At 40.2% G+C, this 487,587-nt stretch overlaps 1 protein-coding gene, 1 long non-coding RNA gene, 1 other non-coding gene and 2 pseudogenes across 13 annotated transcripts; 1 reads left to right on the top strand and 4 right to left on the bottom strand.

Moving 5' to 3' along the window:
* Window positions 1-117,616: 117,616 nt before the first annotated feature.
* On the bottom strand, window positions 117,617-117,688 carry TRNAS-GGA (transfer RNA serine (anticodon GGA)). Its single transcript has one exon. It is a non-coding gene; the product is annotated as a tRNA-Ser (tRNA).
* Window positions 117,689-219,298: 101,610 nt separating this feature from the next.
* Window positions 219,299-219,914, bottom strand: LOC138930717 (high mobility group protein B3 pseudogene; annotated as a pseudogene).
* Window positions 219,915-243,148: 23,234 nt separating this feature from the next.
* HUWE1 (HECT, UBA and WWE domain containing E3 ubiquitin protein ligase 1) lies at window positions 243,149-401,349 on the top strand. Of its 11 annotated transcripts, XM_070291620.1 has the most exons (87): window positions 245,556-245,928; window positions 246,040-246,136; window positions 247,469-247,527; window positions 249,545-249,669; window positions 249,776-249,912; window positions 281,711-281,779; window positions 288,129-288,227; window positions 288,902-289,108; window positions 290,720-290,872; window positions 308,370-308,432; window positions 310,232-310,309; window positions 313,224-313,271; window positions 313,353-313,421; window positions 313,861-313,960; window positions 314,908-315,008; window positions 315,179-315,329; window positions 315,468-315,595; window positions 316,157-316,297; window positions 316,498-316,603; window positions 318,453-318,578; window positions 319,097-319,198; window positions 319,660-319,740; window positions 325,261-325,367; window positions 325,890-326,067; window positions 326,890-326,981; window positions 327,790-328,001; window positions 334,394-334,451; window positions 335,438-335,614; window positions 339,031-339,276; window positions 340,364-340,497; window positions 341,479-341,573; window positions 343,759-343,950; window positions 346,440-346,656; window positions 347,059-347,181; window positions 347,983-348,220; window positions 348,604-348,834; window positions 350,069-350,191; window positions 350,636-350,731; window positions 351,313-351,582; window positions 352,629-352,781; window positions 354,333-354,460; window positions 354,689-354,770; window positions 355,465-355,641; window positions 356,116-356,275; window positions 356,562-356,920; window positions 359,285-359,480; window positions 361,629-361,796; window positions 363,290-363,435; window positions 363,858-363,924; window positions 365,869-366,083; window positions 369,193-369,404; window positions 369,859-370,041; window positions 372,576-372,748; window positions 373,099-373,247; window positions 374,002-374,077; window positions 374,896-374,994; window positions 375,584-375,717; window positions 375,904-376,072; window positions 377,373-377,601; window positions 378,479-378,657; window positions 378,922-379,011; window positions 379,172-379,326; window positions 380,436-380,481; window positions 381,960-382,247; window positions 383,332-383,587; window positions 383,785-383,915; window positions 384,420-384,634; window positions 384,713-385,001; window positions 385,142-385,244; window positions 386,081-386,627; window positions 387,309-387,909; window positions 388,809-388,936; window positions 389,076-389,232; window positions 390,443-390,575; window positions 390,842-391,044; window positions 391,634-391,761; window positions 392,873-392,969; window positions 394,836-394,991; window positions 395,375-395,620; window positions 395,883-396,000; window positions 396,814-396,954; window positions 397,936-398,223; window positions 398,341-398,446; window positions 399,063-399,180; window positions 399,476-399,657; window positions 399,939-400,129; window positions 400,722-401,349. In XM_070291620.1, the coding sequence occupies exons 6-87, from the start codon at window positions 281,735-281,737 to the stop codon at window positions 400,822-400,824; spliced, it is 13,257 nt and encodes a 4,418-aa protein (XP_070147721.1). In that variant the 5' UTR covers window positions 245,556-245,928; window positions 246,040-246,136; window positions 247,469-247,527; window positions 249,545-249,669; window positions 249,776-249,912; window positions 281,711-281,734; the 3' UTR covers window positions 400,825-401,349. The 11 variants fall into 11 exon arrangements, with proteins under 11 accessions (XP_070147719.1, XP_070147725.1, XP_070147724.1 ...); XM_070291618.1 differs by lacking the exons at window positions 245,556-245,928; window positions 246,040-246,136; window positions 247,469-247,527; window positions 249,545-249,669 and adding exons at window positions 243,149-243,273; window positions 243,470-243,570; XM_070291624.1 differs by lacking the exons at window positions 245,556-245,928; window positions 246,040-246,136; window positions 247,469-247,527; window positions 249,545-249,669 and adding exons at window positions 243,149-243,273; window positions 243,470-243,570 and having other exon boundaries at window positions 391,634-391,716.
* A 2,126-nt stretch (window positions 401,350-403,475) lies between these two features.
* Window positions 403,476-486,585, bottom strand: LOC138931013 (uncharacterized). The gene is made up of 3 exons (XR_011446324.1): window positions 485,894-486,585; window positions 484,844-484,921; window positions 403,476-404,692 (listed from the first exon to the last, which is right to left on the bottom strand). It is a non-coding gene; the product is annotated as an uncharacterized lncRNA (long non-coding RNA).
* On the bottom strand, window positions 426,554-428,314 carry LOC138930230 (chromobox protein homolog 1 pseudogene; annotated as a pseudogene).
* Window positions 486,586-487,587: the final 1,002 nt, after the last annotated feature.

Consider the following 487,587-nt stretch of genomic DNA (forward strand, 5'->3'; position numbering starts at 1 on the left):
GGTATTGATCACTCCCTCCTGTATAATGTTACAAATCTCCATCTATAGTTCTTCAGGCGCTCTATCAGACCTAATGCCTTGAATCTATTTGTCACTTCCACTATATAATCATAAGTGATTTAATTTTGGTCATACCTGAATGGTCTAGTGGTTTTCCCTACTTTCTTCAATTTAAGTCTGAATTTTGCAGTAAGGAGTTCATGATCTGAGCCACAGTCAGCTCCTGGTCTTGTTTTTGCTGACTGTATAGAGCTATTTTTTCTTCCTTATTTATCTGTAAATGCTTCAATAAATCTCCATCTCTAAGCTAAGTGTGTCTGTTCTTTGTAATCTAAAAGAAGTTAACACTGTGGTGTGCACTTTTGATGGGTACAGAATAGGACAGAAGGTCTTACAGGTAGGTTTGAACCAAAACACGAGTGGGAATTCACTCATTCTTCTCTCGCCCTCACTGGCACAGGCACTTTTCATTCACTTATTGGCTTATTTTTCCTCATTCATTCAGCCAGTCATTCATTTACTCACTTATTTCTGGATGACTCATTCATTCACTTATTAACTAATCATTCATGCAGTAATATAAGCATTTTCTCATTTGTTCTTTCTAGTATTCACTTGGTCAGCAAGCATACATTGAGCTCCTGCTGCATGTCAGGCCCTGTGCTTGATTCTGGAGATATGATATACTCCCTAAACCCCAGGAATTCACAGTTTACCTGGGGGCTCACATAAGTAAGCAGATAAGTAAACCAACTGTGACAAATGATCTAACAAGGGTAGATGAAGCAGAGGAGAGAAAATAAGGCCATTAGATGATTTTTCCTGGGATGGGGTGGAATGGAGGGAGTATTCAGGAAAGTCTTAATAGAGAAAGTGAAAGTGAAGTCGCTCAGTCGTGTCCAACTCTTTGCGACCCCGTGGACCGTAGCCCCCCAGACTCCTCCGTCCATAGGATTCTCCAGGTAAGAATACTGGAGTGGGTTGCCATTTCCTTCTCCAAGGGATCTTCCGACCCAGGGACCGAACCCAGGTCTCCCGCATTGCAGGCAGACGCTTTAACCTCTGAGCCACCGAGAAGGGGGCACAAAATCTTGAAGGAAGAGTTTCTGTTTACTATGTTGAAAAAGGGGGAAAGAATATTGCTAGCAGAAGAACTGCCTAAACAAAGATATATAGTGTGAAAGCACATAGATTTTTGGCAGGGAGCAGTGGAAGAAGTGTGGAAGCCAGGCAATCAAGCTTAGGTTTGATTTTGTGGGCAAGAGGAAACCATAGAAGGGTTTGAAGCAAGGAAGTGACAGAGTCAGATTGGCATTTTAGGAAGATAACTCTGATAGCAGGTGTGAAGGATGGTTGGGGGCATGAAACACTGACCTAAACATTGAAGAAAGAACATGTAAGTGTCATAATTAGAGGCATGAATGTAGACTCAGGAGTCACTGAGAAGGGAGGAAGTTCTACCAGTGGACTAAAGAAGACTTTTTGGAGGAGGTGGAATTTGAGCTAAGCCTTGAACAATAGAGAAAATCCCAACTCATGGAGATAAGGAGTAATATTTTTTCCAAGCAAGGAGATGAGTGTAAGTATGGGAAGTTTGGGTTAACAAATATTCCAGTTTGACTGCAGTAGAGCTGTATTTAAGGGAGAGGTAGGAAGGGAGACTGCAAGGTTTCTCAAAGATTTTTATATTCTACTGCCATTAGGTCTGCAGAAACAAAGGGACTTGGAGGGAGGGAGTAAGTGGTGGGCAGGAATGTCCTTTTTCTGTTTTTTAAAAATTAATTTTAAATACATGTTCATTTTAAAATAAAAGTGATACATACACATTGTTCAGAAAACAAACAAATAAACTCAAAACAGTATAAAAAGAAATGAAAAGAGTACTGACCCATAGGCCTCCATCCCTATTCTACCATCTTTTAATTATTGGCAATCACTTTTAGTTATTTCTTCTGATTGTTATCTCCACTTCTAAATAATATGCCATATGATGTGTCTTTTATGTCCTGCTATGACAGATGAGGATTTAGATAATTTACACCAAATTCATCTCTTGTCCTTCCTGCTTCTAATATAATTTAGTTTCTCTATTAGATAACTTTCTGAATTTAAGCAACACTGTGATTCCTTGTTCCATGATCTAGAGACAATTTTTCTGGACCAGAATTTTGTTAGATGATACTTTGCTTTTTACCTTCTTCCCCACCGTTCAACCTCCCAGATTCTGTCATCTGGTCCTTTATGTCAAAGTTGGTAACATTTAATTCTGTTCTGTAATCATGATTAAGGCTTTTCCTGTGTGTTTTGCCTATAGTTTGATCCTAAAAGTTTAAAAGCAATAAAGTTATTACATTAATATGACTATAAATATTATTCATTACAAAGCCAAACAATGTACTTTTATCATTTTTTCCTTGTAGCAGTTTTTTCATTTATTTCTGAGGTTTCTAATTCTGTTTCTATTTCACTGTTTTATATTTTCATATATTCCATTTTCTCTTTTCAAAAATCTCTATTACATTAGGTACATCAGCCTACCACCGCCCAAACAAAAAAGACCTTCTTCTTGGAGCCCTCCATCCCTTTCTCAAATCTGAACTAGTTGATCTCCAGGCCTGATGCATGATTATCATTTTGGGACTTTACTTCACAGCTTTCCTTGATTATATGACTACTTACTTGTGGTTCCTAGGGTTTCTGTTGTGTCTGTTTTTTCCATTGTTTTGATAGTGTACATCCTCAAGTAACTTTCTCAGAAAGGTTATGTAGGAGGTAGATTTATTGGTCTTTGCATATCTGAAAATGCTGTATTCCATTCTTATAGCTGCTGCTGCTGCTGCTGCTGCTAAGTCGCTTCAGTCGTGTCTGACTCTACGTGACCCCATAGACGGCAGCCCACCAGGCTCCCCAATTCCTGGGATTCTCCAGGCAAGAACACTGGAGTGGGTTGCCATTTCCTTCTCCAATGCATGAAAGTGAAAAATGAAAGTGAAGTCGCTCAGTCGTATCCAACTCTTAGCGACCCCATGGACTGCAGCCTACCAGGCTCTTCCGTCTATGGGATTTTCCAGGCAAGAGTACTGGAGTGGGGTGCCATTGCCTTCTCCATTCTTATACTTGGCTATAAAATTTGATTCCTTTTGGGTTTTTTTTGTTTGTTTGTTTTTTGTGGGGTTTTTTTGGCCATACCTTGAGGCATGGGCAGAATATTAGTTCCCTGAACAGGGATGTAACTCATGCCCCCTGCAGTGGAAACATAGAGTCTTAACCACTGGAGAGCCAGGAATGTCCCCTAAAGTTTGAAATTCAGCATCATTTTCCCACAGAACTTTGAAGTCTCACCGCTTTTTTGTTAATTTACCCATCTATTCCTTCTCTCTGGGATCTAAATGACATGAATGTTAGATTTTTCTTTATAATGTCATAGGTCCCTGAAGCTCTGTTCACTTTTTTCCTGGTCTATTTTCTCTGTTTTCCAGTTTGGGCAATCTCTATTGTTCTATACTCCAATTAACTGATTATTTCCTTTGTCCCCTCCTTTTTGCTGTTAGCTCATCCATTGAGGTTTTTGTTTGGGTTATTGTATTTTTCAGTTCTAAAATTTCCATTTGATTCTTCTTTATATCTTCTATTTCTTTACAGACAGTTTGCATTTTTTCACTTGTTTTAGGCATATTCTTAATTGTGCATTGAGGCATTTTAATGATGAAATACCAGACCACCTGACCTGCCTCTTGCGAAACCTATATGCAGGTCAGGAAGCAACAGTTAGAACTGGACATGGAACAACAGATTGGTTCCAAATAGGAAAAGGAGTACGTCAATAGGAAAAGGCTGTATATTGTCACCCTGCTTATTTAACTTATATGCAGAGTACATCATGAGAAACGCTGGGCTGGAAGAAGCACAAGCTGGAATCCAGATTGCTGGGAGAAATATCAATAACCTCAGATATGCAGATGACACCACCCTTATGGCAGAAAGTGAAGAGGAACTAAAAAGCCTCTTGATGAAAGTGAAAGAGGAGAGTGAAAACGTTGGCTTAAAGCTCCACATTCAGAAAACGAAGGTCATGGCATCTGGTCCCATCACTTCATGGGAAATAGATGCAGAAACAGTGTCAGACTTTATTTTTGGGGCTCCAAAATCACTGCAGATGGTGATTGCAGCCATGAAATTAAAAGACGCTTACTCCTTGGAAGGAACGTTATGACCAACCTAGATAGCATATTGAAAAGCAGAGACATTACTTTGCCAACAAAGGTCCGTCTAGTCAAGGCCATGGTTTTTCCAGAGGTCATGCATGGATGTGAAAGTTGGACTATGAAGAAAGCTGAGCACCAAAGAATTGATGCTTTTGAACTGTGGTGCTGGAGAAGACTCTTGAGAGTCCCTTGGACTGCAAGGAGATCCAACCAGTCCATTCTAAAGGAGATCAGTCCTAGGTGTTCTTTGGAAGAAATGATGCTAAAGCTGAAACTCCAATACTTTGGCCACCTCATGCAAGAGTTGACTCATTGGAAAAGACTCTGATGCTGGGAGGGATTGGGGGCAGGAGGAAGAGGGGACGACAGAGGATGAGATGGCTGGGTGGTATCACTGACTCAGTGGATGTGGGTTTGGGTGAACTCCGGAGGTTGGTGATGGACAGGGAGGCCTGGCGTGCTACAATTCATGGGGTCTCAAAAAGTCGGACACAACTGAGTGACTGAACTGAACTGAACTGAACTGAATGATGAAAATGAAAGTTGCTCAGTTATGTCGGATTCTCTGTGACCCCATGGACTGTAGCCCACCAGGTTCCTCTGTCCATGGAATTCTCCAGACAAGAATAGTGGAGTGGGCAGTCATTCCCTTCTCCAGGGTGTCTTCCCAATCTAGAATAGAACCCAGGTCTCTGGCACTGCAAGAGGATTTTTTACTGTCTGAGCTGATGGGGATCCTTAAAAAACCCTTGTCAGATGGTTTTTAACATCACTCTCATCATGGTGTTGGAAGTCTATTGAGTGTCTTTTTTCATTCAAATTGAGATTTTTTTGGTTCTTGGTATGATGATTGATTTTCTGTTGAAACCTGGGGGTTTTAGGTATTGTGTTAAATATGAAAGTGAAAGTGAAGTCACTCAATTGTGTCCAACTCTTTGCGATCCCATGGACTGTAGCCTACCAAGCTCCTCTGTCCATGGGATTTTCCAGGCAATAGTACTGGAGTGGAATGCCATTTCCTTCTCCAGAGGACTTTCCCAACCCAAGGATAGAACCCGGGTCTCCTGCATTGTAGACAGACACTTTACCATCTGAGCCACCAGGGAAGTCCTGTGTTAAATATGAAGATTATTTAAATATCTTGTTTTACCTTGCCTCCTCAGACACTGTTCCAGCAGTGAAAGAGGAGACACTTGTTACTATCAGATGAGCATGGAAGTCCAGGATCCCCACACAGTGTCTGTTCACACCCCAGAGGGAGGGTTTCCTCATTATTCTTGGGTGAGGGTGGGAGTTCTGGTTCCCTACTCAGCCTTCTCTAACACTACCCCGGTGAGGAGCAGAAGAGTTACTCTTTATAGCCAGCAAAGGTAGAAGTCTAAACTCCCTGCTTGGCCTTTGCTGGTAGAACCACAGTTTTTCCTGTGGTGTTTGGCTGGAGTAAAGTGGTTATTATCTAATTGCCATCTTATCCAGCACCAAGTCTAAGATATGAGAGGCAAAAAAGAAACCAAGGGAAATCACCACCATGTCACTCTTCTGCTACTGAGGTCCTCAGCAGGTTTGCCTTCTTTTCTCCACCTCTCAGTCTTCTTATGATTATATGTAATGTCCCAAGGTTTTAGCTATCCTTGAGGAGAGGAATAGGGAAAAGTACTTCTACTCCATTCACTACCCCCCCTTTAAACAGTTATTTATTGAAAACTGTATTCATGGTACTTTAAAATTTCCTAAATTATGTGTTTGAGTTTGGGGATTTGTCATTCATTGCATTGGTCATTGGTTAGGCCTCTTCATTTTGAAGTTCTTTAATTCTGAGAAATTCTCTTATATTATTTCTTTGATATGTTCCTCTTTTCTGTTTTCATATTGTTCTCTTCTGGAACTCATTAAAGTGGAATGTTAGACCTTCTGAATTGTTCTTTTGTATTTTTATCTGTTCTCTCCACTGCTGCCATACTTCTTAACTCCGTCCCTCCCCTTCTTAGTTTTCTCTCTCCCTTTGTTTTTGTTTACTTTCTGGAAGAAGATTTAACTTTATTTTCCAACTCTTCTCTTCATTTCTTTTCTTTCCTTCTTCCTTACTTCCTTTCTTCTTTTCTTTCTCTCTTTCTTCTGTCTTTTGCTGAGTCTTTTTTGTCCCACATGGGCTTCCTCTAGTTGTTGGGAATTGGGCCTGCTCTCTAGCTGCCATGTGCAGGCTTCTCTAGGCACGTGGGCTTCAGTAGTTGTGGCTCTAAAGTGCAGACTTAGCAATTTTGGCACATAGGCTTAGTTGCCACGTGGCATGTGGGATCTTCCTGGACTAGGGATGGAACCCATGTCCCTTGCATTGGCAGGCAGATTCTTAACAACTGGGCCACCAGGAAAACCCTACATTTCTCCTCATTTTGCCAATCACATTTTAAAATTTCCAAATATCCATTCATGTTATCTTTTCCTTTCTTATAGCATCCTGTACTTGTTTCATGGATACACTATTAACTTGAATCTTTCTGGGAATAATAGAGGTATTTTTATATTTCATTGTGTTCTTTGAAGTATTTATTTCCTTTGGGATTTGTTTTTCCCTCATTTGCTTATTTTGGTCTCTTTCAATTTGTAGTCTTTTCTCAAATGCCTGGTAATCTATAGTTGTTTGCTCAACTATAGATTAAGTTTATGAATTCAGATATAAAATTGGATTCAAAGCTCTGTGTATGGGGTACAGGGCTAGGTGACTGATGGCTTACCTTTATAATGATTGGAAATTAGCTGACTGCTATGCTGCACCAAAATGCAAAGATCTTTCTCTGAGTTTGTTCAGTTTCCTTAGATAAGAAATGTCTGGTTTTGCCTGATGGGTAGACATCTGGCTGCTGTGAATTGTACAGAGGCGTGGGTTAACAGTTCAATATACAGCTTCCCAATTTATCTCCCTGTTTTCAGACCCACATCTCACTCATACTTTATATCATATCTGGTATTGTTAAGGCCCAAGACACTCCAGGCTGCTGCACAGACAGATCAACTCCTCCTCAGTGGCACCACCTCCATGCATACTCCAGGCTGTGGCTTCCTCCACTATGTTTCATCAGTCATCATTCCTCCATTTACTTCCTATCTTCCAGACATTTATTTTTTTTTTTTTCACTTTCTTTTTTTTTATTTTATTTTATTTTTTTTTTAGTTTTTTATTTTTTACATTTTAAAATCTTTAATTCTTACATGCATTCCCAAACATGAACCCCCCTCCCACCTCCCTCCCCATAACATCTTTCTGGGTCATCCCCATGCACCAGCCCCAAGCATGCTGCATCCTGCGTCAGACATAGACTGGCTATTCTAACATGTATACTATCATGTGAATTGAATAGCCAGACATTTATTTTAACCTCTCTTTCACTAATGGATCTGCTTCTGATGGACATTTTCTTCATCACTGTGTTTTTGTACTTTTAAAAATTCCGTTACTATCATTTTAGCAAGTTTTCAGGTGGGAGTGGAGATAAACGTGGTAGATCTGCCATCTTGTCCTAAAAATCTACTGGTCTACTTTTAATTGTTTGTTTTTTACTTTTCTGATAGAAATCTTCATATCTTTAAATATTTATCAACTTATCACTTTTAGACATTATCTGTTGATTTCCTGTTATTAATACAACCCAATTGCCCTCCTCTCATGCCCCCAATATATAAACATATCATTAATTATATGTCCTCTGTTTCTTACCTTTATACCTTTAAGTAACAGACTTACACTCCCTCTTTCAATCTCTCAACTTTTGTCACTTATACTTTTATATTAACAAAGTTATTAATATTTGCATTCTGTTCTATAACCAAAATTAAATCATCCATACTCTGCAAAAAGGTCATTCTAAAAGTTTAAAGTCAGAGGTGGTCCTAAGATGGCAGAGGAATAGGACGGGGGGACCACTTTCTCCCCCACAAATTCATCAAAAGAACATTTAAACGCTGAGTAAATGCTACAAAACAACTTCTGAATGCCAGCAGAGGACATCAGGCACCCAGAAAAGCAGCCCATTGTCTTCGAAAAGAGGTAGGCAAAAAAAAAAAAAAAGAATGGCTAACAAACACATGAAAAGATGCTCAACATCATTCATTATTAGAGAAATGCAAATCAAAACCACAATGAGGTACCACTTCACACCAGTCAGAATGTCTGCAATCCAAAAATCTGCAAGCAATAAATGCTGGAGAGGGTGTGGAGAAAAGGGAACCCTCTTACACTGTTGGTGGGAATGCAAACTAGTACAGCCACTATGGAGAACAGTGTGGAAATTCCTTTAAAAATTGCAAATAGGACTACCTTATGACCCAGCAATCCCACTGTTGGGCATACACACCGAGGAAACCAGAATTGAAAGAGACACATGTACCCCAATGTTCATTGCAGCACTGTTTATAATAGCCAGGACATGGAAGGAACCTAGATGTCCATCAGCAGACGAATGGATAAGAAAGCTGTGGTACATATACACAATGGAGTATTACTCAGCTGTTAAAAAGAATACATTTGAATCAGTTCTGATGAGATGGATGAAACTGGAGCCGATTATACAGAGTGAAGTAAGCCAGAAAGAAAAACACCAATACAGTATACTAACACATATATATGGAATTTAGAAAGATGGCAATGACGACGCTGTATGCAAGACAGCAAAAAAGACACAGATATGTATACCGGACTTTTGGACTCAGAGGGAGAGGGAGAGGGTGGGATGATTTGGGAGAATGGCATTCTAACATGTATACTATCACGTAAGAATCGAATCGCCAGTCTATATCCGACGCAGGATACAGCATGCTTGGGGCTGGTGCACGGTGATGACCCAGAGAGATGTTATGGGGAGGAAGGTGGGGGGGGGGTTCATGTTTGGGAACGCATGTACACCCGTGGTGGATTCATGTCAATGTATGGCAAAACCAATACAGTATTGTAAAGTAAAATAAAGTAAAAAAAAAAAATTAAACAAAACAAAACAAACAAACAAAAAAAAAAAAAACAAAAAAAAGAAACAAAAGAGGTAGGGACGGAGCTCCGTCCCAGGAAGGGAGTCTAAAAAAGAGAAGTTTCCAAACACCAGGAAACACTCTCATTCCCAAGTCTGTGGCGAGCCTTGGAAGCACAGAGGGCAACATAATAGGGAGGAAAAATAAATAAATAATTAAAACCCACAGATTATGAGCCCAATGATAACTCCCCAAGCGGAGAAGCAGCACAGATGCCTGCATCCACCACTAGCAAGCAGGGGCTGGGCAGGGAGGCACGGGCTGCATTGCTTAGAGTGAAGATCGGGCCCAAATGCCCCGAGTGTAATCAGAGGGAACTAACTTGGGCTAGCAAACCAGACTGTGGGATAGCTACCACGCAAAAAGCTCTAACATAAGACACCTCCAAGACTGTGCACAGAACAAAGGGTGGAACAGAATTAGCCAGCTGCAGACCATCCCCCTCCGGTGACAGGCAGCCAGAGCTGGAAGGGCCGGAATGGGGCAATCACAGCCGCAGAGAGACATTATCTACCAAATGGCAAGCAGGCTCCTTTGCTAACTAAGACTTCTTGGGGTTCTGGACAGTCATCATCCGCCTGAGAAGGTGCACCAGTTGTACACCCAGAAAACTGAGCAGCAGGGACAGGAGAGGCAATAAGTCGCAGCGACCGCACTCGCCAAACACCTGAGCTACTAGACCTGGGAAGGGCACAAAATGCAGGCCCAACCGAGTCTGCACCTCTGAGGACTACCTGAATGCCTGAACCTGAGAGGCTTAGACTTGGGAGGTGCATGCAGCCCAGCGCTGGCCTCGGATGGTTCCCGGTGGAGCAACCTAGAGCCTGAGCTGTGTGCACCCCGAGCAGGGGCAGGCCCAGTGTGGCTGAGACACTGCGAGCACATGCCAGTGTTATTTGTTTGCAGTGTCCCTCCCTCCCCACAGCACGACTGAACAAGTGAGCCTAAAAAAAGTGTCCACCACCGCCCCACTTGTGTCAGGGTGAAAATCAGACACTGAAGAGACCAGCAAACAGAAGAAGCTAAAACAGAGGGAACTGCCTTGGAAGTGACAGGTGCAATAGATTACAACCCTGTCATTAGTACGGACTACATAAGAAGGGGCCTATAGATCTTGAGAAATATAAGCTAGACCAAGGAACTATTCGAAAATGAACTGACCCCACACTGCCCACAACAACATTAGAGAAAGTCCTAGATATATCTTTACTATTTTTATGATCATTCTTTTTTTATTCTTCTTCTTTTTTTAAACTTTTTTTAATTTTTAAGTCCTCTATTACTCCTTTAATTTTCATCTTTATAACCTACTATTACTTTTTCAAAAAAAAGATCCTATTTTTAAAGCAAACTTCATATATTTTAAAAAATAATTTTTGTGACTTTTTTTTTCTTCTTCTTTTCTTTAAGATTGTATTTTTGAAAATCAAACCTCTACTCTAGATTTTCAATCTTTGCTTTTTGGTAGTTGTTATTAATTTTGTACCTTTAAAAACCCAATCTTCAGTACCCAGTTTTACTTGGGAGCGAGATTACTGGCTAGACTGCTCTCTCCTCCTTTGGACTCTCCTTTTTCTCCACCAGGTTGCTTCTGTCTCCTCTCTCCCCCTTCTCTTCTCTACCCAACTCTGTGAATCTCCGTGTGTTCCAGATGGTGGAGAACACTTAGGGAACAGATTACTGGCTGGATCTGTCTCTCTCCATTTCATTTCCCCCTTTTATCCTCCTGGCCATCCTGTTTCCTTCCTCCCTCTTCTTTTCTCTGTAACATCTCTGAGCGGTCCAGATTATGGAGAGCACATAAGGAAATGATTACTGGCTAGCTTGCTCTCTCCTCTTTTGATTCCACCTCATCTCATTCAGGTCACTTCTAACTCCCTCCTCCCTCTTCTTTTCTCCATGTAACTCTGTGAACCTCTCTAAGTGTCCCTCACTGTGGAAAAGCTTTTCATCTTTAACCTAGATGTTTTCTCAACAGTGCTGTATAGAAGGAGAAGTCTTGAGACTACTGTAAAACCAGAAGCAGGAGGCTTAAGTCCAAATCCTGAGAACATCAGAGAACTCCTGACTCCAGGGAACATAAATCAATAGGAGCTCATCAAACGCCTCCATACCTACACTGAAACCAAGCACCACCCAAGGGCCAACAAGTTCCAGAGCAAGACATACTATGCAACTTCTCCAGCAACACAGGAACACAGCCCTGAGCTTCAATATACAGGCTGACCAAAGTTACCCCAAAACCATTGACATCTCATAACTCATTACTGGACACTTCATTGCACTCCAGAGAGAAGAAATCCAGCTCCACCCACCAGAACACCGACACAAGCTTCCCTAACCAAGAAACTTGACAAGCCACTGATACAACCTCACCCACAGTGAGGAAACTCCACAATAAAGAGAACTCCACAAACTGCCAGAATACAGAAAGGCCACCCCAAATGCAGCAATATAAACAAGATGAAGAAACAGAGAATACCCAACAGGTAAAGAAACAGGATAAATGCCCACCAAAACCAAACAAAAGAGGAAGAGATAGGGAATCTACCTGATAAAGAATTCTGAATAATGATAGTGAAAATGATGCAAAATCTTGAAATCAAAATGGAATCACGGATAAATAGCCTGGAGAAGATGCAAGAAAGGTTTAACAAGGACCTAGAAGAAATAAAAAAGAATCAATATGTAATGAATAATGCAATAAATGAGATTTAAAAAAACACTCTGGAGGCAACAAATAGTAGAACTATGGAGGCAGAAGATAGGATTAATGAAGTAGAAGATAGAATGGTAGAAATAAATGAATCAGAGAGGAAAAAAGAAAAACGAAATAAAAGAAATGAGGACAATCTCAGAGACCTCCAGGACAATATTAAATGCTCCAATATTCGAATCATAGGAGTCCCAGAAGAAGACAAAAAGAAAGACCATGAGAAAGTCGTTGAGATAGTAGTTGAAAACTTCCCTAAAATCTGGAAAGAAATAATCACCCAAGTCCAAGAAACCCAGAGAGTCCCAAACAGGATAAACCTAAGGCGAAACACCCCAAGAAACATATTAATCAAATTAACAAAGATCAAATACAAAGAACAAATATTAAAAGCAACAAGGGAAAAACAACAAATAACACACAAGGGGATTCCCATAAGGATAACAGCTGATCTTTCAATAGAAACTCTTCAGGCTAGGAGGGAATGGTAAGACATACTTAAAGTGATGAAAGAAAATAACCTACAGCCCAGATGACTGTATCCAGCAAGGATCTCATTCAAATATAAAGGAGAAATTAAAAGCTTTACAGACAAGCAAAAGCTGAGAGAATTCAGCACCACCAAACCAGCTCTTCAACAAATGCTAAAGGATACTCTCTAGACAGGAAACACCAAAAGGGTGTATAAACCTGAACCCAAGACAATAAAGTAAATGGCAACGGGATCATACTTATCCATAATTACCTTAAACGTAAATGGGTTGAATGCCCCAACCAAAGGACAAAGACTGGCTGAATGGATACAAAAACAAGACCCCTATATATGTTGTCTACAAGAGACCCACCTCAAAACAAGGGACACATACAGACTGAAAGTGAAGGGCTGGAAAAAGATATTCCACGCAAATAGAGACCAAAAGAAACCAGAGGTAGCAATACTCATATCCGATAAAATAGACTTTAAAACAAAGGCTGTGAAAAGAGACAAAGAAGGCCACTCATAATAATCAAAGGATCAATCCAAGAAGGAGATATAACAATTATAAATATATATGCACCCAACATAGGAGCACTGCAATATGTAAGACAAATGCTAACAAGTATGAAAGGGGAAATTAATAATAACACAATAATAGTGGGAGACTTTAATACCCCACTCACACCTATGGACAGATCAACTAAACAGAAAATTAACAAAGAAACACAAACTTTAAATGATACAATAGACCAGTTAGACCTAACTGATATCTATAGGACATTTCATCCCAAAACAATGAATTTCACCTTTTTCTCAAGTGCTCACGGAACCTTCTCCAGGATAGATCACATCCTGGGCCATAAATCTAGCTTTATTAAATTCAAAAAAATTTAAATCATTCCAAGCATCTTTTCTGACCATAATGCATTAAGATTAGATCTCAATTAGGGGAGAAAAACTATTAAAAATTCCAACATATGGAGGCTGAACAACACACTTCTGAATAACCAACAAATCACAGAAGAAATCAAAAAAGAAATAAAAATATGCATAGAAACGAATGAAAATGAAAACACAACAACCCAATACCAGTGGGACACTGTAAAAGCAGTGCTAAGGGGAAAGTTCATAGCAATACAGGCATACCTCAAGAAACAAGAACAAAGTCAAATAAATAACCTAACTCTACACCTAAAGAAACTAGAAAAGGAAGAAATGGACAACCCCAGGGTTAGTAGAAGGAAAGAAATCTTAAAAATTAGGGCAGAAATAAATGCAAAAGAAAAAAAAGTGACCACAGCAAAAATCAACAAAGCCAAAAGCTGGTTCTTTGAAAGCATAAATAAAATTGACAAACCATTAGCCAGACGCATCAAGAAACAAAGGGAGAAAAATCAAATCAATAAAATTAGAAATGAAAATGGAGATATCACAACAGACAACACAGAAATACAAAGGATCATAAGAGACTACTATCAGCAATTATAAGCCAATAAAATGGACAATGTGGAAGAAATGGACAAATTCTTAGAAAAGTACAACTTACCAAAACTGAACCAGGAAGAAATAGAAAATCTTATCAGACCCATCACAAGCACGGAAATTGAAACTGCAATCAGAAATCTTCCAGCAAACAGGTCCAGCAAAGCCCAGGTCCAGACGGCTTCACAGCTGAATTCTACCAAAAATTTAGAGAAGAGCTAACATCTATCCTACTCAAACTCTTCCAGAAAATTGCAGAGGAATGTAAACTTCCAAACTCATTCTATGAGGCCACCATCACCCTAATACCAAAACTTGACAAAGATGCCACAAAACAAGAAATCTATAGGCCAATATCACTGACGAACATAGATGCAAAAATCCTTCACAAAATTCTAGCAATCAGAATCCAACACACATTAAAAAGATCATACACCATGATCAAGTGGGCTTTATCCCAGGGTTGCAAGGATTCTTCAATATCTGCAAATCAATCAATGTAATACACCACATTAACAAATTGAAAGATAAAATCCATGTGATTATCGCAATAGATGCAGAGAAAGCCTTTGACAAAATTCAACAACCATTTATGATAAAAACTCTCCAGAAAGCAAGAATAGAAGGAACATACCTCAACATTATAAAAGCTATATATGACAAACCCACAGCAAACATTATCCTCAATGGTGAAAATTTGAAAGCATTTCCCCTAAAGTCAGGGAGAAGACAAGAGTGCCCACTCTCACCACTACTATTCAGCATAGTTCTGGAAGTTTTGGCCACAGCAATCAGAGCAGAAAAAGAAATAAAAGGAATCCAAATTGGAAAAGAAGAAGTAAAACTCTCACTGTTTGCAGATGACATGATCCTCTACCTAGAAAACCTAAAGACTCCACCAGAAAATTACTAGAGCTAATCAATCAATATAGTAAAGTTGCAGAATATAAAATCAACAACAGAAATCCCTATACACTAATAATGAGAAAATAGAAAAAGAAATTATGGAAAAAATTCCATTCACCATTGCAATGAAAAGAATAAAATACTTAGGAATATACCTACCTAAAGAAATGAAAGACCTCTATATAGAAAACTATAAAACACTGGTGAAAGAAATCAAAAAGGACACTAATAGATGAAGAAATATACCATGTTCATGGATCAGAAGAATTAATATAGTGAAAATGAGTATACCACACAAAGCAATCTATGGATTCATTGCAATCCCTATCAAGCTACCAGCAGTACTTTTCACAGAGCTAGAACAAATAATTTCACAATTTGTACGGAAATGCAACAAACCTCGAATAGCCAAAGCAATCTTGAGAATGAAGAATGGAACTGGAGGAATCAACCTGCCTGACTTCAGGCTCTACTACAAAGCTACAGGCATCAAGACAGTATGGTACTGACACAAAGACAGAAATATAGATCAATGGAACAAAATAGAAAGCCCAGAGATAAATCCACACACCTATGGACACCTTATCTTCGACAAAGGAGGCAAGAATATACAATGGATTAAAGACAATCTCTTTAACAAGTGGTGCTGGGAAAACTGGTCAACCACTTGTAAAAGAATGAAATTAGAATACTTTCTAACACCATTCACAAAAGTAAACTCAAAATAGATTGAAGATCTAAACGTAAGATCAGAAACTATAAAACTCCTAGAGGAGAACATAGGCAAAACACTCTCCGACATAAATCACAGCAGGATCCTCTATGACCCACCTCCCAGAATATTGGAAATAAAAGCAAAGATAAACAAATGGGACCTAATTAAACTTAAAAGCTTTTGCACAACAAAGGAAACTATAAGCAAGGTGAAAAGACAGCCTTCAGAATGGGAGAAAATAATAGCAAATGAAGCAACTGACAAACAACTAATCTCAAAAATATACAAGCAACTTATGCAGCTCAATTTCAGAAAAATAAATGACCCAATGAATAAATGGGCCAAAGAACTAAACAGACATTTCTCCAAAGAAGACATACAGATGGCTAACAAACACATGAAAAGATGCTCAACATCACTCATTATCAGAGAAATGCAAATCAAAACCATAATGAGGTACCATTTCACACCAGTCAGAATGGCTGCGATCCAAAGGTCTACAAGCAATAAATGTTGGAGAGGGTGTGGAGAAAAGGGAACCCTCTTACACTGTTGGTGGGAATGCAAACGAGTATAGCCACTATGGAGAACTATGTGGAGATTCCTTAAAAACCTGGAAATAGAACTGCCTTATGACCCAGCAATCCCACTGCTGGGCATACACACTGAGGAAACCAGAATTGAAAGAGACACATGTACCCCAATTTTCACCGCAGCACTGTTTGCAATAGCCAGGACTTGGAAGCAACCTAGATGTCCATCATCAGATGAATAGATAAGAAAGCCGTGGTACATATACACAATGGAGTATTACTCAGCTATTAAAAAGAATACATTTGAACCAGTTCTAATGAGGTGGATGAAGCTGGAACCTGTTATACAGAGTGAAGTAAGCCAGAAAGAAAAACAGCAACAGTATACTAATGCATATTTATGGAATTTAGAAAGATGGTAACGATAACCCTGTATGCGAGACAGCAAAAGAGACACAGATGTATAGAACAGGCCTTTGGAGAGGGAGAGAGTGGGATGATTTGGGATGATTGGGGAGAATGGCATTGAAACATGTATAATATCATAAGAAATGAATCACCAGTCTAGGTTTGATGCAGGGTGCAGGATGCTTGGGGCTGGTGTACTGGCATGACCCAGAGGGATGTTGTGTCGGGGGGAGGCTGGAGGGGGTTTAGGATTGGGAACATGTGTACACCCGTTGATGTTGATGTGTGGCAAAACCAATGCAATATTGTAAAGTAAAAAAAATAATAATTTAAATAAAATAAAATAAAAGTTTAAAGTCAATAAAGTGTTTATGTTGTTATGATTATGTAAATGTTGTTCTTAATGCTCCAATCAGTGTCCTAGGATTACATTTCTTTTCTCATACAGTTTTTTGTTTTTTTCCTGGAGTTTCTAATTGCCTTTCTATTTTCCTTGTGTTGCCTTACTTTATCTCCTTCTTAAGTTGTTACAAATTCTTAAACAAATTATAAAATGGTTTGAATCCCCTTTTTCTCAGATACTTCCCTCCTGGAAGCCCTCTGTCTTCCTGCTCCAATTTGGACTGATTGCTCTGCAGGCCCCTGGCACAACTGTCATCCTGGACATTCCTTCATTACTCTTCTGGGTTGGACCCAATCTTTCCTGGATCCCGTGTTTTCCTCTTTCTTAGTATACTCCTTTGTAGTGACCTTTGTAGTTATTCTCCGACATCAATTCCTTTCCTCCCCTACTATATAATGACTATGCAATTTGAGTGGAATTACCAACTCTAGGTATAGAACTTTATTCATATAAACCAATCTGAGTAATCCCCCCTCTTTGCCACAATGATGATTGGTTCAGAGATAATCCAATCTCTAAAGGTTTTGTTCAGATTTTTAAAAACTTTTTAAAAAATGAAACAAAGATGAATATTTTTAATGATAAAAGGTACAATTCACAAAGAAGATAGATATCACAAACCATTAGACACCTAACAACAAAGAAACAAAGGTACATAAAACAAAAATCAAAAAAATACAAGGGAAAAAACATACATAATCATAGTGAGGCATATTAACATTTTTTGAGAATATTTTGTCAAGTGCAGAAAAAATAAGAATAAAAGCATCTTGAATTATGTTATCAATAATTTAAATATAATAGATTAATATCTATATGAATTTATATTAATCTTGTATCTTACACAAATATATTTAAAATTTTCTGTCTCATACATTGCTATTAGATGTGCAAAGGACATTTAGAAAAACTGGCAAAAAGATAAACATTACTAAATTTCAAAAAGTAAAATTGTTTTTCTTGTGTGATTCAGTTATACATATACACATATATTATTTTTGAAATTATTTTCCATTATAGGTTATTATAAGACATTGACTGTAGTTCCCTGTGCTATATAGTAAACCTTTGTTGCTTGTTGCAAATCTATTTTTTTGTATTAGAAATCTAGCATTCTATTCATAGTAAGTCAAACAAGTAGAATTTGAATAAAAATGTCATAAACTTTTTAGTTAGGGAAAAATTCATGCTTTCTAAAATATATATATATTATACATATTATTTATATATGTGTATACAAAGTCTTTTCTGCCATACTTAATAAGGGCTTGAGAAAGAATATTTTTGAAGAAGAAGAGATGGAGAAATTGGAAAACATTCCCTGGTAGCTCAGCTGGTAAAGAATCCGCCTGCAGTGCAGGAGACTCCAGTTTAATTCCTGGGTGAGGAAGATTCCCTGGAGAACAGATAGGCTACCCATTCCAGTATTCTTGGGCTTCCCTGGTGGCTCAGATGGTAGACAATCCACCTGCACTTTGGGAGACCTGGGTTTGATCCCTGGGTTGGGAAGATCACCTGGAGGAGGGCATGGAAACCTACTCCAATATTCTCGCCTGGAGAATCTCCATGGACAGAGGAGCAGTCCATGGGGCCCCAAAGAACTGGGCACGACTGAGTGACTAAGCACAAACTAAATGAAATGGGAGCACTGAATATGAAATAAAAAGTGAAACAAACTAGATAAAAGTTAAAGATCCTCATATAGTCCAGTTGTTTTTAATCATGGCTCCTCATTAGAAATATATCTGGAGCTCTAGGGGGAAAAAGCAATACCTGGGCATTTGTATTTTTCAAAGAAATCCAGCATAATTCTGATATGCATCTGGATTTTAAAAGGCAATTACAAGTTTTTCTATCGAATCGTAGTTGTGGTGATATAGAATTCTATTATTGAATGGTAGTTCTGGCGATATAGAATTCTATTGTTTTTCTGTTGACTAATCATGATACAATGGTATTGAGTAATAGTTACATAATCACAATAGTAAAAGATGTTTATCAGTTTTCATGGTCAATAACTAGACAAAAAAAAGATAATTATAATTACAAGCCATAATAGGAACATGGTTAACCTAACAATATAAAATAATTACATACAATTGGGGGGGGTCAAGCCGAGTGATGTGGTAAGTGGAAGTGCATACATGCACATGTTTTCATCTGCTCAGCCAGTCTGTCTTTTGGTTGGTGCATTTAATCTATCTACATTTAAGGTAATTATCTATATGTGCAATCCTATTACAATTTTCTTAAGTGTTTGGGCTTTACTTTCTGTGGGATTTGCTGGTGGCTCAGATGGTAAAGAATACACCTGCAATGTGAGAGACACAGGTTCAGTTCCTGAGTTGGGAAGATCCCTTGGAGAAGGAAATGGCTACCCACTCCAATATTCTGGCCTGGAGAATTCCATGGACTGTATAGTCCATGGGGTAACAAAGAGTTGTACATGACTGAGCTACTTTCGCTTTATTTTCTATAGTAGGTCTTTTCTTTCTCATGTTTCCTGCCTAGAGAAGTTCCTTTAGCATTTGTTGTAAAGCTAATTTGATGGTGCTGAATTCTCTTAATTTTTGCTTGTCTGGAAAGTTTTTTATTTCTCCATCAATTCTGAAGGAGAGTCTTGCTGGGTAGAATGTTCTTGGTTGTAGGTTCTTCCCTTTAATCACTTAAAATATATCATGCCATTCCCTTCTGGCTTGTAGAGTCTCTGTTGAGAAATCAGCTGATAGCCTGATGGGAGTTCCCTGGTATTTTATTTGTCGTTTTTCCTTTCTTGCTTTTAATATTTTATCTCTGTCTTTAATTTTTGTCAGTTTGATTACTATGTATCTCAATGTGTTCTTCCTTGGGTTTATCCTGCCTGGGACTCTCTGTGCTTCCTGGACTTGGTCAACTATTTCCTTTACCATGTTAGGGAAGTTTTTAGCTATTATTTCTTCGAATATTTTCTCAGGTCCTTTCTCTCTCTCTTCTCCTGGGACCCCTATAATGTGAATGTTGGTGCATTTACTGTTGTCCCAGAGGTCTCTTAGGCTGTCTTCATTTCTTTTTATTCTTTTTTCTATATTCTGTTCTGTGGCAATGATTTCCACCATTCTGTCTTCCAGGTCATTTATCCGTTCTTCTGCCTCAGTTATTCTATCAATTCCTTCCAATGTATTATTCATCTCTGTTTGTCCTTTAGTTCTTATACATCTTTGGTAAACATTTCTTGCATCTTCTCAATCTTTGCCTCCATTATTTTTCTGAGATGCTGAATCATCTTCACTATCATTTTTCTGAAATTTTTTTCTGGAATGTTGCCTATCTCCATTTCATTTAGTTGTTTTTCTGGGGTATTATCTTGTCCCTTCTTATGGGACATAACTTTCTGCTTTTTCATGCTGATTAATTTTCTGTAATGTGTTTTTTGTTTTGGTCACTGTGGGACTGTGGTTCTTCTTGCTTCTTCTATTTGCCCTCTGATAGTGGAAGCTAGCTTTTGTTCAGATTTTAAAGGAAGAGGTAGCCTGTCTTCCTTTGAACATGAACAAGGAAGCATGTAGCCTGATCATTGCTATTAGCCATCTTGTGAACATGTGGAAAGTCTACCTGAGAATGGGGCTGACAAATGGAGAAGGCAGAGCCAAGAGAACTACAGAGAAATGAATCATACTCCTGATCATACCAGGCCTGAAATCTTCCCTGCCTATGGACTTGTCAGTTAAGTGAGCCAATAAATTGCATTTATTATTTAAGCCAGTTTGAGTTGGGTTTTATATTGCTTGAGCATGAAAGCACTATAAGTTATACTTGTTGCTGTCTCTTTAGAGAAGGCCTGAGTGCACCTTTTTGTTATATGTGAAAGCTTATTTTTAGAATAAGTCTGGGAAGAAGGGTATATGTGGATCTTGGACAACCAAAAGAGTGAACTCTATTGGCTACCTAGTATCTAAATCCTATTTGGGAGGATTTCCCTTCATGTGAGTCTCAATGAGATACAGGACCCCACTTCCTCTATGGTAACTGAAGATGGTCAGACTTCCTTTCCCTGTCCACCAGGCAGCAAGGGCTGAATACTCTGTTCATGGTTTTGAATCCAGAGTGAGCAACACAAAGAAGACAGGATTATACAAGATTAACAGGTAGATGACAGATTAGGAGAAGATATTTGTAATGTGCAAGACTGATGAAAGATTAATAAGTAAAAAAAAGTAAATCCAGTAGGAAAATGGGAAAAGGAAATGAAGAGTAATTAACAGAAGGAAAAGCTTGAATTAACACAAGAGGAAACTTGAATACATTAAAAGATTTTCAATTCTGCAAATAATTAGAGAAATGAAAATTAAAATAACATTGAGAAATCTATATAAGAATAGCAACATGGGGAAAGTCAGATATCATCAAAGTACTGATGATGATGAGAGGAAAAGAAAACTGTGGGTGGAGTGTAAAATGGTACAGGGGACCTGTGTCTCCTGTGTCTCCTGCATTGCAGGCTAATTCTTTACCACTGAGCCATCAGGGAAGCCAGCATTGTTTGTGGTAGTGAAGAACTGGAAGCATGCTTATCCACCATGGGACTGAATGATCAAACTGTGACACATTTATAGGATGGAATACATAAAATGATTAGAAAAAAATAGCTGCATGGGGATGATCCAGAGAGATGATATGGGGTGGGAGGTGGGAGGGGGGTTCAAGATTGGGAACTCATGTATACCCATGGTGGATTCATGTCAATGTATGGCAAAACCAATACAGTATTGTAAAGTAAAATAAAGTAAAAATAAAAATTAAAAAAAATAGCTGAATTTATGTTTAGCCACATAGATAGGTCTCCAAAACCTAGAGTTGAATGGAAAAGGTAAAAAAAAGAGAATGAGATTTAAAGCACAAATTTACCATTTTTGTAAATGTAAAACAACATTATAATATCATGGATGTGCCTGTATGTAAATAGATCTATGGAAGATGGGTTGGAAGTGTGTATACATGGCATACACTAGAGTCACTCACTGAGGTGGGCAGGAAAGTGGGGCTTGGGGTGGAAACTGACAGGGAAAAATAATGAAATCAAGCAAAAGAGAGGCCTTGAATGGACTGATGAAAATAATATACCATGAACTGAAGAACATGATTAACACAGTCCTGAAGTTGACCACAAGTAAGTGAGAATAGACAGAAAGATGATTAGAGTTTGTCTTCAGTGGCACATGATGGTAGGATGATGTCCAACGGTCAGAGTAGCTGGGCTCACAGTGCCCATAGCAGCATTCAGACCCAACTGTCCCCACAGTGTGGCCTTAGCTGTGGCTTCTCCTGCCCAATTCTCCAGACTTTTGTGAGCTACAAAAGTGACCTTGCAGTAAGTCCCTCTTCTGCTTAAGTTAACTAGAGTCAGTTTCTGTCACTTGCACCCAACAATCCTGACTGATATGTCACATATTTTCTTGGAGGACATTCTCAAGTTATTTCTTAATAAAGGTAAATTTTTGTACTTAAAAATGTAGCATTATTTGACATATATTTAAATGATAGTTTGACTCTAAAATTCTATATTAATTTTTTTCTCTAAATTATGAAAATCTGTGCTTGCTGTTTTAAAATGTTACAATGATCAGCCCAGAAGTGTGGTGTTTTATCCCCCATCTGTTTTGCTAGACATTTGGTGAATAGACCCTTTTAATCTGAAGGTTCACATTCCTCTACTCTGAGAAATCAGGGTTTTATTTATTAATTTCCTCCCCTCCATTTTCTCTATTCTCTCTCCTCTAGAATTCCTATTATTTGGATGTATTTCCTAGATGATTATCTTTTTATTTTTGCTAGTTTACACAGTTTTATTTCATATAATTTTATATATTTACAATAGTTTTAGTTTAGTGAAATATGCAATTTTGTAAGCATTGTTAAACTGTTAAACATTGAACCCTATTGCTATTCTCATTGAACCCTATTGCTATTCTCCCATCTGGTGAGAAGAGCTAGCCCAAATAGGATTCACATTGTCTATACTGTCTCAGTTATCTTTTTTTTTTTTAATTTTTTTCCTGTTTATTTATTTTACTTTACAATATTGTATTGGTTTTGCCATACATCAACATGAATCTGCCATGGGTGTACATGTGTTCCTCATTCTGAACCCCCCTCCCATCTCCCTCCCCATCTGATCCCTCTGGGTCATCCCAGTGCACCAGCCCCAGGCACCCTGTAACATTCACCGAACCTGGACTGGCAATTCATTTCACATATGATAATTCACATGTTTCAATGCCCTTCTCCCATATCATCCTGCCCTTGTGCTCTCCCACAGAGTCCAAAAGACTGTTCAATACATCTGTGTCTCTTTTGCCCATTACCATCTTTCTAAATTTCATGTATACGCTTTAGTATACTGTATTGGTGTTTTTCTTTCTGGCTTACTTCACTCTGTATACTAGATGATTATCTTTGTATTTTATTTTCTCTCATATTTTCCATGTTTCTGTGGGGTTTTAAAAGTTTTTTTGATTGAGGTAATTATAGATTCACATTCAGTTTTTAGAAATAATATATTTTGCCTGGTCTCCTCAATGATAATATTTTACAAAACCTTAATATGATATCAAAACTAGAATATTTTAAAAATTACTGTATTTTATTTTGAAAGCAGTTTTATGTTTACAAAAAGTTGAGTGAAAAGTACACAGAGTTCTCATATACCTCCTCAACCTTCCCCCAATTTTCCTTATTACTAACACTTTGCATTCCTGTGGTCCATTTGCTACAATTCATGAGTGGATATTGATGTATTATTATTAACTAAAATTCATATTTACATTAGATTTTGACAAGTTGTATAATGACATATGCTCACCACTACAGTATTATGTGACAATATACAGCTTTGACGTACTCCTTTTCCTATTTGGAACCAGTCTGCTGCTCCATGTCCAGTTCTAACTGCTGCTTCCTTACCTGCATACAGATTTCTCAAGAGGCAGGTCAGGTGGTCTGGTATTCCCATCTCTTTCAGAATTTTCCACAGTTTATTGTGATCCACACAGTCAAAGGCTTTGGCATAATCAATAAAGCAGAAGTAGATGTTTTTCTGGAACTCTCTTGCTTTTTCCATGATCCAGCAGATGTTGGCAATTTGATCTCTGGTTCCTCTGCCTTTTCTAAAACCTGCTTGAACATCAGGAAGTTCATGGCTCATGTATTGCTGAAGCCTGGCTTAGAGAATTTTGAGCATTACTTTACTAGCATGTGAGATGAGTGCAATTGTGCGGTAGTTTGAGCATTCTTTGGCATTGCCTTTCTTTGGAGTTGTAATGAAAACTGACCTTTTCCAGTCCTGTGGCCACTGCTGAGTTTTCCAAATTTGCTGGCATACTGAGTGCAGCACTCTCACAGCATCATCTTTCAGGATTTGAAATAGCTCAACTGGAATTCCATCACTTCCACTAGCTTTGTTCATAGCGATGCTTTCCAAGGCCCACTTGACTTCACATTCCAGGATGTCTGGCTCTAGGTGAGTGATCACATCATCCTGATTATCTGGGTCATGAAGATCTTTTTTGTACAGTTCTTCTGTGTATTCTTGCCACCTCTTCTTAATATCTTCTGCTTCTGTTAGGTCCATACCACTTCTGTCCTTCATCCTTTGTCCTTTGCATGAAATGTTCCCTTGGTATCTCTAATTTTCTTGAAGAGATCTCTGGTCTTTCCCATTCTGTTCTTTTCCTCTATTTGTTTGCATTGATGGCTGAGGAAGGCTTTCTCATCTCTTTTGCTATTCTCTGGAACTCTGCATTCTGATGCTTATATCTTTCATTTTCTCCTTTGCTTTTCACCTCTCTTCTTCTCACAGCTATTTGTAAGGCCTCCCCAGACAGCCATTTTCTTTTTTGCATTTCTTTCCATGCGCATGGTCTCGATCCCTGTCTCCTGTACAATATCACGAAACTCAGTCCATAGTTCATCAGGCACTCTATCTTTCAGATCTCATACCTTAAATCTATTTCTCACTTCCACTGTATAATCATAAGGGATTTAATTTAGGTCATACCTGAATGGTCTAGCAGTTTTCCCTACTTTCTTCAACTTGAGTCTGAATTTGGTAATAAGGAGTTCACGATCTGAGCCACAGTCAGCTTCTGGTCTTGTTTTTGTTGACTGTATAGAGCTTTTCCATCTTTGGCTGCAAAGAATATAATCACTCTGATTTCGGTGTTGACCATCTGGTGATGTCCATGTGCAGAGTCTTCTCTTGTGTTGTTGGAAGAGGGTGTTTGCTATGACCAGTGCATTTTCTTGGCAAAACTCTATTAGTCTTTGCCCTGCTTCATTCTGCATTCCAAGGCCAAATTTGCCTGTTACTCCAGGTGTTTCTTGACTTCCTACTTTTGCATTCCAGTCCCCTATAATGAAAAGGACATCTTTTTTGGGTGTTAGTTCCAAAAGGTCTTGTAGGTCTTCATAGAACCATTCAACTTCCACTTCTGCAGCATTACTATTTGGGGCATAAACTTGGATTATGGTGATATTGAATGGTTTGCCTTGGAGATGAACAGAGATCTATCTGTCATTTTTGAGATTGCATCCAAGTACTGCATTTTGGACTCTTTTGTTGACCATGATGGCTACTCCATTTCTTCTGAGGGATTCCTGCCCACAGTAGTAGATATAATGGTCATCTGAGTTAAATTCATCCATTCCAGTCCATTTTAGTTCACTGATTCCTAGAATGTCAACGTTCACTCTTGCCATCTCTTGTTTGACCACTTCCAATTTGCCTTGATTCATGGACCTGACATTCCAGGTTCCTATGCAATATTGCTCATTACAGCATCAGACCTTGCTTCTATCACCAGTCACATCCACAGCTGGGTATTGTTTTTGCTTTGGCTCCATCCCTTCATTCTTTCTGGAGTTATTTCTCCACTGATCTCCAGTAGCATATTGGGCACCTACTGACCTGGGGAGTTCCTCTTTCAGTATCCTATCATTTTGCCTTTTCATACTGTTCATGGGGTTCTCAAGGCAAGAATACTGAAGTTGAATAGTGGTTCTAAATAGGAAAAGGAGCACGTCAAGGCTGTATATTATCACCCTGCTTATTTAGCTTCTATGCAGAGTACATCATGAGAAATGCTGGACTGGAAGAAACACAAGCTGGAATCAAGATTGCTGGGAGAAATATCAATTACCTCAGATATGCAGATGACACCACCCTTATGGCAGAAAGTGAAGAGGAACTAAAAAGCCTCTTGATGAAAGTGAAAGAGGAGACTGAAAAAGTTAGCCTAAAGCTCAACATTCAGAAAACAAAGATCATGGCATCCAGTCCCATCACTGCATGGGAAATATGTGGGGAAACAGTGGAAACAGTGTCAGACTTTATTTTTTGTGGCTCCAAAATCACTGCAGATGGTGATTGCAGCCATGAAATTAAAAGACGCTTATTCCTTGGAAGAAAAGTTATGACCAGCCTAGATAGTATATTCAAAAGCAGAGACATTACTTTGCCAACAAAGATCCGTCTAGTCAAGGCTATGGTTTTTCCAGTGGTCATGTATGCATGTGAGAGTTGGACTGTGAAGAAGGCTGAGCACCGAGGAATTGATGCTTTTGAACTCTGGTGTTGGAGAAGACTCTTGAGAGTCCCTCGGACTGCAAGGAGATCCAACCAGTCCATTTTAAAGGAGATCGATCCTGGGATTTCTTTGGAAGGAATGATGCTAAAGCTGAAACTCCAGCACTTTGGCCACCTCATGTGAAGAGTTGACTCATTGGAAAAGACTCTGATGCTGGGAGGGATTGGGGGCAGGAGGAGAAGGGGACGACAGAGGATGAGATGGCTGGATGGCATCACTGACTTGATGGACGTGAGTCTGAGTGAACTCTGGGAGTTGGTGATGGACAGGGAGGCCTGGCGTGCTGCAATTCATGGGGTCACAAAGAGTCAGACACGACTGAGCGACTGAACTCAACTGAACTGATAGTATTATGTGATTTGTTGCTACCCTAAAAATTTCCTTTGCTACACTTCCCTTCCTCCTTCCCAAATACCTTTTGACCACCAATTTTTTTTTAATTGTCTACATACTTTGGGCCTTTTAATATGTGGCAAAATACACATAACCTGATACTTACACTTCAACCATTTTTTTTTTCATTTTAACCATTTGTAAGTGTACAGTCCTATAGCATTAAGAATATTCACATTGTTGTGCAACCAGTCTCAAGAAGTTTTCCATCTTGCAAAATTGAATATCTATACTTGTTAAACAACAGTACCCATTTTCCCTTACCCTCAGCTCCTGACAACTACCATTGTGCTTTCTATATCTATGAATTTGATTACTCAAGGTACCTCATATAAGTTAGAATCATATTTATCTTTTTGTGATTGGCTCATTTCTCTTAGCATAATGTCCTCCAGATCTATGCATGTTGCAACATGTATAAGAATTTCCTTCATTTTTAAGGACAAATAATATTCCATTGTATGTATATGTCACATTTTGTTTATTTACTCATCTGTTGATGGACACTAGTGTTAATTCCACCTCTAGGTTATTTTGATTAATGCAGCTGTGAACAAGATAAAACTATCTCTTTAAGACCTTGTTTTCAATTCTTTTGAGTGTATACTCAAAGTGAAATTGTTGGATTATATGGTAATTCTAATTTTAGCTTTCTGGGCGGCTGTGACTGGTGCCCTAGCATGGGCGGCTGCGACCAGCACACTAAGCACGGCCAAGAGGAGCTACCCCACGTCCGAGGTCAGGGGCAGAAGCCGGGAGGACCCCATGCCTGAAGGGCAGCGGCCAAGAGGAGTTACCCCACAACCGAGGTCAGGGGCAGCGGCCGAGATTGCCAGGCTGTGACGGTGCAGGAATGGCCGAGAGGAGCTACCTAAGTCCGAGGTCAGGGGTGGCAGTTGAGAGGAGTAACCTCGCGGCTGAGAGGAGCCACCCCGTGTCTGAGGCCAGGGGCGGCAGCCAGCTGGAGCCTCCCCACATCCAAGGAGTGGTGGCTGCGTGGGCGCAGGAGGGCCTAGGGGACCTCTCCCACGTTGAAGGTCAGGAAGAGTGGTGGTGAGGAGATACTCCTCTACCAAGGTAAAGAGCAGCAGCTGTGCTTTGCTGGAGCTGCCGTGAGGAGATATCCCACACCCAAGATAAGAGAAACCCAAGTAAGATGGTAGGTGTTGCAAGAGGGCATCAGAGGGCAGACACACTGAAACCATACTCACAGAAATCTATTCAATCTAATCACAGGACCAGAGCCTTGTCTAACTCAGTGAAACTAAGCCATGCCCTGTGGGGCAACCCAAGATGGGCGGGTCATGGTGGAAAGGTCTGACAGAATGTGGTCCACTGGAGAAAGTAATGGCAAACCACTTCAGTCTTCTTGCCTTGAGAACCCCATGAACAGTATGAAAAGGCAAAATGATAGGATACTGAAAAAGGAACTCCCCAGGTCAGTAGGTGCCCAATATGCTACTGGAGATCAGTGGAGAAATAACTCCAGAAAGAATGAAGGGATGGAGCCAAAGCAAAAACAATACCCAGCTGTGGATGTGACTGGTGACAGAAGCAAGGTCTGATGCTGTAATGAGCAATATTGCATAGGAACCTGGAATGTCAGGTCCATGAATCAAGGCAAATTGGAAGTGGTCAAACAAGAGATGGCAAGAGTGAACGTTGACATTCTAGGAATCAGTGAACTAAAATGGACTGGAATGGATGAATTTAACTCAGATGACCATTATATCTACTACTGCGAGCAGGAATCCCTCAGAAGAAATGGAGTAGCCATCATGGTCAACAAAAGAGTCTGAAATGCAGTACTTGGATGCAATCTCAAAAACGACAGAATGATCTCTGTTCGTTTCCAAGGCAAACCATTCAATATCACCTCAATCCAAGTCTATGCCCCAACAGTAACGCTGCAGAAGTGGAAGTTGAATGGTTCTATGAAGACCTACAAGACCTTTTGGAACTAACACCCAAAAAAGATGTCCTTTTCATTATAGGGGACTGGAATGCAAAAGTAGGAAGTCAAGAAACACCTGGAGTAACAGGCAAATTTGGCCTTGGAATGCAGAATGAAGCAGGGCAAAGACTAATAGAGTTTTGCCAAGAAAATGCACTGGTCATAGCAAACACCCTCTTCCAACAACACAAGAGAAGACTCTGCACATGGACATCACCAGATGGTCAACACCGAAATCAGATTGATTATATTCTATGCAGGCAAAGATGGGAAAGCTCTACACAGTAAACAAAAACAAGACCAGGAGCTGACTGTGGCTCAGATCATGAACTCTTTATTGCCAAATTCAGACTCAAATTGAAGAAAGTAGGGAAAACTGCTAGACCATTCAGGTATGACCTAAATCAAATCCCTTATGATTATACAGTGGAAGTGAGAAATAGATTTAAGCGCCTAGATCTGATAGATAGAGTGCCTGATGAACTATGGACGGAGGTTCGTGACATTGTACATGAGACAAGGATCAAGACCATCCCCCCATGGAAAAGAAATGCAAAAAAGCAAAATGGCTGTCTGGGGAGGCCTTACAAATAGCTGTGAAAAGAAGAGAAGCAAAAAGCAAAGGAGAAAAGGAAAGATATATGCATCAGAATGCAGAGTTCCAAAGAATAGTAAGGAGAGATAAGAAAGCCTTCCTCAACCATCAATGCAAATAAATAGAGGAGAAGAACAGAATGGGAAAGACCAGAGATCTCTTCAAGAAAATTAGAGATACCAAGGGGACATTTCCTGCAAAGATGGGCTCGATAAAGGACAGAAATGGTATGGACCTAACAGAAGCAGAAGATATTAAGAAGAGGTGGCAAGAATACACAGAAGAACTGTACAAAAAAGATCTTCATGACCCAGATAATCAAGATGATGTGATCACTCACCTAGAGCCAGACATCCTGGAATGTGAAGTCAAGTGGGCCTTGGAAAGCATCGCTATGAACAAAGCTAGTGGAAGTGATGGAATTCCAGTTGAGCTATTTCAAATCCTGAAAGATGATGCTGTGAGAGTGCTGCGCTCAGTATGCCAGCAAATTTGGAAAACTCAGCAGTGGCCACAGGAAAAGGTCCGTTTTCATTCCAACTCCATAGAAAGGCAATGCCAAAGAATGCCCAAACTACGGCACAATTGCACTCATCTCACATGCTAGTAAAGTAATGCTCAAAATTCTCCAAGCCAGGCTTCAGCAATACATGAGCCATGAACTTCCTGATGTTCAAGCAGGTTTTAGAAAAGGCAGAGGAACCAGAGATCAAATTGCCAACATCTGCTGGATCATGGAAAAAGCAAGAGAGTTCCAGAAAAACATCTACTTCTGCTTTATTGATTATGCCAAAGCCTTTGACTGTGTGGATCACAATAAACTGTGGAAAATTCTGAAAGAGATGGGAATACCAGACCACCTGAACTGCCTCTTGAGAAACCTATATGCAGGTCAGGAAGCAACAGTTAGAACTGGACATGGAACAACAGACTGGTTCCAAATAGGGAAAGGAGTACATCAAGGCTATATATTGTCACCCTGCTTATTTAACTTCTATGCAGAGTACATCATGAGAAACGCTGGACTGGAAGAAGCACAAGCTGGAATCAAGATTGCCGGAAGAAATATCAATAACCTCAGATATGCAAATAACATCACCCTTATGGCAGAAAGTGAAGAAGAACTAAAGAGCCTCTTGATGAAAGTGAAAGAGGAGAGTGAAAAAGTTGGCTTAAAACTCAACATTCAGAAAACGAAGATCATGGCATCTGGTCCCATCACTTGATGGCAAATAGATGGGGAAACAATGGAAACAGTGACAGACTATATTTTTTAGGCTATAAAATCACTGCAGATGGTGACTGCAGCCATGAAATGAAAAGATGCTTGCTCCTTGGAAGGACAGTTATGACCAACCTAGACAGCATATTAAAAAGCAGAGACATTTCTTTGCCAACAAAGGTCCATCTAGTCAAGGCTATGGTTTTTCCACTAGTCATCTATGGATGTGAGAGTTGGACTATAAAGAAAGCTGAGCACCAAAGAATTGATGCTTTTGAACTGTGATGTTGGAGAAGACTCTTGCGAGTCCTTTGGACTGCAAGGAGATCCAACCAGTTCATCCTAAAGGAAATCAGTCCTGAATATTCGTAGGAAAGGCTGATGCTGAAGCTGAAGCTGCAATACTTTGGCCACCTGATGCGAAGAACTGACTCATTGGAAAAGACCCTGATGCTGGGCAAGATTGAAGGCAGGAGGAGAAGGGGATGACAGAGGATGAGATGATCGGATGGCATCACCAACTCAATGGACATGAATTTGAGTAAACTCTGAGAGTTGGTGATGGACAGGGAGGCCTGGCATGCTGCAGTCTATGGGGTCACAAAGAGTCGGACACAACTGAGCAACTGAACTGAACTGATAATGTCCCCACTTTCATTTCTGATTTTAATTATTTGAAACTTCTCTTATTTCTTAGTATATCTTAAAATTTTATCAATTTTGTAGATCTATCAAAGACCCAATATTTTGGCTTTGTAAATTTTCTCTATTGTTTTTCTATTCTCTATTTCATTTATCTCTGCTCTAATCTTTATTATTATCTCCCACATGCTACCTTGAGCTTAGTTTTTTCTTTTTCTTTTTTATGAGCATATCCAATTTATTTTAACACCATGTCACTTTCAATGTGTTTAAAAATCTCGTAACTTAGCTGGATCTCAAGTTCCGTGGGACAGCATGCCAGAGGTACAAAGTGATCACCTTTCTCTCCAAACTCCTAGTAGTTCATCCAATTCAGGTCGATAGTTTCAGAAAGCCAGGAATTTTAACTCTTCAATCACTCTTCTCCTCTGGTTCCAGGTCTTTCTTTCAAGGAGGGGAAGTCAAAATACTTCAAACAGGGGACATGTTCTTTTTCTAATTGTTTAACATGTAAGCCTAGATTGTTGATTTGGGGCAATTTTTTAGTATAGTTGACATACAATCTTATATTAGTTTCAGGTGTACAATATAGTGATTTTACAGTGAAATACATTAAGAAATGATCACCACAATAAGACTAGCCATCTACCACCATACAAAATTATCACAGTATAATTGACCACATTCCTTATGACATTCCTATATTACATTCTCATGACATTTATTTTACAAGTGGAAGTTTATACCTCTTCATCTCCTTTACCTATTTTGCCTAACCGCCCCATTGCCCCTCTGGCAACCATTAGTTTGCTCCCTGTATGTATTAAGTATATTTCAGTTTTGTTTTGTTGTTTGGTTTGTCTTGCTTTTTAGATCTCCCATATAACTCAGGTCATACAGTATTTTTTCTTTCCTTGTCTAACTTATTCACTTAGATAACACTTTCTAGATCCATCCATGTTGTCACATGGCAAGATTTCATCCAATTTCATGGCTGAGTATTATTCCATTGTATTTAAGCCACATCTTCTTTACCCATTCATCTATTGATGTACATTTAGGTTGCTTCCATATTTGGTTGTTGTAAATATGGCTGCAATTAACATAGGGTTGTTATAGCTTTATATGTCTTAAAAATAAGGAATTTACTTATGTAATTATGGAGGCTGAGAAGTTCCACAGTCTAGAAGTCAGAGACCCAGGAAAACCAGTGATACAGTTCCAATATAAGTCTGAAGGCCTGAGAACCAGGAGCATTAATGGTATGTAAATTCCAGTCTGTGGGGAGAAGACCAATGTCTCAGCTCAATAGTCAGTTACAGAGAAAAAGTTTCTCATCCTCTGCCCTTTTATTCTATTCAGATGTTCAGTTGATTGGATGAGACCCACTCACATTGAGAAGGGCAATCTACTTTATTCAGTCTATCAATTCAAATGCTGATTTCCCAGAAACATTTTCACAAATTCAACCAGAAATAATGTTTAAGAAAACGTGTGACAATTTATGACTCAGTCAAGTTGACACATAAAATTAATCATCACAGTATCTTTCAGGACCCACATTTCTGTTTGATTCTTTTTTTTTTAATCTGTATTTTTATTGGTATTCTCATTTTGTTCATACATCATTTTCCTGATTTCATTTAGTGGTCTGTCCATGTTCTATTTTACCTCATTGAGCATCTTTGGGACAGAGATGTTTCAAATTCTTAGGAAGAACAGAGGCCTGAATTTCTTTCAGGTTGATTTCTGAATAGTTTTTCCTTGGAATGGGTTGTGTTTCTCTGTTTCTTTGAGCACCTTTTGAAGTTTTGTTGAAAGTTAGACATTGGAAAAAATAGCCAGGTGTCCCAGTCTTTGCAACTGTCTTCACTAGGGGACTTCCTTGTAGCTTAGATGGTAAAGAAATCTGCCTGCAATGAAGGAGACATGGGTTTGGTTCCTGGGGTGGGAAGATCCTCTGGAGAAGGAAATGGCAACCCATTCCAGTGTTCTTGTCTGGAGAACCCCATGAACAGAGGAGCCTAGAACGTTACAGTCTATGGACACAACTGAGCAAGTTGGATACAACTGAGCAACTAAAACTATTCATCAGAGGAAATCCTTCACTAATTCAGCATGTAAAGGCTTTGTGTCCTTTCAAATTTATTCTGGAAATGCATCTTCCCTGGGCCTCTGTGTATGCTTTTATTCCAGCTCCCAGTATACACGGGTGCTTTTAAATGTCTTAGTTTCCCTAAGAGTCTCACCCCTGCTTTTCCTCAGAAACCTTGGATTTCTATAGTATTCTTCACCTCTAGACCCCAGGTGTTTAGAGTTCTGCAGATCTCCTGCAGAACAAAGCTAACACACCAGAGCCACTACCTCTGTTTTCAGTGGCTTTGATTCTTATATCCAAACTATGTAACCTTTTGCATCAGTGCTCCAAGTTAGACAAGACAAAAACCAGTTAAGACAAAAGCAAATCAGAATATTTCAAGCAAATTTCTATTCCTTTTCTTCCTTGAGAGAATAGCTATAAGTGGGTGCCCCCCTCTGACCACAATGCATTGCACTGGAGAGGAAGTACATTATGGGTGAGCAGCTTCTTAACTGATTCTAGAGTTCTCACAAAGTTATTTAGGTCCATATATTGTAGCAAACACCTTCTTCCAACAACACAAGAGAAAATCCTACACATGAACATCACCAGATGGTCAACACCAAAATCAGATTGATTATATTCTTTGCAGCCAAAGATGGAGAAGCTCTATACAATCAGCAAAAACAAGACCGGGAGCTGACTGTGGCTCAGATCATGAACTCTTTATTGCCAAATTCAGACTTAAATTGAAAAAAGTAGGGAAAACAATTAGACCGTTCAAGTATGACCTAAATCAAGTCCCTTATGATTATACAGTAGAAGTGAGAAATAGATTTAAGGGACTAGATCTGATAGAGTGCCTGATGAACTATGGACGGAGGTTTGTGCCATTGTACAGGAGATAAGGAAAAGCCCATCCCCATAGAAAAGAAATGCAAAAAAGTAAAATGGCTGTCTGAGGAGGCCTTAAAAATAGCTGTGAAAACAAGAGAAGTGAAAAGCAAAGGAGAAGAGGAAAGATGTAAGCATCTGAATGCAGAGTTCCAAAGAATAGTAAGGAGAGATAAGAAAGCCTTCCTCAGCAATCAGTGCAAAGAAATAGAGGAAAAGAACAGAATGGGAAACACTAGAGATCTCTTCAAGAAAATTAGAGATACCAAAGGAACATTGATGGGCTCAATAAAGGACAGAAATGGTAGGTACCTAACAGAAGCAGAAGATATTAAGAAGAGGTGGCAAGAATACACAGAAGAACTGTCCAAAAAAGATCTTCAAGACCAAGATAATCATGACGGTGTGATCACTCACCTAGAGCCAGACATCCTGGAATGTGAAGTCAAGTGGGCCTTAGAAAGCATCACTAGGAACAAAGCTAGTGGAGGTGATGGAATTCCAGTGGAGCTATTTCAAATCCTAAAAGATGATGCTATGAAAGTGCTGCACTCAATATGCCAGCAAATTTGGAAAACTCAGCAGAGGTCCCGACTGGAAAAGGGCAGTTTTCATTCAAATTCCAGAGAAAGGCGATGCTAAAGAATGCTCAAAGTACTGCACAATTGCACTCATCTCACATGCTAGGAAAGTAATGCTCAAAATTCTCCAAGCCAGGCTTCAGCAATGCATGAACTGTGAACTTCCAGATGTTCAAGCTGGTTTTAGAAAAGGCAGAGGAACCAGAAATCAAATTGCCAACATCCCCAGGATCATTGATAAAGCAACAGAGTTCCAGAAAAACATCTATTTCTGCTTTATTGACTATGTCAAAGCCTTTGACTGTGTGGATCACAAAAAACTGTGGAAAATTCTGAAAGAGATGGGAATACCAGACCACCTGACCTGCCTCTTGAGAAACCTATATGCAGGTCAGGAAGCAACAGAACTGGGCGTGGAACAACAGACTGGTTCCAAATAGGAAAAGGAGTACATCAAGGCTGTATATTGTCACCCTGTTTATTTAACTTATATGCAGAGTACATCATGAGAAACACTGGGCTTGAAGAAGCACAAGCTGGAATCAAGATTGCCGGGAGAAATGTCAATAACCTCAGATATGCAGATAACACCACCCTTATGGCAGAAAGTGAAGAGGAACTAAAGAGCCTCTTGATGAAAGTGAAAGAGGAGAGTGAAAAAGTTGGCTTAAAGCTCAACATTCAGAAAACGAAGATCATGGCATCTGGTCCCATCACTTCATGGGAAATAGATGGGGAAACACTGGAAACAGTGTCAGACTATTTTTGGGGGCTCCAAAATCACTGCAGATGGTGACTGCAGCCATGAAATTAAAAGATGCTTACTCCTTGGAAGAGAAGTTATGACCAACCTAGATAGCATATTCCAAAGCATAGACATTCCTTTGTCAACAAAGGTCTGTCTAGTCCAGGCTATGGTTTTTCCAGTTGTTCTGTATGGATTTGAGAGTTGGACTGTGAAGAAAGCTGAGCACCGAAGAATTGATGCTTTCGAACTGTGGTGCTGGAGACGACTCTTGAGAGTCCCTTGGACTGCAAGGAGATCCAACCAGTCCATTCTAAAGGAGATCAGTCCTGGGTGTTCATTGGAAGGACTGATGCTAAAGCTAAAACTCCAATACTTTGGCCACCTCATGCGAAAAGTTGACTCATTGGAAAAGACTCTTGCTGGGAGGGATTCGGGGTAGGAGGGGAAGGGGACAACAGAGGATGAGGTGGCTGGATGGCATCACTGACTCAATGGACATGAGCTGAATGAACTCCGGAAGTTTTTGATGGACAGGGAGGCCTCGCGTGCTGCAATTCACGGGGTCACAAAGAGTTGGACATGACTGAGCGACTGAACTGAACTGAGCTGATTGTTCTATATTCAGTGTCTCCACGAGGGATTTAGGGCCTAGAATTATTCAGTTCAGTATTTTGCTGATGTCACTCCATTTGGCCATTTGTTAAATTGAAGCATAGCTGATGTACAATTTTTCCTTAGTTTCAGGTGTGCAACAAAGTGATTCAGTTATATATGCATATATTTTTCAGATTGTTTTCCATTATAGGTATTACAAAATATTGAATATAGCTCCCTATGCTACACTGTGAACCCTTCTAACTTATCTATTTTATGTAGAGTAGTGTGTATCTATTAATCCCAACCTCCTATTTTATCCCTCCCCAATCCCTTTCCCTTTGGGTAAGCATAAGTTTGTTTTCTATAGCTGTGAGTCTATCTTTGTTTGTATATAGATTCATTTGTATTATTCTTAGATTCCACTTAAAAGTTATATAATATTTGTCTTTGTCTAATTTGCTTCATCGAGTATGAAAACCTCTAGGTGTATTCATGTTGCTGCAAATGGTAATATATCATTTTTTTCATGGGTGAAAAATATTCCATTCCCCTTCATGGGAGAACCATGGAGGCATGACCAAAATCATCCCCAAGAAAAAGAAATGAAACAAGGCAAATTGATTGTCTGAGGAGGCCTTACAACTAGTTGAGAAAATAAGGGAAAAGCAAAGGAGAAAGGGAAAGATATACCCACCTGAATGCAGAGTTCCAGAGAATAGCAAGGAGAGCTAAGAAGGCTTTCTTAAATGAACAATGCAAAGAAATAAGAGGAAAACAATAGAATAGGAAAGACTAGAGATCTCTTCAATAAAATTGGAGATATCAAGGATGGACACAAAAGGACAGAAGAGGTAAGTGTTAGGACCCTATGTCTGTCAAGGACAGAAATGGTAAGGACCCAAAAGAAGCAGGAGAGATTAAGAAGAGGTAGCAAGAATATACAAAAGAACTATACAAGAAAGATTTCAACAACTAAGATAACCCTGATGGTATGGTCACTCATCTAGAGCTAGACAACCTGGAGTCTGAAGTCAAGTGGGCCTTAGGAAGCATCACTACGAACAAAGCTAGTGCAGGTGATGGAAATGCAGCTGAGTTATTTAAAATCTTTAATGATGCTGGTAAGTGCTGCACTCAATATTTCAGCAAATTTTGAAAACTCAGCAGTGGCCACAGGACCAGAAAAGGTTAGTTTTCATTCCAATCTCAAAGAAGGCAATACCAAAGAATGTTTAGACTACCATATAATTGAGCTCATTTCACATGCTAGTAAGGTTATGCTCAAAATCCTTCAAACTAGGCTTCAGCAGTGCATGACCAAAAACTCCCAGATGTACAAGTTGTATTTCAAAGAAGCAGAGGAATCAGAGATCAAATTGCCAACATTCATTGGATCATAGAGAAAGCAAGGGAATTCCATGAAAATATCTACGTCTGATTCATTTACAACACTAAAGCCTTTGTGTGGATTGCAGCAAGCTGTGGGAAATTTTTTAAGAGATGGGAGTATGAGACTTACCTGTCTCCTGAGAAATTTATACATGGGTCAAGAAGCAACAGTTAGAACTGGACACGGAACAATGGACTAGGTCAAAGTTGGGAAAGGAGAATGACAAAGCTGTATATTGTCACCCTGCCTATTTAATTTATATGCAGAGCACATTATGTGAAATTCCAGGCTGAATAAAGCTCAAGCTGGAATCAAGATTGCCAGGAGAAATATCAGTAACCTCAGATATGCAGATGATACCTCCTTAATGGCAGAAAGTGAAGAGGAACTAAAGAGCCTCTTGATGGAGGTGAAAGAGGAGGGTGAAAATGTTGGCTTAAAACTCAGCATTCAAAAACTAAGATCATGGCATCCAGTCCCATCACTTTATGGCAAATAAAAGGGGGAAAAGTGAGAGCAGTGACAGATTTTATTTTCTTGGGCTTCAAAATCACCTTCCAAAATTTCATGGACAGTGACTGCAGCCATGAAATAAACAGACACTTGTTCTTTGGAAGAACAGCTATGCAAACCTAGGCAGCACTATTCAAAAGCAGAGGCATTACTTTACTAACAAAGGTCCAGATAGTCACAGTTATGATTTTTCCAGTAGTCATGCAAAGATGTGAGAGTTAATCCATAAAGAAAGCTGAATGCTGAAAAATTGATGCTTTTGAATTGTGGTGTTTGAGAAGACTCTTGAGAGGACTTTGTATGAAGGAGATCAAACCAGTCAATCCTAAAGGAAATCAACCCTGAAAATTCATTGGAAGGACTGATATCGACACAAGCTCCAATACTTTGGCACCTGATGTGAAGAGACACTTCACTGGAAAAGATCTTGATGCTGAGAAAGATTGAAGGCAAAAGGAGAAAGGGATGGAAGAGGATGAGATTGTTAGATAGCATCACCAATTCAATGAATATGAATTAGAGCAAACTCTGGGAGATAGTGAAAGATAGGGGAGCCTGGCGTGCTGCAGTGTATGGGGTCACAAAGAGTAGGACACGACTTAGTGACTGAGCAACAAAGACAATAACAACAAACATTCCATTGTATATATGTGCTTCATCTTCTTTATCCACTCTTCTGTTGATGGACATTTAGGTTGTTTCTGTGATGGTGGGACTGTAAATTGATACAGCTGTGATGGAGAACAGTATGGAGGTTCCTTAAAGAAACTAAAAATAGGGCTACCAGATGACTTAGCAATCCATCCCTTTACTTTTTAGGAAAAAATTTTAAATTTTGTATTGGGGTATAGCTGATTAACAATTTTATGATAGTTTCAGGTGAACAGTGAAGGGACTCAACCATACATATACATGTATCCATTCTCCCCCAAACTCTCTTCACATCAGGCTGAAAGAGACAAAGAAGAACACTAAATAATGATCAAGGGATCTCTCCAAGAAGAAGATATAACAATTATAAATATATATATATACACCCAATATAGGAGCAACTAAATATGCAAGCCAAATACTAAAAACCATAAAGGGGAAAATCAACAGTAAAGCAATAATTGTGGGGAGATTTAACACTCTACATTCATCAATGGACAAATCATTCAGACAGAAAATTAATAAGAAAACACAGGCCTTAAATGACACTTTAGATCAGTTTGATTTAATATGTATAGCAGTCCACCCAAACTCCACAGACTACACATTCTTCTCAAGTGCACATGGACATTCTCTAGGGTTGACCACATGCTGGGCCACAAGGCGAGCCTTGGTAAATTTAAGAAAGTTGAAATCATATCAAACATCTTTTCTGATCACAATGCTATGAGATTAGATATATACTACAAGAAGAAAAAAATATAAGAAACACAAACACACGGCTGCTAAACAATATGTTATTAAACAACCAATAGACCACTGAAGAAATCAAAGAGGAAATCAAAATATACCTAAAGACAAGTGAAAACAAAAGCACAAAGGTCCAAAACCTATGGGATGTAGCAAAAGTAGTTTTAAGAGGGAATTTTATAGCAGTGCAATCTTACCTCAAGAAACAAGAAAATCTCAAGTAAAAAAACCTAATCTTACACCTAAAACAACTAGGGGAAGAACAAACAAAACCTAAAGTTAGTAGAAGGAAAGAAATCATAAAGATCAGGGAAGAAAAATGAAATAGAGACAAAGAAAACAATTGCAAAGATCAATGAGACTAAAAGCTGGTTCTTTGAAAAGATAAACAAAATTGATAAGCCCTTAGCCACACTCATCAAAAAAAATGAGAGGACACAAATCAATAAAATTAGAGATGAAAAAGAAGTTACAACTGACTCCACAGAAATACAAAGGATCATAGAGACTGCTATGAGCAACTATATGCCAATAAAATGGACCACCTGGAAGAAATGACCAGACATGGTCATTTCTATCTGTGTCTTTATAATTAAACTGGTTTTCTTGTAATTAACTGTTATGTCCTGGTTTTGGTCCACATTTGGAATCTGTTTTTTTAACCGGTAAATTTAAAAGATTCAGGTTTAATTATTGATATAAGTGTATTAATAACTACTGTGTTACTGTTTTCTGTTCTAGTTCATGTGCTTTTTTTCTTTTTTATTGTCCTCATTTTTATGAATTCCCTGGTTTTGAGATTTTTATGATTCCATCTTTTTCTCCTCTCAGAATGTCAATTATACTTCTTTTCTAAAAGATTTTTTAAATTTAAATTTATTTATTTTAATTGGAGGCTAATTGCTTTACAATATTGTATTGGTTTTGCCATACATCAACATGAATCCACCACGGGTGTACACATGTTCCCCATCCTGAACCCCCCTCCCACCTCCCTCCCCATACCATCCCTCTGGGTCATCCAAGTGCACCAGCCCCAAGCATCCTGTATCCTGCATTGAACCTGGACTGGTGATTCGTTCCTTATATGATATTATACATGTTTCAATGCCATTCTCCCAAATCATCCCACCTTCGCCCTCCCCCACAGAGTCCAAAAGACTGTTCTATACATCTGTGTCTCTTTTGCTGTCTCACATACAGGGTTATCATTACCATATTTCTAAATTCCATATATATGCGTATACTGCATTGGTGTTTTTCTTTCTGGCTTACTTCACTCTGTATAATAGGCTCCAGTTTCATCCACCTCATTAGAACTGGTTCAAATGTATTCTTTTTAATGGCTGAGTAATACTCCATTGTGTATATGTACCACGGCTTTCTTATCCATTCATCTGCTGATGGACATCTAGGTTGTTTCCATGTCCTGCCTATTATAAACAGTGCTGCGATGAACATTGTGGTACATGTGTCTCTTTCAATTCTGGTTACCTCGGTGTATATGCCCAGCAGTGGGATTGCTGGGTCATATGGCAGGTCTATTTGCAATTTTTTAAGGAATCTCCACACTGTTCTCCATAGTGGCTATACTAGTTTGCATTCCCACCAACAGTGGAAGAAGGTCCCCTTTTCTCCACACCCTCTCTAGCATTTATTGCTTGTAAAGTTTTGGATAGCAGCCATTCTGACTGGAGTGAAATGGTACTTCACTGTGGTTTTGATTTGCATTTCTCTGATAATGAGTGATGTTGAGCATCTTTCCATGTGTTTGTTAGCCATCTGTATGTCTTCTTTGGAGAAATGTCTAGCTCTTTGGCCCATTTTTTGATTGGGTCGTTTATTTTTCTGGAATTGAGCTACAGACATTGCCTAAAGCAACTAGAAAAGGAAGAAATGAAGAACCCCAGGGTTAGTAGAAGAAAAGAAATCTTTAAAATTAGGGCAGAAATAAATGCAAAAGAAAAAAAAAGAGACCATAGCAAAAATCAACAAAGCCAAAAGCTGGTTCTTTGAAAGGATAAATAAAAGTGACAAACCGTTAGCCAGACGCATCAAGAAACAAAGGGAGAAAAATCAAATCAATAAAATTAGAAATGAAAATGGAGAGATCACAACGGACAGCACAGAAATACAAAGGATCATAAGGGACTACTATCAGCAATTATATGCTAATAAAATGGACAACGTGGAAGAAATGGACAAATTCTTAGAAAAGTACAACTTTCCAAAACTGAACCAGGAAGACATAGAAAATCTTAGCAAACCCTTCAGAAGCATGGAAATTGAAACTGCAATCAGAAATCTTCCAGCAAATAAAAGCCCAGGTCCAGAAGGCTTCACAGCTGAATTCTACCAAAAATTTAGAGAAGAGCTAACATCTATCCTACTCAAACTCTTCCAGAAAATTGCAGAGGAAGGTAAACTTCCAAACTCATTCTATGGGGCCACCATCACCCTAATACCAAAACCTGACAAAGATGTCACACACAAAAAAAAAAAAAGAGAGAGAGAGAGAGAGAGAACTACAGGCCAATATCACTGATGAACATAGATGTAAAAATCTGTTACAAAATTCTAGTAATCAGAATCCAACAACACATTAAAAAGATCATACACCATGACCAAGTGGGCTTTATCCCAGGGATGCAAGGATTCTTTAATATCCACAAATCAATCAATGTAATACACCACATTAACAAATTGAAAAATAAAAGCCATATGATTATCTCAATAGATGCAGAGAAAGCCTTTGACAAAATTCAACATCCATTTATGATTAAAAAAAAGAACAAACCAGAAAGCAGGACTAGAAGGAACATACCTCAACATAATAAAAGCTATATATGACAAACCCACAGCAAACATTATCCTCAGTGGTGAAAAATTGAAAGCATTTCCCCTAAAGTCAGGAACAAGACAAGGGTGCCCACTCTCACCACTACTATTCAACATAGTTCTGGAAGTTTTGGCCACAGCAATCAGAGCAGAAAAAGAAATAAAAGGAATCTAAATTGGAAAAGAAGAAGTAAAATTCTAAAAGATTTTTAAAGTGATTACCCTTGGGTATGCTCAATCGCTCAATTGTGTCTGACTCAAGGTTGTAGCCTTCCAGGCTCCTCCATCCATGAGATTTTCCAGGCAAGAATACTGGAGTGGGTTTCCATTTCTTCCTTCAGGGGATCTTCTCAACCCAGGGATCGAACTTGCACGTCCTGAATCTCCTGCATCTCCTGCATTAGCAAGTGGATCCCTAATCAGCTATTTCCCAATACAAAATAAAACTTAAAAAACAAAACTACAATCAGGAATCACCCAAGAATGGCCATCATCAGAAAGTCTACAAAAGGAAATTGGTTCAAGTTGGTGGAGTAGAAGGATGTGTGCTCACCTTCTCCTGCAAGAAAACAAAAATCACAACTGCTGAACAGCTGTTGATAGGAGGACACTGGAACCCACCAAAAGTGATACCCCATGTCCAAAGATAAAGGAGAAGTCATAACAAGACAGTAGGAGAACTGCAGCCATGATAAAATCAAATCCCATCCCTGCCAGGTGAAGGACCCACAAACTGGAGAACAACTATTCCCCAGAGGTTCTCCCACTGTTGTGATGGTTCTAAGCCCCACATTAGGCTTCCCAGTCTGGAAAATTTGGCTGAGGGAGTAGGAATCCCCAGGGAATTTGACTTTGAAGGACAGTGAGATTTGATTGCAGGATTTCCACAGGACATGGGGAAAAAGAGACTGCACTCTTGGAGGACACACACAAAATCTTGTGTGCACCAGGTCCCAGGGGAAAGGAGCAAACCCACAGAAAACTGAACTAGGCCTGCTTGTTAGTGTTGGAGGATCCCCTGTAGATGTGTGGGTCGGCAGTGGCTCACTGCAGGGACAAAGGCACTGGCAGCACCAGTCCTAGAAAGCACCTGAGTTCTCTTGGAAGTTGTTACCATTAGCCCTACCATAGAGCCTAGAGAATCCAGAGCTGGGTTGCCTCAAGTGAAACAACTAACAGGGAGGGAGCACAGCCCAACTCATCAGCGAACAAGTGGATTAAAGTTTTACTGGCCACAGCCCTACCCACCACCAGACCCTTCCATCAGGAAGTACAAGCTCTTAGATAGGCTCATCCACCAAAGGGCAGACAGCAGAAGCAAGAAGAACTACATTCCTGCGGCCTCCAATACAAAAACCACAATTACAGAAAGTTAATCAAAGTGAAAAGGCAGAGTATTATGTCTCAGTTGAAGGAAAAAGATAAAACCCCAGAAAAACAACTAAATGAAGTGGTAATAGGCAATCTACCAGAAAAAAGATTCAAGATAATGATAATGAAGCTGATCCAAAATCTTGGAGAAAGAATGGAGGCAAAGATGGAGAAGATGGAAGAGATGTTTAACAAAGACTTAGAAGAATGAAAAAAAAACAAACAGAAATGAACAATACAATAACTGAAATGAAAAAATACACTAGAAGGAATCAATAGCAGAATAATTGAGGCAGAAGAATGAATAAGTGACCTGGAAGATAAAAAGGTAGATTTCACTGCTGCAAAATAGAATAAAGAAAAAAGAATGAAAAGAAATGAAAACAGTGTAAAGAGACAACATTAAATGCACCAACATCCGCATTATAGAGGGTCCAGGAGAAGAGAGAGACAAAGGGCTTGAGAATATATTTGAAGAGATAATAGCTGAAGACTTCCCTAACATGGGAAAGGAAACACTCAACCAAGTCCAGGAAGTTCAGAAAGTCCCAAGCAAGATAAACCCAAGGAAGAACCTGCCAAGACACATAGTAATAAACTGACAAAAATTAAAGAGAAAGAAAAATTATTGAAAGCAACAAGGGAAAAACAACAAATAATGTACAAGGGAACTCCCAAAAGGTTATCAGCTGATTTCTCAGCAGAAAATCTGCAAGCTAGAAGGGAATGGCACAACATATTTAAAGTGATGAAAGAGAAGAAACTACAACCAAGAATGCTCTATGCATCAAGGCTCTCATTCAGATTTGCTGGAGAAGTCAAAAGCTTTATAGACAAGCAAAGGTTAAGAGAATTCAGCACCACCAAACAAGCCTTGGGCTTCCCTCATGGCTCTGAGGGTAAAAGCATCTGCCTGCAATGCGGGAGACCTGGGTTCAATCCCTGGATTGGGACGATCCCCCTGGAGAAGGAAATGGCAACCCACCCCAGTACTCTTGCCTGGAAAATTCCATGGACAGAGGAGCCTGGGAAGCTACAGTCCATGGGATCACAAAGAGTCGGACACAACTGAGCAACCTCACTTCACTTCACTTCACTTCATTCACTTCACTTCACTTCACTTCACTTCAAACAAGCTTTTTGATAATTGCTAAAGAACTTCTCTAGGCAGGAAACACAAGAGAAGGAAAAGACATGCAAAAACAAACACAAACAATTAGGAAAATAGTAATAGAAACATTCATATTGATAATTACCTTTAAAGGAAATAAATAAAATGCACCAACCAAAAGAAATAGACTGTCTGGATGGCTGCAAAACAAAGCTGTACGTATGCTATCTACAGGAAACCCACCTCAGTCCTAGGAACACATACAGATTAAAAGTGAGGGGATGCATGCACGCATGCTAAGTTACTTCAGTCATGTCTGACTTTTTGCAACTCAATAGACTCTAGCCCTCCAGGCTCCTCCGTCCATGGGATTCTCCAGGCAAGAATACTGGCATGGGTTGCCATGCCGTTCTCCAAAAGTGAGGGGATAGAAGAAGGTATTTCATACAAATGAAAATCAAAAGAAAGCCATAGTAGCAATACTCATATCTGACAAAATAGACTTTAAAATAAAGACTAAGTGACAAAGTAGGACACTACATAATGATCAAGGGATCAATCAAAGAAGAATATATAGCAATTGTAAATATATATATATATATATATATATATATACACACACACATACCCAATATAGGAACTACTAAATATGTAAGGAATACTAACAGCCATAAAGGCAGAAATCAACAGTAACATGATAATAGTGGGAGATTTTAACATCTCACATTCATCAATGGACTGCTCATTCAGACAGAATACTAATAAGAAAACGCAGGCCTTATATGACACTTTAGACCAGATGGACTTAATTGATATTTATAGAGCATTCCATCCAAAAGCATCAGGCAACATCTTCTTCTTAAATGCACATGAAACATTCTTCAGAATTGACCACCTGCTGGGTCACAAAGAAACCTTTGGTAAATTTAAGAAAATTGAAATCATATCAAGCACTTTTTTGATTACAGTATGAGTTTAAAAATAAACTACAAGAGAAAACTATAAAAAAACACAAACATAGCAGCTAAACAATATGCTACTAAACAACCAATGGATCACTGAAGAAATCAAAGAGGATATCAAAAAATACCTAGAGACAAATTAAAATAAAAGAACAATGATCCAAAACCTATGAGATGCAATAAAGCAGTTTTAATAGGGAAGTTTATAGCAATACAATCTTACCTCAGGAAACAAGAAAAATCACAACTAAAAACCTAGCCTTACGCCTAAGACAACTAAAAGAAGAAGAACAAACAAAACCTAAAGTTAGTAGAAGTAAAGAAATCATAAAGAACTGAGCAGAAATAAATGAAATACAAAAACAATAGCAAAGATCAATTAAACTAAAATTTGTTTCTTTGTAATGATTTAAAAAATGATAAACCTTTTAACCAGACACATCAAGAAAAAAGGCAGAGGACTCAAACCAATAAAATTAGAAATGAAAAAGGAGAAATTACAACTGACACCACAGAAATACAAATGATCATAAGAGATCACTACAAGCAACTGTATGCCAATAAAATGGACATCCTAGAAGAAATAGACAAATTCTTAGAAAGGTATAATCTCCCAAGACTTAACCAGAAAGAAATAGAAAATATGAACAGACCAATAACAAGCACTGAAATTGAGACTGTGATCTAAAAATTTCAAACAAACAAAAAGTTCAGGATCTGATGGCTTAACAGGCAAATTCTATCAAACATTTAGAGAAAAGCTAAAACACCTATCCTTGTGAAACTCTTCCCAAAAACTGCAAAAGAAGGGATACTCTCAAACTCATTCTATGAGGCCAACATTACCTTGATACCACAACCAGACAAAGATACTACAAAAAAAGAAAATTATAGGCCCATATCACTGATGAACATAGACACAAAATTCTCAACAAAATACTAGAAGTTAGAATCCAACAGTATGTTAAAATGATTACACGCCATGATTAATTGGGATTTATCCCAGGGATGCAAGGATTTTTCAATAACAACAAATCAATCAGTGTGATACACCACATCAACAAATTGAAGAACAAAAATCATATGATCATCTCAATGTATGCAGAAAAATATTTTGGTGAAATTCAACACCAATTTATGATTTAAAAAAAAAAAACCTCTTCAGAAAGTGGACATAGAGGGAATATACTTCAACATAATAAAGGCCATATATGGCAAACCTACAGCTAACATCATACTCAATGATGAAAAGCTGAAAATATTTCCTCTAAGATCAGGAACAAGACAAGGATGTCCACTCTCATCACTTTTATTCAACACAGTTTTGGAAGTCCTAGCTACAGCAATCAGAGAAGAAAAAAAAAATGGGGAATCCAAATTGGAGAGTGAAAGTGTTAGTAGCTCAGTCGTGTCTGACTCTTTGCGACCCTATGGACTGTAGCCCACCAGGCTTCTCTGTCCATGGACTTCTTCAGGCAAGAATACTGGAGTGGATTGCCATTCCCTTCTCCAGGGGATCTTCCTGACACAAGGATCAAATTCATGTCTCGTGCATTGCAGGCAGTTTCTGCAATGGAAAAGAAGACTGGGAAAACTGGAAAAGAAGTTAAATTGTCACTGCTTGCAGATGACATGATACTATACTAGAAGATCCTAAAGATGCTACCAGTAAACTAGTAGAGCTCATCAATGAATTTGGTAAAGTTGCAGGTTACAAAATTAACACCCAGAAATCGGTTACATTCTTATACACTTACAACACAAGATCAGAAATAGAAATTCAAGAAACAATTCCATTTATCATTGCATCAAAAAAAAAGGAATAAATCTACCTAAGGAGACAAAGGTGGCATTAATGATAAAGACTCCGCCTACCAATGCTGGAGACTTAAGAGATGTGGGATCAGTCCCGGGGTCTGGAAGATCCCCTGGAGGAGGAAATGGCAAACCACTCCAGTATTCTTGGCTGGAGAATACCATGGACAGAGTAATATAGCAGGCTACAGTCCAAGGGTCATGAGGAACTGGACATGACTGAAGCAACTTAGCACAGCAAGGAGACAAAAGACCGTACTCTGAAAACTATAAGACACTGATGAAAAATCAAAGAAGACACAAAAAGATGGAAAGACATACTATGTTCACGGATCAGAAGAATCAATATTGTCAAAATGACAATATTATTCAAGGCAGTCTACATATTCCATGGAATCTCTATCAAACTACCAAGTGCATTTTCACAGAACTAAAACAAAAAATCTTATTAATAAAATTTGTTTGGAGACACAAAATACCCCGAATAATGAAAGTAATCTTGAGAAAGAAAAATGGAGCTGGAGGAATCAGACCCCTTGACTTCAGACTGTACTACAAAGCTATAGTCATCAAAATAGTATGCTACTTGAACAAAAATAGAAACATAGATCAATAGAACAGGATAGAAATCCCAGAAATAATAATCCCATTCAACTATGGTCAAACTATGACAAAGGAGGCAAGACTACACAATGTTGCAAAGACAGTTTTTTCAACAAATAGTCCTGGTAAAACTAGACAGCTACATGTAAAAAAAAAATTATATTAGATCATTTTTTAACACTATGCACAAAAATAAACCCAAATGAATTAAAAATCTAAATGTGAGACCAGACACTATAAAACTCCTAGAGGAAAATATAGGCAGAACACTCTTTGACATAAATTGCAGTGATATATTTTTTTATTTATCTCCTAGAATAATGGATATAAAAAGAAAAATAAACAAATGGGGCATACTTAAACTCAAAAGCTTTACAGCAAGGAAACAATAAACAAAACTAAAAGACAACCCACACACTGGGAGAATATATTTGCAAATGATGTGACCAAAAAGGGGTTATTCTACAAAATCTACAAACAGCTCATGAAGCTCAACATCATCAAAACAAAAACCCAGTCCACAACTGAGCAGAAAGCTGAAGTAGATTTTTATTCAAGGAAGACATACAGAAGGCTAAGAGGCACATGAAAAGTTGTTCCACATCTGTAATTACAAGAGAAATGCAAATCAAAACTACAATGAGATATCACTTCACACCAGTCAAAATGGCTATCATCAAAAAATTCACAAACAATAAATGGTGGAGAGAAGGGAACCCTCTTACACTGTTGGTGGATGGAAATGTACGTTGATATAGCCACTATAGAGCGCAATATGGATGTTCCTTAAAAAACTGAAAATAAAACTATGTGTAAACTTGCAATGCCACTTCTGGGCATATATCCAGAGGAAAATAGGCCCGAAAGGATACATGCACCTCAGTGATCACTGTAGTACTGTTTATAATAGCCACAACACAGAAGCAACCTAAATGTCCATCAACGGAGAAATAAAGAAGATGGACCCATGGACCTAGACATTGTCATACTGAGTGAAGTAAGTCAGACAGAGGAGCAGAAACATCATATGACATCCCTTATATGCGAAATCTAAAAGACATGATACAAATGAACTTATTTACAAAACAGAAACAAACTCACAGACTTAGAGAATGAACTCTTGGTTGCTGCAGGGAAGCATGGTGAGAAAGAACAGTTAGGGAGTTTGGGATAGACAGGTACACACTGCTGTATTTAAAATATAACCAACAAAGGGCTACTCTATAGCACAGGGAATTCTGCTAAATATTATGTGGAAGTCTGGTTGGGAGGGTATTTGGGGGAGAATCTTCACTGTTCACCTGAAACTATCACAACATTGTTAATTGGCTATACTCCAATACAAAATTAAAAGTTTAATTTGAAAAGTCTACAATCAATAAATTCTGGAGAAGGTGTGGAGAAAAGGGAGTCATCCTACACTATTGTTGGGAATGTAAATTTCTGCCACCAGCATGGAGAATAGTATGAAATTTCCTTAAAACACTAAACATAGAACTACTATATGATTCAGCAATACTACATAAGAGAAAATAAAAATTTGAATGGATACATGCACCCCATTGTTCAAAACAGCACTATTTACAGTATTGAAGAAATGGAAGCAACCTAGATGACCATGACAGATGAACAGATAAAATGTACTTATCTACAACGAAATGTTGTTGTTGCTGATGGTATTCAGTTGCTAAGTAATGTCTGACTCTTTGTGATCCCATAGACTGTGGCACACCAGGCTCCTTTGTCTCCACTATCTACCAGAGTTTGCTCAAATTCATGTCCATTGAGTTGGTGATGCTATCTAACCATCTCACCCTCTGCTACCCCATTCTCCTTATGCCTTCAATCTTTCCCAGGATCAGGGGCTTTTCCAATGAGGCAGTTCTTCACAAAACCTAACCAAAGTATTGGAGCTTCAGCTTCAGCATCAATCCTTCCAATGAATATTCAGGGTTGATTTCTTTTAGGATTGACTGGTTTGATCTCCTTGTAGTCCAGAGGACTCTCAAGAGTCTTCTCCAGCACCACAGTTTGAAAGCATCAGTTCTTCAGGGTTGGTCTTCTTTATGGTCCAACTCTCACATCCACACATGACTACTGGAAAAACCATAGCTTTGACTATACAGACCTTGTTGGCAAAATGATGTCTATGCTTTTTAATACACTTTCTATGTTTGTCATAACTTTCCTTCCAAAGAGCAAGTGTCTTTTAATTCCATGGCTGTAGTCACTGTCTGCAGTGATTTTGGAGCCAAAGAAAATAAAATCTATCATGCTTCCACTTTCCCTCTTTCTATTTGCCATGAAGCAATGGGATTGGATGCCATGATCTGAATTTTTTTTTTTGATGTTGAGTTTCAAGCCAGCTTTCTCAAAAGAAGGTAAGTATCATTAGCAAAATATTAATTAAATATTACTGAGCCATAAAAAATGAAATAACACCATTTGTAGCAACATGAATGGACCTAGATATTGTCATACTGATGAAGAAGTCAGACAGAGAGAGACAAATATCATATGATATCGCTCACATGTGGATTCTAAAAAAATGGTACAAATGAACTTATTTGCAAAACATAAATAGAATCACAGATATAAAAAAACATACATGTGATTATCTGGGGGCAAGTGGAGGAATACATTGGGATATTGGAGTTGACATATACACACTACTATATATAAAATGGATAACTAATAAGGACCTACTCTATAGCACATCCCCTCAATACTCTGCAATATGCCTATATGGGAAGACAATCTTTTTTTTTAAAAAAAAGATTGGATATATGTGTAACTGATTCACTTTTCTGTACAACAGAAACTAACACAAGATTGAAAATCAACTGTATTTCAACTTAAAAAAGAAGAGAGTAGATACATATTTCTCCAGAATTCATAGGCACAGAGAAGGTTAAATAAAATGAAAAGGCAGAGGAACTACTCCCAGTTAAAAGATCAAGAAAAATCTCCTGAAAGAGGAAATAATGAAACAGAGCTCACCAGAATACCAGATTTTAAGTTCTAAAACTGGTAATAAAAAAGATAACTGAACTAGAAAAGATTACCAATAGAAATGCATATTACCATAACAAGAAACTTCAAAATATAAAGACAAACCAATAAAAAACTGATAACAATTGCTGAAGTAAATCCACAAGATGCAAAATTCATAAGCAGAAATCTGAAGATAAGAAAGAGAAATTCAAGAAACAATCCCATTTACCATCATATCAAAAAAATAAAATACCTAGGAATAAACCTACAAAAGATCTGTACTCTGAAAACTATAAGACACTGATGAAAGAAATCAAAGAAGTCACAAAACAGATGGAAAGACATACCATGTTCTTTAATTGGAAGAGTCAGTATTGCTAAAATGACTATACTATCCAAGGAAATCTACATATTCAATGCAACCCCTATCAAATTACCAAGGTCATTTTTCACCAAACTAGATCAAAAAATCTTAAAGCTTGTGTGGAGAAATAGAAGACCCCAAATAACCAAAGTAATCTTGAGAAAGGAAAACGGAGCTGAAGGAATCACGGTTCCTGACTTACGGCTATACTTCAAAGCTACAGTCATCAAAACAGCATGGTACTGGCACAAAAACAGAAATATAGATCAATGGAACAGGATAGAAAGCCCAGAAAAAACCCACACACCTATGGTCAATTTGTCTACAACAAAAGAGGGAAGACTATGCAATGGAAAAAAGACAGTATCTTCAACAAAGGGTGTTTGGAAAACTGGACAACTACATGTAAAAAATGAAACTAGAACATTCTTTAACACCTAACACAAAATAAACTCAAAATGGATTAAAGTTCCAAATGTAAGACTGGTACCATAAAAACTCTTAACAGAAAGTATAGGCAGAAGACACTTTGACATAAATCATGGCAGTATCTTTTTAATTTTTCTCCTAGAGTAAAGGAAATAAAAACAAAAATGAAGAAATGGGACCTAATTAAACTCAAAAGTTTTGCACAAAAAGGAAGCAACAAACAAAACTAAAAGATGACCTACAGAGTGGGAGAAATATTATATTCTCAAATGATGTGGCTGACAATTAGTGTCCAAAGTTTATAAACAGCTCATGTGGCTTAATATCCAAAATACACAAACAGCCCAATTAATAAATAGGCAGAAGATATAAATAGACATTGCTCCAAAGAAGACAAACAAATGGACAAGAGGCACATGAAAAGATACTCGACATCACTAATTATTAGAGAAACGCAAATCAAAACTACAATGAGATATCACCTCACACCATTTAGAATGGCCATCATCAAAAAATCTACAAATGATAAACTCTGGAGAGGGTGTTGAGAAAAGGAAACCCTCCCCTACACAATGGCAATGTAAATTGTTACAGCCACATTGGAGAACAGTATACAGATTCCCTAAAAAAACTAAAAATAGAGCTACTATGTGGTCCAGCAATCACACTCCTGGGCATATATCTGGAGAAAACCATAATTGAAAAAGACACATGTGCCTCAATGTTTGTTACAGCAACATTTACAGTAGCTAGGACATGGAAGCAACTCAGATGCTCATTGACAGATGAAAGGATAAAGAAACTGTGGAACAACTATACAATAAACTCAACCATAAAAAAGAACACATTTGAGTTAGTTGTAGTGAGGTGGATCAACCTAGAGCCTGTCATACAGAGTGAAGTAAGTCAGAAAGAGATAAATTTCATATATTAACACATATATATGGAATCTAGGAAAATGCTACAGATAAACCTATTTGCAGGCCAGGAATAGAGACACAGATGTAGAGAATAGACTTCTGGACATTGCAGGAGAAGGAGAGGGTGGAACGAATTGAGAGAGTAGCATTGACATATATACACCACCATGTGTAAAATAGATAGCTAGTGGGAAGCTGTCGGAGAAGGCAATGGCACCCCACTCCAGTACTCTTGCCTGGAAAATCTCATGGACGGAGGAGCCTGGTAGGCTGCAGTCCATGGGGTCGCTAAGAGTCCGGCACGACTGGGCGACTTCACTTTCACTTTTCACTTTCATGCATTGGAGAAGGAAATGGCAACCCACTCTAGTGTTTTTGCCTTGAGAATCCCAGGGACGGGGGAGCCTGGTGGGCTGCGTCTATGGGGTCGCACTGGAGTGACTTAGCAGTGGCAGCAGCAGCAGTGGGAAGCTGCTTTATAACACAGGGAGCTCAACCCCATGGTCTCTGATCATCTAGAGGGTGGAAAGGGGGTGGAAGGGAGGCTCAAGAAGGAAGGAATATACATGTATATACACATACATTTAGCTGATTCACTTTGTTTTACAGCAGAATTCAATACAACATAGTAAAGAAATTATACTCCAATAATAACATTTTAAAAAGAAAGTTAAAAAATAATAAATAAAAATTTAAAAAGAATGAAATAATGTTATTTGCAGTAAAGTGGATGGACCTGGAGATAACCATACTAAACAAAGAAAGTCAGAGAAAGACAAATGATACTGCTTATATGTGGAATCAAAAAGATGATATAAATGAACTTATTTACAAAATAAACAGACTCACAGACTTAGAGAAGGAATTTATGGTTACCGGGGGTGGGAGGAAGAGATAGATTGGGGGTTTGGGATTTACATGTGCACATAACCAACAAGAATATACTTTAAAAATATTTTTAGAAAATAAAGAGGACTTTAACAGTGGTGTGCATACAGGAAAAGCTCAATAGGTACTTAGTGAATTAAAAATCACATCTACATCAAGTATTAAATGTAAGAAAAATATTAAAAGTTTCAGTAAAAAAATGTCACTCCAATAATAACACATCTGTTATATCTGATTCTGGTTCTGATGTTTGCTCTGCCTCTTCAAAATGTGTTTTTTTCTCTTAGTATGCCTTTTAATTTTTATGTCTGAAAGCCAGACATAATGTACTGTGTAAAATTAACTGAGATACATAAGCCTTTAATGTGAGGCATTGTGTTTATCTGGCTAGAATTAAACTATGCTTATAGGGTTTCCTGTAGCTATACATGTCAAAAGCTAAAATTTCCTCTACAGTCCTTATTTTTGTCTCCCATTTTGTCTTTGGGTTTCCCTTGAGATCTCTTGTTAAAATACATCTGATATACACCATTCTTTCTGTTTTATTCCTCTGTTATTATATAGAAGCCCTGCTGGGCTAAGGTGTCAGGGGAGAAGAATTGTTCTATAGTCCTATAATGAAACCTCTATGTTGGTCAACTGAGGCCCTAGACTGTGAACTTGAAACGTGCTTCTCAGTTTTTCCCCCTATTAGGTGATAGAGGAGGGCTAGAAAATCCTGAAAGTGGGTATTTTTATTCCTCCAGTTCAGTTACTGTCTGATAAAACTCTAGTCACTTAGACTGTGGTAAAATGGTTCACTTTAAGAGCAGACCTTGTTTTTTGTTTTCATGTGTGGAGCTGGAGTTGGTTATGCTATACAGCATGCAAGATCTTAGTTCTCCCACCAGGGGTAGAACCCACACCCCCTGCAGTGGAAGCATAGTGTCTTAACCACTGGACTGCTAGGGAAGTCTTGGGAGGTTGGGATTGATATATGTACACCACTATATATAAAATGGATAACTAATGAGAACTTACAGTATAGCACAGAAGACTACTCAATATTCTGTGACCTAAATGATAAGTAAATCTAAAAGAGAGTGTGTACACACACACACACACACACACACACACACACACACACACGTATATATATATATAACTGATTCACTTTGCTGCACAGTAGAAATTAATACAACATTGTAAAGCAACTATACTCCAATTAAAAATTTTAAATTAAGAAAAGCAGGCCTTATTTAGGGGAACACAACACTTTGGGCTTATTTTAAATGACCATTAATCCACTCTCCCTACCAGATGCTGGAGAGGATTTTCCCTCAATTTTCACTATGAGAATCTGGTAGAGTGCCTGGAAGTGAAACTCAGGAAAGTGCTGGAGACCACTAACTATAGACTTCCTTGGAACTTTTAATTTTCAAATTTTTCCACTCTAAACCTCTAGTAATTCATCAATTACTCTTTGGGTTTTCCCACTCTGGCACTATTTCTTATGGAGATTTTTGCTCCTGGCTTGTGCTACAGTAAGCTGTGATTTTCTTTACTTGTTGGGGTATCTCCTCAATTTGGGAGGTAGACATTTTCCCTATGGCCACAGTTCTCTTATAGATCTAAAAAGAGTTGTTAATTTTCACTTTCTTCAGCCATTTTCTTGTATGGAGTGACAACTTTCAATCTCCTTATATGCCAGACCAGAAACTGAAAGTATGCCATTTTTTGTTTGCTTTTTATTATACTTTCTGAAACATTTTCTTGACATTACCCTCTATTAAGTTCATTATTTTAGGAATTGTTTTAAATTTCTAAGCACCCTTCTTTATTCTCCAAAGGTACTTTTTCCATAGCATGCTTTTGTTCTCTGTATGTGAGCTTAACAAAACTTTACTGGAACTTTAAGGATAACAGAAGAAAATTACCAGGCCAGAAAGAAAAATTTTAAATGGATACCAGATACCGTCCACAAGAATGTCAGCCATGTTCCTCTGAAGAGGCCCACTTACTGGCTATCACTCTCTTTAGCCCTCTAGTCTGGTATCATGTGTGGCAAAAACTATTATTATCCACCAACTGGATGGTTTTTGGCCATATGCTCCCTAGCTGGAGTCCAGATCTCCAGCTCTCACCTTGATATCAGAAAGGAGGTCATTGTTCTTTTCCCCACTCCCAGGTGAACTGTACTTCCTGCACCAGCATAGCACTCCCCATATCCTTTTTCTTTCTGGAACATTCTCACACTTACTTCCCACAGTGGTGACCTGATCCACATGGCCTACACAAGGCAATTGCAGTAATCAGCAGCACATTTCACAGGGTGGATTGTTTTTAATGTTAAATAACAATATATGTTGTTGTTGTTGTTGTTCAGTCACTAAGTTGTGTCCGACTCTTTGTGATCCCATGGACTGCAGCACACCAGGCCTCCCTGTCCTTTATTATCTCCCTGAGTTTGCCCAAACTCATATCCATTGAATGGATGCCATCTAACCATCTCATCCTCTGTCCTCCCATTCTCCTCCTGCCCTGAATCTTTCCCAGAATCAGGGGCTTTTCCAATGAGTCGACTCTTTGCATCAGGAGGCCAAACTGTTGGAACTTCAGCTTCAGCATCAGTACTTCCAATGAATATTCAGGGTTGATTTCCTTTAGGATTGACTATTTTGACCTCCTTGCTATCCAAGAGACTCTCATGAGTCTTCTCCAGCACCACAGATAAACATCAATTCTTTGACACTCAGCGTTCTTTCTGATGTAACTCTCACATTTGTACATGACTACTGGAAAAACCATAGCTTTGACTATACAGACCTTTGTCAACAAGGTGATATCTCTGCTTTTTAATATGTTGTCTAAGTTTGTCATTGCTTTTCTTTCAAGGAGGAAGCATCTTTTAATTTCATGGCTGCAGTCACCATCTGCAGTGATTTTGGAGCCCCCCAAAATAAAGTCTGTCACTGTTTCCAGGGTTTCCCCATTGATTTGCCATGAAGTGATGGGACCAGATGCCGTGATTTTAGTTTTCTGAATGCTGAGTTTTAAGCCAGCTTTTTCACTCTTCTCTTTCACCTTCATCAAGAGACTCTTTAGTTCCTCTTCACTTTCTGTCATTAGGGTAATATCATCTGCATATCTGAGGTTGTTGATATTTCTCCTAGTAGTCTTGATTCCAGCTTGTGATTCATCCAGCCCAGCATTTTGTATGATATACTCTGCATATCAGTCAAATAAGCAGGGTGACAATATACAGCCCTGACTACTCCTTTCCCAATTTGGAATCTGTTGTTTCATGTCTGGTTCTAACTGCTGCTTCTTGACTTGCATACAGATTTCTCAAGAGGCATGTCAGGTGGTCTGGTATTCCCATCTCTTTAAGAATTTCCCACAGTTTGTTGTGATCCACACAGTTAAAGGCTTTAGTGTAGTCAAAGAAGCAGAAGTAATGTTTTCCTGAAATTCCCTTGCTTTTTCTATGATCCAGCAGATGTTGGCAATTTGATCTCTGGTTCCTCTGCCTTTGCTAAATCCAACTTGCACATCTGGAAGTTCTTAGTAGTGGAAATAATAATCCAGATTAGTTCCTTTTTGCCATCTTTCTTCCAACAGGAGCCAGCAGCAATCCAAACCTGAACATTTCTTGGTGGTTCATACTAGATATCTTCTGTGAGCAAAGGCTATGCACACACATCTCTCAGGAACAAATAATAATTTTCAGGGACAGTCCAGTCGAAGCCCATGAATACGATGAAAACTAACTCAGTAGAAGTATAATACTGTTAAAATACACCCAAATTATGTCACTGCTCAGAAAGTTTAACATTTGTATCACAGCAGATAACATTTGCCAAGTGCTTACTTGGTACCAGGCCCTTGAGTTACCTTCATTTCATAAAGAACGAAAGTGAGGTTCCTAGGTGTCTATTGCACAGGGTCACAAAGCTAATAAATGGCAGATAAGAAATTGCACCACGATTGTCTAACCACAGTCAACCCATGTAACTGCTGCACAGTGCTGTATTGGTTTCCAGCAGTCCCATTTAGGTTAACAGTGATGGCACAATTTTCTGTCAGATCAGTGGGTGGACACCCAAGATACCTTAGTCCAATAAAGAGCCAATTCTGGTTAGTTAGCTTCTAAGGCTAATTGATGTCCTTTTCTCTGGAGACAGCAACTACCAGCTTTTTTCAAAAGTTTTTCTTTCATAGAAGCCATAACATTTTATTTCTAAGTTTTTATTTTCATCAAAGTAATATTAATACTTTGCATAGTTAAAAAATAATGCTAAAGATCTCATAACAAACCCCAATGATATCCTGTCCCACTCCTTCTTACTGCTTTCTAGAGGCAACTGCTTTATTTTACCATTCTTTGGCTTTTTCTTCTGGCATTTACTACTCCAAACCCCCCCTTCTCCCTTGTCATCTCCCTTTCTGAAGCTGAAGAACCAGATACTTTCTTGGCCTCGCTTGCATCTAGAGAGATGGCCATGTGTTCCAGGTATGGCCATGATATATTTGCTGGTGGCCTTTTGAAAGGCTTTGTTTTCCTAAGACACACAATGTCACCTTCCTTCTTTTTTCTGCCTTAAATATAATTCTACTGCTTGGAGCTGTGACAGCAATCTTGTGATCATGAAGGAATGAACATGAGGATGTAGACACCACACATTAAGGAAGAAAATGTTAGAAAAGAACCTACATCCTTGATGGCATCATTGAGCAGCTGAACTGTGGCATGGCACTTCTGTTAATAATAAACTGACTTCTTGTAAAATAAATAAATAGGGACTTTCCCTGGTGGTTCAGTGGCTAAAACTCTGCACTCCCAATGCAGGGGGGCCTGGCCCAGAAACTAGATATGTCTCAACTAAGAGTTCACATGCCATAGCTAAAGATCCCACATGCTGCAAGGAAGATCAAAGATCCCACAGGTCACAACTAAGATGCAGCACAACCAAATAAATAAATGAAAATATAAAAAATAAATAAATAATGCTGCATTTGTTTAAGCCACTATCAGTTGGGTTTTTTGTTACTTGTAGCTGAAAGGATTTTTAACTGAATGAACATGTTTCTAAATAATGTACTTACACTACTTCTATTTGAAAAAATTTTATGGAGGTGGTCATAAGATGGTGGAGGAATATGATGGGGAGACCACTTTCTCCCCCACAAATTCATCAAAAGAACATTTGAACGCTGAGTAAATTTCACAAAACAACTTCTGAATGTCGGCAGAAGACATCAGGCACCCAGAAAAGCAGCCCATTGTCTTCAAAAGGAGGTAGGAAAAAATATAAAAGATAAAAAGAGAGACAAAAGAGGTAGGGATGGAGATCGATCCCGGGAAGGGAGTCTTTGGTGGGAATGCAAACTAGTACAGCCACTATGGAGAACAGTGTGGAGATTCCTTTAAAAATTGCAAATAGAACTGCCTTATGACCCAGCAATCCCACTGCTGGGCATACGCACTGAGGAAACCAGAATTGAAAGAGACACATGTACCCCAATGTTCATCGCAGCACTGTTTATAATAGCCAGGACATGGAAACAACCTAGATGTCCATCAGCAGATGAATGGATAAGAAAGCTGTGGTACATATACACAATGGAATATTACTCAGCCATTAAAAAGAATACATTTGAATCACTTCTAATGAGATGGATGAAACTGGAGCCGATTATACAGAGTGAAGTAAGCCAGAAAGAAAAACACCAATACAGTATACTAACACATATATATGGAATTTAGAAAGATGGCAATGATGACCCTGTATGCAAGACAGCAAAAGAGACACAGATGTGTAGAGCGGACTTTTAGACTCAGAGGGAGAGGGAGAGGGTGGGATGATTTGGGAGAATGGCATTGAAACATCTATACTATCATGTAAGAAATGAATCGCCAGTCTATGTCTGATGCAGGATACAGCATGCTTGGGGCTGGTGCACGGGGATGACCCAGAGAGATGTTATGGGGGGGGAGGTGGGAGGGGGTTCATGTTTGGGAACACATGTACACCCGTGGTGGATTCATGTCAATGTATAGCAAAACCAATACAGTATTGTAAAGTAAAATAGAGTAAAAATAAAAATTTAAAAATAAAAAAAAAAAAAGAGAGAGAAGTTTCCAAACACCAGAAAACACTCTCACTGGCAAGTCTGTGGTGAGCCTTGGAATCTCAGAGGGCAACATAACTGGGAAGAAAAATAAATAACTAATTAAAAGCCACAGATTACGTGCCCAATGGTAACTCCCAGTGGACAAGCAGTGCAGACGCCCACCACTAGCAAGCAGGGACTGGGCAGGGAGGTACAGGCTGCATTGCTTGGAGTGAGGGCCGAGCCTGAATACCCTGAGGGCAATCTGAGGGAACTAACTTGAGATAGCAAACCAGACTGTGGGATAGCTATCCTGAGAAAAGCCCTAACCTAAGACACTGCAAGGCCCTCTCACAGAACAAAAGACTGAGCAGAACTAGCTGGCTGCAGACCAGCCCATCCCCCACTGGAGACAGGCAGATGAGGGCAGCCAGAGCTGGAAGGGGACAATCGCGGCCCCAGAGAGGCATCATATACCAAACTGCAAGCAGGCTTCATTGCTAACCAAGACTTCTTGGGATTCTGGACAGTAGACATCTGCCAGCAGGGTCACAGCCAGATATCAGCTCCCCAGAAGAGACACACGGCACACCTGAGAAGGTGCGCCAGTTGTACACCCAGAAAACCAAATGATAGGGACGGGGGAGGCAACAAGTCACAGTGACCGCACTAGCCAAGCACCTGGTCACCTGAGCTGCTCAGATCTGGGAAGGGCACAAAACGCAGGCCTAACAGAGTCTGCACCTTTGTGGAGTACGCAATACCTGAACCTGAGCGACTTGTACCTGGGAAGTGCAGACAACCCAGGGCTGGCCTCAGACAGTTCCTGGTAGAGCAACTTAGAGCCTAAGCAGTGTAGACAGGGAAAGCACACACCCCGTGAGTGGGGGCAAACCCAGTGTGGCCAAGAGACTGTGAGCACATGCCACTGCTATTTGTTTGCAGTGTTCCTCCCTCCCCACAGCACAACTGAACAAGTGAGCCTAAAAAAGTGTCCACCACTGCCCCCTTGTGACAGGGCAGAAATTAGACACCAGCAAACAGAAGAAGCTAAAGCAGAGGGAACCACCTTGGAAGTGACAGGTGCAATAGATTAAAACCTTGTAGTTAGCACTGACTACATAGGAAGGGGCCTATAGATCTTTAGAAGTATAAGCCAGATCAAGGAACTATCTGAAAATGAACTGACCCCACACTGTCCACAACAACACCAGAGAAAGTCCTAGATATATTTTTACTATTATCATTTTTTTAATTAAAAATTTTTTATTTTAAGTCCTCTATTACTCCTTTTTCATTTCTATAACCTATTACTTTACAAAAAAAGACCCTACTTTTTAAAGCAAACTTTATATATATACTTTTTTTAATTTTTGTGACTTTGTTTTTTTCTTTAATATTGTATTTTTGAGAATCCAACCTCTACTCTCGATTTTTAATCCTTGCTTTTTGGTATTTGTTATCAATTTTGTACCTTTAAGAACCCAATCTTCAGTACACATTTTTACTTGGGAGTGAGATTACTGCCTTGACTGCTCTCTCCCCCTTTGGACTCTCCTTTTTCTCCACCAGGTCACCTCTATATCCACCTTTCTCCTTCTCTTCTCTACCCAACTCTGCGTATCTCTTTGTGTGTTCCAGACTGTGGAAAACACTTAGGGAACTGATTACTGGCTGGATATGCCTCTTTCCTTTTGATTTCCCCCTTTATCCTCCTGGCCACCTTTGTCTCCTTCCTCCCTCTTCTCTTCTCTGTATAACTCTGTGAACATCTCTGAGCGGTCCAGACTGTGGAGAGCACATAAGGAAGTGATTACTGGTTAGCTTGTGCTCTTCTCTTTTGATTCCCCCTCTTCTCCTCCTGGCCACCTCTATCTCCCTCCTCCCTCTTCTCTTCTCCATGTAACTCTGTGAACCTCTCTGGGTGTCCCTCACTGTGGAGAAACTTTTCATCTTTAACCTAGATGTTTTATCATTGGTGCTGTATAGATGGAGAAGTCTTGAGGCTACTGTAAAAATAAGACTGAAAACCAGACGCAGGGGGCTTAAGTCCAAATCCTGAGAATACCTGAGAACTCCTAACTCCAGGGAATATTAATTGATAAGAGCTCATCAAATGCCTCCATACCTACACTGAAACAAAGCACCACACAAGGGCCAAAAAATTCCAGAGCAAGACATACCACACAAATTCTCCAGCAACACGGGAACATAGCCCTGAGCTTCAATATATAGGCTGCCCAAAGTAACTCCAAACCCACTGACATCTCATAACTCATTACTGGACATGTCATTGCACTCCAGAGAGAAGAAATCCAGCTCCACCCACCAGAACACCGACACAAACTTCCCTAACCAGGAAACCTTAACAAGCCACCCTTCCTACCCCACTCACAGTGAGGAACCTTCACAATAAAGAGGAACCACAAACTGCGAGAATATGGAAAGGCCACCCCAAACACAGCAATGTAAACAAGATGAAAAGGCAGAGAAATAACCAGCAGGTAAAGGAACAGGATAAATGCCCACCAAACCAAAAAAAAGAGGAAGAGATAGGGAACATACCTGATAAAGAATTCTGAATAATGATAGTGAAAATGATCCAAAATCTTGAAAACAAAATGGAGTTACAGATAAATATCCTGGAGACGAAGAATGAGAGGATGCAAGAAATGTTTAACAAGGACCTAGAAGAAATAAAAAAGAGTCAATACATAATGAATAATGCAATAAATGAGATTAAAAACACTCTGGAGGGAACCAACAGTAGAATAACCAAAGCAGAAGATAGATAGGACAAGTGAGGTAGAAGATAGAATGGTAGAAATAAATGAAACAGAGAGGAAAAAAGAAAAACGAATTAAAAGAAATGAGGACAACCTCAGAGACCTGTGGGACAATGTTAAACACCCCAACATTCGAATCATAGGAGTTCCAGAAGAAGAAGACAAAAAGAAAGGCCATGAGAAAATACTTGAGATAATAGTTAAAAACTTCCCTAAAATGGGGAAAGAAATAATCACCCAAGTTCAAGAAACCCAGAGAGTTCCCAAAAGGATAAACCCAAGGCGAAACACCCCAAGACACATATTAATCAAATTAACAAAGATCAAACACAAAGAACAAATATTAAAAGCAGCAAAGGAAAATCAACTAACAACACACAAGGGGATTCCCATAAGGATAATAGCTGATCTTTCAAAAGAAACTCTTCAGGCCAGAAGGGAATGGCAGGACATACTTACAGTGATGAAGAGAAAAACCTATAACCCAGATCACACTACCAAGCAAGGATCTCATTCAAATATGAAGGAGAAATCAAAAGCTTTACAGGCAAGCAAAAGCTGAGAGAATTCAGCACCACCAAACCAGTTCTCCAACAAATGCTAAAGGAGCTTCTCTAGACAGAAAACACAGAAAAGGTTTTCTCGAAACCAAAACAACAAAGTAAATGGCAATGGGATCATCAGTTCAGTTCAGTTCAGTTCAGTCACTCAGTCGTGTCTGACTCTTTGCGACCCCATGAATTGCAGCACACCAGGCCTCCCTGTCCATCACCAACTCCCGGAGTTCACTCAGACTCACATCCATCGAGTCGGTGATGCCATCCAGCCATTTCATCCTCTGTCATCCCCTTCTCCTCCTGCCTCCAATCCCTCCCAGAATCAGAGTCTTTTCCAATTAATCAACTCTTTGCATGAGGTGGCCAAAGTACTGGAGTTTCAGCTTTAGCATCATTCCTTCCAAAGAACACCCACTTATCAATGATTACCTTAAATGTAAATGGGTTGAGTGCCCCAACCAAAAGACAAAGACTGGCTGAATGGATACAAAAACAAGACCCCTATATATGTTGTCTACAAGAGACCCACCTCAAAACAAGGGACACATACAGACTGAAAGTGAAGGGCTGGCAAAGGATATTCCACGCAAATAGAGATCAAAAGAAAGCAGGAGTAGCAATATTCATATCAGATAAAATAGACTTAGAAATGAAGGCCCTGAAAAGAGACAAAGAAGGACATTACATAATGATCAAAAGATCAATCCAAGAAGAAGATATAACAATTATAAATATATATGCACCCAACATAGGAACACCACAATATGTCAGGCAAATGCTTACAAGAATAAAAGGGGAAATTAACAATAACATAATAATAGTGGGAGACTTTAATACCCCACTCACACCTATGGATAGATCAACTAAACAGAAAATTAGCAAGGAAATACAAACTTTAAAAGATATAATGGACCAGTTAGACCTAGTTGATATCTATAGGATATTTCACTCCAAAACAATGAATTTCACCTTTTTCTCAAATACACATGGAACATTATCCAGGATAGATCACATCCTGGGCCATAAACCTAGCTTTGGTAAATTCAAAAAAATAATTGAAATCATTCCAAGCATCTTTTCTGACCACAGTGTGGTAAGATTAGATGTCAACTACAGGAAAAAAAATTTTAAACACAAATATATGGAGGCTAAACAACATGCAGTTGAATAACAAACAGATCATAGAAGAAATCAAAATATATGTAGAAACAAATGAAAATGAAAACACAACAACCCAATACCTGTGGGACACTGTAAAAGCAGTGCTAAGGGGAAGGTTCATAGCAATACAGGCATACCCCAAGAAACAAGAAAAAAAGTCAAGTAATTAACCTAACTCTACACCTAAAGCAACTAGAAAAGGAAGAACCCCAGGGTTAGTAGAAGGAAAGAAATCTTAAAAATTAGGGCAGAAATAAATGCAAAAGACAAAAGAGACCATAGCAAAAATCAACAAGGCAAAAAGCTGGTTCTTTGAGAAGATAAATAAAATTGACAAACCATTAGCCAGATTCATCAAGAAACAAAGGGAGAAAAATCCAATCAATAAAATTAGAAATGAAAATGGAGATATCACAACAGACAACACAGAAATATAAAAGATCATAACAGACTACTATCAGCAACTCTATGCCAATAAAATGGACAACGTGGAAGAAATGGACAAATTCTTAGAAAAGTACAACTTACCAAAACTGAACCAGGAAGAAACAGAAAACCTTAACAGACCCATCACAAGCATGGAAACTGAAACTGTAATCAGAAATCTTCCAGCAAACAAAAGCCCAGGACCAGATGGCTTCACAGTTGAATTGTATCAAAAATTTAGAGAAGAGCTAACACCTATCCTACTCAAACTCTTCCAGAAAATTGCAGAGGAAGGTAAACTTCCAAACTCATTCTATGAGGCCACCATCACCCTAATACCAAAACCTGACAAAGGTGCCACAAAAAAAGAAAACTACAGGCCAATATCATTGATGAACATAGATGTAAAAATCCTTAACAAAATTCTGGCAATCAGAATCCAACAACACATTAAAAAGATTATACATCATGACCAAGTGGGCTTTATCCCAGGGATGCAAGGATTCTTCAACATTTGCAAATCAATCAATGTAATACACCACATTAACAAATTGAAAGATAAAATCCATATGATTATCTCAATAGATGGAGAAGAAGCCTTTGACAAAATGCAACATCTACTTAGGATTAAAAAAAAAAAAAACTCTCCAGAAAGCAGGACTAGAAGAAACATACCTCAACATAATAAAAGCTATATCTGACAAACCCACAGCAAACATTATCCTCAATGGTGAAAAATTGAAAGCACTTCCCCTAAAGTCAGGAACAAGACAAGGGTGCCCACTCTCACCACTACTATTCAACATAGTTCTGGAAGTTTTGGCCACAGCAGTCAGAACAGAAAAAGAAATAAAAGGAATCCAGATTGGAAAAGAAGAAGTAAAACTCTCACTGTTTGCAGATGACATGGTCCTCTTCACAGAAAACCCTAAAGGCTCCACCAGAAAATTACTAGAGCTAAACAATGAATACAGTAAAGTTGCAGGATATAAAATCAACACACAGAAATCCCTTGTATTCCTATACACTAACAATGAGAAAACAGAAAGAGAAATTAAGGAAACAATTCCATTCACCATTGCAACAAAAAGAATAAAATACTTAGGAATGTATCTACCTAAAGAAACAAAAGACCTATATATAGAAAACTACAAAACACTGGTGAAAGAAATCATAGAGGACACAAATAGATGGAAAAATACGTATTCATGGATTGGGAGAATCACTATACTGAAAATGAGTATACCACCCAAAGCCATCTATAGATTCGATGCAATCCCTCTCAAGCTGCCAACGGTAATTTTCAGAGAACTAGAACAAATAATTTCACAATTTATATGGAAATACCAAAAACCCCAAATAGCCAAAGCAATCTTGAGAAAGAAGAATGGAACTGGAGGAATCAACTTGCCTGACTTCAGGCTCTAATACAAAGCTACAGTCATCAAGACAGTATGGTACTGGCACAAAGACAGAAATATAGATCAATGGAACAAAATAGAAAGCCCAGAGATAAATCCACACACCTATGGACACCTTATCTTCGACAAAGGAGGCAAGAATATACAATGGATTAAAGACAATCTCTTTAACAAGTGGTGCTGGGAAAACTGGTCAACCACTTGTAAAAGAATGAAACTAGAACACTTTCTAACACCATACACAAAAATAATCTCAAAATGGATTGAAGATCTAAGGGTAAGACCAGAAACTATAAAACTCCTAGAGGAAAACATAGGCAAAACACTCTCTGGCATAAATCACAGCAGGATCCTCTATGACCCACCTCCCAGATATTGGAAATAAAAGCAAAAATAAAGAAAATGGGACCTAATTAAAATTAAAAGCTTCTGCACAACAAAGGAAACTATAAGCAAGGTGAAAAGACAGCCTTCAGAATGGGAGAAAATAATAGAAAATGAAGCAACTGACAAAGAATTAATCTCCAAAATGTACAAGCAACTCCTGCAGCTCAATTCCAGAAAAATAAATGACCCAATAAAAAAATGGGCCAAAGAACTAAATAGACATTTCTCCAAAAAAGACATACAGATGGCTAACAAACACATGAAAAGATGCTCAACATCACTCATTATCAGAGAAATGCAAATCAAAACCACAATGAGGTACCATTTCACACCAGTCAGAATGGCTGCAATCCAAAGGTCTACAGGCAATAAATGCTGGAGAGGGTGTGGAGAAAAGGGAACCCTCTTACACTGTTGGTGGGAATGCAAACTAGTACAGCCACTATAGAGAACAGTGTGGAGATTCCTTAAAAAACTGGAAATAGAACTGCCATATGACCCAGCAATCCCACTGCTGGGCATACACACTGAGGTAACCAGAATTGAAAGAGACACATGTACCACAATGTTCATCGCAGCACTATTTATAATAGGAGGGACATGGAAGCAACCTAGATGTCCATCAGCAGATGAATGGATAAGAAAGCTGTGGTACATATACACAATGGAGTATTACTCAGCCATTAAAAAAATACATTTGAATCAGTTTTAATGAGGTGGATGTAACTGGAGCCTGTTATACAGAGTGAAGTAAGCCAGAATGGAAAACACCAATACAGTATACTAATGCATATATACGGAATTTAGAAAGATGGTAACGATAACCCTGTATGCGAGATAGCAAAAGAGACACAGATGTATAGAACAGTCTTTTAGACTCTGTGGGGGAGGGCGAGGGTGGGATGATTTGGGAGAATGGCATTGAAATATGTATATTATCATGTGTGAAACAAATTGCCAGTCCAGGTTCAATGCATGATACAGGATGCTCGGGGCTGGTGCACTGGGATGACCCAGAGGGATGGTAAGGGGAGTGAAGTGGGAGGGGGGTTCAGGATGGTGAACATATGTATACCCGTGGGGGATTCATGTCAATGCGTGGCAAAACCAATACAATATTGTAAATTAATTAGCCTCCAATTAAAATAAATAAATTTATATTAAAGAAATTTAACGGGAGGATAATTGATTTACAATGTTGTGCTGGTTTCTGCCATTAGACACTCAAATCAACCATAATTATATGTATATCCCCTCCCTTTTCAGCCTCCCTCGCCATCCCACCCCTTTAGGTCATACAGAGCACCAGCCCCGAGCATTCTTGTATTATATATTAATAGCAACTTCCTACTAGATATCTGTTTTACATATGGTAATGTATATATTTCAATGCAACTCTCTCAATTCATCCCACCCTCTCCTTCCCCCTGTGTTCAGAGTCTATTCTCTATGTCCACATCCATTTTTCTAGATTCTGTATATAAACATTAATATATGATATTTGTTTTTCTCTTTTTGACTTATTTCACTCAGTATAACAGGTTCTGTTTTCTGTGCTTAGTTGCTCAGTCGCATCCGACTCTTTGTGACCCCAAGGACTATAGCCTGCCAGGCTCCTCTGTCCATGGGATTCTCTAGGTAAGATTACTGGAATGCATTGGCATGCCCTCCTACAGGGGATCTTCCCAACCCAGGGATCAAACCCAGGTCTCTAACAATACAGGAGGATTCTTGACCATCTGAGCCACCAGGGAAGCCCAAGAATATTGGAGTGGGTAGCCTATCCCTCTCTAGGGGGTCTTCTCAACCCAGGAATCGAACTGGGGTCTCCTGCATTGTAGGTGGATTGTTTACCAGTGAGCTACCAGGGAAGCCCATAATGGGTTCTAGATTCATCCAACTCAATTTAATTGATGCTAATTTGTTCTTTCTTATGGCTGAGTAATAATCCATTGTATATATGTACCACAATTTCTTTATGCATTCATCTTTTGATAGGCATCTAGATTGCTTCCATGTCCTGGCTATTGTAAATAGTGCTGCAATTAACATCAAGGCACATGTGTCTTTTTCATTTATGGTTTTCTCAGGGTATGTGCCCAGTAGTGGGGTTGCTGAATTATATGGTAGTTTTATTCCTAGTTTTTTAAGGAGTCTCCATACTGTTCTCCATAATGGCTGTATCAGTTTACATTCCCACCAACAGTGCAAGGGGGTTCCCTTTTCTCCACACCCTCTCCAGCATTTATTGTTTGTAGATTTTTTGATGATGGCCATTCTGACTGGTATGAGGTGTTAACCTCATTGTAGTTTTGACTTGCATTTCTCTAATAAAGTGCTACTATTTCTTAGCAATTTGAGACATTACCTCCTGACATCTCATTATGGTAGAAGAGGATTTTATCCCTCTCTGCACATACATTCCTACTTTTCCTTCCTTTCAATATGTTTATATCCCAATTTCTAGTAAATCCATAGTTGCTACAGAGCCAAGAAATGTACTTTAATTACCTGGATTTTTTTGGCCTTTTTTGTGTTTCCTGTATTTAATAATTGCTTAGGGTTTTTTATTCACTTGAAAAGTTCCCAACCTTAATTTTTGCCATCTGCTACATCAGTTCATTCATAAATCTATTAGCATATTTCCCCCAAGCCTCTCAGCCGGTAGATTTAAGATGAAACCAATAAAATGATTGGTTGGGAGCCCGTGGAAGGCTAGGGTTTTGTCAAGTCTGCTATTAAATTTCCCCTTAAGGTGACTAGGTGGGAACCAACACAACTTGCTGGAGAATCTTTATATTCAGAAAGTGGAGGTTTTGCTCTGGGACTGTTTGATTTCTTTGGGGGACTCTCTGTATTCTGCTTGAGAATACATGTTTGGCTCTTGTGCCTTCTACCCAAGAGCACAGGGAAGGTTAGAGGGAGAGTGGGGAAGTCAACTGTTCCAACACATACTTTCAATTCTCCCCTTAATGGGACCTCTGCACCTCACTTGCACTGTCAGGATACCTTTTCTTCACCAGAGCCTCACCAGAATTTTGCAGGTTAGATCAACACTCTCTTTGTGGATACCCTCCCACGTGTGGATTTTGCTTCACCTCTGCCTGCCCTGCTTTCTCACTATCACCTGTCCAGCCCCTTTCTGCTTGCCACAAACTTGTTACAATATCTCCCTGATTGATGGAAAATTCTCGTTTTCCTTGAAGATGTGGGTTTATACTCTTGATTCATTTACTCTTATTTTATGAAGTCTTGCTGCGGGGAGGAAGCCAATTCTGACTCCCTTTTGGAACTGTTTCTTTGACTTGCCTTTCATTGCTTTTGTTATAATCATACAGAATGGTTTGCCTCAGAGAATCCTGCCCCTCTGCCTGTTAAACTAAAGTGCCTTTGTTCAGAACCCTGTCCACCTGTGGATGGCCGGAAGGAAGAAATTAACACATCCCCTGCCTGGGGCTTGCCATTCTAGGAGATATTTGCAAGAGAATGGCCTTTTTACTTTGCTTCCTCACCTCCCCTCATCTCTAACCTATAAAAGAACCTGGCATCCGGACCCCAATAAGATGGTTATTTTGAGGTGCTAGCCTGCCATCTTCTCGGTCCTCTGGCTGTCCGAGTAAAGTCTCTTCCTTGCCTAAACACCTCGACATAGATTCATTGGCCTGTCGTGCGGCAACCAGAGCTTGGACTCTGTAACAGTTTCAGGAGTTAGAGGAGACAGATGTGTTCCACCTTCTTGAATGGAAGTTAGAATTGGAATTTTTAAAACTGTCTCAGATTATCTGAATATGCCCCTCAAGTGTGTAGATCAACGTTTGTGACCACTGGCAATGAGAAAAGCCCAGGTCTGGAAATCTGGTGGATCTGAATATGAATTCTGACTCGCTGACCTCCTTACTCATCATATTCGTGAGCTTCAATTTTCTCCTCTATAAAGTAGGAATAATAATGTTTATCTGATAGAATTCTGGGAAGATTTTCTTAGCTACAGTATGTAAAGCATCCAACACAGGGATTAGCAGGCAGAGAGTAGGTCCTCAAAAAATGAGAGTGACCCCTTTATAATGGGAGCAAGTGGGAAATGTAATTGGAAGGACTTGAATCAGGTTCCAGGAGGGCCTCAAGATGCGAGGACTTAATCCTGTGACACTAAGGAACATTGGCAGGCTCATGAGCAGGTGAGTAATTTGATCACAAAGAATTTATCAGATTGTTACCACAGTCTGATGTGGGGAGAGAGGAAGAAGCCACTGGCCCAGCAGTTCCTGGGTTAAAATCTTTGTCTGCATCTGAGTTATTTGTAACCCGTTGTCATAGAAACAAGTTTGGCAAGCGAGCCAGTGCTGTAAGCTCCTGACAGTAGGAAGGGGAGGGCAGTGGGAGAAGACGGAAGATTTGGAAGAGGGGGTCGTCTGCCGGGAGCCACCATGGGAGATCCCACCCATGACAAGGTCATGTGGAAGAGAACTGTTAAGCAAGGCTTCAGAACTCAACTGGCTCCCTAGGCTTTCTCGAACATCTACCCCCAAACCAGAATCTGTCTGTTTTACTATTTCATGACTTTCACCAACTCCTCTGACATTAACAGGGGGCTATTCCTGACCACCTTTCTCTGGAGAAAATCAACTTAGGGCTATAGCTAATAAGTCTCCTGGACATGAGAAGAATATTTCCAATCAAAACCCCTCTGTTAGCATTTTAGCTTGCTTGGCAGGTATATCCAGACCCTTGCAGCTATGCATATGATTATTTACAGCCTCCCAACTGTGAGAGGCACAGAAAGCCTAAAACATAGAGCCTTTCAAAGAGTTAAAAGTTATTAGAGTAGTGCTAATGTAGGGTTTCATTATTGGGCCAATGCTTGTTGCTAAGTTCCCATATCTCTTATCCACTGTGCACCTGGGAGTGCATTAGTTAACATAGTTGGAAAGTAAGAAAAACAAGTGTAGCCTTGAAATTAACCACATCAGACTTTTGAGCTAATTGGTTCTTTCTTGTAATTCACTGCACCTTTGCTTCGTGAGAATGTAACTCTGTTTAATACTTTTTGAGGCTGACATAGATTAGAAATATAAGAAAAAACATTTCAAGGGAAAATAAGTTTTCTGGTTGAGAAACCTTTATCAAAAGAGGGTCATAAAATGTTCGCAGGCCTCCAAGGCCAGAAGATAATGTACACAATATTGTTTAAGGAAAAGGTTTGCAGAAAAATCCTGGTTTCAATAAAGACAAAACAGATATAATGTTTGGGCTGACTCTGTATGACTTTGCATCTTTCATTTCCCTCTATGTACAAGTAAAGGTATAAAAGACCCTTTTAAAAATAAAAACCATGGGCCTCGCTTGAAGAAGCTTGGTCACCCCGTGTTTTTCTTTTTTCTCTTTTTATTCTCTCTTACTTTCTTTTTCAGGCTGATCTCTTGGAGCATAGAGGCTCCCTGTGTTCACTTATCTGCCCGGGTTTCTAAGACCTGGACGGGAATACGTTCTGCGTCTTCACTCCCTCGGGAGACCGGGAAGGCACCTGTGGCCTCCGTGAACAGGGCAAACTTCTTGTCTCGAGGTTTCATTGGCTTTCTATGTAAACCAAGGAATATCAGCCTTTTTTCTCTCCTCTATTTTCTTATCTACAATATTCTTTCCTTATCTCTCTCTAAATCATCCACCGACGCCGTTTTTCCTTCAGGTTCCCCTGGATCCTGCAGGGACTGGACCCTGGCAGTCGTCTGTGACCAGAGCCTCGCTTTCCTCTGATTTGTCTGAAGTGTTCAGCTGGAGAAGATAATGAGCATTCTCCAGGGAGAATCATTGGATGTTAGAGACTCTCTTACCCAATCTCCTGATATTCCAGATGTGAAAATAGGCCCAGAGAGGTCCAGGAGCTGGCTCAAGGCCACACAGTAAGTCAGTAATGGAGACAAGGCTAGATTTTTTTAAAAAAGGATTCAGGGTCATAGAACTGAAGCATAACAAACCTGGACAAGACTTTTGAACACATTCCATCCACCTCTCCACCAACACACATATGCTTTTGTTATTGTTCATGTGGGAAACCTGGAAAAGTGGGTTAGAACTGACTTGGGGTTATACTCAGGTGACAACTTGAGATCAGAACCCAGAGGCCTCTATTTAAGTATTTCCTGAGGAAGTGGCATTCTGGAGTTCACTGTTTAGAGAAGTCCCTCACTCCTGACTATCAAGATATGGCCTCCCAGGGTAAGAGTGACTTGACTGCCTTGGTTTTTTGTTTTGTTTTGTTTTGTTTTTTGGCCAAAGCACGTGGCATGTGGGATCTTAGTTCCCCAACCAGGGATCAAACCCATGCCCCCTGCAGTAGATACAGTGAAAGCACAGAGTCCTAACCATTGGACCACCAGGAAAGTCTCTGCCTTGTCTTTTGATGCCCTCAAATCCAACACACATGTGTTCAGGTCACACATCTCCCCATATACCTTCTGTAAATAGGTGTTTCCCCCTGCCAATGGCAGTGATGTCACACGAATGGTAGTCCAGCCCCACCTCACCCTGAAGCAAGCACACCAGCCTAACTAAAATAAATGGGATCATACAGTATGTGGCCTTCTGAAACTAACATCTTTCACTTAGCATAATGTTTTCAAGGTTCATTGAGGTTGTATATTATCAATGCTTCATTCCTTTTTTAAAAAAAATGTATGTATTTGTCTGCATTGAGTCTTAGTTGTGGCACGTTGGATCTTCATCGTGTCATGCGGATTGTTGCTGATGAACAGACTCTCTAGTTGTGGCGTGCAGGCTTAGAAGTTGTGGTGTGTGGGCTTTGTTGCCCTGGGGCATGCAGGGTCTTAATTCACTGACCAGAAATCAAACCCATGTCCCATGCATTACAAGGGACATGCATTTTTAATCACCAGGGAAGATTCTATAATCTTTTTCCCTGTATAGATTTTGCATTTTTTTAAACAATTTTAGGGTTTATTTATTTATGGCTGGGCTGGGTCTTCATTGTTGCATGTGGGCTTCCTCTTGTAGTGAGCAGAGACTAGAGGACAGGCTCAGCAATTGTGGCCCATGGGGTTAGTTGCCCTGCACCATGTGGATCTTCCCAGATCAGGGATCAAACCCTCCTTCCCTGCAATGCAAGGCAGATTCTTAATCACTGGACCACAAAGGAAGTCCCAGTTTTAGGTTTACACAAGAATTGGATGGAAACTGCAAGAGAGTTTCCAAAAAGAGCCTCATTGAATTCAGTCTCCTTTATTAATAATGTCTAGCATTCAGTTCCGGAGAAGGCAATGGCACCCCACTCCAGTACTCTTGCCTGGAAAATCCCATGGATGGAGGAGCCTGGTGGGCTGCAGTCCATGGGGTCTCAAAGAGTCGGACATGACTGAGCAACTTCACTTTCACTTTTCACTTTCATGCATTGGAGAAGGGAATGGCAGCCCACTCCAGTATTCTTGCCTGGAGAATCTCAGGGACGGGGGAGCCTGGTGGACTGCCGTCTATGGGGTCACACAGAGTTGGACATGACTGAAGCAACTTAACAGCAGCAGCATTCAGTTCAGTTCAGTTCAGTTCAGTCACTCAGTTGTGTCTGACTCTTTGTGAACTCATGAACCGCAGCACGCCAGACCTCCCTGTACATCACCAACTCCCAGAGTTCACTCAGACTCACGTCCATCGAGTCGGTGATGCCATCCAGCCATTTCATCCTCTGTCATCCCCTTCTCCTTCTGCCCTCAATCCCTCCCAGCATCAGAGTATTTTCCAATGAGTCAGCTCTTCCCATGAGGTGGCCAGAGTACTGGAGTTTCAGCTTTAACATCATTCCTTCCAAAGAGCACCCAGGACTGATCTCTTTTAGAATGGACTGGTTGGATCTCCTTGCAGTCCAAGGGACTCTCAAGAGTCTTTTCCAATACCACAGTTCGAAAGCATCAATTCTTCAGTGCTCAGCTTTCTTCACAGTCCAACTCTCACATCCACACATGACTACTGGAAAAACCATAGCCTTGACTAGACGGACCTTTGTTGGCAAAGTAATGTCTCTGCTTTTCAATATGCTGTTTAGGTTGGTCATAACTTTCCTTCCAAGGAGTAAGTATCTGTTAATTTCATGGCTTCAGTCACCATCTGCAGTGATTTTGGAGCCCCCAAAAATAAAGTCTGACACTGTTTCCACTGTTTCCCCATCTATTTCCCATGAAGTGATGGGACCGGATGCCATGATCTTCGTTTTCGGAATGTTGAGCTTTAAGCCAACTTTTTCACTCTCCTCTTTCACTTTCATCAAGAGGCTCTTTAGGTCTTCTTCACTTTCTGCCATAAGGGTGATGTCATCTACATATCTGAGGTTATTGATATTTCTCCCGGCAATCTTGATTCCAGCTTGTGCTTCTTCCAGCCCAGCATTTCTCATCATGTACTCTGCATAGAAGTTAAATAAGCAGGGTGACAATATACAGCCTTGACGTACTCCTTTTCCTATTTGGAACCAGTCTGTTGTTCCATGTCCAGTTCTAACTGTTGTTTCTTGACCTGCATATAGGTTTCTCAAGAGGCAGGTCAGGTGGTCTGGTGTTCCCATCTCTTTCAGAATTTTCCACAGTTTATTGTGATCCACACAGTCAAAGGCTTTGGCATAGTCAATAAAGCAGAAATAGATGTTTTTCTGGAACTCTGTTGCTTTTTTGATGATCCAGCAGATGTTGGCAATTTGATCTCTGGTTCCTCTGTCTTTTCTAAAACCAGCTTGAACATCTGGAAGTTCATGATTCACCTATTGCTTAAGACTGAGTGCGGTACATTTGTTACAATTGATAAACAAATAACAATATTTTTTTTCTTTTTTTCCAGCTTTTTTGAGATACAATTGACTGATACATTGTTATGAACTAAGGTCCATTGTTGTTTTTCAGTCACTAAGTTGTGTCCAACTCTTTGCAACCCCATGAACTGCAGCATGCCAAGCTTCTCTCTCTTTCACAATCTCCCAGAGTCTGATCAAATTCACGTCCATTGAGTCAGTGATGCCATCCAACCATCTCATCCTCTGTCATCCCCTTTTCCTCTTGCACTCAGTCTTTCCCAACATCACAATCTTTTCCAATAAATCAGCTTTTCACATAAGGTGGCCAAATCATTGGAGCTTCACCGTCAGCACCAGTCTTTACAATGAATGTTTAGGGATGATTTCCTTCATGATTGACTGGTTTGATCTCCTTGCTGTGCAAGGGACTCTCAAGAGTCTTCTCCAGCACCACAGTTTGAAAGCATCTGTTTTTTGGCACTTAGTCCTCTTTATAGTCCAACTCTCACATCCCTAAATGACTAGTGGGAAAACCATAGCTTTGACTATATGGACCTTTGTCAGCAAAGTGAGGACTCTACTTTTTAATACCCTATCTTGGTTTGTCATAGTTTTTCTTGCAAGGAGCAAGCGTCTATGAATTTCATGGCTGCAGTCACCGTCCTCAATTGTTTTGGAGCCCAAGCAAACAAAATCTGTCTGTTTCCACTTTTTCCCCATCTATTTGCCACGAAGTGATGGGACCAGATGCCGTGATCTTAGTTTCTTGACTGTTGAGTTTTAAGCCAGCTTTTTCACTGTCCTCTTTCATCCTCATCAAGAGGCTCTTTAGTTCCTCTTCACTCTCTGCCATTAAAGAGGTATCATCTGCATATCTGAGGTTATTGATTTTCCCCAGGCAACCTTAATTCCAGCTTGTGATTCATCCATCCTGGTATTTCACATTGTTAGGTAGTTAGAATAGGGGAAAGGACTCCAGAATGGTGGTGCCTATAGATAAAGAAGAGATAAGCCCACGAAAATAGAACAAATGAAGGTCTGAGGACCAGAGTGAGGACCTCAGGTAGAATAAACAACACTCCTGGCTAACCCAATTTACATAGAGCAGGCCCAGGGGAAAAAGAAAAACATACAAAAAAATGAGCCAAAGGGCTCTCTCTCTCTCTCTCCCGCGTGCTGGGGCGCTCTTCTCTTTGCATCTTTGGTCGACATGCCCTCACGCCTCAAGGATGGATTTTCCTGCTATTATATAAATAAAATAGAGCTGTAACATGGAGCTGTAACACTGATTTGTCTAAGAGCTATAACACGGTCCATTTGAGGCCTGAGAGCTATAACACGGTCTGTCCAAGACCCATGAGCTGTGACACGCCAAGGGCTTTAATGTCCGTCACTCCAAATCTTTGTTGTAGATGAGACAGAACTGAGGAGCATACACTCATGTGACATCTATGGTGCCATGACTCGGGTTTAACCTGGCTGTAACAGCCTCGGGGTGGCCCCCGCAAGGAGGAGGCCAAACAGAGCAGGAGCCCAATTGAATGAAGCTCCTGCTTTAGAAGCAGAATGCAAAGAAAACCCAGCGCAGGAGAAGTGACAAGAGGCCCATCATGCTGGAAACCAGGACAGAGAAAAACGAACTCAACAGAAAGCTCACACGGCTCAGTCTCAGATTCCAGAAAACCTCCAATTAAGGTAGGAGATCCTCGCTCTTATGGCTGGAGGGACATATGCCTAACAAAATTTTAATTCCTTTACAATCTCTTGTTTCTTGTCTCCTTGAACCTCCCGTGAACAGGTGGGCAGCAGTGGGCACAACTGAGGAACTCTGGAAAGGCTACTTCTCAGCATGTCCCAAAGGCGCTATCTGTTGAGCCCGAGTAGCTGTTACCCAAGCCTGTGGGGGTTCTTCTGTCCTTACTCTTCTTTGTACCAAGGATCAGACCAATGAAAACTGTGAGCACCAGTCAGATATTTAGCAAACTTTTTGGCAGGCTGTGAAGGGGATTCCTTGGCACGCTTTTCCCACTGCTTTTTCCTCCTGTCCTTCAGCTCTCTCTCCCGGGACTTGAGCCCAACCAAAACCTAGGATGCCCGACTTCAGGACCTAATGAAGTTCAGGCTCTGATGTCTCATTGCAAAAATTCAGTGAGAGACAAAGCAATAAGTGAGAAGTGGATTTGTTAAGATTCAAAGAGAAGTGCTCCACTCTGCAGGGTACAGGCCAAGGAATGTGGCCTGGCTACCTTTGGCTAGCAGGGTGAATTCATATGCTAATGAGTAGGAGGATCATCCCAGCCATTGGGGAACCACCCACTCCTCTGTCTTTTGATAGTGCCTTAAGCAGTTCAAGCTGATTTTAGAAAAGGCAAAGGAACCAGAATCAAATTGCCAACATCCTCTGGATCATAAAAAGAGCAAGACAGTTCCAGAAAAACATCTATTTCTGCCTTATTGACTATGCCAAAGCCTTTGACTGTGTGGATCACAATAAACTGTGGAAAATTCTGAAAGAGATGGGAATACCAGACCACCTGACCTGCCTCTTGAGAAACCTATATGCAGGTCAGGAAGCAAGAGTTAGAACTGGACATGGAACAACAGACTGGTTCCAAATTGGAAAAGGAGTACGTCAAGGCTGTATATTGTCATCCTGCTTATTTAACTTCTATGCAGAGTACATGATGAGAAATGTTGGGCTGGAAGAAGCACAAGCTGGAATCAAGATTGCCGGGAGAAATATCAATAACCTCAGATATGTAGATGACACCACTCTTATGGCAGAAAGTGAAGAGGAACTAAAAAGCCTCTTGATGAAAGTGAAAGAGGAGAGTGAAAAAGTTGGCTTAAAGCTCAACATTCCGAAAACGAAGATCATGGCATCCGGTCCCATCACTTCATGGGAAATAGATGGGGAAACAGTGGAAACAGTGTCAGACTTTATTTTTGGGGGCTCCAAAATCACTGCAGTTGGTGACTGCAGCCATGAAATTAAAAGATGCTTACTACTTGAAAAAAAAGTTATGACCAAAGAAGAAAGCTGAGCACCAAAGAATTTATGCTTTTGAACTGTGGTGTTGGAGAAAACTCTTGAGAGTCCCTTGGACTGCAAGGAGATCCAACCAGTCCATTCTAAAGGAGATCAGTCCTGGGTGTTCTTTGGAAGGAATGATGCTAAAGCTGAAACTCCAATACTTTGGCCACCTCATGGGAAGAGCTGACTCATTGGAAAAGACTCTGATGCTGGGAGGGATTGGCGGCAGGAGGAGAAGGGCACGACAGAGGATGAGATGGCTGGATGGCATCACCGACTCGATGGACGTGAGTCTGAGTGAACTCTGGGAGTTGGTGATGGACAGGGAGGCCTGGCGTGCTGCAACTCATGGGGTCGCAAAGAGTCAGACACGACTGGGCGACTGAACTGAACTAGAGCTGTTTTGCCACCTCTGGGTGTGTCTTTTGGCTTACAGATGGGAGATTAAGGTTTGCTTGAATTTGACTTGTCATCTTGGACCCAGTTGATTTTAATCAGTTTACATTATGCCCTTGTGCTATGTCATTCTTTCAAAGGTTGTGCTCTGCCCCCTTCCCTCCTGTTTCATGCTCTTTTCCTCAGCCCCATCTGGGCCCACAATGTTGCCTTTACAATCTTCTGGAAAGACAACTAGAAAATAGCTGGCCCTTGGGAGGGAAATACTATATAATATCCAACCCCTCTAGATATTCAGGCTCTCATCTTCCATGTTTCCCTCAACATGTACAACATCAACATCTCTCAGTGAACCCACTAAGGTGGCTGACAGGCATGTTGCAGGAAGGGGGACCCCTTCCAGGGCCTGAAACTGGGCTCTTGACTAGCACTAGAAAATGAATTGTCCGAGGAGACACATGTACTGACAAAGCAAGAGACTTTATTGGGAAAGGTAACCCAGGTGGAGAGCAGTAGGATAAGGGAACCCAGGAGAACTGCTCTGCCACGTGGCTCACAATCTCGGGTTTTATGGTGATGGGATTAGTTTCTGGGTGGTCTTTGGCCAATCATTCTAATTCAGAGTCTTTCGTGGTGAGAGTATGCATTGCTCAGCCAAGATAGATGCTAGAAAGAGGGATTCTGGGAAGTGGATGGACACCGGCGTCTTCTTTCGACCTTTCCTGAACTCTTCCGGTTCACTTCAGTTCAGTCGCTCAGTTGTGTCCGACTCCTTGCAACACGCCAGGCCTCCCTGTGCATCACCATCTCCCAGAGTTCACTCAGACTCACGTCCATCGAGTCAGTGATGCCATCCAGCCATCTCATCCTCTGTCGTGCCCTTCTCCTCCTGCCGCCAATCCCTCCCAGCATCAGAGTCTTTTCCAATGAGTCAGCTCTTCCCATGAGGTGGCCAAAGTATTGGAGTTTCAGCTTTAGCATCATTCCTTCCAAAGAACACCCAGGACTGATCTCCTTTAGAATGGACTGGTTGGATCTCCTTGCAGTCCAAGGGACTCTCAAGAGTTTTCTCCAACACCACAGTTCAAAAGCATCAATTCTTCAGTGCTTGGCTTTCACCACAGTCCAACTCTCACATCCATACATGACTACTAGAAAAACCATAGCCTTGACTAGACGGACCTTTGTTGGCAAAGTAATGTCTCTGCTTTTGAATATACTATCTAGGATGGTCATAACTTTTCTTTCAAGGCTTAAGCATCTTTTAATTTCATGGCTGCAATCACCATCTGCAGTGATTTTGGAGCCCCCAAAAATAAAGTCTGACACTGTTTCCACTGTTTCCCCATCTATTTCCCATGAAGTGATGGGACCGGATGCCATGATCTTCGTTTTCAGAATGTTGAGCTTTAAGCCAACTTTTTCACTCTCCTCTTTCACTTTCAAGAGGCTCTTTAGTTCCTCTTCACTTTCTGCCATAAGGGTGGTGTCACCTGCATATCTGAGGTTATTGATATTTCTCCCGGCAATCTGGATTCCAGCTTGTGCCTCTCCCAGCCCAGAGTTTCTCATGATGTAGTCTGCATAGAAGTTAAATAATCAGGGTGACAACATACAGCCTTGACGTACTCCTTTTCCTATTTGGAACCAGTCTGTTGTTCCATGTCCAGTTCTAACTCTTGCTTCCTGACCTGCATACAGATTTCTCAAGAGGCAGGTCAGGTGGTCTGGTATTCCCATCTCTTTCAGAATTTTCCACAGTTTATTGTGATCCACACAGTCAAGGCTTTGGCATAGTCAATAAGGCAGAAATAGATGTTTTTCTGGAACTGTCTTGCTCTTTTTATGATCCAGCGGATGTTGGCAATTTGATCTCTGGTTCCTCTGCCTTTTTAAAACCAGCTTGAACATCTGGAAATTCATGGTTCATGTATTGCTGAAGCCTGGCTTGGAGAATTTTGAGCATTACTTTACTAGCATGTGAGATGAGTACAACTGTGTGGTACTTTGAGCATTCTTTGGCATTGCCTTTCTTTGGAATTGGAATGAAAACTGACCTTTATCAGTCCTGTGACCTCTGCTAAGTTTTCCAAATTTGCCGGCATATTGAGTGCAGCACTTTCACAGCATCATCTTTCAGGATTGAAATAGCTCAACTGGAATTCCATCACCTCCACTAGCTTTGTTCATAGTGATGTTTTCTAAGGCCCACTTGACTTCACATCCAGGATGTCTGGCTCTAGGTGAGTGATTACACCATCATGATTACCTTGGTCTTGAAGATTTTTTTGTACAGTTCTTCTGTGTATCCTTGCCACCTCTTCTTAATATCTTCTGCTTCTGTTAGGTACCTACCATTTCTGTTCTTTATTGTACCCATCTTTGCATGAAATGTTCCCTTGGTATCTCTAATTTTCTTGAAGAGATCTCTAGTTTTAGTCTTTCCCATTCTGTTCTTTTCCTCTATTTCTTTGCGTTGATCGCTAAGGAAGGCTTTCATATCTCTTCTTGCTATTCTTTGGAACTCTGCATTCAGATGCTTACATCTTTCCTTTTCTCCTTTGCTTTTCGCTTCTCTTCTTTTCACAGCTATTTGTAAGGCCTCCCCAGACAGCCATTTTCTTTTTTGCATTTCTTTTCCATGGGGATGGTCTTGATCCCTGTCTCCTGTACAATGTCACAAACCTCTGTCCATAGTTCATCAGGCACTCTATCTATCAGATCTAGGCCCTGAAATCTATTTCTCACTTCCACTGTATAATCATAAGGGATTTGATTTAGATCATACCTGAATAGTCTAGTGGTTTTCCATACTTTCTTCAATATAAGTCTGAATTTGGCAATAAGGAGTTCATGATCTGAGCCACAGTCAGCTCCCGGTCTTGTTTTTGTTGACTGTATAGAGCTTTTCCATCTTTGGCTGCAAAGAATATATCAATCTGATTTCGGTGTTGACCATCTGGTGATGTCCATGTGTAGGGACTTCTCTTGTGTTGTTGGAAGAGGGTGTTTGCTATGACCAGTGCATTTTCTTGGCAAAACTCTATTAGCCTTTGCCCTGCTTCATTCTGTATTCCAAGGCCAAATTTGCCTGCTACTCCAGGTGTTTCTTGACTTCCTACTTTTGCATTCCAGTCCCCTATAATGAAAAGGACATCTTTTTTGGATGTTAGTTCTAAAAGGTCTTGTAGGTCTTCATAGAACCGTTCAACTTCTGCTTTTTCAGCATTTCTGGTTCGGGCATAGACTTGGATTACTGTGATATTGAATGGTTTGCCTTGGAGACGAACAGAGATTATTCTGTCATTTTTGAGATTGCATCCAAGCAGTGCATTTCAGACTCTTGTTGACCATGATGGCCACTCCATTTCTTCTGAGGGATTCCTGTCCACAGTAATAGATATAATGGTCATCTGAGTTAAATTCACCCATTCCAGTCCAGTTTAGTTCCCTGCTTCCTAGAATGTCAATGTTCACTCTTGCTTGTTTGACCACTTCCAATTTGCCTTGATTCATGGACCTGACATTCCAGGTTCCTATGCAATATTGCAATTTACAGCATTGGACCTAGCTTCTATCACCAGTCACATCCTCAACTGAGTATTGTTTTTGCTTTGGCTCCATCCCTTCATTCTTTCTGGAGTTATTTCTCCACTGATCTCCAGTAGCATATTGGGCACCTACTGACCTGGGGAGTTCCTCTTTCAGTATCTTATCATTTTGCCTTTCATACTGTTCATGGGGTTCTCAAGGCAAGAAGACTGAAGTGGTTTGTTATTCCCTTCTCCAGTGGACCGCATTCTGTCAGACCTCTCCACCATGACCCACCCATCTTGGGTGGCCCCACGGGCATGGCTTAGTTTCATTGAGTTAGACAAGGCTGTGGTCCTAGTGTGATTAGATTGACTAGTTTTCTGTGATTATGATTTCAGTGTGTCTGCCTTGATGCCCTCTTGCAACACCTACCATCTTACTTGTGTTTCTCTTACTTTGAACGTGGGGTATCTCTTCATGGCTGCTCCAGCAAAGCGCAGCTGCAGCTCCTTACCTTGGATGAGGGGTATCTCCTCACTGCCGCCCCTCTTGACCTTGCACGTGGAGTAGCTCCTTTAGGCCCTCCTGCACCCTCTTCTGGTTGGTGGTGTTTTATTAGTTCTGTATTCCTTATCGTGATCTCCTGTCATGAAACAACTCATGCAAATAGTTACTATGGTGCCTGGCCAGGGTGGGTGGTTTCAATCAGTGTGCTTCCCCTAACAGGCACACAATGCCTACTAGAAGTTCATCAGTTGGCATCCCTTCAAAGGCAACTGGGCTTCCAGGGATAATGTTTGCCACTTTGAGAGTTAGCCCTGCATGCTGTTTGGGCCCAAACCCTTACCACCCTTCTCCTAAAGTTAAAAACATATCCTTGGATCAAATCTCCACTCCACTTTTATGGAACATTTGGTCGGTTGTCTCTTGGAAATTTGTTCTTGAGCCAATTACTAACTCGTACAATCAGGACCCTTCCCCCTTGTAGGCAACATTTCTCCACCCAGCCTACTATTAAAATACCTTAATGTCCCTAACTGGGCCAGATAACCCACTCCTTTGTCACTATTTCTGTTATTACCTAAAGTGGGTCTATGACAACGAAGTCTTTATCATTGGAGACACTCTAACCTGCTCTTATGGAGGACTAGGGAAAGAAATCGGTGACTTAAAATCCCTTAGAGTAAGAGAATAAGACTTATGACTGTTACACTGTTTCCCAGTTTCAGGGCACAGGCTTGGATTGCTTTACATCATGATATCTATTCCCATCCATGGTGGACAAACCAGCAGAGTTAAGATTACAACCCCTTAATCCTTGGAAGGAAAGTTATGACCAACCTAGATAGCATATTGAAAAGCAGAGACATTACTTTGCCAACAAAGTTCTGTCTAGTCAAGTCTATGGTTTTTCCAGTGGTCATGTATGGATGTGAGACTTGGACTGTGAAGAAAGCTGAGCGCCAAAGAATTGATGCTTTTAAACTGTGGTGTTGGAGAAGACTCTTGAGAGTCCTTTGGACTGCAAGGAGATCCAACCAGTCCATGCTAAAGGAGATCAGTCCTGGGTGTTCTTTGGAAGGAATGATGCTAAAGCTGAAACTCCAATACTTTGGCCACCTCATGGGAAGAGCTGACTCATTGGAAAAGACTCTGATATGGGAGGGACTGGGAGCAGGAGGAGAAGGGCACGACAGAGGATGAGATGGCTGGATGGCATCATCGACTCGACGGACGTGAGTTTGAGTGAACTCTGAGAGTTGGTGATGTACAGAGAGGTTTGGCGTGCTGCAATTCATGGGGTCACAAAGAGTCAGACACGACTGAGTGACTGAAATGAACTCAACTGAATCCTACCCAACACTGGTCACACTGGAGATCTTGGGGATGCCCAACTCCAGTCCGGGGGTCCCAGGAGGTCAACCTGCCTTGACCTGCCTAGAGATCTGGTCCTTGAAAGGTTGTCACGCCTCAACCTGCTCCAGGATCCACAAGTCCAGGGGTCCCAGGAGGTCGTCATGCCTCGACCTGCCCAGGGATCCAATTCTCAGGAGGTCGTCATGCCTCGACCTGCCCAGGGACCCAATTCTCAGGAGGCTGTCATGCCTCAGCCTGCCTGGGGATTCGATCTCCAGGAGGCTGCCACACCTCAGCTTGCCTAGGGATCTTCACCATGACCCAGGGATGCCTGGCTCTCAGGTTGCAACAGTACTGGATAGGAAAATCTTCAAACAGACTCACCCCTAAGGAAATCCACCCATGGAAATAAAAGGAGGCCTATTAGTTTTTTTCTTTTTCCTTTCCTCCCTGTCATGACTGTCTTTCAGATGGGAAATAACCAAGCCACTTTCCGATAGACGCCCTTGAGATGCATCCTTGATAACTTGAAGCTGATCGATCCTCTAACTTTAAGGAAAAGTTGCTTAAAATTCTTTTGTGCCACTGCGTGGCCACAATATCCACTGGGGGAGGAGGAACACTGGTCTGAGGATGGGAGTTTAAATTACAATACCATCCTGCAATTAGAATTATTCTGCAAAAGACAAGGGAAATGGACAGAGATCCCCTATGTTCAAATTTTCTTTCGACTGAGAGATATAAAGGAACTCTGTCTTAAGTATGAGATTGTTTTATGCCCTAAAAGTGAGCCCACTAGGCAAATGGTGTTAGGCACAGGCAAACAAGAAAAGGACCCCCCTCCCCCATGAAGGCTCACCTCCCACAGCTCCCGAGTTGCCTGGTGTTCCTTCCTTGTAGCCAAACGAGCCACCATATCCGGGAGCACCCCCTCCACAAAAGCCAGTTTGAGTATGTCCCTTAGTCGAAACTGGAGGAGAATTCGGACCAACCCAGGTCCATAAGCCCTTCTCCCTCTTAGAACTAAGACAGATCCAACAAGACCTGGGAAGCTATACAGATGACCCAGGCAAATATACAGATACATTCCAACATATTACCTTGGCCTTTGACTTGACATGGAAATACATCATGGTCATATTTAGTCAAACTTTATCTGACCCTGAATATACTAGGATCTTAAAGGAAGCCTGAAGGTATGCAACAGGGCTTCACATGTCAAGTGATAGATATCCAGTAGGGGAAACTGCAGTCCTTTCCTCCAATCCTAATTGGAATTATTATAATGACCCTGAGCACATCTGGGAAAGGGATCATTTTCTAATCTGTGTGAAGGCAGGACTGAAAGCAGCCCAACACAAAGTAATTAGCTATGCCTGGGTCTCAGCAATAACTCAGGAGCCCAGTGAGAACACCATTGCTTTTCTGGAAAGGCTAAAAGAGGCCCTCCAAAAGTTTACCAATCTGGACTTAGACTCTTATGAGGGACAGGTGACTTTAAAGGACAAATTCCTGTCCTAATGTGCATCAGATATCAGAATTAAGTTACAACAATTACAGCAGCAGGACCCTGCTGCCTCTTTAGATGAGATGATCAAGACAGCCACCAATACCTTTTATAACAGAGAACAGGAGAAGGAGGCCAAGGCCCAGGAGAGGGAGAGAAGGAAAGAGACAAGGCATACCCAGATGCTGGCTGCCCTCCAGAGAAGCCCTATGGCAAACCCCGAGTCCTTGAAGGACAAGGCACTAGGCAAATGCCTAATCTGTAGACAGGTGGGGCATTGGGCCAAAGAGTGTCCAAACCATGACAAGTCTCCTAGAATGGCTTGCTACAAATGCCATCAACTGGGACATTGGGTGGCACTCTGCCCTCGGGACCCAAGAGCCTCAAGGTCAGGTGCCAAGCCTTCCCTCATGATGGTTCAAGAGGACTGAAGTAGCCTGCTCCAGCCAGCCCACCTGTCACAGATAACCATCACGGGGCTGAAGCCAAGGGTGCAACTGGATGTGGCAGGTAGGTCCGAGAATTTCTTGGTTGACATGGGGCTACCTACTCTGTCTTGATCTCCTACTCCAGAGCCTTCTTCTCCCAAACCTGTACCATTTGGGGTGCTACAGGAAAAACAACTACTAAAAGATTCACCCAAGCACATCTTCGTTGCTGGGATGGACAAATATTTTCCCACCAGTTTCTGGCGGTTCCTGTGTCCTACTCCCTTAATGGGAAGAGACATACTCACTAAACTGGGGACCACCCTTGTGATGGGAAGCTTTTCAGCCCCTAGAGCCCTACAGCTCCTGGTTACTACTGAAGAACCCATTACACCCTCTCCAATAGAGAGGGACCAAAAACTATGGGAGGACAAAATTAACCCCTAGGTGGGGACCAAAGAATTCCTAGAAAAGCCCACCAAGCTGAACTGGTCATCATTGTCCTCCTAGATCCCACTCGGTTTCCTAACTGGAAACAATATCCCCTCAAAAGAGAGGCTTGGGAGGGACTACAGCCTTTAATAAATTCCTTGCTTGTGGGCTATTGGTCCCCACCAATTTGCCATGTAACACCGCAATCCTCTCAGTAAAGAAAAAGGATGGAACCTGTCGAATGGTTCAAGATCTCTGGATCATAAATGAAGCTGTAGTACCCCTCCATCCCACAGTACCCAATCCCTATGTAATCTTGGGAGAAACCCCACCCAGTGCCAAGTGGTTTACAGTCTTGGATCTCAAAGATGCATTTTTTTGCATACCACTGGCTAAAAAATCCCAATATCTTTTTGCCTTTGAGTGGGAGACCCCAGGAGAAAAACACTAACAGATGACTTGGACAGTATTACCTCAAGGATTCAGAGATAGTCCCCACCTGTTTGGACAGGCCCTTAGCCGGGATCTCCTAGATCTGGACCTGGGACCTAATAGAAAAATATTACAATATGTAGATGACCTACTAATCTGCTCTCCAGGTGAGAAAAATGTCAAGCAACATGCAATTAAGGTTCTAAACTTTTTGGCAGAAAGGGGATATAAAGTCTCCCATGCTAAGGCACAGATGATCAAGACAAAGGTCACCTACCTGGGAGTTCAGATTACACACGGGTCCAGGAGTCTGTCTTCTGATCAGGTACAAGGAATCCTCCAGTTGCCCTCCCCCATGACTCGAAAACGATTGCGGGCTCTCCTGGGGCTAACTGGGTATTATAGAATCTGGATACTCAACTATGGCCTAATTGCCCAGCCCTTGTATGAAAGCTTAAAGAGACGGGATGATTCAATCCCACTGATGTGGGGAACTCCTCAAAAGAAGGCAGAGGCTACACTAAAACAGGCCTTAACTCAGGCACCTGCCTTGAGGTTGCCAGACCCAGAAAAAGCATTCCAATTTTATGTCCGTGAAAGAGAGGGAATAGCCTTGGAAATGTTAAGTCAAAGGTTGGGATCCGAGCCCCAGCCTGTAGCTTAATTATCCAAGAGGCTCGATCCAACTGCCTGAGGCTGGGCCTCCTGCCTTTGAAATCTTGCAGCTATTGCAATCATGATAGAAGATGCTTTGAAACTCTCCTTTGGGAACAAATTAACTATTTTTACCAGCCACCAAGTAAAACAACTCCTAAATGGGAGAGGCCATTTATGGATGTCTGGTCAAAGAATCCTCAGATATCAAGTAATACCAAATGAAAATCCAGGCCGCACTATATCCCCTTGTGAGGTTCTGAACCCAGCCACCCTCCTGCCTACCCCCAAGGGCTCTCTCCCCTTTTACTCTTGTCTAAAAACCTTGGACCACTGGACAAAACCTTGAGAGGGATTGTCAGAAGATCCTCTGACCAATCCTGAGGAAATCTGGTACACTGATGGAAGCAGCTTTGTCTTGGATGGAAAAAGAAGAGCCGGATATGTAGCAGTCTCCAATTTTGAGATCATAGAGACTAAGCCTCTGTCACCAGGTACTTCACCCCAATTAGCTGAGCTCATAGCCCTGACTCAAGCTTTAGAGCTGGGAAACGGGAAAAGATAGCCATTTGCACTGACTCCAAGTATGCCTTTCTGGTGTTACATGCACATGCTGCTATTTGGAAAGAAAGGGGCCACTTGACCACCCAAGGGTCCCCAATCAAATATGGTGATCAAATTCTTAGACTATTGGAGGCAGTCCATCGCCCACTGAGGTTTCAGCCTCCCACTGTAAAGGACATGAAATAGAGAGCACTGAAGTGGCACAAGGAAACCAAGCAGCGGATTAGGCAACTAAGAGAGCAGCATTAAAGAACAATGACCTAATAGGGGTTGCCACCCTAGTTCCACCGACTAATTTGCCAAAAACTCCTTCATATACTGAAGGTGAGACTCTTAAAGCTAAGAGTGAGGGCTTTCAAGAAGATCATATGGGGTGGTTCCAAAAGGAGGGACTCCTTTTTCTGCCTGGGAACCTCCAATGGAAGTTGGTTAACTCCTTACATGCCACCACTCATTTAGGGGAAAGGATCCTCCAAAGATTACTAGAAAGGTCCTTCAGAGGAACAGGCTTCCAAACAACTATAAGACAAGTGGTTTCCTCTTGTCCCACTTGTCAATTAAACAACCCCTAAGGAGCTCAAAGACCCCAGCTGGCCCAGCCAGTCCAACGACATGGGGCCTACCCAGGAGAGGATTGGCAGATGGACTTCACCCAGATACCAGTTTCTCAAGGGCATAAATACCTATTAGTCATGATAGATACATTCATAGGATGGATTGAAGGCTTTCCCACCTGGACTGAGAAGGCTGAGGAGGTGGTTAAAAAAAAAAAACTGCTCCATGAAATCATTCCAAGATTTGGTCTGCCCAGGTCATTATAAAGTGACAATGGGACATCATTTACTTCTAAGCTCACCCAAGGGGTCTCTAAAGCACTTGGCATTACTCACTATCTCCATTGTGCCTAGAAGCCTCAGTCTTCAGGAAAAGTAGAAATAGCCAACCAATTCTTAAAATCAGTGATAAAAAAAATATAACCCAGGAGACCTTCCTGGGATGGAAGGAGGCTTGACCAATAGCTCTCCTCTGCACCTGTATTGCCCCTAAGGAACAGGTTGGTCTTAGTCCTTATGAGATGCTACGTGGGAGACCTTTGGTTTATGTCAATGACCTCTTCCTAGATCCAGAGGTTCAGACCCTCCAGTCTTATACCATGGCCACTGGGCAATTCCAACAGAATATGCACTTGTGGTATGTCAACCAGGACCCAAAAGAGTCTAAGGAATCACCACTATATGCTCCAGGGACTCAAGTCCTAATTAAAGTCTGGAAAGATGGGTCCCCAAAGGCTCAACTCCAGCCCACATGGAAGGGCCCCTACACTATAATACTTTCTACCCTCACAGCAGTCAAGGTACCAGGACATGACTGCTGGATTCACTACTCACGAGTCAAGCCATGGAAAAAAACAGAAGAGGACACTCAATACACCTGTGAGCCCCTGGGAGATCTCAGATACTTATTCAAAACTACAAATGAGTGCAATTCTAATGAACAACCCCAAAATCTGGTCTCTGGGGATAAGATTTCTCAGGATAACTCTAAAGAGCCAACACAGCTTGGCAGGAATAGTACTCCAAAACAGACAGGAGATAAATCTTCTGATCGCTAAACAAGGACGGACTTGAGCCATCCTGGCGATGTGAATTTGGAATTGGCTAATGCCCCTACTAGTCCTTGTTATGCCATATTGACGATACTTATCATTGTTCCATGTACTATCAGTTGACTAACCTGTTTGTCTCTGCCCAGGTCAACAAGCTACAACATGCAATTCCAGTTCAGCAAAGATATAAAACTACAGCCGACCTTGAAAAATATCACTCACCCTTAGATGGACACCGCTATAAGGACTTTGAGGCCTGAGACTAGCAAGAAGGGGAGGCCCAATACCCCTCGCTGTCCCAGTTCAACAGGAAGTAGCCAGAAAGACCTCAACACCCCTATTCCCAAAGAATTGGGCCTCCCATCTCTTGAGGGGGGAATGTTAGGTAGTTAGAATAGCGGGAAAGAGTCCACAATGGTGGTGGCTAAAAGATAAGGAAGAGAAAAGCCCACAAAAATAGAACAAAGGAAGGTCCGAGGACCGGAGTGAGGACCTCAGGTAGAACAAACAACACTCCTGGCTAACCCAATTTACATAGGGCAGGCCCGGGGTGGGGGTGGGGGGGGGGAGAAAAACATATAAAAAGAGGAGCCAAAGGGCTCTCTCTCTCCTGCGTGCTGGGTCACTCTTCTCTTTGCATCTCTGGGTTGACATGCCCTCACGCCTCACAGATGGATTTTCCTGTTATTATCTAAATAAGATAGAGCTGTAACATGGAGCTGTAACACTGATTTGTCTAAGAGCTATCAGTTCAGTTCAGTTCAGTCACTCAGTCGTGTCCGACTCTTTGTGATCCCATGAATCGCAGCACACCAGGCCTCCCTGTCCATCACCAACTCCCGGAGTTCACTCAGACTCGCGTTCATCAAGTCAGTGATGCCATCCAGCCATCTCATCCTCGGTCGTCCCCTTCTCCTCCTGCCCCCAATCCCTCCCAGCATCAGAGTCTTTTCCAATGAGTCAACTCTTCACATGAGGTGGCCAAAGGACTGGAGTTTCAGCTTTAGCATCATTCCTTCCAAAGAAATCCCAAGGCTGATCTCCTTCAGAATGGACTGGTTGAATCTCCTTGCAGTCCCAGGGACTCTCAAGAGTCTTCTCCAACAGCACAGTTCAAAAGCATCAATTCTTCGGTGCTCAGCCTTCTTCACAGTCCAACTGTCACATCCATACATGACTACTGGAAAAGCCATAGCCTTGACTAGACGGACCTTAGTCTGCAAAGTAATGTTTCTGCTTTTCAATATGCCATATAGGTTGGTCATAACTTTTCTTCCAAGGAGTAAGAGTCTTTTCATTTCATGGCTGCAATCACCATCTGCAGTGATTTTGGAGCCCCCCACAAAAAAGTCTGACACTGTTTCCACTGTTTCTCCATCTATTTCCCATGAAGTGATGGGACTGGATGCCATAATCTTCATTTTCTGAATGTTGAGCTTTAAGCCAACTTTTTCACTCTCCTCTTTCACTTTCATCAAGAGGCTTTTTAGTTCCTCTTCACTTTCTGCCATAAGGGTGGTGTCATCTACATATCTGAGGTTATTGATATTTCTCCCGGCAATCTGGATTCCAGCTTGTGCTTCTCCCAGCCCAGCGTTTATCATGATGTACTCTGCATAGAAGTTAAATAAGCAGGGTGACAATATACAGCCTTGACGTACTCCTTTTCCAATTTGGAACCAGTCTGTGGTTCCATGTCCAGTTCTAACTGTTGCTTCCTGACCTGCATACAGATTTCTCAAGAGGCAGGTTAGGTGGTCTGGTATTCTGATCTCTTTCAGAATTTTCCACAGTTTATTGTGATCCACACAGTCAAAGGCTTTGGCATAGTCAATAAAGCAGAAGTAGATGTTTTTCTGGAACTCTCTTGCTTTTTCCATGACCCAGCGGATGTTGGCAATTTGATCTCTGGTTCCTCTGCCTTTTCTAAAACCAGCTTGAACATCAGGAAGTTCACAGTTCACGTTTTGCTGAAGCCTGGCTTGGAGAATTTTGAGCATTACTTTACTAGCATATGAGATGAGTGCAATTGTGCTGTAGTTTGAGCATTCTTTGGCATTGCCTTTCTTTGGGATTGGAGTGAAAACTGACCTTTTCCAGTCCTGTGGCCACTGCTGAGTTTTCCAAATTTGCTGGCATATTGAGTGCAGCACTTTCACAGCACCATATTTCAGGATTCACGGTCTATTTGAGACCTGAGAGCTATAACACAGTCTGTCCAATACCCGAGAGCTGTGACACGCTGAGGGCTTTAATGTCCGTCACTCCAAATCTTTGTTGTGGATGAGAAAGAACCGAGGAGCATACACTTGTGTGACAACATGATGTATTCTGCATATAAGTTAAATAAGCATGGTGATAATAAACAACCTTGATGTACTCCTTTTCCAATTTGAACCAGTTCGTTGTTCCATATTGGCTCTAACTGTTGCTTCTTGTCATGCATACTCCTCTTGAGAAGGAGACAAGTAAAGTGGTCAAGTATTCCCATCACTTTAAGAATTTTCAACAGTTTATTGAGATCCACACAGTCAAAGGCTTTAGTGTAGTCAATGAAGCAGAAGTAGGCGTTTTTCTGGAATTCTCTTGCTTTTTCTATGATCCAATGGATGTTGGCAATTTGATCCCTGCTTCCTCTGCCTTTTCTAAATCCAGCACGTCCATCTGGAATTTCTCAGTTCACATACTGCTGAAGCCTAGCTTTCAGAATTTTGAGCATAATCTTGCTAGCATGTGAAATGAGTGCAATTGTGTGATATTTTGAACAGTCTTTGGTATTGACTTTCTTGGGGACTGGAATGAAAATTGACCTTTTCTAGTCCTGTGGCCACTGATGAGTTTTCCAAATTTGCTGGCATATTAAGTGCAGCACTTTCACAGCAACATCTTTTAGGACTTGAAAGAGCTCAGCTGGAATTCCATCACCTCCACCAGCTTTGTTTGTAGCAATGCTTCCTAAGGCCCACTTGACTTTACAGTCTGGATATCTGGCTCTAGGTGAGTGACCACACCATCATGGTTATCCAAGACATTAAGATCTTTTTGTATAGTTCTTCTGTGTGTTCTTGCCAGCTCTTCTTAAGCCCTTCTGCTTCTGTGAGGTCTTTGTAATTTATGTCCTTTATTGTGCCCATATTTGCCTGAAATGTTCCCTTTGTATCTCCAATTTTCTTAAAGAGTCATTCCCCTTCTATTTTTTTCCTCTACTTCTTTTCATTGTTCACTTTGGAAGGCTTTCTCTCTCCTTGCTGTTCTCTGGAACTCTGCATTCAGTTGGGTATATCTTTCTCTTTCTCCCTTGCTTTTTGCTTCTTTTCTTTCCTCAACTATTTGTAAAAGCCTCCTCAGATAAGCATTTACCTTGTTGCATTTCTTTTTCTTGGGCATGGTCTTGATCACTGTCTGCTGTACAATGTTATGAACCTCTGTCCATAGTTCTTCAGGCACTCTGTCTATCATATCTAATCCATTGAATGTACTTGTCATCTCCACTGTATAATCATAAGGGATTTGATTTAGGTCACACCTGAATGGCCTAGTGATTTTCCCTATTTTCTTGAATTTAAGCCTGTATTTTGCAATAAGCAGGTGATGATTTGAACCACAGTCAGCCTTAGGTCTTGTTTTTGCTGACTGTATATTCTTTGGCTGCAAAGAATATAATCAATCTGATTTTGATATTGACCATCTGGTGATGTCCATGTGTAGAGTTGTCTCTTGTGGTGTTGGAAGAGGGTGTTTGCTATGACCAGCACGTTATATTGGCAAAACTCTATTAGCCTTTGCCTTGCTTCATTTTTTATTCCAAAGTCCATAGTTTACATTAAGGTTCACTTTTTTTGTTTTACATTCTATGGGTTTTGGCAAATATATAATGACATGTATCCACCACTACAATATCATACAGAGTAGTTTCACTGCTCTGAAATTCCCCTCTTCCAATCATTTACTCCTTCCTTCTTTTCCCTGAACCCCTGATTTCTTTATTGTCTTCATTCTTTTGCCTTTTCAGAATGTCATATAGTTGGAATGATACAATGTATAGTCTTTTCAGATTGGCTTTTTTCCCTTAGTAATATGCATTTAAGGTTTCTCTGTGTCTTTTCATGGCTTAATAGCCCTTTTTTTTTTAAATCACTGAATGATATTTTATATAATGTTATGAACCTCTGTCCATAGTTCTTCAGGCACTCTGTCTACCAGATCTAATCCATTGAATCTGCTTGTCATCTCCACTGTATAATCATAACGGATTTAATTTAGGTCACACCTGAAGAAATTAAGAAGAGGTGTCAAGAATACACAGAAGAACTATACAGAAAAGATCTTCATGACCCAGATAATCACAATGGTGTGATCACTCACCTTGAGCCAGACATCCTGGAATGTGAAGTCAAGTGGGTCTTAAGAACCATCACTACGAACAAAGCTAGTGGAGGTGATGGAATTCCAGTTGAGCTATTTCAAATCCTAAAAGATGATGCTCTGAAAGTACTGCACTCAAAATGCCAGCAAATTTTGAAAACTCAGGAGTGGCCACAGGACTTTCAAAGGGCAGTTTTCATTCCAATTCCAAAGAAAGGCAATGCCAAAGAATGCTCAAACTACCACACAATTGCACTCATCTCACATGCCAATAAAGCAATGCTCAAAATTCTCCAAGCCAGGCCTCAACAGTACATGAACTGTGAACTTCCAGATGTTCAAGGTGGATTTAGAAAAGGCAGAGGAAGCAGAGATAAAATTGGCAACATCTGCTAGATCATCAAAAAAGCAAGAGAGTTACAGAAAAAAACATCTACTTCTGCTTTATTGACTATGCTGAAGCCTTTGACTGCATCGATCACAACAAACTGTGGAAAATTCTTAAAGAGATGGGAATACCAGATCACCTGATCTGCCTGCTGAGAAATCTGTATACAGGTCAAGAAGCAACAGTTAGAACTGGACATGGAATAACAGACTGATTCCAAACCGGGAAAGGAGTACATGAAGGCTGTATATTTTCACCCTGCTTATTTAACTCATATGCAGAGTACATCATGAAAAATGCTGGACTGGATGAAGCACAACTGGAATCAAGATTTCTGGGAGAAATATCAATAACCTCAGATATGGTGATGATACCACACTTAAGGCAGAAAGCAAAGAAGAACTAAACAGCCTCCTGATGAAAGTGAAAAAGGAGAGTGAAAAAGTTGGCTTGAAACTCAACATTCAGAAAACCAAAATCATGGCATCTGGTCCCATCACTTCATGGCAAATAGATGACAGCTTTTATTTTTTTTTGGGGGGGGGGGCTCCCAAATCACTGCAGATGGTGACTGCAGCCATGAAATTAAAAGATGTTTGCTCCTTGGAAGAAAAGCTATGACCGACGTAGACAGCATACTAAAAAGCAGAGACAAACAAAGGTCTGTCTAGTCAAAACTATGGTTTTTTCAGCAGTCATATTTAGATGTGAGAGCTGGACTGTAAAGAAAGCTGAGTGCCAAAGAATTGATGCTTTTGAAGTGTGATGTTGGAGAAGACTCTTGAGAGTCCCTTGGACAGCAAGGAGATCAACCAGTCCATCCTAAAGGAAATCAGTCCTGAATATTCATTGGAAGGACTGATGCTGAAGCTGAAACTCCAATACTTTGGCCACCTGATTCGAAGAACTGACTGATTTGAAAAGACCCTGATGCTGGGAAAGATTGAAGGCGGGAGGAGAAGGGAACGACAGAGGATGAGATGGTTAGATGGCATCACCAACTCAATGGACATGAGTTTGAGTAAATTCCAGGAGTTAGTGATGAACAGGGAGTCCTGGTGTGCTGCAGTCCATGGGGCTGCAAAGTCAGACACAACTGAGCAACTGAACTGAACTGATATTTTATTGTCTGGATGTGCCACAGTTTATTTATTCAATCACATACTAAAGGATATTTTTGTTGCTTCCAAGTTTTCTCAGGTATGATAAATAAATTTGCCATAAACATATATGTGCCAGTTTTTATGTGGACACAAGTTTTCAGTTCATTTGGGTAAATACCAAGGAGTACAGTTGCTGGATTGTATTGAGGCAGTGGACAGATGAGCTCCACCCCACCCCAGGGTAAAGTAATAAGAGATTTCATTGCTTGGACTGAAACTCCAAGAGAAGAATAGCAGGACAATTAAGACAGAAGACTGGGCCCTGCCCAGACCATATGTTTCTCATTCTCAAAGTCAGGAGACCTCCCCAACCAGACATGTGCAGACAGGCTCCTTGGAGGTCAAAGGGAGTGATGCTAAGTGATGCCAAGCTACCCATTGGCCTCTTTAGTGGAATCCATCTTGATTAAGAGATGCGTGCACACACATGGGAGGACCCTGAGATATACCTAATAGGGACTATGAACCAGGCAAATCAAAATGATTGTCCAAAGGAAACCTGAAAGTTATGCCCCATAAGACTAATTCAAACAGCCATGAGGGCTTGACTCAGGGACTCTACCTCTGAGTTTCCCATATGTCTATCCACACGCACTGTACTCTTTATCCTCCTAATAAACAGTTTGCTTATTTTATTACTTTCTGTCTTTGTGGGAATTCTTTTCTGCAGAGCTGCGGGGCCAGGGCCAGGTCACTGACCACTGGTCTAGTGGCTAGGATTTGATGCCCTCACCACCATGACCTGGCCTCAATCTCTGGCTGGGGAATTGAAGTCCTGCTTCAAGCTGCTGCAGACCGAGCCCACCTGAGATTAGTATGGTAAAAGTATATTTAGTTTTGCAAAAAAAACTGGGAAACTGTCTTCCAAAGTGACTGTTATTTCACATTCCCACCTGTGATGAATGAGCATTCCTGTCATGCTACCTCCTCGCCAGCAGTTGGTGGTGGTGTTATTTCAGATTCTAGCTGTTCTCATAAGTCTATTTGTTGTTGTTGTTCACTAGCTAAGTCGTGTCTGACTCTTTGTGACCCAATGAACTGCCGCACACCAGGCTTTCCATCCTTTACTATTTCCATGTGTTTGCCCAAACTCATGTCCATTGAGTCAGTGATGTCATACGTATATCTTATTTTTTTAAATTTTCATTTCCCTAATGACATAGATGGATCTTCTTTGTGAGGTGTCTATTGAGATCTTTTGCCCATTTGTAAATTGGATTATTTTTCTTTTCTTTATTTTTCTGAGTCTCAAGAGTTCTTTGTATATTCTGATTACCTGCTTTTTATCAAATATGTGGATTTTTAAATTTTATTTTTCATCCATGCTGAGTCTTTGTTGCTATGTGGGCCTTTCATTTTGGTGAGTGAAGTCTACCCTTCATTATGGTGCATGGACTCCCCATTGTGTTGGCTTCTCTTGTTGCTGAGCACAGGCTCTAGGGTGCTTGGGCTTTGGTAGTTGCAGTTTCCGGGCTCTAGAGCACAGGCTCAATAGTTGTGGTAAACGGGCTTGGTTGCTCTGCAGCATGTGGGATCTTCCTGACCAAGGGTCGAACCCATGTCTCCTGCATTGGAAGGGAGATTCATCATCACTGAGTCACCAGGGGAGCTCCCACATGTGTTTTGCAAACATTTTCATCTATTCTCTGGCTTGTCTTTTCATTCTTTGTGTCTTCCACTGATAATGAAGCTCAATTTATTGAATTTTTCTTCCATGAGTTGTGTTTTTGGTGTTGTTTTTAGTCATTGCCAAACTCAAAGTTACATAGATTTCCCCTCTGTTATCTTCTAAGAATTTCAGTTTTACATCTTACATGTAAGCCTATAATCCATTTTGAGTTTATTTTTATAAAGGGTTTAAAGTATTTTTGTCTAGATTACTGTTTTTGCATGTGGATATCCAGTTGTTTCAGCACTATTTGTTGAAAAGACTATCTTTTCTCCATTGAATTGCCTTTACTCCTTTGTCAAAAATTAGTTGACTTGGGACTTCCCTGGTGGTTCAAAGGCTAAGACTCTGTGCTCCCAATGTAGGGTGTCCAGGTTTGATCTCTGCTCAGGAAACTCGATCCCACATGCCACAACAGAAAAAGATCCCGCAAGTCGTAACCAAGACCCAACACAGCCAAAGAAATTAAATAAATAAATAAATATTTTTAAAGAGATTGGTTGGCTGTATTTGTGTGGATCTATTTCTGGGCTCTCTATTCTATTCCATTTATCTATTTGTCTATTGGGCTTCCCTGGTGGCTCCGATGTTAAAGCGTCTGCCTACAATGCAGGAGACCCAGGTTCTATCCCTGGGTCGGGAAGATTCCCTGAAGAAGGAAATGGTAACCCACTCCAGTATTCTTGCCTGGAGAATCCCATGGACGGAGGAGCCTGGTAGGCTGCAGTCCACGGGGTCGCAAAGAGTCGAACATGACTGAGCGACTTCACTTTCTTTCTTTCTTTCTATTATTTCACCAGTACCATATTGTCTCAATTACTGTAGCTTTATATCAAGAGAAAGTCTCCAAGTCCAGTAGTGTCAGTCCTCAGACTTTCTTTTTTCTCTTTCAATATTGTGTTGGCTATTCTGAGTCTTTTGCATTTACAGATGAACTTTAGAATTAGTTTGTCAATATCCACAAAATAAACTGGTGGGATTTTGCTTGATATTGCATTGAATCTATAGATTAATTTAGGAAGAACTGACATATTGATAAAATTGTCTTCCTATCCATGTACATGGACTATGTCTCCATTTATCATCTTTGATTTCTTTTATCAGAGTTTTATAAATTTCTTTATATAGATCTTGTACATATTTTGTTAAGTTTATACCTAGGTATTATTTTATGAAGCTTTATGGTGCTAACATATGTGGTATTTTGCTTTTTATTTAAAATTCCAGTTGTTCATTACTGGCACATAAGAAAGCAATTGGCTTTTGTACATTAACCTTGTAACTTACAAACTTGCTGTAATAGTTTATTAGTTCTAGCTATCTTTTTGTTGGCTCTTTATGATTTTTTACATAGACAGTTATACCATCTGTGAACAATGACAGTTTTATTTCTTCCTTCCCAATCAGTATACCTTTTATTTCTTTCTCCTGCCTATAGCATTAGCAAGGACTCCCAGTGTGATGTTAAGAAGGAGTAATGAAAGCAGACATCCTTGCCTTGTTCTTGATCTTAGTAGAAAAAAAAATCTAGTTTCTCACCATTGAGTGTAATACTAGCTCTAGTTTTTTGTAAATATTTTTTAACTATGTTTTTTAAGCTAGAATTTTTTTCTCTTAGATTTTTGTTCAGATAATTTCAGTCTTAAAAGAATTCCAAGAATAGTACAAAGAAAACTGTCTTATACTCTTAATCCAGATTCCTCAAATGTTAACATTTTACTACACTTATCTTACATATATATACATATATCAGGTTTCCCTGGTGGCTCAGATGGTAAAGAATCTGCCTGAAAAGCAAGAGACCAAGGTTCAATCCCTGGGTCTGGAAGAGTCCCTGGAAAAGGGAATGGCTACCCACTCCAGTATTCTTGCCTGGGAAATCCCATGGACAGAAAGCCTGGCAGCTATAGTCTGTGAGGTTGCAAAAAAGCCGAACATGACTGGAGATATATATATGTGTATGTGTGTGCTTGATCTCAAGCTTTCACCCACCAGTTTTAGCATTCACCAATGACTCTTGAGGCTGCTAAATGGTAACTGTCCAATGCCATCATTCTTTGGACTTGTATCAGTTGGCTCTCCAGTGTAAAGCAGAGCTTTCCCTTCTCCTACATTTATGTATCTATATCCTCATGGACCTGTGGTTGTCTATCATATTCAGTGGGTTAGTACTATTCTTTATTTTGAATCTCAAAATATTTCATGTTTGGCCAGCAGGAAGATGACTCCTGTGCCCTTTTGATAGGTCTCCATCTTTGCTTGAGCACTTTTGTTTTCTGACTCTGCAAGATGCTCATCTTGTATTTTCTCTGCCTCGGTCCTGAAATCAGCTACGTTTTCCAAGAAGACTTAGTCCTTTTTAGTTGAGAATGGCATTTAGGAACCAAGATCTGAGCATTAGGTATTATATCTATATTTTAAAAGTTTGGTTTTTTATTTAGGGGGAAAGAAGGCTGAAGCTACACCACTGTCAACCAGATACTTTTTGTTGGAAGTGTTCGTATATGGGCAATGACTGCCTGTAAAAGTTGTTGAGTATTGGGAAGGGAGATGGGAGGAAGGTATGGGAGGGAGGGGACAAGGGTGTACCTATGGCTGATACTTGTTGATGTTTGACAGAAAGCCGCAAAATTCTGTAAAGCAATTATCCTTCAACTAAGGAAATTAAGTGGCAAAAAAAGTTGTTGAGTATTGATGTCTTTTGAAAGCAATTTGTTCCTTGAGATGTGGTACTACAGAGATTCATGGGAAAGAGCAGAATTGAAGATGAATGGCAATGAGACTGGCTTGGAAGAGCTGAAAAAATAGTAGCAGTTAATAGCTTCCATTTAGGGAGAACTTATTGTGTGCCAGGCAGTGGCACAGCATTACCTCTGATCCCCACAGTAATTATTGAAGGTACAGCAAGTTTGACTGACTGGCTAATAATAACTGAGCCACAATAAGAACCTAGAGAAGGAGGAAGATGGTAGGAGAGGCTTTTGAAGAGGAAAAACAGGATATCTTTGTGTATTTAGAGAAAGCATTCTGTTGTAACAGGTTAGGAATTTGTATACTGGAGCTCTAGTCTCAGCTCCACCACCCATTGACTGAATAAAGATTGTTGTGCTTATTTGTTGCTCAGCAATAGAAAACTTAATACAGTAACCATCTTTTTTACAAGCTCATTTAATCATGTGTTATTACCTTACATGGAACATAGAACTTTTGCAGATGTGATTAAGTAAATGATGTTGACCTTCTAAAATTCTTCCAAAAAATTTAAGAGGGAATACTCCCAATTCATTTTACAAAGCCAGCATTACCACCATACCAAAGCCAGATATGACACTACAATAAAGAAAATACAAGCCAATATCCCTGATGAATTTTAAATGCAAGCATCCTCAACAAAATACCAGTAAATCAAATTCAACAGCACATTGAAAGGATCATACACTATGATCAAGTGGAAGTTATCTTTGGGATACAACGATGGTTCAACATATGTAAATCAATAAATGTGATAGAACACATTAAGAGAATGAAAGATAAATTCGTATGATCATCTGAAGTGAAGGACAAAAAGCAATTGACAAAATACAACATTTCATGATAAAAATTACTCCAAAAGTGGTATATAAGAAACATATCTCAACATAATAAGGACCTCATATGACAGCCCACAGATAACATCATACTCAAGAGTGAAAAGTTAAAAGTTTTTTCTCTAAGAACAAAAGCAAGATAGACAGGAACAACATGGAGGAGGAGCAGTTGGACATGGAGTACATCTCTTTCCATGGATACATTAGGAATACACCTACAGAGACAGAAGTGCTTGCAGAACACCAGCCAAGAGCAGCAGAAGTACCTGACCACCAGAAAAGAATATATAGAACCACACAAAACTCAGTAGCATGAAGGAACAAGAGGGAAAAACAAGAGAGTTAGTAGACTGGACCTGCCCTCAGCAGGTGGGGGAATTGAAGCAAGGGTCCAATCCCCACATCTGGGCAATTGTTTGGGTCAGGGGAGAAACATTTGAGGCTGAGAGTGAAGCAGCTGATCAGTGACAGCATAAATGGAATGAGAATCACACAGACAATCCTTGCCACAGTCATACATACCCCGGACAGGGACACAGGTCCCTAGAAGGCGCAGTGGCTGGGAGCTGGAGCATAGGGATTGTGGGGCAATCACAGGGCGAGATTTGCTGTTGACTGCAGGGAAACGGCCAGAGGGGATGTGAGGGAGGAGATTGTGGCAGGAAATGCCTGTTGGAGAAAAGCCAGGCAGCCATGGAAGCAAGGTGATACTTCTGAGTCATGCATAGGGGATGAAGCCATCACCATAGCCTCTCTCCCCACACACCAACACCAGCAGCTGAACAATAGAGAGGCTGGCCTTTCAAGCGCCTGACACATGGAAAAACAGAGAAGGATCCCACCCACAGTGCCCCTTTAAGTGCCTGATGCACCAAACACCAGAGTAGGACCCATGGCGGGGTGGGGGGGCAGTGCTTTATGTGCCTGATGTGCACTGAGCAACAGAGAAGGACCCCAGGCAAGGGAGCCCTCTAAGTGTCTGAATGGGTGGCACAATGGAAAAGAACTAGCCAAAGAGGCTTTCTGATTGCCAGTTGCTAGTTGCCAAAAGCTAGAAAAAGACTCTGATAGTGCCATAGCTCCTGCAGCTGAGGCAACCCAAGGTCCCGCACATTTGGTGCCACCAGGGCCCCCATGACCCAAGCAGCTGTGCCACCTTCACGCAAATTCTCACTGGGGTTTAGTTCAGTTCAGTTGTTCAGTTGTGTCCAATTCTGCAGACCCCATGGACTGCAGCATGCTAGGTTTCCCTGTCCATCACCAACTCATGGAGCTTGCTCAAACTCATGTCCATCAAGTCGGTGATGACATCCAACCATCTCACCCACTGTCATCACTTCTCCTGGCGTCACTCTTTCCCAGTATCAGTCTTTTCCAATGAGTCATTTCTTCTCATCAGGTGGCCAAAGTATTGGAGCTTCACCTTCAGCATCAGTCTTTCCAATGGATATTCAGGACTGATTTCCTTGAAGATTGGCTGGTTTGATCTCCTTGCAGTCCAAGGGACTCTCAAGTATCCTCTCCAATACCACAGTTCAAAAGCATCAAATCTTCGGCACTCAGCTTTCTTTATGGTCCATCTCTTACATCCATATATGACTACTGGAAAAACCATAGCTTTAGATATACAGACCTTTGTTGGCAAAGTAATGTCTCTGCTTTTTAATATTCTGTCTAGGTTGGTCATAGATTTTCTTTCAAGGAGTAAGTGTTTTTTAATTTCATGGCTGCAGTCACCATCTGCAGTGATTTTGGGGCCCAAGAAAATAAAGGCTCTCATTGTTTCCCCATCTATTTGCCATGAAGTGATGGGACCGGATGCCATGATCTTTGTTTTTTTTAAAATTTGAGTTTTAAGCCAGCTTTTTCACTTTCCTCTTTCACTTTCATCAAGAGGCTCTTCAGTTCTTCTTTGCTTTCTGCCATAAGGGTGGTGTCATCTGCATACCTGAGGTTATTGTTATTTCTCCCAGCAATCTCGATTGCAGCTTGTGCTTCACCGAGCCTGGCATTTCACATGATGTACTCTGCATATAAGTTAAATAAGCAGGGTGACAATATACAGCCTTGATGTACACCTTTCCTGATTTGGAACCAGTCCATTGTTCCATGTCTGGATCTAACTGTTGCTTCTTGACCTGCATAGAGATTTCTCAGGAGGCAGGTAAGGTGGTCTGGTATTTCCATCTCTTTAAGAATGTTCCAGAGTTTGTTGTGATCCATGCCGTCAAAGGCTTTGGCATAATCAAGGCAGAAGTAGATGTTTACCTGGAACTCTTGGTTTTTCTATGATCCAGTGGAAGTTGGCAATTTGATCTCTGTTTCCTCTGCCTTTTCAAAATCCAGCTTGAACATCTGTAAGCTCACGATTCACATACTGTTGAGGCCTGGCTTGGAGAATTTTGAGCATTACTTTGCTAGTGTGTGAGATGAGTGCAATTGTGTGGTAGTTTGAGCATTCTTTGGCATTGCCTTTCTTTGGGATTGGAATGAAAACTGCCCTTTGAAAGTCCTGTGGCCACTGCTGAGTATTCCAAATTTGCTGGCATATTGAGTGCAGCATTTTCACACCATCATCTTTTAGGACTTGAAATAGCTCAGCTTGAATTCCATCACCCACACTAGCTTTGGCTTTGTTCCTAGTGATAATTCCTAACACCCACTTGACTTCGCAATCCAGGATGTCTGGCTCTAGGTGAGTGATCACACCACCGTAGTTATCTGGGTCATGAAGATCTTTTCTGTATAGTTCTTCTGTGTATTCTTCCCACCTCTTCTTAATATCTTCTGCTTCTGTTAAGTCCATACTGTTTCTGTCCTTTATTGTGACCATCTTTGCATGAAATGTTCTGGTATTTCTAACTTTCTTGAAGAGGTCTCGAGTCATTCCCCTTCTATTTTTTCCCTCAATTTCTTTGCATTGATCATGGAGGAAGGCTTTTTTTTTTTATCTCTCCTTGCTATACCTTGGAACTCTGCATTCAGATGGGTATATCTTTCCTTTTCTCCTTTGCCTTTCACTTCTCATCTTTTCTCAGCTATTTGTAAGGCTTTGCCAGACAACCATTTTATATTTTTGTATTTCTTTTTCTTGGGGATGATCTTGATCACTGTTTCCTGTACAATGTCATGAACCTCTGTCCATAGATCTTTAGGCACTCTGTCTATCAGATCTAATCTCTTGAATCTATTTGTAACTTCCACTGTATAATTCTAAGGAATTTAATTTAGGTCATACCTGAATGGCCTAGTGGTTTTCCCTATTTTCTTCCATTTAAGTCTGAATTTGCAATAAAGAGCTCATGATCTGAGCCACAGCCAATTCCCAGTCTTCTTTTTGCTGACTGTATGGAGCTTCTCCTGGAGAAGGAAAGAAAATCCACTCCAGTATTCTTGCCTAGAGAATCCTGTGGACAGCGGAGCCTGGTGGGCTACTGTCCATAGGGTCACATGGAGTTGGACACGACTGAAGCGACTTAGCCTGCATGCATGCATTGGAGAAGGAAATGGCAACCCATTCCAATATTCTTGCCTGGAGAATCCCAGGGACAAAGGAGCCCGGTGGGCTGCTGTCTATGTGGTCTCACAGAGTCATACACGACTGAAGCGACTTAGCAGTAGCAGCAGCAGAGCTTCTCCATCTTTGGCTGCAAAGAATATAATCAATCTGATTTCAATATTGACTGTCTGGTGATGTCCATGTGTAGAGTCATCTCTTGTGTTGCCAGAAGAGGGTGTTTGTTATGACCAGTGTGTTCTCTTGGCAAAATTCTGTTAACCTTTGCCCTGCTTCAATTTGTACTCCAAGGACAAACTTGCCTGTTACTCCAGGTATCTCTTGACTTCCTACTTTTGCATTCCTGTCCCCTATGATGAAAAGGACCTTTTTTCTTGGTGTTAGTTCTAGAAGGTATTGTAGGTCATCATAGAACTGTTCAACTTCAGCTTCTTCAGCATTAATGGTTGGGGCATAGACTTTGATTTCTGTGATATTGAATGGTTTGTCTTGGATATGAACAGAGATCAGTCATTTTTGAGATTTCACTCACTGGGGTAGAGCTTCCATAGGCTAGAAAAATTCCTGTGCACGTGCGGTCACTTTGGTCATATCCAACTCCTTGCAACCCTGTGGTCTGTGACCTGCCAGGCTTCCCTGTCTGGGGGATTTTCCAGACAAAAATGCTGAAGTGGATTGTCATACCCTTCTAGGGCACCATATTTCCTGCTGCCTTAGCCACCAACTCCCCTGAGTACTTGGTGCTGCCAGGGCCCCTGCACCCCAAGCAGCTGCACCACCTCCACACCTGGAACTCACTGGAGCAGACCTAAGTCCTCCAGGACAGCCTCTGGAGCAAACCCCTGTGATGACCAACAGGCAGAGGCGGAGATCAAATCACAATTGAAACGAGGGGCAATGTGCTAAAGAAGAGGACACAAAACCTTCCCACTAGCTGCAGATTAAATCCACATGATCAACTAGGCAGAGTCTGTGTCTGTGAAATATATAAAAGGACATTGTGAATTCTCACAAAATAAAATGCACTAGCTCTGATAGCTGTGGACATTGGAGGCAAGAACACAGAGAAGAAGCAGAACAAGATTAGAGTCTGAATTGCCTGCACAGCAGGCTCAGAGACCAGCCCAGTATTGGAAGGCATCCTAGGGAGGCGAGGTGGACTGTGACTCCCAGCAAGGAAAAAGATGCTGACAGCAGAGACTCAAGAAAAACATTTGTTATTTCTTATATTTTGACTTGTTCTGTAGTTTCTCCTGGATTTTTTTTTTCAATTTTTCTCCCTTTTTAAAAACTTTCTTGTTGTAGCTGTCAATTTTATTTGTGCTATTAAATCTGTTTAAGCTTTTGAGAATTTTTTTCATCACGCTTTTTATTCTATTATAAACTTCTGCCCCTATGTCGGCTTTTTGCAGTTGTGTGGAGTTTTCCATTTTTTTTTCTTTCTCTTTACTCTTAATTTAAATTTTTAAAATTTATTATCATTTTTTCTACATTTATTCTTTTGTTTGCTTTTCCTAGGTTCTTTTCCCCTTGCAGTTAATCTTTAATATTATAAATCTTCTATTTACCTCTATTTAACTTTGTATTTCTATTCTTTCTTTCCTTTCTTTTTCTCACCATATTTGTTTGCTTCGTTTTCGTTGCTTTATTCCTCAGTTGGCACCTTGCTTTACTTTGTTTTCCAGTTTGTGCTTCAGTTAGCTTTGTTTTTAAGTGGTGGATATCATTTTTGGTTTCCATTGTTTGCCAGGTCAATCTATTGCACTTTATTTATTTATTTTTTGGGGGGGGGGGCTTCTTTGATTTTGTTTATGGGTGTATATGTATGTGTGTATATTTCATTATTTTAGTTATTATGTGCCTGATTTTGTAATTGCCATTTCTTTTGTTTCTCTTTTTTTGGGTATTTGTTTTAATCCCATTTACTGCCATAACAAATCACCTGTGGAATCTCCATTCATGACCAGAGATCAAGCCCTGAGCCTCTGAGTGAGAGTGCTGACTCCAAGACCCTAGACTACCAGAGGACTCTTAACCCTAGGGAGTATCAAATACTGAGAACACCCACAAAGGCAACCACTTGTATACAAGACCTGGCATCACCCAACTTCCAGTAGGACCTTGTACAGGACTCCTCATACAAACAACAAACAAGACAAAAATGCAGACACAATCATCAGCAGACGAGTTTACCACCTCACTCAGCCCTGCCCATCAGAGGAAAAGAAAACTCACTTCCTCCCACCAGGACAGAAGCACAAGTCACACCCTACACAAAGCTAACACAAACCTCTGGACCAAACTTAGGAGGGCAGAGACTAAAAGAAAGAAAGGATTCAACCTTGAAGCCTGAGAAAAGGAGACCTCAAACACAATAAGTTTAAATAAAGATAATGAAAAGGCAGAGAAATACAGCAAAAATGAAGGAACAACCTAGAAACACACAAGTCCAAATAAATGAAGGGGAAATAGGCAAACTAACTGAAAAAGAATTCAGAATAATGATAGTAAAGATGATGTACAATCTTGAAAACAGAATGGAGAAAATGCAAGAATCAGTTAAGAAAGACCTAGAAGAATTAAAGAATAAGTATACAGAGACAAACAATACAATTACTGAAATTAAAGATACTCTAGAAGGAATCAATAGGAGAATATCTGAAGCAGAAGAACGAATCAGTGAGCTGGAAGATAGAATGGTAGAAATAATTGCTGAAGAGCAGAATAAAGTAAAAAGAGTAAAAATAACAAATGAGAGTCTCAGAGACCTCTGGAACCATATTAAACACACCAACATTTGAATTATAGGGGTCCCAGAAGAAGAGGAGACAAGGAAAGGGTATAAGAAAATTTTTGAAGAGATTGTAGATGAAACTTTCCCCAACATGGAAAAGGAAATAGTCAATCAAGTCCAAGAAGCTCAGAGTCCCATATAGGATAAACCCAAGGAGAAACACACCAAGACATACACTAACCAAACTAACAAAGATTAAACACAAAGAAAGAATATTAAAAGCAACAAGGAAAAAGCAACAAGTAACATACAAGGGAAACCCCATAGAGTTAACAACTGATCTTTCAGTGGAAACTCTGCAGGCCACAGGGGAATGACAGGATATATTTAAAGTACTGAAAGGGAAAAATCTACAACAAAGATTACTCTACTCAGCAAGGATTTCACTCAAAATTGATGGAGAAATCAAAAGCTTTACAGACAAGCAAAACTTAAGAGAATATAGTACCACAAAACCAGCTTTATAACAAATGTGAAAGGGACTTATATAGTCAGGAAATACAAGAGAAGACAAAGATCTACAAAAACAAACCCCAAACAATTAAGAAAATGACAATCATTTCAGTTCAGTTCAGTCGCTCAGTCGTGTCCGACTCTTTGTGACCCCATGAATCGCACGCAGCATGCCAGGCCTCCCTGTCCATCACCAACTCCTGGAGTTCACTCAGACTCAGGTCCATTGAGTCAGTGATGCCATCCATCTATCTCATCCTCTGTCATCCCCTTCTTCTCCTGCCCCCAATCCCTCCCAGCATCAGAGTCTTTTCCAATGAATCAACTCTTCCCATGAGGTGGCCAAAGTACTGGAGTTTCAGCTTTAACAATAGGAACATATATATCAATAATTACTTTAAATGTAAGTGGATTAAATGCTCCAAACAAAAGACACAGACTCGCTGAATGGATACAAAAACAAGACCATATATATGCTATCTACAAGAAACCCACCTCAGACCTTAACACACATGTAGACTGAAAGTGAGAGGATGGAAAAATATATTCCATGCAAATGGAAATCAAAAGAAAGCTGGAGTAGCAATCTTCATATCAGACAAAATAGACCTTAGAATAAAGATTACAAGAGATAAGGAAGGACACTACATAATGATCAAGGAATCAATCCAAAAGGAAGACATCACAATTGTAAATATCAATGCACCCAACATGCAAGTACCTAAATACATAAGACAAACACTAACAGACATAAAAGCAGAAATTGGCAGTAACATAATGATAGCAGGAGATTTTAACACTCACTTACACCAATGGACAGGTCATCAAAAGAGAAAGTTAATAAGGAAACACAAGTCTTAGATGACATATCAGACCAGATGGATCTCATGGATATCTTTAGGACATTCTATCTAAATGCAGAAGACTATACCTTCTTCTCAAGTGCACATGGAACATTCTTCAGGATAGACCACATCTTGGGTCACAAATCAAACCTCAGTACATTTTAAAAATTGAAATCATATCAAACATCTTTTCTGACCACATCACTGAAACTAGATACCAATTAAAAGAAAAAAACTGTTAAAAAAGAACACAAACACCTGGAGATTAAACAATACATTTCTTTTTACTTTATTTATTTATTTTAATTGGAGGCTAATTACTTTATGATATTGTAGTGGTTTTTGCCATACATTCACATGAATCAGCCATGGGTGTACATGTGTTCCCCATCCTGAACCTTCCTGCCACCTCCCTCCCCATTCCATCCCTCAGAGTCATCCCAGTACACCAGCCCTGAGCACCCTGTCTCACACATCAAACCTGGACTGGCGATCTATTTCACATATGATAACATACATGTTTCAATGCTTTTCTGTCAAATCATCCCACTCTCGCCTTCTCCCACGGAGTCCAAAAGTCTGTTTTTTACATCTGTGTCTCTTTCACTCTCTTGCAATAGGGTCATTGTTACCATCTTTCTAAATTCCATATATACGTGTTAATATACTGTATTGGTATTTTTCTTTCTGACTTACTTCACTCTGCATAATAAGCTCCAGTTTCATCCACCTCATTAGAGCTGATTCAAATGCATTCATTTTAATAGCTGAGTAATATTCCATTGTGTATATGTACCACAGTTTTCTTATCCACTTATATTTATAAATAACAAGCAGGTTACTGAAGAAATCAAAAGGGAAATTTAAAATTTCTAGAAACAAATCACAATGAAAACACAACAACTAAAAAACCTATGGGATGCACCAAAAGCATTTCTAAGAGGGAAGTTTATAGCAATACAATCCTACCTCAAGAAACAAGAAAAATATTGAATAGAGAAACTAACTACACCTAAAACAAAAAGCCCAAAGTTAGCAGGATAGAAATCATGAAGATCAGAGCAGAAATAAATGAAAAGGAAATGAGAGAAATAATAGTCAAGATTAAGAAAACTAAAAGTTGGTTCTTTGAGATGAACAAAATTGACAAACCTTTAGCCAGACTCATCAAGGAAAAAAGAGAAAAGAGTCAAATCAAAAAAAAATAGAAATGAAAAAGGAGAAGTTACAACAGACAATGCAGAAATACAAAAGGATCATAAAAGACTATTATGAGCAACTATATGGCAATAAAATGGATAACCTGGAAGAAATGGACAGATTCTTAGAAAAGTTCAATCTTCTAAGACTGAACCTGAAGAAAAAGAAATTATGAACAACCTAATCACAAGCACAGAAATCAAAACTGTGATCAAAATCTCCCAAAAAACAAAAGCCCAGACAAGATGGCTTCACAGGAGAATTCTATCAAACATTTAGAGAAGAGCTAATGCCTAGCCTTCTGAAACTCCTTCAAAAAATTGCAAAGAAAGGAATACTTCCAAATTCATTCTATGAGGCCACCATCACCCTGAAACCAAAGCCAGACAAAGACAACACAAAAAAAGAAAATTGCAGGCCAATATCACTGATGAACATAGATGCAAAAATCCTTGAAAGGTAAAAACCATATGATCATCCCAATAGATGCAAAAAAAGCCTTTGACAAAACTCGGCACCCATTTATGATTAAAACTCTTCAAAAAATGGGCATAAAAGGAAATTACCTCAACATAGTAAAGTCCATATATGATAAGCCCACAGCAAACATTCTCAATGGTGAAAAACTGAAAGAATTCCCTCAAAGATCAGGAGCAAGACAAGAGTGTCCTCTCTCACCACTACTATTCAAATAGTTTGGGGAGTCCTAGTTATAGCAATCAGGGAAGAACAAGAACTAAATGGAATCCAGATCAGAAAAGAAGTAAATTTCTCACTGATTGCAGATGACATGATACTATACATGGAAAACCCTAAAGATAGTGTCAGAATATTACTAGAGCTAATCAGTGAATTTAGCAAAGTTGCAGGATACAAAATCAATACACAGAAATCACTTGCATTCCTGTATATTAACAATGAAAAATCAGAAAGAGAAATTAAAGAGTCAATCCCATTCAGCATTACAACAAAAAGAATAAAATATCTAGGAATAAGTCTACCTAAGGAGACAAAAAGAATTGTACACAGAAAAGTATAAGATACTGATTTAAAAAGTCAAAGATGGCATAAGTAGATGGAGAGATATTTCATGCTCCTGGGTACAAAAGATCAATATTGTGAAAATGACTATACTGCAACATGCAATCTACAGATTTAATGCAATCCCTATCAAATTACCAATGGCATTTTTCACAGAACTAGAACAAAAAATTTCACAATTCATATGGAAGCAGAAAGACCCCAAATAACTAAACCAGTCTTGAAAAAGAAGAGTGGAGCTGGAGGAATCAAACTTCCTGACTTCAGATTATATAGCAAAGCTACAGTCATCAAGGCAGTATGGTACTGGCACAAAAACAGAAATAGAAACCAATGGAATGAGACAGAGAGCCCAGAAATAAACCCATGCATCTATGAATACCTTATTTTTGACAAAGGAGGCAAGACTATACATGGGGAAAAGACAGCTTCTTCAGTATGTGGTACTAGGAAAACTGGACAACTACGTGTAAAAGAATGAAATTAGAACACTTTCTAAGACCACACACAAAGATAAACTCAAAATGGGTTAGAGACCTAAATGTAAGACCAGAAACTATAAAACGCTTCAAGGAAAATGTAGGCAGAACACTCAATGACATAAATCAAAGCAAGATCCTCTATGACCCACCTCCTAGAGTAATGGAAATAAAAGAAAAATAAACAACTGGGACCTAATTAAACTTAGAAGCTTTTGCACAGCAAAGGGAACTATAAGCAAGGTGAAAAGGCAAACCTCAGAATGGGAGAAAATAATAACAAATGAGACAAATGACAAAGGATTAATTTCCAAAACATACAAGCAGCTCATACAACTCAATACCAGAAAAACAAAAAACCCTATTAAAGAGAGGGGAAAAGACCTAAATAGACTTCTTCTCCAAAGAAGACATATCAGTCAGTTTGGTTGCTCAGTCATGCCTGACTCTTTGCGATGCCATGAACTGGAGCACGCCAGGCCTCCCTGTCCATCACCAACTCCCAGAGTTTACCCAAACTCATGTCCATTGAGTCGATGATGTCATCCAACCATCTCATCCTCTGTTGTCCCCTTCTCCTCCTGCCTTCAATCTTTCCCAGCATCAGGGTCTTTTCAAATGAGTCAGCTCTTCATATCAGATGGCCAAAATATTGAGCTTCATTCTCAACATCAGTCTTTCCAATGAACACCCAAGACAGATCTCCCTCAGGGTGGACTGGCTGGATCTCTTTACAGTCCAAAGGACTCTCAAGAGTCTTCTCCAACACCACAGTTCAAATGAAACAAATGACACTTCTTCGGCACTCAGCTTTCTTTATAGTCCAACTCTCACAACCATACATGACTACTCGAAAAACCACAGCCTTGACTAGATGGACTTTTGTTGGAAAAGTAATATCTCTGGCTTTTTAATATGCTGTCCAGGTTGGTCAAAACTTTCCTTCCGAGGGGTAAACATCTTTTAATTTCATGGCTGCAGTCACCAGCTGCAGTGATTTTGGAGCCCCAAAAAATAAAGTCTGCCACTGTTTCCACTGTTTCCCCATCTATCTGCATGAAGTGATGGGACTGGATGCCATGATCTTAGTTTTCTGAATGTTGAGTTTTAAGCCAACATTTTCACTCTCCTCTTTCACTTTTATCAAGAGGCTTTTTAGTTCCTCTTCACTTTCTGCCATAAAGGTGGTGTCATCTGCATATCTGAGGTTATTGATACTTCTCCCGGAAATCTGGATTCCAGCTTGTGCTTCTTCCAGCCCACCGTTGCTCATGATGTACTCTGCATATAAGTTAAATAAACAGGGTGACAATATACATCCTTGACGTACTCCTTTTCCTATTTGGAACCAGTCTGCTGTTCCATCTCCTGTTCTAACTGTTGCTTCCTGACCTGCATACATATTTCTCAAGAGGTAGGTCAGGTGGTTTGGTATTCCCATCTCTTTCAGAATTTTCCAGTTTACTGTGATCCACACAAAGGCTTTGGCATAGTCAATGAAAAGGCAAAAAGGTAGGACACTGAAAGATGAACTACTCGGGTCGGTAGATGCCCAATATGCTACTGGAGATCAGTGGAGAAATAACTCCAGAAAGAATGAAAGGATGGCACTAAAGCAAAAACAACACCCAGTTGTGGATGTGACTGGTGATAGAAGCAAGGTCCGATGCTCAGTGGAGAAATAACTCCAGAAAGAATGAAAGGATGGCACTAAAGCAAAAACAACACCCAGTTGTGGATGTGACTGGTGATAGAAGCAAGGTCCGATGCTATAAAGAGCAATATTGCATAGGTTCCTGGAATGTTAGGTCCATGAATCAAGGCAAATTGGAAGTGGTCAAACAGGAGATGGCAAGAGTGAACATCAACATTCTAGGAATCAGTGAACTAAAATGGACTGGAATGGGTGAATTTAACTCAGATGACCATATTATCTACTACCGTGGGCAGGAATCCCTTAGAAAAAATGGAGTAGCCATCATGGTCAACAAGAGTCTGAAATGCACTGCTTGGATGCAATCTCAAAAATGATAGAATGATCTCTGTTCGTTTCCAAGGCAAACCATTCAATATCACAGTAATCCAAGTCTATGCCCTGACCAGTAATGCTGAAGAAGCTGAAGTTGAATGGTTCTATGAAGACCTACAAGACCTTTTAGAACTAACACTCCAAAAAGATGTCCTTTTCATTATAGGGGACTGGAATGCAAAAGGAGGAAATCAAGAAACACCTGGAGTAACAGGCAAATTTGGCCTTGGAATACAGAATGAAGCAGGGCAAAGGCTAATAGAGTTTTGCCAAGAGAATGCACTGGTCATAGCAAACACCTTCTTCCAACAGCATGGACTCTACACATGGACATCACCAGATGGTCAACACCAAAATCAGATTGATTATATTCTCTGCAGCCAAAGATGGAGAAGCTCTATACAGTCAGCAGAAACAAGACTAGGAGCTGACTGTGGCTCAGATCATGAACTCCTTATTGCTAAATTCAGACTTAAATTGAAGAAAGTGGGGGAAACTACTAGACCATTCAGGTATGACCTAAATCAAATCCCTTATGACTATACAGTGGAAGTGAGAGATAGATTTAAGGGACTAGATCTGATAGACAGAGTGCCTGATGAACTATGGACCGAGGTTCATGACATTGTACAGGAGACAGGGATCAAGACCATCCCCAAGAAAAAGAAATGCAAAAAAGCAAAATGGCTGTCTGAGGAGGACTTTCAAATAGCTGTGAAAAGAAGAGAAGCAAAAAGCAAAGGAGCAAATAAAATATATATCCATTTGAGTGCAGAGTTCCAAAGAATAGCAAGAAGACATATAGATGGCTAACAAATACATCAAAAGATGCTCAACATCACTCATTATTCGAGAAATACAAACCAAAACTACAATGAGATATCACCTCACACCAATTCTAATGGCCATCATCAAAGAGTCTACAAACAATAAATGCTGGAGAGGGTGTGGAGAAAAGAGAATGCTCTTGCACTGTTGATGGAATTGATACAGCCACTATGGAAGACGGTATCATTCAGTCAGTTCAGTCACTCACTCATGTCCGACTCTTGTGACCCCCTGGACTTCCTGGCTTCCCTGTCCAACACTAACTCCCAGAGCCTACTCAAACTCATGTCCATCACTATGGAAGACAGTATGGAGATTCCTTTAAAGACTAGGAATAAAAGCACCATATGACCCAACAATCCTACTTCTAGTCATATATCCTGAGGAACCAAAACTGAAATAGACATATGTATCCCAATGTTCATTGCAGCACTATTGCAATAACTAGAACATGGAAGCAGCCTACATGTCCATTGACAGATGAATGGATAAAGAAGCTGTAGTATGTATATACAATGGAATATTACTCAGCCATAAAAAGGAACACATTTGAGTTAATTCTAAATAGGTGGATGAACCTAGAGCCTATTATAGAGTGAAGTATGTCAGAAAGAGAAAGCTAAATGTCGTACACTAATGCATATATATGGAATCTAGAAAGATGGTGCCGATGTATTTATTTGCAGGGCAACAATGGAGAAACAGACATAGAGAACAGCCTTATAAACATGAGGGTAGGTAGAGGAGAGGGTGAAATGTGTGGAGAGAGTAACATGGAAACTTACATCACCATATGTCAAATAGATAGCCAATGGGAACTTGCTGTATGACTCAGAGAACTCAAACAGGGGCTCTGTATCAACCTAGAGGGGTGGGATTGGAAGGGAGGTTCAAGAGTGAGGGGACATATGCATATATATGGCTGATTCATGTTGATGTTTGACAGAAAACAACAAAATTCTGTAAAGCAATTATCCTTCAACTAAAAATAAATGAATTTAAAAGAAACAAAAAGACAAGATAAAGGTGCTCACTTTTCAATTTCTATTCAACTTTATACTGATGTCCTAGCCAGAGAAATTAGACGAGAAAAATTTAAAAAAAGTATCCAAATCAGAAGGGAAATAGTAAAACTGTCACTTGAAGATGATATAGTACTTTATACAAAAAACCCTAAGGACACCACCAAAAAATTGTTAAAACAATAAACAAATTCAGTAAAGTTGTAGAAAACAAAACCAACACACAGAAATTAGTTGAATTTCTATACATTATCAATGAACCACCTCAGAAAGAAATAGTAAAAGGCACATTTACAGCAGTATCAAAAGGAATCCATAGTTAGGAATAAACCTAACAAGGGAGATGATAGCTCTATACATTGGAAACTCTAACAGTCTGATGAAAGTAATTGAAGGATGACATAAGTGGAAAGGTATTTCATGCTCATAGATTGGATAAATAATATTAAAATGTCCATACTGTCCAAAGCAATCTACAAACTGAATGCAATCCTTATCAAATGAAAGTGGCATTTTTTCATAGAAATAAGAAAAACAATTCTAAAATTTGTGCAGAACCAGAAATACTGTTTCTAGTCTCTCCAAATAGTAAAAGCAATATTAGTAAATAACAAATCTGGAGGAATCACACTCCCTGATTCCAAACTATATTACAAAACCATATCCTCAAGGACCATCCAATGTTAATAATAAAAACAGAATGATATTGACATAAAACAGATACATAGTTCAGTGAAACTAAACAGAGCCCAGAAATAAACCAAAGGTACACTATCAACTAATCTGACAAGAATGTCAAGAATACACAATAGAGAAAAGGTTGTTGTTGTTCAGTCACTAAGTTATGTCTAACTCTTTGCAACTCCATGAACTGCAGCACGCCAGGCTTTCCTGTCCTTCATTATCTCCCTGAGTTTGCTCAAACTCATCTCCATAGTGTCAATGAGGTCATCCAGCTCTCTCATCCTCTGTCGCCCTCTTCTCCTCTTGCCCTCAATCTTTGCCAACATCAGGGTCTTTTCCAATGAGTCAGCTCTTCTCATCAGATGGCCAAAGTATTGGACCTTCAGCTTCAGCACCAATCCTTCCAAAGTATATTCAAGGTTGATTACCTTCAGGATTGACTAGCTTGATCCACCTTCAGTCCAAGGGACTCTCAAGAGTCTTCTCCAGCACTACAGTTCAAAAGCATCAATTTTTCAGTGCTCAGCCTTCTTTATGGTCCAACTCTCACATGCATACATGACTAATGGAAAATACTAGATGAGTTTTGTCAGCAAAGTAATGTCTCTGCTTTTTAATACACAGTCTAAATTTGTCATAGCTTTCCTTCCAGGGAGCAAGTATCTTTTAATTTCATGGCTCAAGTCTGCAGTGATTTTGGAGCCCAAGAAAATTAAATCTGACACTGTTTCTAGTCTCTCCAATAAATGGTGTTGGGAAGACTATATATCTATATGCACAAGAAAGAAACTAGACACCTATCTTACACCACTCACAAAGTTAACTCAAAATGGGTTAAAGACTTAAACTTAAGACCCAAAACCATAAAACTCCTTAAAAAAATATAGGGGAAAACCTCCTTGGCATTCATCTTGGCAATGATTTCAAGAATATGACACCAAAAGTACAGGCAATAAAAGTTAAACAGGTTGAACCACATCAAACTAAAAGGCTCTGAACAGAAAAGAAACAATCAACAAAATGATAAAGCAAGCTTTGAAATGGGAGCAAGCTATCTATCTGATAAGAAGTCAATATCCAAAATATACATATAAAAAACCCATATAATTCAATAGCAAAATAATAACCCAATTTTTTGAGTGGACAAAGGACCTGAATAAACATTTTTCCAATGAAGACATAAATGGCCAACAGGTATATGAAAAGCTGTTCTACGTAGCTAATCATCAGGGTAATGAAAATCAAAACCACAGTGAGATAACACCTCACACATGTATGAATGACTATTACCAAAAACACAAGAGAGAACAAGTGTTGGAGAGGGTGTAGGGAAAAGCAAACCATTATATACTGTTCATGGAAATGTAAATTGATGCATCCATTATGGAAAATAATATGGAAGCTTCTCAACAAACTAAAAGTTGAATTACTGTATGACCCAACAATCCCACTACTGAGTATACATACAAAAGATACGAAAAAAAATGAAATCATTATTTCAATGAGACATCTACACTCATATGTTCATTGTAGCATTATTTATCAAATGTGATATATATGTGGGTGAAAGTGAAAGTGAAGTCACTCAGTCGTGTCCGACTCTTTGTGACCCCATGGACTGTAGCCTACCAGGCTCCTCCCTCCATGGGATTCTCCAGGCAAGAGTACTGGAGTGGGTTGCCATTTCCTTCTCCAGGGGATCTTCCCAACCCAGGGATCGAACCGGGGTCTCCTGCATTCCAGGCAGACGCTTTAACCTCTGAGCCACCAGGGAAGCCCATATGTGGGTATACATATGTAAATACATACATATAAATTGTATGTTATTTAGCCTTATAAAAGAAGAAAATCTTGCCCTTGTTACAACATTGGTGACTTGGAGGATATTATAAAATATCTTAAATGAAATAAGCCAGAGACAGAAAAACAAATACTGCATGACTTCACTTATATGCGGACTCTAAAACCATAGAACACACAGAATCAGACAGTAGAACACTTATTTCCAGGGACTGGGGGGTGGGGAGATGGGGAGATGCTGGTCAAAGATTACAAACATTCAGTTATAAGATTAGTAATTTCTAGAGATCTAACATACAATATGGTGACAATGATGATATTTAATAATTATTGTTTTAGGCACTAAGTCACGTCTGACTCTTTTGTGACCCCATGGGCTGTAGCTCACCAGGCTCCTCTGTCTGTGGGATTTCCCAGGCAAGAACAGTGGAGTGGGTTCCCTTTTCCTTCTCCAGGGGACCTTCCCAATGCAGGGATCAAATCGGAATCTCCCACATTGACAAGCGAATTCTTTACCACAGAGCCAACTGGGAAGCCCTATATTTAATAATACTTGATTGTATACTTGAAATTTGCTGAGAGAGTAGACCTAAATTATTGTCACTACACACACACAAAAAAATGGTAACTAAAAGAAAACAAGTTTAAAAGATGTTGAGATGGGGGGCGATCCTAAGATAGTGGAGGAATAGAATGGGGAGACCACTTTCTCCCCCCACAAATTCATCGAAAGATCATTTGAACACTGAGCAAATTCCACAAAACAACTTCTGAATGCTGGCAAAGGATACCAGGCACCCAGAAAGGCAGCCCATTCTCTTCGAAAGGAGGTATGGCAAAATATAAAAGATAAAAAGAGAGACAAAGGAGTTAAGGATGGAGACCCATCCTGGGGAGGGAGTCATGAAGGAGGAGAAATTTCCAAACACCAGGAAATCCTCTCACCGGTGGGTCTGTGGGGAGTTTTGGAATCTTGGAGGGCAACATAACTGGGAGGAGAAAAAAAGAACCCATAGATTACACGCCTAGCCACGACTCCCAGTGGAGAGGCAGCCCAGAAGCTCGCATCCACCAGCAGCAAGGGAGGGCTGAACAGGGAGGCACGGGCTGGATGCATAGGGTGGGGAACAGGCCTGAATGCCCTGAGAACAACCTGAGGGAGCTAACGTGAGACAGCAACCCAAACTGTGGGAATAACCAGAGACGAAAAAAAGAGAGAGAGAAGAAGAAGAAAAAAAAAACTTTCCCGCAAAAAGCTCTGAGGCGCAGCCTGGCCCGCTCACAGAACAAAGGACTGAGCGAATACCAGAGGAGAGCTAGCCAGCTGTGGACAGGCCCCTCCCCTCGCCGGAGGCAGAGAGGCAGACAGCTACAGCCAAAGCCAGAAGGCAAGGGCAATCTCAGCCGCAGAGATGGCCTCCTCCACCAATCTGTGAGTAGGCTCCCAATTACTAACGAAGTCTTCCTGGGATCCTGGATGGTTGGCATCCACCAGGAGGGTCGCAGTCAGAGATCAGCTCCCCAGAGGAGACACACGGCACACCTGAGATGACGCTCTTGTGGTGCACCCAGGAAACCGAGCGGCTGGGACTGGGGAGGTGATAAGATGCACCGCCCAGCTGGGAGAGTGCGCTCGACAAGCACCTGGTCACCTGAGCTGCTTGGACCTGGGAAGGGCACAAAATGCAGGCCCAACCAAGTCTGTGTCTTTGTGGAGTACTCGAGAACCTGAACCTGAGTGGCTTAGACCTGGGAAGTGCATGCAACCCAGAGCCTGCTTTAGACAGTTCCCCTGCAGAGCAACCTGGAGCCTGAGCAGTATAGCCAGGGAAAGCACACACGCAGTGAGCAGGGGCAAACCCAGTGTGGCCCAGACACCGCAAGCACTCCCCACACACGCCAGTGCTATTTGTTTGCAGTGTTCCTCCCCACCCCCCCCACCCCGCCCCACCACAGCACAATTGAACAAGTTAGCCTAAATAAGTGATCACCTTCGCCCCTTGTGTTAGGGTGGAAATTAGACACTGAAGAGACTTGCAAACAGAGGAAGCCAAAATAAACAAAGAAGAGGGAACTGCTCTGGAAGTGACAGGTGCAACAGATTAAAACCCTGTAGTTAGCACTGACTACACTGGAAGGGGCCTATAGACCTTGAGAAGAAGTATAAGCTGGAACAAGGAACTATCTGAAACTGAACTGACCCCACACTGCCCTCAACGGCTTCAGAGAAATTCCTAGATATATTTTACTATTAACATTTTTTTATTTTTTATTTTTAAGTTCCTTATTACTCCTTTAATTTTCATTTTTACAACCTACTATTACCTTGAAAAAAATACCTTATTTTTAAAGCAAATTTCACATATATATATTTTATAATTTTTGTGTTTTTTTTTTAATTGTATTTTCGAGAGTCTAACCTGTCCTCTAGATTTTTCATCTTTGTTTTTGATTTTTGTTATCAATTTTGTACCTTTAAGAATCCAGTCTTCAGTACCCATTTTTACTTAGTGTGATTACTGGCTTGATTGCTCTTTCCCCTTTTTGACTCGTTTTTCTCCTCCAGGTCACCTCTATCTCCTTCCTCTCCCTTTTCTTCTTTACCCAACTCTGTGAATTTTGGGGGGTGCTCCAGGCTGTTGAGAACACTTAGGGAACTGATTGCTGGCTAGATTTGCCTCTCTCCTTTTGACCTCCCATCTTCTCCTCCTGGTCACCTCTATCTCCTTCCTCCCTCTTCTCTTCCCTATGTAACTCCATGAACCTCTCTGAGGGGTCCAGACTGTGGAGATCACATAGGGAATTGATTACTGGCTAGATTGCTCTCTCCCCTTTTGATTCCCCCTCTTCTCCTCCTGTTCACCTCTATCTCCTTCTTCCCTCTTCTCTTCTCCATGTAACTCTGTGAACCTCTCTGGGTGTCCCTCACGTGGAGAATCTTCTCACCATTAACCTAGATGTTTTATCATTGGTGCTGTATGGATGGAGAAGTCTCGAGGCTACTGTAAAAATAAGACTGAAAGCCAGAGGCAGGAGGCTCAAATCCAAAACTTGTGAACACCAGAAAACTTTTGACTCCAGGGAAATTAATCAACAAGAGCTCATTCAAAAAGCCTCCATACCTACACTGAAACCAAGCTCCACCCAACAAGTTTCGGAGCAAGACCCACAAAGCTAATTGGAACATAACCCTGAGCATTAAAATACAGGCTACCAAAAGTCACACCAAACCCACAGACACCTCAAAATTCACTACCGGACACTTTATTGCACTCCAGAGAGAGGAAATCCAGCTCCACCCATCAGAACACTGACACAAGCTTCCCTAACCAGGCAACCTTGGTAAGCCACTCATCCAACCCCACCCACAGGGAGGAAAATCCACAATAAAGGGGAACCACAAACTGCCAGCATACAGAAAGACCACCCCAAACACAGCAATCTAAACAAGATCAAAAGGCAGAGAAATATTCATCAGGTAAAGGAACATGACAAATGCCCACCAAGCCAAACAAAAGAGGAGGAGATAGGGAGTCTACCTCAAAAAGAAATCAGAATAATGATAGTAAAAGTGACCCAAAACTTTGAAAACAAATGGAGTTACAGATAAATAGTCTGGAGTCAAGGTTTGAGAAGATGCAAGAAATGTTTAACAAGGACCTAGAAGAAATAAAAAAGAATCAGTCAATAATGAATAATGCAATAACTGAGATCAAAAACACTCTGGAGGAAACCAACTGTAGAATAACTGAGGCAGAAGATAGGATAAGTGAGGTGGAAGATAGAATGGTGGAAATAAATGAAGCAGAGTGGAAAAAAGAAAAAAAGAATTAAAAGAAATGAGGACAACCTCAGAGACCTCTGGGACAATGTCAAACACCCCAACATTTGAATCATAGGAGTCCCAGAAGAAGAAGACAAAAAGAAAGGCCATGAGAAAATACTTGAGGAGATAATAGTTGAAAACCTCCCTAAAACGGGGAAGGAAATTGCCACCCAAGTCCAAGAAACCCAGAGAGTCCCAAAAAAGGTAAAACCAAGGTGAAACACTCCAAGACACATATTAATCAAAATAATCAAGATTAAACACAAAGAACAAATATTAAAAATAGCAAAGGAAAAACAACAAATAACACACAAGGGGATTCCCATAAGGATAATAGCTGATCTTTCTATAGAAACTCTTCAGGTCAGAAGGGAATGGCAGGACATACTTAAAGTGATGAAAGAGAAAAACCTACAACACAGATTATGCTACCCAGCAAGGATCTCATTCAAATATGAAGGAGAAATCAAAAGCATTACAGGCAAGCAAAAACTGAGAGAATTCACCACCACAAAACCAGCTCTTCAACAAATGCTAAAGGAGCTTCTCTAGACAGAAAACACAGAAAAGGTTTATAAACTCAAACCCAAAACAACAAAGTAAATGGCAACAGGATCATACTTATCAATAATTACCTTAAATGTAAATGGGTTGAATGTTCCAACCAAAAGACAAAGACTGGCTGATTGGATACAAAAACAAGACCCCTATATATGTTGTCTACAAGAGACCCACCTAAAAACAAGGGACACATACAGACTGAAAGTGAAGGGCTGGAAAAAGATATTTCATGCAAATAGAGATCAAAAGAAAGAAGGAGTAGCAATACTCATATACGATAAAATACACTTTGAAATAAAGGCCCTAAAAAGAGACAAAGAAGGAAATTACATAATGATCAAAGGATCAATCCAAAAAGAAGATATAGCAATTATAAATATATATGCACCCAACATAGGAGCACTACAATATGTAAGGCAAATGCTAATAAGTATGAAAAGGGAAATTAACAATAACATAATAGTGGAAGACTTTAATACCCCACTCACACCTATGGATAGATCAACTAAACAAAAAATTAACAAGGAAACACAAACTTTAAATGATACAATGGACCAGTTAGACCTAGTTGATATCTATAGGATATTTCACCCCAAAACAATGAATTTCACCTTTTTCTCAAGTGTACCCAGAAACTTCTCCAGGATAGATCACATCCTGGGGCTAAATCTAGCCTTAGTGAATTTTAAAAAATTGAAATCATTCCAAGCATCTTTTCTGATCACAGTGTGGTAAGATTAGATGTCAACTACAGGAAAAAACATTTAAAACACAAACATATGGAGGCTGAACAACACGCTGCTGAATAACCAACAAATCACAGAAGAAATCAAAAAAGAAATCAAAATATGCATAGAAACGAAGGAAAATGAAACCACAAAAAAACAAAACCTATGGGATTCAGTAAAAGAAGTGCTAAGGGGAAGGTTCATAGCAATACAATCTTACCTCAAGAAACAAGAGAAAAATTATATAAATAACCTAACCTTCCCCTAAAGCAACTAGAAAAAGAAGAAATGAAGAACCTCAGGGTTAGTAGAAGGAATGAAATCATAAAAAGCAAGGCAGAAGTAAATGAAAAAACAAACAAAGGAGACCATAGCAAAAATCAACAAAGTTAAAAGCTGGTTCTTTGAGAAGATAAATAAAACAGACAAATCATTAGGCAGACTAATCAGGAAAAAAAGGAACAAGAATGAAATCAACAAAATTAGAAATAAAAATGAAGAAATCACAGCACACAACACAGAAATACAAAGGATCATAAGTGACTACTTATCAGCAACTATATGCCAATAAAATGCACAACTTGGAAGAAATGGCCAAATTCTTAGAAAAGTATGACTTTCCAAAACTGAACCAGGAAGAAATAAAAAACCTTAACAGACCCATCACAAACATGGAAAACAAAAGTATAATAAAAAATCTTCCAACAAGCAAAAGTCCAGGACCAGAGAGCTTCATAGCTGAATTCTATCAAAAATTTCAAGAAGAGCTAATACCTATCCTACTCAAACTCTTCCAGAAAGTTGCAGAGGAAGGTAAACTTCCAAACTCATTCTATGAGGCCACCATCACCCTAATACCAAAATCTGACAAAGATGCCACAAAAAAAGAAAACTACAGGCCATTATCACTGATGAACATAGATGCAAAAATCCTTAACAAAATTCTAGCAAACAGAATCCAACAACACATTAAAAAGATCATGACACATCATGACCAAAAGGGCTTTATTCCAGGGATGCAAGGATTCTTCAACATTTGTAAATCAATCAATGTGATACACCACATTAACAAATTGAAAGATAAAAAACATATTATTATCTCAATAGATGCAGAGAAAGCCTTTGACAAAATTCAACATCCATTTATGATAAAAAAAAAAAAGCCCTCCAGAAAGCAGGACTAGAAGAAACATACCTCAACATAATACATGCTATATCTGACACCCCACAGCAAACATTATCCTCAAGGGTGAAAAATTGAAAGCATTTCCCCTAGAGTCAGGAACAAGACAAGGGTGCCCACTCTCATCACTACTATTCAACATAGTTTTGGAAGTTTTGGCCACAGCAATCAGAGCAGAAAAAGAGATAAAAGGAATCCAGATTGGAAAAGAAGAAGTAAAACTCTCACTGTTTGCAGATGACATGATCCTCTACATAGAAAACCCTAAAGGCTCCACCAGAAAATTACTGGAGCTAATCAATGAATATAGTAAAGTTGCAGGATATAAAATCAACACACAGAAATCCCTTGCATTCCTATACCCTAACAATGAGAAAACAGAAAGAGAAATTAAGGAAACAATTCCATTCACCATGGCAATGAAAAGAATTAAACACTTAGAAATATATCTGCCTAATGAAACAAAAGACCTATATATAGAAAACTATAAAATACTGATGAAAGAAATCAAAGAGGACACAAATAGATGGAGAAATATACCATATTCATGGATTGGGAAAATCAATATAGTGAAAATGAGTATACTACCCAAAGCCATCTATAGCTTCAATGCAATCCCTATCAAGCTACCAATGGTATTTTTCACAGAACTAGAACAAATAATTTCACAATTTGCATGGAAATACAAAAAACCTCGAATAGCCAAAGCAATCCTCAGAAAGAAGAATGCAACTGGAGGCATCAACCTGCCTGACTTTAGGCTATACTACAAAGCTACAGTCATCAAGACACTATGGTACTGGCACAAAGACAGAAAAATAGATCAATGGAACAAAATAGAAAGCCCAGAGATAAATCCATGCACCTATGGACATCTTATCTTTGACAAAGGAGGCAAGAATATAGAATGGAGAAAAGACAATCGCTTTAACAAGTGGTACTGGGGAAATGCAAAAGAATGTTCAACCTACCGCACAATTGCACTCATCTCACATGCTAGTAAAGCAATGCTCAAAATTCTCCAAGCCAGGCTTCAGGAATACGTGAACCGAGAACTTCCTGATGTTCAAGCTGGTTTTAGAAAAGGCAGAGGAACCAGAGATCAAATTGCCAACATCCGCTGGATCATGGAAAAAGCAAGAGAGTTCCAGAAAAACATCTATTTCTGCTTTATTGACTATGCCAAAGCCTTTGACTGTGTGGATCACAATAAACTGTGGAAAATTCTGAAAGAGATGGGAATACCAGACCACCTGACCTGCCTCTTGAGAAATCTGTATGCAGGTCAGGAAGCAACAGTTAGAACTGGCCATGGAACAACAGACTGGTTCCAAATAGGAAAAGGAGTATGTCAAGGCTGTATATTGTCACCCTGCTTATTGAACTTATATGCAGAGTACATCATGAGAAACGCTGGACTGGAAGAAACACAAGCTGGAATCCAGATTGCTGGGAGAAATATCAATAACCTCAGATATGCAGATGACCACCACCCTTATGGCATAAAGTGAAGAGGAGTTAAAAAGCCTCTTGATGAAAGTGAAAGAGGAGAGTGAAAAAGTTGGCTTAAAGCTCAACATTCAGAAAACGAAGATCATGGCATTCGGTCCCATCACTTCAAGGGAAATAGGTGGGGAAACAGTGGAAACAGTGTTAGACTTTATTTTCTTGGGCTCCCAAATCACTGCAGATGGTGACTGCAGCTATGAAATTAAAAGACGCTTACTCCTTGGAAGAAAAGTTATGAGCAACCTAGATAGTATATTCAAAAGCAGAGACATTACTTTGCCAACTAAGGTCCGTCTAGTCAAGGCTATGGTTTTTTCCAGTGGTCATGTATGCATGTGAGAGTTGGACTGTGAAAAAGGCTGAGTGCTGAAGAATTCATGCTTTTGAACTGTGGTGTTGGAGAAGACTCTTGAGAGTCCCTTGGACTGCAAGGAGATCCAACCAGTCCATTCTGAAGGAGATCAGCCCTGGGATTTCTTTGGAAGGAATGATGCTAAAGCTGAAACTCCAGTACTTTGGCCACCTCATGCGAAGAGTTGACTCATTGGGAAAGACTCTGATGCTGGGAGGGATTGGGGGCAGGAGGAGAAGGGGACAACCAAGGATGAGATGGCTGGATGGCATCACCGACTCGATGGACGTGAGTCTGAATGAACTCTGGGAGATGGTGATGAACAGAGAGGCCTGGCGTGCTGCAATTCATGGGGTCACAAAGAGTCAGACACGACTGAGCAACTGAACTGACTAACTGACTGGGAAAACTGGTCAACCACTTGTAAAAGAATGAAACTAGAACACTTTCTAACACCATGCTGCTGCTGCTGCTAAGTCGCTTCAGTCGTGTCTGACTCTGTGCGACCCCATAGACGGCAGCCCACCAGGCTCCCCCATCCTAGGGATTCTCCAGGCAAGAACACTGGAGTGGGTTACCCACTCCACTGTAGCCCACCAGGCTCCTCCATCCATGGAATTTTCCAGGCAAAGGTACTGGAGTGGGGTGCCATTGCCCTCTCTGACACGATACACAAAAATAAACTCAAAATGGATTAAAGATCTAAATGTAAGATCAGAAACTATAAAACTCCTAGAGGAAAACATAGGCAAAACACTCTCTGGCATGAATCACAGCAGGATCCTCTTTGATCCACCTCCCAGAGTAATGGAAATAAAAGCAAAAATAAACAAATGGGACCTATTTAAACTTAAAAGCTCTAGCACAATGAAGGAAACTCTAAGCAAGGTGAAAAGACAGCCTTCAGAATGGGAGAAAATAATAGCAAATGAAGAAACTGACAAAGAAGTAATCTCAAAAATATACAAGCAACACCTGCAGCTCAATTCCAGAAAAATAAACGAGCCAATCAAAGAACTAAACAGACATTTCTCCAAAGAAGACATACAGATGGCTAACAAACACATGAAAAGATGCTCAACATCACTCATTTTCAGAGAAATGCAAACAAATATCACATTGAGGTACCATCTCATGGAGGTCAGAATGGCTGCTATCAAAAAGTTTACAAACAATAAATGCTAGAGAGGGTGTGGAGAAAAGGGAGAACCCTCTTACACTGTTGGTGGGAATGCAAACTAGTACAGCCATTATGGATAACAGTGTGGTGATTCCTTAAAAAACTGGAAATAGAACTGCCATATGGCCCAGCAATCCCACTGCTGGACATACACACCGAGAAAACCAGAATTGAAAGAGAGACATGTACCCCCATGTTCATCACAGCACTGTTTACAATAGCCAGGACATGGAAGCAACCTAGATGTCTATTGGCAGATGAATGGATAAGAAAGCTGTGATACATATACACAGTGGATTATTACTCAGCTATTAAAAACAATGCATTTGAATCAGTTCTAATGAGGTGGATGAAACTGGAGCCTATTATACAGAGTGAAGTAAGTCAGAAAGAAAAACATCAATACAGTATATTAGCGCATACAGATGGAATTTAGAAAGATGATAATGATGACCCTATATGTAAGATAGCAAAAGAGACAGAGATGTAAAGAACAAACTGTTGGACTCTGTGGGAGAAGGCAAGGGTGGGATGATTTGACAGAAAAGCATTGAAACATTTATATTATATGTGAAGTAGATCACCAGTCCAGGTTGTGTCCTGCATATCTGAGGTTATTGATATTTCTCCCGGCAATCTGGATTCCAGCTTGTGTTTCTTCCAGTCCAGCGTTTCTCATGATGTACTCTGCATATAAGTTCAATAAGCAGGGTGACAATATACAGCCTTGACATACTCCTTTTCCTATTTGGAACCAGTCTGTTGTTCCATGGCCAGTTCTAACTGTTGCTTCCTGACCTGCATACAGATTTCTCAAGAGGCAGGTCAGGTGGTCTGGTATTCCCATCTCTTTCAGAATTTCCCACAGTTTATTGTGATCCACACAGTCAAAGGCTTTGGCATAGTCAATAAAGCAGAAATAGATGTTTTTCTGGAACTCTCTTGCTTTTTCCATGATCCAGCAGATGTTGGCAATTTGATCTCTGGTTCCTCTGCCTTTTCTAAAACCAGCTTGAACATCAGGAAGTTCGGGGTTCACATATTGCTGAAGCCTGGCTTGGAGAATTTTGAGCATTACTTTACTAGCATGTGAGATGAGTACAACTGTGTGGTACTTTGAGCATTCTTTAGCATCGCCTTTCTTTGGAATTGGAGTGAAAACTGACCTTTTCCAGTCCTGTGGCCACTGCTGAGTTTTCCAAATTTGCTGGCATATTGAGTGCAGCACTTTCACAGCATCATCTTTCAGGATCTGAAACAGCTCACCTGGAATTCCATCACCTCCACTAGCTTTGTTCGTAGTGATGCTTTCTAAGGCCCACTTGACTTCACATTCCAGGATGTCTGGCTCTAGATGAGTGATCACATCATCATGATTATCTGGGTCGTGAAGATCTTTTTTGTACAGTTCTTCTGTGTATTCTTGCCACCTCTTCTTAATATCTTCTGCTTCTGTTAGGTCCATACCATTTCTGTCCTTTATTGAGCCCATCTTTGCAGGAAATGTTCCCTTGGTATCTCTAATTTTCTTGAAGAGATCTCTAGTCTTTCCCATTCTGTTGTTTTCCTCTATTTCTTTGCATTGATTGCTGAAGAAGGCTTTCATATCTCTTCTTGCTATTCTTTGGAACTCTGCATTCAGATGCTTACATCTTTCCTTTCCTCCTTTGCTTTTTGCTTCTCTTCTTTTCACAGCTATTTGTAAGGCCTCCCCAGACAGCCATTTTGCTTTCTTGCATTTCTTTTCCATGGGGATGGTCTTGATCCCTGTCTCCTGTACAATGTCACGAACCTCATTCTATAGTTCATCAGGCACTCTATCTATCAGATCTAGGCCCTGAAATCTATTTCTCACTTCCACGGTATAATCATAAGGGATTTGATTTAGGTCATACCTGAATGGTCTAGCAGTTTTCCCTATTTTCTTTAATTTGAGTCTGAATTTGGTAATAAGGAATTCATGATCTGAGCCACAGTCAGCTCCTGGTCTTGTTTTTGTTGACTGTATAGAGCTTCTCCATCTTTGGCTGCAAAGAATATAATCAGTCTGATTTCGGTGTTGACCATCTGGTGATGTCCATGTGTAGAGTCTCCTCTTGTGTTGTTGGAAGAAGGTTTGCTATGACCAGTGCATTTTCTTGGCAAAACTCTATTAGTCTTTGCCCTGCTTCATTCCGCATTCCAAGGCCAAATTTTGCCCAGCCTTTGATTTTAGCACCTTAAAACCCATCAGACTTCTGTCTTCCAGAACTGTAAGATAATAATTTGTGTAATTATTTGATAGTAATTTACTATAGTAGCAATAGAAAACTAATACATTATAGTTTGATATAAATATATAAAATGCCTATAAATATTTTATAGAGTAAATTTATATACAATATATAAAGATGTACACTGAGAAGTATCACCCACACCCTGACACCATCCACTCATTTCAACTTAAGCCCTATAAATAACTTTTTTTACTAATTTCTTGTTCATTCCTCCAGTGTTCCTTTAAGTAAATATGAGTATTTATCCCAATTACCTCCTTCATTACACAAATGCAACGTACTATACATACTGTACCAAACTTAACTTTTTTTCAATGAATGACATAAACATAGATAAGTAAATTAACTGTAGTAATAATCCAGTGTACGTTAGTCACGCGATCATTTCTTTTTTTTAGTATAAATTTATTTATTTTAATTGAAGGCTAATTACCTTACAATATTTAGTGGTTTTGCCATTTCTGACTCTTTGCAACCCCATGGACTGTAGCCCACCAGGCTCCTCTGTCCATGGAATTTTCCAGGCAAGAATACTGGAGTGGTTTGCCATTTTCTCCTCCAGGAGATCTTCCCGACCCAGGGATTGAACCCACATCTCTTGCATCTCCTGCACTGGCAGGTAGATTTTTTACCACTAGTGCCACCTGGGAAGCCTATACAGAAGAATAATGTATATCAAACTATTCATAATAGTTATTTGGGTATTTTATAAAACTACCATAATAGTTATTTGGCGGTTTGTGATTATGAGGGACTTTCTATATTAAATTCTTATGTAGTATTCAAATTTTTATAATATGAATATCACTGTAATCAGGAGAAAATTAAAGATGTATATTTTAAAATATTCTAACCCCCATATATTTTACTAGTCATGGTTCTTGAATAGAAACATTAGGGTTGACTCTGGTTAACTGTAGCAGAAATTAAATCACTAGATGTGGCAGAGTCATTTACTGTTTGCTGAATATCCATGAGCTCACCCATATTTCCAGTTCTTTTAGAGTTATATGGGGCCATGTACTTAGTTCTGGCCAATGGGCTGTACATTGAAGAAGTGGTGCTCAACTTCCTGCTCTCTCTTCTTCTGCTATGGCAACCAGGGGCTAGAGGACACAGCCACAAGATGTCAGCCTGTACCCCTGAGTTAACTCTTGGAAAGGAGCTGTCTTAAAAAGCCACTGGACTTGAAACAGATTTTGCACGTGCAAAAAATAAACTTGTGTGTATTAAGTCATTGAGATTTGGGGGTTATTTATTATCAAAGCATAAGCCACCCTACCACAATGAGTACTAGAAATGAGCATTAGGTAATCAATCCACAGCTTCCATGAGAGGCCTGGAGAACCAGGCAAGATCAGGAACCAAGAGTGGCATAACATGACACAGTAAAGATTTTGCTGCAGGAATGGTCTGGTAGAATGATGTTACTGCTCCCATTGTCAGCTAACACTTGCCATTATGGATTAATCCTGTTGTCCCTTGACTATTACTGACTTATGTTTCACCTCCTTGACTTAATTGAAGCTTTCTTCACCCCTGAAAAGTGGAAATCTGCTCAATCTGCTCTTCTCTAGCCAATAATATCCTCAATCATATGCCTTGTCATCCTTCTATCACAGCCCGAACCCTGAATGAATATAATTATCCACTGGCCCACTCAGATAGAGCCACTAAAATGTCATGGACCCCACCCTCTCTATGCTGTGTGGCAATTCTGTTTCCCTGCCAGATGGGCAGCTTTGACAAATCCCCATTTTCTCAGCCCTTCTGCATTTTCTCCCTCCCTTTCCCCATCACTTCACCTCCTACTGCACTGTAAATAGAAACCCCCAAACGGCAATGTTCTCAACTCTTTGCCACAAGCTACCTGCAAACTCGTGAGCACCCCCACCTGACCAGTTCTTGCTCTTTCTCTACTGTCACAGTAGAAGAGGTGCCCTTTCTCTTGTCTTTCCACTGGAATTCTGTGCCCCATTCCCTTCTTCCTCCTCAGGAAACTTGATCCCTCATATGTCTTCAGTCTTTCCCTTTCTTTGACTTGGCCTTTAAACATAATCAAGTCTTTTGAATTTGAAAAAAACAAAAACAAAAATCTGCTTCTCACCATGTTGCCCAGCAATTCTACTCTTAGGTATCTACCCAAGAGAAATGAAAACGTATCCACACAAAGACTTGTACTTAGATGCTCACAGCAATATTATTCAGAATACCGAAAGTTGGAAACAACTCAAATGTCATTCAACTGGAGAATGCATTTAAATAAAATATGAGATATAAATTTAATGAAATGCAATTCAATAATAAAAAGCAACAAAGTACTGATACATGATACACCAAGAACAAATCTCAAAAATATTATGTTCAGAGAAAGAAGCGAAATGCAAAAGAACACATATTGTATGGTGCCATTTACACAAAACTACTCCCCCAAAAGGCAAATCTAGATGAAGAGAAAATCGTGTTTTTCTGTAACTTGAGTGTAAATGGACACAAGGGATCTTTTGGGGGTGATGGAAGTATTTTAAAAGTGGACTATAGTGACGTTTGTGCAACTCCATTAGCAAGCTAAAATTCATGAAATTGTAAATTCAAGGCAGATGACTTTTATGCTGTGCAATTATACCTCAATAAAGATGCTTTAAAAAAAAAACATTCACTCAACCACTCATCACCATTCTTTAGCTTCTGCCCTATATCTCTACTCTCTATCATGGGCAAACAGCTTGGAAGGTGGTTTGCACTCCTGTCCATATTTCCTGTTTATTATTTTCATTTTTATCTTTTTTTCTCTGATCACCTCTTAACCCATTACATTTTGTCTTCCAGTCCTTCCTTCTTAGCCCATTGTAATTTGTCATCCACCTCTATCACTCCATGTTCTCTGCAAGACTATCAGTGATCTTATTGCTAAATCTAGCGGTTGGTTTTCAGGCTTTGTTTTGTGTAGTATTTGGAATGTTGACCACTCCTTCTATTTGGAAGATGACTTGCACTTGGTTTCTGTGAAACCACGCTCTCCTGGTTCTGCTCTTTAATCCTAGGCCACTACTTCTCAATTCCTTTTGTGGGCCCCTTTTCCTGTGCCTTTTTAAAGAAATGTTGGTGTCTGATAAGTTTATGTCTAAGGCTGAGAATAGATCTTAAAAGTCCTAATTGCAAGAGAAAAAAATGTTTAACAGTGTGTGATGATGAATTTTAACTAGACTATTGTGGTGATAATTTCACAATATATAAAAATGTTGAACCATTATGTTGTATACCTGAAGCCAACATAATGCTATATGGCAATTATATCTAAATTTAAAAAAGGAAAAAAATCTATTAGCATTTAACTTTATAATTCTTTGTTGAGCAACTTTAAATGTGATTTATTAACATTGCAATGTGTTAAATTATATATGAAATTATCAATTAATGTAACTGTGATGGTAATAGTATAATCAAATTTCTAAAAATATTTTTAAAAAGCTTATTTTTCACTAAAAATAAGCAATTGAAAATTTCATTTAATTTCTTAAAAATTATGCTTAGGAGACTTGACTTTTGTTTTGTTTGATGTGAGAAATAACTTAACTAACTGCTTGATATTCATTCAGGTATTTTCAATATTTTTTCTTTTCATTACTTGACATAATTAATGATGAAATAAATAACTTTTAATTAAATAAAGTCCATTTTTATTAAACTCTCAAAACCCAAACTACATACAAAGGCACTGAGGATTAAACATAAAGGCAATCGATGACAGTCAATAGGCACAAGCATGTCACTTCTCATGATGTGTCTGCGAGAATAAGCAGTGGTTTGAAAGTCTTCAAATCACAGTCATTTATTCTCTGTGGTTTATAGCACTGATCTTGCATACACTTTGTATACCTTCTATGACTTCAGCATTATTATTACTCATGACCCAAGAAAACTCAGTAAGAAAAATTAAAAGCTAAAGAATAAGATTTTGTCAGGTAGAGGACTTGCCTGGTGGTGGGTTGGATAAGAATCCACCTGCCAGTGCAGGGACATGGGTTTGATCCCTGGTTCGGGAAGATTCCACATGCCATGGAATAACTAAGCCTGTTTACCACAACTACTGACCCCACACTCTAGAGCCTGCATGCTGCAACTACTGAGCCTAAGTCTTGCAAGCCTGTGCACCTATAGCCTGTGCTCTGCAACAAGAGAAGCCACCACAATGATGACCACACACCACAAGGAAGAGTAGCCCCCTGTTTGCCACAACTAGGGGACACCTACACATAGCAATGAAGACCCAGCAGAATAAAAAATGAAATTAATTAATTAATTTTTTAAAAGATCTTGTCAGAGTTGAGCCCCCAAGGACCACAAACTATCATAATAACTGGTTTTTTGCCCCTCGATTACTAATTTTCACACCCTTAGGGGATGATTACCTACCACTGCATCAACTCTCCACTCACACATTGAGAATGCAAGCCCTACAGAAATATTTCACTTGTAATGAATAAAACAAGGTAGAATGGATGCTGGGTAGCCAGGAAAGAGACAAAGACAGAGGCAGGGTGCAGGAACAAGAATTATCTACTAAGCAGATCCACACTAAAATAGATAAACAAGGACCTATTGTATAGCACAAAAAATTATACTCAATATCTTTTAATAACCTGTAATGGAAAATAATCTAAATATACTAGGCTTCCCTGGTGGTTCAGTGATAAAGAATATAACAGGCTTCTCTGGTGGCTCAGCAATAAAGAGTCCACCTGCCAATGCAGGAGACACGGTTCAATCCTGGGTTGGGAAGATACCTTGGAGAAAGAAATGGCAACCTACTCCAGTATTCTTGCCTGTGAAATCCCATAGACAGGGAACCTGGTGGGCTACCAGTCCTCGGGGTCACAAAAGAGTTGGATACAACTTAGTGACTAAACAACATATACATACACACACACACACACACACACACACATATATACACACACATATACATATACATATATATATACATATACATATATATATACATATACATATACATACATACATTCCCTTCATGGATCAAAGCCTTATTGTTGAAAAGGGACTTGCAAAACTCAATGAAGCCATGCCATGCAGGACTACCCAAGACGGGCGGGGTCATAGTGAAAAGTTCTAACAAAAGGTGGTCCACTGCAGGAGGGAATGGCAAACCGTCCAGCGTTCTCGCCATGAGAACCCCATGAACACTATGAAAAGGCAAAAAGATACGACAAAGTATACGATGACTATACTTTGACTGTGTGGTTAAAACAAACACTATCTCCAACTCCAAGAGCTTTGGGATGATATCCTTTCATTTTCCATCTACCTTGCAACCCCTTCTAGAAATGCCACAAGCTCTGAACTAGACTGTGCATTGAATAACCATTCACATACTGTATTCTACAAAGGGGGTGAAGATGAATAAAGAGGTGGGAGATAAACTACACAGACACAGAACATGGAAGGAAATGAGGAAAACTGTTATAGTCCTTGTTGCTGAAACTAGTCCAGAGACCACAGCTGGGGTTTCTGACTTCCCTTCCTCTGTTTTGAATTCATGTGGGCCCCTAACTTTTAATGAGAACCTTAGTTGTTTATGGTTATTTGTTTGGTAGTGTGGTGGTCCTGCATGTGTATCACTACTGTATTCTTTGGATAATCTTTATCACTAGAGATGATGGGGATGAAAGTACCAAGGGGATTTCCTGGGACTTATATACTCATGTATAGAAAATATATTAAGCCCTTCTCCAGTGGGTCCACCAATCTTGAGCTGCAAGTTGTGTTTTATGCTCCCAAGACCCTAGAGTTGATTCCACAATGACTGTATGAAATCTGAACCCTTGGAAGTCCTTTGCATTGGCTTGCTGTAAACTGCACTGACTTTTCCCCTGAATACGGCAGTGCTAGAGTCACACAGCAAAACTGCTGGGTTCTAGACATGCTCTTCCTTACCCCATTGTGTAGCTAATAGACTCCCTATTTCCCCTTGGTAGTTGGGATCACTCATCCCAGTCACACAATAAACACTTCCCCTCTTCTTTTACCTATTGGTTCAATCATTGGTGGTGTTTTTCAGTCACTAAACCATGACCAACTGTTAGCAATCCCATGGGCTGTAGCAGGCCAGGCTCCGCAGTCCTTCACTATCTCCCAGAGTTTGCTCAAATTCAAGTCTATTGAGTTGGTGATGCTATCTAACCATTTCATCCTTTGCCACCCCCTTCTCCTTTTGCCTTCAGTCTTTCCCAGCATCAAGATCTTTTCCAATGAGTGTGCCCTTCACATTAGGTGGCCAAAGTATTGGAGCTTCAGCTTCAGCATCAGTCCTTCCAATGAAAATTCAAGGTTGATTTTCTTTAAGATTGACTGGTTTGAACTCCTTACAGTGCAAGGAACTCCAAATAACTAGATGGAAGTCTCACTTTCTGTGAGTCAAATTTTTGCAAGTTTAACTAAGTGAAGTGATGAGAAGTGTCATTCCCACTTCCACCCTTTAGTTTCTAGACCTATGTATTCTGTTTATGGGAGAAAGAGTGTCATATATTGGTTGCTGATTCACAGAATACATTAAATTCTGAATACACTAATAACACATCAGAGTGTTATTTCCTGTCACCAGATCGAAATTTTTCATAGGCCATCCCACCCTTCTGCAAAGGCAGTTGCTTATGGGTGATGATGTAGGTGATAAGCACAGGTAAGCCCATTGTCGTTAGACCATTTGTCTTACCTCTTTCATTGTGAAATGTGTTTCTTGACCAGAAGAAATATTGTATGGGATATTTCAAAGATGTACAAAGTATATAAAGTAATCAGAAAATCCAAGGATGATGGTTCTGGTAAAAGCACCAGGGGAGGCAAATCCATTCCAGAATATGTGATTATTTCCATAAAGACAAATTGATGCCCAGTCCCTGATAGAAAAGGTCCAATGTAATCCCTCTGTCATCCAAGGACTTGTTGGTCTCCTAGGAAACAGTGACACATTGGGGTTTCTACTGTTGAGAAATTGGGCACTCAACAGTGTTGGTAGCCAAGTCAATCTATGTGAAGGTAAATCCACATCAAAACCCTGAATAACATCCATCCCTTCTACTATAGCAGTTTCATTCATTGGCTCATCTAACAAGCACTGGAATGTCTAGAGAAAGAGGTTGACGTATTCCCACAGGCTGGGTCATCATGCTCCCAGTAGTAAGCATTCACGTGCAACACAAATATTCTCACACTCAGCCCATTCCAAAAGATCCATTCACTTATTCCTCATATAGATGTAGGCAAAGAAACTAGACTGTGCCTTACAAGCACTCTCCACGTATTTTGCTGCCTCCTTGTTATTGCTACCAGTTCTCTAATCTTGTTCCTTCCCAGTATTTGACCATATGACAAGACTATTAATTGGTATTGATCAAAGCTGCAGGTAGGACACTTTCTGAATTAAGAGATCAACCGGATGCACAGCTCCTAGTTATGTCTCCTCCCTTCCTTACCTCCCATCAGGGTCACATCTCAGTAGGACTGTTAACTTTCCGTTAGTTCCTACTTAACAGACAGTGTCATCTGCTAACCATGCTCCTGGGTTTGTTTGTTTGTTTCCTTCAGTAAACTGGTTATTGGGACTCACCACATGGACCTAGGGGTGAGTGATGTGGCAAGAGTAGGGACTACATGAGTGTGTGCCCTAACTAGTTTTGCTTTCAGGACCTGCTCCAGAGACACAGGACCTACTCTCAAGACACAGCCCATCTGGTGACGGAAACAGTGACAGCACCAAAAGGAACTACTTAGGTTTGCATGAGTGCAGATGAGCAACTGATTCACTCTTCTTCTGCAGATAGGCATGTTTTTAATCACAGATGATGTGTGAGGTACATCTGCACAAATGTACAGTCACAAGCACACATTTTTATATACAAGTATAGGCATTGTAATGCTTAAAATTCTCCAAGCCAGGCTTCAACAGTGCTTGAACCATGAATTTCCAGATGTTCAAACTGTATTTAGAAAAGGCAGAGAAACCAGAGATCAAATTGCCAACATCCATTAGACCATTAAAAAAAGCAAGAAAGTTCCAGAAAAATATCTACTTCTGCTTTATTGACTATGCCAAAGCCTTTGACTGTGTGGATCACAACAAACTGTGGAAGATTCTGAAAGAGATGGAAATACTGTACCACCTTACCTGTCTCCTGAGAAATCTGTGTGCAGATCAAGAAGCAACAGTTAGAACTGGATATAGAACAACAGACTGGTTCCAAATTGGGAAAAGAGTACGTCGAGGCTATATATTGTCACCCTGCTTATTTAGCTTATATGCAGAATACTTCAAGCTCAGTTGGTAAAAAATCCTCCTGCAATTCAGGAGACCTCAGTTCGATTCCTGGGTCAGGAAGATCTGCTGAAGAAGGAATAGGCTATCCACTCCAGTATTCCTGGGGTTCCCTTGTGGCTCAGCTCGTAAAGAATCTGCCTGCAATGTGGGAGACCTGGGTTCGATCTCTGGGTTTGGAAGATACCCTGGAGAAGGGAAAGGCTACCCACTCCAGCATTCTGGCCTGGAGAATTCCCTGGACTGTATAGTCCATAGGTTGGCAAAGAGTTGGACACAACTGAGCGACTTTCACTGCATGATGCAAAATGCCGGGCTGGATGAAGCACAAGCTGGAATGAAGTTTCTGGGAGAAATATCAATAACCACAGATATGCAGATGACACCACCCTTATGGCATAAAGCGAAGAACTAAAGAGCCTCTTGATGAAATTGAAAGAGGAGAGTGAAAATTTTGGCTTAAAACTCAAGATTCAGAAAACAAAGATCATGGCATCTGGTCCCATCATTACATGGTAAATAGACGGGGAAACAATGGAAACAGTGACAGACTTTATTTTGGGGGGGCTCCAAAATCACTGCAGATGGTGACTGCAGCCTTGAAATTAAAAGATGCTTGCTCCTTGGAAGAAAAGCTATGACCAACCTAGACAGCATATTAAAAAGCGGAGACATTACTTTGCCAACAGAAATCCATCTAGTCAAAACTATGTTTTCCCAGTAGTCATGACTGGAATGGGAGAGTTGGCCTATAAAGAAAGCTGAGCACCAAAGAATTGATGTCTTTGAACTGTGGTATTGGAGAAGACTCTTGAGAGTCCAGAAGCAAGGAGATCCAACCAATCAATCCTGAAGGAAATCAGTCCTGAATATTCTTGAAAGGACTAATGCTAAAGCTGAAACTCCAATACTTTGGCCACCTGATGGGAAGAAGTGACTCATTGGAAAAGACCCTGATGCTGGGAAAGATTGAACATGGGAGGAGAAGGGGACAACAGAGGATGAGATGGTTGGATGACATCACTGATTCAATGGACATGATTTTGAGCAAGCTCTGGGAGTTGGTGATGGACAGGGAGGCTGGGTATGCTGCAGTCCACGGAGTCACAAAGAGACAGACACAACTGAGTAACTGAACTGAATTGATAGGCATTATGTCCATACATTCTAATTATGAATTATGAGTCAGCAGTCACTGTGCTCTGGTGGAAGGAATCCTGACTGGGAGACAAGTGATGGGGTTTAATCTACCCTGGCTCCCTCACAGGGTCCCCTTGTGGCCTGGGGCATGTCCTGGACCATGTCTGGCCTCATATACCCTGCAGGTAACATGAAAACATTAGCTCACCCAACCTAGTCTCTGTTAGTGTCATGTTAGATAGTGGATGGGGAGCACCCAGAGTACTTTGTGTCCCAGGAGACTTAAGTCTTCACTAATTTGTCTTCAGTTTACCCACTAGGTGAGCCATCTGTTTTTTGATAGCATTCTAATTGATGAAGAGAGTATATGTGAGAGACAAGGGAAGTGGGTGAATGTGAGTAAAGGAAAGAGTGAGTGATTGTAAAATGAGTAAATGCATGAATGAATCAGTATATAAGTGTAAATGAGGGAATCATTGAATGAGTTGATCAGTCACCTTTTCCTATATATTTTGCTAAGAGATGCAGAGGCTGCACTTGCTTTACTCTGGAATTACCACTGAGAATGGAAGGCAATGGGATGACAGTGTGAAAGACAGCCTACCTTAGAGGATATCTCAGGGCCTGTAGGCCAGGGAGACATCCAGGCTGCCAGCTTTGCTTCAAACTTCATCTTGAAGCATTTGAAAGCCACACTTGCTACAACAGAATCGCTATGTGAGCTGTCTGAATACAGATTCCTAGGCTTCACCCTCCTGGAGTCTGCCTTAGTAAATTGTAGAGGGGCCCAGGAATCTATGTTTTTAACCCATTTGTGAATGAACTTGATGTCCAGTCAGATTGGAGAATCTGTGATCTGGCCTAGAGAACTCTTCTGAGGGACAAGTAGACAGGCACAGAGAAATCATCCATGCCATGTGGTCACTCTCACTAAACTGTTTAGCTTCTGATGTCCTGCCTAATTTGACCCTGCTGACCCAGAGAGACAGTATGGAATACCAAGACAGACACAGACCTGGGTTCAAATCCTAGCTTTGACTTCTGCAGCAGGCAAATCACTCACTGGCTCTGCTTCACTTTCCCCATCTGTGCAATGGACATGAGCAATCTACAGTCCAGGACCACTCTGAGAATTTGAGAAAATTCCTCTCTGCAAATCACTGATACTGAGTAATGAAGATCTGATGATAATTGTAATCCTTAGGATTATCAAGCACTTACTGAGATCCAAGTATGGTTCCAAATGCTTTACATAAATGATCTCATTGAATTCACACAAACTTTGTCTATGAAAGAAGAGCATCCTTCCTATGCTACAGATGAGGAGCCTGAGGTGTAGAGAGTGTGAATAACTTGTCCAGGGGCCCAAAGGCAGCATTTGAGTCCTCGGAGCCTGCACCCTTAAACCTTAAGCTATAAATGGCAGCTCCCTCCCCTACCCCTTCTCTTTAAAGGTTAAAACAGAGGGGAGAGCCAATCCTGTGGGGATAAAACAGAACAAAGACCTCTGAAAAGAAGGAAGTCAAGGGAATGTATGTAAGCAGGCACCTCATAGAGTATGGGGGCTCAGTTTGCCCCTAAGCATCCTGACAGCTGTACCAGGAAAGGGGGGTGAGGAGCAGAATTCTCTAGTTTCCATTTTCTGGATAAAAGGAACCACACAGACATGTCTAAATGGCCATTTGTCTTGGACTAAATTCCAGAGGAGTTAATCTTGTAGCTAACTCAGCAAACATACAGGGCCAGAAATTTATCTGTGATTTTATGAGACATTAAGACATTTATACACGCGATTCTGAGCATCTCCTGAAGGCAGAGGGATACATGAAATTCTATCCCAATCTCCACAGCAGTTTTGTCAAACCCCACTCTCCTCAGGCCTCTCACACCTATACCTAACTTTTCCCTCACTTTCTACTGCTTTGACAATAGAAGACACCAGACAAGATGACCAGTGCAAGTTCGATGCATGAAGCAGGACACTTAAAGCTGGTACTCTGGGACAACCCAGAGGGATGGTGTGGGGAGGGAAGTGGGAGGAGGGTTCAGGATGGTGGGACACATGTACACCCGTGGCTGATTCATGTCGATGTATGGCAAAAACCACCACAATATTGTAATTAGCCTCCAATTAAAATTAATTAATGGAAAAAGAAGACACCAGACAGCAATGTCTTCACTTCCTTGCCATAAATTACCTACAAACTCATGAGCACCCCTACCTGTCCTCTCCTCACTTCTTCCCCAAGTAACAATGAAAGAGTCACCCTTTTTCCTACTGACTAATGCTTCAGCAAGTGTTCTGTGTCCTATTCACTGCTATCTCATCAGGAACCTTGCTCAGTCAGTTGCCTCTCTCCCTTCTGTAACTTCAGTTTCTAATTTTTCTCCTGACTCAGCCTTTAAATGCATTCAAATTTCTTACATCTTAAAAAAGCATTGCCAATATATACAACAAAATTGGTGAAAATTAAAAAAAAAAAAACTTTCAAAATCTCTAGAAATTGTCCTAAGGTCGTACACCAAAGGAAGCATTTGTTCAAGAAAATCTAGGATTTCTCTGGCAGTCCAGTGTTTAAGACTCTGCACTTCCAGTACAGGGGACGTGAATTCCATCCCTTGTCTGAGAATGCAAGATCCCAGGCCACACAGTGTGGCAAAAGAAAGAAAGAAGGGACACAGGTACACCCATGGCTGATTCATGTCAATGTATGGCAAAAAACACTACAATATTGTAAAGTAATTAGCCTCCAATTAAAATAAATGAATTACACATTGCAGTGAACATTGCCTCAAATGCTGATTTATCACTAGGCACAAATCTAAACTCAGCAATAGGTTCAATGTCATCATCACTATCTTCCTCCTCTTCATCAGCAACCGATTCTTTTGATTCTTCTCCAAATTTGGCATTCACCATAACATACAGATGCTCTCGCGGATAGGCGTTTAGGTCCCTGGATACTGCATGCAAACTAATGGTGGGGTATTCCAGAGAGAATCCTAATCCAGAGCCATCTAACCAAGACAGGCGGCTTTCAGCGATGTAAAGGGTGCCCGTGCCGAGGCCCTTCCCGTTCAGCACAGCCTCGGTGTCTGGTTGCTGCTGCCGTAGGCCCTCAGCCGACCCGGGTGGCGGGAAACTTCTGAGGAAGCTCATTACTGCGAGGAGCGCTAGATTCAGATGATTACGATGGAGACGAATATGATGTGGAAGCCCATGAACAAGGGCAGGGGGACATCCCTACATTTTATACCTATGAAGAAGGATTATCCCATTTAACAGCAGAAGGCCAAGCCACACTGGAGAGATTGGAAGGAATGCTTTCTCAGTCTGTGAGCAGCCAGTATAACATGGCTGGAGTCCGGACAGAAGATTCAATAAGAGATTATGAAGATGGGATGGAGGTAGATACTACACCAACAGTTGCTGGACAGTTTGAGGATGCAGATGTTGATCACTGAAAATGATGGATGCTGCTTTAGGATTCTGCTCATAACTGTAGGAGAGAACTTGGTGCCTCTTCCACTGTGGAGTGGGTGTTGATGAAAGTCTTTTTCTTTCTCCAAAACTTAGCTGAACCAGTTCTTTCTTGAGACAGAGTATACTGAGACAAGAAGCTGTCACCAGCACAAGAAACTATGACCTTTATTAACAAAGGTGAATTAACTTAACCAGAAGGGTATTTGTAGTTTATGATTTACCCCAAACTATTGTGTCTAGGTGTACTCTCTGAGTAGGCCTATGATTCCCACCTTCTCTATATGCATCCTCAAAACCTAGCAGGATTAAGTGGTGGAAATGCACTGGCGTTTGAAGGTGTAGGTAGACTGTGTGGGAAAGAGAGGCTGAATCTAAGCTATACTCCTTAGGGCCTACAGATACCCTTAACTCCTTAAAAAAGAAAAACAGAGGTCTCAGAGAAATCCTAATCTCTGCAATTTCCATAAGGATAAAGATCTTTTTACTAACTGGGGACACAGGTCAGTTAACTCTAGGGAGCCTCTTCAGAAACAGCCCAGCCACACGTACTACCACTAACACAAGTGCTCCTGCCTAGCCTTTGCTCCTTTCACCAAGTTTCATCAGTCTGTTCTGTTATAACCGCTTAGGTTGTATCCTTTCATTGCCAGCCTCTCAGGTCAGTTTCTGTTAAAGAACAAGCAGAATTGGGATGAAGTTCTCAAAGTATTTCAGATAATTGTTTTGTCTTTGTGATAGCTTAACAAATAAATTTAGGTTTTCTATATTAAAAAAAATAAAATAAATGAATTAATTTTTAAAAAAAGAAAGAGAGAGAAGGAAAGAAAGAAAAGAAAATCTATTAAAGCTTGGTAAGAAAAATGAGAGTCTGTGGCTTTCAAGCCCTGACCCACTCTCTCCTTCCCCTACCTCTTCCCTTACTCAACTTGAAGGAAGCTCCACTGTGGGTGGATGAGGCCAAAAAGATGAGGCCCTCACTCGCCTCAGCATCTAGCCAACAATCACTATATCTCACCTGGAGAGGCAAGCCACCAGCATTTCTCATTCTTTCCAATTCTGAGTTGAAGAAGTGAGTGTAGTCAAGAAGCAGGGGGTTCCCTTCCACTACCTAACTCTCTTCTCATAGAGCAGAGGTTCTATCTTAGGCATGACATGCCAGGAATACAAGTGGCCCAATAACATTACCCAAACTCATGCATAGGGCAAAGGTTCCATACTGAGAGAGGCAAGTTGAGAAGACAAAAGTCTACTGCCTTGTTCAGCACTCAGATCAGTGGCCCAAAGATTTTTTTCCCCCAGGGGAGTGGCTGTCCATATGAAAAGAGTTCCAGAGCTATCCCCAAAAGAACTGACTTTATTTGAAACAAAGTATTTGGGAAAGATGAAGCCTAAGAACACTCTTGAAAGAGTAGTTTCTCTTAATTAATTTAGCAATAAGTTAAACCATAAGGCAGCTAGTTAACCAAACAGGACTAGGGAACTACATCAGTAAGAATCTTGGCTGGAAACAAAAGCCCATGACCAGAGAGCTTCACAGCTGAATTCTATCAAAAATTTCGAGAAGAGCTAATACCTATCCTACTCAAACTCTTCCAGAAAATTGCAGAGGAAGGTAAACTTCCAAACTCATTCTGTGAGGCCACCATCATCCTAATACCAAACCAGACAAAGATGCCACAAAAAAAGAAAACTACAGGCCATTATCACTGATGAACATAGATGCAAAAATCCTTAACAAAATTCTAGCAAACAGAATCCAACAACATATTTAAAAGATCATACATCATGACCAATTGGGTTTTATTCCAAGGATGCAAGGATTCTTCAACATTTGTAAATCAATCAATGTGATACACCACATTAACAAATTGAAAGATAAAATCCATATGATTATCTCAATAGATGCAGAGAAAGCCTTTGACAAAATTCAACATCCATTTATGGTAAAAACCCTCCAGAAAGCAGGACTAGAAGAAACATACCTCAACATAATACATGCTATATATGACAAACCCACAGCAAACATTATCCTCAAGGGTGAAAAATTGAAAGCATTTCCCCTAGAGTCAGGAACAAGACAAGGGTGCCCACTCTCACCACTACTATTCAACATAGTTTTGGAAGTTTTGGCCAAGCAATCAGAGCAGAAAAAGAGATAAAAGGAATCCAGATTGGAAAAGAAGAAGTAAAACTCTCACTGTTTGCAGATGACATGATCCTCTACATAGAAAACCCTAAAGGCTCCACCAGAAAATTACTAGAGCTAATCAATGAATATAGTAAAGTTGCAGGATATAAAATTAACACACAGAAATCCCTTGCATTCTTATACCCTAACAATGAGAAAATAGAAAGAGAAATTAAGGAAACAATTCCATTCACCATTGCAATGAAAAGAATTAAATACTTAGGAATATGTCTACCTAAGGAAACAAAAAACCTATACATAGAAAACTATAAAACACTGATGAAAGAAATCAAAGAGGACACTAATAGATGGAGAAATATAACATGTTCATGGATCAGAAGAATCAATATAGTGAAAATGAGTATACTACCCAAAGCCATCTATAGATTCAATGCAATCCCTATCAAGCTACCAACGGTATTTTTCAGAGAACTAGAACAAATAGTTTCACAATTTGTATGGAAATACAAAAAAAAACTCAAATAGCCAAAGCAATCTTGAGAAAGAAGAATGGAACTGGAGGAATCAACCTGCCTGACTTCAGGCTATACTACAAAACTACAGTCATCAAGACACTATGGTACTTTCACAAAGACAGAAAAATAGATCAATGGAACAAAATAGAATGCCCAGAGATAAATCCATGCACCTATGGACACCTTATCTTTGACAAAGGAGACAAGAATATACAATGGAGAAAAGACAATCCCTTTAACAAGTGGTACTGGGAAAACTGGTCAACCATTTGCAAAAGAATGAAACTGGAACACTTTCTAACACCATACACAAAAATAAACTCAAAATGGATTAAAGATCTAAATGTAAGATCAGAAACTATAAAACTCCTAGAGGAGAACATAGGCAAAACATTCTCTGACATAAATCACAGCAGAATCCTCTATGACCCACGTCCCAAAGTAATGGAAATAAAAGCCAAAATAAACAAATGGGACCTATTTAAACTTAAAAGCTTTTGCACGATGAAGGAAACTCTAAGCAGGAAAGACAGCCTTCAGAATGGGAGAAAATAATAGCAAATGAAGCAACTGACAAAGAAGTAATCTCAAAAATATATAAGCAACTCTTGCAGCTCAATTCCAGAAAAATAAATGACCCAATCGAACAGTGGGCCAAAGAACTAAGCAGACATTTCTCCAACGAAGACATACAGACGGCTAACAAACACATCAAAAGATGCTCAACATCACTCATTATCAGAGAAATGCAAATCAAAACACAATGAGGTATCATCTCACACTGGTCAGAATGGCTGCTATCAAAAAATCTACAAACAATAAATGCTGGAGAGGGTGTGGAGAAAAGGGAACCCTCTTACACTGTTGGTAGGAATGCAAACTAGTACAGCCAGAATGGAGAACAGTGTGGGGATTACTTAGAAATCTGTAAATAGAACTGCCATATGACCCAGCAATCCCACTTCTGGGCATACACACTGAGGAAACCAGAATTGACAGAGACACATGTACCTCAATGTTCATCGCAGCACTGTTTATAATAGCCAGGGCATGGAAGCAACCTAGATGTCCATCAGCAGATGAGTGGATAAGAAAGCTGTGGTACATATACACAATGGAATATTACTCAGCCGTTAAACAGAATAGATTTAAATCAGTTCTAATGAGGTGGATGAAACTGGAGCCTATTATACAGAGTGAAGTAAGTCAGAAAGAAAAACACCAATACAGTATACTAACACATATATATGGAATTTAGAAAGATGGTAACGATGACCCTATACATGAGATAGCAAAAGAGACACAGATGTATATGGACTCTGTGGGAGAAGGCGAGGGTGGGATTATATGAGAGAATAGCATTGAAACATGAATATTATCGTATGTGATATAGATCACCAGTCCAGGTTTGATATATGAGACAGGGTATACTCAGGGCTGGTGCACTGGGATGACCCAGAGGGATGGGATGGAGAGGGAAGTGGGAAGGGGCTTCAGGATGGGGAACACACATATACCCATGGCTGATTCATGTCAATGTATGGCAAAAACCACCAGAATATTGTAAAGTAATTAGCCTGCAATTAAAATAAATTTTAAAAGAATAAAATAAAACAGAGAAAAAAATAATCTTTGCTGGGATCTTGACAAACCTCAAAGTTTGACCTCAAATATTACCCCTACACAAAACTGACTAGATCAGATTGTGGAGCAAATTATGTCCCAGACCATTGTAAAGACAATAGAACAATCAGCCAATAACTAATAAAGACTGACAGTTGTATGTGAAATCAAATGAGATAGTTTAACAGAAAGACCAGGGAAAGAGGTAGTCAAAATGAACCCTGCCAAAATTACTGTCATCCCATGGTGGTGGTACCAAAGGCTGAGAACCCAACACCACAGTTTCACACTATGGGGAAATAGCCTTTGCTAAAGTAGTTTAGCCAAGTCACTAAAAATAAATAAATGAATAAACAACAACAAAAACAAGCACTAGCAAAAAGAGAGGGGAGTCAGTATCCACAGTTACTACAATATATTACTAAAATGTCCAATTTTCAATAAAAACATAGTGAAACATACAAAGAAACAAGAAAATGTGACCATACAAAGAAAAAATTCAGACAACAGAAACTGCATATGAGAAGGGTCAGATGTCAGGTTAAACATGGCAGGACTTCAAAGTAGCCATTATACGTATGTTTGAAGAACTAAAGGATGCTTTGCTTGAGGAAGGGAACATTCAAAAGCAGCCTTATTTTTTTTTTTTAATTTTATTTTTTTTTGTTGTCCTTTTATTTTTTTTATTATTATTATTTTTTTTTAATTTTAAAATCTTTAATTCTTACATGCGTTCCCAAACATGACCCCCCCTCCCACCTCCCTCCCCACAACATCTCTCTGGGTCATCCCCATGTACCAGCCCCAAGCATGCTGCACCCTACGTCAGACATGGACTGGCGATTCAATTCTTACATGATAGTATACATGTTAGAATTCCCATTCTCCCAAATCATCCCACCCTCTCCCTCTCCCTCTGAGACCAAAAGTCCGTTATACCCATCTGTGTCTTTTTTCCTGACTTGCATACAGGGTCGTCATTGCCATCTTCCTAAATTCCATATATATGTGTTAGTATACTGCATTGGTGTTTTTCTTTCTGGCTTACTTCACTCTGTATAATTGGCTCCAGTTTCATCCATCTCATCAGAACTGATTCAAATGAATTCTTTTTAACGGCTGAGTAATACTCCATTGTGTATATGTACCACAGCTTTCTTATCCATTCATCTGCTGATGGACATCTAGGTTGTTTCCATGTCCTGGCTATTATAAACAGTGCTGCGATGAACATTGGGGTACATGTGTCTCTTTCAATTCTGGTTTCCTCGGTGTGTATGCCCAGAAGTGGGATTGCTGGGTCATAAGGGAGTTCTATTTGCAATTTTTTAAGGAATCTCCACACTGTTCTCCATAGTGGCTGTACTAGTTTGCATTCCCACCAACAGTGTAGGAGGGTTCCCTTTTCTCCACACCCTCTCCAGCATTTATTGCTTGCAGATTTTTGGATCGCAGCCATTCTGACTGGTGTGAAGTGGTACCTCATTGTGGTTTTGATTTGCATTTCTCTAATAATGAGTGATGTTGAGCATCTTTTCATGTGTTTGTTAGCCATCCGTATGTCTTCTTTGGAGAAATGTCTATTTAGTTCTTTGGCCCATTTTTTGATTGGGTCGTTTATTTTTCTGGAGTTGAGCTGCATAAGTTGCTTGTATATTTTTGAGATTAGTTGTTTGTCAGTTGCTTCATTTGCTATTATTTTCTCCCATTCAGAAGGCTGTCTTTTCACCTTGCTTATATTTTCCTTTGTTGTGCAGAAGCTTTTAATTTTAATTAGATCCCATTTGTTTATTTTTGCTTTTATTTCCAGAATTCTGGGAGGTGGATCATAGAGGATCCTGCTGTGATTTATTTCTGAGAGTGTTTTGCCTATATTCTCCTCTAGGAGTTTTATAGTTTCTGATCTTACATTTAGATCTTTAATCCATTTTGAGTTTATTTTTGTGTACGGTGTTAGAAAGTGATCTAGTTTCATTCTTTTACAAGTGGTTGACCAGTTTTCCCAGCACCACTTGTTAAAGAGATTGTCTTTACTCCATTGTATATTCTTGCCTCCTTTGTCAAAGATAAGGTGTCCATATGTGTGTGGATTTATCTCTGGGCATTCTATTTTGTTCCATTGATCTATATGTCTGTCTTTGTGCCAGTACCATACTGTCTTGATGACTGTGGCTTTGTAGTAGAGCCTGAAGTCAGGCAAGTTGATTCCTCCCGTTCCATTCTTCTTTCTCAAGATTGCTTTGGCTATTCGAGGCTTTTTGTATTTCCATACAAATCTTGAAATTATTTGTTCTAGTTCTGTGAAAAATGTGGCTGGTAGCTTGACAGGGATTGCATTGAATTTGTAAATTGCTTTGGGTAGTATACTCATTTTCACTATATTGATTCTTCCGATCCATGAACATGGTATATTTCTCCATCTATTAGTGTCCTCTTTGATTTCTTTCATCAGTGTTTTATAGTTTTCTATATATAGGTCTTTAGTTTCTTTAGGTAGATATATTCCTAAGTATTTTATTCTTTTCGTTGCAATGGTAAATGGAATTGTTTTCTTAATTTCTTTTTCTACTTTCTCATTATTCGTGTATAGGAATGCAAGGGATTTCTGTGTGTTGATTTTATATCCTGCAACTTTACTATATTCATTGATGATCTCTAGTAATTTTCTGGTGGAGTCTTTAGGGTTTTCCATGTAGAGGATCATGTCATCTGCAAACAGTGATAGTTTTACTTCTTCTTTTCCAATTTGGATTCCTTTTATTTCTTTTTCTGCTCTGATTGCTGTGGCCAAAACTTCCAGAACTATGTTGAATAGTAGCGGTGAAACAAAAGCAGCCTTATATATGCAGAATTTAGAAAGTCACACACATGCTCAGTCTTGCTGACAAATGACCTGAGAGAACCTTAAGCTTTCACCTCAGGTGATACCTAGGTTCAGAGCAGGCCTATCAAATCTATAAGCACTACACCAGCAAAAAGTCAGTCTGGAAAGATTGCAGAAGTGGTTAATCTTTTTTGTTTGACCATGTCTACTTCTGAAATTCAAGGAAATTTCTATACAAAAATTAGCTGAACAAAAGGTAGAGGGACAGAGATATCACTGAGCATATTCAACAAGGAAGAGTCTTCAAAAAATTAGTATGCTGCTGCTGCTGCTATGTCACTTCAGTCGTGTCCAACTCTGTGCAACCCCATAGATGGCAGCCCACCAGGCTCCCCTGTCCCTGGGATTCTCCAGGCAAGAACACTGGAGTGGGTTGCCATTTCCTTCTCCAATGGATGAAAGAGAAAAGTGAAAGTGAAGTCGCTTAGTCATGTCCGACTCTTAGCGACTCCATGGATTGCAGCCTACCAGCCTTCTCCATCCATGGGATTTTCCAGGCAAGAGTACTGGAGTGGGGTGCCATTGCCTTCTCTGGAAAAATTAGTATAGTAAGGTCTAAAAGCAAACAGGGAGAATCTGATTTCCAAAGTTATGACATTGCAAATGTCCGACCTTATATGTTGAAATCCTAAACCCCAGTACCTCTGAATGTAACTGTATTTGGAGATAAGGTCCTTAAAGAGGTAATTAAGGTTAAATGTAGAGTAGAAAATGGCAACCCACTCCAGTATTCTTGCCTGGATAATCATTTAACTTTGCTTGCATGCATACTCAGTTACTCAGTTGTTAAGTTAAATGAAGGTGGGTCATAAAATCAATATGATTGGTGTCCTTACAAGAAGAGGAAATTGGGATACAGACAAATGCAAAGGTAAGACCATGTGACAAGAAAGGGAGAGACTGTCATACAGAGTGAAGTTAAGTTGGGAAGAGTACAACAAATATCGTATAATATTGTTTATATGTGAAATTAGAAAATGGTACAGATGAACTTATTTACAAAGCAGAGATAGAATAACAAATGTAGACAACAAACTTACAGTTATCAAGGGGAAAGGGAGGTTGGGATGAACTGGGAGACTGAAACTGACATATATGCACCACTATGTATGAAATGGATAACTAATGAGAACCTACTGTAGCGCTCAGGAAACCCTATTCCATGCTCTGTGGTAACCTAAATGGGAAGAAAATCTAAAAAAGAGTGGAGATATATGTGTGTGTGTGTGTGTGTGTGTGTGTGTGTGTGTATAATTGATTCACTTTGCTGGACAGCAGAAACTAACACAACATTAGAAAGCAACTATACTCCAATAACAATTAATTTGAAAAAAGAAAGGAAGAAATGGTCATCTACAAGCCAAGGAAAGAGAGACCTCAAAAAGAAATGAAACTTGCTGACGCCTTGATCTTGGACTTCTAAGACTCCGGAATTGCAAGGAAGTTTATTTTTGCTGTTTAAGTTACCCAGTCTTTGATACTTTGTTATGGCAACCATAGGAAATTGATGTAGGGATTAATACCTAGAATATACCCAAAATAACACCTACAACTCAACAGTAACAAAACCAAGCAACCTGATTCGAAAATGGACAGAGAACTTCAATAGATATTTCTCCAAAGAAGAATCAGATGCTCAACATCTCCAATGGTTGCTACTGCTAAGTCACTTCAGTCATGCCCGACTTTGTGCGACCCCATAGATGGCAGCCTACCAGGCTGCCCTGTCCCTGGGATTCTCCAGGCAAGAACACTGGAGTGAGTTGCCATTTCCCTCTCCAATGGATGAAAGAGAAAAGTGAAAGTGAAGTCGCTCAATCGTGTCTGACTCTTAGCGACCCCATGGACCGCAGACTACCAGGCTCCTCCGTCCATGGGATTTTCCAGGCAAGAACACTGGAGTGGGTTGCCATTTCCCTCTCCAACTCCAATGGTTAGGGAAATGCAAGTCAAAACCACAGTGAGATGCTATCTCATATCCAAGAGGATGGTTATTTTCAAAAAATAAGTTCTTGCAAGGATGTGAAGAAATTTAGCACTTATACGTTATTGAAGGGAATATATAAAATGGTGTGACTGCTAAGGAAAATAGCATAGTATTTCCTCAAAAAATGAAACAGAGTTATGATCTATTTAATTCTGCAATTCCACATCTAGTTATATAACCCAAATAATTGAAAGCAGGGACTTGAAATACTCATAGTAGCATTATTCAAAATAGCCAAAAGATGTGAGCATCCTAAATGTCCATCAAGAGATGAATGGATAAATGGATTAAAATGTGGTACATACATACAATGGAATATTATTCAGCTTTAAGAATGAATGAGATTCTGATAAAAACTACAATATGGATGAATCTTGAAAATATTAAGTGAAATAAGCCAGACACAATAAAACAAATATTGTATGATTCCACTTATATGAGATACTTAGAGCAGTCAAATTCACAAAACAGAAAGCAGAAAGGTGGTTACCAGAGTCTGAGGGGGAAGGGAAGCAGATAGTTGTCTAATGGGTACAGAATTTTGGTTTGGAATGACAGAAAGTTCTGGAGTTGGATGATGTTTGCATAACAATGTAAATGTACTTAATGCCACTGAATTATACATTTAAAATTATACATTTAAATGGTAAGGTTTAGGTTATGTACTATATTTTTCCACAATTTTTTAAATGGGCAAAGGATTTGGATAGGCATTTCTCCAAAAGAGATATACAAATGATGAATAAGCACATAAAAGGATGCTCAACGATCATTAATCATCAGGAGAATACAATTTTGTAGTAAGTTTTGAAATATGGGAGTGTTAAGTCCTCCAAATTTATTCTTTTGCAAATGCTTTGATTATTCTGTGTCCTTTGTATTTCCATAAAAATTTTCTAATAATTTTGTCATTTTTGTTTTAAAAAAAAGGCATCTGGGATTTTGGTAGATTACATTGAATCTGTAATGGATTGGGGGAGTATCTCCATCTTAACAATCTTCAATCTTCTAATCCATAAACATGGGATGACTTTCCATTTGTTAGATCTTCTTTTTAATTTTTCTCAACAACATTTTATAAATTTCATTATACAAGCCTTGCACATTTTTGTTAACTTTGTTCCAAAGTATTTTATTTTTTTGTATTCTGTTGTAAATGAAATTCTTCTTAATTTCATTTTTGAATTGTTCATTGTTAGTGAATAAGATATATAATTCATTTTTGTATATTGATCTTGTATTTGCAACCATGCTGAAATGTATTATCTTTAATAATTTTTGCTGATTCTTTAGGATTTTCTATATGTCAGACCGTATCTTTTGTGAATAGACATAAACTTATTTCTTCCTTTTCAGTTGGATGCTTTTCATTACTTTTGCTTGCCTAATTGCCCTGGATAGAACCACCAGCACTATGTTAAACAAAAGTGGCAAGGGAGGGCATCTTCTTCCTTATCTCAAGAAGAAAGTATTTAGTCTTTGAAAGTGAAAGTCATTCAGTCATGTCCAACTCTTTGCGACCCCATGGACTGTAGCCTGCCAGACTTTTCTGTCCATGGAATTCTCCAGGCAAGAATACTGGAGTGGGTCACCATTTCCTTCTCCAAGGGATCTTCTTGACCGAGGGGTCAAACCATGGTCTCCTGCTTTGCGGGCATACTCTTTACCAACTGAGCTACATGGGAAGCCTTATTTACTCTTTAACCACTAAGCCTGATATTTCCTCTGAGATTTTTGTAGATGGCCTTTATCAGATTGAGGAAATCTGTATTAATAAAGTTGCAGTTCAGTTCAGTTCCGTTGCTCAGTTGTGTCTGACTCTTTGCGATCCCAAGAAACGAAGCATGCCAGGCCTCCCTGTCCATCACCAACTCCTGGAGTTCACTCAAACTCACGTCCATTGAGTCGGTGATAATATCCAGCCATCTCATCCTCTGTTGTCCCCATCTCCTCCTGCCCTCAATCCCTCCCAAAATCAGAGTCTTTTCCAATGAGTCAACTCTTCCCATGAGGTGGCCAAAGTACTGAAGTTTCAGCTTTAGCATCATTCCTTCCAAAGAGCACCCAGGACTGATCACCTTTAGAATGGACTGGTTGGATCCCCTTGCAGTCCAAGGGACTCTCAAGAGTCTTCTCCAACACCATGGTTCAAAAGCATCAATTCTTCTGTGCTCAGCCTTCTTCACAGTCCAACTGTCACATCCATACATGACTACTGGGAAAACTATAGCCTTGACTAGACGGACCTTTGTTGGCAAAGTAATGTCTCTGCTTTTCAATATTCTATCTAGGTTGCTCATAACTTTCCTTCCAAGGAGTAAGCATCTTTTAATTTCATGGCTGCAATCACCATCTGCAGTGATTTTGGAGCCTAAAAAAATGAAGTCCGACACTGTTTCCACTGTTTCCCCATCTATTTCCCATGAAGTGATGAGACCGGATGCCATGATCTTCGTTTTCTGAATGTTGAGCTTTAAGCCAACGTTTTTACTCTCCTCTTTCACTTTCATCAAGAGGCTTTTTAGTTCCTCTTCACTTTCTGCCATAAGGGTGGTGTCATCTGCATATCTGAGGTTTTTGATATTTCTCCTGGCAATCTTGATTCCAGCTTGTGCTTCTTCCACCCAGGGTTTCTCATGATGTACTCTGCATAGAAGTTAAATAAGCAGGGTGACAATATACAGCCTTGACGTACTCCTTTTCCTATTTGGAACCAGTCTGTTGTTTCATGTCCAGTTCTAACTGTTGCTTCCTGACCTGCATACAGATTTCTCAAGAGGCAGGTCAGGGGGTCTGGGATTCCCATCTCTTTCAGAATTTTCCACAGTTTATTGTGATCCACACAGTCAAAGGTTTTGGCATAGTCAATAAAGCAGAAGTAGATGTTTTTCTGGAACTCTCTTGCTTTTTTCCATGATCCAGCGGATGTTGGCAATTTGATCTCTGGTTCCTCTGCCTCTTCTAAAACCAGCTTGAACATCAGGAACTTCACAGTTCATGTATTACAGAGAACCAAACTAAGTTCCCTGTGCTATGCAGCAGCTTCCCATCAGCTATCTATTTTATACATGGTAGTGTGTATATATGTCTCTCAATTTGTCCCACCCTCTCCTTCCCCTGCTGTCCACAAGTCCATTCTCTACATCTATGTCTAAACCTGCCTTGCAAATAGTTTCATCAGTACCATTTTTTCTAGATTCCATATATATGCATTAATATAAGACACTTGTCTTTCTCTGTCCGACTTACTTCACTCTGTATAACAAGCTCTAGGTTCACCCATCTCACTTCAACTGACTCAAATTCATTCCTTTTTATGGCTGAATAACATTCCATTTTATCTATGTACCACAACTTCTTTTTCCATTCATCTATCAATGGGCATTTAGATTGTTTCCATGTCTTAGCTGTTGTAAATAGTACTGCTACATATATATTCAGTTCAGTTCAGTTCAGTCACTCAGTGGTGTCCAACTCTTTGTGACCCCATGAATCGCAGAATGCCAGGCCTCCTTGTCCATCACCATCTCCCGGAGTTCACTCAGATTCACATCCATCGAGTCTGTGATGCCATCCAGCATTCTCATCCTCTGCCATCCCCTTCTCCTCCTGCCTGCAATCCCTCCCAGCATCAGAGTCTTTTCCAATGAGTTAACTCTTCCCATGAGGTGGCCAAAGTGATGGAGCTTCAGCTTTAGCATCATTCCTTCTGAAGAAATCCCTGGGTTGATCTCCTTCAGAATGGACTGATTGGATCTCCTTGCAGTCCAAGGGACTCTCAAGAGTCTTCTCCAACACCACGGTTCAAAAGCATCAATTCTTCAGCACTCAGCCTTCTTCACAGTCCAACTTTCACATCCATACATGACTACTGGAAAAACCACAGCCTTGACTAGACGGGACTTTAGTCGGCAAAGTAATGTCTCTGCTTTTCAATATGCTATCTAGGTTGCTCATAACTTTCCTTCCAAGGAGTAAGCGTCTTTTAATTTCATGGCTGCAGTCACCAACTGCAGTGATTTTGGAGCCCCCAAAAATAAAGTCTGACATGGTTTCTACTGTTTCCCCATCTATTTCCCATGAAGTGATGGGACAGGATGCCATGATCTTCGTTTTCTGAATGTTGAGCTTTAAGCCAACTTTTTCACTCTCCTCTTTCACTTTCATCTAGAGGCTTTTTAGTTCCTCTTCACTTTCTGCCATAAGGGTGGTGTCATCTACATATCTGAGGTTATTGATATTTCTCCCGGCAATCTGGATTCCAGCTTGTGCTTCTTCCACCCAGTGTTTCTCATGATGTACTCTGCATAGAAGTTAAGTAAGCAGGGTGACAATATACAGCCTTGACGTACTCCTTTTCCTATTTGGAACCAGTCTGTTGTTTCATGTCCAGTTCTAACTGCTGCTTCCTGACCTGCATACAGATTTCTCAAGAGGCAGGTCAGGTGGTCTGGTATTCCCATCTCTTTCAGAATTTCCCACAGTTTATTGTGATCCACACAGTCAAAGGCTTTGGCATAGTCAATAAAGCAGAAATAGATGCTTTTCTGGAACTCTCTTGCCTTTTCCATGATCCAGCGGATGTTGGCAATTTGATCTCTGGTTCCTCTGCCTTTTCTAAAACCAGCTTGAACTTCAGGGAGTTCATGGTTCAAGTATTGCTGAAGCCTGGCTTGGAGAATTTTAAGCAGTACTTTACTAGCATGTGAGATGAGTGCAATTGTGCGGTAGTTTTACATTGCCTTTCTTTGGGATTGGAATGAAAACTGAACTTTTCCAGTCCTGTGGCCACTGCTGAGTATTCCAAATTTGCTGGCATATTGAGTGCAGCACTTTGACAGCATCATCTTTTGGGATTTGAAACAGCTCAACTGGAATTCCATCACCTCCACTAGTTTTGTTCGTAGTGATGCTTTCTGAGGTCCACTTAACTTCACATTCCAGGATGTCTGGCTCTAGATGAGTGACCACATCATCATGATTATCTGGGTCGTGAAGATCTTTTTTGTTCAGATATTCCATGTATTATTGCCGCCTCTTCTTAATATCTTCTGCTTCTGTTAGGTCCATACCATTTCTGTCCTTTATCAAGCCCATCTTTGCATGAAATGTTCCCTTGGTTATCTCTGTGAGTATGAAACCATACTCACAGAAAACTAGCCAATTTAATCACACTAGGACCACAGCCTTCTCTAACTAAGTGAAACCAAGCCATGCCTGCTGGGCAACCCAAGACAGGTGGGTCATGGTTGAGAGGTCTGACAGAATGTGGTCCACTGGAGAAGAGAATGGCAAGCCACTTCAGTATTCTTGCCTTTAGAACCCCATGAACAGTATGAAAAGGCAAAATGATAGGATACAAAAAGAGGAACTCCCCAGGTCATTAGGTGTCCAGTATGCTACTGGAGATTAGTGGAGAAACAACTCCAGAAAGAATGAAGGGATGGAGCCAAAGCAAAAACAATACCCAGTTGTGGATGTGACTGGTGATAGAAGCAAGATCTGATGCTCTAAAGAGCAATATCGCATAGGAACATGGAATGTCAGGTCCATGAATCAAGGCAAATTGAAAGTGGTCAAACAAGAGATGGCAATGGTGAACGTCGACTTTCTAGGAATCAGCGACCTAAAATGGACTGGAATGGGGAAATTAACTCAGATGACCAATATCTACTACTGTGGGCAGGAATCCCTCAGAAGAAATGGAGTAGCCATCATGGTCAACAAAAGAGTCTGAAATGCAGTACTTGGATGCAATCTCAAAAATGACAGAATGATCTCTGTTCGTCTCCAACGCAAACCATTTAATATCACAGTTATCCAAGCCTATGCCCCAACCAGTAATGCTGAAGAAGCTGAAGTTGAACGGTTTTATGAAGCCCTACAAGACCTTTTAGAACTAACACCCAAAAGAGATGTCCTTTTCATTATAGGGGACTGGAATGCAAAAGGAGGAAGTCAGGAAACACCTGGAGTAACAGGCAAATTTGGCCTTGGAATGTGGAATGAAGCAGGGCAAAGACTAATAGAGTTTTGCCAAGAAAATGCACTGGTCATAGCAAATACCCTCTTCCAACAACACAAGAGAAGACTCTACACATGGACATCACCAGATGGTCAACACCAAAATCAGATTGATTATATTCTTTGCAGCCAAAGATGGAGAAGCTCTATATAGTCAACAAAAACAAGACCAGGAGCTGACTGTGGCTCAGATCATGAACTCCTTATTACCAAATTCAGACTCAAATTGAAGAAAGTAAGGAAAACTGCTAGACCATTCAGGTATGACATAAATCCCTTATGATTATACACCGGAAGTGAGAAATAGATTTCAGGGCCTAGATCTGATAGATAGAGTGCCTGATGAACTATGGAATGAGGTTTGTGACATTGTACAGGAGACAGGGACCAAGACCATCCCCATGGAAAAGAAATGCAAGAAAGCAAAATGGCTGTCTGGGGAGGCCTTACACATAGCTGTGAAAAGAAGAGAGACGAAAAGCAAAGGAGAAAAGGAAAGATATAAGCATCTGAATGCAGAGTTTCAAAGAATAGCAAGAAGAGATAAGAAAGCCTTCTTCAGCGGTCAATGCAAAGAAATAGAGGGAAACAACAGAATGGGAAAGACTAGAGATCTCTTCAAGAAATTTAGAGATACCAAGGGAACATATATATTAGGGTATATGTATTTTTATGGATTATGGTTTTCTCTGGATATATGCCCAGTAATGAGATTGCTGGGTCATATGGTAGTTTTATTTCTAGTTTTTTTAAAAGGAATCTCCATACTGTTTTCCATAATTGCTGTATCAATTCACATTCCCACCAACAGTGCAAGAGGGTTCCCTTTTCTTCACATCCTCTCCAGCATTTATTGTTTGTAGATTTTTTGGTGATGGCCAATCTGACTGCTGTGAGGGATATCTCATTGTTGTTTTGATTTGCATTTCCCCAATAATGAGTGGTGTTGAGCATCTTTTCATTTATTTGTTTGGCCACCTGTATGCCTTCTTTGGAGAAACGTCTGTTTAGGTTTTCTACCCATTTTTTGATTGGGTTGTTTCTTTTCTGATATTGAGGTTCTTGTATATTTTGGAGATGAATGCTTTGTTAGATGCTTTGTTTGCAATTATTTTCTTCCATTCTGAGGGTCATCTTTTCATCTTGTTTATAGTTTTCTTTTCTACATAAAAGCTTTTCAACTAAATTGGGTCCTATTTGCTTATTTTTATTTTTATTACTCTAACAGCTGGATCAAAGAGGATCTTGCTGTGATTTATGTCAAAGAATTTTCTGCCTGTGTTTTCCTCTAAGAGTTTTACAGTGTCTGACCTTACATTTAGATCTTTAATCCATTTTGAGTTTGTGTGTTCAGTGTTAGGAAGTGTTCTAATTTTATTCTTTTACATGTAGCTGTCCAGCTTTCCCAGAACTACTTATTGAAGAGGCTCTCTTTCCTCCATTGTATATTCTTGTCTCCTTTGTCAAAGATAAGTTGCCCAGAGGTGTGTGGATTTATCTCTGGGCTTTCTATCTTGTTCCATTGACCTATATTTCTGTTTTTGTGCCAGTACCATTCTGTCTTGATGACTGTAGCTTTGTAGTATAGTCTGAAGTCGGGAAAGTTGGTTCCTCCAGTTCCTTTTTTTCTTCCTCAAGATTGCTTTGGCTATTAGGGATCTTTTGGGTCTCCACACAAATTGTAATTTATGTTCTAGTTCTGGTGAAAAATGCCATTGGTAATTTGATAGGGATTGCATTGAATCTGTAGATTGCTTTGGGTAGTATAGTCATTTTCATGATGTTGATTCTTCCAATCCATGAGCATGGAATATCTTTCTATTTATTTGCGTCTTCAATTTCTTTCATCAATACTTCATAATTTTTAGTGTACAAATCTTCTACCTTCTTGGTTAAGTTTATCCATGAGTATTTATTATTTTTGATACTATTGTAAATGGAATTGTTTTATTTCTTTTTCAAGTATTTTGTTTCTTCTGTATAGAAATGCAACTGATTATTGTATGTTGATTTTTGTATTCTACAACTTTGCTGAATTCATTTATTAGTCCTAACCGTTTTTTGGTGCAGTCTTTAGGGTTTTCTACATATAAGATCATATTATCTGCAGCAGAGACTATTTTACTTCTTCCTTTCTGATTTGTATGTCTTTTATTTCTTCTTGCCCAATTGCTCTTTTAGGACATCCAGTAATATGTGAGTAGGAGTGGTTAGAGTGGGCACCTTTGTCTTATTCATGACCTTAGAGGAAAAGCTTTCAACCTTTCAACATTGACTATTACATAAGCTCTGAGTTTCTCATATGTGGTCTTTTGTATTATGTGGTACATTCCTTCTATATCCAAATTTTTGAGAGTTTTCATCATGAAATCATGCTATATTCTGTCAAACGCTTTTACTTCATCTATTGACATGATCATATAATTTTTATATTTCATTTTATTAAGTAGTATATGACATATATTGATTTGCATATGTTGAACTATACTTGCATCCTAAGGATAAGTCCTACTTTATCATGGTGTATGGTCCTTTTAATGTACTGTGTAATTCAGTTTGTTGGTATTTGGCTGAGGATATTTATATCTATGTTTATCAGGGATATTAACCTGTGGTGTTCTTTTCTTGCAGTGTCCTTATCTGACTTTGGTATCAGGGTAATGTAGACATCATAAGTTGGATTTGGGAGTGTTCTCTTAAATTTTTTCAAAGAGCTTGAGAAGAATTGGCCTTGATTTTTCTGTAAATGCTTGGTAGATTTCACCAGTGAAGCCATCTGGTCCTGAGTTTTTCTTTGTTGGGAGATTTATGATTACTGATTCAATTTCTTTACTCATTACTGGTCTGTTCAGATTTTCTATTTTTTTATGATTTAGTCTTGATAATTTCTATGTATCTAAAAATTTATCCATTTCTTTTAGATTTACCAAATTTTTGGCATGCAATTGTTCATGATCTTACATATTTCTGTGATATCAGCTGTAATGGCTCTTTCTTCATTTCTGATTTTATTATTTGAGACTTTTTTTTCAGTCTAGCTTCACGTTTGCCAGTTTTGGGGTTTTCTTTTAGAAAAACCTGCTCACAATTTTGTTAATCTTTCAGATTGTTGTTCTGTTCTCTAGGTTTTTTTAAATTTCTGTTTTAATCTTTATTTCCTTCCTCCTACTAACTTTGGACTTAGTTTGTTCTTTTCCTAATTATTCAAGGGACAAGGTTATGTTGTTTTTTTCCTTAAATCCTTGTTTTTTCTTAATATAAATAGTCATTGCTATAAAATTTCTTCTTAGAACTGCTTTTGCTGCATTTCATGAGGTTTTCTATGTTGTTTCCATTATCATTTGTTTCAATATATTTTTTATTTCCCTTTTGGTTTCCTTGGATCCATTATGTGATAAAGAATGTGCTTAATTTCCATGCATTTGTGAACTTTCCAGTTTTCCTCCTGCTGTTAGTCTCTAGTTTCATACCATTGTGATCAGAAAAGACAAGTAGTATGATTTAAGTCTTCTTAAATTTGTTAAAGCTTGTTTTGTTAACTAATATATAATTATAGTGTTGGATTTTTTTCTTTTCCTTTTTTATAATGCAACTGCCTGACTTAAGCTTTGAGAGCCAAGGTATCCACTTCAGAGGCATCCACTTCAAGGATGGCGATCTCAAATAAATACAATTGCCAACCACATGACTGAAAAATCAGGCTGCTTCCCCCACTGAGGGTGAAAGAGGAGAATGAAAAATCTGGCTTAAAATTCAGCATTCAAAGAACTAAGATCATGGCATCTGGTCCCATTACTTCATGACAAATGGGGGAAAAGTGGAAACAGTGACAAACTTTATTTTCTTGGGCTCCAAAATCAGTGCAGATGGTGACTGCAGCCATGAAATTAAAAGACGCTTGCTCCTTGAAAGAAAAGCTATGACAAACCTAGACAGCATATTAAAAAGCAGAGATATCACTGCCGACAAAAGTCTGTCTAGTCAAAGCTATGGTTTTTCCAGTAGTCATGTATGGATGTGAGAGTTGGACCATAAAGAAAGCTGAGCACCAAAGAATTGATGCTTTTGAACTGTGGTGTAGGAGAAAACTCTTGACAGTCCTTTGGACTGCAAGGAGATCCAACCAGTCAGTCTTAAAGAAAATCAATCCTGAATATTCATTGGTAGGACTGATGCTGCAGCTGAAGCTCCAATACTTGGCCACCTGATGTGAAGGGCTGATTCATTAGAAAAGGCACCAATGCTGTGAAAGATTGAAGGCAGGAGGAGAAGAGCATGACAGACGATGAGATGGTTGGATAGCCTTACCGACTCGATGGACATGAGTTTGAGCAAACTCCAAGAGCTGGTGATGGACAGGGAAGCCTGGCATGCTGCAGTCCATGGGTTTCAAAGAGTTGAACATGATTGAGTGACTGAACGGAACTGAACTGATAGGTATGTTAGTATTTAATATATTTAGATGCTCCAATTTTGGGTTCATATATATCTACAATTGTTATATCTTTTTGATGAATTGACTACTTCATAATTACATAATGATGTTTTCTCTTGTTACAGCTTTTGCATTTAAAGTCTGTTTTGTTTGATGTAAGTATAGCTACCCTATGCTCTCTTGATTACTTTTTGCATGAAATATCTTTTTCCATTTCTTCACTTTAAGACTATGTGTGTCCGTAAAGCTGAAGTGAGTCTCCTGTTGGCATCATAGTGTTTGTTCTTGCTTTTTTTCTTTTTAAATCTATTCAGGTATACTGCCTTTTGATTGGAGAATTTAATCCATTTAAATTTAAAGTAATTATTGATAGGTAACGTTTAGTAATGACATCTTATTATTTTCCAGCTATTTTGTAGTTTCCTTGCTCCTTTCTTCCTCTCTTGCTGTCGTCTTTTGTGAATTGATGATTTCTATAGTGGTATGCTTTGATTCTCTTTTATCATTTGTATTATATATCTTCTGTGGGTTTTTACTTTGTGATTACCATAAGGCTTACATAAAACATAGTTATAACAGTGGGTTTTTAGCTGATAACAGCTTAACTTCAATCATATATAAGAATTGCTGTGGTTGTTAAGTTGCTCAGTCATGTCTGACTCTTTAGTGACCCTATGGGCTGAAGCCCACGAGGCTCCACTGTCCATGGGATTTCCCAGGCAAGAATGCTGGGGTGGGTTGCCATTTTCTCCTCCAAGGTATATTCTCTACCCAGGGATCCAACCAACATCTCCTGCAAGTCTCTTACATTGCAGGCAGATTCTTTACCACTGAGCCACTGGGGAAGCCCCCATATATAAGAATGCTACCTTTTTAGTCTTCCCTCTTGTGTTTTTTGTTTTTGAGGCCATGACTTTCCTATCTTTATATTGTGTACTTATTAACAAATTATTATGCATGCTAATTCGCTTGTTGTGTCTAACTCTTTGTGATGCTGTGAACTGTAGCTCGCCAGGCTCCTCTCTCCAAGGGATTCTCCAGGCAAGAACACTGGAGGGGTTGCCCTGTCCTCCTCCAGGGAATCTTCTTCCTGTCCCAGGGATCAAACCCATATCTCTTATGTCTCCTGCATTGTTGGGTGGGTTCTTTACCACTAGTGCCACCTGGGAAGCCCAGCAAATTATTATAACTATAGTTATTTTTAATACTTTTGTCCTTTAATCTTTATACTAGAGTGAAACGACATCACCATATTCAATATTAAAATATTCTCAATTTGACTATATTTATCTTTTACCAGTGTTACTAATATTTCCATATGAAAAATAGATATTTTCATGTTAATAATTAGTATCCTTTCATTTCAGCTTGAAGAACGCCTTCTAGTATTTCTTGTAAGACAGGTCTAGTGGTGATGAACTCTCTCAGCTTTTGTTTATTTGGGAAAGTATTTATTTCTCCCTTAGTTCTGAAGGACAGCTTTGTCAGGGAAAGTATTCTTGGTTGGTAGTTTTTGTTTTTTTTTTCTTTAAGCACTTCAAATATACTATCCCACTCTCCTGGCGATCAAGCTTTATCCTGAGAAATCCAGTGATAGCCTTGTAGGGATACTCTTGTATGTGAGGAATTTTTTCCCTTGCTTCTTTTAACATTCTCTCTTTAATTTTAGACAGCTTTATTTTAATATGTCTTTTTAAAATAAATTTATTCATTTTAATTGGACTCTAATTACTTTACAATATTGTAGTGGTTTTGCAATACATTGCCATGAATCAGTCATGGGTGTACATGTGTTCCCCATCCTGAACCCCCCTCCCTCTTCCCCCCCATCCCATCCCTCTGGGTCATCTCAGTGCACCAGCCCCAAGCACCCTGTCCCATGCATCGAACCTGGACTGGTGATCTGTTTCACATATGATAATATACATGTCTCAATGCCATTCTCCCAAATCATCCCCCCCTCTCCCTCTCCCACAGAGTCCAGAGATTGTTCTATACATCTGAGTCTCTCTTGCTATCTCACATATAGGGTTATCATTACCATCTTTCTAAATTCCATCTGTTTGCCTTAGTATACTGTATTGGTGTTTTTCTTTCTGGCTTACTTCACTCTGTATAATAGGCTCCAGTTTCATCAACCTCATTAGAAATGATTCAAATGTATTCTTTTTAATGGTTGAGTAATATTTCATTGTGTATATGTACCACAGCTTTCTTATCCATTCGTTTGCTGATGGACATCTAGGTTGCTTCCATGTCCTGGCTATTATACACAGTGCTGTGATGAACATTGGGGTACATGGGTCTCTTTCAATTCTGGTTCCCTCGGTGTGTATGCCTAGCAATGGGATTGCTGGGTAGTATGGCAGTACTATTTCCAGTTTTTTAAGGAATCTCCACACTGTTCTCCATTCTGGTTGTACTAGTTTGCATTTCCACCAACAGTGTAAGAGGGTTCCCTTTTCTCCACACCCTCTCTAGCATTTATTGTTTGTAGACTTTTGGATAGCAGCCATTCTGCCTGGCATGATGGTACATCATTGTGGTTTTGATTTGCATTTCTCTGATAATGAGTGATGTTGAGCATCTTTCAATGTGTTTGTTAGCTATCTGTATGTCTTCTTTGGAGAAATGTCTGTTTAGCTCTTTGGCCCATTTTTTGATTGGGTCGTTTATTTTTCTGGAATTGAGCTGCAGGAGCTGCTTGTATATTTTTGAGATTAGTTCTTTGTCAGTTTCTTCATTTGCTATTATTTTCTCCCATTCTGAAGGCTGTCTTTTCACCTTGCTTAGAGTTTCCTTCATTGTGCAAAAGCTTTTAAGTTTAATTAGGTCCCATTTTCAGAGAAGGCGATGGCACCCCACTCCAGTACTCTTGCCTGGAAAACCCCATGGATGGAGGAGCCTGGTAGTCTGCAGTCCATGAGGTCGTGAAGAGTCAGACACAACTGAGCTACTTCACTTTCACTTTTCACTTTCATGCATTGGAGAAGGAAATAGCAACCAACTCCAGTGTTCTTCCCTGGAGAATCCCAGGAACGGGGGAGCCTGGTGGGTTGCTGTCTATGGGGTCGCACAGAGTCGGACACGACTGAAGTGACTTAGCAGCAGCAGCAGCAGCAGGTCCCATTTGTTTATTTTTGCTTTTATTTTCATACTCTGGGAGATGGGTCATAGAGGATCCTGCTGTGATTTATGTCAGAGAGTGTTTTGCCTATGTTTTCCTCTAGGAGTTTTATGGTTTCTGGTCTTACATTTAGATCTTTAATCCATTTTTAGTTTATTTTTGTGTATGCTGTTAGAAAGTGTTCTAGTTTCATTCTTTTATAAGTGGTTGACCAGTTTTCCCAGTACCACTTGTTAAAGAGATTGCGTTTTCTCCATTCTATATTCTTACCTCTTTTGTCAAAGATAAGGTGTCCATAGGTGCATGGATTTATCTCTGGGCATTCTATTTTGTTCCATTGATCTATTTTTCTGTCTTTGTGCCAGTACCATAGTGTCTTGATGACTGTAGCTTTGTAGTATAGCCTAAAGTCAGGCAGGTTGATGCCTCCAGTTGCATTCTTCTTTCTGAGGATTGCTTTGGCTATTCGAGGTTTTTTGTATTTCCATGCAAATTGTGAAATTATTTGTTCTAGTTCTGTGAAAAATACCATTGGTAGCTTGATAGGGATTGCATTGAAGCTATAGATGGCTTTGGGTAGTATACTCATTTTCACTATATTGATTTTCCCAATCCATGAATATGGTATATTTCTCCATCTATTTGTGTCCTCTTTGATTTCTTTCATCAGTATTTTATAGTTTTCTATATATAGGTCTTTTGTTTCATTAGGCAGATATATTTCTAAGTGTTTAATTCTTTTCATTGCCATGGTGAATGGAATTGTTTCCTTAATTTCTCTTTCTGTTTTCTCATTGTTAGGGTATAGGAATGCAAGGGATTTCTGTGTGTTGATTTTATATCCTGCAACTTTACTATATTCATTGATTAGCTCCAGTAATTTTCTGGTGGAGCCTTTAGGGTTTTCTATGTAGAGGATCATGTCATCTGCAAACAGTGAGAGTTTTACTTCTTCTTTTCCAATCTGGATTCCTTTTATCTCTTTTTCTGCTCTGATTGCTGTGGCCAAAGCTTCCAAAACTATGTTGAATAGTAGTGGTGAGAGTGGGCACCCTTGTCTTGTTCCTGACTCTAGGGGAAATGCTTTCAATTTTTCACCCTTGAGGATAATGTTTGCTGTGGGTTTGTCAGATATAGCTTTTATTATGTTGAGGTATGTTCCTTCTAGTCCTGCTTTCTGGAGGGTTTTTTTTTTTATCATAAATGGATGTTGAATTTTGTCAAAGGCTTTCTCTGCATCTATTGAGATAATCATATGGTTGTTATCTTTCAATTTGTTAATGTGGTGTATTACTTTGATTTGCGGGTATTAAAGAATCCTTGCATCCCTGGGATAAAGCCCACTTGGTCATGATGTATGATCTTTTAAATATGTTGTTGGATTCTGTTTGCTAGAATTTTGTTAAGGATTTTTGCATCTATGTTCATCAGTGATATTGGCCTGTAGTTTTAATTTTTTGTGGCATCTTTGTCTGGTTTGGTATTAGGGTGATGGTGGCCTCATAGAATGAGTTTGGAAGTTTACCTTCCTCTGCAATTTTCTGGAAGAGTTTGAGTAGGATAGGTGTTAGCTCTTCTCTAAATTTTTGGTAGAATTCAGCTGTGAAGCCGTCTGGACCTGGGCTTTTGTTTGCTGGAAGATTTCTGATTACAGTTTCAATTTCCATGCTTTTGATGGGACTGTTAAGATAGAAGATCTTTCTGAGTTGAAATTTTGGAGGGACCTATGAACTACATGATTTAGATTACCAAATCTCTTTTCAGTCTTGGAATGTTCAGTTTTAATAAGCTGTCTGTACCTTTCTGCCTCTCTTTTTGTGGGACTCCAAATATATAATAGATTTTTTTTCCCTTAATGTTATCCTGTAGTCCACATAATTCTCATTTTTATTCTTTTGTGTCTCATTCTCCTCCTACTGGCTAATTTCTTATGGCTTTGTCTTATACTTCACAGATTCTTTCATCTGCTTGTTGATGCTCTCTTTTACATTTTCCATTTCATTTGTTGTATTCTTTAGCTCCAGAATTTCTGTTTGGTTCTTTTCTATGATTTCTACCTCTCTGTTAAGTGTTATACTTTGTTCATATATTGTTGTCCTGATTTCATTGACTTGTCTGTCTGTGTTTTCTTGTAGCTCACTGAACTTCTTTAAAACAACTATTTTGAATTTTTATTTGGAAACTCACAGATCTCCATTTCCTTGGGATGTTTCCAATACTGGAAGCGTATTGTTCTTTTTATGGTATCATGTTTCCTTTGTTTTTCATGTTCCTTGAAATCTTGTGCTGTCTCTTTGTATTTAAAGAAGCAGAACCACCTTTATCCTTTAGTGATTTGCTTCCAAAATGCAATACTGTTCATCAGACCTGTTAGGAATTCCTAAACTTTTTCAGACCTATTCTACAGATATGCCTACTCTACATTTCTCATTCCCTCTTGGGGAAGGGAACAAGAAGGCATAAGATTCTATGCCTTCTCTTAGGCCTGAAAAATCAGTATGAGAGTGGAGAGCCTCCCATTTGCTCCCCCTGATGCAGTGTTGAATGCTCAAGCTTGTGTGCTTTCTCCCAATCCTGTAGGGTAAGGCCAGCTTTCTGCTCATGCTAACTATTTGTCTGAAAAGGCTCACTTTGGTACCCACAGAAGTGTGCACAGGGAGCTGGATTCAGAGTGAGGAAGTATGTAAGCAAGGTATATGGAACACTGGAGAGTGCCTCTGGCCAGTTTTGGGGATCCACAAGTGAGGGATCCCCAGCAACTCATGGGCAGGCTTACTGATGTCATCCACTACATGGTTTATAGTATCTCTGTCCCTCTGATGCTCTCTGAGGGCCCTAGCTGCTGTTTTCTCAGCTGCTCCCTGACCTCAGTCATGACGCAGGACTTCAGTATTCTGGATGGGGTAAGAAAGAAAGCTTACCCTTCTTCAGTATTCAGAATACTTCAGTATTCAGAAATCAGTATTCTGGATGGGGTAAGAGCTTCCCTGGTAGCTCAGCTGGTAAAGAATCTGCCTGCAATGCAGGACACCCCAGTTTGATCCCTGGGTTGGGAAGATCCTCTGGAGAAAGGCATGGCAACCCACTTTGGTTTTCTTGCCTGGAGAATCCCCATGGACAGAGGAGCCTGGCAGGCTATAGTCCATGGGGTCACAAAATGTCAGACACGACTGAATGACTAAGCACAGCACAGCACAAGAAATGAACTTTCCAACTATCCTACACCATTCAGGAAGCCAGACACTCACTCACATGCTCTCACTTTCCCCATAGGAGAATTCACAACCAAGAAGATGTCTCTTGGCACTGAACTGTGCCACCTTGGGGAAGAGATGAGGTGGGCAAAGTGAAACTCTTTTTCTTACTCTCTTTAATGCATCCAGTCTTTGACTTTTTTTTACTCCAGTGATGTGCTGGGACTTCTCCACTTGACTCCAGACTTCCACAAAGGCTTCACCCATGGGTGATTGTCAAAATTGGTGTTCTTTGAGGGGAAGATGGTAGAAAATATCTATTTTGCCAATTTTTTTTTATGTCACTGCTTTCTGTTAATTCTTCTTTAAACATTGGATGGAATGCACCAGTGATGTTATCTGGTCCTGGGCTTTTCTTGGTGGGAAGTTTTTTTAATCAATAATTTCTTTACTTGTTACAGGTTTATTCATATTCTATCTCTATTCTTGAGTGAGTTTCAGCAGTTTGTGTTTTTCTATATATTTACCCATTTACACAGATTTTTTAATTTGTTGGCATGTTTTCATAGTATTAATCTATAATCCTTTTTATTTTATGTAAGGTCCCCTCTTTCATTCTTGATATTAGTAATTTAAGTCTTCTCTCTTTATCAGTCTAGCTAAAAATTTGTCAATATTGTGGATCTTTACAATGAACAAATTTTTTGTTTTGTTGTCATTCTGTATTGTTTTTCTAGTCTCTATTTCATTTATCTCCACTCTAGTTTTATTATATTCTTTCTCTACTTGTTTTGGGTTTAGTTTGTCTTTCTTTACTTAGTTTCTTAAGTTGGAAGTTTAGGTTATTGCTTTGAGATCTTTCTTCATTTTTAATATAAGTGTTCACAGTTACAAATTTCCATGTAAGCACTACTTCAGCCATATCCTATATGTTTTGCTATGTTTTGTTTGTAATCTCAAAGTGTGCTCTAATTTCCCTTTTGATTATCCCTCTGTTATTTATATGTGCATGTTTAATTTCCACATATTTGTGAATTTCACTAATTTCCTTCTGTTGTTGTTTTCTAATTTCATTCTTTATGATCAGAGAACATATGTTGTATGATTTTAATCCTTTTATATCTATTGAGGCTTGTTTTATGGCCTGATGTATGGTCTATCCTGAAGAATGTTCAATGTGCATCTGAAAAGTATACCTATTTTGCCATTGTTCTGGAGAGTGTTCTACAGAAGTGCCGTTAGATTTAGTTAATTTAAAGCTTTACTTAATTTAGTTAATTTGTTCAAGTGTTCTATTTCCTTTTTGATCTTCAGCCAAGTAGTTCTCTCCATTACTGAATGAGCAGTATTAAATTCTCCAATTATTCTTTTCCAATTGTTTCTTTCCCCTTCAATCCTGTGATTTTTTTTTATCTCATTAATTTTGGGATTCTGTTGTTAAGTGTATATATATTTATAATTGTTTGAGCTTTCTGATTGAACTTTTTCTTCATTATGAAATGTCTTTATCTCTAGTAATAATATATGTCTTAAAGGCTATTTTGTCTGATAATTGGATAGCCACTCTCAATATTTATATGGTGGTTGGTACACTTGATGGTTTTCCACAGACCCGTGAGTCTGTATTCATTTTTCTCTATTCTTTTTTTCTCTTCTTCACAGTAGATAATCTCAATAGACCTATCTTCAAATATGCCAATTTGTTCTCTTGCCAGCACGAATTTTTTTATTAAGTCTGTAGTGAATTTTTCAGGCTTCCCAAGAGGATCAGTGCTAAAGAATCTGCTGGCCAATGTAGGAGATGGGGGTTCAATCCCTGGTTCAGAAAGATCCCCTGGAGGGGGAAATGGCAACACACTCAAGTATTCTTGCTAGGAAAATCTCATGGACAGAGGAGCCTGGCGGGCTACAGTCCATGGGGTCACAAAGAGTCAGACATGACTGAGTGACTGAATATGCACACGCAAATCAATTTTTCATTTTTAGTTATTGGTGCCATTAAAACGTGAGAATTTCTGCATGGTTCTTTTTTTTAATAATATCTACCTTTTCTCTCTAATTGATGAGATGTCATTTAGATAATTTTCATACTTTTCTTTAATTCTCTAGGCAAGTTTACTTTAGTTCTTTGAACATATTTATATTACTGTCTCAAAATCTTTGTCTTATAAGGCCAATATCTGGGATTCCTTGGGTTGATGACTTTTCTTAACCTGTGATAGGCCATATTTTCCTGTTTCTTTATGTGTCCCATAATTTTTATTTTAAACTGAATACCTTAAATAATATGGCAATTCAGATATCCCCCTCCTCAGAGTTTGTTGCTGTTGTTGCTGCTGTTTTTGCTACTTTTTGTCTGTTTAGTGACTTTTCTGGACTAATTCTGTAAAGTCTGCATTCTTTGTTATGTGTAGCCACTGAACTCTCTTCTCATTTAGCTTAGTGGTCAGCTAATGATTGGAAAGAGATTTTATTAAACACATTGAACAATTAAATGTTCTATGATTTGCCAAGAGGATTTGTATATCTTGGAGCATGCTTTAAACAATCTGGCAGCTTAAAACTATGACTTAGCTTTCACTTCTTTCTTCTGCAGATTCTCAAGGCCAGCAGGAGTTGATCAACAATGGCTTTCTCAGATATTTCCTGGAAATGCTCACAGTCTTGGACATGAAGCTTACCTTCTAGATTCCTAGGAGTATGTTGGCACTTTTCAAAGCCTTGTATGACATTTAATTAAATTTTTATTGCAAGATTTTTGGCTAGCCCCTTATTTGCTGTAACTGGTAACTCATTCTTAGGTGTCTACAATATTAAACAATTGTCACTGATTATTGTCTAGAAAGGACCTCAGAATAGAGCTTTCCTCAATGAGTGAGTGAGATAAAAACAAGATAAATCCTGAAAAGAAGGCTTTCCCAGGAAGCTGCTAAAAGGATCGAATAGTGACAGTTTTGTCAAAATAGGGCTTTGAATGCATGAGGAAACCTGCTGAGGGGCAAAAATGTTCTAAAACTAATATATGGTGATGGTTGCAAACTCAGTAAAATTACTAAAAATCATTAAATTGTAAATTGAAATAGGTGAATTTTATAAAATATAGCTCAATAAAAATGTTTAAAGTAGTCTAGATTAGCCTTTAGAAGCAAAGACGAGTGTATAACTTCCAATATTAGAAGTAAAATGGAATATCAAATGAAAAAAATCTTTTTAACAAGGCAAACAACAATAGAAAAAAAATCATTTAAAAGTTCAGTTTCAAATGGAGGGAGAGGCTATGATATCTTTAGGTGTAAAAAAGTAAGGACTTACTCCTAAAATGATGGTGAGATGTTGAAAGGACCCAAGAGCAAGCTTGAAGGAGCTCCCAATGTCCAAATCAGGGATAATTTGGGGGGTAGGGATGGGACAAATAATTATGTGTAAATTTTGCCATGGGCTTCCCTGGTGGCTCAAAGACTCGGCCTTTAATGAGAGAGACCCAGGTTCGATCCCTGGGTCAGGAAGATCTCCTGGAGAAGGAAATGGCTACTCACTCTAGTATTCTTGCCTGGAGAATTCCATGGACAGAGTGGGCTATCATTCATGGTGCCACAAAGAGTTGGACATGATTGAAGTGACTTAGCAAGCACTCAATCTTGCCATAAATAATTTAATAAACAAAGAAACAAGGTGGAAAGGAAAGCTCTTCCTTACAATAGAATTCCAGTTATTAATGAAGGCACAATAATAGAAATAAAAGCTCACCACTTGCCAAATATCACAGAAACAATTGTTTCAGGCAAACACACCAGTTGACCTCAGTGGATGCTAAAATTAATGGGCTTATGATGAGAAATAAGATATTTAGATAGTCTCAAATTATCTTTACACAAAATATTTATTAATTACAAAGGGAAACTTTTCAGGAGAAAATCCTGTCTGACACTGACTTTAACCAAGTAGTCAAGATAATTAGCTATATGGAAAGCATGCATCCCTTTATAGTGATGTACTGAGAAGGGCATAACATCACTGCTATCACACTCTTGCCAACCATATATAAGTTGGATTTAATCATGAGGAAATATCAGACAAACCCAAATTGAGGGACAGTCCACAAAATAATTGGCCAATACTTGTCAAAAGTATCAAAGTCATGAACTACAAAGAGAGACTAAAGAACTGTTAAAAAGCAGAAGACATGGACATTTAGGTTGCTTCCATGTCCTAGCTATTGCAAATAGTGCTGCAGTAAACACTGGAGTGCATGTATCTTTTCAAATAATGGTTTTCTCTGGATTTATGCCCAGGGGTGGGATTGCTGGCTCATATTGTAGCTCTATTTTTAGTTTTTTAAGGACCCTCCATACTGTTCTCCATAGTGGCTGTGCCAATTTACATTCCCACCAACAGTGTAGGAGAGTTCCCTCTTCTCCACACACTCTCCAACATTTATTGTTTGTAGATTCAACAGAAGAATGGATAAGGAAGATGTAGTACATACATACAAAAGGTATTAATAATATTACTCAGCCATAAAAAGAACAAAATCATGCCATTTGCAGCAACATGGATGGACATAGAGATTGTCATACTGAGTGAAGTAAGTCAGACAAAGACAAATATATGATGTTGTTTATATGTGAAATACAAAAAAAAAGGGAGTTACAAATGAACTTATCTATAAAACAGAAATACAGTTACAAATGTATAAAAGAAATTTATGTTTACCAGGGAGTGAGCTGGACGAGGGATAAATTGGGAGATTGGGAGTAACATATACACACTACTATAAATAAAATAGATGACTAATAAGTCCTGGGTGTTCACTGGAAGGACTGATGTTGAAGCTGAAACTCCAATACTTTGGCCACCTGATGCAAAGAACGGACTCATTTGAAAGACCCTGATGCTGGGAAAGATTGAGGGCAGGAGGAGAAGGGAACGACAGAGGATGAGATGGTTGGATGGCATCACTGACTTGATGGACATGGGTTTAAGTGGACTCCGGGAGTTGGTGATGGACAGAGAGGGCTGGAGTGCTGCTGTTCATGGGGTCGCAAAGCGTTGGACATGACAGCGACTGAACTGAACTGAATAAGGACCTACTGTGTAGCACAAGGAACTTTACTCAATACTCTGTAATGGCTTACATGGGGAAAGACTCTAAAAAGGAGTAGACATATATATGTGTGTGTGTATAACTGACTCACTTTGCTATACACTGGAAAGAAACACAACATTGTAAATCAACTATACTCCAATAAAAAAATTTTTAAATAAAAGTTAAAAAGCCAGAAGACATTAAGAAGACAATACTAACAAAATATGGAATCCTGGACCTCACATTAGTGGGACAATTGACAAAATTTGGATAAGGTCTACAGATTAGTTAATGATATTGTATCAATGCTAATTTCCTGTTTTCCAGAGTTGCACTGTGTTTATGTTAAGACATTAACATTTAGGAAAGCTGGATAAAATGTATTCACAAATTCTTTGTACTAAATTTGTAACTTTTTCCCATATCAAAAATTATTTCAGAATGAACATTTAATGTTTTAATTAAAAATGAAGTAATGGGCTTACACTTGTAGTATAATAAGTAAGTAGGAGCTCTGAGAGGCCCTCTGCAAAAACTACACTCCAGATACGGTACACTGTGCCTCTAACAAAAGGTAAAGGAGCTTCCCAGAAATACTCCCACACTGCCACAACCAAGCAATATAAGCTATGCATGGGGCACAATTAGGAAATGTGTAGTCTTGGTGGCAATGCTCTGAAGTAATGGTAATATTCAGGAGTCATCCACTAAGGGACAAAGCCTCAGGGGCAAAGAGTTTGGCAAGGGCAAGAAGTCCAACATCTGTAGAGCCAGAGTGACAGGAACTAGGGAGGGGTTGATTTCCATGAAGTCCAAGTCCTCCAGCAATCATTGGTGTGGATAATGATTACTAAAATAACAAGGAAATGGGAATCTGAGTCTCAGACTCCAGCTCAGAGCCAAACCTTGAAGAGAGCAACTGTGGTGATCATTTGTTCTGGGAAGAAAGTTTTCTCCACGTTAGGCCTTACACAGATTAAATGGAGCATGATCTCACAAAGATTACCAAATACCAAACCTCATCCATTAGTAAAAACCAGTAGGAATAAATCAAAAGAGAAACACCTATAAATCCTCAAGACGATAAATGTTTGAACAATTGAACATGTAATAGTTATGTATGAAATGTTTAAAGAAATAAAGGATACAATTACAAAGATAAGAATACAATAAAAATCAATAATAAGTGAAGAGACCTGAAGAAAATAAGTTGAACTTTGAGCAATGAAAAATATAATAACTAAAATTTAAAAACAATGCATAGAAAATGAGTCCAGTTTTTTGCAACCCCATGGGCTCCAGCATACCAGGCTTCCCTGTCCTTCACTATCTCCTGGAGTTTGCTCAAACTCATGTCCACTGAGTCAGTGATGCCATTCAACCATCTCACCCTCTGCCACCTCCTCTCCTTCTGCTTCCTATCTTTCCCAGCATCAGGGTCTTTTCCAATGAGTCCACTCCTCGCATCAGGTGGCCAAAGTATTGGAGCTTCAGTTTCAGCATCAGTCCTTCCAATGAATATTCAGGTTGATATCCTTTAGGATTGATTGCTTTGCTCTCTTTGCAATCCAAGGGACTCTTTAGGTCTTCTCCAGCACCACAATTCAAAAGCATCAATTCTTCAGCACTCAGCCTTCTTTATGGTCCAACTCTCACATCCATACATGACCACTGGAAGAACCATATCTCTGACTATACGTTGTGCCTTTGTCAGCAAACTGATGACTCTGCTTTTTAATATGCTGTCTAGGTTTCTCATAGCTTTCCTTCCAAGGAGCAAACATCTTTTAATTTCATCTATACTTAGTTCAAAATAATTTCTTTAATAAACAAATCAGGTTGTTTACAAGTCAAGTTGACCTTCCCTGTAACACTAATTGCTGAAAGACAATACATCTATTAATATATCTGTAGTTTTGAATGGAAATGTTTGTAACCCAAGAATTTTATACTTAAGCAAGTTGCCTTTCAACACATGAAGGAAATATAAATACGTGTTCAACTTCACTCATTTGTTCTAAAAGCTATTTTGAGCTCAAGACTTGCCTGATGGTCTAATGGTTAAGAATCCACCTTCCAATGCTGGGTACACAGGTTCATTCCCTGGTGGGGAAACCTAAGATCCCAGATGGTGAGAGGCAACTGAGCCCTCCAGCTGCAATTACTGAGCCGTGCACTCTAGATTCTATACATGCCACACTAGAGAGAAACCCATGTGCCACAACTAAGACCTGACACAGCTAAATAAATAAAATTTTTAAAAGATATTTTGAGCTCCTATTTTTAACAGGCAAAGTTCTATGTGCTGAAGATTAAATAGTGAAAATAAAGATATGTTTCTTGCCCACATGAAGTCCCCTAAAAGTACTGTGCAGTAGGGTCAGAATAAATAAGCGAAGAAATACTTTAAAAATCAGATAAATTCCATAAAGGAAAAAAATAGAGTGCCATGATTCAGAATAACATCAGTCCAGTTCGGTTCTCAGTCATGTCTGACTCATTGTAACCCCATGGATTGCATCATGTCAAGCTTCCCTGTCCATCACCAACTCCCAAAGCTTGCTCAAACTAATGTCCATCAAGTCAGTGATGCCATCCAACCATCTTATCCTCTGTTTTCCCCTTCTCCTCCTGATGTCAATCTTTCCCAGCATCAGGGTCTTTCCTAATGAGTCAAACAGGGGCTAAGCATCAACCTAGAGGGGTGGGATGGGGAGGAAGATGGGAGGGAAGTTGAAAAGGGAGGGGATATATGTATATCTGTGGCTGATTCATGTTGAGGTTTGACAGAAAACGGAAAAATTCTATAATGCAATTTTCCTTCAATTAAAGAAAAAGACTAACTGCAAGGGGAAAAGAACAGTAGGAAAAGCAAACAAAGGAATAAATATATAAAAATATTAATAAGTTTTAAAATTAAAATCAAAAAAGAGAAAAGAAAAAAAAGGTAAATTCCACAGAACTGCAAAAGCCAAACATAGAGGCAGAAGATTATAACAATAAAAAGTGTGAGTGGAAAAAAAAAGTGTGACTGGATATACACATATACATATATACTCATAAGCAAAATCAAAACAGTCCAACAAAAATAAAGTACAACAGACTGACCCAGCAAATCAAGGAAACCAAACATTATATCTACCAGTTAAGAAAAAACTCACTAAAGTACAAACTGGAAAACAAAACTAAAGCAAGGTGCCAAGTGGGGAATAGAGCAATGAAAATAAAACTAACAAATATGTTGAGAAGAAAGGAAAGAAAGAAAAGAAAGAAAGAATAGATATGCAAAGTTAAATAGAGGTAAAGAAGATTTATATACATTAAAGATTAACTGCAAGGAGAAAAGTATAGTTGGAAAAGCAAACAAAGGAATAAATGTAGAAAAGAATAATAGGTTTAAAAATTTAAATTACAAAAGAGAGGAAAAAAAAAAAGGAAAACTCCATAGAACTGCAAAAGCCCAAACGTAGGAGTTAAAGGTTTATAGCAATAAAAAAAATGTGACTGAGGAAAGAAAACTCAAAAGCTTAATTAGATTTAATAGTGCCAATAAAATCGACAACTACAACGGGGAGGTGGGAGGGAAAAAATCCAAAAGAATCTACAGAACAAGTCAAAACATAAGAATAATAAATGTTTTTCTTGACTCACTGCTGTCAGAATCCTTTCCCTCATTGGGAGTCACAGTCCAGCTCACCTGCCTAGGATGCCCTCCAACACTGTGCTGATCTCTGGACCTGCTGTGGGGGCAGATCAGATTCTAATCTGGTCCTACACCTGTGTGCTCTTACCTTCAATGTCCACAGCTATGAAACCTAGTCGTTTTGTTTTGTGGGTGCTCTCAATGTCCTTTTATGTATTCCATAGACACAGAGTCTGCATAGTTGATTGTGTGGATTTAATCTGCAGCTTGTATAGCTGGTGAGAAGGTTTTGGGTCTTCTTCCTTAACCACACTGCCCCTGGGTTTCAATTGTGGTTTTATTTCCATCTCTGCATGTGGGTCATCCATGGGGGTTTGCTCCTGAGGCTGCCTTTGAGGACTTGGGTTTGCCCTGTGAGGGCCAGGTGTAGAGGTGGTGCAGTTGCTTGGGTCACAGGGGTTCTGGCAGCACCAGGTACTCAGAGGAGTTAGCAGCTAGGGCAGCAGGAAATATAGTGCTCTAGAAGGGTATGGCAACCAGTATTGGCCCATATGCTCCAGTATTCTTGCCTGCAGAAAACCCCCTGACAGAGAAGCCTTGCAGGCCACAGTCTACAGGGTCGCAAAGTGTTGGACATGACTGAACCGACCCTGTGTATATAGATGCAATTTTTTTTTTTTTTGCCTGTGGCAGGTCTGCCCCAGTGAGAGTTGAGCATGAAGGTGGTGCAGCTGTTTGGCTTGTGGAGACCCTGGCAGTGCCAGGTGTCCAAGGACACAGACTGCCTCTGCCGCAGAAGTTACGGCCCTATCAGAGTCTTTTTGTGAGCCTCTTGTAGCTGGCGATCAGAAGGCCTCTTTGGCCAGTCTTTCTCTGTAGCTTTGCCTGTTCAGGGACATAGAGGGGCCCCCTGCTGGGGTCCTACTCTGTAGATCAGTGTGTCAGGCACTTAAAGGGGCACTGAACTACGCACTCTGTATGTAGTGCGACTCGTACTCCACCCCGTACTTGCGACTCAGCAGTATCGCCTTGCTTCCATGGCTGCCCGGCTTTCCTCCATAGGCATTTGCCACCACAGTCTCCTCCCTCACATGCCCTCGATCCATCTCTCCACAGTCAACAGCAGCCCTCACCCTGGGATTGCTCCACAGTCCCTAAATTCCAGCCCAGGGTCACACAGGATCGGACATGACTGAAGCAACTTAGCAACAGCAGCAGCTGCTGCTGCACCTTGCAGGGAACCTGTGTCCCTGTCCGGGATGTGTATGGCTGTGACCAGGATTGTCTGATTCTCATTCCATTTAGGCTGCCACAGATCAGCTGTTTCAGACTTAAATGTTTCTCTTGTGATTCAGACAATCGCCCGGATGTGGGAATCAGACCCCTGCTTCAGTTCCCCCACCCACAGAGGGCAGATCCAGTCCTTCTAACATTTCTGTTTTCCCCCTAGTTCCTTCGTCCTATTGAGTTTTGCATGGTTCTATATATTCTTTTCCACTGGTCAGGTACTCCTGTCCACTCTCAGCTAGTGTTCTGCATGCACTTCTATGTCTGAAGGTGTATTCCTGACGTATCCATAGAGAGAGATGTACTCCTCATCCACTTATTCCTCCGGCATCTTGTTCTCTCCCTGTATTACTTTTTGATGCACTTCAAAGTAAGCTAGAGACATCAATATACTTTAGCACAAAGTACTTCACTATGCATAAAAGATAATGATTTCAGCACATGCATTTAAGACTTTTTTCATAATTTCATTGAAACAACCCAAGAACTATAAAAATAGGAAGAAGTCTTTATGAATTATTAATAACAGTGAATAAATAAAAAACTTTTAAAAACAGCTACAAGACAGTTCAATAAGTGAGTAACCTACAATTCAATTCAGGCGAAGTAGTAAGAAGTAAGATAGATATTCCCCAAAAGAGCCTTGGAAAGGTCCAAAGTCAGCAGCAGGGACTAGGAACAGAGACAGGCCATAGGACAGATGCCAGGGAGAAAAGCCAAAGGAATGATGTAGCTGTTCCAGCATCCCACATGTGAACGAACAGGTTGAAGTCAGACCCCAGCCTTCATTTGCTGCAGATGGCAAGCAAAATGGAAGGCATCACCATAGCAAGATTCTAAAATAGGTAGTTGAACCAGTTAGAAAAGGGCTGTTGTGCCCCAACTAGCTTCAGGCTATCATGATAAGCATTGGCACACCAGGAACGTTCCTTGTTGTACTTTAGGTTCCCTATTTTATATGGGCAATTAGACTTATGACCAGTCACAGGTGTCCCAAATCTCAGAAAGCAGGAGCCTGAAGTGAGGGGAAAGAAAGCTCAGGCTAGGGAGAAATTTCAAGTCATGAGAGACATTAGAACATTGTGCTGGCACGTGGAATGGTTAGGGAGAAAACTGATCATTTTACAAAACAGTTTACTTCCTTGGTATATAATCACCTTTTGGTAGCTCGTGTCCCATTTGAATTCCCCCCAATATAACAAAATAAAATTACAAGAAATATAAACTTTCTCGTTTCCCCTTGGTCTAGGGAATCTATCTGTAATGTCAAGAATAGACAAATATGGGCCCTCTCTTCAGAATAAGCAGTCAGAGACAAGGAATGAGCTTACAAAAAGATTCAACAATTTAAGAGAGGTAAACATTTTAAGGAATTGTTTATCTTTGCTTCAGTTCAGTCACTCAGTCCTGTCGACTCTTTGCAACCCCATGAACTGCAGCACGCCAGGCCTCCCTGTCCATCATCAACTCCCAGCGTCCACCCAAACCCATGTTCATTGAGTCGGTGATGCCATCCAACCATCTCATCCTCTGTCGTCCCCTTCTCCTCCTGCCCTCAATCTTTCCCAGCATCAGGGTCTTTTCAACTGAGTCAGCTCTCCCCATCAGGTGGCCAAAGTATTGGAGTTTCAGCTTCAACATCAGTCCCTCCAATAAACACCCAGGACTGATCGCCTTTAGGATGGACTGGTTGAATCTTCTTGCAGTCCAACGGACTCTCAAGAGTCTTCTCCAACACCACGGTTTGAAAGCATCAATTCTTCAGCACTCAGCTTTCTTCACAGTCCAACTCTCACATCCATACATGACTACTGGAAAAACTATAGCCTTGACTAGACGGACCTTTGTTGGCAAAGTAATGCCTCTGCTTTTTTTTTTTTTTTTTTTTTTTTGTCTCTGCTTTTTAATATGCTATCTAGGTTGGTCATAACTTTCCTTCCAAGGAGCAAGCATCTTTTCATTTCATGGCTGCAATCACCATCTGCAGTGATTTTGGAGCCCAAAAAAATAAAGTCTGACACTATTTCCACTGTTTCCCCATCTATTTCCCATGAAGTGATGGGACCAGATGTCATGATCTCCATTTTCTGAATGTTGAGTTTTAAGCCAACATTTTTACTCTCCACTTTCACTTTCATCAGGAGGCTCTTTAGCTCCTCTTCACTTTCTGCCATAAGGGTGGTGTGATCTGCATATCTGAGGTTATTGATACTTCTCCCAGCAATCTGGATTCCAGCTTGTGCTTCTCCCAGCCCAGCGTTTCTCATGATGTACTCTACATATAAGTTAAATAAGCAGGGTAACAATATACAGCCTTGATATACTCCTTTTCCTATTTGGAACCAGTCTGTTGTTCCATGTCCAGTTCTAACTGTTGCTTCCTCACCTGTATACAGGTTTCTCAAGAGGCAGGTCAGGTGGTCAGGTATTCTCATCTCTTTCAGAATTTTCCACAGTTTATTGTGATCCACACAGTCAAAGACTTTGGCATAGTCAATAAAGCAGAAATAGATGTTTTTATGGAACTCTCTTGCTTTTTCGATGATCCAGCAGATGTTGGCAACTTGATCTCTGGTTCCTCTGCCTTTTCTAAAACCAGCTTGAACATCAGGAAGTTCACGACTCACGTATTGCTGAAGCCTGGCTTGGAGAATGTTGAGCATTACTTTACTAGCGTGTGAGATGATTGCAATTGTGTGGTAGTCTGAGCATTCTTTGGCATTGCCTTTCTTTGGAATTGGAATGAAAACTGACCTTTTCCAGTCCTATGGCCACTGCTGAGTTTTCCAAATTTGCTGGCATATTGAGTGCACCACTTTCACAGCATCATATTTTAGGGTTTGAAATAGCTGAACTTGGATTCCATCACCTCCACTAGCTTTGTTTGTAGTGATGCTTCCTAAGGCCCACCTGACTTCACATTCCAGGATGTCCAGCTCTAGGTGAGTGTGAGTGATCATACCTTCATGATTATCTGGGTTGTGAAGGTCTTTTTTGTATAGTTCTTCTGTGTATTCTTGCCACTTCTTCTTCATATCTTCTGCTTCTGTTAGGTCCTTACTATTTCAGTCCTTTATTGAGCCCATCTTTGCATGAAATGTTCCCTTGGTATCTCTAATTTTCTTGAAGAGATCTCTAGTCTTTCCCATTCTATTTGTTTCCTCTGTTTCTTTGCATTGATCCCTGAGGAAGGCTTTCTTATCTCTCCTTGCTATTCTTTGGAACTCTGCATTCAAATGGGTATATCTTTCCTTTTCTCCTTTGCTTTTTGCTTCTCTTCTTTTCACAGCTATTTGTAAGGCCTCCTCAGACAGCCATTTTGCTTGCATTTCTTTTTCTTGGGGATGGTCTTGATCCCTGTCTTCTGTACAATGTCACGAACCTCTGTCCATAGTTCATCAGGTACTCTATCTATCAGATCTAGGCCCTGAAATCTATTTCTCACTCCCACTGTATAGTCATAAGGGATTTGATTTAGGTCATACTTGAATGGTCTAGTGGTTTTCCCCACTTTCTTCAATTTAAGAGTGAATTTGGCAATAAGCAGTTCATGATCTGAGCCACAGTCCACTCTCAGTCTTGTTTTTGCTGACTGTATAGATCTTCTCTATCTTTGGCTGCAAAAGATATAATCAATCTGATTTCGATGTTGACCATCTGGTGATGTCCATGTGTAGAGTCTTCTCTTGTGTTGTTGGAAGAGGATGTTTGCTATGACCAGTGTGTTCTCTTAGCAGACAAACAGGTGACAACATCAGAAAATGCAAAAAATATTCTCAATGAGATTTGAGAGGACATTTCAAAACCAAGTCAAGCTTACTTTCAAATGAAAAAAAGTAATCATCAAATTTGAAAACACAATGGAGATAATGAACAGTACATTGGATTTGCTGCAAACCAAGTCAGTTATTGAGAATAAAGACCAAACAAATTCTTCTATAACCTAAAAGAATGAGAAGATGACAATAATGAGTAAAAAGAAAAGCAGTATGAAAGCATTTCATGAGTAAGGAAAGAAATCTTGTAAGAATCCAGAAAGAAAAAAGCAAGCCAACCACAAAGGGGGGAATATCAGGTCACCCTCAGATTTTCTTTCACATCACAAAATATGACAGGACAATTGAGCAATACCTATGGAATTTTAGGGGAAACCAAGGTTGTGACACCAGAATTCTATAACCCACCAAGTTATCACTCACATATGAGGGCAGAGAAAGAGACATTCCTAGATATGCAGGGACTCAGAAGGGACACATTCACTTCCTCTAGGCCCAATCCTGCTTTGTCAGAAACTGCCCTGTGCGCATCATGGAAAGTGGCCCCAAATGACTGGCCATAGCTCTTTGGACCAGTGCTGGACACATGCCCAAAACTGAGCCAATCAGGTTATTCTAAGAGCTGGAAATGAGACCCTGAGGTCAGAGAGACAACTCTAGGCATTTGAATCAAAAGGTCATTTAGAGTCAGGGTGGGAGTCACCAGCATTGTAAACCTGCAAGTTGAAGCTCCCATACTTTGGTCACCTGATGTGAAGAGCCAACTCATTAGAAAAGACACTGATGCTGGGAAAGACTGAGGGCAAGAGAAGAAGGGAGCGACAGAGGATGAAATGGTTGAATGGCATCACCAACTCACTGGATATGAGTTTGAGCAAACTCCAGGAGATAGTGAAGGACAGGGAAGCCTGGCATGCTGCAGTCCACAGAGTTGCAAAGAGTTGGACACGACTTAGCAACTTAACAAGTTGAAATTACGGTGGAGCAGTGGGGATCTGAGAGGGAGGAAGACTCTGACTTGCAGAAGGAAAAAGAATGGAGTGGACTCAAAGAGAAAAAGGAAAGAGAAACCATGATTTATTTTCCTGTCCTTGATTAAAGAGGCTAGCTGTTGTTTTTGTTTTATAAAATACCTTATGTTTTATTTCTGTAGTAATGTCCTTTTGGTTGCAAGTAACAGAAACAAATTCAATTTAGCCTATAAAGATACTACAGTGGCTAGAGAAATAAAAAGACAGAAAGAAACTGGGCCTCAGTAAGGAATCAAAGTCTCAAACACCCAGGAAGTCCTCTCTTTCCATCTCTAATCTCTGTTAATATATATTTGTTTCATTCTCTTTTTTTAACTGGAGTATAATTGCTTTACAATGTTGTATTGGTTTCTGCTGTACCACAACGTGAGTCAGCTATGAATCCCTCTTGAGCCTCCCTCCCATCCCCCATCCTACCCTTCTAAGTTGTCACAGAGCACAGAGCACAGAGATAGTTGAGCTTCCTGTGCTTTACAGTGGCCTCCCACTAGCTATCTATTTCACATATGGTAGTGTATACATGTCAATGCTACTCAATTCATCCCACCCTCTCCTTCCCCACTCTGTGTACACAAGTCTGTTCTCTACATCTGTGTCTGTATTCCTTCCCTGAGAATAGGTTCATCTGTACCATTTTTCTAGATTCCATATATATGTGTTAATATATGATATTTATTTTTCTCTTTCTGACTTACTTCACTCTGCATGACAGACTCTAGGTTCATCCATATCATTACAGATGACCCAATTTCATTCCCTTTTATGCCTGAGTAATATTCCATTGTATATATGTACCACAACTTCATTATACATTCATCTGTTGGTGGATATTTAGGTTACTTCCATGCCTTGGCTATTGTAAATAGTGCTGCAATAAACACTGGGGTACATGTGTCTTTTTGAATTATGGTTTTCTCAGGGTATATACCCAGGAATAGGATTTCTGGACCAAATGGTAGTTTTATTCCGAGTTTCTTAAGCAATCTCCCTACTGTACTCCATAGTGGTTGTATCAGTTTGCATTTCACCCAACAAACTGAGATAGTTTCCTTTTGCTTGATTCTTCTCTTTCTTACTGCCAATTGATTCTCACTGCTTCCCAGTCCACAAGGAAGGAGATTATTACCAACAGTTTCAGAGTTTCCATCTCCTCCACTGTTTAAGAGAGTTATCAAACTGAGACTGGGACCTCTTAGTCTCAATTCCAAGGGCCCTACAGAAAGGGCTTATTGATTCTGTTTGGATCAGATGCCTACTCCCAGTCCAATCCTCTGTGGCCAGAAAATAGGGCCATGTTTATAAACTTGGTGTCTGAAAGCCCACACCTGTGTATCTAGGGTGGTTCCCAAAGTCCTTCTTGGAGTCGTCCACTGTAGATTATTTAAATAACAAAAATGAATACGTTGGACAGTAACAAATGCTGGTGAGGGGTGGAGAAATCAGAACCCTCATACATTGCTGGTGGGAATGTAAATGGTGCAACTGCTTCGGGAAATTGTTTGGCAGCTCCTCAAATAGTGAAACAGAATCACCATATCACCCAGAGATTCCACTTCTAGGTATATACTCAAAAGAATTGAGAATGTATGTCCACATGAATGCTTGTACAGAAATGTTCATAGGAACATTATTTGTAATAGCCCCAAAGTAGAAACAACTCGAATATCTATTGATTGATGAATAGACAGACAAAATGTGGTATATTCTTACAATTTAATATTATTCAACCTTAAAAATTGAAGTGCTAATACATGTGACAACGTGGAAAACTGCTGAAAATATGCTGCTGCTGCTGCTGCTAAGTCACTTCAGTCGTGTCCGACTCTGTGCAACCCCACAGACGGCAGCCCACCAGGCTCCCCCATCCCTGGGATTCTCCAGGCAAGAACACTGGAGTGGGTTGCCATTTCCTTCTCTGCTGAAAACATGCTAAATAAAAGAAATTAACATAAAAAGCCACATGTTGTATAATTGCTTTTATATGAGATGTCTAGAAAAGGCAAATCTATAGAGAGTAGAAGTGGTTGCCTGGGGGAAGGAGAAATGGGGCATGACTGCTAAGGAGCATAGAGTTTCTTCATGGGATGAAGAAAATATTCTAGAACATTCAATACTTAGAATTAGATACTAGTGATGATTATACAACCTTGTGAATACATCAAAAATCATTAAATTGTACACTTTAAAGTAATGAATTTTTGATATGTGAATAATTCAACAAGATCATTTTATGAGAAAAAAATAATGAAAGAAACCTTTAAAAAAACAAATACCTCTTTTAAAAAATCTAAATAATAAATAATTCCACAATGTAAAAAAGTATAAGTAGTTTCCTGATCACCTCTAAGGAATAACCACTGTCAATTGGCTGCTGTATATTTTTCCAGATCCGTTGTTTCGTTTTTGTTTTTTTGACTGCCACCCCACAGCATGTAGAATCTTAGTTTCCCAACCAGAAATCGAACCTGTGCCTCTGTTTTGTTAGCACTGAGTCTTAACCACTGGATCACCAGGGAATTTCCCAGACCCTTTGTCGTGCACATAAAATGTATATATATTTAATATTCTCCATAAATAGGTTTGATGAGTTTTTTCCCTTTTCACAATGATCAAATAGATGTAATCATATTATATGTTGATTTCAAATTTTCTCTGAATCTTGCATGAGTGCTACATTGTGTTAACCAGAGCCTGCACTCAGTGTTGGAGAAAGGGTCAGGGTCCTGCAGGACAGAGTTCACTCCTAGGTAGCCTTCTGGAGGTAGGAGAATTTCTTGCCTGCTAAGGGACATCAGCTGTCTGGATACTGCCTTACCTCTGCTGCCTAAATGCTTCTCCTCATACAGCTGTCCTTGTTTCATCTTTCAAGCAAATGCCCTTGACTCTCTTCTGCTACACGTTTCCATTACCTCTAAGCTTGGAACATCTTCTCTTATAAGATGTCCCCATCTTTTGCAGCAATTTTTGCCTATTTTTGTGACTCAAGGGTTTAGTTTCCTTTATCTTTCCAATCACATTTTCCTTCCATCTTCCACAGATTCCTCACAATTCTGGGTCTACTGGGAGTACCTCTTTCAGTTTTCAAACACAATGTGTGTGTTAGTCACTTGGTCATGTCTGACTCTTTGCAAACCCATGGACTATAACCTGCCAGGCTCCTCTATTCATAGGATTCTCCAGCCAAGAATACTGGAGGGGATACCCATTCCCATTTCCAGGGTTCAAGCACAATACTTCCTTTAAAAATATATCATTTCTGTCCTTTCCAATTACTTAGAATAGAAGCAGGATACTAGAGTGTGTGTTTAGTCCTCCATCTTGATCTACTCTCCTTCATAGTACTTTATGACTTGCTTTTTTCACTCAGCAATATATACTGGAATATTAGTTAAGGTTCCTTGATTGCAAGCAACCAAAGCTAATTCATTCTAACAAAAGAACCAAAGGAATTTACTGGAAGAAGAATGAGATAACTCATAGAATTAATTGAAAAATCCCAACAACTGAATCTCAAGAAGGACAAGAATCAGGACAACTCCTAGGATCTAGGTAGTCAGTTCTAAATGACAAAGCGCCATTGTCAAGATAGATCTACTCCAATGATGTGTTTTCCTATCTTTGTATTATTACACAAAGGTTTAAGTTCCTGAGAGAGTCTTACTGGCCTAAACTAAGTCACTTGCTCACCCCTTTTCCATAGGAAATAAGAGGACTTAAATGGTAGTTTTGTCAAGAATGTATGTAGATATATATACACAATAGGATATACATATACAATGGGATATTACTCCTTATTACCATAAAGAGGAATGAAATTATGCCATTTACAGCAACATGAATGGACCTAGAAGTTATACTAAGTAAAATAAGTCAGCAAAAGAAAGACAAATACCATAAGAGTGTGTGTAATTATTGGAGTGGGATAGTTCCCATAGGAAAAAGGAGGAGTTATTACGAAAAGAAGGATGCTGCACAGGCAAAAGCAATTGCTGTCCACCACAGGCCACTCCTTGTCCACCCAATAGCCATTTCCTATAACTATAATTTCAAAATTTGCATAATGTAACCCCTTACATAATGGAACTATTCCATGTACAACTGAAAGTATACTTACTCTTTCCTCATAGACAATCAACAAAGGTCTCACTAGTTATTACATTCAGATCCAAGTTCAGGATCTCTACGTGATGTCTTTCCTTCTCCAATTCCATCCTGATCTTAATAGTCTGTAACCTATGGACTAAATGATGAAGCTCACCATCACACCCATCATATCTACATACAGCAATGGATGAGAATGAAAGAAAAATAATTTAAAAACATATATAAATATGTACACATATGTGTAACCTTAAAGATATTCAAATGGAAATATTCACCTCTATAACTGGTCAGGAGCTTGTGGCTGATATTTATGACTTCCCTTCCCAAATATCCATCCTAAATTCTTAGCCCTTGGTGGTCCTGCCTATATCGAGTTGCTTTAGTCTTCCACTAGCTTTTATTTCTGGACATGGTAGTAGCAGGAAATGCTCCAGAAGAACCTCTTCAGGTGCCATCAATACTCATCTTTACCCCATTTATTAGTAGCAGCCTTATTTCCCCTTGACAGTGTCAATAATTCCAACCTAATCAGTAACTCCCTCTCTTTTTTCTGGCCTGCTTTCCAAATGGCATGAGAAGTTTGAAAATGACAAGGTGGCTATTGTCAAATATACCTCAGGGGAAGCATTCTTCTCCTCAGTATTAAAACCTATTAACTGGGAAAGTTCAGAGTAACAGAGATAGGAAGCAAACATTTTATAATTCATGAAGTGTAATAATGATAGAGATCACCACTCTCTTCAGTCTTTGATTGCTGAATCCATGTATTCTGGCTATAAGAAATAAGCACCATATATTTATCAGTTACTGTAGAATGGCACACCAACCTAACAAGGTGCTGCCTCCCAACTAGCGCCATAACTTCCCTTCCCACTCTATAAGGCCAGTTGCTTTGGGGTGATGGGATATGTGGTTAAGACCAGTGAACATCAGTTCATTGCCCGGCTTTTCTGCTATAAGATGAATTCCTTGGCCAGAACAATGTTTTATATAATATCATAATGGTGAATGAAGTATTCAGTACACCCATGGATAGTGAGAATTGCAGATGTACCGTGGGCAAGAAAAGTAAATTCGTTTCCAGAATAATTTGACATTTCAGAGACAACAAATCACTGCCTGCTGCATAAGGTAAGGAGTCTAGTATAATCAACATGCCACTGTGTGGCTGGTTTGTCCTCACTAGCCATAATTGCTCATTGGAAGCTCATGGCAAGCAATCAGGATTAACAAAATAGTAACTCAGCAAAGACAAGTCCAGGTTTATGAGGAGAAGTTGGCCTTTGATCATGAGTATGTTGAGCAGGCGTGGGTTTTTGCGAAGAGAGGTTGACCAGTGTTCACAGGATGGGTCATATTGTATGATCTTTGAGAGCCTCTTCTGTAGCTAGGGGCTTTGGTATTATCAAGTTATATATACAGTCCTAAATTCTGGGACCATTTAGAGGGTTCATTTAGAGGTGGGCATGCTTCTTCCCCAGGTCTTTATGCCATTATACTTCTAATCTTGTTCCTTTCCAGTTCCCAAGCCTCCAACCAAACCATTTGAAATTGTCTATGATTTAGTGTACGTCTCACACCTTTATCTCTCCTTCCTGGCAATTAAACAACCACTGATAAATTGTTCCCTCACCACTGTCTTTAAAGGCCATCAGTTATTGGAACTGCAACACTGTAGCAGTCTACTTCCAACTAGCAACAGCAAACTTCACATGGGACAATCTGTAAACTATGCCAAATAGTTTTTTATTCTTCTATAATCTGGCCATAGATAATTCTTATTGATCTCATTGGTGTGGGATCCAAGAAATATGAAACAGCATTTATGCAACTTGCAACCATGTAACTTACTTCTGTCTATAGGATCTGCTTGGATGCAATCTTGTATTTACTTCACTTTCATTTTGGAATACTTGTAGGAATGCCATATGCTATCATTTAGTAGATTAGAAGAAAATTCATGATAGACAACTTAAGTTGTATGCCTAGGTGTATTGTATGCCTAGGGTCAAGGCATTCAGTCTCCACCAGAGTAAACCAAAACATATTACTCAAAAAAAGATCAGTGCTTGAGGAAAGGGGCACAGATTACAAACCCCGAGAGATCTTGATTATGATTCAACTAAAAGGGCCTTCCATGGTATCTCTACATGCTACAGATTAAGTTCTTTGTTCTGTAAAGTAGACATGGGCAAGAGTCTGGGTGGGTTTTGGACATGGCAGAGGCTGCTGTTCCACTCCCCTAGCCAGTACCACAAAAGGAAAGAGAGGAGAAAGGGAACTTATGATTCTCTCCATTCTATTGTAAGAACCCGGGGTGGAGGGATTCCTGGAGGAAAATGCAGCAAGAAGTTGAGACTGCTGCTGTCACTACAGCTCCTAAGAGATCCATACTATCACACTAGCTCACACACCAGCAATTGCCTCCAGCAATTCATCAAAATTTTTAGTTCAATGTTCTTACTGGCTTCAGTTCAGTGCAGTCGCTCAGTCGTGTCCAACTCTTTGCGACCCCATGAATCGCAGCACACCAGGCCTCCCTGTCCATCAACAACTCCCAGAGTTGACTCAGGCTCACGTCCATCGAGTCAGTGATGCCATCCAGCCATCTCATCCTCGGTCGTCCCCTTCTCCTCCTGCCCCCAATCCCTCCCAGCATCAGATTCTTTTCCAATGAGTCAACTCTTCGCATGAGGTGGCCAAAGTACTGGAGTTTCAGCTTTAGCATAATTCCTTCCAAAGAAATCCCCGGGTTGATCTCCTTCAGAGTGGACTGGTTGGATCTCCTTGCAGTCCAAGGGACTCTCAAGAGTCTTCTCCAACACCACAGTTCAAAAGCATCAATTCTTCGGCGCTCAGCCTTCTTCACAGTCCAACTCTCAAGTCCATACATAACCACTGGAAAAACCATAGCCTTGACTAGACGGACATTAGTCGGCAAAGTAATGTCTCTGCTTTTCAATATGCTATCTAGGTTGGTCATAACTTTCCTTCCAAGGTGTAAGTGTCTTTTAATTTCATGGCTGCAGTCACCAACTGCAGTGATTTTGGAGCCACAAAAAATAAAGTCTGACACTGTTTCCACTGTTTCCCCATCTATTTCCCGTGGAGGGATGGGACCGGATGCCATGATCTTCGTTTTCTGAATGTTGAGCTTTAAGCCAACTTTTTCACTCTCCTCTTTTACTTTCATCAAGAGGCTTTTTAGTTCCTCTTCACTTTCTGCCATAAGGGTGGTGTCATCTGCATATCTGAGGTTATTGATATTTCTCCAAGCAATCTTGATTCCAGCTTGTGTTTCTTCCAGTCCAGCGTTTCTCATGATATACTCTGCATGTAAGTACATGACATCAAGTAATGTCTGCCCCAGGGAAGAAAACATTTTGGTCCTGTGTCTTCCTGCAGGGGCCCCTGTCTCTCCATTTTGACTTATTGCCTCAGTTCTCTGAGGGGTTCATGAAGAGCCATTAATTTGCAATCTGCCCAACTTTTTTTCTTATTAGGGTAAGAGTGACATCTTTCCAGCTGTCTACATTTCCAAGTTGAAACTAAGTTTGTTGGACACTGAAATTTGAATTTCATATAATTTTCACATGATACAAAATATTATTCTTCCTTTCACTTTTTCATCCCTTTAAAAATGTAAAAACCATTATTAGCTCACAGACCATATAAAAGTAGGCAGCAGGCCGTATTTGACCCACTAGTGGTAGTTTGCAAATCCCTGATCTAAGGGAGTTTATGCTAGTTTATGGACAGTCATGTGATATGAGGAAAGATCTGTCAGGGGGTTTCCCAGAAATTTTTCTCACTCTGAGAGACACATAGGAAAGACAGTCCAGATTCTTTCTTTTGATGTTACCTGTTTGTATGGGATACACAGAACTTTAGCAGCCACTTGAGAACTATGAGGAGACCAGCCTGAAGATTAAAGCCAGGAGGCTAAGGATGGCAGAGCAAAATGATGAAAGGAATCCTTGATGACATTGTTGAGTAGCTATATTAGCAAACACCAGAGCCATCCTAGCTCAGAACTTATTATATGAGATAAAACAGTGTTCTTATCTTTACTGTTTTATTATTGAGTTACATTTGCTGTTACGAATTCTTTATTTAAAAAACACACACATCATTTTGAATTCTGTAACTTTTTTTTAAAAAAAATGTATTTGGCTGTGCAGGATCTTAGTTGCAGCACGTGGGATCTTTTGGTTGCAGCACGTGGGATCTAGTTCCCTGATAAGAGATAAACCCAGGCCCCCTGCATTGGAAGCTCGGAGTCTTAGCCACTGGACCACCAGGGAAGTCTCTCTGTTAGGAATTCTAACTAAAATAATGAATCAAAAATTCTTTATTTTTAACCTTATCAAAATAAAAAATTCTGCTCATCAAATGACACTGTTAAGAGAATGAATACACAGTCACAGAATGGGAGCAAATATTTGTAAATCATGTATCTGATAAATGACTTGAATCCAGAAGCTAAAACAAGATCTCAAGAATAAAAAAATTTTTAATTAAAAACAGGGAAAATATTTGACTAGACGCTACTACAGAAGATATATGGATGGCGATAATCACATTAAAAGACACTCAACACCGTTAGTCATTAGGGAAAGGAAAACTAAAGCCACAGTGAGATACTACTACCTTACAAATGGCTAAAATTAAAAAAAAAAAAAAACAATTGTTGGAGTATGTGGAGGAACTAGAACTCTCTTACACTGCTAGCAGAATATAAAATGATCCAGCCACTGTGAACAGTATGGCAGTTTTTTAAAAAGTTATCTATGTATCTACCATATGATTCAACCATTCTCCTAGGAATTTATCCAAAGGAAATGAAATTATATTTTCACACAAATACTTATACAAGAGTGTTTATAGCCACTTTGTATTTAAGTCTCCAACCAGAAACAATCCAAAGCTCCATTAAAAGGTGAATTGAATAAACAAATTGTGGTACATCTATATAATGGAATTCTACTCAGCAATAAAAATAAGTGAACTATAATACAACAGCTTCCCAGGTGGCACTAGTGATAAAGAAACTGCCTGCCAATGCAGGAAACATGAGACGCAGGTTCAATACCTGGGTCAGGAAGTTCTCCTGGAGGAGGCCATGGCAACCCACTCCAGTATTCTTGCCTGGAGAATCCCATGGACGGAAGAGCCTGGTGGGCTACAGTCCATAGGGTCACAAAGAGTTAGACACGACTGAAGTGACTTAGAATACACGCACAATACAACAGCACAGGCAAATCTCAAAGTGTGCTGAGTAAAATAAGCCAGAAAAAAAAGACTACATACTGCATGACTCCATTTATATAAAAGTCTAGAAATTACAGCTAATTTATAGTGACAGAAAGCAGAGCAGCGGTTGCCTCAGTGGAGGGGAGGAAGGCAAGGGTTGGTAAAAGGAATTACAACTGGCATAGGGAAATGTGGGATGGTGATGGATATATTCATTGTATTAACTTTAGTGATGGTTTCCCATATATATACATATTTAAAAACTTATCACAATTAATTATGCACCTTAAGTGTATTTATTACATATTGATTAAATCTTAATAAAAATATTAAAATAAAAAAAATTTGTCTGCTCACACAAGTTTATATAGGTTTTCTATCATTTTTAACTAAAATACTTTTCAATTAGTTATAACTTTTATTATTCAGATATTTGTTAAAATTTTTAACTGATACAATTATCATAGTTATGCAAAGTAAAAGTGAAAGTGGCTCAGTTGTGTCCAACTCCTTGTGACCCCATGGTCTATACAGTCCATGGAATTCTCCAGGCCAGAATACTGGAGTGGGTAGCGTTTCCTTTCTCCAGGGGATCTTCCCAACCCAGGTCTCCTGCATTGCAGGTGGATTCTTCACCAGCTGAGCCACAAGAGGAGCCCAAGAATGCTGGAGTTAGCCTATCCCTTCTCCAGTGGATATTCCCGACCCAGGAATTGAACCGGGGTCTCCTGCATTGCAGGCGGATTCTTTACCAACTGAGCTGTCAGGGAAGCCCTGATATGCAAATTATGTCTAAATAATACATTTAAGCAACCTCTAATATACCCAGTTCAGAGAAGGCAATGGCACCCCACTCCCGTACTCTTGCCTGGAAAATCCCATGGATGGAGTAGCCTGATAGGCTGCAGTCCATGGGGTCGCTAAGAGTCGGACACGACTTAGCGAATTCACTTTCACTTTTCACTTTCATGCATTGGAGAAGGAAACGCCAACCCACTCCAGTGTTCTTGCCTGGAGAATCCCAGGGACGGGGGAGCCTGGTGGGCTGCCGTCTATGGGGTCGCACAGAGTCGGACAGACTGAAGTGACTTAGCAGCAGCAATATACCCAGTTGCACAATGGTGGAAGGAAAACCAGATAACTGAAATTAAAATTTGCATTTGGAAAAGAAAAAAGGAAACAGTACATACTCTACTGGGATAGCAAAGGTTCTCTTCCTCTGACAGTAGACTGCATCCCTTGATGAACCAATATGCTCCCACCTCTGGGTCTGTCTTAGGAAAATTTCTCCAACCTATTGTCTCCCTTGGCCCCATAGAAGAGGGTTATTGGGGAGAATTCCTCTTCTTGGGGCTGTATCACTTCAGTGGCCCACTTCTGGTTCACAGAGTCAGTGTTTCTGAAAGTACAATCCTTAATGTGTCTGAATCAGAATCACCTGTTCGAAATACAGGTTTCTGGGTCTCACCCCTGAACTACTGAATCAGAATTGCTGGGAGCCTAGGAATCTACATTGCACTCAGCATTCTAGGTAATTCTTAGGTACACTGTAGTTAAGGAACATTGGATTAAGCCTTGAATTGTCACTCTCATGTAACACAAAGAAAACTCCAATTTAGGCTTAAATATTATTTCTTCCCATATTGATAATTCCTTCTGAGACTGTCTGAATTTAATATTTCTCAAACTAAGGTCCATGGCCCGTCAGAGAGTCCAAATGTATATTCTCAGTTGTCCACAAATTCTTCATAAAATATTTTAATTTTGTCTTTCTTATTATAATAATCTAATTACAATAATTATGATTATAGATTTAGATGAGTGTCTTACAGTCAAGTCCAACTACATAATTTTTTAAATTTATTTATTTTTTAATTGAAGTATAATTGCTTTACAGAATTTTGTTGTTTTCTGTCAAACATCAACATTAATCAGCCATAGGTAAACGTATGTCTCCTCCCTCTTGAACCTCCCTCCCATCTCCTTCCCCATCCCACCCCTCCAGGTTGTCACAGAGCCCCTGTTTTGAGTTCCCTATAACATACTGTAAATTCTCACTGACTATCTATTTTACATATGGTAATGTAAGTTTCCATGTTACTCCCTCCATACATCTCACCCTCTCACTCCTCCCCTCCCCATGCCTCATGTCCATAAGTCTGTTCTATGTCTGTTTCTCCATTGCTGCCCTGCAAATAAATTCATCAGTACCATCTTTCTAGATTCCACATATATGCATTAGTATAAGATTTATCTTTCTCTTTCTGACTTACTTCACTCTATATAAAGGTTCTAGCTTCGTCCACCCATTAGAACTGACTCAGATGCATTCCTTTTTATGGCTCAGTAATATTCCATTGCATACATGTACCACAGCTTTTTTATCCATTCATCTGTCTACAGACATCTAGGTTGCTTGCATGTTCTAGCTATTGTAAATAGTGCTGCAATGAACATTGGGGTACATATGTCTTTTTCAGTTTTGGTTTCCTCAGGGTACATGGCCAGTAGTGGAATTGCTGGGTCATATGGTAATTTTATTCCTATTATTTTAAGGAATTCCCATACTGTTCTCCACAGTGGCTATATCAATTGGCATTCCTACCAGCAATGCAAGAGGGTTCCCCTTTCTCCACACCCTCTCTAGTATTTATTGCTTGTAGACTTTTTGATAATGGCCATTCTGACCGGTGTGAGGTGATATCTCATTGCAGTTTTGATTTGCATTTCTCTGATAATGAGAGAGTAACAGTTAGAACTGGACATGGAACAACAGACTGGTTCCAAACAGGAAAAGGAGTACGTCAAGGCTGTATATTGTCACCCTGCTTATTTAACTTATATGCAGAGTACATCATGAGAAATGCTGGACTGGAAGAAGCACAAGCTGGAATCAAGATTGCCAGGAGAAATATCAATAACCTCAGATAAGCAGATGACACCAGCCTTATGGCAGAAAGTGAAGAGGGACTAAAAAGCCTCTTGATGAAAGTGAAAGAGGAGACTGAAAAAGTTGGCTTAAAGCTCAACATCCAGAAAACGAAGATCATGGCATCTGGTCCCATCACTTCATGGGAAATAGATGGGGAAACAGTGGAAACAGTGTCAGACTTTATTTTTTGTGGCTCCAAAATCATTGCAGTTGGTGACTGCAGCCATGAAATTAAAAGATGCTTACTCCTTGGAAGAAAAGTTATGACCAATCTAGATAGCATATTGAAGGGCAGAGACATTACTTTGCCAACAAACGTCCATCTAGTCAGGGCTATGGTTTTTCCAGTGATCATGTATGGATGTGAGAGTTGGACTGTGAAGAAGGCTGAGCGCCGAAGAATTGATGCTTTTGAACTGTGGTGTTGGAGAAGACTTTGAGAGTCCCTTGGGCTGCAAGGAGATCCAACCAGTTCATTCTAAAGGAGATCAGCCCTGGGATTTCTTTGGAAGGAATTATGCTAAAGCTGAAACTCCAGTACTTTGGCCACCTCATGTGAAGAGTTGACTCATTGGAAAAGACTCTGATGCCGGGAGGGATTGGGGGCAGGAGGAGAAGGGGACAACAGATAGCTGGATGGCATCACTGACTCGATGGACATGAGTCTGAGTGAACTCCGGGCGTTGGTGATGGACAGGGAGGCCTGGCATGCTGTGATTCATGGGGTCACAAAGAGTTGGACACAACTGAGTGACTGAACTGAACTGAACTGATAATGAGAGATGTTGAACAACTTTTCATGTGTTTGTTAGCCATCTATATGTCTTCTTTGGAGAAATATCTGTTTAGGTCTTTTTCACACTTTTTGATTGGGTTGTTTGTTTTTTTGGTATTGAGTTATATGAGCTGCTTGTATATTTTGGAAATTAATCCTTTGTCAATTGTTTCCTTTGCTATTATTTTCTCCCATTATGAGGGTTGTCTTTTCACCTTGTTTGTAGTTTCCTTTGCTGTGCAAAAGCTTTTAAGTTTAATTAGATCCCACTTCCTTATTTTTGTTTTTATTTCCATTACTCTAGGAGGTGGATCATAGAGGATCTTGCTTTGATCTTGCTTGTCATACCTATGTTTTCCTCTAAGAGTTTTATAGTTTCTGGTCTTATCTTTAGGTCTTTAATCCATTTTGAGTTTATCTTTGTCTATCAACCATATAATTTTAATACCTATGTAACCACTGTTTTTGATACTGAGGATGATACTAAAACATGTTATTTCAGTTGTCAGGTGTATAACAATATCTTTGACCCTCTGTCCATAGCTAGTGATATAGTAACATGCCCCAGTTCTTGTTTTAAAATGCAGATATGAGAGCTCCTCTATGACACCTGCAGATGTCCAGAAAGCACCCCTTCAAGTGCCATGGCTAAGGATCCTCACACATTGGCTAGATGATTTTGGCACAACGTCTTAAGGCACAGACAGTATCTTGTTTCCATTCATGTAATAAGAAGGCAGTAAGAAGGTGAGTCGTGGAGTTACAGGCGTGGCAACTGTTCGTTTATGCAGATGCTCAGGTGGCAAGATGTCAAAACACAAATGAGGTGATGTTTCCATTCATGGGATGGATACTCTTAAGACTTTAGCCCCTGGCCATGGTTCTGGGTTTGGTTCTCTGGTCCAAGTTTCTCATGGCAATATGCCTCATCTAATGACCTGGTCCTTCTCGGCCACTGACCAGTTATGTAACTATACCCAGTAGCTGGTCTACATTACCTTAAAAGACAGGTAAATATTTTTATTTTTTCATGATCTCAGCCTACCCCCCACCCAAAGACTTCTTGACACAATGTGTGAATCATGATTTGAACTCTCATAACCTACTACACCATGCTCTCAAAGAAAATCTTTATGCCTCTGTGAAGAAGACTTACTCCACATCCCACATCCCTCTTTATGAGAAAAAGGAATGGGTCATTTTCTAAAACTGGTTCAAAAATTCCTGGATGGTAGTTTCAGGGTTGATAGAGTTAGTAATCAAATGCCATCATCAAAGACACAGGGGCTTTCATTCTTTTTTTCTCTGCTTTCCTCTACTGACAGCAGATCTTTCCTCCTGGTTGTAAGATGGCTGTAGGAGTTCCAGCATTGCGTGTAGACATAGCAATATTGTGTTTAAAAAGAGGGGAGTTTCCTCCTATACATTTCCTTTCACTTCTGAGGAAACCATTCCCAAAAGTCCCCCAGCAGACTTTCCCTCAGGTTCTAGGACTGGGTCATGTTCCCACACCTAAACCAATCACTGGCAAGGAGAATCAGGCCACCAGTAATTAGCATTGACTATTCAAGATTCCATCACCACCTCAACATGGTGCTAGGGTACATCCCTAGGCACATGACCACTTCAGGACCATGCCAGCAAGGAGGAATATGGAGAAATGGATTTGGGCAAATGATTGGCCTTATCTGTTATCTATGTCCAGATTTCCCACATATGGACTGTTTTGGTTCAAAGAGTGCTGCACAGGATTCTCTAAGGCTGTAGGTGGGTGGGCAGCTTGATAGGTGACTGTCTCCTTATCCCCACTTGAATTTACCATCCAACTTTCTCATTCTCTGATGGTTAAGGTGCTGTTTCCTTCAATTTAGTACAAAGCTGGAATCCTCAAAGCATTGTTCTTGCCTTCTCTTCTGGGTATGGACAGATTGTTACCTGTCTATACTAGTGTATGGGTGGGGGGGATTTCCTAACCAGTTCCTTTATAAGCAATACGTTATTTTGGTAGATCACTTTATCTGGACTTGCCCCACTTTCTGACTACACTTTGTACACAGTAAAGGGATTCAAGTTTCCTTATCACATGCTAGGAATTTGCTGCTCACAGGGCAGCCCCAAGTTTCACAGCAGCACCCAGGCCCCCTATCCTGTAGTTTCCCTTGCCTTTTCCTCTTTTGAATGATAAGAGGCAGCAAGTGACTGGCCTACCAGCCACTACTAACAATACTAAGGGCAGTTGAACAATCACTGAAGTTCCCTACAGTCTTGCCTCCCTCACCCATTCCAAATCAGAGATCCATGAACAGCCAAGTGTATTTTCCAAACACCAAAAAGCAACAGAAAAACCTAATGCATTAATTCTTCCTGGTGGCATTCCAGATGTGTGCCAAGAATGCCTCATACTGGTTTCTCTGCATTTTCTAATCAAGCCTGAGCATCTCAAATATATTTACTAAAATTTAGTTAAGCCCCTCTAGTTGTGGGTCTCCCCAGGCACAATGGGGCTCATCCTGAACCTCTGTACCCTAGTTAATTGAAGTGCTGTTGTCAGAAAATGTAAATCTAGGGAAGAGTTCATACACTGATAATTTTAGAGCAGGAACTTCCTAAAGCTGTTGCACATAAACCTCTTAGCTTTGGAACCAAATGACTATAGTCAGAAAATATATTGCGGGTGTCTGATTTTGTCCCCCGATATGTTCAGGTGCATCTCATCAAGGGATCAAAGGCAACGACTTGCTGAGAAAAGTACTCTAAATTCTCTCCCACTACCCACCACCACCACCCACTCGCTTCCAGATCACCCAAGTCATCATGCCACAGTCTTTAGACAAGGATGATTACACTGATTGCTTTCTCTGCCTTGTACAGGGCACTGAAGCTCCAGATAAAGCCCCCACCTCCAACAATTAGGCAGTTCTCATTCCCTCTAAACTTGCAAGAAATTAGTAAGGCCCTGAGGGAAACAGAGCCCTTGTTTCTTTCTTTGACCACCTTCCTCAGCTCAGGGTCAGCCCATGCTGTCTTCCTCTACACTGCCCCTGAATGAAGAAGCAGTAACTAACTTGGTGCCACGTGATACCAAGCAGCCCCCAACCGTTGGCCTGGGCTGGATCTTTCGCTACTCTTTTTGGGTATGCATTTGAACCCACTTCCTCTGGTTAGGGACTTCCCCATCTTATGATTCTTGGAAGGAAGCAGAGCCTGCCTCCCCCTACAGACTTGAGAATGCCTCATTTACTCTCTTTCACAACTAGGGTGTTGGCGCAAACCTAAACCAGTTACCTTAGATTTTGTCCTAAGAGTTAGAGACAAAGAATCAGGGAGACAGGCAGTCTCACAGGCAGCCCTGGCATTCAGAGAAAGAGAGAGCTCCTTGCAGGGTGACAGTGGTGAAAGCTGCAGACTCAGTGCTCAGAGGTGCTGCAGTGGGCTCCTCACCAGACCACTCCTGCAGCAAGGTTCAAGTGTTTGTTCTGTCTGAAACCTACTTCTTCAGCCCACCTGCTGATTCTGGGAGCTGCCCAACATCCTTTCGATGAGTGCTTTTCCTGCTTAAATCATCTAGAGTCAAATTCTGTTACTTACAATCAAAGATCTGGACTGATACACAGCTATATCTCCTTCAGGAACTTGTCCTACTTCTGAGAAGTCCCCAAGGGCTCTTTTTTTTTTTTTTTTTTTTTTTGGTCCCCAGGGAGAGTTGAAGGGGATTCTTTGTAGCTGCCCATTTTCTTATGAAGGCTAAAATTAGAAACAGTAAATCTACCACCATTGTCCCACACTATCTAGCTTAGTATCAGTGAGCACATATGTTATGAGCAATGTTGGAAAGCCCCTTTTAAAGACATTTTGCCTCAGCAAAAAACTTTATAATCCTTCTTGAAGTAGTTTCATGACATCCTTTATATAGTAGACCTGATCTCTGTGAATACATTATTTTGAAATGGGAATTTAATATGTGCTTTGGCAGGAGCTAAATATTCAAATATAATGAGCTTAATTGATTATAAGAATGTTTCCTTTGAGATGATGCAATAACTGCCTGGTATTGAGTCTGCTGCTCCAGTGTGTGGTGGCAAGAAGGTTTTCAAAGTTTACCTTGATACATTTGAAATGTGGTAAGCCATTGGTTCTCTCTCTAAGTTCTGGTACAGAATCTAGCCGTAAATCATAAGGCACTAACATTGTCCTAAACCCTGACCAAAACAGGGCCACACCTTGCTAAAACTTTGAATTCCAGTCATGTGGATCTATCTGGGAAAGCTATGGGGTCATCTCCCCTCTTATAATTATCAGGACTCACCTTTCATATTTATCTTCACTTGATGTGCTCACTTTAGGATGGTCAAAAATGGACTGAACTGGATGTTGTGCCAAAATTGTCCATAGAGGCTCTAAGTATCTGGAGCTTAGAGGAATGCATACCAAGTATATATGTGCTGGTGAAGGAATTTCAGAAGTGAAAGAACTGTTCCATACCTTCATTATACTGGTGATTATATGACTCTAAAAGCTCTGTCTAAACTCACAGAACTGTACACTAATAAGAGTAAATTTTATTGTGTGTAGATTAAAATTTTCTGCTTTGTTGACTATGCCAAAGCCCTTGACTGTGTGGATCACAATAAACTGTGGAAAATTCTGAAAGAGATGGAAATACCAGACCACCTGACCTGCCTCTTGAGAAACCTATATACAGGTCAGGAAGCAAAAGCTAGAACTGGACATGGAACAACAGACTGGTTCCAAATAGGAAAAGGAGTATGTCAAGGCTGTATATTGTAATCTTGCTTATTTAACTTATATGCAGAGTACATCATGAGAAACCCTGGGCTGGAAGAAGCACAAGCTGGAATCAAGATTGCCAGGAGAAATATCAATAACCTCAGATATGCAGATCACACCACCCTTATGGCAGAAAGTGAAGAAGAACTAAAGAGCCTCTTGATGAAAGTGAAAGAGGAGAGTGAAAAAGTTGGCTTAAAGCTCAACATTCAGAAAACTGAGATCATGGCATCTGGTCCCATCACTTCGTGGCAGATAGATGGGGAAACAGTGGCTGACTTTATTTTTGGGGTCTCCAAAATCACTGCAGATGGTGATTGCAGCCATGAAATTAAAAGACGCTTACTCCTTGGAAGGAAAGTTATGCCCAATCTAGACAGTATATTAAAAACCAGAGACATTATTTTGCCAACAAAGGTCCGTCTAGTCAAGGCTATGGTTTTTTCAGTAGTCATGTATGGATATGAGAGTTGAACTATAAAGAAAGCTGAGTGCCAAAGAATTGATGCTTTTGAACTGTGGTGTTGGAGAACACCCTTGAGAGTCCCTTGGACTGCAAGGAAATCCAACCAGTCCATCCTAAAGGAGATCAGTCCTGGGTGTTCACTGGAAGGACTGGTGTTGAAGCTGAAACTCCAATACTTTGGCCACCTGATGTGATAGAGCTGACTCATTTGAAAAGATCCTGATGCTGGGAAAGATTGCGGGCAGGAGGAGAAGGGGATGACAGAGGATGAGATGGTTGGATGGCATCATCGACTCAATGGACATGGGTTTGGGTGGACTCCGGGGGTTGGTGATGGACAGGGAGGCCTGGCGTGCTGCAGTTCATGGGGTCACAAAGAGTCGGACATGACTGAGTGACTGAACTGAACTGAACTAAGATTAAAAATGAATTTTAAAAATTTAAAGAATATGAGTGCTCTAATAACTAATTTCCATGTGTGAATTATGGCTGTGCATTGGTGCAGCATGCAGGCACATGACCACAGAGGAGGACAGTGTCTCCAGCTAATCTGAAAGTACTATGTGCCTATTAGTTCATACTCCAATAGCCACCTCAGACATGAAATTATGAGACTTGTGAGTGACTGCCCTTTTCAGGGCCAAGAATTCAAATTTGTAAAGAGGGTACTGGGCATGACTTTTTTTCAGGCTCCTGCTGAATCTATTCCCCTAGGTATTTCTATAATACTATTTATTCTTAAACCCTAAAAACTGACATCTATGGGCATAATAAAAGGCCTAGTAGAGTTATGAATGCTGGGAAAGCAATTTGCACTGAACAACAAATTCCCAGTAATATGGTCCAAATTCCCAGCAATAGGACCAACTTTCCCTAAAATGTGTATGAGGTAGCTGGATTGCTACCATTCTGTTGATTTGTTGGTAAAGCCTTGGTTTCATTTATTTCCAGTTGCTGTGCACATAACTCTTGGTTGACCTCCTATCCTAACAGTTCTCAAACACTTAACATTTTAGAATTACCTTATACCCAGGATACCACCCAGACTAATTGGATAAGAATCTCTGTGGTTTGGAGCCCAAATAGCAGTACTTTTAAAAAATACCTCAGGTAGTTCTGAAAGGGGGCAAGTTTCTATATCATGGACAAACAGGAACACAGGAAAAAGAATTATTAGTCTGATTAGTCTGCCATAACAAAGTACAATAGACTGGGTGATTTAAACAGAAATTTATTTCTCACAGTTCTGGAGGCTGGAAGTCCAAGATCAAGGTGCCAGCAGGGTTGATTTCTCCTGAGGTCTTTCTTTGGCTTACACGTGAACATGCTCTTTCTGCCTCTCTGCTCACTTACTACTGCTATCTTTGTGTGTCCTAATCTCTTCTATTTATAAGAAAACTGTAAGATTAGATTAACACGCACCTTAACAGCCTTTTCTTTCCACAGCTATTTTTAAGGCCTCCACAGACAGCCATTTTGCTTTTTTGCATTTCTTTTCCATGGGGATGGTCTTGATCCCTGTCTCCTGTAAAATGCCATGAGCTTCAGTCCATAGTTCATCAGCCACTCTGTCTAGTAGATCTAGTCCCTTAAATCTATTTCTCACTTCCACTGCATAATCATAAGGGATTTGATATAGGTCATACCTGAATGGTCTATTGGTTTTCCCTCAGTTCAGGTCAGTTCAGTCGCTTAGTCCTGTCCGACTCTTTGCAACTCCATGAACTGCAGCACGCCAGGCCTCCCTGTCCATCAACAACTCCCAGAGTTCACTCAGACTCACGTCCATTGAGTCAGTGATGCCATCCAGCCATCTCATCCTCTGTCGTCCCCTTCTCCTCCTGCCCCCAACCCTCCCAGCATCAGAGTCTTTTCCAATGAGTCAGCTCCTTGCATGATGTGGCCAAAGTACTGGAGTTTCAGCTTTAGCATCATTCCTTCCAAAGAAATCCCAGGGCTGATCTCCTTCAGAATGGACTGGTTGGATCTCCTTGCAGTCCAAGGGACTCTCAAGAGTCTTCTCCAACACCACAGTTCAAAAGCATCAATTCTTCAGTGCTCAGCTTTCTTCACAGTCCAACTCTCACATCCATACATGACCACTGGAAAAACCATAGCCTTGACTAGACGGACATTTGTGGCAAAGTAATGTCTCTGCTTTTGAATATGCTATCTAGGCTGGTCATAACCTTTCTTCCAAGGAGTAAGCGTCTTTTAATGTCATGGCTGCAGTCACCATCTGCAGTGATTTTGGAGCCACAAAAAGTAAAGTCTGACACTGTTTCCACTGTTTCCCCGACTATTTCCCATGAAGTGATGGGACCAGATGCCATGACCTTCGTTTTCTGAATGTTGAGCTTTAAGCCAACGTTTTCACTCTCCTCTTTCACTTTCATCAAGAGGCTTTTTAGTTCCTCTTCACTTTCTGCCATAAGGCTGGTGTCATCTGCTTATCTGAGGTTATTGATATTTCTCCTGGCAATCTTGATTCCAGCTTGTGCTTCTTCCAGCCCAGGGTTTCTCATGATGTACTCTGCATCTAAGTTAAATAAGCAGGGTGACAATATACAGCATTGACATACCCCTTTTCCTATTTGGAACCAGTCTGTTCCATGTCCAGTTCTAACTGTTGCTTCCTGACCTGCATATAGGTTTCTCAAGAGGCAGGTCAGGTGGTCTGGTATTTCCATCTCTTTCAGAATTTTCCACAGTTTATTGTGATCCACACAGTCAAAGGCTTTGGCATAGTCAATAAAGCAGAAATAGATGTTTTTCTGGAACTCTCTTGCTTTTTCCATGATCCAGCAGATGTTGGCAATTGATCTCTGGTTCCTCTGCCTTTTCTAAAACCAGCTTGAACATCTGGAAGTTGATGGTTAACGTATTGCTGAAGCCTGGCTTGGAGAATTTTGAGCATTACTTTACTAGTGTGTGAGATGAGTGCAACTGTGTGGTGGTTTTCTTCAATTTAAGTCTGAATTTGGCAATAAGGAGCTCATGATTTGAGCCACAGTCAGCTCCTGGTCTTGCTTTTGCTGACTGTATAGAGCTTCTCCATCTTTGGCTACAAAGAATATAATCAATCTGATTATGGTGTTGACCATCTGGTGATGTCCATGTGTAGGGTCTTCTCTTGTCTTGTTGGAAGAGGGTGTTTGCTGAGACCAGTGCGTTCTCTTAGCAAAACTCTATTAGCCTTTGCCCTGCTTCATTCCGCATTCCAAGGCCAAATTTGCCTGTTACTCCAGGTGTTTCTTGACTTTCTACTTTCGCATTCCAGTCCCCTATAATGAAAAGGACATCTTTTGGGGGTGTTAGTTCTAAAAGGTCTTGTAGGTCTTCATAGAACCATTCAACTTCAGCTTCTTCAGCATTACTGGTTGGGGCATAGACTTGGATTACTGTGATATTGAATGGTTTGCCTTGGAAACGAACAGAGATCATTCTGTTGTTTTTGAGATTGCATCCAAGTATTGCATTTTGGATTCTTTTGTTGACCATGATGGCTACTCCATTTCTTCTGAGGGATTCCTGCCCACAGTAGTAGATATAATGGTCATCTGAGTTAAATTCACCCATTCCAGTCCATTTTGGAGAAGGCAAAGGCACCCCACTCCAGTACTCTTGTCTGGAAAATCCTATGGACGGAGGAGCCTGGTAGGCTGCAGTCCATGGGGTCACTAAGAGTCAGATAAGACTGAGGGACTTCACTTTCACTTTTCACTTTCATGCATTGGAGAAGGAAATGCAACCCTCTCCAGTGTTCTTGCCTGGAGAATCCCAGGGACGGGGGAGCCTGGTGGGCTGCCGTCCATGGGGTCGCACAGAGTCGGACACGACTGAAGTGACTTAGCAGTCCATTTTAGTTCGCTGACTCCTAGAATGTCGACGTTCACTCTTGCCTTCTCCTGTTTGACCACTTCCAATTTGCCTTGATTCATGGAACTAACATTCCAGGTTCCTATGCAATATTGCTCTTTACAGCATCGGACCTTGCTTATATCACCAGTCACATCCACAACTGGGTATTGTTTTTGCTTTGGCTCCCTCCCTTCATTCTTTCTGGAGTTATTTCTCCACTGATCTCCAGTAGCATATTGGGCACCTACTGACCTGGGGGGTTCCCCTTTTAGTATCCTATCCCATTTTGCCTGTTCATACTGTTCATGGGGTTCTCAAGGCAAGAATAAGGAAAGGAGAAAAGGAAAGATATAAGCATCTGAATGCAGAGTACCAAAGAATAGCAAGGAGAGATAGCAAAGCCTTCCTCAGTGATCAATGCAAACAAATAGAGGAAAACAACAGAATGAGAAAGACTAGAGATCTCTTCAAGAAAATTAGAGATACCAAGGGAACATTTCCTGCAAAGATGAGCTCAATAAAGGACAGAAATGGTATGGACCTAACAGAAGCAGAAGATATTAAGAAGAGGTGGCAAGAATACACAGAACTGTACAAAGAAGAGCTTCATGACCAAGATAATCATGATGGTGTGATCACTCACCTAGAGCCAGACATCCTGGAATGTGATGCCACATGGGCCTTAGAAAGCATCACTACGAACAAAGCTAGTGGAGGTGATGGAATTCCAGTTGGGCTATTTCAAATCCTGAAAGATGATGCTGTGAAAGTGCTGCACTCAATATGCCAGCAAATTTGGAAAACTCAGCAGTGGCCACAGGACTGGAAAAGGTCAGTTTTCATTCCAATTCCAAAGAAAGGCAATGCAAAAGAATGCTCAAACTACCACACAATTGCACTCATCTCACACGCTAGTAAAGTAATGCTCAAAATTCTCCAAGCCAGGCTTCAGCAATATGTGAACCGTCCACTTCCAGATGTTCGAGCTGGTTTTAGAAAAGGCAGAGGAACCAGAGATCAAATTGCCATCATCCGCTGGATCATGGAAAAAGCAAGAGAGTTCCAGAAAAACATCTGTTCCTGCTTTATTGACTATGCCAAAGCCTTTGACTGTGTGGATCACAATAAACTGTGGGAAATTCTGAAAGAGATGGGAATACCAGACCACCTGACCTGCGTCTTGAGAAACCTATATGCAGGTCAGGAAGCAACAGTTAGAACTGGACATGGAACAACAGACTGGTTCCAAATAGGAAAAGGAGTATGTCAAGGCTGTATATTGTTACCCTGCTTATTTAACTTAGATGCAGAGTACATCATGAGAAACCCTGGGCTGGAAGAAGCACAAGCTGGAATCAAGATTGCCAGGAGAAATATCAATAACCTCAGATATGCAGATGACACCAGCCTTATGGCAGAAAGTGAAGAGGAACTAAAAAGCCTCTTGATGAAAGTGAAAGAGGAGAGTGAAAACGTTGGCTTAAAGCTCAACATTCAGAAAACGAAGGTCATGGCATCTGGTCCCATCACTTTATGGGAAATAGATGGGAAACAGTGGAAACAGTGTCAGACTTTACTTTTTGTGGCTCCAAAATCACTGCAGTTGGTGACTGCAGCCATGAAATTAAAAGATGCTTACTCCTTGGAAGAATAGTTATGACCAACCTAGATAGCATATTGAAGGGCAGAGGCATTACTTTGCCAACAAAGGTCCGTCTAGTCAAGGCTATGGTTTTTCCAGTGGTCATGTATGGATGTGAGAGTTGGACTGTGAAGAAGGCTGAGCATCGAAGAATTGATGCTTTTGAACTGTGGTGTTGGAGAAGACTCTTGAGAGTCCCTTGGACTGCAAGGAGATCCAACCAGTCCACTCTAAAGGAGATCAGCCCTGGGATTTCTTTGGAAGGAATGATGCTAAAGCTGAAACTCCAGTACTTTGGCCACCTCATGAGAAGTGTTAACTCACTGGAAAAGACTCTGATGCTGGGAGGGATTGGGGGCAGGTGAGTAGGGGACGACAGAGGATGAGATGGCTGGATGGCATCACCAACTCGATGGACGTGAGTTTGAGTGAACCCTGCGAGTTGGTGATGGACAGGGAGGCCTGGCGTGCTGCAGTTCATGGGGTTGCAATGAGTCGGACACGACTGAGTGACTGAACTGAACTGAACTGAACTAACAGCCTTATTTTAATTGAATTTTCTCTTTAAATGCCCTATTTCCAAATATAGACACATTCTGAGGTACTGGGGGTTAAGGCTTCAACATATGAAATGATGAGGGGTATAATTTAGCCGTTCACAAAGGATATGTTCGTGTAAGACTTCTCAGCATTTTTGTTTTCTTAATCTCTTGGGTTTAATAGTCAAACTGATGATTCTTTTGGAATGTGGCTGCTATCATCAGGGGTAGGAGAGTAGAGTTAAATAGGGCAGTCTGGGTTTCACCTTCATGACACCATTCTCCCAGTACTAACTCCTGCTCCTCCTAGGACCAATGTAGAACATTTCTGCTTTGTCTCCAGAAGGCTCTGAAGTGGATTATAATAGGACATTAATCAAATTAACTCCAAGTTCCCCACAGCATAATAGGCTGTAAAGTCTATCCCTGTTGTATTTTCCTATCTTAAATTAAGTCCAGCAACATGTCCAATATTGTTTACCAGAAGTCACACATTCAGCCCAAGTGATAGCATTAAAATATCCCAAATAATATATAAGTGTCGTAGATTTGAACAGGGAAGGCAATGGCACCCCACTCCTGTACTCTTGCCTGGAAAATCCCATGGATGGAGGAGCCTGGTAGGCTGCAGTCCATGGGGTCACTAAGAGTCAGACATGACTGAGTGACTTCACTTTCACTTTTCACTTTCATGCATTGGAGAAGGAAATGGCAACCTACTCCAGTGTTCTTGCCTGGAGAATCCCAGGGACGGGGGAGCCTGGTGGGTTGCCGTCTATGGGGTCACACAGAGTTGGACACGACTGAAGTGACTTAGCAGTAGCAACAGATTTGAACAGTGTGAGTTCTTTCCTCTAATGAAATTCTTGGAAAGAAAAGAAATTCCAAAATTACAAAGAAATTTAACTCCAAAGTCATTTCCTCTCCAATTTCTGTCTCTGCCCACTTTCAGCTAGAAGGGTCTCACTCTGAGGTGTGAGGAGAGTGGAAGTTCCATTGGCAATTGCAAAGTGGGCTGTTGTCCACTGGAATAGGTGATGTTCACATAGGACCTCCAAAAAGAATTAATCCAACTCCAAGATTCACATGTCTAAGAGTTCAAAAAGTTAATCAGACATGTAAGATTTTTCCCTGCACTAATGCCACATGTACAAACTTCAGAAGAAAATAATGCAAGGAAGCAATCAGACAAACCCAGTAAGTGGAACATTCTGCAGAATCATTGGTATCATCAGCAAATTAGGATCATTAAAATACATAGAGAACATTAAAATACATAGAGGACAGACTTATGGACAAGGGCATGGGGGAGAAAGGAGAGGGTGAGATAAATGGCAAGAATAGCATGGAAGCATATACACTACTCTATGTAAAATAGATAGTCAATGGGAATTTGCTGTATAACTCAGGGAACTCAAAATGGAGCTCTGTAACAACTTAGAGGGATGGCAGCTGGCATGGAGATTAAAGAGGAAGGGGACATATGTATACCTATGACTAATTCATGTTGACGTATGGCAAAAATCGACACAAGACTGTAAACCAATTATCCTTCAATTAAAAATAAATAAATAAATGAATTTTTTTTAAATTTATCTTAAATATTTATTTTTGAGATGTTAAGTAGACCTCACTCTGTGTGCCTCATACTTCTCTTTTATTCAATGCAATTTTATCTTTTTCTTGTCAACTCTTCATTCTGAGTGAATATTTTATTTTATTTATTTATTTTTTTAGTTTTTTATTTTTTAAATTTTAAAATCTTTAATTCTTACATGCATTCCCAAACATGAACCCCCCTCCCACCTCCCTCCCCATAACATCTTTCTGGGTCATCCCCATGCACCAGCCCCAAGCATGCTGCATCCTGTGTCAGACATAGACTGGCGATTCAATTCACATGATAGTATACATGTTAGAATACCATTCTCCCAAATCATCCCACCCTCTCCCTCTCCCTCTGAGTCCAAAAGTCCGTTATACACATCTGTGTCTCTTTCCCTGTCTTGCATACAGGGTCGTCATTGCCATCTTCCTAAATTCCATATATATGTGTTAGTATACTGTATTGGTGTTTTTCTTTCTGGCTTACTTCACTCTGTATAATCGGCTCCAGTTTCATCCATCTCATCAGAACTGATTCAAATGAATTCTTTTTAACAGCTGAGTAATACTCCATTGTGTATATGTACCACAGCTTTCTTATCCATTCATCTGCTGATGGACATCTAGGTTGTTTCCATGTCCTGGCTATTATAAACAGTGCTGCGATGAACATTGGGGTACATGTGTCTCTTTCAATTCTGGTTTCCTCGGTGTGTATGCCCAGCAGTGGGATTGCTGGGTCATAAGGGAGTTCTATTTGCAATTTTTTAAGGAATCTCCACACTGTTCTCCATAGTGGCTGTACTAGTTTGCATTCCCACCAACAGTGTAGGAGGGTTCCCTTTTCTCCACACCCTCTCCAGCATTTATTGCTTGTAGATTTTTGGATTGCAGCCATTCTGACTGGTGTGAAGTGGTACCTCATTGTGGTTTTGATTTGCATTTCTCTAATAATGAGTGATGTTGAGCATCTTTTCATGTGTTTGTTAGCCATCCGTATGTCTTCTTTGGAGAAATGTCTATTTAGTTCTTTGGCCCATTTTTTGATTGGGTCGTTTATTTTTCTGGAGTTGAGCTGCATAAATGGTGTCTGTGCTAGATTAAAAGAGATTAAGGGACATAAGGACCAGATGCAATGCATGGTCTGGATTTGGTACTGCTTTGGATGAAGTAGCTATAAGGGATATTTTTAGGACATTTGGAGAAATACAAATATGATCCAAATGTTAGATAAGTTTAAAATTTACTAAAGTAGCAAAACAAAGGTTGACAACTGAAAAACAGTGGGCTATAGAACAATATGTGTAGTGAGATCTCAGTTTGGTAATAAAATAAGAGCATGTCTAGACACACACACACACACACACACACACACACACACACACACACACAGAGTGGGGTGAGGGATGGATCCTGCAGGTTATGCCAAGGGTCTTACTTACCTAGGTGGTGATTTCTGGGTAGTGGAAATTTTACTTATTTAATTATTTATTATATTTTCGTTTGTCTATTTGTCTAATTTTCTAAACTCCATCTGCACTTCATCTGTATTAATAGTTGTTTAAAAGAAAAATTCTTAGCTACAAACAAAACTCAGTTCTTGAAGTAGCTATCCCAAGCAAAATTATGTGGTTAGAACCTAGTACATAACAGTGTCCAGACCCACACTGTTGTCAGAAAGCAAAGCATAAATCCAAGACAGTGATATCTGGAGGAAAAAAAAGGGTAACCATAGAAAACGTGAAAAAAGAGGTAATCATGTTGCTTTCATCCTCAACAGGAGGCAACTTAGAGTGTGTTAGTTGTCTAAGCTAGGGTCCAAAATCCCTCAATTTAAACTGTCCTGTTAATTAATTATCAAGAGATTAACAATGGTGCTGTTTGCCATACAGGGGAGAGTGGAGCTCCATGCATTTTTACTGTTTTCTCTCTTGGAGAGTGACATTTGGCACAAACCTGTCATCTTGAAAAGTTAAGAGATTTTCTGGGATGACACCCCTAGTTCTCAGGTCATCCTTAGTTCTATTTGAAACCACTTATATCTATGTTTTGAAACCCATGCTTCTGCCATCCCAACATTATTGCCATGAGGATGGACTTGGTGTGATGACCCAGCCTTCACACTCTTGTGAGCAGCCACCTCCCTCCTAAAGTAAGCATGGCTCTGAGCTTGGTTCAAAATCTTGCTGAAGGAGTTTCCTATTGCTGCCAAAACAAATTACCACAAACTTAGCAGATTAAAATACACGTGTGCTCTTTTACAGGTCTGGAGGTGAGATGTCCCACACAGGTCTTGTTGCTGTTGTTCAGTTGCTCAGTCGTGTCCGACTCTTTGATACTCCATGGACTGCAGCACACCAGGCTTACCTGTCTTTCACTATCTCCCGAAGTTTGCTCACTTTTGTGTCCGTTGGGTCAATGATGCCTTTCAACCATCTCATCCTCTGACACCTCCTTCTGCTTTTGCCTTCAGTCTTTACCAGCATGAGGGTCTTTTCCAATGAGTTGGCTCTTTCCACCAGGTAGCCAAAGTATTGGAGCTTCAGCACCAGCCCTTCCAATGAATATTCAGGGATGATTTCCTTTAGGGTTGACTGGTTTGATCTCCTTTCTGTCCAAGGGACTCTCTAGAGTCTTCTTTAGCACCACAGTTTGAAAGCATCAATTCTTTGGCATTCAGCTTTCTTTATGGTCCAACTCTCACATCCATACATGACTACTGGAAAAACCATAGCTTTGACTACAAACCTTTGTTGGTAAAGTAATGTCTCTTTTTTAATATGCTGTCTAGGTTTGTCATAGCTTTCCTTCTAAGGAGCAACCGTCTCTGAATTTCATGGTTGCAGTTACCATCTGTAGTGATTTTGGAGACCGAGAAAATAAAATCTGTCACTGTTTCCAGTTTTTCCTCATCTATTTGCCATGAAGTGATGGGACAAGATACTATGATCTTCGTTTTTTTAATGTTGAGTTTGTTTCAAGCTAGTTTTTTGACGCTCCTCTTTCACCCTCATCAAGAAGCTCTTTAGTTTGTCTTCACTTTCTGCCATTAGGGTGGTATCATTTGCATATCTGAGGTTGTTGATATTTCTCCCAGCAATCTTGATTCCAGCTTGTGATTCATCCAGCCTGGCATTTCACATGATGTACTCTGCATATAAGTTAAATAAGCAGGGTGACAATATACAGCCTTGATGTACTCCTTCCACAATTTTGAAGAAGTCTGTTCTTCCATGTCTGGTTCTTACTGTTGCTTCTTGACTAGCATACAGGTTTCTCAGGAGGCAGGTAAGGTGGTCTGGTATTCCTATCTCTTTAAGAATTTTCCACAGTTTGTTGTGACTCAGAACTTACTAGCAGATAAAAATCAAGTGTTACCAGGCTTGTTCCTGTCTATTGGCTCCAGGGCAGAATCTGTTTGGTGCTCATTTGAGCTGTTGGCAGAATTCAATTCCTTGCCATTGTTGGACTGAGGTCCCCAGTTTCTTGCTGGCTGTAAACTGAAGCTAACTACATTCCTTGGTTTATGGCCCCTCCTCTGCTTTCAAAGTCAGCAACATGGGTCAGGTCCTTCTCACAACATATCTCTCTGACCTACTCTTCTTCACTTCAAAAACAAAATTAATTAAATTAATTAATTAATTTTAATTGGAGACTAATTACTTTACAATACTGTAGCGGTTTTTGCCATATTGACATGAATCAGCCAAGGGTGTACATGTGTCCCCCCATCCCAAACTCCCCTTCCACCTCCCTCACCATTCCATCCCTCTGGGTTGTCCCAGTGCACTGGCTTCAAGTGCCCTGTTTCATGCATCAAACTTGGACTGGTCATCCATTTCACGTATAGTAATATACATGTTTCACAGCTCTTCTCTCAAATCATCCTGCCCTCCCCTTCTCCCATAGAATCCAAAAGTCTGTTCTTTACATCTGTGTCTCTTTTGCTGTTTGGCATATAGTGTCATCATGGCCATTTTTCTAAATTCCATACATAGGCATTAAATACTGTATTGGTGTTTTTCTTTCTGGCTTACTTCATTCTGTATAATAGGCTTCAGTTTCATCCACCTCATTAGAACTGATTCAAATGCATTCTTTTTAATAGCTCAGTAATAATCCATTGTATATATGTACGACAGCTTTCTTATCCATTCATCTGCTGATGGACATCTAGGTTGCTTCCATGTCCTAGCAATTGTAAACAGTGCTGCGATAAACATTGGGGTACATGTGTCTCTTTCAATTCTGGTTTCCTTGGTGTGTATGCCCAGAAGTGGGATTGCTAGGTCATAAGGCAGTTCTATTTCCAGTTTTTTAAGGAATCCCCACACTGTTCTCCATAATGGCTGTACTAGTTTGCATTCCCACCAACAGTGTAAGAGGGTTCCCTTTTCTCCACACCCTCTCCAGCATTTATTGTTTGTAGATTTTTGGAGAGCAGCCATTCTGACCAGCATGAGATGGTACCTCACTGAGTTTTTGATTTGCATTTCTCTGATAATCAGTGATGTTGAGCATCTTTCCATGTGTTAGCCAACTGTATGTCTTCTTTGGAGAAAAACCTGCTTAGTTCTTTGGCCCATATTTTGATTGGGTAGTTTATTTTTGTGGTATTGAGCTGCACGAGCTGATTGCCTATTTTTGAGATTAATTCTTTGCCAGTTGCTTCATTTGCTATTATTTTCTCCCATTCTGAAGACTGTCTCTTCACCTTGCTTATAGTTTTCCTCGTTGTGCAAAAGTTTTTAAGTTTAGGTCCCATTTGTCTATTTTTGCTTTTATTTCCATTACTCTGGGAGGTAGGTCATAGAGGATCCTGCTGTGATTTATGTCAGAGGGTGTTTTGCCTATGTTTTCCTCTAGGAGTTTTATAGTTCCTGGTCTTACATTTAGATCTTTAATCCATTTTGAGTTTATTTTTGTGTATGGTGTTAAAAAGTGTTCTAGTTTCATTCTTTTAGAAGTGGTTGACCAGTTTTCCCAGCACCACTTGTTAAAGAGATTGTTTTTAATCCATTGTATATTCTTGCCTCCTTTGTCGAAGATAAGGTGTCCATAGGTGCATGGATTTATCTCTGGGCTTTCTACTTTGTTCCATTGATCTATATTTCTGTCTTTGTGCCAGTACTATACTGTCTTGATGACTGTTGCTTTGTAGTAGAGCCTGAAGTCAGGCAGGTTGACTCCTCCAGTTCCATTCTTCTTTCTCAAGATTGCTTTGGCTATTCAAGGTTTTTTGTATTTCCATACAAATTGTGAAATTATTTGTTCTAGTTCTTTGAAAAATACCATTTGTAGCTTGATACGAATTGCACTGAATCTATAGATTGCTTTGGGTAGTATACTCATTTTCACTATATTGATTCTTCCAATCCATGAACACGGTAAATTTCTCCATCTATTTGTGTCATCTTTGATTTCTTTCATCAGTGTTTTATAGTTTTCCTTATATAGGTCTTTTGTTTCTTTAGGTAAATTTATTCCTAAGTATTTTATTCTTTTCGTTGCAATGATGAATGGGATTGTTTCCTCAATTTCTCTGTTTCCTCATTGTTAGTGTATAGAAATGCAATGTTAGTGTATAGGGACTTCTGTGTGTTAATTTTATATCCTGCAACTTTACCATATTCACTGATTAGCTCTAATAACTTTCTGGTGGTATCTTTAGGGTTTTCTATTTAGAGGATCATGTTATCTGCAAATAGTGAAAGTTTTACTTCTTTTCCTGCCTGAATTCCTTTTATTTCTTTTTCTTCTCTGATTGCTGTGGCTAAAACTTCCAAAACTATGTTGAACAGTTATGGTAAGAGTAAGTACTCTTGTCTTGTTCCTGACTTTAGAGGAAATGCTTTCAATTTTTCACCATTGAGAATAATGTTTGCTGTGGGTTTATCATATATGGCTTTTATTATGTTGAGATATGTTCCTTCTATGCCTGCTTTCTGGAGAGTTTTAATCATATATGGGTGTTGAATTTAGTCAAAGGTTTTCTCCACATCTATTGAGATAATCTTGTGGTTCTTATTTTTAAATTTGTTAATGTGATGTATCACATTGATTAATTTGCAAATATTGAAGAATCCTTGCACCCCTGGGATAAAGCCCACTTGGTTATGTTGTATGATCTTTCTAATATGTTGTTGGATTCTGTTTGCTAGGATTTTATTGAGCATTTTTGCATCTATGTTCATCAGTTATGTTAGCCTGTAGTTTTCTTTTTTGTGGAATCTTTATCTGGTTTTGGTATTAGGGCAATGGTGGCCTCATAGAATGAGTTTGGCAGTTTACCTTCCCCTGCAATTTTCTGGAAGAGTTTGAGTAGGATAGGTGTTAGCTCTTCTCTAAATTTTTGGTATAATTCACTTGTTAAGCCATCTGGTCCTGGGCTTTTGTTTATTGGAAGATTTTTTATTATGGTTTCAATTTCTGTGCTTGTGATGGGTCTGTTCAGATCTTCTATTTCTTCCTGGTTCAGTTTTGGAAGGTTATACTTTTCTAAGAATTTGTCCATTTCTTCCAAGTTGTCCATTTTATTGGCATATAGTTGCTCATAGTAGTCTCTTATGATCCCTTCTTTGTATTTTTTGTGTTGTCTGTTGTGATTTCTCCATTTTCATTCCTAATTTTACTGATTTGATTCTTCTCTTCTTTTTTCTTGATGAGTCTGGCTAATGGTTTGTCTATTTTATTTATATTCTCAAAGAACCAGCTTTTACTTTTATTTTTGCTATAGTGTTCCTTTTTTCTTTTTCAATTTTTCTCCTCTGATTTTTATGATTTCTTTTTCTCCTAACTTTGGGATTAATTTCGTCTTTTTCTAGTTGCTTTAGCTCTAAAGTTAAGTTATTTATTTGATGTTTCTCTTGTTTCTTGAGGTAAGCTTGTATTGCTATGAACCTTCCTCTTAGCACTGATTTTCTTGAATCCCATGGTTTTTGGGTTGCTGTGTTTTCATTTTCATTTGTTTAAAGACTCATGTGATTGTGATTAGACTGGGCTCTCGCTGTTGCTGATCCCTGCGGAGCTCCTTTTTTTGTTGTTGTCAGTTTTCAAGCTCAGCTGTCCATTTTCTCTAACTTCAAAACTATTTTATAAAAATGTGGAACAAATGTTTCAAATCAAACACACTAAAGAGACCACAACATACAATACAGGAAATTGACTGGCTCCTGGCTTTAAAAATGAAAAAAAAAGATATTTGGGGGACAACTAGGGAAATCTTAATATGGCTTGGATGATATTATTAGAAGATATTAAAGTTTTATTATAAGAATATTATTGTTCATTTCCTTAGGTGTGATAAAAGTGTTATGTCAGTTATGCCTCAATAAAACCAGGCAGGGGGAAAAAAGAAATTCTGGTTCTGAAAAAGCAGATCAATAATCCACAGTTCAATGATTCTTATTCACTTTCACCTCCAAGAATTGGATAATTCCACCATTAAAATCAATGTCTACTCTAGGCTTAACTCAATCTATTACTGTCTGACCCCATTCTCTTGTTATATGTCTCATCTTCCCTGCTTCTTTCTCTTGGTGTCCTAAATCCATACATGTTCTGAACTTCTGCCCATGAGAACATGTTCACACATAATTTTGTTGCCTTGAAACTCATCTAAAATGCTTGAAATAAAGATCTCTATAAATGTATAAAATTTTAATAAATATTTTATATTGCTTCCTAAAAAATAAAATGCTTGAAGTACTTTATGATATTCTTGTCTCCCTTTCATAAATCTGTTTAAATGTTTTATATCCACTTAATATTATGGCATATAATATTTTTCTATTGCTGTTGTAACAAATTATCACAGATTTCAAGATTTAGTGATACAAATTTGTTATCTCACTGTTCTATAGGTCAGCAGTCTGGATTGGCTCAACTGGTTTCTCTGCTCTGAGTTTCACAAGGCTGTAATCAAGGTATTGGCCAGCTGGGCTCTTATCAGAGGCTCTGGAATCTGTTTCCAAGCTCATTCAGGTTGTTGTTAAAATCTAGTTCTGTACTCTGGTAGACTTGAGGACTGTGACTCCTTGTCAGCTATCATCTGACAGGCTAAGGTAGCCCTTAGCTCCTAAAGGGCTCTTTCCAGTTCTTGCACATGGACCCCTACATCCTACCCTTGGAATCCCTCTGACTTCTGCCATTTCTCTCTTGCTGACAGCCAGGATAGGTTTGCTGCTTTTAAAGGGCTCATGTTATTAGATTGGACCTACCCAGAAAAACGTGAATAATCTTCCCATCTTGAAGTCTGTACCCTTATTTACATCTGCATAGTCCCTTTTATCATGTAATATATTCACAAGTTCTAGGAATTAGAGTGTGAACATTTTTGGGGAGGGCACATTTTGCCTATATTATGTGGATTTTCCCCCAGTTGCTCTAAATATAGACAGTCTAGGGTCAGCTTTTGGAGAACAGTTTTCTATGGGAATACCTGCTCAGAGCATTGTAGATATGGACTCTTGTGGTTAGAGTAATTTCAGTGCATTTTTTTCTTCTCTCCCTATCTCTTCTTGGTTTCTTTGGGACACAAACAACCTCTCTGACTTAGTAATAATTAATATATCCTTGTTTCCTAGTTACATCTTTAAGAAGCTTTAGATTCTTAAGTGTATCTTCTATTTCCCTTTCATCTCTGTGTAGTTTGTTCTCAAGATCACATTTTCCTAAGAAAATCCTTGTTTTTCCACCTTAAATAGTGTATTTTCTTAGATCTTTTTCTTTCACTCTGTCACTGATCTTGTTCTGACAGGAAAACCAAAGCTTTATTTTTTTAATGTTTTATTATGGAAAATTTCAAACATACACAAAATTAGAGAGAACACTATAACAAATACCTATGAATAATAATGAATCACTCAGTGAATTACCAACACTTTGCCAATTTTAATTCATCTATTAATACATTTTCCCTGTACATATTACTATACTGTGTTGTCACTAAATTGTGTCCAACTCTTTGCAATCTTATGGACTGCATCACACCGGGCTCCTCTGTCCTTCACTATCTCCCAGAGTTTGCTCAAGTTCATGTCCATCGAGTCAGTGGTGCTAGTTAACATTTCATTCTCTGTCACCTCCTCCTTTTGCCTTCAATCTTTCCCAGCATCAGGGACTTTTCCAATAAGTCAGCTCTTTGCATCAGGTGGCCAAAGTATTGTATATTCAGCTTCAGAGTCAGTCCTTCTGATGAATGTTCAGGTTGATTTCCTTTAGGATTTATTGGTTTGATCTCTTTGTGATCCAAGGGACTCTGCAGAATCTTCTCCAGCACCACAATTCAAAAGCATCAATTCTTCAATGCTCAGCCTTCTTTATGGTTCAACTCTCACATTCATACATCACTACTGGAAAAATGATAGCTTTGACTGTATGCACCTTTGTCTGCAAAGTGATATCTCTGCTTTTTAATATGTTGTCTAGGTTTGTCATAGCTTTCCTTCCAGGGAGTATGCATCTTTTAAATGTAATAGTGTTTATTTAACTTCAAAAACATTTCAGCATTCTAAACATACAAAAAAAAAAAATAACAGAACGTTGTAGATTGTGTTTAGTACAGAAGGTTCTTGAACTTTCACTGGTGCAGTGGCTCTTGGCTTTGCTGACAGTGAAGAGTTCTATGGCTTGTTTAAAAAAAATGCTTAAAACAACCACACTTCAACTAAAAAGGATCCAGACACTTCTCATGCTAGGTGACCCCCCTCCTTTTCCACAGCTAAGAATGGCAGTGGGATGCTATGTCACTATATACAAAAACATGACAACCTGAAGCTAAATGGATGCCCCACAGTGCACGCTCTGAGCTATGGCCCCTCCAGAAGGCATCACCCCCACAGCCTCCACACCAAGCAAGGAGCATCAAGAGTGTGTCGTGTGTCTTGGTTGCTTTGTTCTTTTTTTTTTTTTTTTTTTTTTTTTACAAACTATAGGTATGTAATAAGTTGAGAACTCGGGATTTCTAGCCAATGACCATAGAGTTAACATGCTGCCTTCCAAATTAAAAAAAAAGTCAGAAATATTTTTAAATGCCTTGTCACACCAACAGCAAAGTGCACTGAGGAGAAGATGAGAGCCATTTCATTTTAAAAATGTTTGGAAATATGTATAACTTTGATACAGTTTCCAGGTGCTCCATACACCCATGGCCACTTCATGTAAACCACTGCTAATTGCTAGAGCACTTTGAGAGACTACGATATGATCATGATCCAGTTGGGTAATTAAACCTAGTGAGGGCAACAGACATGTCTTCGGTGAGAGGTGTGTCAATCATGGTGCTCCCTAGTCTAAGGTTTTCAGAAGGAGACAGATCAACAGTTTTTTTTTTTTAAATTCATCCTCATCCTCTTCTTCCTCCTCCTCCTCTTCCTCTTCCACCTTTTTCCAGGCAACTTTAGCAGGACCCTTGGTGCCATCAAACTCCCCTTTATAGTCTACAACATCTTTCTCATACTTCTCTTTTAGCTTTGCGGCCTTGTTGGTATATAGCTGCTTCTCACTGTCACTTAAGTTATTCCACACCTCACCCAGCTTCTTTGCCACATCTCCAATAGAGATGCCAGGGTTTGTAGACTTGATCTTGGAGCAGAATTCAGAGCAGAATAGGAAAAATCCAGACAGTGGTCTCTTGGGGGCATTAGGGTCCTTCTTCTTGCCTCCCTTAGCTGATCCATAATCCTTCATTTCCTGATTATAGTGCACTTTATCTGCCTTTGCCATTTCATCAAATGTAGACTTCTCTTTCCCAGACATGGTCTTCCATCTCTCATTTCTTGGAAAATTCAGCAAAATTGACAGGGACTTTGGGGTTTTTCTTATGTTCCTCTCTGCACATCTGTACAAAGAAGGCATAAGCAGATATCTTGCCCTTTGGTTTCTCAGGATCACCTTTAGCCATCTTGACTGTATTATTCACTAGTCTGGGCAGCCCAGGGCATGATGCACAGCTCAGTACTCCACATCCTCGTGTAGCTGCACCCACAAGAGTTGCCTTCAAGGAGCAAGCATCTTTTAATTTCATGGCTGCAGTCACTGTCTGCATTGATTTTGGAGCCCAAGAAAATAAAATCTGTCACTTCTTCCACTTTTTCTCCTTCTATTTTCCATGAAGTGATGGGACCGAATGCCATGATCTTAGTTTTTTTAAGTGTTAGTTTCAAGCCAGCTTTTTCATGCTCCTCTTTCACCCTCATCAAGAGGCTCTTTAGTTCCTCTTCACTTGCTGCCATTAGGGTGGTATCATCTGCATATATGAGGTTGTTGATATTTCTCCCGGCAATTTTGATTCCAGCTTGTGATTCATCCAACCTGGCATTTCACACGATGTACTCTGCATATAAATTAAATACGTAAGGTGACAATATATAGCCTTGTTGTAGTCCTTTCCCAGTTTTGAACCAGTCTGTTGTTCCATGTCTGGTTCTTACTGTTGCTTCTTGACCTGCATACAGGTTTCTCAGGAAACAGGTAAGATGGTCTGGTATTCCCATCTCTTTATTTAAAAATTTTCCACGGTTTGTTGTGATCCACACAGTCAAAGGCTTTAGCACAGTCAATGAAGCAGATGCTTTTCTGGTATTCCCTTACTTTCTCTATGATCCAACAAATGACATATCCTTGCCGCTTTCAGTCTGTGTCTAATAGCCCTGAAGTGAGTCTCTTGTAGGCAAGATATTGAAGGGTGTTGTTTTTATCCAATCAACCACCTTAAGTCTTTTGATCAGAGCATTTATTCTGTTGACATTTAAAGTAATTGTTGATAATTATGTACTTATTTTCATTTTTCTTCTGTTTCACAGTGGTTCTGGTAATTATTCTCTGTTCATTTCTTCATTCTGTTTCTACATATGGTTTGATGACTTTATTTAGCAGTATGTTTTTGTGTCTTTCTTTTTGGTTTTTGTGTATCTATTGTATTAACAGGTCTTTGATTTGTGGTTACAGTGGGGTTCATATATGTGTAAAAAGTGTGAAAGTGTTAGTTGCTCAGTCATGTCTGATTCTTTGCAACCCCATGGACTTTAGCCTGCCAAGCTCCTCTGTCCGTGGGATTCTCCAGGCAAGAATACTGCAGTGGGTAGTCATTCCCTTCTCCAGGGGAATCTTCCTAACCCAGGGATCAAACCCAGGTCTCCTGCATTGCAGGCGGATTGTATACTGTCTGAGCCACTATACAATGTGGCCTGGAATATTAAACTAGTCTCAAACATCATGTCATATCACAAACGTCATACTCACAAATATGTTAGTATGAAACATTATTCTGAAAGAAACCCAGTACCTTGATTTTGTGAGCAAACCATATTCTTTGAGAAGGCAGTCTTTAAAGTATTATTGCTTAGTGTTTGGAATTTTAATAAATTTAAGACATGTTTCTCTACCTTAATACAAGAAGATGCCTATATATGGTAAGGACTCTCATTTCTCTAGCTGTTCAGTTCAGTTCAGTTCAGTCGCTCAGTCGTGTCCGACTCTTTGCAACCCCATGAACCCCAGCACGCCAGGCCTCCCTGTTCATCACCATCTCCCGGAGTTCACTCAGACTCACGTCCATCGAGTCGGTGATGCCATCCAGCCATCTCATCCTCTGTCGTCCCCTTCTCCTCCTGCCCCCAATCCCTCCCAGCATCAGAGTCTTTTCCAATGAGTCAGCTCCTTGCATGATGTGGCCAAAGTACTGGAGCTTCAGCTTTAGCATCATTCCTTCCAAAGAAATCCCAAGGTTGATCTCCTTCAGAATGGACTGGTTGGATCTCCTTGCAGTCCAAGGGACTCTCAAGAGTCTTCTCCAACACCACAGTTCAAATGCATCAATTCTTCGCCACTCAGCCTTCTTCACAGTCCAACTCTCACATGACCACTTGAAAAACCATAGCCTTGACTAGACGGACCTTAGTCGGCAAAGTAATGTCTCTGCTTTTGAATATACTATCTAGGTTGCTCGTAACTTTTCTTCCAAGGAGTAAGCGTCTTTTAATTTCATGGCTGCAGTCACCAACTGCAGTCATTTTGGAGCCACAAAAAATAAAGTCTGACACTGTTTTCACTGTTTCCCCATCTATTTCCCATGAAGTGATGGGACCAGATGCCATGATCTTCGTTTTCTGAATGTTGAGCTTTAAGCCAACTTTTCACTCTCCTCTTTCACTTTCATCAAGCGGCTTTTTAGTTCCTCTTCACTTTCTGCCATAAGGGTGGTGTCATCTGCACATCTGAGATTATTGATATTTCTCCCGGCAATCTGGATTCCAGCTTGTGTTTGTTCTAGTTCAGCGTTTCTCATGATGTACTCTGCCTAGAAGTTAAATAAGCAGGGTGACAATATACAGCCTTGACGTACTCCTTTTCCTATTTGGAACCAGTCTGTTGTTCCATGTCCAGTTCTAACTGTTGCTTCCTCACCTGCATACAGATTTCTCAAGAGGCAGGTCAGGTGGTCTGGTATTCCCATCTCTTGAAGAATTTTCCACAGTTTATTGTGATCCACACAGTCAAAGGCTTTGGCATAGTCAATAAAGCAGAAATAGATGTTTTTCTGGAACTCTCTTCCTTTTTCCATGATCCAGCGGATGTTGGCAATTTGATCTCTGGTTCCTCTGCCTTTTCTAAAACCAGCTTGAATATCAGGGAGTTCACGGTTCACGTATTGCTGAAGCCTGGCTTGGAGAATTTTGAGCATTACTTTACTAGCATGTGAGATGAGTGCAATTGTGCTGTAGTTTGAGCATTCTTTTGCATTTCCTTTCTTTGGGATTGGAATGAAAACTGACCTTTTCCAGTCCTGTGGTCACTGCTGAGTTTTCCAAATTTGCTGGCATAGTCTGGGTCTTTAAAATCCAAAGTCATGGTCGTGGTTTATGTTATTAGTTAATCAAAAGCCAGCCTGAGACCATGTGGAGATGGTATATGTGTGGTGGTCTAGGAGTCTGTGGAAGTGCCGTAAAAATTTAAAAAGGCAGCTCCTCCAGAGTTTTCCCTTGCCTCTGGGGTAGGATGCAATTCAAATCAAGATAACAGTGCTGATCAAATTCCATCTACTGAATGTAAAGATATAATCTGACTTCTTAGTACTGACCTGGAACTTAGCTACTTTTGCAGTTAAAAGCCCCAGGCTATGGTCCTGGCTAAGAATTAAGAAAAAGGGAGTAAAAAATTTTCAGTCCTCTGATGCTGCTTTGAAGCTGTTTTGAGGTAAACCTTAACAAGTACCAAAATATTCTTTTCCTGATATCCTAATCCCTGTTTCCACCACAAAAGCATGCACAGTCTGTTTTTACTAGGACCCACTTGGGCCCACCTGCTTTTAGACACTAGCCACAGTTGTAAGGTCAAAAACCTATGAGGCTTATGCTTTCTAAAGTTGCCATCTATTAGAAGCAGTTGTACGCCTGCAGACGCCAATTATAATATAAACTTCTGTAAATTCCCATAGTCAATGATATGCATGGCCAGTGCTTTCTAAGATGCCTACTCTTATGAAAAAAAAAAAAAAAAGCAGTTGCAACACCTATGCATGCCAGCCACCATACTCCCACAAGGAGAACTGCCTCCCTCGGATGTTACTCTAGATCTCAAATGCCAGTCCTTGTAACCATTTCCAAAGTTTTTTTTTACCCATGGGATCTCTCCAAAGGTCCTATAATCACCTCATTATCTCCCTTTGAATTTCAAACTAATGGATAAAGTTACTGTTGACAAGACTGGCTTGGAGAATGGGTCTGTGGCCTTGCAGTCTGAATCAGGTTTTCAACTTTTTCATCCCAAGCCTAGACTACAACTTACCGAGGGAATAGGTGGGTCTGTATAGCAGACTCTCACCCTGCTGAGGTCACCCAAGTGGGGCTGACTACATGGATGGGCAGAGAGGAGGACACAAGCATGATATGAACAAGGGAGCTCTGAAAAATAGAGAGCATAATGCTCAACAGGGGCTGAGCAATAAGCCTGCAATGACATTTTGGAATCTCATCCATCAGTCACTGTGGGAAAGAGGTGGGTAAACGCAGGAGTAGGACAGTGGGTGCTAAGTTCTCTTCCCAATACTTCTGAAAGGGCAAAAGCTTCTACTTCAGGTACAGATGGGAATACTTGGAAGGGAAATAATAAGTATGGTCAAAGCAAAAGCACCAAGAGAAGGGCTCCCTCCCCAAGATATCAAGCTTTCTCCAGTGGCCAGCCTTACATCCTCACTACATGACTGGAACAAATAAGAACACAGTGATATGTAGAAATGGGTGCTATAGTACTCAGTAAAAACAGTGGAACCTACAGCTTTCACTCCATGAACACCTCTTAAAAGTCTTACCTGATTACTGTGGCCATCTGGGAGAGAGAAATTTAAAGTCAATTTAAGCCCAGTTATTGGTGGCGGTTTTTCTTCTTTTGCCCTAGATGGCAGAAGACTTCAAGTCCAAATGCAAGATAGAGGATAGAGGAGAGCTTAGAACAGAGCTTGCAAACTGATAGCCTGCTAAACAAATCCAGTCTACAGATGTGTTTGATTTGGCCCATATTTTTAAATTATTTGTCAGCATATAAAAATTGGTAGAGTTCATGTAAAAACTCAGATTTTATGGCTTTTCTGGAAAAGTCAGGAGATTCTGGCCATATGGATGTGCATTTCTGTATGGCAAAATCAGCTGGACAGAAAAGGCCTTGTTCCTCTTAGGAAGAGGCACAGTGTCCATGTAAGCTTTTGTGTGACCTACCTAGCCCTTGTCTATATTTGAGCTTGTGATCTCTGATTTAAACTGACCAGCATTAAGATATTGTTTGTGATCTGAAAGACATGCAAATCATCCATATCCAAAAGTGTTTAATCATGTCAGGGCAAGTATTTGGCAATATGGAGGGTACCAGCGAGGGGTGTGCCAAGAATCTGACCATGTATCAGGAGGGGGAAGGATAAGCAGATATCTGTCTGTGTAACAAGGATGGGAGGATTGTTATGAAAGGCAGAAAAAAAGGGGGCCATAGCCTGCAGTGTGGAGAAGCAGGCTAGGCAGGTAACAGCGGGAGTCAATTACAGTCAAATGTTGCTAGGGCAACTCAGGCTCCATGAACAGCCTGGAGAGCCTCTGGCCTTCTTACTGCAAAGGCAGGTGATTTAGGAAGTCAGAGCTCTGAGGTCAGCGAAGCTTATGAGGAAAAAGATAAGGCTGTAGAAGCACTGTCTTGGTGTTAGGGCTCAAGTGTTGGTACAGATGCAGATGGAGCCACAACATTGCACACAGCGCCACTGGTAGCCACAAAGGCCTCTGTAATTGAAAACCATTACATCTCCCCACTTAAGGGCTTTTTTTTAGGTTGTAACACATTGGTGGGCAGTGACATTGATTTAGTGGGATGGAGATCATAATTTTTTAATGAAAAAAAGTACAATTTTTTTTAAAAGAGTTGTATTACACACAGTAAATACTGTGATACACACAGTAAATACGCTGATTTCAGGTATGTGTTTGTGCATATGTATGCAGGTACATGTATACTGAGTTGTGATGTTAAATATATATATCTTACTCTGTGAATTGAGCTCAGAAAAGTTTGAGAGCCCCTGTCACAGGCTACAGAGTGAGTCATCATGGCCAGCTGACTGTATGTACCTAATTTGGCATGTCTAGTGGATTTTTTTCCCTTTTGCTTTTGTTTTTGCTGTTGTGAGTAAGAATGGCAGATGTAGGCCAATTATAGCCTTCTAAGGAGAACTTTCTGGTATTACAAAAAACACAGGTAATGTTGCCAGCTGGGAAAACAGGTTTTGGGGTGTGGCTTTCTATGAGAGGCACAACTCCACCTGGCTGTTCAAGACTCTCTCGCCTGAGAGTGGTAGCACCACAGGTAAACATACAAGTGAAGCCAAAAGAAGAGACTGCTCTGCAGCACTGGACCCCAAATCTGTTCTTGTCTGGGATTTTCCAGGGTTTCTAGGAGCAACATCATTCCCATAAATTTTTTTGCTTGGCCCACACTGTTGGTACCCTACCCAACGGACATACTTCACTTTTTTCCTTCATAATATAGTCCCCACTTTTGTGAATGTTTAGAGCAATCCTGTGCATCTTGGGAGCTGGGATTCTCAAGTGAAGACCTACCTACAAATTGCCAGCCCCCAATTTTTATTATATTCAGAAGACATAACAACTACTTAGTCAACTCGTTATTAAAGTTTTTAAACAACAGACATAGAAAACAAAGGGGCAAAGGGGAAGGGATAAATCAACAGTCTGGGATTAACAAATACACACTACTCTATATAAAATAAATAACCAACAAGAACCTACTGTATAACACAGGGAAGTATATTCAACATCTTAAAATTATCTATAATGGAAAAGAATCTAAAAATATACATAACTGAAATATATATAACTGAGTCACTTTGCTCTACACCGGAAACTAACACAACATTGTTAATCTACTATATTTCAATTTTTTAGAAGTTTCTGAATGTATAATCTCAATTTCTAAACCTAGTTGGTAACTAACAGTTGCAGACTAGTACCAGTCCAGGGGTCATAATGCAAGTGGCACTCGTCTGAAGCAACTAATCATGGTAATTCTATTTACCTTGCCAAATTGTGGGCTTCAGCATAGGCATGAGACATGATTTTTGGCCATTGAGCTAAGGGGGGGTGGCTCATGGGAAAAGTTTCTCTTAGTCATAATAAGGGATACATGGCAGTTAGCCTCTTGACGTTGGTATAAGACTATATGATGACTGAGTAGTTGTGGCCATCTCAGGATCATAAGGTGAAGGACCATAGGCTGAGGATCGTGAAACAGGATGGAAGTAAGTCAGTACTTAATGATGTTGCTGAGCTGTTGAATCATCTACTCTTGAATACTTCCATCTATGTATATGGAGCTTCCCAGGTGCTCAGTGGTAAAGAATCTGCCTGCCAATGCGGGAGATGCAAGAAACATGGGTTCGATCCCTGGGTTGGGAAGATCCACTGGAGTAGGAAATTCCAGTATTCTTGCCTGGGAAAATACATAGACAGAGAAGCCTGGCGGGCTACTGTACATGGGGTTGCAAAGAGTCAGACACGACTAAGCGACTGAGCACGTGTATATATGGGAGATAATGAAATGGCCTTACTGGTTGATTCACTTTGTGTTGGCTTTGCCATTACTTGCAACTGAAAGAATTCTAACTGATGTACTTGCAGGACATGACAGGGTTAACTAGCTTGAGTACAGAGGCCTATCTGTACCTAGGATATTTTATAGTGAGCTTAGAATTTTCAGAAGAAATTGTTCAAATTAAAACAGTTAAACAAAGCTGCGGTTGTGTACCGACCCAAAAGACATAGCACGTGTCATTCTAATTCTAGCATCTTTTTTTGTATTTTATTTTTAATTAACAGACAGGAAATTTGATTTCTGTGTATACAGTTCCATTTTAACACACACATAGATTTGTGTAACTGCCACTGTAAACAGGATAGAACAGTTCCATTGCCCCAGAAAACTCACTTATGCTATTGCTTTGAAGTCACAGCCTCCTCCCATTCCTAACCACTGATTTATTCTCCATCACTATATTTTTATCCTTTTAAAGATGTCATATAAATTAAAGTATACAGTACGTAATGTTTTAAGATCATCTTCTTTCACTCAGCACAATACCTTTCAGATTGATTCAAGTTGTTGCGTGTTCTTTCCTTTTTATCATTGAGTAATATTCCACTGGATGAATATACCACAGTTTTGTTTATCCATTCATTCCACAAAGGATATTTGTTGTTATCTAGATGTTGGTGATTATGAAAGGACACTTTAAGTTTTCGTGTACAGTATCTGTGTGAACATAAGTTTTTATTTCTCCAGTGTAAATACCTAGGATTGGGATTATTGGGCCATTAACTTCCCAGGTGGTGCTAGTGGTAAAGAACCCGCCTGCCAATGCAGGAGACGTAAGAGATGCAGGTTCGATCCCTGGGTCTGGAAGATCCCCTGGAGGAGGACACAGCAACCAGCTCCAATATTCTTGCCTGGAAAATCCCATGGACAGAGGAGTCTGGCGGGCTACAGTCCATGGGGTTGCAAAGAGTTGGACATGACTGAAACAAAGTAGCACACACTAGCATACAGGCATGTTAAGTGTATATTTAACTTTATATGAAACTACCTAATTCTTTTCCAGGGTGGCTGTACTATTTTGCATGCCTACTAGCAATATAAAAGTTCCAGATGTTTGTCTATGTTTTCTTCCAAAAATTTTATAGTTTTATTATTGACATTCAGATCTATGATCCACTTTGAGTTAATTTTTATACAAGATGTGAGGTTTTGGTCAAGGTTCATTTCTTACACATGGATATCCAATCATTCCAATATCACACATATCATTTGTTGAAAAGACTGTCATCTCTCCATTGAGTTCTTTGCATCTTGTCAAAAAATCAATTGACCATATTTATGTAGGTCTATTTCTGTATTCTCTATTCTGTTGCATTGCTCTACATGTCTGTCACTTCTCTAATACCACACTGTCTTGATTGCTGAGCTGTACAGTAAGCTTTAAAATCAGATAGTGTGATTCCTCCACCTTTATCAATATTTTCAACATAATTTTGGTTATTCTACTTCCTTTGCCTCTCCACATAAATTTCAGAGTCAACTCATCCCGTCCATAAACATGGTATATTTCTCCAGTTATTTAGGTCTTTCGAGATTTCTTTCATCAACATTTTGCAGTTCTAGCATATAAATCCTGTTCATGTTTTGTTAGGTTTTACCTATTTCATTTTTTGGAGCTATTATAAGTAGTATTGTTTATTGCTAGAATATAGAAATGTGATTGGTTTCTGTGTGCTGATCTGGTATTCCTGAACCTTGCTAAATTCATTTATTAGTTCCAGGAAAATGAATGTGTGTGTGTGTGCATGCACACACATGTTTATTTGTGACTGTCTGGGTAGACAATCCCATCATCTGTTAATAGGGACAGTTTTGCTCCTCTCCCTTCTTTCCTCTTCTCCCCATCCCTAACTGCTTAGAATTAAGATGCCTAATGTGGATGAAATATAAGAGTGGAGGATAAGTAGAGTCACCACAGGTCATCTGCAAATTATTCAAGCTTCTAGCAGTCTGGACTTCATCAATGGCTCAGCAGGTAAAGAATCCAGCTGCAACACAGGAGACGCAGGAAACATGGATTTGATACCTGGAATGGGAAGATCCCCTGGAGGAGGGCAACCCACTCCAGTCTTTTTGCCGGGAAAATCTCATGGACAGAGGAGCCTGTCAGACTATGGTCCATCAGGTTGCAAAGAGTCAGACACAACTGAAGCAACTGAGCACACACAGGATTCATTCTATGAGATAATAGAAATATCATATGCAGATGATGTTATCATGTACTATGAAAAATGATAATAAAAATTTTAATCATAAACATTATAAAAATATCAGTGCTCCCTATGTGCCAGGGACCACTCTAATAATTGTACATAAATGAAACTTATCTAGTAATCACAACTCTAAGACATGGGTACTATTTTCCCCATTTTACAGATACAGAAACCGTAAGTAGCAGGGCTGGGTACAAACCCAGGTAGTCTGGCTTCAGCACTTACGCACTTTATTATTACACAATAGAACGTTAGATTCTAGAAATGGACTCTAAAATCTCGGACATATAGCATTTAATAAAGGAGCATTTCAAATGAATGAGTAAAATGGCAACTGTTTAGTTTAATTTAACATAATTATGTAGGAACAATTGGGTAGCCATTGGGAAGAATTAAAGCTGGAAATCTACATTTGTTTTGTACCTCAAAATAAAACCTATATGCTACAAGTATTCAAAAGTAAAACTTAAAAACATAAAAGTGCTAGGAGAAAACATGGAGAAAGAATTTTAAAATCTTGAGGGAAGGAAAGCTCTTCAAAGTATAGTACATTTACCAGCTATTATAAATGAAATGAATAATAATTTGATTTAAATAAAGAAAATATTTTAAATTTGTATATTCCAAGAAAAAATTTACAAGGTTAAAGACAAATAACAAACTCAGGAAAATATTAGAAACAGGAAGACAAAGGGTTATTATCCACACTATTAAAAGATCTATTCCATTTTAAAACCTAGTTGTTTGGGGTTTTGTTGTTGTTGGGTTGTATGAATTCTTTATATATTATGGATATTAGCACCTTATTGGCTATATGATTTGCAAATATCTTCTCCCTTTGAGTAGGTTGTCTTTTCATTTTGTTGATGATTTCTTTTGCTATGCAAAGCTTTTTAGTTTGATGTAGTCCCATTTGTTTATTTTTGCTTTGGTTTCCCTTGCCTGAGGAAATATATCTAGAAAGATATTGCTAAGATCTGTGTCAATGAGCATACTGCCTCTGTTTTCTTCAAGGAGTTTTATGGTTTCAGGCTTTACATTCAAGTCTTTAACCCATTTTTGAGTTTATTTTTGTGTACGGTATGAGATAATAGTCTAATTTCTTTTTTCTTTTCTTTTTCTTATATGTGGCCATCCAGTTTTAATAACACCATTTAGTGAAGAGACTAAACTTTCTCCATTGTAAATTCTTTGCTACTTTGCTGTAAATTAATTTTTCTTATATGTATGGGTTTATTTTGGGGCTTTCAACTATGTTCCATTGATCTAGATATCTTATTTTTCTTCCAATACCATGCTGTTTTGATTACTATAGCTTTGTAACATAGCTTGAAATCAGGCAGTGTGATACCTCCAGCTTTGTTCTTTCTTCTAAGGACTACTTTGGCTATTTGAAGTCTTTGTGCTTCCATTAAAATTTTCTGTTCTATTTCTGTGAAAAATTTCCTTGAGGTTTTGATAGGGATTTCATTGAATCTGTAGACTGTGGTAGGTAATATGGACATGTCAACAATGTTAGTTCTTCCAATCCATGGGCATAAAATATCTGTCCATTTATTTGTGCTGCTATGGAAAACAGTATGGAGATTTCTCAAAAAATTAAGAACTACCATATGATCTAGTTATTACACTTTTTGGTATTTATCCAGAGAACACAAAAATACCAATTTGAAAAGATATGTGTACCCCTATGTTCATCACAGCATTATTTACAGTAGCCAACATATGGAAAAAACCTAAGTGCCCATCAACAGATGAATGGATAAAGAGGATGGTATAGACTACTCAGTCATAATAAAGATGAAGTCTTGCCTTTTATGACAACATGAGTGGATAATAAGGGTATTTTGCTAAGTGAAATAGACACATACTGTATGATGCCACTCATATGTGGGATACAAACAAACAATAAAAGATAAATGAATAAACCAAAACAAAACAAACATGTATATATGGGACAGAGTAGTGGTTACCAAGGAGAAGCAGCAGGGGGGAATGCACATTGGGGAAAGGGGGCCAAGTGAATAATGATAAATGGGAAATAAATTTTTGGTGGTGAGCATGCTGGTGTGCATTCAGAAGTAGAAATATAATGTGGTATATATGAAACATATAATGTTATAAGTCAATGTCACCTCAATAAAAATTATTATAATAAAAAATTTTAAAAGAGAACTATTCATAACTGGCAAGAAAATACTAAATTCAATGAAAACATGGGCAAACAACACAAACAAGCTGCACATTTGAAAAAGGAAGGATGCAAATGGCTAAGAAACAAAAGGTGCTCAATTTTACTAAAAATAAAAAATAATGAAAGTAATGACATATCACTTTACACATATCAGACTAGCAAAGAAAACATGAATGAAAATGCACAGCTTTGGCAAGGATATGGGGGGAAATCACTCTCATACTCTGGTCCAATGAATCTAAACTTCCATAATTTCTTTTAGAGGGCAAGTTGGCACTAGCTATCCAATTATAAAAAGTGCATACCCACTGGAGCAATTCCATTTCCAGCATTTGTTTTAAGGAGAGCATACATGTACAAAGCTATTTACAAGGATGTTCATTTTAGCATTCTATAAAAATAAAAAAATCAGTTAACAATCCAAAGGAGCACCCACCTTATGCAACTAATTTTTTAAAGGTAAAACTTTAAGTATTGACCCCATGGACTATAACCTGCCAGGGTACTCTCTCCATGGAATTCTCCAGGCAAGAATAAGGGAGTAGATTACCATTCCCTTCTCCAGGGGATCATCCCAACCCAGGGATCAAATCTGGTCTCCCACATTGTAGGCAGATTATTTACTATCTGAACCACCAGTGACCCCAATTGAAATATTATGAAACCTATAATCTACTGTTACCTTATCCATTTATTTCTGAGGATTCTCAGAGGATTCTTAAAGGGTGACGATTACTTAAACGAGCACACCTTTGCAACCCATCAGTTCAGTTCAGTCACTCAGTTGTGTCCAACTCTTTGCAACCCCATGAACTGCAGCACGCCAGGCCTCCCTGTCCATCACCAACTGCCAAAGTCCACCCAAATCCATGTCCATAGAGTTGGTGATGACATTCAACCATCTCATCCTCTGTCGTCCCCTTCTCCTCCTGCCCCCAATCCCTCCCAGCATCAGAGTCTTTTCCAATGAGTCAGCTCCTTGCATGATGTGGCCAAAGTACTGGAGCTTCAGCTTTAGCATCATTCCTTCCAAAGAAATCCCAGGGTTGATCTCCTTCAGAATGGACTGGTTGGATCTCCTTGCAGTCCAAGAGACTCTCAAGAGTCTTCTCGAACACCACAGTTCAAATGCATCAATTCTTCGGCACTCAGCCTTCTTCACAGTCCAACTCTCACATCCATACATGACCACTGGAAAAACTATAGCCTTGACTAGACGTAACTTTATTGGCAAAATAATGTCTCTGCATTTTAATATGCTGTCTAGGTTGGGCATAACTTTCCTTCCAAGGAGTAAGCGTCTTTCAGTTTCATGGCTACAATCACCATCTGCAGTGATTTTGGAGCCCCGAAAAATAAAGTCAGCCGCTGTTTCCACTGTTTCCCCATCTATTTCCCATGAGGTGATAGGACCGGATGCCATGATCTTCGTTTTCTGAATGTTGAGCTTTAAGCCAACTTTTTCACTCTCCTCTTTTACTTTCATCAAGAGGCTCTTCAGTTCTTCTTCACTTTCTGCCATAAGGGTGGTGTCATCTGCATATCTGAGGTTATTGATATTTCTCCCGGCAATCTGGATTCCAGCTTGGGCTTCCTCCAGCCCAGTGTTTCTTGTGATGTACTCTGCATATAAGTTAAATAAGCAGGGTCACAATATACAGCCTTGACGTACTCCTTTTCCTATTTGGAACCAGTCTGTTGTTCCATATCCAATTCTAACTCTTGCTTCCTGACCTGCATATAGGTTTCTCAAGAGGCAGGTCAGGTGGTCTGGTATTCCCATCTCTCTCAGAATTTTCCACAGTTTATTGTGATCCACACAGTCAAAGGCTTTGGCATAGTCAATAAAGCAGAAATTGCTGTTTTTCTGGAACTCTCTTGCTTTTTGGATGATCCAGCAGATGTTGGCAATCTGATCTCTGGTTCCTCTGCCTTTTCTAAAACCAACTTGAACATCTGGAAGTTCACAGTTCATGCATTGCTGACACCTGGCTTGGAGAATTTTGAGCATTACTTTCCTAGTGTGTGAGATGAGTGCAATTGTGCTGTAGTTTGAGCATTCTTTGGCATTGCCTTTCTTTGGAAATGGAATGAAAACTGACCTTTTCCAGTCCTGTGGCCACTGCTGAGTTTTCCAAATTTGCTGGCATATTGAGTGCAGCACTTTCACAGCATCATTTTTCGGGATTTGAAATAGCTGAACTGGGATTCCATCACCTCCACTAGCTTTGTTCGCAGTGATGCTTCCTAAGGTACACTTGACCTCACATTCCAGGATGTCTGGCTCTAGGTGAGTGATCACACCATCGTGATTATCTTGGTTGTGAAGCTCTTTTTTGTACAGTTCTCCTGTGTATTCTTGCCACCTCTTCTTAATATCTTCTGCTTCTGTTAGGTCCCTACCATTTCTGTCCTTTATTGAGCCCATCTTTGCATGAAATGTTCCCTTGGTATCTCTAATTTTCTTGAAGAGATCTCTAGTCTTTCCCATTCTGTTGTTTTCCTCTATTTCTTTGCAATGATCACTGAGGAAGGCTTTCTTATCTCTCCTTGCTATTCTTTGGAACTCTGCATTCAAATGGGTATATCTTTCCTTTTCTCCTTTGCTTTTTGCTTCTCTTCTTTTCACAGCTGTTTGTAAGGCCTCCTGAGACAGCCATTTTGCTTTTCTGCATTTCTTTTTCTTGGGGATGGTCTTGATTCCTGTCTCCTGTACAATGTCACAATGTCCATAGTTCATCAGGCACTCTGTCTATCAGATCTAGTCCCTTAAATCTATTTCTCACTTCCACTGTATAGTCATAAGGGATTTGATTTGGGTATAGCTGAATGGTCTAGTGGTTTTCTCCACTTTCTTTAATTTCAGTCTGAATTTGGCAATAAGGAGTTCATGATCTGAGCCACAGTCAGCTCCTGGTCTTATTTTTGTTGACTGTATAGAGCTTCTCCATCTTTGGCTGCAAAGAACATAATCAATCTAATTTTGGTGTCATCTATCTGGTGATGTCCATGTATAGAGTCTTCTCTTGTGTTGTTGGAAGAGGGTGTTTGCTATGACCAGTGCCTTCTCTTGGCAGAACTCTATTAGCCTTTGCCCTGCTTCATTCTGTATTCCAAGGCCAAATGGGCATAATTGTAATACTTGCCTCATAGGATTGTTTATTATTCATTCCTTCAAAAATATTTATTGAATAGGTAAAATTTTCAGGCACTGTGCTTGGTGTTTATATTTATATTGTACAAACATAAGCAAAACAGACATGGTACCTGCTCTCTAGATGCTTACTCTCCACTATAAGGTGTGTGTTTAGGGTGTATGTATGTCTGTATGTGGTGGAGGGAACAGACATTAATCAGACAACTGTACAACTGTCTTTGGTGCCTATGGAGTAAAATAGTAGAGTATCACGAAAGTGTATCATAGGCCGCCTTGGTCTAGTTTTGGAGGGTAGGGTGAGGGAAGGGTTCTGGTGAAGTTATATTTTAATTTAAAAAAAGATAGTGATGGGCCAGGCACTTTGCATAAATGTTCACTCCAGAGACCAGATAAAAAGAATAAGTAAGGTAGATGTATATACAGTGATATAGAAAGCATGTCAAGAATACATTGTCAATAAAGCAATTTGTAAAACAGATATAGCATGATTCTCTCCCTTTTCATGGTTTAAAAAAATCTATATTATAATACACATATCTATCAATGTATAGATAGAAAAAGATCTGGAAGATTATATACCATACTAACAATTGTTAACTCTATTTGAATAATTTGTCTGACATTCTCTAATCAAAAAAGAAACAATAAAGACATGTATGAAAGTGAAAGTGTTAGTCACTCATTCATGCCTGGCTCTTTGTGACCCAAAGGACTGTAGCCTGCCAGGCTCCTTTGTCCATGGGATTCTTCAGACAAGAATATTGGAGTAGGTAGCCATGCCCTCCTCCAGGGGATCTTCCTAACCCAGAGATCGAACCCATGTCTCCTGCATTGCAGGCATCTCAGACGGTAAATAATTCTTGCTTGGATAAACCCATGGACAGAGGAGCCTGGCGGGCTATAGTCCAGTAGGGTCACAAAGAGTCTGAAATATATATATACACACACACACAAATATATAAGCAACTGCATTAACATTAGAAATAGTAGTATTAAGGCAAAAAAGTTTTAAATAGGGTAAAAGAGATACTGATAAAAGATACTATCTACCAAGAATATCTTAGTGTCATAAGCATATATACAAATGACATTCCATTAAAATATATAAAGAAATCACAAAAGCAAATAAGTTACAAAAGAAAGCACAATACATTTCCAATAGTAGGAATCATGAAAGTCATGCTATTGTACCACAGTGTGATACAACTAACTTCTAAGCACGAAAACAGCATCCCCAAAAGCTGTCACTTTGAAAATCAAATAATACTTATAAATAACTAATGGTCAAAGAGGAAATCAAAACCAAAATTATAGACTAGAAATTAATGAGGATGAAAGCATTATATATTAATGTCAAGTAGAAAAAAAGTATCATCTTAAATTATTTTAGAAATAAGTAAGGAAGACTGAAAACAAATAAGCCATATATTTAACATAAGCCATTTCAAACAATACAGCAAATCAAACTTAGAAATAGAGGAATATATTAATAAATATAAAAGCTAAAAATAATTCATTAAGTAGAGAATAGCATAAGGGGAAAGTGGTAGAATGGGAAAATAAATCCAAGAAATATGGTTTAATTGATGGATAGACAGATGATAACTATGTGATAAAGTATAACAAAATATTATTGATAAAATTTATGCCGTGCATTTATAAGTGTTCACTGTAAAACTCCTTCAGCTTTGCTCTATGTTTGAAATATTCATAATTAAATAGATTAAAAACCTATTATTACCCAGAACATGAGTTTGGGAAACACTGTACTAGAAGTTTCACTAAACCAGGAGAAAAACAAAGATGTCCACTGTTGCCTTTACTATTTAACCATTTTTTGTTGAAGTTCGATAAAACATAATATATATCAAGTAAATGCATATAGGAATTATAAATATGATAAGGAGGGGAAATCATTATCTACCTGGAAAACCAAGGAAAATGAATAGAAAAACTATTAGAACTGATAAGGAAGGTAAGTTATAATAACAAGGAAGGTAAGTAGGATGCCCAGTTACAAAAATATGTCCCATTATGCACAAAAAATATATAAAAGGCTATTTCTAAATAGAGGTAGTAGTGAAGGGGAAAGGTGGTGAAACATGCTTTTCATGTTTTGCTTCGTGTACAGTACTTCCATAATGGCTGAATCTTTTACAACCAGAATGATTCATGTAGTTTTTTGGGGGGAAAATAAATCTATAGTAGTAGGCAGAATCCTAGAATGCCTCACCTTAATTTCCCTAGATTTCCCACCTTAATTTCTGGATTTTGAATATGATGAGATATGATGCCGGTGATTATGTTAACATCACCTGTGAAACAGATTTTGCAGGTTTAACGTTCCCCTTAAAATAGGGAGATTATTTTGTATTATTCCCCAATCACATTAATCTAATTACATAATTTTTTTAAATCACATAAATCTTTTAAAAGCAGAGTTTTCTCAGGCTAGTGATAGAATGGAGAGTCAGAGAGATTCCAAACAAAAAAAGGATTCAGTGTGCCAGAGCTGGTTTGAAGATGGAAGGGGACACATAAGGAAAAATGTGAGCAGCCTCTAGAAGCTGGGAGCATGGGATCTCAGTCCTGCAACAGTAAGGAACTAAATCCTGACAACAACCTGAATGAATTTGGAGTGGATTCTTCCCCCAGATAACTCCAGATAAAAGCCAATTCTGGGGACACCTTGATTTTGGCATTGTATAATCCTAAACAAAGAACTCAACCAAGCCCACCAAGATGTCCTATCTACAAAACTGAGACAATAAGGTGTTATTTAAAATGGCTAAGTTTGTGGTAATTTATGATGCAACAATAGAAAAATACAAAATACATAACATCAACAGAACAATGATGTATGGTAGTGGTGGTTTAGTCACTAAGTTGTATCTGACTCTTGCAACCCCATGGACTGTAGCCTGCCAGGCTCCTCTGTCCATGGGATTCTCCAGGCAAGAATACTGCAGTGGGTTGCCATTTCCTTCTCCAGGGGATCTTCCCAACCCAGGAATCAAACCTTGGTTCTATCAAATTTTCAAAAGTTCAAAATCCATTAATGGCCCAGTCATGGAGCAGGATAGGGAGATGACACCCATCCACCTCGTGGAAATGTATTAATAAATTGGCAAAATCTTTCTCAAAGTATACTGAGCAATGCCTATCAACCTCTCCCAAAATGTGGATATGCTGTGCCTTGCTAAAATTTATTGAAGTTAAATAATTATAGTGGTAAGGAAAGATTTTTCTAAATGTCCTTTATAGAATTGCTTATTCAGTTCAGTTCAGTTCAGTTCAGTCGCTCAGTCATGCTCGACTCTTTGCAACCCCATGAATCACAGCACGCCAGGCCTCCCTGTCCATCACCAACTCCCAGAGTTCACTCAGACGCACATCCATTGAGTCAGTGATGACATCCAGTCATCTCATCCTCTGTCGTCCCCTTCTCCTCCTGCCCTCAATCCCTCCCAGCATCAGAGTCTTTTCCAATGAGTCACCTCTTCACATGAGGTGGCCAAAGTACTAGAGTTTCAGCTTTAACATCATTCCTTCTGAAGAAATCCCAGGGCTGATCTCCTTCAGAATGGATTGGTTGGATCTCCTTGCAGTCCAAGGGACGCTCAAGAGTCTTCTCCCACACCACAGTTCAAATGCATCAATTCTTCGGCACTCAGCCTTCTTCACAGTCCAACTCTCACATCCATACACGACCACTGGAAAAACCATAGCCTTGACTAGACGGACCTTAGTCGGCAAAGTAATGTCTCTGCTTTTGAATATACTATCTAGGTTGCTCATAACTTTTCTTCCAAGGAGTAAGCGTCTTTTAATTTCATGGCTGCAGTCACCATCTGCAGTGATTTTGGAGCCCCCCAAAATAAAGTCTGATACTGTTTCCACTGTTTTCTCATCTATTTCCCATGAAGTGATAGGACCGGACGCCATGATCTTCATTTTCTGAATTGCTTATTAACAGTGGACAATTAGAAACAACGTGAGTATCTGATAACAGAATACTGGTTTGTCAAATATAATATCCTACGCCCATTTGATGAAATAATTTTTTTCAATATAAAGCCCAAAAGGAATTCTTATAGAATTTTACCAGTTAATTTAAAAAGAAAATGCACTAGAATAGCCAAGAAATCTATGGGGAAAAAAAGACAGAGGAGCTTGCCCTAGCAGAGATGAAATAATAATTTAAAGCTCAAATTTTTTTAAAAAAGTATGGTATTGATACTGGTATAGATTTTAGGACTATTGAAATGATGATTTACATTCAAAACTATATATATCCTTAGAAATTGGTTTTTGATAGAAAGAATGAATCTGTTCAATCAATGCTTTTAGGGCCCTATGAAAAAATACTAATAAGTAATGATACCAATAAGTAATGATATTCACCTATGAAGCATACACAAGTAAGTAATGATATTCACCCATGAAGTGTACCATTGTTAGAACATATAACTGAGAAAAATATTTACCAAAAAAATCTCCCCAAATTAGAGTTAAATCTATAAAATTCTAAAATATTACAAGGAAATATAGAAACAATGTTTCTAATCTTGGAGTAGAAAAGTATTCTTATGCAAGATTTAAAATGCAAAAGCCATAAAAGAAACGATTGATAAATTTGAACACACCAACGTTTAAAACATCTATACCCTAAAAGACCCCAAAAGCAAAGTTTAAAAATAAGGAAAGTCTGCAAAAAAATTTCCAGCACCGTGGGTTGGGGGTTGGGTAGGAGGGAGATTCAAGAGGGAGGGGAAGTATGTATGGCTGACTTACATTTTTGTACAGCAGAAACCAACACAACATTGAAAAGCAATTATCCTCTAATTAAAAAAAAACTTCCAACACTTGTAACAAATACTCATATCCAAACTACATAATTTAATAATAAGTCAAACAATCAAATTGGAAAACAGATAAATGATATGAATAGGCAAAGTCACAAAATGACATAAGCAAATAGCCAACAAACATATGAAAATACTCCTTAACTTCTATAATAATCAGGGAAATGCAAATAAGGATACATTTTTCAACCATCACATTGGTACAACATTGAAATGATTAATACCAGCATGGATAAAAATTTAGGGAAATAGTTATTTTTATTCACTGCTGGTGGAGGTATAAACTGGGTCTTTTGGAATGGTATTTTGGCATTACCTATTAAAATTCCAAAATGTGCTGTTTGAGCCACCTATTTTACTTCTTCATATTTATCTTATAGAAATACTTTAGCATATGCACAAAAAAGCATGTACACATTTTTAATTGCAGCACTATTTAAAAAAAAGTACTGTAACAGTATAAGATTGAAAACAATTTATATCTATCAATAGGTGTGGTGATGGTGGTTTAGTTGCCAAGTTGTATCCAACTTTTGCAACCCATGGACTGTAGCCTGCCAGGCTACTCTGTCTATGGGATTCACCAGGCAAAAATACTGGAGTGAGCTGCTATTTCCTTCTTCAGGGAATCTTCCCGCTCAGGGAATGAATCCGGGTTACTGTATTGCAGGCTGTCTCCCGCATTGCGGCGCCGGCGGGGGGCGGGGGGGGGCGGGGGGGGGTGCCGGGATTCTTTACTGACTGAGCCATCAGGGACTTACCAATAACTCTAGTACATTCATTCGATGGAGTTCTGTGCAGTATGTCAGAGAAGGCAATGGCAACCCACTCCATACTCTTGCCTGGAAAATCCCATGGATGGAGGAGCCTTGTAGGCTGCAGTCCATGGGGTCACGAAGAGTCGGACAAGACTGAACTACTTCACTTTCACTTTTCACTTTCATACATTTGAGAAGGAAATGGCAACCCACTCCAGTGTTCTTGCTTGGAGAATCCCAGGGGCGGCGGAGCCTAGTGGGCTGCCGTCTATGGGTCGCACAGAGTCGGACACGACTGAACGACTTAGCAGCAGCAGCAGCAGTGCAGTATGTAAAAGAATGAGGTAGATTTATACATACTGACATGGAAAGATTTTGAGACATAGTAAGCGAATGCAGCAATTAAAATGATACATAAAATAGAACATCATTCATATTTTTAAAACGTAAAAAATGAAACAATATTTCTATATGTGTATATAAGAGGAACTTTACATTTTTCTGTTTTGAGTGTTTGGCAACAATGTATTCATTCATGTGTAACCAGGCAAACATTTTTAAAATGAAAAAAGAACAAAAAGTTAATTACACATTAAAGAAAGGAATGCTTCATGTTGCCATTAAAATTATGTTACAGACAAACATTTCATGACATGGCAAATATTCACTAGGTTATCAAATAACATGCTATGATATTTTTTATTAGAATATATATATATATATAATGCATAGGGGCTTCCCAGGTGGCTAGGTGGTAAGAATCCGCCTGCCAATGCTAGAGACGCAGGAGATGTGGGTTCAGTCCCTGGGTTGGATCTTTTTTATGCTTTCATATAATTTCTGAATAGTCTACAATTTAAAAAATAGAAACAACAGGTGTATATGTGTGTCTGTAGATGTTAGTTGAAATTAGGACTGTAAAAGGAGTGGAGTTGGCAAGAGAACTAAAGGGGGCTCCAGACTAGAATTAAAACTAAAGTTGTTAGGTATGTGGGATTTTAGAATTAGTAGTTGGGGAACTAGACTTTGTGGGGCCTAGGAATTGACAATAGAAATGTAAGGGTTAGAATCAAGAGTAGAGATGATGGATTATCAGAATTAATGTAGATGCTGTGAGAGATTGGAATTAAAATCAAAGTCCCTGGCTTGAAAAATTCCACTGACAGAGGAGCTTAGCCAGCTATAGTGCATGGGGTCACGGAGTTGGATCCAACTGAGAGCGACAGAGCAGGAGCACACAGGGTGGCTCAGTGGAAAAGAATCTGCCTGCCAATGCAGGGGACACAGATTCAGCCCCTGGTCTGGGAAGATTCCATATACCAAGGAGCAACTAAGCCCATCCTCTAGAGCCTGGGAGACAGAACTATTGAAGCCCGGAGTGCCTAGAGCCTGTGCTCCACAGCAAGAGAAGCCACCACAATAAGAAGCCTATGCCCTGTAATGAGTAGCTCTGGCTTGTCTCAACTAGAGAAAGCCGGTGCATAAGACCCAACACAGCCAAAAATAAATAAATTAATAAATAATTAAAATCAACGTCCCTATTAAATGGCTTTTTGAAAACTATAACGGCAATATTGGTGAGAGTATGGGAATATTTGAATAAACTGGAATTCTCATATATTTCTGGTGGGATTCTAACTACATTTCTACAAATCTCTCCTTAAGAAAAGTCTCAGAAATATGCAAATATTTAGTTACATCAAATTTCATGTTTGTATTTCTTACAATTAAAAAAGCCACAAACATTGAGTCTTGCTTAAATAAATAATTAGCATTACAATGGAATAACAGCCACCCATTAAAATAGCATTGTAAGTATATTTAATAGGTCAGTCTATCTCAAAAGGGCCTCCATAATGCTGAGATTATACACAAAAGTTTATGTCTAAATATATATATTTGGCAGGCAGTGGATACATTCATCAGATTCTCAGTTTGGAGCATGAACCACTGCTCTGGAGGGTTGGAATTGAACAAGAGGGTAAAATTACAGTTTTTATTTCCTCTATGTCTCAAGAATACTTGTAGAGGGGGTGGGAGGAAGGCAAGAGGGAAGGGATATATGTCTACTTACCGTGGATTCGTGTTGTACAGCAGAAACCAACACAACATTGTTAAGCAATTATACTCCAATTAAAAATAAATTTTAAATTTTAAAAAGAATACCTCAGATAGTGCTTTTGTCTCTATACTTTAAAGTACTGAGTTAATACATGCTTTTAGTTAAAAATTCAAACCTTACAGGAGTATCTAGAGTTTCGAGTCAAAGCTCCCTTCTCTCTTTTCAATTTTATTCTGCACCCCAGAAAAAGCACGGTTAATAGAGGTAACTCCTACCTGATCCTTTTTATTGCTATGCATTCACAGATGCAGATCCTCTATAAGCTCTTTGCCAATCGCACTCTCACAAATAACACCAAGGAGAAATAGAGAATTTTTTTTGAGGACTCACTACGTTCCTGAAGTAAGTGTTCTAAGGGTTTACTACCCGTGTAAACTCGCTGTGGTAGGCGCCCTCCACACTGTGTCCCCTCTTACCCTCTCGCCCCCCGTTCTTCGCTAGGCAGCTGGAGAGATTAATTTTTAAACGTTAGTCAAATCAAATCACGTCACCCTTCAGTGGTTTCCATCGTACCTCGAATCAAATCCAAATTCCTTAGCGACCCTACTATTCTTTATGGTTGGGTTTGCAGCGCCTGGAACAGCTCAGGCGCGATCGCCACCAAGGCACCCGGTTTCACCGCTGAGGGAGCGCCTTCCCAAGGGGCAGAGGCGGGGTTTCTCGAGCTGGGGGAGGAGCCTCAGACCTAGTGTGAGGAGAGGCGGAGGGGGAGGTTTTCCGCGGAGGGTAAGCGAGGGGAGCAGGTCTGAAACAGGGCCGCGGACTCGGCACGCTCCTGCGGGCCCCGCGGAGCTAGTGCCGCGGAGGTGAGCATCTTCCTCCGGGTTGGGGGGCGGGATCTGCTCTCGCGGCAGTGCTCGGCTTCTCGCTGGGGTTGTTCCCACGGGACCCTGCGCCGAAGAGCGGAGGTGGCGGCCTCGGGGAGCCTGGGAGAGGCTGGTGTAGGGGCCCGGCGGCCTGGCTCAGCCCTCCCTCAACCCCGCCTTCTCTCCCCTCCCCCAGGCCTCGGCCGGCGCCAGTGGTGAGAGCTCGCCGCATCCTCGGGGGCAGCCCGGCAGTGGCCGGCAGTGCAAGGAGAGAGTGGCCGACAGTGGGGATGCGAGGTACCGGCATTAGTCATGGCCAAGTGGCCCTAGAGAGGGAGTAAAGACCGGGTCTTCGGCATTTCTCAGGGGTTCGAGGAACTCGGCCTCAGAGGAGGGGGAAGGTGAGGGGCTGGCAGGCAGGCTTCGCGGGTAACTACTAGGCGTCGTACATGTAGGTTTTGGTGTCTAAATGGCACTACACACACACACATATTCATTTCGGGTAATTGCTTCTTAAAAACTTAACAATATGTCTTGTAGATCTTCCTATATCGGGAAATTTAAATTTACCTCATTTATAAACAGCTGCATTGTATGATTGTACTACAGTTTATTTAACCATTTCCGATTGATGTACATTGGCTTGTTTCCCTTTGGGGGGAGGGAAGGGGCTATTACAAGCAATGCTATAATGAATGGGCTTGTGTGTGTGTGTGTGTGTGTGTGTGTACATATATTTCATGTATGAATATTTTTGTAGGAGAAATTCTTAGAAGAGTAATCGCTGGGTCAAAATGTATGTGCGTTTTGAATTTTAATAGATTCGTCCAAATTGTCTCTTTCTAAAAGGCTATACTAATTTACACTGTTCAATGTTATGCGAGAGTGCCCATTTTTCCACAGTTGTGCCAACACGAATTATCATCAATCTTTGTAATTTTGGTTAATTTAAAGGGCAAAAAATGTTATGTCATTGTTTTATTTGCATTTCCCTGATTACTAGTGAAGTTGAACGTATTTTTATTTATCCGATTACAAAACTAAATATCAATAGTCTATAAGCAGTAAGCATTTTGGAAATTTAATACGGCCCATTCGCAATAGCAAGAAAAACGAGCAAAAATACCTAGAAGTAAACTACAAAACTTTATTGAGGAATGTAATAAAAGAACATTTGCATACATGGAAAAGGGGATACCATGCTTCTGGATAAGAAGGCTCAGTTTTGTAGTTTTGTCCTTTTTTCCTGTGTTGATTTATACGATTCATGCAATTTCAATAAATATACGAAGTGTTTGGAATTTAATATGATTCTAAAGTTCATCCGGAAAAAAAGATGGCTAAGAATAACCGAGAAAATATTTTAAAGATAAGGATGGGGTGTTTGTACTACCAGCTGTTAAAATGTATTCTAAAGAAACAATGTATAAGTTAGAATAGACAGAATAATATATTACAATAGGAAAGCCCACAAATCGAGCCAAATTGGATTCCAAGATTTATTGGAGAAACATTGTTGGCTAGACGTGGAAAAACTGCCATATTAAAAGCTTCAAGCACGCACTCCCCCCCCCCACACACACACACTCCCCGCCAACTCCCCCTTGGAAGCTTGAATTTTCCAAAGAGGGCAGACCTCTTTGTTTGGAGAAAAGCACTTTATTGGATCTTTTGGCTTTGCCAAGGTAAAGCCTCTGGAGTTAAAATTTGTGGCTTTGGAGCTAGAACTAACGATATGAGCTTTTAGTTAGATTAAGATGGATTCAGTAGCCTGCAGTGCGGCGAGGGAAAGAGTCTGAATATTATCTGTCTTTAATTTTCTTTTTCTTATCTAATGGGCCAAAAATGTTATGTCATTGTTTGCATTTGCATTTGCGTGCTTATTGTGAGATTGAACGTCTTTTATGTTAGTCCAAAATAATAGGTGATTCGTGGAGGCAGGTAACAATAGATCTATTGCTCCTCTTCCAGAATGGAGTTGGTAATTGGTACAGCTCTGCTCGGAAGTGTGAGAATAAACAGGTTGACTTTTTAAATTTTCCTCAAGCACTAGGCTCTAGACACCTTAGATCGGGGGCGGAGGCAGTTTTCAGGACATGGCCGAGATTTGGCGCTGAGCTGTGTCATCGCGAGGTTTGGCAGCCAGCTCCGCAGTGGGTCGGAAACCTCGTGGTAGGCGAGATCCCTGCAGGACGGGAGGTTCCTCCCTTCCCCTGAAAACTCTCAGTCATTTTCATGGAGCTCCGCCTCTCTCCTTTTTAGGAGCGTTCCCTAAGTCTCGCGAGATCTCGTGTTTCCTAAAGGCGAGGCGCGGGCAGCATCCTGCGGTGAATTCGAAGGTCTCGCAGAGACAGAAACGTACTATCGCGATAGTTCTTAAGACGCATGCGGGAGACGGTGGCGGCAGGTTGGCTCCGCCCCTTCGGTTCTTCGTGAGGTTGTGCGTCATTTGCTTTTTGCTTCGCGTAGGGTTAGAGTGGAGCCGTAGCGATTTCGGTTTTGGTGGGAGGAGGGGTCTGGGAAGGGCTGGGCTCAGGCTGTTCCCGTCGGGTCGAGGTTATCGCGGGATCGCGCGGAGGCGGCCGCAGTTAGGCTACAGACTGCAGTAGCTGCGGAGGCGGCGGCAGCGTCTTCGGCTCGTGCTGTACCTAGCTGGTGAGTTCTCGCGGGAGCGCGGTTACGTCCTCGTGGGATCCGTTGGCGGTGCTGGAGGTGGCTCTGGGGGGGGGGGGGGCAGTGACTAGGGTCGGTCTGCTTGCTGTTAAGATGGCGGCGGAAGCTGATGTCTGTCCGGCCAGGACCCGGGAGTGAGGAGTTGGCTCTCGGCGTTTGTGACGCTTCTCAGGTTCCCGACGTTAAGCAGGTGACGATTGGCGAAAAGACGAGGTGCCAATAAGCCGAACCTGAGGCGAAGACCACCCCCTCTCTAGTAGGTTGAGGCGTCACCATTTCCCGGGCCTCAGCCTCGTGTGGGCCCGCCTTTACCCCACCAATCGGTCAACGCCTCCGTTGTCGCCGCTGCAGTGGGCGGGTTGGGAATGATGGGGGGCAGGAGTCCTAGAGTTCGTTGGGGACTAAGGTTGGGAGTTAGATTGGGCACTGGGGGAGAGGGAACCATCCAACGACTATTGGTTTCCTCCCACTACCTTTTTGTGGGCCCGATTTTCCGCTCCTTCGGAAAAGAGGACAAATGAATCCTCTAGTTTTACTTGAGGTAGGCTCTACTTCCTCAACCCCCATGGTCTTTGAACTAAGGTATAGGAGGTCAAGCTTTGATGCCTCTGACATTCCTTCCCCATTCCCCCCTAGTTCCACCGTCCCATTGAATTTTTCTCTACTACATGGATATTTGAGGCTCGTGTTTAAGAGGGAAAGTCAAAGCTTTTCCCTGTCACCCCCTCCCCGGTCCTGCTAAGGCAGGGCTTAGCCCAGGTCCCGTAACCTGTCCTGTTCTCCCCCTTCCATCGGTCCCCTTGACACATATGTTGACCAGAGACCCTTTCCTGTTCCCTGTGTTCCATCTTTGTGGATAGAGTCATAGTAGCTTTCACGTTTGTATGACCCTGATTGGAGCACAGGGCACTCATTTCTCCCAACTCTGCTGCTCAACCATTCTTAGGTGGAACAGTGAATTGGGTTGATGGTTGAATCATTGCTGTCTTCATGATCTCTTAGTCTTCGGGGCCGTTAGACAACCCCCCCTCCCCATCATAACACTCACTCCCCTCAAAAAAGGGAAAAGAAAACTTTTTTTAAAGAGACTGTAGAAAATAACCCTCCAGTAAGCCAACTTTTTGCCCTTTCTCACCTGCCATCCCCTTTGCAAACTTGGGAATCACCTCTTTTCCCTGCCTTGCTCTTGAGTTCTTGTGGCCTTCTGGTCTGGACATCTCTTTGCTGCTAACCACCTCTTACATGTTTCTCCTGTAATCATTAAGGATTTCTTAATCCTTCTATTTCCACACCCCACCCCATGCTGTTTTCCTGGGAGCTGAATCCCCTAGAGAGAAAGTAGCCTCTTAGGCTCCACAGCATTTACCCACCTCCATGTGCTAGAAAATAAAATAGCTTTGATAGATTATCTCTTGACAATCATTGCCCCATTCTACTCCCATCCCAGTCCACAGTTACTGTAAACAGTTCCCTATCATTTGTTTCCTTTTTAGATTACATGTCCAACATTGTTTTCTTTTAGCCCCAGTGTTGCCTGTATTGAGGAGATAGCAACATTCTCCACTCAAGGGAAGCAGCCTGGTATGGTAGAAACACTGTATGCTTTGGGTTCACACCAAACTTTGTGACCTTGGGGAAATTACTTTTCAGATTCTCAGTTTTTCATGTGTATAATGGGGATAGTAGCTCTTAATAGTTGCTAGAAGTAAACAACTTACAAAGTGCCTAGATTATGATAGGTATATAGTAAATTGTGGTTACTTTTTCTTGGTGTAAGAATACATTGGCAGATGCATCTGTTTCATATGGTAGTTTTATGACCTGGGAAAGAAGAGGCTTTTGTCTAAAGAAACAGTTAACTGTTAATTTAGTATATTTCTAGAACTGTTAATTTTTGGTATATTGGTAGGCCAGTCCTATCATTTTTGTGTTTTTTTCCCTCCTTGTAGGCCAAGCTTTTTATCTCCAATGGTTTATTATGTTTGAATGTGATTCCCACTTATGTTGACCTTCTAGTCTAGGAATTTTAGTGCAGAATCACCATCCTGGAGTGACCATCAGCCATAATGTTCCTGTCAAGAACCACACCCAGGTGTTCTACCTTTTGAAAGGGATGTTTCATCCCTTGCCTACTCCCTTCTTGCACTCCTTCAAAGGTAGTCTGTCCTGTCATTCACCCTATGAAAGTAATGAAATTTGGTGCTGTACTTTTCACAGTAACAGAACTTCTGCTAGCTAGTTTTTAAGTGTTCAAATGCTTTTCCTCTACCTCCTTTCTTTGGTCCCTCAGATCAGAGTGGTGGTGGTGGTTTAGTCACTAAGTCGTGTCCTACTCTTGTGACCCCGTGGACTGTAGCCTGCCAGGCTCCTTTGTCCATGGGATTCTCCAGGCAAGAATACTGGAGTGGGTTGCCATTCCCTTATCAGAGTAGGGATCTCTTATTTGACCTTACTTGAGCAGGATAATTCCTATCTGAGAGGGTTTAGAAAAGTTTGGGGTACCAAGCTTCTTTTCCAAAGTGAATTGCTGGCAGTTCTTTAATACACTACCTCCTTTTGTGTGTTTGCTGGATTATATTTTTCAACACTAAATAGAAGTGACTATATTCAATTTGGATGTAGTTTTCCTTACTGTTAATATTTTAATTAGGCCAGTATTTAAATGAGTGCTTTTTACTAATTACCTTGGATGGATAATGGGGTTTGAAATATGATGGTGAAAAGTTTACATAGTATTAAAATTTTACCATAGGTAACCATCTAGTAATTAACTATACACAGACACTGGTTTTGTGCTTTAGTGGGTGCTTTATTTAGTTTGAAGTGCTTTGGAAGTCATTTAATTTTCCCCCTTTTTCATTGGAGGACAAGAATGTGAAGAACAATTGGGTCTGAGGCTTCCCTGATAGCTCAGTTGGTAAAGAATCCACCTGCCATGTAGGAGACCCCTGTTCGGTTCCTGAATGGGGAAGATCCACTGGAGAAGGGATAGGCTACCCACTCCAGTATCCTTGGGCTTCCCTTGTGGCTCAGCTGGTAAAGAACCTGCGTGCAATGTGGGAGACCTGGGTTCGATCCCTGGGTTGGGAAGATCCCCTGGAGAAGGGAAAAGCTACCCACTCCAGTATTCTGGCTTGGAGAATTCCATGGGCTGTATGTATAGTTCATGGGGTCACAAAGAGTTGGATACAACTGAGCAACTTTCACACACAAGACGGTCTAGCAGTGATCAGAAATTAAACCTCACTTTTACTTTTGTCATTTAGAACTAGAATAAATAATGGGAATGATAATCTAGGTGTGACCTAAAAGGTTTAATTTATTCTAGGTTGATCTCTGAGAAGAGAGGAAGGAGTGGCAATACCAGTTAAAAACTTTGTTTAACATTCAGGGACAAAGTTCAACCTGAGTTTCCAGGGTGTTTACCATTTGTCTCCCAGTATGGCCAAAAAGCATGTATGAAGGTGAAAAATAATTTGTGTGTGCAATGTTTTTCACAAAAAGTTTAAAATTGTCTTAATGTCAGTTCTCAGCAAAGACAGAAAATTGTCTGTAAAATAATCAGTATCCCCTGTGCTTTCATTTGGATTGAGAGCAGAGTTTTCAGGAGTGCCGTCTAAATGCCAGATTAGAAGAATTGCTTTAACTTTGGTTCTGAATTGTTGCTCCTCAAAGCAGTTCCTAAAAAATGCAACTTGATGTGTGAGAGCTGTTGCTTAAGAGGTAATAACTGTGATTATGTTTGAACATTGATATAATGGTTAGCTCCCCCACACCCTAATAAATGTTGTGTATCTCTCCCTCTGTTTTTGTTTTTGTTTTTTTATAGGTCCTCCGGTAGTCTGACCTGAGTGGGTTAGCACTCCAGAGGAACCAGCAGACCAACTTGGTCAGGAAGGTTCAGGAAGCTGTTGGAGCAGTGTTGGGATTTCCCACCAGGATGAGTATGATTGGCTGTGATTTTAGGTTAGTTTTTGTGGATCTTTGTGGGTAATGTTTGTGTTTTATTTCCTGGAATGGAGATAGTTGGGGTGTATGTGTTTCCATTCTGTAATTGAGCTACTTTGGTTTCTTCCATTGTCTGGATCTGATGTGGTACTACTGGGTGTTCTTGTGTTTAAGCGGAGCTCATTACTAAATTAAAATTTAAATGAATTCTATCTGTAAATGATTTTTTTAAGTCACTCTAAGCATCATTCAAAAGTAAAATTGCAGGTTATTACATCTAACCAATTCTTTTTGGAATTTTTCGAACATAGCAAAACTGGATAATATAATGATCCCCCTCTGTACCCATTACTGGCTTTAACAGTTAACATCTTGCAGCCATTCTTTTTCATCTCTACTTCTGCCCACTGCAGCCCCTTACTGCCTATCCCCTAGATTACTTTGAAATAAATCCCTACTGTTGTTTTCTTTTTATTTGCAAAATATTTGTGTTTAAGGGCTTCACTGATAGCTCAGTTGGTAGCAACCAATGACCACCCCCCCACCCCCCTTCAATTCTTGGGTTGGGAAGATCCACTACAGAAGGGATCGGGCTACCCACTCCAGTATTCTTGGGCTTCCCTTGTGGCTCAGCTGGTAAAGAACCTGCGTGCAATGTGGGAGACCTGGGTTCAATCCTTGGGTTGGGAAGATCCCCTGGAGAAGGGAAAGACTACCCATTCCAGTATTCTGGCCTGGAGACGTCCATGAACTGTATTTAAAACATAAAAGGCTCTTTTAAACCTAACTTCAAAAGCATTACCACAACTCAGAAAGTTACCTGATTTTCTAAAATGTCAAATAGGAAGCTAGTGTTCAAATTTCAGTTTGTTTGAATCCAGATCCAAAGAAAGTCCTTTTGTCACTAAGGATGATTGATATATCTCTTAAATCTATTTTAGTCTGCATGTTCCCTTCTTTTTCTTTTCCTTCCTATTTATTTGTTGAAGAAATGGTCCTGTAGAGTTTCCCACCACATTTGGTGATTACATCCTCGGTGGTATCTGACCCATTCTTACTAGGTTAAAGACTCTGGAGGACCCCATTATAATGGAACAATGGCAGTAATCTCCTGTATCCCAGTTGGAGTTGATACTGCTGGCCTAGGCACTCTCCCAAAATAACTAGTCATGGATTCCTTTTTCTGTGGCAGAGTCTGATTTAATTGATATCTGACTTCAGTAGTTCCATGTCTTGGCCCTGCTTCTGCTCCGTGTGAAAAGTAGGCCTCCTTGTGGAAGGAGCTAATGTTTCCTAGATAATGACCTGATTGTGCCTTTAGGGTTTTTCATCATGGTTTCAATTTCTTTAGGTGGTTTAGTTATCTGTATACTATCTTACAATGTTGCTTCTTATTACTTTGATGTTAGTATCTTAGCTGCTCTGACCCAAAGCTTCTAAGCTATTAAGACTTAGTAATTAGTTTCTCTGGCTGTAATAGTGTTTGAAGTGGCAATACTAAAGGAGTTTTGAGAGCTTCCACTAACATCCTGATTTTTCAGCTATCATACACAGCTGTAGTTTTCCTGTTTTGTTTTTTTTTTTTTTTCATTTTATTCCCTCTGGAAATGCTGTTCTCCCAGCATAGAGGCCTTTAAACTGTTCATAGAGGCCTTTAAACTGTCTTTCCTTGTTCTGCATTGGCCATCATAAAATCTACCAAATGTCCCTTCCATGGTCAAAACCTGAAAATGGAACTTGGAATGCTCCAGCCAGCCTTTGACTTAAGCACATGTCGGGGAAGAGCAAGGCCACTTGTGCTTACCTTTAAAATGAGTACAGTTACAAGTTGAAGAAACAGAAAAGGTTTTCTGAGATGTTGAGATGAAGTATAATTGTGAATCACTGGTGCTGTGGTTCCTGAGTTCAGGCTTTTTGGTTCTTTGTTCATTAATGGAGAAATCAGATCCTTAGCTGTAAAGTGACTAAGTATCAAAGAAGTGATTTTTGGGGAATTACAGTGAAATCCATTTGTTCAACAAAATAATTTGAGCACATTGTATATAGTGATTAAATATTTACCCTTGTTCTGAGTTTTCTGTAGCTAGAAAGTTTGAACAATATCCCTTAAACCTTCTAATCCTGAGTTTGTGAAACTAGAATAACTAGATTTTGTGGACAGAGCTTTGCACACAGTAGGCATTTAGATATTTGAATTGTTTCCAGAGTTAAAAGTTTACAATAGAAATTCTGTTTCTTTTACCTCCTTTTGTTGGGTGTTTTCAACCATGGATTCAAAGTATTTCTGAAATGCTAAAATCGGTTGCTTTGAAAACATTTGCCCTTCACATTACATGTTACCTCTCTTGGCAGTTTGATTAAATTGTTAAAATCTGATGTGTAACTGTAACAATATTTGGCTACTTTACAACGATCTCACTCTCTGTAAAGTTGATAGTCACAAGCAGTTGGGTGTTTTGCTATATTGTTCTCGGACTCGTTTCCTCAATGACTGGTTGCCAGATGTTTCTATGTTAATGTCTGGGATAACTCAGCTCAGAAGATTCTTTGGAAGCCCTCTCATTTGATGTGTCATAGAGGTTGAGTTGCTAAAACTTGATGTACTTGTTGACCAGCTTGGTTATAGAAACACTTTTAGTTAGTGAAGGAGTGGTTCTCTCTGAGTGAAAAACAACTGTAGGTTTTCTTTGGGCTGTTAACGCAAGTATTTTCAACTTTAGTTCTCCTGAAAAGTTGGCAGTGGTGACATAGGTTGGTTCTAGAATGTGATTTTACAGAAAATTGGAATTTCTTTCAGCTTCTTATTAATGTCTCTTTAAATGGAGATTGATATTGTAGATTGATTTATTTTGGATTGCTGACTGGACTAAGTAAATATGAAAATTGTTTTTCAGCTCGAAGATTCTGATTGTATCATCTTAGATGATGAAAGGAAGCAGTTTCTCCTTTTCATTAATCTTCAAGTAGTGACTAAAAGAATCTAGGAGTAGAGATGCAAATTATTCTGGAATGACTTTTTAGTATAATTTAGATTTTGAAGACTGGTAAGTGTGAACATATTGCCATGAATTTATGTACCATCTTTAGCATTTCATAGATTTTAAGTCCTTGTAATTAGGTACCAGAGATAATTGCCCTGGAAATACTTGGGTATATTGTAGTTTGTGGCTGCTTATATTTTGGAACACGTATGATTACCTTATTTGCTACAATTGTTTTCTTGTTTTCCTGTCTATAGAGGTGTATGACTCCTGGTTTTGTGTTGTTTTTTTTTTTTTCCTGGCCACACCACAAGGCTCACAGGATCTTAGTTCCCTAGCCAGTAGTGGGCCCTTGGTAGTGAAAGCAGAGTCATAACCATTGGACCACCAGGAAATTCCCATCTTCTGGTCTTTGCCTTTTTTTTTTTTAAACTTCCACTACTAATTCTTTATTACTGCATTCTGCTGATTGAGTTCTAATAGGTGGAAAGATCTTTCAGCACAGTGATTAGGAACCCAGACTCCCGGATTCAAGTTCTCACTCCATTTCATACTAGCTGAAGTTTAGCTAAGTTACTGCATATAAAGTTCATAGAACAGTGGTTCAGAATCACCTAGAGGGCTTGCTAAAACACGATTGCTGGGCCCCACCCCCAGAGTTTTTAATTCTGTAGGTCTGGGGGTAGGGGGCAATATTTTACATTTCAGACAAGTTCCCAAGAAGATGGTGGTATTGATGGTCAGTGAACAAACAGAATAGAACAGTACTTGGCAACAGGTGTTAACTTTTTCTTCAGAACTGCTTTCCCAGTCCCTGAGTAAAACACTTGACTCTTCAATGCTGATTAGTATTGCCTTCAGCTTAGAGCAGATTTGGAATCCTTCATTGCAGAGGTTCTCAAAATGTGGTCCCCAGATCAATATCACCATCTGGGAACTTGTCAGAAATGCAGACTCTCAGGCTCCAGCCCAGGTTTGTTTTAAAAGTGTGTTTTGACTTAATTGAGGTGTCTTACACTTTTATTAATAGCTTTATTGAGATATAATTTACATACCATATAATTCATCCATTTAAAGTATGTTGTTGTTTAGTCACTAAGTCATGTCCGACTCTGCAATGCCATGGACAGCAGCCCACCAGGCTCCCCTTCCTTAGCAACCACTAATCTATTTTATGTCTCTAGATTTGCCTATTCTGGGCACTCATACAAAATGGAATCATAGCATATGTAAGAAGCTTTAATGTGATTAAAGTCTTTTCCCTTTATTGTGAAAAATAGAAAACAAATATGGAAAACCACCTCAAAACAAATTTATGTACATAAATTATCTTAAAGTGCTTTTGTTACTACCACCCAAGTCAAGAAATAACATTTTGCCTTTCACCCATAGAAGCCCCTCCACGTGCCCATCCCCATCACAGCATCCTTCCTCAGTCTGGAAAATAACTGCTATTCTGACTTCATAGTAGTCACTTCTTTGCATTCTTTTATAGTTTTAATCATACAGGTGTGTGTCCCTGGACAGTGTGATTTACTTTGTCCATTTTTTAAAACTCAAGTTTGTCTTGTCAAGAAGTATTTGTATCTTCTCTTTCTCCTTTTTCTTTATGCTTTCTATTGAAGAACTCAGGCCATTTGACCTGTAGAATTTCCAACAGACTGAAATTTGTTGACTGCATACTTAGTATATAGTTCAGCATGTTCTGTCCTCTGTATTTCATGTTAACAGCCACTGCTGCCCAAAGCTTAGATTCTTTGTTAATTCATTGGGAGTTGCAAAATGGTGTTTTTAACTCTCTCATTTTGTTTTCATATGTTGGCTGGAATAATTTATAGTTTATATAAGAAAGGCAAAATAAATGCTCGGTTTTTAAATGTTTTTCTGGCAATTTAACTATTTCTGTCTCTTTGGACAAGTTAACTTAGTAACCTATCAGTTGCTCCATCTGGGGAAAATATCTTATTTGTGAATTTTAAATGTGAAAATACAAGGTGTATTTATTTATTTAACATACTATTTCACTTAATTCCTCTAACAACTCAAAGATGTGCAGTCATGGTGGTGAACTCATGGTCAGTAAGCAAAGCCTGTCTGGATCCTTCAGGCCTGTGGTTAAGGAGGAATGGTATTTGTTCTTTGAACATTTGGAGGCTAAGACTCTGGTCAGTGATAACTGAATTTTCCATCAGAGTCGTTTTTCACATTGTCAAGCGTTTGGGGTCACATTCGTACCCTCTGGAGGGTCTTACCCAGTTCTGTGGTGATGTGCAATACATTGATTGCCTTCATCTCCCACCCTCCGGCTACACAGCCCCCTACTGTTTTGGTTTGTTCGAGGTTCTGCTGTAACCTTAGTAACTCACGAGTCTTCCTAATGGTCATCACTGTTAACATAGTTGAGTAGCACTTTTACCATTTCATACATTATATAGAAAACAGCATATGGCACATAGTAAGTGCTCAATAAACTAGAAACCATTGTTGATTTCTTTGTTGTTATTGTTGTTAATATTATACCTTCTTTTTCTCTCTCACATCTTAACCTCTCTTCAGTTCAACAAACATTCACTAAGTGTTTCTAAGTACAAGGAGCTGGGAACATAAGATGAATGAGAGTTAATCTCTGCCCTTGAGAAACTTACAGTCCAGTTTAGGACTGTATGTGAAATCATGTTTAAAGTTCTTAGGGTTTTCCTTTGTGTTATCATTTCTTTGCTTTATCTGTGAATGTCTATTGTTTTTCAAAACCCTCCTTACCTCTGTATCCCTTCCCAGCCTTTGAAACTGCTGATAGGTGAGAAAGCCTACAATTGTATTCTATGAATACAGGCTAATATCAAGAAAACCTTTGGACCAAGATTAGATTTCAAAAGTGACATATGTGTTTGATACAACGATATCAGTTTATGGTCTTTAGATGAACCTACACCAGCATCTGTCTTACTGCTTTAACTATCTTCATTTTGCCTTCTCCCTTCTGCTTCCCTTCCCTGTGCCACCCCCAAGATGTTTGCTGCATAAAGAAAGAGGCTCCTATACACAGTTAGTGATCTATCAAGTATGTAAACAGACAGCTTCATATAAACTAAGTTTTGAGTGGGCCTAGGGTTTATCACTAAATTTTCATATATATAAAATAGTATTCATAAAGCCTGCCTCGTAGATTGCTGTGAGCATTAAAGTGAGATGCTGTATTTTTTTTTCTTTTTTTAATTTTTATTTATTTATTTTTATTTTTACTTTATTTTACTTTACAGTACTGTATTGGTTTTGCCATACATTGACATGAATCCACCACGGGTGTACATGCGTTCCCAAACATGAACCCCCCTCCCACCTCCCTCCCCATAACATCTCTCTGGGTCATCCCCGTGCATCAGCCCCAAGCATCCTGTAACCTGCAGAGATGATGTATTTTAAAATGTTTTATATAGAGTACCCTACAAAGGTAAAGCCATTATAATTTATGTAAATACTTAATACCTATGTTACTTGGGGCAAATTACATCATCACTGAGCTAATTTCCTCACCCTTTACATCCTTTACATTCACTCAACAAATATTTGAGAACATACTCAGTAGTGCCAGGTACTAGGAATACAGAGATGAGCAACTGGAGAATGGAGGGCAGCATGGTCTATAGGGGAAGGAGACTTATAAATCATACTCAAAGGAATCTGTATAATAACATGAGTGAACTGTGCTATAACAGTTTATAGGAAGGCATCAGAAAATATCACACAGAATTTTGTTAGTGTTAAGATACATGAAAAGTGTATCAACTCAAAAATGCTATACAAATGAAATTAGTTAAGTGTATTCCAAATGAACCAATACCCTCAACCATTATTTCATTTTCTCATTACTTGTACTTTAGATGTATTTATTTTTTTGAGCTAGATTTTATGTGCTCTTTTAAAAATATATATTTACTTATTTATTTATTTGGTTGTGCTGGGTCTTAGTTGACGCCATGTGGGATCTAGCTTTCCCTAACCAGAAATGGAACCCGGGCCCCCTGCATTGGGAGCTTGGAGTCTTAGCCACTGGAGCACCAGGGAAGCCCATTTATGAACTCTTCCAAGATGTTATATACTCCTATAGTAGAGTACCCTGAAAGTAATACTTTCCTCTAAAAGAATTTTTTCTTACCCTCTTTATCATTTTCTAGTTTCTATTGCTAAATTAATTTAGGAAAAACTGGAAAATGTGTTCTTATTTTGGGAAAAGATTCCTATTCCCACAGTGATACTCAGTCACCTTAATATTTTGGTTGGTTTGTTCCCATCTTAATAATAAAATAACATTTAAAAAATAAACCCACTAGAAAACTGTTGTTGTTTGCTTACTAAGTCATGTATGACTCTTTGCTATCCCCTGGACTGCAGCACGTCAGACACCTCTATCCTTCATTATCTCCTGGGATTTGCTCAGATTCATGTGCATTGAATCTGTGATGCTATCTAACCATCTCATTCTTTGCTGCCCTCTTCTCCTGCCTTCAGTCTTTCCCAGCATCAAGATCTTTTCCGCTTAGTTGGCTCTTCGTATCAGGTGGCCAAAGTATTGGACCTTCAGTTTCAGCATCAGTCCTTCCAATGAATATTCAGGGTTGATTTCCTTTAGGATTGATTGGTTTGATCTCCTTGCAGTCCAGCTGACTCTCAGGAGTCTTCTTCAGCACCACAGTTGGAAAGCATCAATTCTTTGCCACTCAGCCTTCTTTATGATCCAACTCTTAACTTCATATATGACTACTGGAAAAACCATAGCTTAGTTACAGGCTTTTCCTAGAGTAAGAGCTAAAAATGTCTAGTAACAAGAAAGGATATTCAAACTAAATGTCAGAAATACAAAGTAAAATAGTATCTTTTTTAAACCATTAGATTGGCAAAAAAATAATTTGGTAATATCAAATCATGGCAAAAACATAGGGATGAATCTGGTCTGAAATACTACCCACAAGTGGTCCAAATTAATACAACTATTTTGGAAATAAATTTGAGCAAAGGGCTTCCCTGGTGGCTCAGATGGTAGAGAATCTGCCTGCAATGCTAGAGACCCGGGTTCAATCCCTGGGTCAAGAAAAGAATGGCTACCCACTCTTACTATTCTTCCCTAAAGAATTCCATGGGTGGAGGAGCCTGGTGGGCTATATATATATAGTTCATGGAGTCACAAAGAGTGGGACACAACTGAGCAACTAACACTTTCACGTGACTTCATATATTGTGTGATGCTGTTTAGTATATATATAAAACTAGAGTAAGTTGATGAGTTTATTTGGGAGAAATGATCAAGGAACTTCAGCTTTTTTTGGTTTGTTTTGTAATGTTCACATTCCTGTTTATAAGAAACTGTAAATATCCTAAACAGTATCAAGAATAATTTGGCAAAAACTTTTTCCCACCTTCTCCCTCCCAAATTGATCACTTTTAACATTTATTTTTGCTTCAAGTCTTTGGGGGCAGGTGGTAATGATACTTCATTTAACCCAGCATTCTACTTCTCCTTGCAGTTATTACCGTGAATTGCTTGATGTTTTTAATACTGTGAGAGTGGTATAAATTATTGATGTAAGTGGAAGTTTCAAAAACTATGTGGTGTCCACCCAACAATCTGTTATTGTTTGTATAATAAATTAGCATGCTGCTTTAGAGTTACAAAAATGATTTACTAAGAATTCTTTGGGAATGAAACTTTAGTTATTTTTGAATAATGTTCTTCATGATTATAGAAGTATACATGGCTTATTGTTGGAAAGTACGGATAAATACAGAAATCTCCCCAAATCCTACCATTCAGAGAGAAATATTATTAACATGTTGTACACAGTTCATTTTTCCAAGGCTTTTCTTTATGCCTGTGTAACGTGCCCATGTGTTTTTTTCAAAATCGGTCTTTTAAGAAATTATTACCTTCCTTCCAACTTTTCATTATGGGTTTCAAACATAAAAATGCTGAAAGAAGAACACAATGAGCATTTGTGTATCACCAGCTATATCCAACAGTTGTTAAGAATTTGCCATATTTGATTCATATGTACCTAAACATGTTTTAATTTTTCTGAAGCATATGAAGTAAGAATGACACGTCATCCTTAAGTCCTTCAGCATGCATGTCTTAAGAATAAGTACCTACAAACCACATAGCTGTTATCACACCTAGGGAATTTGTTCTTTTTGTTAATGTTATCTCATATTCAGTCCATATTCAAATTTCCTCAGTTCCCAAATTTTTTTGGCTGTTTCTCCAAACCACTATAGACATGGTATTTAAAATTTTGATTTCCACCTAATAAATTGATCACTGTTCCCTGTCATTTTATACTACTATAATTTTTAAAAATATTTATTTATTTATGTGACTATATTGGGTCTTAGTTGTACTATGTGGGATCTAGTGCCCTAACAAGGGATGGAAGCTGGGCCCCCTGGGTTAGGAGTGTGGAGTCTTAGCCTGGACCACCAGGGAAGTCTCTTCTATAATGTGTTTAATGGCTACATTGTATTCTACTGAATGTGTGATCTATAATTTTATAACCAATTCCCTATGTTCAAACCTATAAGTCCTAGTTTTTCACAATATCAGTGCTTTCTGGCACACAGTAGGCATTTGGCAAATAGGTATTGAAGGAAAAAAGGAAGCATAGCATCCTAAAGAGAAATCTTTGTGACATACATGTTTATTTCTCAAGAAATTTCTAAAACTGGAATGCAAAAGTGTAACAAGACTTCTGATACTTGTTGCCAAATTGCCCTTTAGAAATACTGTCTTGCTTTATTCACTGTGGTATGTTTAGCATATAATACATGTTGATTTACAATATTACAACACCTCAGGGTAAGCCTTGATATGTTAGTCTAAGAGAAGAACATAAACCTGGATATATCCAGTATCATTGCTATAGATGCCTCTCTCCCTATATCTATGTGTGTGTGTTAGTCACTGAGTCATGTCCAACTCTTTGCGACCCCATGGACTGTAGCCTGCCAGGCTCCTCTGTCCATGAAATTCTCCAGGCAAGAATACTGCAGTGGGTAGCCATTTCCTTCTCCAGGGGATCTTCCTAATCCAGGGATCAAACCCAGGTCTCTCATATTGCAGGCATATTCTTTATTGTCTGAACTATCAGAGAAGCCCCCCACCTTGTACCTATATAACTGCTGCCATATTTTGCAGAGGCTAGTTTGACTACTCCAGCTTAGAGTGCCTATTCCATCTTAGAGTGCCTTGCAGTCTGTTGACCTAATCTGGGGTTCCAATTCCCTGCCTCTTAAATTTTGTTGCCTATCTCCATGAGGGCAACCTTAAAAGGAAATATAATCTGGAGAAGTACAGATGTCACTTGAATACACCCCTGTTACATAAAGCATTTTGGGCTTCCCTGGTGGCTTAGACCGTAAAGCGTCTGCCTGCAATGCGGGAGACCCGGGTTCGATTCCTGGGTCGGGAAGATCCCCTGGAGAAGGAAATGGCAATCCACTCCAGTACTCTTGCCTGAAAAATCCCATGGACGGAGGAGCCTGATAGGCTACAGTATGTGGGGTCGCAAAGAGTCTGACATGACTGAGCGACTTCACTTTCACGTAAAGCATTTTAGATTTTTGCTTTTTAAAAGTAAAGCTAGGCTGTCTGCATGGGTGAACCCAGATATCTACCTCTAGCAGAACAAATTACTAGTGGCTTTTAAAATGGTAGTCTTCTCCATGTCCAACAGAAGATTTGGATAAGACCCTAATATTTGATATTATCCTTATCAAACTCCTTATTTTACAGCCACAGATTTGGGGGAGAAGACTTGCCCAAGGTAATATGGCTGCTTAGTGGTAGAGTTGGTCATTGAACCCAAGCTATCTTGTCTGATCTGTTTCCACTGTGCTATATCTTTCCTTAAAACTGAATTTATCTCTGTTTCTAAATACACCAACAGGTGTCATCCACAGAAGTGCAAAACAAGTGGCCCCATTCCTATAAGAAAGTTAACCCCCAAATTGGGAGAAATTTAAGGGAGTAGAAAAGTAAATGAGAAAGTCAACAGTCCAAACAAAGTTCTGTTTCTTTTGCCCTTTGCCTATGGTTGTTACTTTTCTTTTTCATGAATCAATTCAGTTTGGTTGCATATTTATTTGATGATTTCATGCATATTTATTCATGCTGTAAATCTATAGTGTGACTAAATTTTCTGCTTGTAAAACTTTCAAATTAAAGTGGTCTTCTACGCTCATCTTTTTCCCTTCCATTTCAGCAGTTTTAAATTAGAAAATTAATTTGTTTGCTGTTTTAAAAAGATTCAAACAGAATAAACATTTCAGTTAAAAATTAGTACCCCCCCACAAATGAGTCTCCTTTATATTTGTTACAATATGTATGTATATATTATTTCATACCTCTTAACATTTACATACTATGTCCATTTACGTACTATGCATATTTTTATATGTTAGAACATATGGCTAGACTCCATTTCTTTTTCATGGTTGCATTGCATCCCACAACATTATTCTGCTATAATTTCATCATTTCCTATTGTTGAGCCTTGAAAATAGATTCATTCTGGGTTAAAGGGTGGTACTCATTAATTTTTTTGATAGGTACTGCCAAAATGACCTCCAGAAAGGCTCTATTGAATTGCCTTTTCCACTGAAGTGTTTGTGAGTGTCCTTTTCTCCACCTACATTTGCCAAAACAAGATATTATTGGTTTTTTAAATTTTAACCAGTTTTTAAGTGAAAAATTACATGTCCTTGCTTTGATTAGCATTATTGTAGTTACTAATAAGGATAAGCAAATGGTTATAATCTCTGCAATTGCAAGTTCCCTTTTGCTTGGTTTTCAGATTATTTGTCTTAGTGAGTTTTGAGAGTTCTTTGTATATTAGAAGTATTAACCCTTTTCCTGTTGCAGAAAATATGTTTATGGTTTAGAATTTTTATATAGTCAAATTCTTTTCTTTATGATTTCTAGGTTGCACCTCTTGGGAGATCATTTCTTTGCCAGGATTACAGGAATATTTCCCTGCATTATCTAATACTTTTTATTTATTTATTTATTTTTCTTTACAATAGTCTGTTTTAATATAAACAATTGTTGGAATCAATCAATGTCCATTTCAGGAAGCTTCTTGTCTGAATCCAAAGGCACAGCTGTGTCTGTACCCTGCTCAGCAGCCTGAGGGCCCGGGTTGTCTCCTTGTCCATCCACTGGTCCATTCTGCTCTGCATTTTTTTGCTCCTCTTTTGGAGGTTCCACTTTGGGTTTGGGCTTTTATATAATACTTTTTAATTTGACAATTTAATTTGACCAAGTAGAAAACTGAGTTAGTTGCTTTTTGCTCTTTAGCTTTTGAGAATAATTCAGGTTGTTCATCTTTAATACTTGTAACATTTGTCTTGAACTTAAGACATAGTATTATAAATAATTTGTTCTTTTAAGCATGTAAAAGAATCTTTGTTCCTTCTAAATTCATTTAAAGTAATTCAAAATAGTTGAGATACACTTAAAATTGCTGATTCTTAAGTGGCATGGCTCCAACATCAATAGACTATTTAACCTTTGGAAAACTATAACTAACTTGAGAATGAGACCTGGAGCTTCCTAATCTTGTCATCAAAGTTGGGTTTATGCTCGTACTTAAGGCTAACAATATGGAGATTAATAAATAATTTCTGTTCTTCATATACAGATAACATGTACAAAGCCTAAGGAAAAAACACTCTTTTTGGCTGTTGATCCTCTGTGTGTGTAATATCAAGCATAAGATCGCTGTCCCTAGATTAATCTGGAGCTAAAAGAAAAAGAAGATATAAAAATACAGTTTACTCTTTGCCAGGCACTATCCTATATTAAAAAGCAGAGACATTACTTTGCCAACAAAGGTCCGTCTAGTCAAGGTTATGGTTTTTCCAATAGTCATATGGATGTGAGAGTTGGACTATAAAGAAAGCTGAGTGCCGAAGAATTGATGCTTTTGAACTGGGGTATTGGGGAAGACTCTTGAGAGTCCCTTGGACTGCAAGGAGACCCAACCAGTCTATCCTAAAGAAGATCAGTTCTGGGTGTTCTTTGGAAGGAATAATGAATGTTAAAGCTGAAACTCCAGTACTTTGGCCACCTCATGCGAAGAGTTCACTCATTGGAAAAGACTCTGATGCTGGGAGGGATTTGGGGGCAGGAGGAGACAGGGACGGCAGAGGATGAGATGGCTGGATGACATCACTGACCCGATGGACGTGAGTCTGAGTGAACTCTGGGAGTTGGTGATGGACAGGGAGGCCTGGCGTGCTGCAATTCATGGGATCGCAAAGAGTCGGACACGACTGAGTGACTGAACTGAACTGAATCCTATAATATAGACTGTGTTGTTTATTTTACAGACTTAAAGAGTTAGTGACTTGTCTGAAATTATATAGCTAGTAAATGGAATTTAAACCCAGCCTGACTCCCAGGCCTTTCCATTCTGTGTTGTCCTCTATTTCATTTTTACTTTCTTCCAGTAAGAAATCATAATCCACATATATTGTTGTTGTTGTTTAGTCACTCAGTTGTGTCCAACGCTTTGCGACCCCATGGACTGAAGCACACCAGGCTTCCCTGTCCTTCACAATTGCCTGGAGTTTGCTCAAACTGAAGTCCATTGAGTTGTTGATGCCACCCGACCATCATCCTTTGTCTCCCCCTTCTCCCGCCCTCAATCTTTCCCAGCATCAGAATCTTTATTCTAATGAGTCAGCCCTTCGCATCAGGTGGCCAAAGTATTGGAGCTTCAGCTTCAGTCTTCCAATGAATATTCAGGACTGATTTCCTTTCAGATTGATTGGTTTGATCTCCTTGCTGTCCAAGGGACTCTAAAGAGCCTTCTCCAACACCACAGTTCAAAAGTATGAATTCTTCAGCAATCAGCTTCATGGTCCAAATCTCACATCCATACATGACTACTGGAAAAACCATAGCTTTGATTAGATGGACCTTTGTTGGCAAAGTTATGTTTCTGCTTTTTAATATGCTGTCTAGGTTTGTCACAGTTTTTTGTTTTTTTTTTTTTCCCCAAGGAGTAAGCATCTTTTAATTTCATGGCTGCAGTCACCATCTGGAGTGATTTTAGAGCCCAAGAAAATAAAGTCTCTCAATGTTTCCATTGTTTCCCCATCTATTTGCCATGAAGGGATGGGACCGGATGCCATGATCTTCATTGTTTGAATGTTGAGTTTTAAGCCAGCTTTTTCACTCTCCTCTTTCACTTTCATTAAGAGGCTCTTCAGTTCCTCTTCACTTTTCTGCCATAAGGATGATGTCATCTGCATATCTGAGGTTATTGATATTTCTCCTGGCAGTCTTGATTCCAAGCTTGTGTTTTATTCAACCTGGTGTTTCGCATGATGTACTCTGCATATAAGTTAAATAAGCAGGGTGATACTATACAGCCTTGATTCACTCCTTTCCCGATTTAGAACCAGTCCATTGTTCGATGTCTGGTTCTAACTGTTGCTTATTGACCTGCATAGATTTCTCAGGAGGCAGGTAAGGTGGTCTGGTATTCCTGTCTCTTTAAGAATTTTCTGCAGTTTATTGTGATCCACACAGTCAAAGGCTCCGGCATAGTCAATAAAGCAGAAGTAGGTGTTTTTCTGGAATTCTCTTGCTTTTTCAATGATCTAATGGATTTTGGCAATTTGATCTCTGGTTTTTCTGCTTTTTCTAAATCCAGTTTGAACATCTGGAAGTTCTTAGTTCACATACTGTTGAAGCCTGGCTTGGAGAATTTTGAGCATTACTTTGCTAGTGTGTGAGATGAGTGCAATTGTGCGGTAGTTTGAGCGTACTTTGGCATTGCTGTTCTTTGGGATTGGAATGAAAACTGATCTTTTCCAGTCCTGTGGCCCACTTGACCTCGCATTCCAGCATGTCTGGCTCTAGGTGAGTGATCACACAGCATACAGTAGCAGATAGATACATTACTAAGTTCTCTCCCCCTTATATACATATCTTTTTTCAGAATATTTTAAAGCCTTAAAACCTAGCTTTTATTTTTATTAAGCAAAAGAAATATGCTTAATCTTGCTCTGGTGGACTGGGGCATGCTCAGTAAATCTTTAATCCAGTTGTCTGCTGATGGGGGGGACTGTGCTCCCTTGCTGTTAGTTGTTTGGCCTTAGGTAACCCAGTCTTGGAAAGTCTACAGGCTCAACGTTAGAGCTACTGGAAACCTCCAAAAAAGACTTATGCCAACCCAGGCTTCCCAGGATTCCTACTGCCAGGGCCCCTGTCCATGTGGAAGGACACTTCCAATCCACGCCTCCTGGGGAAACTGTCAAAACACTCACAGGCAGGTCTGGATCAGTCTCTTGAGGTGTCACTGTAGTCAGCAAAAACAAGACCTGGAGCTGACTGTGGCTCAGATCATGAGCTCCTTATTGCTTAAGGAGCAAAATTTAGGCTTAAATTGAAGAAAGTAGGGAAAATCACTATACCATTCAGTTATGACCTAAATCAAATCCCTTATGGTTATACAGTGGAGGTGACAAATAGATTTCAGTGGATTAGATCTGGTAGACAGACTGAAAAACTATGGATGGAGGTTCATAATGTTGTGAGGAGGCTGTGACCAAAACCATCACCAAGAAAAAGAAATGCAACAAGGCAAAGTGGTTGTCTGAGAAGGCCTTACAGATATCTGAGGAGAGAAGTGAAAAGCAAAGGAGAAAGGGAAAGATATATGCACCTGAATTCAGAGTTTCAGAGAATAGCAAGGAGAGATAAGAAGACCTTCTTAAATGAACAACGCAAAGAAATAGAAGAAAACAATAGAATGGGAAAGACTAGAGCTTTCTTCAAGAATATTGGAGATACCAATGGAACATTTCATGGAAAGATGGGTACAGTAAAGGACAGAAATGGTAAGGACCTGACAGAAACTGAAGAGACTAAGAAGAGGTGGAAAGAATACACAGAAGAACTATACAAAAAAGTTATTAATGACCAGGATAATCACAGTGGTGTGATCACTCCCCTAGAGCCAGACATCCTAGAGTGTGAAGTCAAGTGGGCCTTAGGAAGCATTCCGATGAACAAAGCTAGTGGAGGTGATGGAGTTCCAACTGAGCTATTTAAAATCCTAAAAGATGATGCTGTTAAAGTGCTGCATCAAATTTGGAAAATTCAGCAGTGGCTACAGGACTGGAAAAGGTCAATTTTCATTCTAATCCAAAAGAAAGGTAATGCCAAAGAATGTTCAAACTACTGCACAATTGCACTCATGTCACATGTTAGCAAGGTAATGCTTAAAATCCTTCAAGCTAGACTGAGCAGTACATGAACTGAGAACTTCCAGATGTATAATCTGGATTTAGAAAAGGCAGAGGAAACAGAGGTCAAATTGTCAACATCCGTTGGGTCATAGCAAAAGCAAGGAAATTCCAAAAAAATATCTGTTTCATTGACCATCACAACAAACTCTGGAAAATTCTTAAAGAGTTGGAAATTCTGGACCACCTTACCTGCCTCCTGAGAAACCTGTATTCAGGTCAAGAAGCATGTTAGAACCAGACATGGAACAACAGACTGGTTCAGAATTGGGAGAGGAGTACTTCAAGGCTGTATGTTATTACCCTGCTTATTTAACTTCTATGCAGCGTACATCATGCAAAATGCCAGGCTGGATGAAGCAAAAGCTGGAATCAAGATTGCCGGGAGAAATGTCAACCTCAGATATGCAGCTGATACTCTCTTGGCAGAATGCGAAGAGGAACTAAAGAGCCTCTTGATAAAGGTGAAAGAGAAGAGTGAAAAAGCTGGCTTAAAATTCAACATTTAAAAAATGAAGATCATGGCATCTGGTCTTATTATGTCATGGCAAATAGATGGGGAAAAAGTGGAAACAGTGACAGATTTTATTTTCATGGGCTCCAAAATCACTGTGAACCTTGACTGCAGCCACAGAATTTTAAAAAGACGCATGCTCCTTTGAAGAATAACTGTGACAAACCTAGACAGTGTATTAAAAAGCAGAGACATCACTTTGCTGACAAAGGTTCATCTAGTCAAAGCTGTGGTTCTTCTAGTAGTCATGTAGATATATGAGAATTGGACCATCAAGAAGGCTGAGCACCGAAGAATTGATGCTTTTGAATTGTGGTGCTGGAGAAGACTCTTGAGAGTCCTTTGGACAGCAAGGAGATCAAACCAGTCAATTCTAAAGAGAACCCTGAATTTTCATTGGAAGGACTGATGCTAAAGCCAAAGCTCCAATACTTTGCCACCTGATGTGAAGAGCCAACTCATTGAGTTGTATAAATTAGTTATCTTAGTTGCAAATGTCACAAAAAGAGTTTAAACTGATTTGAATTTTTTAAGCTTCATTTAACATTTACTGGGTAGTCATTCATTTGTTTATTAATCTACTAAGTGACAGGTCCTATGCTGGCAACAGGAATGCAAAAATGAATACACAAAGTCCCACTGATGCAAAACTCACTCTAGTGGGGAAGTCTGTTCCACAATTTGCTGTTGATTAGTTAAGTCGTGTCTGACTCTTTTGTGACTCCACAGACAGTAGCCCACCAGGATTCTCTTATCTATGGGATGTCCCAGGCAAGAATACTGGAGTGGGTTGCCATTTCTTTCTCCAGGAGATCTTCCCGACCTAGGGATTGAACACATGTCTCCTGCATTGGCAGGTGGATTCTTTACCACTGAGCCACCAGGGAAGCCCAACCCTAGTGGGGAAACTGGCATGTAAATAGAGGTTTGTTGATTGAGGGTATGTGCAGGATACAATGGGGACACAAAGGAGATTAATTAGTTTTACTCTGGGGAAGGGCATCTGAAAAGGCTTGGCAAAGAAGGTGACATTTAAGCTAAGCTTTAGGAGTATACGTAGGGAGCAGCCATTTTAGCAGAGAGAACAATTTGAGTCAAGGTATCAAAAGTCTTGAATAGTGGCCAAACTGTAAAAACTTGACATGGTTAAAGCATGTGGGGAGCCAAGAGGAATATTATGTAATGTCATGGCCCTGATAAGAGGTAAGCAGGGTCCTAGAGGTCTTAGATACTGGTCAGGTAAGGAGTTTACACTTGATGATGTAGGTAGATTTTGAGTTTGAGGAAGATTGCCCTGGGAGCAATCTGGAGGATGGAATGGGAGGATATAGCAGGATAAAGTCTTAATTTAAAATATTTCTGATTTATGGGATTTTCAAACATATACAAAAGTTTCAAAACAGTATAAAATCCCCATGTACCTGATACTGAGCTTCAACAGTTCTCAGTACATGACTGTACTTATTTGTATCCTGCTCCCTATTATTTTAAAAGCAAATTCCTAAGTGAATTACAGATTAGAAAAGCATAATTAATAATACATAACAAAGTGAATAAAGGGCTCTTAAATCTGGCTATGTGGCCAGATTGTGTACAAAGCTTGAAAAACAAAGTTCCTACATCATATTTGTTGAGTCAGATTATGTGTATGGGCAGACATTTCTAGTTTTACTAAATAAGTGTCAGTAGATATTGTACAGCTAGGGTTGAGAACTACAGATTTTAAGATATTTTTAAATTAGCTTTGACTTCTGATGGATGTCTTTTCCTGAATTCACTGAATGCTGCCTGTGGTTCTTCTGGGTGAAGTTCATCTATTAGATAGTGGCAGGCTTTGTGTGTTTTAAGTTGTTAACAATTCAGTAGAGAGTATTAGTATAAAGGCTGATGTCTTAATTTTTTATTAAAGGTAGGACAGGCTGAAAAAGTACTTCCATCTTTGAATGTGATGAGATAGGGGATAATCAGTCGTCGTTATAATTGATCTTCTGTACCAAAATCAGCCACAAGTAAGGAAGGGAATGGGAGACTGAGTCTCCTCCTTTCCTCCTTAATAAGCATAACTTTTATTCAGGCGGTGCTGTTTTGCTTTTTTTCCCTCTAGGAATGCTAGGAAGGGAGGGCTCCTTGGCATGCTGCCACTTCCTCTCTACTGGCAAAACTGATTTACAACTTTGGCAGACCCTGTTTTCTTGCCTAAATACTTTTGATGCCAGTCTATCTTTTTTCTGAGTAATTAGGACTAATCACCAGAAGGATAACTCTTGGATCTGTACCTTCCCAGGACTATTAAGGTAGAGGATGTTTAGGGGATGCCTTCTCAGACATTATTCTCATCTCCAAAGTCAACTTTGGAGGTGTCAGATTCCTCCTTCTTGGTATCCCTGTCCTTATCTTGAGTATCAGTTCAGTTGCTCATCGTGTCCAACTTCTTTTCAACACCATTGACTGCAGCACGCCAGGCTTCCCTCTCCATCACCAATTCCCAGAGCTTACTCAAACTCATGTCCATCGAGTCAGTGATGACACCCAACTGTCCCATCCTCTATCATCCCCTGCTCCTGCGTTCGATCTTTCCCAGCATCAGAATCTTTATTCTAATGAGTCTGCCCTTTGCATCAGGTGGTCAACGTATTGGAACTTCAGCTTCAACATCAGTCCTTCCAATAAATATTCAGGATTGATTTCCTTTAGGATTGACTGGTTTGATCTCCTTGCAGTCGAAGAGACTCTCTAGAGTCTTCTCCAACACCACAGTTCAAAAGCATCAATTCTTTGGCGCTCAGCTTTCTTTATGGTCCAACTCTCACATCCATACAGGACTACTGGAAAAACCATAGCTTTGACTAGACTGACCTTTGTCGGCAGAGTGATGCCTCTGCTTTTTTAATATGCTGTCTAGGTTGGTCATAGCTTTTCTTCCACAGAGCAAGTATCTTTTAATTTCTTAACTGCAATGATTTTGGAACCCCCCCCCCCAAAATAAAGTCTGTCACTGTTTCCATTGTTTCCCCATCTATTTGCCATGAAGGGATGGGACCAGATGCCATGATCTTCATTGTTTGAATGTTGAGTTTTAAGCCAGCTTTTTCACTCTCTCTTTCACCTTCATCAAGAGGCTTTTTAGTTCCTCTTCACTTTCTGCCACGAGGATGGTGTCATCTGCATATCTGAGGTTATTGATATTTCTCCTGGTAATCTTGATTCCAGCTTGTGCTTTATCCAGCCTGGCATTTCACATGATGTACTCTGCATAAAAGTTAAATAAGCAAGGTGACAATATACAGCCTTGATGTACTCCTTTCCCAATTTGGAACCAGTCTGCTGTTCAATGTGTGGTTCTAACTGTTGCTTCTTAATCTGCATACAGGTTTCGCAGGAGGTAGGTAAAATGGTCTGGTATTCCCATCTCTTTAAGAATTTTTCACAGTTTGCTGTGATACACACAAAGGCTTTAACATAGTCCGTGAAGCAGAAATAGGTATTTTTCTGTAGAAAAGCACCAGGATCAAGCATGAAAGCATATCTGAGCTATACTGTTTTCAGAGTTTGAGGGAGGGACTCTGTCGAAATATTTCTACACATAATTTCAAGTTGTGTCTTGAGTGAGCAAAGGCTGTACCTTAATTTCTTTATTATTACATCTTACTGTCAATGTCCAGTAAAATATAGGTCAACAGTCCTCAGGGTCATGTTTAATGTGGCCAATAATAGGAGTATAAAAGTGAAGAGGAACTAAAAAGCCTTTTGATGAAAGTGAAAGTGGAGAGTGACAAAGTTGGCTTAAAGCTCAACATTCAGAAAACGAAGATCATGGCATCCGGTCCCATCACTTCATGGGAAATAGATGGGGAAACAGTGTCAGACTTTATTTTTGGAGGCTCCAAAATCACTGCAGATGGTGACTGCAGCCATGAAATTAAAAGACACTTACTCCTTGGAAGAAAACTTATGAGCAACCTAGATAGCATATTCAAAAGCAGAGACATTACTTTGCCTATTAAGGTCCGTCTAGTCAAGGCTATGGTTTTTCCAGTGGTCATGTATGGACGTGAGAGTTGGACTGTGAAGAAGGCTGAGCACTGAAGAATTGATGCTTTTGAACTGTGGTGTTGGAGAAGAGTCTTGAAGAGTCCCTTGGAGTCCCTTGGACTGCAAGGAGATCCAACCAATCCATTCTAAAGATCAGCCCTGGGATTACTTTGGAAGGAATGATGCTAAAGCTGAAACTCCAGTACTTTGGCCACCTCATGCGAAGAGTTCACTCATTGGAAAAGACTCTGATGCTGGGAGGGATTGGGGGCAGGAAGAGAAGGGGACGGCAGAGGATGAGATGGCTGGATGGCATCACTGACTCGATGGACGTGAGTCTGAGTGAACTCTGGGAGTTGGTGATGAACAGGGAAGCCTGTCATGCTGCGACTCATGGGGTCACAAAAAGTTGGACATGACTGAGCGACTGAACTGAACTGAATGTAAATAATCCAAGACTAAACTGGATGAAAAAGCCTGGTAATCAATTGGTATTCCCTTTTGCTAGTCAGGTAATGTGATGATTCTGCTTCTAATCAAATGGTGAATAGCAGGCTGGGTTTCAGGATTCAGCTTACTATTTCCTGACACTGTGAATGATCTGGGCATTTCTCACCCGAATTTACTTTCAGAGACTACAGAGAGGCAAAAGGAAAATATTATCAAGTATTTTGCTTTATAGGACATCACAGTTTAGTTTTATCTAAAGCATTGCTTAAAAACCACCATAGTACTTTACCATGATTTCAGTGGAAATTTTAGGTTGACTTTTGTTTTGTCTTCCTGTTTTTCATTTAATTAATCAATATTTTTTATTTCCTATAAGAGCTAAGTGTACAGCAGTGAATAGAACAATCTAACAGGAAATATGCTCACAGCTTCATGGAGCTTACATCCCCATGGGTAGGCTGACATTGATTAATCCACACTCCCATACATGTGTGCAGCATTTCTTAACCTACCAATAATAAACCAAATTAATATTGAGTGCTCACCATGTGCCAGGATTAAAAAACAAGAAGTATGGAAAAGAAGTTCCAAGAGAAGATAGCAGCCAATCCAAGGCATTTGTTTAGATAATATTTTTCTTAATTTGATGCAGCCCTTTGCCTCAGGGGCCACTTTTTCTCTCTTAAGAAAAACTGTACACAAGAAAAATTCTCATTACAAGTGGATGCATAATTATAGAAAATTTGGAGGCTCTGAAAAGTATAAATAAAGCTGTGTTATCCTGCCACCTACAGGGAGCCACTCATAATGTTGTATACTCTTTTCCCAGGGTTGGTTGGTTGGTTTTCCTCCTCACTCTGTGATAGATACAGACACATTAATGTCAGGAAGTGATAGGTACAGGGTACAGTGTGAGTACATAGGAGGGACACTCAGTCAAGTTTTAAGAGATTAAGAAGAGGATTGTCCCGGTTCTGATTAATACTGTTTCTGCTGTTCAAAACCCAAATAAATGTTCACTCTATAAGGTGAAACAGAGGCTAAATAGTCCCCTTCCCTCAACTCTCTTATTTTCTTTCCATTATTTCCTTCCCCTCTCCCGTACACTCTTTCAGTGAGACCGCCATAATTCTCTGCTTTCATTTACAGACAGTCTTTTCAAAAAAGTATTCTACACATGTAATCTATATTGCCTCACTTCCTAGTGATTCATTGATTAATTCCAGTCTGGCTTTCTTTCCAACCACCCTACTGAAACTAATGCTTGACAAGTTATCTCTATTGCCAGTTTCAACAAACATTTTTCTGGACATACCTCGTTTTGACATTTGATCCAGGTGCCATCTTTTGCCTTTCATGATACTGTGATGAACTAGTTTTGCTTCTACCTCACCAGCCTCTCCTTTGCTGGATTCTCCTCCTTTGCCTTCCCTTTATTATTTTTTTTGTTTTAAATTTATTTATTTATTTTAATTGGAGGCTAATTAATTTACAATATTGTAGTGGTTTTTGCTGTACATTGACATGAATCAGCCATGGGTGTACATGTGTTCCCCATCCTGAACCGCCCCCCCCCCACCTCCTTCCCCATCCCATCCCTCAGGGTCATCCCGGTGCACCAGCCCTGAGCACCCTGTCTCATGCATCGTACTGGACTGGTGATCTATTTCACATATGATAATATACATGTTTCAGTGCTATTCTCTCAAATCATCCCACCCTCGCCTTGTCCCACAGCATCCAAAAGTCTGTTCTTTACATCTGTGTCTCTTTTGCTCTCATATATAGGATCATCATTACCATCTTTCTAAATTCCATCTACATGCATTAATATACTATATTAGTGTTTTCTTTCTGGCTTACTTCACTCTGTATAATAGGCTCCAGTTTCATCCACCTCATTAGAACTGATTCAAATGCATTCTTTTTAATAGCTGAGTAATATTCCAGTGTGTATATGTACCACAGCTTACTTATCGATTCATCTGCCGATGGACATCTAGATTGCTTCCATGGCCTGGCTATTATAAACAGTGCTGTGATGAACATTGGGGTACAAGTGTTTCTTTCAGTTCTGGTTTCCTCAGTGTGTATCCCCAGCAGTGGGATTGCTGGGCCATATGGCAGTTCTATTTCCAGTTTTTTTAAGGAATCTCCACACTGTTCTCCATAGTGGCTGTACTAGTTTGCATTCGCACCAACAGTGGAAGAGGGTTCCCTTGTCTCCACACCCTCTCCAGCATTTGTTGTTTGTAAACTTTTTGATAGCAGCCATTCTGACTGGCGTGAGATGGTACCTCATTGTGGTTTTGATTTGCATTTCTCTGATAATGAGTGATGTTGAGCATCTTTTGATGTGTTTGTTAGCCATCTGTATGTCTTTGGAGAAATGTCTGTTTAGCTCTTTGGCCCATTTTTTGATTGGGTCGTTTATTTTTCTGGAATTGAGCTGTAGGAGCTGCTTGTATATTTTTAAGATTAATTCTTTGTCAGTTGCTTCATTTACTATTATTTTCTCCCATTCTGAAGGCTGTCTTTTCACCTTGCTTATAGTTTCCTTCATTGTGCAAAAGCTTTTAAGTTTAATTAGGTCTCATTTGTTTATTTTTGGTTTTATTTCCACTACTCTGGGAGGTAGGTCATAGAGGATCTTGCTGTGATTTATGTCAGAGAATATTCTGCCAATGTATTCCTCCAGGAGTTTTATAGTTTCTGGTCTTTTTTATAGTTTCTGGTCTTACATTTAGATCTTTAATCCATTTTGAATTTATTTTTGTGTATGGTGTTAGAAAGTGTTCTAGTTTCATTGTTTTACAAGTGGTTGATCAGTTTTCCCAGCACTACTTGTTAAAAGAGATTGTCTTTTCTCCATTGTATATTCTTCCCTCCCTTGTCAAAGATTTATCTCTGCTTTTGCCTTCCGTTTAAATGTTAGAGCAAATAAGAACTCAGTTCTGTGTCTCTTTCCTTCCTTCTCTGTAAGTGATCATCTCCAGACCCATGGCTTCAAGTTCTGTCTATATGCTTGCAATCAGAGATTTTATTCTCAGTGCATACTTCTTTCCTGAACTCAATTGTACAAATATTTACATACCTACCACATGAAGGATGCTGTATGAGATGCTGAGAAATTAACATTGGAGACAGTCAAACCAGTTATTAGTATATGTGCTGCTGAAGCGAGCACTCAAACCAGTTATTAATTGATATTTTCTATGAGAGAAATAAGCAGAGCACTGTTATTAAAAAATAGCAGTTAGACCAGCTTTAGGTGGATTGCCTTGGGAAGCCATTTTAGGTCTTAATTTAAAGTCAGATCCTGAAGTAGAGGTAGCTGTGGGAAGAATGAGTGTGGAGCAGTAGCAATAGCACCTGTAAAGGTCTAGAGGCCAGAAAGAATTCAGAATAGTCCAGAAACTAAACAGAAAGACTGATGTGTGTAGAGAGGAGATTGGAGAGAGGTCCAGGAGCCAAATCATGCCAGGGCTCTTTGGGTCATGGTTAGAATTTAGAAATAATTCTAGGGAAACTGTTGTAAGGTTTTAAACAAGGAAGGTAACTTGAGCTGATTTATGTTTCAAGAAGATTACTTTTGCTGTTCTCTGGAGAACGGATTGGATGAAAGTGAGTATGGAAGTAGGGAGATTGGTTATCCATATTTCACAGGTGAGGAAACAGAAGTGCACATCACACGATTTGTCCATATGCTCATATAGTACATAATATAGCAGGGATTCTAATCTGGGTTTCCTGATTTGGAGCCTATGTTATGATCTGGTGCTTCTCAACTTCAATATGTGAATCACTAGAAGATCATCTTAAAATATAGATCGATTCTTCAGGTCTAGGTGGGGCCTAAGATTTTGCATTTTTAATAACTCCCCAAGTGATCTCCGTGCCTCTGATCCTTCAACCATACTTTGAATAATAAGGCCAGTCTACCAATATACTCAACTGCTGTTGACCCAGGTTTGGAACTACAGGTGTCCTCTGCCCTTAAGCTGATTTCAATATTGAAAGTATTTCTAAAATTGATAAACTGGAGGTGATTACTACAGAGTGAGTTATCCTTTGAAGAATGACTTTGCTTGGTGTATTTTAATTGTGCACTCTTGTCTTGATATAAAACCTACAAAACCAAGATTCAGACTTCAAAGATAAGTGAAACTGGCAGCGGCAGTGGGGGGAGGAGGGGTTGGTGAAGAAGTGAAAAAATGGTTAATTTAATAGAAGTATTTAAGTTTAAAGATAATTGGTACCATTACCATGGTGGTGTGGTTCATAATAATTCATTAGTTTTCTGCAAGTTGATTTTTCTAACCTAAGTTTAGAAAGAAATATTTTTTATGTATAGAGATTGCTTGGTATACAGAGTTCTTGTCTGACTGAACAAAAGCAATAGGTCATTTCCAGGAATTTATTTAGAATTAGCTTCTTTTTGTTAGAGGTTTTTTAATGTAATGAGATTTTCATTTGTTTAATTTCTAAACATTAGGTAGAACTCATTCTCCAGTTATTGTTCCATCATTAGTGAGATTGATAATAGCTTTTCACCTAGTGACTGAGCTTCCTGTCTTACAATGTTTTTTTGAACAATAGGATCCAACAGTGTAGGAGAATTGGTCACAAATTGGTATTTTCGTGTGCAGGTATTTATTGTTGTAATGAAACTAGCAAATATTTAAGTATGGACTTGGGAATCAGAAAGATCTGGATTTAGATCTTAGAGCCTACATTCACTAAACAGGCAAGGTACTTAATTTCTCTGAGCCTCAGTTTTCTATCTATAAATGGGGACATAACTTGGCTTGAATGGTGAGGGTTGTGTTAAAAGACTATTTTATTAATCTCCTGTGCAGCATGTCTCAAAGTATATTCTTTGAAATTCTTAAATTAGACTTCTAGTAGATGCGAGCTGGGGGAGGGGAGCAGGGAATGGCTGTATGCCCGAATAAGTTTCCATTACCCAGGATTTCTTGGAACTGTTAGTAATGTCAGTCAGCCATGTGACTGTCCTAAAGGAAGAGAAATTTTTTGTTGTTCAGTTGCTAAGTCATTTCCAACTCTTTGCAACCCCATGGACTGCAGCACACCAGGCTTCAGGTTTCCCAAGAACCTAGTCTTTGTGAACAACTTGCTCTAAAATGTTTTGGGAAATACCAGCCTAAGTATTGTGTGGCTTATAGTAAGCACTCAAAAAGTATTCTCCCTTGCCACTGTGAAACCAGCTTCAGTTCAGTTCAATTAAGTCGCTCAGTCGTGTCCGACTCTTTACCACCCTGTGAACCGCAGCACGCCAGGGCCCCATGTCCATAGAGTCGGTGATGCCATCGAACCATCTCATCCTCTGTCGTCCCCTTCTCCTCCTGCCCTCAATCTTTCCCAGCATCAGGGTCTTTTCAATGAGTCAGCTCTTCACATTAGGTGGCCAAAGTATTGCAGTTTCAGCTTCAGCATCAGTCCTTCCAGTGAACACCCAGGACTGATCTCCCTTAGGATGGACTGGTTGGATCTCCTTGCAGTCTAAGGGACTCTCAAGAGTCTTCTCCAACACCACAGTTCAAAAGCATCAATTCTTCGGCACTCAGCCTTCTTCACAGTCCAACTCTCACATCCATACATGACTACTAGCCTTGACTAGACGGACCTTAGTTGGCAAAGTCGTTTCTCTGCTTTTGAATATGCTGTCTAGGTTGGTCATAAGTTTTCTTCCAAGGAGTAAGCGTCTTTTAATTTCATGGCTACAGTCACCATCTGCAGTGATTTTGGAGCCTGGGAAAATAAAGTCAGCTACTGTTTCCCCATCTATTTCCCATGAAGTGATGGGACCGGATGCCATGATCTTCGTTTTCTGAATGTTGAGCTTTAAGCCAGCTTTTTCACTCTCCCCTTTCACTTTCGTCAAGAGGCTCTTAAGTTCTTCTTCACTTTCTTCCATAAGGGTGGTGTCTTCTGCATCAGTTCAGTTCAATCACTCAGTCGTGTCCAACTCTTCGCAACCCCATGAATCGCAGCACGCCAGGCCTCCCTGTCCATCATCAACTCCTGGAGTTCACTCAGACTCGCGTCCATCGAGTCAGTGATGCCATCCAGCCATCTCATCCTGGGTCGTCCCCTTCTCCTCCTGCCCCCAATCCCTCCCAGCTGAGGTTATTGATATTTGTCCCAGCAGTCTTGATTCCAGCTTGTGCTTCCTCCAGCCCAGCGTTTCTCATGATGTACTCTGTATATAAGTTAAATAAGCAGGGTAACAATATACAGCCTTGACATACTCCTCCTATTTGGAACCAGTCTGTTGTTCCATGTCCAGTTCTAACTGTTGTTTTCTGACCTGCATATAGGTTTCTCAAGAGGCAGGTCAGGGGGTCTGGTATTCCCACCTCTTTCAGAATTTTCCACAGTTTATTGTGATCCACACAGTCAAAGGCTTTGGCATAGTCAATAAAGCAGAAATAGATGTTGTTCTGGAACTCTCTTGCTTTTTCCATGATCCAGCGGATGTTGGCAATTTGATCTCTGGTTCCTCTACCTTTTCTAAAACCAGCTTGAACATCTGGAAGTTCTCGGTTCACATATTGCTGAAGCCTGGCTTGGAGAATTTTAAGCATTTCTTTACTAGCGTATGAGATGAGCACATTAATAGAATAACTAGGAACGACAAAAAACTTTTGAATTTTCTTAATTGATGTCTCACAGGCAGTGATATTTCTGTTTTAGACTATAGGTATTTCTTGCAAAAAAAATTATAAAAGCCAGGTTAACATTGCATCTAGGAGGACATGTGCTTGATCAATTGTTTTGGCTTGTTTTATTTTTTTTACTTTGGTGCCTATCATCTGAATCTGTTTGTTTATAAAAAGTTTCGAACCTGAACAAAACTGAAAAAGCTGAATGCACTTGCTCTCCCAGAAACTTGACAGCTAGAGCATAGGCATGAGACCTCAGCTTCACCAATTAGATGGTCATTCTTGGGACTTTGCATCTAGGGCCACTGATGCAAATAACTTGAGACCATTTAGAAATCATACTGCTGCCAGCAGTTGCTTCTGGGCTTCCAGCATAGGTACTTCCAACTAAGCTGTGTCTGTGGAGGTCCTTGGCTATAGTTCGAGGATGTCTGGCTTCCTCGGCTCCTTCTGTTTTCTGATGTGGCTCTCTAAGCTTTCCTGTCAGTAGCATGAGCTATCAGTTATCCTTCCAGTAAATTATATTTTCACTTTGGTTCACCAGAGTCCATTGTTTTCCACCCAGACCCTTGACTGGTACAGAATAAGTCAAAATAGCTTTAGTTGAAGTGAGGTTGTGTGAAGATTTGCCAGCGACTTCATCTACATTTTTTAAAACAGTGAAGTCATTGTAAGTTGTTTATTTGCATGAGTTTTAGTCAGTGCTCTTGTTTTGGAAGAATGGTGGGTTTTTTTATTGTTGAGTTTGAGAATTCTTTATATATTCTAGATAGTATATGTGGTTTACAAATATCTCTCCCAGTAGATTTTAAAGTTTTACATTTAAGTACATGATCTTTTATTTTTTGAGATGTAATTGATGTTTGACATTATATTAGTTTCTGATGTTCAATATAATGATTCCATATTTGTATATATTGTGAAATGATCACAATAAGTCTAGTTAGCATCTACCAGCATAGTTACAATCTTTTTCTTGTGATGAGAACCCTTAAGATATACTCTTAGCAACTTTTAAATATACAGTACGATATTAACTTCAGTCATCATGCTGCTCATTACATTTGCATGGCTTGTTCTATAACTGGAAGTTTGTGCCTTTTGACTATCTTCACCTATTTCACCCAGCCCCAAACCCCTGCCTCTGTCAGACACCAGTCTATTCCGTGTATCTGTATATTTTGTATTTCGGGTTTTGTGGGTTTGTTTGAGATTCCCCCCAAAAATGAAATCATACGGAATTTATCTTATGTCTGGCTATTTCACTTAGCATAATGCCCTCAAGGTTCATTCATGTTATCACAGATGACAAGGTTTCCATCTTTTTTGTAAGACTGTTCATCCATCAGTGGACACCTAGGTTGCTTCCATGTCTTAGCTATTGGAAAGTAATGCTGCAGTAAATATAGGGTTGCATATGTCTCTGATCCAACATCCATCCACTGGATCATAAAGCAGAGGAATACCAGAAAAATATCTACCTATGTTTTATCAGCTGTGCTAAAGCCTTTGTGTGGATCATAACAAACTGTGGGAAGATCTTAAAGAGATGGGGATACCAGATCATCTTACCTGTCTCCTGAGAAATCTGTATGTGGGTCAAGAAGCAACAGTTAGAACCCCATATGAAACAACTGGTTCAGGATTGAGAAAGGAGTATGACAGGGCGATCTGCTGTCACCCTGTTTATTTAACCTATACACTGAGCACATCATAAAAAATGCCAGACTGGATGAGCTACAAGCTGGATCAAGATAGACAGGAGAAACATCAACAACCTCAGATGTGCAGATGATACCACTCTAATGACAGGGAAGAGCCTCTTGATGAGGGTGAAGGAAGAGAGAGCTGGCTTAAATCTAAATATTGAAAAAACGAAGATCATGGCATCCATCCCCATTACTTCATGGCAAATAGAAGGGGGAAAGGTGGAAGTAGTAATAGATTTCCTCTTCTTGGGCTCAAAAATCACTGTGGATGGTGACTGCAGTCATGAAATCAGAAGACAGTCACTTCTTGGCAGGAAAGCTATGGCAAACCTAGATAGTGTGTTGGAAAGCAGAGACATTATTCTGCCAACATAGGTCCATATAGTTCAGGTTGTGGTCTTCCCAGTGATCATGTATGGTTATGAGAGCTGAACTGTAAAGAAGGCAGAGCACCAAAGAATTGATGCCTTTGAACTGTGGTGCTGGAGAAAACTCCTGAGGTCAAAGACTCCTGGTACTGGAGAAGATTCCTGGACAGCAAGGAGGTCAGACCAGTCTGTCTTAAGGGAAATCAACCCTGAATACTCATTGGAAGGACTGATGCTAAAGCTAAAAAGTTAAAGTTGTTCTGCTGCTGCTGCTGCTAAGTCACTCAGTCATGTCCAACTCTTTGAGACCCCATGAACTGTAGCCTGCCAGGCTCCTCTATCCATGGAATTCTCCAGGCCAGAATATTGGAGTGGGTAGCCATTCCCCTCTCCAGGGGATCTTCCCAACACACAGATCGAACCCAGGTCTGCCACATTGCAGGTAAATTCTTTACTGAGCCACCAGAGAAGCCCAAGTTGAAGCTCCAGTATTTTGATCACCTGATGCAAATAGCAGAATCATTGGAAAAGTCCCTGATGCTGGGAAAGATTGAGGGCACAAGGAGAAGAGGGTATAAGAGGATGAGCTTGCTGGATGGTATCACCGGTGCAATGGACATAACTTGGGTAAACTTTAGGAGATGGTGAGGGACAGGGAGACCTGGAGTGCTGCAGTCCATGGGGTCACAAAGAGTCAGACACAACTGAGCAACTGAACAATAATAACAAAGTATCTTTTCAAGTTTTTTCATTGCCTTTGGATAAATATCCAAAAGTGGAATTCCTGGATTGTATTTTTAATTTTTTGAGGAACCTCCATACTGTTTTCCACAGTGGCTGCGCCAGTTTACATTCCTACCAGTAGTGCACAGGAGTTCCCTTTGCTACACATCCTTGTCTCATGACCCATTTTGAGTTAATTTTTATATATTAAAATACAAGGTTGAGGTCAGAGTTCATCTTTTTGCCTATAGCTACTACTTGATCAAGTACCATTTGTTGATAAAGATATCCTTTGGTCTTCTTGCTTTATTTTACTGTACTGTAATAAAATAGTAAAAAATACAGAAAAACACAAATAAAAGAAACATACATAATCCATTTGATTAGATTAAGGTAACATTTGGATGCATACCCTTCTAAGCTGGTTTCTTTAGACATGGGTTTATACTGTTATTTTGTTTCATAGCCTTATTTCACTGTGAACATGTTTACTGTTAATAGAATTGTGCAGTGTTTTTAACAGCTGTGTAATGCTCCATTTTAAACCAACCCTATTCTGGGTATTTGCATCTTTCCAATTCACTGTTAGACATGGTCATGCAGTATGGATTCTTGTGATTAAATATTTATATACACTTTCATGATTTTCTTTGGGTAAGTTCCCAGAAGTGGGATTGCTAAATTTTCCAGAAAATTGTAGGATATGGTGAATTTTTTCTATCCTGAGGTGTGTTTAAGAAAACTTTTTACTCTTATTTTCAAGTATGAGTTTGAGAGTGAGTGAGGGGTGGGGGACATTTTAATTTTACCTTAGATTGATTACAAGCTGGTGGGCCAGCTTGTACACGGATGTGGGTCAGCTTTATCTGGAGAGATTCTTCATCCCTCCCTACCTCATATCTATGCCTCTGAGTTGGTTTGCATCATGATTCTCTCTTACTTTAAGAATTTTACGTTCTGTTTATTCTGTATTTTCTGTGTCCATGCATGTAGAGCTCAAGTTTGCAATGTTAAGTTCTCACTTTTGGGGAAATTTCCTTTTCAGATCATAAAACAAAAAATTGGAATCATGAAAGTAGACAGGACTAAACTGAAAAAGACTCCTACTGAGGCTGTAAGTATCCAAAGTTTGCCTGTTATTTTCATTTCGGAAAAAATTCTTTGCAGTCAGTTCACCCATACTGATCTTCCAAACATATCATCACTTACATATATACAATGTAGTAAAACAGCAACTTGTCTTGAAACATCGTTGACATTCATGTAGACTTCTTATGCTGTAGTTCAAGGAGCACAAGCTTTAGAATTAGACGTGTGTTTGAATTTTACTAGATTTTTGTGTCTGAGAGTTTATTAACTCGCCTGGTTTTCACAGCTATAAAATAGCTTTGATAATTCCTCACTACTTGATGTGAAGCTGGTTTTCAGCAAAGTATTGGGCACATAATTAATCAGTTCATTTTCTAAATATAGGCCGCTTGGTTTTTTAGAAACTGGAACTACCTGGCAGGTATCACCCATGGGTATCACTATTGATATTTGTTCCGGTCCTTAAAAGATTATTACATGGGCAGTTCTCCTGCCCTTTCCTTCAGTTTTACACTAATGAGTTTGAGAAGTGTTATCTTCCCACATCTGCTCCAGCATTGCAGGTTATCTTTTAAATTTTTGTTAATAGGTGAAGAAAATATATTTCACTGTTCTAATTGCATGCCTTAATACATATATTTTCACATTTATTGGCCTTATGCCAGTTATCTGCATGTTTTATTTTGTATTTGACATTGAAATGTCAGTTTCTTACTGAATGCCATATGTACTGAGTATATATATTTTACATACCCGTTAATTTCCTTTTCATTTGGTTTTTGATATGTTTTGAAATCAAGAATTTTTGACGATTATATACTCAAATTTTTTCAAAACTGAAGAACAAAAAGAAAACTTGCATGATGTCCTTAAACTTCCATGATAATTCAGCCTTACAGATAATCAGAGAAATTCAAATTCAGATTCTTTATCTTTTACCTAGTAGTTTGTTATTGATTTGTTCTTGGAGTCATGCTTATGTGCAAATTCCTGATTCATGTTAGTTGACAGCTATTAGTAAGTTACTTAGGGTAAACTGGAAATGGAATTTTTAGATCATTGACTATGTACATTTTTAAGGCCTGAAGATGCCTATTTTCCTCAGGCAGCAAGCCCAATTTCCCATACTGTGATCAATACTAGGTATTATTTTTAAGGAAAACATTTATTTATTTGGCCCTCTACACATTTCTTCGCCAGTCTATTTTTTATATCTGTGAGCTTGGGTTTCTTTTGCTGTTTGCTTCTTTGTTTTTTAAATTCCATATATATAAGTAAGCTCATATGGTATTTTGTCCTTCTCTGACGTATTTCAGTGCCCTCAAGGTTCATGCGTATTGTTACAAATGACAAGATTTCTTTCTTTATATGGCTGAATAGTATTTCATTGTATATAGGTACCACATCTTTATCCATTCATCTATCATTGGACACTTAGGGTATTTCCATATCTTGGCTGTTCATGTGGCAGTAAACATGGGGATTCATGTTTCATTTCAAGTTAATGTTTTCACTCTCTAGATGAATACCCAGAAGTGGAATTGCTGGATCGTATAGTAGTTCTGTTTTTAATTTTTTGAGGAACCTCCATACTGTTCTCTATAGTGGCTGCACAGTTATTGATCACTTTATGTATCAGTAGCTGTGTGAAGGATTTTTTTCCCCTAGATTTGACATCTTTATTGGAGCAACTCAGTATATACTGTGGCAGTTGGTATGCAGCCATTGAACTGACGTGCTTTCTTTTGCATTACCATGAGTAAGGAAAATCTCAGTCTGTTTACATTTATGTAGCAGGGACAAGATGGTAAAGATTTACTTTTGTCCCTGGTGCATTTAGTAAACTCCAAGGTCCATAGGGATCTTGATACTCCTGATAAAACAACATTGTTCTGGTATGTTAAATTGATGCTATTATACTAACTGGCATAATAAATTCAAATCCTAAAAGATGATGCTGTTAAAGTGCTACACTCAATATGCCAGCAAGTTTGGAAAATTCAGCAGTGGCCACAGGACTGGAAAAGGTCAGTTTTCATTCCAATCCCAAAGAAAGGCAATGCCAAAGAATGTTCAGACTACCACACAATTGCACTCATTTCACACACTAGCAAAGTAATACTCAAAATTCTCCAAGCTAGGCTTCAACAATACGTGAACCAAGAACGTCCAGATGTTCAAGCTCAATTTAGAGAAGGCAGAGGAACCAGAGATCAAATTGCCAATATCCATTGGATCATAGAAAAAGCAGTGAATTCCAGAAAAACATCTACTTCTGCTTTATTGACTATGCCAGAGCCTTTGACTGTGTGGATCACAACAAACTATGGAAAATTCTTAAAGAGATAAGAATACCAGACCACCTTACCTGCCTCCTGAGAAATCTGTATGCAGGCTAAGAAGCACCAGTTAGAACCAGACATGGAACAACAGACTGGTTCCAAATCAGAAAAGGACTGCATCAAGGCTGTATATTCTCACCCTGCTTATTTAACTTATATGCAGAGTACATCATGTGAAATTCCAGGCTGAATGAAATACAAACTTGGAATCAAGATTGCTAGGAGAAATATCAATAACCTCAGATATGCAGATGACACCACCCTTATGGCAAAAAGTGAAAAGGAGCTAAAGAACCTTTTGATGAAGGTGATAGAGGAGAGTGAAAAAGCTGGCTTAAAACTCAACATTCAGAAAATGAAGATCATGGCATCTGGTCCCATCACTTCATTGCAAATAGATGTGGAAACAGTGACAGACTTTATTTTCTTGGGCTCTAAAATCACTCCAGATGGTGACTGCAGCCATGAAATTAAAAGACGCTTACTCCTTGGAAAAAAACTATGACAAACTTAGAGAGCATATTAAAAATGCAGAAACATTACTTTGCAGACAAAGGTCCGTCTACTCAAAGCTATGGTTTTTCCAGTAGTCAGGTATGGATGTGAGAGTTGGACCATAAAGAAAACTGAGTGCTGAAGAATTGATACTTTTGAACTGTGGTGTTGGAGAAAGCTCTTGAGAGTCCCTTGGACTTCAAGGAGATCAACGCAGTCAATCCTAAAGGAAATCAGTCCTGAATATTCACTGGGAGGACTGAAGCTGAAGCTCCAATACTTTGGCCACCTGATGCGAAGGGCTGACTCATTAAAATAAAGATTCTGATGCTAGGAAAGATTGAAGGCAGGAGAAGGGGATGACAGAGGATGATGTGGTTGGATGGCAATACCAACTCTATGACTACGAGTTTGAGCAAGCTCCAGAAGTTGGTAATGGACAGGGAAGCCTGGCATGCTGCAGTCCATGGGGTTACAGAGAGTCGAACATGACTGAGGGACTGGACTGAACTGATACTAACTGGGGCTTGTGACCAGAAAACACAAGCACTTAGGAGGCCTTAGACATACATGTGCCAGAGAGTGCCCTTTGAAGGTTGAGTGCCTACCAGAAGTCTGGGAAATGTCAAGATTTCCTTCTCAAGTGAGAGACATAGTTCCACACCTTGTACCACATACCATGAAGGTAGAGAAACAGTATATGCCATGACTCTTTAGATTTTGGAGGCAGCATATGTCATGTTTATGCATGCTATTTTGATCCATATACTGGATAACTTCTATGGTGATAGTAATGTTTGGATCTAGAAAAGACTGCAAAAGGTTCAAGCTATGATGTAAACTGCCCTACTCCATGAACATTATGGTCTAGTAGAACCAGGTGTCTACCTTAGTGTCAGCCAAAGGCACTATGTGATGCCTCTGGCAAGCCCCAATAGGAGAATAATAGCTTAAGACCTGGGGGGTAGAGTTTGGCCATTGGAAATTGAAGTGGTATTGATAGTAGGCTCAAGTAGATCCAAAAGGCACAAGTGAACTGCATGAGCAGGTAGTTCACACTCCTAAGTTACCTGTTTCTACTGCTTCATACCTCTCCTTCAACCTGTATGACTTAAAGGAAAGAAAGAAAAGGTGCAAGGTTTGTGGAAGGATTTTGTGCCAAGAATTTTCAATGCCTTAAATTTTCACAGAAATTGAGATAGTTCTTAATGCTCATTTTAGAGAGAGGAAAGATACCAGACTTAGCTTTAAAAAAAATTTGCCCTTGAGCCCCTGTTGTTCCACGTTCAGTTTTGGCTGCTGAAAATGCCCCTAGTTTAAATCTCACAACGTTGCTAGATAAATAGGTTGTGTTAGTTTATTTTTTGAAAGAGGATATAGAGAGTCAGAGATGTAGCTTACCGACTACCTTAATTCTAAAGCCCATGGCCACCCAAGATGGACAGGTTATGGTGGAGAGTTCTGATAAAACGTGGTCCACTGGAGAAGGGAATGGCAAACCTCTACAGTATTCTTGCCGTGAGAACCCCATGAAAATTATGAAAAGGCAAAAGAAATGACGCTGAAAGATGAACTCCCCGAGTTGGTAGGTGCCGAATATGCTACTGGAGAAGAGTGGAGAAATACCTCCGAAAAGAATGAAGAGACAGTGCCAAAGCAAAAACAACGCCCAATTGTTGATGTGACTGATGATGGAAGTAAAGTCCAATGCTATAAAGAACAGTATAGCATAGGAATCTGGAATGTTAGGTCCATGAATCAAGGTAAATTGGAAGTGGTCAAACAGGAGATGGCAAGAGGGAATATCGATATTGTAGGAATCAGTGAACTAATAAAATGGACTGGATTGGGTGAATTTAATTCAGATGACCATTGCGTCTACTGCTGTGGGCAAGAATCCCTTAGAAGAAATGGAGTAGCCCTCAAAGTCAACAAAAGAGTCTGAAATGCAGTACTTGGGCGCAATCTGAAAGATGACAGAATGATCTCTGTTCGTTTCCAAGGCAAACCATTCAATATCCCAGTAATCCAAGTCTGTGCTGCAAGCAGGAATTCTGAAGAAGCTGAAGTTGAACGTTATATGACGACCTGTAAGACCTTCTAGAACTCACACCCCCAAAAGATGTCCTTTTCATTATAGGGGATTGGAATGCAAAAGTGAGAAGTCAAGAGATCTATAAAGAAAGCTGAGCACTGAAGAATTGATGCTTTTGAACTGTGGTGTTGCAGAAGACTCTTGAGAGTCCCTTGAACTGCAAGAAGATCAAACCAGTCAATCCTAAAGGAAATCAGTCCTGAATATTCATTGGAACAATTGACGGTAAAGCTGCAACTCCAATACTTTGGTCACCTGATGCAAAGAACTGAATCATTGGGAAAGACCCTGATGCTGGGAAAGAGTAAAGGCAGGAGAAGGGGATGACAGAGGATGAGATGGTTGAATGGCATCACCGACTCGATGGACATGAATTCCATTAAGCTCCTGGAGTTGTTGAAGGGCAGGGAAGCCTGGTGTGCTTCAGTCCACGGGGGTCGCAAAGAATTGGACACGACAGAGCAACTGAACTGCCTGATGTTCTTGGTAACAGTATGCTGTCTCTCAATATTTATGCTCCTGTTATGTGAGATAAGTGCTTTATGTATGTGCAAACACTTGAGCTTCACATTTCCAAGGTAGTTCTTAAAAGGTCTTTTTTCCTGATGAGAAAACTGTGGCTAAGAGGTTGGATTTGCCTATGATCAAACAACTTAGTAAAACATCGAGCTAAAAACTGAACCCAGATTTGTTTGGTTCCAAATCTAGGCCCATTCACAACATACCATACTGTTTTACAGAGTTAAATAGCAAGCATGATCACTTCCAGTTGCCTTCCATTAATAGAAGCTTCTCTGTCCCAGTCCCTATCCCTTCCCTGTCTCCCCCCACCCCCCGCCATCCCGCTTTTGAAAACTTACTATGAACTCTGAATCCACACCTGACAAGGTACCTAACAGGCCCTTTTATCAGTAAAAAGAGAACAGGAATATATGGAAATGGGAACCACAAGTAAGAATGGAGTCCTAGTTTTATTCGGTTCAGAAGGTCTTTGTCTCCTATAATTGGATGGCTTAATATTGTGAAAAATATAGTCAATGCTAATCTTCACCTTTGTGAATTCACTGTGACTCCTCAGTGTTTCTCTGTTTGAACATTTCTAGTCACTTTGGTTAACTTTGAGACCATGATACAGACTCCTTCATTTTGTTTTTATTGATATTTAGCTTGTTTCCTTTATTTCTGTTGTTTGTACCCTTCCAAGTAGTTTGTCTACAAGTTCATCCAGGTTTAAAAAAATAACACCGATGGCTTGTATCATTATAAGATTTCCATATTAATCTCAAGTGATTGGAAATTTTCCATTTTTCTTAAGTCTGTTCTATCAAAAGTTAAATTGTTGTGTGTGTTGACATAAGGGTGTTTTTCCCCCTGTTCTTTGTCAATGTGTCTCCCTCATACCCCCAAACACCCTTTTGTGAATATCCGTTTGTTTTTCTCAGCCTGCAGACTGCAGAGCCTTAATAGACAAACTCAAAGTTTGTAATGATGAGCAACTTCTTTTGGAACTGCAGCAGATCAAAACATGGAACATTGGAAAGGTATGTAAACCCATGCTCTCAAAAGAGAAACCACAATGAGGTGACCTCATTCAGCAGTTGCTTAATAAGCATCTAGTGTGTGTGTGTATATGTCTTGCACATCTCTAGACTGGTAATTTTAGCCTGTGAATGGTTACCAAGGAAGTTTTGAAAGAAATGTAAGGGAAAATTTTGCTTGCTGAGGGTGAAGATTGCTTAAGGTGATGATAAATAATCTCAACCCCAAAATACCTTTAGTTTAACTGACAATGTGAGTTTGAGATAGTCTCAGGATTTTTACTTTAGTTTAAAAGACTCTTCTTTCGATAACTCGAAAAAGAAGCACTTCATATAAAATGGATTTTAGCAAAGAAAGTCCTTGTGTTTTTAGACCTCAGAGTATAGCCAGAATTCTCTCTCTGAAGACCTAGCTACAGAGATTTTGTGGTGTCTCCTGGTGTTAGAACATGTATGTTTTGATGGATAAAACAATGAACTCGGGTCCATGTGGCTCAGAGTATGATTTTTCTCATTGGTTTCTGTATTAGTGGGGGATTGAAGAGAAGCAAAGGTGGGAGGTGAACTTGTCTACGTATCATGATCAACAATCTATCATAGCAAAGCTCAGCTGCAAAGTACCCACACAGTACTTTTACCTTGTTCTTACATATTCCTCTTTCTCTTCCCTTCTCCAGTGCGAGTTATATCACTGGGTGGATCTGTTGGACCGCTTCGATGGGATTCTGGCAGATGCTGGACAGACAGTGGAGAATATGTCATGGATGCTCGTGTGTGATAGGCCGGAAAAAGAACAACTGAAAATGCTTCTCTTGGCTGTGTTGAACTTCACAGCCTTACTCATTGAGTACAGCTTTTCCCGGCATCTGTATAGTTCCATAGAGGTAGGAGAGGTTTAAGCCTATATAGTCTGTTCTTTACTAGAATTCTTCCTGTCCAGAATAGTCAAATTGTTATTTCTTTCTGATGATTCTTTCCTTTTCGTTATGAAGTTCTGGAGTTTTCAACATCAAAGACAATGGTAGGATGTTTCTTGGCTAAACAAACCCTTCACAGTGTTGATGAGAAGGTTCTTTACTGTCACATTCTTCTCATCTTTTAAGATTAAAGAAATTAATGAGAATGTAATACATGTATTGAAGTATTCTTGGTAATTTTCTGGAATTTATTTTTGTTCCAATTTATCAGAACAGCCCCAGATTACTTTACTATGACATAATTTGATTACCTTGAGACATCACTGGACTTGGTGCTCTTCTAAGTTTTAATGTGCTGCTTTTCAGTCTCTTCTCCCCTCTCCCCAAAATATATGTTAATAGCATGCTATGTATTCTTAAAAGAGTATAGTGGGCATGGGAATTAGTGAACTTTTGAATTCATCAGGAATCAGTATAAGAAGCAGTTCTCTTCCTTTAGCCTAACTTTGGAGTTTTTATCACTATTGATAGTGCCCTGTTGTTTGTTGTGTTACTTTTCCTGTCTTCATTAAAGAACCAGAATCAAAACAAACAGGTAGGAAGTAAATGGCTTAAGAAGAGAAATGAACTGAACTAAAGATACCACCTGAGCAATCTGTTGAAGATGAAATAAATAAGTTGCAAAAGGAAATCCATAGCTTTCTGGATAATCAGCAGTCAGAAATACTTTGGTTCATTTCCAGCTAAATTACATACTGATTTTAACACTAACCAAATGTTTCAGTATATTGGTGAATTGTTATTGTATTAAAAAGCAAAAATTGTTATTCGGGTTATTGTTAAATACACTGTAACAGTTTTAAGTACCACCGACTGTTGTTATTTTTAGTTTCTATATAAAGAACCCTGTATTTTATCTAACTCCAATTTTATATTTGTTGTAAAGGATACAGAAGGAGCAAAAATTATCTTACTCTACTTTTAGTCTAGTTGGAGAGTTAATGTTTTGAGTTCTGCTGTATTAAAATGCCACATTTGTCTCTTGTCATTGGTTTCTTGCTGTGGAGATGCCTATGTAATTTTGAACTACTGTTTACATTTTTTAAACTTAAATTGGACTTTCATGCTGTCAGATTATAAGCTTCTTGAGCATAAGATTGCATGTTGCTGTTACTGCTAAGTTGCTTCAGTTGTGTCCGACTCTGTGCGACCCCATAGATGGCAGCCCACCAGGCTCCCCCGTCCCTGGCATTCTCCAGGCAAGAACACTGGACTGGGTTGCCATTTTATTCTCCAATGCATGAAAGTGAAAAGTGAAACTGAAGTCGCTGAGTTGTGTCTGACTCTTAGCGACCCCGTGGATTGCAGTTTACCAGGCTCCTCCATCCATGGGATTTTCCAGGCAAGAGTACTGGAGTGGGATGCCATCACCTTCTCTGTAGATTGCATGTTGTAGGTGCTCAAATATTTACAAATCTTTTTATATTGTTAAACTTCTTGATAACTTTGTAATTGTTGATAAATCTATTACTCTGTTGGCATTTCAAGTTTTCAAAGTCACCTTTTTGTCCCCTGTAGCACTTGACAACTTTATTGGCTTCTTCTGATATGCAAGTGGTGCTGGCAGTCCTCAACCTTCTGTATGTGTTTAGCAAAAGATCAAATTATATCACACGCCTTGGATCTGACAAGAGAACTCCACTGCTAACCCGGCTTCAGCATTTGGCAGAGGTGAGTCATGGGTGAAGAGTTAAAAGAGCACGAAATTTGGACCCTATTATTCGTTTTCACAGGTGTTTCTTGCAGTGTCAAAATGAATAGGAAGCCCTAAGTTAACTTTACTGGCCTAATTAAGTAGGACTATTGGGGACCATTTAGAAGCTAAGTTCCCTCCCCAAAATCCTAGGAAGTATTCTCAATTTTATGAAGTAATTTTGAGGAATTTCATAGATATCTGTTCAAAAAGAGAATCTGTCTTAATTCAAAAATGCCACTTCTCTTCTGGAAGTAAAGTTTAGAATCAGATCTACTTGGAAGGAAATACTGGCTGCAAAAATCTGGATTTTGGGTCCTGGCCTACCTACCTTGTTAGTTCTGATAGCAATTTTTTCATCTGAGAATTTAGTTATATCTACCTTAAGAGTATTTTCAGAATAAAATAAAATGTAGGGTTCTTAGTGCTATGATGTGGTGGTAATAATTGTTATTGAAGGCAAAAAACGCTCATGTTAAAAGTTCAGCTTACTCAAACTGTTGTCTACTATTCCTAGAGACAAATATATAACTAAGATTTGAGAGAGAGAACCATTGCTAGAAAGGTTTCTTGGAAGAAAATTGATAAGGTTGACTTTTTATTAATAAAAGCAGAATATAAATAGTTAACTCACAAGTCATAAAACTCGAGTTTCAGGCTAATTTTAGGTGTGTGGTTACTTAAAAATCATTTTTGTGTGATTATAAATATAACACATTTATAAAAATTCTAGGATATATAGGAAACTAGAAAAAGAATAATCACCAGTTATTCATCTAGATGTAGCATCCCTTAAAATTTGAGCATATTTCCTTGGATTTGCAAATATGAGATTTTTTTTAACCATTTCTCTTTGAAGTTTTTTAGTGACTCAGTTAACTCAGTTGATGTGAGCCAGTTGTTAATATGCACAGATACTACTGAACTGAAAATGTAGCAGAAATACTCCCAAGAAGGCTTGAATCTGTTAAAAGCCAGTTGGTTTGGTTTTTGTGAAGGTCTGGGATACTGGTTCTCAGACTTGGCCATGTATGAGAAAGAATTGATTTATTAAAGCATAGGTTAGGGCCTGGTAATGTGCATTGCTAACAAGTTTCCAGGTGAGGCTACTGGTTCAAGGATTATTCTTTGAAAACATTGGTCTCGTCTATCCTATTGGGCAAAATTACAGAATCTTATCAGATTCTTATAGTTCCATCCCAAAGGCATCAAGACTTTTTCCCCTGATGTCTGAATACGTACCCATTTTTTAGCAAATCCCATCTAGTGAGGTAGTATCAAATATGCTATGTGTTCTTAATTGCCAGGATCACATGGAGATTCTGGTAGGTGAAGACAGGGAGATTCAGAAGTTACATTACTTTTAGGAAAAGCCTATGAACTTTTAGCCTCTGATAAAGTGTGAGATGTGATATCTGCTCTTTATAGTGTTGATTATGGTTTTTATCCCAAACCTGGGTGTCAGCCTGAACCCGGCTCCTTGAATCCACATCCACATCTTCCACTTGATAACATTCAAGAAGTATATGACTAATCCTGTGTTGGATCTAGTATAAAACGTGTTCTTTTTTTAAAAAAACAAAAGCTCACATAGTAGTTGAGAAAGTAATATATATGCATAATTAAAAGGATGAAGAACTAGTTATTGTGAGTAGTACTGATAAGTACCCTGGAATCTTAAACATTCCATAGATTTATCTTGTTGGTGGCATGTTTTTTTTTTTCATGATAAAATTATGTGCTCAGTGTTTTAACATTTTGGAAATATACAGAAGAAAATTTATAATGATGTATGTATCTGCTCATCATTTTGGTACATTTTCTTAGTCTTCAGGCATATTTACATATCTGAATGCATATATGTAACTTTATATCCTGCTTTATTTACTTAATGTACTAGCATCCATTGTTTTCCCATGTTAACTTTGCATAATTTTGTGAGAAATGTTTCTTTGTATTTAATAATGGTAACATCTCAGAAATGTCACAACATCACAGACTTTCATGAATCAAGTTTGGCTTGACATGATCTTTTAAGGATCCCAGCTTACAACTTTCTTGTTGTTGGTGCTTGAGTCTTATTAGATCACAAAAGATAGGAAGATTTGTGGGTGACAGTAATCGGAGAGGTATTCTAAAACAGGTAGTTGTGACAACAGAAGAAACAGGAAAAGTAATTGTGAGGATGTATAGCCTTTCAAGCTTATTCTGTCTTGCAAATTCAGATCGTTGGTTTGACTTACCTGTCACCCCTAAGTACCATCAAGTGTCTATATATCCCTTATCCTCACAGTTTTCAGCAAATTCTTATTTCTTCAATGGAAGTCTGGGGAATCATGAAGAAAATATTGAAAATTGAATGAGGAAGTACTTTTCCTTTTGGGTATTAGCCTTTTTTAATAAAGCTAAAAGGAGTTAAAGTTGTGTAGTAACAATAGTGGAAAGTTTCCAGAAACAGATGTAACGTGTAAGAATTACTAAGCTTAACCATTTCTAGCTTTTGATATAAAGTGAGACTTGGAACTGTTCCTTTTACTTGAATACTTAGAGGCCATTGTAGGTTTTCTATGGTCTAATTACAATATTGTTGTGTCTCAGGGAATAGAGAAGCCTGAGGAGAGGGAGAGAGGTGCCAGTCAGAACACACATTTTTTTTTCCATTAAATTTGAGCACACATTTTTTTCCATTAAATTTGCCATCTTGTAGGAGTGTGATTGATGGCACCCCAAAACAATGACAGTTGTAATAGCAATTATCACTGATCATATAGATCATCATAACAAATGTAATGATGAAAAATTTTGAAATATTGCAAGAGTTACCAAATGAGACACAGAGACATGACGTGAGCAAATGTTGGAAAAATGAAGAGTAAGCATGAGAGAGCAAGAGCAAAGTCCAAATTTGCTTTAATTTAACTGATCCTGTTTTTCTATTTTGTTTCATTTATCTCTACTCCAGTTTTACTATTTCCTTCTTTCTGTTTGCTTTGGGTTTAGTTTGCTGGACTGTTAGGGTACTGATTTGAAATTTTTCTTTCTTATCAATAAATGGTGGCAATGAACAACTGTAAATTTCCCTCTGTATACTGCTTTATCACATAAGGTATAGCCCATGAGTTTTGATATGAAATGTTTTCATTCATCTTAAGGAATATTCTAATTTCCCTTTTGATTTCTTCTTTCACCCATTGTTTGTTAAGAGTATATTGTTTAGTTTCCATGTGTTTGTGAATTTTCCAGATTTCCTCCTGTTACAGATTTCTAATTTCTTTCCATTGTCACTGGATATGATACTTTGTACGATTTTATTATTTTTTCTTAAAGTTTCTTAGTTTGTATTGTGGCCTAACCTATGGTCTGTGTGAGAGACTGTTAATTATTTGTACTTCAGAAGAATGTATATTCTGCTGTTTGTTAGGCAGATTGTTCCATATATATATATATATATATATGTATGTATGTATATATATATATGTATGTATATATCTGTTAGGTCTAGTTGATTTAATGTTCAAGTCTTATATTTCTTTGTCTTATCTTTTGTCTAGTTATTTATGCATTCCCTGTGTATTACAACTAAAATCTTCATTAATGAGTTGTTCAAATTAGTACCAAGTTTTAAGAGTAGCCAAAAAGTTTCCTCCTATATAGTACTTTCTTCTCACTTTATGTTGTTATAGATTACATCTTTATATATTGTGTGTCGATCAACATAGATGTAAAATTTACTTTTTTATAGTTATAAAACACAGAACAAAAAGGAATTACAAACCAAAAATAATTATGCATTTTATACTTACCTGTGAAATTAATTTAGTGGTATTCTTAATTTCTTCATATGGAGTCAGGTTACTATGGCATATCCTTTCATATCTGCTCTTTTAGCATTTCTTATAGGCAGGTCTACTAGCAACAAACTGTCAACTTTTATCTGAGAAAATTATTAATTGTGCAAGATATAGAATTCTAATTAGCAGTTACTTTCTTTCAGCACTTTGAATGTGTTTTGCCACTTCATTCCGGCCCCTGTGGTTTCTGATGAGAAATCAGCTGTGAGGATCCCTTGTATATAACAAATCACATCTTGCTTGCTGCCTTTAAGATTATTCTGTCTTGGTCTTTGAAATTTTGATTATGTCTTTTTGTGAATCTGTGTATTTTTATCCTATTGAAATTCATTGAGCTTCTTGGGTTTGTAGATTCATATCTGTTTTCAAATTTGAGATGTTTTGGCTATTATTTCTTTAAATAATCTCTTTGCCTTTCTCTCTTCTCCTTGGATTCCCATTTTGTATATGTTAGTATACTTGATGAAGTCCCACAGAACTCTTAACCTTCATTTACTTTTTTCTGTCTGCTCTTCAGACTGGATAATCTCAATTGACCTATCTTCAAGCTCATTGATTTTTTTCACCTTCCAATATTTATTTTCAAATAAATTTGTCAGAATGTTTACAAAAATATTCAGTTCAGTTCAGTCACTCAGTCGTGTCCGACTCTTTGCAACCCCATGAACCGACCGCAACACGCCAGGCCTCCCTGTCCATCACCAATTCCTGGAGTTTACTCAGACTCACGTCCATTGAGTCAGTGATGCCATCCAGCCATCTCAACCTCTGTCGTCCCCTTCTCCTCCTGCCCTCAATCTTTCCCAGCATCAGGGTCTTTTCAAATGAGATTGGCGCAAAAGTAATTGTTGTTTGAGACCATAATTTTAAGTCATTATAACTAGTCTCAAACACATCTTTGTTAATCAAAATGGCAACCATTACAATCAACATGTATTTCTGATAACAAGAAATAAGTTTGTTTATTCCTGTAGCATAAATATCCACAGTGTGTGTTTTTTTTAATCCAAAAAACAATGTGTTGTGTTTTTGTTTTGTTTTTTTAATTTTTGGTCAGCTCATGAGGCACCCACTTAGTGAGTTTTGTCACCTTTCCAGTTTGCTTCCAATGCTGAATGACCGTCAAATGGTCAACATTTTCTTTGGCAGCTTCTCGTGCAGTTGTAAGAGCATCAGTTTCAATGATTGGTCTCAGTCGGTTGTTATCAACTTCCAATGGCTGTCCACTGCAATCCTAATCTTCAAGGCTCTTGTCCTCTTTGCAGAACTTCTTGAACCACCACTACACTGTACGTTCCTTAGCAGTTCCTGGGCCAAGTGCATTGTCAATGTTGAGAGTTGTTTCTGCTGCTTTATAACCCGTTTTAAACTCAAAGAAGAAAATCACTCAACTATGCTTTTGTCTAAAATCATTTCCATAGTCCAAAATAAATATAAAATAAACAGCAAGAAATAAATCATTAGCAAAAAAAAATATAAAGCGAGAAAAGCACATTAAAATGATGTGTAACAAAATGACATTTATATTAGAATGTATTCTGATATCAAACAGCAGATTTTAGCAATGCAGAAACTGCAATTACATTTGCATCAAACTAATAATACATGTTCAGTGTTGAAAATTAAGAACTCAAAAGAAAATTATAAAGAAGAAAACAACAGTAATCCTCAGCTTTTACCGTGTAGATAAAAAAAAATAACACTGTGTTTCATGTGCTGCTTTTCCTGTAACCTATGGTGAGTATTTTCCCACAGCGTTAAGATTTTTCAAGATTGGACAACAGTCTTAGTTTCCAAGCCACCCTCCTGGTCCTCCATTGGTGTCCTTGACTGGTGCCTTCTCTTTTGCTGCCTCCAAGTGTTGGAGTGGCTTAGTGCTTCACCCCAGATTCTGTCTCTTATCCATTTATATTCTGCCTCTATGATCCTATCCAGTTTCATGGTTTTAAGGACCATTAACTCCCAAAATTACGTGATTTCTTTGAACCTCAAACTTGTATATTTACTGCCTTCTAAACATCTCTTTCTGCTTTATTGACTATGCCAAAGCCTTTGACTGTATGGATCACAATAAACTGTGGAAAATTCTGAAAGAGATGGGAATACCAGACCACCTGACGTGCCTCTTGAGAAACCTATATGCAGGTCAGGAAGCAACAGTTAGAACTGGACATGGAACAACAGACTGGTTCCAGATAGGAAAAGGAGTATATCAAGGCTGTATATTGTCACCCTGCTTATTTAACTTATATGCAGAGTACATCATGAGAAACGCTGGGCTGGAAGAAACACAAGCTGGAATCAAGATTGCCAGGAGAAATATCAATAACCTCAGATATGCAGATGACACCACCCTTATGGCAGAAAGTGAAGAGGAACTAAAAAGCCTCTGATGAAAGTGAAAGTGGAGAGTGAAAAAGTTGGCTTAAAGCTCAACATTCAGAAAACGAAGGTCATGGCATCCGGTCCCATCACTTCATGGGAAATAGATGGGGAAACAGTGTCAGACTTTATTTTTTGTGGCTCCAAAATCACTGCAGATGGTGATTGCAGCCATGAAATTAAAAGACGCTTACTCATTGGAAGAAAAGTTATGACCAACCTAGATAGCATATTGAAAAGCAGAGACATTACTTTGCCAACAAAGGTCCATCTGGTCCAGGCTGTGGTTTTCCAGTGGTCATGTATGGATGTGAGAGTTGGACTGTGAAGAAGGCTGAGCGCCAAAGGATTGATGCTTTTAACTGTGGTGTTGGAGAAGACCCTTGAGAGTCCCTTGGACTGCAAGGAGATCCAACCAATCCATTCTGAAGGAGATCAGCCCTGGGATTTCTTAGGAGGGAATGATGCTGAAGCTGAAACTCCAGTACTTTGGCCACCTCATGCAAGGAGCTGACTCATTGGAAAAGACTCTGATGCTAGGAGGGTTTGGGGGCAGGAGGAGAAGGGGACGACAGAGGATGAGATGGCTGGATGACATCACTAACTAGATGGACGCGAGTCTGAGTGAACACTGGGAGTTGATGATGGACAGTGCTGCGATTCATGGGGTCGCAAAGAGTCGGACACGACTGAGCGACTGAACTGAACTGAAACATCTCTACTGGATATCAATCGTAATGTGTACAAAATCAAACATATGACCACCCCTCACATGTCTTTCCCTAATACTCAGTCCATTTTAGATACCTGGCAGCCTTGCTTTCCTAGACAGTGCCAGGCACATTTTTGCTCCAAGGCCTCTGTGCAGCTATGTCCCCACTTGTCTCTATGACTTGCTCCCTCATCTTCTTTTAAATCTTAAAAACTACCATCTCAGTGAAGTCTTCCTACCTTCCTGTTTTAAAATCAGAACACCTTCCATATTCTCTGTTACAGTTTGCTTCATTTTTCTCTGTAGCACATATTACCATCTAACATTATATATTTTTAAAGTTTATTTATTCATTCTCCCTGCTTAAATCTGCTGTTGAACCACTTTAGTGAATTTTTCATTTCTGTTACTGTGCTTTAGCTACAGAATTTCTATTTACTTCCTTTTTAAAAAATAACTTCTAATTGGCAGTCTTTATTTGATGAGACATCATTCTCATGGTTTCCTTTAGTTCTTTGTATAGGATTTGGTTTAGTTCTTTAAGCATATTTAAGATAGATGATTTAAAGTCTTTGCCTACATCCAGTGACTAAACTTCTTCAGGAATTAATTCTACCAGTTTTTTTCCAGTTTGGGGATATATAAACCCAAATGAACTTTTTGGCTAACCCAATGATTGAAATAAAGCATTGTGTAACTTTAAGGTACACAACATGATGATTTGTTACACTTGTATATTGCAAAGTGATTCCCACAGAAGGAATAATTAACATCTCCATCACCTCACATAATTGCCGTTTCCTTTTTTGTAGTGAGAACATTTAAGATTTATTCTTTTAGCAACTTTAAAGCATATAGTACAATATTGTTACCTATAATTGCTATGCTATAGGTTAGATCCCCTAATGTTTTCCATTATATAATTAGAAGTTTGTGCAATTTGACCAACATCTCCCCTTTTCCCCCAGTCCCTAGCAACCACCGTTCTAAGCTCTTTGTGGTCAGCTTTTGTAGATTCCATGTGTAAGTGATACCATACAGTAGCTGTCTGTCTCTGATTTACCTCACTTATTAGAATGCCCTCAAGGTCCATCCATGTTTGTCTTAAAAGGTGAGATTTCCTTGTTTCTCATGGCTGAGAAATCAGATGTTCTCATTGTGTGTGTGTGTGTGTGTGTATTTTTTACATACATGTATTTTACACACACATATTTTTTACACACATATATGGCACATCTTTATCCATTCATCCATAGATGCGCACGTATATAGTTTCCATACCTTAGCTCCTGTGAACAATTTTGCAGTAAAAATTGGAGTGAAGATATCTCTTTTTCCTGATTTCCTTTCCTTTGGATAGATAGCCAGAACTAGAATTGCTGGATCATAATGGTTCTGCTTTTAATTTTTTGAGGAACTGCTGTACTGTTTTCTGTAGAGGCTAGTTGTTGTTGTTCAGTGGCTAAGTCGTGTCCAGTCTCTGTGACAACATGGACTGCTAGATAGATAGATAGTTAGAGGCTATACCAATTTATGTTCCCACCAACTTGCCAGTACTTGTTATCTCTTGTCTTCTTGAAAATAGCCAGTCTCTCAGGTGTGAGGTGATATATTACTATGGTTATGGTTTGCATTTCCCCGATGACTAGTGATATTTAGCACCATTTCATGTAACTGCTGGCCATTTGTGTATTGTCCTTGGGAAAAACGTCTGTTTAATTCCTGTGTCCATTCTATTTACTTATTTTTTAAAGGGATGAAGATAAATTTTATTTTTTAAAACAACTATTAGAATAGAGGGAAAGAGACCACAGTATAGAAGTTGGCTCAATTCTGAATGCAGGATGGGTATTTGCAGCCAAGGAGCAGGGTTGGGGTGGGGACAGTGGGTGGAAAATTATTAAGAGGAAATATCAGGGGTAGGGGAGATTCTGGTTCCCCTGACTTAACTGGTTTCTTGCTGAAACTAGATTCTACAGGGAAGGACCCAGAAAAGCCCAAATTTGAGGACTTGCTGAGAAAATTAGTCACAGGAGCCTGAGCAAGTTTGGGTCAAAGAGAGAGTCTTTGTCAAGACCCAGGATCTGAGTTCAGGGAAGGAAGGGAGGGAGTATAGGGGATTGAATGGTAGTCCCCAAAATGATACGCCCATGTCCTAAACCCCAGAACCTCTGACTATGAAAGAAGAGTCTTTGCAGATGTAATTAAGAATCTAAAATCATCCTGGATTATCTGAGTGAACTTAAATCCAATAACAAGCATCCTTCTAAGAGACAAAAGATAAGGATAAAGCAGACACACAAGGAGAAGTCCATGTGAAGACAGAGGCAACTGCCCATTTTAAGATCAGATGGTTGGTTTTTGTTACTGTTACGCAGTTGTATGAGTTCTTTATATTTTGGATAGTAATTTCTTTTCAGATATAATGGTTTGCAAATATTTTCTCCTGTTGTACAGGTTATCTGTTCATTTTGACTGTTTCTTTTGCTATGCTAAAATGTTTTAGTTTGATTCAGTCTCCTTTATTTTTGCCTTTGTTGCTTTTGGTATCATGTCCAAAAAACTGTCACCAAAACTCGTGTCAGGGTGCTTTTACTCATGTTTTCTTTTAAGAGCTTTATGGTTTCAGGTCTTATGTTAAAGTCTTAAATTCATTTCAGGTTAATTTTTTGAGTGGTATAAGATAGGGGTCCAACTTGTATGTTAGTTTTCTCAGCACCATTTATTGAAGAGATTATACTTTCCCATTGATTACTGGCTCCCTTTGAAATATTATTTGACTGTATATGTAAGGATTTATTTCTCTGTCCTTGATTATGTTCCATGGGGCTTTGTGTGTTCTTTATGCTAATACCTTACTGTTGATTACTACGGCTTTGTAATGGTATTTGAAATCAGGAAGTACAGTATCTAGCTTTGTTCTGTCTCAGGATTGCTTTAGTTATTTGGGGTCTTCTGTGTTCCATATAAATTTGAAGATTGTTTTTACTGTTTCTAGGGAAATTGTCATTGGAATTTTGAAAGTAAGTAAAATTTATAGATTACTCTCAGTATTTTTCCAGTCCATGAACATGGGTTATTTGTCTCTTCTTTAATCCCTTTCATCCGTGTTTTGTAGTTTTCAGTGTACAGATTTTACCTCCTTGTTATAATTTATTTCTAAGTATTTTACTTGTTTATGGTATTATAAATAGGATTGTTCTATTTCTTTTTCAGATAGTTAGTGTATGGAAATATAACTGATTTCTATATGTTAATTTTGTATCCTGCAACTTTACTGAATTTATTAATTCTAAGTTTTTTGGTTGGCCCCTTGGGGATTTTCTGTATATCATTTGCAAATGAAAACAACTTTTTTTTTCTTGCCTAATTGCTCTGGCTAGAATTTACAGTATTGTGCTGAATTTCCAGTTCTGTGTTCCACTACTGTGAGTGGTTAGAATGGACACCTTGTCTTGTTCCTGATCTTAGAATGAAAGGTTTCAGCCTTTCATCATTGAGTATGCTGTTGACTGTGGGCTTGTCGTGTTTAGGTATGTTCTCATACCCCATTTTGGGGTTTTTATTATGAAAGGATATTGAACTTTGTCATTACTTTTTCTACAACTTCTGAGCTAATCATGTGATTTTTGTCTTTCATTTTCTTACTGCGATATCACATTTATTGATTTGCAGGTTTTGAAACATCTTTGCCCCCCAAGGATAACTCTCACTTAAATTCTGATCTATGTTCCTTTTAATGTGCTGTTAAATTTGATTTCCTATTAGTTTACTGATTGCAAGTTTGTACATCAGGGATATTGGTCTCTAGTTTTCTGTTCATGTATTGTCCTTATCTGGCTTTGGTATAAGAGTAATTTTGGCCAAACAATGGTGATTTTCCCAATTACCAGTTGAGAAGTGTTCCTTCTTCAATTATTTGGTAAAAATTTGAGAAAGATTGGTTATTTAAATGTTTCACCAGGGAAACCATTTGGTCCTGGAATTTTCTCTTGGGGGTCTTTTTTGATTACTGACTCAATCTGCTTATTCGTACTTTCTGTTCTCCATGATTCTGTTTTGGTTATTTATTTCTAGGAATTCTATCCAATTCTTCTAGGTTATCTAATTTGTTGGCATTTTGTTCCTAGTAGTCTCTTAGTGATCCTTTGTATCTGTGGTATCAGTTGTAATGTCTCTTCTTTTGTTTATGATTTTATTTATTTGAGTCTTCAGCCTTTTTTTTTTCAGTTTAGCTAAAGTTTTGAAACTATTTTGTTGAGTAGTTTTTTAAAAGTTCTTACTTTCATTAATCTTTTCTGTGGTTTTCCTAGTCTTTATTTCATTTGTGTCTACTCTGATCTTTGTTCCTTTCTTCTACTAACTCTGGACTTAGTTCATTCTTCTTTTTCAAGTTGAGGTATAAAATTAGGTTGTTTGAGATAGTTCTTATTTCTTAATGTAGTCATTTATTTCCTATAAACTTCCCTCTTGAAGTACTTTTGGTGCAACCTACTCATTGTGATATTTTGTGTTTCTGTTTGTCTCAAGATATTTTTAATTTCCCTTTTGATTTCTTCCTTTGACCCTTTAGTTGTTCAGGAGTGTATTGCTTAATTTCCAGATTTTTGTGACTGTTTCCAGTTTTCTTTCTGTAACTGATTTCCAATTTCATACTATTAGGGTCCAGAAAAATATTTGGTATGGTTTCAGTCTTAAATTTGCTAAGACTTATTTTGTGACCTATCATATGACATCTCTAGGAGAATGTTGCATGGGGATTTGAGAAGAGTGTATTCTGCTGTTGAATAAATATTATACATATGCCTACAAGGTCCATTGGTCTAAGTAAGTGAAGTGGCTTAGTCATGTCCGACTCTTGGCAACCCCATGGACTGTAGCCCACCAGGCTCCTCCATCCATGGAATTTTCTAGGCAAGATTACTGGAGTGGGTTGCCATTTCCTTCTCCAGGGGATCTTCCCAACCCAGGGATCGAACCCGGGTCTTCCGCATTGTGGGCAGATGCTTTACCATCTGAGCCACCAGGGAATCCCAGCTTATTTTTAAAGGAGTTAAGTTTATAGTTCAAATCCAATGTTTCCTTCTTGATCGTTCTCTCAGTACAGTTGAAAGTACAGTACATTGTTGAAAGTGAGATGCTGACATCTCCTGCTATTATTGTATTGTTCTCTCTTTTTCCCTTCATTTGTTGTTCAGTCACTAAGTCGTGTCTGACTCTTTGCAACTCCATGGGCTACAGCATGCCTGGCTACCCTGTCCTTCATGCTATCTCCTGGAGTTTACTCAATTTCATGTACATTGAATCAGTGATGCTATCTAACCATCTCATATCTCCCTTCATATCTATTGTATGTGTGCTCAGTCACTTTAGTCATGCCCAACTCTTTGTGACCCTATGGACTGTAGCCTGCCAGTCTCCTCTGCCTGTGGGATTTTACAAGAATACTGGAGTGGGTTCTAACTGATTCTGGGGATCTTCCCAACCCAAGGATCAAACCTGAATCTCCTGCATAGCAGGTGGATGCTTTACCCACTGAGCAACCTGGGAAGCCCTCTTATCTGTTAGCATTTACTTATACATTTAATATGTTCCAATGTTATATCCATATAATTTACAGTTGTTATAGCCTCTTTGAATTGACCCCTTTATCATTTTATAGTGACCTTAATTGTTCCCCATTACAGGTTTTGACTCAAAACCTATTTTTTAGAATATAGGTAGCTATCCCTGCGCTTTTGGTTTCCACTTCTGTAAAATAACTTTCTTTCCCTGCACTTTGAGCCTATGTGTGTCTTTAAAGCTGAAGTGAGTTGCTTGTAGGTAGCATGTAGTTGGGTCTTGTTTTCTTTTTTCCACCCAACTACTTTATGCCTTTTGATTGGGAAAATGAATTCATCTACATTTGGAGTAATTAATAATAGATAGGGACTTAGTTATGTCATCTTATTCTTTTTTGATTGTTTTGTGTTTCCCTTGCTCCTTTCTTCTTTTGCTGTCTTTCTTTGTGAATAATGGTTTTTCATATACTTCAGTTCCCTTTATTCCTCTTTTTTTATCTAATCTAAGTTTTGCTTTGTGGTTACCATGAATCTTACATAAAACATAGATATAATAACAACTTAACTTTGATTGCATATGAAAAACTTAACACTTTTACTCCTCTTTGATTTTACGATTTTGATGTCACAGTTTACCTCTTTTTATACTGTGTATTCATTAACAATTATTTTAGAATTAAAAAAAATTTTTTAATTATGTATTTTAAAAACACTCTTGTCCTTTAACTTTTATCATTCATGGGTGATTGTTTAAGATAGTGTTTTCCCGGAGCTCTCAAACACCTGCTGAGAGTGGCTGCAACCGATTCACAGACCACTGCAGGGTCTTTTCTCTAAGAATGTGTGCCAAGTTATTGCAGGGGCGAGCAATGGAGCACAGTGAGAGACATCTTATTGTGCTACCTTGCTGAGGCCACTCCTTATGTTGCTACAGTGGACATTTTGAATATTACAACATGGCAACTCTGGAAATCAGACTCTCACCCTTCCCCTTCCCCAGGGTTTGTTGTTAAGATTTATTGTTTTTTATTTAGACTTTTTGAACTGGTTTCTGAATTCTTTGTTTTATGTGGTCATTGAAGTCTCTGTTAGCATAGTGGTCAGCTAGTGATTTGCCTTATTCCTGGAACTGAATTATCTCTGTCTTTGCTGGTGAGTTCTGTGTACATATTGGTATCTTTGATGTCAATGCTCACTATCTTCAATACTTAACCAGAACGTTAAGAATCCCTATGGACAAGAATCCCTTAAAAGAAATGGAATAGCCCTCATAGTCAACAAAAGAGTATGAAATGCAGCACTTGGATGCAGTCTCAAAAATGACAGAATGATCTCTGGTTGTTTCCAAGGCAAACCATTCAATATCACAGTAATCCAAGTTTATACCCCCAAACAGTAATGCTGAAGAAGCTGCAGTTGAACGGTTCTATGAAGACCTACAAGACCTTCTAGAACTAACACCCAAAAAAGATGTTGTTTTCATTATAGGGGATTGGAATGCGAAAGTAGGAAGTCAAGAGATCCCTAGAGTAACAGGCAAATTTGGTCTTAGAGTACAAAATGAAGCAGGGCAGAGACTAACAGTTTTGCCAAGAGAACACACTGGTCATAGCAAACACCCTCTTCCAACAACATAAGAGAAGACTCTACACATGGACATCACCAGATGGTCAATACTGAAATCAGATTGATTATATTCTTTGCAGCCAAAGATGGAAAAGCTCTATACAGTCAGTGAAAACAAGACCTGGAGCTGACTGTGGGTCAGATCATGAACTCCTTATTGCCAAATTCAGACTTAAATTGAAAGTAGGGAAAACCTCTAGACCATTCAGGTATGACCTAAATCAAATCACTTATGATTATACAGTGGAAGTGACACATAAGATTCAAGGGATTAGACTGATACAGTGCCTAAAGAACTATGAATGGAGTTTTGTGATATTGAACAGGAGGCAGTGATCAAGACCATCCCCAAGAAAAAGAAATGCAGAAAGGCAAAATAGTTGTATGAAGAGGCCTTACAAATAGCTGAGAAGCGAAGCTAAAGGCAAAGGAGAAAAGGAAAGATATAACTATTTGAATGCAGAGTTCCAAAGAATAGCAAAGAGAGATAAGAAAGCCTTCCTCAGTGATCAGTGCATAGAAATAGAGGAAAACAATGGAATGGGAAAGACTAGATATCTCTTCAAGAAAATTATATATACCGAGGGAACATTTCATGCAGAGATGGTCACAATAAAGGACAGAAATGGTATGGACCTAACTGAAGCAGAAGATATTAAGAAGAGGTGGCCAGAATACACAGAAGAATTATATAAAAAAGATCTTAATGACACAGGTAACCACGATGGTGTGATCACTCACCTAGACCCAGACATCCTGGAAGGCAAAGTCAAGTGGGCCTTAGGAAGCATCATTATGAACAAAGCTGGTGGAGGTGATGGAATTCCAGTTGAGCTCTTTCAAGTCCTAAAAAGAGATGCTGTGTTAAAGTGCTACACTCAATATGCCAGCAAATTTGGAAAACTCAGCAGTGGCCACAGGACTTTGAAAGGGCAGTTTTCATTCCAATCCCAAAGAAAGGCAATGCCAAAGACTGCTCAAACTGCTACACAATTGCACTCATCTCACATGCTAGTAAAGTACTGCTCAAAATTCTCCAAGCCAGGCTTCAGCAGTATGTGAACCATGAACTTCCATATGTACAAGCTAGATTTAGAAAAAGCAGAGGAACCAGAGATCAAATTTGCCAACATCCATTGGATCATGGAAAAAGCAAGAGAGTTCCAGAAAAACATCTATTTCTGCTTTATTGACTATGCCAAAGCCTTTGGCTGTGTGGACCAAAACAAACTGTGGAAGATTCTGAAAGATATGGGAATACCAGGCCACCTGACCTGCCTCTTAAAAAACCTATATGCAGGTCAGGAAGCAACAGTTAGAACTGGACATGGAACAACAGACTGGTTCCAAATCGGGAAGGAGTATATTGTGACCCTGCTTATTTAACTTATATGCAGAGTACATCATGAGAAATACTGGGCTGGATGAAGCACAAGCTGGAATCCAGATTGCCAAGAGAAATATCAATAACCTGAGATATGCAGATGACACCACCCTTATGGCAGAAAGTGAAGAGGAGCTAAAAAGCCTCTTGATGAGAGTGAAAAGGCTGGCTTAAATCTCAACATTCAGAAAACTAAGATCATGGCATCCAGTCCCATCACTTCATGGGAAATAGATGGGGAAACAGTGGAAAGAGTGTCAGACTTTATTTTGGGGGGCTCCAAAGTCACTGCAGATGGTGAGTAAAAAACGCTTACTCCTTGGAAGGAAAGTTACGCCCAACCTAGAGAGCATATTCAAAAGCAGAGACATTACTTTGTCAACAAAAGTCCGTCTAGTCAAGGCTATGGTTTTCCCAGTGGTCATGAATGAATGTGAGAATTTGACTATAAAGAAAGCTGAGTGCTGAAGAATTGATGCTTTTGAAAGAAGGTGTTGGAGAGAGTCCCTTGGACTGCAAGGAGGTCCAACCAGTCCATCCTAAAGGAGATCAGTCCTGGGTGTGCATTAGAAGGACTGATCTTGAAGCTGAAGCTCCAATATGATTGAAAGAACTGCCTCATTGGAAAAGACCCCAATGGCTGGGAAAGATTAAAGGCGGGAGGAGAAGGGGACAACAGAGAACGAGATGGTTGGATGGCATCACTGACTCAATGGGCATGAGTTTCAGTGAACTCCAGGAGTTGGTGATGGACAGGGAGGCCTGGCATGCTGCAGTCCATTGGGTCGCAGAGTCAGACACAACTGAGCAACCGAGATGAACTGAACCAGAAAGTTTACAACTCTGGCTTAGCCTTCCCTTGCATAGAGCCTCATGCCAGCTAGAGATTTGGGAACAGTGCTTTTTCAGGTCTTTTCTGAGAATGTGCCCAACCTAGGGCACACATGTGGCCTTCTAGATTTTCAGGAGTGTGTGGGAGTTTTCAAAGCCCTTATTCACCAAAACATCACACTCCTCAACCTTTCTTTCCAAGCTTTTCCATTTGTCTATTAATTACCCCAACTGTATGTACTTAGTCTTCAATGTTTTCAACAAATGCCCACCCACACCTCTGGGAGAATTTCAAATTAAGCAAAAATGATAGAAATCTCAAATGCTGTTGAAAATGTAGGCTAATTTTTAAGCAAAATTGTATGGCTGGGTGTTTTTTTTCTTCTGTTTGGTACTCAATAATATTGTACAGTTGAGCCATTCTCCCCCATTACTTAGGGGCTAGTACTTGTTGATGAATTTTTTAGACATCATGGCAGAGTACAATAATATTAAGCAATGCAGGAACTACTTTGCACTTTGGCTCATGTCAAAAAGTAAGGAACTGAAGAGCATGTGGTTTCACCCTGAGAGAGGTGATCAGGCTGAGCATGGAAAGGATGGTACAGTACTTAAGATCCAATGGGTCAAGACTGACCTTTCAGCAAGCGTGACTGCAGGTATATCAAATGCATTTACTTGCAAGAGCTTCTTATATTCTTCCCAGTTGCATTCTCACAGAACAATGAAATTGATCTCATTGGAGAAATCACCTTTAGGCAGACCATCTTGCCTTGAGTCTTACTTAAGTTCTTGCTTCTATTTGCTCCCTCTTTTTGATTTTAATGTTGGTTGTCTTTTCAATGCTGTGTTCCAAGCAGCCACATACTCTAAATACTTTATACACAAAGCTACCTTAAGTGAAAGTGAAGTGGCTCAGTCGTGTCCGACTCTTTGCGACCCCATGGACTATAGCCCACCAGGCTCCTCTGTCCGTGGGATTCTCCAGGCAAGAATACTGGAGTGGGTTGCCATTTCCTTCTCCAGGGGATCTTCCCAACCCAGGGATCAACCTGGGTCTCCTGCATTGCAGGCAGATGCTTTATCCTCTGAGCCACATTTTAATACTGTCTTTTTTCCTTTTCCAAGAGCTGGGGTGGTAAGGAGAATGGCTTTGGACTAGCAGAATGTTGCAGAGATTTGCATATGATGGTAAGTAACTGACATTTGAGTATCTTTTGACAGAACTTGTGTGATTTCTCTTTGAGCCTTACTTTACAATTAATATATGGCATTTAAATTTGTCACTTCACATCAGGATTTTGAGGAATCTGAGATCAGTTGAGACATAGCTACCTTTTCTAGAAGTGCTTCAGTCCTTAATGTGCTGGTGGTTGCTGAAGAATCTCAGAAACACAGTATATGATCCTATGATCTCTTGAATAAGAAACTGCTTTTGTTGAGTTATCTTGAAAGTAATGAGAAATCCCAGAAATTACACTTCCTTGCATTCTCTCACTGGAACTGTCAGAACTCTGGGTAGTCTGGCATGATTGTAAAAATGACTGCTTGGAGAACAGGTCTGCCATTTTGGTTATTGAGAACTTGAAATATTTTGTGTGCTTTCCATGTTTACCCCTCATGCCTGTCCTGCTCATACTTTGAGCTATGTTTAGATTATGAACTCAAGCCATCCTCCCCTCTGCTCTGATACGTTGCTATAGAACCACAAAGCACAATTGAATTATTATAATACAATTCCATGCCAAGAAGTAGCTGTATTTTCCAACACATATACTGCTTCTTTTGTTAGTTTGTCATGTATAGGACAAATGGATGCAATGAAATTGAGTGTAATTATCTTAGCAACCCTCCCCCTCAGGAGAATGGTTCTTTTTATGGTCACAGAAAACTATAAATAGAACAAATTACTTTTCCACCTTAGCTGGTATGCTTTATTTATATTAGTGAATATTAGGTAATATGGGAGATGAGTGTTATCTGTTTTAATAATTAAAGCTGTGTAAATCTTAAAGGGCATTCAGTTTGGAATTCTAAGAAAATTATTTTTCATCTTAAAGTTTAGGTGATTAATTCTGAGGCTCCTTATGTATATCAGGCTTGTTCTTGGCCACTTGAGCAAAACAGTATGATACACTCTACTAGGTTTGTATGATGTCTGTTATGATGTTGGTCTTGACTTATATTAAGAAATCATCCACTCTTTTATTTACTGATATTTGGCATATCATGGGACTTTGAAAATTTTGTGTACTTTAAAAGAAAGTAGTACATGTTTTAAAAATTCTAAGAAAACAAAGGGGTATATAATAATTCTCTACCCCCAGAGGCAACCACTGCTACTGGTTTCTTTCAAAGACACACTTTAATGGGCATGCTGTTGCAGTCTTATTTGCCATGTTGCTTTTCTAGAGTTAAGTAACATTTGTTGTCAGGGTCTGGTTCATATTGACTTGGTATCTGCCTGTGCAGAAAAGCAATTGGATATTGAGAAATGATATAGGATGTTATGGAAAAATGCATTTAAAGAATTAAAAAGGTATCCCCATGAGGCATAGTTTGAATAAAATATTTCAAAAGGTGATGATATTAACTTAAGATTTCCATAACATGTTCTTTTCCGTTCTCAAACTAGTACCTAGACCCTTGTGTTTGTCCTTCACCCTTGAATTTTTATTCATTATTGGGACAGGCTTGCCTCTCTCTTCCCTCTTGAGAATAGCTGCAGTCAAAATTGATCTCTTGAAGGAAATAACAACTGATAACTTGAGTTATCAGTAAGGAATATGAAAGCTTTTGGAGCTGTGGGCTCCACTACCCTAATTTTGTGTTACAAGACTTCTGAGCTTTGCTAAAACTAGGAATGAAGGCACTGTAGCTGCTGATGACACTCCTGATTCTGCTGTCACAGTGAGTTGGACAAGTAGCTAAGACTGAGGGAAGATTTAGGAGAAGATAGTATCTGATTCTTTCATGTATTTTTTACACAGAAATACCCACCCAGTGCCACTACACTACACTTTGAATTCTATGCAGACCCTGGGGCTGAAGTCAAAATCGAGAAAAGGGTGAGTCTCATTCACATTTGTTCTAATAGAGTCAATGATCTGTACCTTGGGTTGACTTTCTAGGACTTCTCAGTAAAATTAGAGAATGCTGTTGAGATACATTGCTGCCCTCCCAAGATAAATATATACAGCAGCTTCTCAGGAATAAGTGTTCATTGTTTGCCCAGCTGATAGGTTTGAATCTTACTTACATTGGAATTGTCAAAAGGCAGGACCCTGTTTATAAGGCAATGTTAGGACTGGTATATTTTTCTCGGTCTCTGTTGAGAATTCCACCATTTAGTATTGGGTTGGCCAAAAAGTTCATCCGGTTTTCGGAAAAACCCAGACAAACTTTTTGGCCAACCCAGTATAGTAGTCTAGTGATTGGTTCAACTTTCTCTGCTCAAGCCAGCCTGCATGAAGTCTGTGTATTGCTTACAGGGCCCTGCTTCAGTTATCTCGTCATTTCATATATTCTTTTGAGAAGATAGCAGAATTCACTTTGGTTTAGAAGTGGTCTAATAAATAAGATCCTTTTTCCTTCTACTTAAAATATATGCTCAGTCGCTCAGTTGTATCCAACTCTTAGTGACCCCATGGACTGCAGCCTACCAGGCTTCTCTGTCCATGGGATTTTCCAGGCTGGAGTGGTTTGCCATTGCCTTCTCCATGCATATTTACAGAGAACCCATTTTCATGGATTCAGTCTTTGCTGTGAATATGAAGGCTGTATGTATTAAAGTTTAAAAGGGATGAGGAAGAATATGAAATGTATCTGGCTGTGTACATTATTTTTAATCTGGTTTCAAAGAAGCTTTGCTGAGAATGTATAACATGAGCATTTCATCCCCATGGAAAAGAAATGCAACAAAGCAAAATGGCTGTCTGGGGAGGCTTTACAAATAGCTGTGAAAAGAAGAGAAGTGAAAAGCAAAGGAGAAAAGGAAAGATATAAGCATCTGAATGCAGAATTCCAAAGAATAGCAAGAAGAAATAAGAAAGCCCTTCTTCAGTGATCAGTGCAAAGAAATAGAGGAAAACAACAGAATGGGAAAGACTAGAGATCTCTTCAAGAAAATTAGAAATACCAAGGGAACATCTCATGCAAAGATGGGCTCCATAAAGGACAGAAATGGTAGGTACCTAACAGAAGCAGAAGATATTAAGAGGTGGCAAGAATACACAGAAGAACTGTACAAAGAAGAGCTTCATGACCAAGATAATCACAATGGTGTGATCACTCACCTAGAGCCAGACATCCTGGAATGTGATGCCACATGGGCCTTAGAAAGCATCACTACGAACAAAGCTAGTGGAGGTGATGGAATTCCAGTTGGGCTATTCCAAATCCTGAAAGATGATGCTGTGAAAGTGCTGCACTCAATATGCCAGCAAATTTGGAACACTCAGCAGTGGCCACAGGACTGGAAAAAGTCAGTTTTCATTCCAATCCCAAAGAAAAGCAATGCTAAAGAATGCTCAAACTACCACACAATTGCACTCATCTCACACGCTAGTAAAGTAACGCTCCAAATTCTCCAAGCCAGGCTTCAGCAATACGTGAACTGTGAACTTCCTGATGTTCAAGCTGGTTTTAGAAAAGGCAGAGGAACCAGAGATCAAATTGGAAACATCTGCTGGATCATGGAAAAAGCAAGAGAGTTCCAGAAAAACATCTATTTCTGCTTTATTGACTATGCCAAAGCCTTTGACCATGTGGATCACAATAAACTGTGGGAAATTCTGAAAGAGATGGGAATACCAGACCACCTGACCTGCCTCTTGAGAAATCTGTATGCAGGTCAGGAAGCAACAGTTAGAACTGGACATGGAACAACAGACTGGTTCCAAATATGAAAAGGAGTACATCAAGGCTGTATATTGTGACCCTGCTTATTTAACTTATATGCAGAGTACATCATGAGAAATGCTTGACTGGAAGAAACACAAGCTGGAATCAAGATTGCCAGGAGAAATATCAATAACCTGAGATATGCAGATGATACCACCCTTATGGCAGAAAGTGAAGAGGAACTAAAAAGCCTCTTGATGAAAGTGAAAGAGGGGAGTGAAAACGTTGGCTTAAAGCTCAACATTCAGAAAACAAACAGCATGGCATCTGGTCCCATCACTTCATGGGAAATAGATGGGGAAACAGTGTCAGACTTTATTTTTTGTGGCTCCAAAATCACTGCAGTTGGTGACTGCAGCCATGAAATTAAAAGACGCTTACTCCTTGGAAGAAAAGTTACGACCAACCTAGATAGCATATTCAAAAGCAGAGACATTACTTTGCCGACTAAGGTCCATCTAGTCAAGGCTGTGGTTTTTCCAGTAGTCATGTATGGATGTGAGAGTTGGACTGTGAAGAAGGCTGAGCACTGAAGAATTGATGCTTCTGAACTGTGGTGTTGGAGAAGACTCTTGAGAGTCCCTTGGACTGCAAGGAGATCCAACCAGTCCATTCTGAAGGAGATCAGCCCTGGGATTTCTTTGGAAGGAATGATGCTAAAGCTGAAACTCCAGTACTTTGGCCACCTCATGCGAAGAGTTGACTCATTGGAAAAGACTGATGCTGGGAGGGATTGGGGGCAGGAGGAGAAGGGGATGACAGAGGATGAGATGGCTGGATGGCATCACTGACTTGATGGCATCACTGACTCGATGGACGTGAGTCTGAGTGAACTCCGGGAGTTGGTGATGGACAGGGAGCCCTGGCGTGCTGCGATTCACGGGGTCACAAAGAGTCGGACACGACTGAGTGACTGAACTGAACTGAACTGAGTGAACACTTTGATTTTTGAGAGCATACAGTTGAGTCTTCTATGTAGAGTAACGTCTTGTTTTTCAGATAGCTCTTGGCAGTCCTATGGCATGGGGAAGCTAAGGTATACAGTGACTCCTAACGACTCTCTTATCTTTCTAATTTCAGACGTCTAGTAACACACTACATTATATTCACATAGAGCAACTTGACAAGGTAAGAGGAATATTTGACTGTTGGTTAGTTCTAAAATTTAGTTCACTTTTTTGTTCCTAACTGTCTTTTCTCCTAATGTAGATTTCAGAAAGCCCTTCTGAAATCATGGAGTCTCTTACCAAAATGTACAGCATTCCTAAGGATAAGCAGGTATGATATGTCTTATAAATATCTAAATAATATCCAGATAGATCAGACTATTGTGCTGGAGTGGGGAGATAGCATAGCAGAAAGAATGGAGTCACACCATGTTCAAATTAGCCTCTGTGGGCCTTAGTTTCCTCATCTTTTATGAGGGCAACACTTATTGGCTTCCTAGGTCCTTGTACAGTTTGAGAAAAGCAGAAGCAGCTTTATTCACCATGAATATCTAAGAGGTGGTAACTTAACACTTGGATACCAAAGGAGAAAACATTTCGTTGTGTTATATTTTTTCTGCTCATTGTAATGGTGATCAGATATTTAATTTGATTAATAATCAGAACTCTTGCCAAATGTCAAGAGCCAAATGAGTAAGACTTAGCTCTCCCTCAGAAAGTATAGTCACCTTTTCCATTGGTTTCCTAATTTAGGTCTTATGTCTCTACAGATGCTGTTATTTACACACATACGGCTGGCCCATGGCTTTTCTAATCACAGGAAGCGATTGCAAGCTGTTCAGGCCAGGCTACATGCAATATCTATATTAGGTAAGCAAATAACATGTAACAAGTTCTGGTTAGGCAGTTTAGACTTGGTTTCCTTTGAACTTCATCTGTCTTTGTTGCTATGGGCTCATTGTAGTTACCTAGCTGGCAACTTAAATTGTAGTCAAATTGCCAGCATTTCTAATGTTCACTGCATTCATCATTCTTGGGCTCCTTAGTGTTGGATCAGAAAGAGGATATTTATGATTCACACATCACATAGGTTTAGTGGGTGTTTTTTGTTTTGTTTTTTTTTATGAGTGTTCAGATAATCATCTTCCCTTAGACCCTATTTTTCCTCTTGCCAGTTCATCTTCCTCTCTTTGGGAGTGTAACTTTGAAATTCATTAAATAATACTGTGCATTTTACTTTTTCTTATAGAGTAGTATAATGGAAATCACACTGGTTTCAGAGTCAGTCCTGGGCTTTCACCCTGACTTTGTAGACTATTAGGCACCTGTTTATCCTTTTGGCCTCATTTTCCTGATTTAATGTTGGAACAATATGTATTTTATAAGCTGATCTGAGGATTAAATGAAAAAAGCGATAAAGTACTCTCAAGTTTTACTACAGTGTCATACAAGTTTCTGATTTCGTCCGCAGTAGTCCATCAGTTCTGTTCTTTATAGCTTTTGTAAGTTTCCAGTGTAAAACAGAAACATGAGTTATCAAGTAGTGATATTATAAAGAATCAGTTCTTCTCTTTTTATACTTAAATTTCTGAAAATCCTTGCTCAAGACAATTGATACCATTAATAGAATTGGTTTGGTGGGTGTTTGGGGCTTGTAACTATATTTGATGCAATCTTCTGAAATTCAGTGATTTTGTCCTCCAATGCTGGTGGGAAGGGAGTCCTTCCCCAGAATCAGTAGATGCCGAAAGGTCTGTCATTGGGCAGTGGCTTGACCACTGCCTTCTTGCCTAAAGTGTTTATTTCTCCTTTTGCAGTGTATTCCAATGCCTTGCAGGAGTCAGCAAACAGTATCTTATATAATGGGTTGATAGAGGAGTTGGTAGATGTCCTTCAGATAACAGATAAGCAGCTTATGGTAAGTATTTATTAGATTCTTTACCAGCTGAGCCACCAGGGAAATCCCAAGAATACTGGAGTGGGTAGCCTATTCCAGTGGATCTTCCTGACCCTGGAATCGAACCAAGGTCTCCTGCATTGCAGGCGGACTCTTTACCAGCTGAGCTACTTTACTTTCTGTTTTCATAGGAGATTAAAGCTGCTTCTTTACGAACGTTAACATCAATTGTCCACTTGGAGAGAACTCCCAAACTCAGCAGTATTATTGACTGTACTGGAACTGCCTCCTACCATGGATTTTTGCCTGTACTTGTGCGAAACTGTATCCAGGCCATGATTGGTAAGTTTTTATGGTTATTACCCTGGGCACCTAAAGGAACCCTAACCTTTGCTTTGTCTGCCTTTGTTTAACATGCTGCCAACTTAACACCAAATTCTGAACTTGCTCTTTCTCTTCCTCTCTCAACTTTCCTTGTAGACCCTTCCATGGATCCATACCCTCACCAGTTTGCCACTGCTCTCTTCTCTTTTTTATACCATCTGGCCAGCTACGATGCTGGTGGCGAAGCCTTGGTCTCCTGTGGAATGATGGAAGCCTTATTGAAGGTGCTCTACTTACTTTTTTAAAATAAGTACATTTGGGGGGAAAATCAACTGAAAGAAGGTACAGAGTTATAAGTTTGAAGTGGTTCACAGTGAGGATAGTTAGCATAAGAAAGCTTACCCAGAAAATGTTATACTTGATTTCTCAAGTTTGGCCTTCTAGTTATCTCATTAACAACTTTTAAGATCAGCTATTTCCATTATTAAGAATTGATCATAGTCCAGCATGGTATAATAGGAGGCCCTGGGTACTAATTAAGATATTGCCACATCTCCTCATGACCTTAAGCATGATAGGCTTTGCCATGTGCTAGGCCCCAGTTACCAGCTCTTTTCTCCCTGAATATTTTATTTAATCCTGAAAGGTAATTTACGTCCCTGTTACTTCAGGCAGTTGAGTCTCAGAAGTGATAGAGCTATCATTTGGCAAGCACCAAAAATCAAACATATATTTTTTCCTGCTGTACCATGGTGCCTCCCTGAAACCCTAGACTGCATGTTTCCAAAAGAATACTTTATTACAGCTTTAATTTGATTGGTTTTACTTTTCTCTTTCCCTAATAGGTCATAAAGTTTCTTGGCGATGAACAGGACCAGATAACATTTGTCACCAGAGCTGTCAGAGTGGTTGACCTTATCACCAATCTGGACATGGCAGCTTTTCAATCCCATAGTGGACTTTCTATCTTCATTTATAGACTTGAGGTATATGAGGAGTACTTTGCATACACTTAGATACAGTGATTGCTATGCCTAGAAACTAATGTAATAACCCTAAAGAGCCATGTTATCCCTTTTTTGTTTTTAGAAATCATTTCTGTAATCTGCCTGTGACACTCTTGTTATAATTTTTTAATCTCTATTATATATGTAGGATTATCTTACTATTTCCCCCTTCATTATAGCATGAAGTTGATTTGTGCCGAAAAGAATGCCCTTTCGTGATCAAGCCAAAGATCCAGAGACCCAGTACTGCACAAGAAGGAGAAGAAATGGAAACTGATATGGATGGTAATTAATAATTACTATTAGTATTGGTTCATTACTGATTCATTATCTTCTTATTCCCACTAAAGTGTAAGCTCCATGAGATCATGATGCTGTTCTGTTCACTGGTATAATCTTCAATAGTGCCTGATATGTATATCACAGGTGTTTAAATATATATTACGAAAAGATAAGGAGAATATGGACACTAAAATGGGACCCTGTGAAATTATCTGGCTATTTTGAGGAGGGGGAGGTGGAAAAGTTGTTAGGTAGGGAACAATTTTTAAATCATAAAATCTGAAAGAACAAGTGTTCTTAATCTTGGGGTAAATCAGATTATGTCCTTTCTAAGAACTTCCCCCAGTGCATAGCTCTTAATAATAGTACCCAAAATAAAAAATTGTTTCACAGCTATCTAACAGCTTTGTTAGTATTTAATCTTGTCTTCATGACCCATGATGTCATTACATATATCTGTAACCATGTTAATAATAATTTTTTTATAATGGTTTTCATTCTTGACACTAAATATCCATAAGTTTTCATTCCTTTTTTTTCCCCCCCCAAACACAATGTGCATTGCTGTCCCTAGAGAGCCCTTTACCCAATTTCTATCTCTAGTCTGCAGTGGGCAACTTGGCATTTGAGGTCATGGGTATGGTCATGTGGTCCCAGATGTTGATTAAAATGTGACATCTCCAAAATGGTGTGGTATAGAAGATGATTTAAAGACTCTGTTCACAATAAATCAGTGGTTGTCAAACATAAGAAACCATAAGAATAAGAATAAATTAATGTGCTTGCTAAAGATTTAGTGTAATGCTTGATTTAGTAAGTTTATAAGTGAAGACTAGGAAATCTACATTTTTAACAGCTAGTTCTCATGTTATGATGTACCTATAGAGAAAATTGTATATTCACTGAAAATCAGGTTAGAGAACCATGAGTTTATGTCCTGTATGTTTGTATATGTATTTAAAAGATTAGAAGAAAATACTTCAAAATGTAAGCAGTGGTTTATCACTAATGGAGCTTTTATTATATTTTATATGCTGTAAGAAGTAATTGTGTATCTTGCACTTGATTGATTAAAATTATTCAAATATGTAAAGTAGAAATGATAACTCACTTCCCAGCCACCATAGCTATTTTAATGTAGTTCTTTTCAGTCTTTTATGCATATTCAAATATATATTGACATAAGTATATAGTTTTATAAAACAAGAAGAGAACATTAACATACTGTTCAGTTTAGCAGTGTTCATTCAGTGTTTCAGAGTCATCTTTCCATATCAGTCTTTATGCTTCTTATATTTAAGTCACCCTCCAAAAAAGCTCTACATACTACCCACCAGGAGTAAAGAAATTACATATTTTACTTACTACCTTTTTCCCTTCTAAATTTGATGGGTGAGAAATATTGAAGGACTTCTTTTGAGGGGCTGTTTTTAATTTGCATATCTTGAATAACTGGTGATATGAAATACCTTTCTAGTCTTTGTGGAAAGGTACTGTTGACCCTTGAACAGCACAGGTTTGAACTGCATGGGTCCCCTTATAAGTGGATTTTTTCATTGAATATAGTATCTGTATAGTACTACAGATACTATACAGTCCACAGCTGATTGACTCCATGGATTTGGAACCTCAGGTATGTTGGACTGACTGTAAAGTTATATGCAGATTTTCAACTATTTGAAGCATCAGGGCCCCTAACCCTCGTGATGTTTAAGGGTCAATTGTGTTTTCATTTTGGTTTCAGTATTTTAATCCTTCTCCATGTTGATTCATCTCACTGTATAGAAAAAAAAATAAATAACTTTTTTTGGTCTGTTTTATTCTAATTTCTTTATCATAACTTTTACTTCAGTTACAGATGTGACTATGGAAAGTAGTCCCAGCTCATCCATCTCTATGGAGCACCGGCTGGATGTTGAATTAAGGGCATCAAGTTCCAGCAGCACTAGCATCTCCTCTGGCCCTGGCCCTCGTCCTGGTGTGTAGACATATAGAGACACAACCAATCACAGTGATTGAAATACTAAGCTAGTGAAGCATGGTCCTTTAGGGGAACTTAAGCAGTACATTTGGAGGTTTGCTTCTTATGACTATGACTGTTACTTTGCATTCTGGTGTTCATTTTCTCGTAATTAATACTTATTTCATAGTATTTATAATTTTTCAACTCTTCGTGTATTGATTATTTTATCAACACATCCATGTTTGAAGGCAGATAATATTCAAAATGGGAAACAAGTATTAGAGTTAATCTTTTTACTTTGTGATTTTTCTCCTTAATACTTTAGACTTCTAGTATAATTTTGTGTGGTCCTTGGTGATTTATTTTTTCTCATTTTAAAGCTTAGGTAAATGTTCTTCCCAGCATCCAGAGATTTCACTTCGAATGTCTGCTAGTATTGGTATAGTGTATATGGATCTCCTAAAAATTTGTTTTATGTACCTGCTCATTGTACATAATGGTGAACCAGTATAATCCTCTTTCTCCCTTGCCAGGAGTCCAGTGTATTCCACAACGAGCCGCACTTCTCAAATCCATGTTGAATTTCCTCAAGAAGGCCATTCAAGACCCTGCTTTCTCAGATGGCATACGACATGGTATTGGATTCTAGATATTTTCTACAAGGGTGTTTGACTCTCTCAAGGACTGATCCTTTTCATACTTTGTAGAAAAAGGCCATGACATTTTGAATAGCTTTTAGTGTTAGCTTAGTCTTTTAGTCTTACTTTTCCTGGACCTAAGGATTGTTCAACTATTTTAATAGTGATTCATCTATTTTTTCCTTTTCCAGCTTTTAGATGTGTTAACTTCCAGTCTGCTACCCTACGCTGTCTCTCTGTCTCTGTATTCTTTTATTCTTTGATCTACTGTTAAAAGGTTATTACATAGACAAAGAATAAATAATAAAATATTAGGAGGAGACAAGTGGGTACCATTAAGGAATCAAAATACTTTGTTTACCACTGTGTGGTGTATGTAATATATTGATCCATCGTCTCTACCGATCAAACTACTACTGGACTGATCATATTCTTCTTGATATTTGCTTTTCTCTTAGTGATGGATGGTTCTCTGCCTACCTCCCTGAAACACATCATCAGCAATGCAGAATACTATGGCCCATCACTCTTTCTCCTAGGTAACTGGACCTGGCAGTGCTCTGTGTGTGTGTTTTATATCTGTGTGTGTGCAGAATATTTGTCCACTGTATGATTTTGTATCTTTCTAGTTGGTGATAAAATAGAGAAACATCAGAGTTCCTTTTCAAATAAATATCCATTTGCAATGTATTGTGTCAGGCAAACATGATAACCATTACACTACAGAAACCTTTTTTTTTCAGTGTATTGCAGTCAGTAATACTATTGTACACTTGGCTTTTTGTGCTACACTTAAACACTGTAGGAATAATAAGAAACATGTCTTTATTCAGTGGTTAGCCCTTGCGGGCTCAGTCACTTCAATCCTGTCTGACTCTTTGCACTCCAATGGACTATATAGCCCACCAGGCTCCTCTGTCCATGGGATTCTCCAGGCAAAAATCCTGGAGTGGTTGCCATGCCCTCCTTTATGGGATATTCCATACACAGGGATCAAACCTGTGTCTCTGCATCACGAGTGGATCTTTGCTGCTGAGCCACCAGGGAAGCCCCTGGTTCTTAGCCCCTAACCTTGGTCTAAAATGCCCAATCAGAATGTTTTCCATTCTCAGAATTGAATGTCAAACCTGTAAGCTGTAGTATAGAAAATTGTTTCTTACTGTAGAAAATTCAGTTTTGGAACCTGTAGGTACTTTCTAGTTACTTGGAATAAATGTCCTTGCATTTTGACATCAGCACTACTTTGAGTGTTGCTATTGTTAAAACGTCATTTATTAATGCATTTATTGAGTGCCATACATATTCAGGACAACAAACGAGATATATATGCTTCTAGAATTCTCCTTAAAACTGTAAAGGAATTTAGTGGGAGGTGAGAATGCCTCCTGGTACCAGTAGCATGCATATTTTAATATTGCAGGGTGTCTGGAGGGAGTAGTTTTGGCTAGTACAGACTCAGATACTTAACTCCCTCACCAAAGCAATATAGGGGTTTTGTATATTAACTTTGTATCCTGTGACTTTGCTAAATTAGAAGTGCAAAACTGTTGATCTCTTAAGATATTTTATAAAGTCATCATCTACAAATAATTTAACTTTTATAATCTTTATGCTTTCTATTTTACTTTTTGTTCCTGACCTCAGGGGAAAGCATTCAGTCAATATCTCACCATTAAGTTTGAAGTTTGTTTTAAAAGAAAGTTTGAGGTTAGCAGAAGATTTTGTGTTGAATGTTTTGCTCCTCTTAATCAGGTTGAGGCAGTGTTCCCTTGTGTTGCAGCAACTCCATTTTGACATGGAGAGACTCCTTCCAAGGTTAATTTCAGATGGAAAAACTCCTGACGGTAGTTTGGTATGATCAAAGAAAGATTTGTTACTCAGTTGGAGAAGTCCCAGGTAAAGGTGCAGGGAAGGATGGCTCTCTCTGGGAGAAATCCCCCAAACAGAAAAGCAAATGCACAACCCTTTATTTATAAAGGGGAAGTTTAAAAGAAGCAGCAAGAAGATGCTCGTTCATGTGGTTAGGGGTGCGGAGCACGTGAGCCCTCTCAGGATGATGCAGGAAGCATAAAAGCAGAATTCCTTCTTAAAAGTCTAAATTCATTCCTGGCATTTGAATTAACATAACCTCACAGGTTCCCTGTAAATTTGTACTTGAGAGGGGTGAAATTTGTAAATCCAACCCAAAATAATTAGTTCAACAATTATTAACTCCATAAATGATAGTGTAGAGCCTTTCACCCCAGGCAGGAGATGGCCAGGGAAAGAAATTAATGGGGGACTGAGAATCTCTTGGAGTATTTTAGTAATATGATTAGCTGTTTTGGTTTATTGTTTTATTTGTTGAACTATCTGTCCTATTCTATTAACCCACATGCAGCAGGAGTCCCCTTTTAAGGTACAAGCTGCACTTTGAAATACCAGTAGGTAGTTTAATGCTCATCTGTTATCACTTATCGTAGCAAGTAGATTGCTTTGTCCCTCATTAAGGGCTTCTGTGACCTGAGCTGTTCGGTTTATGTAGTTGGCCAGAAGTTAGGCTGTTACCTGTGTAGCCTCTATAAGATGAATCTGTTACAGAATGAAGACGCCTAAACTTGTGCCTGTAACACCAAAGATGGTGATGAGGCCCAGTATAAAAGGTAAAAAGATGTCCCACTGCTCCCTTTTGTAGCCAGTTGGTGGAATACTAGGAAGAACCTGAAGGGGAAGTAAGTGAGGAAGCACTTGGTGAGGTTGTAATGTCCTCCTGCTGTCCATGCTGAAACCCACTAAGTAAAGACTCCCTCCTCCCAAATTCTACCTCTGGCTCTTCTGGCACTCTTATGCCCAACTTTAACTTCCCCTTTAACTTCTTCAACTGCCCTTTCTTCTCTCTCATCTCCTGTTTTATCTTTGCCACAGTTTAATCTGTTCAGGTCTGTATATGCCGTGTTCTTAGCCTACCATATTGATCTCATTTCACTTAACTTTCTAAGAATTTCTATGTATAATCTTTTAAGATGCCCGTTGCATTATCAAATCTTTAGTTTTTTTTTTTTTACAGGTGTTTTTGATCGCCAACTATTACCTTATTTTTAAGAGACCATTTATCTTGGATTGTTGCTATTTTATGGGCTTGTGGATTCTAGAATTTGATTTTAAAGAGTTATCTAAATTCTTTTAAGAGTTAGTTGCTTAGTTCCATCTGAAGCTGATTGGTTTTTCTGTGTTCATTCTAATTCTTAATCATCTATTAATTTTAAAGGAGTATTTAAACTGTCCCCCTTGCACAGTAGCATTGTGATGTAGCATTATAGTTCAGTTCAGTCACTCAGTCGTGTCTGACTCTTTGTGACCCCATGAATCGCAGCATGCCAGGCTTCAGCATTACACAAACCAAGAACTTCCAGATGTCCAAGCTGGGTTTAAAAAAGGCACAGGAACCAGAGATCAAATTGCCAACATTCACTGGATCATAGAGAAAGCAAGGGAATTCCAGAAAAATATCTACTTCTGTTTGAATGACTATGTTAAAGCCTTTGACTGTGTGGATCATAACAAACTGTGGAAAGCTCTTCAGTTCAGTCGCTCAGTTGTGTCCGACTCTTTGTGACCCCATGAATCGCATCATGCCAGGCCTCCCTGTCTATCACCAACTCGCGGAGTTTACCCAAACTCATTTCCATCGAGTTGGTGATGCCATCCAGCCATCTCATCCTCTGTCATCCCCTTCTCCCCCTACCCCTAATCCCTCCCAGCATCAGAGTCTTTTCCAATGAGTCAACTCTTCGCATGAGGTGGCCAAAGTATTGGAGTTTCAGCTTCAACAGCAGCCCTTCCAGTGAATATTCAGGACTGATTTCCTTGAGGATGGACTGGTTGGATCTCCTTGCAGTCCAAGGGACTCTCAAGAGTCTTCTCCAACACCACAGCTCAAAAGCATCAATTCGTCGGCACTCAGCTTTCTTCATAGTCCAACTCTCACATCCATACATGACCACTGGAAAAACCATAGCCTTGACTAGACGGACCTTCGTTGGCAAAGTAATGTCTCTGCTTTTTAATACGCTATCTAGGTTGGCCATAACTTTCCTTCCAAGGAGTAAGCGTCTTTTAATTTCATGGCTGCAGTCACCATCTGCAGTGATTTTTGGAGCCCCCCCCCCCCAAAAAAAAATCTTCCACTGTTTCCCCATCTATTTCCCATGAAGTGATGGGACCAGATGCCATGATCTTCATTTTCTGAATGTTGAGCTTTAAGCCAACTTTTAACATTATAGTTAGACCTCCTCAAAATGACCCTTGTTGCACAGTAGCATTGTGATGCCGGATTACAGTTAGACCTCCTCAAGAAAGCAGACTTGATAATAGAACACTAATTTTAGTTTATGAATACCCAATTGCTCCTTAGAATCTAAATTCTAAGGAATTTTTACAAATTAATGTCTATTGAAGAGTCTTTCATATACCAATAGAAACCCAAAAAAGGACTTATTTCCATAAGTTTATATAGCTCATCAGAAATAGCAAAGGCCATTCACAACTCTTGGTCCCAGTAATTGTCATATATCTCCCATTTCAGTAGCATTTGATGAGAGGAGTTCTGTTCACTGTCTTAAACTGAAAATCCTCTAGTTTCTTTTAGATCTTAGGTGTCAGTTATTATGAGTTTGTTTTATACATGGCTTATGGATATTGTATATGCATGTACCTTCCTTGTTAAGTTTTAAAAGTAAACTTTAAAAAATCTCATGTGTTAGAAAGCCTTGTTTTAATTGTTCCTAAAGATTTAATAACATGTCTAGAATCAGCTTGATTGACTTGATTCCTTTCTGTTACCTGGTAGTATTTTTTACTTTAGAAATTCTTGTAATAGTCTTATTGAGAGTTAATTTTTATGACATAAAAGCACTGTACTTCATCGTGCACTTCACATAGTTTCTAAAATTTTATTTGTTGTGAATCCAGTTAAGTCTTTTTTCATTGCTAATATATAGTACTCTTTTCTTTATTAGATTTCCCTTGAGTTTGTAAACTTTTTTCAGTCCTTTCTGAAGACTGGTTATTGGTTTTAATTATTTGTTCTTTTTGCTTGTAGTTTCACTAAATTCTTTTTTTGTTACCAAGTATTTTTTCTAGCTTCTCTTTTGGTTACTTTTTAATGAATGCAATAATGCTGTACTGTTTCCTCTTGCATAGGGTTTTTGCCAAATTCTAGAATCATTAATAGAAGTCTTAGGGCACATTTCTAAATATTGTCAAAAATTGGTCAGATTAGTACCCAAGGACTCTTAACATTGCTGGTATTTTTAAATTGCTGAAAGGGCTTTTTAGAAGATATTTTGTCCATTTTCATCTGTAAGTTTATATTCACTTTAACCCAGCAAACTCACAACCCCATCATACATTTTTTTCCTGCATAAGCATACAAAAAAGAGTTTATTTTTAAATTTATCAGGTTTTCCCATTATGGACTGGTTTATATACAGGGTGGTACATGTATACAGTGGAATGGTATGCAACCATTCAAATTGAATGAGTTGTAGTGAAATGAGAAAGATAAGGAAATTATATCATGTATTATAATTGAAAAATGAAGTTAACCTCATTCTTGTAAAAATTAAAATTTCAGTTTTTATTTTTTCTTAAATTTTATATATTTAAGGTATACAACACAATTTGATGTACATAGTGAAATGATTTCTACAGTTAAGCATTATCTCCTCACATAGTTTCCTTTTTGTGTGTGATGAGAGAATCTGAAATCTATTCTCTTAGCATATTTATACTATTCAGTACAGTATTACTAACTATATATAATTGTCATACCTATACATTGCTCCATACAAATCTTAAAGATTAATCACTAAATTCCTAATAGTGATCAATCTCTGATGAGCAGTATCAAGAACTTTTATTTCATACTAATCGTGTGTGTTTAAATGTTGTACATTGAGTTCTGGGATTTTTTTATGTGTGGTGCTGTTTGTTATTTTGTTTTGTTTGAACCTTTGGGGTTTTGCTTTTAATACTTGTGAAGAATCTCTCAGTTTCTTATATTTCTCATCTCTTTTTAGCTACTGAAGTGGTGACTGTGTTTGTATTTCAAGAACCATCATTGCTTTCCTCACTCCAGGACAATGGATTGACAGATGTCATGCTACATGCACTGCTTATCAAAGACGTGAGTCCTTTCTGCTGCTCTGTAAAGAATTCTCAGTGCATAACCCCTTTCCATAAAATATACACACACATAAAAAGCAGTCTTACGACATGAAAACTCTCTCTTGGCTTCTATATGTAGTATTGAAACTATTGGAGGATGAGGGGAAGGGATAGTTAGGGAGTATGGGAGTATGTACATGTACACACTGCTGTAGCTTAAATGGATAACCAATAAGGATCTACTATATAACAAGGATATCTGCTCAATATTATGGAACAACCTAAATGGGAAAAGAAATCTGATAAAGAATAGATACATGTGTATGTATAACTGAATCACTTTGCTGTGCACCTGAAACTCACAACATTGTTAATCAACTATACTCCAATATAAAATAAGTATTTTAAAAAGAAAAGAAACTATTGGGATCTGGTCATCAAGATTCTTTTTATCTCTCTGTGCAGTACCCCTGGCCAAAGTTTTTCCAAGTCTGCCTGGACTCTTCGAAATGTCTTCAAGCTCACTTTATCTTCTCTCTAGGTTCCTGCTACCCGTGAAGTTCTTGGCTCCCTCCCAAATGTATTCAGTGCACTCTGCTTGAATGCCCGAGGTCTGCAGTCATTTGTACAGTGTCAGCCTTTTGAACGTCTCTTCAAAGTTCTCCTGTCTCCAGATTACCTCCCAGCCATGCGGAGGAGGAGGAGTTCTGATCCTCTAGGTAATTCATGAGAATTTGCCTTACAGTAAATAATTGGTTTGCTGTTGTGCCAAGATTCAGGTGATTTCCAAGCCAGAGTTGGCAAGGAAACTGTTTCTTCCTTGATCTCACTTCATGTCTCTGGCTAGGTGTGTGTTTATTGAGAATTATCACCATACATTCTATTGTAGGTAGAAAATATTTCATCCTTTACCGGTGTTCATAATATTTCCTTACTTCTCAGCAGTTCACTGTTAAATGTACTGTTACAGTGCTGTTGAGGAATAGATATTAGAAAACCAGCAGTAGATTTTCAAGTCTACCATCTAGTCTTCAGCAACAGGAGATCCTGGCAATTTTCTGTTCTAATATCCAAGTCCCTAAAATAGTCACAAATGAATAGACTTCCTTCTCTGTGTATTTGAGACCAGATCACTGAGGCATAGCAATAAGGTAGAGTTTCAGAAGGAACCCAGTTTTCAAAAATGTGCTTTGTCTAGCCTTTTAGCTGTTATCATTCTCTATCGGGGCAGTCAGGGTTAACGGTTTATGCTTCTTTCTTTCCTCACTCTCTCTTCACTCTTCAATACTAACTCAGACCTTGACAGTAGAGAGTACTAGAGTATAATGTAGCATACATGGTTACTTTTAAATGTGTTTACTAGACTCCTCTCCAGTGATTTGGTTGTTGAGGTTGGTATGAGTTCATTTGAGAAAGCATGACATTAGAAAATCGCAACCACCAACTCAGTTTCTCCTTTCCTCCTTAAATTGGCACCAAAAAAAAAAAAATAGTTCAAGCTCTGTTTTCTACAGTCTAACAGTTCCATTTTTGGCTTTAAGGGGATACTGCCTCCAACCTAGGAAGTGCTGTAGATGAGCTCATGAGACATCAGCCTACCCTCAAAACAGATGCAACGACTGCGATCATCAAGGTGGGAAGTGATTCGGCCATGACTATGGGCATGAGAGAGCAGTGGAGTGGGAGGTTTTAGGAAATGGCATCGTATACTGGAGGTCATTTGAATTCTTAGACTGTGCCTATAAGAGGATTATGTCTGCCTCATTTCCTCCAAGTCCTTGGGTTGGTCCTTTGCCTCCCCCCCCCCCAAAAAAAAAGTCACTTAAGTATTGCTTTCTTTTATAGGATATTAAGAAGTTGCCGAGGCTTAGCTTCTGTTCGTAAAAGCATATTACCCTTTCTAATCTTTTTTGATTAGGTTTTTGTTTGGGGTTTATTTATTTCACATTTACTAGTTGTCTCTTAGGATTATTGAAACTGGTATATGAGTTACTAGTGGTTGGTGAGTTAGAACATGGAGTCAGGTCAGTCAGTCGATCACTTAACAGCCATGTGATCCTGAAGAAGTTATTTAAATTCATAGAACTTCCAATTTCCTTCTTGTAAAATGAAATTAATGGCTACATGCCAGAAATAGTGTATATAATATTTAGTTAAAGTGTTTTAGAAGGAGAAGAGGGCATCAGGATGAATTGGCTGGATGGCATCACCGATGCAATGAACATGAATTTGGGCAAACTTCAGGAGATGGTGAGAGATAGAAGTCCTGGCATGCTGCAGTTCATGGGGTCGCAAAAAGTCGGACATGACTGGGCAACTGAACAAACAACAAAATTGTTTTGGCACTTCTGTATATAGCACATAGAAAGTGCTCCAAAAATGTTAGTCATCTCCCCATTCCTTAATTACTAATAAATAATCTTGCTTCCTTTGCCTTTCAGTTACTTGAAGAAATCTGTAATCTTGGAAGAGACCCTAAATACATCTGTCAGAAGCCATCAATCCAGAAGGCAGATGGCACTGCTGCTGCTCCTCCCCCAAGATCTAACCATGCTGCAGAAGAGGCCTCTAGTGAGGATGAGGAGGAAGAGGAAGTACAGGCCATGCAGAGCTTTAATTCTACCCAGCAGAATGAAACTGAGCCTAATCAGCAGTAGGTGTTCACAAGACAAGTTCTCTAGCCTTGTGATCTTGAGCATGTTGTTTTCACCTGTTAAAAATGAGAGAGTTGAATTAGATCTGGTTGTCAGGTTCTTCCAGCCCAAAATGTCTTATAATTTTTCTTTCTTTGATTCTTGTGTGTCATTTGTGCTTTGGTGTTTGTTTTGGTTGCCTTAGCAAGCTTGCTTTCTTAAATGCTGTTCATGAAATTCAGTCAGAATTCAGTATATCAAATTAAATGGCCTTCCTCAGAGGATTTCCCTTTGTTGATTTGGTGTTCCACATCATTTACTGCTTGACTATTTCCATAAGAGAGCATACATCTAAGAAATTTTTAGGAGTTACAGGGATTTGTTGATTGGTCTTTGTTTATTTGATCTGTTCATTCCATATAAATCAGACGACTTTGGAATGTACTATGTGATTGTAGCCAGACACAGTAGATTCTCCTTCTTCTATTTATTTGAGGTTTATTCTACATAAAAATTGATTTCCTGGATGGTAAGATGGGGACAGAGATGATAAAGACTGCTGGTGGACCTGGTTCTTTGAGCTTACCATGTTTGCATGCAAGGGATGAAAAGCAATAGCTGTTGCTATAACTCTTAATTACTTTCATGCTAGAAGTAGATGTGATCCCTCTGGACAGTTATGCATTCATTTATTTAATAAGTGCTCTTTTGATGTGTATATAGAAGTTGTTTTGAGAAAAGCATGATCATTTTAGGCATGAATATGAATGGGTTTGAGCTGATCTTGAAGGGTGACTTGGGACTTAAGATTATGGTGGAATAGACACCAGGAGTGTAGGGCTAGAATCCGAAACAAGTATCCCCTCTTGAAACTCCAGAAAGTAATGAAGTATGTTCCTTTCTTGGTCAGATATATTTTCCTTATCTGAGAAGGCAACCCTGCATTCATCTAATGCCATCTTCTTCTGTTTCGATTAAAACGTTCTCTTTCTGGAAAAGGAGGATATCCTAACAGTTTGCAGGAGTTCACTTGCAAAGGAGTTGGAATCTGAGTGCTTCATTGCCACATCCTGGATTGTCAGCCATCCTGCTGGCATAGAGTTCTCTTTCCTGACAATAAATGAGGGAATGATTTCTTGAATGTTAGTATTTGTGGAGGTTTTGAGTCAAGCTGTGCACATTCATCTGCATATAACTTTTCTACCTAGACTCCTTATATCTTTTGTCTAACACGCCCAGATTTTAAGCTGCCTTGATAAGTTGACATTTTTTCAAGTCCTCAAATGTCTTCACTCTGCACACTTTTCTTGGAATATCTTGTGTCACTGTGTATTATCTTCCTATTTATCCCCATCCCCAAATTATCTGATCTCTCCTTTTCTATCTGCCAGATTCCTGCAAGTTCATCTCAAATACCTTATTCTTATAGGAAATTTTCTCCCAACAGTTTTGTTAAAAATTATTTGTATATTCTCTAATGGTTTTCCCCACTGATCTGTATACTTCTCCAAAGGCAAGGACAATGTCTCATTCAACAGTGTATCCCAATCACTTTGTATATAGTCAATAACTGTTTATTTAGTGGTTGATAGAATGAATCAAGAGTATCAGATTAGAGGGCTTCCTTGGTCACTCTGTGGTAAAAAATCTGCCTACCAATGTGAGACACAGGTTTGATCCCTGATACAGGAAGATCCCACATGCCACAGAGCAACCAAGCCCGTGTGCCACAACTATTGAGCCTGTGTTCTAAACCCTCAGAGTCACAACTACTGTAGCCCGTTCACCTTAATGCCAGGCTCTGCTAATCTAAGAATCTCACAAATATTGATACATGTATACTTTTCCACTTCTGCCACCTTCTCAAGCTTCATTTGGGTCATGTGAGGATTATTAGGGCTGAGAGAGAATACAAAAGACTACCTAAACTCAACTTACATTTTGAAAACCACTATCTATATTAAAGGCAAATTCTTTTTTAAAAAAATTTATTTAATTGGAGGCTAATTAATTTGCAATATTGTAGTGGTTTTTGCCATACATTGACATGAATCAGCCATGGGTGTACATGTGTTCCCTATCCTGAAACCCCCTCCACCTCCCTCCCCATCCCATCCCTCAGGGTCATTCCAGTGCACCAGCCCTGAGCACCCTGTCTCATGCGTTGAACTGGACTGGCAATCTATTTCACATATGATAATATACATGTTTCAATGCTATTCTCTCAAATCATCCCACCCTTGCCTTCTCCCACAGAGTCCAAAGTGTGTTCTTTACATCTGTGTCTCTTTTGCTATCTCATATAGGGTCATCATTACCATCTTTCTAAATTCCATCTACATGTGTTAATATACTGTATTAGTGTTTTCCTTTCTGACTTCACTGTGTATAATAGGCTCCAGTTTCATCCACCTCATTAGAACTGATTCAAATGCATTCTTTTTAATAGCTGAGTAATATTCCATTGTGTATGTTTACCACAGCTTACTTATCGATTCATCTGCCAATGGACATCTAGATTGCTTCCATGGCCTGGCTATTATAAACAGTGCTGCGATGAACATTGGGGTACAAGTGTTTCTTTCAGTTCTGGTTTCCTCAGTGTGTATCCCCAGCAGTGGGATTGCTGGGCCATATGGCAGTACTATTTCCAGTTTTTTTAAGGAATCTCCACACTGTTCTCCATAGTGGCTGTACTAGTTTGCATTCGCACCAACAGTGGACGAGGGTTCCCTTTTCTCCATACCCTCTCCAGCATTTGTTGTTTGTAAACTTTTTGATAGCAGCCATTCTGACTGGCGTGAGATGGTACCTCATTGTGGTTTTGATTTGCATTTCTCTGATAATGAGTGATGTTGAGCATCTTTTGATGTGTTTGTTAGCCATCTGTATGTCTTTGGAGAAATGTCTGTTTAGTTCTTTGGCCCATTTTTTGATTGGGTCGTTTATTTTTCTGGAATTGAGCTACAGGAGCTGCTTGTATATTTTTGAGATTAATTCTTTCTCAGTTGCTTCGTTTGCTATTATTTTCTCCCATTCTGAAGGCTATCTTTTCACCTTGCTTATACTTTGTTTTGTTGTGCAAAAGCTTTTAAGTTTAATTAGGTCCCATTTGTTTATTTTTCTAAAGGCAAATTATTTTATCTCCCTATCCCAGATAGTTATCATGGTAGAAAAATTTGCAGTGTGTGCCACCCCCTCCTCAAAAGTATTGTTTGTATCCCTCCCCCACCCTATGCAAAGTTCTTCAGTGAAACCCCAGATAAATTCTTGTCTCCCATGCCTCCATCTGTTTTCCAATGCCTTAAATGATAGGTAATTTTTTTCCATTAATTAATTTTGCATTTCCTATTTTCCTGCCTTAAAATGAGGCAGCCGCCTATCTTACTTCTGTCATTCATAGGACAAGTTTGCCTGTTCTAGAACATACAAATAGAATAAACAGAGTCTTACATGTATATCATACCCCAGTGTATATACTTTGTTATTTTTGGCTTTTGTTGCATAGTATGGTTTTGAGATTCATCCATGTTGTCTATCAGTATGTTGTTTTTGTTGCTGAGTAGTATTGCATTGTATGAATATACTACAGCATTTATCAATTTGCCTGTTGATAAACTTTCAAGTTTTCAGTTTTTTTCCAGACTAAGATAGTGTTCTTTTCCCTTGTTGTTATTGTTGTTTCACTGAAATCAGCAGTATTTGAAAAAAGTGATTGTATTTGATCTTGAGACACATGGTTTGTGCTAGAAATCTGGAATAAGGAAACTTAGGCACTACAATCTACCCCAAATACATGGAGCTCTGTTCTACATTCAAAGACGTTCACCACAAGTAGTACTAAATACTTATTTGTTGGCCTCTTTCTTCTGCCTTCTAAATTGAGCTCAGCAAAACTGACATTGCTAGGGATGAATATACTTGCCAGTAAGTAACCAAGCTTTTCAGTTGGGCACCATGGTTTATTTTTGTGATTGATTCCATTTATTTTGCCTAACTTAAACACCTACCCTGAACAACTTGAAAGAAATGGGTTATATAAATCCATGTGCCCTTTGAAACTTGAATGAAAACTGTTTGAGTTTAAAGGCATCAAATGCAGAGAAGCAGTTCCCTGAATTGTGGCCCACTGCTGCTGCTGCTAAGTCGCATCAGTCGTGTTTGACTCTGTGCGATCCCATAGATGGCAGCTCACCAGGCTCCTCCGTCCCTGGGATTCTCCAGGCAAGAACACTGGAGTGGGTTGCCATTTCCTTCTCCAATGCAGGAAAGTGAAAGTGAAGTCACTCAATCGTGTCCGACTCAGTGACCCCATGGACTGCAGCCTACCAGGCTCCTCCGTCCTTGGGATTTTCCAGGCAAGAGTACTGGAGTGGGTTGCAATTGCCTTCTCTGTGTGGCACACTGGAAGGGCTCTTTTTGCCAAAGGTAGCGGTGTCTCCTCAGAAGTGGGAAGAAAGACCTGATTTTCCTACCCACCCATCTGCTCCCTCCCCACAAAAAGCCAAAACATGACATCTCTTGTCCTGTACCCGTGTACTATGACACTCAATTGGAATCCTCTACATCTGATTACGGGCTCCAGCATCCTAAATACACATGTAAAATTAAATTTGGGAATGTTTGTTTTGGAGAAAGGGGAGAAGCAGAAGTTTTTAGTTTGACAGTTAAGGTAAATTATTTCGTTCATTATAGGAATGCAGTCTTTCATTGTTTCAAAGATGCTCTGGGTCAGAGTTTTATATGAGTTTAGGATTTCCTTAAAACCAGTTAGTAGGGGGATTTCTGAGTTGATCATTTTTACTATTCCTATATGATGTCCTGAACCTGGAAGGCAAAAAGTTGACTATAGGGAGCAAGGTAGTTACTGAACAGGTTTGTTCTTGGAGTTTAAGAACCACTGTTGGTATGTTTTCTCTCTTGTTCTCTCCAATTTCCATCTAGCAAGTGGAGAAAGTATCTAAGTCCCATTTCATGATAATTACTTTGGCTCTTTACCCTTTTATTTGGCTTCTGCAAAGGGGCAGGTATCTCCCTGGGCTAGAGCCACACCTGTAATTCTTAGTTATAGAGATTCTCTCCCAAGAAGGTACACTTAGGCTGGGGTGGTGTATAATTGGTGTAAGTAGCAGTGGTTCTGAGGAGGAGGTTTATAGTCAGAGAATGGTTTGCAGTCTTCCCAGGGAATCCTTTCACTCCTGGCATATATATAGGTCCTCCCTTTGTACAAAGTTCTTCCCCAGATTCTTCATTGAGCGTGTTCACAGCATCCTACCCAAGCTCTCTCTCTCTGGATATTTTAGCTCTAAAGCCATTCATCATGCCTCTCCACTCTCTTTCCCTAGTCTCCATTTTGCTGCCAAATATCCTTATGCCTGGCAAAGGTTTGTGCACATTTTATCTTGCTCAGAGGTGAAAATTACTAGTTTCTTGCCAATTTTTCTGCCTTCTCCCCCTACCTTTCCCTTCTTCTGTCTCTGCCCTTTTCTCCCAAAGGCCTATGTCCAAAATTTTCCTTATTTCCCTCAAGTTTTGTCCTTTCTTAGGGTTTATCTTTTAGTTAGATTTTGTTTTAGTTTGTGGGGTTTTTTCCGCTCTGTTCATTTCTTAACAAAACCCAAGATGGGCTAAAGACTGCATTTTCTGCAGCTATGGCATTATTGCAGCCTTCTTATCTTCAATGCATCATTGAAGCATCTGAAGCAAAAGGACATCATCACAATCTGTGGATAGTTCTCTGGAACAATCTGTGGAAAAGGCGGCCTTGGGTGTAGCCTCCATCTTGGACTAACTTCATCTGTTCTGGATGATTGATAAATCTAAGCATGGAATCTTGACTAAAATTCCATTTCCTGCTCCTTATAACTTAAAATTTGATGTGAGAACATGTTAAGATGTTTGTGTATTTTTTTCTTTCTAGTGCCTTTTTTCAAGCAAATATTTAAATAGTCTCTTAATTGACCTTGCTTATTTTTAATATTTTCGTATTGATGAATTCCTCTTAGAGTAGTTTTCCTAATTTAGAAGTTTCTTTTGAGATACGTACAAATGCTGTGTTTGTGAAAGCTTGGTTTTTCCTTTTGTGCTCTCAACCTACTCAGGCTAGGAGACCTACCTTCAGAATTGATTTCACCTCTTTTCCTTTTTTTCTGGGCTGTATACTGAAGGATATGTCTTAACTGAGAAAAAAACCTAGAATCTCATTATTTCCTTTTCTTTGTTGCGAAGATCCCTTGGAGAAGGAAATGGCAGTCCACTCCAGTACTATTGCCTGGAAAACCCCATGGACAGAGGAGCCTGGTAGGCTACAGTCCATGGGGTCGCAAAGAGTTGGACACGACTGAGAGACTTCACTTTCACTTTCACTGGTATTGTGAATTTCTGTGTAACTCACTCTTTTCTCCCTTAACAGGGTTGTTGGTACAGAGGAGCGTATTCCTATTCCCCTCATGGATTACATCCTTAATGTGGTAAGATTAATGGTAGGGCAAACTGAGTAAAGATGTGTGTTTTTCTGGAAAATGTGTGGGGTTACCAAATAATCTGATGACTTAAAACTGGGGCCCTTAAACTTCAGAGCAGTGGGAAAAGATGTATAAAACTTGTTCTGTGAGATTGATTTGCCAAACTTAGCTAGCAATCTTTTTGAAAAGTCCCAGTTTTCTATTCATCTCCCTTGGGAAACCAAACAGGAGGGCAGTGGGCTTTGTTAGGCCAATCTAGTATTATGTTTTTATGAATGTGTCCCAACATATTTTTTTCCCACTACTGGCCATTTTTCTCATTAACTTCTTTCTCTTTTACCAAAAAAAGAAAAATTTAATGTGGTGTTTTCTTTTAACTTCTGTGTGTCTCACAGGAAAATGAGTTTGAATTTTCCCAGAATTATCTGGAAAGCCCACTTAGCATTTGTTCTAGCCCAATAAGCACTTCCAGACAATGCGTCCAGAGATGGTTTCTCTTTTGGCTGTGTGTGTGTGTTGGCCATATTTTGCTTTCTTCCCCTTACAGAGTGCTTTGTTTGGTCTGAATCAGTGTTCCAGGATTCTAAGTTTCATGTGGATTATGAGCACATTTGAAGGAAAGTATCTATGATGTTTACTTCCAGGGAGAGGCAACACATTATCATGCAAGAAGCACTAAACAAGCAAATTAAGAGATTAAACCTGATTCTGTCACTAATTCATGGTGTGGCCATGTACAAGTCATTTAGCTTCTCTGTGCTCTCAAATTACGTGACTTTAGGTGTAGCTGAAAAGATAGATTGGGAAGAAGTTGTAATTACTCTTTATTTTCTGAATGTTTAGGTTTCACATAGTATGCCTATCCCTTTTTACCTTTTTATCCTAGAAAATACTGGTTTCATGACTATAAGATTACCCCTATCCTTATTCCAAGCTAGCATTTTAGTTCCAAGTGTCAGGCTCTAACTTCTTTTAAAATTTTCATTACCCAGATGAAATTTGTGGAATCTATTCTGAGCAACAATACAACTGATGACCACTGCCAGGAATTTGTGAATCAGAAAGGACTCTTGCCTTTGGTTACCATTTTGGGTCTTCCCAATCTGCCCATTGACTTTCCCACATCTGCAGCCTGTCAGGCTGTTGCAGGTGTCTGCAAATCCATATTGGTAAGAAGCATCTGACCAAATATTTTCATTTCTTTTAGAAATCAATTTGGCAATACTTCTATATACATGTTTTTACCATGGTCTCCCCTTCAACTAAAACATAATGAAGAAATTTGTGTTTATGTACTGCAAGTGGATTTTGTGACTAATAGTGTGCCATGTTATTTCTCATTGAAAAGTCAAGTGTTCTTCTTCCTGAGTTTGGTATATAGTTCTAACATAAGAGTTTTTTGGAAGGGAAAATGTATCTCCAAGAAAGCTTTGGAGATGGGTTTTAACTCAATCTTACACTGTTTCACCATGTATTTTTTTTCCTTTGGCAGGCTTGATAGTTGTGTATTTTAAGCATGGTTGATCTGTAGTTCATTGCTCGAATTTTGCCCTAAAAATGAAGTTGCTTTAAATAGTGGTAAAATAGACATAACATGATAATTACCACTTTAGCCATTTCTAAGTATATATAGTTTAATAGTGTTTAATACATCACATTGTTGTGAAAACCATCTCCAGAACTCTATTCATCTTGCAAAACTAAAACTCTACACTTTAAGCAGCTTTCAATTCCCTTCCCCCTATCAGACCCTAGTAACCACCATTCTACTCTCTGTCTTGAATTTTGACTATTCTAGGTATGTCATGTAATTTGAATTCATAAGGTATTTTTCTTTGTGTAACTAATTTAATTTGCTTAGCATAATGTTCTCAAGATTCATCCATGTTGTAGCATATGTCATAATTTTCTTTTGCTTTTAAGGCTGAATAATAGTCCAGTGTATATATAAACTGCATTTTGTTATTAATAGACGTTTTTAGTTGCTTCCCTTTATGAATGGTGCTGCTACAAACGTGGATGTGTCCTCCAGACTCTGTGTTTGTTTATATTGAAAACACTTAAGATCTACTCTCTTAATAAATTTCTGATATATAACATAGTATTTTTATATATTATATATATATATAATTAGCTAATTATAGTTACCACATTATACATTAGATCCCCAGAATTTATTCATCTTAATAACTGAAAGTTTGTACCCTTTGACCAGCATCTCCACAACATCCCCCAGCCCCTGACAACCATTCTACTCTCTGGTTCTGAGTTAGACTTTAAAGTGAGATCATACCTGAGACGCTGCTTTCAGTTTTTTGGTTATCTACCCAGATGTAGGATTTGCTAGATCATTTGGTAGTTCTGTTTTTAATTTTTTGAGAAACTTATATTATCCACAGCAACTACACCATTTCACATTCCAACCAACAAATTCTCTGCATCCTCACCAACTCTTGTTATTTTATAGTTTTTTGATACTAGCCAACCTAATGTGTATGGAATGAAATCTCATGGTTTTGATTTGCATTTCTCTGTTGTTTAGCAATGTTGAGCATCTTTCGTGTGTCTATTGGCAACATGTCTTCTTTAGAAAAATGTCTGTTCAGGTCGTTTTCCCAAAACTACATTTTTCCCCAAAAAACAGTACATTTTATTTGACAACAGACTCCACAGTTTGTCTCATTTGTGACATATGTAGATGGCTTTAGATTATTTTTTGGTGGTCACCCATACTGAACAGGATTTTTCAATCTTCAAAACAACCAAGACTCAAAGAGATTGTGCGTTTCACTTCAGTTCACAAGTGAACTGTGTCCTCCATTTATCGAATTATTTTTGGCGTAGATTTCCCTTTGAGTGAAAGGGTAGAGATGAAGCCACTCCCCAATCTCAAAGAAGTAGGGTGTTGCCGGCTGGTATTTTTCAGCAGGCTGGCACATCTGTGTATTTCTTGTCTAATTCTTCTCATTGGCCTGGAGCAGCTCTTCACATTTTCTCTAGATAGCCTAGCACTTTTTCCCCCCAGTTGCCTGATGGCTTCTTTCTCTCATAAGCCTAGAGCTTCTAAGGATAAGGCAGAGCTCATTTTTTAATTGGGTTTGTTTTTTGTTGAGTTACAGTTCTTAATATATTCTGGATATTAATTCCTTATCATAAATGATTTGTAGATTGTTTTCTCCCATTCCATGAGTTGCTTTTCACTGTGTTGATAGTGTCATTTGATGTGAAAAAAGGTTTTAATTTTGATGAAGTCCCAGTTTGGTTTTTGTGGGGGTTTTTTGTTCTTTTGTTTTTGCTCTTTACTTTCATTGCACATGCTTTTGGTGTTTTACCTAAGAAATCACTGTTAAATTCAGTGTCATGCAGCTTTTGTCCTATGGCTTTTTCTAGGTGTTTTATAGTTTTAGCTCTTACATTTAGGTCTTTGATCTGTTTTGAGTTGATTTTTTTGTATGATATAAGGTAACAGTCAACTTCATTCTTTTGCATGTGGGTATCCAGTTTTCCCAACACTGTTGGAAAGATTGTCCTTTCCCTATTACACCCTTGTCTTGGTAACCTTGTCAAAAATCATTTGACCATGTATGCAAGGGTTTATTTGAGAACTCTCTAATCATTGGTGGTGTTGATGTCTGTCTGTCTGTCTTTATGCAAGTACTGCAGTGTAAGATAGTTATATCTATTTGGGATCCCTAGAGATTCTGTATGAATTTTAAGAGAGATTTTTTTGTTTCTGAAAACAAAAACCATTGGGATTTTTATAGGAATTGGATTAACTCTTTGACATTTCTTTGTTAGCTGAGTTGTGCAATAAGTAATTTCTCCTAAAAATCAGAAATCCAATTTCTTGAGTACTTGGAAAGATCCATAATTGTGACATTTGCATTTAATATTTTATTTTGCTTTTCTCTTTGCAAATATTTAATTCAATGCTATTCATAACAGACAGGGGGAAGGGAGGCTGCTCCATGTTTATTGTACCTTTAAGATACTGTGAGATTGGATAGATTTATTTAAAGCCATAGGAAAGGTACATAAGCTCTCCTATTTGAATGGTAAGTGATAGTGTTCACTGTCAAGATTTTCCTTCAGGCTCAAAAAAAATTCACAAGGGCCATATAATCCTTGAGTTGTCTCCAGAATAAGAAAATGCCTAGCTAATGCCTATCCTAGACTTATCTCTCTTACTGTGGTAAGAAAAAAAAAATTTGTAACAATGGTTCATTTCCATGCTTTGAAACCTTACCTAATATTGCTCCCTGTTGTGCAAAATTTGGAATTAATTTTACAGCATGGAGTCCTTGCTATAACAGTATTCCAGTTTGGCCATCACAGTCATTTACATTTGATTGACTTACCACATTTGAAAGCCTCTCATTTAAGAGAAGTGATGTGCTGCTCTAAAAGGAGGTGTTTAGCTATGTCATACGTGCATTCATATTTTGGCTCCACCATTTACCAGGTGAGAGACCATGGCCAGGTCTAAAATTTGTGAGTCTTATCTTCCACTTCTTTCATTGTGACTATTAAGATATATGCATATGAAGTTTATTGTACATTAATGCTTTAATTATTATTATTTCAGACACTGTCACATGAACCCAAAGTCCTCCAGGAAGGTCTCCTTCAGTTGGACTCCATTCTTTCCTCCTTGGAGCCGTTACACCGCCCAATAGAATCCCCCGGGGGCTCAGTGTTGTTGCGAGAACTGGCTTGTGCTGGCAATGTTGCTGATGCTACCCTCTCAGCTCAAGCCACACCTCTACTACATGCACTCACTGCTGCCCACGCTTACATCATGATGTTTGTTCATACTTGCAGGGTTGGACAGGTAAGAATTATCTTAAGGGTGAACATGTTGGTTTAAAGTCCGTAAAATACCTAGGGCATATACCTGGCATCTTAGTGTACTTAGAAGCAGTACTACCTAGGCTGACAGGTGAGTTCTTTTAGGTTGGGTGGGTGATTTAAGGTTTATGCTTCAAGTTGCTGTCTAGTTTCACTTTCCCTTAGTATTTTTTTAATTGGAAATAAGGTGACAATATAACTTGTTTCATGAACTGGGCCTTCTTGAGAGTAAAAGAGATTGAGATAAATACAGGCATTAATAGATCTATAGCATTCATATAGGCCTTGGGGATGTATAATCACCCCTAATAGCAGGCAAGCCTCAATTGGGTGCTCATCTGGCCTTATTACTTCCTAATCTTTCTACAAATGCATGTAGACTTGATAATAAGATGGCAAGAAGGAAATTTGACCACAGAACTTTTTAAGTCAATGATAATTAACAGATTACTAACGATTTCCTAAATATCAACCTCTATGTTTGCACTCCATGTGAGGCTCCTCTTGTGCTTCCAGAAAGTTGAGGTGGTTTTTTGAGTGTTCACAGTTTTGCTACCTTTAGTTGTCAATCTAAAGATTAATGGTGCATTTTTAGCTGGCCTATTTCATGCTGTTGAACAGGAGTATGTTCTTTGAAGAAATATAATTGGAAAGCACAATTATAAACTATCTAGAAAGTAATTAAATTATACAACAACACTTTATGGGTTTATTTATTTATTGAAATAAATGGGAAATAACAAATCCCTTCTCCATCTAAAAAATTTGGAAGCTGTCTGTGAATCTGTAAAACTGTTTCTTTGATTTAGAAAAATGGAGATTTAGAAAAATGGAGTTGCCTATGACTCCTGTTTTTCATCTTACAAAAAAAACAATGAGATCTTAAAGATAGATTGTAAATATTAAAAGAGAATACCTGTGATCTTCAGTGTGGAAATTTTGATGAAGATGATAGCTCTGAGAATAATGAGGAAGGAAAAATAGAATCCCTTATCGTTTTAAATAGCTGAAAGTTCATTTTGATCGTTTAGAGGGCATCCCAAAGATCACCTTTTTCACTTTGGTTACAGAGTGAAATTCGTTCCATCTCCATAAACCAGTGGGGCTCTCAGTTGGGTCTGAGTGTTCTGAGCAAGCTGAGCCAGTTATACTGTTCCCTGGTATGGGAAAGCACTGTCCTCCTCTCCCTCTGTACCCCAAACAGGTAAGGGAATGAATGGTCATCTCTTTTATTATCTGTGTTGTCTTTCCCAACAGAGAAACTAAACTTAGTGAGCCCAGAGGATTGCTTTGGTTAAGGATAGAAAGGTAAAGAGTTCAGAGGCTTTCTTGTCTGTCTTAGTTCATTCAGGCTGCTATAACAAAATCCACAAATTGGGTTCTTATAAGAGATAGAAATTTATTGCTCAGAGTTTTGGCGGCTAGAAGTCTGTGTGGTTAGGTGAGGGCTCTCTTCTACATTGTAGACTTCTCATTGTATCCTCACATGGTGGAAAGGACTATGAATCTCTGTGGAGCCCCTTTTTATAAGGGCTTTGTCCCATTCATGAGGATTCTATTCTTAAGCACCTATGAAAGGCTTGGGCTTCTCTGATGACTCAGATGGTAAAGAATCTGCCTGCAGTACAGGAGACCCAGGTTGGATCCGTGCATCAGGAAGATCCCCTAGAGAAAGGAATGGTTACCCACTCCAGTATTCTTGCCTGGAGAATTCCATGGACAAAGGAGCCTGGCAGGCTACTACATTCCATGGGGTCACAAAGAGTTGGACACAACTGAATGACTAATATGCACAGAAACCTTGCTACTAATACCATCATCTTGTGGGGCATTAGGATTTTAACATATGAATTTTGAGGAGACACAAGCATTTAACCAGTAGCATTGTCCTTCCCACTTACCAGCCAAAGGGCTTGCTTACAAATGTGTTGTGCATCTTTGATATGATATCCCAATTATGCTGTGTCAGCTTGGTGGGTGTTTACAATTTGGTCCTGTTGTTAGACAGGTCTAAAGAGTTGAGATAGAAACCAAACCTCAGGACTTCCATCATTGCAGATATTTTATTAGGTTAACTTACCTGCTGTAGGAAGGGAATGGTGTCAGTTAAGCAGGTCAGAGACCAAGCACAACATAAAAAATGAGTTATCAGAAGTTTTATTGCTCACTGTTTCTCTTCTTGCAGCTTGCCATCTGGGTGTGAATTTGGCCAGGCAGACATGCAGAAACTGGTTCCAAAGGATGAGAAGACAGGTACGACCCAGGGCGGAAAAAGATCAGGTAACTCCAAGAAACTTAAAATCCCAGCCATTAATTCTTTTAAGTTCTGTCTCAGTGTCTTCATAGGTTTATTGTGAAAATTTAGCTAGCTCTATCATCTCTAGTCTTCAGGCTTTTTTCCATTCATTAATTAAGAAAAAATACATATCCACAATGATAAAAATTGGAAAACATAGTAGAAGAATAACTGATGTTTATACCACAGAAAATATTTTGAAAATGTCTGCCTAATCTTTTTCCCTGAGGATATGTTTTATTAACATAGTTGTGATTGTCTTAGACGTATTTTGTAGATCTCTCTTCACTTAATATTAAGTGCTATGTAAAGGTACCATGAATTAACCATTCCCTATTAAGTTTCTAATGTAATGTTTTGAAAACTGAACATCTTGTATATGTTTTTTTGCAAATGTTGAGGTTGATTCTTAGAAATTACTATAGGTTGAACGGAAGAAACTGAATTTTTAATTTTTATTAATTTAAATGTAACAAACTATTATTCTGTTCAGTTGTTGAAAGACTTTAAAGTTTGTTTGGAAAACTTGGGTGTATGAATTGGTTTTTTTCCCCTAGTAAATTGTATGAAATATAGATCAATTAAGGAAAATTAATATCTGTATTAAGATGTACTATAAGTGTGAAATAGATACCTTGTATAAAAATGTATAATCTCATTAACTTTTTAAGTGGTTAGTAGAAATTTTTAATTATCTATGTGGTTCACATTATATTTCTATTGCACAATGTTATTTTTGAAAATAGCTTTTATATTAAAATAGAGGTTCCAAATTGCAATAAGCAGAAATTATACAATTTGGACTTCCTGGTGGCTCGGTGGTAAAGAATCCACCTGCCAATGCAGGAGACATGGATTCAATCCCTGGTTTGGGAAGATTCCACATGCCGTTAAGCGACTAAGCCTATGCGCTAACAGCTACTGAGCCCATGTGCTACAGCTACCGAAGTCCGCATGCTCTAGAGCTGGTGCACGGCAGCAAGAGAAGCCACTGCAGTAAGAATCTTGTTCTCCACAACCGAAGAAAAGCTTGCAACAGAGACCCACCAAGTGGAAAATAAATAAATAAAATTAGAAGAAGAAAAAAAATCATACAATCTTCTGACCCTAATGGAGCAAACCTAAAATTAATAAAAGCTGATTTTCTAGAAAGTTTTTTCCTCCTATACTCTGCATCAGGGAAAAAGTAAATTTGATAAACTAAAGAAAAAGGTGAGACAGTTCTATAAATAAAAGCCTATTAACTATGCTTAAAAATTGTATTGAGATTACTAAAAATAGAGAAAATGCTAAGGAACTAATAAAGCAGACATAAGTTATGAAATAAGTAATGACATATGACAGCTAGTTATTGTATTGTGGGAGAATGGGACAGAATTAATAAGATATACACAAACTTCTGGCAAGGTTAATTTTGTAGAAATTTCTAACCAGAAGTTAGAATATCAAGTTTTGCCAAAGTGTACCAACTTTAACTCAAAAAATAATTTACTAAGAATCAGGAACAAAATTAGACTCTGGCAAAGAATTGCCTTGCATAACAATTTAGATATATTTTTTCCAGCAGTTTTTTCCACGAATTTAACAAGGATAACTCCATTTACACATAGAGTTTTTCCAGAATATTACAAAGAAAACTTGGTGATATGTTTTATAGATTGCCTAATGTTGATTCTTAGATCTAAGAGCACACATGACCACCCCAAAGAAGACACATCTCAAATTCATATACAAAAATCTTAAATTCTAGGAAATATATTTCTCTAGTAGTGATCTATGATGTCTGATTTGAGTTTATTAATGAGCTGTAAAATTCTAGTAGAGTGTGTGCCTTGAGAGTGTGGGTCACCATGCACATTGTATTTTGTGCAGAGTTTCTTAGTCCTGTAGTATGCTTACAGTCTTCCAGGGTAGCCCTGGGTAAAGACTTTTTAACACGCTCCCATTGGAAGATGGATGTCAGTGTTACCTAGTTAGAAGGACTCCAAGGAAAGGAGCTTATCAGTATAGTTTTGTGTTTGTTTGTTTTTTCTTTTCAGATTTAGGAAGTTGTGGCCATTTAAAGATTAACGAGCACTATAGGTAGCTCTCTCTTGGGACTCTTCAGAACAGGAAACCAGTTAAGTCCTCGCTTACCATGGTCTTACTGCTCCCCTCTTATGGCTACAGATGGGGAACAGGATGGAACCACTGGAAGTATGGATGCTTCTACCCAGGGCTTGTTGGAAGGCATTGGGCTTGATGGTGACACACTGGCTCCTATGGAGACAGACGAACCTACTGCTTCAGACTCTAAGGGCAAATCTAAAATCACACCTGCCATGGCTGCCAGAATCAAGCAAATCAAGCCATTGTTGTCAGGTGAGTGATTTTCTTCCTTCTATCTTTTTTAGAGCCAGGTATGGCTCTATTGTTTCCTTTTAAGGAAACTTTAAACTTGGTGGCTCGTTTTCAGGTATCTGCTGTGTGACAGGCTCTGTACTAACTGTGAGGGAGACAGAGATGAGAGTGGCTTTCTGAAAGCCAAATCTACCCCTCCTTTTCTTTCTACTCTTCTGCTACTGCAAATGACCTCTGATCATACCATTTCCCTGAAATGGCTCACCAAGGTATCTAACCTCCTTATTGCTAAGTCCACTGGATACTCTTCAGTCTCCTCACTTTTCTGCAGCACAATGGTTGACCTACCACCTCTTTCTCAAAATAGTCTTTTCTTGGCTTTTGTGATATTAAGCCCACCTGCTTTCCTGTTACCTGTCTGACTACTGTATTCAAGGCTGCTCTTCCTTTCTCTGTCATTCAAATGTAGCTGGCAAGTAATACAGTTGATGTGTGTTTTAATAGTTACTTTGCCACCTCTGTGGAAACTACAATAACATGATACAGGACTGCAGCCTACCAGGCTCCTCTGCCCATGGGGTTTTCCAGGCAAGAGTACTGGAGTGGGTTGCCATTGCCTTCTCCAAACATGATACAAGATCATATTAAAGATGTGCACTGGGGACCTCCCTGACTGTTCAGTGGTTGAGACTCCTTGCTTCCACTGTGGAGGGTGCAGGTTTGATCCCTGGTCAAGGAACTAGGATTCTGCATGCTGTGCAGTGCAGCGCCCCCCCCCCAAAATGCACTGACATGTTTTCACCATCTTTCACCCCTTAATTTTTGGGGAACCTATTTTGTATGCCTACACCAATTTTGTATGTTTGCCACTTTGTGACCTCTTACAGTGAAGGAAAATAAGGACAATTTGCAATTGGGAGCTCTGCCCAAAGGAAAGCAAAACATGGTCTTTGGTGCTTCCATTTGTTATTTTAAACCCTGTTGAATTTTACATTCCATTCTAATTTGCTTAATTCTACTCCTTTGTTTTAATTTGAAAGTCTACTTCCACTTTCCCCAAATTGAAGGAAAATTGACCACCCAAGAAGATGCTGATGTTTACCTCTCCTTTCTTTGTTACACCTCTGAAACCTTTGAACATTCTGGGGTTTCTGTGTGGGCCCAGCCCATGCTTTTGATGTCTGTTTCTCTGTGCTTACTGGCCGTTTGTTTTTCCTCTTTTATCCTTGCTGACTACTTTTGAGCCACTTTGCTGTCTATTCACTTGAAAGCAGTGGTGGAAAAGTAAAAATTTAATGTTTACATATATTAGGCTTTCAAAGTCTGGGCACACCCAACCTCCAGTCAGGTAGTACAAGTATCTATAGCCTATTCCCTCATTATAATTGGAAGATCCTAATGTAGTTCGATTGGAAAAGGCAATGGCACCCCACTCCAGTACTCCTGCCTGGAAAATCCCATGGACAGAGGAGCCTGGAAGGCTGCAGTCCATGGGGTCGCTGAGGGTTGGACACGACTGAGCGACTTCACTTTCACTTTTCATTTTCATGCATTGGAGAAGGAAATGGCAACCCACTCCAGTGTTCTTGCCTGGAGAATCCCAGGGATGGGGGAGCCTGGTGGGCTGCCGTCTATGGGGTCACACAGAGTCAGACACGACTGAAGTGACTTAGCAGTAATGTGGTTCGATTAGGGAGAAGAAGGGCTTGTTCCTTTCTTAAGCTTTATATCTCAGAACTTACTGAGTTTGGGAGGGAGGGTATGACATGTGGCGCCAATTCAAGTAGAGCCAATTTTTTCACAGTGGGTTCATATGTTGTTTAGTTGCTAACTTGTGTTCAACTCTTCTGCAACCCCATCCAGTGTCCTTTGTCCATGGGATTTCCCAGGCAATAGTACTGGAGTGGGTTGCCATTTCCTTCTCCAGGAGATCTTCCCAACCCAGGAATCGAACCCACCTCTCCTGCCTTGACAAGCAGATTCTTTAGTACTGAACCACCAGAGAAGCCTGGGTTCATGTGCTCTGATTAAGAGATGTGCTCTGATTCAGACCTAGTCTTATCTGTGGATTGTGATGAAATGTTTATTTCAGAAATACTGTGACAGCATTTTCATTTGTGATTTTAAGAGTAATAAATATTCACTATATAAAAGGTACAGAGAAATGTTTTAAGAAAAACAGAAAAATACCCATGTTTAGATATTTTTTCTTTTTCTATACATCTCCTTTTACGTGTTTTATTTGGATTTTGCCTTTTTGGTTCAGCAATATATACCGAAAAGCCTCCTACAAATATGACAATTTGAAATACTTGTAATCTATGTAATACCGTATTAGATTTTTATAAGAAGGCCACTTTTTATATATGTAGAGACAAGTCCAGGTGTTTCATAGAATATTATGTGGGAGGAAGTAGTCAGTCATTAAAATGTATTAACAGTAGTGTATCTGTTATAATGAAACCGTTCTGGAAACACTGTACAGCCTTATTCTGACTTTTGGGTTCCAGCTTCCTCTAGATTAGGCAGAGCACTGGCTGAGCTGTTTGGACTCCTTGTTAAACTTTGTGTGGGGTCTCCTGTCCGCCAGAGAAGAAGCCATCATGCTGCCAGCACCACCACAGCACCGACACCTGCTGCTCGATCAACGGCCTCAGCCCTCACTAAGCTCCTCACAAAAGGCTTATCATGGCAGCCTCCACCATATACACCTACTCCACGCTTCAGGTGAGGTTCTGCTTAAGATGCAAAATCTAATTGGTTCCTTCTCTACTTGAATGCAGAGTGAATCACTGAATTAGAGGACTTAGAGGTCCCTTGTTTTACCCTAAATGTGTACCCCAAATACAGTGTAAGGTACTTGTCTTGGTTCTACCTACTCTAAAATACAGAGATTTTTAAAAGTATAATCAGACTGCATTTCAGTAACCTTGTGTTTAGTAGTAGGTGGAAACTGTCATCCTTTTTTGCCTTATAAATTTAATATCCAAACTAGTCACCCACTTGCATTCTAGTCAGTCAGTCACTTCAGTGCAGTATTAAATTTTACTCTTGGCTTCTATTTGAATTTCCCATTGTTTTTCTGGCTGCCCTAGAGAAGGTTAAATTTTTGCTTTTTCCCTCTTCCAGGCTGACCTTCTTCATCTGTTCAGTTGGTTTTACATCCCCAATGCTGTTTGATGAGAGGAAGTATCCCTACCACCTCATGCTGCAGAAATTTCTCTGCTCTGGAGGCCACAATGCCCTTTTTGAGTAAGGATCATGTTGCTTTACAGAGAAACATTGTTTGGAGTTTGGTCTTTTCTATTTGCCTTAGCAGCCCACAACTTTCTACGCCACCTATCCTATGATGATGGGATTCATAGAGATAGCCATTGGTTGTACCCTTTCATGGTTTAGGAACTAGTTGTATTTATGTCCATCTTCCTAGAGGGTAGGATTCAGCCTGTCCTTGGGCTGTCTTGTAACAGTCTCTGTTTTTCTTCATTTGGATTGCCATGTCTTATACATATTTTTCTAATAGACTTATCCTTTCCGACTATTTCTTTGAATATGATAATTTTTCTGCTGCTTTTGGTCAGAAGATTCGAAGTTTCACTTTGATTTTTTGTTGTTGTTGTTGTAGCTTTAAAAATAAGGCTGGAAATGGTATTAATTTTACCCTAAATATGTGTAACAAATTATCACTTTGTCCACCTTAAACTTATATATGTTATATGTCAATAATATATCAATAAGGCTGGAATAAAAACCCAAATAAGAGGTAAAGTGCTATATTTAGCATCTTGTAATAATTATTATTGGAAAGAATATGAAAAAGAATACATATATAACTGAATCATGTTGCTGTTTACCAGAAACTAACACAACATTGTAAATCAACTATACTACAATTTTTTGAAAAGGGTAAAGCTAATAAATATTGGACAGACTAGAAGCAGCATCTCCAAGAAGAGGAACTGGGAAGCTTTTGAATATGTCCCTGTCTTTCTCCCCACCCCCAATCTAAAATTCTAATAGTCCATCTTCACATTTTCTCTTATTTGAATTTAGAACATTCAATTGGGCTCTGTCTATGGGAGGAAAAGTTCCTGTCGCTGAGGGATTAGAACATTCAGATTTACCTGATGGCACAGGAGAATTCCTAGATGCCTGGCTAATGCTGGTGGAGAAGATGGTAAATCCCACCACGGTGCTTGAATCTCCACATTCACTGCCTGCCAAATTGCCTGGAGGTGTTCAGAACTTTCCACAGTTCAGTGCCCTCCGCTTCCTTGTGGTAACTCAGAAGGTGAGTATTCAGCATTCTAAAACCAGGAGTAATTTCTCATGCCAACTAGGTAGCTCCCACTCTCTTTCGTCCTCCTTAGTGAAATAATTTGGTGGAGAACCAGTGGATCCTAGTCCCAGATAGGGCTGCCTTGCATAATGGATTGCAGACCACTTGAAAATTTTCTGTGGTGTAAACCTTTGAACTCTAAACTCCAGATTGCAACTTCTAGGTTGGGTTTAATGCCCCCTTCTCTGTGCTTCCTTGGACCCCCTCAGTACTGCCTGAAATTTTGTTGTTGGCATTGATTGTGGAAGAACCGTCTCACAGATCTTTGACGTACTTTTCCTGGGTTTTGAATTGAGACAAAATGGTCTTCACATAGCTTTTCAAATGAATTACAGGCAGCGTTTACTTGCATCAAGAACCTGTGGAATCGGAAACCCTTGAAAGTGTATGGTGGGCGAATGGCTGAGTCCATGCTAGCCATCCTGTGTCACATCCTCCGAGGGGAACCTGTGATTCGAGAGAGACTGAGCAAAGAAAAGGAGGGATCTCGAGGAGAAGAGGATACAGGACAAGAAGAAGGTGGCTCTCGCCGGGAACCTCAAGTCAACCAGCAACAACTACAACAGGTGGGATTCTGACCTCACACTCCAGGGCCCAGACTTTGCACCTGAGAGTGTGTGGTCTGTGGGGTTTCTAAGTTTCTAAATGCCTGGTCTTATTAGGAGATAGGTTTAAATATGCTCTTTCTTACTTTTTCTCCCAAGAAAGCTGAAGTGTCGTTTCAGTACTCCTAATAGGTAAAAGATCTGTCTCCTCCCAAGCATCTTGTTTAGTATTGGAATTCTTTTACGTATTCTCAGTAGACTGTGGCTGCCATGTTCTTCGGACGCAAACTGTCCTCAGCTACTTTCTGATGGATCTGTAAAAAGAAGGGACATTGTGACCCAAATTTATTTTCCAACACGAGCTTTTGGAAACCTTACTCACCTATAAGACTGTTTTCATTTTTTAAATTTAAAATAGTTGGAGGCTAGAAGTGGGGGAGGGGATGCACCTTATGATCCTGACATTTCAATCTCAAACAGCATTATATTTAGAGTCCTGTTCAAACGTCTTCTGTATGTACATGCCACGTTTTTATTATAATAGTTAAGTGTTCACTTTAAGAAAACTTAGAAATATACCAAAATACTTTCTAAAGGCATTCATAATGTCACCACACAAGATAATCATTGTATCCTTATTTTCATCACTTAATTCTGTGCCTAATTTTTACCTAGCAGCATCATACAGAATGTAGACTTATACTGCTGTCTTTAAGAAACTAGGTCTTTTTTACTTCTTAATCATTCTTATATTGCTGGATATGTTGATTTTCTTATTGTTTGGTGTTGTAAAGCTGTGGTGTATAGCTTCATTCTCTACAAATCTTTCTATGCATCTCATGATTATTTCCTAGTTGTAGGTTTCCTGGGTCAGTTTTTTAGGCTCTTGTTCTGTTGCCAGTCTGTCTTCAAGAAAAGTGGGACCAAGTTTTGCTTCTATGTGTGAGTCTCAGTCTTAGAATAATCTTTCTAAGGAAGATGACCATCTAGCTGAATTTTCTTGAAGGATGGAATTGGGAATCACTTTGACTCCTTGGGTCATTATGTAGCTCTGTTTAAATGGTATGGAAGCACCATGCAGAAAGGATCATTCATGTTATCTAACTGACTTAGCTTTATAAATATTCTCAGTTCGTATGAAGTTAGAAAAACTTGTCTCCATCTTAAAAGGATTCCTCTTTTTTTTTTTTTTTTTACAATGTGTTTGGATTTCTCTCTTACCATGGTTCTTTGAGATCCTGCATTCTTTTTGTAGCTCATGGACATGGGCTTCACAAGGGAACATGCCATGGAGGCCCTGTTGAACACCAGCACCATGGAGCAGGCCACAGAGTACCTTCTAACCCACCCTCCCCCGATCATGGGAGGAGTTGTTCGGGTGAGTTGGCTCAGGGGCTCTGATCTCTCAGGGTGTTGGTATGGCTGCTAATGTGCTTTACTTCTCCATGCCAATATTTTCTTTACACGCTAACTCTTACAGCTCTAGAATATAAGGAGCAGACGCTTTCTCTCTCTTACTCAGGCAAATTTTCCTGGACTTTGCAAAAGAACTCTTAAATTATACATAGGCAGAAAGTAATAGGAGAGGCTCTCTTTTCTGAAATGCCAAATAGGTGGTCACATTGAAGATCCTTTCCTATTTAATTTTGCTGTGGTTTTTCCCTCTTGTTCTCGTGGTGACCAGGTAAGCCTAATTGAATTTGATTCTACAGAGCAGCATTCAGAGCCCTCTCTGTTCTTCTCTAAAGTTTGAGCCCAGGATGTCTGATTCCTTATGATTGGGGTATGTGTAGTTGCTGGATTTTCTTTTGTTGCTCTTTAGGATCTGAGTATGTCTGAAGAGGACCAGATGATGAGAGCGATTGCCATGTCTCTGGGACAGGATATCCCAATGGATCAAAGGGCAGAGTCACCTGAGGTAACTAGGAAACGGGGCTTCCAAGAGGGTCTGACACAGTGATCTTAGTGTTTCTATCAACATTCTGCTATTACTGTTGGGTAATTGCTGGAAATAAAGTCTAAACAAAGACATGGGAGTACTCATTCATCCCAACCTTGCCATCACTAGTCTACATTACATTGACCTGAAGCTTTATATGAAACAGATGAAGCATTACTATTATTGTCAAATAAGAGGCCCAAAATGTACTTGGTAGTGCTCATTAGGCCAAACTTGTCTGTCTTTATTACCTTGGAATCTAGGTAATAATTACTACCTACAGAGAATGCAGGACAATTGTCTACAAATGATTTTTGTGGGAGGTGATGTCAAATGATGCAAATAAGTTTCCAGCACTTTGAGGACTGGAGGTGTCCTGCTGTCTTTCCTTAGGCTGTATAGCTGCCTTTATACTCATTGCCACACCCTAATGAATGTACCACCTGATTGAGGAGAAGGTAGAGAATATTTATGTGGTAGGGCAGATATATTATTAGAGTCTCCTCACTTTCTTCCTTCAGCTGTACCATATCCTCTCACTCTTCCTTCCCTGCCTCTAGGAAGTTGCTTGCCGAAAGGAAGAGGAGGAACGGAAAGCTCGAGAAAAGCAGGAAGAGGAAGAGGCTAAATGTCTAGAGAAGTTCCAGGATGCTGATCCATTGGAGCAAGATGAGCTCCACACTTTCACAGATACAATGTTGCCAGGCTGCTTTCACCTTCTTGATGAGTTGCCAGACACTGTATACCGAGTGTGTGATTTGATCATGACAGCAATCAAACGAAATGGAGCAGACTATCGAGACATGATTCTGAAGCAAGTAGTCAATCAGGTAAGTTCTCCAGGGGCCAAAAAGTCTTTGAAAGGAAAAAACAAAGCTCTGTTTTTCTGTGTATCACTTCTTAGATTCATCTAAAATGTCAAAAATGTCTCTCACTCTTGAGCCAAATTAGGCCCCCTGAACTAACTAAATAAATGTTTTTCCCTCTCCTCCTATGTAATAATCTTTTGACAGATGAGTCCCCATTTTGATAAGTAGTTGTGACCTTTTTGTCTTTTTTAAGCAGTGTTTTTCTCGTTATGAAATTAATGTATGCTAGTTGTTGAAATATAATAAGAAATAAACCACCCTAAATTCCCACATAGCCAGTTAACATTTTGGTTATATTTCCTTTACTTTTTTATGATTTATTTATTTAAATCATTGTAATCTGATACTTTTTTTTAAGTTGAGAGACAGGAAGAAATTAAAAACTGATATATTTAAACATAATTTTAGTGTATGGAAACATCACAAGAGTAAAAGTCAAACTGGATAAAGCTTTTTCTTCCCCACACGATATGACCAATCTTTAGTTATCTTTATATCAAGAGCTTATAGAAGTTTAAGAAAACAAACCTTAATAGAATGGAGCAATTATATAAAATTCATTACAAGAGTTTTTCAACATGCATACTAAAGCATGACCAATGTTTCTAACATGCTGAGGTTTTGTTTGTTTGGTTATTTTTCCTCTGTTTTTCATGATAATTCTGAAGCAGGTATAATGAAAGATTTAAAGTGGGTAGAACCTTTGTAGAGTTGACTGTATATGTGCACCAGAAATTTTTAAAATACTCATTGTTTAAACTTAGAATTTAGACTTCTTGTAATCTAGTCTTAAGAAAATAATTTTTGGAGGTGTTTCTTTAATAACATACATCTTCTTTTGATACAGACACCAAATGCCTATAGTAAATATGTTAATATTTACCCAGTCTCCTTCAATGAATGTGTTAGAGGTGGAGGGGGTATTTTACAAGGTTGAGAATGTTTTGACAAACCTCATCATACTCTATCTACAGTTATTTAACTTGGCTCCTTGCCTGCTTTTCTAGGTGTGGGAAGCTGCTGATGTATTGATCAAAGCTGCTCTTCCCCTGACAACAAGTGACACAAAAACTGTATCAGAGTGGATCAGTCAGATGGCCACTCTACCCCAGGCCTCTAACTTGGCCACTAGAATCTTGCTTTTAACACTGCTTTTTGAGGTAAGATTTAGACCTTTTGGTCCCTGTTATTCATTCATCAAAGAATCATCAAACACCTACCATTTGAGACACTGAAGAAGGTATAGAGAAATGTAGGACATGTCTGCATTTCATGAGCCTACAGTTTCTGATAGGCTATAATGCACGTGTGTGTATGTGCTGTCACTCAGTCATGTCCAACTCTTTGCAACCCTATGAACTGTAGCTCGCGAGGCTCCTCTGTCCAAGAGATTCTCCAGGTAAGAATTCTAGAGTGGGTTGCCATGCCCTCCTCCCAGGAATCTTAAGTATAAAATACAGCATTCTGTGCTACATGAATGGTAATAATCTTGAGTTCAGGGAGGTCAATATACATCACTTCTGGATAATAAGAGTAGTACTTCTCAGAACAAATGTTAATTAATTGAATTGGGTCTTAGAGGACTAGAGGATGGGGTGTAATTAGAAGAAGGTACTTAGAATGACTGTAAGTTGTGGATTTCTTTTGGCTTCTCTGAGGAAATCTAATTAGCAGTGGGGTAGGATATGGAATTTGGTAATAGATGTCAAATAGAATCTAACTTGTCTTTCTGACCTGGTTAATCAGCAGATTATTTGAGGTAAAGTATGTTCTTGTTCCAACCAACATAGGAATTAGGAGGCAACTAACCTTGAACAAGTGACTCTTCATTTTTAGCTTATCATGTTTAATGGTAAAACCTGGATTTAATGGAGTAAACCCTTTATAGCATATTGGGGTTAAGTACAATATGTGTCATACTTTATGTCTACAGTCTTGGGGCTTTCCTTTATAATGGAAGTGGTGATTCTATAACGCTTGTGAATAGATACTTGTGGGAAAGATTGCAAAGTTCTGAATGCTGGGGGTCCCCAATAACATTATAATGAGAAATTACTCATGAGCCCCCCCCCCTTTAAAAAAAACACAAATGACAGTCTTTCTTCTGGTCTTTTTTCCTATACGTTTAAACAGTCAGGATCAGAATGTTTAGAAAGTTTGTGTTCTTTCAAGTATTATATTATGAATATTTACCATGTCATGTATATATTATTCCATCTTTTCAATGTCCCCTAGTTTAAGTATCACCTATTGTTGGCCATTTATTTAAATTATTTCCAGTGATTTCCTGTTACATCAATAATGCTTTATGTAGCCCCTGTAAGAGGAACTATTAACTTTGTTGCTGTGTTTAATTATTCCATCTTGGATGATTATAAAGGTTCTTTGTAAATCAGAAGCTTTTAAGGTAGCCTAGATGACAGTTCTTAATGATATTAATCATACTAGTAATAGTTTCCACATTAAGCACATACTAATGTACACTCTGTTGGCAATTAACCTGGAGATATAAACATTATTATTCCCTTTGACCCAAGAGGAAACTAAGGCCTAGAGAATTTAAGTAATATATCTCAGATCACACTGGTAAGTGGTGAAAGTGGAATTTGAATTCAGCCAATTCCATTAGTGTTCACTCTTGTTTTATACCGTAGTAATCCTTGAAACTAAGTAGAAGTTGGTATTTTTTTTCTCTTTGATTAATCAATCAGGAATTGAAGCTACCTTGTGCTTGGGTGGTTGAATCTAGTGGCATCCTTAATGTCCTAATCAAACTCTTGGAAGTGGTTCAGCCCTGCCTACAGGCCGCCAAGGAACAAAAGGAGGTCCAGACCCCAAAGTGAGTGACCCTGTATCTCTCCTGGTTTCATTTCTATTTCTCTGGGCCTTTGGGCCCTCAAGTTTAGGACTTGAATCATGCAGTTTCCTGGGTGGGACATGTATGGGATGAATCTTGGATGCCTTTTATGGTTTGAAAATTGTGCAGTACCTGATAAAATCAAGATAAGTTTTCCCATGTTGCACAAGTTTCTGGCTTGCCCAGAGTAAATCATTTCTTCTGCTCTAGGTGGATCACTCCAGTGTTGCTCCTGATTGATTTCTATGAAAAAACAGCCATTTCCTCAAAGAGGAGAGCCCAAATGACTAAGGTACATAAAACAGTATATGTTTTATATACCGTGTATATGGTGAGCAGAACAGCTGAGCTTCTTGAGGCAAGAATAGACCAGAAGAGAATATGGGATAGTGGTATTTAGAAAAATGTAAAGCTCTCTGATCAAGGCATAAATCTCTTGAGGGATCTTAATAGAGTTCTCTTCTGAATTGGAAGTTAGAATTTAGTTTTTTTTTTTTTTTTATGGAGCTGCTTGCTGAAAGGTCCAAGAATTTACCCTGGAAGTAAATGTTAAAGATGTGTGCAGTTTCCGGAGGAGGAGTGGCTCTTCTGTTATGTGAAGGGCTGAGTGTGCAACAGTTCCTCCAAAAGCAAGTGCTCCTTATATAAAAATTATATATGCCACATCATCTCAGTACCTTCTCAGAAACAGAACTTTTGTTCCAGTACATCTAAAATAATGTTTACCTTTTGTGGAAAATAGTTGGAAACAAAAGGAAAGGATCACAGGATAAGAGTAGAGAGTGTTTTGTTCCTGTGGAGAAGCTCAAGGATGTGAGGGATAAGGTATATGAAAACTTATCTCTTGGTTTGCAACGTAAAATAAATGTCCAGTATATTTCCTTTTCCTGGGTTAGTTTTAGCAAAGAACACTGACGAAATGACTGTTGCTTCTAATAGTCAACATTATAAGGAAATACAGTAAAACTTTGTGCTCTTGTATTTAGTACCTACAGTCTAACAACAACAACTGGCGCTGGTTTGATGACCGCTCTGGACGTTGGTGTAGTTACAGTGCAAGCAACAACAGCACTATTGATTCTGCCTGGAAATCTGGAGAGACAAGTGTGCGTTTCACTGCAGGCCGAAGAAGATACACTGTCCAGTTCACTACAATGGTACAGGTACATGTTCACTCGATGCCGTAAACTTGATTGAAGGAGGGGAATGTGCTAAGTATGCCTTTCCATTTGTTTCTTCCAGAGCCAGCAGTCCTGACATATTATAAGAACAGTATTACCATTACTAAATGGGGTATAGTTTTCAGAGAACTGAGTCTTTCTAAAGCTATGTTTTAGGCCAGGAGTCTTGGCAATACTGTCCCACCTGGAAATCAATTTAAGTGTTCAATCAAGGATTAGGGAGTTGTTGGGATATGGTGCCTGCTCTACTGGAAAGTTTCATAACTTGCTGTAGGGCCTTGTGTATGCCACTCTCTTTCTTAGGACCTTCGGGCTTTTTTTCTGTAAATAATAGGGATGGGATAAATTGCCAAAATTCCTTCTTGTTATAGCATTTTGCCACTGAGTCCCAATTGCCCCATTTCCCCTTAGAATTCTTTTTTCTGTAGAGATATTTTTGTCTGCTTGAATTCCTAGGTTAATGAGGAAACAGGGAACCGGCGTCCTGTGATGCTGACACTCCTGAGGGTACCACGATTGAATAAAAATTCTAAAAACAGCAATGGACAGGAACTAGAGAAGACACTGGAAGAAAGCAAAGAAATGGATATCAAACGTAAAGAAAATAAAACCAGTGGTATGGACTTTCAGTTTTTGAATCTTTTAAGGAGGGTCTTATAATAAAGCTAATGTTCCTTTATGGCTTAAATTCTGACCAGTTTCATCATGAGTGATTTCTTACCCTTCAGATTGCTTGGTGACTTAAAGATACGTAGTTTTTGTTTTTATATGCTTTTTCATCAGATCTTTGAATTGGTGTTTGGTGTATTTGTCTTAATAGCACCCAAGTGTTTGGTTACTTCAGAGGGAGAGGATGGAAGGAAATGTCAAGTTAACTGTCTGAACACTTCTCCCATTTGTAGATACCCCCTTGGCCCTAGACAGTACAAATACTGAAAAGGAGACAAGCCTGGAAGAAACAAAAATTGGGGAGATCTTGATCCAGGGCCTGACAGAGGATATGGTGACTGTTTTAATCCGGGCCTGTGTGAGCATGCTAGGCGTCCCTGTGGATCCAGACACTTTGCATGCCACCCTTCGCCTGTGCCTGAGGCTCACCCGAGACCACAAATATGCCATGATGTTTGCAGAGCTGAAGAGTACTCGCATGATCTTAAATTTGACCCAGAGTTCAGGCTTCAATGGGTTTACTCCCCTGGTCACCCTTCTCTTAAGACACATCATTGAGGACCCCTGCACCCTGCGCCATACCATGGAAAAGGTGAGTTTTTGGTGTCCAGTGGGGTTTAGCTTTATATCATACTTTGTTCTTCTTGGTCTCAGGACAGATCAACTTCTGGTTCTTCGGGTATATAGGTATGTGTTATATATATGCTCTGCCCAGCAAAATTTCCCAGCTGTGTCCTCAGGTGCTTGCTTAGATATGATAGATAATCCCATTGAGTGACATTTTAAAAGTACTAGAAAATAGGACTTTTTAACCCCTAAATTACTATAGTGATAGCTCTTATCCAGAAAGTCCTCTTCACTTAAGAGCCTATTTTCTAACCATTGTGTTTTGGGGATTGTAAAAATGAAATTTATCCTTGAATAACAAGTTTGAACTGCACAGGTCCACTTATATAAAGATTTTTTTCTAATAGTAAACACTAAAGTACTACCACAATCAGTTGGTTGAATTCGCAGATACAGAACCTCAGATATGGAGAGCCAACTAAAAGTTATCCGTGGATTTTCAACAGCATGGAGGGCTGGCGCCCCTAACCCCCACAGTATTCAAGCATTGATTATAGTAAAGTTTTTGGAATGTTTATTACTGGGAAAAGCTCTTTACAAATTGTGCACATGAAAACTGAGGTTTATATGTTAATTTTAGGAAACACATAAAGCAATAGAAGAAAGTAATTACAAAAATAAAAACCTTTATGACATCAACTTAAGACTTCAACAGAAGGGTTAGGGGCTGACATCTTACTAGTAAGACTTTTTTTCCACCCTACTTTACAGACTCTTCTTTCCTCTGCTAATTCTTCATCAGCAATCATCAGGTGAATGTTACTGAACTTCACTACCAATTTCCTCTCTTGGAACATTATTTCCCACATTTATATGTAGTGTTGATAGTCACATTTTTGTGCATAGCTTTGTCACATTTACAATTGTTTTTCTTATAAATGCTTAGAAATTAGATCAAAAGGTATAAATTATTTTGGTGCCACTTCATACTTCTTTGTGTATATGCGTATATATCTCACATTCTTCAGATAATTCTTCCTCAGCCAGCTTATTTGATTTCACCTGATAGGAGCAAAGCCAAAAGAAGGAGGGCTGTTAAAGACAACATGTACATTGATCCAGTGTTAGGAGACAGCCCAACAGAGAAGAAACAACTATATACACAGTATTCTGACTTAAAAACACTTTTAAAATGTTTAAAGCTTAACTTTTTTAAATGCTAGGAAAAAATATATAGGTTCTTGTTGGACGACATAAAAGTTTCTAAACTTAAAGGAAATTTTATTTAGGGGTATAGGGAACAAAGGAATATCAGTGGCAGTTTTAATGTATCAAGTGGCAAAATGTAAATGCTTGATAATATCCACTGCAGGTACGGGAGTGGAGAACTAGGCATACGCCTACTTTTTGTAGGAGTGGAAATTGATACAACTACATTGGAGGGTAATTTGGTATTGTCAGTTAAGATACTCTTTGACCTAGAAATTCTATGGCCAAGAATTTAAGAATGTTCACTGTAGAACTGCTTGTAATATCAAGACTAGACATCCGGTGTCCTACAAAGGACAGAATAAATTAACAATGGCACATAGTGGAATTGCATTTTTCTGTATTTAAAGAATGAGAGGTATTTTACGATTTGGAGCCTGACAGGCAAGATAATAGAGGTTATTATGCTAAACTGAAGAGTATGGCTATAGTGTTTACTATTGGAAAAAAATCTCCATATAAGTGGACCTATCCAGTTTAGACCTGTTAAGGGTCAACTGTACTTTTACAACCTGAAAAAACAGTGTTTGGAAAATAGGCTCTTGGGTGAAGTAATCCTACAGGGAATGATCTTTAAAACATGAGTTTGGTGGTATGTGTCCTAGTCCTTACTAACAAGTTTTAGTTCAAGAAACCTATACTCCTGGCTGTCACTATCCAAGACTGATGATTGACTTTGAAACTTTAGTTTTGTTCTTATAAAGTGGGTGTCAGTATTACCTATTTTTAGAGTTTGAACTATTTCTGATTTAAAATTGGGACGGCATGTGGGAAGGCTCAGAACTGGCACTTAAATTTGGGAGCTTTAATTTGGAGGAATGATCAGTGATCTAGATATGTTTCCCAGTTTCTATAAGGATTGTATATTGTCTAGTCTAATAGTTGATAGTTTGGGGGGTATGCTGAATGTTGTAACTTTTTTATAAGCCACATATTTTTGAATTGTGGAGGACTAAAACTCAAAAGACCCAAGTGTGTCTTCCTCCCAAAGATCAAAAGGCTTTCATCCACTGTCTTGAGGGAGAGCTTGGTTGGTATTTTAATCCTTGGTAACTCTTCCTAGAATGCAGTTTTGTTTTAGAAAGTGGTCTTTAATCAGGAGTGTCCTCCTCTTTACTAGGTTGTTCGCTCAGCAGCTACAAGTGGAGCTGGTAGCACTACCTCTGGTGTTGTATCTGGCAGCCTTGGCTCTCGGGAGATCAACTACATCCTTCGTGTCCTTGGACCAGCCGCATGCCGCAACCCGGACATTTTCACAGAAGTGGCCAACTGCTGTATCCGCATTGCCCTTCCAGCCCCTCGTGGCTCAGGAACAGGTAAGTTTACTCTTCTAGCCTTTGAGACATTGAGGTCTGTGGCTTAGTATAACTCAAAAAATTTTCTGTGAGGAAGCCTGTAGCTTGGAAAACTTCCTTAGGCAGGCATTGGGACATTGGCTTGTTGATCAAGTGGGTCAATTCAGAGGTAGTTCAGCAGCTTCTCTGGTCTTTGCCCTGTAGTAATTCCTGCCAGAGATGCCAAGAACTCATTCAGTCTAGTCCTTGCCTTGAAAGAATTTAGCTTGATGTGACAACAGGGATTACAAACGGAGTGATTGGTTTATAGGCAGAGTGATAATTGAGGGATAAGTGGACATGTGATTTATGCAGTAGAAAGTATGCAGTATCATCAATATAATCTTGCCAAAAATATTTGAACTATAATTATAAGGAAAAAGTTAGATGGGTACAAATTTGAGACATTCCATAAAACAACTGGCCTAGACTCTTTTCGAAAATATTAATGTCATGAAAGGGAAAAAATGCAAGAATCTTGTAGCTAAAAGGAGATGAGAGAAACCAGCAACCTTAATGGGATGCTGACTCTAGATAAAGGAGATTTGGAGAAATTAGAATATTTACTGTGTAGAAGATAATATAATTGTATCTGTGTTAAATTTCTTGAGTATTATTGTATTCTGGCTGTGTAGGAAAATATCCTTGATTCTTGGATTCGGGTAGACATATTTAGGAGTGAAAAATGGTGATTCTAGATGAAAAGTATATGGATGTTTTTGTACTAACCTTTCAGCTTTTCTGTGGGGTTTGGGGTTTTTTGGTTTGTTTTTTAAATTAAAAGTTGGGAAAGGGACTAATTATTTTGGGAGCCCCAGCCTGGCCCTGCCTGTGCTCGGCATTTCTCATGCATGGTCTCTTTTAATCCCCAAATTTTCAAGAATGAGAAAATTGAGATTTATTGAAATAATTTGGCCAAGATCCTGTCACAGAACTTGGTTTTAAAACCAAATGTCCCCAAATCCTGTATTCTTCTTTTACTATTTGATACTGCTATATTAAATCGTATGGGATTTAGGGAAGGTAAAAGCCGGCTTTTCTTTTTTTTTTTTTTCTTTTTTTTTTAAATTTTAATATCTTTAATTCTTACATGCGTTCCCAAACATGAACCCCCCTCCCACCTCCCTCCCCATAACATCTCTCTGGGTCATCCCCATGCACCAGCCCCAAGCATGCTGCAACCTGCGTCAGACATAGACTGGCGATTCAATTCTTACATGATAGTATACATGTTAGAATGTCATTCTCCCAAATCATCCCACCCTCTCCCTCTCCCTCTGAGTCCAAAGGTCCGTTATACACATCTGTGTCTCTTTCCCTGTCTTGCATACAGGGTCGTCATTGCCATCTTCCTAAATTCCATATATATGTGTTAGTATACTGTATTGGTGTTTTTGTTTCTGGCTTACTTCACTCTGTATAATCGGCTCCAGTTTCATCCATCTCATCAGAACTGATTCAAATGAATTCTTTTTTACGGCTGAGTAATACTCCATTGTGTATATGTACCACAGCTTTCTTATCCATTCATCTGCTGATGGACATCTAGGTTGTTTCCATGTCCTGGCTATTATAAACAGTGCTGCGATGAACATTGGGGTACATGTGTCTCTTTCAATTCTGGTTTCCTCGGTGTGTATGCCCAGCAGTGGGATTGCTGGGTCATAAGGTAGTTCTATTTGCAATTTTTTAAGGAATCTCCACACTGTTCTCCATAATGGCTGTATTAGTTTGCATTCCCACCAACAGTGTAGGAGGGTTCCCTTTTCTCCACACCCTCTCCAGCATTTATTGCTTGCAGATTTTTGGATCGCAGCCATTCTGACTGGTGTGAAGTGGTACCTCATTGTGGTTTTGATTTGCATTTCTCTAATAATGAGTGATGTTGAGCATCTTTTCATGTGTTTGTTAGCCATCCGTATGTCTTCTTTGGAGAAATGTCTATTTAGTTCTTTGGCCCATTTTTTGATTGGGTCGTTTATTTTTCTGGAATTGAGCTGCATAAGTTGCTTGTGTAGACTCCTTGAGCATTGTTTGGAAGTGGCCCTCCACTTCTTAGTCTTTATCAGTTACCAGATATAGGTACCTGTTCATTATTGACTGATTTTTCTCTGTCTCACTTTGACTTAGCTTCAGATGATGAGTTTGAGAATCTCAGAATTAAAGGCCCAAATGCTGTACAGCTGGTGAAAACAACCCCTTTGAAGCCCTCACCTCTGCCTGTCATTCCTGATACTATCAAGGAAGTGATCTATGACATGCTAAATGCCCTGGCTGCATACCATGCTCCAGAGGAAGGTATGTAACTAGCCCACCTGAGGAGGCTGGCACTTTGGTTAGGTCACTTTAACCAACCCATGGCTTAGTGAGCACTGAACTATTTCCCCATGCTCTAGGAATCAAGATGAATAAGACACATAGCCCCCTTCTCTGAAGAAGTTAATAGTTATACAGTATGAATGATAACAGTCTGACAAAGGATATGACCAAGGAATGATAAAATGCCGACAAAGGTTCATATAGTCAAAACTATGGCATTTCCAGTAGTCATGTGTGGATGTGAGAGTTGTACCGTAAAGAAGGCTGAGCACCGAAGAATTGATGCTTTTGAACTGGATATTGTAGAAGACTCTTAAAAGCCACTTGGACAGCAAGAAGATAAAATCAGTCAATCCTAAAGGAAATCAACCCTGAATATTCATTGGCAGGACTAATACTGAAGCTGAAGCTCCAATACTTCAGCAAAATCTGATGTGAAGAGCCGACTCATTGGAAAAGACCCTGATGCTGGGAAAGATTGAGGGCAGGAGGAAAAGGGGACGACAGAGGATGAGATAGTTGGATGGCATCATCAACTTAATGGACATGAGTTTGAGCAAACTGGAAGATAGTGAAGGACAGGGAAGCCTGACGTGCTGCAGTCCATGGGGTTGCAGAGTTGGGCACGACTGATGATTGAACAAGAACAAAAATGAATGATAAGAATAAGGAGATTGCCCAAATCATTTATATAAGACTACATCCTATACAGGCAAGAGTGAACAAAGATTAAAAAGGAGATTGTAGCATCTTATGAGCATGTTGAAAATAAAATACCAAGTCATCTCTAATGTTTTCATTCTCATAAACAAAACATCTTTGTTGCCCAATATTACAAGGTGAGGCTAGGCTTCCTGACCTTTGAGACCACCATCCCTATCTTTTGTCCTTAGTTAAGGTGCTGCTTTTAAGTACTGGGAAAGTGATAAATGAATTGCTTGGAACCCAAGGTTCTATTCCAGTCAGATACTTCTGGATTTTATTCAGGACATACTTATTTGATAGGTCCCACAGAATTGCCAAAAGTTAAAGAATAGTGCATTTAGCAAGTCAAGAAAATCTGAGTCTTTACTTCAGTGCTTTTCATTTATACAGCAGTCTGATCTTTATAAAGCTTCTTGCTTTTCCCACAATTGGAAAACCTTTACCCACCTCCTGAACTCTCCTCCCCGCTAAAAAAGAATAATCGAGCTATTTATATTATCCATTTATTGACTTCCCACTGTACTAGGCAAAGTGTCAGGTATGTTCATTTAAGCTTAGTAGTGATAGCTAAGGACAGTGAGGAGACTAAATTGCCTATGATCACAAAACTATTGATGAGGCTTTCAATCATGCTCTCTACGTTTCTCGATCATAGCCTAGCAATATTACTATGTAGACAATTGTAGCAACTTGGAGGAAAACTGACCAAGCTACCAGATGGGCATTAACACTGCATAGTCTAAAAAGTTTTGTTTTTGTCTTTCTAGCAGACAAATCTGATCCTAAACCAGGGGGTATGACTCAAGAGGTCGGCCAGCTCCTGCAAGACATGGGTGATGATGTATACCAGCAGTACCGGTCACTTACCCGTCAGAGCAGTGACTTTGATACACAGTCAGGATTTTCCATTAATGTAAGTCAGTTCCAACCTTCAATTTTCCTTCTATTTGGTACCTATTATGGGATAAAGGGTTATGCCAAGAATATTTCAAAGCTGTTAATTTTGATGTATCTATAAATTATCCATTTCCTAAAAATGAAGATTGGGTTGTCCCTGGGATTTTCTTTTTTCTCTTTGGATTAAAAATGTTTCTTTAATTCATTTTTCATTCTCATCTTCCTCTGTTCTCTTTTCTGCCAATCTTCTAGTGGCTGTTTATGATACCTTCCCACAGGTTATAGTATATAGATGGGAAAGGTGGTTAAAAGATAGACAAAGAGAGTCAATAACATTTACAACCAATACCCTGAAAAGGAGTCCTGCCACTTGGGGACAATTGTCTTTGAAATTAATAATAAATAAATAATAAACTCAGAAGTTTTCTTCTTCCATAGAGTCAGGTCTTTGCTGCAGATGGTTCCTCCACTGAGACTTCCACATCTGGGGCATCCCAAGGAGAAGGTAATGGGTTTACTTTTCTCTTTTGTTCTTATTCCTTGAGAGGACAACTTGAAGAAACTGGGTGTCCTGGACAGGCAGTAGAGGAGTACAGGCATAATTGTCATATTTACTTGCCTAAGTGAACTTTCTCGGGGGTGAGCTCAGCATTCTGTAAACAAAAGGTCCATTCCAGTTATCTGAGACCAGATTAAATCTTTATACTCTTCAGGAATGCAGGAATACATGCAGATCTCCTTAGAGCCAGCAGCTCAGGACTGTAGGCCTCATTTCTTGCCATTGCTACCAGCTCCAGAAATTACAGTGCTTTCTATAGGGTCTTTAGAAGACTGCCATTTGAATGCTCCAGCGAGAGCTGGTGCTATAGGCACAACAGTGTTATTAAGGAGCATCCATTAATGACCAGAGTCAGGTAAATTAAAGACCCTGGGCCCAAAGGGCTCAGGCCAGCTTTCTGTGTCAACGTTTTCACCCATGCCTGTTTTCTTATTGAGCTCTATTCCATTTTTTAGTATGGCATCCTGGCCCTGTACCCACTCCTCATTATATACTAAAATTAATGGAACTGACCATAAAAAAGAATGAAATTTTGCTATTTGCAGCAACATGGATGGAATTGGAGGGCCTTATGCTAAGTTAAATAAGATAAATACAAATATTGTATGATATCACTTTTACATGGAATCTAAAAAATAAAACCAGTGAATATAACAAAAGAAGCATACTAACATACAGAGAGCAGGCTAGTGATTACCAGTGGGGAGAATTAGGCAGGGGCAGTATAGGGGTAGGGGATTAAGAAATTCAAACTATTGGGTATAAACTAAACTATGAGGATATATTAGGGAATATAGCCAATATTTTATAATAACTATAAATGAAGTATAGCCATTAAAAATTGTGAATCACTGTATTATACACCTGTAACTGATATAATTTTTATGCTGCACTGCAGTTCAAAAGGAAATACAATGAATAAATAAAGCCAATGGAATTGTAACTTAACTAAACCCAGTAGTGGTTGCTATGGTAACATCCTTTAGTTCTCTTCTTGAAACCTCTGCATATATTTCTTTTGGTAGCTTCCACTAAGACTTATTATAGAACCTTAGTGCCAGTGACACTCTCCTAGCTATAACATTTGCATGGTGGATTCTTGCTTTCTAGCAGTTTCAACAGAGTCCATTGGCTACTTGCCAAGAATTAGAGAAATGTCCTGTGGATGAGACAGTTCAAGAGCTGCTGCTTCTTGACAGGAAAGAGCTTTGAAATCTAAGTTAAGATGTTGTCCTTAATACCAGACTAGTCCATGGAGATAAGTTTAAAAGGCTAATAATAAAATATTGGTTAGTTCATTTTGTTGGACTTACTGCTCGTATGTAGTATATAGTATGGATGATGGTACTATCATTCAAGGGAAACATCATTGCCCACTGTGTGACAGACTGTGTTTTTGTTTAGTCACTCAGTCATGTCTGGCTCTCTTTGCAACCCCATGGATTATCTCCCACCAGGCTTCTCTTCCTATGGGATTCTCTAGGCAAGAATACTAGAGTAGGTTGCCATTTCCTTCTCCAGGGGATCTTCCTGACCGGGGGATCAAACCCATGCTTCCTGCATCGGCAGGTGAATTCTTTACCACTGATCCACCAGGGAAGCTGTGTTGCACTATAGGAGACACCAAAATGAATCAGATTTGTTCCCTGCACTTAAAAGAATTTTGTCTAGTGAGGGTAACATGCACTGTTGTATTTCTGGAACATTATAAGAGGAGGGAAATGGCAGAAGATGTGTGAACATACTATATCCACAGATTACATCTGAAACCTGACCATCTTAGTTATCTGTCCTTCTACTGCAGTAGAAGTGATACCCTTTCCACCGAAGACTGGATTTTGCCAATATTCCTGTGTGGAATTGAACCAGTGTTTGGCTCCTTTTCAACAGTGTCAACTCCGGAGGAGTCTCGGGATGGGAAGAAAGATAAAGAAGGGGACCGGGCCTCTGAGGAAGGCAAGCAGAAAGGCAAGGGCAGCAAACCTTTAATGCCCACCTCCACTATTCTTCGGCTTCTGGCAGAGTTGGTGAGATCCTATGTTGGTATTGCTACGCTGATTGCCAACTACAGCTACACTGTGGGCCAGTCTGAGCTGATCAAAGAGGTAATATTTCTAATTTTTGCTTAATATTTTATACTTGCATCATTTGGATACCTGCTGTGTGTTGGATACTTTGCTAGGAACCCATGCATGCTAGCCCAGTGGTGAGAGGCAGAGGCCTCTTAAGACATGTTAATGAGCTTGCCTTTTTTTCCATGATGTGGAGCCATCAGGCTCACTTGCCAAGGAATGAGCTGATTACAGTTTATTACTTTGTTTTGTAGAAAATCACTTGGTCTGCATTAGTAGAGACTACAAATGGCAAGGTTGTAGTCAAACCAGTCAGGACTGCTAATATAGTCATCTAGGGTAATATAGGATATTGATGAAGGTAGAGGGGGAAATGAATGAGTTGAAGAGAGATTGTAACAGTAGAAATGGATGAGATTGGATTTGGAGGGTAAAGGTGAAATCAAGAACTCAAGAGATGTTTCTTGTTTTATGTTTTTTTATCTTTCATTAGAAGAGGAAATGGTTCAAAGAGAAAATGTGGAATATGAGAGGTATCTGTGGGTCACCTACGTAAAGGTATCTAGGAGACAGGAGAATAAATGAAATACACAATATTGGTGTTTATCTTCCAGATGTATTCACACCTGAGCAAAGACACCTGATGTGGTAACAGTATTGGTAATAAATAGAATATAAAAGCCTAAATGTTCATCAGTAGAGCATGGGAAAGAATGAAGTCATATTTTATATGTCCTGATACAGAATTATCTTCAGGTTGTATTTTTCAAGTGAAAGGGAACTTTAAGAAACCATATCATGTTCCCATATATGTAAGAGGGGTGCCCAAGGAGGGTTTTTCACAAAGGAGACCTTATTTTGGCAGTCACATAGTTATTTTATGGTTAGTAAACAGTAAAGGGTGTGAGTAAAACAAAGGCAATCATGTTGCAGACAGAATCTGAAAGTAGCTGCCATTTTTAAGCTATTTTTATCTTAACCCAAGCTTTAAAATACATACAAAAATACACAACTCCTAAGTGATTCACCAATTAATTTTTCTTGGATGACTACCACTCAAAGAAAACATTACAAACCCCACAAAAGCTATCCCATGCACATCTTTGCACATCTCCCCTTCTCCTTTGAACTTCCATAAACTCACCATTAGGACTTCCCTGGTGGCTCAGATGGTAAAGCGTCTGCCTACAATGCAGGAGACCTGGGTTCAATCCCTGAGTCGGGAAGATTATTTTACATTCATAGATTGACTTTGTACTTTATATAAGTGGAATCTTATAGTATGTCCTGCTCTATCTGGCTTCTGTTGTTTAACATGTTTGCAAGATTCATCTTTATGTGTAGTTGTAGTTTATTTTCATTGCTGTATAGAATTTCATTATATGAATGTAATACAATCTTCTTATCCATTTTAGCACTTATAGACATTTGGCTAGTTTTCCTTTTAGAAGTATTAAAAAGTAGTATTGCTATAATCACTCTTATACATGTCTTGGTGAACGTAAATTCATTGATTTTTGTGTGTGTGCTACATATATAAATTCATACATAAATTCATATATTTTATGTTGGATGGTATATGCATAGGAGTGGAATTGCTGGTGGTCTGTCAAGCTTTAGCAACTAGTGTCAAGTTTTCCAGAGAAATCATGTCAATCTATATAATCACCAGCACAGCCTATAGGTGTTTGGATTATTTCACCTCCTTGCCAGTAGTTGATATTCCTGTTTTTCATTTTAACTATTCTAATAGGTTCATACTGGTATTGTATTGTGGTTAAAATTTCCTGTCTTTCTTGGCTATATTCTCTTTTGTGAAGTGTCCAAGTCTTACTCTTACTTCTTCTGAATTCTTTATATATTCTGGATATAAGTCCTTTATGGAGTGTGTGTATTAAGTATACATTAGACATCTATTTCAAAGCTTATGCCAGTTGTAGTTATAATAATAGCATACTTATGGAATAGGACATTTAATTGCAAATTTGTTCGACTTAATATGTGTCAAGTGACCTACTTCCGGCTGTATATTCATAGGTGCTTTATAGATACTATTGATAATCCTCACCTCAGCACTGCAAGGTTGTTAGCATTGCTGTCCTTAAGAGAAAAAAGAAGGCTCAGAAGGGTCAATAACCTGCTCAAGACCACACTGCAGAGTAGCAGGACTAGGATTAGAGCCCAGATCTCTGGTTTCAAATCCATATTCTTTCCACTCAGTCATGAATACATGATTCCACTCAGGAATTGTCACCCAAATTGCAAGGCTTTTATTCCAGTTTTTACTGATAATGTTATACTTTTATTCACAATATTGTTTTAACTTTGTGTTTTATTCACTACTGGGAACTTTTATCTCTAGTAGTTCTGTCTTAACCAGGGTCACCCTATCTAATTTCACAGTGCCTAGAATTCTTCAATGCATTTTCTAAATTGAGGTAAAATACACATAAAACTAAGCATTTTAAAGTATACAGTTCTGGGATTTAGTGCATTCAGTGTTGTGCAACCATCATTTGTATCTAGTTCCAAAATTGCCAGTATGTTTTGATCCAAAATCTACTTGAATGACAACAGAGCTAAGTTTCTAAGATACAGAATTAACAAGTCAGAAATCATTTTTAGAGGTTGGGGAGTCTGACTTAATTTTCTCCCCTATTATTGGGCCTTTTTTGCTATTTTAGGTAACCCTGCGTTAAATATTTCTGCATATCCATATCTGTGACTGTGCTGTGTGTTTCTCATCCCCTGCCAATTTTTAGCTCAGGGTCCTGGGCACATTGTAGGTTTCAGTACTACAATTTATTAGAAACTGTGGAGTAATTGTAGCATTGAATTAGGAATCAAGGCTTGAATCATCACCACTGACTTAAGTTCTTTGTGCAAGCCATGTTTCTTTGGGCCTCAGATTGATGAAGATATGTAAACTTCTGAGAAATGAACGGAATTTGAAAGCATAAAACCTATATTTGTTACTCACTTAGCTTGTACCTTTAAGGCTTGTTTTTTTTTCATCTATAAAGTGGGCCTGATAATCATTAACTGAGTGAGGATCAGTTCTGTGTGCATGCATCTTGTTGATGTGCAAACAGTATGGCATAATTATGCTTATGAATAAATGTCATGATTAATGACTTTTCAGGACTGCAGTGTGCTAGCTTTTGTCTTGGACCACCTCCTCCCGCATACCCAGAATGCAGAAGACAAGGACACACCTGCGCTGGCCCGCCTGTTCCTCGCAAGCCTGGCTGCCTCAGGGAGTGGCACAGATGCCCAGGTGGCCCTTGTGAATGAAGTAAAAGCAGCCCTGGGAAGGGCACTGGCTATGGCTGAGAGTACAGAGAAACATGCCAGGTAAAATCCATGCCTGACTTAGTGCTGATAACCAGTAGCATCCCCTAACTCCATTCTTGGCCCATGGAATTCCTTGCACTTGAACAAGAGTTCTGGTCATACTGGCACTGTACAGTCTCTGGTTCTCAGATAATTCTAGTGCTGCAAAATACCCAAAGGACTAATGACACTTGGAGGAAGTTGGTAAATGACTTAGAGGAAAAAAAAGGGATGTTTCCTTCTGTTACTAGGGTCTTCAAGCAAAAAGTGGAGGAGGTTATTCAACTTTACTTTTTAAAATTATGTTTGAAGAAAATGAAGAATGCCTCCACCCAGGGAGTGAGTTCTTACCTGGTTAGATGTTACTTCCAAATGGAAACACAAAGGGAAGAGGGTTATCTGAGGCAAGTTAGTGAAGACTTGGCCTAAGAATGGGCTGTGTTCACATGAAAGAGATGTCAAACTTCTCTCCCAGACTTCAGGCAGTGATGTGTATCATCAGTACTATCATGGAGTCCTGCCCCTCCACCTCCAGCTTCTACAGCAGTGCAACAGCCAAGACCCAACACAATGGCATGAACAACATCATTCGACTCTTCCTGAAGAAGGGACTGGTTAATGACCTGGCCAGAGTGCCTCACAGCCTGGACCTGTCCAGGTAAAATTATTCCTGAGCTCCAGCCCCAGACTTTTGCTCTCTCTTTAATCATGCTGCATACTGCTCCATTTGCCTAGTGTTTTATGTATCCTTGTCAGATAAGTAGTTAGCCAGTATGATAGGGAAAGTTTGGGTGTGGTGGAAACCTGAGTTCTTGGTATTGTTGCTTTTAATTTAAAGCAAGGCACTTTCCTGGGGCGGGGGCAGGGCCCTTCATTCTCTCATCTGCTGCAAACTCAAGAGTTGGACTGGATCAATAATGTTTTTTCCAAGCTGTTCCCCCTCTTAATTATTAATTATGGACCTTGTATTACATCTGGTTACGTCCTGAGTCTCTGTTGTACTAACACAGTTCCTTAATTTTTTTTAAATTTTCATTTTATTGCTGTTGTTCATGAACTAATTTGTTGAAGTGACCAGACCGGCAGAATATTTTTCCTAGGTTTGATTCGCTTGGTTATATGCATTATTGTTTAACTTGTTCCCTTTATTCCTGTTTGCTATAAATTTGGAGGTAGAGACTTAGTGAAGCAATTTAAACACTACTGGCTAGGTTATATCATAGATGGTGTACATCTCATATTGTATCAGAGGGAGATGCATCTCTTTGAACTGCCATTTAGTCATGGTAAGATTGACCACTAGGGTAGAGTGATAGTCATCATTGTACTATTATATTTTTCTCCTTCTTAGTAGAAAAGAAACTGTGTTGTTACTTTCGCACTGTACAAATGTCTAGTTTCCTATTAACCATGTTCCTAGTGAATGGTCTTAACACCAGTTGATAATCATTGCCTGCATCTTTTAATTTCTTAGAGGGTTATCAGTGACACCTTTCTAATTTCCATCATTCCTTCTGTTATTAGCTGCTATCTTTCTGTGATTATAGCTCCAGTTCAAGAGGGAAAGTTGGTTACCCTATAATACAGTTCCTACTAATAAGAAAAGATTAAAAACTTATTTTTTTCCCTTCAGTCACCAGTCTTGAGAGTAAGTCAAAATGGAGTAACCAAAAATGGGTTAAACTCCACCTCAAATACAAACTCTGGCTTTCTGTTTTCTAAGTAGTGGTATGGACTCATGAATTTTCCTTGATTTTTTTAAAATCTGATTGAATTATTTAGATCACTACAGTTATCCTTTGCATGCTCATCCTTCATGCTCTTTTTAATTACATCTTTGAGCTTATGGGACCTCTTCAAGCTGGCTTCTCTGTCCTTTTGAAAAAACCTCATCAACTTTTTTAAATATTTAAAACTGTGAACTCAAAGTAGTATAATGAGCACTGTATGCCTCACCTAGATTAACCAGTGGTTAGCATTCTGAACTGTCTGCTTTATTCCTCCCTCCCCTCTTCTTCATGAGCTAAATTGTTTAAAGTTTTTTTATAAACATAACACTTAACCTCTGAACACTTGAGCATGTGTCTCCTAAGAACAAAAATTCCCTTACATAGCTAAAATACCATCATTACCTCTAAGAAATTTACCATTAATATAATGATACTATATACTTCATACTAATATATACCCAAATATTTCAAGAATGTCTTTCTCTTTATAGCCTGGGGGAGAGTGTGTTGATCGAGGATCCAGTGAGCATCACTCATTGCATTTGATTGTCATGTATCTCTTATTTTTTGTGACATTTGACTGTTTTTAAGAGTCCAGAATATCAGATGTCTTATAGAACATCCCATAATCTAGATTTGCCTAATTGTTTCTTCATGGTTAGATTCAGGGTAAACATTTTTGGCAAGAATACTACATGGGTGGTGTTTGCATTTCTTAGTGCTTCACATCAGGAGATGCACAATGCCAATTTGTCCCATTATTGAGTGATGCTAAATTAGATCACATAGTTAATGGTTAGAACTCCCCTTTGTATTAACAAGGCTTCCTTGGTGGCTCAGATGGTAAAGAATCTGCCTGCAATGCAGGAGACCTGGTTTCAATCCCTGGGTCAGGAAGATCCCCTAGAAAAGGGAATGGCTATCCATTCCCGTTCTTGTCTGGAGAATTCCATGGACCGAGAAGCCTAGTGGGCTATATATAGTCCATGGGGTCTCAAAGAGTCAGACACAACTGAGCGACTAACATACTTTGTATTAACAGGTCATCTGTGAGGTGATGGCTTTGAGTTCATGTGAATATCCTGTGCCCTGAAGATTTTTTTAACTCAGTAGTTTTTGGCATTCATTAGTGATCTTTGCCTAGATCACTTAACATTGTTGGTTGCAAAGTGACAGTTTCCTGATTTTCTTGTTCCTGTTTATTAGCTAGCATTCTTATAGTGTATAATCCATTACCATCTCTATTTTTGTTTGATGCTCGGATTTGGCCTGTGGTAATGACCCCATTAATTTTTTAAAGCCTACTTGATTTTGAAGGCCATTTGGCACAACAAGTTGTCTCAGGCTCATCTTGTACCTTCCATGCTCCATTCCTGGAATCAGTTGTTACTCTGATGAGCCTCCATTCCTTTTAGTGTGGATTTCTGTGCTCAGTTCATCTCTGTATCTTCCTTTATCTCAGTCCCAACATGGCCAACACAGTCAATGCTGCTCTGAAGCCTTTGGAAACACTTTCCCGGATTGTGAACCAGCCCAGTAGCCTTTTTGGCAGTAAGAGTGCTTCTAGCAAGAGCAAGTCTGAGCAGGATGCCCAAGGAGCTGCTCAGGACTCTAATAGCAACCAACAGGACCCAGGTAGGGAATCAGCCAAAGGACTGGAAAGCTGTCTGGGTGGTCATAGTTATTTTATGGGCATGACATCACAGCTGTTCTGGCTTGGTATTGTTTCCCTGGGAACTTGCTGGCCTTCCACAGATCTGTCATAGTAGTGTGGGAATCTGCCCCACAAAGAATTCCTTAAAATTGCAGCCTTGTTTGGCTCTCCTCACACGTAGCCTTGTCTTTTCCTTTGTCACCCATTCATTTATTCTCTGAGAACTCGTAAATTTGCCCAGGGAAGGGACTTGATTGTTTTCATGCTTTCCTCATGGTGCCCCGCACATAGGCACTCTTTGATTATTTTGCTGGTTGGTTGACTGTTTCAGGCGAGCCTGGGGAAACAGAAGTGCAGGAGGAGGATCATGATGTCACTCAGACAGAGGTGGCAGATGGGGATATCATGGATGGGGAGGCTGAAACCGACTCAGTGGTGATTGCTGGGCAGCCTGAGGTGCTCAGTTCACAAGAGATGCAGGTAGGGAGGCAGATCACCCAGCATATACCCCTATTGTGGTGTTGAACCAAACCCCCAACTGGTGTGGGTGGGTGAGTACTTTAGCTCTTTGCCATTAGCTGTCTGTTTTCCACAGGAGCACAGATAATATGCTTCATAGATGCTCAGTAAATGTGTTTGAATCATATTAAATGAGGGGTTGATACAGGGCCAGGATGCCATATTATGAAATGGAATTGATCTCAGTAAGAAAACAGGCACAGATGAAATGTTGACACAGAAAGCTGGCCTGAGCCCTTTGGGCCCAGGGTCTTTGATTTACCTGACTCTGGTCATTGATGGATGCTCCTTAATAACACTGTTGTGCCTATAGCACCAGCTCTCGCTGGAGCATTCAAATGGCAGTCTTCTAAAGACCCTATAGAAAGCACTGTAATTTCTGGAGCTGGTAGCAGTGGCAAGAAATGAGGCCTACAGTCCTGAGCTGCTGGCTCTAAGGAGATCTGCATGTATTCCTGCATTCCTGAAGAGTATAAAGACTTAATCTGGTCTCAGATAACTGGAATGTACCCATTTGAAAGACAGTCTTGAGTGTGGGTTGGCAGCACATGGTAGTTTCTGTGCTCTTAGCACCAAGTGTGTGGTGCTTATGTAACATCCTATGTCACATATTATCCTAGAAATATATGCTCCCTTGCTGGCTTTTTTTAGGGTTTCAGCACTAGCACAATGATAGACTTGTGTGTATCCATATATATGTTCTATTTCTCTCCAGGTTGAGAATGAGCTGGAGGACCTGATAGATGAGTTGCTTGAGAGGGATGGCGGATCTGGGAACAGTACAATTATAGGTGAGAGCCCCAGAACTGAGTAGAGCCTCTTCCTTTGCCTCAGTCTCTCTTGGGAGGACCCTTTTTCTCATCATCTGCTTGCTCAGCTCTGCCTAAGGGCTCATAGCCAGCCTAGATTGCTGCTTGTCTCGATGTTGACGGTCTTACAGATGAGAAATTCACAAGCCATCTACAGACCTGTGGCTGGTCTGAAGTGTTGCCTGTGTAGGGGAGGCGGAGGGGGTGGCCATCAGTATAGATAATACATCAGGCACATCAAGAGTGTTTATTCATGGAGGATTAGAGGAGGCTATAGAGGCTGTAGGATGAGAAAGCGCTTTCCTTTCTTCAGTGAATCCAGGGCCTCTCAGTTTCAGTAGTGTAAAAAGAGTGAGCATTCCCTAAGGATAGCCCTTTTTACAACTCAGGGGAAATGACAAAGGTACTCTACTGTCACCATGCTCCAATGGTATATGTTACTTGTTTTTATTTTATTGATGAAGTAAATCAAATGATAAACTGAAGTAGACATGTATTCTTAAATTTGACAAGGCTTTTTCACACCCATTATCCTCTGTGGTTTCACAGTTAGTGGGATTGGCAGGGCAGATGTGATCATCCCATTTTACAGATGAGGAAACTGAGACTCAGATGGTAAAGTGACTGGCCAAGCTCACCTAGCTAGTCAACAGCAGTGAACCCAGGTCTTCTCCCTCATCCAAAAAAAAAAAAAAAAAAGAATGGATATCTGCTGGGTGTACATAGCTACATTAGGTGCACCCAATCTGGAAAGGGAAGTCCTCTGTTGTTCAGTGAAGGCTCTGCTCTGTAACCTTCAGTGAGCAGAAGTGGAGAGGATGAATCACAAGAGGACGTGCTGATGGATGAAGCTCCTTCCAACCTCAGCCAAGCTTCCACCTTGCAGGCCAACCGAGAAGGTGAGAGTGCTGAGGCCAGAAAGGCCTCCCTTCTTGCCCTGCACGTCTGACAGACACTACACTAGGGTTTTCCTGGAGGCAGCTGCCCACATGTGCAAAATAAGGAAGCATCTGTCTGCATGCGCTGACCTACACCATCCACTTTTATCCTCATCCAGTTTTTCGAGTAACATGTTACTACTGCTTGCCCAAAAGTCTGTCACTTCTTACTTGGTTCACTTTCTTCTCACCCACCTGCTGTCATCGCTCCAGATTCCCTTTTACCAATAGGATGCAGTCAGTAGCAAAGTAGGGCTGGAAAGGCAAGAGGGCACCAATAGACTTGGCCAAGTCCTAGACCATGGCTCCTCAAGCACCACCCTATAGCCAGCCTCCACATTCAGCCACGTGGCTTGGCATATTGATGCACTGATTGGCACTCTTAGGAAATCGGGGCTGGCTCACTAAGTCTGTAAATCACCCTAGATCTGGTTCTTCCTCTCCTAGAGTCAAATATCCCATCACTTTCCCACTCAGATCTGCTGGCCTGCACAGTAGCTTGTTTTCTAGCTACTCAGTATAGTCCTCCAATGTGCTCCCTTTGTTTTAGATTCCATGAATATCCTGGACCCTGAGGATGAGGAGGAGCACACTCAGGAAGAGGACAGCAGTGGCAGTAACGAGGATGAGGATGATAGTCAGGATGAAGAGGAGGAGGAGGAGGAAGATGAGGAAGATGATCAGGTGAGGGGGGACTGTGTTTGGGTTGGTTCAGACAACCTCTTCCATGGGAACACAGAGCTGGAGAAAACCAACAGTCCGGGTTGCTAGCCTCAGCACCTCCCTCCCTCATGTGCAAATGTGGCCATGACACCAGACTTCAGAAATCCTTACCTCCAGCAATTCTCCATCTCCTATTTTCCCCTTAAGGAGGATGATGAAGGTGAAGAGGGAGATGAAGACGATGACGACGATGGCTCTGAAATGGAATTGGATGAGGATTACCCTGATATGAACGCTTCTCCCTTGGTCCGATTTGAGCGCTTTGACCGGGAGGATGATCTCATCATTGAGTTTGACAACATGTTCTCCAGTGCTAGTAAGATACAGGGGCTCAGCTGGGTTTTATCTCTTGATTCTTATACCCTGAACCAGAGCAGCTCTCGATCTGATACAGAAAGCACTTCTTTTCTTAGCTGATTTCCTGGGGCAAGGGATATCTGACTCCATCTCTCTCAATAAGTATATGCCTAGAAGAAGAAATTATGAGAGGCTGCTTTTGTTCTCGCCACCTCAGTAAATAGGCAGCCAGTTTAGAACCTGAAAAACTTGATGATTTGCTTGAATTAACAAAAAAAAAAGAGACCAAGGCTGACTGCATCAGTCACTCATGTGCACATTACAGTGATAGGGCAATAACTAATCCTTATGTCTATAACACTGGATTCTTGAGAGTTTGGATGGACACCTTTGAGCTTGGCATTGGGGAGTAGATTTTGAACATATTCACTCTGTTCATCAAGGACGCATCTTTTCAGAGGAGAGAGTGAATCTCTTCCCTCCCTCCTCCCCCATCAATATCAAAGTTCCCTTTTAGCATCAAGTTCTTAAACTGTCTTGAGAATGCAGGTCTTTACTTCTAAATCACAAGCACAATATAGCAGAAAACACTGAACTGTTCTGGTCTGTTGTCTTGGCCAAGTAGTCTCTTACCTCTTTGAGCCTCAGTTTGTCACCTGTAAATGAAAAATGTGGAAAAAATGGGGTGGATTACATAATTTTCAAGATACTTTCTATTCTTTGGTTTTCTTTGCATTTTTGTGATTTCCATCAGTCTTTCTTAGAAGTTGAGCCTCTGTCCATTCAGCAAATTGAACAAATATTTAAGGAGTGCCTACTGTGTTCTAGGTACTAGGGATATAGCAACCAAAAAGAAAAGAGTCTTTTTCCCTCATAGAAGCTTATGGTCTGTTAAGAATTATGAGTAAGCAGGCATTACATTGTAGTATGGTAAGAAAGCACAGAGTAAAGGCCCATCTGTAGAATCAGAAGTAATTTCTAGGCCAAGAACAACAAAACAGGTGAAAAGTGGGGAGAGGTGTTGTCAAGGCGGAGAGAGCAGCATGTTTCTGAGGTTCCAACAAGCATCACTGTGGCTTAGTGTCAAGAATGAATTGGGATAAGGTACTACTTAGGAGACTGTTGCAGTATCTAGGTGAGAGATGGCAGCATAAGCCATGATAGTATCAGTGATCCTAGAAGAGGTGTGGGAATGAGGGAGAAAGGACAAAGCTCAGGTTTCCGTGTGAGGAAGTAAGGCCCAGGAGACATGGTTCTGCCTGAACAACCATGGAGAAATTTCTTTTTGGCACTGATCCCTTTGCATATTGTCCTTGCAGCAGACATCCCCCCATCCCCAGGAAATATCCCTACCACCCACCCACTGATGGTACGCCATGCAGATCACAGTTCCCTGACACTGGGCAGTGGCTCCTCTACAACACGTCTCACCCAGGGCATTGGGCGCAGTCAGAGGACCCTGAGACAGCTGACGGCCAACACAGGCCATACCATTCACGTTCACTACCCTGGGAATCGCCAGCCCAATCCTCCTCTTATACTCCAGAGGTGAGTTACAAGGAAAATTATTGGGTTCACTGAGCTTTAGCATTGTTTTGATATGACAGTATAATATTCTTGTGACAGACACAAATAATGTATTTGCCGTTTCTTTGTGGATTACATGTGCAGCCTTTGGGGAAATACCAAATTGTATAACATGTTATTTTGCTTAAGTGTCCTGTACATAGATTCAGCAGTCATTAAGCATCTCATATGATAAGCTTAAGCTTATGCTATACTTAGCACTTAAGATACAGTCAGGAGAGGATCCCTGCCCTTAGGCTTAGTTTCTCGCACTAGGGAGAAACAATTTTTAGAGGTGAAAGGAAGAAGTATAGATGTCATAATGGTCAATGTACAAATAGTAGTGGGTGTACAAGAGAGATATTATACCTAACCCATGCTGTGCCATACCGTGCTAAGTTGCTTCAGTCATGTCTGACTCTCTGCTACCCTATGGACTGTAGCCCACCAGGCTCCTCTATCCATGGGATTCTCCAGGCAAGAACACTGGAGTGGGTTGCCATGCCCTCTTCCATGGGATCTTCCTGACCCAGGGATGAACCCACATCTCTTAAGTCTCCTGCATTGGCAGACAGGTTCTTTACCACTAGCGCCAGCTGGGGAGCCCCTACCCTAATACAGTGCCTGAAACAGTGATGCTCACTCTGTTCCAGGAACTATGGAGTAATATGCAATTTCAACCAAAAAAAAAGTTGGCAGACTGATCAAGTAGTTAGAAAAGTAAGACTTATATGCAATATGATCAGGTCCATAATAATGTTATGCATTTCCTAGAGAATACAGAAAGGATCTCACAATAACAGGCTGCAGGGCCCCTATGGATATACAGTGACCATGGCACCCCACCATCACCCTACAGGTTGCTTGGTCCCTCTGCTGCTGCTGACATCCTTCAGCTGAGCAGCAGCCTTCCCCTACAAAGCCGAGGCCGAGCCCGCCTCCTAGTGGGCAACGATGACGTCCACATCATTGCCCGGTCTGATGATGAACTACTGGATGACTTTTTCCATGATCAGAGCACAGCTACCAGCCAAGCAGGCAAGTTTATGTGGTGAAAAAGAGGGTAACGTTTGTCTGGTTCTTTTTCCGTGCTGAGGAAAAGCAGAATAGTATCCACCCTGCTTGGAGAAACCCCATTTTACGGGAACCAGAACCACTCGGTGATTTAGCCAAAGACGTTAGTACCTGTGATGTGCCAAACCTTGTGGTAGACATTGGGTCCTTTTAGTGAAATGCTGCTACTTTTGGATCCGTTGAGGCATGACAAGGCTAAGAGTCTCACTCTCCTTGGTTTCTCTACAGGGACTCTATCCAGTATCCCTACAGCCTTGACTCGCTGGACAGAGGAATGCAAAGTTCTTGATGCTGAGAGCATGCATGACTGTGTTTCAGGTGTGTAGCAGCTTGATTATCAGGGCAGTATTGAATCTTCAAGGGCTGAGACAGTGCATGGAAAATTGTTTCCCTTGTTTTCTGTGACCACAAGCTCTGCCTTTTGGCTTTCTCCCTACCTCCACTGAGCAACCTCTGATCTTTTGCTTCTTTGGTCCAGTTGTTAAAGTGCCCATTGTCAATCATCTGGAATTCCTGAGGGATGAGGAGCTGGAAGAAAGGAGGGAGAAAAGGAGGAAACAACTAGCTGAGGAAGAAACAAAGATAACCGACAAAGGCAAAGAAGATAAGGAGAACAGGGATCAGAGTGCACAGGTGATTCCCATGAGCTGGGAGGATTCATCTTTGGCTGTGTCTGCTTTAACTTTCCTGCGGTTTCAGCATACATGTGGCTGGCCCCAAGAGTCATTAAAGATTCTAAGATGGTCACATTGAACTTGAGAAATGATCCGCTCCAAATTCACTGTACATGCATATGGCTTTTAGGGGAAAAACCAAAGCCAGAGCTCCTGACTTAGCAGTTACACTGTATAGTCTCTACCTTCAGTGACTTACAGTTAGACAAGAAGAATGAATGACCTTGACTAAGCCCATGCTTTTAATGTTTCAATTCCATTTCAGTGGATTGTCTTCCCAAGTGTCAGGGAAACCTTATTGATAGGATTCCATTCCAACATTTGAACAAGTTGGGCTTAGGCTTCAAATCAGAGAAAATGTTTTATCTTGAACCCCTTCACCACATGGCATTTTCTAGGGCTCAATATATGAAATCTCTAACATGATTTTGGTTTTTCTGAAAATTTTGGAACCTTGAATAGTATAACTTTCAAATATATAAAGTAAATGCTGATAGAAATGCAAGAAAATTGAAAAACTTGAGTGAAAGATTTTATTATACCTCATTCAACAGTCAGAATATCAGACTTAAAAGGATATTGAAATGTTCAATTATGGTAACAAACTTGATCTAACTGATACCTTTGTAGAGAACTTTGACCTTTTAATAAACAGTAGCATTGCTTCAAACATTTTAAAAAGTTTGGGAAATAAGCAAGTGTGGTGAATGATTGAAAAACCTGGAGTGTAAAATAAGCCCAAAGAAGGGAACTATAGGTAGATGAAATTCTTGCTGGTCTCAGTGATGTGTGTTCAGATCATGTCCTGTGCCCAAGCCCAGCTCCAATGTGGTTTTTATTATCCTTTCCTCTCATTGTTTAGTCAGCTCCCTGACAGTTTCCCCCTTATCCCCAAGCCATCTCAAACATGAGTTTATATTAGAGAAATTGGAAGTCTGTTTTCATGCTAAAGTGCTTATCCTCCATCCAGGTCATATGTGTCACATGTGGGAGATGGCGACTATTAGAATTGACCTCTATCTCATGTGCTTGCAAAGTCCAACATTGGTCTGTCCCTTTTCTTTGCAGTGTGCTGTATCTAAGACAAATGACTCCACTGAACAGAACCTCTCAGGTAACTTTACTTCCCATTTTCTCTTCTTGCTAATTATTAGTTGATTCTTTTTCCTGACCCAAGTAGCTGGCCCAAGTAGACTGAAGATGAACACTGGTGCTCTGTGGGATGAGGTAGTAGATTGTATAGTTTTAGGGTCATACCCCATCTTGGAGATAACTATACAGTCTACTGTCTTTCCCACGGTGGTGCACTTCCCCTTCAACGTACTATGTTTACAAGTTCTCATTCTGATTATGCTGTACTGCATTCTGGCATGTGTAGTGAGGCTATGTGTCCTGTCCCTTCTAGTGACCATTGTGGTATGGTGCTTCATGAGAACACCTGACAGTGGTTCCTAAATGCTAGTCCTCGGTGGAAGTTAACAGAATAAGGGAGGTTTAATGACTTTTTCAGAAAGCTGAACTCGTTCAATTTAAAAAACTGTTATAAATTACAGAGATTATGTATTTCCTACTTCTTTGGTATCAGAATATTTTTATTAAATGATATTAATGGATTTTTTTCTTACTTGGTTAAATTAAAAGTTGGTGACCCTGTGTTAGTCTCTTTTTATTTCTTTTTATATAAATTTAATGGGTCTGTGGAATCTAAAAGTCTAGGAATGTTGCCTTGGGCAGTCTGCTTTGGGGGAGGGTAGCTCTGTTGGCTAAATGGTATTACTACTAAATACTTTTGATTCCTCCTTCTAATGTGCCTAATGTAGCTATTTTGTGACTGTGATTCTAATAACTGGTCTATGTGGTATTATATGTCTCCCCTACCCCTATTTCCTCAGAACTTACTTCTGCTACCCTATACCTTCTGTCTCCTTCGGCACTTGAATTGGGAAATGATTGTACTAAAGCCTACACAATATTTTTTAAAGCAGTGAAAGAGGGTAGGTGTCCTGGTGCCCTGAATCTGGCAGAAGGTCATTGAAAGGGTCTGTCATCAGGTAAAATGGCCCTTTGCCTGCTGCTATTGCTAGAGGACTCTGCTCATGCTGGGGTGAGGTAGTAAGTTGTATTGTTGTGGGGTAGGGATTTTAGGCCCCAATTAGAAGATAACTATACAACTTACTACTTTCCCTGGTGTGTAGCACATTCACATTTAGTCTTAACACTTGGTTCCATCAAAGTTGTAGATGCTGCTTGGATAATTAGGACTGAAGGAAAAGGAGGTGGAAGGGGATAGGTGATATTTAGTGTGAGGCAAATACTATAAAGTGACTTGAACTCTCCCCCTCCACCCGGGATACAGAAAGGATTTAATCCTTAGGGTCTGCAAAGACTCAGATCTCTGGTTCTTGGCACTAATGGCACTGTGCCTTAGCCCTCATCCCAAGATACCAGACCAGCCAGGTGCTGTTCTTGGGAGCAATTGGGGATTGAGGGGAGTGCTGCATCACTGTCATGCCACATGTGCTGATTGAGTGGCTTCCCCTGTCCTTGACTGACTGCCCTTTAACAATCTTATTGTCATTCTTTCCGAGAAAGATGGGACTCCTATGCCTGACAGCTACCCAGCAACCCCATCTTCAACTGATGTAGCTACATCTGAGCCCAGGGAGACCCTTGTCACTCTGCAGCCCTCCCAACAGCAACCAACACTCCCAACCCCACCAGCTTTGGGAGAGATTCCTCAAGAGCTGCAGTCCCCAATTGGAGAAGGTGGGAGCTCTACACAGCTATTAATGCCTGTAGAGCCAGAGGAATTGGGTCCCACAAGGCCAAGTGGAGAAGCAGAAACAACTCAGATGGAGCTATCCCCAGCTCCCACTATAAGTAAGTAGAATTTGAGGGTTTGAGGGTAGGGGTAAAACAGGAGGGAAGAATGGACATCTTTGTAGTTTCTCTTTACTCTCTTATTTTAGAGAATTTCTAAAGTAGAAGCTCAAGTCCTCATAATTAGGTCTCATAAGGGGGCGGCAGAGGATGGGATGGTTAGATAGTTCACCAAGTCAATGGACATGAGTTTGAGCAAACTCTGAGAGAGAGTGAAGGACAAAGGAGCCTGGCGCACTGCAGTCCATGGGGTCTCAAAGAGTTGGATACTACTTAGAGACTGAACAAACATTGTACATTACCTTTTTAGCTAGAGTTGAGGTGTCTTCTCTGTGTCCTCAAGTGATTATATATATGTCTGAGTGGCTTTGAGGTGATCGCTCTGTACCTGGCTATCATGTGAGGATTCTTTAACTTCTTTAAAAAGAAATAGAGGGTTGTTATCCATGAATAAACTGAAACTCAGAGTGAAACAATTAGCCCAGTAAGTGGTTGAGCTGTGGTTAAAATCCAGATCTGTGTAACTCTGAAGCTTGCTTTTCTTTAGCGCTTCTAGGTCTGGCAAGCAAGTGACCACACATATAACAAACAGCTCTCCCATCCTGGCCAACACCATTTATTTCATGACACTATTTCCCACTAGTTTGAAATGGGGCCTCAAAATTCTTCTCAGCAATGTTCCAACAGGGTAAACAAACCTGTTGCTATCCATGCTCTTTACTGTACTGCATGACTTACTCTGGAGAAACCTTTAGGTGTAGGAGTTTTTGCCTTGCTTGTTGAGATAAGCAGAACCAAAGTCCTGGTGCAGATGATACCTGTAGGGAATCTGAACGTGACAAGATCCCTTATCTGGGATGCCTAGAGAAGATGTTTCACAGGCATGCTTGGAACATCATAAATGTTCAACAAATGATAGAAAGTGTTTGAGCTAAGTTCTTTAAAGCAAATGAGATTGAGAGGGGAGCATCAGGCCAGCGTCTGAAGTGAAGTTAAAGAAGTCTGATCTGGCTGCTTCTTAATTCAGCGCCCCCCCCCCACCCCCGAAGCAGAGATCTAACCTCTCCATGTGACTTCCTCCTAGCCTCTCTTTCCCCAGAGAGAGCTGAAGATTCTGATGCTCTGACAGCTGTCAGCAGTCAACTGGAAGGCTCTCCCATGGATACTAGCAGCCTGGCTTCCTGTACCCTGGAGGAGGCTGTGGGTGACGCCCCAGCAACTGGCAGTTCTGAGCAGCCCACAGCAGGCAGCTCCACTCCTGGGGATGCCCCACCAGTTGTGACAGAAGTACAAGGCAGGGGTGATGGGTCAGGGGAACCTACCCAGCCCCCTGAGGACAGGTAAGCACTGTGTGAGTGAGAGGAGGGAAAGATGTGTTGGCAGGTATTTCAAGCCACTTTCATATATAGTAACTAATGCCCATGCTTTGTACACTGGGGAAATCAACTTGGCTTCTATGAGAAAAGGGGTACTGTAGGAGTATTTTATAAGTTGGAAAATATGGTTCAGAGAACAACCTGAAAATGATTTCCTTCAGCTCTCCCCCTGCATCCTCTGAGAGTTCTTCCACCAGAGATTCCGCAGTGGCCATTTCTGGAGCAGATTCCCGGGGAATCCTGGAAGAGCCATTGCCTTCAACAAGCAGTGAAGAAGAAGATCCTCTTGCAGGTGAGCTCCATGTGTGCTCAGGCCATCTTGGGATTGTTGAGGCTTCTAGTAGCCCTTGGTGTGGAAATGCCCACTAGTCAAAACGGTTCCATACAGATAAAGGGCGGCATATGTGTCGGAGGAGGACCTGCAGTAAGGGAATGCTGATGCTACACAATGGAATGAGCCCAGGCCTTTGGAGTCAAACTGATCTTAGCTCAAATCCCCTCTCTGCCACCTCCTGCTTATAGGACCTGGAGCCATTGCTTAACTTCCCTGATCCTCAATGATACTGAAAGGGTGATGATAGCTACATGGTGGGGTCTTGATGAAGGTTAATTGAGAGCACACACAAAACTTGGCAAATAACAAGAAACTATTCTGAGCCTAAGGAAGGGTGGGTTGTCCTTCTCTGTATGTCCTGTGTCCTTGGCATAAAATGAGGACAGAAAGCTCATGCAAGGCCATGAATTTCCTTCAATCAGTAGAAGTGAGAGTTCCTTCACATCTTGTGTCTCGCCTCAGGTATTAGTCTCCCCGAAGGTGTGGACCCCTCTTTTCTGGCCGCCCTGCCTGATGACATTCGCCGAGAAGTCCTACAGAACCAGCTGGGCATTCGTCCACCAACACGAACTGCCCCCTCAACAAATAACTCAGCTCCTGCAGTGGTGGGGAATCCTGGTGTCACCGAAGTGAGCCCTGAGTTCCTGGCTGCCCTGCCTCCAGCCATCCAGGAGGAAGTATGTGAGGCGGGTAGGGGGCTGGTGGGCCAGGCTGCCTGGCCATGATATGCCCCATTGACTTCTTCTGCTCTGTAGGTACTGGCACAGCAGAGAGCTGAGCAACAGCGACGGGAACTAGCACAAAATGCCAGCTCAGACACCCCCATGGACCCTGTGACCTTCATCCAGACTCTGCCCTCAGACCTACGCCGTAGTGTCCTAGAGGATATGGAGGACAGCGTGTTGGCCGTGATGCCACCTGACATTGCAGCTGAAGCTCAAGCCCTGAGGCGAGAGCAGGAAGCCCGGCAGAGGCAGCTCATGCATGAGCGGCTTTTTGGGCACAGCAGCACCTCTGCACTCTCTGCCATTCTCCGAAGCCCAGGTACAGAGGGAGGCATGTGGGAGGGCTCTGTAATGTCTAGCTTTGGCCACATGAAACTCTTTGTTCCCCTTTGTATTACCTGGGCCCAGCTCAGCACATGTCCCCTCCTCAATTTCAGTTTCCTCTTTCTTTCCTACCAGCCTTCACCAGTCGCCTGAGTGGCAACCGTGGGGTCCAATACACTCGCCTTGCTGTGCAAAGAGGTGGCACCTTCCAGATGGGGGGTAGCAGCAGCCATAATAGGTACCTTTTGCCTGTCTTTTCTCTCCTTGCCATACCACCTTTCATGTCTACTAGTAGTCCAGCTCCCTTTATTTTTAGGTGGAGAAGCTGGATGACCTCTCTAGGGTATTTACTTGAATGAATGGGGAAGCCAGATTTTGGAACTCTCCCTTCAAAAAAGCCACAATTTTGGGTTAGTGTAGCTATCGTAGACCATAAGCACAAAGTAAGGCAGGCAGGCACCAGGTTGTAGCTGTGATTACAGCAAAGGAAGCCACCTGCCTCCCACACAGATAGGAAAATAGCAAGAGCCACTTGTCTTGAGACTACAGCATCTAGGCTGCAGAAGATTTCATTTTTAACCAGGCCAAAGAAGAATAGACCTAACATGCCAAAACATGAAGGAAGTCATCAGTCCCTATTCTGCAGGCAACATCCTGGTAGTCTATAGAAGGCCAAAGTAAGCATTGTTTTCTAGCACTAGGGGCAGTCCAATTTTACCAGTTGATAATACAGACCTGTCCTGCAATCTCTGCTCTCTTCTCAGTCGTCGTGCGGTGAAGGGCAAGTTACTTAATCTGTCTGAGCCTCTTGCTCATCATCTCAAAACTGGATGGTTCTCTGATCTTTACAGCGGCCCTGTGAGGAAGTTGTTACAGATATTATAGAGTATATGGTACACAGTAGGCACTTGAGACAGCTCTTATTACTATATAAAGAGCCCTTACAGTTCTTGGACTGGACACACACTCTTCTCAAGCCTTCTAGGATGTATCAGCTCATCCCCCTCCCCTAGGGCTACACCTGATCCCAGAGCTCTAGCCGAAGTGTTACCCAGAAACCATGCTCTGTTCCAGGCCTTCTGGCAGTAATGTGGACACCCTCCTACGTCTCCGAGGACGGCTCCTCCTGGATCACGAAGCCCTGTCTTGTCTCCTGGTCCTACTTTTTGTGGATGAGCCAAAACTCAATACTAGCCGTCTTCACCGAGTACTGAGAAATCTCTGCTACCATGCCCAGACCCGCCACTGGGTTATCCGTAGCCTGCTTTCCATCTTGCAGCGCAGCAGTGAGAGTGAGCTTTGCATTGAAACACCTAAGCTCTCCTCAAGTGAGGAAAAGGGCAAAAAGTCAAGCAAGAGCTGTGGGTCAAGCAGCCATGAGAACCGGCCCCTGGACCTGCTACACAAGATGGAGTCTAAGAGTTCCAACCAGCTTTCCTGGCTCTCAGTATCCATGGATGCAGCCCTAGGCTGCAGGACTAATATATTCCAGATCCAGCGTTCAGGGGGTCGCAAACATACTGAGAAACATGCAAGTAGTGGCTCCACTGTCCATATCCACCCCCAGGCTGCTCCTGTTGTCTGCAGACATGTTCTGGATACACTCATTCAATTGGCCAAGGTGAGGAGCTTAGAGGAACCCAACTCCTGGGAATGAAAGAGGGGTGTCATTCATAACCTAGTGAAATCTGAACTCTGAGGGAGCTCACAGGTCCTTACTCTTGGTGCTGAGATGTCTATTGTTTCTGGGAATTGTCCAATAAAAAATCTTGTGGGGGTTTTTTCCTCTTTACAATTTTTATGCATTGTCTCATTCATTCATCAACCTTCAGTGGTCTGTATGGTCCCGATTTTACAGATGAAGAAGCTGGGACACAGAAATCTTTAGTGGCTTTGTCATGTGGCTAGTGATGGAGATGACTGGACCTAGAACTTAATACAGTTCTCTTTTTAATAAGCTTTGCTGCCATTTTTTGAGGGCCTGCCTTGTACCAGGCACTATGCAAAATACATTACCTCTAATCTCAACAATTTTGCACGAAGTATAGGTATTCCCCCCACCACCATTTGTAAGTACAGAGATCAGTGCTCAGAAGAGTTTACTAATCCTTTGTCTCCCTACAAAGCTTTTGTTCATTTCTCTAGGCTGCTTCAGTTGGATGAAACTCTTATGTTACATCTCTCCGGTGTTACCAAAGCTGTCCTAAGGAGTGGAGAGACTAGGAGCCAGTGTCTTTCCTTGTCAGGAAAATAGTTTCTGTGTAGACCTCCTAGACCAAACCTGTCATTCTTTTCCTGGCAGGTGTTTCCCAGTCACTTCACACAGCAGCGGACCAAAGAAACAAACTGTGAGAGTGATCGGGAGAGGGGCAGTAAGGCCTGCAGCCCATGCTCTTCACAGTCCACAAGCAGTGGCATTTGCACAGACTTCTGGGACTTATTGGTAAAACTGGACAACATGAATGTCAGCCGGAAAGGCAAGAACTCCGTGAAGTCAGTGCCAGTGAGCGCTGGTGGTGAGGGGGAAACCTCCCCATACAGCCTCGAAGCCTCTCCACTGGGGCAACTCATGAACATGTTGTCACACCCAGTCATCCGCCGGAGCTCTCTCTTAACTGAGAAGCTCCTCAGACTCCTTTCTCTCATCTCAATTGCTCTCCCAGAAAACAAAGTGTCGGAAGCACAGGCTAATTCTGGCAGCAGTGCTTCCTCCACCACTGTTGCCACCTCAACCACATCTACCACCACTATCACTGCCACCTCCAGCACGTCCACTCCGCCTGCTGCAACCACCCCTGTCACTTCTGTTCCAGCCCTGGTTGCTGCCACGGCTATATCCACCATTGCCGTAGCCGCTTCAACCACAGTGACTACCCCCACAACTGCTACCACTACTGTTTCAAGTAAGTGTGGATGTACGCTGGGAGCTGTGGGGTGTGTACATCCACCTCACTCTCAACTCCTCCATCCAGGTATTCCTCCCTGAATGACAGCAGTCAACTTGGTTTGTGTTTATTATAGCCAAGTATGTTAATTCTCACCCTCATTGGTCAGAGTTCTCTGTCTTCCCCCTTCTTTCCTTTCCTTTCCTCTCTCCCTCTCTCTGTCCTGTGAAGACCAGTGAATATGGGTTCCCCTAGGCTAAGCACAAAAAAGAAGAGAAGAAAGTCTCTGTCTTTAAAGAAACACCGCAATCTTTCTAGCCTGGTTGAGGGAGCCAGTTCTCAGAGGAAATAGCTCAAGAGCAGGCAGGATATGGACTTCCCTGGTGGTCCAGTGGCTAAGACTTGAGGCTCACAATGCAGGGATCTGGGTTCAATCTCTGGTCAGAACTAGATTCTACATGCCACAACTAAAGATCCCACATGTTGCAACTAAGACTCAGCACAGCCAAATAAATAAGAGTGTGGATTAAAAAAAAAAAAACAAGCAGGATGCAGTGTGAATCATGGTAGGATCGAGTTGCCAGGCCATCCCAGGAAGTAAAGGGAATGAGCTTTGCAGCAGACTGCTAAGAATCATTTGAAGAAACAGATTTTGAAGGAAGAGGCTTTCAAAGGGCCCTCTTATGGGAGAGGAACAGTTGAGATAAATATCTGAGATTCTTTGTCATTTTAGAAGGTACCATAAGAGTACTTGGCATTCTAAGTCACTTGGATTTGGCCATGGGGAGGGGGTGGATCTTCATTTTCACTACTTTTCCATTTTGAAACCCTTGGGCAGTGCAGTGATTCCTTGACTCTGCCACTTTAAGTCTGTAGCAAGTGAGTTTCAGAGGCTTACAGTGTTCTGTTTCTCAAAGCTGCTACTACTACTAAGGCCAGCAAATCTCCAGCTAAAGTTGGTGATATCGGCAGCAGCAGCAGCAGCACAGACTTTAAGATGGTATCCTCTGGCCTCACTGAAAATCAGCTCCAGCTCTCTGTGGAAGTAAGTCCAAGCTTTTCTGACCTCCCAAGGTTGGGGGAGAAAGAGTCAAAGGAGGTGGATAATATTAGGATTGACTGGGGTGAATAATGTTTTAGTTCTCAAGTTGGGGCTTGCCCAATCTCCCTTCTTTTTCCCCCAGGTGTTGACATCCCATTCGTGTTCAGAAGAAGGCCTAGAGGATGCAGCAAATGTGTTACTGCAGCTCTCTCGGGGGGACCCTGGGACCCGGGACACTGTTTTGAAGTTGCTACTGAATGGAGCCCGCCATCTGGGTTATACGCTTTGTAAACAGATAGGTAATAATAAGAATAAAGCACTCTGTTTTTCTGAAACCTTCTACTTAGGTGTCACCTGTTTATGGAAGCCTCCTGGAACCCCCAGGCTGAATCATATCCACTCTACATCTGTAGCACAGCTTCCAAGCATGCTTTTATCACAGCACTGATATCACTAGGTTGTCAGAATCTGTTTTCCTGTCAGTTGTTCTCTGAGACCAAGGCTGGCCTTCTCTCTATATTCCCAATCCCTGGCACACAGCAGTTCCTTAGTGAAGGAAAATGAGCACTCATAGGACTAACATTGCTTTCCCAATCTGGGTGCTTATAAGAGCCCTATGATGAACCTGCTGAGGCAGTTCACCACCTGAGAGATGCACCTACACTACCTTCACGCTTAGGAATTGAGAGAATAATACTCTCTGCTTTTGTGCAGTTTTGAGGGTACAAAAATTCTAAGAACACTTGTAAATCATCTAGTTCAGTCTTTTTCCCATTTTACCAAGAAGAAAACTAAAACCCGGGGTAGTGTAGAGATTATGAATCAAGGAGTAGAGTCAGATTTGCTTTCAGCATAGAGACTCTCTTTGTTCTCTCCCACCTCCATCCCACTCATAGATCTCCCTAGATCTGATACTACTTGTGTAGTTATCTCTTTCTCAAAAATGTCGCTGGAGCTGAGTTGATACGGGAGTCAGTTAGACTATATAGGGTATTCTTTGCTGCATGAGAATTACAAAGTTCTTCTGGATGAGGCCTCTTGACTGCCACCAGTTTATTCAGCACCCTTAGGCCAGGCAGTGGCCTAGGCACTATTGTAGATAGTTATCTCCTAATTCTCGAAGCAGCCTTGTGAGTTTAGGCAATATTAGTCCCCATTATTACAATGGGAAAGCAAATTGGGAAAGAGGTTAAGTAATTTGCCGAGACTACCACAAAAACCTCAGAAGTTTGAGAGGTATACAGGCTTCAAAAGAGATACTTTTTCCCCTCTGCACTAAGGTGCATTTCATGTAGATTCAGCAAATCCTTGAGGCCAGGTAAACCAGTGGCCCTTGGGCAGCTGATCCATGAGTACACAGTAAAATGAATGGAGCAGAATTATTGTACAGTCCCAAGTTCAGTACAGCTGAGCAAAGAGGACGGCCTGGGAAGGTTTCTTGAAAAGTTTTGGCTTTTAGCTGCTTCAGTAGGGAAGTGTCAACACTTTCTGGCTTCTCTGCCTGCCCAGGAACTCTTCTGGCTGAGCTACGGGAATACAATCTGGAACAGCAGCGGCGAGCCCAGTGTGAAACCCTCTCCCCTGATGGCCTGCCTGAGGAACAGCCACAGACCACCAAGCTGAAAGGCAAAATGCAGAGCAGGTAGGTGGCAGCTGCCCATCTGGCTGTGGAGTTGGGGTCTGGGACATTATGAAAAGTGGTTCTTCCTGATTTTCTAGTTATTTTTTTCCTCCTCTCTGAGCCAGTTTTGTTTCTGTCCTATATATGCACATGGCCCTATTTTTCCTACATGTGTGATTTCCTTCTGAAATTCCATACCCTCTGGTTGACACAAGAAAGCTCTGCTTGTTCTAAGTGTTTATGCTTTGATGCTCTCAATATATGCGAGCCACCTCTACACTATCCAGGTTTGACGTGGCTGAGAATGTGGTAATCGTGGCATCTCAGAAGCGGCCTCTGGGTGGCCGGGAGCTCCAACTGCCTTCTATGTCCATGTTGACATCCAAGACATCTACCCAGAAGTTCTTCTTGAGGGTACTGCAGGTCATCATCCAGCTCCGGGATGACACACGCCGTGCTAACAAGAAGGCCAAGCAGACAGGCAGGCTAGGTATGGAACTGGGGTGTCCAGTTGAGGGGCAGGCTTGGTGGTGGAAAAACAAGAGACCCAGGAGGGCAGGGCTTAATGTCATGTCTCCTTCCTGTTTGACCTTTTCTAAAGGAAGTGATGATACTTTCTTAAAATGTTGGTGGCTGTATTCTGTATTTCACTCAAGCCGTCTACATAGGAAATTTCACTAGGGCAAGTGGGAATTAAAGGGCCTGGAAATCTGACAAGGAAATTGGGGACAGATCTTTTGGTGAACAAGATTTAACCCACTGTGTTTGTCTCCTCTCTGCTTCCTTGATTACTCCTGGCTAAAATATTGTAGCCATGTTACTTCAGCTATGCCCTGCCAAATCCTTCCCCTCTGTCCTACAGAACTCTCACCTGCCACCATCCATCTGCCTAGCCCCATGTCCCCTGCCCTTACCTGTAATGGTAGCTCTTAGTGCCTGACAGTGAGCACTCTGAGACTGAGCGTAAAGCTCAAAGACCTCAGCAAGATGCTTGTGGTGGCTCAGGAGATGGGACACAGAAAATTGAGCATTCCCTCTTTCCACAGGTTACATCTTACCTTCTTTATTCTTTCTCCCAGGTTCCTCCGGTTTAGGCTCAGCTAGCAGCATCCAGGCAGCTGTTCGGCAGCTGGAGGCTGAGGCTGATGCCATTATACAAATGGTACGTGAGGGTCAGAGGGCGCGGAGACAGCAACAAGCAGCAACGGTTAGCATGATGCCTGTGGCCCCTCATTCATTTGTCTTTCCTCCCTCTCCCACCATATCATCAGTGGGATTTCATTGCCCTTACCTTGTATGCTTTTGCATTAAGTTGGCTATATGAATGCTTCTGGACAACAGTTAATTTCTCTTGGTGCTTTCTTGACTGTTCATTGGTTTGGTTTGGTTTAAAGCTTGGCCATCATACCCCACTCCCAGCTATCCAGTCAATAGTGGCGCTTTTGCAAACTGCATAATGCTAAGTGTCTAGGTCCTGAGGGGATACAGGATAAAGATTTTTCAGTTTCATGGAACAATGCAAGTGCCTCAGAGAAATATCAGGAATCCTGCCCTTGAAAGTCTCCCAAGCTTGGTACACTTCCCACATAGCCTCTTCTGGCAATGGCTGGTCCCTCCACCCTGGTCTCTGCCTCTATTCTTCATACTCCCTTGGCACCCAGGCTCTTTTAGGAGGAAGCCTTCAGTTCCTAGGTAGCCAGTTCATTGTTAGGATCTCAGCATAGAGTGACTGTAGGAAAAGCCTAGCATCATGTATATACACTATGGCATTCATTGTTTGCCTGTCCTTATACAACATGCAAGTTACCTTCCCAAGATCCAAGAAATAAGGATATTTTGAGGCCTGTTGGTTTAAAAAGCCAATCCCACCCATCAAAGATTGCATTAATTCATTCCCCTGTTATTTCCTCTTTCGTGAGCAAAAAGGAACAAAGAGCAAACCTACCTTTTGCCCATCTGAGCTTTATACACACACACACACACACACAAACACACACACACACTGTTCCCAGAAGTCTTGAAGTCCAGGAGCCTGGTGCCTGACTGGACTCAGTCCTGGAATAGAATGGAGGCAAATGGCAGGCATCCAGGGAGCTCTTTGGAAAAGCATGCTAGCTCAGGGTGGAAGATAAGCAGAGGAGGTGGGAAGGCCATTCTTTTGTACTGGAGAGCTAAAGAAACTTCTTTCCATATGGGAAGATATGGGAGGCTTCTTTCCAAGCTTAATGATATGTGAGAGATTGTAGGACAGCCTCTAGCCTATCCCTGAGGAAAACAGAGTTGCACCCTTTATGTGACTTTGTCTCCCTTTTATCCAGTCGGAGTCAAGCCAGTCAGAGGCATCTGTCCGAAGGGAGGAGTCACCCATGGATGTGGACCAGCCATCTCCCAGTGCTCAAGATACTCAGTCCATTGGTCAGTACTACTTTTCTATTTCTAGCCCAACAAAAGGGAGAGCCAATCTTAATGGAATGGGTGCCTGATCCCCTGCTTTCAACATACATAAACTCAGTGTTTTCGTTTGTTTAAGTGAACCCTGGTTTCTGTATACTGATAGATGCATACCAATCAACTAAAATCACTAACCGTCACCACCTGATCCTCACTGGCGAATCCTAGCACACACTGCAATTTTGGTAATAAAGAAACTGTGGGGCTTCCCTGATGCTTCCATGGTAAAGAATCCACCTGCCAATGCAGGGGACACAGCTTCAATCCCTGATCCAGGAAGATCCTACATGCTCTGGGCGATTAAGGATATAAAAGATCTGAACAACTATTAATAATTTTGACATATACAGGACACCCCAGCCAATAACAATAACAACTTTTTGAAATGCATATGGAACATTTACCAAAATTAACCATACCCAGAACTTTAGCTTAATAAATTTCAAAGTGCTAAAATATCTCAGAGCATATCCTCTGATAATAGTAGAAATATGTGATATCGAGACTTACCTGGTAGTTCAGTGGCTAAGATTGTGTTCCCAATGCAGGGGACCCAGGTTCAATCCCCGATTGGGGAACTAGATCCCATATACCACAATAAAGATCCATGTGCCACAACTAAGAGTTCTCATGCCACAACTAAAAGACACCACATGCCACAATGAAGACATGGGCCAGCGAAATAAACCAACAGGTGCCTCCCTGGTGGCTTAGTGGTAAAGAATCTGCCTGCCAATGCAGGAGACATGGGTTCAATCCCTGATCCAGGAAGATCCCATATGCCATGGAGCAACTAAGCCCATGCACCTCAATTATCGAGGTGGTGCTCTAGAGCCCGGGTGCCTCAGTTACTGAAGCCCTCACACTCTAGAGCCCATGCTCTGCAACAAGAGAAGCCATCACAACTAGAGAGTAGCCCCCACTCACCACAACTAGAGAAAAGCCCACACAGCAATGAAGATCCACAATGGCCAAAATAAATTTTTTTTTTAAGACACTGTGACAATACTGTGTGGAGAGAGCATGTGTTTGGATCTCTTTCAGTTTCTTCATTTAAAGTAAGGATGTTCCTAGTTAGGACTGAGTTAATGTGTATATATAACACTTAAAGCAGTCCTAGAACACAGTGGATGCTATTATTAGCAGCATTTCTCAAGGTTAATTTCATATAGAATGCTTTTGGGCACCCTTTTAACAGATTCCTGTGGGACAGTGTCATCATAGGACATCTGGTTTTTAAAAAATATTAATCATTTAATTGGAAAAGACCCTGATGCTGGGGAAAGACTGAGGGTAGGAGGAGAAGGGAGCAACAGGATGAGATGATTGACTCATCATCAACTCAGTGGACATGAGTTGAGCAAACGCCAGGAGATAGTGAAGGACAGGGACACCTGGTGTGCTGCATTCCATGGGGTTGCAAAGAATCGGACATGCCTGAACAACAACAAGAAGATCATTTAATAATCCATAGGTCTTCTGGGAGCTGATAAGGCAATGAGGAGACCAAGAAGATCATTTAGTAATCCATAGGTCTTCTGGGAGCTGATAAGGCAATGAGGAGACCAACACTATCTGGTAGAATTTTCCTGCAGTAGCCATTAGCTCCATGTAGCTATTGAGCACTGGAAAAGTGTCTAGTGCAACTAGACAAACTTTTTCTTGTATTAATTTTATTCCATTTAAATGCCATTCAGTGTAGGATGAGAGCTTGCTTTCAGATGTTACTCAGTGGCCAGTGGACCAATCTATTTGGTCTTTCTAATGGCCTATGCATTTGGTCTGAATGAAGAAAAAGCTTCCTGAATCTCTCCTCTGTGTGCCGCCTAGCCTCAGATGGAACTCCACAGGGGGAGAAGGAGAAGGAGGAAAGGCCACCTGAGTTACCCCTGCTCAGTGAGCAGCTGAACTTGGATGAGCTGTGGGACATGCTGGGAGAGTGTCTAAAGGAACTGGAGGAATCCCATGACCAGCATGCGGTGCTAGGTAAGTTGGGCCTGACGGCCCAGGCCCGCCGATCTGTTCTGGGGCCCTTTCTGCCAGCTTGATTTTCTTCCTCCAGATTACTCCTCTCCCTCAGGTCTCCATGGGAGTTCAAAGGAGAGGATTTTTTCTCCGACTTCATTATCAGAAAAAAAGATTTGCTTTCTCTTTTGGTAGCTCTTATCTTTTACTGTGTAGGGGAATCTTTATAACTGGTTGTCTATCCCATTTTTCTTTGGAAGCTCTGACTTCCTCTGTGGCACCATTATGTATCTCCTGCAAGTTTTCATCTAGTAGTTTTGAAATTTGATTCTGAGGGGGAAGAGGTTTATATGTTGAAGTTTATAAAGTAAAATGTTACTGTCCTGTATCATTCCTACCCCCAGTGCTACAACCTGCTGTCGAGGCCTTCTTTCTGGTCCATGCAACAGAGCGGGAGAGCAAGCCTCCTGTCCGGGACACCCGTGAGAGCCAGCTGGCACACATCAAGGACGAGCCACCTCCACTCTCCCCTGCCCCTTTAACCCCAGCCACTCCTTCCTCCCTTGACCCGTTCTTCTCCCGGGAGCCCTCATCTATGCACATCTCCTCAAGCCTGCCCCCTGACACACAGAAGTTTCTTCGCTTTGCAGGTACAGGGAACTCTTAGGCCCCCAAATGTAGAAGGCTTCATTTCTCTACAGGGTCATTTTATATATTTTGTTGTCAGCTGATTTGCAGGGTGAGTGTGTGTGTGTACTGGAAAGTGAGGCTAATGAGTTAGGGACTGGGTCTGGAAGTCTTTTTGTGCCACACTTTTTCCCTGAAACAAGGAAGAGTTGCTGACTGATTGACTTACGTCCCTTCTTCTATGACCCATGATGTGCTGATTCCTGCTGTCCTTTCTCCCCTCAGAGACTCATCGCACTGTGTTAAACCAGATCCTACGGCAGTCCACCACCCACCTCGCTGATGGGCCTTTTGCTGTCCTGGTAGACTACATTCGTGTCCTCGACTTTGATGTCAAGCGCAAGTATGTGCCCTGGATGTTGGGGGTGGGGGGGCTTTCTAAATAGTATCTCCCCTCCCAAAAAGGAGCCAAACATCCTCTGGGGATGATGTTTCCAGAAAAAAATGTTTTCCTCGGTGGCAGCCCTTGGATTAGAATGGTGCTAAGCAGGGGGAAGAGACTCATCTTTGCCACCAAGTGCCACTGTACCTAAATATCCCTTGGTGCTCTTCAACCTAGACTCTGTTCTTTCATCAGACAAGTGCAAGCCTTTGTTTAACCACATGAATTCTAAAATCCCTGTCTATCCTTCAGGGTAATACAGGAGATGCAGGTAGCCATAGTGTATTTACAGCAGGGCTTGGAAGGGTTGAGAAGGCCTCCACAACACTCCTGTCATTTTTTACTCTTCTCTTCCTTTCTGTGCACCTACACATGCTTACCTGCTTGTTGCAGAAATTCCATGCCATAATGTCTGTGGGCCCCTATTTGATGGACACGGGGGAAATTTAGAGTTGGTAGTGAATGGCCTACCTTTTCCAGTAGTAGTAGTAGTGTTAGTCACTCAGTCGTGTCTAACTCTTTGCGATCCCATGGACTGTAGCCCACCAGGCTCCTCTGTCCATGGGATTCTCCAGGCAAGAACACTGGAGTGGGTTGCCATTCTCTTCTCCAAAGGATACTGGGCATTTCCCCAGGGAAAAAAAAGGTGGAGAGCAGAGGTCAAAGTGTCTAGAGGATGAGGAGAACATCACTGTGGGTCTTAATCCTAATCAGGCAAACAGAAATTTGCTCTGCCATCCCAATCTTATTTTCCTTTCTTTCCTACCTCCCAAGATATTTCCGCCAAGAGCTGGAGCGTTTGGACGAGGGACTCCGGAAAGAAGACATGGCTGTGCACGTTCGTCGTGACCATGTCTTTGAAGACTCCTATCGTGAGCTGCACCGGAAATCCCCTGAAGAAATGAAGAATCGATTGTAAGAACCCAGAGCAGAGAGTAAAACGGGATGGCGTGGTTCTGACCCTTCCTACTTGGTAGTGAAGGCTTACTTGGGGCCCAGATGTTCAGGGGAACTTAGAGAGGTGCTTGCCCTCCCTGGTAGGAATTCCTAAGAGGAATCTAGCTCTCACTGAGCTGTCGTCCATATTCTCTGCCCAGTCTCATGAAACTGGTCTTCTGTTGGTTAGCTGGCCCTTGGGCTGAGCTACCCAACAATTCCTATACAGATAGGAGAGTCTGTGGAATTTACAAAGGTACACCTGATGGCTTCACAAAGAGCTTTTCTCCATTGTTACACTAGGAACGGGAAGCCTGCTGAGCAAATGGTACCCTGGGTTGAGGGAGACCACACTTGCAAGAGTGACTCCCCACCAAATTGGTAATCACTCCCTGGTGATTCTGACGCCACCTAGAGGAGATTGGCAGTTTGCAGTGTCATGTGTCATGGGAGCCAGTGAGATGATAGACCTATTGAAGTCGTTTGATGATGCTCTTGAACTTAGGAACTTGATTCCTCCCTCCCCTTGTGGCATGGACTCACTAGCCATGTCATCACACAGGAATTCAGAGAAGCTTCCAAGACAGACTGAATCCTACTCTTCCACCACCAAATCATAATAGACATCAAACTCAGCTCAGCTCTCTTTGATACCACTTGATAACTCCTCCCTGTTTAAAGGCCTTATTAGGTCTTTATATCTTTCCTATTAGTGTTTTCTGGGATATCAGTGAGCCTTTACTGACACTTCAGAACATCTCTTCCATCAGTGATGCCCTTTTCTGTCCCAGATCCCCACCTCTCTTCTGGGCTCTCCTGGCACTCTGCATTTACCACTGTCCTCTGACTCTGCACTCCCCAGCTACTACTTCACTCAGTCACTCACTCAGGTCATGCTGTGCAGAAGATTGGATTTGTCCTGGGCTTTCTGCACATCCCTGTTTCTGCTCTCTTAAACAGGTATATAGTATTTGAAGGAGAAGAAGGGCAGGATGCTGGAGGGCTCCTCCGGGAGTGGTATATGATCATCTCTCGGGAGATGTTTAACCCTATGTATGCCTTGTTCCGTACCTCACCTGGTGATCGGGTCACATACACCATCAATCCATCTTCTCACTGCAACCCCAACCACCTCAGCTACTTCAAGTTTGTTGGACGCATCGTGGCCAAAGCTGTGTATGACAACCGCCTCCTGGAGTGCTACTTTACTCGGTCCTTCTACAAACACATTTTGGGCAAGTCCGTCAGGTAAGGATGTGGCACAACCCTGGGACTGTCCTCAGTGCTGGAAATCTGGTCCTTGTGCCCCATCCCTAAGCTGCCTCTCTGCCACCCCAATCCATGGCCCTATTTGTGTTTATCTAGATATACAGATATGGAGAGTGAAGACTACCACTTCTACCAGGGTCTGGTTTATCTGCTGGAAAATGATGTATCCACATTAGGCTATGATCTCACCTTCAGCACTGAGGTAGGTCAGGAGATCCTGACTGTCACATACCCCAACTGGTTTAGGAAACCCCATTATGCGATTGTTCTTGAACTGACATTGGATAACCTCTTAATATTTCTAAGGAAGCATCTTGATGTCTTAAAATCTTGTGCCCCATTCCCTATCTGTCAGAGAGCAGTGAGTATTTGCAAGAGACAGCACAAATAGAAAAACCAGAATTTGTAAAACAATGCTAGTTTCCCCTATATGTTGAAAAAAAAAATAGTACACTATTCATCATACCCAAAGGTACTTCATTGTAGAAAAATTGTGCAAATATAGATAGATGAAAAACAAAAAAATCTCACTGTTACACTTCCCCAAAATTGCTTTACATAAAGATTTTTTTTTTGTATTACGTTATATTATCCATGCCCTTTTCCCTTTTACTATTGACAGTTATGTTTTAGGACTAAACCCTTGGCCTTTTCCATTTAGGGATTCATGAGCTCATGAGAAAAGTCACTTTTTTTATGACCTTGCTTCATTTCTTTGCCCAGGATACAGCAGAGAGTTTAGGGTGTGCTTCCAGGTATATGTAAGTCCCATCCTAGACCAAGCCTGATTCATATTATTGGTATTTTGGGTATTCTAGGTCCAAGAGTTTGGAGTCTGTGAAGTTCGTGACCTCAAACCCAATGGGGCCAACATCTTGGTAACAGAGGAAAATAAGAAGGAGTATGTACACCTGGTGTGCCAGATGAGAATGACAGGTAGGAGAAATGTCCCTTAGACCCCCTAGCTATCAGTATGGGACAAAGTTAGTCCTCACTCATTACACAGACATTGTTTCTTCTTTTCCCCTATGCCAGCCACAAATGCCTTGCATAAAAGGAGTCCAAAAACCTGACCAAAAAATATTCCCCTTCGTCCACCCTCATACAGGGGCCTAGAAACAGTGATGGGTGAGGTAGGCAAATCAGTCAGCATCCTGCTGGATTAGGGATCTCTGACCTCTGACAGCTGTGCAAGTTCAGATGCCACATGGCTTGTTGGTTCTTTCCCCAGGAGCCATCCGCAAACAGCTGGCGGCTTTCTTAGAAGGTTTCTATGAGATCATTCCAAAGCGCCTCATTTCAATCTTCACTGAGCAGGAGTTAGAGCTGCTCATATCAGGACTGCCCACAATCGACATTGACGATTTGAAATCTAACACTGAATATCACAAGTACCAGTCCAACTCTATTCAGGTGAGCTGATGCTGGCATCCCTCCCTGTATCCTTAAGCAGTGTTAGTTTGTATGACAACCAAATAAACCGGGACTGTTACGGGAGGGGGGTTTTGAGTGGTAGCTTACCTGAACCTAACTCTTCACTGTTCTGAAGTTTCAGTTTTCAGGTGATGTCATCATGTGAATGGAAGAACTGAAACCTGTCCCACAGAAGGGACTTGCCTAACATTGCATATCCCATCCCCCTTTCTTCCAGGAGCTCTCTACCTAATGCTGTCTTCTTGTGTTCATTCCTATAGATCCAGTGGTTCTGGAGAGCATTGCGTTCTTTCGATCAAGCTGACCGTGCCAAGTTCCTCCAGTTTGTCACAGGTACTTCCAAGGTGCCCCTGCAAGGTTTTGCTGCCCTTGAAGGCATGAATGGCATTCAGAAGTTTCAAATCCATCGAGATGACAGGTCCACAGACCGCCTGCCTTCAGCTCACACATGGTAAGAGGAAAGGTTTGTTCTTTTCAGCATTTGAATTTAACTTGCATATTTGCCACTTCTGTGCCCTTACGATGGTCAGGAGTAGTCAAGAACCCAAATCTAGCGCCAGCTACCCTGAACCTATGGGTAGCTCACAGTTTGCTGGTTTTTGTGGAGATGATGGTGTTTGAGATGAGAAGCTGACCCAGATTCACAGTGGGGCTCGGGAGACATTGCAGGTGAAAACTGCCCTGTGAAAACAAGGTGTATTCCAGGGCTCAGCATGGTCAGAGCAAGAAGTTGCAGGGGGCAGAATGCTAAAGAACTCAGCACAGGTGACCAGTGACCCTGCATGCCTCCTTGGAGCTTTCGGGCTCCAAGGGGTATGGTATTTGGGAGGTGGAGGTGGTATTTATACCATGGTTGGGCTATGGTATTTAAGGAGGAGTGATAGGGTCAGGTTATATTTTAGGTGCCTGGTAGCCAGTAGTGGGGCCAGATTTGAGGACAGACAAGATTGGGAGTGTGCAGGCAGAAATCAGGTGGGCACCATGGGAACACAGGGATTTGGTTATCATCTTTTGTCACAAATTGATGTGTCTTCTTTCCCTAGTTTTAATCAGCTGGACCTGCCTGCCTATGAGAGCTTTGAGAAGCTCCGCCACATGCTACTATTGGCCATCCAGGAGTGCTCTGAAGGCTTTGGGCTGGCCTAAAAGGGCCACACCCACTACTGTAGGGGTTTTTTTTTTACCATTGTTGGACCTGGTAAAGGGGGAAACGAAAACAAAAAAGAACCAGAAAGAAATGTCAAAAACCAATAAATGAAATCCACCAACTCACCATGTGTGTGTCCCAGCTGCCCCAGCGCATACCCGTTCCCCCTTTGCTGCTCATCCTCTCTACCGGCTCCCTCTTCCTCACCTCCTCTCCCCATTCCATGCCGTCCATGATCCCCCACCCCATGTGTTAAAAAGGCAATAGCCTTTACAGGGACCCGTTTGTCCCAACTGTTTGAACCGTGTGCTCCTCAGATTCTGTGTTCAGAAGGATTTGCTGCATTGAGACTTGAAACCTTTGGATAGGGGAAAAAATTATATATATATATATTTTTTTGTTCTGTTTGCAATTCTTAATTTGTGCTTGGAATGTGTTGATGTGCACAGCTAATGATTCAATGCGAGACAAGATTGGCGTCTGTGTTGTGGAGGTTTCAAATAAAGAGCACTCTTCATAACTCACTTTTCACAATGGAGTTTTTTTCAAGTTTAAAAAGAAATAAGCACCTCTTGAACACATGCTAGATGGCTGGAGAAAAAATCCAAATGGACTCTCCAGAAAGCCATTTCTGTTACCACACTGGTGCATCCTCCTCCTTCAGGGTCATCAGGAACTGAGGGGATCTTTTTCAGAATGGCATCTACACTTGGGAGTGGTGATGGTGTTAGAGATTTGTAGCTAAGGACAAAGCACCGCCTTGCTCTAGGGGAACAAACCAGCAGGTTTTAAGAGAATTCTCTCAACCCAACCGAAGGTTCTATCCTGAGCCTTTGTAGTTTCAAGTCTGGAGCTCAGTTTAAAATTATTTGATTTACTAATGTTTTAGTTTACTTTTAACAAATTTTAATAAATAATTTGACTGGCTCCCCAAAACAGTCTTTGCATCCTTTTTGGTTTTGTTTTGCATTTTCTTGTCAGATCTGTTCACAGATCGACCAATAGTCTCTTGTGGGGTTTTTTTTACTCCATCCATCACTTAAAGTTGATCTAAGAACTTTGATGGTTCCAGCCTTCAAAGATAAAAGTAATAAAAGTTTAGTAAACTCAGTGGTACTGGCTTTGTGTGGTTTTTCTCATTCTCTAAGGCTCTGCTTCTTAAAAATTTTTCCCTTGACCATGTCCCAGAGTGTGGATCTAGGAAAGCAGTAGTGTGTGTGTTCTTAACCTGATCCCTTGGTCTTGATGCAGATAGCTACTAGTCTTTTTTTTTTTTTTTCCCCTTCCAACATTCACAGTCCTGTTCCTGGCCCTCGTGACTACTGAGAGGACAGATGAATCAACCCTCCACCCTCCAACCCTCCACCCTCCTATTGAGCTTCTAGTCAAGAGGAGGAGACAGATCATTCTGTGTCCAGATGTTGGAAGGGGGATCTCTGGGTACACAGAGCAGAGCAGAAGTATCTGGTCTAGCCTGGGAGATCAGGAAAGGCTTTCTGTTGGTGGTGGTACTTGGGTTGAATCATAAGGCTGTGTGAGAGTGAAAATTAAGGAGGAGAGGGTAATCAGGGTCAACACAGCAGGAGTTCCGTTGCTAGGGCAAGGCTTGAGTGAGGAATAGCGGCCTGAGATGAGGCTGGGAGTCCAGCAGGGCTTTAAAATGAGTGGATGAGCAGAAATATAGTAGAACTGATCAATATACTTAGGAATCGGTTCTAAAAAAAATCAAAACTGACCACTTAAATTTGAAAGGGACGCAAGGGTTGGGAGTTGGGTGTGGAAGTTGGGAGTACAGACAGAATAATCCTGGAGGAAATAAGTGAATCTAACTTAATGACATACCACAATAACCTAATGTGACTGAGTATGGTTTGTCTTTTGGATATGTTTATGGTGTGATATTCATCATCTCGGTGTCAAAAGAGAAAAAACTTGTGACAGTAGATTGTACCTTTTAAAGGTAAAGATACTACCTTGATAAGGTAGCCTCAGACTAACAGCCAACATCACACTGCAAGCATAAAGTGGTCAGTTATCACCAACACAGTTCTGCAAGTTCTAACCATTTCCATAAGGCAGGAAACAAGGTACAGCTGTTGAAGAGAAACTATTTTGCTAAACCAAGAGAATCAAAGTTATTAGAGCTTAAGTGAGTCCAGCAAGACGCCTGGTTATAATGAACAAAACAGTTCACGTAAGTTTGTGTCTGACTCTTAGTCCATGGACTGTAGCTCGCCAGGCTCCTCTGTCCAGGGATCTTCCCAACCCAGGGATCCAATATGGGTCTCTGGCATTGCAGGCAGTCTCCTGCATTGCAGGTTGATTACTGACTGAGCCACAAGGGAAGCCCTTGTTATTATCTAACAAGTATAAATAAATAATATGGTAAATTGCTATATAATAGTAAAAATGTATGCACATATATCAATGTACACAACCTCAAAGATAAGCAAAAAAGTATGATACCTGCCTGTTTAAAACTTTAAAAACAATGCTACATGCATGTATACCAAGAACATGAAAAGCCATATCCACATGTATGGAAGCCCATGCATAAGTATGACAATACTGCATGATGTTCAGGAAAAAATACCGCATGATATGGGGGAAAAAAGGCAACGCAGCTGGGAAGAGGTACTATCCAGAGGGCTTAAACTAAATGTTTTTATTTCTTAGCTTGGTGGTGCTAGGTACATAGGTATTCCTTCAGTCAGTTCAGTTCAGTCGCTCAGTTGTGTCCAACGCTGTGACCCCATGGACTGCAACACGCCAGGCTTCTCTGTCCACCAGCAACTCTGATGGCCACCAACTTCTAGAGCTTACTCAAACTCCTGTCCATTGAGTTGGTGATGCCATCCAACCATCTCATCCTCTGTCGTCCCCCTCTCCCGCCTTTAATCTTTCCCAGCATCAGGGTCTTTTCAAATGAATCAATTCTTCACATCCGGTGGCCAAAGTATTGGAGTTCCAGCTTCAGCATCAGTCCTTCCAATGAATATTCAGGACTGATTTCCTTTAGGATTGATGGCTTTGGTCTCCTTGCTGTCCAAGGGACTTACAAGTGTCTTCACCACCACAGTTCGAAAGCATCAATTCTTCAGCGCTCAGCGTTCTTTATAGTCCAACTCTCACATCCATACTTGACTACTGGAAAAACCATAGCTTTGACTAGATGGACCTTTGTCAGCAAAGTAACGTCTGTTTTTTAATATGTGGTTTAGGTTGGCTCATAGCTTTTCTTGCAGGGAGCAAGCGTCTTTTAATTTCATGGCTGCAGTCACCATCTGCAGTGATTTTGGAGCCCAAGAAAATAAAATCTGTCATTCCCCATCTGTTTTCCATGAAATGATGGGACAGGATACCATGATCTTAGTTTTTTGAATAAGTTTTAAACCAGCTTTTTCACTCTCTTTTACTTTCATCAAGAGGCTCTTTAGTTCTTCCTCGCTGTATGTCATAAGGGTGGTGTCATCTGCGTATCTGAGGTTATTGATATTTTCTCCCAGCAATCTTGATTCCAGCTTGTGCTTCATCCAGCCCAGCATTTCCTATGATGTACTCTGCATATAAGTTAAATAAGCAGGGAGACAATATACAGCCTTGACATACTTCTTTCCCAATTTGGAACCAGTCTGTATTCCATGTCCAGTTCTAACTGTTGCTTCTTGAACTACATATAGATTTCTCAGGAGGCAGATAATGTGGTCTAGTATTCCCATCTATTGAAGAATTTTCCACAGTTTGTTGTGATGTACACAGTCAAAGGCTTTGGCATAATCAGTAAAGCAGAAGTAAAGTAGAGGTTTTTCTGGAATTCTCTTGCTTTTTTGATGATCTAACAGATGTTGGCAATTTGATCTCTGGTTCCTAAGAGATCAATATAAGGTAGTCTTTATAATGTTATTTATAACTTTTCTACACCTGAGATATTTCATAATAAGTTTTTTGAGATGGACAATTTATTAAATTTCACAATGCATTTGAAGCAGGTATCAGGGGACTCAATAACAGGCCTAAGTCTATGTGAAGGCTAACGGCTGCTTTCATGATATGATTAAACATGTCTCTTGCCCCTTAATAATTCCCTTCACTGATGTGTGTATTATAATTACTACTGGTTATCACCTTATTAAAATAGTCTTCTTGGACTTCCCTGGTGGTTCAGTGGTGAAGAATCTGTCTGCCAATGCAGGAGACACAGGCTCCATCCCTGTCTGGGAGGATCCCACATGCCAAGGGAGCAACTCAGCCCATGTTCCTCAACTATTGAGTCTGTGCTCTAGAGCCCAGGAGCCTCAACCACTGAGCCCACACACCCTAGAGCCCATGCTCCACAACAAGAGAAAACTGCAACAAGAAGCCCAGGCACCGCAACTAGAAAGTAGCCTCGACTCACCATAGCTAGAGAAAAAATAGTCCTCTTACAGATAGATCTTACAGATATCTTAGAGATATCATTCCATGTTGGGCAAGTTTTCAAGTAAAAAGACTGCTATTAGTAATTAGGCTGTGGGATTTCCGTGGACATTCAGTGGTTAAAAATTCATGCTTCCATTTCAGGGGGTGTGGGTTTGATTCCTGGCTGGGGAACTAAGATCCCATATGCCACACAGCACAGACACACAAAAAAGAAAACTATGCTGGGCCACAGTGCAAACAAAGCCAGATAAATTGGGATGTATATCTCTATACTTATGAGACATATGTCTTGGCTGGAGAAACAATTACCCAACAAACATTTTTATTGGTGCTTACCATGTGCTGACAACACTGTGAAGTCCCTACTTTAGGGAAAGGAACAGGTGGTGGGAAAGTATAGAGGGCACTGGGTACACAAAGAGACTATAGGCAGGGGTAGCAGGAATAAACATTTTCTCAAATACAAGCAATGACCAGTTAGAAAACAACAGGAAATAGATTCCCTTCATAATAGTAAAGAAGAATACCTAGGAACAACCTTAAGCAGTGTTTGGGACTCATGTGAAAAAGAAAGCTGCAAAACTCTTGTGAGAGGCATAAAAAGAGGTAACTGAGCAGGCTTAGTGTGTTTATTTGCATAAAAAAAAAACAAGTATAGCTGGCCTTAAGACTTTGCTGACATGCTAAGCAAGGTGGGAGTTGAAATGAGCAGATTTGACAGGGAATGGCTTCAAGCCATGAATATTGTCTGCTGTGGTCTACTATAAAGACAAAATGAAGCACCAAGAGCCAGTTGGGGAATAGTTTTGTCAGTGTTAAATTTGGGAAACTTGCCTAAGTATTGGAAAGGAGAGAAATAGAAAGTTCGCTCTACGTGTCACACTAAAATTCCAAATGGAAGATTCAAGCATGAAAAGCATGAACTTATTTTTTGGGGGAAAATAACAACTAATCTGGAATATAGAAAATCTAACACAAAAAAATAAAAAAGACATTAATGGAAAAGACTAACATTTGACTACTAAAATGTTGGCAACACCACAAACAATTAAAAAGCAAAGGCAATCTAGGAAAAAATACATCGCTATCTATGACACTATATATATATATATATAATTTACAAATCACTAAGAGACAAACTGCCAAACAGAAAAACATCCAAGGATATGAAAAGGCAATTCACAAAAGAAAAAATACAAATAAGCACTCAGCATATATAATTGTTTTTGTGTCTATGATAATTATCTCTGCAACAAGGACACCAATAAACGCTTCTCAAATTGAAATACATACAAGTGTGACTCTCGCCTTCTGGGAAGGCCCATACTGTCTGTGGAATGTGTTTCTCTCTAATTCCATTTCTCACCCATTACTTTGTCTCTCACTGAATTCTTTGTGCTGAGACACAAAGAATCTGAGCCAAGATGAGACACCAGAATTTAGGCTTCCAGTTCAAGATGGCAGAGTAGAAGGACATGTGCTCATCTCCGCCAGCGAGAGCACCAAAATTGCAACTAGATGTTCAATAACCATCGACATAAGGAAGCTAGAACCCACCAAAAATAAGATACCCCGTGTCCAAAGACAAGAAGCCACAAGATAGTAGGAGAGATGCAATCACAATAATATCAAATCCCATACCTGCCAGGTGAACGACCCACAAACTGGAGAACAATAATACCAAAGAAGTTCTCCAACTGTTGTGAAGATTCTGAGCCTCATGTCAGGCTTCCTAGCCTGGAGATCCAACAAAGGGACTGGGAATACCCAGGGAATCTGACCTTGAAGACCAGCAGGATTTGATTATAGGACTTCCACAAACTCCGCTCTTGGAGGGCACAGTCTTGCACCCACAAAGACCCAGAGGGAAAGAGCCATGATCCCACAGGAGACTGAACCAGACCTATCTGCTAGTGTTGGAAGGTCTCCTGTGGAGGTGTCAGTAGGTGGGGGCTCACCATAGGGATGGGGGCACTGGAAGCAGCAGTCCTGGAAGATACCCCTTGGCATAAGTTCTCTCGGAGGTTGACATCAACCCTCCCATAGGCGCACCAGCTGCAACAGACCACGAAGAAGCGTGGCTGAGAGAAGCTACCCCTCACCCAAGGTCAAGGGCGGTGACCGAGAGTGCCAGGCTGTGATGGCACAGGAGCGGCCTAGAGGAGCTACCCCATGTTCAAGGTCAAGACGGGCGGCCATGAGAAGATAACCCTTGTCCAAGGTAAGGAGCAGCAGCTGCACTTTGCTGGAGCAGCCATGAAGAGATACCCTACGTCCAAGGTAAGAGAAACCCAAGAAGGTAGGTGTTGGGAGAGGGCATCAGAAGGCAGACACACTGAAACCATAATCACAGAAAACTAGCCAATATGATCACACGGATCACAGCCTTGTCTAAATGAAACTAAGCCATGCCCTGTGGGGCAACCCAAGATGGGAGGGTCATGGTGGAGAGGTCTGACAGAATGTGGTCCACTGGAGAAGGGAATGGCGAACCACTTCAGTATTCTTGCCTTGAGAACCCCATGAACAGTATGAAAAGGCAAAATGATAGGATACGGAAAGAGGAACTCCCCAGGTCAGTAGGTGCCCAATATGCTACTGGAGATCAGTGGAGAAATAACTCCAGAAAGTATGAAGGGATGGAGCCAAAGCAAAAACAACACCCAGCTGTGGATGTGACTGGTGATAGAAGCAATGTCCGATGCTGCAAAGAGCAATATTGCATAGGAACCTGGAATGTCAGGTCCATGAATCAAGGCAAATTGGAAGTGATCAAACAGGAGATGGCAAGGGCGAACATCGACATTCTAGCAATCAGTGAACTAAAATGGACTGAAATGGGTGAATTTAACTCAGATGACCATTATATCTACTACTGTGGGCAGGAATCCCTCAGAAGAAATGGAGTAGCCATCATGGTCAACAAAAGAGTCTGAAATGCAGTACTTCGATGCAATCTCAAAAGTGACAGAATGATCTCTGTTTGTTTCCAAGGCAAACCATTCAATATCACGGTAATCCAAGTCTATGCCCCAACCAGTAATATTGAAGAAGCTGAAGTTGAATGGTTCCATGAAGACCTACAAGACCTTTTAGAACTAACACCCAAAAAAGATGTCCTTTATACTACAGGGGACTGGAATGCAAAAGTAGGAAGTCAAGAAACACCTGGAGTAGCAGGCAAATTTGGCCTTGGAGTACAGAATGAAGCAGGGCAAAGGCCAATAGAGTTCTGCCAAGAGAACGCACTGGTCATAGCAAACACCCTCTTCCAACAGCACAAGAGAAGACTCTACACATGGACATCACCAGATGATCAACACCAAAATCAGATTGATTATATTCTTTGAAGCCAAACATGGAGAAGCTCTATACAGTCAGGAAAAACAAGACCAGGAGCTGACTGGGGCTCAGATCATGAATTCCTTATTATAAAATTCAGACTTAAACTGAAGAAAGTAGGGAAAACAGCTAGACCATTCAGGTATGACCTAATCAAATCCCTTATGATTATACACTGGAAGTGAGAAATAGATTTAAGGGACTAGATCTGATAGACAGAGTGCCTGATGAACTATGGACGGAGGTTCATGACATTGTACAGGAGACAGGGATCAAGACCATCCCCATGGAAAAGAAATGCAAAAAAGCAAAATGGCTGTCTGAGGAGGCCTTACAAATAGCTGTGAAAAGAAGAGAAGTGAAAAGCAAAGGAGAAAAGGAAAGATATAAGCATCTGAATGCAGAGTTCCAAAGAATAGCAAGGAGAGATAAGAAAGCCTTCCTCAGCGATCAATGCAAAGAAATAGAGGAAAAAAACAGAATGGGAAAGACTAGAGATCTCTTCAAGAAAATTAGAGATACCAAGGGAACAAAACATTTCATGCAAAGATGGGCTTGATAAAGGACATAAATGGTATGGACCTAACAGAAGCAGAAGATATTAAGAAGAGGTGGCAAGAATACACAGAAGAACTGTACAAAAAAGAGCTTCACGACCCACATAATCACGATGGTGTGATCACTCACCTAGAGCCAGACATCCTGGAATGTGAAGTCAAGTGGGCCTTAGAAAGCATCACTACAAACAAAGCTAGTGGCGGTGATGGAATTCCAGTTGAGCTATTTCAAATCCTGAAAGATGATGCTGTGAAAGTGCTGCACTCATTATGCCAGCAAATTTGGAAAACTCAGCAGTGGCCACAGGACTGGAAAAGGTCAGTTTCCATTCCAATCCCAAAGAAAGGCAATGCCAAAGAATGCTCAAACTACTGCATAATTGCACTCATCTCAATTCAGTTCAGTTCAGTCGCTCAGTCTTGTCCGACTCTTTGCGACCCTATGAATCGCAGCACACCAGGCCTCCCTGTCCATCACCAACTCCCAGAGTTCACCCAGATTCACGTCCATTGAGTCAGTGATGCCATCCAGCCATCTCATCCTCTGTCGTCCCCTTCTCCTCCTGCCCCCAATCCCTCCCAGCATCAAAGTCTTTTCCAATGAGTCAACTCTTCACATGAGGTGGCCAAAGTACTGGAGTTTCAGCTTTAGTATCATTCCTTCCAAAGAAATCCCAGGGCTGATCTCCTTCAGAATGGACTGGTTGGATCTCCTTGCAGTCCAAGGGACTCTCAAGGGTCTTCTCCAACACCACAGTTCAAAAGCATCAATTCTTCGGTGCTCAGCCTTCTTCAAAGTCCAACTCTCACATCCATACATGACCACTGGAAAAACTATAGCCTTGACTAGACGAACCTTAGTCGGCAAAGTCATTTCTCTGCTTTTGAATATGCTATCTAGGTTGGTCATAACTTTTCTTCCAAGGAGTAAGCGTCTTTTAATTTCATGGCTGCAAGAGGCTTTTTAGTTCCTCTTCACCTTCTGCCATAAGGGTGGTGTCATCTGCATATCTGAGGTTACTGATATTTCTCCTAGCAATCTGGATTCCAGCTTGTGTTTCTTCCAGTCCAGCGTTTCTCATGATGTATTCTGCATAGAAGTTAAATAAGCAGGGTGACAATATACAGCCTTGACGTACTCCTTTTCCTATTTGGAACCAGTCTGTTGTTCCATGTCCAGTTCTAACTGTTGCTTCCTGACCTGCATATAGGTTTCTCAAGAGGCAGGTCAGGTGGTCTGGTATTTCCATCTCTTTCAGAATTTTCTACAATTTATTGTGATCCACACAGTCAAAGGTTTGGCATAGTCAATAAAGCAGAAGTAGATATTTTTCTGGAACTCTCTTGCTTTTTTGATGATCCAGTGGATGTTGACAATTTGATCTCTGGTTCCTCTGCCTTTTCTAAAACCAGCTTGAACATCAGGAAGTTCACGGTTCACATATTGCTGAAGCCTGGCTTGGAGAATTTTGAGCATTACTTTACTAGCATGTGAGATGACTGCAATTGTGCGATAGTTTGAGCATTCTTTGGCATTGCCTTTCTTTGGGATTGGAATGAAAACTGACCTTTTCCAGTCCTGTGGCCACTGCTGAGTTTTCCAAATTTGCTGGCATATTGAGTGCAGCACTTTCACAGCATCATCTTCCAGGATTTGAAACAGCTCAAATGGAATTCCATCACCTACACTAGCTTTGTTTGTAGTGATGCTTCCTAAGGCCCACTTGACTTCACATTCCAGGATGTCTGGCTCTAGGTGAGTGATCACACCATCTTGATTATCCAGGTGGTGAAGATCTTTTTTTTACAGTTCTTCTGTGTATTCTTGCCACCTCTTCTTAATATCTTCTGCTTCTGTTAGGTCCATACCATTTCTGTCCTTTATTGAGCCCATCTTTGCATGAAATGTTCCCTTGGTATCTCTAATTTTCTTGAAGAGATCTCTAGTCTTTCCCATTCTGTTCTTTTCCTCTATTTCTTTGCACTGATCGCTGAGGAAGGCTTTCTTATCTCTCCTTGCTATTCTTTGGAACTCTGCATTCAGATGCTTATATCTTTCCTTTTCTCCTTTGCTTTTCACTTCTCTTCTTTTCACAGCTATTTGTAAGGCCACACACTAGTAAAGTAATGCTCAAAATTCTCCAAGCCAGGCTTCAGTAATTCATGAACTGTGAACTTCCAGATGTTCAAGCTGGTTTTAGAAAAGGCAGAGGAACCAGAGATCAAATTGTCAACATCCACTGGATCATCAAAAAAGCAAGAGAGTTCCAGAAAAACATCTATTTCTGCTTTATTGACTATACGAAAGCCTTTGACCATGTGGATCACAATAAACTGTGGAAGATTCTGAAAGAGATGGGAATACCAGACCACCTGACCTGCCTCTTGAGAAACCTATATGCAGGTCAGGAAGCAACAGCTAGAACTGGACATGGAACAACAGACTGGTTCCAAATAGGAAAAGGAGTACGTCAAGGCTGTATATTGTCACCCTGCTTATTTAATCAAGATTGCCGGGAGAAATATCAGTAACCTCAGATATGCAGATGACACCACCCTTATGGCAGAAAGTGAAGAGGAACTAAAAAGCCTCTTGATGAAAGTGAAAGAGGAGAGTGAAAAAGTTGGCTTAAAGCTCAACATTCAGAAAACGAAGATCATGGCATCCGGTCCCATCACTTCATGCGAAATAGATGGGGAAACAGTGTCAGACTTTATTTTTCTGGGCTCCAAAATCACTGCAGATGGTGATTGCACCCATGAAATTAAAAGACGCTTACTCCTTGGAAGGAAAGTTATGACCAACCTAGATAGCATATTCAAAAGCAGAGACGTTACTTTGCCAACAAAGGTCTGTCTAGTCAAGGCTATGGTTTTTCCAGTGGTCATATATGGATGTAAGAGTTGGACTGTGAAGAAAGCTGAGTGCCGAAGAATTGATGCTTTTGAACTGTAGTGTTGGAGAAGACTCTTGAGAGTCCCTTGGACTGAAAGAAGGTCCAACCTGTCCATCCTAAAGGAGATCAGTCCTGGGTATTCATTGGAAGGACTGATGCTAAAGCTGAAACTCCAATACTTTGGCCACCTCATGCAAAGAGTTGACTCATCGGAAAAGACTCTGATGCTGGGAGGGATTGGGGGCAGGAGGAGAAGGGGACGACAGAGGATGAGATGGCTGGATGGCATCACTGACTCGATGGACATGAGTTTGAGTGAACTCTGCGAGTTGGTGATGGACAGGGAAGCCTGGCGTGCTGCAGTTCATGGGGTCACAAAGAGTCAGAAGCGACTGAACTGAACTGAGAGCCCAGCAGACCCCAGGCCTGGGGCCCAGGGCTGGGTCACCTCAGGCCAAACAGCTAACAGGGAGGGAGCACAACCCCACCCAACAGCAAATAACTAGATTAGAGTAAAGCTTTATTGAGCAAGGCCCTGCCCACTAGAGCAAGACCCAGTTTTTCCCACCCAGCCCCTCCCATCAGGAAGCTTACTCAAGCCTCTTAGGCTCCTCCACCAGAGGGCAGACAGAAGAAGCAAGAAGAACCACAGTCCCACAGCAGCTAGAACAAAAACCACAATCCAGAAAGTTAATCAGGATGAAAAAGCAAAGAGTTATGTCCCAGATGAAGGGACAAGATATAACCCCAGAAAAACTAAATGAACTGGAGATAGACAACCTCCCAGAAAAAGAATTCAGAATAATGATAGTGAAGATGATCCAGGACCTCAGAAACAGAATGGAGAAGATGAAAGAAATGTTTACCAAAGACCTAGAAGAACCAAAGAAAAAACAGAGATGAACAATACACTAGAAAGAATCAATAGCAGAATAACTGAGGCAGAAGAACAGATACATGACCTGGAGGAGAGAATGGTGGAAATCACTGCCACAGAACAGAATATTTTTTAAAAAATGAAAACAGCCTAAGAGACCTCTGAGACAACATTAAATGCACCAATATTTGCATCACAGGGGTCCCAGAAGGAGAAGAGAAAGAGAAAGGACCTGTGAAAAATATTTGAAGAGATAATAGCTGAAAACTTCCCTAATATGAGAAAGGAAATAGTCAACCAAATCCAAGAAGCACAGAGTCCCAGTCAGGATAAATTGAAGGAGGATAAAATATTAAAAGCAACAAGGGAAAAATGGCAAATAAGATACAAGGGAATTTCCATAAGGTTATCAGCTGACTTTTCAAAAGAAACTCTACAAACCAGAAGGTAATACCATGACATATTTAAAGTGATAAAAGGGAAGAACCTACAACCAAGAACACCCTACCCAGCAAGTACAGTTCAGTCACTCAGTCATGTCCAACTCTTTGCAACCCCATGAACAGCAGCACGCCAGGCCTCCCTGTCCCTCACCAACTCCCAGAGTCCACCCAAAGCCATGTCCATTGAGTCGGTGATGCCATCCAACCATCTCATCCTCTGTCATCCCCTTCTCCTCCTGCCCGCAATCTTTCCCAGGATCAAGGTTTTTTCCAATGAGTCAGTTCTTTGTATCAGGTGGCAAAAGTTTTGGAGTTTCAGCTTCAACATCAGTCCTTCCAATGAATATTCGGGACTGATTTCCTTTAGAATGGACTGGTTGGATCTCCTTGCAGTCCAAGGGACTCTCAAGAGTCTTCTCCAACACCACAGTTCAAAAGCAAGATTCTCCTTCAGATTTGATGGAGAAATCAAAAGCTTTCCAGACATGCAAAAGCTGAGAATTCAGCACCATCAAACCAGGTTTACAACAAATGCTAAAGGAACTTTTCTAGACAGGAAACACAAGAGAAGGAAAACACCTACACAAAATAAACCCAAGACAATTAAGAAAATGTTTATACGATAATACATATCAATATTACCTTAAATATAAACAGATTAAATGCACCAACCAAAAGACATAGATTGGCTGGGTGGATGAAAACGTGTGCATGTATGCATTTCCACTTACCACATCACTGTACTTAACCCCCCAAATTGTATGCGATTGTTTTATATTGTTAGGTTATTCATATTTCCATTGTGGCTTGCAACTTTAATTATCTTTTATTTTTTGTCTGGATATTGATTGTGAAAACTAAAAAAAAAAACATCTTTTACTATGATGATTATATAATTATTATTCACAATACCATTGTATCATGATTGGTCAACAGAAAATAATAGGATTCTATATCACCAAAACTATCATTTAACTTTTTTTTTAAACCTGTAATCACTTTTTAAAATCCAGATACATATCAAAATTATCTCAAAATTTTTAAAACAATACAAATGCCCAGGTTTGCTTTTTTCTTCAAAGCTCCAGATGTGTTTCTAATGACCAGCCATGTTTAAAAATAACTGGACTATATGATGATATTTTACTTTAATCTGGTTTGTTTCACCTTTTCTATTTCATATGCAGTTTTTCCATTTCATTTAGTTTGTTTTCCAATTTATCCATCTCTTTTTTAAAATGTTTTTTTTCAAGCCTTTATCAAGTATAGTAGAAAAACCTTTGTGTATGTATATATATACATATATATATTTTAGAAAATTTATGAATTTGGGGCTCCTAGCTAAAAAAATTATGATATTTTGATTCCATTTGTTCAAATTAGTATGACTCAGTTCAGTTCAGTCACTCAGTCATTTCTGACTCTTTGTGACCCCATGGACTGCAGCACACCAGGCTTCACTGTTCATCACCAACTCCTGGAGCTTACTCAAACACATGTCCATTGAGTCAGTGATGCCATCCAACCATCTCATCCTCTGTTGTCCCCTTCTCCTCCTGCCTTCACTCTTTCCCAGCATCAGGGTCTTTTCAAATGAGTCAGTTTTTCGCATCAAGTGGCCAAAGAATTGGAGTTTCAGCTTCAGCATCAGTCCTTCTGAATTTCCTTTAGGATGGACTGGTTGGATCTCCTTGCTGTCCAAGGGATTCTCAACTGTCTTCTCCAACACCACATTTCAAAAGCATCAGTTCTTTGGCACTCAGCTTTCTTTACAGTCCAACTCTCACATCCATACATGACTACTGGAAAAACCATACCTTTGACCAGATGGACCTTTGTTGGCAAAGTAATATCTCTGCTTTTTAATATGCTGTCTAAGTTGGTCATTAACTTTTCTTCCAAGGAGCAAGCTTGTTTTCATTTCATGGCTGCAGTCACCATCTACAGCGATTTTGGAGCCCGAAAAAATGAAGTCTCTGTTTCCAATGTTTCCCCATCTATCTGCCATGAAGTGATGGGACCAGATGCCATGATCTTAGCTTTCTGAATGTTGAGTTTTAAGCCAACTTTTTCACTCTCCTCTTTCACTTTCAAGAGGCTCTTTAGTTCTTCTTCGCTTTCTGCCATAAGGGTGGTGTCATCTGCATATCTGAGGTTACTGAAATTTCTCCTGGCAATCTTGATTACACCTTGTGCTTCATCCAGTCCAGCATTTTTCATGATGTACTCTGCATATAAGTTAAATAAGCAGGATGACAATATACAGCCTTGACATACTCCTTTCCCAATTTGGAACAGAATGCTAGATTTCTAATTTGTTTAAAAAAACAATAGATACCCAACAAGCAACAAAGGTTTACTGTATAGCACAGAGAACTATATTGTAATAACCTATAATGGAAAATAATCTGAAAAATTATATGTGTATATGTATAACTGAAATATATCCATGTGCATGTGTTTGTATTAACATGAGTGAGAGAGAATGTGAAGAAACAGGTGCTGTTATATACTGCTGAGAAACTGGCACCACCTTTCTGATGTGTGATTTTATAATATCTACTGAGAAAGAGAAAAAACAGCCCCTGACTTCTGAGAGCTGGCCTGGTGTTCACAGTCAGGACTTAGTGTTCTGTTGAACATAAACACGGAACATCAACAGCAGACGAGGCCACTCTGTGACTGCGTTAGATTAAGACAAATTTGAGACCACTCCCTAATCATATCTGCTGCTGCTGCTAAGTCACTTCTGTCGTGTCCAACTCTGTGCGACCCCATAGACAGCAGCCCACCAGGCTCCACCATCCCTGGGATTCTCCAGGCAAGACCACTCGAGTGGGTTGCCATTTCCTTCTCCAATGCATGAAAGTGAAACGTCAAAGTGAAGTTGCTCAGTCTTGTCCGACCCTCAGCGACCCCATGGACTGCAGCCTTCCAGGCTCCTCCATCCATGGGATTTTCCAGGCAAGAGTACTGGAGTGGGGTACCATTGCCTTCTCTGAATCATATCTGAACACAGACAAAATATAAACCACAAAAGTTAACCAAACATCCCCTATCCCGATTAATATGAGTGGCTGCTATTTTTTTAAACAATTACAGTTTCAGTCTCTCCCTAGTCTGCCCTCTCTAGAGAGATGCATTCAGTTCAGTTCAGTTCAGTTGCTCAGTCGTGTCTGCCTCTTTGCGACCCCATGAATCGCAGCACGCCAGGCCTCCCTGTCCATCACCAACTCCCAGAGTTCACTCAGACTCACGGCCATCGAGTCAGTGATGCCATCCAGCCATCTCATCCTCTGTCATCCCCTTCTCCTCCTGCCCCCAATCCCTCCCAGTATCAGAGTCTTTTCCAATGAGTCAACTCTTCGCATGAGGTGGCCAAAGTACTGAAGTTTCAGCTTTAGCATCATTCCTTCCAAAGAAATCCCAGGGCTAATCTCCTTCAGAATGGACTGGTTGGATCTCCTTGCAGTCCAAGGGACTCTCAAGAGTCTTCTCCAATACCACAGTTCAAAAGCATCAATTCTTCGGCACTCAGCCTTCTTCACAGTCCAACTCTCACATCCATACATGACCACAGGAAAAACCATAGCCTTGACTAGACGGACCTTAGTCGGCAAAGTAATGTCTCTGCTTTTGAATATGCTATCTAGGTTGGTCATAACTTTTCTTCCAAGGAGTAAGCGTCTTTTAATTTCATGGCTGCAGTCACCATCTGCAGTGATTTTGGAGCCCAGAAAAATAAAGTCTGACACTATTTCCACTGTTTCCCCATCTATTTCCCATGAAATGATGGGACCGGATGCCATGATCTTCGTTTTCTGAATGTTGAGCTTTAAGCCAACTTTTTCACTCTCCTCTTTCACTTTCATCAAGAGGCTTTTTAGTTCCTCTTCACTTTCTGCCATAAGGGTGGTGTCATCTGCATATCTGAGGTTATTGATATTTCTCCCGGCAATCTTGATTCCAGCTTGTGTTTCTTGCAGTATACCCAATTATACACTTACACCCCCCCCCACTTCTGGATAATATTGAATCTAGAGTAAAACATCACTTCCTTAAACTGTACCCAAACCACCTAACACAAGTCCAAATTCTATGATACATCTTTTCTTTTACTGAGAGAACTCATAGCCCCCCATGCTGGGCATTCTCCTCAGTACCAACTTGCTTGACTAAGGACAAGTCTGTGCCCATGGCCTTTGGCTACAGAGGTGCTGACACTATGAAGACTCTTACAACATACATAGTAAAGTATCAAATAGTATCTATCGTATACTTTAGTCAACTTTTTTAATCTTCACAAGATGTAAACTGGCAGCCCAAACTTTTTGAATTGCAGACACAATACGAGGTGTGTCTGCAAGCATGCCTGTGTGTGAGTGCTACTGTGAATGACTTGGGGTGGACATAGCTTCTTCAGGTCCTATGGGAACCACTACTCCTTATACCCTTCTGCTTTGTTCACTCATTCAAAACAATATTTATTGAATACCTACTGTGTGCGAGCTTGACAATGCAGCAGTGAACATATCAGACATAAAGCCCTGCCATCAAGAAGCTAATATTGCAATGAAAAAGGAAGACAATAAACAAATATGCCAGAGAGTGAGTAATGTATTTTTTCCTCTAAAGAAAAATAAGTTAAACAAGTGGAGTGACAATATACAGCTTTGATGTACTCCTTTCCCAATTTGGAACCAGTCCATTATTCCATGTCTGGATCTAACTGTTGCTTCTTGACCTGCATACAGATTTCTCAGGAGGCAGGTAAGGTGGTCTGGTATTCCCATCTCTTAAGAATTTTTCAGCTTGGGAGGTCTCACCCACTGAGCGGACACACTGCCTAGGACCCTTTCTCAACTGGGACTCCAGATGTGCTGTGACTCAGGACTTCCCAGTGCTGTTTAAGTCTGGATGTTGGTCAAAACCCAATTTGGTGAGGTATCCTCTGTTCTTTCTATTTCTCTTTTAATATGTTGAAAGTAAGCTAGATAGTTCTCTAATAAATGTTTGTATTATTTATTTGTATATAACGAATGGCTTATTTTTTTAACAAATCCTTTGAATCTGAGGTGAAAGCAAAAACTTTCAGCAAAGCATTAATTGGCATTGTGAGCAGGATCTGTGAGTCAAGATGCCATTCTTTAAGAAGGATGAGATGAAGGTTGATTAAGTTTTTATTCCCAAATGGGAAGATTCACTTTATTGCTCTTTAGCTAATGAATAGTATTCATTGAATTGCGTAAGAACTGGAACTTTGAATTAAAGCAGGTTGAACCTTTGAAAGTTATTACATGTTTGTGGCTTGTGCTGATTGAAAAAGGTTAAGAATGTGCTGTGCTAGGTGAGAGGCTATATCCTTCTCTCTGCCTACAGTAAGGCACATAAAGCTAATTGAAAATTGTCTGAAGAAAAGTTAGAGTTGGAAAAAGAATTATGCGATTTGTGAGGATGATAGTCCATGTTACAATGCCAAAGTTATATTTTAGTTGATCAAATCTTCACTTTTTAAGTCGGCTCTCCTTTGAGCCAGTCCACAGCTTCTCTCTCCTTTCTTTGTCCTGTTGCTGCCTTACACCCCATCCCCATCTGGCTCTGTCTCCTTCTCTATCAGCTAATCCCTTTCTAACTTCCCCTATCTCTCAGGAAGTGAAAGTGAATGAAAGTCGCTCAGTTGTGTCCAACTCTTTGCGACCCCATGGACTACACAGTCCATGTCCATGGAATTCTCCAGGCCAGAATAGTGGAGTGGGTAGCCATTCCCTTCTCCAGGGGATCTTCCCAATTCAGGGATCGAACCTAGGTCTCCCGCATAGCAGGCAGATTCTTTACCGGCTGAGCTACCAGGGAAGCCCTTAGAGGAGAGGGGGAAACTAGCTTCCCCCATTCCTTCCCAACTCTAGCAAGTTTGTTTCTGCCCCTGTTATTACAGTCAATTTGAGTACTATTTGGTCTGTATTTTAGCTATGAAACTATGACTAGAGAAAGGAAAGATGACTTTTTTGACACAAGATGGCCATGATATTCTTTAGACTCCAGAGAAAACTGGTTAAAATGAAATTTTGTTTTCCTTTGAAACTGCAAAACTGGTTCTTCTTACATATGCAATTAAAAACAGCTAGCTTGTTAAAGAGGCCGGCCCAGGAAAAAGCTTGAAGTCAACCTTTCCCAGGGCTTCCCTGGTGAGAATCTGCCTGCAATGCGGGAGACCTGGTTCGATCCCTGGGTTGGGAAGACTCCCTGGAGGATCCCATGGACAGAGGAGCCTGGAGGGCTACAGTCCATGCAGTCCCAAAGAGTTGGAGACAACTGGAATGATTTAGCACAGCACGCAACCTTTGCCACGTCCTTGAAATACAGAGTCCAATTTGTCTGAGACCTCAGCCTTGGGCAAATTAGGATTTCAAGCCAAGAAAAAATAAAAGGAAAGAGAAAAGAGTCAGAGACATTTTAAATCTCAAACGGAAAACTATGAGATCTCTGTCTGTCTGGATTTATCTATGTCTCAATGTGTGTCTTTGTTTTTGGATAATATGAGGTTAATTTGTAAATGAGCTCTATTCAATTGGCTTAAAGAAAAGTAAGCACTTATGAATCAAACAATTACAAGAGAAATTAACCTAAATGAATTTCAGGTTCATGTGAACTGGGAAATGTTCAATATTAAATATCTAGTATTAATGCTTGTTTGCTAATCTAATTAAGACATGTCTTGAGTCATCAACATTGTGCAATACTTTTATTATGCCTAGGTTTAATGTAAGCTAAATTTGTCAATAAGGAGAGTAACTCAAGTGAAGAAACTTTAAAATATATATATAAATGGGACAAGAGCTTTTAGATAATTAAGAATAATTATACTAATAATTATACTTTAGGAATGTCTGTCTAAAATAGTCTCTCCAGATTGGGGTAACTTGAATTTTTAGGGTTGTGCTAAACTAAGTAGTAAAAGTTTATTGAATAGCTAGATCATTTCCAAATAAAATAAGATTTTGAAACATTAATTACTAAATGCTAACTTCATCTTAGAGAGAAACTAAAGAGATTTTGGACTATTAATAAATATGCTTGACTATTAATAAACATCCTGAGATGTTCTCTATAAGAAAGCAAATGTTTTTAGAAATTATCATTGGTATATATGTTCACCAATCTACAGAATGCTAATATAAAGGACAGTTCATAGTTGCTTAAGGAAAATAAGATGTGTTTTAAGTTAAAAAAAGTATGAGAAATGAAATTGCATTTTATCAAGAAAAAAGAAAGTAGATCTGACTTACAGGTGGCTGTTTCTAAATAAACAAAGTAATTTTAAAAAAGAGAGACCAGTTTTATGGAAAGTGGACCCCATGAAAATAGTTTTGTACATAATACAAGTTATCTTGAGATGTTGAACTGCCTTTGATAATGGATTTTAAGTTTCTTTACCTGTGAAGTGATCTGTTCTATGTTTATCTTTGAAATCTTTTTGTTAACTTTGGCTAAGAGAGTAGCTGTTTTTTCACAATGACCTATATGATCCTATCTGACTGTTATAAACCCCGTTGATATTTTTGGCAAAACACCCTAAAATTAAATTCTAATGAAGTTCTTTTGACCTCTAGCCAACTTTGGGATGTTTCAGAGGGCCCTGAGACATCCCAAAGAGAGGTATGAAACTACATGGGTTCATTTAGACATGTTAAATTACATGGGAATTATTGTCAGAGGAGTGATAAATCTTCTCAGGTTATATGTATGGTTGATGTTACTAATATAGGTATCCTAAAAATTATGTGGAATTCATAAAGATCTGACATGTCCTGATTAACTGTTTTTAATTATAATTCTAGTTATCATATTAAAGTGTTACATGTCACAACAATGACCAGGTTGCTTTGTCAACTGCAATATAATCAGATTTTAAACATGCCTTCTATGGTTTCCCTCTCATGCCTTTAGAAGAATACGGCTAGGTCTTCAAGATTTATGGAAAAAACTTTCTAAGATTAACCAGATAAACAAATTTTGTTATTAACATAAGATGGTACCAGACTGGAATTTGGTTTTCTCTCTCTGTTAAGAGAACAAAGTTTTCTTAGAATGCAGTTTCTGATAACAAATTGTGAATTTCTTTGCCTTTAAGTGATTTATATTTGTTTTAAAAATCTTGCTACTTTGGTAAAGTAAATAAGTATTATTTCCTAGTGATCTATAAAGATTATGGTACATGTAGATAAAGTTCCTTCTGTTCTACAAAATTGACCTCTCACTGTCAAACTATTGCTATCCTGATGTCCTTAAAAACATGGCAATAGTCTACTCCTAAATTGGGGAATTTAAAATGGGTAAGCTATAGCTGTAAATCAGTCTGGGCTATGGGAAATCCAAGATGGCCACCTGGCTTTTCCTGGCTCCCTGACAAACCTTACTTTTATTTGATGGGTTAAAGCCCTTACAATGAAAAATGTTTATGTTTCACTGAACATTACATTCTAGTTTTGTATTCACTTCTGAAATAGTTCCTTGTTGTTATGTTGTATTGCTAAAATTTTAATTAAGTTGTTAAAGGACACTTTATTTCTAAAGCTTATATCAGTAGTCAATCTTTGAATAAATATCAAATGCTTCATTATGTACAACCAGGAAATTAATACCTGGATATAATCATTTAACTAAGTCAGATGACCTGGGGTATATTGGGCTATACCTGATGAAAGTTCTTGACTTAAATTCTAGATTATGACCTTACTAACAACTGCTGCTGCTGCTGCTAAGTCGCTTTAGTCATGTCCAACTCTGTGCGACCCCATAGATGGCAACCCACCAGGCTCCCCCATCCCTGGGATTCTCCAGGCAAGAACACTGGAGTGGGTTGCCATTTCCTTCTCCAATGCAGGAAAGTGAAAAGTGAAAGTGAAGTCGCTCAGTTCTGTCCAACTCTTCATGACCCCATGGACTGCAGCCCACCAGGCTCCTCCGTCCATGGGATTTTCCAGGCAAGAGTACTGGAGTGGGATGCCATTGCCTTCTCCGGCTAACAACTGCTAGCTATATTATTTTCTATGTTGCCTGTTTCAGAAAATTGTTGTCTCTTACATTACCAAATATGTGACTGAGCCACTGATAAAATGATGATATATATAGCTCCATATGAGATCAATGATTGTAATAATCTAACTCTAGATATGGGAAGAAGCAACAAGAGGGTATATTTTCCTGGACCAAGAAGCTAGTAAGACAGGAATGGTCCAGAGACTTTTGTATTCACAGGGCCTAGTCCAATAACAACACACTGAATGGCCCATCAATGGAATCTTTGCTAGACCTGGAAATCAGCCTTTCCAGCCCCGTGGGACACAATGGCCATGAAATGCCCCCAAAGCATGGTCAAATCTGTGGCTGTGAAGGGGCCTGCTGACTGGAAACTGGCACTTGCAGACTGCCTCTGCTAAGATTAAATCTGGCCAGCTGTAGAGCTGCTGTACTTCAACACTCCCTGAAAGGAATTCAGGGTGGATGTCAGAAATCAGGCACTCACACTGCACTCTGGAAAAATGGACAAAACAGGCATTCAGATAGTCAGATGTTTTCAGGTACAGATTTTTTTTTTATGAGCCCAAATGGTTGCATCTTCTCATACCTAGAGAAATACTGACATCATAGGCCCAATGTCTGGCCCTGGTTTTCCTAACCTTTCTTCTAGACACCTTGACAGCTCTTCTACTTTTATGCATCTTTAACCCTCTTGTTAAGTTTCTTTCTTTGAGAATGCAGCAAATGGATCTCCAAATGGTAATACAAGAATATCACCTAGCTAACACGGAAGACAATTGGCCAATAGAAGCATAAAATCATAGACTCTTGCAAAGGTGGTTAAATTATCTAGACTTTGATAACTACACCCATTTACTGACAGACTGTGACAAGGCTATGGAAGGACTGCTGTATGGACCACCTTCTCAAGTTTGAGAACTCTGCTTATTGGAACACTCCATCAATTACTGTGAGTGAGTGACTAACGGATAGTCCCTCAGTTGTGTCTGATTCTTTGCGACCCCACGGACCTTAGCCTGCCAGGCACCTCTGTCCATGGAAGCATACTGTCCATGGAAGCATTCTCCAGGCAAGCATACTGGAGTGGGTTGCCATTCCCTTTTCCAGGGGATCTTCTCGACCCAGGGATCAAACCCAGGTCTCCTACACTGCAGGCAGACTCTTTACCATCTGAGTCACTAGGGAAGCCCATTCAATTTCAATGAGTGGATTGTTTTACTAAAACCTACAATATGTTCTACATTGTTACTTTACAGAATTAATAAGACTGCTTATGTTATTTTGCCTTGTTCCTATGTTCTTCAGTCTAAACAATCCTGGGACCGACAGGGAAATTAAATAGTCTTGTTTAGGCTTCAGAGACAAAGCAGAGCAGGCCTCTGACCTTGCTTCTAACCTGCCTGGACACTGCTCTGACTAGGAATGACTGTGAGGGACTGCCTGCTGTGAGTGTAAGACTTGCAGCACCATAGATAAGATGGGGGAGGAATCTTGAGATTGTGGAGACCCTGGATGGGGCCTGGCCAACCAAGCCCCAGGTTTAGCAACATTCCAAGTTTTACAAGACAAAACAAACAGCATAAACATAAAACCAGGCTTGCAATTCTGTCACAGATTGATGATGATATCAGTGTGCCTCCATCCTGGGATTATAAGCAGGGACCCAATCTTTGAAGTCTCACCCACTGAGCTGCCTGGGAACCTTTCCCAATTGAGAATCCAGATGTGCTGTGACTTGAGACTTCCCAGCACTGTTTAAATCTGGATATTGGTCAAAAACCAACTTGGTGATGTAGTCTCTGCTCTTTCTGTTTTTCTTTTCTTTTAATGTTAGTATATTGAAAGTAGCTAGATACTTCTCTAAAATATATTTGTATTATTTATTTGTAAAAAACATTTTTTTTTCAGTTTGTTGTGAGCCACACAGTCAAAGGCTTTCAAGTAGTCAATGAAGCAGAAATAGATGTTTTTCTGGAATTCTCTTGCTTTTTCTGTGATCCACAGATGTTGGCAATTTGATCTCTGGTTCCTCTGCCTTTTCCAGCTTGTACATCTGGAAGTTCTCAGTTCATGTACTGTTGAAGCCTAGCTTGAAGGATTTTGAGCATTACCTTGCTAGCATGTGAAATGAGCACAATTGTGTGGTAGTTTCACCATTCTTTGGCAATGCCCTTCTTTGGGAATGGAATAAAAACTGACCTTTTCCAGTCCTGTGGCCACTGCTGAGCTTTCCAAATTTGCTGACATATTACATGCAGCACTTAAACAGCATCATCTTTTAGGATTTTAAATAGCTCAGTTGGAATTCCATTACCTCTATCAGCTTTGTTCATAGTATTGCTTCCTAAGGTCCGTTTGACTTCACACTCCAGGATGTCTGGCTCTAAGAGAGTTACCACATCATTGTGGTTATCCAGGTCATTAAGACCTTTTTTGTACAGTTCTTCTGTGTATTCTTGCCACCTCTTCTTAATATTTTCTGCTTCTGCTAGGTACTTACTGTTTCTGTCCTTTATTGTGCCCATCTTTGCATGAAATGTTCCCTTGGTATCTCTAATTTTCTTGAAGAGATCTCTAGTCTTTCCCATTCTGTTGTTTTCCTCTATTTCTTTGCATTGTTAAGAAGGCTTTCTTACCTCTCCTTGTTATTCTTTGGAACTCTACATTCAGATGGGTATATCTTTTCTTTTCTCCTTTGCCTTTTGCTTCTCTTCTTTTCTCAGCTCTTTGTAAAGCCTCCTCAGACAGCCACTTTGCCTTCTTGCACTTCTTTTTCTTGGGGATAGTTTTGGTCACTGCCTCCTGTACCATGTTACGAACTTCCGTCTATAGATCTTCAGGCACTCTGTCTATCAGATCTAATCCTTTGAATCTATTTGTCACTTCCACTGTATAATCATAAGGGATTTGATTTAGGTCATACCTAAATGGCCAAGTAGTTTTCCCTACTTTCTTCAATTTAAGCCTGAATTATGCTCCTTAAGCAATAAGGGACTCATGATTTAAGCCAAAGTCAGCTCCAGGTCTCATTTTTGCTAGCTGAATAGATCTTCTCCATCGTTGGCTGTAAAGAATATAATCAGTCTGATTTTGGCAGCAACCATCTGGTGATGTCCATGTGTAGAGTCTTCTCTTGTGTTACTGGAAGAGGATGTTAGCTATGACTAGTGTGTTCTCTTGGCAAAACTCTGCTAGCCTTTGCCCTGATTCATTTTGTATTCCAAGGCCAAACTTGCCTGTTACTCCAGGGATCTCTTGACTTCCTACTTTTGCATTCCAATCCCCTATGATGAAAAGGACATCATTTTTGCTGTTAGTTCTAGAAGGTCTTGTAGGTCTTCCCATAGAACCGTTTGACTTCAGCTTCTTCACCATTAGTGGTTGGGGCTTAGTCTTGGATTACTGTGATGTTGAATGGTTTGCCTTGGAAACAAACCGAGATCATTCTGTCATTTTTGAGACCTTGCTTATTTAATTTATATGCAGAGAACATGATACAAAATGCCAGGTTGGATGAATCACAAGCTGGAATCAAGATTGCCAGAAGAAATATCAGTAACAGATACAAAGATGATACCACTGTAATGGCAGAAAGCAAAGAGGAACTAAAGAGCCTCTTGATGAAGGTGAAAGAAGAGAGTGAAAAAGCTGGCTTAAAACTCAACATTCAAAAAACTAAGCTCATGGCATCTGGTCCCTTCACTTCATGGCAAATAGATGGAGAAAAAGTAGAAATAGTGACAGATTTTATTTTCTTAGGCTCCAAAATCACTGCCGATGGTGACTGCAGCCATGAATTTAAAAGACACTTGCTCCTTGGAAGAAAAGCTATGACCAACCTAGACAGCATATTAAAAAGCAGAGACATCACTTTGCTGACAAAGGTCTATATAGTCAAAGCCATGGTTTTCCCAGTAGTCATGTATGGATGTAAGAGTTGGACCATAAAGAAGGCTGAGCATCAAAGAATAGATGCTTTTGTGTTTTTTTTTTAATAAATCTATATAGTTTTATTAAGACAAAAAACTGACAGTGTTGATATGAAGTTTACATTTAAACAAAAGTTTTCACAAAAACCTAACACACGCCTAAAAATTACAATGGAGTTCTAGATGCAGATCAAGACGATGTCAACAACTGATGGATCTCACGACTCAAGACAGCGTTTTGGATTTTAGTTAATTCTTAGGATTAAAAAAATTGTTTTGTTTTAAAGTGAACCACTGCCCCAGTATGAAAATTTATCTTCTCCTGAGACCAGGGCTTTTGAAATCATTCAACTCTTGAACTTGTGCTGTCAGTGACTGAACCCTGCCACCAATGGTTTCAAAGTTCAAAAAACAGAGGCTCCAAGAGTTTTCCACCCTATGAGCACCGGCCCTTGTCTTTCCCTACTCACTTACCTCCTATACCACTCTCTGCCCTTCCCTAAATACTTCACCAGTGGCTTGGATGGAGAAGCTGATATTTGTAACTTCACAATAGGAAAAGAAAGGGTCTTCTTGTCAGTTTCATGAGTAGCACCTCTAAGACAGAATGATCTGCCTGTGTATACACTCCAATAAGACTTTTCCTCCTCAACCAGTTTCCATCTCCCAAATGGCAGCTTTGGTAGCTTCTTATTCCTTTGTTGGGAACAGCATTAAGCTCAGGCAGGGGAATACCTTGGCTTCTAAGTTTCAGGCATTCACAGCTTTTAAACAGTCTCTCACAGTCCTCATTTAGGTTGCCAATGACATTTTTTGAAAGGATACAATATTCTGGACACTGAACCCAATCATCATTAGTTGTTCTTTCCTTTGTTTCACCGTTTCCCCAAATTTTAACAAAAATGATCCTAACCCATCTCCCTTCTTTCCCACCCCACCCCACCCACCCCAAATAATACACCAGTAACAGCCAAAAACTACACACATGCTACGCTGTAAAAATGCAGAGTTAACACTATCGGGAAGAAGGCTGTGTGGGTTGTGGAGATGCTCTTTGAAGATCTACAGTATCTCTTGCTCTCCCACATCCCATTCTACGTTTTGTCCTTCATAGAAGGCCCTTTGCTTTTTTTTTCCAGCAAAGTTCAGAACGGGTTGCCTTGAAACACTGACCCTCCTTCCCCTCCACCGGGATGGGTGTGTAAACTGTACAGCATGGAGCGGCTTTGAAGCCCTGGGCTGCTGTAGGGCACAGAAACTATACTGGCTCTTCAAAGGACATCTTCTCAAGCCACCTTCATGGTGTCAAGACAAGGAGAACTCCTTCTTTCCCCACTTGAAACCCACAGTCAGATGTGACAGGGGCTGGTATTCAAGAAAGTTAATTCTTATCATCTTTTTTGTCATCATCCTCTGAGGGGTAAGAATGCCACGTCAGCCTTTCCTCATAGAAGGATATGACAACCTGCGGGCACTTGACATTGGCTTCCTTGGCAGGGACCAGATCAGCCTCATCAGAGTTCTTCCATTTCATTAGGAACATGAGTTCTCCACCGGAGTCCATAGCTCCAATAATCCGCTCTGGTTCCAAACCCCGGGCAAAGCCTCGTGGCTTTTCTGACTCTTCTTTCTTCTTCTTTGGTTTGCTCTCCTCCCCCTTATCTTCTGAATCAGAATCGGCTTTGCGCTTGCCTCCCTCTGATTTATCTGTCTCCTATGCTGTTTTCTGTGACTGCAGAAACTCAGCAATGAGATCAGGGCAATCCAGGTTCTCTTCTGGTTCCCATGTGTTATCCTCATCTGAGAAGCCCTTCCACTTTAGGAGATACTCCACTTTGCCCTTTACCACTCGACGGTCTAGAACTTTTTCCACCACATATTCTTCTTCCTCTTCTTCTAGCACCTCCTCCACTTTTTTCTTGTTTTGTTTTTTCCCCATAGTGCCCGCCAGCTTTCTGGTATAAAGGATGACGCCGCTCAGGGCAGCACCCACAAGCCCGAGAGGAATCGGTGCTGCGCTACTGGCGGGTCTTGTCCGGCCGGCCGGGGGAGTGGCGACCAGAAAAGCAACAAGCCGGGTGACCACTGTCGAGCCCCCTCACTGAAGCGGCGTACCGCAGGCCCCTGCCAACGGCCCTCCCCTCAGACGAACAAAAGAGCCTCGCACTCTGCGCTGCCCGCCGCCCGCACCGCCAGAATAGATGCTTTTGAATTGTGGTGTTAGAGAAGACTCTTGAGAGTCCCTTGGACAGCAAGGAGATCAAATCAGTCCATCCTAAAGGAAATCAACACCTGAATAGTCATTGGAAGGACTGATGCTGAAGCTGAAGCTCTAATACTTTGGCCACCTGATGTGAAGAGCCGACTCATTGGAAAAGACCCTGATCCTGGGAAAGGGCAGGAGGAGAAGGCGAGGACAGAGGATGAGATGGTTGGATGGTATCACTGACTCAGTGGACATGAGTTTGACCAGACTCCAGATGATAGTGAAGGACAGGGAAGCCTGGCATGCTGCAGTCCGTAGGGTTGCAAAGAGTCAGACAGGACTTAGTGACTGAACAACAACAAAGAAATATAAACCAAAACAAAAGAATAGAGTTGAAAGGTCACATAATTTAGCCACGGTGGTCAGAGGAAGGCCTCTCTGAAGTGGTGATATTTGACCTTGAAAGATCTGCTTGGAAGAAGTGAAGGAATAAGCCATGAACGGAGCTCAAGGAAGAGTATTCCCAATAGTACAGAAGTTCCTCAGAAAAACTAAAAATAGACCTACCATATTATTCAGCAACTCTACTTCTGAGTATTCATCCAAAGAAAACAGAAACACTAATTCAAAAAGATACATTCCCTGGTGGTCCAGTGGTTAAGAATCATCCTTGCAATGCAAAGGACGCTGTTCAATCCCTGGTCCAGGAAGATCCCACATGCCACACAGCAACTAAGCCCTTGTACCACAACTAGTGAAGCGTCCGTGCCTAGAGCCTGTGTTCCGCAACAAGAAAAGCCACCACAATAAGAAGCCATGCACCGCAATGAGGAGCAATCCCCCACTCACCACAACCAGAGAAAGCCCATGAACAGCAATGATGGCCCACCAAAGTCAAATAAATAATCTTTTTTAAAAACAAATGATACATATGTCACAATGTTCATAGAAGCACTGTTTACAATGCCAGGACACGGAAGCAACCTAAGTGTCCATCAACAGATGAATGAATAAAGAAGATATGGTACATATATACAATGGAATGTTACTCAGTCATAAAAAATAACAAAATAGTGCCATTTTCAGCAACATGGTTGGACCTAGAGGGTACAATGCTAAGTGAAATAAATGAGAGAGAAAGGTGAACATCATGTGATTTTACTTATACGTAGAATCTCAAACACAAAACAGACGAGCAAACAAAAAACAGAAACAGAGACTTCCCTGGCAGTCCAGGGGTTAAGACACCACACTTCCACTGCAGGGGGCACAGGTTCCCCTGGTGGGGCAACTAAGATCCCGCATACCATGTGATACAGCCAAACAACAACAACCAAAAAAAAAAAAGAGATACAGAGAGCAAACTGGTGGTTGCCTGAGGGAAGTAGGATGGGGGGCTTGGGCAAAATAGCTAAAGGTGATTAAGAGGTACAAATTTCAAGTTACAAAATAAGTCACAAGGAACTAATGTACAACATGGGAAATATACTCAATAATACTGTACAGTGACAGATGGTAACTAGACTTAATGTGGTGGTCATTTTGTAATGTATAAAAATATTGCATCATGTTGTATGCCTGAAACTAATATTGTATGTCAAATAATTTAATAAAAAAGGAAAAGGAAGTGTTCCAGGCTGAAGGAACAGCCAATGTGACTCTAGGGAGGTGATTGATGGCAAGCATGGTAGGAGATGAGATCAGGAAGGCAGACAGGGGCCAGATCTGGGTCTTCTACTCTGAGTGAAGTTGGAACTACCAAAGGGAGAGAAGATGTGATGTGAGACCTCTTCAGTGGCTCCTGGGAGAGTGGGTGGGAGGGGCCAGAGTGGAGGCCAGGAAAGCCCCAAAAGGCTGCTGCTGCCTTCTTCCAGGTAGGACACTGGAAAAAGTCCATAATAGGCTTATGTATGCATGGGGGCAAGATATAAGGCGTTGTTAAGGGAGGGTATAATGAATTGGGGGCCTGAGGGGGAGCCAGAGTGTCACACTGATGCTTGAAGTTTTTATCTGTATTGTGACTAATTTTTTTTTTTTTGGCTGCATGGCTTGCAGCTTGTGGGATCTTAGTTCTTAACCGGGGATTGAACCTGGGTCCTTGGCAGTGAAAGCTTGGGGTCCTAGACAATGGACTGCCAGGAAATTCCCTATCTGTATCTTTATTAATGTGGTGGTGGTGGTGGTACTGATGGGGCAATGGCAGCATTTTCACTGTCTGTTTTTCATTGTGAGCATGTATTTTTACAATTAAAAATAAACAGCCTAGGGAATTCCCTGGTGGTCCAGTGGTTACGACTTGGTGCTCTCACTGTCAAGGGCTGGGGTTCAGTCCTTGGTCACGGAATTAAGATCCTGCAGTGAACCAACAAGGACCTACTGCAGAGCGGAGGGAACTCTTTTCAGTAATCTGTAATAATCTAAATGGGAAAAGAATTTGAAAAAGAACATATACGGGTATATGAGCAACTGATTCACTCTGCTGTACACCTGAAACTAATATAACATTGTTAATCAACTATACTCTAATACAGTATAAAATTAAAATAAAATAAACAGCCTAGCATCTGGTAGGAGAGCAGCCTGAGGGCCCGGCCCCATGAACTCAGCCAGAGACATAGCCCCAGATAAGCAGACATCAGGGAGAGAAGGAGGGAAGAAGGGAAGGAAGGAGGGAACCATTGAAAGCATCCCCTCCATATGATATCACTTATATGTGGAAACTAAAATATGACACAAATGAACGTATCTACAAAACAGAAATAGACTGACACACATAGAGAATAGACTTGTGGTTGCCAAAGGGAAGAGGGGATCAAGGAGGGATGGAGTTGGAGTTTGGGGTTAGCAGATGCAAACCAGTATACAGAGAGTGGACAAACAACAAGGTCCTACTACATAGCACAGGGAAGTATATTCAATATTCTGTGATAAACATAATGGAAAATCATATTTTAAAAGAATATATATAAATATGTATATATATATAACTGAATCACTTTGCTATAAGCAGAAATTAACACAACATTGTAAATCAAGTATTTTTCAATTTAAAAAGAAAGGCTGAGGGAGTTCCCTGGTGGTCCAGCAGTTAGGATTCAGCATAGCTCCAGGTTCAGTCCTTGTCTGGGAACTAAGATCCTATAAGCCACATGGCATAGCCAAAAAAAAGAATGAAAATTAGTTGTAGTTTATGTAGGTGCCCTTTATCAGGTTAAAGAAGCCCCCAAATTCCTAAATTTCTAAGAGATTCCTTTTTGTTTCTTTTTTTATTTTATCAGAAATGGATGTTGGATTTTATCAAACACTTCACTGGCATCAGTTGAGCTGATCACATGGTTTTCCTTTATTAATTCATTAATATGGTGAAATTATACTGATTGGTTTTCAAGTGCTAAACCAACCTTACATTCCTGGGATTAAAACCCACTTGGTCATTATGTATCATCCTTTTCATATATTGTGTTGGATTTGATTTGGTAGAATTTTGTTAAAAACTCATCTATATGTGGGGTTTTTTTTTCAGCTTTATTGAGGTATAATTGACAAATAAAACTGTCATGAATTTAAAGTCCTACAGGATGATTTTATATCTATATACATTGTGAAAGGATCCCCATAACTGTCTACTCCTTTTTTTGAAGTGGATGCCATCCACCATCCAGTCTGGAACAATTAGGGTTAGGGTTAGGTTTTTTTGAAGTAACACTGATTTACAACATTATGTAATTTTTATGTGTACAACATTACAATTCGACTTCTGTATAGCCTAGAGCATGCTCACGACCAAAAGTCTAGTTTCTATCCAGCACCATAGCACTGATGCCCATTACCCATTTCTCCCTATCCCCATACCTGTTCCCCTCTGGTAGCTACCAATCTATACTCTATACCTAATTTGTTTTTGTTTTGCTTGTTTGTTTTTTAAAATATTCCACATATGAGTGAAATCATACAAATGTCTTTCTCCATCTGACTTATTTCACTTAGCATAATGCCCTCATTCATCCTGTCACAAATGGCAAGATTTCATCCTTTTTTAAGGCTGAGTAGTATTTTATTGTGTGTGTGTGTATGTGTATATACATATATATAGATAGAGAGAGAAAGCATCTTTTTACTCATTCATTTGTGTATCTACATTTATGAGGGATATCTGATCTGTAGTTTTCTTTTTTAACAGACTTTATTTTTAGAGCAATTTTAGATTCATAGCAAAACTGAGAGAAAAGTACAGAGATTTTCCATATACCCCCTGCCACCACACATGCATAGCCTCCTCCATTAACAACATCCTGCACCACTGATGAACCTCCATTAGCACATCATAATCACTCAGTTCATAGTTTACATTAGACTTCGCTCTTGGTATTGTACACTCTGTAATATGCATCCATTACAGTATCATACAAAGTATTTTTGCTTCTCTAAAAATTCTCTGTGCTCTGCCTATTTATCCCTCACCCCTTCCCCCTAGTCCCTAGCAACCACTATCTTTTTATTGTCTCCAGAGTTTTGCCTTTTCCAGAATGTCATGTATTTGGAATCATACCTATTCAGATCAGCTTCTTTAACTTAGTATATACATTTAAGGTTCCTCTCTGTTTTTTCATGGCTTGATAGCTCATTTCTATTTAGCACTTAATAGTATTTCATTGTCTGGATGTACCAGAGTTTATAGATCCCTTCACCCACTGAAGGACATATTGGTTGCTTCCAAGTTTTGGTAATTATGAATAAGGCAGTTATAGACATCCACATGCAAGTTTTTGTATGGACATAAGTTGTCTTTGTATATTTTGTATACAAAGACATAAACTCTTTGTATATTTTGGATAATATTCCTTTACCAAGTAGCTCTTTTTCAAATATTTTCTCCCAGTTTGTGACTGGTCTTTTCATTCTCCTCACTGTCTTTCACAGAGCAGAACTTTTTAATTTCAAAGAAGTTCAGCTTATCAATTCTTTCTTACATTGATCATGTATTTGGTGTTGTAGTTTAAAAGTCATTGCCAAACGCAAGGTCGTCTAGATTTTTCTCCTATAGTATCTTCTAGTAAAGAGGAAAAAAGTTAAAATTTTACATAACCTCCTACTCCTTCTGCCTCTGTAAATCAGCTTGCTCCTTGCAAAGTCTGGATCACAAGGGTCACACAGTCTCAGAAAGTGGAGACTTACAATACTAAGAACTGGAGCTTATTCACCCTTGTCCTGCTTTTTGGAACTGCCCAGCCCCTGCAAACCTGCTTAATCATGCCTGTCCGCGTAAAGGTCAGGCATCCACCTCTCCATCTTGACTGCTGTTCCCAGGCTCGCGCAAAACCCCTTAGTTTAAACCAGCCTATTAACAGCTAGTGTTGCCCACTATAGTCTGTCTATAAAAACTGTAACCCCTTTGTTTGGGGCTCAGAGCTTGGAGTGTTAACTCCTCTGGGCCTGCCGACGTAATAAACCTGAGATCTCCAACTCTCCAAGTGTGATGCTTGGTTTCTCGGTTACTGGTTTCTGTAACACTAGGAGTTCTATAGTTTTGGATTTTACGTTTGGGTCTGAGTTAATTTTTGTGAAGGATATAAGTTCTGTGTCTAGATTGCTTTTTTTGGCATGTGGATGTCCAGTTGTTTCAGTACCACTTATTTTATTGTGATAAGAACTCTTTAACTTAAGATCTACTCTGTTAACAAATTCTTAAGTGTACAAATTATTATTGCTGACTATAGAGATACAATGTTGCACAGTATCTCTCTAAAGATTACTCATCTTGCTTGACTGAGACTTTACTCCCATTGATTAGTAACTCCCCATTTCCCTCTCATCTCAGCCCTTGACAACCACCATTCCATTCTTTGACTCTATGAGTCATATGAGTAGATTCATGCAGTATTTTTCCTACTGTGACTGGCATATTTCACTTAGCATGATGTCCTCAGAGTTCATCCCTGTTGTATATTGCAATTTTAATATTTGTAAAGGCTGAACAGTATTCCACTGTATGTATATACCATGTTTTCTTCATCCATTCACCTGCCAATGAACATTTAGGTTGCTTAGACATCTTGGTTATTGTGAATAGTGCTGCAATCAACATAGGAGTGTTCATATCTCTTTGAGATACTGTTTTCAATTCTTTTGGATAAATAACCAGAAGTGGGATTCTTGGATCCTATGATAGTTCTATTTTTGAGAACCTGTCATACTGTTTTACCACAGTAGTTATACTATTTTGCATCCCCACCAACAGTGTGCAAGGGTTATAATTTCTCCTTATTCTCACCAACACTTTTGTTGTCCTTGTTGTTGTTGTTGAAAATAGCCATCCTAAAAGGTGTCAACAGCCTGTTGAAAAGACTCTTTGTCTCATTGTTATTACCTTTGCTCCTCTGTCAAAGATCAGTTAACCACATATATGTGGGTCTATTTCTGGGCTCTCCTCTCTGTTCCACTGATCTATTTGTCTATTCTTTTGCCAATACCACACTGTCTTAAATACTAAGTTTTATAGTAAGTCTTAAAATCAGGTAACATCATACTCCAAATCTGTTCTTCTCTATCAATATTGACTGGGCTATACTAGATCTTTTACCTCTCCATTTTACATTTTAGAATCTTTTTGATATCCATAAAATAACTTCCATGGATTTCTTTGTCTGGTTTTGATATAAGATTAGAGTAATATTGGACTTTCCTGGTGGTTCAGATGATAAAGAATCTGCCTGCAATGAGGGAGATCTGGGTTTGATCCTCGGGTCGGGAAGATCCCCTGGAGGAGGGCATGGCAACCCACTCCAGTATTCTTGCCTGGGAACTCCAATGAACAGAACAGCCTGGTGGACTACAGTCCAAGGGGTCACAAAGACTCGGACACAACAGACTGACTAACACTTTCACTTTTTTTTTCATTCAGGGTAAATATTGAACTCATAGAATATGTCAGGAAGTATGCCTTCCTTGTAGTAGGCAGAATTCTAATACAGCTTCCAAGATTCCCAGCTCCTGATGTACATATACTTTCTCTGTTATTTAATTAAACATGAATCTAGTTACTAGAAAAAGCAAGAGAATTCCAGAAAAACATCTACTTCTGCTTCATTGACTAAGTTAAAGCCTTTGACTGTGTGGATCACAACAAACTGTGGAAAATTCTTCAAGAGATGGGAATACCATACCACCTTACCTGCCTTCTGAGAAACCTGTATGCAGGTCAAAAAGCAACAATTAGAACCAGATATGAAACAATGAACTGGTTCAAAATTGGGAAAGGAGTATGTCGAGGCTATATATTGTCACCCTGCTTATTTAACTTATATGCAGAATACATCATATGAAATGTCAGGCTGGATGAAGCACAAGCTGGAATCAAGATTGCCAGGAGAAATATCAATAACCTCAGATATGCAGATGATACAACTCTAATGGCAGAAATTGAAGAGAAACTAAAGAGTCTCTTTGATGAAGGTTAAAGAGGAGAGTGAAAAAGATGGCTGAAAACTCAACACTCAAAAAACTAGGATCATGGTATCCAGTCCCATCACTTCATGGCAAATGGACGTGGAAAAAGTGGAAATAGTGAGAGACTTTATTTTCTTGGGCTCCAAAATCACTGCCGATGGTGACTTCAGCAATGAAATTTAAAGACGCTTGCTCCTTGGAAGAAAAGCTATGACAAACCTAGACAGCGTTTAGAAGCATTAGAAGCAGAGACATCACTTTGCCAACAGAGGTCCGTCTAGTCAAAGCTATGGTTTTTCCAGTAGTCATGTACGGATGTGAGAGTTAGACCATAAGGAAGGCTGAGCATTGAAGAATTGATGCTTTTGAACTGTGGTGTTGAAGAAGACTCTTGAGAGTCCCTTGGACTGCAAGAAGATCAAACCAGTCAATTCTAAAGGAAATCAGTCCTGAATACTCATTGGAAGGATTGATGCTGAAGTTGAAGCTCCAATACTTTGGCCATCTGATGCAAAGAGCCAATTTATTGGAAAAGACCCTGATGCTGGCAAAGACTAAAGGCAAAAGGAGAAGGGGACAGCAGAGAATGAGATGGTTGGATAGCATTATCAATTCAATGGACATGAATTCAAGCAAACTCTGGAAGATAGTAGAGGCAGAGGAGACTGGCATGCTACAATCCATGAGGTCGCAAAGAGTCAGAAACGACTTAGCAAGTGGGCAATAACAACATACACACACACAGAATGGAACATTACTCAGCCATCAAAAGAGTGAAATCATGCCATTTACAGCAACATGGATGGACCTAGAGATTACCATACTAAGTGAAGTCGGAAAGAGAAAGACAAATACTATATGATATCACTTATATGTGGAATCTAAAATACAATACAAATCAACATATCAATGAAGCAAAGACAGACTCACAGATATAGAGAACAGATTTGTGGCTGCCAAGGGGAAGGTGGGTAGGGGAGAGAAGGAATGGGAGTTTGGGATTAGCAGAGGCAAACTATTATATATAGGATGGATAAACAACAAGGTAGGGCTTCCCTGGTAGCTCAGTGGTAAGGAATCCACCTGCAATGCAGGAGCTGCAGGAGATGTGGGTTTGATCCCTGGTCTGGGAAGATCCCCTGGAGGAGGGCAACCCACTCCAGTAGTCTTTCCTGGAAAATCCCATGGACAGAGAAGCTTGGTAGGATCAGTCCATAGGGTCATAAGAGTTGGACATGACTGAACCAACTTAGCACACACACACAAATAACAAGGTAATTCTGTATAGCACAGGGGAACTATGTTCAATATTCTGTGACAAACCATAATGGAAAAGTGTATGTATATATATATAATATGGTGGTGGTTTAGTCATTAAGTTGTGTCTGACACTTTGCATTCCCATGGACTGCAGCCCGCCAGGCTCCGCTGTCCATGGGATTTCCCAGGCAAGAATACTGGAGTAGTTTGCCATTTCCTCCTCCAAGGGATCTTCCCAACCCAGGGATTGAACCCATGTCCCCTGCATTCCAGGCAGATTCTTTACCACTGAGCCATCGGGGAAGCTATATAAATAGAAAATGAAGTCACTCAGTTGTGTCCGACTCTTTGCGACCCTGTGGACTGTAGCCCACCAGGCTCCTCTGTCCATGGGATTCTCCAGGCAAGAATAGTGGAGTGGGTTGCCATTTCCTTCTCCAGGGGATCTTCCCGACCCAGGGATCGAACCCAGGTCTCCTGCATTGCAAGGCAGACACTTTAACCTCTGAGCCACCAGGGAAGCCCATATATATATATATATGTTAAACTGAATCATTTTGCCATGCAGAAGAAATTAACATACTGTAAATCATCTATACTTTTAATAAAGTTAAAAAATAAAAATAAGTAGCATCTCTTTATCATTATCTTAATTTCTGTAGGATCTGGACTCCCCTGGCGGTCCAATGGTTAAGACTCTACACTTCTACTGCATGAGGCCTGGTTTCAATCCCTGCACAGTGGAGTACTGGTTTCAATCCCTGCGCAGTGGAGTAAAGTTCCTGAATGTCACGTGGTACAGCCAAAAAAAGTCATTCCTATTATGAGTCATTTGGATCGTCTTTCCTTTTTCCTTCATCAATCTGTCTAGAAGTTTATCAGTTCTAATGATCTTCCCAAAGAGCCAGCTATTGGTTTCTCTTCTTTTCTCTATTGTTTCCTGTTTTCTACTTCAGTGATTTCTGCTCTTTATTATTTTCTTTCTTCTGCTTACTTTGGGCTTCCCTTGTGGCTCAGCTGGTAAAGAACCCACCTTCAATGCAGGAGATCCGGGTTGATTCCTGGGTTGGGAAGATCTCCTGGAGAAGGGAAAAGGGACCCACTGCAGTATTCTGGCCTGGAGAATTCCATGGACTGTATAGTCCATGGGGTGGCAAAGAGTCGGACATGACTGAGTGACTTTCACTTTCACTTTCTGCTTACTTTAGGTTTGATTTACTCTTTTTATCATAATTTCTTAAGTAGCTGAGGTCATTGGTTTGAGACTTCTTTTCTAGTATAAGCATTTAATGCTATAATTTTCTCTCTAAGCACTGCTTTTGCTACATTCCATACATTTTGATATATTTTCATTAATTTCATTCAACTTTTTAATTTTTCTTAGAATTTCATCTTTGACCCATGGTGTGTTGGTTATCAACTTACTGCCACTCAACTTCAAATTCACCTTTTCTGCCTGTTCTGTGGTAAAGAAACAATTTTAACTATTTTCCCTTTGCCAGCTGGCACTGAAGCTTTCTCAGTAGAGGGTGCTGAAGAGATACCGCAAAAAGAAAAGAGTTTTCCTCCCTGATTCCTGCATGCTCGATTGACAGGCTCTTTCTGCATGGGTTTTTCTAGCATCAGACTCCTGCAACACTCACAACTCTTCCAGGGCCTGATTTCTACAGTGCATAGTGGCCAGTAGTACCCAGTGAACAGCAGCTTTCCCCTCCTTCCAGAACTCACCCTCAGGCAGTTTGCAAGCAAGCAGAATGCTTCTGGATCTTGCCACACTCACAGCTTCCCCAGAGCCTGGTTCCTGCGGTGCAGACAGGCCAGCAGCACTCAGTGAACAGCTTTCTTCCACCTCCCAACAGGGAGATTTCTGGCAAGTTCCACCAGTATGGCATCACAATGACTTCACCCTGAAGGGAAACTACCATCATGCCTCTCCAACAAGATCTGGATCTCAGCCTCGGTGGCATTTGTCAACCTAGGGACAGTGACTACTTCTTTGGCAGAGGTGTGAGGCTTTTGGGATCTTAGTTCCCTGACCAGTGACTGAACCTGGCCCTTGGCAGTGAAAGCACTGAGACCTAACCACTGGACCGGTACGGAATTCCCCTGTGACTGCTTCTTATATCTGCCATTTCTATGTTCTTTAGAGTCCTCCTCACATCTTACTAGCCAATCCCTCGTTATTCCAATCTCCTGTTATAGGCAATTCCTTATATTAACTTTCTCTATTCAAATTCCTGTGTTATCCCTCTCTCCAGATAGAGCTCAGGCTGATACAGAATTGTTACCAGGAGTGGTACCAGGAAATAGATTTGCAGAGATGGGACTTTGTGATTGGTTTCTTCATTCACTCACGGTGATGAACTCCTTGCCAGTGAGAGATGGGTGCTAGTAACAGAGGCATCACAATTAATCAACTTATGGTTGTGATGAAGTGCCAAATGAAGCACATGTCCTGGAAGCCAAAATGGCTGCTGCACTTGACTATTATAGTCGTGACCATGACTATGAATATCATGATAAGGGAGAGATTATTTTGAATGCACTTGAGCACTTACAAAGAGAAAAATAACAAGCTTGGGTCCATTCATTTCTCAGTTCAAGTCACAACCTAAGAACCAGAGAGCTTTCCTGATGCCTAGCAACAGGGTTAATATTGTTAAACATCTAACACATGTTTAATTGTATAAATTGCTGAATTACAATGTCAGTTGAATTCACAGTCTTTTTTTTTTTTTTTGAATTCACAGTCTTGACAAGTTTCTCATGTGAAAGTTATGGTATTGACTGGTAAAGAATGGGATCCTGAAACTTGGAATGGGAACATCTGTTTGGCCCCAGATGAAACTCACAGTCTTGAACTACCAAGTCATTCTGAGCCTTCCTTACTAATGGAAGTAGCTTGCCTTTCAGTGTCCGAAACTAACCTTTCTCTCTTTGAAAATGCTGTGATAAACTCAACTGGTCCAGGGGCCTTGAAAAGAGATGCTCATTCTCAAGACCCAAAACAACCACCCCCTACAATGACAGACCCATCAGTTCAGTTCAGTCGCTTAGTCGTGTCCCACTCTTTGCAACCCCATGAATCGCAGCACGCCAGGTCTCCCTGTCCATCACCAACTCCCGGAGTTCACTCAGATTCACGTCCATCGAGTCAGTGATGCCATCCAGCCATCTCATCCTCTGTCGTCCCCTTCTCCTCCTACCCCCAATCCCTCCCAGCATCAAATCTAAGCAGGGGGAACAAGTGCACACTATGACCAAGTTGGAAATCACTTATACACCAAAATAATTGCAAGAGTTTGCTAATATATAATGGCAGAAACCTGGGGAATATGTGCAGAAGAGGATTCTATGGGTGTTAGATGAAGGAGGACAAAATATAACTCTAGATTAGGCAGAATTCATTGATATGGGTACGCTTACTAGAGACTCTGGATTTAATGTGTCAGCACATTCTCTAAGTGCTTTCTTGGTTGGTTGACTGAAATTGAGACTCAATTGTGGCTTACCGTTAATGAGGCTGAGATGTTAGAGGTGTCCTGGCATGATATGGAGGAGGGAATCCAAAGGCTTAGGGCAATAGGAATGTTGGACAGGATTTATCATGCAAGACTTGCATGCAATCCCCAACTATATTCCATGACAAGACTCAGAATACACTAACTTCACCAACCCTTTAGTGAGATGTGTACCTGCACCCTTGGAAAGCTCTATGGTTGCTCTCTTCTGTGGGCCAGGAATGACTGTAGGGGAAAAATAACCCTGGAGGCAATCCAGAGATCATCAGGACTGCCCCTCTGATCACAGGCCCAGAGCACAAAGGCCCCAGGGGCAGAGTAATTTCAAAGGAGGAGCCACTAGCACATTGATGGTCACTACCTTGTGGCTCAGCTGGTAAAGAATCTGCCTGCAATGTGGGAGACCTGGGTTTGATCCCTGGGTTGGGAAGACCCCTTGGAGAAGGGAAAGGCTACCCACTCCAGTATTCTGGCCTAGAGAATTCCATGGACTGTAAAGTTCATGGGGTCGCAAAGAGTCAGACACGACTGAGCGACTTTCACTTCACTTCACCTCATATGGTGGTGGGTTCTGCTACCTCGCTCGGCATTGGTCTCCCCTAGGTGCAGCTCTAGCAGCCTGCGGTAGTATGGGCTACATCCACATGAACGAAGAAGATATGGTACCTCCACCTAGATTTCAAAGAATTGGGCCTCATGGCAGAGGTGCAGGCTCAGGACTCCAGAGGCAAGAGCCATGGGGCCCTGGTGGAGAATGGCCTGGGAGCTGGCTGCCCAAAGCCTTGAGGGCCCAACCCAGCAAAGCCACACCATTGTGCTTCACCCCACTGTATCTAGAAGATGGACCTCCACCCCAGTGGGCCTGGAGATTAGAGCATCTGGCCAAAGAGCATTATTCTCAAGCCTTAAGGTCTAATGAAATTGGCCCCTTGGAGTTTGGACTTGCTCAGGCCCTTGTCACTCTTTTCTTCTCTCCTATTTCTCCATTTTGGAATGGGAATGTCTATCCTCTGCCTGTTCTAACACCACATTTTGGAAGCACATAACTTGTTGGGTTCATAGCTGGAGAGCAACTTTCCTCAAGATGAATTGTACCTTGAGTCTCATCCATATCTAAGTTAGATGATATTTAGATGAGACTTTGGAGCTTATCCCTGGGATATACATACTTAGAAACTGGCATAATCCCTACATCAACTTGTTGATAATAATGAGAGCATTACTGTAAGAAGGGCTAAATGGAAGTGAATCTCCACTCCCTTCAAAGTTAGTAAACCAGAAGTGATAACTCATCCCTGGGGGAGTGCACAGATTAATGGCCCTGTGGGTGCATGCTAAGTCGCTTCAGTCATGTCCAACTTTTTTCAGCCCTATGGACTGTAGCCCACCAGGCTCCTCTATTCTTGAGATTCTCCAGACAAGACTACTAGAGTGGGTTCCCATGCCCTCTTCCAGGGGATCTTCCCAACTCAAGGATCAAACCCTGGTCTCTTATGTCTCTCCTACATTGGCAGGCGGACTTTTAACCACTGGACCACCAGGGAAGTCCTCAACATGAATGTTGAGGAACATAATTCAGTCCATAGAAGCTCATGAATGAAGTGGCAGTGATAGAACTGCCCAGGCTCAACAATATAGTCTTTGCATTACTGAGGGTGGTGTGGTTAATGCTGCTGCAGAGTGACTAATCTGCCATCAATGGAGATGGCAAAGGAGAGACTGGGGACTCAAAGTTTGAGTCCCCAATATGATGCTATTCTGTGTGGGGACCAGCCAGCCACCTGGTGGCAGGTTAATTATCTTGGACTTCTTTCATCATGGAGGGGGACAGAGATTCATCTTCACAGGAATAGACTCATTGTCTGGATATAGTTTTCCTTTCCCCACCCATAAGGTTTGTGCCAGCACCACCATACGTGAACTCTTCTGCACAGCCTAGCATCTGATCCAGAAACTCATCTCACAGCAAAGAATATGTAGCAAAATGTTCATGCCTATGAAATTAACTGGTCTTACCATATCATCTAGATGCAGCTGGCCTAATTGAGAGATGAAATGGTTTTACAGACTCAGTTATGATGCTAGGTGGGAAACAACACCTTAAAAGGATGGGATTCTGTTTCATAGGATGCAGTATATACTCTGAATCAGAGACCATTATACGGTGCTGTCTCCCCACTAGCCAATATAAATTGGTCCTGAAATCAAGGGGTAGAATTAGGAGTGGTCCCTCTAATTATTACACCTAATAACTCACTTGCAGAATTTTTGTTTCCCATCTTGGCAACTTTGAGCTCTGCTCATTTGGATATCTAAGTCCCTCTGATTTTTATGTGTCAACTTGACAGAGCCATGGAGTGCCCAGATATTTGGTTAAATATTAGTCTGGGTATGCCTTTGAGAGTGTTTCTGGATGAGATTAACATATGAATTGGTAAACTGAATAAAGCCCCATGGGATTGGGCCTCATCCGATCAACTGAAATCTAGAATAGAACAAAAAGGCTGAGTGATGGACAATTAATTCCTCACTGCCTGATTGACTATCTTTGAACTTAGACATCAGTCATTTCCTGATGAAAAATCGGACACAGAATCTCATCCTATGATTGGCTGAATTACAATGCAAATTGAACTAGCTTCACAGGGTGTCTACTATGAAACTAAGGGCATTGATGAGGAAGGAATAGGATCCTCTAAGATGGAATGGGTACATATGGGAAGACTCTATTGAACCTGGGGATGCTCTAAATTCTAATGAGTCTTCTCTGCCAGTGGAAGATGCCCCTACCAGGGGGTACATCAATGGGTCCATTGCATGGGAAAGTGAGACATTTTAGGCTCTATGCCAATGAAACTATAGGGAAAAAAAAGTATGGGGGAGAGACGTAGAGTTAATTCACTGGCTGGAATGGTTGATCTTCATTACCAAGGGGAAATCAGGTTGCTGCTATACAACAAAGGCAATGAGGACTATGTCTGCAACCCAGAGGATTATCTGGGGTGCCTCTTAGTACTTATATGCCCAATAGTAAAAAATAATAGAGAACTACAGCAACCAAAAACTGGCAGGATGATTGAAGACTCAGGAATGAAAGTTTGAGCCACTCCATCAGGTGAAACAGCATCTGAGGTTCTGGAAGAAGGCAGGGGAAATACAGAATGGGTAGTGGAAGAAGGAAGTCATTGATGGTGACTTCAGCCTCATGATCAAATACAGAAATGAGTTCTACTGTAGCTTTGCCTATTTTCTTTTTGCTTGTTATATTTGTTTATTTGTATGTGCTAGCCATTTTCTTTTTCTTTCTCCTGATTTTTATTTTATGTACAAATAGTTGTTAGAAGTTAATTTTCTAATTTAGTCTTTAGATAATGGAGTATCAATGGGACTATGATTAAATTTGAGGAATAGTTAACAGCAATGGATACAATGGCTTTGGGACTGTGTGTCTCCTCATTTGGGGGAGAGAGTCATAACTTCCTCTCTTACGAGACAGCTATATCTTGTTAGGTAGAAATAAAACTGTTTTGCTATGCAAAAATTCAAGGATTCAAAAGGGTGCACACAGAAGCTGAGTAGTCAGAGGGGTGGACTGTGCCACGTACTGATTTTTTCCTCTTGGCTTCAAATCCACTCTCTATACTTGCCTGCTCTGCACAAATGGATCTGATCCATTTAAATATTTTTTTCCTTTGCCAGCCAGCCCTGAATTTTGGCCAGTAGAGCTAGAGAGACACTACAAGGAAGAAAGTGGTTTTTGCTTACCGGCTCTGGGGTGTCCACTCTGCAGGGTCCTGCAGCACACACATCTTTCTCCAGCACTAGGGGCATGAAGCACCCACACATCCTCCAGTGCCTGGCTCCTGCCGTGCATGGTGACTGCCAGCACAGAGGCCAGCTGCTCCTCCCTGGAATCCCACATCAGCCAGTCCTATAGCAGTTTGCCTCTGCTTGTGAAGCACTCACACAGCATCTCCAGTTATTGCAACAAACATACTTGACAACCAGCAGTGCCCAGTGGCCAGCAACTCCCCACAATGCCTCCCACCCTGCACCCTCCCTCAGGTAGTTTTGTAGCAGAATGCCTCGAATGACACACTTTCCCCATGTTGCCTTCTTTGGCACCCTAGAGGGTAGATTTCTGCCAAGTTCCAGAAAGCAGATTTCTAGCAAGTCCCACCACTCAGAGAACCACAACCATATTCTCTCCAATAGGGACTGGATCTCAGCTCTGAGTTTGAGGGGAGCAGGGGGTGAGGTAGGCTCTTCCTTGGGTGCTCTATTTCAGCCCTGCTTATGCTCTCCTCTACCTTCTTGAACGTATGGGTTATATTTGTAATAGCTGTTTTAATGTTTTTTGTCTATTGGTTCTATCATCTGGGTCATTTTCTATGGATTCTTTTCCCCTTTATTATGGGTTGTACTTTCCTGCTTCTCTGTTTTATTGGCTGCCAGACATTGTAAATTTTATAATGAGTAAAATGTGAGTGCTTTTTTAATTTGGTACTTAAAAAATTGGGGGGCGGGACTGGGCTTTGTTCTAGGATACAGTTAATCAGTTTGATCCTTTTGAGGCTTGCTTTTAAGTTTTTTTTTAAGGCAGGACCTGAACAGCCTTTAGTCCAGGGCTAATTTGATTGATAGCTACCTCCCTCGTAGCTCAGTCGGTAAAGAATCTGCCTGCAATGCAGGAGACCCACATTTGATTCCTAGGTTGGGAAGATTCCTTGGAGAAGGAAATGGCAACCCACTCCAGTATTCTTGCCTGGAGAATCCCATGGACAGAGGAACCTGGCAGGCTATAGTCCATGGGGTCACAAGAGTCAGACACAACTTAGCGACTAAACCACCAGCACCACTTTAGTACCGAGGCAATACCTTCCTGAGTTCTCTATTCAATGCCTCATGTACTAGGAGGTTCTTCTACTTAAGCTGGTCTGGAGATGAACTATTCCTGTCTCTGATAATTGCTCCTCCTGATCCTTTTCAGTGGCCCTTCTCTGGCCTCAGACAGTTTCATCACATATGTATTCTGATTGGTACTTGGTTGAAGACTTGAAGGGAACCCTCTGTAGATCTCCACAGCTTTTTCTCTGTGTGCAGCTCTCTTCTCCATAGCACTCTGCCTGTTCTGAGAACTCTAGCTACTGTGACTGCCACAAACTCTTAACTGTGTCTTCTAAATTCAGGGAGACCACCAGGCTATTTTTGAGTCCTCCCCCCTCCCACACACACACATCCTTGCACTGAACATGGAAATTCTCTCCAGGTAATCATATGGTTCATTCATTTATTTGCTTTCTCTGAGGAAACATGGTCTCATGTTTCCTGTTGTCTAATATCTATAAACCATTGTTCCATGTATTTTATCTGGTTTTTTAGTTAAGGCAAGAAAGTAATTCTAGTGCCTGTTACTCCATCATGGCTGGAAACAGAAGTCCCCAAACTCTCTTTTCTGACCCATCTTGTGAGAACTTGCCTTCTAGAACTCACACTTAGTCATCAACAGAATCCCTCCATTCTCAATCTCTTCCCTGAAGGCTGAATTTGCCTTCTTGCTCCAGTGGAAACATGAATCTTCCTGGACAATAGTGAAGCCCTCTTGAGCAGTGAATTTACTCCCACAGCTCTCAGACCAGTGATTTAGGAGGCATAGATGTCCTTGCACTTCATGTGCAGCCCCCAGATCATGCTCTCTCCCTACTCAGGAAGCCCTCCAGCTCCTTTGAGGCACAAGCATCAGTCTACATGGACTTCTCTGCATCTTTGTTACAGTCATCTGCCACCCCTCATCATTCCTCTTTAGGTTTTGAGGATTATTTTCCCTGGCTCACTGTCACCCTCTCCAATTCCTCTCTTGTTCAGAACCTTGGTGATTTCAAAGTCTGCATGATGTTGGATTCAAAAATACACATTCCAGGCACTTCCCTGGGGGTCCAGTGGTTAAGAATCTGCTTTGCAATGTGGAGGATGTGGGTTCAATCCATGGCAAGACCTCACATGCCATGGAGAAACTAAATTCGCACACCCCAACTACTAAGCCTGTGGGCTCTGGAGCCCACATGCCACAAGTAGAGAGCCCACGTGCCACAACTAAGACCCAGTGCAGGCAAAATAGATAAATAAGTGCTTAAATTAAAAAAGCACACAAAATACACATTCTAAACCTCTAGTCTCTCCGTTCCATGAGCATTTCTTCTCCATTAATATTGTGTTCATCCTCCTTTAGCCATCTACTCCCATCATTATACCCTAACCTGCATCAGTAACATTAACTGCAACCTCTCTACAACCTCAGTTTCAAGGTTCTCCCTCTTTGACCACCACCTCTTCTTCCAACAACTAATGCAATACTGTTAATCAGCTATATACTCCAATATAAAATAAAAATTTTTTAAATAAAGAAAATAAAAGTTAAAAAAAAACCCACCAAAGTCCAACACATTGGGGATTATGGTTGCAACATATGAATTATGAGGGGCACAAAAATTCAGTATAGCAGAAAATAAGGAGGAAGTATTCACAGTTTCTGTAACTGGTCACGTGCTTGTAGTTGTATTTATAACCACCTTCCTCCACAACCCATTCCATATTCCCTTCGCTTTCAGCAAGACTATCAGCTGGTTGTGGTTCTTTACCTTTATTCTTAAAGGATCTGGGCCATTAACAGCCCTGCCTGAATTGGGTTATTGCAATTTTTCCATTGTCCTTAATCATCAGATGATTACTTGTATTACTAAGAGATCACCTGTATTCCAGACATCTTCCTCACTTCCATTGTGGAGTAGTGGTACAATTTACCCTTGGTAGTCAGAATCAGTCACCGCAGTAACTCCCTTCTTTACCATTGATTCAGAGGCACAAAAAGATCAAAGCAGTGGGGCAGCAGGTCTTAACTTTCATTTCAGTGGAATTATTGTTGCATCTCCTGATGGAAGCATTCCTCCTTTTACAACTAAGGCCTCTAGGCCAGCAGAGCACATGGTCATGGGAATAGGAAGCACCCCACGGCCCAGTCAAGTTGACATATAAAATTAACCATCACATCCTTCAACCCTATTAGGACCCAGAATTTATTGACCCTACTATATTTTCACTGTTCCAGACCTCTCTCATGTCCTCACTTCCCTCCTTACCCAGCTTAAAAGCTATGGTCCATAATTATGTTTGATTGTGCCTTTTTTACTTCTTTTTTTTTTTTTTAACTACAGCCTACCTCCTAAGGAAAATATAGATCCAGGCAGTGATCACTAATGATTGCCACATCCCAAAAAGACCATACTGGATATCACCATCACCAGATGTGACAAACATATTCCCTTCTGTGTGCCTATGTCTGACAGTGTGTTTCAGGAGAATTTCTATGACTGCTTCTGGGTGTATGTGACCCCAGTCTGCATGCCCCTTTGCTTCTCAGCACCTTTTCTTGTGTATGTGCCTGTGTGGTTGTGTCTGTATAGCTCTGGTTAGGCATTGCTGTGTGTTAGCCTACATAGGCTCTGCTCACACCTGTGCTCATGAGCTGTGTGTCTCCACATGGCATGTGGGTATCTATGGGATTTATGTTCCTTTGTGAGTGACTGATGGTCACAATACTGGGTGTCTCTGTTTGCTATTGGGTATGTCAGAGTCTGTGTGCCTATGTCTGGGTTTGCGTGCTGTGGCTGTGTGAATAACCCATGGTCATTGTACATGGGTGTCTCTGGATCACTTAGGGGGCTGTGTCTGTACCTCTGACTGAGAGAGACAGCAAGATGACTCTGATCTAGAATCTTCACTCCCACAGGCCAAGCCCACCATCTTACAACGCAGGCATTAACTGCAAGAGTTAGGTGATCCACTGGTTGGGAAGCACCTGCCACCTGTATCCAGGGCTCTCCCCAGATTCTCTCCCCAGGAAGGGAGAGAATGAATGAAGGAGGGAAGGAGGTAGGGGTCCTCCGAAGAGTCCAGAAGTGCCCCATACTTCCTCTCCCCCTCCACCCTCCCCATTCTAATCCTGACTCTATGCTGGCCCCACTCCCAGCAGAGTCACCCAAATGCCAGATATCCACACCTACCTCCTGTGCTTATCTTCCCACTACCACCTTCACCAGACCCACTCCAAGAGAGCCTTTCCCCTCCCTCCTGCCCCCTTCCTTCTTCTCCCCTGTGTTACCACATTGAGCCAAGATGGAGTGTGTGCCTGGAAAAACCCAAGCCAGAAGCATCTCTGCCCTTATTGCATCCTTGCCACTAGCCAAGCTTACTCCCAACTCAGGACCTTTCTACAGTCCTCTGTCTGGAACACCCATCCCCCAGACCAATGCATAGCTAGCTCCTTCAGATCATTGTTCTGGTTTCAGTTCATGTTTCACCTCAGAGAGGCCTTCTCTGATCACCACTGGTAAGTGATCACTCCCTCAGTCCGCTCTACTTCACCTCCCTGCTTTACTTTCTTTAGGGCATTAATCCCTCTGACATCATGTACTGATTCCTTTGTTCACTGTTTGCTGTCTCTGCCAGAATGACAGCATCCTGGGGAGCAGGGATTTCTATCTGTTCTGTTCACCACAGTGTCCCCAGCACCTAGGATAGTGCAGGTGCTCAGTAAGGAATTGACTGGTTGAATTAAAAGATTTCTCACTGTGAGATGTGAGATTCCCCCACCCTTGGCTGTTAGCCTCACTGCTCACGGCCCTGAAGGAGGGCAGGGCGAACTGGGTCGAAGGTGAAGTCACAGTACCTGTCAAGTCAGGGGAGTTGAGCTAGCCCTATACCCAACAGTTCCCACACTGGGCATACTCCCTGCAACCACCCTTGGCTCCTAGGGACCTTACACCCAGGAGCTGAATAGGGTTGTAGCCCTAAGCATGCCTGCACTGATCAGCAGCAAGGAGGCGCTGCTGAGCTAAGAGGAGCCTCTGACTGCCCAATCAGGCCCAGTCCCTCTAGGGAGGGTTCCTCTGCCTCTCCCACCACCCCTGGGCCCTGAAAGTAGCAGAAACTCAGAGGCTTTCAGAGTTCTCAGAAGCACAGCATCCATAATGGCATGACCCAGTTTCTTACAAAACAAATGTCTTTATACACGCACACAAACCAACAGACTAGCTGGCCAACTCACCAAACCATCAAATCTCCTAAAACTCAACTGAAAGCTAATTTGCTGAAAAATCAACGTGTTGAATTCTTGATGATTTAGAAATAATTTGCATTTAGAAGAGACTTAACACACACACACTAGTTCTGGGTGGTACCAGAAAAACACTTTCAATCAAGTCTAGGTCAATTCATTGCAGTTGTTCTAAAGCCAGAGGCAGCAGCATGGATGATAATGAAGCAAAATCTTGAGGGGGGAATCCCTAGGTATGGGTTATCTTGGTCACTTAGCAATTGAGCATCAAGGGGAGGATCCTGGGTGGCAAAGTAGCCTCTTCCACTGAGACCCAGGACAGGGGGTAGAGTTGGGTTACGAAGTGACCATAAGGAGTAGATATCAACATACCAACAGCCATGAGATGAGCCCCACTCCAAGAGGCTCTAGTAAATCTTCATGACTTTAGATTTAAAAATGGATTCTTAGGGCTCCTCTGGTGGCTCAGTGGTAAAGAAACCACCTGCCAATGCAGGAGGCACAGGTTCAATCCCTGGTCTGAAAAGATCCCATATGCCATGGAGCAACTAAGCCAATGTGTGTGTGTGTGTGTGTGTGTGCGTGTGTGTGCGTGCGCATGCATGTGTGTGTCGTGTGTCGTGTGTATGAGCGTGTGCATGTGTTAGTCACTCAATTGTGTCCGATTCTTTGTGGCCCCACGGACTGTAACTTGTCAGGCTTCTCTGTCCATGGGATTTCCCAGGCAAGAACACTGGAGTGGGTAGTCATTTCCTCCTCCAGGGGATCTTCCCGACCCAGGAATCAAACCCTGGTCTCCTGCACTGCGGGAAGATTATTTACCATCTGAGCCACCAGGGAAGCCCAACTAAGCCCATGCCCCACAACTATTGAGCCTGCACTCTGACGCCCTCGAACCACAACTACTGAGTCCATGTGCCCTAGAGTCCATGCTCTGCTACAAGAGAAACCACCAAAATGAGAAGCCTATACACTGCAACAGAGAGTAGCTCCTACTTGCCACAACTAGAGAAAAGCCAGTGCAGCAACAAAAACCCAGCACAAGCTAAAGAAATTAATTTAACTAAAATTTTAAAAAACGGATTCTTAGAAAACGGGGTACATATATACAGTGGAATACTACTTGGGCACAAAAAAGAGTGAAATAATGCCATTTGCAACAACATGGATGGACCTAGAGATTACCACAGTAAATGAAGTAAGTCATAAAGAGAAAGACAAGTACCATATGATATCACTTATGTGGAATCTAAAATATGATACTAATCAACATATACACGAAACGGAAACAGACTCACAGAGAACAGACTTGTGGTTTCCAAGGGGGAGAGGGGTTTGGGGGGAGGGGATGGGGGAGAAATGGGTTGGAAGTCTGGGATTAGCAGATGCAAACTGTTATATAGAGAATGGATAAACAACAAGGTCCTACTGTCCAATATCCTGTGATAAATCATAATGGAAAAGAATACGAAAAGAATGCACAGAGAGCTCCCTAGTGGCCTAGGGCTTCCCTGGTGGCTCAGCAGTAATCTGCCTGCAGTGCAGGTGACATGGGTTCGATCCCTGGGTCAAGAAGATCCCCTGGAAGGGGAAATGGCAACCCACTTACAGTATTCTTGCTGGGAAAATCCCATGGACAGAGGAGCCTCATGGGCTACAGTCCATGGGGCTGCAAACCATCCGACTTTCGCTGCCATGGCTCAGGTTCAATCCCTGGTTGAGGAAGATACTACAAGCCATGTTGTGTGGCCAAAACAAAAAACAAACAAACAAATATATGTATATCTGAATCATTTTGTTATACAGCAGTTATCACACTGTAAATTAACTATACTTCAATAAAATAAATTTTTAAAAACAGAAAATGGATTATTAGGTATAACACCAAAAGTACGCACAACAAAAGACAAAATAGATGAATTGGACTTCATCGATAATAAAAAATTTTATGCACCAAAGAACATTATCAGGAAAGCAAAAAGACAACCTATGGAATAGGAGAAAGTGTTTGCAAATCATGTGTCTGATAAGGGTTTAGCATCCAGAATATATTTTTAAAAAGTCTTACAACTCAATAACAAAAAGAAAAAAAAATATGATTTTTAAAATGGGCAAAGGACTTGAACAGAAATTTCTCTGAAAAAAATATTTAAATGGCTAGAAAGCACAAGAAATGATGCTCAACATCATTCATAATTAGGAAAATGCAAATCAAATCCACAATGAGGTACCATTCCCAATGGGACTGCTATAATTTAAAAAAAAAAACCCAGAAAGTAAGTGTTGGTGAGGATGTGGAGAAATTGGAACCCTCATACACTGCTAGGCTTCCCTGGTGGCTCAGCTGGTAAAGAATTCGCCTGTAACATGGGAGACTTGGGTTCAATCCCTGGGTTGGGAAGATCCCCTGGAGAAGGGAATGGCTACCCACTCCAGTATTCTGGCCCAGAGAAGTCCATGAACTATATGGGATCGCAATTGACTCCATGTGGTCACAACGAGTTGGACACAACTGAGCGACTTTCACATACATAGCTAGCAGAACTATAAAATGGTTCAGCACAGTAGAAACAGTTTGGCAGTTCCTCAAAAACCTAAACAAATATAAAGCTAAACACAGAATTATCATCTGATCCAGGGACTTCCCTGGAAGGCCAGTGGTTAAGATTCCATGCTCCCGAGGCAGGGAACACAGGTTTGATCCCGCACTGGGGAACGAAGATCCCACATGCCACATAGCACAGCCCCTCCTACCTCAAAAAACAAGAATTACCACCTAATCCAGCAATTCCACTCCTAGGTAAACACCCAAAAGAACTGAAAACTGGTACTCAACAAATACATATGCATGTGTGTTAACAACATTATTATTCACAGTAGTCAAAATATGGAAATAGCCCATATAATCATCATCAGACAAATGGATAAACAAAATGAAGTATATACGTACTACAGACTATTACTCGGTCATAAAAAGTTATGAAGTCATGCTATATGATATATATTACAATGTTAATGAATTTTGAAAACATTATGCTATGTGAATAAAAACTGATCACATGGACCACAGCCTTGTCTAACTCCATGAAACTATGAGCCATGCCGTGTAGGGTCACCCAAGGTGGATAGGTCATGATGGAGAGTTCTGACAAAACATGGTCCACTGGAGAAGGGAATGGCAAAACACTACAGTATTCTTGCCTTGAGAACCCCATGAACAGAATGAAAAGGCAAAAAGATATGACACTGAAAGATAGGTCAGTAGGTGCCCAGTATGCCACTGGAAAAGAATGGAAAAATAACGCCAAAAAGAATGGAGACAGAACCAAAGCAAAAACAATGCCCAGCTGTGGATGTGACTAGTGCTGGAAGTAAAGTCCGATGCTGTAAGAACAATACTGTGTAGAAACCTGGAATGTTAGGTCCATGAATCAAGGTAAATTAGAAATGGTCAAACAGGAGATGGCAAGAGGGAACATAACGTTTTAGGAATCAGTGAACTAAAATGGACTGGAATGGGCTAATTTAATTCTGGTGACCATTATATCTACTACTGTTGACAAGAATCCCTTAGAAAAAATGGGAGTGACCCTCATAGTCAACAAAAGAGTCTGAAATGCAGTACCTGGGTGCAATCTCAAAAATGACAGAATGATCCCTGTTTGTTTCCAAGGCAAACCATTAAGTATCACAGTAATCCAAGTACATGCCCCAACCACTAGCGCCAAAGAAGCTGAACAGTTCTAGGATGACCTAAAAGACCTTCTAGAACTAACACCAAAAAATGATGTCCTTTTCATCACAGGGGACTGGAATGCAAAAGCAGGAAGCCAAGAGATACCTGGAGTAACAGGCAAGTTTAGCCTTGGAGTACAAAATGAAGAAGGGCAAAGGCTCATAGAGTTTTGCCAAGAGAATGCACTGGTCATAGCAAACACCCTCTTCCAACAACACAAGAGAAGACTACACATGGACATCTCCAGATGGTCAATATTGAAATCAGATTGATTACATTCTTTGCAGCCATAGATGGAGAAAGTCTATACAGTCAGCAAAAAAAAAAAAAAAAAAGACCAGGAGCTGATTGTGGCTCAGATCATGAACTCCTTATTATAAAATTCAGACTTAAGTTGAAGAAAGTAGGGGAAACCAATAGACCATTCAAGGTATGACCTAAATCAAATCCCTTACAATTATAAACTGGAAGTGACAAATAGATTCAAGGGGTTAGATTTGATAAACAGACTGCCTGAAGAACTATGGACAGAGGTTTGTGACAATGTACAGGAGGTAGGGATCAAGACCATCCCCAAGAAAAAGAAATGCAAAATGGCAAAATGGTTGTCTGAGGAGGCCTTACAAATAGCTGAGAAAAGAAGAAAAGGGAAAGGCAAAGGAGAAAAGGAAAGATATACCCATCTGAATGCAGAGTTCCAAAGAAAAAGGAGAGATAAGAAAGCCTTCCTCAGTGATCAATGCAAAGAAATAGAGGAAAACAATTGAATGGGAAAGACTAGAGATCTCTTCAAGAAAATTAGAGATACCAAGGGAACATTTCATGCAAAGATGGGCACAATAAAGGGCAGAAATGGTATGGACCTAACTGAAGCAGAAGATATTAAGAAGAGGTGGCAAGAATACACAGAAGAACTATATAAAAAGATCTTCATGACACAGATAACCATGTTGGTGTGATCACTCACTTAGAGCAGCAGACATCCTGGAATGTGAAGTCAAGTGGGCCTTAGGAAGCATCACTACAAACAAAGCCAGTGGAAGTGATGGAATTCCAGCTGAGCTATTTCAAGTCCTAAAAGATAATGCTGCAGTCAATATACCAGCAAATTTGGAAAACTCAGCAGTAGCCCCAGGACTGGAAAAGGTCAGTTTTCATTCCAATCCCAAAGAAAGGCAATGCCAAAGAATGTTCAAACTACTACACAATTGCACTCATCTCACACACTAGAAAAGTAATGCTCAAAATTCTCCAAGCCAGGCTTCAACAGCACGTGAATTGTGAAAACTCCCAGATGTTTAATCTGGATTTAGAAAAGGCAGAGGAACCAGATCAAATTGCCAACATCCATTGGATCATAGAAAAAGTAAGAGAATTCCACAAGTGCACATGGAACATTCTCCAGAATAGATCACATCCTGGGCCATAAATCTAGCCTTGGTAAATTCAAAAAATTAGAAATAATTTCCAGCATCTTTTCTGATCATGATGTGGTAAGATTAGATGTCAACTACAGGAAAAAAAAAACTATTAAAAATATATACATATGGAGGCTAAACAACACACTTCTGAAAAACCAACAAATCAGAAGAAATCCAAAAAGAAATCAAAATATGCATAGAAACAATTGAAAACACAACAACCCAAAGTCTATGGGATTCAGTAAAAGGAGTGCTATGGGGAAGGTTCATAGCAATACAAGCTTATCTCAAGAAACAAGACAAAAATCAAATAAATAACCTAACCTTATACATAAAACAACTAGGAAAAAAAAGAAATGAAGAACCCGAGGGTTAGTAGAAGGAAAGAAATCTGAAAAATTAGGGCAGAAATAAATGAAAAACAAAGGAGACCATAGCAAAGATTTAAAAAAAACCTAAAAGCTGGCTCTTTAAGAAGATAAATAAAATAGACAAACCATTAGCCAGACTCATCAAGAAAAAAAGGGAGAAGAATTGAATCGACAAAATTAGAAATGAAAATGGAGAAATCACAACAGATAACACAGAAATACAAAGGATCAGAAGAGACTACTATTAGCAATTAGATGCCAATAAAATGGACAACTTGGAAGAAATGGATAAATTCTTAGAAAAGTATAACCTTCCAAAACCAAATCAGGAAGAAATAGAAAATCTTAACAGACCCATCACAAGCATAGAAATTGAAGCTGTAATCAGAAATCTTCCAACAAACAAAAGCCCAGGACCAGATTGCTTCACAGGTGAATTCTACCAAAAATTTAGAGATGAACTAACAACTATCCTACTCAAACTCTTCCAGAAAACTGCAGAGGAAGGTAAACTGCGAAACTTATTCTATGAGACCACCATCACCCTAATAACAAAACCAGACAAAGGTGCCACCAAAAAAGAAAACTATAGGCCAATATCACTGATGAACATAGATGCAAAAATCCTTAACAAAATTCTAGCAAACAGAATCCAACAACATATTAAAAAGATCATACATCATGACCAAGTGGGCTTTATCCCAAGGATGCAAGGATTCTTCAATATTTGCAAATTAATCAATGTGATATACCAAATTAACAAACTGAAAGATAAAAACTATATGATTACCTCAATAGATGCAGAGAAAGCCTTTGACAAAATTCAACATCCATTTATGATAAAAACCTTCCAGAAAGCAGGCATAGAAGGAACATACCTCAACCTAATAAAACTCATATATCATAAACCCACAGCAAACATTATCCTCAATGGTTAAAAATTGAAAGCATTTCCCCTAAAGTCAGGAACAAGACAACAGTGCCCACCCTCACCACTATCATTCAACATAGTTTCGAAAGTCTTAGCCATAGCAATCAGAGAAGAAAAAGAAATAAAAGGAATCCAGATTGGAAAAGAAGAAGTAAAACTCACTGTTTGCAGATGATATGATCCTCTTCATAGAAAACTTTAAAGACAGCATCAGAAAATTACTAGAGCTAATCAATGAATATAGGGCTTCCCTCATAGCTCAACTGGTAATGAATCTACCTGCAGTGCCTCAGTTGGTAATGAATATAGGGCTTCCCTCATAGCTCAGTTAGTAAAGAAACCGCCTGAAATGCAGGAGACCCCAATTCGATTCCTGGGTTGGGAAGATCCCCTGGAGAAGGGTAAAGGCTACCCACTCCAGTATTGTGGCCTGGAGAGTCCAGAATCAATGAATATAGTAATATTTCAGGATATAAAATTAATACATAGAAATCCCTTGCATTCCTATACACTAACAATGATAAAACAGAAAGAGAAATTAAGGAAACAATTCCATTCACCATTGCAATGAAAACAATAAAATACTTAGGAATAAATTGACCTAAAAAAACAAAAGACCTATATATAGAAAACTATAAAACACTCATGAAAGAAATCAAAGAGGACACAAATAGATGGAGAAGTATACCATGTTCATGGATCAGAAAAATCAATATAGTGAAAATGAGTATACTACACAAAGCAATCTATAGATTCAATGCAATCCCTAAACAAGCTACCAATGGTATTTTTTCAGAGAACTAGAAAAAATAATTTCACAATTTGTATAGAAATAAAAAAAACCTCGAATAGCCAAAGCAATCTTGAGAAAGAAGAACGGAACTGGAGGAATCAACCTGCCTTATTTCAGTCTATACTACAAAGCTACAGTCATCAAGATAGTATGGAACCGGCACAAAGACAGAAATATAGATCAATGGAACAAAACAGAAAGCCCAGAGATAAATCCACACACCTATGGACACCTTATCTTTGACAAAGGAGGCAAGAATATACAATGGATTAAAGACAATCTCTTTAACAAGTGGTGCTGGGAAAACTAGTCGATCACGTGTAAAAGAATGAAACAAATACTTTCTAACACCATACACAAAAATAAACTCAAAATGGATTAAAGATCTAAATGTAAGACCAGAAACGATAAAACTCCTAGAGGAAAACACAGGCAAAACACTCTCCAACATAAATCACAGCAGGATCCTCTATGACCCACCTCCCAGAGTAATGGAAATAAAAGCAAAAATAAACAAATTGTACCTAATTAAACTTAAAAGCTTTTGCACAATGAATGGAGAAGGCAATGGCACCCCACTCCAGTGTTCTTGCCTGGAGAATCCCAGGGACAGGGGAGCCTGGTGGGCTGCCGTCTATGGGATCGCACAGAGTCAGACACGACTGAAGTGACTCAGCAGCAGTAGCAGCAGCAGCACAATGAAGGAAACTATAAGCAAGGTGAAAAGACAGCCTTCAGAAGGGGAGAAAATAATAGTAAATGAAGCAACTGACAAAGGATTAAAATATACAAACAGCTCACACAGCTCAATACCAGAAAAATAAACAACCAAATCAAAAAGAACTAAACAGACATTTCTACAAAGACATACAGATGGCTAACAAACACATCAAAAGATGCTCAACATCACTCATTATCAGAAAAATGCAAATCAAAACCACAATGATGCACCATCTCATGCCCATCAGAATGGCTGCTATCAAAAAGTCTACAAACAATAAATGCTGGTGAGGGTGCGGAGAAAAGGAAACCCTCGTACACTGTTGGTGGGAATGAAACTAGTAAAGCCACTATGGAGAACGGTGTGGAGATTCCTTAAAAAACTGTCAATAGAACTGCCATACGACCCAGCAGTCCCACTTCTGGGCATACACACCAAATAACCAGAATTGAAAGAGACACACGTACTCCAATGTTCATCGCAGCACAGTTTACAATAGCTAGGATGTGGAAGCAACCTAGATGTCCACTGGCGGAAGAATGGATGAGAAAGCTGTGGTACATATACACAATGGAATATTAATCAGCCATTGAAAAGAACACATTTGAATCAGTTCTAATGAGGTGGATGAAACTGGAGCCTATTATATAAAGTGAAGTAAGTCAGAGAGAAAAACACCAATACAGTATACTAATGCATATATATGGAATTTAGAAAGATGGTAACAATGACCCTATATGCAAGACAGCAAAAGAAACACAGATATAAAGAATAGACTTTTGGACTCTGTGGGAGAAGGTGAGGGTGGGTTGATTTGACAGAATAGCATTGAAACATGTATATTACCATATGTGAAATAGATCACCAGTCCAAGTTCAATGCATGAAACAGGGCACTCAAAGCCAGTGCACTGGGACAACCCTGAGGGATGGGATGGGGAGGGAGGTTGGAGGAGGGTTCAGGATGGAGCACACATGCACATCCATGGCTGAGTCATGTCAATGTATGGCAAAAACCACTACAATATTGTAAAGTAATTAGCCTCCAATTAAAATTAATTAATTTTTTTAATAAGAAAAAGCAAGAGAATTCCAGAGAACATCTACTTCCGTTTCATTGACTATGTCAAAGTCTTTGACTGTGTAGATTACAACAAACTGTGGAAAATTCTTAAAGAGATGGGGATACCAGACCACCTGACCTGCTCCTGAGAAATCTGTATGCAGGTCAAGAAGCAACAGTTAGGACATGGAACAACGGACTGGTCCCAAATTGAGAAAGGAGTACGTCAAGGCTATATATTGTCACCCTGCTTATTTAAATTATATGCAGAGTACCTGATACAAAATGCTGGGCTGGATGAAGCACAAGGTGGAATCAAGATTGCCAGGAGAAATATAAAAAACCACAGATATGCAGATGATACCACCCTTATGGCAGAAAGTGAAGAGAAACTAAAGAGCCTCTTGGTGAAAGTGAAAGAGGAGAGTGAAAAAGATGGCTTAAAACTGAATATTCAAAAAACAAAGATCATGGCATCCAGACCCATCATTTCATGGAAAATGGATGGGGAAACAATGGAAACAGTGACATTCTATTTTCTTGGGCTCCAAAATCACTGCAGATAGTGATTGCAGCCATGAAATTAAAAGACCCTTGCTCCTTGGAAGAAAAGCTATGACAAACCTAGACAGCATATTCAAAAGCAGAAACGTTACTATGTCGACAAAGGTCCATGTAGTCAAAGCTATGGTCTTTCCAGTAGTCACGTATGGATGTGAGAGTTGGACTATAAAGAAAACTGAACGCCAAAGAATTGATACTTTTGAACTGTGGTGTTGGAGAAGACTCTTGAGAGTCCCTTGGACTGCAAGGAGATCAAACCTGTGCATCCTAAGGGAAATCAGTCCTGAATATTCATTAGAAGGGCTGATGCTGAAGCTGAAACTCCAATACTTTGGTCACCTGATGCAAAGAACTGACTCATTGGCAAAGACCTTGATGCTGGGAAAGAGTGAAGGCAGGAGAAGGGGACGACAGAGGATGAGATGGTTGGATGGCATCACCGACTCAATGGACATGGGTTTGGGTGGACTCTGGGAGTTGGTGATGGATAGGGAAGCCTGGCGCGCTGCAGTCCATGGGGTTGCAAGGAGTTGGACACAACTGAGTAACTTAACTGAATTGAATAAAAATAAGAAACTCAGATGATGATACTGAGTGCAAATCAGGGCAATGGGAGAGGGAGTTTTGGGTGACTGAGACAAGGAGGTCTTGCTATTTAATATGAGATGGTCAGGGCAGACCCTACTGAGGAGGTGACAGTCAATCAGAGACCTGAAGGAAGCCTGGATTATTAGGCTGATTGTTTCCCCGGACCTGTTCAACATGTTCCTCTGATGCCTGGATATCTATAAACTGGTAGTTTGGTCTATAAGTTGACCTGCTACACATTCGGTTTGGGGGCAAGAATCCTTCCTACGTGGTGCTGTGAGGTCTTCCATCAGGAAGCATGTACATCTGGGTCTCGTGACTTTGTGGCCCTAGATAGCCATTGCCTGGATCCACTATTTCATTAGGGTTATGCAAGTGATGAGAATCCATCATTCCTTGTTCAATATGAGTTATTTTTAAAATTCTTGTTACACAGAGATTACTTTCAAACAATTCTCCCTCCCTCATCCTAAAGTCCCTCAGTTTAACAACATTATTGAATAATTCCTTAAAGTCTATCAGTTCAGTTCAGTCAGTCAGTTGTGTCTGACTCTTTGAGACTCCATAGACTGCAGCATGCCAGGCTTCCCTGTCCATCACCAACTCCCAGAACCTGCTCAAAATCATGTCCATTGAGCCAGTGATGCCATCCAACCATCGCATCCTCTGACATCCCCTTCTCCTCCTGCCTTCAACCTTTCCCAGCATCAGGGTCTTTGCCAATGAGTCAGTTCTTTGCATCAGGTGACCAAAGCATTGGAGCTTCAGCTTCAGCCTCAGTCTTTCCAATGAATATTCAGGGTTGATTTCGTTTAGGATTAACTGGTTTGATCTTGCAGTCCAAGGAACTCTCAAGAGTCTTCTCCAAAACCACAGCTCAAAAGTGTCAATTCTTCAGCATTCAGCTTCTTTTATGGTCCAACTCTCACATCCATACATGACTACTGGGAAAAAAAAAAAAAAACAGCTTTGACTAGATGGACCTTTGTCAGCAAAGTAATATCTCTGCTTTTTAATATGCGGTCAGGTTGGTCATAGCTTTCCTTCTAAGGACCAAACGACTTTTAATTTCATCTGCAGTGATTTTGGAGGCCAAAAAAATAGTCTCTCACTGTTTCCATTGTTTCCCAATCTATTTGCCATGAAGTGATGGGACCGGATGCCATCATCTTTGTTCTTTGAATGTTCAGTTTTAAGCCAACTTTTTTACTCTCCTCTTTCACTTTCATCAAGAGGCTCTTTAGTTCTTCTCCGCTTTCTGCCATAAGGGTGGTATCTTCTGCGTATCTGTGTTTTTTTATATTTCTCCCAGCAATCTTGATTCCAGCTTGTGCTTCATCTAGCCTGGCATTTCGCATGCTTTACTCTGCATGTAAGTTAAATAAGCAGGGTGACAATATGCAGCCTTGACGTACCCCTTTCTCAATTTGGAACCAGTCCACTGTTCCATGTCCAGTTCTAACTGTTGCTTCTTGACCTGCATACATATTTCTCAGGGGAAAGTAAGGTGGTCTGGTATTCCCATCTCTTTAAGAATTTGCCACAGTTTGTTGTGATTCACACAGTCAAAAACTTTGGCGTAGTCAATGAAGCAGTAGATGTTTCTCTGGAATTCTCTTGCTTTTTCTATGATCCAATGGATATTGGCAATTTGATCTCTGGTTCCTCTACCTTTTCTAAATCCAGCTTGAACATATTGAAGTTCTCAGTTCACGTACTGTTGAAGCCTGGCTTGGAGAATTTTGAGCATTAATTTGCTAGTGTGCGAGATGAGTGCAATTGTGTGGTAGTTTGAACATTCTTTGGCATTGCCTTTCTTTGAGATTGGAATGAAAACTAACCTTTTCCAGTCCTGAGGGCACTGCCAAGTTTTCCAAATTTGCTGGTATATTGACTGCAGCACTTTCACAGCATCATCTTTTAGGACTTGAAATAGCTCATCTGGAATTCCATCACCTTCACTAGCTTTATTCGTAGTGATGCTTCCTAAGGCCCACTTGACTTCACATTCCAGGATGTCTGGCTCTAGGTGAGTGATCATTGTGGTTATCTGTGTCATTAAGACCTTTTTTTGTATAGTTCTTCTGTGTATTCTTGCCACCTCTTCTTAATATCTTCTGCTTCTGTTAGGTGCATACCATTTTTGTCCCTTATTGTGCCCATCTTTCCATGAAATGTTCCCTTGGAATCTGTAATTTTCTTGAGGAGATCTCTAGTCTTTCCCATTCTGTTCTTTTCCTCTATTTCTTTGCATTGATCACTGAGGAAGGCTTTCTTATCTCTCCTTGCTATTCTTTGGAACTCTGCATTCAGATGGGTAAATCTTTCCTTTTCTCTTTGGCCTTTCACTTCTTTTCTTTCCTCAGCTATTTGTAAGGCCTCCTCAGAGAGCCATTTTGCCTTTTTGTGTTTCTTTTTCTTGGGTATGGTCTTGGTTACCGCCTCCTGTACAATGTCATGAACCTCCGTCCATAGTCCTTCAGGCACTCTATTTTCAAACGTTTCAGATACATGATTTCATAGCTCCCTCTTAAAACCCTTCAGTTTTAATGCTCATGTTATAAGAGTCCCAATTTGGTTGAAGTCATCTACCAATTTTCATTTCTCTAGAACTTTAGTTCCTAGATTGCTATCCCTGTCTCCAATACCTTGAACCTTGCTAATTTGATTTCTGTTTAAATGACCTTTCCACCTCTGCACAGAGACCTGCCCTCCCTTCCTTGACCTCCTCTCCTCCAGTGATCTACTCAGTTCCTCACTCACTCCCACAGAAATAACCTTGACATCATCACCCAAAGCAGAACATGTACAATATTAAGTTCATGTATCCCACTCTCAGACAATTTCTTCCCATTGCTTCAGCTCATTCTCTCTAGTACCCCAACCAATCATTTGTTGTTGTTGTTCAATCACTCAGTTGTGTCCGACTTTGTGACCCCATGGACTGCAGCATGCCAGGCTTCCCTGTCCTTCACCATCTCCCAGAGCTGGCTCAAACTCATGTCCATTGTGTCAGTGATGCCATCCAACCACCTCATCCTCTGTTATCCCCTTCCCCTCCTGCCTTCAATCTTTCCCAGCATCAGGATCTTTTCTAATGAGTCGGCTCTTCGCATCATGTGGCCAAAGCATTGGATCTTCAGCATCAGTCCTTCCAATGAATATTCAGAATTGATTTCATTTAGGATTGACTGGTTTGGTCTCCTTGCAATCCAATGGGACTCTCAAGAGTCTTTTCCAACACCACAGTTCAAAAGCATCCATTCTTTGGTGCTCTGCTTTCTTTATGGTCCAACTCTCACATCCATACATGACTACTGGAAAAACCATAGCTTTCACTACACAGACTTCTGTCCGCAATCATCATACCCTAAAAACAGACACTGAAACATCTTAAAGACTTTGCACCCATGAATATAGACACCAAGGCATATCAGAGACAAGTCACCATGAAAACACCCCCCACAAATCATTATGATTTCAAATCCTGACAAAGATCCATGAAAATCTCAGCTACCTCCCACATGGACTGAACCCCCAAATTCATAACCCTGTAATCCCCCAGGTACCTCACATGCTGGGATAAAGACCCTCCAAAGTATAGAAATTTTACAATCTGAGGCACAGACCACCAATAACACAGACCTCATCCTCCAGAACAGACCAGCAAATAACTTAGATACCTCATACATTAGACACATAACCCCCAAAAAGTTCTGAGACCTACAACCCTGACACAGACCTGCTCAAACCTCAGAGACCCCAATCATGTCTAACACCTCACACATCAGACACAAACCCTTAAAGAGCTCAGAAGTATCCCACACCAGATCCAAACAGCTTAGAAACTATACATCCTTAATCACAAATCCTTCAAAAGCTCATAGGCCACATGCGGTGGGCACAGACCCCCGGAAGGCTACACATCTCATAACATGGACACAGAATCCCAAACAGATTTGTAATCTTATACCTTGTGACACAGAAACTCTAAAAGAATGCAAACATCAGATCCTAAGACAGAAAACTTTAATCAACTCAAAGATCCTCAATACATGGTTCATCTCCACAAAAGCATCATAGAGAACTTAACACCCAGAGACACAGCCCTAGAAAGAATTCAGAGACAGCACATCCTACAAACAGATCCCAAACAGAGGAGAGACAGCTCATTCTACAAAAAAATCCCCCAAACAACTGTAGATGCTACACATCCAAGGATATCTACCCACAAATTGCTTGGGTGCTATCATCTTGAACAGAAACCCAGACAACTGAGTGACCTCACATTCTGGACACGGGAACTAAATTACCTCAGCTCAGAGCCCTGAAACATACATCCAAACAGAAACCAGCAATGCAAACCTTAAAATGCCAAAGCCTCCATACTCGGGGATACAGACCCATAGAATATCAAAACCTCACCATCAGGGAAAAGTCTCACGAAGGTTGACAGTCCCCATACCCTGGACAGCAAAACCACAAAGGGCTCAGAGGCCTCGAACTCAGGTAGAAAGTGGGCAAATCAGCTTAAAAGAATTCACAACCTAGAAAACAGGACACCTGGTGGAAGAGGGGTTAAGATCACATACTTCTACCGCAGGGGCATGGGTTTGATCCCTTGTCACGGAACTAAGATCTCATGTGCCACACAGCATGGCCAAGAAAAAAAATAGAAAATAGGACATGAGACAGCTTAGAAATCTCGTACTTCGGACACAGATCTCCCAAAAGCCCAGAGACCTCACACCATGGGACCCAGAAGAGCTAAGAGATTTCACTCTGTGGAACAAAGACCCAAGTAACTCAGATACCCCACATCATGGATAGAGATTCAACATACTAAACTATAAAGATATCATGACATAGACAAAGACTCTCAAGCAACTCAGACTCCTCATACCCTAGGACACAAAACCCCTAAGCACCTAGTATTACCATATGATAAACTGTCCCCATCAGCCTTTGGGATTTCACAAGACAAGATTCCCCAAATTACTCGTACGTTTAACATACTGCAAAGAGACATTAAAAAGTTTACTGATGGGATTTCCATGGTGGTTCAGTGGTTAACACTCCATGCTCCCAATGCAGGGGGCCTGGGTCCAATCACTGGTCAGGGAGCTAGATCCCACATGCTGCAACTAAAGATCCCGAGTGCCGCAACCAAGACCCAGCACAGCCAAAAAAAGAAAGAAAGAAAGAAAGAAAGAACAACGTTACATTTAAAAAAAAAATCTTTTTTAAGAAAGCTTATTGATCTCACATTTCGGACAGTTGCTAGATCACTTCAGAAACCTGGCACATGACTAAACATACCTTAGAACAGCAATGCGGCCTCAAATTTAAGGAGAAAACCTCAAAAATTCAGAGATGTTAATAGTCAGGGATGCCAACCCTCCAAATATCAAACACCTCACAACCATGGTAATGGACCCACAAAGATTTCAGAGAACTCATGCCACAGTCAAATACAAATCAGCTCAGAGACTTGCACATGCTCAGAGGTACACGTTGAGAAGTAGAACCACAAAGGATTCAGAACCTTCACAGCCTGAGATACAGCTTAGAGACCACACACTCGCACATACAGACCCCCAAACAGCCAAAGGAAGTCACAGCCTGAGACAAAGAAACATAGATATCTCAGTGACCTCACATCCATGTGACACAGACTCCCAAACATCTTAGAACCTCAGACTGTGGGTCACCAACCCCCAAATGGGCTTCCCAGGTGGCTCAGTGGTAAAGAATCTTCCTGCAATGCAGGAGACCTGGGTTCGATCTCTGGGTCAAGAAGATCCCCTGGAGAAGGGAATGGCAACCCACTCCAGTATTCTTGTCTGGAGAATCCCCACGGACAGAGGAGCCTGGTGGGCTACAGTCCATGGGGTCACAGAGTCAGACATGACTCAGTGACTAAGCATGTGCACACCCTGGAAACATAGACCAAAGTACTCAAAGTCTTCACATACTGGGAAGCAGAGCCCCAAACAGTTCATGGACTCCGCACCCTAGGACACAGATCCCCAAAGAACTAAGATACGACACTGTCCCTCAGCCAGCCTAGAAGCATTATTTTGCCCCCTGCAGAAAAGGTGACAGTGTAGGTGGTCTGGTGTTGTGGCTGCTGTCTCCCTCCTCCTGCCATGGGGCCAGACAGGGAACTTTCTCCAGATTCTCCTGTATCCTTACTGTGAGAGCTTGGTGGGGTTCTGGAGTAAAAACCTGCCCTGCAGCCCCCAGAAGCTTCACACTCTCTAGCCTGCACTCAGCCTCCAGCAATCTGTCAAAATTTCTAGTTAACATTCCTCTCAGCTCATATAGCATCCAGTGGCTTCTGCCCCAGGTGAGCAAATGCTCTCTGGTCCTGCACTCCTTGCAGGCACTAGTTTTGTTTTTTTTTTTTTTCCCAGATTTCAGGATGACCATCTGTCCTGCGATCTCAGTTCTCTGATGAGTTCATGCTATTGTTAATTTGCTCTCTGTCCAACTTCTTTCCTGTTGAAGGATAGGAGTTACTTTTCTTCAGTTCCTTACATGTCCAAGTTGAAACCAGAAGTCTTTAAGCACGTTTTCTCTCTCTCTCTCTTTTTAAACTATTTTATTTATTTATTTTTGGCTGTGCTGGGTCTTCACTGCTGTGTGGGCTTTCTCTAGTTGCAGAGAGCGAGTCCTACTTTCTAGTTGCAGTGTGCAGGCTTCTCATTGTGGTGGCTTCTTTTGTTGCAGAGTACAGGCTCTAGGGCCTGAGGGCTTCAGTAGTAATGGCACGTGGGCTCAGTGGCTGTGGCTCGTGGGCTCTAGAGCACAGGCTCAATAGCTGTGATGCACCAGCTTAGTTGCTTCACAGCGTGTGGGATCTTCCAGGATCAGGGCTTGAACCTGTGTCTCCTGTGTAAGTAGATACTTAACCACTGAGCCACTAGGGAAGCCCCTCTTTTCATTTATTTTTTATCTTAAAAGCTTTCCTCCTTTTCATGTATTTTTCTTAAGCCATTATCTGTTGTGTTTATTATGTTCCTTCTAGTTCAGTCTTTGTTTCTGAAATGAGTTTTAGTCCTTTCTAATTCTTTAATTCTATTACTTCATTTTTGGATTTTTCTCATTCTGATTTAAGCTGCTCTTTCATATCTTATACATTTATTAATGTCTTAGTTAATTTGGAAATACTAGGATGGAAGTTTCATTGGTTTTGTTTATCTTTCTGACATTTTCTTATTATCCATAGAGATGTTATTCTGCTCCTTATACTCTTTTTTCTTGTAATAATGTTATATGAGATTTGACTTCCCTTCTTTTATATAAAATCCATTTTCTTGAATGTTCAGAAAGGAACAATGGTTCAGGATTGCTTTTTTAACTTCATGGCTTTATAGCTCCCTCTTCTGTTTTTGCAAAGAGCTCAAAACTGTGGGAACTTGTTCTCTTCTATTCTACTCTTTCACTTTTATCTGGACCTTCTTTTTCCTTTAACTCTATGTTCTTCCTGCTCACATTGGATTCTGTTCCCAGTATTTCCAGTGTGGTTGTTTTGACAGTTCATAAGACTCAAACTGTTCCTCCTTTCAGAATTATTCTTTATTTTTGTGTATGAATGATAAGTTCTATTAATAAATTTTTAAAAATCTCTATGAGATACACAGAGTTGAGTGGGGGGAAGCGAATGAAAACACTAGAATATTATTAATAAAGAATAATTTTAGGGGATTCTCTGGCAGTCCAGTGGTTAGAACTCCAAACTCTCATTGCTGATGGCCTGGGGTTCAATTCCTGGTGGAAGAATTAAGATTCCATAAGCCTCGTGACCAAAAAAAAAAAAAAAGAATAATGTTAGCAGTCCATGGGGTTGCAAAAAGTCGGACACAACTTAGTGACTGAACAACAACAATGTGGGGGAGGGTGGATACTGGGTAGATGGACAGCGATGGCAGGAAGCTTTTCACTGCACATCTGTTAATCTTCATTTTTTAAGTAAATGCATATCACCTATTCCAAATTTAAGTAATTCTTCAAATTGTGCCTCCAAAATAAAAGACATCAACCCATGAGGACAAGAATTGGAGAAGAAAATTCTAGAATGTATTTTGGTATATAGGAGGCATATGGATGAGTGGTAACAGCAGAACAGAGAAATCAAAATCATATACTAGCAGTTGGGAGGATAAAAATCAGCATGATATTAAAAATGGAATCCCCAAATGACTCTGTAATCAATAGTATCAGGTACTCTGGAAGTAAGAATGCATTCCAAAACATGAAAAGATTCTCAACATGGTTAATCAGAGAAATGCAAATCAAAATCACAATAAGATTTCACCTCACACCTGTCAGAATGGCTATCACTTAAAAAGTCTATAAATAACAAATGTTGATTAGGATGTAGAAAAAAAGGAAAACTTGTATACTATTGTTCGCAATATAAATTGGTGCAGCCACTAGGGAAAAAAGTATAGAGGTTTCTCAAAACAACAAAAATAGGCTTCCCTGGTGGTCCAATGGTTAAGAATTCACCTTGCAATGTAGGGGACACCGGTATGAGCTCTGGTCCAGGAAGATCCCACATGCTGTGGAGCAACTAAGCCCCTGTGCCACAACTATTCAGCCCGCACTCTAGAACTCATGAGCTTCAACTACAGAAGCCCAGATTCCTAATCTACATAACAAGAGAAACCACCACAATAAGAAGCCCTCGCACTGAAACTTAGAGAGCAGCCCCTACTCGCCACAACTAGAGAAAGCTCAAGTGCAGCAACGAAGACCCGGCACAGCCAAAAAAAAAAAAAAAGAACTATCACATGACCCAGCAACTCCACTCCTGAGTATTTAACTGAAAAAAAAAAAAAATGAAAACACTAATTAGAAAAGATACATGCACCCCAATGTTCATAGCATTATTTACAATAACCAAGATATGGAAGCAATCTAAGTGTCCATCAAAGATGAATGGATAAAGATGTGATGCATATATATACTACTCGATCATAAGAAAGAATGAAATTCTGTCATCTGCAGCAACAAGAATGGACTTGGAGGGTATTATACTAAGTGAAATAAAGTCAGACAGAGAAAGACAAATACTGTATGAGATCACTTATATGAGGAATCTAAAAAATAAAACAACTAGTGAATATAGCAAAAAAAGAAACAGGTTCATAGATATAGAGAACAAACTAGTGGTTACCAGTGGGGAGAGAGAGGGCGCAACAAGAGAGGGGTAGGGAATTAAGAGGTACAAACTGCTATGTATAAAATAAATAAGCTACAAGGATACATTGTACAGCACAGAGAATATAGCCAATTTTTTATTATAACTATAAATGGAATAAAATCTTTAAAATTTTTGAATAACTATGTTATGTACCTGAAACTTATATAAATAATATTGTACAAAGTATATAAAATATACTTTGATATAAAAAATGAGAACTTAGACCCAAACATCTCCAGTTCTACCACATGAGTCTGGAAGGATATAAAAGATCTGAACAATTATTAATAACTGACATATACAGGACATTTCAGCCAATAACAGAATAATAAACTTTTTGAGATGCATACAGAACATTTATCAAAATTAACCACATCCAGAGTTTTAGAGTAAGCTTAATAAATTTCAAAGTGCTGAAATATCTCAGAGCATATCCTCTCATAATAGTAGGAATATGTGGTATTGGGACTTCCCTGGTGGTCCAGTGGTTATGACTCTGTGTTTCCAATCCAGAGGGCCCAGGTTTGATCCCTGGTCAGCCAGGAGTTGGTGATGGACAGGGAGGCCTGGCATGCTGCAATTCATGGGGTCGCAAAGAGTTGGACGCGCCTGAGCGACTGAACTGAACTGAGGGAACTAGATCTCATATGCAGCAACTAAAGATCCCACCTGCCACAATTAAGAGTTCACATGCCATGGAAGGTTAAGACAAGGCCAGAGGAAATAAGAAATGTATACAAAATAAAACTGTGCATGTTAACAATTAAAAAAGAAAAGTTCACATGCCACAACTAAAAGACCCCACATGCCACAATGAAGACATGGCCCAGCCAAATAAAGAAACAAATAGGGACTTCCCTGGTGACTCAGTGGTAAAGAATCTGCCTGCCAACGCAGGAGACATGGGTTCAATTTCTGATCCAAGAAGATCCCACATGCCACGGATCAATTGAGCCTGTGCTCTAGAACCCGGGAGCAGCAACTACTGAGCCCACATGCCCTAGAGCCTGTGCTCAGCAAGAGAAGCCATCACAATGAGAAGCCTGTGCACCACAAGTAAAGGGGAGCCCCTGCTCACTGCAACTAGAGAAAAGCCAGCACCGCAGTGAAAACCCACCACATCCAAAAATAAATAAATAAAACTATTTTTAAAATGAAATACATATTAAAAAGAAATATATGATATCATAACAATATGATGACAAACATCTAGAACTTCTAGGAAATTTAAGTAGTACATCACTAAATAACAGATGGGTCAATGTAGAAATCAAGATAGAAATTAGAAAACTGAATGATAATGAGCATAGAGTATATCAAAACCAGGAGATACAGCCAAAGCTGTACTTTTATAAGCCTGGGTGCATATGTAGGGAAAAGAAAATCTTGAAGTTAAATAACCTCAGATTTCATCTTAAGGAACTAGAAAATGAGGAATAAATAAAACCCAAGGCAGGACTTCCCTGGTGGCACAATGAATAAGAACTGGCCTGCCAATGCAGGGGACATGGGTTTGATCCCTGGTCAGTAGCCCCTGCTTGCCACAGCTAGAGAAAGCCCGCACACAGCAACAAAGACCCAGCACAGCCAAAAATAAATAAATTTAAAAATTTAAAAAAATTAAATCTTAAAAAAATTGTCTATCTATTATTATTATTATTTTTGGCCATACCACAAGGCATGCAGGATCTAAGTTCCCTATCTAGGGATCAAACTCACGTCCCTGCACTGGAAGCATGTAATCTTAACCGGTGGACTGCCAGGGAAGTCCCGTGTAGCAATGTCTATTTTATTCCTGGTATTTGTTATTAGTATATTCTCTCTTTATTCTTGATTAGTTCTTCTAGGTGTTTATCAATTTTTAAATAAGTTTTCTAATAACCAACTCTTGGTTATTAATATATATTTTTTATATATTTGTTTCCTATGTGTTTGTTTTCTATACTTCCTTTTTTTTCCTTTTTGCTATTGCTTTGGGGTTTTTTTTAATTTTTATATATGTATTTATTTACTCATATTTTTTTATTTTTGGCCATGCTGGGTCTTTGTTGCTGCCCTCAAACTTTCTCTAGTTGTGGCGAGCGGGAGCTACTCTTCATTGCAGTGCATGGGCTTCTTAGCATGGTGGCTTCTCTTGTGGAGCACAGGCTCTAGGGGCGTGAGCTTCAGTAGTTCTGGCACATGGGCTCAGTGGTTGTGGTGCATGGGCTTAGCTGCTCCTTGGCATGTGAAATCTTACTGGACCAGGGATCAAACCCATGTTCCCTACATTGAAAGGCAGATTCTCAACCACTGGACCACCAGGGAAGTCCTAAGATATATATATATATAGATATAGATATATAGATATATAGATATATATATTTTATATGAACCATTTTTAAAGTCTTTATTGAATGTATTACAATACTGTTTCTGCTTTTTATGATTTGGTCTTTTGGCTGCAGGGCACATAGGACCTTAGCTCTCCAACCATGGATTGAATCCACACCCACTGTGTTGGAAGGCAAAGTCTTAACCACTGAACTACCAGGGAAGTCCCAAATAAATTTTTTTTTTTAAACAAGGATATCACTACAGGTCTTATAGACATTGCAAGTATTAAAACAGGGGAATTGCCAACATCTGTTGGCTCATAGAAAAAGCAAGGGAATTCCAGAAAAATATCTACTTCTACTTCATTGACTATGCTAAAGCCTTTGAGTGTGTTATTACACAGATCACAACAAACTGCAGAAAATTCTTTAAGAGATAGGAATAACACACCACCTTATTTGCCTCCTGAGAAACCTGTATGCAGGTCAAGAAGCAACAATTAGAACTGGACATGGAACAACAGACTGGTCGTTGAACAACAGAAAGGTCCAAATTGGGAAAGGAGTACATCAAGGCTGTATATTGTCATCCTGCTTATTTAACTCCTATGCAGAGTACATCATGTGAAATGCAGGGCTGGATGAAGCACACGCAGGAATCAAGATTGACAGGAGAAATATCAATAACCTAAGATATTCAGATGATACCACCCTAATGGCAGAAAGTCAAGAGGAACTAAAGATCCTCTTGATAAAGGTTAAAGAGGAGAGTGAAAAAGCTGGTTTAAAACTTAACATTCAGAAAACTAAGATCATGGCATCCAGTCTCATCACTTTATGGCAAATAGATGAGGGAAAAATGGAAACGGTGATAGACTTTATTTTCTTGGGCTCCAAAATCAATGGGGATGGTGACTGCAGCCATGAAATTAAAAGACATTTGCTCCTTGGAAGAAAAGCTATGACAACCTAGACAGCATATTCAAAAGCAAAGACATCACTTTGCCAACAAAGTTCTGTATAGTCAAAGCTATGGCTTTGCCAGTAGTCATGTATGGATGTGAGAGTTGGACCATAGAGAAAGTTGAGTGCCAAAGAATTGATGCGTTTGAACTGTGGTGCTGGAGAAGACTCTTGATAGTCCCTTGGACTGCAAGGAGATCAAACCAGTCAATTCTAAAGGAAACCAACCCTGAATATTCACTGGCAGGACTGATGCTGAAGCTGAAAATCCAATACTTTGGCCACCTGATGCGAAGAGCTGACTCACTGGAAAAGACCTTGGTGCTGGGAAAGACTGAGGGCGGGAGAAGAAAAGGGGGCAACAGAAGATGAGATGGTTGGATGACATCACCGACTCAACAGACATGAGTCTGAGCAAGCTCTGGGAGATTGTGAAGGACAGGGAAGCCTAGCATGCTACAGTCGGTGGGGTCACAACAGTCGGACATGACTGAGGGACTGAACAACAATGCCCTCCTGCACTGTTGGTGGGAATGTAAACTGATACTATTATGGAAAACAGTATGGAGATTCCTTAAAAAACCAGGAATAAATCTACCATATGACCCAGCAATCCCACTACTGGGCACATACTCTGAGAAAACCACAATTCTAAAAGACACATGTGCCCCAATGTTCATTGCAGCAATATTTACAATAGCCAGGACATGGAAGCAACCTAGATGTCCATTAACAGATGAATGGATAAAGAAATGTGGTACATATATACAGCAGAATATAACTCAGCCACAAAAAAGAATGAATTTAAATCAGTTCTAGTGAAGTAGATGAACCTAGAGCCTCTTATACAGAGTGAAGTAAGTCAGAAAGAAAAAAAAAAGTATTGTATATTAATAACATATGTGGAAAATGGCACTGATATATAGAAAAATGGTACTAATGAACCTAGTAGAGAACGAACTAGTGGACACAGTGGGGGAAGGTGAGGGTGGGACAAACTGAGAAAGTAGCATTGACATATATGCACTATCATGTGTAAAACAGTGAGTAGGAAGTTGCTATATAACACAGGGAGCCTGTCCTGGCACTCTGTGATGACTTAGAGGGGTGGGATTGGGGAGGGGAGGGAGGATCAAGAGGGAGGGGATTTGTATATAATTATGACTGATTTTTTGTTGTTGTATAGCAGAATCCAACACAACATTGTAAAGCAATTTTCCACCAATTAAAAAATTTAAAAAACAAAAAACAGAGCTATGAACAATTTTATGCAAATAAATTTCACAATTTAGATGAAAATATGCAAATTCCTTGAGAAACAAAGCTCTCCAAATGAACACGAGAAGATATAGACAGTCAAGTTTTGATCATGGTAAGCTGAAATAAAATGAGATAAGAAATATCCCCTCATTCTCTATTTTCTGTAAATAAGCATGTAGAATTGATATTTCCTCCTTAGAGGTTAGATAGCATTCACTGGTGAAGTCATCTGGGCCTGGAGTTTTTTGTAGGGGAATGTTGTTGAATCCAATTTCTTTAACAGTTATGGAACAGTTAAGAATATCTATTTCTTCTAATGTCATTCTTAGTCATTTTATTTTCAGAGAACTTGCCCATTTTATGTAAGATATCAAATTGTTCAACTTGTTTATTATATTTACTTATTATCCTTCATATGTAAGATATGTAATGATGTCCCAATTTTTATTCCTGGTGTTAGTAATTTGAATTTTCACTTTTTTTCTCTTATCAGTCCTGCTAGAAAATTTTCAATTCTACTGACCTTTGAAATGATTAGTAAAACTTCATGAAAAGAATGCACCTACATACTGTCATGTACTTCCGGTAGGAATGCAAAAGAATATAAGACCTATGGAGAACAATTTGGCAGTATTCATTGAAATTACAAATGCACATATACCCTTTGACCCAGTAATTACATTTCTGGAAATGTGCAAAACAATGCATATATGATTATTCATTACAGCATTTTCATAATTAGAAACTGAAGACAACCCAAGAATAAATACATTATGGTACATACACACAAACGAATGCTCAGGAAGTATAAAAAAATGAAGTTCTCTATGTATTGATTTGTAAAGATTCCCAGGATATATGGTTAATAAAGCAAGATGCAAAACAATGTATCTAGTTAGTATGCTACATTTTGTGTAAGAAAGGTGGGGGTGATATCTAGTCATAATTGCTTGTACATGCATAAAGATATTCTGGACAGATACACAGTAAACTAACAAAGATGGTTACTGAAGAAAACCCAAGTTCTTTGGCCTGGAATACAAGCCCTTCTAGGAAATGCTTTGAAGCCAGATTGCCTGACACTTTGGTATAAGACTTTGGTCAAATTACTGTTCCTTCACCTCAACACAAGATAACAGTACCTATCCTCATAGGGTTATGAGGATTAAATGGATTAATGGAGTGTCTGGCACATAGTTAACATTCAATAAATCTTAGCTCAGTTATCATGATAATTTGCCTGACTCTAGCCTACCTTCTCATTCACGTCCTCAACAACTTCTTTACAGCTGTGGCTAAAGGAATATCTCCAACAGATATTTAGTCCCTGTGCTTTCAAGCCTAGCTGCAAATTAGGATCACCTGGGAGACTTTTTTTTTCAATACTGAGGCCTGGCCCCACTCTCATATAAATCAGAGTCTCTAGGGAAGGGGGTTAGTGGTGCCCAGGCACTGACATTTTTAAACAGCACCCCAGATGATTTTGATCATGCCTACCAGATTATTGATTCCCTCAATGCACCTGACACATGTCAGGCTCATTCCTGCCTCTGCACTTTGGCCCACATTATTCCCCCTCCCCCTCCCACTCCCACTCTGATTTGGGAAGCCTTCTCCATCCCACATCCATTTCTACTCATCTTCCAAGACCTAGTTTAGATACCCTGTCCTCCATAAGGACTTTGCTGTTTTCCACACACTCCTCTTTGATGATTCCCTGCTGCCTACAGGGTAAAGTTCTTCTCCAACAGATATTTAGTCCCTGTGCTTGCATCATTCCAAACTACTTGTTCTTCTGCAGCCACACTTATGCCTGAGCCTCTGCACATTCTCTTCCAAACCCCCAGCCTCAACCATACCCTTAACCAACTACTACTCATCCTTCAAGACCCAGCTCATACAGCACTCCTATGAAGCCTACTCTGAGCCCCTCTGCTAGTCCCCCTAAGGTAGAGTTAGGTATTCTCTGCCCTCTATTCCCTCGCACTTTGGACTTATTTCTAACACTTAGCACATGGTGTTGTCATATATTTGTCTGGGTTGCCAGTTAGTCTGAGCTTCTGGAAGGCAAGGATTGTGATTTTTCCATCTCTCTAACTTCCCTATAGCACAGAACCTGCACAAAGGAAGTACTTAGAGAATATTTGACAAATTCTATTGCTCTGTCGGGGTTTACTGGTATTCACTCTTTTTTTTTTTTTTTGGTATTCATTCTGAAAATTGCTAGTCTCCCCTTCAAGTTAAAGCCCTGATAACTGAACAAAATAGTTTGAGGTTAGTATGAACAGCACTGAGGAAACTGGATTATCACCTTTCATTTTAGCCCATTTTTGTCCATAGCCCTTAGATCTAGGGCTAAGATCTCAATACCTTATTTATAAGCCAGGCTTTGAGGTCTAAGATCTTATTAAGGTTAACAAGCCAGCCTTTGAGTACCGCCCCCTCAACCAATTCACTGCCTGACAAATAGCTCTGCTTAGTCAATGGTCCTCACCTAGGCTATACATTCAAAATTCAGCTGGGGAGCTTTTTAACATCCTGCTGCTCAGGAGGCCTGGCAGGTCGGTTACTTAGGAATCTCTGGGGGTGGGCCTCAGACATCAGTGCTTCTTGAAGTTACCCAGGTGATCCCAAAGAGCCGTCAAGCCTGACAGTCACTGGTAGATTTAAATCCATACGGATCCCGCCCCTGGCTCTGCTCTTATTTTTTCCTCCGGACTCTACCCTTTCTTCATAACCTGTCTCCATGCTCCTCTTCTCTCACTCCCACTGGCTTGTTCTCCAGTCGTTCACATTTATTGCCTTGATATGACCTGAATGGAAACTGAGTAGTGGAAACAGCACCGAGCTGGGAAAGCCTGCATTGAGCCTGGGTCTCTGACCCTTTGTGCTCTTAGCCCTTCATTCTGGATGTTTGTTTCCTCTTGAGTTGAATGGGGGATCATGCCACTTTTTCTGCCTTCTTAAGAGGCTTGTGTGAGGAGCACAGGAAATAACAGACCCTTCTTTGGAAGGAATGATGTTAAAGCTGAAACTCCAGTACTTTGGCCAACTCATGCGAAGAGTTGACTCATTGGAAAAGACTCTGATGCTGGGAGGGATTGGGGGCAGGAGGAGAAGGGGACGACAGAGGATGAGATGGCTGGATGGCATCACCAACTCAATGGACATGAGTTTGAGTGAACTCCGGGAGTTGGTGATGGACAGGGAGGCCTGGTGTACTGCAGTTCATGGGGTTGCAAAGAGTCGGACATGACTGAGCGACTGAACTGAACTGAACTGAAAGTTCTTTGGGTGCTGGAGAGCCTGTGGAGATGTAGGGAGTATCTAGAGCTGCACAACCAGCATAAGGGTCATACAGTGTTAATACCACTCATGCAATACAAGACCATATCAGGAATTCCCTGGCAATCCAGTGGTTAGGACTCTGTGCTTTCACTGCAGGGGGGCATGGGTTCAATCCCTGGTCGGGGAACTAAGATCCCACATGCCACAAGGTAACTAAGCCCACGCACCACAACTAGAGAAAGCCCTCCTACCACAACGAAGAGCCGGAGCACTGCAATGAAGACCCAGTGCAGCCAAATACACACACACACACAACCTGGGGAGATTCCTGGTGGTTCAGGGTTTAGGATTCGTGCTTTCACTGCAATGGTCTGGATTCCATTCCTGGTGGGGAAACTGAGATCGCACAACCTGCACAGTGTGGCCAAAATAAAAAATAATAAAATAAAAACGAAATTTGAAGGTTTGACAAAATGTGAAGCATTTTGTCAGCACTATGACAAAATGTGAAGGTTTGATAAAAATAGCAGTGTTTTATATTATTCTCTACTTTTCTGTACACTTGAAAAGAAGATGATAAAATAACTATACAGGAGAAAGACATAAACTTTTTTTGGCTGCACTAAGTCCTCTTTGCAGTGCATGGGCTCTTTGTTGCTGTGCATGGGCTTTCTCTAGTTACAGCGAGCGGGGGCTACTCTCTAGTTGCGGGCTTCTCATTGCAATAGCTTCTCTTGTTGCAGAGTACAGGCTCTAGGTGCACGGGCTTCAGTAGTAGCAGCTCTTAGGCTGTAGAGTGCAGGCTCAGTACTTGTGGCACATGGGCTTAGTTGTCCCAGGCCACGTGCAATCTTGGTTCTCGAACCAGGGATAGAATCTGTGTTCCCTGCACTGCAAGAGGGATTCTTAACCACAGGACCACCAGGGAAGTTCCAAGATACACACGCTTTCAAAGCAAAATAAATCAAAGGGATTTTTTATCATCATCTTGTCCTAGCTTAATTTTTTTGCCCGCCCTGGTATAGTGTCAGGAAATTATATATCTTGGAATTGACAGCTGCTTCAAATCCTTTTTGTAAGATAGAGATGTATAAATCAATAACAATAATTTTTTTTAAATTTGTCTGTTTCCTCTACCTGATTTTGGACATGTTGCTGAGGACATTTTTGCATGCACTCCACCAAGTAATGAATGCTCAGTATGTTCCCTTGAAGAAAACAAAAGGAATGGGAGAGACCCAGGAAGAGCCTGAAGGGGGAGAGGGAATAGGGGTTCCTTCACTTGGATGAAGTCACCCTCAGGTGTCAGTGGCTACCCAACTATCATCCTCTCCCTTGTTCAGTTGCTGCTGCAGTTTCTTGCAGAGGGGTTGAACAATTCCACTGTGCAGCCACTAGGGGCTCTGTAATAAGGTAACAAAGTCACAGTTCATGGTGCTCTTTTTTTTTAAATTATGTATTTATTTATTTGACTGTGCCAGGTCCTAGTCGCAGCACACAGATCTTCGATCCTCGTTACTTTTTTTTACTGCGGGATCTATAGTTGTGGCATGTGAGCTCTTAGCTGTGGCATGTGGGATCTAGTTCCCTGACCAGGGATGGAATCCGGGCCCCTTGCAATGGGAGTGCCACTGGACCACCAAGGAAGTCCCTATAATGCTTTTTAAGACAGTTGCTCAGCTTTTACAACAACCTAAGAACTGATCTGCTACTTGGAAAACACGGGCCTGGCAAACAAGCTACAGTTCACCCGTGTAGCACTTTCATTTGATTCAGACACGGGTGCCCTCCTGGGCAGAGGCAGCTCTTCTGGGTTCAGTGTGGCTAGCCTGTGGATTCTAGAAAAAGGCCCCTGAAACTTCCCTGGTGGTCCCTGGTGGTTAAGACTCCATGCTTCCGGTGCAGGAGGCTAGGGTTCAATCCCTGGTGGGGGAACTAAGATCCCACATTCTGCAAGGCAAAAAAGCAAAGAAAAAGCCCCCCCCTCTCCTGGCCGGCACAGCCTTGCACCAAGATCCACAGCACAGCTAGGTGAACATAGAAACGATTGACTTTAGGATCCCTCTTCCTGAGAAAACTGTCTCTTCAGCAAGTGGTGTTGGGAAGTTGGGTAGCTACATGTAAATCAATGAAGCTATAATACACCTTCACATTATACACAAAAATAAACTCAAAATGGCTTAAAGACTTAAATATAAGACAAGACACCACAAAACTCCTAGAAGAGAATATAGGCAAAACAGTCTCTGACATAAATTATACCAAGGTTTCCTTAGGTCAGTCTCCCAAGGCAATAGAAATAAAAGCAAAAACAAACAAACGAGACCTAATCAAACTTATAAGCTTTTGCACAGCAAAGAAAGTCATAAACAAAACAAAAAGACATTCTATGAACTTGGAGAAAATATTTGCAAATGATGAGACTGACAAGGGCTTAATTTCCAAAATACACAAATAACCCAGTTGAAAAATGGGCAGAAGACCTAAAGAGACATTTCTCCAAATAAGACACACATATGGCCAATTCAGTTCAGTTAAGCCACTCAGTCGTGTCCGACTCTTTGCGACCCCATGGACTGCAGCATGCCAGGCTTCACTGTCTATCACCAACTCCTGGGGCCTGCTCAAACTCATGTCCATTGAACCAACCATCTCATCCTCAGTCGTCCACTTCTCCTCCTGCCTTCAATTTTTCCCAGCATCAGGGTCTTTTTCAATGAGTCACTTCTTCACGTCAGGTGGCCAAAGTATTGGAGCTTCAGCTTCAGCATCAGTCCTTCCAATGAATATTCAGGACTGATTTCCTTTAGGATTGACTGGTTTGATCTCCTTGCTGTCCAAGGGGCTCTCAAGAGTCTTCTCCAACACTCAGTTCAAAAGCATCAGTTCTTCAGTGCTCAGCTTTCTTTATAGTCCAACTCTCACATGCATACATGACTACTGGAAAAACCATAGCTTTGACTATATGGACCTTTGTCAGTAATGTCTCTGCTTCTTAGGCACATGAAAAGATGTTCAACATCACTAATAAGTAGAGAAATGCAAATCAAAAGTACAATAAAGTACCATCTCATACCAGCTAGAATGGCCATTATTAAAAAGTCTACAAATAACAAATGGTGTAGTGAAAAGGCAGCCCTCTTACACTGTTGGTAGGAATGTAAATTGGTACAGCCACTATGGAATACAGTACACACACACACACATATACACAATACACACACACACTGGAATATTACTCAGCCATAAAAAAGAATGAAATCATGCCATTTGCAGCAACATGGATGGACCTAGAGATTATCATACAAAGCAAAGTAAGTCAGAAGGGAAAGACAAATACTATATGATATCATTTATATGTGGAATCTAAAATATGATATAAATCAATATATTTATGAAACAAAAACAGACTCACAGATATAGAGAGCAGATTTGTGGTTGCCAAGGGAAAGGTGGATAGGGGAGGGAAGGAATGGGAGTTTGGAATTAGCAGATGCAAACTATTATACATAGGATGGATAAAAAAACAAGGTCCTACTATATAGGATGATATTTAATATCCTGTGATAAGCCATAATGGAAAAGAGTATGAAAAGTATATACATATATATATTATATATATATATATATATATAACTGAGTCACTTTGCTGTACAACAGGAACTAAATACAATATTGTAAATCAACTACACTTCAATAAAATTTTAAAATAAATAAAATGAGACAGTTAAAAAAATGATCCTCCATCCTCATCCTCTCAGCACAAGATGTCCTCTGTACAGGGAAAACTTTCATGACTTTATAGGGCAGTACTGCTGACACATAAAATAAGTACTTGTGATTTGGCTTGTGAGTATCCCCAAGATCTCAGACTTCAATTGTCCCACCCTCTCCTGCTTTCATGCACTGCTTTCACTGCAGGTTATCTGCATTCCCAAGACACTGGCCTTTACTCTGACCCTGGCTGAGAGGAGCCTGGCCCTGCCTCAGGGCTTTTCACTTGCTCTCCCTGCCTTGCTCCTCCCACTTCTTTCTTTACTTCCCAAACCTTTGCAGATCAGGGTTTTCAGTTCACCAATACAGCCAATCCTTTCTCCAAGTCTCCCAGGCCTTCAGTACCCTCACTACCCCCTGAAAGTCTTATTTACAAGTTTATTGTTGATTCCACCTCCCTAGAGAACTGTGAAATCTCTTTGCAGGGAACACTCCATTCAAACATCACCACCCCTCCCACCCAAACCCTGTACTAAGGGACTTGCCCAAATTTTAGTCTGACTTCTAACAGCCTTCCCTGGTGGCTCAGATGGTAAAGTGTCTGCCTACAATGCAGGAGACCTGGGTTCAATCCCTGGAAAGGGAAGATCTCCTGGAGAAGGAAATGGCAACCTACTCCAGTATTCTTGCCTGGAAAATCCCATGGATGGTGGAACCTGGTAGGCTACATTACAGTCCCTGGGGTCACAAAGAGTTGGACATGACTGAGCAACTTCACTTTCATTTCACTTTCTAACAGCCTAAGGCTGGGTGCCTGAATAACATAGCCTCCTTTTGAGTTCCTGTCTGAAAAAGTTCAGGGTTGTCAAAACAAGCTACCATATGTTCGAGCCAACATCTGACGACAGGCCGCTGATCTCTCTTACGGCATTTACTAAAAAGGGCTTACAATTGTGAATTCCCCTGTCTCTTTGAGATGTACTCTTTGGGACCCTATGGACTGTAGCCTGCCAAGTTCCTCTGTCCATGGGATTCTCCAGACAAGAATACTGGAGTGGGTTGCCATGCCCGCCTCCAGGGGAATCTTCCTGACCCAGGGATAGAACCTGAGTCTCTTATGCCTCCTGCATTGGCAGGCAGATTCTTTACTACTGAAGCCCATATATACATATACATATATCTCCTAGGACTCAGAAACATCTTTCTCAAGGTCCTGAGAGCCAGTCCTTTGAAATATAATCAAGGAAGGACAGGGCTTCCATTTCCTTCCCAGTAACTATGAGAGGATAGAATAATCCTAACTTCAATAATTGCCAGCTAACAGACACAGCTGGCCTAATTGTAAGCCAATAGGGTAGGGGGCCTCCCCAGAAGAAAAGAACCAGATACAGCTTTTTGACATAAGAGAAGCCATTTTATCACACCAGTCAGAATGGCCACTATTAAAAAGTCTACAAATAACAAATGCTGGAAAGGGTGTGGAGAAAAGGAAACTCTCCTACACTGTTGGTGGGGATGTACGTTTGTGCAGCCACTATGAAAAATAGTATGGAGTTTTTTTAAAAAACTAAAAAGGTCTCTAACCTTCTCAAATGGCCTACTCTGTCAATAGAGTATTTATCTCCCTGAATAAATCTGCTTTCAGTCTAAAAACTAAAAAGAGTTGTCATATGATCCAGTAATTCCACTCCCAGACATATATTCAGAGAAAGCAGCACTATTTACAATAGCCAAGACATGGAAGCAATCTAAATGTCCATCGACAGATGAATGGACGAAGATGTAGTAACTGTATACAATGTAATATTATTCAGTCATAAAAAAGAATGAAATAATGCCACTTGCATCAACATGGATGGACCTAGAGATTATCATATTAAGTGAAGTATATCAAGAAAGAGAAAGAAGGGAATTCTCTGCTGGACCAGTGGTTAGGACTCAGCACTTTCACCGCTGGAGCCCAGTTACTTGGTCTGGGAATGAAGATCCCAAAAGCCGCAAGGCATGCCCAAAAAAAAAAAAAAGAGAGAGAGAGAAAGAGAAAGACAAATACCATATGATATCACTTATATGTGGAATCTAAAATATGACACAAATGAGCTTATCTACGAAACAGAAACAGACTCACAGACTTAGAAAAGAGACTTATGGTTGCCAAGTGGGAGGAGAGGTAGGGGAAAGAAGGACTAGGAGTTTGGGATTAGCGAAAGCAACCTATTATACATAGGATGGATAAACAACAAGGTCCTACTGTATGGCACAGAGAGCTATAGTCAATATTCTGTAGTAAATCATAATAGAAAAGAATATGCCATATATATAAATATAAATATAAAACTGAATAACTTTGCTGTACACCAGAAACTAACACAACATTGTAAATCAACTATACTTCAATTTTAAAAAGAGAGAGAGAAGCCATTTTAGGCCTAAGCCATTTCGTGAGCTAAGCCTGGCCACAATGATTGCCCTTGAACACATGCCCTTGAACACATCTTAAGGAAACAAAAGAACAAACAACTGTTGTCAGGAAAAAGAAGTAACAGCAAAGATAATGAATCAGCTGTAAAGACTCAGTTCTGTTTCAAAGGTAAAGATTAGCCTGAAGCACTTTCTGGAGCTGTTTTGCAGAATTCAAACCTACCTCCAGCACTCAACCACCAGATCAACTGGAACCTAAGGGATGATGATGTTGACCTTTGCTGACCATCATGGCTTCAACTATAGCTTGGACTCTGACAGCCTTTGCCCCAGTTCTATGCTGAATTTTCCACTGCTCAAGCTCCCCCTACCCCAACCCTGCCATGGATATATATACACCATGCAATCTCCTAATAGAATATTTATGTACCCTCAGCTTAAAACTTCCCCAATTTTGCTGTTCAGGGAGACACTGCTTTGGGAAAAATCCCCACTGTTCTCCTTACTTGCTTCAAGTAATAATAAATCCTTCTTTCTCCCACTCTTTGCCTTGGTTATATCTTTTGGCTCGACACCCACCAGGAAGCAAACCCAGTTTTTGAGTAACATAATCGCTCTTACACTGACCAACTGTCTTTTTAAAATTTTTCACTTCCCTCACTCTACTTGAGCCCCTGCTTCTTGTTCCTCTCCCTCTCTCATTCTCCCTTTAAAACACCCTGCACAAAAAAATAAAATAAAATAAAACACCCTGCACAAATCGGAATGGAGCCCAGCTTTTTCCCCTACTGTCAGTACTTACTGAACAAAATCTGTTTTCACTGCTCTAGAGTCTCAGTTCAGTTCAGTCACTCAGTCATGTCCAACTCTTTGCGACCCCATGGACTGCAGCACGCCAAGCTTCCCTGTCCATCACCAACTTTCGGAGCTTGCTCAAAACTCATGTCTATCGAGTCGGTGATGCCATCCAACCATCTCATCCTCTGTCTAGCTTTGTTGTCTAGCTTTAAAGTCTAGCTTTGTTGATATTTTACACTCTCTACCTTCACCCTCCCTCAGAGGGAAGGGACCATGTTTATTTTGTTCACTGCTGAATCCTAAGTGCCTCCAAGAATGACTGGCACAACAAACATTTGCTGAATGAACAAATAAATGTTTGTTAAAATGCATATAGTAGGGGACTTCCCTGGTGATCCTGTGGTTAAGAACCTGCCTGCCAATGCAGGGCACACAGGTTCAATCCCTGTTCTGAGAAGATTCCACATGCCATGGGGCAAATAATCCCATGCACTGCAACTACTGAGCCTGTGCATTCTAGAGCCCACAAGCCACAACAAGAGGAGCCACCGCAATGAGAAGTCCACACATGGCAACTAGAGAGTAGCCCCCGCTTGATACAACTAGAGAAAGCGCATAGCAACAAAGACCCAGCACGGCCATAAATAGATAAAATAAAAATGTTTTTTAAAAATGTATGTAATAAAACGACCCTGTTGGGCTGCTACCCCGCAGGCCTAAAAGGCTTGTGCATGCCCAGCTTCAAGACCGAAGAAAGAGCCCAGAGCCCAAGACAGAGACATCAGTGATTTAATGGATGGGGGATCTTACATGTCTGAAGCAAGGTCCTGGAGCGACACCTCACTGTGTGTTGTGGATGGCGGGCAGGACATGGCCGCAGTCTTCGCTCTGGGAAAGGGGAGACTGCCAGTTATAGGGGGAACTGACGTCAGGTTGGCTCATTGGTTACCAGAAACTAGCAGAGGAGCACGCCCCTCACTGCCCCACTGATAAGAACATTCGTCAGTAGCTGGGGCCTGGGGCAAGTATGTGGGAAAGTCAGTCACGTGAGTAGGTTACAGGTGAAGCAGGCACTGGTCCAGCAGGGGATGTACACAGAGCAAGAGAACAGCCATCTTGAGTGGTCCTTGACCATACAGACCCCAAGACTGGGAGATAAGAGGCCTAGATTTTAGTCTCATCATTTGTCTTGGTTAACTTGTTATGTGAGTCAAGTTACTTCATCAATTTGGTTCAACTACTATCTGTGTAATCTGGGGCAGCATATGGAACATCTCTTTATCTCCGTATCCAAGCAATTCCTTCTGCACAAGATTATTGGGAAGACTGAAATGGTGTATGAGAAACACAGCAGTGTGAGAGTAGGTGCTCAGGAAATAAGTTCCAAGTTTGACCTTTTAGTGGGTCTCCCTTATCTGGTCTCTTACCCAGAGCCTGTAGGTTGTGCTCTTAGAGGAGTACAGACTCTGGAGCCAGACTGCCTTGAATGTGAAGTCCTGCTTTCCTCCTTACTAGAGAAGCACTCACATGCTTATCTGTAAACTGAGGGTGATTGTAATCCCTACCTCATAGGGTTGTCCTGAGGCCTAACAAAGTAAATATACTCAAAACAGCACCTTATGTAACATATACATGTTACATAATATGATTGGGCCGTCTTCATTCAGAAGAAGCATCAAGCTTCAAGAGCCCCAGTGCCTCTGTGACTTCACACCTGTAGCTGGAGCAGTCAAAGGCTCCCTTCGCTGTCCTTACAGGGGCCTGGGGGTCAGAAGTCAGTAACCCAGTCTCAGATTGGGCCAATTAGCACCTAATTCCGTCTTCATTGGGCCAATTCGTACCTCATTCAGTCTACACTACCTGTTCTGTAGTCTGAAGTCACTCTTCTGTGCCCCGCGCCTGCTCCGCTCGGCTTATCTGTGGAAGCAGCGGTTTTCCCAGGCCAGAGACGGCTCCAGAGCAATTTTTTCAATTGCTGTAATCCCACCCTGCTTCACAGACCCCCTTTTCAACTCAGAGTCCCCTGGAGTGTGGGTGAGCCCTTTGGAACTGACTGAAAGACTGAGGGTGGGGTCTGGCGCGGTTACTGTGCAAATTTAGCTTTTCTTCAGGGGTATGATATGGGGTCCAATGGACCTAAGATTGAGTCCTCTCTAGGCCTTGGAGATGTGAGGAGGGGATCGAGAGGGGTTTCCTCTGGGTCTAACACAGCCACCCCGTTCCGTTCTCTGGTTTTCTACCTCCCGCGGGCACCACAAACGGCAATCCGGAAGAAAGGAGGACCCACAAGCGCTTGTCTACCGTCGAGGACTCTGCGCCTGCCTAAACTGCCCCGGGTGGCCGCACCCCTCCTCTTTCTCTCTGTGACCTGTTGCTGTCGCACGCCGCTTTGTCCACATCCCCTTACAGTCACTTCCTATGGGTCGGGCCGCACTCTTCCCCTCAATCGCAACGGCCAGCGCCACAACCGACTCCCACCCGACTGGCAGAACGGAGCGAGCAGGACGCGCATGCGCGGACCCCACCTCCACAGAGCACAGGGCGACCCCCTCGGAGGGCCTGGTAGGGGCGGAAGGAGCATGCGCAGATGCCGGGAACTGCTCCGGAAGGGAAAATGGGCTGAGTGGGTGGGTATTGGCAAAGCCAGACCCGTTCATCTCTGCGCCCCTGCTGCCCTCCTTCTCCCTGAGTCTTATCTTCCCACACTCGGTCAGGACTATAGGACAGCCGCGTATTGGAATCTTAGTGTGAATACTTCCGTTTAGCTAGCAACCCCTCTAAAAAAAAAAAGAAGACTGAGTTAATAAAAATCATATTTAATCTGTTGACTTGCAGGGTGCAGCCTGTATATCACTGTCCAGTCCTTGGTTCCAGAGCAGGCGACTCTTCTTCCTCACCTGGGAGTGGCAGAAATAAAAGGGGAACTTGACCCCTGCTGACCCCCTTTGCTGAACTCTTTGGGTTCCCTCCTTCTGAGCCCCTTTGCCAGTCTCTTCGAGGGCCTGAGCCATCTTTGGGTTCCCTGTGATGATGGATCAAGGTCTCCTCACTGTGTCCCACATCCCCACCAATGGGACAGTTTCACATGGTGCAAGTGGCCTAGGGTGGAGGGCACAAGTGCTACGCATGACAGTTACTACTGACAGACCACCTTTTATACTAGATATGATGCGCTAGGATAGAGTGAGTATTCGACCCACTTCACTGAGGAGGAAACTGAGGCCAGAAGAGGAAGACAACTTGACCCAGATCACACAGCCACCCCTTCAGTAGGTGCATGATCAAGACTTATCACAGACAGTGCCTCTAAATCCTCACACTTGGAATAGGAACCCCCGCCCTGTGGGCCTCCCACTTCTGGGTGTTGTCCAGTCACACTGGCAAGAGTTTCACTGCCACTTCTGCCTCACCTGGGCGGACTCATCTCCCGCACCCATCTGTTCTGTTCAGAGTCTTTCCCAACTCAACCCCGGTGGGCATGGAGGGGATTTGAGAGCCAGGGCTCCCCTCATAGCCCAGTAGGTAAAGAATCTGCCTGCAATGCAGGAGACCTG

This window comes from Ovis canadensis, chromosome X (genome assembly GCF_042477335.2).
Source record: "Ovis canadensis isolate MfBH-ARS-UI-01 breed Bighorn chromosome X, ARS-UI_OviCan_v2, whole genome shotgun sequence".
Classification (NCBI taxonomy): domain Eukaryota; kingdom Metazoa; phylum Chordata; class Mammalia; order Artiodactyla; family Bovidae; genus Ovis; species Ovis canadensis.

Excerpts from the sequence above, each read along its gene's own strand:
- HUWE1 (XM_070291618.1), top strand. The coding sequence starts at position 281,735 with ATGAAAGTAGACAGGACTAAACTGAAAAAGACTCCTACTGAGGCT. Across the intron at positions 379,012-379,171 it reads CATGCATGACTGTGTTTCAG|TTGTTAAAGTGCCCATTGTC; the intron begins GTGTGTAGCAGC and ends TCTTTGGTCCAG. Across the intron at positions 391,762-392,872 it reads GACAGCAACAAGCAGCAACG|TCGGAGTCAAGCCAGTCAGA; the intron begins GTTAGCATGATG and ends CCTTTTATCCAG.